Below are 541,320 nucleotides of genomic sequence, written 5' to 3' on the forward strand. Positions count from 1 at the left end.
CTCAGTCCATAGCTCATCAGGCACTCTGTCTATCAGATCTAGTCCCTTAAATCTATTTCTCACTTCCACTGTATAATCATAAGGGATTTGATTTAGGTCATACCTGAATGGTCCAGTGGTTTTCCCTACTTTCTTCAATTTAAGTCTGAATCTGGCAATAAGGAGTTCATGATCTGAGCCACAGTCAGCTCCTGGTCTTGTTTTTGCTGACTGTATAGAGTTTCTCCGTCTCTGGCTGCAAAGAATATAATCAATCTGATTTCAGTGTTGACCATCTTGTGATGTCCACGTGTAGAGTCTTTTCTTGTGTTAAAAAAACAGTGGAAAGAGCGCAAAGGGCACCGTTAAATGGACCAATATTACATTATAGGAGTCCAAGAAGGGAGAGAGGAAGGGGCCATGAGATTTGAAGAAATAATGGCAGAAAACTTCCCAAATTTGAGAAAAGACATGAATCTATAAATTTAAGAAACTTAATGAATGTCAAGTACATTACACCCAAAGGAACCCATACTGACCACAAACTGAACCCAAAGGACCACAAACTGAGACACATTCTAGTTAAACTACTGAAAGCCAAAAACTAAGAAAATCTTGAAAGCAATAAGGGGAAAGTTAAGTTGTCACTTAAAAGCCATCCTCAATAAGATTATCAGCAGGTTTCTCAGAAACTTTGAAGGCCATGATGCAGTAGGAATGTACATTTAAAATCTGAAAGAAAAAAACTCTAAACCAAGAATTCTATACCTTTCAAGATCTTTCCAGATGAACAAAAGCTAAGAGGTTTCATAACCACTCTACAAAGTCATTCTTTAATTTGAAAGGCTTTCAACAGTAACTCAAATCTATAAAAAATATAAACACACGGAGAAATATGAAAACCAATTACTATAATTTTGAATATAACATTATTCATGCTTTAAAAGGCAGGCACACAGAAATAAGCATAAACCTGTTAATTGGTACACAATATATAAAAATACAATTTGTGACATCAATAAAAAAGGATGAAGCTGTAAAGGATTAAGAGCTTTACATGACTAAAATTGGTATTAATTTAAAATAGACTATTATAACTTTAGGATGGTATATGTAATCTCTCTAATAACCACAAGTGAAATAATTATAGAATACAGACAAAAATGACAGAGGAATCAACTTATCACTTCAAAAAAAAAAAAAAGAAAAATCAACTAAATCCCAAGGAAGACAATAATGGAGAAAATGCAGGACAGTGATGCTGTAAGACACCCAGAAAACAAACAAAATGGCAGGAGTACGTCATTATCAGTAATTACTTTAAATGTAAATAGATGAAATTCCTCAATGAGAAGACAGAAACAGGCAGAATGGATTTTTTTTTTTTTTTTTTTTTACTTTATTTTTGGCTGTGCTAGGACTCCATTGCTGCGTGAGGGCTTTCTCTAATGGTGGTGCACAGGGACTGTATTCTTCATTGCAGTGCCCCGGCTTCTTGTTTCGGGGGCTTCTTGGCGGAGCACAGGCCCTAGGTGTGCAGGCTTCAGTAGCTGTGGTGTGTGGGTTTGGTAGTTGTATGGCAGGTGGGATCTTCCTGGACCAGGGATCAAACCCATGTCCCCTGCACTGGCAGGTAGATTCTTAACCACTGGATTACCAGGGGGAAGTCCCAGAATGGATTTTAAAACAACGTTCAACTATATGCTCTCTGTAAGAGAATCACTTAAGAGCTAAGAAGACGTGTACATTCGAAGTAAAAGGATGAAGGAAAATTTCATGCAAACAGTAGCCAAGGCAAGGATGGTTATACTGGTACCAGGCAAATTAAACTCTCAGGTCAAAAACTTACCAGACACAGGGACATTATATACTGATAAAAGAATCAATTCACTAAGAAGGTATAACTGTTATAGCCACACATCCACCAAACATCAAAGCTCCAAAATGTACAAGGCAAACATTTATAGAATTGAGGAGGAAATACACAGCTGTAAAATAATAGGAGATTTCAACACCCCACTATTGATAATGGATTAAAAGCAACCAAGACAGTATCAATAAGAAAAGACAAACATCACCGTAGTCCAACTGGACTTATACACGTACTGATGGCCCCATCAAATAGCAGAATACACATTTTTCTCAAGTGTGTGTGGGACATCCCCCTGGATAGACTGAATGTCAGCCCACAAAACAAGTCAATAAATTTTAAGACTGAAATCAAAGTATCTTTTCCAATCACAGTGCAATTAAACTAGAAATCAATAGTGGAAGGAAAACTGAGAAATCCACAGGTATGTGGAAACTCAACAACATACTCTTAACCAATGGCTCAAAGAAGAAATCACAAGAGAAATCAGAACTTTATCTCAAGACTAATGAAAATAAAAACACATACCAAAATGTATGGGATGCTGGAAAAATGGTGTTAATGGGAAAATATATAGCTATAAATACTTGAGTTTGTAAAGCTCTGAGATCAGTAACCTTTGAACCCTAAGAAACAAGCTAAATAAAACTAAACCCATAGCTAACAGAAGGAAATAATAAAAGACTAGCATAGAAGTAAACAATATATTTCATGTAAAGGTGAGCACAATAAAGGACAGAAATGGTGTGGACCTAACAGAAGCTGAAGATACTAAGAACAGGAGGCAAGAATACACAGAACTGTACAAAAAAGACCTTCATGACCCAGAAAACCATGATGGTGTGATCACTCACCTAGAGTCAGACATCCTGGAGTCCGAAGTCAAGTGGGCCTTAGGAAGCATCACTATGAACAAAGCTAGTGGAGGTGATGGAATTCCAGTTGAGCTCTTTCAAATCCTGAAAGATGATGCTGTGAAAGTGCTGGACTCAATATGCCAGCAAATTTGGAAAACTCAGCAGTGGCCACAGGACTGGAAAAGGTCAGTTTTCATTCCAATCCCAAAGAAAGGCAATGTCAAAAAATGCTCCAACTGTCGCACAATTGCACTCATCTCAGTTCAGTGCAGTCACTCAGTCGTGTCTGACTCTTTGCAACCCCATGAATCGCAGCACACCAGGCCTCCCTGTCCATCACCAACTCCTGGAGTTCACTCAAACGCATGTGCATCGAGTCAGTGATGCCATCCAGCCATCTCATCCTCTGTTGTCCCCTTCTCTTCCTGCCCCCAATCCCTCCCAGCATCAGAGTCTTTTCCAATGAGTCACCTCTTTGCATGAGGTGGCCAAAGTATTGGAGTTTCAGCCTCAGCATCAGTCCTTCCAATGAACACCCAGGACTGGTCTCCTTTAGGATGGACTGGTTGGATCTCCTTGCAGTCCAAAGGACTCTCAAGAGTCTTCTCCAACACCACAGTTCAAAAGCATCAATTCTTCGGCACTCAGCTTTCTTAATAATCCAACTCTCACATCCATACATGACCACTGGGAAAACCATAGCCTTGACTAGATGGACCTTTGTTGGCAAAGTAATATCTCTGCTTTTTAACATGCTGTCTAGGTTGGTCATAACTTTCCTTCCAAGGAGTAAGCGTCTTTTAATTTCATGGCTGCAATCACCATCTGCAGTGATTTTGGAGCCCCCAAAAATAAAGTCTGACATTGTTTCCACTGTTTCCCCATCTATTTGCCATGAAGTGATGGGACCAGATGCCATGATCTTAGTTTTCTGAATGTTGAGCTTTAGGCCAACTTCTTCACTCTCCTCTTTCACCCTCATCAAGAGGCTCTTTAGTTCCTTTTCCCTTTCTGCCATAAGGGTGGTGTCATCTGCATATCTGAGGTTATTGACATCTCACATACTAGTAAAGTAATGCTCAAAGTTCTCCAAGCCAGGCTTCAACAGTACTTGAACCATGAACTTCCAGATGTTCAAGCTGGATTTAGAAAAGCCAGAGGAACCAGAGATCAAATTGTCAACATCGATTGGAGCACTGAAAAAGCAAGCAAGTTCCAGAAAAACATCTATTTCTGTTTTATTGACTATGCCAAAGCCTTTGACTCTGTGGATCACAATAAACTGTGGAAAATTCTGAAAGAGATGGGAATACTAGACCACCTGACCTGCCTCTTGAGAAATCTATATGCAGGTCAAGAACAACAGTTTGAACTGGACATGGAACAACAAACTGGTTCCAAATTGGGAAAGGAGTACGTCAAGGCTGTATATTGTCATCCTGCTTATTTAATTATATGCAGAGTACACCATGAGAAACGCTGGGCTGGAGGAAGCACAAGCTGGAATCAAGATTTCCAGGAGAAATATCAATAACCTCAGATATGCAGATGACACCACCCTTATGGCAGAAAGAGAAGAAGAACTAAAGAGCCTCTTAATGAAAGTGAAAGAGGAGAGTGAAAAAGTTGGCTTAAAACTCAACATGCAGAAAATTAAGATCATGGCATCTGGTCCCATCACTTCATGGCAAATAGATGGGGAAACAATGGAAACAGTGACAGACTTTGTTTTCTTGGGCTTCAAAATCACTGCAGATGGTGACTGCAGCCATGACATTAAAAGATGCTTACTCCTTGGAAGAAAAGCTATGGCCAACCTAGATAGCATATTGAAAAGCAGAGACACTATTTTGCCAAAAAAGGTCTGTCTACTCAAAGCTATGGTTTTTCCCGTAGTCATGTATGGATGTGAGAGCTGGATTATAAAGAAAGCTGAGCGCCGAAGAACTGATGATGCTTTTGAACTGTGGTGCTAGAGAAGACTCTTGAGAGTCCCCTGGATTGCAAGGAGATCAAACCAGTCCATCCTAAAAGTAATCAGTCCTGAATGTTCAGTGGAAGGACTGATGTTGAAGCTGAAACTCCAATTCTTTGACCACCTGATGCGAAGAACTGACTCATTGGAAAAGACCCTGATGCTGTGAAAGACTGAAGGCAGGGGCAGAAGGGGATGACAGAGGGTGAGATGGCTGGATGGCATCACCGACTCGATGGACATGAGTTTGAGCAAGCTCCAGGAGTTGATGATGGACAGGGAAGCCTGACTTGCTGCAGTCCATGGAGTCAGAAAGAGTCAGACATGACTGAGCAACTGAACTGAAACAAAATAAAGTCTCACTTCCAGATTTCAAAACTGGTACTGGCATAAAATCACAGACATATACCAATGGAACAGACTAGGGAGTCCAGGAATAAACCCTTCACAGATGATCAAATGATTTTCGATAAGACAACCATTCAATGGGGAAAAGAGTGTTTCCAACAAATGGTTCCAGGAAAACAGGATATCGATATGCAGAGTCATAAAACTGGACACTTACCTAACACCATATACAAAAGTTCACTTGAACTGAATCAAAAATGTAAAACATAAGAGCTAAAACTATGAAACTCTTAGAAGACAACATAAGGGGAAAGCTCCATGAAATTAGATTTGGCAATAATTTCTTGGATATGATATCCAAAGCACAAGATGAGCCACCTGGGAGGCCCAGGAAAAAATTGGACTTCATCAAAGTTAAATACTTTTGTACATCAAAGGACAGTTATCAACAGAATGAAAAGGCAACCCACAGAATGGGAGGAAATATTTGCAAATCATGTATATTAATATATAAAAGAACGCAATTAGAAACTGTGCAAAGCACTTTAACAGACATTTCTCCATAAGATACACAAATGGTCAATAAATACATGGGAAAGATGGTCAACATCACTAAAAATCATTAGGGAAATGCAAGTCAAACCCACAATGAGATAACTGTTCACACCCATTAGGATGATTGTAAAAACAACACAATTCTGCAGAGGCACAAAGGTGGCTTTCAAGGTGTGGACAAACAGGTTTCTTTCCCCAGGCAGTGGGTACATGGGTGTTTATAATTATTCCTGAAACTGTAATATGTTTTATGTAATTCTTTATATGATGTTTCGCAATATTTTAAAAGGCCAAATGAACTCCCCGCCACGACCAAAAAAAAAAAGTGATGGATCTCCATTTTACGCCCCAGACGGTTTATGCTCTGGTGTAAGACTGGAATATCGAAAGACACCACAGTGATTCCTTTGCAGTCTCCTCATTAAAGATTTCCCTCTCAAAATACATCTAACCTGCTTTCCCTCTCAGAAATAAAATGATTCCACTTTCTTCTCCCAGATGTCTTAAGACAGTGAACCAGAACAGGCTTACCTTATCATTTTGCCTGGTAAGTCACTTCTCAAAACAAGACCATTCCCTGGATATAAGTTAAATTTTCTTATGACCTTATCAGAAAATATCCATATATGATGTTTAATGTATTTAAAACCCTGTTTTGATGGAAATATAATGGCTGTTCACATCAAATGAACACTAATCAATAAAATATGAGTTCATGCAGAGCCACCAATTCCAACAGAACTTTGGAATCCCTGAAAATCAAGCACAGACACGCAGATAAGTATAGTATTTAATCGAAATATATTTGTCTAATGTCTACAAAGTGTGAACAATTGGTCTTAAGAAAGCAGACGAAAGGCACAGAATTAGTATTACTACAGAGAAGCATTCATGCTACTGGATTGTATAAATATTCTCAGAGTGGCACAGTAAAAAATAAATTAAGCATTGAGCAAAGATCAAATACTTCATTTTCTCCTTGCTTTATATTCTGGTCATGTCTCGACCTCATTTGTAAAGGCTGAAGACTGAAACTGAACTGAAACCATGGAACACTTAGGCAGGCTGTATGGATGTTTTAATCACAGTGGTTTCCTTGCAGAGTTTGGGTCAAACAAGAGAGGGAGATGCGCTTAAAAAAAAAAAAAAATTCACTGGGTATTCTTTTCTCTTTCCCCAAATGAAATACAAGGCTGTGGTAGAGCATGTCTGTATGTGCATGCGTATATCTCACTTCTAAAGCCCTTTTTCCAAAGATAAAAGTACTGAAGTCTCCATAGGACTTGTTTTCTACCATGAAAGCAGCAGCTTCTGAAAACTGTATGACTAGCGCTTTGAGCATAAGAAATCATCAGAGAGCTTCTGGGGCAAGGATGTGGGAGGACCATCCCAAGGCAGGCCTGGCTGTGGGCTCCCCCCGAGGGGCGCTCCATCCGGGAAGGCGCCAGCCTGCACCTTGAACAGCTTCCTGCCTACTCCCCATCCCACAGGAGATGCAGATGATCTGTCTTGAGCATGGACAAACAAACAACGAAGTTGGGGGCAGAGTGGGAATCACAGCCATAATGGGAAGTGCCGGCCACCTTCCACCAGACGGACGGCAGTCCGGCCACGTCCGTTCACCTTCGTCTGGACAGGACTCGTCAACTGGAGAATACTTTGTGAGTGCAAAACATTTTTTGGCAAAAGTGAAAACTAGAAAACTTGAAACCTTATTGATAAAAAGGAGCTCATAATCACCCACGTCGCTGTTGGTAAGTGCAGTATTTCCATGTGTAGTGATACCCAGCAGACGGAGCGCGTGCGTGTGAACAGACGGTGTGCGGGGAGCTCTGCACACAGACACGTGCACACACAAGCCCAAAGGCTCTTGAATAAGTTCGATCCCAGCAGAGTCTGGGGGCGCGTTGTTCACAACAGAATCTCTCTTGGGTGCCATGTCTTGAGTGCTCTCAGGCGGCCTCAGGGAAGACCAGCAGAACCTTGATACCGTACCACTTTAATTCCTACAAAATCAGGGCTATTTCTGAAAGCTCTGCGTCTCCACCCATCAGTGTGCCTTCCACAGTGGGTTGAAGTACACCCAGCCGTCACCCTGCAAGAGACAGGAGGACTCATCAATACGTGAAGACCTGTCGGCGAGGCGAGGGCAGAAGCGAAGGGGTCCTCCCTGCCCAGCCCCAGCACCCTGCAGGGCAGCGCTGGCTCCCGCCAGCCTGTGCCCCTGCCTCGCTCCTCAAGGCGCACAGCCCGGCCGCACTGCTGGTCTCACAACCCCTCCTCGAGCCCACAGGGCCTGCGCATCTGCCGCTTCAGGAGGAAACCCCATGAAATGACCAAAACAACAAAGAGGAGGCGGACGGCCTGTGTGGTTTCCGTCAAGAAAGATTAATTGGCCCCAAAAGGAAAAGCACCTTGAAACGGCAGGACAGGAGGCAAAAAGGAAGGTATTTGGATGAACGGACAGGGAACAGAGAAAACAAGGGCCTGAGTAGGAGGAACCTGCCCAAAGCAATGACTTTACAGCCAGCTAAAGGCACACAGCAGGCGGCAGCCCCATACACGCCAGCAGCCCCAGGAGACGACACCAGTCACACGCAGTACCGGTGAGGAAAAGCCGAGACCCGGTGGTGTGGGCCCGGCGCCAGCCTAGAGGAGCGCGCTGCATGGTAACCAGGCTGGGCTGGTCTGTACCCTCTAGGTGTCCTCAAGCCTGTTAGAGACGGACGGGCTTTTATACACCCTCTAGCGGGAGAAAGAATGGGGCTGGCTGTCATTTTACTTCTTCACATGCAGCGGCCACAGGAGCCAAGCCGAGGAGTTGTCTCTGGGAGACTAGATCTAGCTCGCGGTCGGATCCCACGGGATCCCGTGATGGCTACTTTGACGTGTCGATGTGACCGGCCCCGAGTTGTTTGTTTCTGAGCCTGAGAGTAAGGGTGTTTCTGGAGGAGGGTGGCATGTGGGTTGGTGGGTGGGGTGCGGTAGACACCCTGCCCCCGTGCGGGGGAGGGGATAGCCCCATCTCCCCCTGCCGGAGTAGAACCGGAGCGGGAGGAGGTGAGGATCGGCCTTCTCTGTCTTGCCTCACTCATCTGGACTTCTGCTTTTGAGCTGAGGTTCACACCATCAGCTCCCCGGGTCTCAGGCTTAGGATTGAATAAACCACTGGCTCTCCTGCAGTTCCAGCTTGCAACCCACAGATCTCATGGCTTTGCAGCCCCATCTCATCATAGATCTACATGAGCTCCTATCCCCTGTTGGTTCTGTGCTGTTTCTCTGGGGAACCCTGACTAATAGAGAGTCGCCTGCCCTGGGCAAGCCCTCCAGACAGGGACCCGCTCCCAGTGTCCCCCAGCAGGCTTCCTGTCTAAAGCAGCGGCAACCATGACGCCAACCCTCAGCCCACAGCCCTGGCTCCAGCCTCTGGGAGCTGGGCCCAGCCCACCTCATGGTCACCCTCTCTCCCTGCAGCCTTCCAGCTACTTGGGGCCATCCTTCCACAGAGTGCAAGTCAGACGCCGCCAGCGCCCAGACTCGGAAAGTCCAGACAGACTGCCACTGGCTCTCAGTGTCTAAACTTAGATTCCTCGACACCAGCTGAGTATCTGATCTCTAATAGAAATTCTGATTTCTGGCTTCTCGTAAGAACTGGGGAATCGGCCTGTGATGGCCTGGAGGTGAGTAGCATCCACCCCTTCGGGTACAGACTGGGATCTGTCTGGTCCCCACTGGCCTGTTTCTCTCATCGACTGTCTCAGACTCCTGACCGCCTGCCTGAAAAACTGCGGCTCCTGCACTCCTGTTGTTTCCAGTTCTGTTCTCGGAGCTGGGCGCATGGCGCTCCGACCAGCAGAGGGGCCCGCAGGCGGGGGGGGGGTGGTTTCCCCAGGACTCCTGGTGACCTGGGACAACCCTCCCCACCCCCCGCCGGTCTCCCTCCAAGTCCATTCCATCGGCCCCACGAGAGGCAAAGCTCTAAAAAGGTGCTTGTCATAGGAAGGTTCCAACCTCCCCAAGGGAGGAGATGGGCTGGGCAGGCCTTTCCCGTTAACTCGCTATAGAAGACAGAGCAGCAGTCTGCGACCTCTGTGAAGCGCTACGTGCCCGGGGCCGCGGCCCCGTGCGCGCCTCCCCACCGGCAGGGGCACTCCTCTAATGGAAACCTGAGAGCGGCCGGCACTCAGGGCCCCCACCGCGGCCGCCAAGCCCAGCCCTCCGCGCCAGTCCCACGGCGGAGACGGGACAGCCCGCCCACCCCACCGCCGGGTCACCTCCTGGATGAAGTACTTGGGCCGCCAGGGCGCACGGAGGTTCTCCCGCTTCCGCTCCTCCGCCCGCTGCTTCTCCTCCAGCCGCCGCTTCTGCTCGGTGGCCGCCTCCATGTCCCCTAGGCGCAGGCACCGGGTCACCTCCCGCCAGAGGTTCCTGGGGGAACATGGGGGGCACAGTTAGCAGTCAGGCAGGGCCAGCGGCCCGAGGCTGCGGTCCCGGGGCCCCATCTGCACCCTACCCTGAATCCCCTCTCCCCTCCCAGGCGGGCTCTGAGTCCCGGGGGACCAGTCTAGGGGTGACGGGAGGAATCCTGCTGCTCCTACAGACAGAATCCACGCAGACCCTTCCACGCGCGGGTACCTTGTTTATAAGCTGTTTACATTAACTCATCACCACAACACCCCAGTAAGACAGACGTGTTGTTAGGACCCCATCCTAAAGCAGAGAAAAGACGACCCACACCCAGGGCAGCCACCTGCCTGAGGTCAGCAAGTTGACGGATGCAAACAGCAGCTACTCCCACAGGGGAAGCCCATACTAGGAGTTTCAGACACCAGGATCCACCACCTGCCCGTGTCTACATGCAAAGTCAGACTCATTCATTCATTCGTTTACTGGAGAAGCCATCAGCTTCCCTCCTCAGGAAACACCTCCCTGCTAGTCCCACTCTGTGCTGGAGCTGAGTTGAGGGGGGGACCTGCATTTAGGTGAAGGGTCACTTCCTCACTTTCTCATATCAGGACCCGCCCAGATTCCGCACAAAGGAAACAGCAGACTTTACAGCGAGCACCCCTCCCTGGCTTGGGGGACACGGATGCCTCTTCAGCAGGCTGAGCACAGGCGCCCTGTTAGCTCCTAGGTCAGGGAGTCGGCAGTGGAGCGGCCAAGCCGTCTGAGACAGCAGCCTCCTGGGGAATCCGAGTCCAGGACGGGAGCTGGGCTCAGGCTGCAGAGGCCAGACTGCCCGCTCCTGCCCCGATCAGTGCCCACCCCACAAAGCACCAGGGACAGTGGCGTCCCGGCTCCCAGCGTACACAGGAGAAAGCTCTGGAGCGGGGCAGGAAGCCAGGTCCAACCGGGCTCCCAGCCCTTGCTCTTTCTACCGCACCCTGAGAGCTTAGAGGGGAAGAAGAGGTGGGCTCAAACAGGAAAAGGCAGGTGGGGAAGCAGACAGGGCGGGCTGGTTGCTGCCTCCAACTGGCTTTTCCATTGCCCCCACCTTCAACGCACATCTCGTGCAGAGGCAATGACCAGGTGCCTGGACATCTACGGTGGGGGTGCTCCCAGGGCAGAACTTCCCCTGACAAGTCCCATCATAGGATAGTGGCCTCAAAACTAGAGGGCAGAGAGCCCCCGTGGCTGGAGACAGGGCGGTGAGCAAGGAGCAGCCCCACGTCAAGGGCTCTGCCCATTCGTTCACAGGCTCCACCCAGAGCCCCTTGGAGGGGCAAGGCCAGGGCTCGCTGAGGAAGGCGCTGAACTTCAGGCCGAAACACAGGGCAGAAAAGCCTCCAGGGCTGGGAGGGTAGGAGCAAGTGAGCGTGAAAAGCAAAAAGGAAGCCCACGGAGCCCTCGCGGAGAGCAGGGAGGTCCTGGAGGCCGAGGGTGGTCAGCAGCAGCATGCAGGCCAGGCTCGGGGCATCGTGAGCACGCTGACGGGGGTGGCTGATGAAAAGCAGGTTCTCTTCCCACAATGGGGCAGGGGTTCCCTTCCACGGGGCAGGTGGGGGCCGGGCCCCTGTGGGGCCAAGGCAACCGGGCAGTCCTTCACTTGGCCTCCACAGGTGGGGCCTGGCTGGCGGGCATGTAAGCGGGCTCAGGTGCTCCGAACGGCAGGTGCCACACCTCTGGGCCATTCCCACCACGAGAAACAAGGTGGGCGGCTGGGTTTGCCGACGGCCCAGCTCCAGGTGCCAGGGAGTCCACGTGTGTGAGACAAGAAGCGTCAACCCCCGCCCCCTCCCATTCCACACTCCATCCCCCATCCGCTCTACTCCAGGCAGGGCCAGAGCTCCCCGCCTGAAGAGGCTTCCTAAGGACCAGCTAAGCCACGGACGTCCTTGGGAGCTCAGCTCCGGGAATCAGAGTTTAGTGCTCAACAGCCACGCCAGAAACAAGGAGGGCTGTGATAGGAACCGCAGGGCTCCTGACTGGGGGGCGGCGTCATCGGAGGCCATGTGGACAGGGGACGCGTCCCATCACAGCTCACTGGGCTGGGTTCACGCCCTCCCTTCCGACACAGAGGCCACACTCTGATCAACGAGCACCAGGGGATGACTCCCAGCTCAAAGCCAGATTTCCAGGACACCGCAGCTCTCTTTCTAGTAAGCTCGGTGACAACGTATGATTTACACACACTGGGACCCCTGGCTCATTTCCACATAATAAGCACTTTTCCAATTTGGCGGCAAACTTTTCTGGTCATGGCAAACCCTTTCAGAGGATCATCTGTGATTTCATTTTAATCCCACGTCATCTTTCTATAGAGCAGCACGCTTTTCGGTAAGAGCAGGGGCCAGCAAACGTTCTCCTCTGAGGGCCCGCGAGCCAGCGTTTCGGGCTTTGCAGGCCGTGTGGTCTCGGTCACCACTGTCTCACTAGTACTGTCGCAAGACGGTGGCCGCAAACAGATGAACACGGCGGTGTTCCCACAGAATTGCACAAAAGTTGTTTACAAGGTGCGATCTGGCCTGAGGGGCAAACTTGGCTGACCTCCTGGATTTAAAAATTTTAATGGCATATTTCCAGAAGATTCTGCTTCTATACTTGCATAAGCATCACGTTAAGTGGCTGCAGAATATTCACATGACAGAGTGGATTCTCTTTTACTCACTTAACCATTCTCCAAATCACTGCACTGTTAGATGGTTTGTTGTTTAATTTTTAAAAAATACCCAAATTTCAGTTTTAAACCCTTTTTGAATTGAAGGAGTCTCCCTTAGATGACATTCCCAGAAGCAGACTACAGGATAAAGGAGAAGTCATGAATTTAAAGCTACTGGTCCCTGCAGCGAACCTGGCACCTTCCTGCACAAGACACAGTGTCAATTTTATCACAGTTTCGCCAGCACAGAAGTTTTTAAAATTATGTTGCTAATCTGGTAAGAAAAAAAAAAAAAGTATCTCATTGCTTAATTGCATGGTTTTTTGATTACTAGCATCTCTCCGTACTTAACTTAGTGATTAAGTAACAGACCAGCAGAGCTGACAAATTCTCCTAAGACAGGCAGTAACGTCCAGGCGGGTTGTCTTCACATTCTGCCCCAGGACTGCAGAACAGTAAACTGAAAGCGACAACCGGTCTACTCCTAAGTGACAGCCAGAGGATAACTCAAGTTTCTAAAGGAATCAGAACATGATTCTGGCCCCGTCCCCTGAGACGTCCTCTCTGCCCCTTGGGTCATGTGCTGAGGACACCTAAGCTTGGGCCCCACCTGGACTCCATGGGGCCCTGCTTCTCCAGGGGGCGGATTTTCTTGGGGTACACGGGCAGTGTGGTCGTGTCGATGACCTTGGTCTCCCCGTTGTTGTAGGTGAACTCCAGGGTCCCGTTCCACTCCCCGTGGGCTTTGCACACGATGGTGTTGGTGGGGTTGTGCTTCACTTCTGCTGTGACCCTGAATGAACGAAGAGTGCAGTGCACACACTTAGTGAGATTATCAGAACACAGACTGACTTCAAAAGGTGTGCTCACATTGAGAGACTTTTTTTTAATGGGGCTGCTCTTTTGCTCAAAGACTAGCTCTTAAAGTGTGATCTAACATCCTTGAGCAGATAAGGAAAGCATCAGTGGGCAAACAGGTAGATCTGAATAAAGTCTAAGGATGCAGCAATGTTAACTGCTTAGGTTTTTTTTTTTTTAATTGAAGTATACTTAATTTACAATGTGTATTAGTTTCAAGAAAACAGTGATTCATATAGTTTCACACACATATATGAACATGATATTTTTTCAGATTCTTTTCACTTACAGGTTTATAATAAGGTACTGAGTAGAGCTCCCTGTGCTATACAGGAGGGCCTTATAGTTTACCTGTTTTATATAAAGTATGTATCTGTTAATCCCAAAGTCCTAATTTAGCCCCTCCTCGGTTTTCCCAGTTTGTTTTCAATTAATATTGTTTTACTGATTTTTGAAAATAAATTAGGCAGCTTAAAATTATACGTGCTTTATTGCTCTTTATTGTGAGTTGTTTAGTTGAATCTCATCGATTTCTTAGTTTTGATAAACACACAAAGGTTTTACAAGATGTTGTTATTGGGGTGGAAATCACCCCTCTTCCTCAAATAGCATCTAACGGTGTACATTTGGGGACCTCTCTGGCGTCCAGTGGTTAAAATTCCACACTCCCACTGCAGGGTGGTGGGTTTGACCCTGGTGGAACTGGGGTCGCCGGTTGGAACTAGATCCTGCATGCTGTGGGGCACAGCCAAAAAATTTTTTTAGTAGTAACAGTGAACATTTCAACCACCAAAAAAAACATAAGAGCCTCAGGAGAACTTTTCAATCACTAAATGAGGGCGACTCCCTGTGGTCTGGTTTATGAGGGTCCAGGTGGAGGTGTGTGCCCTCTCGCCTCACCCACCCAGCCGGGGGACTCGGGCTCAGCTCTCAGCCAAGGCAGAGCCCACTCCCTCTCCCTAGGAGCCTGCTGCGGGCAGAATAACACAGCAGGAATGGGAGGTGGAGGACCCTCTTTTCCTCTTTTCATCCACACTCCGGATGAATGTGGAGTTTCTGAACACGGGCCTGGAAGCGTTCCCCCTGAACCTGGACACAGCTGCGGGCCCAGAGCGCACCCAGAATCCTCTGGCGGATCCTGCGGGAAGGGTGTCTGTGCTGTGCTGGTAACGCTTTAACAATGGGCTCACCACGAGGGAAACACTCAGTTTGCAGCCCTTCTGTGAATTTCTTCCCTGCCCCAACCTTGGTGGATTCTCAAGCCATCAGGCAGGATGAGGGCCCGCAGAGCAGGGGAGAAACACACACAATTGGCTCTTAGGAGCCAGTGAGTCCAGCTCCAAAATGGCCAGGACGGCATCCACTTCCTGGGGGACAGTCCAACACCCCTAGGTGAACACCACCCAGGACAACTTTCCAAGAGAAAGGTATAAGAAAGTCCTCCTTTGCTTATCCAGTGATCTGCTCCAAAGGGGGAGAACCTTATAACCAGAACCATGAAAACGAGGTGAAGCTCTGCTCCAAGCCCTCTCCTTCCTCTTCTTAAGGCATGCTTCCTAGCTTCCCAAAGGAGAGAAACAATGCTGCTTTCAAAGACACAGGATTCAGGATGTTGCGTGAAGCTCATGGACCAACTGTATCAGAACAGGTCAGGCAGAGGCCTGGGGAGCGAGAGGTGACCCCAGAAGCCCTCTGATCTCTGCTCTGTGTTCCGCCAGCACCTCACCAGACTGGGAAGGGTTCAGAACTCTGCCCCAGGAGACCTGTCATCTGAAAAAGATCCCTTAACTGAATTTTGATTATCGATGCACCTCCCGGCTGGAACCCAGGCTTCTGATGGAGAGAAGAGGCCTGGGGCCTCGTGATCAGACGGACATGGGCCCGGCCCCGGCGGCCACCTACCTGTGGACCTTGCCCCCGTAGAAAGGCTTCGTGTGGAAGATGACGGTGGCCGAGTAGCCAGTCTTGGCGCAGGTGATGCTGACTTTGCCTCCGAGCTCCACCCACGGGAGGGTGAGGATGGACCGGGCGTAGGCGCTGGGCAGGGTGAACACGTACTCCTCCCCGTGCTCCAGGAGCCGCAGCACGCCTGCGGGAAGACGGCGAGTCAGGCTCGCCCGCCACGGAAGGGCGGCTGGCGAAACCCAGCGTGACCCTGCGGGGCTTCGTGCCCCTCGTTGCTCATCGGCAAGACTCCAGCCTCCCCAACCTCCCTGGAGGTCCAAAGGGCAAACCTGCACAGCTGTTAACCAAGAAAGGAGCAGCGCTGCTGCTGACTGCAGCCGGGACCTGGGAACCTGTGCGCCCACCGATGGAGGAACGGACTGCGGAGATGCGGCCCAGGCACCCAGGGGAATATCAGCCAGAAAAAGAGTGAAACTGAGCCATTCATAGAGATGTGGACAGACCTAGTCTGTCGTACACAGTGAAGTCAGTCAGAAAGAGAAAAACAAATACCACATATTAACACGTATACACGGAATCTGGAAACACAGCGCAGACGGACCTAGCTCCGGGGCAAGAACAGAGACACAGACGTACAGAGTAGATGTGTGGAGCCTGCACACAGCCTTGTCTTGTCAGCAGCCCCACCCCTGAACTACTGAACTCCTCACCCCATCCTGCCGGGTTGGGACGCACAGTTTGGAGGCCAGGAGCCCACCATGTCCTCCTTTGCTGGGAAAAGCAATAAAGCTGTTCTCTTCTACTTCACCCAAAACTTGGCCTCTGATTTGATTTGGCACCAGGGCATAGAAGCTGAGCTTGCAGCATCACCGGGGACCAGAAGGTGCAAAGATGAGAAACCAAGCCTGCTCCCGCCACGGACATCATGCCTCCCACCTCTGCAAAGGTCAGCTGCCTACCTGCCAGCCCTGTGTGTGCCCTGCCTCTACTGCATGCCAGGCACCAGGAACACACATGAACAAGACAGACTCACTCTCTTCCCTCAAGAAGGTGAAAAGAAAGGTGGGTGAGACTGAGGTGCCAGCAAAGCCACAACTGTGATGAGGAGGGACGGGGAGGAGCTGACCTGGCAGGAGAGACTCCCCTGGGGAAGGGACGCAGGAGCTGGGCTAAGGGCTGAGCTGGGGAGGAGGCCAGGGGAGAGTATCAGGTTGAGGAAGGCATGTGCAAAGGCCCTGTGGCGGGAAGCAGCCAGGTGAGCACGGGGTTGGGGGGAGAAGGGGGCTGAGAAAAGGCCCCTGGGGGAGAAAGGGAGGCAGTGGGCAGAGGTGTGGAGGCTGCTCGGTCTACAGGGGCCAGACTGCACCTTTAAACTTCTAAAAGCCTGTTGACGAGTTCTGCCTTTATCCTGAGGGCGACAGACAAGCTCACAGGTTCTCAGGAAGTTAGAAAGCAGAGCGCACTGCCGCTCTCACCACCCAGGGGAGTCCGCCCTGGAAGCCGAGCACTAGACTTGGAGAGCTCTGATCCTCTTGCAACAGTGCAAATGATATGGGGTTCTCTCTTTTTCTGGGGAAAAGAATGATAGTTTGGACCAAGTTCTCAAAGGCCGCTGTGAGCGCCGCTGCACGCACCATCTCCCGGGGCTGCTAGACTGCGGGTGCGTCAGCGTCCAGCTCCTGCCTGCTGGGCGCCCCCACCGAGGGCCAGCGCCTCCCTGCCCGGCAGAGGCCTGGGAACCAGCTAGACGGGCTTCCTGAGGCTCGCTCTGTGTGAGAGCCTTCCTGGCCTTCCACCCCACCCTGGGGCTCTGCTTTCTGTAGAAATGCCCTCCTGGCTCCACTCCTGTCCATGCTGGCCTGGCAGTGGGCAAGGGCACCAAGAGCCTCAGGAAAGCCAGCGTGTGCTTCAGCTGGATCCATGCGACCAGAAGCATCAGTAATGTCCCCTCCCTGGGCCTCTGGTTCCTCTACCGGGAAGAATAAGGACGCTCAATGTGCCCTGGGGACCCTGCCTGGCTCCAGGGCCTTCACAACTACTCACTGAGCATTCCTCAGTGAGAGTGAAGAAATGAAAACTCAGCTGGCACTTCCCTCTGAGGCTAGATAAGCATCTAAATCAACAGGCCTAGGGGCCACTCAGCCATGAAAAGAATAAAGTCACATTTTCAGCAACATGGATAAAACTAGAGATGAGTACACTATGTGAAGTAGGTCAAGCAGAGACAAATGCCACAATGTACCACTTACATGTGGGTCTAAAACATGACACAGATGAGCTTATCTACGAAACACTCTGCTTATTTACCTTACATGCAGAATACATCGTGCGAAACGCCAGACTGGATGGACCACAAGCTGGAATCAAGATTTCCGGGAGAAGTATCAACAATCTCAGATGACACCACTCTAAAGGCAGAAAGCAAAGAGGAACTAAAGAGCCTCTTGATGAGGGTGAAAGAGGAGAGTGAAAAAGTTGGCTTAAAGCTCAACATTCAGAAAACTAAGATCATGGCATCCGGTCCCATCACTTCATGGCAAATAGATGGGGAAACAGTGTCAGACTTTATTTTTCTGGGCTCCAAAATCACTGCAGATGGTGATTGCAGCCATGAAATTAAAAGACGCTTACTCTTTGGAAGGAAAGTTATGACCAACCTAGATAGCATATTCAAAAGCAGAGACATTACTTTGCCAACAAAGGTTCGTCTAGCCAAGGCGATGGTTTTTCCTGTGGTCAGGTATGGATGTGAGAGTTGGACTGTGAAGAAGGCTGAGCGCCAAAGAATTGATGCTTTTGAAGTGTGGTGTTGGAGAAGACTCTTGAGAGTCCCTTGGACTGCAAGGAGATCCAACCAGTCCATTCTGAAGGAGATCAGCCCTGGGATTTCTTTGGAAGGAATGATACTAAAACTGAAACTCCAGTACTTTGGCCACCTCATGCGAAGAATTGACTCATTGAAAAGACTCTGATGCTGGGAGGGATTGGGGGCAAGAGGAGAAGGGGACGACAGAGGATGAGATGGCTGGATGGCATCACTGATTCGATGGACATGAGTCTGAGTGAACTTCAGGAGTTGGTGATGGACAGGGAGGCCTGGTGTGCTGCAATTCATGGGGTCACAAAGAGTCGGACACGACTGAGCGACTGATCTGATCTGATATGATGATTTTTCCAGTAGTCATGTACAGATGTGAGAGTTGGACCATAAAGAAGTTTGAGTGCTGAAAAATTGATGCTTTTGAATTGTGGTGCTGGAGAAGACTCTCGAGAGCCCCTTAGACTTCAAGGAGATCCAACCAGTCCATCCTAAAGGAAATCAACCCTGAATATTCATTGGAAGGACTGATGCTGAAGTTGAAGATCCAATACTTTGGCCACCTGATGAGAAGAGCTGACTCATTGGAAAAGACCCTGATGCTGGGAAAGATTGAAGGCAAGAGGAGAAGGGGACGACAGAGGATGAGATGGTTGGATGGCATCACTGATTCAATGGATGTGAATTTGAGCAAACTCCAGGAGATGGTGAAGGATAGGGAAGCCTGGCGTGCTGCAGTCCATATGATCCCAAAGAACTGGACAGAACTTAGTGACTGAACAACAGCAACAGCAGCAAGACATAAGAAGACTCACAGATGTGGAGAACAGAATTGTGGTCGCCAAGGGAGAGGAAGCTAAGGGAGGGGTGGATTGGGAGGCTGGGGTTAGTGGATGCAAACTATTATATACAGGATGGATAAACAGCAGGTCCTACTGTAGAGCACAGGCAACTATATCCAGCATCCTGTGATGAACCGTAATGGAAGAGAATACGAAAAAGAACGTGTGTGTGTATATAACTGAGTCACTTTGCTGTACAGCCAACAAATTAAAATAAAAACATCAACCAATCAATCAAGCTAGAGTTTGCCCAGCAGAGAGACACTGTGGGTGTGTCTGTGTCCCTTTCAGCCCTGGGGGAGCTCACCAGGAGAGTCTGAAGATACAGAGAGGTCACAAATGCTGAGTTTCCAAAGCCCACATAAAGATGTCCTGGAGGAGTCACTCAATTTACTCTTGAAAACTCCCTGAATTGCCCATGAGCCACAGTTGATGGAACAAACCAGGCTTGTCCAGAACCCTCACCCTCACCCCAGGTGAAGTCCTGCCAAGTCAGACCTGCCGACACAGGCAGTCAGCAGGCTGTGTAGCCCAGGCAACAGCTGCGTGTGTGTGTGGGGGGGGGGGGTGCGTCACAGTCTCCCCCAGGGAGGGCAGGATGCTCACATGCAGGCACCTGGAGAAGTGAAGATCCCTGAGAAAAGCAGGCTCATGGGTCACTCAGGATCACAGGGGCAGGACTGAGGGGCAGAGGTCGCAGCAACATTGAAATCTCTCCCTCTCGCTCTCTTATGTTACGTGAATCCCTGTAACATAAATGCCCAGGCAACACGGCTCCACTCCACCAGACACACCGAAATTCAGAGCACGCTGAGCTCTGCACCATCTTAAGCACAGCATCTTCCCCAAGCCAAGCCTCAGGCTGCTCTCTCCTCACTGTCCCTCCTCCCACAGCCGAGATGCCCCAGGTGACCCCTGGGGCCTGTCCTGAGATGCAGGCGAGGGTGGACCTGACCCTTGTCTCTTCTCACGGCTCCTGCTCAGGACCCTGTGGAAGTATGGGCACGCCTGAGTAGCTTTCATTTTCAAGGCTACTTGCGTCCTTCCTAGAATTAAGCTGCTAAAGATAGAGAGGCAGGTGGCAAGTTTCAGCTCATGCTGAACAGATCTGACACCAACATCAAGAGGGACCGAAGTGGAAGCTGGGGAGAATGAGGCCCCCACTGACTCCCCCATGCCCCAGTTCTGCTCAGAAGCCTCGAGGCCTCAGGGCCCGCGGCAGTGAGGGGGGCCCGAGGCCAGGGGGAGGAAGCTGCAGGTGCCTCTGTCTCCTGCCTTCAAGGGCCCAGAGAAGGCGGCTCTCTGTCCCCCATCCCTGCCCTCCTCACTGACGGACTACATGGAAGTCCAATCCTCCCAGAGGACTCAGGTGTCCCCGAGAGCACCACCCCACCCCTGCCATCCACACTGGCCCCTCTGTGGTCAGCCCTCCCAGCCCACTAGCACGTCCCACGGTGGCCTCTGCAGAGCAGGAGCGTGCGGCAGCCATGAGCGCCACGTGCTGGGTCTTCCTGGTCTCCTTCACGAGTGTAAACTTGGTGAGCTAGGGCTCAGACCAGTGATAGTTTCTTTAGGACGCATTTACCTGGAGCATATGCCTGGAGATGCTTAGATAGCATCACCAATTCAACGGACATGAACTTGGGCAAACTTGGGGAGATAGGGAAGGACAGGGAAGCCTGGCGTGCTTCCCTGGGGCGCAGTCCATGGGGTCACAAGGAGTCAGAAGCAACTAAACAACAACACATGTCATCATGAGACCTTCCCAGGTGGCTCAGGGGGTAAAGAATCTGCCTGCAATGCAGGAGACACGGGTTCAATCCCTGGGTCGGAAAGATCCTCTAGAGTAGGAAATGGCAACCTGCCACAGTATTCTTGCCTGGAGAATCCCACGGACGATGAGCCTGCGGTCGGAGGCCATGGGGTCGCAAAGAATCGAGCGTGACCGAGCACAGGTGAGACCTGAGGTCAGCAATCCCCAACATTTTTGACCGCACCAGGGACCGGTTTCATGGAAGAAACTCTTCCACGGATGGGGGCCGGGGGTGGTGGTCTGGGGATGCTTCAAGCACACTGCATTTACCGAGCACCTTATTTCTATCGTCACATCATCTCCATCGCAGGTTATCAGACGTTAGATTCTGGAGGCTGGGGACCCCTGCATCATTCCAAGTCCTCCGTCCTTCACCAGCCTGGTGACCTTACCCTCTGCCCCTCAGCTGATCCGGGGTAACGGCACCCACACCTCACCGGGATGTGAAAAGGTGACCCCTGAAACTCAGCTAAGAGCACACAGCTACACCACCAGGATCCTGATGACTCCCCACTCTCTGGACAGGTGAATTCTTAGCAGTGGTTCTTCCGCTCGGGAATGAAGAGGAACTCAAAAAGTCAGGTGATGGGTGATGGGTGATGCTCCTGGGAAGGGAGCCAGGTGGGAGGCAGCCTCCACCCCCCCAAACCAAGGTGAAATTTCCCTCAAGTCCACTGAAATCAGAGGAGCGAGGCCCAGAGCAAGGCTGACTTACTGCACTGCTGAGACCACCTTCCTGGGCTCTTTTCTGAAAACCCATAAATGTGTTCTCACTCATTAAATCACCAGCAATTATGCCTTCTCAACACTCTGTTTTCAAGACTGCATACAAAAATCTGTCCTTAATAATGAATAAAAGACTATATTAAAACTAGACTTGCAAACGGGCTCACAAATGAAAGCTCCTTTTTAATTAGCCTAAGAGCTGAGAGAAGCTGAAAAACAGAGAATAATCCAGCCTTCCGGGCCATGGCTGGTCCTCAAGCTGGGAGGTTTCTGCTTTAAATCCCACCAATTGATTTATCAATAAATATAAGGCCAATAATGAAGACTTTGAAACTGACATATCTAAAATAATTTTGAGGAACCAAAATATTCCAACAGGACGTTGACGCTGGAAAGAAAGCACAGAAGCATGGACAGTGACTCCAGGGGACTAGTCTGCAGGCTCCGTGCTGCCAGCCTTCATGGGCAAACTTGTCCTGGCCTGTCCCCATGGACCTGTGTACTGGGTGCTGGTCTGGAGTTCTGGGGGGCAGGGGTTTCCAGACGGGCTGGATGAGCTGTGTCCCCAGCGATCCGCTGGGTGCCAAGCAGGGGGACCTGTGCCCCGCTTCACAGAGCGATGTCACCTCGGGGAGCTGAACAGTGCTGAGGGACCATTCAGGGAGGTCTCTGAGGAGCAACTAGGAAAAGCAAGGCACGATGAAGCCCTTGAAAATGGCATTTTATCACAGCCAAACACGCCGCAGCCTAAGGCAACCATTTAATGCTTCCCTGGGGCTTCCCTACTGGGCCAGTGGCTAGGACTCCATGCTCCCAGTGCAGGGGGCCCGGGTTCGATCCCTGGTCAGGGAACTAGATCCCACATGCTGCAACAAAGATCCAACACAGCAAAATAAATTAAAAAAAATAAGATTAGCGCAGGTAGTTAAGTACAAAATTTCAAGTGGACCCATCTAATTTTTGGAATGAAGGGCTGAAAAATGTCACTTCAAGCCCAACCAACACATTCACGGAATGTTCCAGATCAGTGCAAAGAAGGCAGTGAGGCAAAGAGAAACAACCCACCTCCCTCAGCACCACCCACCCACAACCCACCCCTCAAAGGAGCCTTGAGCACAATAACCAGAATCTTGGAAGTTTGGTATTCTTAGAAGCAATTTCCTGATGGGTGAGGCTGACTGAGGGGGAAACTGGGTCTTGTTCTGATGGGCAGGGCCAAGCTCAGTCAATCTTTAAAATCCAATTTTCTGTTGATGGAAGGGGCTGCATTGCCTCCCTGTTATTCGCCCTGAGGCCACTCTGGTGGAGGTAATGAAGATAATGGCGACCTCCTTCAAAAGGTCCAGTGCACACTGCCACACTCAGTGACCCTGACCCTGCAGCAGGCCACCACTGACCCATGCCTCCTCCAGAGACCCCTGGACACTCACAGGCAAGTCTGGGTCAGTCTCCTGTGGGGTCGCTGCTCCTTTCTCCTGGGTCCTGGTGGGCACAGGGTTCTTTCTGTGTGTGCCCTCCAAGAGTCTGTTTCCCCAGTCCTGGGTACGGGTCATGGTGGAGAGGTCTGACAAAATGTGGTCCACTGGAGAAGGGAATGGCAAACCACTTCAGTATTCCTGCCTTGAGAACCCCAAGAACAGTATGAAAAGGCAAAATGATAGGATACTGAAAGAGGAACTCCCCAGATTGGTAGGTGCCCAACATGCTACTGGATATCAGTGGAGAAATAACTCCAGAAAGAATGAAGGGATGGAGCCAAAGCAAAAACAACACCCAGTTGTGGATGTGACTGGTGATGGAAGTAAAGTCTCATGCTGTAAAGAGCAATATTGCATAGGAACCTGGAATGTTGCATCCATGAATCAAGGCAAATTGGAAGTGGTGAAACAGGAGATGGCAAGAGTGAACATCGATATTCTAGGAATCAGCTGGACTGGAATGGGTGAATTTAACTCAGATGACAGCTGTTTCTACTACTGTGGGCAGGAATCCCTTAGAGGAAATGGAGTGGCCATCATAGTCAACAAAGGAGTCTGAAATGCAGTACTTGGATGCAATCTCAAAAATGACAGAATGATCTCTGTTTGTTTCCACAGCAAACCATTCAACATCACAGTAATCCAAGTCTGTGTCCCAACCAGTAATGCTGAAGAAGCTGAAGCTGAATGGTTCTATGAAGACCTACAAGACCTTCTAGAACTAACACCCAAAAAAGAGGTCCTTTTCATTATAGGGGACTGGAATGCAAAAGTAGGAAGTCAAGAAACGCCTGGAGCAACAGGCAAATTTGGCGTTGGAGAACAGAATGAAGCAGGGCAAAGGCTAACAGAGTTTTGCCAAGAGAACACACTGGTCATAGCAAACACCCTCTTCCAACAACACAAGAGAAGACTCTACACATGGACATCACCAGATGGTCAATACCAAAATCAGATTGGTTGTATTCTTTGCAGCCAAAGATGGAGAAGCTCTATATAGTCAGCAAAAACAAGACCGGGAGCTGGCTGTGGCTCATATCATGAACTCCTTATTGCCAAATTCAGACTTAAATTGAAGAAAGTAGGGAAAACCACTAGACCATTCAGGTATGACCTAAATTAAATCCCTTACACAGTGGAAATGACAAATAAATTCAAGGGATTAGATCTGATAGACTGAGTGCTTGAAGAACTATGGACAGAGGTTCGTGACATTGTACAGGAGGCAGTGATCAAGACCATCCCCATGAAAAAGAAATGCAAAAAAGTAAAATGGCTGTCTGAGGAGGCCTTACAAATAGCTGTGAAAAGAAGAGAAGCGAAAAGCAAAGGAGAAAAGGAAAGATATACACATTTGAATGCAGAGTTCCAAAGAATAGCAAGGAGAGATAAGAAAGCCTTCCTCTGATCAATGCAAAGAAATAGAGGAAAACAATAGAATGGGAAAGACTAGAGATCTCTTCAAGAAAACTAGACACACCAAGGGAACTTTTCATGCAAAGATGGGCACAATAAAGGACAGAAATGGTATGGACCTAACAAAAGCAGAAGATATTAAGAAGAGGTGGCAAGAATACACAGAAGAACTGTATAAAAAAAGATCTTCATGACCCAGATAATCACGATAGTGTGATCACTCACCTAGAGCCAGACATCCTGGAATGTGAAGTCAAGTGGGCCTTAGGAAGCATCACTACAAACAAAGCTAGTGGAGTGGAGGTGATGGAATTCCAGTTGAGCTATTTCAAATCCTAAAAGATGATGCTGTGAAAGTGCTGCACTCAATATGCCAGCCAATTTGGAAAACTCAGCAGTAGCCAGAGGACTGGAAAAGGTCAGTTTTCATTCCAATCCCAAAGAAAGGCAATGCCAAAGAATGCTCAAACTACCGCACAATTGCACTCATCTCACACGCTAGCAAAGAAATGCTTAAAATTCTCCAAGTCACGCTTCAACAGTACGTGAACCATGAACTTCCAGATGTTCAAGCTGGATTCAGAAAAGCCAGCAGAACCAGAGAACAAATTGTCAACATCCGTTGGATCATCGAAAAAGCAAGAGAGTTCCAGAAAAACATCTACTTCTGCTTTATTGACTATGCCAAAGCCTTTGACTGTGTGGATCACAATAAACTGTGGAAAATTCTTCAAGAGATGGGAATGCCAGACCACCTGACCTTCCTCCTGAGAAATCTGTATGCAGATCAAGAAACAACAGTTAAAACTGGACATGGAACAACAGACTGGTTACAAATTGGGAAAAGAGTATGTCAAGGGTGTATATTGTCACCCTGATTATTTAACTTACATTCAAGTACATCATGAGAAATGCTGGACTTGAGGAACCACAAGCTGGAATCAAGATTGCTGGGAGAAATATCAAAAACCTTAGATATGCAGATGATACCACACTTATGGCAGAAAGCAAAAAACTAAAGAGCCTCTTGATGAAAGGCAAACAGGAGAGTGAAAAAGTTGGCTTAAAACTCAACATTCAGAAAACTAAGATCATGGCATCCAGTCCCATCATTTCATGGCAAATAGATGGGGAAACAGTGGAAACAGTGACAGACTTTGGTCTTTTGGGGCTCCAAAATCACTGCAGATGGTGACTGCAGCCATGAAATTAACACTTGCTCCTTGGAAGAAAAATTATAAGCAACTTAAACAGCTTATTAAAAAGTAGAGACATTACCTTGCCAACAAAGGTCCATCTAGTCAAAGCTATGGTTTTTCCAGTAGTCATGTATGAATGTGAGGGTTGGACTATAAAGAAAGCGGAACGCCATAGAATTGATGCTTTTGAACTGTGGTGTTGGAGAAGACTCTTGAGAGTCCCTTGGACTGCAAGGAGATCCAACCAGTCCATCCTAAAGGAAATCAGTCCTGAATATTCATTGGAAGGACTGATGCTGAAGCTGAAACTCCAATACTTTGGCCACCTGATGGGAAGAACTGACTCATTTAAAAAGACCCTGCTGCTGGGAAAGATTGAAGGTGGAAGGAGAAGGGGACAACAGAGGATAAGATGGTTGGATGGCATCACCGACTGGATGGACATGAGTTTGAGTAAACTCCGGGACTTGGTGATGGACAGGGAGGCCTGGAGTGCTGCTGTCCATGGGATCACAAAGAGTCGGCCACAACTGAGCGACTGAACTGAACTGAGAAGCATTTTCTGTGAAAACTCAAGAAAAATGGTGGGTTACAGAGCCCACCCTTAATTAATATGAAAGAAAGGGAGATGGAGCTACTGAAAGGAGCTCATCTTTCAGTCTGAACTGAAGCCCCGCAAGAATGAGACACAAGCCTCCCAGGCCCGTCCACGGCAGGAGTACACAGGGTGGGGTCCCCAGGGGGCCTTGCAGAGTCTCTCCAGACTCTTCTTTCACTTTCAGCACTCCACTGAGATGTCTGAAGGAGAATTTTCAGGCGCAGAGGAAAAATGAGAGCAGAAAATCCCAGCTCTGCTCGAGATGCTACAGCAAGGGTGTGACACGATTTCCAACACACATCATTAAGAGCTTTGTCCAGGGTGTGCAAGGTGAATGAAGGCTGCGGCCCCTAGCTGCCTGTTAAGGAACGGGGGAGCCCAGACCCTGAACGTCAGAGGCCGACCCTACACTCAGCAGACATGAGTCTCCAGGTCCTAAGTGACACGTTTTAACCTCATTTGGGACCTCCCCACAGAACCCCAGCATGCAGAGTCACTGTCTGCTCAAGTCGCCCCTCGAATATCTAAACCCTAACAGAACCCACCTGGACCCCTGTGCACTCCTTCTGCCAAACCAGCACCCCCTCCAGTCTTCCTCATCTCAGCGAAGGGCTCTTCCATCCTTCTAAGCTGCTCAGGCCAAAAGCCTGGTGTCATCCGCCTCTCACAGCTCACATCTGAGCCCCAGATGCATCTGATGAGGGGTTAATGTTCCAAACAGACAAAGAACTCACACATCTCGACATTAAAAAACCAAACAACTGACAACGAGGTGGAGGATCTGAAGAGACACACAGCAGTGCGCACGGCCGCTTAACAGCCAAGAGGCGCATGAGCAGATGCTCCACGCCTCAAATCAACAGGGAGAGGCAGCTCAAAACCACAATGAGACGCCACCTCACACCTGTCAGAAAGGCCATCGTGAAAAAGATCAGAGATAAGAAATGCCGGTGGGGGTGTGGAGAAAAGGGAACCCTCGTTCACTGGTGGCGGGAACATCACCTGGTGCAGCCACCATGGAGAACAGTATAGAGGTTCCCCCAAAGCTAAGGAGAGCACCGCCGTACGATCTGGCAATCACACTTCCGGGCATTTATCCAAAGAAAACGAAAACACTGACTGGAAGAGATACACACACCTCTATGCTCGTAAGCAGCATCATCTACAATAACCAAGGTATGGAAGCAACGTAAGTGCCCATCAATGGACAAATGGATCAAGAAACTGTGATATAAATACACAATGAAACAGTAATGATGAAAACCAATGAAATTTTGCCCTTTGTGACGAAAGGGATAGACCTAGAGGGTATTATACTATATGAAATAAGTCAGACAGAGAAAGATAAACACTGTATGATATACTTATAGGTGGAATCTAAAAAAACAAAATGAACAAAGAGAATGAACAAACATAACACAGCAGAAACACAGATTCAGAGAACAAACAGGCGGCTGCCAGAGGGGAGGAAAGAAATAGATGGGGGAGATTAGGAGGGACAGACTTCCAGCTGAAAAATAAATGAATGAGTCACGGGTATGAGCGTATAGTGCTGGGAAGAGCATCAACAGTTATGCAGTATTTTAGGTGGTGCTAGTGTTGAGGAATCCCAGGAGACACAAGAGACACGGGTTCGATCCCTGGGGCGAGAAGATCCGCCGGAGGAGGGCGTGGCAACCCCCTCCAGTATTCTCGCCTGGAAAACGCCATGGACAGAGGAGCCTGGTGGGCTACAGTCCGTGGGGTCACAAAGAGTCGGACACGACTGCATGACTGAGCACGCACAGAAACAAAGCAAAAAGCCTCGGCATCGCCTTCTGCTCACACCCACATCTGATCGCTCCACTTATTCACCCAGGTTCCCGCCCCATGTCACCACCCCACCATCTCTGCCCTAGCCCAAGCCACCACCATCTCCTGCCTGGATTCTCATCATAATCTCCTGACTGGTCTCCTTGTGCCCCTTTCTCCTCTTATGACCTAGCGGCAACAAGCAGCTGGAACAGTCTTGCTAAAATGCAAGTCAGTTCACGGAATCTTCTACTCAAAGCCCACATCTTCGCAGCTCACTTAGCATCAGTGACAGCGAATACCCCAGGGGATGGACCCCAGGCTCCCACATTCCCTGGCCACAGTTACCTCTCTGACCTTATCTTCTCCCCCTCTCTCCCTCCCTTCTCCAGGCACACGACTTCCCATCTCAGTCCAGCATGCAGGGGCCCCCTGCCCCTGGTCCCCAGGGCCTCTTTCTCTTTGTCAGACACACTTAGCAGGCCATTGACAAGGCCTGTTCTTCATCACCCCCTGAGGTCCTTCACCACCCCCTGGGGTCCTTCACCACCCCCTGGGGTCCTTCATCACCCCCTGGGGTCCTCGCCCAGTTGCCTCCTTCTTAGTGAGGTCTATCCAGCTGCCACTCCAGCCCATCCTCTAGCTCCACCACCCTGTCCCCCCATCCCCAGGTCCACCTTCCCTGCTTTATTTTTCTCTCTAGCACTTAACACTTTCTAAAGCACCGACCACTGTATTTCCCCAGCAGAAGAGAGCTTCATGAGGACACATTTTCTTCCGCGTGTTTTGTTCACTCAAGTATTCATGGCTCCCAAGACAATGGCTGGCATACATTAGGTGCTCAATAAAAGCCTGCTAAGTCAATGGGAGGTACTCTAATCTCCTGGAATTCTGGAAGGGCTTCTGAGGAGCCATGTATATATACCCTGAACCCGAAAGCCAAATTTTGTGTTGGATTTTTTTTCTCTTTTTTGAGAGTCTGTGGCCAGAACCTCAAAGGGACTGATGACTAAAAGGAAGTTGAAGAAACATTTACATAGGCACCTGAATTTAACAAGGATTATTAAAGTTTTCCTCCAACAATAAACTGCATTCATAGCTATCCACTAAGAGGGGAATGTGTGATCCACGCATGGTCTGATTACACTGGGTTCTTGATTCAGAATTGCAAGCCCAGCATCCAGAGATTTGTCTTGAGAATCATTTATGAGCAGATAATGAACAGGCAGCTCTATGATGCTCAGGACATCGCTGGTGGCTCAGAAGGTAAACAATCTGCCTGCCATGCAGGAGACCTGCTTTCAATCCCTGGGTCAGGAAGATCCTCCGGAGATAGGAATGGCAACCCATTCCAGTATTCTTGCCTGAAGAATTTAATGGATAGAGGAGCCTGGTGGGCTACAGTCCATGGGGGTCACAAAGAGTAGGACACAACAGAGCAACTACATTGTTTGTGAGCCAGAACACAGATGAGGATGAGTAAAGATGTGTTTTCATAGATTTGAAGCCAACTCTAATATTCATACGGAGCTGGAAATAAAAGGATCTGTTTGGTGGCCCGCACATGAGGAGAAGGTGAAGAAGCCAGCCTAATAGGCAAAGAGCCGCATCCTGCTTCCTGCATCACCCCGGCCCCACCGGCAAAGGGCCAGGACCTGGTCCCCAAGGGCAAGCCCCATCCCTAGTTCCCGCCCGTCCACTTACCCCAGCTCTGTGATGAAGTAAAAAGAAAGGAGTCCACACGCACACCCTCAAGCACCCATCATGTACACAAATGTCCCTCCATCGGAGCCCAGCTCCACCCCTCAGCACGGCTTACCTTCCCCAATCATCGAGACCCCCACGGACATTCCCATGAACTTGCTTTTGGTCCACACGTGAGTGTTAACACACAGTCTCTTCTCCTTGCACTCACAGTAGAAGCAGGAGATGGGCGGATGATGAGACACCTGCTCGGCCACAAACCGCAGCTTGTAGTTCTTGGAAGAGTCATCAGCCATCGGGTGTTCGTGGCCCGCGGGAGCGGGGAGGGCAGTCCTCCGGGCCTTGACCTTGTCCTTGGGAACCTCCCAGGAGCAGTGGAACGTCTCGCCAATGATGGGGTTGTAGGGCTTCTTGGCCAGGGCGCCCTTGCGGCCCTCATGGAAGGCGGTGAGGTAATACTCCACAAAGCCGATGACCCGGTCCTGGGGTGTGGCCCCCGCCGCGACGGCCAGCAGCAGGTCGGGGTGCGCCAGGAAGTCCGCGTACATCTCCAGCAAGGACCGCTTCTCCAGAATGAACGTGGGGAGCACCACCTGCGCCCGGAGAAGGCAAGGTCAGACAGCAAGCCCTGCGGTTACAGGCGAAAGCTGGGGCTGCCACCCCCTAGGCACAGTCCCCAGGGCTGGCGCCAAGGCCAGTTCCTTGGATGTGCGCACGCGTGACACATCAGATGGCAGAATGTCTGAGGAACTGGAAACGGCTGCGGTGGCGCCCATGATGCCCACCCAGCCTTGTGGGCGAGACCGTCCTGAGCTGTCTTCCACTCTGCTCACCTGGGCTGAAACCACAGCCTCTGTATCTCCCTCCACGGCCAGTGCCTTGCTAACACGCAGCCCTCGGTCAACACCCAGCTCTCCACATTTACAGACGTGAAGAAAACAGCTCCCAGGGGCTCTTTTGTATTCTTCCTACCATCAGGCACTGCCCAGGGCAATGCTCGGTGTGTCCCCACAAACCCGGATCCTGGGGCTCAGGGCTGCATGTCAGAGGGGGTCCAGATAGACCACCACCCACGGAGACAATCTGTTTGGAAATTGCTATAGCAAGAGCAGTATAGAAACCCTACCAGGATTGGGACAGAAAATGAGTATAGAAAGGGCCTTGGCCCATGTCTCTGGAGGCAAGGCCAGCTAGCAGCAGTGTTCACAGGGCTCCCACGCACAGGAGGGCCACAGGCGGAGGCTGCTCCGTGGGCTGGGTCAGGAGAAATGAGCTATGAAGAAACAGACTGGGCTACAGCAAAAGCTTCTGGTAAACTGCCTGGCAGAGGGGCCGTCCCCTCGCTGTGTCACTGGCCCATGACTGAGGACAGGGAGGAGCCTGGAGGGTCCACCAGGGGCTACGGCACTCCTCGTTGGTCCAACGTGGATCTGAGTGCTCCCTCGTGTGCCATACACCCAAACGCCCAGAACCCAGGGATTAGGCCACCTAAAGCAGGTGAGGGACTTTCTGGGACACAGGCAGCCCCTCACCACGCCGACCTGCTAGCACCCCTCAGCGAGCTCACTACAAGGCGGCTGTGGGCCAGTAAGTGCACCTGCCCAGCTGCAAGACAAGCCTGTGCTGACCTGGAACGCCATCTCACTCGGCTCCTCCTCTCCTAGGGTCACCAGGTTTTGAAGCTGAAGACCAGTCCTGACCCCTGAACTGCCCGGGTGAGGGGAGGGGCTGGCCAAGGTCGCACACTGGCTTCTGCTCCTCCCTGTGTGGCTGAGTCTGTCCTTCTGCCACATCCGTGGCGCCAGGCCATTCGAAAGCGTCACCAACCGGGAATATCACATGCAGCCCTGTGACTGGGTCCCCAGCTCGGCCCTCACTGGGACCATTCCTCTATAAAGACAGAGACACAGTGGAAGCGAGGTATCCTGAGAGACAGGAGGACACGAGAGAGACAGGCAGACATGAGACAGCCAGGGGGACACAAGAGAGACAGGCGAGGCAGACACAAGACAGACAGGCAGACATGAGACAGACAGGTGGACACGAGACAGCCAGGCAGACACGAGACAGCCAGGCAGGTACCAGACAGCCAGGTAGGCACGAGACAGACAGGCGGACACAAGAGAGACAGGCGGACACAAGACAAACAGGTGGGCACAAGACAGACAGGCGGACACGAGAGAGACAGGCAGACACGAGAGAGACAGGCAGACACGAGACAGGCAGACACGAGAGACAGGCGGGCACGAGACAGACAGGCAGACACAAGAGAGACAGGTGGACACGAGACAGACAGGTGGGCACGAGAGAGGCGAGGCAGACACTAGAGAGACAGGCAGACACTAGAGAGACAGGCGGACACGAGCCAGCCAGCCTCAAGAACAGCAAAGCACAGATACCTCAGAATAAGCTAGGGAAAGGCCAGCCCACCGGGAAGGGGAGGCCGGTATCCTTCTTAATGCTTTTCTATCTTTCACTTGAAAACGAGAGGACAGCGCAGCTGTGACAAGTCAAAGGAGCCAGACGCAGAATGAACACATGACACAGCCCACAGAAGGACTCCATGTTCAACACGTCTCTCTTGGCGACAGAAGTGTCTTCACATTTCTTATGAGTATCTTTCTGCTTCCTTTTTCTAATAAACTGCAAGAAGAAACATCTAAACCACAACCATACAAACTAACGGAGATCTTCTAATTTTCTTTTGAGCCACAGCCTGACAGATTTGAGCAGCTCAGTGCCCAAGGACTCGAGCTGACCAGGAAAAACACATTCTGGCTCAGAGTGGCCTTCAGACCCCACTGATCTCACCTCCTACAGCTCTGGGTGGGAGGAGGTCAAGTTCAGCCCCCTTCCCCATGCTCTGTGGGGGCCCGACTATGTCTCTTATGTCCTCCCCCAACAGAGCCACTCGAGGTCCCCGCAGGAACGCCTCCCACACAGGCTGTGCAGGTTGGGAGCTGTGGATTTAAACAGCCTTTGAACTCCCCCTCCTTCCAGCCAATAAAGTTAAATTAATTTAAAAAGTAAAGAAAGGGACTTCCCTGGTGGTCCAGTGGTTAAGACTCTGCACTCCCAATGCAGGGGGGCTGGGGTGATCCCTGGTCAGCGAACCAGATCCCACATGCATAACTAAAGATTCTGAGTGCTGCAACTAAGAGCCGGCACAGCTAAATACATAAACATTTTCAAAAAGAAAAGAAGCCTCCAGGGTCCCCATCTCCAGACCCTCCCACACCTCTCCACTCCTGTTCTCCCACCCAGGCAAGGGGTTCTCTGCTGGGGTCGGCTGTTGGGAGCTGAGCCACACTGAGGCCTCCAGCCCAATGGACAGAGCTGCACATGAAGGGGGTCCCATGGCCTGGCTCCTCCTCCCCGTCCCCCATGGGACTAGGTGTCTCCGTCAACCATTCCACCTCTGGGACCCAAGACTGAACATGAAGGCAAAGAATCATGCAGATATTTCTGCTGTCCTGGGAAAAGGGCTAGAGTTTAAGACATTTACTCCAAGCTAGCATTTCTGAACTCAGAAGCTGAAGGATTAAGACAAATTAAATCGGGACTTTCCTGGTGGTCCAGTGGCTAAGACTGTACACTCCCAATGCAGGGGGCTTGGATTCGATCCCTGGTCAGGGAACTAGATCCCACATGCACAACTAAAGACCCGCTGTGCCACAACTGAGACCGGGTACAGCCAAATAAACACATATGTAAACAAATGTTTTTTTTAAAAATGAAATAAATGGAGAAAAGACCGCCACTCAGAATCCCCAGCTGTGGATCATTAAAGCCCAAAAGCCTCTTTGGGATGCTATGGTCAGCTCTCTGCTCTCACAGGTGAGGGACAGACAGGGGAGGAGGCAGGGAAGGTGTGTGGAGGGAACCGCAGGGCCCCCGACTGCTCCCCAAGTTGGGTCCATCACCCCGACACCACTATTCTCTGCTTCTGGCCAATGAGAGCATCTTCTTTCCCTCAGTGACAAACAAGGTGAGCGTTCACTGGACGTCAGAATGGATGGCTGGGCCACCCCTTCTCCTGTCCCTGATTATGGCCAAGGGGGTCAGGAAGCAGCCCAGGGGAAAGGGTGGGATGAGAGCCCCACCTTCCAGTCCATTTTACTCTTTCCAGGACGACAAGGCAATCCACCAGCCCCAAACTGTCATTAATATGCAGACAGGGGACTTCCCTGGTGGTCCAGTGTTTGAGCATCTGCTTTCCAACACAGGGGACTTGGGTTCAACCCCTGGTCTAGGAACAAAGATCCCATCTTCTGCGGAGCAACTGAACCCATGAGCCATAACCAGAGGAGCCCACACACCTCAACAGAGACCCAGCACAGCCGGAAGAACAAACCAAACCTGGCCTTAACATGCAGAGGGGAGGGAGCCGTTGGTAACTAAGAAAGGACACTTCCGGTGCCCCATCTCTGGAAAAGCACAACTGACCCTCCCTAACCCACCCTCCTTTCCAGCTGTCACGCCCACTTCTTCTCCACGCCACTGCTGGACGCATCTTTCTAAACTCTCTGCGAGAGACAAAGGCCAGGGTGTCCCTCACCTTCTCCAGTCTCACATTATCCCTCATTTTCTGCCTCCAGCCTTCCCCTCACAAATGTGCATGCACACACACACATGTTCAGTCCTGTCTCTCTTGCCTGCCCTCCCTCCTGCCTTGTCTAAATGAGAAACAGCTCAAGGGTAACCTCCTCTAGGAGATCTTTCCTCACAGCCCCTGCTTCCAGGCGAACCCACCCACCGGCTCCTTGACTGTAACCATCAGACACCCCCATTGTAGCATCTCCAGGGCTCTCTTGCTTTGATCAATGCTAAACAGAGCCTTATTGGAACAACTGGGGGAAATTTTACTATGGGTGTGTTAGGGGACGCACACTAACTGAAACCGCAACTCTGGCTAGGCACCAGAGTAACCATCTGTGTGAGTTATTTTATGACAGGAAGTCCTGTTAAGGAACTAAGCCATCACCAACCGGAAGAGTTCGGGAAAGGTCAAAAGGAGACACCACATGTCCTTCCACCTCCCACCTCCTTCTCGCTGGCATCCATCTTGGCTGAGCAATGCATGCCCCACGGGAGACAGCCTGGAAACTGATCCCATCACCACGAAACCCGAGGCTGCGGAGCCACATGGCAGGGCAGTTCTCCTGGGGTCCCACACCCTGCTGCTCTCCGCCTGGCGCCCCTTCCCAGTGAAATCTCTCGCTTTGTCAGCATGTGTGTCTCCTCGGACGATTCATTTCCAAGTGGTAGACAAGAGCCCATGCTCGAGCCCTGGAAGGGGCTCCCCTTCCTGCAACAGGTGTGTGAGAAACAGAACGGCATCAAGGTTAAACTCTCCCAGGGTGACGAATGAGTCGTGCAGGAGAATGTCCCCGTCAGGTAACTGATGATCTGCCCAGCTCCACTCACTGAGGGACATCAGGGAGGAGGGCCGTGTCTGCGATCTACTCTGAAACGGCTCATCAGGAAACTAACACATACATACACGTCCATGTGTTCTTGTGAGGGACAGAGAGAAGCGGGAGAGGAGGAAGAAGAGAGAAAAGTGCGAAATGGCAACATGTGAACAACTGGCCGATAAAGGTGAAGAATGTATGTGCAAATTCACTGTTCTCTTCCTGCAACTCTGCCGTAGACAGGAAAATGGGCAAAATAAAGAGCTGAAAGGAAAAGAAAAAAAGGCTCTACGAGGGATGCAACACCTGGGAATTTACTAGTTGTCCCAGACAATGCTCCTGAAATGAAAGACGCAGGGAATGTGGCCTCACAGCCAACCGCAGGTCCCACCCACTAGGCACCCGCTAGGCATGTGGTGCTGTGGCTCTGTCAGCTCTGGGAAAAGTAGAATTCCCGGAGAGACGGGGGAGAATGGGGCAGCCATGGGGTGACTGTCTCCCCGTTTATCTCTTGCTGGTGTTTGTGCAGCATATCCAACCCACGTCTTTCCACCCAGCACCATGACCATCCTGGACAAAGACGTCACCCTTCCCTCTAAAGTAGATTCTCTCTCGCCTATGGTCCCTCCCTGACATTCCTTTTTTTGGTCCCTTTGCAAGTCAGTCCTTAATCATCTGTGTCTTGGGCGGTGGACACTGTAGACACGAGAGCCAAGAAGTGGGGAGGACTAATTGGGCCGTCTGTCTCCAAGCAGAGAGGCGAGCGACGGCCCAGCTGCTCAGGATGACGGCAGCCAAAGCCCCGAAAGCACTGCTGCAGGCTCGTCAAGGCATCCGCCAGGGCTGCCTTTGCTGCCACCAACATAATTAAGACCTTGAACTACTTTGGGGAAAAGGAAAAAAGATCTGCACTTGGGAATCAGAGAAAACTTAATTACAGCTAAATTTGCAGCAGTCTAGAAGTAACGAACTACCCTTTGGGTTGGGCTCCTAGAACCTGGAAACAATTGACTGCCCATTGAGAAAGTCAAAGGGTCCCTGGAAAGAGTGATGGCCCGTCCCTTCCCCACAAAGGGGAGCACTGTGGGCCTTCTCTAAGGAAGGGCTGGGTGGGAGCCACCTCTCCAAAGAAACATCAGTTAACTTGGTAACCGGGAGAGCCATCTACCTGATGCTCTGCCATTAAGACTGGCAAATCCACCAGGAGCAAACAGCAAGGAAAGGAGACCAAGATCAGCCCCCGAGATGGATCTATGCAATCCTTTAAGGCAGCCAGAGGACGTACACACAAGCCCACCCTTACAAAGCAAGCAGGAGAGGAGCCGCACTGCCCAGGGGTCTCTACTCAGCCGACAGGATTCTCCCCTGAGTTCCCTTAAAGGGCCAGCTCCCTTCATGCCTATTTCATGGTGCTTGGGACATCACAAAAGGCATTCATTAAAACTGTTGTTGGATGAAATGAGTTTCAAATAAAATTTTACTTTTTCTGAGAAGATATTTACTACATATAGAGAGGTGCATTTGTTGGAATCAGGCCCCAGTTAGCCTCAGGGTTCAAGACCTCGGCTCATAGGAGAGTCAGAGGCTGTGGGTCGAGGTTCACCTCTTGGCTGCGGCAGCCGTGAGGACCTGGGCAAACTCTCCCCTGAGAAGGAGGAGCGTAAGCACAGCAGTGTTGTTAATCTGTGCATGTTGTGACTGCGCCTGGGAATGTGGCCTAACAAAATAATGGGATTAAAGGAAAAAGCTGTGCATTTAGGATGTCCACTGTATAATATCAAGTAGCCACTTGAGGAGGTCATGCAAGACAACACAACAGTCTGCTGGGAGGTTATCCATCCGTGAACAGGAATGCAGGCCATGAGAAAGTTTTCGTGCAGGCATGCAGGTATCTGTCCTAATGTGATTCTCTATCCAGGGGGTCCACGAACCACAGCCACAAACTAAATCTCTTGGTTTTACAAACAGCAATACTGGAACAATTTAAACAATTCTTTAAGAATCAGGGAAAATCAAGACAAAGAAATAAGAATACAAAATTTTTTTTAAGAAATTAAAAAAAAAAAGAATCAGAGAAACTTCACAATGATCTCAGCGAGTTTCTCTCTCAATGTACAGAATCTTGGCTAGCATCCTTGATGGACGGGATATGCATGGAGCACCCAAGGAGAGCTCAACCTACTCTGTGCCTTGCACTAGTTCTGAGCACAATTATCCTGAATTTACAGAAAAGGAAACGGAGACACTCGGAGGCAAGGTGACTCAGTCGGGAGGCATCCAGGCTCAGAGCCATGGGCATGAACACAGGACTCTCCTGCGAGTCCCTGGGGTCTGCACACTTCTACTCTGCTGCCTGCCTCCTGCTCCAACGATGAATGGTACTGGATATGGGCAAGCCCTCTGCCCCTTCACAGGATTCCAGCCCCTCCCCTCTTAAGTTCCCGCAGGCACCTCCACCCTCTCCCCCGACTGTTCGCAGCAGCATTCAAACATCTGCAGAAACTACACTTGTCAATTGCAGACCTTCCTTCCAACTTTCTGCTCCCCTTGGCATCAAAACTCCTTGAAACTTTACTGCCTGTCTCCACTTTTTCTCCCCATCCTCCCTTGAAGCCACCCAATCATACCTTGACCAAAACAAAGGCAATGGTCCCTCTGCAAGCATGCTTTTTCCCCACCCTCAGCTGGAATGCCATGCAGTGGAGACTCCCTTCTCTTTGAAACACTGTGTGACCTCATGCTACCATGTTCCTCTGCTTCCTGTCCTCTCTCTCCAGTGACTCTCCATCTCTCCCAGAGAAGACAATGGCAACCCACTCCAGTACTCTCACCTGGAAAATCCCATGGACGGAGGAGCCTGGTGGGCTGCAGTCCATGGGGTCGCGAAGAGTCAGACATGACTAAGCGACTTCACTTTCACTTTTCATCTTCATGCATTGGCGAAGGAAATGGCGACCCACTCCAGTGTTCTTGCCTGGAGAATCCCAGGGACGGGGGAGCCTGGGGGGCTGCCGTCTATGGGGTCGCAAAGAGTCAGACGCGACTGAAGCATCTTAGCAGTAGCAGCAGCAGCATCTCTCCAGACTCTACATATTGGAGATTCTCTGGAATTTCTTCCTATGCCTCTATTCACTCCCTTTTAGGAGTGAATGGATCTCTCAGACCCAAGAGACTCAAGGTTGAACCTGGGGTGTCCCCCTGACCTCCCCATTCTATACCTTCTTTCCCTTGCTAAGCGGGGGTGGTGGTCAGCTCCACTGTGGCCCTCGGCGAACCTGAGCCCCTGGAGATCTCACTCCTGCACAGTCCCCTTGTCATACACTCATCAACAGAGGAGAACTGACATGGTGTCAGTTTGGGGCCCAAGGTTTATCAGCGTTCACTTCTGCCCTCCTGGGAGTTTTGAGCTGGCTACCCTGCTGGACACACCGCGAAGGAAGGATTCACGGAGAGAGAAGGTCCTGGAACTTCATGGTGAGAGAAAGGCCCAGCTGTTCCAACCAAGTCCAGCCCACAGTCAGCCCAACAGCTGAAGACAGGCACACAGGCAGTGGCCACAGGCAAGACCAGCAGGTGGACTGCTCGGCTGAGCCCAGCCTAGACTGCTTGACTGTGCAGAAGTAAAAGGGTCACTTTCGGTCATTTTGTTTAGGGTCGTCAATTCCTCAGTAAGAGATCTCTGAAACAAACAGCAGTTCTAATTTTTATTATCCCAGTAGCCTGGGTTACAGTCATCCTTTATTCCTCTTTAGCTCGTATCCTACATCCAATCCACATGCAAACAGAACAGTCACAGCCCGCTGGCACCTCTTCTGTGTACACCTAGAATCTGCCACCACCCTTACCACTGACTGTCACCTCCTCCGTTTCCACCATGACCTTGCTGCCTACACCCCGCTCGCCTTTTCTCAGTCCACTTTCCACACAAGAGTCAAAATAAACCTTTACAAATATAAGGAAGGGAATTTCCCTGGTGGTCCAGGGGTTAAGAATCTGCCTTGTGATGCAAGGGATGTGGGTTGATCCCCGGTTGGGGAACTAAGATCCCACATGTCACAGAGCAACTAAGCCACATATCGAAACTCCTGAAGCCTGTGCACTCTGGAGCCTAGTGCCTCAACCAGAGTCCATGCACTGTGACAGAAGATCCTGTGTGCCACCACTAAGACCCGAGACACCAAACACAAAAATAAATATTAAAACAATACGAGGAAGGCCCTGCATGACTCCGCTCAAAACTCTCCAGTGGCGCCCACATCACCCAGAATAATACCCAAGTCCTCACAATGTCCGACTAGGTTCTCTGATCCAGCCCCTGCCTTCCTGCCAACCCACACAAATCACTCTCATCCTGGCACAGTGGTCATCCTCAAACGCCAAGCAAGATCCACCCTGGGCCTTGTCCACCCACCATCCCCTCTGGCCTGAATGCCCTTCCACTGCAAGGTCCCCTGCCTGACTTCCGCATCACCATCTGGGGTCTGCACTCCAGCGACACCCGGGGAACCCTGCTCGGAGCAGCTGATGGAGGAGGCCTGCCCTCCCGCTGTCACCTTAACCCAGGCCTGCCGTGCTCTGTGTCTCTGCATCGCGTTTCAAGTCCCTGCATCCTTTTCGCTCTCTTGTCAGTCTCCTTCCACCACCGCACAGGCTCCATGAGGGCGTGGATTCTGAAAGGTGGCACTCCCAGCATGGCAGGTGTGGAGCCCAATATACATATACCAGATGAGAGAGCACAAACGTCAGTAAAGGCTGCCTTTCACAGCCCTGGAAACAAGGGAAAAATCATCATAAACCAAGCTCAACCTTGCACCCTGGGGCCCGCCTCCCTGGAGCCCATGATTTGGCAGGGCAGTGGCTCTGAACACGTTTCCCAGCTGCTCCAAGCGCTCCAGAGGTTTCGTACGTCCCTCAGGATCAAGTCCACCCTCCTTCAGCGACCCACAGGGCTCTGCAGATCTGACCCCTCCAGACTTGAGGCTCCTCCTGGCCCCACTAGTACACACTCCTCGCACACCCCACCACCATACAAAACTCTCTGGCTTTGCCCATGCTGTTCCCTCCGCCAGAACACCCTTCCTCTCGTTCCTCCCACTCCTGTCCACTTGTTCTTCAGGCTCCACCTACATGTCCCTTTGTCAAAGTGCCCTTCTGTGACCTCCATCTTCTACGGCCCCTTCTTTTCCTGTATTTTCCTTCCTGGGCTACCCACAGTTTGTGGAAGTGCAGCAGATTATTCAGCGGAGGAATTTACCAGAAACTTAGGCTTCTGGAACCACAAGCGAGAAAGGAGGGCAGACAAGGGTGCTTTTCAAAGCAGGACCAGTGAAAAGGGCCCGGTGAAAAATGAAAATGCAAGTCAAGTCAGCAACAGCAGAGTAGTAACCAAGCCTGGGGTGCTTCTGAGCATGGGGTGCTGTACGACCCCACCAGTCACATGTCCAGGAAACTGCAAAATGCAGCCCTAAAGGCCTGGTGAGGCTGCTGACCTGTGAATGTGGGGCAGCACTGGCCATCTCTGCAAAGACAGAGCCATGCACTTATTTTATGGAGAGACCAGAGCTTCATTCTTGAGTGGAGGAATCTTCCCTCTCCAGGGTGCCCGCTCCCTGGACCAAGTGCCATTCAGGCCAAGTTCATCCACAGCCAGTTTAGCACAAGCGTCACTGAATGACGCAGTCAAGAGCCGAGAAGAGGCGAGGACACAACAGGAAAGATCTGATCTACAAACAAGAGATGCTGGACAGGGTGTGGAGAAGAGGGAACCCTCATACACTGCTGGTGGGAATATAATTTGATGTCAGTTCAGTTCAGTCGCTCAGTCGTGTCCGACTCTTTGCGACCCCATGAATCGCAGCACGCCAGGCCTCCCTGTCCATCACCAACTCCTGGAGTTCAACCAGACTCACGTCCATGGAGTCAGTGATGCCAATTTGTAGCCACTGTGAAAACCAAAATGGAGATTCCTCAAAAAAAAAAAAAAAAAAAAAAAACTAAAAACAGAACTACCATATGATCCAGGAATCCCAGTACTGGGCATATACCCAGATAAAACTATAATGTGAAAAGATACAGGCACCCCAGTTTCGCTGCAGCGCTAGTCACAGCAGCCAGGACATGGAAGCAACCTAAATGCCCATCAACAGATGAGTGGATAAAGAAATGAGGTGCATACATAAAATGGAATATTCCTCAGCCACTAATAAAGAACAATGCCATCTGCAGCAACATGGGTGGACACAGAGATGACCACACTTAGTGAAGTGAGTCAGTCAGAGAAAGACAAGTACCATGCGATATCACACATATGCGGAATCTACAACACAAGTGAGCACATCAACAAAACAAAACCAGAATCAGAGACACAGAGAACAGAGGTGTGGTTGCCAAGGGAAGGGGAGGATGGGGAAGGGACAGAGGGTGAGGTCTGAAACGAAAGGGAAGGGGGAGGGCAGAACCTTTGAAAGAAGGACACCGCCACAGGACGCGACAACTGGCTAGAGCAAGCTAGTTCAAGATGGCGGGCGAGTGGACTCCCGCCAGCCCGCGCGCCTCAGCACAGGCTCAGCTCGACTCCCGCCAGCCCGCGCGCCTCAGCACAGGCTCAGCTCGACTCGCGCCAGCCCGCGCGCCTCAGCACAGGCTCAGCTCGACTCCCGCCAGCCCGCGCGCCTCAGCACAGGCTCAGCTCGACTCCCGCCAGCCCGCGCGCCTCAGCACAGGCTCAGCTCGACTCGCGCCAGCCCGCGCGCCTCAGCACAGGCTCAGCTCGACTCGCGCCAGCCCGCGCGCCTCAGCACAGGCTCAGCTCGACTCGCGCCAGCCCGCGCGCCTCAGCACAGGCTCAGCTCGACTCCCGCCAGCCCGCGCGCCTCAGCACAGGCTCAGCTCGACTCCCGCCAGCCCGCGCGCCTCAGCACAGGCTCAGGGCAACTCAGCGAAAGAAGCGGCACAGCCACCAGCGCCAGGGCAGCTCCGAGGCTGCCCGTCAAACAGCAAACAGTGGGCAGTGGTCCAAGGCCTGGGAATTCCCGCCTCTCCCTCAAAACAGCTGTAGTGATTCTCCTGCTCATTAGCCTATAAAATTACCTGGCCTATAAAAACTAAAGATGCCATATTTGGGGCCTCTCTCGCCTTCTGAGAGGGCCCACACTCTGTCAGTAGTGTGTACTTCTCTCTAAATTAATCCACTTCTTACCTATCACTTTGTCTCTCACTGAATTCTTTCTGTGATAAGACATCAAGAGCCTGAGTTTCATTAAACCCTGAGACCAGGTGTGCGATCCCAATTAAAAGACCTTGGGTTCAAGTCCTAATCTGGGTTGTTGTTGCAGTTTGGGATTAGCAGATGCAAACTATTATACATAAGGTGGATAAACAACGTTATATACAAGATGGGTAGACAAATGTAAGATGGATCAACCCCGTTCTAGAGGAGATCACCTGGGCCAGACTAAAGGAGTACAGGCCCTGCCGCACCCTGAGCCTCAGCAGCAGTTCCGCCCTTGAACCGCTGCTCCACAGCTCCTCACCAAACCCTCCTGGGTTGGGCCACACAGACTTGAGGGCATTAGACTGCTGTGTCCCCCTTTGCCTGACAAAGCAATAAAGCTGTTCTTCTCTACATCACCCAAAACTCTGTCTCTGAGATTCCTTTTGGCACTGGTACACAGAGGCTGAACTTCCAGCATCAGAATCAGGACAAGGCAAGGGAACCCAAGGTAGGTTAGGCAGTCAAGTCCAGGCACCTCGCACAACCCACAAGGCCATTGATGCCCGCCCTCACCTTTCAGCGGCAAGCACAGCAGCCTTTCCTCTCGCCTCCAGAACAAAGACACTGCCCAGAGTGCGGGGAGGCTCCACATGGGCCATCTCCTGGGCATCACCGTGAGCATGCTGAGTCCTCTCAACGCAGTTTCCCAGGATGAGTGCACACCAGTGGGAGTTTCTGCATGTCCACCAACCAGCGGGCACTGAGGTCTGGTCACCAGCAGGGTGAAGGCCAGCAACAGGCGGCAGCAGCAGGTGGCCTGGTGCCCGGGAGGAGGTGCCAGGCTCACTCCCACCCCCACCGTCTCCTTCCTCCTCTTTTCTGTGGCTAATGTGCCACGTGCATCTCTCTAGGTCACCTTTCATCCTCTCGAGGACACAGTGGGAGACAAATCCCATCTGGAAGTGTCCTCATCATCTCGTGTGCTCTCCCCGCCCTTGGAGCATCTCAGCTCCTCCAGAGAGGCATAAGGCCAGGCTCTCACCCTTGGGATGGGTGTCCACAGGAAATATCCTTTCCAGGGACTTTCCGGGTGACCCAGTGGTTAAGCTCCATGCTTCCACTGCAGGGGCTTAGGTTCAATCCCTGATCAGGGAACTAAGATCCCACATGCTGTGTGACGCAGTCAAGCAAACAAACAAAAAAAGCCTTTCCAACCATCCCTGGGGCATCCATGCTTGACAGGGAAGCCTGGGAGGGAAACACAGAGCCCAGATGACCGGCCACAAGTCCCTGGGGACACGCCCTCCTACCTTGGTCAGATCCATCCCAAGTTTGAGCTGAGAAATGAGGTGCAGGATCACACTGCGCTGGTCCTCCATGACGCCCAGTTCTGTCTCTTCCTGATCTTCAGTGTCGCTTTTCTCATCTTCGGACAAAACCAATTCAGGGCCTGAATTTGGCTAAAACAAGATCATCAATAAAAATCACCAGCTGGTCCCGAGAAGGGAGGCACAGCACCGCACCCATGTTCTTTGGCAAAAGGGCAGAGAGCCCAGACTCGCCCAGAAAGAACTTCTTCACCAGCTGGTGCTCCCGGCTGTGGGGCGAAGACGATCTTTGGGGTGCAGGCCCCGCCTGCAAGCACTACAGGAATTCGTTCATCTTCCCCACCTCATCAGTAAGTGAACGTTCTGACCTCAGCACCTCCCCTGACAAAAAGCTTCCTGCCCTCCAAGAAACTATTAATGACTGTAACATACCAGCATGCATCCATTCATCTCCATTATTCCCAAATGATGTTCTCCTGTTAACTTGTACAACCCACTACAGCTAATGTAAATTTTACACTATAAGTAATGCAAATTTCTGTTTATCAGCAAACATCAGATGCCTCTGAAATTGACATTACCCTTATTTATGTGAAAATTTACTCTGAAATTATTTCTACTCCCATTAGTTAATATCAAGATGGCAAGTGTGACCAAAAAAAGGCTCAGTTGTTGGCATTCATTTAGGCAGGGAAACAAAAATGAAAACGTAAAGAAGTCTGAAATGGTACAACAATGCTAAGCTTCAATCCACCAACAGACCCTGCGCTTTCCTTGATGCAAGTTTTATTCATTCAGTTGCTTGATTCCCATTTTCCAAATTACACAGAAAGCAGGCAAGTTAATAAAATGTGCCAGAGGGGTTGCTGAGAGCAAAATTTTCTGATACCCAAGTACCAAAGAACTCTTCTCTTGAAAGAAATCACCATTTTATTCACCATTCCTCATTTATGTTCTCAAAGTACTTGTTTCTCTATCAGCAAAAGCACTCCACACAAAACATGTCATAATTGTTTCTAATTACTGTTGACAGGTCAGACACAATGAACTTAAAATACAGAAACACAGGAGCTTGAACGTTTTCATATAAAAGGATACAGACTTGTCCAAATACCCACACAAAAACTAACGATTTTCAACCTCAGGAGACAGAACCATCGCATCTATTTCCAATACACAAAAGTTACTTGGCTATCACGGTGTTGATGATCATCCGGCTTCACACACACATGCTGGCTGTTCCTCCCCAACGCTCCAGAGGAAATGAGGTATTTTTCCCACCGGGGTAACAGTTTTTAAAATTTCAATTGAGGGACTTCCCTGATGGTCCAGTGGTTATGAACCCACCTTGCAACACAGTGAGTCACAGGTTCGATCCCTGGTGGGGGAACTAAGATCCCACATGCCGTGGAGCAACTAAGCCCGCATGCCACAACTGCTGAAGCCCAGGCCACAGCTGGAGAAGGCGTGGGCCACAAAGATCTCGATGATGCAGCCAAATACACACATAAGTATGCCATTTAAAAGTAAGAGGAAGACTTCAATTGAAATAGACGTTTTCCTTAGACATATTTCTCAAATTATTCCCAAGTCCACGGGGCTGTCCTCCAGCCAAGAATCGCGTTTTCATAGTCTGCCTGGTTCCCCAGACTCATGCTGCGTGTCTTACGTGACATCACCGGAAAGGTGCTTTGCTGGATATACTGAAACAACTGAGGGCCTCTGTCCCCCCATCGTGATCCAGCGGACAGACCTGAGCGAAGTCTGGGGCCGTGCTGGGAAGCCAGGGGCAGGCGGACAGGAGCCCAGCGCCCGGCGGCCCTGTCTCTCGTCCAGCTTCAGCTCCTCCGCTGCAGCGCCCGTGGTGATCAAGGCCGCTGCGCTTCTGCGCCTGACGGGCTAAGGCAGGGCCACCCTCCCACGCACCTGTCCTCCTCACTCTCCTCGCTCCTCTCCTCAGCATTTTAGGGGAATTTTAAAGGGTGGCTGCCTCTGTGCTCTGTGAGTTTGCATCTCCAATCAGGTGCCACTGAAGCCAGAAAGCTCAAACACTCACCCTTCAATGCGAAGGTGAAAAATGTCCGTCTCTCAGTCGTGTCTGACTCTTTGCAACCCCACAGACTGTAGAGCCTGCCAGACTCCTCTGTCCATGCGGTTCTCCAGGCAAGAAGACTGGAGTGGGTAGCCATTCCCTTCTCCAGGGGATCTTCCCAACCCCGGGATTGAATCTGCATCTCCTGCCCTGGCAGGCAGATTCTTTTACCTCTGAGCCACCAGCAAAGCCTGTGCCTCGGTGACGCAGCTGCTGCCTCCTCTGCAGCGATCTGACAGGCAGGAAGGATTAGCAGACTGCCCTCCACCCGGGGCAGGGGGGCAGGAGAGGGCAACACCTGGCATCTGTGTCAGGAGGAGAAAACACAATCGAAAGCAATCATGGGACTTTCCTGGTGGTCCAGTGGCTATTCTCTGCAATCCCCATGCAGGGGGCCCAGGTTCGGCCCACACCCTGCAACTGAGAGCCTGCGTGCCACAAGTAAAGACCTCACACAACTAAGACCTGGCACGACCAAGTACATTTAAATGACTTGTTAAAACAGAAAGCAAATCAGGTTACCAGCCTGCACTGGAGAATGCAGGCGTGGCTTTCAAGGTCCCTGCACATCTCAGCAAGAAAGGGAGCGCCATGGGAAAAGACCCTGAAGAAGAACAGATACCTGTAGGTGTACAACCGCATCACTGCTGGACACCCAAAAGGAACACAGCATTGCTCATCAACTGTTCTCCCAAACAGAAATTCAAAAAGAAAGGGAGCTCCATTTGGAGTGCAACTAACTGTTCCTCCTGAAATGAGTTGCTCTCGAAAAGTACTGAGTGTGAGGTAAACAAATCAATAGCTCAAGTCAGCTTTGCGAAGTGAAGAAGGCTTCTTTTTTCCGAAACTGTGATTTTTCCATCTGCCTGTAGGCCAGTGCATGGGGAACTCTCCACCCCTCCCATCCGTAGCCACTCTTAGGGAGGCGCTTACAGACCACCCAGACCACAGTCTCCTGCTGTCTGCCTCCCTTGAAAACTAAACCCAGCCGGTCCCTGATTTCCAAGGAGCCAAGAAGCCTTCTGCGAGATCCTGCCACAGCAGACAGACATTACTGTGCACGCAAGCCTCTCCAGCCCGTCCCACTCCAATCAACGTCACATTTCCCGTGTCTCATGATACCACCAGGGACACTGGCTCCAGCAGAGAGAAAGCAGGCCGGTGCACAGGCCCAGAAGCTGACTCACTCCAGGGTGACTGGTGGCCAGAACTCCTGGGGGCCCTGCGGTCCCATCAAGGGAAGAAAGGCCGCGGGGAGTCTGACACACATCCCCTCACTGGCGCAGATCCTTAGCAAACTGTGCCCTAAGCTTAAACAAGGATCCAGTAATATTCCTGTTTCTCCCAGCTTCTGAGAACCTGCAAAAGATTCTCCTACCAAACTTTGAATAAATCACTGTTTTTTAAAGCTGGTTTCATTCATCACTTTGTCAGTGAACATATTAGAGAACCACCCCTCCTCCAATTCCACCCAAACTGGAAGTCAATTCATATGCAGAAGGTGAGACCACTTTTTGTGTGGGTCTCAAAATAGGGATGTGTGGGACTTCCCCCGTGGTCCGGTGGATAAGAATCCACCTGCCAATACAGGGGACATGGGTTCAATCCCTGGTCCAGGAAGATCCCACATGCATCAAGGCAGCTAAGCCCACATGTTGCAACTACTGAAGCCTGAATGCCTAGAGCCTGTGCTCCACCACAAGGGAAGCCCCAGCAATGAGAGGCCTGTGCACCGCCTCGGTTTGCTGCAACTAGAGAAAGCCCACTCACAGCCACAAAGACCCAGAACAGCCAAAAATAAATAAATTAAAAAGTAGCAATTATTAGAAAAATAAAACAATACAGGCATGCATGGATGGAGGGTAGACGTCTCCAACAGGGCACATCAGCCTGAAGGTCAACTGGCCGTGTGAACACCGATTTGTGGGCACCTGCAAAGCACCCACAGTTAGCAGGGTCTCTGAAAAACGGAGAATTCGAAGAACCAGCTTTGATGGAGTTTTAAAGGCAGAAAACCTCTCTTTTCAAGGTCAAGGGCTTGCAAAATCTCCTGCTCTAACATGAAATCCACAACAGCGGTAACGGTCAGTGGATCCAATCTCTTTTCCACTGTCAGGCCTGCGTGCTGGTCGCATCCTCCCCCGCCCGCACATCGAGGTCAGCTCCTCTCCCCAGGGGATCAGAGGTGGCTGAACAGTGTTTCTCCACCTCAGAAGAAAATTGAAAGGAAAAAAAACGGCTTTATAACACTGAGAAAATTCCTAAGACCTGATCAAGAAGCATCTTCAAATCCCCCTCCCCCATCCCCCGGAGAGCTCTGCAAATGAGCCAGCTGGGCAGTAAAAAGGTCTGCAAACTTGAAGATATAATGGAATTAGGATATGCTGTAAAGAAAAGCAGACTTTGGGAAAATGAAGCTTTTAGTAAAAACAAAAATTATGACTCAGGATTTCTACCACATGAGCACCGCAGAGTGTGGTGCTACAAGCAGCCAGTGACTCCTGCGTTGCTAGCAAAAGGGAGGACGGGCAAGCGGAGGGCCAGGAGAAGGCCGACAGGCAGCTGGCGCCCCTGGTGTCTCAGCAGTGACCTGGCCCCCCAGGGCAAGGGCTCTTAACCTGGGTGCCAAGGACATTCAATGAGGTATCTACTGCTATGGGACTTTCCTGGCCGTCCAGTGGTTTAGACTCCCTCTTCCAATGCAGGGGGCGAGGGTTCGATCCCTGGTTGGGGAGCTAAGATCTTGCAGCCAAAAAAAACAAAAAACAAAAACAAAACAAAACATAAAACAGAAGCAGCGTCATAACAAATTGAATAAAGACTTTAAAAATGGTCCACATACAAAACAAAAATCTTAAAAAAAAAAATCTGTCACCTTTGACATTTCACACTCAAATTGGGGAGGGACGGCATTTTATAGAGTGGGTCTGCCTAGACTGACCTCAGGCCTCTCAAGGTCTGAAGGGTCATGAAAGTGAGCTGGGCTCTCAGGCTGGGAAGTGGTTGAACCGGAGACGGTCCCAGCACGCCCCTGCCTCATTACCAATCTCTACGCCTCATCTGAGAGGGAGAAGCTCATCCCTGCTTTGGGGTCCAAAGCCAGAAGCAACATCGAAACTCGTGTTAGATCCATGTGGGTCCCGCTGCCCTGCCAAGGGGAGCGCCGGTGTTGCAGACACATTGACCTTGGCTGGTGTCTCATCCTTTTCACAAAAATCTTCACTCCTTCATACAAATGCAAATTCCAAGCAAGACTGAAATTCCAATCTCTTTTATTCAATACACACGTGTGATGTAATTACAGTTGGAGTCAGTTCCAGGGAAAAAACCAACCAGGAAACAGACATTTATCTTCCGAGTCCATGCAGTTCCCTATCGGAGGCCTCACTCCGCGCCACGCTCCCCAAACCCACCCTCTTCTCAGCCTCATTTCTATCTTCCCCTCCTCTTTCTTCACGGTGATCTCCCCTGCTGTCTGGACTGAGGCCTGGGGCCAATACAAGCAGCTGCATCTACTACTAATGTCTGCTTTAACCCAGTGACTTAAATCAAAGGGCTGAGCCTTCACCTCAAGGCCATAGAGAGAGGCCTGTGCCCTGCCCAGCCTTCCAAGAAGTCGTTTCAGTGCTGGGCAGGGAGCAGCTCCCCATGGAGCCCGGAAATACAGCCATGCAGGTCTGAAGGGTCTCCTCCAGCGAGGATCAGATGGATGCCGGCAGCCAACTTTTGCCAGAAAAACAAGCATCCTGACAAGAGGTATTTCTAACTGGACTACATCTTCAACAGAATGACAGAACCCACTGAGCTCTACTGAGCTGCAACTTTCCCCAAAAGTCTACCTGATCCAGACAGAAAGCCAGCAAGAAAATGAATGTCAACTTCTCTTCCAGCAGCGAACATGCTGCAGCTCAATCGTTTTTTAAAAGTCTGGCATCTCTCCCTGCGTGCTGGTATCTCGGCATGGAGGTATGGGTGGGCTGAGTCAACCCAAAAACCTTGACACTGAATGCGAGAACTAGACGTAGCCCAGATATTGTCTTTACAGGAAAAGGGGGAACCCAGCCATGCCAAGAACACTGTCTGGTATTCTGAGGGCCACCAAGAGGTGGGTGGCGGGGAAGAGGACCCCAAGCGTCACCACCCTCAGATGCCCTCCATGTCATGAGCATGGTAGTGGGCAGAGGAGTAACTGGGAAATGATGTGGCCTCATATGCCACGTGCTTCTCAAGGTCACAGCTACACAGAACATGCAACGGCATGCGATCACAGCCACCAGGGCGAGCCGGCTTCTGCTCACTAAGGGATACAAGTCAAGAGAAGGTGGTCTTCCCAAAATGAGAGGTTTTAGAAAAAACAGGAATGTGAAGCTGAAACATGGAGAGCGCTGAGGGGGGCCAGAGAGACTGGGAGGGCAGGTGAATGGAGACAGACGAAGGGAACAAAACAGAGAGCACGGCGAATTCCAGAAGAGCAAGAGGATCCGAGTGTCTAAGGCACAAGTGCCCAGGGACCAACCACCAAACCAACTTTGTTTTGGTTCTACTGATGATGGTGTTACCGCCTCCTCAGTCTCTGGTCATTTTTTCTCCATCTTGGTATTTACAGTGTATGTAACCAAGTGGTCACAACCAGTACTCTATCCTCAGAGCACATCAACACATCAGTGCTATCTGGCACCCTAAGAAGCCCCATCTAACAGCCCGAGGTCACGAGGATTGGCACAGAGGGATCCAAAGTCCCAGTCCAACTTGGGGATCCAATCAGCAGCACCAGCAGAGCCTGGGGCCCCCACGGCCGGCTGGCTGTGCAGCGAATTCCACTGGCCACGTCCGCCCTCACTCCCCAGTGGGAATCATGTACCCTGGGATGATCGAGGGCACGGCCCTCGCTATCACACGCCCAGAACAATTACTCCCCGAGGACAGACACGGATGTGATGCTTGTCCTCTGAACACGCGGTGGCAACCGAGGGGACCTACTGTTCTCCCCACGCTCAGCGCATGCGGGGTTTCTCCTCCAGAAGACTCTCTCTTGTGCCTGTCTCTAATTCCCCAAAAGGAGGCCATCCTGGCTGGGTGGGAGGGTTCTCGCTCGAAGGATGGATGCTCGTCTCCGGTCAGAAGTCATGACAGAGGGCTGCTGACAGGCGCAGGTCTTCGGGTGGTGTCAGGTCCGGCTGATGACCCTCGGCCCAGACGCAGGGTGACTGCCAGAGGCTCCTCACATGTACCGTCCTCTGTTCGGAGCCGCGGTGGCCTCAGGCGACCAACTGTGCCTCAGAGGCCGCCCCCGCAGCTGGGGGACCTTATCTGGCCATTTGAAGGTCGATACGACGAGGCCACGGTCAGGGAAGACCTGATGGAGGAGTCAGCTCCTAGCTTGGACAGGTGCAAGTACAAGCATGTCCACGCCTGGGGGAGGCTGAGCTGGGTGCCGCTGACGTCACAATCCTTCTCTGCTGCCTCCCAGCGGCCGCGATGGCTCTCTGGCGCTACCCACACATACACACACACTTCCCACACTTGGCTCTCATAGACTGGAAGGACAGATGCTCGTCCTGAGCAAAGGGGCCGACCTGCAGAAAGGTTAATTGTACATCAAACACACCCCGGAAGATAAGAGGAGATCACCGCTGGGGAGAGGGAGCTGGAGAGGCGGGGCGGGCATTCCTCATCAGGAACAGCACACGGGGAGGATTGTAAAGGCATTCCTTTCAAGACACACGGGGGAGGCATTCGAGGGAGGAGCATGGCCAAGCCCTTTTCCATGTCTGCGTGTCTGCTTGGAAACCATCTTAAAAGAAAGGAATCGCGAAGGAGCAAAGGAAACCCAGAGAAAGGGCAGCAGGGGAAGCGGCAGCAGCGAATGAAGCGGGAATGACTGTGCTGTGGTTGAGGCTTGGGAAGCAGGTCAGCGGGCCCGGCCCAGGCATGCAGGCACCCGGAAGTGAGATGAGGGCACAAACGCAGTGTGTCAGGCTAAGGGCCAGGGCTGTGTCCGGGGCTTTGTGACCTTTTCTGCAAAAGTCCAGCCCTTTCCAGCCTGAATTCACAGCTGGGCGAGGGCTCCACGAAGTTCTGCAGGGTGAGGGCGTGCCTACCACGCCCTGGTCCTCGGATGGTGCTGGCAGCACGGGTCACGCTTCCCAACTCACAGGAAGCCCCTGAAGGTGGGATAAAGGTCACGAGAAGGCAAGGAAGAGGACACACCATTGCAGCTCTGAGGGGCAGCCAGGCATCCAGGGAGAACTCTGAGCGGTGGCTGCAGACACGCCCTGGACATAAATCCTGAACCTGCCGCCCTCCACCTGGCAGGCTGTCTCCTCACCTGTGAGATGGAGATGGCATCACCCAGCCCTGGGGAGCGGGACGCTGCGGAGAGGCTCAGGGAAGATGGGGCATCGGTGCAGAAGGAACACTGAGCAAAAGCCCGCTGCTCTCCTGAGGCCGAGGCACCCTCGCCGGGGACATGGGGGCCCTTGGTGTGGGGACCTGGAAGCCACAGCTGAAGCGCCCGCCACCCCCACTTGGGCTCATTCCCATCCTGGCAGCACCCTTCTGGAAGCTGCAGGATGCCGCCCACACTCTGTCCCAGGGCCTCCCCAGCCAAGGACTCGGGGGCCACAAAGATCCAGGCCCCCTGAACCACCAGAGGCAGCATCAGTTCCCAGACCTGGGGCTGCAGCAGGAAGGGATGCATAGGAATCCCCCTCGAAAATCTCAGCCGAGGATCCCAGGAAGATCTGGGCATCGCACAGGACAAACAGCACGGCAGCCAGGACACAGACTCAGAGCTCGAAGGCCATCCCAGGCCCCAGGGTCCGGCTGTGGTCTGTGGGGAGTGATGGGAGTGGGCAGCTGCTGTCCAACACTACTCAGAAAAGGTGGGGAAGAAACTCCCTGAGTTCCATCCTAGCCTTTCTGGACTCTGGTAAAAGAGAAAAGTGGTGGTTTAAGACAAAAAAGACGTCCCACCCTTAGGGAGGGCTGAGGGATAGGGAGGGCTGAGGGATAAGCAGGTACCAGACTTGAATGAGTTACCACCACACCAGTCTCCTCAAATGCTCATGATCATCACCTGAGATACTGAAGACAGAAGGATGTTCAAGGTATGGGCCCTGCATCCTGCAAGTGGGGTCTGCGGGAGACCCTTCTCCCTCCAGGCCTGGGTGGGAGTGGCAAGTTTCAAGTCATCATTCGAGACCTTAGTTCAGCTGCGCTTCATGGGGGTGGAGGCAGTGCCTCTATCCTAATCAGGACTCCATGAGCACCCTGTCTGTGCCCAATTTGGCACTTAACCAATTGCATTTTTTTTTAAAATACTTATGAGCACCATAATTTCTAAGTACCATGGGAGGCTTGATTGCTAAGTGTGCCTTTTTTTTTAAAAAAAGGATGATATATATTAATAGTTTGTTATCAGAAAGTTTATTTATCTCTTGGCCGTGCCTCGGGGCATGTGGGATCTTAGTTCCCTCACCAGCGCTCGAACTCACATCCTGCATTGGGAGTATGGAGTCTTAACCACTGGACCGCCCGGGAAGTCCCTTTGCCTACCGTGTTTATGCAACAGCACATCTATCTGCTTTCCCATCAGAGCAGGACTGCCAGGACTCTCTTGGTACAAGGAATACTGATGATTCGGGCTGGCTGCTTAGGGCTCTGGGTCAATGTGAATTCGAAGCCTCTTCCAGGTTGCAGGAGGATGAAGGCCCTGATCCATCAGCAAAGTCAGCTGGGAGTTCAGGAGGGGAGACTGAGGCTGTCAGCACACCCAGCTCAGAGCTCCCTGAGGACAGGAGACTGTGTACCTTGGGTTTCCAATTCTAGAATCACAGCACAGAGGCTGGTTTTGTAACAAGTGCTCAGTTAAAAAAACAAACAAACAAAAAAAAACAACCTGTAAGCACTGAATGAAGAAAACTAAAGAAAAATCAGAAAAAGTAGAGCCTGCATGGACAAAATCCAGATTTAAATTGAAAAGGCCAGCCAATCACAGAAGATTACCAATGCTACAATCTCGCTCATGTGAGATGCCCAGAACGGGTCAGTGTATAGGGACAGGAAGTAGATTAATGGTTGGTGGGGGCTGGGGGGTCTGGGGTGGCAGCTAGGAGCTAAGGTCCTTTTTGAGGTGATGATACCCTAATGCTGACTGCAATGCTGGGAGCGTCCTCAAACACACTTGGAATGGGAGGACTGACCTGGCCTGTGAATGATCTCAATAAAGGTGTCATTTTAAAATGACAATTAAAAAAATAAAAGACACGTGATGCCAAGTCAGACAAGGCCAGGAGGAAGGTGACTTGTGCACTGCCAGACTCTGGGCCGAGTCTCACCAAGAAGCAACGCCTAGGGCAGCAGAGAAAGAAGGGGCCCTTCCAACAGGAGAGACACAGCAGTTAGGGAGGTCTGGCTGAACCCAGATGATCCATGGCTTTGACCTTACGCCTCGACTGGGAGAGCCCATGTGACTGACTGGCTTTAAAACCATTTGCACACTGATGGCTTCTAAACGTACATCTCAGATCAGCCTTCTCCCCTGACCTCCAGCCTCGTGTGTCCAACAGCCTGTCCATACCCGCCTGAGCAATTAGGCAAAACCATGGACTTTTAGACTCGTCCAAGCCCTCACCCTGGAACCTGTGAATATGGTACTTCACCTGAGAAAGAGGCTTTACAAATGCGATGAAAGCCTGGAATCAGGGTGCTGGTCCTGGGATATCCAGATGGATCCAACAGAATCGTATTATCCCTAAAATGCAGGACTCTTTCAACTGGCTGTGGTCGGAAGGCGGTGCCCCCAGGAGAACTGGCCAGAGAGAAGCGCCACTGGTGGCTGTGTGGACGGGGGAGCGGGGCCATGAGCCGAGGGGAGCGGGCAGCCTCCCGCAGCTGCAAGAGCCGAGCGCACCGAGTCTCTGGGACTCCCCGGTGGCCCAGTACTTAGGGTGTGGCTCCCCTGTGGCTCAGATGGTCGTCTTCCCGCTATGCAGGAGACCTGGGTTCAATCCCTGGGTCGGGAAGACCCCCTGGAGGAGGACACAGCAACCCACTCCAGTATTCTTGCCTGGAGAATCCCAGGGACAGAGGAGCCTGGTGGGCTGCAGTCCATGGGGTCGCAAAGAGTTGGACACTGAGCAACTAACACTTTGACTTTCCAGTGGTCAGGACTCGGTGCTCTTACTGCACAGCCTACGTCCAGTCCTCGACGGGGGAACTAAGATCCTGAAAGCGATATGGCCAAAGAAAGAAACTGAGTTTCCCCTACAACTGCCAGAAAAAATCCTTGGTTTTAGCTCCGTGAGACCTGTCTGGGACTTCTGACCTATGGAACTACAAGGTGACCCGTTTACATTGTTTTAAACCAATGAGTCTGTGCCAGTTTGTTATAGCAGCGATAGAGAACGAGCATACTAACAGGATCTCAACATATCACGTCCAAAACACACCTTTCAGCTCCCACCTCCAAACGGCGGCCCTCTGTGGCTCAGAACGTGGCAACTTCGCTTTCCCAGGCTCTCAGCCGAAAGCCTCGGCAGCACCCCCGAGCCCACGCTTACTCATGTTCCCCCCACACCGCTCGCCCCAGCAAACCCTACAAGCTGCATCTCGGTGCTGACCGCTCTTACAGCCTCCAGGCCCTGCCCCCGGCCACCGTGAGCCCTCGCTTACTTACTGCACCCCCGCTCCGGCCAGTCTCTGCGGCCCCCGCCCTCACGGCTCTGTCTCCTCTCGGCAGCCAAAGGCATCTTCCGTCATAAGGCAGATCCTCTGACTCCAGTGCTCAAAACCCTCCCCGCTTCCTTCCGCATCAAAATCCTCCCTGAAGCCCATGAGGCCCCCCTGCTTCCCTCCCCTTCCTTCCCAGCACGCCCCTCCCGCACCCTCCTCGGGCCCCACCATCCACCTCCTGCTCCCTGGGCACGTGTGGTGCACACCTACCCCAGGGCCTTTGCACCTGCTGTTACCAACCTCCGGCCCCACCCCGATTCCTGCCTGACTCCCTCCCTCCCTTCCCTCAGGTCTCACTCGAGCGTCACCTGACCTGAGTGACAGCCTCATGGTCCTCTCCGCCTCCCCCTCCCCCAAGCTCTGCTCCATCTCCCAGCATGGATCACATCCCATACTGACAGATCACATCTCCCCGCAGAGAAGGCCCGCTCTCGGGAACCAGGCTGTGTTTTACTCACAGTATCAACAGGACACACATACTGAAGCTGACATACTCCTTGAAGGAATAGATACACTTGGCTTGCCCCTTTGGAGGTGAGCAACTATTGAAGATCTCTAAGAGGCTGATGAACACACCCCAGGCCCTGGGGAGATGGCCTGTTTAAGCAGCAATGTGACTGTCATAGGGCCGATGGGCACTGAGAACCACTCTAGAAGCTTCCTGCAGCTGCGGCCCAGCGTGAAGGAGCGTGGAGAGCAGTGGGGGTGCCGGAGGATGCCCTGCCCCTTCCCTTATCCAGACAGACCCATCAGGCTCCATGGGAGGCACAGGAGAGAGGCAGATGGTCCAGGACACGGCCTGGGCTCCCCTGGACCTGCATGGACGTGGCTGGAATGCGTTCCCAGCTGTGGGGTCAACAAGAGCTCTTGCCAGAGCCGTGGGGAGCAGTAAGGCAGCGGCAGGCAGTTCGGAAGGAAGGAAGCAGCGGGCCCTGGAGGCAGCAGATGGAACCAGCGGCCACTCTGGTCCCAATGCCTGCAGGTGGCATTATTTTAGTCAACCAGGGACGGCAGAGGAGCTCTTAAGAACTCAGACACGGCATCACTCAACTGGGAAAGAGCCGTTAGCATTTCTTCTCCCCTCTCAGGCCCACACGCAACTCAAGGGCCCCCCAGCACCCCACCTTTCCTGCTTCGCTCATCATCCTCCCTGTCACACAGGCTGAGCTTGCAGGCTCACGGACACCTCCCCAGCACGCAGCACCCCAACAACCACCTGCTTATACACCCCCCTGCCTCCCCCACCTCTGCCATCACACCCCGGGCCTTGGGCACATCCCACAGAACCCCAGCTCTTCCCAGACTCTCATCTGCTCCAGACCCCTCCTCTCACACTCGTCTGGCACCACTAGAAGGTTCTTCCCTGAACACCCGCTTCTCCATTTAAAGTCTCCCACTGCCCAGAGACAATGATCTACTCGCTCAGCCCAGCATCTGGGGCCTTCCTCCCCCAGACCTCCTTACTCACATCCCCTCCTGCTGCTCACCTGACCCTCCTCCAGCCTAGACTTGCCCTGCTTGACGTGGCAGCCACCAGCACTAAGCAGATACGGGAATTAATTCAAACGAAACACACTTTACCCAGCCTCACTGGGAGTACTTGGGCTTCCCTACTGGTCAGTGTGCAAAGAAAACATGTTCGTCACTTCAGCAGGCTTTACAGTGAAGGTCCTCCCAACTCATTTCCAGGGCTCCAGCATTTGTTATTTCTCTGCGGCAAGACCACCCGCATCCTGACGAAGGTGCTGATGATCCCGGGGCCAAAGGAGTCCCTCTCTCCTCTCCTTCCCACTCCCGCATGGAAGCCTCCCCAGGGTCATTCACAGGTTACCGCCGTGCCTGTCTTTTCTTAACATTTTCACAACAAAAAGCTCAGTGAGAACAGATCGTTTAAAAAATCTAAAATGCTGACTGAAGCACAGAAGAACAATTTTACAAGGGCCTTCACCGCCAAAATGAAAAGGTGATGGAATGATGTATGGCGTTTTGCCGGGGGGTGACGGCGATAGAAAATGATTCTGTAACTACAGATTTCAAGGAGTTCTACCCTCTATGGTTTGCTTCTGTCACAACCACAGATGCATATCGAGGACAGAATTCTGACTTTCTGTATCCACAGTTATTGATTTGTGCTCTGTGCTGTATGATGGACTTCTGATTCAGCGGAGGTTAAGCACCTCTATTCAGAAAGTGAACACAGGAGACTAGACTCGATGGCGCCCCCAGAGTGGCTGTTTCAGACTCTACCCTTAATGCTGCTAACTGATGGATCACCTAGCTTTTCCTGCAAATTATGCACAGCCATGGGCTCAGCCTCTACGGCAGGGATGGGGAAAAGAGACACAAAGCTAGGAAAGGCTGCAGGATGGACTGGCGGGGAGCTCGGGATCTGGCCTGCCTAACACACTGTCTTCAACCTGCAGCCCCAGCATCACCAGGAACCTGATGGAGATGCCAGGTCTGGGACTTCCCTGGTGGTCCAATCGTTAAGAATCCACCTGCCAGTGCAGGAGACGCAGGTTCAATCCCTGGATCGGGGAGATCCCGCATGCCTCGGGGCAACTAAGTAAGCTGCGTGCCACAACTACTGAGGCCTGAGCTCCTAGGGTCTGTGCTTGGCGATGAGACGCCACACACGGCAACCAGGGAGCAGCCCCTGCTTGCTGCAACTAGAGAAAGCCCACATGTAGCAAAGGAGATCCAGCGCAGCCCCCTTCCCCCAAAAATGCTTAATAAAAGAAAAAAAGAAAGAAATGCAAAGTCTGGGTCCTATCCCAGACTTGCAGAACCCGGAACTCTGGGACAGGCGCCCAGAGTTTGTGTTCTGTTTGCGTTCTGATGCTATTTTTGAATCGAAGCAGAATTTACATACGATGCAATGTACAGGCCTTACTGAATAGTTATGACAAATCACTTTACACATCCGACTACTGGTTTAACATCTTAACTGTTATTAAGTGTACAGTTCAGCTGTATCAATTCTATTCATGTTACTGGGCAATAAATTTCTAGCAATAAATTTTTCATCTTGTGAAACTGAAGCTCTAAACCCCCTGAACACTCCTTGCTTCCACCCCTCCCCCTGCAGAGCCTGAGGGTTACCGAGCCCCCAAGTGATTTGGACACACATTAGCACTTGAGGAAAGCACTGCTCCTATGATGAAAGGCCAGAGGGACTCCAAGGACCAGCCCAGAAAAGCAGCAGGTGTGTTGGAGGGCTGGGCCCCAGGAAAGCCGGTAGCAGGAAGTGTGTCACGGTCTCTAACGCCTTTCCAAACTTAATCCTGAAAGCTCAATGTGGACACAGGATCCAATCATGGACACATGGACAACTTTGCCCCAAATCTCAGGTAGGCACAAGTTAAAGAAGGAAATTATATTTCTCAACATTAGACCAGGTCCTGGAAATTTTTTTCAGGGACCCAAAAGCTGGATGAGAAAGTTATAAGCTTGGACTGGAAGAGCATCAGTGGCTACAGCACGTGTTCATTTAATCTGACTCAGGACTCTATCTGTCCAATTTCATCATCCCTGTCTCACACTTGAAAATTCCCAATTGGTTCTCTCCAGGGAAAATTTCCCAGGTGGCTCAGTGGGTAAAGAATCTGCCTGCAATGGAGTAGACTGGGTTCGATCCCTGGGTCGGGAAGATCCCCTGGAGGAGGAAATGGCAACCCACTCCAGTATTCTTGCCTGGGAAAGCCAGTGGACAGAGGAGCCTGGTGGGCTACAGTCCATGGGGTCACAAAGAGTCAGACATGATTAAGCGACTGAGCCCACAGCACACACAGTGAAAATTTGGGGAGGGGATGATAAGCCAAAGGAGATAACTGGTGGTCCCACAAACTACAGAATAGCTTTGACTTGCTTCTGAGTCATTCGAAGCAAGAGGTATTTATTGTCCTTTGCAGGTAAAATGGGATCACATCATGAATGGGAAAGGCAAAGCCCATTAAACTGTTCTGAAGATAACACTCTGTCCAGGCCACCAGGGATGACACCATTTGCAGGCGAGCTAGAAATTTTAGAAACAATCTGAAGCTTGGGCAATTTTAGACTCTACTTCTCTTAAAAAGTCTCTAGGGGGCTTCCCTGGAGGTCTAGAGGTTGAGACTCCGCGCGTCCAGTGCAGGGGCACAGCTTTGATCCCTGATTGGGGAACTAGGAGCCCACATGCTGCACAGCGAGGCCAAATAAATAAAACCCATCCATTTTTAAAGAAGTCCCCGGTGTACGTCTATCATGTCCTGATCTCTATAAAAACTAATAAACTTAGGGAAAAGCATCTGGGAGAAAATAGGCTCTATCTAGGATTTTGGCGGGGGGTGTAGAAAAAGAATAAACCAGAAACAAAACCACCACAGCTCTTAACTCCACAGTGAGGAAGCACCAATAAGCCTCCAGTGATGCTCCAATCTCTAAATCCCACTCAATACACTTTGGCTCAAACAGCTGGCATTTTCTCTGCTTTTTAATTTGCATTTTGTAAGACTATTTTTCTAGCCACGGTGATAGCAGATATTATTAAAGAAGGTTTCCCTGTATTTTTATCTGAATGGGAACCGATACTCGGGATCCAAGAGGGTAACTGCAACAGAGCATTTTTTCAGATTATCCCACTGCCATAAAATCCCAATGAGGCTTACTACATCTTCTACTTTAAAAACCATCACAGTATCATACTCTGCCTTGCCCCACTTTCAAATGCTTCATTCAGTGGAAACTTCAAGGGGAAACGTGTGAGACAGTTGTAACCATCCCAGAGGAATGAGAAAACTGCGTGGTTACAGCTATTCATGATCAGAACTGTGGGTTTAAAACCAGATTTCAAAAAGATACATGCACCCCAGAGTTCACAGAAGCACTATTTACAACAGCCAAGACATGGAAACAACCTCTGTCCAGAAGATGGATACAGAAGATGCTGCGTATTATATATAATGGAATATTACTCAGCCACAGAAAAGAATGAAATAATGCCATTCGTAGCAACATGGAAGGACCTGGAGATGATCAAGTAAATCAGACAGTGGAAGACAAAATACCATATGATATCACTTACATGTGGAACTTAAAATATGGCACACAAATGAATGTACCTGTGAAATGGAAACAGACTCCCAAGACACAAAACCAGACTCGTGGCTGCCAAAGGGGAGGGAGAGTAGGAAGGGTTGGGAGTGTGGGGTTAGCAGATGCAAACTAGTCTATACAGGAAGCGTAAACAAGGTCTTTCTGCACAGCACAGGGAACTATATTTAATATCGTGCGATAAACCACAATGGGAAGAATATGAGAAATAACACACATAAGTGTAACTGAATCCCTTTGCTGTAGAGCACAAGTTAACACATTGTAAATCCACTATACTTCACTAAAATACAATTTTTAAAAAACTGGATGATATTTAGCACCAAAAGACCACAATGAATTTTAAGGTATGAATGTCTCAGGTAGGACCTACACTCTTTTAAACACTAATTCTTTTTAAGACCATTCTGAGGCACAGAATTTCCATTTCTCAAGCATAACAGAGCCCTGCGATGACTCTCAAAGCTAGGCTTCCTGTCATTTGGGTAGACATTTGATAAATGCTCTATTCCTGAACAATAAATCTTCATCCCATTCATAAAGCATGATCATGAAACACATCCTTCATGCGAGTTTAAAAATACCCTGTGGTAGACGATACCTTATTTGAAATTGATATTTGACTGAATATTTTACCATGCTACCATCCAATGTCTTTAGAACTAAAAAAAAAAAAAAAAAAAAACAACAAAAAGTTTAACTTCTGACATTATGTGCTTCATTTTCTGAGAAATAAAACTATTGTTTTGTTTTTTTTTTCCAACTTGGTAAGTATCCTGCATAAAACTGTCTTAAGGGACTTCTTTGGTGGTTCAAGTGACTAAGACCCTGCGCTTCCTATGCACGGGGTCAGGGAACTAGATCCCACACACCGCAGCTAAGAGTTCAAATGCAGCAGCTAAAGATCCTGAGCGCCGCAACGAAGATCTGGTACAGCCGGATAAATACATTTCTGAAAAAAGACCCTTAAAGACACTGCCTTAAAGCCAGCAACAATCAACTGTGGCTGGAGATGAAGGGTCACAGCCAGGACCACTTGCAGAATGATGGCTACACATTTTGACTTCTGCCTCCGAGTAAGCAGGGGGCCCGGGGAGAAGGTCGCAGGCAGGAGGACCAGTGCTCTCCACGGCAGGACGCTTGATTCTTGCAGATGGTGTTTCCCAGAAGGAGGGGTATACACAGCAGCTCAAGTACATTCCCACAATGTCGAACTCCCTATAATACTGCTACCACACACACTGCAACACGGCGGCTCATCCCAGTGGGCGACCCCAGACACCAATACGCAACAGTCTTCTGAAACGAGCGCTGAGTTACAAAAGGATGTAAAGGGAATCAGACTCTCAAACTGACTCGAGGAAGGGCTCCTCCACGGGGTGAAGTTTTACGCTGGCTACTGTAACGGTGACCGTGATCCGCGTGTCTTAGCGCTCAAAGTACACCCAGGAGGAGCGCAAAGCCTTTTCCCCACACAATGAAGGACTGATTGGCTTAATACAAAAAGGATTCTTATAGAAGTCCGACTGAACTGAAAGAAAATACAAAGGCTATGACTAAAACATTAAAAGCAAGAGAAATACAAAGGGCTAATAAATACGTGATGCATATCCTTAACGTCATTCGTAATTATAAAAACAGAAATTAAACAAGAAACCATTTTTCTTCTTAAAAAGCACCGGTAAGAAAACAAGACCTTGCTACTCATCCCTAATGGCAAAAGAAAAGGACAGTAGCGGCCCTCACACAATGCCGAGAGGGTAAATTTGGCGGAGAGTCTTGGAGAGCAATTTGGTAACACTTTGCAACATTTTCAATTCCCACATATGCTGGGAATTCCCACATATGAATTCTGCTTAAATTTCACTACTCGACAGTTTCCCTATATAAGACATCTGTGCATTATGTGCCAAATATGTGTCAAGCACTATTTGTAAAAGAAACTGGACAATCTGAAAGTCTCTCGTGGAGTCCGGTTAAAGAAATTAGTGGTTCAATATTGATAAATTACAGTATGTGATTCCATGACTTATGAGACACAGACTTGAATGCTTTGCGGCTGTTAAAAGGAATGCAAACAATATACCTATGGTCTATTGTTAAAAATGAGAGAGCCATGTTATCTATAGTGTGATTCCACTGCTGTAAAAACTGTTTAAAGCATGTATGTTTGCTCTGCAAACAGAATCCCCAGGAGAGAGACAGCAGCTCCTTGTAGGTGGTCGCGTTGGAAGAATAGTGGGCATTTCCAACTTCCTACAAATCCTATGCTGTATTTATGGAACAATTATGTTGTTTCACAGTAATTTTTCAAGTCCTCCTCCTCCTCCTCCCACTGACAAGCTCTGAAGCGTGTGAACTGTCAAAGATGACCTCATGGGTCACATCTGACTTAAGTCTGAGGCTCCTGGGAGCAGTGGGAGTAGGGGGAGGGGAGCAGGGACAGGCTGGGAAAAAGCCACTTTGGAAAAGTTTCACTGTGTACAAAAAGCAAAGCCAGTCACTTTTCTCCTGATAATGCATCCAGCTGAGCTGACTGCTTTCCTTAAAGGGAGCGATTTAACCACTGTCTCTACTTCAAGCCAGAGGTCGATCCCAATTTCATTTCCTTGGTTTGTCTAATGTATTTGGTGACTGCCAACCAACTTGCCTGCTGTGTAGACTGAATAATGGCCCAAAGATGTTCTGTTCTAAAAATCAGGACTCGACTGTGTTAGGTTATTACCTATGCTAGGTTATTATTGTTTGGCAGTGGGGAATTAAAGAGTGCTCATCAGCTGATCTTAAAGTAGGGAGATTCTCCTACGTTATCTGGGTGGGTCCAGTGTAACCACAAGGATCCTTAAAAGTGGAAGAGAGATAGGAGTATGGAAGCAGAGTCAAAGAGATGTAAGGTCCCCGGCCCTGAAGACAGAGGAAGGGGGACTTCCCTGGCGGTGCAGTGGATAAGAATCCACCTGCCAATACAGGGAAAACGAGTTCCATCTCTGGTCTGGGAGATTCCACACGCCACTGGGCAACAAAACCCACATGCCACAACTGCTGAGACCACACACCGCGACTAGACAGTGGTCCCCGCTTGCTGCCACGAGAGAAAAATCTGTGCAGCCAAAGAAAAAAATCATTTTTAAAAAAGATGGGAGAAAGAGGCCACAAGCCAAGGCAGGCAGGTGGCCTCTAGCAACTGGAAAAGCCAAGGGAACAGATTCACCCCCAGAGCCTCTCTCCAGAAAGGAATGCCATTCTGCTGACACCTGGATTTTAGTCCACCAAGACCTGTATAAGACTACAGAACTCTAAGATGATATATTTGTGCTTTACAAGCTGTTAAGTTTGTGGCCATGTGTTACAGCAGCAATACAAAACTAATACAGTCCACGTAATATTTCCTTTATTTCTCTACACTCCCGACTTCCTCTGCTGAGCAAGGCTGGGGTGTGCAAGTCAGCACATCTTCCAGATGCCCAGGGAACTGGGCCCACTCTGCAGCTGGATGGATGGTTTCAGGACTTCCTCCGTGAGGAGCCTGGCAAGATGCCTGCCTTGCAACAAGAGTGCCTTCATCATTTCTTCAATCAGCTGGAGAAGCCATATTTGAATAAGTGGAGGACCTTTGTAAATCGGGGCCACCATATAAATAGATACATCTGTCATCACTTACACCCAGACTATTCTTTAGGAAAATGACATAAGAGAAATGAATCTCGTGTGAAGAACTCAAACTCGCTTAACAACAAATACTCGGAGGGGTTTCTCAACTTGTATCTACAGCCAGGGATAAGAGAGGCAGGTCAAAGACGATCTGAACAGGGACTGACTTAGACTAGTGAGTACCCACTAAGTGCGAGGGACAGAGCTGAACACTGACAAGGCATGGTCTCAACTGGTTCTCATGACGTTTCCACCAGGAAATTACTACGATCATTACCACTGATCACTGACACGCCCACATTCTCAAAAACAGTTAATAAACGGACTGGGGTCCAATCAACTCTGCCAGCCTCCACAGAGGGGAACCTAAAGACACACCGTGCTAACACCCGGCCCTCCGCATCAAGGGATGGCTCAGCCTGACATCAACCCTAAACCAGAATGCCCAAGACAAGACAGAGTGCCAGCTTCGGTCCTATGATCTAGGCATGCAAACATCTAACCTCGCCTCTCCAAAACACTCCCGCAGCTCTGAGACACTTTTTATTCATCTCCACAGCCAGACTGTCAAAAAGAGGATCTCCCCTTCTCAAGTTATTGTTTTGGCTCTTACATTCTACTGATTGTTTCTTCCAGGAATCTGCGTTCTAAAAAATTTATAAACAAAGATCCTGCTTCTGTGAGATGGGCACGCTGCTGCTTTATAAAGGGCTTCTGTTAAGAATCAGGAAGAAGCCATAATGCCATATAACCTCACTTCTCCCCTCTTCCGGTGAAGACCCACTTATTTCACAAAACAGCATCTAACATGGGTGGGTATTTTCTCATTCTGGGAATTTCTACGTAAGATTTCCTTCTAAATAAAGTTTTTAGCTCTAAAAATGTACCACAATGAAACAAAAAGGCAGGTAACCCTAAGAGCAGTCCCTTTCTCTTGCTTGCATTTCTTTTCTCACTTCAGTACAGGAAACTGGTTTCAGTCACTATAAGAAAACCTCATGTTCCCCAAAGGGGTTGTTTTTTCTCCCAGTCATATAATTTTTTAAAACAAAACTACAAGCTGGCCCTGCATTTTAGTCCACAAACCAGTGAAAAGAAGATATTTGGAGTCTGAAACACATTTTCCAAAAAAGAATGTCATTCATGGTGGGGTCCATTTCCAGAATGACCCACAAAACTCTTTCAAACTCAGAGTGTGGATTAAATACTATACATCCGCTGTAAGATCTGATGCCTTGCAGCATTACTTAAAGGCAATCAAGTTCCATACATGGCTTATTCTCTTTCAAGGAAAGCAATTCTGATTAGATCGAGGAAAACAGATTTGGGGGCAATCTGAAGGACAGTTCTAAGGCTTTAACAACTGATACAGCATTCTCACTCAGATTTAACTTCATTTCCAAAAAAGTTATGGTTTCTTTTTCCTGCAAATGGCTGTGTGTCTGCCCCTCTTATACTTATTAGTGATGAGGTCACGGGCTGGGATTACTGTAGCCAACAGAGAGAGCCACATGTGACGGAGGACAGCCCAGTGTCTAATAAGCCAGCTGCAGATGGAGAATGGCAGAGAAGTGGGGTCAGGGATTTGGGTAAGCGATGACTACAAATTGTTCCCAGAGGAGAAAGAAGGTGGTGGTGGCCAGGTGTCACGTGACACCTGCCTGCACCTGTCACCTCACAAAGCCCACCTGCTTGACCCCTGCTGCTCTAACATCTGCAGGGACAAGGAGAGCTTTGGGAACACGACGGACAGCCAAACAGCTGCTGGTAAAGTAGGATCAAATGTCAGAGCAGCGGTCGTTTGAGTCCTATATCCGCAGGGAGAGAAATCTACCAGGACTTAGACAATTTCATTCGCATACACACACATCATCTCTGCTCTGGTGAGCTGCTCATCTTTCATCATTACCAAAAAATTTAGAATTTAGAATTACAATACAGCACAGAGGCACTCCCGGTGCCACATGGCCCCATAATCCATCTACAAAACTCAATTTCACATCGCAAAAGGGATCCAAGAACTCATTGATTAATTCAGGCAGAGCCCGAAGTGGATGTGAGAAAAGACTTTCCTCGTTTCTTCCATGACATTGTTTTCCCAAGATCATAAATCTCTGAGCATCGACTTCCCATCTCCGGAAAGTGAACATCATCAGAGGGGGCATATAAATCACCCTGGGAAGAGTTATTCATCGTGGGCAAATAAAAATGTAAGCCGGGCAGATGGTGGAGAGCTTCTTTCTGCTGGTAGCACTTCACAGGGCAAGGCGGGCCAGGGGGAAAGCGGAGGGAGTTGTGAAATTTGGGGCCACCTGGCTAGGAAGAGAATAAATAAACCCGAAACAACAGGACACTAAAAATAAGCATACCACCTGCATACACTCGCTTCCACTCTTCACGTCTGGTTCAGGTCAGGCTTTCCCTCTTTGTGGCCACAGGACTGGCAGGAAGGCAAAGAGGAGGAGGAGGGAGGGGAGAAGCAGGGGATGAGGAGGGGGCAGTGGAGAGGAGGAGAGGAGGGGTGGAGAGAGGGAGAAGCGGGAGGGGAGAAGGGGGGAAACCCACACAAAATACTGCATAATTCTAAGCCCTTTTCATTCACCAGTTTCAAAGCGCTTAATCCTTTGGGGGCTGCTGCAGGACAGAAGAGATTATACCACTTGGTGCTGATTTTTTTCATATAGCTCCAGCTCACAACTGGCAAATCCACGGCGGCTGCATCCCCAACACTCTGGTGGGTGTTTATGTCACAAAGCCACAGTGGACTGGGGGGAGGGGTGGGGGAGGCCCACCGCAGACCAGCTTGTTCCAGGGCTGCACCCGCTGGTTCAAGCCCCAGACACACCCTAGCAGCCCCTAAGGAGGTGTGGCTGGGGACCTCCTAGTGTATTCCACCTGCTCTTATGAAAAAAACACCAGCCAAGGAAACAAAACTTTATTATCACCCACTAGAAGGGAGAGGAGAAAAAAGGAAAAGGAATGAAGGGAGGAACAAATCCTTGAAAAAGTAACAAAAAAATTCCCCCAAAGCTGCTCAGGAAATGACACTGCTGCGTCTGGTAGCCTCTGAGAGCTCATCAGTGCAGCCAGAGTCCAGGTTCAAGCAGCCCTTGGAATATGCACACAGAGCTTAGGTTTGTGTGATGGTTATGTTTGCTGTTGATTGTTAAGAGGACAGAAAACCTTTTTTTTTTTTTTTTTATGGACAGGAGCTCTCAGCCACGGGAGGAACAGCAATTGGATCCTATGAGGGCACCACCAAATGCCATGCGGCTCACACATGGTCATTTTAACTGCCACAGGCCACAGGCAGACCACAGCCCCAGACCCCAGAACCTCCACAGTGTTGGCAAACTAACCTGGAAACATCACTGAGCTAAAAACCATCTCTCCTGCTTCTAATCTCAAGGTATAAAGAGAGAAAAATAATTGTGACTACTGTGAGAAAAGCATGGAGTTAATAAGCTGAGTGTCTTAGCTTGGGCAAACAAAAGTCCATAGACTGGGTTGGGTTAAACAATAGGAGTTTATTTTCTCACAGTTCTAGAAGCTGGAAGTCCAAGATGAGGGGGCCAGCACGGCTGGGTTCTGATGAGGGCTCTCTTCTTGGTTTGCAGACGGCTGCCTTCTGCCGCGTCCTCCCAGGGTGGAGAGTCAGAGAGAGTCCTCTTGGGTTAGGGCTCCACCCACATGACCTCACTTAACCTTAACTGCTTCCTAAGGACTCTCAGATACAGTCTGTAACTCTAAGATACAGTCCTACTAGGGGTTAGGTCTTCAACATATGAACTTGTAGGGAGGGTGGTATATGATTTAGCTCATGCGTACAAAGTCACTTCAGTCATGTCCAACTCTTTGCAACCCTATGGATCATAGCACACCAGGCTCCTCTGTCCGTGGGATTGTCCAGGCAAGAATACTGGAGTGGGTTGCCATGCCTTCCTCCAGGGGATCTTCCCAACCCAGGGATCAAACCTGCACCTCTTAAGTCTCTTGCATTGGCCACCTGGGTATGACTTAGCTCACAGTACTGAGCTATGAAATCTGCTAAAGTAAGGAGTCTTCCATTCAACGTCCACCACACAGTAGCTCACTTAGTGTTTGATGAACAAACAAATAACCAAGAAGATGAATAATTACTATCTTACTCTATTGGGACACAGAGCAAACTTATGAGGGAAGGATCTTTTTTCAACACAATCAACAACCTGGATCCTTCTGATTTCTAAGTCCTGAGGATCTGGTAACTAGGAGGCGTATCTTCTACATTTGCAGAGTGGATGGACTGCTGTCTCTGCAGACCTACAGCCAGAAGAGGAGAAGAAAAAATCCAGATGATTAAAACCCACTGCTCATTCCTATAATGTCAGGACCTAAACTGGAATGCCCTGCATGGATCTTCTGAAAAGGTCATAATAAGAGTTCCACATATCACCACCATCATCTAGTATGTGTTGGACAGGTCAAGGCCCATCACGAGAAATGGACTAATGAGTAGGCGAGCCTTCTGTTTAGGGAGGCCAGGACACTGGTCATTAATGAATTTCTTATTACAGCAGCATTCATAACTCACGTGCCACTCAGCAGGTTAGACTTACTTTTTTTTTTAGGCTTTTGGCCATGCTGCATGGCATGTGAGATCTCAGTTTCATGGCCAGGGATGGAACCCATGCCTCCTGCACTGGGAGCACAAAGTCTCAACCACTGGACCGCCAGGGAAGTCCCTAGACTTACTTCTATTGGGGCATCCAGACTCCTAGAGAGAGCAAGGGACAGAGATGAGGACGGGGAGAGACGCCCTCAGCACATGAACAGTGCAGATGGACCTTTCACTCACATTCACTCATCAAAGCATTGGGCCTATGAGATGAAATGGTAGGGCTGGAAAAGTCTTGTGGAAGCTGCAGATGAGCGCTGCAGGAAGAAAACCCGCTTGGGGCAGGTTTGGGGGGTCCAGTCACACCATCTCCACACCCCAAGGCTATCCCCACTGCTCCCCTGCTAATGGGGACCCAGTGTGGGGCCACCTAGGACTCAAGATTCACTGTGATTCAGCACCCTCCTCCACAGCCAGGGAGGGTGACTGATTACTCTAAAGCAGTCGTGGAAACCCAGTTGCCAGGCTCGAGTTATAGGTCCTGGGTGGGGCCCCGGGGGATCTAGTTCTGGTTGGGACATACAGGAGAAGTGTGCTGGGGCCTTCCCTTCCCACACGGAGCATCCTGGGAAAGCCTTCATCTCGTCCCACATTCTAAAGGAATGCCATGGGTTTCTGATGCTTGGGACTGTAGCATGACAGTCCCCCCCATGACAAGCATGGGGACGAAAAACCAACTCAAGAATAATGGAAGAAACCTGTTTTTATTTTTTTTTTAATAGAGATAACTGATGTTTTGCATCATAAAGGACTCACAAGATCTACTCTCATAACAAATGTTGACGTGTACAGTATGGTCGGTGTTAGTTACACGCACACGGCTGCACAGCGGCCCTCCAAACCCTTCATCTCGTACAACGGGAACTCTCCACTCACTGGAGAACACTCTTCATCCCCCTCTACCCCGGCACCATCATCCTACTTCCTGTTTCTATGAGTCTGATAACTTCAGATGCTTCCTATGAGTGGAATCATGTGTTTGTCCTTCTGTGACTGGCGTATTTCACTTAGCGTAATGTCCTGAGGGCTCGCCCCTTGTTTAAGCTGACTGACAACCCATCGTATCCATACACCACACTGTCTCTGTTCATTCATCCACTTAGGCTGTTCCCACCTTGTGTGGCTATTCAGGAACAAAGCTGAAATAAACGAACACTGGAGTGTAAACATCTCAAGATCCTGATGGCAATGCTTCTGGATAAAGACACACAGCAGGACTGCTGGATCAGGCAGTAGTTCGGTTTTAGTTTTTTGTTTCTGAGGAACCTGCATACCATTTTTAACAGTCCGTATCTTCAAGGGCATCAGGACTGACTGCAACAAACCCATGACCGCTATCGGCAGAAGTCCAATTGTGTGAGAAAATTAAACGGTGTTACTGCTTGAGCTTCTAATTGGGTTCTCTGTTATTTGCAGTTGAAGCTTCCTTCTGGACACAGGAAATGGTGTGGTCTATAGGAAAGGGCATTGGCTGGGGATAAAGAAGTCCAGACTTCTACCTTGCCTTTACTGCTCATCAGTCCTGTGACTCTTGACAAGCCAATCACTCCCTCCAGTCTGGGGAGTAGCCACTGGACCCCTAAAGACTATTTTAAGATTTAGGGATTCAAAGGCATGGTTCACAGAGGAAAAAAGTGTTCTACAGGATCTGGAAAGTTTGATGCAATTAAACTCTCTGACTAAGGAAGGAGAGTGGGGTAGAAAACAGGTAATCATGTCACCCATGAACTTTCTTGTTACAAAGTCTGGACACGATCAACAACATTTCCTACAGAGCAACCATTAAACTTTGTGGACCTATCACAGAAATCACAAAAGCAATTTTCCACCATTATAATGATGGGTTAGCTGTCTCACTCCCTGGTCAAACAGTTGCTAACAAACAAATGCGTGTCAAATATTTTGGACAAATCTTCAAGGTTGAAAATGTATGCTAAAAGAATTATCCGGGACTTCCCTGATGGTCCAGTGGTTAAGAATCTATGTACTCGTGCAGGGGACACAGGTTTGATCTTGGTCTGGGAACATCCCACACGCCACGAGGCAACTGAGCCCTGAGCTGAAACCACTGAAGCCTGCACTCCAGAGCTCATGCTCTGCAACAAGAGAAGCCCCCGCAATGAGAAGCCCACACACCCCCCTGCGTCGGAGAGCAGTCCCCAGTTACCGCAACTAGAGAAAACCCAGGCACAAAGAGCCAGCCCAGCCACCTATAATAGCTTAGTTAAAAAAAATCATCCCAACGATCAATATAGCATACCACCTTACCTTGAAAAATCTATCACCGTCCCACGCCTTATCCTTATGCTCAAATCCACACATACCTATACACTGATGCATTGTGGAGGTGAGGCATGAAACATCACCAAAATGGCTTGAGATTAGACTGGCCAGGCTTCAACTTGAATTTCAGAGTATTTCAAAACTGACAGCCTTCTACGTTGAGTGAGTGGTTCAAAAGTTCTGGGCTAAAAATGACAATTCAACCAAGGGCATGAAAATTCTTCTTGAGGCAACATTCAGCTACATCTTTTATATCTGTCTCTTCCCCTCATTGGTATGACAATCCCCTCCGTTGGAGAAGGAGGGATTATGACATAAGCACTTGAAAATTCAATTCTGCCATTTTCTAACCAAAGCCCACTTAGCTAATTGCCGATCCAGTCCGTAGTAGGGACATTAGGAGAAGTCTTTCTGAACCTGCTAGACTTGGGGGATGCAGGGCACATGGTCTCTCTGACACTTCGATGTGGATGACTCACCGAGCAAAGCGTCTAATGAAACATCAACCCAGGGTTGACAGGAGCTGACGGCGTGTTCCTGAGACATGGCATCAGCACTTTCTGCTGAAGGTACCCGTGCATGCGTGCTAAGTCGCTTCAGCCGTGTCCGACTCTGTGACCCTGTGGACTGTAGCCCGCCAGGCTCCTCTGTCCATGGGATTCCCCAGGGAAGAATACTGGCACGGGTTCCCATGCCCTCCTCCAGGGGATCTTCCCGACTTGGAAGATCTTCCCAGTCCAGAGACTGGACCCAAGTCTTCTATGTCTCCTGCATTGGCAGGTGGGTTCTTTACCACCAGCACTATCTGGGAAGCCACAGCGGAGGGATTAACAAGATGACTCTCCAGTTTCTCTCCAGGCCAGGGGTAGGTGTCTGGGCACCAAATAAACACCTCCAGTGATTAACACAACACACGTTACGCCCAACAAAGGAAGCCAGACTCATGAATACAGACTGCATGATTCCATTTAGATGGGTGTTCTGAAAAAGGCAAAACTATGTGGAAAGAAGACAGGTGAGTGCTCACCAGGGACCAGAGGAGAAGTTAAATATCCAGGAACCCAAGGGAATCCTGGAAAGTGATGGAACTGCTGTAACAAATCAAAGGACAGAAGTGATAAAACTGCATTTTTAAAGGGCTGAGTTTTATTATTTATGAATTATACCTCTATAAACCTGACTTTTAGGACAAATGAGGGGTTTTACCCCTCAGATATATTGTCTAGAACAGCAGTCCCCAATCTTTTTGGCACCAGGGGCCAGATCCATGAAAGACAACTTTTCCCTGGACCGGGGGTTGGGGTGGAGGTGGGAGACGGTTTCAGGATGACTCCAGAGCACTACATCTATTGTTATTACATCAGCTCCACCTCAGATCATCAGGCACTAGATCCTAGAGGCTGGGGACCCCTGCTCTAGAAAGATGGGTCAACATCCAGGATTGCCCCCATGCCATCCTCTGCTTCCTTATTTCAACAACAGCCCAACCAGCCCAGATCCAGTGCTGGGAATGGAAACCACTTCAGGTGTTTTGACCAGGAAGGGATGTGATACGGGAACTGGGCATGTACAGTGTCACTGGTCTGGAGGCACATACACCCCCTTAGGCTTTTTAACTCAAGAGCCAGCACTGCAGGCGGCCCTGACCCCAGCATCTGGCTGCTGCGGCGGCGGCTTCAGCAGCCTCTCCCGCCAGCGCAGCGGGACTGAACGGAGCTCTGCCACTGCACCTACCTCTGAACACATCCCTTCATGACCCTGTCCACCAGTTACACCAGCAGAAGGAATATGGGCCCCATCTCAGCTTCCAGCTCCCACACAAATGCACTGAGGAAACCGCCATGCATTTAGAGACCTTACTGTGAAAAAAGCAAAGGCACCGGGGACCTGGATGTGAGCTGATGGGTTTTCAGTCCAGAGGGTGGATAAAAGTCAAGAGCACCAGGCCCAACATCTCCCCTTCTCCTGTCCTAAAACAAGCTGTACTTCGACAAAGCACAACCAAAACCTTTTTCTGTCTAAACTTAACATTTCAAACACGTTAGGAGAGTTGAATTATCGTTCTACTAACAGGGGAAACCAAGATCCTAACTCGCTTCATTATGTGAGAGTATTTCATTTTCACATTTAGTTAGTTCCAGCCCCAGCAGAATACAATTTTGAGATCACTGCATTTGATAACAAGGCCAACCACGACTTTCTTGTAACTCACATTATTAAATACACACTGCTTTCTGAGTTCTGTTCTGTTGAGAATGAAACAGACTGAGCTTGAAAATGCATTCATTTTCCAGATACGTGTAAGTTGTTTTATGGTAAGCCAGAACCAGGGGAGGGGAGTGTGAAATTGTGATTTAGGGTAAGAAATGTACATTTGCTTTTTGTCTCTATTTCTGGCACAGAGTTCCTTAAACCCTCAGAATTTCCTAAGAAATGAGAGCTTTAAATGTGTCACTTGTTATGTTAGTGAGTGACTTTTGTAAGCCCCTGGTCGCCTAAGGACGGGAGATGGCTGTCCGCGGGGCTGACGCCCTGTGATGAGAGGCTTGGAGTTTTCAGTCCCACTCCCTTGTCTCCGGGGAGGGGGAGAGGAGCTGGAGGTGCTTTAATCACTGGAGAATCATCAGTGGCCAAGAATTTCTTTACTCTTGCCTATACAATGAGACCTCCATAAAACCCCTAAAGAACAGGGTTCAGAGAACATCCTGGTTGGTGAACAGGTGGGGTGCAGGGAGGCGGAGGTACACTCAGAGGGGGCAGCAAAGCTCCAAGCTCCTCCCTACAGACCTTGCCCTGAGCTTTTCTTCCTACCGTTTCTGAATGACATCCTTCTGTAGGAAACTGGTAAATGTTTCTCTGAGTTCTGTGAGCCACTCTAGCAAATTAATCACACCTGAGAGAAGGACGGGACTCTCCAATCCATAGCCAGTTGGTCAGAAGCACAGGTGACAACCTCGGCTTGTGACTGGCATCTGGTGGATGGCGGGGCTCAGTCTTGCAGTCTGAGCCCTTCCCCTGTGCGACTGGCGCCCCCTCCAGGTGGACAGCATCAGAACTGAGTTGACTTGGAGGATGCCCAGTCTGTGTCTGATGGGAATTGGATTGAGTTAATTGCTTGATGGCATAAAAAGACACGAACAGGGACTTTCCTGGAGGTCCAGAGATCCCGCACTTCCACGGCAGAGGGCATGGGTTCAATCCCTAGTGGGGGAATAAAGATCCCGAGTGCCATACAACATGGCCAAAAAATAATAAAACAAACACCATAAATATACATCAGAGTGTTTATATCCTAATTTACGCTCCTAAAGACCTAACATGATCACAACAATAAGCAGAAGAACATATTTGTCTAAAGCATCACAATAGTTACAATTCCTAGTCTCCCAATGACCACCCACTTAGTAACTATATTCTCAATATCATAAGGGATAAGGAACATGCTCATAAGGAACTTTTTAGCCTTCAGGAATTTCACTTCACTTCTTCTGGGGTTGTTTCTCCAAAATTATACAAAAGGGAGACAATGAAAACATTCTCCTTTTTCTGGCAAGAAAACTATTGGGTGGCTGATGCTAGCTTCTTCAATTCTTACAACAACAACAAAAAAGACAAAGCACAATGGCCTAAAATAAAAATAGCGTCCAACCAACACTAGCTGTTTGGGTTGCAAAAATCATCTGCTAGCGGTGTCACTGGAAAAAATGAGGGAAGGCTTTGCAAAAGAACTCTTAATCCTTCCTTCTCAGAAAACCATCACACCCACATCACAAGCCGTAAGTCTTGCCTGCCGTAAGGGATTACCAGACAGTATCTCCTACTGGGCCCACAAAAGGAATAAGGGCAAAAATGACAAGAAATTAATGACTGTCCCTAACTTCAGGGGGAAAAGCTCTCCTTAGTGTTTCTCCTTCAAGGTATATTTAAGTTGAACTCTGGAGCTAGTTATTTCATATGGATAATGATATACTATCGTCTGCCTGTGCTACTGACCAGAAAGCAAAGTGGGCAATAACTTGATGTTTAAAAAAAACCCAGATCTCTCAAACTTTGGAGTTACAGGAAGCACCCATGGGAAAGCAGCACAGATACAGGGAAGGACTCAGAATGTGGAATACCAGCAGCCCTGATAGTCAGCTTATTAGGTTACTAAACAGACATTTCTCCTAGAACACAGAGATGGCCAAGAGGAACATGAAAAGATGCTCAAGGTCACTAATTATTCAGTTCCGTCACTCAGTCGTGTCTGACTCTTGGCGACCCCATGGACGCCAGGCCTCCCTGTAAATCACCAACTCATGGAGTTCACCCAAACTCATGTCCACTGAGTCGGTGATGCCACCCAACCATCTCATCCTCTGTCAGCCCCTTCTCCTCCTGCCCTCAATCTTTCCCAGCATCAGGCTCTTTTCAGATGAGTCAACTCTTCGCATGAGGTGGCCAAAGTACTGGAGCTTCAGCTTCAGCATCAGTCCTTCCAATGAACACCCAGGACTGATCTCCTTTAGGATGGACTGGTTGGATCTCCTTGCAGTCGAAGGGATTCTCAAGAGTCTTTTCCAACACCACAGTTCAAAAGCATCAATTCTTTGGTGCTCGGCTTTCTTTATAGTCCACCTCTCACATCCATACATGACCACTGGAAAAACCATAGCCTTGACGAGACGGACCTTTATTGACAAAGTAATGTCTCTGCTTTTTAATATGCTGTCTAGGTTGGTCATAACTTTCCTTCCAAGGAGTAAGCTAATGATTAAAGAAATGCAAATCAAAACTGCCACAAAGTACTACCTCACACTGGTCAGAATGGCTATTACAAGTAACAAATGCGAGAGAAGATGTCGAGAAAAGGGCCCCCTCCTACACTGTTGTTTGGAATGTACCCTGCTGTAGTCACAGTGGAAAACACTACAGAGGTTCTTCAGAAAAAACTAAACACAGAATGACCACACGATCCAGCTATCTCACTCCTGGGCACATATCCAGACACGGCTCTAATTCAAACACCTGCACCCCAGTGTTCATGGAAACAGCCTAAAGACCCACTGACAGATGAATGCAGAAAGAATGCACACACCACAGACACACACACACACGTGTGTGTAATAATCTCTAGCTGCATCCAGGTTGCTCATTCGTTAAGGCTGATTAGTATTCCATTATATATATAATTATAATTATATATATATATACACACACAACTAGAGATTATTACATTAAGTGACGTAAGTCAGGAGAAAGACAAATACCATACGATATCACCTACCTGTGGAATCTAAAATATGATAAAATGAACCTATCACAAACAGACTCATAGACACAGAGAACAGACTTGCAGGTGACAAGGCGGGGGGGACTGGGGACTGAGAGATTGGGAAGTTGGGGTTAGCAGATGCAAACTCTTTTATGGAATGGATAGCCAGCAAGATCCTATTGTATAGCACAAGGGACTACTGATATATTCAATAGCCTGTGATAAACCATAATGGAAAAGAATATTTTAAAAAAGAATTATGTATAACTGAATCTCTTTGCTGTACAGCACAAATTAACACAGTATAAATCAACTAGACTTCAATAAATAAATTTTTTTTTTAAAGCCTATTAGATGACAGTCTCTGCTAGGGTTTCCGTGATGCCGCTGTGCACAGGATTTAAACAATTATTTCTGAAGATCTAAGAATTTCTCTTTTCACTTCTTTCTAGAGCAAGTTTTAAGTATGTGTATTATGGTGTGAAGTCCCAAAGCTTCTTTCCCAATGAAATGGAAGGGACTGGAGTTCTCAGCCCCTTAGCAGCAAAGTACCCCTCCTCAAGTGACCCCACCCAAGGCTCTCAAAAGAGCTACCCAACGCCAAGCTCCGATCATCCTCTCGGTTGCCAACTTGCAAGGCAACTACATGTCAGCTGCAAGTGTTCCCCGCCTGAAACTTGGTGCATGGCCAGAGGCAAAGGCCTTTCAAAACCTCACACCCCCTATCATTTCATACTCTGTAAAGTCACCTTACAGATGCTGATGAAATACTTTGTGGGCAGGCTAACCCTGCCTCTGGAAGACCTAGGCCCTTTAGTTACCCTCGGAGAAAAGAACCACGTGAAGCTGGGAGAAAAATGCCAATGGAGAACCAAGACCATCTGATCCAAGACGCTGCTTCGGGGCTTGCACCCTTACAAAACAGATCTTGTTCTATAATTCTGTAGCCAAAGTGATTTCAATTGAAACGAAGAACCATCTCTAACATGTGGTTACAGTAGGTCCCAGCCCAGTTCACAAGATCACGTCAACAGGAAATGTGCATGCAAAGAAACAGGGAAAACAGAAATTCACTCGTGACACAGGAGAAATGAACCAAAGGCAGGCTGCATTGGCTTCTCTCCAGCTGCCATTCAGAGGCGCCATCGGTCAAGGAGCATCGTGCAGGAAGATCACAGGCCCCGGGGAGCCTGTGGGGATCTGGCTGGCCGCTAAGGTCGACAGAGCTGCTCGTCCCTGGACCTGGGCTGCAGGGCAGCGCCTGGAAGAGCCCCAGCCACTGCCCGTGGGCTCGCCCGGTTCTGTAGCATGCGGGGAGTGAGCGTGGGAGGCAGGCGCTCACGGTATTAGCACAACCAATACAAAGAAGCCGCTATTTTAGGGGAGTGATATAATATATTGTAACTGCTCCCATCGTGTCAACAGGCATCACGTCAGTGGGTGCGTTAGAATCTCCCCTGCTCAATATGAAAATAACTTCCATTTCAATGAAAATAGGAGATTCCTCATCGGTTGCATCATAATTTGCCCACGGCAGCTGCCAGGCAGGAGGAACAGGCATGCTCGGGGGTGATTTTGTCTCCCCAAGGGATGCTTCCATTTTATCACTGGTCTCCTCTTAAAATCCTGAGATGAGCAAGTTACAAATATAATTACTCTTTCCCAGCAAGCACTAACAGAAGCCATATGCAGCGCTAGAGAGGACAGGCGGCTCACCTCTGGCTCTGGCTCTGGCGGGAAGGCTTGCTCGTCCTCCGTGGAGTTGGGTAAAATGGCCCAGGTGATGCTGGCGCTGGCTGAGGGCAAGGAGCCAAGTGTCCCATTTTTCAGCTGCTCTGTGGAGTGCGACTTGGGCCCGTGCCATCCCAGGATGCTTTCTGAAATAAAGACCAAGGATGATGCCAAGCATTTTCCAAATCCAACATTTAGAGCTCAAGAGGAATCACACTAGATAAGAAGCCCAACATGAAGTGGGCCCAGCTTTAAGTGGACAGCGGTGGATTTCAGTTGATTCAGTGGACTGAAGTGTAGATTCAGATCATCTATTCATAAACGGGTCTCTGCATAATGGCCATATAAGAATCACCATAGGCTGTGTCTCTCCCTATTCTTGGACAAAAACAAGTTTGCCACATTTTTAAGGGTGTTTTTATTATTATTTTTTGATCTGTTTAAAAATACTTTAAAATATTTACAATAAAAAAACAAAAGTCGAGGACTCCCCTGGTGGTCCCGTAGTTCCCAAAGCAGGGGGCATAAGTTCAATCCCTGGTCAGGAAAGATCCCGCACAACATGGGCAAAAAATAAAAACAACGTAGAATTTCATCAGACACAGGCTGCTTAAAATGCAGTTTGAGTGCAATCTGATGACCAGAGCTGAGAAAAGATATCTGCAGTGTGATGACGTCACAAGCCCGCAGCCAGCATGGCCGAAGTCAAGAAGCCACATCACTGAAGACAGATGTGGTCATGCCATTATAGCAAAAAACACTTTTGGGGTTACCAGATTGGTGTTTATAAAATGTTCATTTTCTTTCTATATTTATTTGGCCATGCCACGTGGCTGGCAGGATCTTAGTGCCATTATCAGGGATTGAACCCAGGCCTCCAGCAGCAGAATCAAGAGTCCTAACCACTGGACTGCCAGGGCATTCTCTATAAAGCATTTATCTAATCTTCCCTGGATCCTTGAGAACAACAAGAAAACCTTTCTAACTCTAATACTAACCTTTGTGAGCGTGCATGCTCAGTTGTGCCTCTTTGCGACCCCACGGACTGTAGACTGCCAGGCTCCTCTGTCCCTGGGATTCTCCAGGCAAGAATACTGGAGTGGGTTGCCACACCCTCCTCCAGGGGGTTTTCCTGACCCAGGGATGGAACCCGGGTTTCCTGTGGCTCCTGCACTGGCAGGCGGGTTCCCTAAGCACTGAGCCACCGGGGCATCCCCGACCTTTCTAAGAGTCATGGGTTACTGTAGAATACTTGTATATGCTTCCTAAGGGGACAGGAAGTAACTGGAGGCAGATTTCTATACCCAACCACAGTCCTGCCATTAGAAAAAGAACTGGCCTCACTCAGATGAACCTGGGGATTCTGTCCTTAGCCTGAGAGCAGGAGTGAGTGAGTAAGGGAAGGCTGGCTCATGCAGACTGCCTCACATGAATGAGAACTCAGTCACCCTTCAGTGCTCAGACGCTGCCCATCATCTGCTCTTCTCCCCCTGCTGCTCACAATGCCCAAGCAAGGCTATGTTTTTTCAAGCTCTTCAAAGTCATGAGAGTCTTGGTGGGCACTATTTCCCTGCTAAGACTGACATCCTTCATTCATCTACCTGGTGGAAGAGGTCTCCCACATAAATCCAGGGATCAACTCAACCATCACTCACTCAGAGAGGCCCCCTGCCCAGGACCATGCTGGCCAAGGCAGCACGCCACAGGCTCCCCTCCATCCCAATAGTTGTTTTCCTGTTTTCTGGCTCTCATTGCTATCTGAACTCACTCTCCAATCCTTTGGCCACCTGATGCAAAAAACTGACTCCTTGGAAAAGACTCTGAAGCTGGGAAAGATTGAAGGCAGGAGGAGAAGGAGACAACAGAGGATGAGATGGTTGGATGGCATCACCAACTCGATGGACATGAGTTTGAGCAAGCTCCAGGCAATGGACAGGCATGCTGCAGTCCATGGGGTCACAAAGAGTTGGACACGACCGAGCAACTGAACTGAGCTCACTCTGTTCATTCGTTTACAGTCTGCCTTCCTCTTCTCCCTAAAAACTCAGCAAAGACCAGGACAGGAAGGGAGGTGGCAATGCATGCTGGGAAATGTAGTTTTTTGTACATTCTACAGATTCCGAGCATTAAAGCCCAGTGAGTGAGGACAGGACAGAAGCCCACCTCAGACCAACCAGTCCAGCTGCTCTGATCCCCAGTCACAGGCCCATCCAGACTCCGGATAGGCCTACGTTGTGTGAGGATACAGGGGGGAGATTCTAACAGAGTGAATGATAAAGGCTGTATAAATTGATCAATTCTGCACTGAAGATGGGTAGTGGGGGCCGCTGCACCCTCATTTCCTTCTTCCTCTCAGCCCCAGCCCTTCCCAAAGCGGAAGCCAAAGCAAAGGCTTGAAGGCCAAGGAAGCAGCGTTGAAAGGCATCCACGGCCATAAAATGAAAAAAGAAGATCCATACATTACTCATCTTCCAGTGGCCCAAAACACTGTGGCTCAGGAGGGAGCCCAAATATCCCCAGAAGAGTGCCCCTGGGAGAAACATAGGCCACTATGCCATCAAGTCCCCTCAACCAGCAAGTCAGCCACGAAGACGTCAGAAGACACAACACAGCTGGTGTTCACTGTGGATGTCAAGGCCAACCAGGACCAGAGTAAACAGGCTGTGAAGACGCCCTGTGACATCAACATGGCCAAGGCCAACACCCTCATCAGGCCTGAGGGAGGGAAGAAGGCATATGTCCAATTGGCTCCTGACTATGATGCTTCGGATGCTGCCAATAAAATTGGGATCATCTAAACTGAGTGCAGCTGGCTAATTCTAAAATTTCCACTGTTTTTTTTTTTGTTGTTGTTGTTTTTAAAGGACTCTACAGTGCTTGAGAAAAGAAACAGTATTCTGAGAAGGATACTCAGAAGGCTGAGAGGAACAATATATCTCTGAAATTTACTCTAATGGTAAGGTGTCAGAGAAAACATCAGGAGAGGTGTATCCTTGAAACAATACAAAATAAAGTAACCACTATGAAACAAGAACACAGAGCCAGGAGGTGAAGAAAGAGATGGAGGCAGGAAGGAATTATTATGAGGAAATGAAGCCATACTTTGGGCTTAATTAGCAGAATTAAGGTTAATACTGAAACAAGGTTTCAGTATTGAAACAAGGTTAAGACTGAATCAACACTGTAGAAAGTCAAGTAAGTAGTGTGTCAAGATGAAGTTCTACTAGTGAGCAGCTGCCAAGGGCACAAGGGTCAGCAATAAGACAGAAGATTCAGGGCTTCCCTGGTGGTCCAGAGATTAAGAAGCCATCTACCAACGTAGGGGTCATGTGTTCGATCCCTAGTCCAGGAAGATGCCACATGCCATGGAGCAACTAAGACCACGCACCGCAACTACTGAGCCAGTGCCCTAGAGCCTGTGCTCTGCAACAGGAGACGCCGCCACCGTGAGAAGCCCGCAAACCACAGCTAGAGACCAGCCCCACTCACCGCAACTAGAGAAAGCCCGTGCACAGCGACGAAGACCAGTGCAGACAAAAATAAATAATAAAAATTGTTTAAAGACAGAAGATACACAGCAGAGACCTTTAAGTTGAAAGAGATCACTGGGACAAATTGAAAAAAAACAATAAACAATAACAGAAAAACACAGCCGGAGCTGAAGAGTGGGTTATGGGTCCTGTGAAAACAGCCCACCACAGTCCAGCAAAACCAATCAGAAAACTAATATCTAGACACAGCTTTCAATATTTTCTTAGGTTTTTTTCTTACTGAAATGTCAAACACACACAAAAATAGAAGAGTTTAATGAATGCCTGGCTCATGAAGTTTGGCAACACTTTTTAATTAAAAAAAAAATCAAGAGGAAAAATTTTCCATTCATTTAGGCAAAACAGTTAGACTTGCCTTAAAAGGGGAAAAAATCAAGCTAGTCTTGGCTTTTGCCACAAAGCTAAATGCCAAAAGATGACAGATGAAGAGAAGAATGTAAATGAATATCTACATATTTCTGGGTGGGTGCGAGGCTGGAAAGATAATGCTTGTCTTCGAACAAATTATCTTTCCTCTGCTGAAAACAGTCAGCACTTGTTGAGCTCTTGCTAGGTGCCAAGGACTACTATGCAAAAAAAATTTTTTTTAATTATTATTTAATATTTATTTATTTGCCTGGGCCAGGTCTTATTTGTGGCATGCAGGATCTTCTTCCTTTTTTATTTGCAGCATCTTTACTTGTGGCTTGCAAACTCCCAGTTGCAGCATACTGAATCTAGTTCCCCAATCAGGGATCAAACCTGGGCCCCCGCACTGGTAACAAAGAGTCTTAACCACTGGACCACCAGGCAAGTCCCTATCATGTGGAATTTTTGTGTGTTAACTCATCTAATTCTAATGACGACCCATAAGGTAAGTCCTAGGACCTACCTCTTGACAGATAAACAAAAAGGCACGCAGAGCCAGTAAGTGTCAGGGGTAAATAGCAGATGAACACCCAGGCCACCTGTGCCCAGAGCCCAGACTCTCAAACTCTACCCTCTATGCCTTCTGAGTACCACTGCAGGGACTCAGAAAATATCCCACTTTCTGGGGAAAAAATGACCTGAGGACATATCCCACGACATGAAGAAAAGCACCAGGATAAAGAACTCAAGACCAGAGAAGCTGCGTGAAAAGGAGCGGCAGTGAGCGATGAACCCAGCTGAACGCAAGGCTGAGCAGGGCTGGGGCTCGGGAGGGAAAAGGCACTTGCCTCTGGGTAAAATTTAAACAGGCACCAAGACACTCAGTCATCAAGATAAATGTCACATTCATGCAATATTGTTTAAATCAAAATTAGTGTCAAAACAAAAAAATGTCTTAAAGGACTCTTAAAGTTGCCTCTCCCAGTCAAGTCCTGTCTTTAAGATTTTGATATTTTGTTCATCCTGGATTTTTTTGCATTAATTTTGGTTTAAAGATATTGCATTAAAACATCATTTATCTCAATGACTTTGGTACCGTTAAATTTGTGCTCACAGTAGCTGTTCCACTCATCACACCCCGTCCTAGCCCTGGAACTGAATTTAAATACTTCTTGAAAACATGAAACACCACTGACTATTAAGTCAAAATTCTTTTAAAGAGATTTGTCAGGAAGCAACAGTTAGAACTAGACATGGAACAACAGACTGGTTCCAAACAGGAAAAGGAGTATGTCAAGGCTGTATATTGTCACCCTGCTTATTTAACTTATATGCAGAGTATATCATGAGAAATGCTGGACTGGAAGAAACACAAGCTGGAATCAAGATTGCTGGGAGAAATATCAATAACCTCAGATATGCAGATGACACCACCCTTATGGCAGAAAGTGAAGAGGAACTCAAAAGCCTCTTGATGAAAGTGAAAGTGGCGAGTGAAAAAGTTGGCTTAAACCTCAACATTCAGAAAAAGAAGATCATGGCATCTGGTCCCACCACTTCATGGGAAATAGATGGGGAAACAGTGTCAGACTTTATTTTTCGGGACTCCAAAATCACGGCAGATGGTGACTGCAGCCATGAAATTAAAAGACACTTACTCCTTGGAAGGAAAGTTATGCCCAACCTAGAGAGCATATTCAAAAGCAGAGACATTACTTTGCCAACAAGGCTAGTCAAGGCTATGGTTTTTCCTGTGGTCATGTATGGATGTGAGAGTTGGACTGTGAAGAAGGCTGAGCGCCAGAGAATTGATGCTTTTGAACTGTGGTGTTGGAGAAGACTCTTGAGAGTCCCTTGGACGGCAAGGAGATCCAACCAGTCCATTCTGAAGGAGATCAGCCCTGGGATTTCTTTGGAAGGAATGATGCTAAAGCTGAAACTCCAGTACTTTGGCCACCTCATGTGAAGAGTTGACTCATTGGAAAAGACTCTGATGCTGGGAGGGATTGGGGGCAAGAGGAGAAGGGGACAACAGAGGATGAGGTGGCTGGATGGCATCACTGACTCGATGGACATGAGTCTGAGTGAACTCCGGGAGTTGGTGATGGACAGGGAGGCCTGGCGTGCTGCGATTCATGGGGTCGCAAAGAGTAGGACATGACTGAGCGACTGATCTGATCTGAATCATTATTACACATTATTAAGTATTAAATTAATATTAAAATATTGATAATATCTCCATTATATTTTAATCAAAAATCGGGAAGTCTACCGAGAAAAAAAGGAAATTAAAGTATTCTGAGTCTTCATCACTCTACACAATGTGTCATTCTTGATTTTGACAATTACAATAACACAAGTCAATGAATCTTTACGAAGACTGCAGCGTAACCACTACTATAATTTATATACATATTTTCCCCCAAAACACTAAAGAAAAGGAAACACAACCTGTGTAGCAAAATGAGAGGAAACAAGAAAAGCAGCATAGGAACACAGAAACAAAAAGCGTAATGGAGACTAACAGAAAAACAAGCATCAGTGTAAGGAAAAAAAATAACTGGCTGCATGATGTGTTTGAAAGATAATTTCTCAAGGTTGTGTCATAAAACAAAACACAAGTCTAAACCAGATTTCATTAATCCGAAGACACACCACTTTCCACATTTTAACATCTCTGAAGTCAGAGTCCATCTTATGCTCAACGATGTGTCATAGATTAACTGGCACCTTTTTCTTAGTGGCACAGAGGCTCATGCTGTGTTTTACTACGGATGTGTTGGACAGGTGAGAAAACCTATAGAAAGTGACTCAGAAGGTCTATGATAGAAAGATGATCACAGACATACCAGCAAGTACAAATGCAAAGAAAACCAGGATCTAACATTACCACGTGGCTGCTGACCATAGCCTACTGGGTGTATGTCAATTATCTTTCACTTTCCAGTCCACCTTAAAGCTCCTGAGTGGCGGACCATCAGAGATGATCCAATGGGAGAGAGGAGGAAGGCAATGGGGCAGGTGTCCACCACTGTGCACACCAGCGCTTTACCCCAGGTTGTGACGCATGCCTGCAGCTCCTCACACAACACGCCTCAGTAGACACAAGAAACCCAAGACAAAGGACGGAGGGGGGACCAGAAGCAGAAAGAAAGCTACAGAAGATTTAACCATGGGCTTAAAGCTTTGACTGTGGGACTGTCTGACTCTGCGCTTGGCCTCAGCTTACCCCTTGCTGGAGCGCTGGAGGCTGCAGTACCCACACCAGTGCTGTGATGCCTCTGCCCAGACAGAGGCCAGTGACAGGGGAGGCACTGGAAGGCCCCCCACCGTTCCTGTAACACAGTGAACTCCCGCCTCTGGGGTGCAGTCAATCTGAGAGGGCTTTCCCCAAATAAGACGGACATTTACAAGCGTGGGGGAAAACATAGGGTGTATTTATGATGAAAAGCTGGGATGGTAGGATCTGATGGCTTTCTTTATGGAGGAAATGCCAATCAATCTGTTTTGACCGCTGTAAAAAAAATAAATAAATAAAACTACCCATCTGAAATATTCTGCAATGGTAGTATTTCCCAATATGCTGCTTACTGAAGGGATCATCACATTTTTATCTTGACTTTTAATCACAAAATAAGGGAAGGTGACTTAAATGGGATGCACTGCCACCAAAGCATTGGGTGTCAGGAAAGAAGGATAGATAGAGAAAGAGAAAAGATAGACATTGTAGGGGCAGAGGGAAAAAAGGGGTCTGAGTGGGGAAAAGGGATCAAAGTTGAGAATCTGAAGATGTTTCTGGGAAAAAGTGAAACAGAACAGAAGGAAGAAGTCAACAAGTGGGAAAAGCCCAGAACAGACCCTACAATAGCCTCACCAGGACTTTCCTGATGGTCCAGTGGTTAAGACTCCACACTTCCAATACAGGAGGCCTGAATTCAATCCCTGATGAGGGAACTGGATCCCACATGCTGTATGGTATGGCCAAAAGAAAAAAGTCTCATCTATTTGACCCTTTTGGCCAAAACCCCCAAATAGCAGGAACCAATGCAACTGGCTTATTAACCGACAATCCTTATAACTCTTAAAAGAGAATGAAAAAGTTACTGGAAGGGCAAGTTAAGAAGTGCATATTAAATTCTGCTCCAGTTCCCCTCTCTTCAATCACATGTGTCTTGGTCTCTAGCCCTGATTCATGTCCAAGGGCACGAGCATTATCCATGCGGATTCCTCTGCCACCCCACTCCAGCAGCTCTAACCCCAGCGTTCTCTCCCAGCATGTCCTGCACCCACCATAAGGTGGTAGCCAGATCTCACAGTGCATTAGAACATGCTGGTCTGATCACAGGTGTCTGTGCTGCCTTTGAATCCTGTTCCCTGATCAGGTGAGGAACTCCCCAGAAGCACGGCAGCAGACTGCTCTGCCCCTCTAGACCACTTTAAGGTCTGGAATCCCCCTCCAGCACAGACTCCCAAGCAGCCCAGCCATCTCCAGCTCTGGTGCAGCCCTGACTTGTCACACCATGGAAAATCAGAGGCACATATCTGGACTCGGGAAACCAGATGCCCACCTGCCCCATCCCATCACGCATCTGCCTCTATAAAAATGCTGGAGAAGATTCAGTCACCAGGACAGAGGAGAACCGGGGAACATAAGCCTGGACCAAGAAGCTACGTTCCTTTATAAATTTTAGCTACAAACCTCTCCATAAACAGAAGTTAGATGAAGCATTTCAGCCCTGAATTATCTCAGAGGTAACATCGGAGACAGGACCCAAGCCTGAAATGTGTAGGTGGGCACAGAGGAGAGCTCAAGTAATTCTCCACCTTGGTCCAGTCACTCTGTTTGAAATGAAATTGAGGTCAGGGAGCAACATCTGCAGACAAAGGCTCTAGAGCCGCCAGGTTCCCCAGAAGATGCGACGAGAAGCTACAGAAGATGCTGAGAGATCACAGATTGGTTTTGATTCCAAAGAGGGGCAGAAGGGAAAAAAAAAAAAATCAGTGCAGAAGGGATCAGAAAGCAAAGAGATTTCATGAACAGTGCCTACAGATATTGGCTGTGCTGCACGATCTGCGCCCCACCCCTCACCCCCTACCCCTTGAAACTCTAGAGCAGGGGTCCCCAACCTCTGGGCCACAGACTGGTACCTCCTGTCAGATCAGCCATGGCATTAGATTAGAAATAAAGTGAGCAATAAATGAATTTGCTTGAATCATCCGGAAACCATCCCCCAACTTCCGGTCCATGGAAAAAGTGTCTTTCACAAAGCCGGTTCCTGGTGCCCAAAAGGCTGGGGACCACTGCTCTGGAGGAAAGCCTGATAGAGGTTCGCTTTAATGAGAATTTTATTTCCATCAACCCAGTCTGGCACTCCTTGGATATAACCATTAAGTTTTTATCAGCAGGAGTCAGGCTGCTACAGTCCCTATCAACCCAAAGAACCCTGAGGTTCTTAACAAATGCATTTTGAGATGACACTCCTGGGGTCGCCAGGTTCTTCCATTCCATTAGCTTGAGATCCTGGAATTCTGTTTTAACTGCAGGCAACTATGATGCTTTGGATGAGGATGTAATTCCACCTTTTTTCCCCTAAATGTGCTGGCACAGATTTAAAAGACATGTGCAGAATGTTTTAAAATGCAAAGGGCTGTGTTATATGGAATGTAACTTTGGAAAGGGTTAGGAAGACAAAGAAACAGAATAACCTTTATGATGCTTCATGCTCTACTCTCCAACCTTCAGCCAAGTTCCCCGGTAAAAATGGCTAAAAGGAAGGGTGGATGGACAACGGAGTCAGGTCCGGGAAGGGACAGGACGACCACTCCCCCCAGGAGGCAGCAGGGTGGGGCACTGTCCAGGACATTGCGTGGTCTCCAGCGTCCCCCACAGACAGTCCCCATTTCAACCTCTCACCACATCTGAAATTCGACCTCAAGCTTTGTCCTTCCAGCCCTTAAAAACCCCAGAGAAAGAATGAAAATCTGGAACAAAAATTCGAAATTTACTAGAAAGTCACCCTGAAGAAAAAGGTAAGGCATGAATTTCAGGCACAAGAAAATGGTTCAAGTTTCTTAGCCACTCCTTCTTGGAATGAGCCCATTTGTTCGCAGAGCCTAGACGCAGGTTCTGGCGCAAGAAGAATTCTAGGAGCTTTGAGAAGCACCCAGTCTAATGCTGAGTTGTGACCAATGCCTAAAGCAGTCACTGAGGCTCAAACCAGACCAGGGAAAGTCAGGGAGTCTCAATTTTCAAGTAAAGAAGGAAAAAGCAAGGAGAAGAAGCACAAGGAGTGCCTTCACTCTGCACCTGGACACACATGCCTCTCCAAGCCGAGATCCGGCACCTGAATGTTTTTTCTTTCGTTACAGAAAACACTGGTAGAGTCATAGGGAAACTTCAGTAAAGTCGGGACTTCCCTAGTGGTCAGTGATTAAGAATCTGCCTGCCAACACAGGGGACATGGGTTCAGTCCTTGGTCAGGGAAGGCGACAATGCCACGGGGCAACGAAGTCCATGCAGCACCTACCGAGCCCACACTCTACAGAGCTCAAGAGCTGCAACTACCGAAGCCCGTGTGCCCTAGAGCCTGTTCTCCACAACAAGAGAAGCCCCCGCAATGAGAAGCCCAGGCACTGCAACTAGAGAGTAACCCCTGCTCATCACTAGAAAAAACCCACATGTAGCAACGAAGACTCAGTGTAGCCAAAAATATAAACAAATACAATTTTAAAAAAAATTTAGTAAGGTCTGCAAATTAGGAAGAGGATTGTATTTATGTTAATTTCTCAATTTGGACCATTGTACTGTTATTACAGAGAAGAGTGCCCCTTTTTTTAAGGAAATTCACACTGAGGTATAGGAAAGTAAAGATACATATTGTCGGCAACTTACTCTTTAGTGGCTAGAATATTACAATAGACTTACACATACAGAGAAGATGGAGCAAACATCGTAATAGCATTTGGAGAATTTGGAGATTGATGAGAATTTTCATACTATTCTTGTAACTTTTTTAGAAGTCTCAAACAATAAAGAAAAAAATACAAATACCTGCCCTGAGAAAATTAAGATATGAGCATGACAGTGTCAGAAAATTAAGATGCGACCAGCCCCAGTCTGGGGAATCCAGAGTCTACTGGGTGGTCCTTTCTGGTTTGAACAAAGGACCCCAGGCACCTGCCACAGTGGGCAGAGCCCACCCCTGGACTTGCTCTGCGGTACCAGGGTGGCTTCGGGCAGGTCATTTAACTGCTCTGAGCCTCAGCTCACCCACATGATGGGCATAATGATACACACTTTGTGAAGATTTCATAAAATGGGTAGCAAAAGGTAGACACTGATAGAATCAGAGCTTAGTAAATGACGGTGGGTACTACAGAAGAAACTCCGCCCCCCCCACCACCACAGCTGCCTCTGGGAAACCAACATCACCCCTTAACCTTGGTGACAGAGGAGAGCAGTGGGGACCTGGAGTAAATGTGAAATATAGACCATTCATCATAACCTGGCTTGGCTTCCCATCACCTGAATTGCCTCATTCCTCGTTAATTAACTGAACCCTGGGCAACAAAGCTCGGTGAAGCTTCAGTGCATCTCCTCTACCACTTTATAATTCTCTATGACATGACCCATCTCAAGCCATTTTCACCTTTATCATTTAATTTAATCTTCCCTAATATCTTTCTATCTGCTTATCGATGAAACCTCCCTTCAAAAGGACTGGCACCTCTTCAGGGAGTTTATTATTATCTCGAACTTCTTGATAAACAACTAGAAATGCTTCTGTTACGTATCCCAGAGAAAGTCTCACACCAGGCCCTGAAGAGACAGGAAAAAGGAGGGCATGGTGGCCGGGGTAGAGAGCAGGAGGCACGGCGGCTGCTCATCATGGGAGGGTGTGGGGGACACGCCCCACAGGCACAGTTAGAAAGAGCGGACCAGATGCTGCAGAGCAACGGACCAATCACAGCTCCGAGTGCAAGATTCACAAACAGAAGGCAACGGAGAACTGAGTGCTAGCAAGTTTCAAAGGACTTCTACAGTATTCATGAAAACGTTAAATTGTTGACAGCATGGCACACTGCTAATGGGCAAAATGAAAAAAATATAGACAGCCCAAGCGAGGTGGAGAAGGGGTAAACGGAGAAGCACTTGGATAAAAGGCGAGATGGAGCGATTTAAAGGAAGAAGGTCACAGCGGGCAGACAGGCACATGCGCACAGCAGACGACGCGCACTTGCAGACCGGGGCGCGCCGCCGCCGGGGAGGTCTTACCCGAGGCCCCCGGCCTGTGGCTGGACTGGCCGGCGTGGTGCAGGCTCTGCTGGAGCAGGCTCAGGCACTCCCCGAGGCAGCTGAGGGTGGCAGCGGAGGTAGCTTTCAGGAGCAGTAGGTCCTGGTCCAAGGCGGTGAGGGGACCAGACCCCGGGAGAGACTCGATGGCGTGCACCAGGTTCTTCTGCTGCCCCTCCACCTGGGTCATCATCTGCGGAAAAGGGAGACAGCCAGAGGTGAGAGTCAGAAGGCCTCACTTCCACCGTCCAGGAGCCAGCGCTTAAGCCATGGGAGTGGATCAAAGTGCGGTGCAACTGTTTACAATAGCCAGGACATGGAAGCAGCCTAGATGCCATCCAGATGCAGATGAATGGATAAGAAAGCTGTGGCACATATACACAGTGGAGTATTACTCAGCTATTAAAAAGAATGCATTTGAATCAGTTCTAATGAGGTGGATGAAACCAGAGCCTATTATACAGAGTGAAGTAAGCCAGAAAAAAAAATACTAATATAGTATACTAACGCATATATATGGAATTTAGAAAAATGGTAATGATAACCCTGTATGTGAGACAGCAAAAGAGACACAGATGTATAGAACAGTCTTTTGGACTCTGTGGGAGGAGGCAAGGGTGGGATGATTTGAAAGAATAGCACTGAAACATGTATATTACCATGTGTGAAATAGATCACCAGTCCAGGTTTGATGCATGAGACAGGGTGCTCAGGGCCGGAGCACTGGGATGACCCTGAGGGATGGGATGGGATGGGATGGGATGGGGAAGGAGGTGGGAGGGGGTTCAGGATGGGGAACACATGTACACCCATGGCTGATTCATATCAATGTATGGCAAAAACCACTACAATATTGTAAAGTAATTAGCCTCCAATTAAAATAAATAAATTAATTAAAAGAAAAAAAAATTGCGGTGCAAGACGGCATCACCACCCAGACTATGGTGGCATGAAGATGCAGTCTGAGGATGCTTGGCACACATGTGTCCTGGGATGCTGCAGGCCTGGGATAAAATCCATTTGGGTCCATCTACCCAAAGGTACTTGGCCTCTGCAGCTCTGCACACAAGAGAATTTTAGAACTTTAGACCTTAAGGGGGGACCACCAGGCCATCCAGGTGTATCTCTTACAGATCTTTGGAAGGTAAAAATAAATATACTAAAAGTATAAGTCTTGTGATCAACTTTAAGGTCCTTGGACCACAGGAAGGTTATCCGAGACAATGGGCACCCCTGGCTTTGTCTCAGAGCAAGGTTAATTGCTTGCTTTTCTTTCATCTCCTGTCCATCCCTAACTCCTTGATGGTCCTCCTTGAAGTTCAGGAAATAAAAGTGAAATCTGGGGCTAGCATTTGTGGGGGTAAGACCACACACACAGCAAAACCAGTGCTGACCCACTCTGCCCCTAAAATGCTAGGAGAGCCGTCAACTTCCTTAACACCATATGTAGGGAGCCAAGAGGAGGAGCAAAACCAGGAGTTCGAGAGTCAGTCCTGCTCCACAGCTAACGCTGTGACAAACCAGTTAACCCCATAGTGGCCTGGCTTCAATTCAAAAGCTAGACAAGCAGTGATTCCTTGGACAAATCTAGGAGAAAGGAATTTGAGAACTAGAAAAGGACTTGACTGGTGATGTTTTTATACCTTATCTTGCTAAACAAGATGATGATTGCATGGCCAGCAAATAAGCAGTCGAGCTGATGTGTGGAGGAGCAAAGGCAGCCCGCCTGAGGTCACAGGTCAGCATTCAAGGCAGGAACCAACTCCTGCTCCCTGGACTCCTTCACTGTTCTTCAAGCATCTCCCACAAAAGCCATCCTTACTCTAAAACAGTTGCTCCTACTTTGTCACCATTATCCCCAGGAGGATCCTTGTGACCATCATGATGCCACCAGCTGGGGAAAAGCCATACCTCTGCAAGGACCGCTGGACCTGGACACAAAACCCATCCCATACTTGGGCTTCTCTTTCTATTTTCTTTTGACGACAAGTATCTCCTATTTCCTATCAGTGTAGTCATAGCCTTAAAAACAAATAGTTTGCCCATTGCAATCCTACTTAACCAGAATTGGTGCCGTTACTTCAAAAAGATTTTTTTAAACAGTGACATTAAACATATTACATGCTCATCCTCTGGCCATGTAAGTTATTTTCTGCTGATTACAGAGGTTGTAGCTAGCCATTCTGGCGCCTAAAACACTACCTGAGGCATAATAGGGGCTCAGTAAGAATTCGTTCCTTCTTCAGGTCTTTGCTGAAGAGCTGCCTTCTTGGGAAAGCTTCCTGCACCACATAATTTAAAATCATCTGGACTAGCATGAAAGCAGGAACCATTCTATCTGTGTGATTCACTGATGGATCCCAAGCAACTGTCTGTTGAATGAATGAATGAACCCCCAGGGTCCCTTTCTTTTCACTGAGGTGCAAAAGAATCCATTTATGACACAGAGTCTGCAGGAATCATCACAGTCAGTTAGGACAACACGGCTGAAGATTCAGGAAAAATAATAGCTCTGTTATCAGTTTAAGTTTGCCAAGAAAATGGTTAAATTTAACATCAAAAAGATAAAATGTTTACATATTCGTTGACAGTCAACTCTATGGAGAACTGCTAACATTTAGGGAGAAGTTGACTTCGAGCTACTTGTCATTTCTGTAAATTCCTACCATAAAAACTTGTCTCAAAAAATGATGTGTTGAAAGAGAAGAAGAAAATATAACACCAGAATGTAAATCATATGTTCTTGACTATTACAGAGGATGCCATAATGCTTAAGAGAAAAGGTAAGTAAAATGAAGCTATTAACTATGGAATCTACTCATTTTTTTAATTTTTATTTTGTCTTGGACTATAACTAATTCACAATATTGTGGTAGTTTTAGGTGTACTGCAGAATGATTCACTTATGAATCTACACATATATCCATTCTTTTTCAGATTCTTTTCCCATATAGGTCACCACAGAACACTGAACAGGGTTCCCTGTGCTATACAGTAGGTCCTTGGGGATTATCTATTTTCTATATAGTAGTTGGAATATACTCATTTTTAATCAACAAAAAGAACTATATTCCAATTATATAGCATAGGATAAATAATTATTTCACAAACATAAAATATGATGCAAATCTCAGGGAAAAAAGACACAAAATTGGGGACCCTCCCTGGTGGTTCAGTGGTTAAGAATCCAATTGCAAGTTCAGGGGACACTGGTTCAATCCCTGGTCAGACAGGACTAAGATCCTACAGGCTGTGGAGCTGCTAAGCTCAAGCACCACAGCTACTGAGCGCTCACTCTAGACCCTTTGAGCCACAGCTACTGAGCCTGAGCATCTCAAGCTCGTGCTCTGCAACAAGAGAAACCACTGCAATGAGAAGCCTGCACACCACAGCTAGAGAGTATCCCTCTCGCTGCAACTCGAGAAAGCCCATGTGCAGCAACGAAAACCCAGTACAGCTGAAAGTCAATAAACACAAAGCTGACTCCTCGCATCTCCTACGCTATTACCACAGAGGCATGCACCCAGAGATGGACAGCACATACCTACTCTCTGGAAAATATCTGACAGTGTTTATTGAGAGCCTGTTGCCAGTGTAGAGACAGGATGGCCACCTGGAGGGGACACCAGGACCGGCGGTGGGTGGACCTGTCAGCTACAGTGACTGCAGAACAGCTGAGTGGGAGGGGGTGGGGTGCCACATGCCCACAAGTCAGGCCACAGCCCACTCAAGAACTTTCCAGCTCAAAAATGCCAGTAGCGCCCCCCTGAGTCACCCTGCGCTAAAGACACACCAGTGACCAGGCACTGGATGGATTTCAGCATCCTTCTTGTAAACAGAGCACTGAAAGTTAAATGATCCCAGCACAGTGCTCGACATGGTAAGTAGATGCCTAGTGATTCATTTTCTCTCCCTTTTCCATGTGATGTGAAACAGAACTTCAGTCTTTACAGACACAACTGATGCCAACCTTCACTTTCTATTAGCGTCATCAGGCTCCAAAAGGAACTGAAGGAACTCTGCAAGCAACGCAAGACTGCCAGCCTCACGCTGATGTATCGTGGTTATTGCTGCCCGAACATTCCTCAGACTGGGAGGTCCTGAGGAGAACCTCCCATCAGACTTGGGAAGAACAAGTTTTAACCACTCTCATATCTGATTTTAATGAAGGGACATTTGAGAAGATGTCACAAAGCTGTATGCGACACCAAGTCTCTAAGCAGCTCACTCTGACCCGCAGGTTCCCACAACCTCAACACAAGAACGAAGCGTGGTCAGTGACGGCCACCAGCCTTGGAACAGCCTGAACCACTAATTACATGTATTTCAAACCAGGTTTCTGAACACTTCTTTATTTTATTCTTTGGCTGCTCCATGAGGCACGTGGGATCTTAGTTCCCCAGGGATCAAGCCAGCGCCCCTGCACTGGAAGCACAGTCTTAAGTCACTGGATCAACCAGGAAGTCCCCAAACACTTCTTTGGAAGCACAACATGAACCATGCATGGTGTTTAAAAACCAGGGTAAACAAAAGGCACACGTTTCATTTCTTGCTGGCATTTCATTTCTACAGGCAGCGGCATCACACCTCGTAACATGGGGGCAAATGGGACCCTTGTCAAATTTCAGAGATCTACTCCCCGAACACATCAACTCCGAGGTTCTAAAATAGATTAACCGTAGGTCAAGTCCAATTTCATAGGGAAGCGGAAATTCTATGATCCATTCCTCACGGTGCAAACAATGGCATATGCACTGCAAAATCAAAGTGTAGGTTAATGCAAAGAAAGTCAGTGGCTGCAGATTGTATTGTTCTCTTTCAGTGAAGCTGAAACCAAAGCTAAAGGCAAAGACCAAACCCCAATGACATCAGCTCAACAAGATGAGATCTAGCTAAAGGAGGACCAGAGGAGCAGTGGTTACACTTGCCTCGATCACTTTAGACTGTTCTGACCTGCAAAGCTTGGTGTAGGTTTGGAGGGGAGCCAGAAAGGTCCCATCCTGACAGGTCAGACATCAACAAACACCAGCTCATCACTCATCCATCCATCGGTAACCAAAGCATCAGCCTCATGCACGGCTTTCTTAACCTAATGTCACCAGAGCTGCCAGCCTTGTTGGCAGAACCTCCTGGGCTCCCAGACAACCCAGGGCCTTCAGCAATTCAATCTGTCCTGCTTGGGAGGAGACCAAACAATTCGATGTCAACCTCGAGGTGGCCTTGCTTTGGCATTTCTCCTCAGCCTGATGGAACCCCAGAGCCCCTGCTAAGTCTTATGCCTGGGTCACGGATCAGTCCTTGACCACCTTAGGGCAATTTTTTTCACTTGGCCAAAGTCATCACTCAGGCTTACAAGCCAGGCTCCAAAGACCTTAGAACCCAAACTAACTAACCTACTAACTAGCTTGCCATCTTCATTAACACGGATTTACTATTCAACTACCTTCAGTAGCATTACTTTAGTATTTCAGACTCCCCACCCAGACATGACTCCACAGCTCATTACAGAAGTTTCCTAAAATATCCAGCAACATACAGCATGCACCCTAAAACTCACTGCCTGCCTTGCCTCAACATCCTCACCTTGCTATTTCTGCCAGTCCTGAGCCACTGTTCCTTGATCCCTGTCAAGTCTCTGTTTTGTCAACCAAATTTCTAATTCCCAGATTTTTAAAAAAAATTTCATTGGAGTATAGTTGCAATGCTGTGTTAGTTTCTGCTGTACAGCAAAGTGAATCAGCTGTATGTATACATATAGCCCTCTTTTTTTTTAAGATTTTCTTCCCATGTAGGTCACCACGGAGCACTGAGCAGAGCTCCCCGTGGTGTACGGTACGTTCTCATTAGTTATCTATTCTACACATAGTGTCAGTATTGTATGCGAATCAGTCCGCAGGTCCCAGTTCATCCCATCCCCCTTAATTCTGACACCGCCCCCGTGGCCGGGAGGCACCGCCCCCCCCACCCCCCTCCCCGCGGCCGGGAGACACCGCCCCCTGGAGGTTTGTTTCCCCCACAGTGTGAACCATAAAGCCCCTTTGCTTTGCCACCAGAGGGCACTAGTGACGCCTGGACAGTGACATTGCCACCTCTCCAGCCTTTCTCCCAGGTGCAGAGTTGGGAACACAGTCACTCCTGGGCTCACCTGAACAATTTTCTCCTTCTTGCTGACTCACTTCCCTCTCAACCGGTCTCCTGTACTCTTCTTGTCTGTCCTTCTGGCTCTTGACACATCTACTGGAATGCAAACCAGCCGAGAGCTTCCTTGAGGCAGGGTTCCGGGTCCCCTTGCACGGCTCTCCATGGTCCCAGGCATGACCCCACGTAGGCTAGTCCTAAACATCTTATGGACTCCCAGCTCTCCCTCCAGGCTCATCAGGTGAGCAGACAAAGAAAACTCCACGGAGGCAGATCTTCAGACCCTCACTGCTCGGTAGGGGCAGGAGGGTGATGGTGACAATAAGGAACAAAGATAAGCAGGAGGAAATCAGGTCCCTCTCCAATGGGGCGAGGCTGCAGGCTACACAGATGAGGTGACGATGACGAGGAAGAACAAAACGACAAAACGTAGGTAGAGAATGGAGAAACCAAGCTAAAGACCATATTATTCTACATTACAAACCAAAGGAAATTAAAAAATGGGAAAAAGAAGGAACGATCTCCCCCAAATGGACCATTAGGTGTCTCGTGCCCGACTGCACATGTCGGCAAACTTCTAAAAAGGTCAGAGAATAAATATTAAAGGTTTTGCAGACCACGGGGTCTCTGTGCTTAGCTCGGCCCCTGCAGCTTGAAGGCAGGCAGGGTCCAAGTGTAAACAGATGGCTGAGGCTGTGCTCAGCATTTAACATCTCGGTTTAGATGTCAGATAATTCTCTTTTCATTCAAGGTGTACTTTTGTTGGCTCTTGGAGCAAGAGGTGACTTTCGAGCCGATCTCGGACATCTTGGCTATCATGGTTAGGAGACTCCAGGTCCAGTGTGAATTTTTTAGGAGGCAGTCATATGCCTGGATTGAGCACACAAGCCCTTGCCTACTTTTATAGCCTGTGGCTTCAATGGCGATCTAATTTCAAAGCCTTAATGCTGCTACTTTGATCTGCTTGGTTTGCCTCCTGTCCAAGGCCTCCACTGGTCCCTGCTGGTTGGCCTGAGAGCCCAGGCCTTCCGGATAGAGGACAGGTGCCTGTTTTGGCAGGATCCCCCTTGCCCTGGGCTCTGGGTCAGGGAGGGGAGCCTCAGGCCTGAAATCACTTTTATGCCTTTGGGCATAAGGAGACGTGGGTTCGATCTCTAATCCAAGAGGATCCCATGTCCACGGAACAACAAAGCCCACGTACCAGAACTACTGAGCCTACGCAACAGAGTCCACGTACACAACTACTGAGCCCACACACAGCGACTGCTGAAGCCCCCAGGAACCTAGAGCCTGTGCTCCACAACAAGAGAAGCCCCCACAATGAGAAGCCCGTGCAATGCAACTACAGAGTCTCCCCCACCCACCACAACCAGAGAAAAGCCCGCACAACAACGAAGAACCTGTCGAAAATAAATAAGACAAACCCATAATGGTCAAGAACTATAACATCATAAACGGAAAAAAATGCAATCAAAAAATGGGCAGAAAACCTTAATAGACATTTCTCCAAAGAAGACATACAGATGGCCAACAGGCACATGGGCAGATGCTCCACATCACTAGTTATTAGAGAAATGCAAATCAAAACTTCAGTGAGGTACCACCTCACAGCAGTCAGAATGCCCATCATTTAAAAGTCTACAAAGAACCAACGGTCGAGAAGGTGTGGAGAAAAGGGAGCCCTGCTACAGCATCGGCGGGAATGTGAGTTGGTGCAGCCACTGTGGAGGACAGTGTGGAAGTTCTTCACAAAATGAAAACAGAATCACCGTAGGAGCCAGTAATCCCACCCTGGGGCACGTATTTGGACAAAACTCTAATTCAAAAAAATACACGCACCCCTGCCCTCACAACAGCGCTATTCACAATGGCCAAAACGTAGAAACCACCTCAATATCCACGACAGATAAATAAAAACGACGTGGCACATATATACAATGGACTACTTCGCAGCCACATACAAGAACCAAATCGTGCCATCTGTAGCCACATGGATGCAACTAGAGACGATCGTAACTAAGTGAAATAAGTCAGAAAGACAAACACCGCATGCTATCATTTGTACGTAGAATCTAAAATATGACACGAATGAACCTACATATGAAACAGACACAGAATCACGGGCATAGAGAGCAGACCTGTGCTTGCCAAAGGGGACAAGAGGGACCGTGAGTTTGGGGTTAGCAGGTGCAAACTGTTATATATAGGGTGGATAAACAAGGTCCTACTGTACAGAAAACTGTACCTAATATCCTCAGATAAACCATAATGCAAAAGAGTATAAAAAAGAATGTGTATACACAAGCATAACTGAGTCACCATGCTGTACAGAAGAAATTAACACAGCATTGTAAATCAACTATACTTCAATTTAAAAAAAAAAAAGAACTACGAGATCATAGTATTCATGGTGAAAGGAATCTATGACTGTAGATTCAAAACCATTTTGCAGGCATGAAACCTGGGTTGAGAGAGGCTGGGGATCTGTGCTGAGGTCACACAGCTTCATCTGGAGTGGCAGCCCTCACTCTCCTCCTCAAGGGCCTCTTCACGACGAGGCACAAGCTGACGTACTTCCTCCTCTTTCCTTCTCATATTCTGAGAGCAAAATAGCCCTTTTGCCTCAGAAAACAACTACAGTGACTCAGCCCAGCCTTCTCACCACCTGGAGACACCCAGTGTCTGTTTTTCTCATTAAAAAAAGGTCGACTTACTCCCTCAACCACTGTCCCAACAAAATTAGACAGTAAATACAGTTCTAAAAAAGGAAGTAAACATTACCTGAAATCCTACTTCCCAGACATAGGCCCTAACATTCTGGTATTGCTCTGACTCTCCCAATTTATACACACACACACACACACACGCGCGCGCGCGCAATGTTAATTTATCTATCAGGATCTTTAGATCTAATTTTACCACGTGGAATGCATCATTTCTTATGGCTGACGGTTACTTCAAAATACGCCACTGGGGGTTGAAGGGAGAGATAGTATGAAATGACACTGGGTTGGGGGATGCTAAAGCTGTTGATAGTGACATGGAGGTTCCATATTGCTGTCCCTAATGTTTTTATGTTTGAAAAATTTCAAACTAATGAGATTTTTTTCAATAGGAGGAAAATACATTGTTATGGGTTGAACTGTATCTCTCCAAACTCAGTATGTTGACATCATAACTCTCATAGCTTAAATGTGACATTTCTGCAAGGGGAAGTATAGCCTTTATTTTGTAAAAACTTTGAATTATAATCTATAAAAAGACTGAATTGCTGTGTTGTACACCTGAAACTAATATAACACTGTAAATTAACTATACCTCAATAAAAAATGTATTAGAAAAATACAGGAGTTTCTTGAAGATTAAAGGTGTTGAACAACCAACTCTCAGAAAGGCCAAGAGCAAGGCTGAGATTAGGGGACACTCAGCGGCAGTTCTGCGGCAGTTCATGGGGTCGCAAAGAGTCGGATGTGACTTAGCAACTCAACCGCAGAGGCAGCAGCAGCGAAAGCCTGAGGAGCCCCCGCCCAGGGCCTGCCAGGAAGGGCTCCAACTTGCTTCCACATGTGCATGATTCTGATCACATTTTTCTCAGGAAGGAAATTATTAATATGATTGGATGTTACCCAGGAGTTTCAATCCTTGCTACAATCATTCATAGCAGTGAAAAAGTCTTTTTTTTTTTTTTTTTACAGAGGTCATCAGGTTAAAATCCAGTCATTACAGTGGGTCCTAGTCCAATATAGTGTCCTTATAAAACAGGGAAATTATGACCAAGACACACACAGAGGGTGAATGAGAGAAGCCATGGGAGACCTGGATCAGACCCTCCGAGGCACCAACCTGCCAATGCCTGGACCAGCACCAGGAGACAAAGCAGCCACTTTGTGGTACTTTGTTACTGCAGCCCCAGGAAGCTGATACATCACAGATGTCTTAATTTAGTGGCTACCCTGTGGAAGAGCTTTTCATTCCAAAGGCAACGTCAACCCTGGCTCTGGAGCGGAGGCTCCTTGCATGCAATGTCACCCTCGTGTTTTCTCAAGGGATTTTTACTAAAGGAAAAGTGGGATCGAGAATGCATTTTCAGAATGAGGAATCTAGAAAAATGGTATGGATGGACCTATTTGCAGGGCAGGAATAGAGCTGCAGAAGCCGAGAACAGACGTGCAGAGGTAGGAGAGGGTGGGCTGAACTGGGAGAGCATCACTGACACATACGCTACTGTGTATAGAAAGGAGAGCTAGTGGGAAGCTGCTGTCTGGCGCCAGGAGCTCAGCCCAGTGCTGTGATGACCTAGAGGGATGGCGTGGGTGGGGGTGGACTGGAGGATGTTCAAGAGGGAGGGAATATATGTATACATACAGCTGATGCATTTCACTGTACAGCAGAAACTAACACAACATTATGTGAAGCAATTATACTCCAACTTTTTTAAAAAGGTAACAGAAGACGGTGATACACAAGTTAAAAGCATTACTTTTTAAATTCTTTGTGTTTGCACCGAATGTTACCAAGTTGGCAATGAGGGGTGCCAGGTACAAAAGGAATCATCTCTTGCTGTCAAAGAAACAGGCCAACAGGACTGTGAGTAGAAGGTAAGGGGTCAGGAAATAATTGTCTCATTCATCCCTCGTTGCTTGACAGCTCCTGCCTCCCTCGCACAGACACGGCCCTGGCGGGGTGCGAGGTGCAGTGAAGGCGTACAAGGCTGGCCTCCCCGCACAAAGGCCAAGACCGGGGCTCTGGTGGGAGATCCACCCACTGCTTTTCTTATAAATATCTTTCTTCTTTTTTTTTTTTTTTTTTAACAAAAGCCATACTTATCCAGGATAAAAAAATAATAATAAAATAGAAAAAACATATATCCATAACACATAGAGAAATAAACTTTAAAATTTAGGCACATATACTTCCAACATTTTGATGTACAAATGTGTTCTTTGACTTCTTATGAAAGGGGTTGCATGTCATAATACTGCTTTTTAAATTCCATCTACCATGTCAATAAATTGGGACAATACTATTTAAGATACTGCAGATCATTCCAGCACATCAATGGGCCACAAGTGACTGCCCAGTTCCCCACCAACGGACCTTACGATGAGGTCTAACTTTCTTCTCTGTGACAAATAGCAATTCCATAAACTTCTCTGTAGGTAGATCTCTGCATAAATTTGCAATGATTTTCTTTTTTTTTTTTTTTTTAAGTTTTATCACAATTTCATTTATTTTATGAACTTCAAATACTCTCAAACTTAAAAATGGCACAAATGCAATTTATGACAGTTTTGATATTCATCCATCTATACACACTGACCCATTTTCCACCCATTTAGTACCCCTTTCCTTCTTTCTCTTTGTGTGTTTATTCTTTTAATGCTCTTTCTATTTAGAAATGTGTACACAAGAATTGATGTTTATACAAGAATTAAAATGAGTGAAGTGACATATACTAATGTCAACAATAGCTATTTCTATGTAGCAAAATTAAAATTTTTTTGTTTCCTTATTTTCTTGTTATATGTTTCTTTATTTCTCTGTTAAAATAATGAATAAGTTATTATTCAAACAAAAATATAAATGCAATGATTTTCTTAAACTCCTAGAAAAGTAATTGCTGAATTTGAAGGTATTTAACATTAATTTTTAAGGCTTTTGAGAAACACTGCCAGCTTACTATTGGGGAAACAAACAAACAAAAAAAAACTGTTATCAATTTGTATTGATACAAATTGATATCAATATGGGACTTCCCTGGTGGTCCAGTGGTTAAGAATCCTCCTAGCAGTGCAGGGGATGAAGTTCAGTCCCTGGTCAGGGAACTAAGATCCTACATGCTGTGGAGTTATGAAGCCCACACACCAGTGAAGATCCAGTGCAGCCAAAAACCCTGTGTATTCTCAGCAGTGTATGAGCTGTCTTCTTCCTCGACACTCTCCAAAAATCTCCTTTTTCTCATAACCAATTGCTGCTGCTGCTAAGTCGCTTCAGTTGTGTCCGACTCTGTGCAACCCCAGAGACTGCAGCCCACCAGGCTCCCCCGTCCCTGGGATTCTCCAGGCAAGAACACTGGAGTGGGTTGCCACTTCCTTCTCCATTGCGTGAAAGTGAAAAGTGAAAGTGAAGTCGCTCAGTCGTGTCCGACTCCTAGCGACCCTATGGACTGCAGCCCACCAGGCTCCTCCGTCCATGGGATTTTCCAGGCAAGAGTACTGGAGTGGGGTGCCATTACTTCCGTAGACCAAAAAAAAAAAAAAAAAAAACAAAAAGAACCCCCCCGAAGCTAAAACCAGTGTTTGGGGATTTTTTTTTTCTTTAATCCACTGCCCATGTTCCTGAATAATCTGGGGTTTCAAAAAATGTTAAGAAATTTCCACATCCAGCAATGAGTAGTAAATAAGCCCAAGAGACCGACAGTACAGTATAATGAATATAGACAATAATATTGTACCATAATCAACCTTGCTAAGTGACTAGAACTTAATTATTCCAACCACGAAAAAGAAAGGGTAATTATGTAACATGACAGAGGCGCTAAATATTGCTACAATGGCAATGCTATTACACTATACACATGTATCAAATTAACAGGAGATGCACTTTAAATTTACACCATGACATGTACACATATGTCAAATATTTTGAACAGAAAAGCAGTTTCCACATCCAGTCAAGAAAATTCAAGCAAAATAAGATGAAAGGGAGTCCAGGGAGCGCGTTTCCTTGGTGAGAGTGGAATCAGCCATGTGGATGGCTGGGTGGGCACTCCTGTAGGGCGGAAGACAAGATGGTACCAGCAACGGATGGAAAGCTACACACAGCCCTGGGAAGGGAGGGGAAGAATGACCAGGAGAATCCAGGGATTCAGAAAACTCAGAAGAGGGACCTCCTGGTGGTCCAGTGGTTGAGAGTCTGCCTGACAGTGCAGGCGACATAGGTTCGATCCTTGTCCGGGAAGATTCCACATGACCCAGGGCAACTAAGGCCGTGTGACTAGAGCCCACACAAGAGAGGCATCATGATGAGAAGCCCGAGCCCCTCTGCAAGAGAGCAGCCCCCGCTCACTGCAACTAGAGAAAGCCCTCTCACAGCAATGAAGACCCAAGCACAGCCAAAAATAAATTTTTAAAAAAACTTGTGAAGAAAGCTCATGAAGCAGCTATAGTTCTCTTCTAAAAAGTCAAGGATAAGGAAACAATAGGAAATAATGCCTGACCCTGAACCCTGTCCAGCTGCCTGCTCTGCTCCCAGGACCCACCAGATAAGGGAAGGACTGCCCACCTTTGCCAAGCTCACCAAGGCCCTGCATCTGATGTGGATCCAGCCTCTGAGCTGAAGAGGAAAGCAGAAAGCAGCTCCTGGCTTTCCCACACTGCTCTTTCTCAACCTCTCCATCTACTTGCAGTATAGAAGCCACGCTGGTCACAGGCAGTGACATGAAATAGGCCCAGGGTCATTTCACCTCCGGGGCAAGGGGAAGGTGAACAGTGTACAAAGCGCTCATACACTCATCGTCTCTCACCTCCGCCTCTGCCTTGCTCACCAGGCAGGCTGGTCATTGTGGTACGCCACCATGGGGCCCAAGTCATGACCCACACAGCTGGAGTTGTGAGCACTGAAGTCCCCTGTCCTGAAGGCAAAATTCTCTGCCTGTCTGCCTCACTCCCAGGAGGCACACAGAATGGCAATGCTCTAGACAACTCATGATCACAGCACATGCACGCACGTGTACAGACACACACACACTCTCTCATGGTGTGGCCTTCCGCCTAAAAGAAATTAGATGCAACTCACACTGAATTGAAGTAGAACAAGTTAGACCACAGACTCTTCCTGGGTAAAACCCCCAGAAAAGAAATCGTGATTCATAAACAAAGCCTCAACAACAAAGCGTAAGCATGTGTCCTGCAAGTGGTGTGAAGTCTCACTCAGAAGTCCTCTCATCAGAAACTTAAATATACATCATGTTTAAAGATACACACATGCACACACACACACACACACCCATGTAAAAACCTGCTTTACAGATCCACACTGTCAGCCTTCCGGTTGACCCACCATTTCTCAGCCATTGCTGGCTGGTGAATCAGGTTTCTATCTCTTGCAGAATGAAACCTTACAACCAAACATCAATGAGTATGAAATTACTGGAGTCTGCTCTACCTTTGTCTACACTCATATTCCATATCCATGCTCAACCTATCTCAAAGAACCTCTAAGTTTCTGAAGTATTCAGTCTTCATTTGGGGAAATCCTTTTATTTGGGGGACAGAAGGTTGTTCTAAGAATTCCTGGGGGGGAAAAAAAGCCAACAGATATCTCTATCAAACTTCAGGATGGTAGCATATACTTATCTCAGACTGGGCCACCGCTCTACCTACTAAAAGCCTGCTTCTTTTTTTTAAAACTTAATAGTTGTTTTTAGTTCAATCATCTACCCAAACCAGCAGACAAGAACATGACAACACAGCTCTTTTCCAGCTAAAATTAATTTCACTAATGCCAACAACTTTCAGGAAAGAAATGTTTCTCCAAAGGGCACTTGAAAGAGGGGGAAAAATTGGACAAGAACTTCACGCCTCCAGGCAAATCCTTTATAGCATCTGAGCCCTGACATATGAAACTCTGGAGAGACAAATGCATTTATCAGGAGTCTGCTTTCATTTTCTGGAAGAGGAAATTATGGTAAGGGATGAGCCACCAGTAATTAGTATTAATCGTATCCCCACTGGGTAAGTGACATTGCAACCACCATTCTAAAGAGAGGACACAATTCCTGCACACAACAGCTTACAATGTAACCCTCAAAGTGCTTAAATACGAGCCAGAATAGTGACGACATACACTATGCTTTACAAAAGAGCCGACACCCCTCGCAGGTGCCTGCCTGGAAATGGCTTTCATGTCATGGAGATGACGGGCCTGGATCCATTTTTACTCCTTCCCCACTCTTCCTCACGACTCTGGCACCCACTTTTTAAGGAAGTGGAAGAGTGTGTAGTCCGTGGCCACTCTTAACAGGAATAAACACACAAAAGCAAACTTGCAATCATTTCCATACCTGCCCATCTTGAGATTCCGAGCGTACCGATGAGATTGATCACTTAATCCGTGACCATATGGCATCTCATTCATCAGAGGACTCCATTCACAGGAGATACCTGACGAATGCCGATGGACAGACAGATGGATGAATGGATGGGAAGGAGGGAGGGAGGGAGGAAAGGAAGGGCGGGACGGTGGAAGGATGGATGGGAGAAAGGAAGAGAAGGAAGGAAGAGGGCAGTGACAGGAGGAAGGAGGGAGGGAGGAGAAAAGGCAGGAGGAGTAGGGAGAAGGGGAATTGAGAGAACAGGGTGGGAAGGAAGGACACAGAGCCGTGGGTTCAGGAAGTGCAGACCCGCTGGCAAGGCCCTCCAGCAAATCTGAGAACTCCCCTCAAGCGACCCTCATCTGGAGCTGCTCCTTCTGCCTGAAGGATAAGGGTCATTGCCCTCTGCATCCTGCAATGTTGGAGCTACAGCCTGGAGGACAGAGGAAGCAGGACGCTTTAACTGCACATAAGGCATCCATCTCCAGGCACACGACTGCCCCACGTTTCTTACAGCCTCTAAATTAATCTGCACATCCCTGGGAAAAACAAAGCCCTACCTGAGGGGGCTCTAGCCTCCACCACGAAATGTTGGTTTCCCGATTGTCTTTTTTTTTTTTTTTGAGGTATAGTTGATTTACAGTGCTTCAGGTATACAGAAAAATGATTTGGTTATATGTATTTATATACTTTTTCAGATTCTTTTCCATTATAAGGTCATTGCAAGACACTGAATGTAGTTCCCTGTGCTACACTGTTCTTTATTTTATATAATAGTGTGTATCTGTTCATTTCAAATTCATAATTTATCCCTCCCCCTCACATTTCCCCTTTGGTAACCATAGTCTGTTTTCTATGTCTGTGAGTCTATTTGTTTTGTGAATTAGTTCACTTGTATCATTTTCTTTAAGATTGCACGTATAAGTAATATCATATAGTATTTGTCTTTCTCTGCCTGACTTACTTCACTCAGAATGATTACCTCAAGATTCACCTACGTTGCTGCAAAAGGCATTATTTCATTCTTTTTTATGGCTGAGTAGTATTTCATTGTACCATATCTTATCCATTTATCTGGTGAGGGACATCTAGGTTGCTTCCATGTCCTGGCTGTTGTAAATAGTGCTGCTATGAACATTGTGTGTGTGTGTATTTTCAAATTATGGTTTCTCCAGATATATGTCCAAGAGGAGGATTTCAGGATCATATGGTAGCTTTATTTTTACTTTTTTTTTTTTTTTTTAAGAAAACTCCATCGTGTTCTCCAGAGTGGCTGCACCAATTTATCTTCCCATCGACAGTGTGTCTCCTGGTGGGAGAGTCTCTTTCTTATGACCTCATCTTAGAGGTTGGTTTCACCAGGTAGCCTTCCACCATCTCCAGAAAGCTCACAGTGCTCATCGCCATAGAACACATCATGGTTGTACCTAAGTAAGGTGTGATGTTATTAGTTGACTCCTCTCTCTGGCTCTTAGGGAGCTCTGATCTCCATGAGGATGAGGACCTTGGCTCTTTTGTTCACTGCTGTTTCTCTAACATCTAGGAAAGTTCTGGCAAACCTCAGGCAAAAAAAATACTAGCGGAAAGAATGAGTGAATGAAGAGATGAAGGGGAGCACCCAGGCATCTCCTGAGAGTAGCATTCTCCCCCCTTCACAGGCACAACAGAAGGTGAGAATTTGAGAAGCATCTGCATGAAGAAAAGGTCCAAACACCTTCTGAGTGACAGCCATGAGCCTTCAGAATGGACACGGGAAGGACGCACCATGCCAGTTCTGGGGACAGACAGGAGCGGGTGAACTGTTTTCCGACAACATCATGTCGGAGAACTGCAGTGGTCATGGGACAAGCTTTCACCCTCTGCTCACGTGCCTCTCAGGTCTGGCGATCACGGTCAAAGAGAGCCTTTAGTAGCAAAGAGCAGAAATGCACCCATATTAGTTCAAGGAGAAGGGAACCCACTGGTTGGATACAGGGTAGAGGTGCCCAGTATCTACCAGAAAGGACCATCCTCTGCGGCAACATCACAGTTTCCCTTCTGTATCCCTCCGGTCGCCCTGGGCTCTGAGGTCTGCACCTTCTCTCACTCCTCCTGCTCATCTGACAACTTCCCACACTTGGACGCATCCCAGCAGAGCCCCTGGAGTCACACTGACCCCATCTCACATGGCTGGCTTCTCGTCTCTCCTCATTCAGATTCAAGAGAAGGTGAATCTGGCTGTGGACCAGATGACCATCCTCGTCCAATCAGCAGATGCGGGGGATGTAAAGAATGATGCCATGTGACGCCACAGCCCTGCACGCACGGACCTCTCCTTCAGAACGGGCTCTCCCCTGGACTCACTTCTCTCTGACTGTGGTATAAGATTCTGATATGCATGATACAAGGATGCCACTATTTACAAATCCCCTAAAAACTCACTTCACAGGAAAATGTACATCTCAACTGAACAGCAGTCAACACTTTCATCCAAAACACTTAATTCAATGCTGAGGTGCTGCCCTACACTTAATGCATGCACGACATGACTGTCTCACCTGCACAGCTTCCCAGAAGGTTCTAGACGTTTACTAACTTCTTACAAAGGCATATGATAAAAACCCATCTCCAACTGAGCGCAGACCTCGCCCCCAAGCTCTCTTTTATCTCTGACACCATCTCATAATGCAAGGTCAATAGGGCCCCCCAGGTTAAAGGGGGTTTATCTATTTCTTTATTTTAAAATATTTATTTATTTAGCTGTGTCAGGTTTCAGCTGCAGCACACAGGATCTTTGATCTTCACTGCAGCATGTGGGATCTAGTTTCCTGACCAGGGATCGAACCCAGATCACCTGCACTGGGAGCTCAGAGTTTCAGCCACTGGACACCAGGGAAGTTCCTTTAAGTTCCTGAGGTCAAGGGGGTAGCCCCACGGCCCTGTGTCCTCAGCACCTGGCTAGTTTTCGATGATGCGCTGGCTAAATGCATCCCCAGGCTTGCACCATTGCTTCAGTTTCCAGATTTGTGCTTTCACAGTGAAAATGCTCTGCCTCTGTTGTGTTTGTGTCAGTAGTTGCGGCTGCCTAATTTAGGCAAAACTGGGCATTTACAGAAGGAAAAATGCATTTTTTTCCTTCAGTTCAGATAGTTTGAGATAACTATCTCCCTCTAGGCCGACCTGTGTACTGTTAATTTACCAGCTTTAACCTAATCTTTTAGAAATTGTACAGTATTAGCGACTCTTCATATTTTACCTCCAGTTTCCCAACTGCAAAATAAACAGGCTGCAATTCTTTCCACAGCTTCAATGTAAATACATATTTCACCCTAGGGATCAACTGACTTTACTTTCATGGGCTTCCCTGATAGCTCAGCTGGTAAAGAATCCACCTGTGATGTGGGAGACCTGGATTCGATCCCTGGGTTGGGAAGATCCCCTGGAGAAGGGAATGGCTACCCACTCCAGTATTCTGGCCTGGAGAATTCCATGGACTGTATAGTCCATGGGGTTGCAAAGAGTCAGATACGACTGAGCGATTTTCACTTTTCGTGTACATGTAGTAGCAATAGCAGGAGCAAAGGTAACCCTTAGCATGAAGAGATACTCATGCTTCTGACTGTATATGTTACCCTCCACCCTACTCCAAAGCAACAAGAAACAAAAAAGTGGGACTTCCCTGGTGGTCCAGTGGTTAAGACCTCACACTGCAGGGGGCGCAGGTTCCATCCAGGGTCAGGGAACTGAGATCTCACACCATGTGGCATGGGCCAACAAAAGAAACAAATAAAACTATTTATCTAAAAGACGCCATTTCCTCTAGTAAAAGAAAAGTTAAAGTATTGCTTCAAACTTCAGTACAGGCTAGACTCTAACAGAGCTGCATTTATTAACAACTTCCCCAGCTTTGACACTGATGAATCTGAAGAACTCTGACCGTTTTCACCCTCTCCAATGCTGCCCCCTGCTGACAAAGCATGGACACTTACGCCGGACACACCCCTCCTGCCCCCACCCTGGAGAAAAGGGCGGCTGCGACAGAGTAAGCGCACTAACCCCTTCATGTGGGATCTAGAACAGGGCACAGAGTAAGCGCACTAGCCCCTTCATGTGGGATCTAGAACAGGGCACAGAGTAAGCGCACTAACCCCTTCGTGTGGGATCTAGAACAGGGCACAGAGTAAGCGCACTAACCCCTTCATGTGGGATCTAGAACAGGGCACAAGCGAACGTATCTAGGAAACAGGCTCACAGACTCAGAGAACAGAGCGCTGGTTGCCCGGGCGGGCGGGGGTGGGAGGAGGGATGCAGGGGGAGTTTGGGATTCGCAGATACACGCTATTATGGACAGGATGGATAAACAACGAGGGAACTATATTCAATATCCTACATAAACCATACAGAAAAGAGCGTGAAAGAACATGTGAATATATAACTGAGCCACTTTGCTGTACAGCAGAGATTAACACTGTAAACCAACTGTACTTCAATTAAAGAAAAAATACTGATAACCAAAAAAATATTAATAATAAGCCCACTGGCCTAGAGGGTGCCAAGTCCCATGGAGGAGACAAAAGGGGCAAGAGACACAGCTCCCTAAGGATTCTAAGAATGAACAGAGAAGATACAACATGTTCATACAGAACCATCATAATAGATAAAACCATACTGTTGAGTAATGGAGTCAGGGCCGTCCAGACAAAGAAGATTCTGAAAAGAGTGAGATGAGGCCAGTGAAGACAAAGCAGCCACTCAGGCTAGTGGTTCTCAAGCTTTCACGCTAAGGAACCCCGCCTTGCTCAGCATGCATTCCTTGCTGTCACCGGCGTGTCCATGTAAGAAAGCCAGAGCACCCAGCAAATGCTCATCTAAGCCCAGCCAAGAGCAAAGAAACTAGACAATTGCTCGGCTTCAGTTAGGGATTTTAAAGTGGTAAAAACAGGGACTCTGCTGGTGGTCCAGTGGCTAAGACTCCACACTCCAGATGCAGGGGCCCTGGGCTGGATCCCTGCTTGGGAAACTAAATCCTCCCTACCACAAGTGAGAGCTCGCATGCCACAGCATACGGAAAATTCCACGTGTGGCGACGAAGAGGCAGTGCAGCCAAATCAATAAACATTTTTTTTTAATGAAACAGAATGGTAAAAATAGCTCACAGAATCCCACAAGACAGAAGGTTCTGGAATCCATGAACTCTAAGAGGCTTTCTCACTGGGCTCCTGAGAAGGCCTGGTGCCCACAAAATGGATTCAGCGACAGAGTTATTTATGCCTGTAAGCATTTTACTCCCTAGGAAAGAGTCCTTTGCTTCCATGAGATTCTCAAAGGCACTTGTGGCCACTGTAAATCAATTGGCAATCAAGCAAAACTGAACTCTGCAGGCTGACAATGTCAGGCTAGGAATCCCCAGGACAGATGAGCTGAAGGGTGCAGAGGGCACTTCCCAGGGAGATGCCATGCCCTCCTGTTTCTATCCTGAGAGGTGTCCATTCATATTCAATTAAAGAAAAAAAATACATGTATATATATATATATATATATATATATATATATATTTAGTAAAGAGGAAATGTATCATTGGCTTTGTTTTCCTCAAAAAAAAAATCTATTCTTCCTTTCCATAGTAACTCCACTGAACCTTAATATCCCATATATCACTTCCCTTCAACAATTGGCCAACTAAGAAAATTACAGGTCAATATCACTGATGAACATAGACACAAAAATCCTCAACAAAATACTAGCAAACTGAATCCAACAATCAGTTCAGTTCAGTCGCTCAGTCATGTCCAACTCTTTGCGACCCCACGGACTGCAGCCACGCTTCCCTGTCCATCACCAACTCCCAGAGTTTACTCAAACTCATGTCCATTGACTCGGTGATGCCATCCAACCATCTCAACCTCTATCGTCCCCTTCTCCTCCCACCTTCAATCTTTCCCAGAATCAGTGTCTTTTCAACTGACTCAGTTCTTCACATCAGGTGGCCAAAGTATTGGAGTTTCAGCTTCAACATCAGTCCTTCCAATGAATATTCAGGACTGATTTCCTTTAGGATGGACTGGTTGGGTCTCCTTGCAGTCCAAGGGACTCTCAAGAGTCTTCTCCAACACCACAGTACAAGAGAGTCAATTCTTCGGCTCAGTTTTCTTTATAGTCCAACTCTCACATCCATACATGACCACTGGAAAAACCATAGCTTTGACTAGATGGGACCTTTGTTGACAAAGTAATGTCTCTGCTTTTTATTTATATATTTTTTGGGGCAGCAAATGATTTTTATTAATTGGAACAAATGTCTCTGCTTTTTAATATGCTGTCTAGGTTGGTCATAACTTTGCTTCCAAGGAGCAAGTGTCTTTTAATTTCATGGCTGCAGTCACCATTGCAGTGATTTGGGAGTCCCCCAAAATAAAGTCTCTGTTTCCACTGTTTCCCCATCTATTTCCCATGAAGTGATGGGACCGGATGCCATGATCTTTGTTTTCTGAATGTTGAGCTTTAAGCCAACTTTTTCACTCTCCTCTTTCACTTTCATCAAGAGGCTTTTGAGTTCCTCTTCACTTTCTGCCATAAGGGTGGTGTCATCTGCATATCTGAGGTTATTGCTATTTCTCCCGGCAATCTTGATTCCAGCTTGTGCTTCTTCCAGCCCAGCGTTTCTCATGATGTACTCTGCATATAAGTTAAATAAGCAGGGTGACAATATACAGCCTTGATGTATTCCTTTTCCTATTTGGAACCTGTCTGTTGTTCCATGTCCAGTTCTAACTGTTGCTTCCTGACCTGCATACAGATTTCTCAGGAGGCAGGTGGTCTGATATTCCCATCTCTTGTAGAATTTTCCACAGTTTGCTGTGATCCACATAGTCAAAGGCTTTGGCATAGTTGATAAAGCAGAAATAGATGTTTTTCTGGAACTCTCTTGCTTTTTCAATGAGCCAATGGATGTAGGCAATTTGATCGCTGGTTCCTCAGCTTGAACATCTGGAAGTTCATGGTTCACATACTGTTGAAGCCTGGCTTGGAGAATTTTGAGCATTGCTTTACTAGCATGTGAGATGAGTGCAATTGTGTCTTTGGCATTTGCCTTTCTTTGGGATTGGAATGAAAACTGACCTTTTCCAGTCCTGTGGCCACTGCTGAGTTTTCCATATTTGCTGGCATATTGAGTGCAGCACTTTCACAACATCATCTTTTAGGCTTTGAAATAGCTCAACTAGAATTCCATCACCTCCACTAGCTTTGTTCGTAGTGATGCTTCCTCAAGTCCACTTGACTTTGCATTCCAGCATGTCTGGCTCTAGGTCAGTGATCACGCCATCATGATTATCTGGGTCGTGAAGATGTTTTTTGTACAGTTCTTCTGTGTATTCTTGCCACCTCTTCTTAACATCTTCTGCTTCTGTTAGGTCCATACCATTTCTGTCCTTTATCGAGCCCATCTTTGCATGAAATGTTCCCTTGGTATCTCTAATTTTCTTGAAGAGATCTCTAGACTTTCCCATTCTATTATTTTCCTCTATTTCTTTGCACTGATCACAGAGGAAGGCTTTCTTATCTCTCCTTGCTATTCTTTGGAACTCTGCATTCAAATGGGTATATCTTTCCTTTTCTCCTTTGCTTTTTGCTTCTCTTCTTTTCATAGCTGTTGTAAGGCCTCCTCAGGCAGCCACTTTGCCTTTTTGCCTTTCTTTTTCTTGGGGATGGTCTTGATCACTGCCTCCTGTACAATGTTACGAACCTCCGTCCATAGTTCTTCAGGCACTCTTGTCTATCAGATCTAATCCCTTGAATCTATTTGTCACTTCCATTGTATAGTCATAAGGGATTTGATTTAGGTCATAAAATGAATCCAGCAATACATTAAAGGAATCATACATGAGGATAAAGTGGGATTTATCCAGGGATGCAAGGATTCTTCAACCTATACAAATCAATCAGTGATACATCATATTAACAAATTGGAAGAATAAAAAGCATATGATCATCTCAATAGATGCAGAAAAAAGCTTTTGACAAAATTCTCTCCAGGAAGTGGGCAATGAGGGGACCTACCTCAACATAATAAAAGTCATATATGATAAACCCACAGTAAACATTCTCAGTGGTGAAAAACTAAAAGCATTTCCTCTAATATCAGGAACAAGATAAGGGCATCCATTCTCACCACTATTATTCAACATAGTTTTGGAAGTCCTAGTAACAGCAATCAAAGAGGAAAAAGAATTAAAAAGAATCCAAACTGGAAAAGAAGTAAAACTGTCACTATTTGCAGATGACACGATACTATACATAGGAAATCCTTACGATCTACCAGAAAATCACTAGAGCTAATCAGTGAATTTAGTGAAGCTGTGAGACACAAAACTAATACACAGAAAAATCTCACATTCCTATACACTAACAAGGAATGATCAGAAAGAGAAATTAAGGACATTATCCCATTTACCACTGTAACAAAAAGAATAAAATACCCAGGAATGTACCTACCCAAGGAAGCAAAAGACCTGCATGCAGAAAACTATAAGATGCTGGTGAAAGAAATCAAAGATGGCACAAACAGACGGAGAGCTATACCATGTTCCTGGATTGAAGAATCAATATTGTGAAAATGATTATACTACCCAAAGCAATCTACAGATTCAATACAATCCTCATCAAATTAGCAGTGACATAAAATTTTACAATTTGTATGGAAACACAGAAGAGCCCAAATAGCCAACACAATCGTGAGAAAGAAAAGTGGAGCTGGAGAGGCCCTGTGACTCCAGGCTATATTACAAAGCTACAGTCATTACAACAGCATGGTACTGGCACAAAAACAGAAATATAGATCCATGCAAATGGATAGAAAGTTCAGAGATAAACCCGGGCACCCGTGGTCACCTGATTTATAATAAAGGAGGCAAGAACTTACAAAGGAGAAAAGACAGTCTCTTCAATAAGTGGTGCTGGGAAAACTAGACAGCTACATGTAAAAGAATGAAACTAGAACACTCTCTAACCCCATACGCAAAAATAAACTCAAAATGGAGTAAAGACCTAAATGTAAGGACAGACACTATAAAGCTCTTAGAGGAAAATATAGGCAGAACACTCTTTGACGTAAATCATAGCAAGATCCATCTATGACCCACCTCCTAGAGTAATGGAAATAAAAACAAAAATAAACAAATGGGACCTAATTAAACTTAAAAGCCTTTATACAGCAAAGAAAACCATAAACAAGATGAAAAGACAACCCTCAGACTGGGAGAAAATATTTGCAAACAAAGCAATGGACAAAGGAATAATCTCCAAAATACATAAACAGCTCATGCAGTTCAATATCAAAAAAAAAAAAAAAAACAACCCACCAACCCAGGCAAAAAATGGACAGAAACCAAAATCAACATTTCTCCAAAGACAACATACAGATAGCCAACAAACACATGAAAAGATGCTCAGCATCACTAATTACTAGAGAAATGCAAATCAAAACCACAATGAAGTATCATCTCAAACCAGTCAGAATGGCCACCACCAAAAAGTCTACAAACAATAAATGTCGGAGAGGGTGTGGAGAAAAGGGAACCAACCCTCTTACACTGTTGGTGGGAATGTAAATTAGTATAGCCACTATGGAGAACAGTATGGAGGGTCCTTAAAAAAACTAAAACAGAGCTACCATGTGACCCAGCAATCCCACTCCTGGGCATATACCCAGAGAAAACCATAATTCAAAAAGACACATGAACCCCAATGCTTATTGCAGCACTATTTACAATAGCCAGGACATGGGAGCAACCTAGGTGCCCAACAACAGGAACAGATGAAGATGTGGCACATATATACAATGGAATACTACTCAGCCATAACAAGGAATGGAACTGGGTTATTTGCAGAGATGTGGATGGAGACTATCATACAAAGTAAATCAGAAAAATTAAGATTTCATGTTAATGCATATATGTGGAATTTAGAAAGATGGTATAGATGATCTTACATGCAAAGCAAAAAGAGACACAGACAGAGAACAAATGTATGGGTACCAAGGGAGAAAAGGGAAAGGGGGATGAACTGGGAGATACATACACACTTCTCTGTATAAAACAGTTAACTCATGAGAAGCTACTGCATAGCACAGGGAGCTCTCCTCAATGCTCTGTGGAGACCTACATGCGAGTTTGAGCAAACTCAGGGAGAGAGTGAGGAAGGGAAGCCTGGCGTGCTGCAGTTCATGGGGTCACAAAGAGTTGGACACAACTTAGCAACTGAACAACAACAGCAAATGGGAAGGAAATCCAAAAAGAGGAGATGCATGTATACCTATGGCTGATTCACTTTGCTGCCCAGCAGAAACTGACACAGTGGCATATAGCAACTACACTCCAATTTTTAAAAGCAAAAACAATCTGCCAACTAAAAACTGACACTTGCCATTTCCCTCTATAAGGATTGAGTCCCTAGTCACTGCAGCCTCTGACCTCCAGCATCTCCTGAAAGGAGTTTAGGGTGGAGATCAGGAATGAAGCACTCTGTGCACTGGGGAAAACTGAGAACAGGTCTTCAGATAAACATTTTCAAAAGATTTTATAAGCCCAATTCTTGCATATCCTCACGTCTAGAAAAGCACTAAAATCATTAACATTGACACCTGCTCCTCATGACTAGTAGTAACCTTCTGCCTTCCGGTTGACTGGTTGACTGCACATACCCACCTTCCCTAAAATCATACATAACACTAACCTTCTCCACCACCACCCCCCACTCCCACCACACACCTTTTTGGAGCAGCTTCTATGAGTTATCTGAAATGCTGTCTCCCAGGCTACAGGCCTCACGTGCCCCAAACAAAACTTAACTCACAATTCTCACCCCATGCACTTTTTTCAACCAACAAAGTTTAAAGACCACAGCAGACCATAACTCTTAATCATTGATCTCATATAGTGAAGTTCTCCTTGGCAAACAGGTCAGCCTCTGTTTACAAGTCTGGTTTGAGAAACAGGAGTTTATCACCTGACATTTAAGTTACAACCTATAGAAACCAATCAGCTGAAGAGCCCACCAGCGCTAATCTGAGTTCAAGGCATGCAAAGTTAATAATATATAAACAAAAAGTGAGGGACTTCTCTGGTGGTCTAGTGGCTAAGACGGCATGCTCCCAAAACAGAGGGCCCAGGTTCAATCCCTGATCAGGGAACTAGATCCCACTTCAGGGCACTAGACCCCACAAGCCACAACTAAGAATTTGCATGCCACAATGAAGACTGAAGATTCTGTGTGGAGAGCACATTCCAGTTCCTATCCAGGGAATTGGTTTATTGGTGGAGGAAGTGCATCCCCTAAACCCCTACTCTGGGAAGCAGCAGAATTAATTAGGATCTGAACAGAACAGACTCAGAACCACTTATTAAGTGTGACCTTGGCCATGCAGTATACTCGTATGGGGGCCTCAGTTTCCTCATCTGTAAAATGGGGCTCCTAGCTGTTCTCCTGGCAGAGGCACCTTTGAGGGGTGAATCAGTCCGTAACTGTGAACCACTGACAGATGGTCCTAAGACACAGCAAGCGTCCCACAAAGCGTCTGCACCTTCCATGACCCCCAAGACTGTTACTCCGCAGGTTAAAGGAGCTCACATACAATGAGCTGAATGGGAAAACAGGAAACACTGAACACAGGTCAGCAGCCACGCGATGGTGAGCACCAGTGGAGAATGAACGCAGATACAGAATTTCCACCCTATGGCTTTCGCCAGACACCATGAGACTTATTTCAGAAGCAATGGCGTCGACATCAGACACATTGCACATCTCCACAGACCCATTTCCTTTCCTATCAGGGCTGCCTTCTGTATTTTTAAAATTAATTCACCAAACTGGTTTCAGTCGAGTCTCATTATTTGCAGTAGTTACATCTACAAAGCTGCTGCAAATGCTTAATTAGAGAATACTGGATGGACCATCGCTGCTAAGGGAAGTACATTGTGAGAGTCCTGTGAGCCTGCTGTGACATTCTGGTCCACTGCTAGGCTGGTCTGCCAAGGTCCTTGTAAAACATGCTCGTTTCATTAGCATTGAAATCCAGCTTTTCCATATAATCCTTTTCTTGTAGCATCCTTTTCTTGAGCAGGTATAGTCGATTCCCATTATTCACAGTAATTATGTTCTATAGTCACCATGAACAGTCAATTACCAAATGCTGAGCTGTTATTTTTAGGATACGTGTGTATATGCACATATATGTGTGTGTGTGTGTGTGTGTGTGTGTGTATCACATAGGTTATAATCTCAAATGCTGAACATATCTTAGTCTGGTAGATTCTATTTTCTCTGTTTTACAAAAAAGAAAACGAGGTTCAGAGATGTTAAGTCACCTAGGGCTGCCCCACTAACCCAAGCCAGAGCTGGGATCAACTTCCATGCAACTGACCCCAAATGTGGAGGCTCCAGCAGGAATCGCCCCTCTGTCTCCATCCCCAGGTCGCCTATACACTGAGCTCGCAGAGGGCTCAGTGGCCTGAGCCGGGAATGTGTGCGCTGCGGGACACTCTCCCTGCGTGCCTGCCAGTGACTGCAAAGGCACCACGAGCGTCCACTGTGGTGTTTCGCCTCCATTTTAGCCAGTGGGAGAACTCATAAATACAGAATACATCATAACGAGGATCAAATACGTTTTTTTTGAAAGCCTTTAAGATAGACTATTTTTCAAATTCTTCCTCAGTCTCTTGATCTTTAGAATTTGTTCATCTAATAAACATTTCACATTTTCACGCTGTATCACCGTTTGCGATTCGTGAGTCAGCCAGCACGAGACAAGGAAGGTTTGCCACTTTTCCGACCCTGGGGAACATGACCAACAGTCTTTGGCTTTCAGTCCCATGTCGAAGCTGCCCACTACGCTTTTTAACAATCAGCTGCCATCTCACAAACTCACTAATTTAGCCGCTTTTCCATTTTTTCCATAGTTTTATTACACACTCTAGATGTTATTTTTGCATTTTCCAGAGTGGCCTCACATACAGATCATCAGGTTTCTTCCTTTTTTTTTGGATATACCATATTTTGCTTCATGAACACTGAACTCCCAGCCAACAGCGCTATAACTCACACCTGAATGAAGCTCACCAAATATGGATTTTCTCCGTCGGGCACACCACGGCCTTCTCGCACTTGGCAACCAACACTTGACAGGACTTCAGCACTAACACCTGGGGGCCACTTAATACAGAAAAATCACCAACAAAAGCACAAACATGCCCAAAATGTGGCACTAAAAAGACTGTGAGAGGCACACTTGCTTATAAGGGAGAGCCCAGACAAGAAGGCCGAAGGTCGCCTTGTTCAACCTCAGCTGGGACCTGTTGGTCAAGGAACTCAGATGTTTTTAGGGGGGGCAGGGGCTCTGCAGTGCAGCATGTGGGATCTTAGCTCCCTGACCAGGGATTGAACCTGTGCCCCATGAAGGGGAAGCACAGTCTTAACCACTAGAACTCCAGGCAAGTTCAGGACTCAGAATGTTTTGCACTGTCTCTGTGAATGACCAGGAAAGCATCCCAAGTTTGATTTTTGGGTTATAGATGCATTTCAGCAAGCAGACAAATTTGCAGATACAGAACCTATAAACAATGAGGCTCAACTATATGTTCCTTTGGTCTTGTTGTTTTGGCCATGCCACATGGCATGCATGATCCTAGCTCCCTGACCAGGGATCAAACCCCTGCACACCTCCCCCCCCTCCCCCGCAATGGAATCGCAGGGTCTTAACCACTGGACCACCAGGGAAGTCCCTCAATTATATGTTTTTTTGAAAATTAACTTTTTTAATTGGAGGCTAATTACAATATTGTGGTGGTTTTTGTTACACATCGACATGAATCAGCCATGGGTATACGTGTGTCCCTCCATCCTGAATCCCACTCCCACTTCCCTCTCTACCCCATCCCCCTGGGTTGTCCCAGAGCACCACTGCTGAGTGCCCTGCTTCATGCATCAAACTTGCACTGGTCATCTATTTTACATATGGTGATATACATGTTTCAATGCTGTTCTCTCAAATCATCCCACCCTCGCCTTCTCCCACATAGTCCAAAAGTCAGTTCTTTACATCTATGTCTCTTTTGCTGTCTTGCATATAAGGTTGTTGTTACTGTCTTTCTAACTTCCATATATATGTGTTAATATACTGTATTGGTGTTTCTCGTTCTGGCTTACTTCACTCTGTATAATAGGCTCCAGTTTCATCCACCTCATTAGAACTGACTCAAATGCATTCTTTTTTATAGCCGAGTAATATTCCATTGTGTATATGTACCACAACGTCCTTATCCATTCATCTGCCTTTGGACATCTAGGTTGCTTCCATGTCCTAGCTATTGGAAACAATACTAAAATGAACTTTGGGGTATGTGTCTCTTTCAATTCTGGTTTCCCTGGTGTGCATGCCCAGCAGTAGGAATGCTGGGTCATATGGCAGTTCTATTTCCAGTTTTTTAAGGAATCTCCACACTGTTCTCCATAGTGGGTGTACATTCCCACCAACAAATTATATGTTTTTAAAGTATTAGTACGTTCTGAAATCCTGGAGCTATCAAATGAACAGAAATAAAATAAAAAAGGAATATATATTTACTTGGCTGTACAGTAAAAACTAACAACACTGTAAATCAACTACGCTCTAATAAAACTTAGCTTTTAAAAAAGAGAAAAAAGGACATATTGTGCTGTGTGTGAGCACGTGTGTGTGTGTGTGTGATTTCACAAAACCACTGTGAGCCATTCACTTTTCAGGCAAATGTAGGTGGCTGATTACGGAGAAAAGATGCTTATTATACAGTGCTATCTCCACTTCAAAACAGGTGGCTCAAGTTGAGTCAATTATTTTAAAGTTCTGTGATGAATAATAAATTGGAACAATCATGACTGTTGCAGTTATCCAAGTTCAGAAAATTATGCTCCCAGACATGCCCCTTCAGCTTTAAAGGTATTGATCTGATGTAGAATAAAGCTTCTCAAATACTCTTTTTTTTTTTTGCTAAGTCATTCTCGGGCAGCCCTTACACAACAGATTTTATTGGATTTCATAGTCCAGATCATCATTTTAGCTCCTAAATGATGTTCACCTATGGATCCCTCTCTGTTACCTCTCAGGGCTGTCATTTTCTTCACAGTTCACAAAGGCGAGGTGTTTTTAAGGCTATTTAAAGTTTCTGGGTAGAAAACCTGGGAAAACATCCTCTTCGACGTTGGCAGGCTTAACTTGGCACTCTCCGAGGCAAGGGGGTACAGTCAGGAATGAATCACTGAAATCTATACCCGAATGATCCGCTCCAGGGGAGGAAGATGGCCAGTAAGTAACACGCAAATGTGCGGTGTGTCAGGTGTGATGAGCTCTGTGGAGAAGAAAACTGAGGCAGGGAAAAGAGCAAGAGATGGGGGCCCGGGGCTGCAATATTAAGAACACTTAACTGACCACAGACGCATTAATACGTCTTTTGTTACCCAAACACCACTGTTGCACCAATGCATTTTCAGAGAGTGATACAATTAACAATAACCTGTGAAGCTGTTAGAGCTTAAAGCTGATTAAAGGCTCATCACCCAGCTTATGACTGCTGTTATCATTCACATTTTGCCCCGTTAGGTTTTTGTTCCAACCTTATGTATATTTTAAACAGAAATTTTCAAAAATGATGTGTCGTGAAATTTTGAGTAAATTAGAATTTCTCGGTGAATTTCATGCAGATACCGTCTCTGTCTGAGCGACATATACACTAGTGTTTCAGAAAATGATAGTTCTAGAGTATAGTTCTGATTCAGACGATGTGAATATCAGACCAACAAAAAGACAAAACGCCTCAGTGATTGATTCTGACGTGGAACGTGAACACGAAACTCGCAGTGTTGGAGAACACTCCTTTGCTTCTACAGAAGGGGGGACTGAAGACAACATTTCACAAAAATCAGAAGACTTTACAGGTGTGGGAGGTGTAACTACTGAAGGCAATAATCCACAAAGAGCTAGTGAAAAAACAGTTAATTTTTGGCCGGCCCAAAGAAAAATCACGGGCCACGGGTGTTAGTTTCTGCAAAAAACCCTCATCAGTAGTGAGTTAAACAGGTGGGTAACCTAGGAAGGCCTCACTAATCAATCTTTGAGTAAACACCTCAAGGCAAGGCCTCACTAATCAATCTTTGAGTAAACACCTCGAGGCAGCAAGAGGAAGCCACGGCACAGATGCAAAGGCAGGCTGTCCCAGGAAGGAAGGAGAGGCGGGAGTGCGAGGGCCCCGAGCTGGGGGCAGCCACCAAACACGAAGGCCACGGGACTCGAGTCCGGGAGGGAGAGGGGCAGAGAGGGTCTCCAAGAGGCTGGGGGGGCTGGCACGTGTGGGGCTGTTTGTACTGGCTGTGAGGTTCAGATACCACTTCGTGTGAGAAGGGGCACATTTTAAGTGGATTTTAAACTGTTCTTAACTTGTTTGGCTGAGCTGGGTCTTCACTGCAGCACACAGCATCTTAAGCTGTGGCCTGTGAACTCTTTGTTACAGCATGTGGGATCTAGTTTCCTGACCAGAGATGGAACCTGGGCCCCCTGCATTGGGAGTGTGGAGTTTCAGCCACTGGACTACCAGGGAAGTCCCTAAGTGAGTTTTTTAAATTCTCTCTTAAAATTTAAATATTCATAAATTAAAAAAAAAATGGAAACCCAGGGAATTCCCCAGTGGACTGGTGGTTGAGACTCTGCACTCTCACTGTAAAGATCCCAAGTTCAGTGCCTGGTCAGGGGAGTAAGAGCCCAAAAGCCATATGATGTGGCAAAATAATTAATAAGGATTTTTTTAAAAAAAGAAGAATGGAAACCCACATACCCAGAAGCAAGATCCAGCAACTGCTCACGTTGCCATATTTGCTTTGTAAGAAGGTGTGCACACCTCTCTCACAGACCTGTTCTTCCTGAAATGTTTGCAGTTAAGTTACAGGCAAGTTACACTTCACTCCTAAATATTTCAGCATGTGTCTCCTAGAAGCCAGGACATTCACCTACTTGCCCACATTTCCACCACCTCAATCCATAAAACTAAAAATAATCCCCAATAAATTAACTAATACATAGTCCTAGGCCTTCACTGGTGGTCCAGTGGCTAAGACTCCACACTTTCAGTACATGGGGCCCAAGGTTCAATCCCTGGTCAGGGAACTACAGCCCGAATGCCACAACTAAAAATCCCACGTGCTGCCACTAAGACCTAGTGCAGTCAAATAAATAAATTAATTAAATAATACATATTGTTTAAAAACCAATATACAGTCCATAATCCAAGATCCTGGACTGTCCAAAACATCAAGGTCCATGTGGAGAATTTGGTTGCTGTGTCTCAGGAGTCTCCTTAAAACTACAAGGGCCCCTTTTATTTTTCTATTTCTTAAGATTCAGGACCTGTGGGTCTCCTAGGAAGTCCCACCTCCTGGCTTTGTCCACCTGTGCCCTCCTCGTGCTGTTTAACCGCCTCTTTATCCCTTGAACTTTCTGCAAGCTGGTAAGCGGGTCTAAAGGCTCAATTAGGTTCGGCCTGGGGAATATCTTGTATCTGTCACTGAGAAATGTCACACGACAGCCCATCAGCGGGCACACTGGGTCTATCTGTCCACTGATCGACACTAAGTGACGCCAGGGGTGAACAAACAAGGCGGGGACTGCCCGCTACCTCCCTGGATGTTATACTTTCACTTTTGTAATTAGCAAGCGCTCTTTGGCATCTTATAAGCAACACAAAAACCCCACAAGGACACGTTATGAATATCTCGTTCCCCGACACCCTTCACCTAACGGTTTAGGCATCCTCTAATGGTCTTTGCCTACATCTATTATTTCTCTGGAATGCCAAAATGATGATTTTCTAACTCTCTTTGCTTTCTACATATATTAGTTGACATTCTCTCTCCCCACCACCTGCCACTTTTCATTTTGTTTCCACTACTGACTTGCCTTTTCTATTCGAATGTTTCAAATCACCACCAAAAAGTATCTTTTTGACACTTACCCATGGGCCTTGAGCACTTCCGTTCAGGTACCATATGATGTCCCAGGCTTACTTTGTACTTTCCCTATTCCAGACTGAATCAGTCATTTCAGAGTTGGCACATTTTGAATAAAAAAAAGATACAGACATTATCAGACTTTTTCAAGGATCCCTCCAGCTGCTGGATTGAGAATGGTGCTATGAGGAAGGTCAAATGAAGCAAACAGACTAGTAACCAGGTTCCTCTCACTGGCATCCAGGTGAGAAGCTCATAAGAGGGTCATAGGTGATACTTTGATGGATGAGGCAATGGAGTATTCTTACAATTCTGATAAGGAATAATAATAATTTAAAAAAAAAACAGAATAAGTGACAAGGTTTGGAGTATGCCCTCCAGGTTTGGAGTCTGAGCCACTGAAAGGATGGAGTTTCCAATTATAAACGTGGGAACAGAAAGAGAGATATACAGATGGCCAACAGGCACACGAAAAACTGCTCAACACAACTAATTATTCACTTCAGTTCAGTTCAGTCGCTCAGTAGTGTCCGACTCTTTGCGACCCCATGAATCGCAGCACGCCAGGCCTCCCTGTCCATCACCAACTCCCAGAGTTCACCCAGACTCACGTCCATCAAGTCAGTGATGCCATCCAGCCATCTCATCCTCTGTCGTCCCCTTCTTCTCCTGCCCCCAATCCCTCCCAGCATCAGAGTCTTTTCCAATGAGCCAACTCTTTGCATAGGTGGCCAAAGTACTGGAGTTTCAGTTTTAGCACCATTCCTTCCAAAGAAATCCCAGGGCTGATCTCCTTCAAATTGGACTGGTTGGATCTCCTTGCAGTTCAAGGGACTCTCAAGAGTCTTCTCCAACACCACAGTTCAAAAACATCAATTCTTCGACGCTCAGCCTTCTTCACAGTCCAACTCTCACATCCATACATGACCACTGGAGAGACCATAGCCTTGACTAGACAGACCTTTGTTGGCAAAGTAATGTCTCTGCTTTTGAATATGCTATCTAAGTTGGTCATAACTTTCCTTCCAAGGAGTAAGTGTCTTTTAATTTCATGGCTACAGTCACCATCTGCAGTGATTTTGGAGTCCAAAAAAATCAAGTCTGACACTGTTTCCACTGTTTCCCCATCTATTTCCCATAAAGTGATGGGACCAGATGCCATGATCTTCATTTTCTGAATGTTGAGCTTTAAGCCAACTTTTTCACTCTCCTCTTTCACTTTCATCAAGAGGTTTTTGAGTTCCTCTTCACTTTCTGCCATAAGGGTGGTGTCATCTGCATATCTGAGGTTATTGATATTTCTCCCGGCAATCTTGATTCCAGCTTGTGCTTCATCCAGCCCAGTGTTTCTCATGATGTACTCTGCATATAAGTTAAATAAGCAGGGTGACAATATACAGCCTTGACGTACCCCATTTTCTTATTTGGAACCAGTCTGTTGTTCCATGTCCAGTTCTAACTGTTGCTTCTTGACCTGCATATAGGTTTCTCAAGAGGCAGGTCAGGTGGTCTGGTATTCCCATCTCTTTCAGAATTTTCCACAGTTTATTGTGATCCACACAGTCAAAGGCTTTGGCATAGTCAATAAAACAGAAATAGATGTTTTTCTGGAACTCTCTTGCTTTTTCCATGATCCAGCAGATGTTGGCAATTTGATCTCTGGTTCCTCTGCCTTTTCTAAAACCAGCTTGAACATCTGGAAGTTCACGGTTCACATATTGCTGAAGTCTGGCTTGGAGAATTTTAAGCATTACTTTACTAGCATGTGAGATGAGTGAAATTGTGTGGTAGTTTGAGCATTCTTTGGCATTGCCTTTCTTTGGGATTGGAATGAAAACTGACCTTTTCCAGTCCTGTGTCCACTGCTGAGTTTTCCATATTTGCTGGCATATTGAGTGCAGCACTTTCACAGCATCATCTTTCAGGATTTGAAATAGCTCCACTGGAATTCCATCACCTCCACTAGCTTTGTTCATAGTGATGCTTTCTAAGGCCCACTTGACTTCACATTCCAGAATGTCTGGCTCTAGGTCAGTGATCACACCATCGTGATTATCTGGGTCATGAAGATCTTTTTTGTACAGTTCTTCTGTGTATTCTTGCCATCTCTTCTTAATATCTTCTGCTTCTGTTAGGTCCATACCATTTCTGTCCTTTATCGAGCCCATCTTTGCATGAAATGTTCCCTTGGTATCTCTAATTTTCTTGAAGAGATCTCTAGTCTTTCCCATTCTGTTGTTTTCCTCTATTTCTTTGCATTGATCACTGAGGAAGGCCTTTTTATCTCTCCTTACTATTCTTTGGAACTCTGCATTCAGATGTTTATATCTTTCCTTTTCTCCTTTGCTTTTCGCTTCTCTTCTCTTCACAGCTATTTGTAAGGCCTCCCCAGGCAGCCATTTTGCTTTTTTGCATTTCTTTTCCATGGGGATGGTCTTAATCCCTGTCTCCTGTACAATGTCATGAACCTCATTCCATAGTTCATCAGGCACTCTATCTATCAGATCTAGGCGCCCTTAAATCTATTTCTCACTTCCACTGTATAATCATAAGGGATTTGATTTAGGTCATACCTGAATGGTCTAGTGGTTTTCCCTACTTTCTTCAATTTAAGTCTGAATTTGGCAATAAGTAGTTCATGATCTGAGTTAATTATTAGAGAAACACAAATCAAAACTACAATAAGGTATCACCTCACACTGGTCAGAATGGCCATCATTAAAAAATCTATGAACAATAAATGTGGGAGAGGGTGTGGAGAAAAGGAAACCCTCCTACACTGTTGGTGGGAATGTAAATTGGTAATAGCCACTGGAGAACTATGGGCTTCTCAGGTGATGCTACAGGTAAAGAATCTGCGTGCCAATGCTAAAGATGTGAGAGACATGGGTTCAATCTCTGAGTTGGGAAGATGCCCTGGAGAAAGGGATGGCAACCCACTCCAGTATTCTTGCCTGGAGAATCCCATGGACAGAGGAGCCTGGCGGGCCATGGTGCATAGGGTCACAAAGAGTTGGAAACAACTGAAGTGACTCAGCACGCACGCACTATGGTGAATGGTGTGGAGGGCCCTTAAGAAACTAAAAACAGAGCTACCATAGGATTCAGGGGTGCCAGTCCTGGGCATATATCCAGAAAAAATTCTACTTAGAAAAGACACATGCACCCCAATGTTTACAGAAGCACAATGTACAGCAGCCAAGACCCTGAAGCAGCCCAAACGCTCATCAACACATAAGTGGATAAAGAAGATGTGGTACATATATACAGTGGAGTATTAGCCATAAAGAAGAATGAAACAGTGCCATGTGCAGCAACATAGATAGACCTAGAGATTACCATACTAAGTGAATTGAGTCACACAAAGATAGACAAATATGGTATCACTTATATGTGCAATTTAAAATATGACACAAATGAACTTATTTACAAAACAGATTCACAGATTTAGAAAACAATCTTACAGACACCAAAGGAGAAAGTGGGAAATAAATTAGGAGTTTGGGATTGACATATACATACTGCTATATATAAAACAGATAAACAAGGACCTGCTGTATAACATAGGGAACTATATGCAGCATCTTATAATAAACTATAATGGAAAAAATACAAAATAGAATATGTATGTTTAAAAAAACAGAGGAACAGAGAGGAGCAAGTTACTGTTATTGCTGTTTGTGGGGCATGGGGAAAAGACATGGAAGATGTTCAAAAACTCAGTTTTAGCTACATGAACACAGTGACTCTGACACAGAGGTCAGACATCCAAGTGGGGATGTAACGAGGCATCTAGGCTTGTCGGCATGTGGATGGTTCTAGAAAAGATCACCAAAGGGCAATCCAAGACAGAGGAGAAACTCCAGCATTTTAGAGACAAGGATGCAAAATGAAACCAGCAAGAGAAACAAAGAAGAGTGAGCGACGTGTGCAACAGGACGAAAAGCAGGACAGCGTGGTATCATGAATGCTCCGGCGGTGGGAGGAGGTGGCGGTGGGGAGGGACAGTGTTCCAAAGAGGAAGGGACCCGCTGGATCCAGAACCACTGACTGGTCAGTGGGATGAGGCCTGGGAGCGACCCCGAAGTCTACCAAGCTGGAGATCCCTGGTGAGCTCGAAGAGAGCTGTTTCAGTGCAAATTGTGGAGGAAAAAGGCCTTAGTAGGAAAGGGCTTAAGAAAGACTGGAAACGAGGTTAAAGGTAGCAGAAAAGTGAACCACAGTTGGAGAGAGCGTGGGATCAAGAAAAGGGTTTTAAGATGGAAAAAGTTACCGCTGATTTGTATGCTGATGAGAACAGAGCAGAATATGCCACCGTAAATCATGCCCCTCTGGCATAAGGATTATTTTAAACTGAAAGCAGTTAGGCTCAAACAAGATATTCTATGCCTTCTTCCTTTCCTCCAGGAAGGGCAAGAGGATGCTTAATTCTAGACACTCTAGACTCACCAGCCTTAGGAGGCATAGAGGAATTTACACAGCTAACCTCAACAACTATCCCTACTTATCCATCAGTTTCCTCCATATACTTTGACCTCTTGACAACATGAAGCCCTTAGAAGCAGTTCTTTTCCTTTGCCTGTCAATTCACAAAAAACATTATTTTTCTTAAGATATTTTGCAAACCTGAGTTCTAATTGATCCTTAGAGTTCCCAGTCATGAGCACTCCTCTGTGTATGCAAGGTGTGGGCTTTAAGATCCAAACTTTTGTTTTTCTCTTGTTAGTCTATCTTTTGTCTAATGGACAGGGCTCCTGACAAATTTAGGAGGGGGAATAAATAAGTTAAGCTTCTCCTCTCTTACTGGAATAATCCCATAGACTGACATTATAGGAGGGGAAATTTCTAGAACTAGGTCTACAGTGGAGAGAGAGGGCAACAGTGAGCACGTGAGTGCTGGGACCAGCCAAAACTAGGGAAGGCGGAGTGTCTGCAACAGAGGCAGGTTTCAGGGCTGCAGTGGAGGAAGGAGACTGGTGTTAAGTTCTCTGCTGGGGGCTTTTATCTTTTAGGGAAACAGAAGTAAGGTCATCACCTAAGAGGAAAGATGGGAAAGAAAGTGTTGCAGGTTTGAGGGGTTTTATGGGGTTTTATTGAAATTGAGGTATCATTACTTCACAATGCCATCATTAGTTTCTGCTGTACAACAAAGTGAATCAGCTACATGTGTACAGACGTCCCCTCCCTTCCGAACCTCCCTCCCACTGCCCCATTCCACCTCTCTAGGTCATCACAGGGCACCAAGCTGAGCTCCCTGTGCTATACAGCGGCTGCCCACTAGCTAGCTATCTTAGACGTGGTAGTGCATATAAGTCAATCCCTCTCTCCCCACTCACCCCACCATCCCCTTCTACCCACCCCCATGCCCACATATCCATTCTCGACATCTACGTCTCTGTTCTTGCCCTGGAAATAGGTTCATCTGTACCATTTTTCTCAGAGAAGGCGATGGCACCCCACTCCAGTACTCTTGCCTGGAAAATCCCATGGACGGAGGAGCCCGGTAGGCTGCAGTCCATAAGGTCGCTCAGAGTCGGACAGGACTGAGCGACTTCACTTTCACTTTTCACCTTCATGCATTGGAGAAGGAAATGGCAACCCACTCCAGTATTCTTGCCTGGAGAATCCCAGGGACAGTGGAGCCTGGTGGGCTGCCGTCTATGGGGTCGCAAAGAGTCGGACATGAGTGAAGCGACTTAACAGCAGCAGCAGTACCATTTTTCTATACTCCAGTGCTGCAGGTTTGAGGATTTTTGCCAGGCGAGTAGAGCCAAGGGAGAAAGGTAAAGAGACCTAAGGGAGGGTGAAAGGGCTTGACAAAGAGAGAGGTCAGAAAATTTAAACAGGTTAATGAGGAAATGGCTGGAGGGAGTAACAGTAATTCAGGAGCTCAAACCATCAAGGGACGAACGAAGGACAGTGGAGATGTGGTATTAATATAATGATGGCATGAGATTGAAAAGTAGGTTCTTTAAGGAAGAGGGAACAAAATGATCCTGCAGTGGCAAAGAGAAACAAACAGGCCGCTTTTCCATCTCCATGTCCTGGTAGGAGGGAAAGAGACAGCCATGGCCACACGGGAGGGTTACCGGGGAGAACAAGGTTAAGGCAGAGAAGGTTAAGAGATTGTTTAGAGAGCAGGCTGAGGATGCAGGGGCTTAAGTTTGATGATGGACCACGAACCCCAAGAAGCACAATGGAAGGGTTCCAGAAGCTGGGGAGCAGAGTGAGGGGGAGATGCGCAGAGTCACAGGAGGTGCCAGGCCGGGATGGTCTGGAGTCCCAGAGTCCTGTGATGACTGTCACCTTCTGGGTTCATGGGTGTGATACTAGAGTCTACAGTCTCAAGCAAGTGCCAGGACTTAAAGTCGAGATGAATTATTAATATACATAAAAGTTAAGTAATTATCTAAGAATAAGAAGCACACTGTAAGATGCTCGTTATCATTAGTCATGAGGAAAGGGCAAATCAAACCCAGAGTGAGACACCACTTCAAACCCACTGGGTGGCTACAGTCACAAAAGCATAAAAGAACAAGTTTTGGTGAGGATATACAGAAATTAGAACCCTCATCCATTGCTTGTGAGACAGTAAAATCATATAGTCATGGTAGAAAACAGTTTGGCAGCTCCTCAAAAAGTTTAACATAGAATTACCGTAGGACCCAGAAATCCCACTGCCAGGCAGAGACCCCAAGTTACTGAAACTGATTTTTTAAAAAGTACATGTACATGCATGTTCATAGCAGCACTACTCGCAATGGCCAGAAGCAGAAACAACTCAAATGCGCACCAGCAGATGAATGGGTACACAAAAGGTGGTATATCCATACAATGGAATATTATTTAGCCACGAAAAGGAATGAAGTGCTAAAACGTGCTACAATGTGGATTAACCTTAATAACATTATCTACGTGAAAGAAGCCAGATGCAAAGGTCACCTAAGGTCACATACTGTATGATTCCATGTACAAGAAATACTCAGAACAGGCAAATCCAGGGAACTGAGATTAGACATTGTCAGGGGCTAGGAGGAGGGGGGAATGGGGACTGGCTGCTTGATGGGTGTGGGATTTCTTCTTGGGGTGATGAGAAAGTTCCGGAACTAGACAGAGCTGGTGGTTGCACAACATTATAAATACACTAAAAGTCATTGAATTGTTCTTTTTAAAATGGTCAATTTAATGTTATGGTAATTCACTTAATAAAAAAAATTCCTTAGAGAAAAAAATTTAAGCATTAATTCACCCATCTCAAGATCACAGTGTCAGTAATCCTGCACTAAAAACAAATGTTAAAAAAAGGTATTTAATGTTTAAATTCATGAAGAACAAGGAATACCAAGATTTAGGAGCAGGGTGCCACTAGACTGGGCACTAGGCTCTCTCCACACCCACAGCCACCTAAAACCCGCAGCTAAAAAGCAAACTGTGCAAGGACTCTCCCAACACACCAGTCCACACTTGTGGCTCATCTACTCATTGCTTCTGGATCCAAGGAATGTTGAATAACAGTGACACTTTCCAATTAGTTATTAGAACATAGTAGCTAATTTAAATTAGTACATGTTCCCCTCTGTGAGACAACTGAGTGCCCTACAACTGTCCCAGTAGCCTGGTGGTTCACTAATGAGAATGTGACTCAAGTCAGTTGGTAACACAAGAGGAGTTATGGTCTTTTCTCTGTCACAGAGAAGGGCATGTTGTAGGTATGTAATTGGTGTTTGTGGGAGGGAGAAAGGGAAATAGGGAAGAAGTCAAGATGAAATTCATATTTGGGGACTTCCCTGCGTCCAGTGGTTAAGACTTCAAGCTTCCACTGTAGGGGCACGGGTTCAATTCTTGACCAGGGAACTAAGTTCCCACATGCCACACAGCATAGCCAAAACATGCTATGCACGCTAAGTCACTTCAGTCATATCCAACTCTTTGCAACCCCATGGACTGTAGCCTGCAGGCTTCTGTTCCATGGGATTCTCCAGGTAAGAATACAGGAGTGGGTTGCCATTTCCTCCTCCAAGCAAAAACAAAGAAAGGGAAAAAACCTCAGGTCTGGTCAGGTAATTGCAGAAGAAACAGTTTCAGTGAAGAATTCCCAGACTTGCCTGCATCTGTCTTAAAGCTGTTTATTTGGCCCCCAAGTCCCCACTTATAAGCCCACAGCAGAGGACGGAGCCCTAGACTCCCAGTCAAGAGATTCAACTCAACTATGAATAATTGTATGTGACTTCAAACACATCACCGACCTCTCTGAGCTGGGCTTTCTCATTGAACCAGACAGACTCCAACATGGCTCTCAGTTCTAACAAGGATCCGTTCTGGGATTTCTTCTGCAAGGCATGTTCTCTAAGAACCAGAAGAAGCTGGACCATTCCTGTTCAATGACAGACAACCATCTCAGGCAAAAGTCCTGTCCTTCCCTCAATAAACTGTCTTCTGAGCTTCAGAGAACTACACTCCGCTCCTAGCGTGGCTTTGGGATACTAATGACTGAAATTTCTGGACAAAATACAGCTATGATTCCCCGTGACTCTGAAGGGCTCCATGCACACTGCTCACCACTGTAGGTGTGGCAATGTGCCCTGTTGAAGGGTCTTAACCTGACTTCTGGATCACTCCCATAATGCTCGTGAGTGCAAAAGCCCGATGAGAACCAGATGCGGATGCGGGCAAAGACCCGGCAAGTCATTCTCCTCTCCTTTTCAGCGAACAGTATCCTCGTAATCTTTCCCTACTTCCCCACTGGGTCGCTGGCTTTTCTTCATCATTTCTAGGAGCTCCTTACGCAACTGAGGAACTGGCCTTTATCTAGGTTAAGAGTTGTATTCTTTCCCCAAATTGACTTTGCCTATAATATATTTTAGGCCACAAGAAAGTCTTTTCATTTTTAAGAAGTCAAATTCTTGAATCTCTTTTTGGATTTGGCTTAGGATTTTTTAAGTCATGTTAAAAGGCCTTCCCCATTCAGAGGCCAAAAGCAATTCTTGTGTGGTTTAAGTACTTTAGTTTCTTTTTTTTTTTTTTTTTTAATACCTAAGTCTTGGCTCCACTTAAAATTCATCCTGTAAAGAAGATGTGGTGTGTGTGTACACACACACACATAATCAGATACTACTCAGCCATAAAAAAATAATGAAATAATGCCATTTGCAGCAACAAGGATGGACCCAGAAATGATCATATTAAGCAAAGTCAGTCAAAACGAGAAAGACAGTTACCATATGGTATCACTTATATTGGGCTTCCTAAGTGGTGCTAGTGGTATTTAAAAAAAAAAAAACAAAAAAAACTGCCAATGCAGGAGACATAAGAGACTTGGGTTGAATCCTTGGATCAGGAAGATCCCCTGAAGGAGGGCAAGGCAACCCACTCCAGCATTCTTTCTTGGAGAATCCCTTGGACAGAGGAGGCTGGCGGGCTACAGTCCATAGGGTCACAAAGAGTCGGATGCAACTGACAGACGTAGTACCCGTCACTTATACGTGGAATCTGAAATGTGACACAAATGAATTTACCTATGCAACAGAAACAGACTCACAGATACAGAGAACAGACTTGCGATTGCCAAGGGGGGAGTGGGTAGGGAAGGGACGGACTGCAAGCCTGGTATTAGCAGATGTAAGCAATTATATTGGAGAAGGCAATGGCACCCCACTCCAGTACTCTTGCCTGGAAAATCCCATGGACGGAGGAGCCTGGTAGGCTGCAATCCATGGGGTTGCTAGGAGTCGGACATGACTGAGCGACTTCACTTTCACTTTTCACTTTCATGCAATGGAGAAGGAAATGGCAACCCACTCCAGCGTTCTTGCCTGGAGAATCCCAGGGATGGGGGAGCCTGGTGGGCTGCCGTCTCTGGGGTCGCACAGAGTCGGACACGACTGAAGCGACTTAGCAGCAGCAGCAGCAACCTGTTATATACAGGATGGATAAACAATGAGGTCTTACTGTGGAGCACAGGGAACTACATACAATGTCCTGGGATAAACCATAATGGAAAAGAAAATGAAAAAGAATGCATATGTATAACTAAGTCACTCAGCTATACAGCAGAAGTTAATACAACATTAATCAACTATACTTCAATAAAATACATTCTAAACAGTAAAATAAAATAATAAAAGAAAGGAAAAATGCATCCTGGCATACTTCTCAGGTTACCACCAGTTACTTCAAATTGTAGTATCCCAGGTATGAACTTGGGCCAAACCAACAGCAGAAGCTTGTGAGACTGAAGCAGATTCAGATCTGAGCCAGTTCACTTCCTTGCTACCAGAGATCGGAGGCAAACTATTTAAACCTATCCAGTTCTCAATTTCCTCCTCAATCAAGTAGAGATGACTCTAGCTGTCTACCAGGTTTTTCTGAGAATACAAAACTAATACAATTATGTAAAGTTTAAAAATAAAATAAAATAAAATAAAAGAAGGCTCAGTGCCAAAGGAAAAAAAAAAATAAAATAAATGAGACAACTGCAGAGAAGCACTCTGTACAATGCCCACCACAAAATAGGTGGTCAAGACATGACTGGTTGCCTCCTTTTTAGTTCTTCATTTTCCTTAATCTGTTTGCCTTTTTTTTTTTTAAGTAATTTACAGCTTATCAAAGGACATGGAAATATCACAGAGAATGAAACTTGTCCATTTTCTTTGTTTTTAACTGTGAAAAGAAGAGGAGGGATTTGATCACGGCTAAAGTTAAGCCTCAGGGCTAGTTGCGGGTTGATTTAACTACAGTGAGTGCAGACTCTTTAGCTGTGTATATAGTAGATTTGAAAGATAGTTATATATTAATATTGCAGGACCGTTGGAAGCCAAGGAGGTCAGCTCATCAATCCTGTGGATCAAGAAGATGACAGATCAGAGCCAGACCACTCACTCCAAATGCACTCACGGACTACATACCTTGCACAGTGCATTTGGAAATAATTTGATATCTACATGCTGTCTATACAGAGTTTTAGAATAATCTCCAAAACAAAGATGTAAAAATGGCAAGCAGGATACATACCCAACAACAGAATGATTCACTGAAATAAGTTATAAGGGAATTTTGGTATTTTTAAATAAATATATAAATATAGTTTATTTTAAAACACAAATGGAAAGATACATATTAAGTGGAAAAGACTACATTTTTCTGCCAACCACAAGCATAATAAATGTATGAATACTATCTATGCAAAGATGAGAAAATGTTATAAAACCATTAAAATGGGGTTCTTTTCTTTTAATTTTCTTTCTCATTATTACAAGGTTTTCTCCCCAAGAAAAAGACGATTCTGGAATAAATTTCAAGGTTGTCTAGGGATCAGCCTGTCTAGATTTCAGAGTTCTCAGTAATCTAACTCTGGTAAGGTTACAGAAATTATTTTTTTAGATCATCAATGTGCACCAAAAAAAAAATGAAAGAACATTGCACCAAGTCTTATCCTATAAAGGGGTCACTTGCCACAATGTTACTTAATAGAAGATAACTTTTATCCATGGGAAATAAATGTCAAAAGAGGCATCAAAGAAATGATAGAAGACACTCAAAATGGTTTAAAGACTTAAACATAAGACATGACACTGTAAAACTCCTAGAAGAGAGCACGGGCAGGACATTTTCTGACAAATAGTACCAGTGTTTTCTTGGGTGAGTCTCCCAAGGCAACAGAAATAAAACAAAAATAAACAAATGGGACCTAATCAAACTTACAAGCTTTTGCACAGCAAAGGAAACCATTAAAAACATGAAAATATGAAAAGACCACCTACAGACTAGGAGAAAATATTTGCAAATGATGCAACTGCCAAGGGCTTAATTTCTAAAATATACAAATAACTCATACAGCTCAATAGCACAACACAAGCAACCCAACTGAAAAATGGGCAGAAAACCTACACAGATACTTCTCCAAAGAAGACATACAAATGGCCAACAGGCACATGAAAAGATGCTCAGCGTCACTGGTTATTAGAATGTAAACGTAAATCAAAACAACAATGAGGTATCACCTCACACCAGTCAAAAAGTCTACAAACAATACATGCTGGAGAGGGTATGGAGAAAAGGACACCCCCACACACACTGTTAGTAGGAATGTAAGTTGGTACAGCCACTATGGAAAACAGTACGGAGGGTCCTCAGAAAACTAAAAACAGAATTACCATAACATCCACCAACCTCACTACTGGGCATGTATCTGCATAAAACTCTAATCCGAAAGAATACTTGCACCCTGGTGTTCATAGCAGCACTAGTCACAATAGCCAAGACACAGAAACAACCTCAACATCCACTGACAGATGAATGGATCAAGACGTGGTGTATATATGGAATGGGGCATTACTCAGCCGTTAAAAAGAACAAGAGAATGCCATTTGCAGCAACATGGACACAACTAGAGATTATCACACAAGTGAAGCATTTCAGACAAGGAAAAAAAATATCATGTGGTATCACTTATATGTGGAATCTAAAATAGGAAATAGACCTATCTCAAAACAAAAACAGACTCAGGGAACGAGAACAGGTTTGTGGTTGCCAAAGCTGGGGGGTGGGGATTGGGGGGAGAGATGGAACAGGGAGTTAGGGTCAGCAGATGTAAGCTATTATATACAGAATAGATAAACAGGTCCTAACCATAGAGCACAGGGAATTATATTCAATATACTGTGATAAGCCATAATGGAAAAGAATATAAAGAATATACATGTATAACTGAATCACTTTGCTGCACACCAGAAACTAACACAACATTGTAAACCAACTTTGATATTTGGCAAAACTAATACAGTTATGTAAAGTTTAAAAATAAAATAAAATTTATATAAAAAAATTATTTAAAAAAATTTTAAAAATGACAGAAGAGTGATTTTCCTCAATTCTTATTTCCACTTAGCCTTTGCCTGGTTCCATCTGCTGGTGACTAGCGTGCATACATAACTCTTGATCTTGTTTTGCAAACTTGGGGTGAAGGGGGAGGGTGGAAGTTGAAAGAAAAAGGAACCTGAGATACTAAAAACTCCATAATCCAAATAGCATTCTACATCTCATCACTCCTCAGCCCCTTTTCTCTAACATTTAAGGAAGTAAAAAAGAAAAAAACACTTCATTTTTAAATGGCTTTAGAGAATTATAAGAACATAATATAGACATTGTAGAAAATTTGGAAAATACAGAAAAGCATGAAGAAGAAAATAAAATTCACATATAAACCCATTAATCCAAAGAAACATCATGTTGGTGTACTTCCTTCCAGTATTTTTTTACATATATTTTTAAATGAAATATTGTCAGATGTTCTTTCATTTCCCATAAATTGTGTGGCCTGAAAGGCCCCATCCATGGATTCAATGGAATGGGGGAGTGATGGGGGTGAAGGATAGACACCATCAAGGAGTCATTCTTCAGGTCTTATCTCATTCACAAAAGACAGTGGTGAAGTCAAGCATTGCTGAAGAGAGATTGATTCTGAAACTTCTTAACACACCTTCGAAGTCTGAACTACAGACCTTCCCACACGCTACAGGGAAGAGAGGACCAGAGTTGGGGAGCAGGGGGACAGTCAGGGATGATGATGCCCTGCAGGGCAAGAGGACCAAGAGCCTAGCACATGCCTGAGAAAGGTGGTGTGGGGCCAAGCTGAGAGCCAGCAGCACCTCTAGGAGGGATCCTGCTTCAGGAAGGATGCTCCCAGGACCAGGGCCCACTCTGATAGAGGCGGATGTGACTGGGGGTCAGAGGCTGACCATACCATAGGAAATTGAGGCCGGGTCGTGTTGCAGGAGGACCATGGGCCCTGGCTGAATCAAGAGCACAAACTAGAAGTGACGAGGACACTCTGTAAAATTCCCTCCTCCCTCCCAGGATGGAGGCTCCTGAAATGACTGGACCAGTCACCAAAAATAAACAGAACACTTTTTCCTTGTAATCTGAGTTGTAGGGCATATAAATTTGTGACTCCTAAATATGTGTGCTATAGTCATATATTTCATTAATGTTTTATTAAGCTAGAAGTATGAGACATTTTTACTACTGATTTTCTTTTGCTTAATAAATTATGAAAACTTCACTGCAGTATTAAATATTTTTAAAAAACATAATCTAAAGGGCTATCTGGTATCCCACCACGTGGGTATTCCTACTTTAGCTGAGTGGAAATGAGTGCGCTAAAACTGTAAGCAATGATTATCCAAAAAATTATAAATTAACTCTGCTTCAATAAAATAAATTAAAAAAAAAAACTGTTACATGATTGCCAAAATTACAAATGATTGATAATATGATATTTTTCAATCTCATTTTCCATCTCTAAATAATTAAAGAAACTCAAATGAGAAGACAATCAGATGCTTTTACTGTCAGCTGAACAAGTTGCAAGAAATTTTAAATATAATAAAAGCCAGTGTTGGCAAGGCTTCAGAAAGCGGGCACTCACATCGACGGCTGGCCAAGGCCGTAAATTAGTATGACTTTTCTCTGGGCCATCTGGTAATACGTTCCCGGAGCCTTTCAAAGACCATTTGTGTGCGGCAGCACTGCAAACCACTGAGTGTGTGCTCAATGAGGAACGTGTCCTGAATTACCCTCAAACAGTCAGGGGCTGGTCCACACATCACATGTATCAAATTCTTACGTCTCTGAATCCCAGATGTTAGCAGCGGCCATCTGCCGAGCACTAAATACTGATGCAGGATAAAGATTAAGGGGCCATGTGACGGCATTCTGCCAGCCACCTGCAGGCAGACATGCCATGAGATGCTTGCAGAGCTGAGAGGGTCCTCAGAACGGGGGTTAGTCCCTAGGGTCTGACCCCAAGCTTGAATTTGAAGATTTGAAAGCCCCAAGCACCCACTCAAGAGGCAGGTCAGGTGGTCTGGTATTCCCATCTCTTTCAGAATTTTCCACAGTTTACTATGATCCACACAGTCAAAGGCTTTGGCATAGGACTGCCCCCTGGGTGAAACTTGCAATAAACAAGACACATTGACCCACGTGATGTGCCCTACACAACCGTCCTTCCCAGTAATAGGCTTACATCATCCAGAGAAGATCCCCGGCCCAGACAGAGAAGATCTACCACATACGTGTCTGAAGGCCAGATGGTGCAGAAAACACAGATCTGCTTGTTGGAATTCATCTGCATGTTATCCCCAGATGGTTGAGGGTCCCCTGGCTGGCTGGCATATGGAATCGGGCATTTAAGACTCATAAACAAGTTACCGAAGTGCAGAGAGAGAGAGGGATGGAGAGGCTCAGGTCTAGTCCACTTGGATCATGAAAATGAATGTCCTAGGACAAAATACCTGTGTGACCTTTGTGCAAAACGAAGCATTTTTTGTTTTAAAATAGAAGTTTCATTTTTCACACTGGAATAGCCTGCTCTTCTAAAGATCTGGCTCTTCAAGCAAGCTGAAAAATCTTGTTGTTTGAAAACCATAATCCATCTTTGCAAACCTTGGAGACTGGGATTACATGCACAGTGGCTTTGAGAGGAAGAAACGATGCACAGGGCGCGTTCTTGGGCTAAAAACTCCCTTTCAGTAAAGGCCAGTTAGCAGTGGTATTTAGTACATTTCTGAAGCTGGTGGGAGTCTTGAGGACAGAGTTCTAAAAGCAGGATTAACAGCTAATAAAAATACAGATGCACTTGCCCTGAGGTTCTGACATTTTTCTGATGGCCTTGCATTGTTTGTACTAGCTGCACGGCAGGAAAAACTCAATCTTACACCCCGGAATGGGTTTAGTTATGTTCTAATGTGCATTGATCTTAGAGCTTTAGCCCAGGGAAAATGTGAGTCCGTACTGGCTCACAGAAGCAAGGAGACTAGTTCCTTTGACTTCATAAAGCTTTGCTGAGCTAAGCTGTATGAAGCTTAAGTAACAGAGCTAGTTACCACCAACTGAGAAAAACAGATCATTCTGTGATTAATTATGATCTTAAAAGCACCCAGTGCTTAAATGAAAAGTTGAATTTCAAAGGCTAGCATTTATGAGAAGGAAAAAGGAGAAGCCAGCACACTCCAGTCCAATTCAACACTGAGTGAGCATCCAACATGTACATGGCGGGTATAGGTGTTGTGAGGCATTAAAACACGAGCTAGGAACTTCCCTGGTGGTCCAGTGGTTTTAAGAATCCCCCTGCCAATGCAGGGGACACCAGTTCAATCCCTGGTTCAGGAAGATCCCACACCCCTTGGGGCAACTAAGCTGTATGCCACAGCTACTGAAGCCCACGCTCCAGAGCCTGTGGTCCGCAATAAGAGCAACCACCACAGAGAGAAGCCAAGGCACAGCAACTAGGGTAACGCCCACTCTCCACAAGCAGAGAAAGCCCAAGCACAGCGACCCAGCACAGCCCCAGATAAATACATTTTAACAAATACAAGCAATATGTATTATCACCTGGAAACATTACAGGAGCTTCCAAGCAATCAAACCTTATGCGTTACTTTCAGTAAACATTCAGGAAGGGGAAAGAATCATTATTAAGTTGTAGGATTAATCATTTCAATGAAGTTTTTACAAGTGTTTGAGAAAGCCAAGGTGGGTAGCTTTCAAACATCCCAGTTTGAGCAAGGTACAAAGAAGTTCCTGTCCCCCTTAAAAGTCAGCATATGAGATGTTTGAAAGGCTTGCTGCTGCTGCTGCTAAGTCGCTTCAGTCGTGGGATTCTCCAGGCAAGAACACTGGAGTGGGTTGCCATTTCCTTCTCCAATGCATGAAAGTGAAAAGTGAAAGTGAAGTCGCTCAGTCGTGTCCGACTCTTAGCGACCCCATGGACTGCAGCCTACCAGGCTCCTCCGCCCTTAGGATTTTCCAGGTAAGAGTACTGGAGTGGGGTGCCACTGCCTTCTCCGTTGAAAGGCTTATAGTTACCTAAAAATGAGAGACCACCGCAGCAGCTTCTTTGTTTTGTTTTTGTATGTGTGCGTGTATGTAGACAGTAAGTTCCCTACATACAAACATTTAAGTTGCAAATTTGCAAAGAGGCAAACACGTATTCACCTCTCCACGTGTTAGCTCACGTCTGGTGTACACTGTCAGATGTGTGCATCCTCCAAGCAGCTGTGCCTTTGTGTACTCTACAGACTGTGCAGCAGAACAGTGTATTTCAAGCCAAGGACGTCTGGGAGCAAGTGTAAAAGCAGTGCTACATAGCCAGTTATGTTAATTGGGTGCCAAGGCTAACTTTGTTGGACTTAAGAACAAACTGAACTGATGAATGCACTCTCAGAACAGAACTCGTGTGTATGTAGTGGACTTACAGTATATTGTGTCCATGTGATTCAAACTCTCAGCTATCTAGACACACTGGCTGTTCCACAAAGTATCAGAGACTGGCTCTGTCCCCAGGAACTCACACAATTTGGATTTTCTGGAAGCTAAGCATGAAACAAGTTTTAGATTCCCTTTGTTGTAGCCGTGAAGGGCAAAGAGAAAATATATTTCGATTGAGTCCATTTCACCAGCTCCCCAATTTCCCCCCAGAACCAAAGGTGGCGGAAACACCTTCCTAATCCCTTCATCACTTTCTGGCCCTGCCTCCTCCTCCTGCCAACGGCATCTGTACCCCCCGTGAACTCCCAGCCAGACTGGGAGCACGCCTGTCACTGTCTGTCTGCCTAAAATAGCTACGCCAGCAGAAGCAGCCAGACACTGCACTTCCTCCGCTTCACTGAAGTTCTCAGCACCAAGATCAAGGACCCATTTGTAGGATCCCCGCAACACACATAATTTATGCATAAATTATGCAGAAAATTAAAACATACAGAGAGGTGTTTCTTTCATTTCTAAATTTAGACGTAATCTAATTAGCAATAAATGCCTGATAATATAGATGATATCAGCATCTTTATAGTGCTGTTACTCTGCAGCATTATGTGGGTTTAAGGAAGGGGGTAGCATGTTGGAATTATGCTAAGAAATCTCCAAATCCAGCCCCAAATACATGTTCCCCTTCTTGAAATCAGATAATCTCACAAACATGACTGTATCTCTTTTTAAAAAAATTTTACTTCATACTGGAGCATAGTTTTTAATGTTCTTTTATTGATAGTATTTTGTTGTTGTTGTTCTTTTTTTTTTAATTTTATTTTTAAACTTTACATAATTGTATTAGTCTTGCCAAATATCAAAATGAATCTTGAGTAACAGTTGATTAACAATGTTGTGTTCATTTCAGATGTATAGCAAAGTGATTCAGTCACATATATACATGTATCTCATCTCTTTCAAATTCTTTTCCCATGTAGGTTATTACAGAATACTGAGCAGAGTTCCCTATACTATACAGCAAGTCCTTGTTGGTTATCTCTTTCTCCTTCTTAAAAAGCTCCTCTGGTTTATGAAAAACACCACAGAATCATGAAGACTTCTTTATAAGCTTTCCAAGCGAAAAAAGTCACTGTAATTAAATTCAAACTCTTACAAAACAACAGTGTTCAGATGTTTTAAAGAGAATACAGAGTTCAGGCATCTCCAGGTTTTGCCCCAGTCTCTTATAAGTCAGGGCTTCCCAACCTCAAAACTCTTGACATTTGAGCCCAGCTGATTGTACAGGACTGACCTGTGTATTACAGGATGTTTAGTGGCGTAACCCAGGCCTCTGCCCCTGAGACGTCAGTCAGTAAATGTGTCCAGACAGCGTCAAGCGCCCTGGGGCTGACAACCCCTGCTGCGAATGACGGCTCATAGCTGATCCTTTCCTGGCCAAGGAAGGCTGCCCAGGGTCCCAACTTGGGAGGTGTCCGCCTCATTCCTCATCTCTGCCAGCAGTCACCGACTCCCTTTCTCCAGGATGGAAGCACTTCCTCCCATCCTCACACCAGCTCCTTCCAGAGAGACAAATCTCACCAGCAACGTCAGGGCAACAGGGAAACGCCAGCTGAATGCTCTTAAGATCCTTAGCACTGAAATGGACTTTCCTCACTCTGCTCCGTGTTAAAGTTACGGGTGCCTGTGAAGGTCTTCCAAGGGTAACAGCAAAATGGCAGCTACAAGACAAGAGGCCCCTCGCTGCCCTCACACACACAGCTTAGCCTCCCTGAGCCTTGGGCCCGGGAAAGAACATGAAGCTGGACCAGGCGATCTCAGGGAACGTTGCCAGTTCTGCGTCTACCACTTCTCTTTTGTGTCCCTCAGGCGTGTCTGACGCTTTGCAACCCCATGGACTGTAGCCCTCCAGGCTCCTCTGTCCATGAGATTTCCCAGGCAAGGATACTGGAGTGGGGTGCCATTCCCTTCCCCAGGGGGTCTTCCCCATCCAGGGATTGAACTCAGGTCTCCTGCACTGCAGGCAGATTCTTTACAGTATGAATCCTGCAAAGGGTCTCAGCTATTTTCTCACATAAAAGAGGGCACATCACACACACATATAGAGCTTCCTTGGTGGTCCAATGATTAAGAATCTGCCTAGCAATGCAGGGGACACAGGTTCGATCACCAGTTCGGGAAGATTTCACTTGCCGCGAGGGAACCAAGTCCGTGTACCACAAGTACTGAAGCCCATGCGCCTAGAGCCCACGCTCTGCGGCAAAAGAGAAGCCACAGCAGCGAGGAGCCTGCACGCTGCGATGCAGAGGAGACCACGCCCACCGCAATCAGGGAAAGCCTGTACAGCAACGGAGACCCAGCGCAGCCACAGCTAAATGAATAAAACTCAAAGTAAGCAAATAAAATCCAAACACATACACACAGGGAAGGGAGCCACGGTCCCTTTCGCCTTTTCCACAATACATCAGAAAGATCAACTGGGTTCGGGTCCCAGCAAAGCCAGCAACTCTGTGTGACCCCAGACATTTTCCTCAGCAGCTGTGCTTCTCTGAAGGGTAGCAGATCATGTCACTCCAAAAGATGCCACTTTGGTGTAAGAATTATTATGAGCTGAAGGTAACTGGGAAGAAGCAGATATAAGAAAAACTGTCTGCTCTCCCATTTTCCAAGAAAGCCTTAAGTTGACAAGTGTTCCTCCTCCCCCTCCACCAAGGACAAAGGTTAACCCCCAGAGGCAGCTTCAGACCCTATCTACCTGGTGACCCTGGAGGAACCTACAAAACCAACTTTACTCCCCAGCCTTCATCTCCGCCCAGGAAACCCCAAAAGTGACTTCTTTTGTCCTGTCATTTCTCCACAGATTTACTGACCTTTTTTGAAGATGCTAAATAAACCAGAATTCTAAGCCACTTCTTAGACTCTGGGTAGCTCTCATATTTACATGGGGTGTACTTGTTGATCGACTTCTGTTTGTTTTTCTCCCATTAATCCTTTTTTTTTTTAACAGGGATCTCTACCCAAGAACTCAGAAGGATGGAGTGAAGTTTTTCCTCGCTTATACCTTCGTCTGTAAAATGGAGAGGGAGGTAAGTCTATGTTAGACAAAAAGGACAAAACTGCAATGGAGTCCTGACTCCATGTTGGATCTGTTTCTTTTACTTTAACCTTTTTATCCTATTGCTTTGGCAGTAAGAATGTTGCCTATAGCCTGAAATATACAGGTAGTCATTCTCAAAGCTCTGACCTTTAAAGGTATAACATTTGCCCATTCATATCGAGATAAAAAGTTGAACAACAGAGAATAACATCTGTCTGGTTGAAGGTTTGACCACGTGACTTGCCCTACACGGACACTGTGCAAAGGCCGCCAAGAAGTTTGCAACAACCAATCACAACCCTCCCCCTTTCAGTATAAAAGAAGATTTAATTCTAACTCTGGGAAGATGGTTCTCTGGGACAGTCGTCGTCCACCGTCTTCTCAGTCTGCTGGCTTTCCAAATAAAGTCTCCCTTCCTTGCCCTAACACCTGGTCTCTCAACTTACTGACCCGTCATGCAGTGAGCAGTACAAGCTTGGACCCATAGCAAAGAGACAGCAACGGTTTTACCCGATGCTCTCAACCATACACAGGCTATGGTATAAAACAGAACAATAAAGATTGCTTTGGCACAACGTGTTTCAGATTCTGGGTCCAGGCCCAAGAGGCTGCGTGCAAGGTAATCTTAGCATAATACATTTATCTACCAACGCAGGTGACAGCCCCTAGCCACATGTGGCTGTAAGCACATGAAACACGGCCAGTTCTGGTTGGGACGTGTGTGCAGTGTGTGCAGAACACACACAGAGCTGCAAAAACCTGATATGGAGAAAAAACGTGCGGCATCTTACTATGTTTTAATATCGATCATATGTTGCAATCATACTACTTTAAATGTATTGATTAAATAAAATGTCATCAAAATTAATTTGACCTGTTTCTTATTACCTTTAACATGGCTAGAGAAATACCTGAATTACATCATGTGTCTTCCATTCTATTTCTATTGGACCGTGGCAAATGGACAGAGGAGGCCGGTGGGCTACAGTCCACGGGGTCGCAAAGAGTCGGACACCCCTGAGCGACTATCATTTTCACTTTTCATGCTGAGCTAACCGATCCCATTCCGAAGGCCATACTCAAAGGCAACTAAGTCAGTTTTTACTTATTGGTGGAAAATGCGTTTCTTCTAGTCCTCTGTACAGTTTGAGTCTGGAGTGCAGAAAACTGTCACTCTAAGGCAGATGTCAGCTGGTCTTTTACACCCAACACCCTTTCTGGTGCTTCACGGGGGTGTCTGTCTGCCAGGCACTGTCACTCTCTGGATCTGATTTTCAGATGTGCCGAGAGCAAGTGGAGGATGAAAGCGTATGCACGATACAGAGAATGGGGAGTCAAGGGGCCAGTCTGAATTTCAATCCCACTTTCTTATCTATCTGACCGCTGTGCCTGCAGCACCTCATCTGTAAGATGATGGCCCGTAACGGGGCAGAGCTCGCACAGCCACTGGTGAAGATGAATGAGTATTCAGCACAGCACCTGGCTGACATTTCAGAAACGGTGGACGAAACCAACAATCAAACTCCATTAACAGATTAGAAGATAAGGGGTCCAGGACAGAAGCTGCCTGCTCTAAATCCCATGAATCTGAGGCAACACCTCCAGAAACTTATTAAACAAGCGAAAGATGCATATTTAATACTTACTGTGCATGCGTGCTAAGTCGCTTCAGTCGTCTCTGACTCTGTGCGACCCCGTGGACTGTAGCCTGCCAGGCTTCTCAGTCCATGGGATTCTCCAGGCAAGAATACTGGAGTGGGCTGCCATTCCCTTCTCCAGGAGATCTTCCTGACCCAGGGATTGAATCCGTGTCTCTTGTGTCTCCTGCAGGTTCTTTACCACTAGTGCCACCTGGGAAGCCCTTTAATACTCACTGTCTGGGTTCAATTCGGCCAAAGGGTAAAAGGGCAAGAAGTTCTGAGCAGAAAATGATCTTAGGAATTGTCCAACTTCTCACGTGAACTTGAGACACACTGATGACCTGGCTCCAGGGGCTGCACACTCTTGTGTAAAAACTATGGATGTTTCTAAAGTGGAACATCTCCCCACATTCTCTGCTGTACATTTTAAATGTCCATTAACAGAGGAGAGGATAGAGAATACATATTACATACATACAATGGAATACTCAGTTCAGTCGCTCAGTCGTGTCCAACTCTTTGCAACCCCATGGACTGCAGCACGCCAGGCTTCCCTGTCCATCACCAACTCCCACAGCTTACTCAAACTCATGTCCATCAAGTCGGTGGACATGAATACTACCCAGCCATAAAAAAAAACAAAAAACAAAATAATGCCATTTACAACAACATGGATGGACCCAGAGGTTATCATAGTAAGTGAAGTAAATGAGACAAAGACAAATATCATATGATATCACCCATACATGGAATCTAATTTTTAAAAAAAATGATATAGATGAATTTGTTCACAAAACACAAACAGATTCACAGACTCAGAAAACAAACTTATGGTTACCAGAGGAGAAACATGGTACAGGGAGGGATAAATCAGGGGCTTGGGATTGGCATACTATTACATGCTACTCTATGTAAGATAGATAACCAACAAGGACCTAATGTATAGCAAAGGGAACTCTACTCAATATTATGGGAAAAAAATCTGAAAAGGAATGAATATATGTATATCTGAAGCAGTCTGCTGTGTTAGCAGAAGCTAACACAACAGTGTAAAATAACTATACTCCAATAAAATTTTTTAAAAATTAAAAATCCTCAATAACCGTCCAGGTCAATGAATTAGTACTGGTCCACCACAGGCAGGCAGCAAGATTTCAGGATGTTCGCATCTTGCTGTACCCATCACGCTCGGGTAACAGGGGAGACTCCTCTCGGGGAGGAGACAGTGAAAGTGTCAGTCGCTCAGGTGTGTCCAGCTCTTTGCAACCCCATGGTCTGTCCATGGAATTCTCGAGGAGAGGCGAGAAGTTTTCATGACAAGTCTCAGTAACCCACCAAGCACAGTGCCGATACCAGCCTGCTTGCAGGGGCTGATGCAGTCATTGAAGTGTGTGTCTTCCAGGCCCTTCTGGACGTCCCAGCAAAGAGAGCTTCAGCCCACAGACTGACAGCCCTGCTAATCCCTCTCCCTAAAAGATACTTTCCTTCTCCCTTCTTCCAACCACCTTCCTGCACTGAAAGCCAATGAGCAGGCAAAACAACCACTATTTGACAATTCCTTCATGGTCCAGTGGTTAAGAGCCTGCCTTCCAATACAGGAATGAAAGGTTCGATCCCTCCTCAGGGAACTAATATCCCACATGCTGCAGAGCAACTGAGCCCATGTGCTGCGACTACTGAAGCCAGGCCACTTCAACCAGAGAAGCCCACAGGCCACAACCAAGTCCCAGCACAGCCAAAAAAGACCACCACTGCTTATGGGGATAAATAATCAGCATAAAACCATCCAGGGCTACAGCAAAAAAAAGGCATTTAATGAGCCATATTTGGGGGCAAGTTAAAATTCATAGCTATACCGTGAAATTCAATACGTTATAAAAACTTACAGTACACATTTTAATTTTAAAATGAAAACTGTGCTGATAACAGTGAAGGAGACAGGGAAATTATGTGTGTCCCCAAGAAAAAAAAAAAAGGTTACCAGGATTACTCAGTTTATAATGTCCTTTGGCTTTCTCTCTGAAGTTTTTCTGAAATATGCCTAACACAGGAACTGCACTTCATATTTTCTTACGTCTTCATTCAGCAACAAAATAATGCTTTACTGTTCCTCTGTCAAAAGAAAAAGTGAACCTTTCAAATGTTCTTGTCTTCCAAGATAAAGATAAGGCTGCTGATATTTGCAGAGTCTGGCTGCCTCCAAGGGGGCAGGAGTTAGGGGATTAGGGTCCTGCCACCCCAACCTTCTTACAGGTCCCTGGGTGTTGGGGGTCAGGCGTGAGGATGAGTGACCTCACAGGGCATGGGATGAGGACTCTCTCTCTCTAGTAGAACTAAATCAGTCCACTTGGGACAGCATGGCATCTCCACAGTGCAGTGATGGAACTGCTGTGGTCCCCAAGTCTCCGACATTTCCTACAGTGAACAGCTGCTCTTAGCACCAAGCACATGGAAAAACTGACCAGATGGCGGAAAAGCAACCTTGGCCTCATCTGAGAGAGTGAATTCTAGCCTCCTACCACCAAACACCTTAGGTGCCGTTTAGACACCCAAGAGCCACGAATGTCCTCAACAGTGTGTTACGCCAGGAAATCTGCATCAGTTTCTGACATCACGGGGTTATGATCGGACAGACTACCACGCTCTGCTTGTAAGAGCCTAGACCTTACCTGCTCACAGGTAAAACCAGGCAGGGCTGCGACCGTGGGGAACACTAATCCAGCTGCTCTGCACAGACCTCTTTGAACTAGACCATGACAGCAGAAGGGGCTCTCAGGCGGCGATGCTACCACCCCCCAGTATCCATCCCGCTTCATCCATCGCTCTCCCCGGGCGTCAGCAGGGCATTCGGCGGCCCAGCTGGGGACTGTGTTGCCAGCCTCACTTGCACAAAAGGCGTGACCATGAGGTCAGGTTCATGCACGTGGTTCCTGAGCAGAGGCCAGAGGTCTACATTCTCTATTTCACCACAAAGTCAGCTCAGAACCCGGGCCTCTCTTTCCCTTCTTCCCAACAGCTGGGAAAGGTGCCAACCAGAGAGCTTGGTGTGACTGGGATGGCAGCTGGCTGATGACCAAAGAGCCAGCTCCAGGTGGGAATCTCTTGGACCCTCTAAGGGAGAACAAGGAGGAGAGGGTGGGGTGGGTTGGGAGAGTACCACTGACATGTATATGCTATCATATGCCAAATAGACAGCTAGGGGGAAGCTGCACAGCAGCTCAGCTGTGGAACACACCTGTGTGTTCACCTGTGTGAACACAGGGAGTTCAGCTCGGTGCTCTGTGATGACCCAGAGGGGTGGGATGGGGTAGGTGGGAGGGAGGCTCAAAAGGGAGTGATATGTGTAACACACATGGCTGATTCACGTTGCTGTACAGCAGAAACCAACACAACATTGTAAAGCAACTATACTTCAATAATAAAAGAACCAACGTGGACCTTATTTAGACAATGGTATTTGGGGTCTCTTTGTTACAGCCTCTGAGCTCGACTAATACACTCTTTCAATCTACAAAATGGATTTCCTAAAAATCTCACATGACTCCGTGAGCACCCCCTCAAATGATTGTTCCTGAACCAATGAGCATCATCTATAAACATCAGCTGCCACTTGGACATGATGCTGTCAGAAGATGGCAACAAGGAAGCAGGTTGTGGTGCTCCCACCGCCAGCTTCCAAGCAAAGCTTCACTGGGCCTGTGACCAGCTACAGCCCTGCTTCTCCCAGAGGAGCTCTGGCCTAAGGTCAACCTGGGGGCCTGAGCTTTCCCAGGGAGAGTCAGTGACAGCCAACCATCAAGGGATCCCACTGCCACACCTGTAACCCAGAGGTCCCCAGCCTCCAGGATTTGAAACCTGCTGAGCCGAGGTGGAGCTGATGCAATAATAATAGACATAAAGTGCTTGGGACTTCCCTAGTAGCCCAGTGGTTAAGAGTCTGCCTGCCAATGCCAGGGACACGGGCTTGATCCCTGGTCTGGGAAGATTCCACATGCCATGAGGCAACTGAGCCCGTACACCAGAGCTACTGAAGCCCACGCCCCAGAGCCCCTGCTCTGCAACAAGAGAAGCCACAGCAATGAGAAGCCCATGCACTGCAACTAGAGAAGAGCCCCCACTTGCTGCAACTAGAGAAAGCCCTCAAGTAGCAACACAGACCCCAGCACAGCCATAAAAAATAATAATTTTAAAAAATGTAATGTGTTTTAATCATCCTGAAACCATCCCCCACCCCTGGTCTGTGAAAAAATACTGCCTTCCAGGAAACCAGTCCCTGGTGCCAAAAAGGCTGGGGATCACGGCTGTAACCCGATGACAAACAGAAGGGCACCGTCTCCATGTCACAGAGCCATGCTGAGCTCCCGGCAGAACCGGCAACATCTGTAACCACCTTCTTTCAAACCAAAAGCAGTGGCAGATGCCTCCATCATGTTTCTGAGCACAGACTGTGTGCAGGCACTCTGTCCAGTGTGTCACGGGTTTTGGAAAACACGCTACTTTCAAATAATTCTAGGCTTGCAGAAAAACTGCCACAATTGTACATAGTGTTTCTGGAACCCCTTTTACCAAGCTTCCCCCCTGGTTTACATAAAAGCAGCACCTTTATTTTTGTGTATGGTGTTAGAAAGTGTTCGTTTCATTCTTTTACAAGTAGTTGACCAGTTTTCCCAGCACCACTTGTTAAAGACATTGTCTTTTTTTTTTTAATTTTATTTAATTTTTAAACTTTACATAACTGTATTAGTTTTGCCAAATATCAAAATGAATCCGCTCCATTGTATATTCTTGCCTCCTTTGTCAAAGATAAGGTGTCCATAGGTGCATGGATTTATCTCTGGGCTTTCTATTTTGTTCCATTGATCTATATTTCTGTCTTTGTGCCAGTACCATACTGTCTTGATGACTGTGGCTTTGTAGTAGAGCCTGAAGTCAGGCAGGTTGATTCCTCCAGTTCCATTCTTCTTTCTCAAGATTGCTTTGGCTATTCGAGGTTTTTTGTATTTCCATACAAATTGTGAAATTATTTGTTCTAGCCCTGTGAAAAATACCGTTGGTAGATTGATAGGGATTGCATTGAATCTATAGATTGCTTTGGGTAGAATACTCATTTTCACTATATTGATTCTTCCAATCCATGAACATGGTATATTTCTCCATCTATTAGTGCCCTCTTTGATTTTTTTTTTTTAAACTTTACATAATTGTATTAGTTTTGCCAAATATCAAAATGAATCCGCCACAGGTATACATGTGTTCCCCATCCTGAACCCTCCTCCCTCCTCCCCCCCCCCCTCCCCATACCATCCCTCTGGGTCATCCCAGTGCACCAGCCCAGAGCATCCTGTATCGTGCATTGAACCTGGACTGGCAACTCATTTCAGACATGATATTTTACATGTTTCAATGCCATTCTCCCAAATCTTCCCACCCTCTCCCTCTCCCCCAGAGTCCATAAGACTGTTCTATACATCAGTGTCTCTTTTGCTGTCTTGTACACAGGGTTATTGTTACCATCTTTCTAAATTCCATATATATGCGTTAGTATACTGTATTGGTGTTTCTCTTTCTGGCTTACTTCACTCTGTATAATAGGCTCCAGTTTCATCCACCTCTTTGATTTCTTTCGCCAGTGTTTTATAGTTTTCTATATATAGGTCTTTAGTTTCTTTAGGTAGATATAGTCCTAAGTATTTTATTCTTTTCGTTGCAATGGTGAATGGAATTTTTTCCTTAATTTTTTCTCTTTCTATTTTCTTATTATTAGTATATAGGAATGCAAGGGATTTCTGTGTGTTGATTTTATATCCTGCAACTTTACTATATTCATTGATTAGCTCTAGTAATTTCCTGGTGGAGTCTTTAGGGTTTTCTATGTAGAGGATCATGTCATCTGCAAACAGTGAGAGTTGGTGGGAATGCAAACTAGTACAGCCACTATGGAGAACAGTGTGGAGATACCTTAAAAAACTGGAAATAGAACTGCCTTATGATCCAGCAATCCCACTGCTGGGCATAAACACCGAGGAAACCAGAATTGAAAGAGACACACGTACCCCAATGTTCATCGCAGCACTGTTTATAATAGCCAGGACATGGAAGCAACCTAGATGTCCATCAGCAGATGAATGGATAAGAAAGCTGTGGTACATATATACAATGGAGTATTACTCAGCCATTAAAAAGAATACATTTGAATCCGTTCTAATGAGGTGGATGAAACTGGAGCCGATTATAGAGTGAAGTAAGCCAGAAAGAAAAACACCAATACAGTATACTAACGCATATATATGGAATTTAGAAAGATGGTAACGATAACCCTGTATACGAGACAGCAAAAGAGACACAGATATAAACAACAGTCTTTTGGACTCTGTGGGAGAGGGAAGTGGGGGGATGATTTGGGAGAATGGCATTAAAACATGTATAATATCATATATGAAACGAATCGCCAGTCCAGGTTCAATGCAGGATACAGGATGCTCTGGGCTGGTGCACTGGGATGACCCAGAGGGATGGTATGGGGAAGGAGGTGGGAGGGGGGTTCAGGATGGGGAACACGTGTATACCTGTGGTGGATTCATGTTGATGTATGGCAAAACCAATACAGTATTGTAAAGTAATTAGCCTCCAATTAAAAGAAATAAATTTATATTAAAAAAAAAAAGCAGCACTATTAGAAACACCAGGAAATTCACCGATACACAGCGAGCTTCTGACCCGTCACACCTGTGTGCATCTCACCAGCTGTCCCATTCAGCTCTTTTTTCAGGATCCAGGATCCCATTTCACATTTAGCCATCAGGTCTCTTCACCTCCTCTAACCTGTGATACTTTTGAAAAGTCCAGGCCAGTTAGCTTCAAAATGGCCCTCTCATTTCTAACAATGACAATGAGGTTATGATACATATATTTGGTGTATGTGCCATTGTGTTTCTGACTGATGTGTCATATTTGGGAGTACACAGTAACACAACATCTTATTACTGGTGATATTAACCTTGATTGCTCAGTCACTGGGGTGTCTTCTGCATAAGTCTGCTATCAAGTACTATCTTCTCTTTGTAATTATTTATCTCTTATGAGGAGATACTTTGAAATTATGCAAATATCCTGTTTCTCATCACACTTTCACTCACCGATTTTGGTATCCTCTGACGGTTCTTGCCTGCAACAATGATTATTATGTATCTGGCCTGGTAGTGATCTTCTATTTCTCATCCTTTCTACACTTACTAATGGGACTTCTACTGTAATGAAGAGCTGTTCCTTCTTTCCTGTTGGCTTTTTTGTTCAATTATTTGTTAACAGCAGCCCAGATTGTGGACACTTTTATTCTAAGGGTTGTAACCCAATACTCTCAACATAATAAATCTTTGATCTTGATAATTCTGGTATTATCTCCATTGTACAGATTAGGAAAATGAGGCAGGATGTGGTTAAAGTCCTTGCCTAAGGTCGCTCAGCCAGTCAGGGGACTAGATACAAAGCCAGTAGAACTATAAAGCACACTTTAGGACAGAAGAGCTGGAAAAAAGAAAAAAAACACCTGAAGCCTTGCGTGTTTTTTTTTTTTTTGGCTGTGCCGAGCAGCAAGCCAGACCTTAGCTCCCCAAACAGGGATCAAACTTGTGCCCTCTGAATTGGGAGTCGGAGTCTTAGCCACTGGACCACCAGGGAAGTTCATCTTAACAAGTAGAATTACTTTCCCCAAATTAGTTGCCATCTTCCCAGCCAGCACCCTACCCCCACAGTGGACAGAAGCCATCAAAGGCGCTTTGTGAGGACTCAGGGCAATTCCACCCACACACTTAAGTGCTGATTGCCAAAGCAATGAACAGCCACATTAGTGATCTAAATGAAGCTTAAAAATGAAGCTGTTCCAGAGGTTATTCAACTTCAATAAGCCTTCACTTTCCCTGCCACCTGATCTGCTGTGGTCTGCAATTTATTGGGACTGTTTGACTGATCAAGGTTCTCACTGTGCATGTCTGCTCAGTGGGAATGTTTCAGATTTTAAATTCAACAAGAGAACTACCCCCAGGGAAGCATCTTACTGCTTGATGACGCTTCCATCTTCAGCATCATGCCCAACTTTCCTTCTGGTTTTCTACATCACCAATAAAATTCATAATAATTATTATTGTTTAATCTAAAATGTGTGCTGCTGCTGCTGCTAAGTCGCTTCAGTCGTGTCCAACTTTGTGTGACCCCATAGACGGCAGCCCATCAGGCTCCCCCGTCCCTGGGATTCTCCAGGCAAGAACACTGGAGTGGGTTGCCATTTCCTTCTCCATTGCGTGAAAGTGAAAAGTGAAAGTGAAGTTGCTCAGTTGCGACCGACTCGTAGCAACCCCATGGACTGTAGCCCACCAGGCTCCTCCATCCATGGGATTTTCTAGGCAAGAGTACTGGAGTGGCTTGCCATTGCCTTCTCTGAAAATGTGTGCAGGGTCTGCCAACTCATTCTCAGTTTCAAGACTTATCTTTCGCTGATGCTTTAAATGAATCAGCATGGGCTTCTATTTTCTTTAAAAATGAATTATGCATGTGATTTCGGCAAGGTATTTCAGGCTCTTCATTTCAGGTGAACTTTCAAACAAAATCCCCAGTCAGCCAAGGTACTACAGATGTTAACCCTTCCTGGGAACTCACTCACTGTCTCCACACACAAGGAAATGACTGCAGTCTATGGGTACCAGGGAACCCACTAAACCTGGCCACGTCCACTGGTCCCTCATCTTGGGTACCCTTCCTGAAGACCACAATGCTAACTAAACACAGAAGTGACTTTTCTTCTAAGCTGAAAGACAATTAATCAACCTAACTGTAACTTGCCTCGCATGCCTCGTTCTCAGTCCTACGTGCTTTCAGCCCTGAAATGGGGTGCCTGGGTGAGTGCAGAAGCAGCAAGTGGCCAGGTATCTCAAACGTGAGAAAAGGGAAGGTGCAAATGGTCTGAGAAATGAAGTCAGAGACACAGCCAAGGACCTGGGCCCACAGAGCCTGGGGCCACAGATCAGATTGGGGGGGATTGATTGTAGGTGTAGCGGAAATCCACCACAGCTTCCTAACAGCTTCCTCATCTGATGTGGCCATGAGAAAGATTCAGTCCAGCCACTGTGGAAAATACAGGGTGGGCGCCAACAGCAGGGGAAGGGGGAGTTAAGGCAAGACGACGGTGGCCTGGACCAGGGCAATGATGGCAGAGGTGATGAGACGTGGTTTGGCCAAATTTAGAACCAAACTCCTTGAGGACAGAGGCACTAAAGACACAAGAGATGCTCTAAGAATTAGAAAATATTTAAGGATGAGAATACAGATGCTTGGCCATGATATGATGATGCATTAATAACCTTGTCTTTTTGTATGAAGACCACCACACAGGGTATTATGTTAAGTGAAACAGACTAGACAAAGAAAAACAAATACCATGACCTCATTTTGAGGTCGACTCGAAAAAGGGAAAAAAGAACTCACACACCAAGTTCACTGTATGGCCGTGAGCATAACTGAGCCATCCTGGGCCCATGCGGCTCCTCCTGTTCTCCCGCTGACCCCACCCAGGACTGTACAGGGCAGTCAATAAGTCGCTCAGTCATATCCGACTTTTTGTGACCCCCATGACTATACAGTCCATGGAATTCTCTAGACCAGAACACTGGAGTGGGTTGCCGTTCCCTTCTCCAGGGGATCTTCCCAACCCACGGATCAAACCCAGGTCACCCACACTGCAGGCAGATCCTTTACCAGCTGAGTCATTAGGGAAGCCCAAAAATACTGGAATGGGTAGCCTATCCCTTCTTCAGTGGATATTCCCAACCCAGGAATCAAACCGGGGTCTTCTGCACTGCAGGTGGATTCTTTACCAACTGAGCTATCAGGGAAGCCCTCTCTGTCATTAGGGCCTTTGTAATTAAGAGATACTGTTTAATAATCATTAGGAGCAGGTAGCCGCAAGTTCTATTAGGCCACCAACAATGATGAATACTGGCATCCATGAGACCAGCTCAGTTCAGCTGCTAAGTCGTGTCTGACTCTGCGACCCCAAGGACTGGAGCACACCAGGCGAGACCAGTTACCCATTCATAAACTTAACTTAGGAAGGTACATCCTGTTTCAAGCACCCACCCCACACCCTAGATTAACTATAAAACCGTCCCAATGTCCCTTTGGAGGTGTGGAGTATAGCTGTGAATGCTTCTGGGTCACCATCCACCTGATCCAGACCCTACCCTGCAAGTTACCCTGTAATAACCTGGTCCATTGATTATACAGACCTGCCTGCCTTGCTTTTCTCTCTCAAGATGCCTTCTCAGTTCAGTGGGCACTTGTGGTTCCCTCCATCCTCCAGCACTCATAAATACAGAGAACAGCAACTGGTGATTGCTAAAGACAGTGGGCGGAAAAGGCAATGGCAATCCACTCCAGTACTCTTGCCTGGAAAATCCCATGGACGGAGGAGCCTGGTAGGCTGCAGTCCATGGGGTCGCTAAGAGTCTGACACGACTGAGCGACTTCACTTTCACTTTTCACTTTCATGCATTGGAGGAGGAAATGGCAATCCACTCTAGTGTTCTTGCCTGGAGAATCCCAGGGACGGGGGAGCCTGGTGGGCTGCCATCTATGGGGTCACACAGAGTCAGATGTGACTGAAGTGACTTAGCAGCAGCAGCAGCAAAGACAGTGGGGGAGATGGAGGAAGGTGGTCAAATGGTAGAAACTTCCAATTATATAAATAAGTCATGGAGATGTATTGTACAACAGGTGACTATAGCTCATAATGCCTGCATATTAGAAAGCTGCTGAAAGACTGAATCCTACAAGTTCTCATCATAAGAAAAATAACTATGTATGATAACAGATGTTAGCTATATCTGTGGTGATTTCACAGTTTACACAAATATGGAATTATACACTTGGAACTAATATAATAAGTCCATTATATCTCAATTAAAAGGGGGGAGGGGGAATTACGTAGCATGAATACGAGTCCAAGGTCCACGGGTCTCTCCTGATTTTGTCAAATGAGCAACTAGCTATGATAACCCTCATGTCACCCAGGATTGGCCACTGGCAGCCTGGGGGGTCCCTGAGAAGAGCAACCACCAGAAGTGAAGACAAAACACAGAAGCCACCTGGGAGCGGCCAGAGCGATGCAGGAGAGCTGGTGGCCAGGGAAGCTCCAGGACCCCCAAGGTCCTGTCAGGTGGGGAGTCTGCAGCCGGCGATCTCAGGAGGTAGCCGGTTGCCTTAGCAACACTATCTCCATCCACAGTGATAAATTACCCTGCTCGCTTACACATTCAGTTCATTTCTTAAACAATCAGCATCTTGGAAATAAGATGAGAGCAAGCAAATACCAGCCAGTGGACCAAGACAGCATATCATGCGTCAGGTTTGCCCTGAGGTCCCTACAGCCCTGGCGAAAATGCTGGACTCTGGGATGGGGGCAAGTGTACCCAGGGTTTCAAATTAAATAAAAAGAAAAAGATAAAGCTAATGAAAAGACACCTGAAAAATTCTAAATCCCTTTCTGACCGTCATAACTACATTCACCACATTATTCCCTCTCTCTCTCCTCACTTGACTTCATAGAACCTGACATTTATTAATTATTTGATTTCTCTCCTGTCCGTTCCACTAGACTTTCAGCTTCTTGACAGCAAAGGCTTTGTTTCATTTCCCACTGCGTCCTGAGAACTAGAATCCTGCGTAAAACACCACAGACCTGTAATAACATTTATCAAATGAGCAAATTAGTATCTCTCCTAGATTTTTAAAAAGCTCTTAATAAAGTGATGCACATATATTTTATACATCTTACATATACATTATATAATATGTATATTTTCTATAATACATATATATGTATTTCATGTTTATTGGGGAAACTAGAAGCATTTTGAACAAAATTAGGACTAAGGCACAAATGATCACCATAAGCACTATGATTTAAGTTTGTTTAGGGATAAGTTAGGAGGCTAAGATTAAGATTTATACACTATACATTAAACAGATAACCAGTAAGGACCTACTGTATAGCAAAGGGAACTACAGACCATTATTTTGAATAACCTATAAAGGGAAATCCCTGATGGCTCAGATGGTAAAGCGTCTGTCTACAATGCGGGAGACCTGGGTTTGATCCCTGGGTCAGGAAGATTTCCTGGAGAAGGAAATGGCAACCCACTCCAGTACTCTTGCCTAGAAAATCCCATGGAAAGGAGCCTGGTGCAGGTTACTGTCCATGGGGTCGCAAAGAGTCGGACATGACTCAGTGACTTCACTTTCTTTCTTTATAAAGGGAAAAATCTGAAAAAGAATATATATGAATCACTGTGCTGTATGCCTGAAACTAACATGATATTGTAAATCAACTATACTTCAATTTAGAAAAAAAAAACCAGATACACTAGCCAGCATAATTATTAAAAGAAACCTGATAAAAATCAAGAAGAAGGTGAATGATCACTATCTATAACAGATAAGATTGTACACCTGCAAAACCAGAGAAGATCAACAGAGAAGCTATGACAAACAAAATAATACACGGTATTTAGATTTCTGGGAATAAATTCCACCCACAGAAAACAACAGTCTTGATATTTACAAGCCACCCAGTCAAGATGCCCTGTAAGGCAGAAAATATAAAGGGGGAAATTTTTATTTGCAACAGCAATAAAAGGGATAAAATACTCAGCAGTTAAAAGTACCATGTAGGCTAGGACTCAGAGCGTTCATTGGGGAGGGCCCAGGTTCAATCCCTGGTCGGGGAACTAAGATCTCATAAGCTATACAGCAGCTCCCCCAAAAAGGGAAGATGTAGGAACATGTTACTTTAATTCTCCTGAGAGACACAAAAGAATGCTGAAGTGAGTTGAAAGATGAATAGCTATGCTTTGATTCTTAAAAAGGACATCATTTAGACATCAGTTCTCAAGGAATGTATAAATTTACTGAAAGCCTAGTTTAAAAAAAAAAAAGCCCAAGAGGTGATCGTGGCCATGGAGTTTTTAAGAATTAAACAAGCTGATTCTGAAGTTCTTACGGAAACAATCACCCAGGAATAGCTGAAATGAAGCATAGCTAAGGTGCACTGGCCTCATAAGACACTGAAGCATACTCTAAAGTGGCAGTACATAAAATATAATTCTGGCACATTAACAGGCTGACAAATCAATGAGAAAGAAAAGGAAGACCAGAGATGGACCCACACGCCTAATTTAGGATGCAGTTTAAGTGGCTCTGCCTTAGTAGGAAAAAGACTATTCCAGAAACGGTGTTGGAAAAATGAATAAGCACAAATTTAAAAATGTGGATGGATGCTGTTCTCACTGCACCAAACTCCAGATCAAACAAAAATTCCAAAATTCAAATAGAATAAATTTTTGAAATATTTAAAACATAAAAACAAAACAGTGATGGAAGTGCTCTGAAGCAGGAGGTGGCCATGCATAAAAATTCGCTAAACTTCACTGAACTGCAAACTTAAATAACTCATAAGTTTATGACCCAACAATTCCACTCCTAGATATATACCCAAGAGAATCCACATGTCCACAGAAAAATGTGTACACCAATGTTTAGAGTGGCATTATTAATAATAACCAAAACATGGAAACACAAATGTCCATAAGCTGATGAATATAACAACAAAATGTTCAATGTTTGATGTAATATTATAACACAACCATAAAAAGGAAGTACTAATACATGATATAACATGGATGAATCCTTAAAACATTATGCTATGACTTTATTTTTCTGGGCTCCAAAATCACTGCAGATGGTGACTGCAGCCATGAAATTAAAAGACACTTACTCCTTGGAAGGAAAGTTATGACCAACCTAGACAGCATATTCAAAAGCAGAGACATTACTTTGCCAACAAAGGTCCGTCTAATCAAGGCTATGGCTTTTCCAGTGGTCATGTATGGATGTGAGAGTTGGACTATAAAGAAAGCTGAGCACAGAAGAATTGATGCTTTTGAACTGTGGTGTTGGAGAAGACTCTTGAGAGTCCCTTGGACTGCAAGGAGATCCAGCCAGTCCATCCTAAAGGAGATCGGTCCTGGGTGTTCACTGGAAGGACTGATGCTAAAGCTGAAACTCCAATACTTGGCCACCGGATGCGGAGAGCTGACTCATTGGAAAAGACCCTGATGCTGAGAAAGATTGAGGGCAGAAGGAGAAGAGGATGACAGAAGATGAGATGGTTGGATGGCATCACCGACTCAATGGACATGGGTTTGGGTAAACTCCAGGAGTTGGTGATGGACAGGGAGGCCTGGTGTGATGCGGTTCATGGGGTCGCAAAGAGTGGGACACGACTGAGCGACTGAACTGAACTGAATTGAAAGAAACCAGTCACAAAATATCTATTATTCCATCCATGTGAAATGTTGAGAATAGGAGAAATCTATAGAGACAGAAAATAGATTGGTATTACCCAGACCTGGGAGAAAAGAACAGGAAATTGAAAGGGTGACAATTAAAAGGTATGGAGTTTCTTTTGATAAAAATGTTCTAGAGCTGACTATGGCAATGGTTACACACGTCCGTGAATAAAAATTAAAAAATTCCACATAAAAATAAAAATTTCAACCAGAATAAAACGTCCTAAATAAAGAACTGACTAATTAGGAAAGGCAAATCTCCTTAATATATAAACAACTCCTAGAAATCAATAACATCTACTAAACAAAACAGGCAAAAAAATGAACTATTTTTATAAATATGAAATGATGCTTAGCCTCACTTAAAATAACATTAAAATTCTGAGATACTGTTTTTCTTCAAGTATCTGGCAAATGCAAAAGCTTGAAAAAAGCAAGGAGTCCATAAAAGCATAAAGAAACCTCCTCTCACAAACATCGTGGGAGTGGTATAAATGGTTCTATCAAGCAACTCTCCACTCATGATCTTTATCTTCATTAAACAGCACAGGGCACAGACAGTTCCTATAGTGTTGTTCATAAGCGCAAGACATTAGAAATACCCTAAATTTCTCATATGGCACTCCATATGCCAAAAATTTTGAAAACTGAGCAGTGGCCACAGGACTGGAAAAGTTCAGTTTTCATTCCAATCCCAAAGAAAGGCAATGCCAAAATATGCTCAAACTACCACACAATTGCACTCATCTCACACGCTAGTCAGTCAGTCAGTTCAGTCGCTCAGTCATGCCCAACTCTTTGCAACCCCATGAACCACAGCACGCCAGGCCTCCCTATCCATCTACTAACTCCGGGAGTCCACCCAAACCCATGTCCATTGAGTCAGTGATGCCATCCAACCATCTCATCCTCTGTCGTCCCCTTCTCCTCCTGCCCCCAATCTTTCCCAGCAACAGGGTCTTTTCCAATGAGGCAGCTCTTCCCATCAGGAGGCCAAAGTATTGGAGTTTCAGCTTCAACATGAGTCCTCCCAGTGAACACCCAGGACTGATCTCCTTTAGGATGGACTGGCTGGGTCTCCTTGAAGTCCAAGGGACTCTCAAGAGTCTTCTCCGACACCACAGTTCAAAAGCATCAATTCTTTGACACTAGCTTTCTTTATAGTCCAACTCTCACATCCATACATGACCACGGGAAAAACCATAGCCTTGACTAGACAGACCTTTGTTGGCAAAGTAATGTCTCTGCTTTTCAATATGCTGTCTAGGTTGGTCATAACTTTCTTTCCAAGGAGTAAGCATCTTTTAACCTCATTGCTGCAGTCACCATGTGCAGTGATTTTGGAGCCAAAAAAAAATAAAGTCTGACACTGTTTCCCCATCTATTTCCCATGAAGTGATGGGACCAGATGCCATGATCTTCGTTTTTCTGAATGTTGAACTTTAAGCCAACCTTTTCACTCTCCTCTTTCACTTTCATCAAGAGGCCTTTTAGTTCTTCTTCACTTTCTGCCATAAGAGTGGTGTCATCTGCATATCTGAGGTTATTGACATTTCTCCCGGCAATCTTGATCCCAGCTTGTGCTTCCTCCAGCCCAGCGTTTCTCATGATGTACTCTGCATATAAGTTAAATAAGCAGGGTGACAATATACAGCCTTGACATACGCCTATTCCTATTTGGAACCAGGCTGTTGTTCCATGTCCAGTTCTAACTGTTGCTTCCTAACCTGCATACAGGTCTCTCAAGAGGCAGGCCAGGTGGTCTGGTATGCTCATCTCTTTTAGAATTTTCCACAGTTTATTGTGATTCACACAGTCAAAGGCTTTGGCATAGTCAATAAAGCAGAAATAGATGCTTTTCTGGACTCTCTTGCTTTTTCGATGATCCAGCGGATGTTGGCAATTTGATCTCTGGTTCCTCTGCCTTTTCTAAAACCAGCTTGAACATCTGGAAGTTCATGGTTCACATATTGCTGAAGCCTGACTTGGAGAATTTTAAGCATTAGTTTACTAGCGTGTGAGATGAGTGCAATTGTGCGGTAGTTTGAGCATTCTTTGGCATTGCCTTTCTTTGGGATTGGGATGAAAACTGACCTTTTCCAGTCCTGTGGCCACTGCTGAGTTTTCCATATTTGCTGGTCAGTAAAGTAATGCTCAAAATTCTCCAAGCCAGGCTTCAACAGTATGTGAACCATGAACTTCCAGATGTTCAAGCTGGATTTAGAAAAGGCAGAGGAACCAGAGATCAAACTGACAACATCAGCTGGATCAAAGAAAAAGCAAGAGAATTCCAGAAAAACATATGCTTCATTGACTACACTTTGACTATGTAGGTCACAACAAATTGTGGAAAATTCTTCAAGAGATGGGAATACCAGAACACTTTACCTGCCTCCTGAGAAACCTGCATGTAGGTCAAGAGGCAACAGTTAGAATCGGACATGGAAGAACAGACTGGTTCCAAATTGGGAAAGGAGTACATCAAGGCTGTATATTGTCACCCTGCTTATTTAACTTATGTGCAGAGTACATGATGCAAAATGTGGGACCGGATGAAATGCAAGCTGGAATCAAGATTGCCGAAGAAATATCAATATCCTCAGATACGCAGATGACACCACCCTTATGGCAGAAAGTGAAGAAGAACTAAAGAGCCTCTAGATGAAGATGAAAGAGGAGAGTGAAGAAGCTGGCTTAAAACTCAACATTTAAAAAACGAAGATCATGGCATCCAAATACATCACTTCATGGCAAATAGATGGGGAAACAGTGACAGACTTTATTTTCTTGGGCTCCAAAATCACTGCCAATGGTGACTGCAGCCATAAAATTAAGACACTTGATCCTTCAAGAGAAGCTATGACCAACCTAGACAGCATACTAAAAAGGAAAGACATTACTTTGCCAACAATGGTCCGTCTAATCAAAGCTATGGTTTTTCCAGTGGTCATGTATGGATGTGAGAGTTGGACTGTAAAGAAAACTGAGCACCAAAAAATTGATGCTTTTGAACTGTGGTGTTGGAGAAGGCTCTTGAGAGTCCCTTGGACTGCAAGAAGATCCAACCAGTCCATCCTAAAGGAAATCAGTCCTGAATATTCACTGGAAGGACTGATGTTGAAGCTGAAACTCCAATACTTTGGCCACCTAATGTGAAGAACTGACTCATTTGAGAAGACCCTGATGCTGGGAAAGATAGAGGGCAGGAGGAGAAGGGGATGACAGAGGATGAGATGGTTGGATGGCATGACCAAATCAATGGACATGAGTTTGTGTCAACTCCGGGAGTTGGTGATGGACAGGGAGGCCTGGTGTGCTGCAGTCCATGGGGTCTCAAAGAGTCAGACACGACTGAGCTACTGAACTGATGAAGATCCAACTCATTAGAAAAGCCCCTGATGCTGGGAGACTGAAGGCAGGAGAAGAGGACAACAGAGGATAAGAAAGTTGGATGGCATCACCAACGCAATGGACATGAGTTTGAGCAAGCTCTGGGAGATAGTGAAGGACAGGGAAGCCTAGCATGCTATAGTCCATGGGGTCACAAAGAGTCAGACCAGACTGAGCAACTGAACACCAACAAAATTGCTCATTAAGAGTATAAAGAGCTGAGCTATCCGGTGACAAGGAGGTCAATTAGGAGAAGAAGTCAAACTGAAAATAACAACTGAGCGTTTATTGACTTACTGTGACAGTACATTCTGCCTTCAGCATCCACGAGTTCAACCAATGGCACATGATAAAGAGCACTCAGCGCTTCCTGGTGGCTCAGTGGTCAAGAATCCACCTGCCAATGCAGGAGATTCGGGTTCGATCTCTGGGTCAAGAAGATCCCCTGGAGAAGGAAACGGCAACCCACTCCAGTATTCTTACCTGGGAAATTCCATGGACAGAGGAGCCTGGGGTCACAAAGAGTCAGACCTGACTTAGCGACTAAACAACGACAACAAATAGTACTCAGTGCACGGTTGGCTGAAGCCACAGATGTGCAACCTGCGAATAGCAGGATCCACTGTGGGCCTTGAGCACCCGTGGGTTTTGGTATCCACAGCAGGTCCTGGACCCAATCCCCCGCTGATACAGAGGGGGATACTGTATAAGCCAGAGGCAGAACAGGGGAAACGGGGGCACTTTTCCCTATGGAACAGCACGAGGCGAGGGAAGGTCACATCTGTGTAGGTGGCAGGAAGAGACGGTCCTCTCACTGCCAAGGGGGCAGGGAAAATGGTTACCAATGGAGACGTCCCAAGGACTGAGTCAGAGTAGAGTGTCTTCAAGCCCCTCCTTTCACAAGGAGGTGTCCGCAGAGGGGCCTGGGAAGGGTCGTAGCCAGGGCCCGTGGGTAAGGAGGCCTGGGATGAAGGCGCTGGGACTAGCAATGCAGACACGTGGAAGAGCACAGACTCTAACTCCCTCCAGGCTCCACATCCAGACTGGTTCTGGGAGGGCAGCTCCCCCGACGAGGCCCACCAGGTAAAGCCCGTGTAATTGCAGCGCTAGAGCCAAGAGATCACACGTGGGATTCCCGACTCCTGCAAAGTCGGAAAAGCAGACTCCCGAAAAGGAGGCGTCTTCAAGTGCCAGGGCTTATCCAGAACACTCTCTCGATGTCATACAGAAAGAGTTCTTAAATGATCTATAAGGAGCCATTCCCAAATGAAAGAAGCAAAGTTCATAACAAGATGTAACAAGTCCGTACCAATATGTACAATATAGTTGGTGTTTTTTAAAACAAGACTATTTTTTTAAAGAATATACATAAAGATATGGGTATATACAAACGTATGTGCCAACATATATATAGAACACACAAGAAGCTAGTAACAGTTGTTGCCTTTGGCCAAGGTAGAAGGCTGAGAGAGAGAGGAGACAGAAAGGAGAAAATTAAACCCTCCTACGCTGTTGGTAGGAGGTAAGTGGGTACAGCCAGCATGCAGAATAGTGTGGAGGTTCCTCAAAAAACTAAAAATAGAGTTGCCATATGATCCAGAAATTCCACTCCTGGGCGTATATCCAGACAAAACTCTAATTCAAAAAGATACAGACACCGCTATTCACAATAGCCAAATCATGGAAACAACTTCAATGTCTATCAACAAGTGAATGATAAAGAAGATGTGCTACATATATATATAGTGGAGTACTATGCACCCATAAAGAGTGAAATTATGCCATTTGCAGCAACATGAATGAAACTAGAGTTTATATTAAGTGAAGTCAGTCAGAAAGAGAAAAAAGAATACCATGTGATATCACTTATATGTGGAGTCTAAAATATGACACAAATGAACTTACCTATGAAACACAATCAGGGACACAACCGCCAGGGACACGCTGGCAGGTGCCAAGGCGGAGGGGAGGTTGGGAGGGACGGACTGGGAGTTTAGGGTTGGCAGATGCAGACTAGGATGTACTGGATGGATAAACACCAAGAGCCTACTGTTAGCACAGGGAACTATACTCAATATCCTGTGATCAACCATAAGGGAAAAAATATTAAGAATAGACCAGGAAAAATATTAGGAACGGACACCTTCCCCGGTGTCCAGACTCGCGTTCTCGAACCTCATCTGTCAGTGCCTTCCAAACACAGGGTTTAATATGACTGTCACAGCTCCCAGCCTGGTCTATAACACTCTTCAGAATCTCAAGTGAAAGGTGCTGTGTGATTATGAAGTATTACGGCTGTGATTTCTGTGCCCTGATGTTAGTAAATTCCAAGTAACACACCGTCCTGTGATAATTTCTCTGCCGGTGAGAAATCTTCACCTTACCTTCTCATCTCCCGAGTGCTAAGCTGATAGATGTTTATTCTGGAGGTATGCTTAGAACAGCTTGACAACAGGCCCAAAAAAAAAAAAAAAAAAAACAAACCAAGATTTACTCAACAGCATGTCAGAAGGACAATTATTTTTATGTTGGAGATAAAAATTTGTAGTAAAATGACATAAATTCTGTTTTTCTCCCCCAATATAGGGCAGAAGTTGTCATTTACTTTTAGGGTACTTAGGTTTTTTTTTCCATACACCGTGCAATATGTGGGATTTAGATCCCTGACCAGGGATATCGCCTGCCTTGGGAGTGTGGAGTCCTAACCACTGGACCACCAGGGAAGGCCCTTAGAATTCTTATTTCAACACTGGACAACCAGTGTAAATATCATGTTTTCCATTGGAACCTCTCCAATATGAGGAAGGAAAAATACATTCTGTGAAGAATCGCTCTGTAAATAAAAATACAGAAATGTTTCTTCACAGATCTATTTTAAGACTATATTCCTGGTGGTGCAGTGGTTAAGAATCCGTCTGCTAATGCAGGAGACCCAGGTTCAATCCCTGGTCTGGGAAGACCCCACATGCTGTGCAACAATGAAGCCCACGAGCCACAACTACTGAAGCCTGGATGCCTAGAGCCCACGCTCTGCGATGAGAGAAGCCACCGTGAGAGGCCTACACCCCACAACTAGAGAGTAGCCCCCCCACTTGCTACAGCTCAAGCAAAAGCAGTGAAGACCCAGAGAAGACAAAAATAAATAAAGTAACACATGGCTGAAATACACATTTTCTGAAAAGACTATATTCTTGCACAAGAGAGAGTAATCCTCAAAGAACGAAAGTAAACAGAGGGATGAAGAACCTTCAGAAAGAAACCCTATCATGTCCTTTTCACTGTGACACTGAGTTTTGGTTTACAAACGACCGGAGCATCTTTGAGCTGGTGACCCAGTTTGATGCCCTCATTTTCACAGGTGGTGGCCAAGCTCAGATGACTCCCCCAAGGGTCACAGAACAGGTCACAGACTCAGAACGCAGACCCACAACTTCACATCGGTATCCCCCAGCCCCACAGCCTCTGCCATGAACTCATTATCTACACAGGCAGGATTTTTCCTCTGTGAAATGACATATGGGACAAAGTGTTAATATATCAATACAGCAAAGCTATAAAAATCCACACTTCCTATCATTGCCTTTAGTACCAACTGTAAGCTGGGAATAACATGCATAAGAGGATACCTGAGGGACTTCTCTGGTGGTCCAGCAGCTAAGACTCCCGATGCAGGGGTCCTGGGTTCAATTCTTGGTCAGAGAACTAAGAGCCCACATGCTGCAACTGAGACTGGGTACAGCTAAATAAACAAGTAAAAATATTTTAAAAGGGAAAAAAAAAAAGAGAGTATCTGAGCCTAAGCAAAGCTAGGTGCCAAGAGCACTGTGCGTGCATGCTAAGACACTCCAGTCATATCAGATTCTGTGCAACCATACGGACAGTAGTCCGCCAGGCTCCTCTGCATGGGATTCTCCAGGCAAGAATACTGAAGTGGGTTGCCATGCCTTCCTCCAGGGGATCTTCCTGACCCAGGGATTGAACCCATGTCTCCTATGTCTCCTGCGCAGGCAGGCGGGTTCTTTACCACTGGCAAGGAGCACTATTCCTGCCCTCTTCACTATGTGGAAACGCAGGTACGATTCTGAGGCTGGAGTGGTGACAAGGAGCCTGTATGGATGACTCTAAGCCTGGCTGAGAGATGGCTCCAGGGTGGGGCTTCCGTAGGCTCAAATTTGGGCCCAGCTGCTTCTCTGAAGGAGCTGAGTACACGGCTCAGTCCCCGAGGCCTCGTGTCCTCACCAGTACTGCAGGGATGAAACCCACTTGATAGGGCAAGGACCCAGGACATACATGTCAGCTTCTGATAGGTGGGAGCTCCCTCCAAGAAGGGATGGGTGTACGTACTGAAACCCAGGGCTCACATGAGGAATCAAGACAGAGGAAGAACACCCTAAGCACCAGAGGCTGGGCCTTGCCACCACCCAAGGCTTCAATAAACCACACTCAGTATCTCCAACAGAGCCGGTCCCATCAGCCATGCTACCCTCAAAGCCTCGCTCACCTCTCGGCACAGGCAACCCCAGGGGCAAGACAACTTTCCCCCCATGCCTGACAAACTCCACCTGGCCCAGAGCTATCCCAGGGAGCCCACCCTTGAGGTCAGGAGAGCTGGGTTTGCAACGCCAGGCCTGCCATGTTGAAAAACAAACCCAAGAGCTTGGAGCCCATGTGGACTAAATGGGCTGTGTACTAAATCACCATCACACAATGAAAAATAGAAGAAGAGTGTTCAAGTGCTGCGACCAAACAGAACCTAAGCTCACGGGGATCTGTACTGGGTTCAACAGTGCTGCTCAAAATATTAAGTTCAGGGACTTCTCTGGTGCTCCAGGGGTCAATTCTCCATGTTTCCAATGCAGGGGACACAGAGTCAATCCCTGGTCAGGGGATAAGATTTCACATGCCACAGGGCAACTAAGCCCAAAAGCCAGACTATTATAGGGAGAAAGTCCGCACACCGTCACAAAGACCCAACACAGCCATAGAAAAGAAAGTAAGCAACAGATTGCGGTTAAAAGGAAACAGGAGCTCTGTGGTACCATGTAGTATCCTTTGATTTTTAACTGGGAAAAAAAAAAAAAAAAAAACTGCTTCTCTACTGGTTTCCTTTGTAGCCTCTTAGGAAACTTGTGAACTGTCTTCTAACCCTTTTAGGAAAGTTTAAAAAATTTTTTTTTCTACTCTCCTGACTGTGGCCTGTTCACAGCCATTTGCAAACTGCTTGCCTCGGTAGAAAAAGGTATCAAAGCCCTTTGGAGCTTTGATTTTTCAATCCCTAATATGAAAGAGAGATTGCTCAATCTCGACTGTGAAAGTGGAAGCAAAAGATGTTACACCTTTAAAATGAACTAGAGGGACTTCCCTGATGACCCAGAAGTTAAGAATCCGCCTTCCAACATGGGATGCGGGCTTGATCCCTGGTCCAGGAACTGAGATCCCACATGCCATGGCGCAACGCGCTCCAGAGCCCGAGTGCCACAACTAGCAAGGCCTTGAAAGGCAACACGGGAAGCCCCCGCACCAAAAGCACCCAGTGCAGCCGAAGTTAAAAACATTCAAATAAAAACAAAATGAACCAGACAAAACTTGGATCAAAGCAATGGAAAATGATCATGGTTCTTGCAGGGAGGCAGCTAAGGAAGGTGAGTACTTAAAGGAATCTTGTCATTTACATGCAGGTCTGTAGTGACCAAGCACCCAGTAAGGGTGGGAGACAGGCGTGACCACAACTCCTCTGCTCACAGAATGAGATGACCGGCTTTTAAATGACGAAGGAGCCCTGTCTTATACTGAAACGCTACTATGAGCCACTAGGGGAAAAACAACATCCTTCACAAATGAATCAGACTGTAAAGCACAAGTTCCAAGGATGGTCTGAGAGTCAAGGGCAAACTTGGCTAACTTCCCTCTTTGTCAATATCCAAAATACATTATCACCTCGCGGGCTGGAGGCACTCATAGGAAGGCTCCTTGTATTAAATTGCCACCTGGGGTAAAAACAGGCACAAGTCTCTTCTGTCACAGAGCTCCGACATAAAATAATCAGCCATTCTGCTTCCTTCTGAGGGCAACACTTCAAAGATGTCTGATCCACGCATTTTCTGTGTGCCAGAGAGTCAGAGACAGATAGAGGGTCCCTCACCACCCATATCATTTTTCTCAGCAACAATCTAATGATCTAGGGTAACTTTTCCAGGGGTACCAGTGTTGTGCAGAGCCCAGAGGGTGCAGGTCCATGTGGAGGGGGGCCAGCCCACACTGGCCTTCACCTTCTGGTGAATTCTTATTGCCATTCAGTTCAGTTCAGTTGCTCAGTCATGCCCGACTCTTTGTGACCCCATGAACCGCAGCACACCAGGCCTCGCTGTCCATCACCAACTCCAGGAGTCCACCCAAACTCATGTTCATTGAGTCAGTGATGCCATCGAACCATCTCATCCTCTGTCGTCCCCTTCTCCTCATGCCCTCAATCTTTCCCAGCATCAGGGTCTTTTCAAATGAGTCAGCTCTTCGCATCAGGTGGCCAAAGTATTGGAGTTTCAGCCTCAACATCAGTCCTTCCAATGAACGCCCAGGACTTATCTCCTTTAGGAAGAACTGGTTGGATCTCCTTGCAGTTCAGTGGACTCTCAAGAGTCTTTTCCAACACCACAGTTCAAAAGCATCAATTCTTCTGCGCTCAGCTTTCTTTATAGTCCAACTCTCACATCCATACATGACCACTGGAAAAGCCATAGCCTTGACTAAACAGACCTTTGTTGACAAAGTAATGTCTCTGCTTTTTAATATGATTAAATTAATAATTTTCATACTAGTTTAGCCAACCACCTAGACTATCTTGGCCCTGGACAAGAACCAGGGCTGATACATCATTCCACACTCACATCAGAGGCCAGCAGCTGGACCCACGGTCAGCGCAATAACTGAGCCTGATCTGACTGGTGACAGTCAAGTTCTGTGAGCTTCCCAGAAATGGGCTCTGGGACCTTAGCACAGACAAGCATAGGAAAACTTCAGCGGGAGTATGCCAGTCTAGGGCGCTTGTGACAATTCATTTTATGTGTCAACTCAGCTGGGCCACAGTGCCCAGATATTTGGGCAAACACACTCTGGATTTTTCTGTGAGGGACTTGGATGAGATAAACATTTAAGTCGGTTGACTCTGAGCAGAGCAGACTGCCCTCCACAATGTGGGTGGGTCTCATCCAATCAGTCAATGGCCTGAATTGCGCTAAAGACTGATCCTTCCTGATCAAGAGGAGATTCTGCCGGTACACAGCCTTCAGACTCGAGCCATGGCCCTGGCTCTACCCTGGGTCTCCGATCTGCCAGCCCACCCTGCAGATTTTGGACATGCCAGCGTCCACACTCACAAGAACCACTTCTTTAAAATAAACCTCCTTCCTTCCCCTGCACCCCCATCATCACCCACACCCCACTGGCTGTGTTTCCCTGGAGAACTCTAAAACAGTGGCAACCTCTGGGAGTCCACCAGCTTCTGCTTTAGCTGCGTCCACTCTGCTGACGGCAGTTTGTTTCTCCACTAACTACTACTTCTCCATCACTCGGCATCTCTGGGCTTCCCATTCACTCTCTAAAGGGGCATCTGATCTCTGTTCCCCCTGAAGACCGCCTGCAAGTCCCATAGCCAGGCTAGAAGACAAGCCAGTGACAGCTGGTCTAACAGCTTTGTTCAGAATGGTAGTCACATGGCATGAAACTCAATAGGCTGGTCATCATTCATCACTCAAACCACCTCCCGTTTTTATTTCAAAATCACTAGTGACAAGGGTGGGGGTTGCTCAGAGAAATCAATATACTATTCATAGCAGGTATAGAATATAGTGTCTCCTGTGTGGACTGACTGATGATTCAGGAATCCCACATTTTGCACAACTATCGACTTAGGAAGTGACACCTGGGGCGGAATCAGCCAGTCATTACCTGTGTGACCTCTTGCGATGGCCTTTTTGGTGTCTCAACTTAGCAGTGAGTCAACTGCTCATCTAAATGTTTCTGTGAGGTCTTCTGTAGGGGTGATGCAGTTCCCAATCAGTTGACTTGAAGCGAGAGAGATTACCTAGATAATCTGGTGGGCCTGCTTCCACTGAGAGGCCTTAAGGGCAGAGCTGAGGCTTCTCTGAAAAAACAGTTTTGTGGGTAGACAGCTACTTGGGCCAATGCCTGAGAACCAGGCCCACAACTGCACAGAAGCCAATTCTTTGCAAAGATCCCGTCACATGTATTTTCTACTGGATCTGTTTCCCTGGTGGAACCCTGGCTAACGAATACCCCTTGTCTTTGCCTTAACCTCTCAATGCCTCAGTTTTTCATCTATAAGACAGACAACAATACCTACTTCACAGGGCTGACCTGAGGATCACACAGGTGAAGCTGAGCACAGTATGTGGCCCAGAGTAAGACTACAACGAGTATGAAATAGTATTGTTCATGCAACAGTCACTATGTTATTAATGAACCCATGCCTTTGGGGAAGAAGTTTATACACAAGTGGGGAGACTTTTAAAGACCATTATAACATAAAGACATATTTGCTAAAAATATAGCTAGATATAAAGTGCACCGGGAACTAAGGAAAGAAAGACCTATGCATGTCTGGGGCATAGCAGAAAGCAGCCCGTGCTAAATACAGCTCCACTGCTTCTGTTTGGAACCATAACTCTCCTCAAAATATGCAACAACAGGGCAAGAAACTCCTTTCTCACCAAAAGCTTTTAACCAAGTCTGCAGAGGAGTGTTACCCAACAGCTATGATTCCCTTTATGAAAAATCAGTCACTCCAATTTTTACTGAGTGCCTACTATGTGCCAGGTATTGTGCTCAGGGTTGAGGAATAAAGAGGTTTAAAAAAAAGTAAACCTCCAGGTACTTCCCTGGTGGTCCAGTGAATAAGACTCCATGCTCCCAACACAAGGTTCAGGGTTCAATCCCTGGCTGGGGAACTAGACCCTGCATGGAAAACTAAGCTCACATGCCATAATGGGAAAACCCAACAAAGTCAAAATAAGTTATAAAAAAGAAAGAACACAACCATTAAAAACTCATCATGTCAAGAACTTTAACTGGGGAAAACACACTTTAAAAGAAAAAAACCCTCTAGATGCATAAAAGGAGTCAGACAATAAATAAGTAATTAAGTCAGTGGCTAATTTATCAAGAAAATTAGAGATACCAAGGAAAGATTTCATGCAAATATGGGCACAATAAAGAACAGAAATGGTATGGACCTAACAGAAGCAGAAAATATTATGAAGAGGTGGCAAGAATACACAGAAGAACAATACAAAAAGATCTTCATGACCCAGATAACCAGGATGGCATGATCACTACCTAGAGCCAGACATCCTGGAATGTGAAGTCAAGTGGGCCTTAGGAAGCATCACTACAAATACAGATAGTGGAGGTGATGGAATTGCAGTTGAGCTATTTCAAATCCTAAAAGGTGACACTGTGAAAGTGCTGCACTCAATATGCCAGCAAATTTGGAGAACTTGGCAATGGCCACAGGACTGGAAAAGGTCAGTTTTCATTCCAATCCCAAAGAAGGGCAATGCCAATGAATGCTCAATCTACCGCACAATTGCACTCATCTCACATGCTAGCACGGAGAAGGCAATGGCACCCCACTCCAGTACTCTTGCCTGGAAAATCCCATGGACAGAGGAGCTGGTAGGCTGCAGTCCATGGGGTCGCGAAGAGTCAGACACTACTGAGCAACTTCACTTTCCCTTTTCACTTTCATGATGGAGAAGGAAATGGCAACCCACTCCAGTGTTCTTGCCTGGAGAATCCCAGGGACGGCGGAGCCTGGTGGGCTGCAGTCTATGGGGTCGCACAGACTTGGACACGACTGAAGCAACTTAGCAGCAGCAGCAGCACATGCTAGCAAAGTAATGCTCAAAATTCTCCAAGCAGGACTTCAACAGTACATGAACCAAGAATTTCCAGATGTTCAAGCTGGATTTTGAAAAGGCAGAGGAATCAGAGATCAAATTGTCAACATCTGTTGGATCATATAAAAAGCAAGACAATTCCAGAAAAACATCTACTTCTGCTTTATTGATTACACCAAAGCCATTGACTGAGTAGATCACAACAAACTGTGGAAAATTCTTCAAAAGTTGGGAATACCAGACCACTTTACTGCCTCCTGAGAAATCTCTAGGCAGGTCAAGAAGCAACAGTTAGAACCAGACATGGAACAACAGACTGGTTCCAGATCAGGAAAGGAGTACGTCAAGGCTGTATATTGTCACCCTGTTTATTTAACTTATATCCAGAGTACATCATGCAAAATGCCAGACTGGATGAAGCACAAGCTGGAATCAAGATTGCTGGGAGAAATATCAATAACCTCAGATACACAGATGACACCAGCCTTATGGCAAAAGTGAAGAGGAACTAAAGAGCCTCTTGATGAAAATGAAAGAGAAGAGTGAAAAAGCTGGCTTAAAACTCAACATTCAAAAAACAAAGATCATGGCAACCAGTCCCACCACTTCATGGCAAATAGATGGGAAACAACAGAAACAGTGACAGACTTTATTTTCTTGGGCTCCAAAATCACTGCAGGTGGTAACTGCAGCCATGAAATTCAAAGACACTTGCTCCTTGGAAGAGAAGCTATGACCAAGCTAGACAGCATGCTAAAAAGCAGAGACATTACTTTGCTGACAAAAGTCCATCTAGTCAAAACTATAGTTTTTCCAGTAGTCGTGGATGGATGTGAGAGTTGGACTATAAGGAAAGTTACAGTCCGAAGAATTGATGCTTTTGAACTGTGGTGTTGGAGAAGACTCTTGAGAGTCCCTTGGACTGCAATGAGATCCAACCAGTCCATCCTAAATGAAATCAGTCCTGGGTGTTCATTGGAAGGACTGATGCTGAAGCTGAAACTCTAATCCTTCGACCACCTGATGCAGAGAACTAACCCATTGGAAAAAAGCCTGATGCTGGGAAAGATTGAAGGCAGGAGGAGAAGGGGATGATGGAGGATGAGATGGTTGGGTGGTATCACCGACTTGACGGACATGAGTTTGAGCAAGCTCTGGGAGTTGGTGATGGACAGGGAAGCCCTGGCATGCTGCAGTCCATGGGGTCACAAAAGAGTTGGACACGACTGAGCAACTGAACAGAATAGAATAGTGAAAGAAAGATAAAGCCTGGTAAGAGAATCAACTGAGGGTAAAGAAGGAACTCTGGGAGAAGTTGGGATAGAAGCGGGAAAAGAGGGATTATAATTGTAACCAGCAAGACCAGAACCTATCTTTCAGTCGAGTGCAGGATTCCTAAGGTGAAGAGCAAAACTGTGCACAGCCTGAGCTTGCTGGGGGTCCAGGTGGTTAGTCCTTCTGTGGTTAGTTCTGCCCTCAGCCCCCTCCTCCAATTCCTCCCCCAATGCCCGCCACCCTCCTTCCAGCTGTCCCCAGTGGTGCCCTGAATGGGCAGAGATTCCTGCTCTCAGGGGAGCAGCTTGGGAGACAGCAAGTCAAGGGTTGATAGGGGATGGGCCGTCACTACTTTGCTTTTGTCATTATTCACCTGAAACGCTGCTAGTGCCCAAATCTCTCAAACTGGTTTCTTAGAGGATGTCCGAGGGGTTCCACGGACCACACCAGTGTTTGTTTCAAACTGCACAGATACAGAAGCTGATAGAGAGAGACTGCAGTGGCGGTCATAAATACTCAGGATCCCAAGGCTTTGTAATAAATGTCGGTGCCACCTTCTCTAGTAAATCTGCACTAATAAAGCACTGTTTTTATGTAATGGGGATCTATACTATTTTTCTTGAAAAGAATATTCTGCTACTTTAAAAATATTTGAGGATCACTGCTATTAAGGAAGTCCATGTTACCCTTTTTTGAAAACTGAAGTCTGGGGCTGACTTACTTTGAGAGGTTGCAAATCACCACTCCAACGCATGCAAGAGTTACTGGCATCACTGATTCAAAAAGTACACAGGAGAATTAATTTGGGATTTAAAAAAAAAATCATCATCCTATTCATACAAAGGGAAAATGCACTTACAACTCTAAATGTGGTTTCCCTGGTGATGCGATGGGCTGTGTTCAATGCTGCCAGTACTGAGTGCTACCTTAACACTGACTGACGAGTAACATACTTCGGGGTGCTGTCAGCTCCTGCTTCCAGAGCAGAGGCTGTACATCAATCACGGTTTCTAAGCAGGCATTCACTGTGTACAGCTGAATCAACCGAACCATCCTGAAGAGAGAATACTGAGTCCGCACTGTTGCCAAAATCTTGGCTCCTTGTCCATTGAGCCCAAACAGAACTAGAGTCTGGCGGAAACGGAGAAAAATAGATTTATCCCTTTTGCTAAACAAAGAGGAAACACAGCAGGCTAGTTCCTCAACAACTGTGCTCACTTCTCTCAGGAATTTCTGTAGCTGTTCAGTCGCTCAGTCGTGTCCGACTCTTTGGGACCCCATGGACTGTAGCCCACCAGGCTCCTCCGGCCCTGGGATTCTCCAGGCAAGAGTACTGGAGTGGGTTGCCACGTTCTCCTCCAGGGGATCTTCCCAATTCAGCAATCGAACCCATGACTCCTGCATTGCAGGTGGATTCTTTACCACTGAGCCACCAGGGAAGCCCTCTCTCAGGAATAGGGAGAGGGTATATGTCCTCAAAAAGGTCTTCCATTTTTTTCTTTTGCAAAGTTTCAAAACAGCCATACCTGGCCTCAGGCAACTTAGTAACTGGGTCAGGTGTCCCCAAAGTTATATGCCCCTGACGTTCATTTAAAACATAGACTGCTACAAAAGAGTACAGAAGGAGAAGAATGCCAGATGCAGAGGATAACTCAGATGAAGTCAGAAGTAATTAGCTTTGTTTAGCTTTATGAAGAACAAGTCTAGCTACAAGTGTTTGTCAGCAGTAACAGCTAAAGAATAACCAAGATTGTTTAACTCTTGCAGACCTGTTTGGCTGGTATGTGCCAAAGGCTGTTTATTCATTTTTGTTTTTGCTGCAAAAGTACCATTTGTAAAGATGGCACTTCATTAAAGCATTTTTCCTTTTATGTTTCAAGTAAACATAGTGCAATTACATGAAGAAATATGTGTGTGTATATATATATGAATACACACCAGTGGAACCACATAAACACACTCTGCTCCACATATTATATTCTGTGAAAGGTTTACTAATATTTAGGGCCACATTAAAGGACACAACTTCAATACAGTTTATCCACCCATTAAACACAAGGGCAGCACAAAGCCTTCTCAGAAAAAGGGTAGCAAGCTATTTAACAATAAAAAAAAAAAAAAGTGTAAGAGAAGGATAATTTCTATCGGTCAATAAATTATCACTGAAGTCTTAATTAAATCTAAATTTATACCTCACATACATCCACTACAATTTCATAGCATGACTTTTTCGCTCACCAAGCTACAGAATCCAAAGTCTATCTATTGAATTAGGTGTATTTAAGTCTCAAATGTCACAACAAAAAATAATTATTTGGTCAAAACCACAAAAACCAGGCTCTACAAAGCTTATTCTGTTGCTCAAATATTTGTTATGTCTGGGCCGATTACCACATTTGGACTTAAAAGAAAAATTTTAGTAAGGACTCTCTGTAGAGAATGTTCTTAACTCTAAGTCAAGGAAGAAAATAAAACCTGCTGGAGATCACAAACAGCCCACACATACACACAGTTCTGAGCAGAGACACAAACACACACATGCTCTCATGTGTGCAGATATTCAGATCATTTCTTCAGTAGCCACTCCTGGGAAACAGCAATGAAGAATTAGGAAAGGGAGAAACCTCTGATTTTCCTACTTCTTGTTCTTCAATTCACGTATGCAGGTGTGTGTACACACACACACACACACACACACACACACACACACCACACATGTATAAACAGGTATGAGGGGCTTTCCTGGTGGTCCAGTAGTTAAGAATCCGCCTGCCAATGCAGGGGACAAGGGTTCAATCCCTGGTCCAGGAAGATCCCACATGCCACGGAGCAACTAAGTCCATGGAATGCAACCACTGAAGCCCTCACACCTGGAGCCCGTGCTCCACAAGAGAAGCCACCGCAATGAGAAGCCCGTGATCCACAACTGGAGAATAGCTCTGCAGCAACAAAGACCCAATGCAGCCAAAAAAGTAATTAAAACAGGCATGAGAGATGTGTTTTCTCAGAAAGCGTCTAGCACACAGGCATTTTATAAAAATCACCCTGCACTTGTACCAACTGAACTTGTGTCCATTTAAAGAAATGTGAACCACCTTAAAACCTGTTATAAAGTCACTAAAAGTATAAAAGTTAGAATACAAGTGAGTAACACACAGATCAGATCAGATCAGATCAGTCGCTCAGTCATGTCCGACTCTTTGCGACCCCATGAAGCGCAGCACGCCAGGCCTCCCTGTCCATCACCAACTCCCGGAGTTCACCCAGACTCACGTCCATCGAGTCAGTGATGCCATCCAGCCATCTCATCCTCTGTCGTCCCCTTCTCCTCCTGCCCCCAATCCCTCCCAGCATCCGAGTCTTTTCCAATCAGTCAACTCTTCGCATGAGGTGGCCAAAGGACTGGAGTTTCAGCTTTAACATCATTCCTTCCAAAGAAATCCCAGGGCTGATCTCCTTCAGAATGGACTGGTTGGATCTCCTTGCAGTCCAAGGGACTCTCAAGAGTCTTCTCCAACACCATAGGTCAATCATAAAATGCTTACACAGCTAGAGGCTCAAATGGACTTTTAAGAACATATTAGAGTCTATTTAATAGACTCCAGCAGCACATCCAGAGGCTCACCCTCTCACTGCTCTTCCCTCAGTCGCACAGTTCCCCAGGTACAGCCCCTGAAGTGCCCTGAGTCAGAGGAGACCATGTCAATACCTGACTCAACCCTCGACCAATCACCACCCACCTCGTACGGTGACCCAAGCAACCCCTGACGCCTACACAATTCCATTTCTAAAGCCTTCTGTTAGAAAATGGGTCCTTAAATCAATGTGCCTAACCGACACACCCACCAATTTTTGCTAGGGCTAGAGGATGCAAAGATGAAGAAGACATGGCTTTCAGCATAAAAATCCAATGCCTGGCACATAAATGAAATGAAAATGAAATGAAGTCGCTCAGTCATGTCCGACTCTTTGCGACCCCATGGACTGTAGCCTGCCAGGCTCCTCCGTCCATGGGATTTTCCAAGCATGAGTACTGCAGTGGGCTGCCATTTCCTTCTCCAACATAAGAGATTCCCAATTAATCCCTGAAGAATGGGTGGAGGCATGAACTGAATAAGCAAGCTCACACTTCCTGGCGGTTCACTGGTTAAGGTTTGATGCTTCCAATGCAGTGCCACGGGTTCGATCCGTGGTCAGTGAACTAAGATCCCACATGCCACGGGGAGCAGCCCCCCCGCAAAAAGATGAACCTAGGGGCCATGTTTGTACATTATTCTCTATCCTGATTGTCTCATTTTATATACACATGTCCAAGTGGAAATGATACTTATATGACTTTTATCTTAAATTGCTATATAGCAATTCAGAGTGTATTATTGTTTATTCAGTCATTCCTGAAATGCTTTGTGTTGAATCTATCACTTTACTAGTATCAACAGCTTAACCCAAATTAACTTTCCTCTTCTACCCCAATTCCATGAGTTATTTCCTCAGAATACAGTTCCCAGCAGGGAATTTATGGGTCAATGGCAACGAACAGCTTCTTTGTGCTTAGTTGTTCTTATTTATCACCAAACTGTAACAAAAAAGAAAATATGCAATACTACCAATATTTCTTACCACCGTAACCTATAATTATTTCGAGTAATCTCGCAGACAAAATAAACTGGATTTCCATTTGCTGAACTGCTGAGGAGGATATCCCTGTTCTTCACAATGATGTCATGTCTCGGATTTTCTATCTTCATCTCTCCTCACCACTTCCAGAGAGAACTTTGTGTACTGACCTTTGGGATCTCAATATTTTCATGATAACCATTTAATCTTTTACACTGTCCCTTTATTTTTACCCATGCTGTGGCATTCCATTTAACATTTATTCTGTTGCTTGTGGCTGGGCTATTTTTCTTTTGTTCTTTAGCTATTCGGGCACATCTGTCTTGTGGACGATGATTTTCTGGCTTGCTTCCGTGGCTGTAAGTTTATCTTCCTGGTACAGCTGGGTTAAAAATACTATTCCATTTTCTTCTAGTTATTTTATGAATAAATACAGTGGAATCCAAAAGCCAAGGCACCTTTATACTTTGAGATTAATAGACTTTTAAAACTGCAGAACTTTCTGGTCAGAGGGAAATGTTCTCAGTTCCCAAGGTGGACTGGCACATATCATGAAAGGACAGACGTCACACGACAGTTACCCGTCTCCAATCAGGAGGAAAGCTGGGCATGAAATCTGAGAATCAAAACTTCCACCTCCTTCTTAGGTGTCTGCCACCCTGTAAGCCTCAACTGCCAGTGTTTTATACACATGTCTCAACAAGCTGGCTCAGAATGAATTTTCAGCAAGAAAGGTCATCACAGATGTAAAAGCAATCACCTGAACAAGATACCTGGTTGTCGCCCAGAACTACAACAACCAAATCAAAACAGCTATGGAGGCATGTCACCTAACGATCTAGTAAATTTCAATAATTTCCCTCCATTGAAAAAGCAGCATATATATATATATATAGTCATTTACAAAGTTGAGGTTATACTTTAGAATTTTTACTTAGAATTTTATACTTTAGAATTTGTATCTTGGAATGACTGAGTGACTAACACATATTTAGCTTATAGATTAAAAAAGAAGTAAATTCACCTGAAACTATACTTCAATTTAAAAAATAAAGTAAAATAAAAGCTAAGAAAAGAAAATGGGTATGGCTGACTTTGGAATCTCACAAAATACAGTGTTTAAAAAAGAGCAGTAAATTCATTGAAAGATTTACAGTGCTTATGTGAAGGGAGGTAGGATTATGAGTTATTTGGATTTTTAGATTTCTTTTGCATTATATACTTCATATGATTAAATATTTCTATACACACATAGCCAAAGCACATACTTTTATCCTTTTAAAACCTTGAATTTCTAAAAATGGATGTAGAGAAGATTTTGGCATTATACTGAAGCAAATGCTACTAGTAATTTGGCCAAATACCCTACCTTTTATTTTGGCTCAGTTCAGTTCAGTTCAGTTCAGTCGCTCAGTCGTGTCCAACTCTTTGCGACCCCATGAATTGCAGCATGCCAGGCCTCCCTGTCCATCACCAACTCCTGGAGTTCACTCAGATTCACATCCATCGAGTCAGTGAGTCCATCCAGCCATCTCATCCTCTGTCGTCCCCTTCTCCTCCTGCCCCCAATCCCTCCCAGCATCAGAGTCTTTTCCAATGAGTCAACTCTTCGCATGAGGTGGCCAAAGGACTGGAGTTTCAGCTTTAGCATCATTCCTTCCAAAGAAATCCCAGGGCTGATCTCCTTCAGAATGGACTGGTTGGATCTCCTTGCAGTCCAAGGGACTCTCAAGAGTCTTCTCCAACACCACAGTTCAAAAGTATCAATTCTTCGGTGCTCAGCCTTCTTCACAGTCCAACTCTCACATCCATACATGACCGCTGGAAAAACCATAGCCTTGACTAGATGAACCTTTGTTGGCAAAGTAATGCCTCTGCTTTTCAATATGCTATCTAGGTTGGTCATAACTTTCCTTCCAAGGAGTAAGTGTCTTTTAATTTCATGGCTGCAATCACCGTCTGCAGTGATTTTGGAGTCAAAAAAAATCAAGTCTGACACTGTTTCCACTGTTTCCCCATCTATTTCCCATGAAGTGATGGGACCAGATGCCATGATCTTTGTTTTCTGAATGTTGAGCTTTAAGCCAACTTTTTCACTCTCCACTTTCACTCTCATCAAGAGGCTTTTGAGTTCCTCTTCACTTTCTGCCATAAGGGTGGTGTCATCTGCATATCTGAGGTTATTGATATTTCTCCCTGCAATCTTGATTCCAGCTTGTGTTTCTTCCAGTCCAGCGTTTCTCATGATGTACTCTGCATAGAAGTTAAATAAGCAGGGTGACAATATACAGCCTTGATGAACTCCTTTTCCTATTAGGAACCAGTCTGTTATTTCATGTCCAGTTCTCACTGTTCCTTCCTGACCTGCATACAGGTTTCTCAAGAGGCAGGTCAGGTGGTCTGGTATTCCCATCTCTTTCAGAATTTTCCACAGTTTATTGTGATCCACATAGTCAAAGGCTTTGGCATAGTCAATAAAGCAGAAATAGATGTTTTTCTGGAACTCTCTTGCCTTTTCCATGATCAAGCGGATGTTGGCAATTTGATCTCTGGTTCCTCTGCCTTTCCTAAAACCAGCTTGAATATCAGGAAGTTCACGGTTCATGTATTGCTGAAGCCTGGCTTGGAGAATTTTGAGCATTACTTCACTAGCGTGTGAGATGAGTGCAATTGTGCGATACTTTGAGCATTCTTTGGCATTGCCTTTCTTTGGGATTGGGATGAAAACTGACCTTTTCCAGTCCTGTGGCCACTAAACACAAGCACCTCCCTTTTTTCATATGTACCAGGACTCTTATCAATAAGTCTATCCGAGATTCATTACTGCACATTTAAAAGAATTCTCAAGATACCACAAACTTGCTTTTTCTTTTCTTCTTAGGGTTCAAGTCTCTAAATTACTTGCAAAAAACAGCTTCAATGAGGTTTACATAAAAGCAACCTGATGGTATTGTGGTTACACTTTCTTTTTAAGTCCTTACCCACTGGATAAATATTGAAACATTTATTGGCAGTAATAAAATATTTAAAATTCCCTTAAAATACTCAAGCCAAAAAAAGTGTTGAGGGAAAGAGATCAAACAAGAACAAAAGAGGATTGAAATTATTTAAGTTGGGTGGTAGGCACCATTATTCTATTCTGCTTCGTGTATATTCAAGGTTTTCCCTAATAGAGCTTTTTGAAAATGTGCTATAAATGAAAAGCCATATACACAAGTGCAGCAAATGATTCCTTATTTCATCCAAGGTAGCAAAGTTAAGCTCATAGATACTTTTTTTTCCCCCCTACATCAGGGGGACTGTTTCAAAGGGTGCATCTGACTTTGTACCTTCTCCTTATTAGGCAACAAAAAGTATATGCATGTGTAAATCTATCCAAAAATGTCTTTCATATGCACCTACAGACTTGAGTCAGAAGATTTCAGATTTTCTGTTCTGGGCCATAATTAGAACAAGATAGCCAGCTGACATAGCACTCCTTGGCTTATGACGCTTAAAAAATCAAGCAAGAGGCATGCTAATTCAGACAGCAGCCAGACCTATTCTGGGAGCCCCATTCTCCTGCTTGACACAGTGAGGCTGCGTCTCAAAAAGGACCAGCTGGTCTCCACATGAGATAGCTGCAGGGCAAAAAGCCTCAGTACTCAACACAAGTTAGACAGGCGAGACCACAGGGCTTCCTTGCTGGCCCAGTAGCTAAGACTCTGTGCCCCAGGGTTCAATCCCTAGTCAGAGAACTAGACGCTGCATGCCGAAACTAAAGAAGATCCCACACACCACAACTGGGATCCAGGGCAGCCAAATAAATGAATGAAAAATTTAAAAATAAAGAAAAAGAAGACCATGATCATTTATTTTATACAGTTGGTTCTCAGTAATAGTTACAGAGGATGATATGAACACTAAAGACCCTGGGAGCCCCAAACTGATGACTTCCCAGCCAATCAAAAGTAAAAACGAAACATAACCCCTAAGGGACTCTCAGCAGAAGGGCTTTCATGTACATTATCACATGTGATCCCTTGAGAGGCTGGGAGGGCCTGTGCCATTTCCATTTTGCAGATGCAGAAATGTGGGTTCCAAGCTTTAAGGCAACAAAGTCTTCTGCCTCCAAGGACAGAATTCTTTTCACTGGCTCACACCCCCTCGAAGTGTGCGGGAGGATAACCACCTCATAAAGTGAAGGAGAAAAGGGGAAATCAGCTTTAGGTCCAACGTTTTCTGAATTTCAAAACGCCCTCAATTATTTCCTGATGATCCACTTTATGTTCTTTCCCTTTGTTATGAGCCTGGAGACTTCCCTGGACAGCCCCTCCACCTCCTTCAAGTTTCTATGGGCTTGTGTCCCCTGCTTTCTGAGCTTGGGTAGCAGAGGTCTCCTGACAACTCACTTAACCCATGAAACAGAAATAATTATTTTTTAAAAACCAGGAGGAATCATGACGGCTGTGTGTGGGAGGTTTGCTTCCAGTCCTCTCTCCCCATCCATCAAGACGGCGCTAAAGAAAAGGGGCTGGGGAGCGACATCGCGGCCCTCACCTTCCACAGACAACTCCAGCTACGGGGAGAATGAGGCCTACCTCTCTGACTTCGTGAAGCTGGCCGGAATACTGACTCTTGGCTCTTCGGGCGGCGGCAGGCGACTTGTGATGCGTGACTGTGACGATGCCAGGGGCCCCCGCGCTGAGGTGTCTCTGGCTACAGGGAGACGCAGAATTGGACGTTCCATGGGGGAGCAAAGTGAGACTTCGGCTTCGGGAGCTTGGAGCCGTCTAGAAGAAGCAACAGGCGTCAAAAGTCAACAACCGGCCTGCAGAACACAGCCAGGCATTGCCTTCCATCTATGCTGGACCTCTCGGGCTTTCCCCTTCATCTTCAAGGGAGATGAGGGCCTGGGGGGGGTGCATGCTTTCATCTTACACTCTCTCAGGCCAGAGAGGCCATCCCCATTAACTATGCTTCTGGTCTCCCTTCCGGCAGGGTCTCCTGCCCCAAACTATGGCTATGGAGAGCTACTCCAAGGCCTTCGGACACCACAGGCTCTCAGGGGTCTGTGTTCCTCTTCCTAATACTCTCCCCTCCTGTGGTAAAGCCAGCTGAGTGCTCAGTGTTCTGTGAAGCATTGCCTGTCTGTCTCAGCCTCTCCACCCTCCTATTCTACTACACTGAGGCTATGTTTATTATCCAGCTAAACTATATAAGATTCTTTCAAACTCATCTTTGTACCCCCAAGACCCGGCACATCATGATTGTTTAATTCATTAAGTACTTAACACATGTTTGCTGCATGAGTACTAAGAATGAACTAAGTTACCCACCAATTAATCCCCATTTGCCCATGCACTACCGGTATTTCATCCTGTTGTGACATATCATACAAACAGTAACGGGGTATAAGGACAGCATCTCAACTCAGCAGCAATACATTTTTCAATAATGTGTTGGGCTAACTGGGCAGCCAACTGAAAAACAGATTTATCTCTCAGATCACAGACCCCAAACAGATCAAAGACTAAGAAAAAAGAAAGAAAACAAATCCAAAGGTCATAACAGAAAAACTCAATAAATTTAATGACCTAAAAATTGAAAGCTTATACACGGGGAAAAATGAAAGTCACTCAGTTGTGTCTGATCTTTGTGAACCCCATGGACTATACAGTCCAAGGAATCTCCAGGCCAGAGTACTGGAGTGGGTAGCCTTCCCCTTCTCCAGGGGATCTTCCCAACCCAGGGATTGAACCTGGATCTCCCACATTGCAGGCAGATTCTTTACCAGCTGAGCCACCAGGGAAGTTTAAGAATCCTAGAGTGCATAGCCTATCCCTTCTCCAGCAGATCTTCCCAACCAAGAAATCGAACTGGGGTCTCCTGCATTGCAGGTGGATTCTTTACCAGCTGAGCTACCAGGGAAGCCCTCTGTACAGGAAACAAATTTCAAAAACCCACTCCTGCCACCAACAAAGTCAGCCAATAAACCAGAAAAAATATTTTCAACTAGCTTCACAGACAAACGGTTCATCATTCTAATTTGTAAGTAGGAGAAGAATTTCTAGGAATTGATGTGACTGAGCACAGTATTCTAATAGGGCAAGATATGAATAGATAGCTCACAAAAAAAAAACCCATAAATGACCCTTAAGCCATATGAAAATGTGTTCAACTGTACTCATATGATAAATGTAAATTCAAACCACATTTAGATATACCATCTTTCACCCAACGGATTGTAAAAACCCGAAAAAATCAGTATGCAGTCTGCTGACAGACCACGGAGAGACAGTGATGTGGGACTGCCAAGTGGCAGACATCCCGAGGAGGGCAATCCGACAGGCCCTGCCCCAGTTACAAGGGCACTTCCCCGTGACCCAGCAACGTCCTGTTGGGGAACGTCTCCTCCACACACCTGCACCCAAGCATAATGGCACCAAAGCCGCGTGTTTAATGGAAAGGATCGGAAGCCACCTAAACGTCCCTCCATACGCGACAGGTTAACGAGACACAGCACCCCTCCATGACGGAACACCACCAGGAGGCTAAGAGGATTAGAAGAAAGGCCTCCATGAACTGATTTGGGAAAAGAACCCTCTAAGCTATGTAGTTAAGTGAAAAAGGCAAGGTGCCTAACTGTGCTACAGTATGCAAAGTTCTGTGTTAAAATGTGGAAAAGGAGTATTTTTATCATTGTTTAAAACACAAAAATCATCTAGACGGATACACGCTGAACTCCAAGTGGCTGCTTATTCCACGGAGGAGACGTGAAAAAGAGTGTGAACAGAGAGGGAGAGAGATTCTTTCATTTTGAGCCATGTGAATGGATTATAATGAATGGATTTTCTAAATTCTACATTAAAAAATCTGTATTCTAGATGTTTCTGCACTTCATTTCAGCTTGAGGAAAAAAGGCAGCTCGAGAAAAACTGGCAGATTTGTGCCATTTTCTCTATTTCAATTATCAAATATTTACTGAATACCTACTGCGCACCAAGGAAAATATCTGAAATGTGATGTGGAGGAGACACATAAGATGGACGAGGCCGTTTTTCACCACAGATGCTTATACTGTTACGGGGGATAGAGGAGCAAAGGCCCAGAGACAGCAAGACAGACAGACACACACACACAGAAAGGAAGACATGACAAGGTTGTATTTGGCAATACAACCAGAAAATGCCAGAGTGAGGAAAAGCATGATCAAGGTGAACTGACTTCATCACAGGAGGCTGTTCTGAGGGCAAAGGACTTGAAGCCTGAGTAGAATTGGGAGAGACAGAGAGACACGTGTGGTGTACAAAGCAATCCAGACAGGAAGTTCCAAGTCTGCAGCCTTGGGTAACAGTCCCAGGTCTAAAAAAAAACAAAACACATGTACTCCAACGGCCGCTGCAGCACTATTCACAGTAGCTAGAACATGAGAGCAACCCAGACGTCCATCAAGAGATGACTGGATAGAGAAGATGCGGTACATACATACGCAATGGAATATTACTCAGCCATAAAACGGAACAAACTTGAGTCATTTGCAGAGACGTGGATGGACCTAGAGTCTGTCATACAGAATGACGTAAGTGAGAAATAGAAAAACAAATATTGCGTATTAACACATATATGTATCTAGAAAAATGGTACAAATGAACCTATGTGCAGGGCAGGAATAGAAACGCAGATGTAGAGAACAGACTGGTAGGCTGTGGGATGAACTGGGAGTGACATACACATACTACCATGTGTAAAACAGGCAGCTAGTGGAAGCTGCTATACAGCACGGGCAGCTCAGCTCTGTGATGACCAAGAGGGGAGTGGGGTGGGAGGGATGCTCAAGGAGGGGATACATGTATACCTACAGCTGATTCACTTCACTGTACACCAGAAACTAACACTGTAAGCCAGCTACCCCTCCCCCAAAGCTGATAATTCATCATTTTACAAATCTCCAAGAGGGTGGGGAGCTTCGTAGGAGCCAGAGTAGAAACTAGAATTCTATGTTAGCATGCAGTACCATGGTAGCTCATGCAGTTCTCTGGATTTGAGCTTGGACAGAATTAGAAAGACAGATAAACTTGGGAAGCACTGTATTGCTTTCAAGTTACCTTATAAATAGGTAACTGGAGAAATCTGTGGTCTGAGAATTAAATATACTTTGATTATACTGAAATTCAATAGTTATCTACTTTCAACTTCAATCTTTTCCCTTGGAGTGAAGAGGAAGAAAGAAGCTATGTCTTTAACACTTTTTTTGTTTGTATATAATATATGTTTGTATGCGTGTGTGTGTGTGTGTGTGTCCTGCACAGAATGGGGACTTTAGTTCCCTGGCCAGGGATCGAACCTGTGCCCTGCAATGGAAGCACAGAGTTTTAACCACTGGACTGCCAGGGAAGGCCCTCTTCAGTCCTTCAACAACAGCAAATTTGCCTAATCCACTGAAATACATTTTGATTGTTTGGGAGCCTTATTCCAACCCAAGAAAAGGCAGATTTTTCACTGGGCTTTGAAGCCAGACAGCCGGGTTTCACCCCCACCTCCAATCCCAGCACTACCAGCTTCGAGTTGTGTGACCTCAGGTGAGTTATTCAAGCTTTCTTATTAAGCAACAATTTCCTAATCTTTAAAAAAGGAATCATAATATTGACCCTTAAGAGCCATCATGAAGGTTAAATTAGCTCAGGCACAAAAAATGCTTAGCACAGGGGTTGCCGAGCAGGAGCTGTGTGGCCACAGTTCATTTCTTTCCTTACAGCCCTTAAGAGTTGATCGATGGTGGCATTATCGATTTTTAAAATGTTAAGAAGTCGCTTAGCACAAAATTGTATGCAGTCATTGACCTGCTTCTTATTTTCTTTAGGATCAAAGTTGTGATGAAGTCCAAGATGTAATTAAATACTTACTGGAGAATCTATATGGTCAGCAAGAGTGTAAGGAGAACCATACTTCTAGATTCTGAGTAGAATGAGAATCCATCAGAAATCAGAAAGGAAGGCCTCTCTCTGCTTGCAGGACTGTCCCGTAGACAGCAATAAATCAGGAAAGTCACCCGGGAGCCAAGGAATTCTGCTGTGGATGGCTAACCCTATGTTTATTATCTAATGGCTGTCATCTGAATTCACAAGCAGTAAATTTGAGTCGAAAAACCTTTAATTTCCCATTCACTGTGTGTTTCTCACGGTTTAATTCATACCCATGCCTCCTCCTGAGGGCAAACAGGAGCCAAAAAAGAAGTCTCTTGGTAAATCCCATAGGGCATCCGGAACTGGGAGGAAAAGGCAGAAGAAGAAGCAACAACTGACACCCCTACAAACAAGCAGGCCCTTTATGAAAAGCCAGCCCACTGGAGCTTGGCTCAATGTCAAGTGGCAGCCTGGCTGGGAGGGGAGTTTGGGGGAGAACGGATACGTGTGTATATGTGGTTGAGCCCCTTTTTGTCCACCTGAAACTATCACACAACATTGTGACTTGGCAAAACTCTAATATAAAATTAAAAACAAATTTTTTTTTTAAGTGGCCTCTTGAAAATGTTCAGGTTGTGTCTGAAAATTACACTCAGGGAACTCCCTGGCCGCCCAGTGGTGAGGACTCCATGCTTTCCCGCCAAGGATGTGGGCTGGATCCCCAGCTCGGGAACTAAGATCCTGTACACCGTGTGGCACGGCCAAATGTCTTTAAAAAAGAATCACATTTAGGTGTCACACCCCTCCCTGGTACTAATTTAAAATAAAATATTTTCAAAGCCTGAGGTACAACATGTCAGGGTTTTGCTCCGAATACTGACTTCAGCGGGGCTGATGAGAAATGCTGAGTGTGGCATCTGCAGAAAATTCTGAGGCAAGAGTCACCACTTCTACCTGGGAATATGATTAACCCTAACCTAGGAAGAGTCACCCCACGTGTCCCCTCCCTTAGCCAGCAGCACCAGGTCAGTGGGGTGCCTGCCTGACAAATGGGGGTGAGGCCAAAGAGGGAACAGGTAGCAGAGAACGTGCGTTCAGACCATGAACACAAAGATGTTCAGACCGTGGCCAAGACTGCACATGCACTCAGGTTTTCTGAAATCTACCAACCTCCTGGTTTTCCCAGCTTTCTTCCCTGGATCCCTGGGCTCCCAAGCATTGGTGGAAGGGATGCACAGACATTCTCTGTGTATTTACTGGCCCACACGGGCATGAAGGAGAGATGTGATTGCAAACGGAGAAGCAGCCCTGGAAAGAGTGCTTCCAGCCAGGGAGACCAAGCAATAAGCCAGACAGAGTCTAGTCTGGGGAGCTCATAGGAGAATCAGGGACCGCCTGAGGCTTCCTGCCATTGCTGCGCCACCCAGAAGAGCAGCAGGGGAACTAGGTCCCACAGGACAGCGGGCGGGGTGGGGGGCGGTCAAGACCGCATTTTCTCAAGTCAGTGGCCTCGGTTTGAATCTGTGTTCTGCCACTCATGAGTTATGAGGCACAGTAAAGTCACATAGCATTTTACTTTCTAAAATTATAATATTACCTACCTCATAGGGCTGTTGGAGACTAACATGGAAAGAGATAGGTGAAGCACATCATGTAGAAAGCATGCAATAAGCGTCACCATTACCATTCATAAAATAATAAAAATGAGGCATTGTGAAAATGAAAGATTAAGTGGTCCCACAGTCAAATTAAGGATTTAAAGGTGGTTTTCATCTGAGTACTTTGTGCAGACATAGCCTTACCTTAACTGCCTTAACTTTAAAAAAAAAAGGGTAAATTAAGAATAATCATCCCAATTACTGAAAAACAGTTTGCTTCGGACAAAAAAGTGCAAAGCACATCTACTACGATTACACGTTTGTGAAAATCCATCTGTTGTTGAACACAAAGTGCCTGTAGACTGCTCCAGTGCTACACAGGGTCTGACAGCAAAGAATTAGTATAAATAAGTAATGGGCCGTTTCCCATTAGGATTTTGGAATAAACAAAGCCCCAAATTGAAAAGATCATCAGCTGGTCCTAAAAATGCCGTAAAAACGTGTATCAAAAATTTATAACTAGGCTTCCCAGAGATGAAATTAAAAAGCTAAAAAGGAGTAAGGGAGGTGGTTATCTTAAATATACATCCGTGGCAACTGCTTCTGTAGAAAATTTTTCTGATGGGAAAAACTTCAGAGAGAAAATTATAACAGCCTTCAAATGCCATTTAATTTTGGTGCCCATCTTCCTCACTTCCTTGAATTCTTCCACAGCAAAGGGGAAAAAAAGACACTAGATTTCAGTCACATAGCCCCAGGAAGGCAGAGAAATCAAACCGGCCTGGTTACAATTTTGAAAAATAAATTCAACCAACTCAAATTAGTTCTTCACATTCTTTCTCTCTTCCTCTTAAAAAAAAAAAAAAAAAAAAGAATATGTGCCCTTTCTAAATATGTGTGTTAATGCTCAGTCCTGTCTGACTTTGCAACCCCATGGACTGTAGCCCTCCAGGCTCCTCTGTCCTTGGAATTTTCCAGGCAAGAATACTGGAGTGGGTTGCCAGTTCCTTCTCCAGGGGATCTTTCTGATCCAGGGATCGAACCTGGGTCTCCTGCATTGCAGGCAGATTCTTCACTGTCTGAGCCACTAGGGAAGCCCAAATATGTGAAAACTAAGCATTAAAACTATGGCTTATTTCCTTTCTTCCAAAAGTACACATACCTCAAAGTCAACCAAAAGAGAAAAAGCCAAAAGTTTTTAAAATATTACATTCAGGGCCTTAAAATTATTCAGAATTTTTATTTCCTGGCAGTCAGCATCTGAATAAATGTGGAATATTTTTAAATGAATCTATTCTACTAAATATTTTGCTTAATAGCTTCTTAGAGACAGTTTCATTTGCCCTTTTTATTTTTGTTTTTTTTTTAATATTCTGTCACTTCAGCTTAAAATCTAGAGTAGAAATAAAATGTTTTAAACTGGGCCATTTTCCAAGTTCATTCCCAAGATAAATGATTCAAAATTATACTCAGCTCTCTCTACTTTTCTAAACTCCTGCCCTCTTACAGAAATAGGAGTTTCAACTTTAAGTTACCAAGCTTTGGAAATTTCTTCCATTGTCCTCTGTGAATCCTTCACACATCTTAGAGATGTTCCACTAAGATTCTCTTAAAAATACACACATAAAAACGCATGCAAACATGTGTGCAAAGGAAAAGTCATGGTTTTCCCCTGAGAGGCGAGCGCTCTCCTGTTTCTAAACATATCACCCTGATTATACATGCAAATGCTGGATCTCTGAAAAATCAGGACACGCAAGTGCAGTATTTCTAGTTCTTGCAGATAAAAGGAAAGAAAACTTGACATTTCCAGCTTGCCTTCTCTCTCTCAACATTTTCAGCCCCCAAATAAATTCTGCTGACTCTTCTCTTACAGCTAACCCAACTGTTCCAGAATCCCTAACCCATACTCTTGGCCCAAACCTCCATCTAGATCAAGTTGAGGGTCCTAAATGGGCTGAAAGCATTGGTCTCATGCACTTGGCACCCTTATCACACAAAAGCCTTTTTTCCCCACTTCCTCACCTTCTGCCATTTTCCAGATCCACCTAGAAAATGATTATATGCAATCTTATTTTTTTAATATTTATTTATTTTTTTGGCTGCACTGGGTTTTAGTTGCAGCACAGGCTTAGTTGCCCCACAGCATGTGGAAGCTTAGTTCCAACACTAGGGATTGAACTCACATCCCCTGTGTTGGAAGGCAAATTTTTAACCAGTGGCTGCTGCTGCGAAGTCGCTTCAGTCCTGTCCAACTCTGTGCAACCCCAAAGATGGCAGCCCACCAGGCTCCCCCGTCCCTGGGATGCTCCAGGCAAGAGCACTGGAGTGGGTTGCTACTTCCTTCTCCAATGCATGAAAGTGAAAAGGGAAAGTGAAGTTGCTCAGTCGTGTCCGACTCTTTGCGACCCCATGGACTGTAGCCTACCAGGCTCCTCCGTCCACGGGATTTTCCAGGCAAGAGTATTGGAGCACTGCCGTCTCCACTTAACCAGTGGACCACCAGGGAAGTACCTATGCACAATTTTAAAACCATCCATACATCTACCCTCTCAGCTCTTGCTTCTTTCACCCATACATACCCTGTGCTTGGGACCTTGCAATTCCAGGTCCCAAAACTCCTGTTTGATGCTTTGTTCTAAGAGCAGGAGGATTCCCTCCTACTGTCCAAGTCCCATTCTCTCCATTCCTCCTCCTGTGAAATCACAGAATTTCAGAGCTAGAAGAGACTTCAGGTCTACACCTTCCACTCTATAGACCTAAAAACTACAGCCTCAACGAGGCAGAATGAAACATACCAAAGGAGGACCCAGATTACAAGTCTCGTTCAAGATTTAACCCAAAGAGCCTGAGACTCTGGAGAAGGCGATGGCACCCCACTCCAGTACTCTTGCCTGGAAAATCCCATGGACAAGGAGCCTGGTAGGCTGCAGTCCATGGGGTCGCTGAGGGTCGGACACGACTGAGCGACTTCACTTTCACTTTTCACTTTCATGCATTGGAGAAGGAAATGGCAACCCACTCCAGTGTTCTTGCCTGGAGAATCCTAGGGACAGGGGAGCCTGGTGGGCTGCCATCTATGGGGTTGCACAGAGTCGGACACGACTGAAGCGACTTAGCAGCAGCAGCCTGAGATTCAGCCCATCCAGCTGGTCCTTCTCAATTAAACAAGGGCTAAATCATTAAAACAGATTCTGGCAGAGGGGTGGGATAAATCGAGAGACTGGGATTGACATACATACATGACTACATATGAAAGAGATAATTAATAAGGACCTGAATACTCATTGGAAGGACTGATGCTGAAGCTCCAATACTTTGGCCACTTGATGCAAAGAACCATCTCATTGGAAAAGACCCTGATGCTGGGAAAGATTGAAGGCAAGAGTAGAAGAGGGCAGCAGAAGATGAGATGGTTGGATGGCATCACTGACTCAACAGACAGAGAGTCTGAGCAAACTCTGAGAGATAGCAAAGGACAGGGAAGCCTGGCATGCTGCAGTTCACGGGGTGGCAAAGAGTTGGACATGACTGAGCAACTGGACAACAACAATAAGGACCTACTGTATAGCACAAGGAACTCAACTCAGTACTCTATAAAACTACCTATATGGGAAAAGAATCTAAAAAAGAGTGGCTGTATCTATAACTGACATTTCACTGTACAACAGAAACTAATCAGTTCAGTCGCTCAGTCGTGTCCGACTCCTTGCGACCCCATGAAACTAATCAACTATGCTTCAATAAAAATTTAAATTAAAAAAAAACAGTGTCTGACACAAGGTTGACATTAAAATATTTGATAGAAAGGATGAAAGCTGATATCCATTATCCATTTTCACCTTTCCTCTTGCACATTCACCTGTTATAAAAATACATACGCAACACTCCTTTGAAAGCGAAATAACTGTGTACTATATTCTCTTAGAACTGCAGATTCAAGAAAATCATCTTATTTAATATATGTTTGTAAATAACATGAAACAAAGACTTTCTAAGGCTTTTAAGGCTTCATTAAGTCTTTAACAAAGACTTTCTTTTTAACAGAAAAATAACTCTGAAAACAAGAACCAGAAGTTTCTTTAACTTAATTATGTTAGAGCCACCACATAAAACCCGGAGTAAACACCACACTTAATATAAACATTTTAGTTTCACTGCTTTCAGTCTTACAAACAAGATAAGGATTCCAATATCATCATCAATGTTTAACAGTACTAGAGGCATGAGCCAACAAAATAGGAACCAAAAAAAAGAGAGGTAGAAGAGTAAAAAGGAACAAAAAGAGTCACTGATTGTACATGTAACCATTTTACAGAAAACAAAAAGAAAATTAGAGAGTCCAAAGTTGCCAGATATACAATAAACTTAGAAAAGTCAACCGCGTTCCTCTGTATCGACAATAACTAACCAGAAAATACAGTAGAAAATAAGATATTCATAATAACAATAAAAACTCTGATGTACAGGTATTAATCCAATCAGGAATACATGAAACTTTCATTCAGAAGGTCTTTTAATCCTGTGGAAAAAAAATCCATGAAGGAGTAAGAAAATGAAGACACACAGGCCAGGTGAATGAATGGAGCAACATCTTTATAGTGTTCATAGTTGACCTGGTGGCTCAGAGGATAAAGCATCTGCCTGCAATGCCGGAGACCCGGGTTCGATCCCTGGGTCAGGAAGATCCCCTGAAGAAGGAAATGGCAGCCCATTCCAGTGTTCTTGCCTGGAGAATCCCATGGACAGAGGAGCCTGGCAGCTTACAGTGTCCACGGGGTCACAAAGAGTCAGACATGACTGAGCGACTTCACTTCACTTTATAGATGTCAAATCTCCCAAATAATTATATCATTTTTGTAATAAAAATTCCAGTGGGATTTCTTGAGCAACTCAACAAATTCAGTATAATACATGAGTAGAAGAATAAAGGTTTGTGAAGGGTCAAGTAAATTTTTCTCAGAAAAAGAAGAGGGGATCACCCTCCCAACAGATGCAAATACTAAAAATAGCAAAACCACAGTGATTATATGTGGTATTCATGCAGGAACTAGCAACTGCAGTAAAAACTAGAAAAGAGGGTGTGAGATATGTTTAAGTAAACATGAGAATCTGGTATATTATGGATGGTGGTGGTTTAGTTGCTAAGTTGAGTCCAGCTCTTTAGTGACCGCACGGACTGTAGCCCACCAGGCTTCTCTGTCCAAGGGATTCTCCAGGCAAGAATACCGGAGTCAGTTGCCAATTCCTTCTCCAGGGGATTTTTCTGACCCAGGTTTGAACCTGGGTCTCTTGGATTAGTAGACGGGTTCTTTACCACCGAGCCACCAGGGAACCCCCTACCATAAATCAGTAGGACAGAACAAATGTTACTGGGAAAAGCAAAAATATGACTGGTTTTCTGCCTTACAGGGTAGATACAGAGGCAAAAATCTAAATGTAAAAAGCAGAAACACAAGCTAACAAAAGACAGGGTAGGAGCACAACTCTGTAATTTGCAGATAAGCATTTCTGAACCAAGACCAAAAGCTCAAGTCACAAGCAGAACAATTTGATGGACTGGACTACACGGTGAATGAGTTTTGATTCCACGAGGAAACTGGAAAGATCACAAGTGTGCAGAGACTGGGAGAAGACAGATTAATAATAGAATATAAAAGGTGCTCCTAGAAAAAGAAGTCAGAAGATACTGTAGAAGAGGTGCATATGATAAGAACAGGCATTATACAGAAGGAGACTCCTGAGTGGCTAACAATGTATCAAGATAATCAGAGAAATACTCGTTAAAATAACCAGGAGATTCTACATCCACCAGATTTGCCCAAACATTCCCAAATAATGGAAAAGAAAGGAAGAAACTGGACCTCTGCAATGCTAGTGGGAGGACAGACTGGTACAGCCATTCTGGTAGCAATGCAGCAGAATTTTGTGAAAATAGAGACGTATGTTCCTTACGATCCTCAAACGTTCCGGGCAGGCACCCAACAAACATGCTCCCAGTCATGGGTATATACAGGGATACATACAAAGGCGTTAACAGGTAATGAGGGTGGAGAGTTTGAGCCAATATAGGTGTACAGCAGTAAGAATCTATAAATAACAGACCTCACACAATAATATACATGCAACAGTTAGAAGACATGACTTTGAGGTACACAGAGCAACATCAGTAAAATTTAAAACATACTTTTGAGTTAGAAAACTTTAAGATGACAGTAAGGATAATACCACTTACGTTAAGTTCAAAACACAGATACAAGGCAAAGACCTGGGTATATCCTAGGAATTGGTACCGACAGGGATGAGGGGAATGAGAGTGGAGGAAAAAAGAAAATAATTATAAGAGTTGCCTTAAAAAATGTTTTTAAGAGAAGACTTGTTTGGACTGATGAGCTTTCCATGATCCAGTAATGATGGTTTTAACTTTATTTACAAGTATATTTATAATATCTAACACTTACATGACACCCAGAAACAGTATGGACTTAACAGAAGCAGAAGATATTAAGAACAGGTGGCAAGAATACATAGAAGAACTATACAAAAAAGATCTTCATGACCCAGATAACCATGATGGTGTGATCCCTCACCTAGACCCAGATATGCTGGAGTGTGAAGTCAAGTGGGCCTTAGGAAGCTTTACTATGAACAAAGCTAATGGAGGTGATGAAATTCCAGCTGAGCTATTTTAAATCCTAAAAGATGATGCTATGAAAGTGCTACACTCTATACGCCAGCAAATTTGGAAAACTCAGCAGTGGCCACAGACTGGAAAAGATCAGTTTTCAATTCTAATCCCAAAGAAGGGCAATGCCAAAGAATGTTCAAACTACCACACAACTGCATTCACTTCACATGCTAGCAAGGTAATGCTCAAAATCCTTCAAGCTAGGCTTCAACAGTATGTCAACGGAGAACTTCCAGATTTAGAAAAGGCAGAGGAACCAGAGATCAAATTGCCAACATCAGTTGAATCATAGAAAAAGCAAGAGAATTCCAGAAAAAGATCTATTTCTGCTTTATTGACTATGCTAAAGCCTTTAACTGTGTAGATCACAACAAACTGTGAAAAATTCTTAAAGAGATGGGAATACAAGATCATCTTACCTGCCTCCTAAAAAACCTGTATGCAGGTCAAGAAGCAACAGTTAGAACCGGACATGGAACAGACTGGTTCAAACTTGGGAAAGGAGTATGTCAAGGTTGTATATTGTCACCCTGATTATTTAACTTATACATCATGTGAAATGCCAGGCTGGAAGAATCACAAGGTAGAATTAAGATTTCGAAAAGAAATATCAATAACCCCAGATATGCAGATGACACTACCCTTATGGTAGAAAGCGAAGAGGAACTAAAGAGCCTCTTGATGAAGGTGAAAGAGGAGAGTGAAAAAGCTGGCTTAAAACTCAACATTCAAAAAACGCAGATCATGGCATCCAGTCCCATCACTTCATGGCAAATAGACGGGGAAACAGTGTAAACAGTGAGAGACTTTATTTTTTTGAACTTCAAAATCACTGCAGATGGTGACTGCAGCCATGAAATTAAAAGACGCTTGCTCCTTGGAGGAAAAGTTATGACCAACCTAGACAGCATATTAAAAAGCAGAGACATTACTTTGCCGACAAAGGTCTGTCTAGTCAAAGCTGCAGTTTTTCCAGTAGTCATGTATGGATGTGAGAGCTGAACAATAAAAAAGGTTGAACGTGGAAAAATTGGTACCTTCGAACTGTGGTGCTGGAGAAAAACTCTTGAGAGTCCCTTGGACTGCAAAGAGATCAAACCAGTAAATTCTAAAGGAAATCAGTCCTGAACATTCATTAGAAGGACTGATGCTGAAGCTCTAATACTTTGGCCACCTGATGCAAAGGAAAGATTGAAAAAGACCCTGATGTTGGGAAAGATTGAGGGTGGGAGGAGAAGGGGACGGCAGAGGATGAGATAGTTGGATGCCATCACCGACTCAATGGACATGAGTTTGAGCAAGCTCTGGGAGTTGGTGATGGACAGGGAGGCCTGGCGTGCTGCAGTCCATGGGGTCACAAAGAGTCAGACATGACTGAGCGACTTAACAGCAACATATGATACCCACTACACAGCATAAACTGTTTTAAGTAATATACACCTTATATCACTTTATGGTTTATAATAAAGGAAGGACTTAATAAATCTTCAAATAATGTAAATCATTAAAGGTTTACAGTCCATCTTTATAACACCACGAGGTAGGTACTATGGTTTCCATTTCAAGAATGAGGCACAGAGAGACACAGCAGTTTTCCTCGGGTCACACAGCTCGGAAACAATGGAGCTGAGACTCAAGTTCACATGAGCAGCTTCTGCAGCCCATTGTACTAGAGTGATTCATCATTCTCTACAACTGAGGTCTGAAAAAGTCACCACCCCTCTTTGTAACCATAGCTAATAGCTTAGTTAGCATTTGGGGGAAAACTTCTTTTTAATATCAAAGCCCTATACAGCGTGCCCATTCTCCAATACTTAAATACTCAAATATTTAAACAATAAGCTCCTTAAGGCCAAAATACACTGATTTAATCATGTTCAATCAATTACCCATAATAATGGAGGCAATGTGGTATGTCTAGAGATGTCAAGGATAAAACGCAGCTCACATTCTTCACAGCACTTAGTGCGTTTTCCCCAGAGGCAGTCTGTCCAGGCCCCACTGTCCTCCCAAGACCGTGACCTGCCCCGGGCCCAGGACGGTGTCTCACCAGCCACTGTGCACCCCGCGGAATCTGATACAGGCCTCATCTTGGGAGAACTATGAATGCAGTAAATGAGAGCAATGAATCCCTCAAGCCCAACTTTCACCACGGATTACACCGCTGCTCCCTGCCCAAAAACCTAATTTTAAAAATATCAACGACTCACTGAATATCTCCTCTCCTTTTCCAAGAGGCAGCAGAGTCTGAAAAAGATACCACTCCTGCGGTTCAAAACGTACCCACGTACAGCAGCAACCAACACACATTATTGAGAGATTCAACAGATATGTATTGAGCGCCTACTATGTGCCAGGCAGGCTTCCCTGGTGGCTCAGACAGTAAAGAATCTGCCTGCAATGCCAGAGACCAGGGTTTGGTCCCTGGGTAAGGAAGATCCCCTAGGAGGGAATGGCCACCCAGTATTCTTGCCTGGGAAATCCCATGGACAGAGGGGCCTGGCAGGTCCATAGGGTCACAAAAAGTCAGACCCAACTGAGCGACAAACACTTTCACTTTATTATGTGCCAGACACTGCTCTGAGCAACAAAGACACAACAATAAACTAAATAGATGAACATCTCTGCCCTTATGGAAGCAGCCTTTGGGGGGAGACAAAGAGACAGTCATAAAAGGAAGTGTTTTAGATATTACAGAATAACGTAAAACAGGAATAACAATTAAAGTAATACACAGTTGTTTTTTAGCTGCTAAGTCACGTCTGACTCTTTGTGACCCTATGGACCGTATCCTCCACACTCCTCTGTCCATGGGATTCCCCAGGCAAGAATACTGGAGTGGGTTGCCATTTCCTTCTCCAGGGGATCTTCCCAACCCAGGGATCAAACTCACATCTCCTTCACCGAAAGGCAGATTCTTTACCACTGAGCCATCAGGGAAGCCCAGACTAAGATAGGAGGGCTTTCCAATTTCAGATACGTGGCCAGGGAGCCTAGAGAGAGGGTGACATTTGATTTAAAGAGCTGAGTGAAGCAAAGGAGTGAGCCATGATGGCAACTGAGGGACAGCGTTCTGGGCAGAAATGCAACAGGTGGAAGGTCCTGGGGCAGGAGCCTACCTGGCATGTTTTAGAAAGGAGGACAGCATGTCTGGGGTGAAGTGAGCAAGGCCCAGAGCAGCAGGAGCTGAGGCCAGACAGGGGAACGACTGGGAAAATGAGCTCCTGTACTCGACACTGCAGACAATGCCAGGCAAGCCACAGTACCTGGTGTCGCCTGGGGCTGATTGAGACACTCAGTGTGATGAGCCAAAAGAACACTGGGTTCCATTAAGCTCTCTTCCTCAGGGCCACATTCAGGCATTACCTGGTCATTTGCATAGAATTTGCATACGTCTATACAGCACAGATCACATCTATTGGATCATTTTCATAGTAAAATTGTATTACTACTGCCCTGCAGATGGACACTTCATGATTTATTCCCTTCCCTATTTCTTCCCACCTCTCAATATCATCGACCCAGAAGGTGTTTTATACCAGAAATGAATCATGGAACAAAAGGAGACTGCATGCCAAGAGATTCTATAAATGATCACCCCATAACATGTGGGGAAAGCAGCTCTTATTTTATGTTTCAACTTCTGTCACTTACAGCAGGTCAAGCCAGCAATGGGGATTAAAAAGTCCAGTGCAATTCTAAGACAGAACATTTCAAGAAGCAAAGGTGATTTTTTCCTGCAGTCAGTAACTAATCTCTGACAGATGCACTCTTATCTACTTAGAGATCATGACCTCCTCCCCAAATGCTCAGGCACAAAAGCATGAAGCTCAAAAGGGCACTCTTACTTGGGTTTCAAAATGCTTCCTGTAGAAAAACATTCAATCACACCATTGTCAACATGCCTCAGCTGCATGCAGAATTCTACAGGATTCATGAAACAAATCCCACTGATTATGTATTTCAAGTTCAGTATTACCGTTGAAGTTAATACGGAAATGCAAGATTTGCTAATAGCTCAGGGAAGTTGGGTAAACAGCACCCGACTAACCCCACAGCGGGGCTTCCCAGGTGGCGCTAGTGGTAAAGAACCCCCCTGCCACTGCAGGAGACATAAGAGATGTGGGTTCAATCCCTGGGTCCGGTAGAGCCCCTGGAGGAGGGCATGGCAACCCACTCCAGTATTCTTGCCTGGAGAATACTGGATACTGAATTCCATGGACAGAGGAGACTAGTGGGCTATAGGCCACAGGGTTGCAAAGAGTCCGGACATGACTGAAGAGATTTAGCACACATGCACGCAACCCACAGGAAGCTAGTTTTCCTGAAAACGCTGTATCTGATCAGAAACTTTGAAGCTATTGATATCTGCCCCTTTCCTTCCCGATGGACTTATTTTATGCATGTAACAGACACATGTCAATATCCTGCACCTAAGTGAAGTGTTTAGTTGCTTCAGTCATGTCTGACTCTTTGCGACCCCATGGACCGTAGCCTGGCAGGCTCCTGAGTCCATGGGATTTCCAAGTCTAGAATGCTGGAATGGGTTGCCATTTCCTTCTCCAGGAGATCTTTCCAAGCCTGGGATCTTCCCAATCCAGGGATCAAACCTGTGTCTCCCACATTGCGGAAACACTCTTTACCACTGAGCCCTCATCACTCCTCCCTAATTTTCCAAAAAGCACTTCTTACCAAAGAGAAACAAACTGTTAAGTTCACAAAGTGAAGACGCCCAGTCGTGTCTGACTCTCTGCGACCCTATGGACTGTAGCCCACCAGGCTCCTCAGTCCATGCAATTCTCCAGGCAAGAGTACTGGAGTGGCTGCCATCTCCTTCTCCAGGGCATCTTCCGGACCCAGGGCTTGAACCCGGGTCCCCCGCGTTACAGGCAAACGCTTTACCATCTGAGCCATCAAAGTGGGAGCAAAGTTCACAACCTTATGCTAAAACTAAGCTAGGCTTTTTATTATTTTTATTATTAATTTTTATTGGAGTATAGTTGCTTTACAATGTTGTGTTAGTTTCTGCTGTACAGCAATGTGAACCAGTTATATGTTAACATATATCCCCTCTTTTGGGGATTTCCTTCCCGTCTAGGTCACTATAGAGCACTGAGTAGAGTTCCCTATATACAGTAGGTTCTCATTAGTTAATATCTGTTTTATACATAGTATCAATAATGTATATATGTCAGTCCCAATCTCCTAGTTCATTCCACCCCTGCCCTTTCCCCCTTGGTACCTATATGTTTGATCTCTATGTCTGTGTCTCTATATCTGCTCTGCAAATAAGATTTAAAACACAAAGGAATTTCAACTTTGTGTCTAGAATTTTTAAGAAACCAGACACAAGACTTGACAAGTACACAGAGCCCAAAAGATTATTTTCCCCTGCAACTGATTTCTGTACCACAAAGGAAAGAACCAGACTCACTCTCGGGTCTCTCCATTTTTCTCAAAGAATCTGAGGGTGTCATTAGAAGTATAAGTGGTTTAAGCACTTGGCCCCATCATCCCAATCAGTGAAATCTGCAGGACCTGGTCCAGCAAATAAGTATCTGGCAAAGCTCAAGAGCCAGAAGGACTCCCAGTGGGCACCAGTAATTTCCATGCAGAGAGTCTGTGGATGGAGTCATTAGAGGCAACCCAGAGAAAGGTTTAGGCAAGATTATACGTGAGGATTTTTGCAATGCCCAATCTCAGCGTATCAGGTAGCAGAGTCAGAAAAGCTCCAGTGGATGTTCTCAATGTTCTCAATTTAACCAAGTAATTGAATTTCTCACCCCTTTTCATTCCTCCCATCCACCCTCCAGCCCAGCAGGTGCTAACAGCTCCCAGCTCACACCACCCACCCCCGGCCCAGTGACGTCTGCACGCTTCTACCCGCCAGGTGAGCTGGGAGGGCGACAGAGAGCCAACTGGATGTAGTCCCCCTACTCTGTTGAGGTTGGTATTCGTATTATTTTAATGGAATAATTTACATAGTAAACTGACAAAATATAAAGATGAAAAATAATTCAGACATATAATGAACTCCTTACAAAATCACAAAGTCCTTATGAAACCAAGCTGGATAAGTTGAAAAATGTCAACAGAGCTAAGTTGCTAGAAACTGCTGTTGAATTAGATGTGCTCGTGGTAGCTGTAAAATATTAGAAACCATTTCAAAAAATCTAGGAAGATTCTGTAATTAGTTTGCTCTGTTCTTTAAAGAAACCAAAACAGATTACAGGTGACTACATTATAGACATGCTTTCTACAGAAGAGAAGAAGCAGGCTTCTGCCAATCAACACAGGCTTGGTGAAAGGGCCTTAGAACTACATCCGAAGATTGGGATTTTTAAGTTAAAATGCAATACATGTTTAAGGTTATGATTCCTAGCCACTTGTTCATCTGGTGCTTTTTTAATATTGTAAATTGAAGGTTTCCTTTTCTTTAAATTGAAGTATTGCTGATTTACAATGTTAAGTTTTAGGTGCACAGCAAAGTGATTTAGTTATACATATACTATATATGTGTGTATATATTCTTTTTCAAATTCTTTTCCTTATAGATTATTATAAAATACTGAGTATAGTAGTTCCCTGTGCTATACAGTAGGTACCTGTTGATTATTTTATGTATATTAATGTGTACATGATAATACCAAACCCCAAATTTATCCCTCCATCCTTTGCCCTTTGGTAATCATAAGTTTGTTTTCTAAATCTGTGAGCCTATTTCCGTCTTGCAAAATAAGTTCATTTGTGCCACTTTTTTTAGATTCCACGTATAAACAATATCATGTAATGTTTTATTCCTCTGTCTGGCTTATTTTATTGAGTACGGTCATCTCTAGGGCCATCCATGTTGCTGCAAATGGCACTACTTCATTCCTTTGATGGCTGAGCAACATTTCATTGTACATATGCACCACATCTTTATCCACTCCTCCATCGATGGACACTTAGGTTGCTTCCTTGTCCGGGCTATTGTAAATAGTGCTGCAATGAACACTGGGGTGCGTGTGTCTTTTCAAACGACAGCTTTGTCCAGATGCAGGCCCAGGAGTGGCCTTAGTGGATCTTATGGTAACTATTTTTAGTCTTTTACAGCCTCCATACTGTTCTCCATATTTAGCCAACTGCTGTTCATTCAGAGACAGCACCTCCAAGTCACCAGCTGAGAGAACTTCTCCTGGAGTGTCAGCCCTAGGGTTAACCCTGCTCTCCAGTGAGCGAGCATGAAACCCACTGGAGCCAACACTGGCTCAGCCAAGAGCTCCCGGCGCGTCACAGGGGAGGCAGAACAGGCTCCAGGTGTGTCTACACCTGGGCAGGTCGGCTACACGTTAACACTCAGGGGACAGGGAGGAGGACAGCCTGACCCTCGTGGGCAATGTGGATGCAAAGTTGTTGGGTGTTACAGACACACAAGAGGTCCTTCGAGGACTCAAACTGCTTCTGGGCTAATGTCTCCCTGTTACAAGAGACTCGAGGGCACCCGAAGGGGAGAGTTCAACTCTGACCGCTCCCCGCAGGATAGTACACGAGAGATTTTCCTCCTCATTCCTCACTGTCTCTAGAGACCCCACTACCTGCTGAAGAGTTCAAAGCAGTCATTTTTAACAAGAGGGTTTTGTCTTGTATTAAAATCTAATTGGCTTCCTGCTGTTTTAACACTTAGTAACTTGAATAGATCAAGTGACTTAATTCCATCAAAATGAGTAACAGGAGAAAAAAGACAGGAAAGCACTGGGACAAATACACGACCTTCACGGAACCTGGCTGAGAAAATCCTCTGCGATCAGATACTAGCCTTTCCTGGTATGCCTCAAGCTCTGAGAGACAAAGCAGCAGTGGGCACCAAACGAGAGATGGGGGTGTAGAAATGACATGTGCCAGACCCACGTATGTCCTGCCTTCCTTCCATCCTCCCAGCCCACTTTTTCATTCCAACAGTTTCTGAGGCATCCAGCAGTGCCCAGATGCTAGTACCAGCCTTGGCTGAGCTATTTAAAACCTCCTACTCAAGACTTCCTTGTCGGTAAAATGGTTAAGCACTCCCAATGCAGGGGGCCCAGGTTCGATCCCTGGTTAGGGACCTAGATCCCACGTGCTGCAACTAAGAGCTCACACGCCACAAATAAAGAGCTCACATGCCAAAACAAAGACCCACTGCAGTCAAATTAATTAATTAAAATTTTAAAACTCCTATTTTCTGACCTGGGGCTACTCTTTGGGAGCCAATTCAAAAAGTCGATGGGAATCAACTTTCAAGAGGTACAAGGCAGGTTTCAAGAGCAAACTTAGAATTGCAGGAGAGGGACCTTCCTGGTGGTCCAGTGGTTGAAACTCCGCACTTCCACTGCAGGGGATGCAGGTTCAACCCCTGGTCAGGGAACTAAGATTCCACATGCCATGCAGTGCAGCTAAAAAAAGTGAAGAAACTTTCTGGTGGTCCAGTGGTTGGGAATGTACATGCCAATGCAGGGGACACAGGTTCGATCCTTGGTACAGGAGGATCCCACATGCCAGGGGGCAACTAGGCCCATGCTCCACAACTGCTGAAGCCCTCAGCCTGTGCTCTACAAGAAGAGAAGCCCCCAGTGCGAAGCCCACACACTACAACCAGAGGAGGCCCTGCTCGCGACACCTAGAGAAAGCCCATTGCAGCAAACATGAATAAATAATTTTTTTAAAGTGCAAGAGAAAATCCTTGATCACTGGGTTTGCGGAGCCAGTGGATAAATGATCCCATCTTCTAAACCTGGGGTGGAGAATTCTGAAGCACATTCCTACACTGGTGAATGGCGATTCTGGTTTCATTGCCCTCAGGGGTAACCAGCACGATAACCTGATTTTTGGCTGCCTCTGTCAATTTCCATATCTCCCTCCTGCTGGTCTCCCTAACTCCACAATCCTGCACGCAAGCCTTCATCTCTCAGGCTCTGCCCTGTGGGAGAACCTACCAAAAACTAACTAAGCAAACTCCGGAAGATCGTGAAGGACAGGGAAGCCTGGAGTGCTGTAGTTCATGGGGGCGCAGAGGGCTGGACATGACTTAGCAACAGAACAACCACCAAAAACAATAGCCATGCACTGTTACATGGGACGGAGAAGGCGATGGCACCCCACTCCAGTACTCTTGCCTGGAAAATCCCATGGACGGAGGAGTCTGGTGGGCTGCAGTCCATGGGGTCGCGAAGAGTAGGACATGACTGAGCAACTTCCCTTTCACTTTTCACTTTCATGCATTGGAGAAGGAAATGGCAACCCACTCCAGTGTTCTTGCCTGGAGAATCCCAGGGACGGGGCGAGCCTGGTGGGCTGCCGTCTATGGGGTCACACAGAGTCGGACATGACTGAAGTGACTTAGCAGTAGCAGTTACATGGGAAAAGGGGATGCTGGCTTTAATGTCATCAAACCTGGTATTTGCCGACCCTCTTCTTCTCTTTCCCACCCAGATTTACTCTCCTAGGCTGACATCAGCATGACATCACATTTCATTTCCTCCTTCCATCTTTAAAGAACTATATTGAGGAATACAGAGTTAAATTTCCAGACAAGGGCCCAATCTAGAGACTGTCAATAGAATATAACTGATTAAAAAGTTCATGGTAGGATACTTCCAGGACATGGGGAGCCACACAGTTAATGGTCCCACAGTTGCCAACAGCCCTGGACCCTCAGGTGTGAGCCAAACAAACAAGGTAGCCTCTCAGAACTTCCCCAGTAGTCCAGTGGCTACGACTCCAGACTCCCAATGCAGGGGGCCCGGGTTCGATCCCTGGTCAGGGAACTAGATCCCTCATGCTGTTACTAAGACCCATTGCAGTCAAATAAATTATATATATATTTCTTTAAAAGGCAGACCCTCTCTGAAGCAATGGCAGGGACTGTGGGACCTGGGGCTGTGGGACTAAGATCTGCTGACAGGCAGAGCAGTAAAGGACCCGGTGAGCAGTTGTTACAAGACCGATGAGACTCCGTCTTCTATTTTCCACCACACATAGAAGATGCTGAACTAGGATTCATGGAACAAAGTACCAATCACTCTCAATTGGGCAAAAGACTCTCCAACTTTGGGATGGTGACCAAAATCAATATGAAGCAGAGAAATGCTCTGCAGGCAGCAATATGTGTGGGTTCCCACAGAGAGCTCCCAGGATCTAAGTGGTCTTCCTCAATCTATGATTTTACTTTACAACCTAGGGCGTGAGGAGCAAGATGAAAGCCTCACCCAGAACGGAAAACAAGTTCTCACGCAAATACAAGTACACATCCACAAATATTCACAGTAGTGCTATTCACAAGAGCCAAAAGGTAGGGCCATCCCTGGTGGTCCAGTATTTAGGAATCTTCCTTCCAATGCAGGGGATGCAGGTTCGATCCTCAGTCGGGTAACTAAGATCCCACAAGTCGTGAGGTGCAGCCAAAAAAACATGTTACTCCATGTTATTTGAACTTCATCTTGGGTTTTACAAAATGAGAAAAAAATGATGCCTTAAGAATCAGACTACCCTGCACAGACAACTCTCACACAATCTGTGTCTACCAGCCTCTCCCCATGTCCTCCTACTCACCTTGAAAGGGCTTCTTTGTTTCTTTTTAAATAAGTTTTTATGGAACTTATTTTAAGGCTGATCTTATTTCCCCTTCATGCAGGCAGAACTGTAAACCCAGGAATAAAAACTGGAAGGCATTTACAAACCTCAGCTCAAGTTCTCGTAGTAAAATGTAAGTCAACCAACACAAGAATAAAAACTATTTGCACAAACGATCACAAATTGCTAACAGTGGGAGTTCTATGTTGGCAAAACTGTTTCATTCTTTCCTCTATTTCCCAAGCTTTCTTATATCCAATTATACTACTTTCATAACTGAAAAACTTAGATTAAGTCTACTGTCCTGGAATTTCCCCTGATGCCAACTGTATTACACATAGCACAGAAACTCAGGAGGAGGCAGTGCAGATTTCAGCCCGCGATGCTGCCAGGCACAGGTTCCAACCAGCACGCGTGAAGAGACACTCTCACCCAAGTCCAGGTACCCCAGAGAGAGGGAGGTGTGGGCCAACCGATTCTCGTCAGAGATCCCCACGCCTCCGTGGGCGCCCCAGGCAGGTTCTCTTGGTCCCAGCATTGCCCCACTGACAGTTTCCTGCTAATGTGAGCATCCCTTCATGACCTGAGAAGGATCCCGCGCCTCTGAGCAGGTCAGAGCCTAGAGAAGATGTGATGGGTGCCTAGCGGAGGGCAACTCTGGGGCAGCTGAACAGTGATACAGTAAGAAACGGCTATTTTTAAAACCCTACTTGAAACAATTCCTCTGACACGTGGCTAAATATAAATATCCTGCTCTCTCGATCTTCCTCGGGGGCCAATTGGAAGGCTTTTCCCCAGTCACCCTTCTCCTCTGCAGCCTCTGAGGCCACCCAGCATTCCCGGCCTTTCAAAGTTTCCCAGATGATACACCCTCTCCAGATCCCTCCTGCATCTGCACACACAGCCTTTTTCTCACGAAGTCTTCTAGTTATCCTTGACCAGCAGCTGTGGGTGAACACTGAGGGCCAGTCCGCAAGTCTTTGCATGTACGTTTTAATCCCTGGGTCAGGAAGATCCCCTGGAGGAAGGCATGGCAACCCACTCCAGTATTCCTGCCTGGAGAATCCCCACGGACAGAGGAGCCTGACTGGCTACAGTCCGTGGGGTCGCAAAGAGTTGGACGTGACTGAAGTGACTTAGCATGCAGACACCTTTCTCTACAAAGGACACTTTCTCTCTGTGTCTTCAACTGTTGCCTTTACTCGGAGGAATTACAAATGCCCAATGTCAGCCCTCAAACCAACTCCAGATTTCCAATCATCTATAAGATGCCTTCACTTGAATTTATTTACAAAACAGAAATAAGAGTAACAGAGATAGAAAACAAACAGGGTTTCCAAGGGAGAAAGGGGGGATTAGTGGGAGACTGAGATTGACATATACACAGTGCTACATATAAAATAGGTAACTAAAAAAGGCCTGCTGTATAGCACAGGAAACTCTACTCAATAGTCTGTAATGACCTATATGGGAAAAGAATTTAAAAAACAGTGGATACATGTATAACTGAGCCACTTTGCTATGCAGCAGAAAAGTGTACAGCGCTTTTGTGTATAAATGCATATACAATGTACATTACATTGTATAAATGTATATTACATAATGTACATTAAAAATCAACTATACTCCAATAAAAATTAATTCCAAAAAAATGCCTTAAAGGACCCTTCTCTCTGCCCTGTTTCCCTCTTTCTTACATCATCATCCATCCATTTCTTACATCATCCATCACAGGCTGGCTTCTCCTGGCCCAGACGCCATTCACTGCTGCTGCTAAGTCACTTCAGTTGTGTCCGACTCTGTGCGACCCCTGAGATGGCAGCCCACCAGGCTCCCCTGTCCCTGGGATTCTCCAGGCAAGAACACTGGAGTGGGTTGCCATTTCCTTCTCCAATGCAGGAAAGTGAAAAGTCAAAGTGAAGTCGCTCAGTTGTGTCTGACTCTGAGCGACCCATGGACTGCAGCCTACCAGGCTCTTCCGTCCATGGGATTTTCCAGGCAAGAGTACTGGAGTGGGGTGCCATTGCCTTCTCCGGACGCCATTCACAGGTCATCCTAAATCCTCCCCACTCTACTTCTCACTATTCATGTCTAGTTTTCCCTGTTCAGAGCTCTCCATTCCTGTCCCACTCTCCGCCACCACCCCAGTCCACATCTGTGCTGACCCAAGGAAGTCCTCCAAACAGGTGGTCCGAACTGGGCCTCCTCCACACAGAAGCGTGCATATTGGGAGATACAAAATTGAGCCCAATCAGGAAACTGGAGACTTCTCATGGGGAATTTAACTGGGAAAACTGGTTAAATAGAGAATAGAAGAACAGAAAGAACCACCAGGGAAGGGTGAGGCATCCTGGAGGTTCGTGCAACCTCTAGGTTGCCTTTAGGGTTCGAGGGATCCGAAGGCTGGGAGCAGCATCCAGAGAGGGCTGGACGCCATAGGCAGGCACTGAGCGGGGCCACGCCCACCTCTGGAGGCAGGACACGGACAGCCACGCCCACCCTCCTTCCCCAGCTCAGTGGCCCACCCAGCTTCCACTCCACAGGCTGAACTGGCTAGAACCCAGAGCAAGGCATCCCATAAAGGCCTTCCTGACAAAAAGCCAAACAGGCACATTTGTGCCCTGAGGTTATTCACAATCGTTTTACATGCCAGGACACCGGTCATAAATGTTTGGTGTTTGCTTGTTAGGTCCTGAGGGTGGGGTGGTTATAGAGACTGGCATACGTCTCTGTCATCTTTTCTCCAGGTCTCTAACCCTCCACCTTACCTCTTGCTGGACCACCCACCCTTTCTCAGGGACACATTGTTTTCTCTTATGCTGTCACTATTTGTTCTCCCTGCAAGAAATACCCATTTCCCCAACCCCTTGTTCAAGTAATGGCTATATGGCAGGCACAAGGTCATAGCTAAAAACTCTCCTTGGTACAACTCTCCTTCCAAAGGTGAAGATCCCAGCTTCCATCAGGCTGGTTCTAACTCTACCCAGGGACTTTTTTCCTCAGTTCTTTAAAAAAAAAAAAAGAAAAAAACTCATGCTCTACCTACTGTGTTTAAAACAAAAAGAAGCCTACTTTATGAAGAACAACTAGGTCCCCTGCCAGAGCCCATTCTCTTAATGGTGCTTTTGCCCCCAGAATCAGTGGGAGCAATGCCTGCCCCCCCCCCACATGCCCACTCCTTGCTGTCACCTCTCTGCCCATGTTGTAGGTTTAACACATAATAGTTGGGAGCATTTCTAGCCAAAAGCTAAGGATGCCAGGCCACCTAAAAGCCCCTCCCACACATTAAAATGGAGTTGGATAAAAGGTACAACAACCTGCTACTCTTCTTTATTCAACCATGTTCTTGATCATGACATTCTCCTATCATTTAGGAAAAGCTGAAGGTATCAAAATTTATATGGGCCTGAAATTTAGGATCCTTTTAATAGCAAGAAATTCAGAGTTGAGTGGACCCAGAGTCCATGTGGTGATTCTTTCCACCCGTCTGCTCAGCCACCCTATGTGTAGTGGCTTTGGCCCAAAGCACAATCCCTCACGGTGACACATTGGCTGCCACTGCTCCAGGTTCCAAGTCATCACATGTGAATATCCAGAGTAGGAAGGAAGGGAGATGAGACTAAGGGACTTCCTCCTTCTGCAGCTTTCTTCTTTTATCAACCAGAATAAAAAAATCCCACTTCTGCCCACAGCAGCCTCCTCCTCACACCCCACTGCTCGAAATGGGTCTTGTGACCATCCCCAGCTACAGGAGGGGCTGGTGGATGAGTACTGGCCATGAGGGGCTCAGACCAAGCACAACTGATCACCAGGCCTGAGACCACTGGCTGTGGAGCAAATCAGGGTTCCAGTGGCAAGAAAAAATGGCTGAATGGCTATCAGGCTAGCACTAAACATCTATGATCACAGGCAGTGATCATTCTCCCCTGAATGGTGTATCTAGGCTGCTTGAAAGAAAGAACACACTTTGAGTATACAATAAGATGCCAATATTCTCTTCATTGGGCTTTTGCAGCTATTCTCATTTACCTCAAAGGCATCTAGGAAGCTTCACAGGTGGCGCTAGTAGTAAAGAACCCGCCTGCCAATGCAGGAGACTTAAGAGGCACGCGTTCGATCCCTGGGTCGGAAAGATCCCCTGGAGAAGGAAATGGCAACCCACTCTAGTATTATTGTCTGGAAAATTTCATGGACAGAGAAACCTGGCAAGTTCGAGTCCATGGGGTCACGAAGAGTCAGACATGACTGAATCAACTTAGCATCTAGGAAGCAGCCAGGGCTAAAGAAGAAATAAATCTTATTCCTTCACTGTAACAGATTTGGTATATGACATACATGTAATAGACTCAACAAGTGCCTCAGACATGAAGACAAGGAAAAACAAATACATTATCTTGTCTTCCAAAACACACAAGGACAAATTCAGTGGAAATGTTAAACTTCCGGTTCATTTTCACCATCTCAAAAAAAGTAAAAAGAGCTCATAAGCCTGTCTGGCTCCATCTTTCTCAGAGATGAGATGAGCATGATGTCACTACATCATGTCTGTGACACTCGCCACATCTGCTCCCTAAATTCAGACCTTACTGACCCCACCATCTCCTGATCCTGAATCCTTCTGTCCTTCCAGGACACACAACCTCCATTCACGCTGTGTCTTTTATCTGCCACCCTCTTCCCAAGCCCACTCCAGCCCTTCTCTCTGCTGTAAATACCAGCTCACTCATGCTGGTTGAATCAGATCCCCCTAAAACTTCTCTCACCCTCCACATAGAACAGAGGGGCCCTTCCTTTGGGACTGCACAGCACTGGGTTTTTATTTCAACCAGAAACATTTGTTCTAGATTATAACTTATTGTTTAGCCATCAAATTCCACACTGAACAGTCTCAATGCAGCAGCCACATGGAATCTGTTCTCTTACCCTGGTGCTTGGAAACGTACCTAACATATACACAGTAGAAGTCCAAAGAAGGGCTTTTTGTTTGCCTTTTTTTTTTTTAATATAAAGGGCATTTACCCCTCACAGGAAGTCCTTAAAATCTCTGTGGCCAGCTTCTGTTTGCTTCTTCCTCCTTTTTATACCATCTTTCATTGTTATTCTACAGCTCAGTTAATAGGGTATGCTAAACTATAAACATGGAGGACTTCCCTGGTGATTCAGGGGCTAAGACTCCACACTCCCAGTGCATAGGGCCCAGGTTCGATTCCTGGTCAGGGAACTAGATCCCACAAGCTGCAGCAAGTAAGAGTTCACTGCTGCTGCTAAGGCGCTTCGGTTGTGTCCGACTCTGTGCAACCCCACAGACGGCAGCCCACCAGGCTCCGCCCTCCCTGGGATTCTCCAGGCAAGAGTTCGCATGCTCCAACTAAGACCCCGCGCAGCCAAATATATAAATTTAAAAAAAAAAAAAAAAAAAAAACTATAAACATGTCCACGATCCTTGGCAGTTCCTCCCACGGCAGGGGGAGAGGGTTGGTGTCTAGCTGGAAGTGACACTATGTCCGTTCCACTCCAAGGCTTCAAGAGGCCTTTCAGTTTCTGTTCTTGCTCCTTTGGGAACCCTGGCCAGCCACCTGTGACCAGAACCAGGGTGGCCTGCCAGGGGCTGAGAAACACTCTTCGACTCCCATCCTAACTGCCAGCCAGCAGCCAGTAATGTGAGTAAGGCCATCTACGAACGCCAGGCCCAACCCACCTGCCATCTGACTAGAAACACAAGCAGACCGCACAAGAGCCACTGGGCTCAGCTCAGGCAAGACGAGAGGCTCAGCATGGCTGTAAGCTGAACAAAACGGTCGTGGTTTCAAGGCATTCTGTTTTAGGACGCCTGCTGTTTGTTACACAGCAGGAGATAACTAGCACATGAGATCTCAGGATGAATTGGTAACACTGAAAGCTGGATAGGATCTGAGAACACCTTCCAGTCCAAATCTCTAAAAGGAAAAATGAAGGAGACAGTAAAAAAATATCATAAAACTATACTCCAATAAAAATTAATTTTAAAAAGAACAAAGGAAAACTGAGGCCCAGAGAAGCTGAACCACAAACTCCAGGCACACAGAGGCAAGAAAGACTGGGAGATCCCCTTGTTCTAGGACTCACAAGCCTTATCACTTCATAACACACATAAAGCAGGCCTTTCTCTACATTCAAGGGTCTATTATGTACCCAGAAAATGCCCACCAGGAGATTTATGAAGAGAATTATGACACATGCATTCCATTCCATGCAGCTGATTTGTTTTTTAAAGACAGATTCATATACTGGCATGGAAAGATTTCCAGGACTATCATGTGACAAATAGAAAAGCAACTCTGTAAAATTCAAAACAGTTCATAAAAGAGGGCTTCATTTCCCTGTCTTGTCGAAAGCAGTGCCTAAGACGTTGACTTTCAGGATGGGAACTGAACAGAAGGGCGGAAAGCAAGCAGAAAGCTTCCAACATGTAAAAAAGCAAATCCAAACTCCACTTTTCTGTCCACTCCCAACTGAAAGTTAAGTGCAAAAGAAACATGCTTTCTTCTTTTCCGACAGAAATACAGAGGTCTGTAGCACACCCCCACCCCAAGTCACCCTCGTGGGCACCCTGAACACACAAAGCTGACCATTAAACTATTCATCATCATCATAATTACAATATGAATAGCCACTCTCATTCAGCCTCTCTAAAAGTACTCATTTACTATTCTTGCAGTATCTCTACAAAACACAAGGCAGGCAGGCTCCACCTCTGTTACAGAGCAAGACCCTATAGTATAAAAGAAAGCAAACGGCTCAAGGTCAAGGCCCAGGGCGGCACCACCAGAACACCCCCATCTCCTGGCTCTCGGAGCTCAGCTGTCCCCACTCACGTGCTGTGTGCACATCATCCCGTATTTTGAGATGAGCAGGGGCAAGTAGCACGACGACTCATGCTGGCTTCAAAGGCCTGCAAATCTAAGCAGCCACCTGAGGTCAGTAGCTGAAGCAGCAGCAAGTCTTCACAAGAGAGAAGACAAGGATTTTTTTTTCTTATTTCCAAGGTCAACCAACTCTAGGACTCTTTCATTTCAAAAATCAGATTCTAAAGAAACACCTCAAGTTCAGTTATCCTGGACTGTGTGCATCACACTAGTGAAAAGAATATTTAAGCTTCAAATGTGCAGAGAGAATTCCCTGGGAGTCCAGTGGTTAAGACGCTGCAGTTCCACTGCAAGGGGCAGGGGTTCAACCCCTGATCGGGAAACTAAGATCCCACATGAATATAAAAAATGTTTTAAATGTGCAGAAATCCTGGGGCCCTGGGAGCCTAGACCATGTTTTCCAAGGTAGACATGAAGGGGAGTTGATGAGTAAATGTGCCCTTCAAACCCCCTCCCCAGTTCTCAGGACCCCATTTACCTTCGATGAGCAGGGGTGAGGGGTGGGCAGGAACGTCCCTCTGCCTCTACCCACAGTGGGATGAGGCAGGAGGACATGCTGCCTGGGGTCCTGACAGTGGCCGAGTGGCAGCAGCCCAAGGGGAGGCCCAGAGCTCCCGGCCAGAGCCCAGCCCGGATCACACACAGGCTGCCAAGCTTCATCCTCCAGCAAACAATCTCTCCGCTTCTTCTCCACCCACCAGTGCGGCACTGCACGTGGGGGAGACTCCACTTCAGAAACACGCACCAGGGTGCCACCAGCTCTTCTCAGGTTTTTTGAGCAGAATCCTGGCTAGGGTCCAAGGCTGCAGAGTGTGGGGTCCCCTTCACTCCATGGCTGGGCCTGGGGAACCCCCCCCTCCCAACCCAAGATGGCTTGGTGGAGCGGGACTGCCAGCGCACGCATGCTCCACTATTAAGCTCTCCTGGTTCTTCACTGCGTCCCTCATGGTGGGAGCCGCCCAGGAGTCTCAAGACGTGATGGATGGGCTGTCTCACGCCTGGCAAGAGAACAGGGGCTCTCCCAAGAGCAGAGGCTCTGGCCTGGCTGCGCCCCGTGCACTGAAGCAGCTTTCCAGCAGCCTCAGGCCCAGAAGAGTCTCAGGGGAAGAGGCAACTGCGTGGGCGTGGCTTCAGGTCTCACCTGTGTTGTGGCCTAGCCCTGGGGCCACTGGGCCTTCCTGAGCCTCAGTTTCCTCTTCGGTGAAGTCCTAGTGAGGTCGGGTGACACCTACCTCCTAGGACTGTTGGGAGAATTATACGAGGCAGCAGTTCTCAACTAGGGGGGATTTCCCCCACGCCAAGCCCCCTCCCCAGCAAGAAGCATCTGCAGTCTGGAGACAGTTCTGGGTGTCAACCGTGTTGGGGGTGTTACTAGCATCTAGTGGGTGGAGGCCTGGGATACTGCAGAGTGTCTAACAGCACTCAGGATGCTCCTCACAGCAAAGAACGATGCAGCCAAAGATGGCGGCAGCACAGATGCTGAGGAGCCCTGGCGGCAGGTGATTTGTGTGGGAGGAATTTAGGAATTTCAGGACACCACTTATCACTATCATCATAAGAACATGTTCTTTTTTGGCATCTAAACAAACCACTCCCATGGACCAAAAATAGTTTCCTGTTGTTGTTCTTGCCTTTTTTTTTTTTTTTTTTTTTTTACTGTAATACACGATGCAGATCTAAGAACTTGGAGCTACCCTATAAGCTGTAAAGGAGAGCGTGCCAGGGAAAGTGTACTGCACACAGTAGGAGCTCAATAAATGCCTGCCATCCAGGGCACAGAGGAAATAGCTTTTGAATTCAAAGAGGCCTGTGAGTCTGCCAAGTAGCAGGGCTGAGGGCGATAAAAAGAAGATGCCATTAAGAGAAGCTGCTGAGGGATCTCCCTGGTGGTTTAGTGGTTGAGGATCCACCTTGCAATGCAGGGGATGAGGGTTCAATGCCAGGTCAGGGAACTAAAAGATCCCACATGCCGAGGAGCAACTAAGCCCATGTGCCACAAGTACTGAAGCTTTGCACACCATACCTAGAGAGACCATGCGCCCCAATGAAATATCCTACACAACATGACGAAGATCCCAAGTGCTGCAACTAAGACCCAACACAGCCAAATAAATAAATATTCTTTCAAGAACGAGAGAGTGAAGCTGCCAAGTAGATGAATGAAAAAGATATACCTTGAATGCAGGTTTCAGCATCAGCAAACTTTTCCAATTGCCAATCTGGCCAAAGAGGGTTCAGAGGGAAGAAAGATCCTGACGGTGAATGCCACCCTACTAATGGAACTCAGGGGTCACGGGAAATGTCCCTGTGTCCTGACTCCAAAGGGCTAGCCTCATAACCTCTCCAGCTGGGTGCCAAAGAGTCTGTGGGGGGCTCTGAAAGCAGCTAAGAGTAGATGATGCTGGGGGTAAAGTCTGTGGTACAGAACTAGGATCATCAAATCTGCACCACGGGCCAGAGAAGCCAGGGGTGTAGCTGGCTGGCAGAACCAAGAAAACTACAAAGAGGGGTTACACAGTCACCCTGAGGACCCAAGCCCAGTGGGTGGGTGGGTTAGATGGGTGCTCCAGCCCAGAACCGACTCCACTGACTCCAAGGCCAAACTGTTCCATTCACTTTCCAAATATTTTCACTCTCCTACATTAACACATGAAAGATCTACTACTTACATGTACGATCTATTACTTACAAAACCCTCTTCCCTCCTTGGCCTAAGATCACCCTCCTTGGTAACACTAACACTTCCCTTTTGGGCAAGGCAGGCAGCTTAATTTTAAAATTATGCTCAAGAAGGTATGCAAAATTGTTGCATTTTATTAAGACAATAAAAACTCCCCAAACTTTATCGTTTTAATAAAAGCTGTTCTTAAACTGTGTTTTATTTACTTAATTTGATGGTGTGTTTCGGAGGGTGATGTTTTTACACTTAGCTTTAAGTACATGAAGGGTAATTATCTGTGAAAAATTCTAAAAGAAAAATGCCACTGCACTTAATAGAACATGAAAGTAAAATTGCCCAACAACAGGAAACAGGAAGATGGAGCCAAGAAGAGTAAATCCTGCGATGGGCTTGTCCAGCTTTACTTCCAGGAGTTTATCAAGCTCAAACCCACAGTACTGGATGTTTCCCCATACAGACTTGCTACTGAGAAACACACGCAGAACCTCAGGATGCTCTGCTTCTCAACCTGGGGCCCTTTCTACCTGAGGGTCTCAAAGGAAGATGAAATTCATCTTGCTTCTTACCCAACAATTTGGGGAAAGAAAGAAAACACGTTTAAATATTAAATCAAGCTAGTATATTTACACAGTAAGATGAATGAGTTGAATTTTTTTTTAATACATGGGATTTCTAAAAATGTTATCAGCTAATCAGCATGAACGCCCTTCAACCTCCAGTGGAGAAGCTCTGTTTGCAGAACCCTGAACCCACCTGGGGGCCCCCTACTCCTCTGCCAACTGCCCCAGCACCAGAGGTTTCAGCCAAAGAGGGCAGGCATGCTCACCCCTCATCACAGATGAATTCAAACACAGGGGTGGAGAAAGGAACTCTTCCCCCAAACAGCATTAAACTTTAAACACCTCAAACCACAGCAAGTATAATCAATTCAGAGAAACAAAAATAGAAGCCTCATGTGAATTGGCAGGAATCTGGAATTATCGAATATCTTCAAGAACATTTGGTTTTGAAGACTTTCAAGGGCAGACTATAAAGAGAACCAGGTGAACTACCGGCTGCCTGGGAGAGCTCTGTCTGCAGATAAAGAGCCAACGTGACCGTGGCCCGAGAGCCACAGCACTTAACCACACAGCCTCAGCAACACTCCTTAAAAAGGAAATTTTCATGAAGCTAAACTTTAACCATCCTAGTAACTTACCCTTATATGTGTCAACTAACAACATGAAAATTTCAAATAGTAATAAAATCCTTTCTTTCAGCTCTACATCTCCAGTTTTCCCTCTTCTCTCCCAGAGGCAACCGCTGCTACACGCCCTCGCGTGTCCTTCCAGAGACCGTATGTTGTGTATTTCTGCTTGCTCTGGCTTTTTCTGCGGGTGTTTCTTTTTTATTTAATAATTTTATCTATCTTTGGCTGTACTGGGTCTTCGCTGCTGCAAGAAGGCTTTCTCTGGGTGCAGAGAGCAGGGACTCCTCTGCTGCAGTGTGTGAGCTGCCCGCTGCAGCAGCTTCTGCTGTTGCAGAGCCAGGCTCTAGCGTGCTTGGGCTCCAGTAGTTGCGGAGCATGGGTTTAGCTGCCCCTCAGCATGTAGGATCTCTCTGGACCAGGGATAGAACCTGTGTCCCCTGCACTGACAGGTGGATTCTTATTTACAGCCACCACAGAAGTCCTTGGTATTTGACTGGTTGATTGGGGGAAGGTGTACCCTTATGGAACCAAAGTGTTTTTCTTCAACTTTCCATCCATTTTAATGTTGGCTATTAAAATAGGTAAAAATTTCTCTTCTGGGACTTCCTTGCTGAGCCAGTGGTTAGGACTCAAGCACTTTTGCTGCCATGGGCCCAGGTTCAAACCCTGGTCAGGGAACTAAGATTTCACACGCTGTGTGGCACAGCCAAAAAAAAATTATTTTAATTAAAAAAAGAGAGCGAGAGATTAAGTTACTCTAAACAACGAGTCTGGTTAGTTGCTGCAAGTGGTCCAGGCATAGCCAAAAACTAAGTCCTTTGACCCCAATCCCTACTCCACTATATCCATGTCCCATTTGTTTTCAAAAATTTTACTTATGTCAAAAAAGATGAGAAAAGTGAAGAAACAAGCAGCAGGAGAAAATATCTGCAAATTATGTATCTGATGAGTCTAAGTAGCCAGAATATATCAAGAACCTCACAATTCAACAACTAAAAATAAGTAATAACAAACGATTTAAGTAGACATTTTTCCAAAGAAGATATATGAATGGCTGATAAGCATGTGATAAGATGCCCAATATCAGCAGTTACTCAGGTCAGTTGCTCAGTTGTGTCCGACTCTTTGCGACCCCGTGAATCGCAGCATGCCAGGCCTCCCTGTCCATCACCAACTCCCGGAGTTCACTCAAACTCACGTCCATCAAGTCAGTGATGCCATCCAGCCATCTTATCCTCTGTCGTCCTGCCCCTAATCCTTCCCAGCATCAGAGTCTTTTCCAATGAGTCAACTCTTTGCGTGAGGTGGCCAAAGTACTGGAGTTTCAGCTTTAGCATCATTCCTTCCAAAGAACACCCAGGACTGATCTCCTTTAGGATGGACTGGTTGGATCTCCTTGCTGTCCAAGGGACTGTCAAGAGTCTTCTCCAATACCACAGTTCAAAAGCATCAATTCTTCGGTGCTCAGCTTTCTTCACAGTCCAACTCTCACAGCCATACATGACCACTGGAAAAACCATAGCCTTGACTAGACGGACCTTTGTTGGCAAAGTACTGACATCAGTCATTAGGGAAATGTAAATCAAAACCACAATGACATACAACTTCATTCCCACTAGGATGGCTATAATCAAAAACTGACAAAATCAAGAGTTGACAAGAGGTGGTGAAAGTGGAGCCCTCATTCACGGGGAATGTAAACTGGGCCAGCTGCTTTGGAAAACAGTATGGCAGCTCCTCCAAGAACTGAACAGAGTTACCACGCAACTCCGCAATTCCACTTTTAGGCATATACCTGGGAAAAAAATACATCCACACAAAAGCTTGTGCACAAACGTTCACAGCAACACCATTCATAACAACAGAAAGGTGAAGGTTAGCCGAATATCCACCAACTGATGAGTAAAAAATGTGGCATATCCAAACAATGGGATATTATCCAGTCATAGAAAGGAATGGGGTGTATGTATGCTTTCCGCTGTTTCATGTTATTGTCCAGCAGATACTAACACAACATTGTAAAGCAATTAAATGCCAATTTAAGGTAAATAAAAATCTTTTTTTTTTAAAAGAATGAAGTCCTGATTCATGCTACAACATGGAAGAAGCTTGGAAACCTTATGCTAAGTGAAATCAGCCAGACACAAAAGGCCACACCAGATAATGACCCTGTTCACCTGAAATGTCCAGAACAGGCAACTCTATAGAGACAGTGGTTTGGGGTTAGCAGGGGCTGGGAGAGGAGGCGGGTGGAGGAGGATGCTTGACTGCTGATGGGCACAGGGGGCTTTCCTTTGAGGATGATCAAAGATTCTAGGCTGATAGAGTGCTGTGGCTGCAAAACTCCACAAATATACTAAATTTATACTTTACAAGAGTCAATTTTACAGTATGTGAATTATATCTCAAATCTTTTTTAAAAGATGGCAGTCCTTGCTAGCTATTCGGCATGGGCAGGCATATTGTCATCCTTTCTGTCCTGACCTATAACATGTGGTAATAAATTAGTTGTACCTGCCTTGCAGGGCTACTGGGAGAAACACCAAAGATCACCCAAGAAAAGCCCCTCCCTTAGTATCTGCCACATAGAAATACGCTGAGAGAGCCCATTTACTATTATTTCCTTTTCCCCAAAATGTGCTCCCTTTGATTGCTATTCTCTTCCCTTTAAAAAAAAAAAAAAAAAAGTCAGGACACATTTTGTTACTCTTGAATGATTTTTGGCTATAGGAAGCTCAGAGCTCTTTCTACATTAAAACAAACAAACAAACAAAAAAAAACTTCCACTACCATGTGTGAAATAGATAGCTAGTGGGAAGCTGCTGAATAGCACAGGGAACCCAGCTCCAGCTCAGATGGCCTCGATAGGTGGGATGGGGGGATGGGTGCGAGGGAGACTCAGGAGGGAGGGGATATATGGATGCATATACCTGATTCACCTCCTTGTACAGCAGAAACACACACATTGTAAAACAACTGTATTCTTAAAAAAAGAATCCTCAAATACTTAATATAAAATACTGTAATATTCAAGAAAAGTTAGACTATGATAATTTGAATATAATTTAGGGAACCCAAATCCAGCACCACTACCCTACTAACACTCCCGTGACTCACACACATGCCAGGAGTGAGGAAGAGGAAGCAGAGCCGACATGATTATTAAGCGCTTCAAGTGCACTAAGTGCTTTATCTCCATCGCGACTTGTCATGACAGTGGCAGATACGGAGGCGGCAGCCCTGATTTCCCCACAGTCCTGGGTGTTAAGGACACAGCTGATGTGTGTGGGTGTGCGCACGTGCACACACACACCCTTACCGTGAGAAGCACGGTCATACAGGTGTGTCCTGGTACACACAGGAGCACTAGGAGAGCAGATCCACTCTGAGCAGGCAGGTCACGAGGGCATCAGAGAACTCTGAACCTGACGACCACATGGTTATTCACCCAGGAAGGAGAGGCAGAGGCAGTTCCTAGCGCAGCAGAAAGCACAGAAGCAGGAAGGATGGGGTGTGCCTGGGTGTGGGGGGCGGGGGCGCGAGTCTGGAAGAGCGTGTGCCTGTCGGTGGTGGGGGAGAAAGCAGACCTGACCTGGGAAGGGCAGCTCTAGACTGCATCTTAGGACAAGGGGGTAGTAAAGGTCGTGTGCCCCAGTGGGCAGCCCCACAGGCACCCTGCCCTTGCTCCTCTGCGCCTCGCAAAAGCGCAGACTATCTTTCCCAGTACGCAGCCTCGAGGTAACCACTGAAAACAGCTTGCTATTCACCTGACCCAGAAAAACCCCACAAAACTGTGCAAATCAAGAGCTTCATGCTCATCTTAAGAACACTTGTGAAGTTACCCAGGTGGTAAAGGATACGCATATTCAAAAAGCCACCAAGTATGTGAAGATGTCCCTAAATTTACAGAAGTGAGGGACCCCACTCTGTTGATCCAGTGAAAGAGCTGGTAAGTGTGCCCAAGTCCAACAGTAGACTGGATGCAGGGTGGATGACCCCACACGAGTGCTGAATTTTTACTGCACGTGTTCAAAAATGCAGAGTAGGACTTCCCTGGTGGTCCAGTGGTTAAGACTCCACCTTTCCAATGCAGGGTTCAATCCCTTGTCAGGGAACACGCAACATGCCACAGGGCTCAGTCAAAAAAAAAAAAAAAATTGGAAAAAAAAAACAAACCACAGACAGTAATGCTGAACTTTGGGGTCTAGATGTAGATCCCCTGAACAACAAGCACAGCCAGGTGAACAAAGCCCCCAAGATGGGGCGCAGGACTTCCAGAGCTCACAGTCAGATCAACCCGTACATAAGCTCTCCTGGTCACACTGAGATGATCCTGACTGAAAAAGAGCAAACTGGCCCTAAACAAGGAGAGGGGGTTGTACAGAAGAAAAAGGATATTCCAGGAGAAACTGAAGAAACAAAAACTTACAGCCGGAAAATAAATTCTGCAAAAAGATAAACGCAAATAAAAGTTACAAAAAACACCTACAACTAGTTTTCCTGGTGATGCAGAGAGTATGGCGAGGAATCTGAGCACTTGAGAACACCAGTTCCTGCCTTCACACAAGGTCAGGGTCCCTGTTGCACAGACAAGGCCATGGGAGAACTGAGAGTGAATAGGATGTTCAGTGACAAGGCTGGGGGGTAGATGAGAACTCCCGACCAGGAGGGTGCAGGAGAAGCCCTAAAGGAAGGACAGAGGGGTTGGGGAGTGCCAATCAACATTTTCAGATTTAAAGAAAACAAAACACTGTCTCAGCACAAGAACAGATTATACTGGACACTGGTAAGCTCCTCCTTGGAAAACATAAAGCCGTAACTGGAGCTTCATCAGCTCTGCCCTACAGAACCTTCTGTGGTGATGGAAAACTTTCTGTCCTTGTGCCGTATGGTACTGCAGCCATCAGCCAAGCGTGGTTCCTGAGCCCCTGCAAAGTGGCCAAGACTGAGAAACTGGATTTCAGATTTAATTTCAAATCATTTCCTTTTAAACAGCCTCACCTGGCCTGAGGCCTCCATACTGGACCGCACAGATTTAGGACCTATCTCTTGTCTGAGCATGCACACACGCTGCTGCTGCTGCTGCTAAGTCGCTTCAGTCGTGTCCGACTCTGTGCGACCCCATAGACGGCAGCCCACCAGGCTCCCCCGTCCCTGGGATTCTCCAGGCAAGAACACTGGAGTGGGTTGCCATTTCCTTCTCCAATGCATGAAAGTGAAAAGTGAAAGTGAAGTCGCTCAGTCGTGTCCGACTCTTAGCAACCCCATGGACTGCAGCCTACCAGGCTCCTCTGCCCATGGGATTTTCCAGGCAAGAGTGCTGGCATGGGGTGCCATTGCCTTCTCCGACGCACACATGCACGCTTGTCCTATTCCTTACAGCCACTCTTTAGACATGGGGAGCAGAAGGAGTTTGGGTTCCTTTCCCACTTTTGAATCATTCTATTACTTTTGAGCTGTTCAAACAGTTCAGAGGGATCTCAAATTTGTTTACTCATAAAAGAGAAGTGTTTGATGTCCTTTGTCATATTACTCCCCCAACTCTTAGCATTCTCTCAATGAGCCAGCAGCAGTGGCCCCTCTAGGTGAACAGAACTGGGGGCTGTTTTGAGAGGACCAGCTCACAAGTCTTCATGATTACCATAAATATTCTGGTGTTTGTTTCTGTGCAGATGGCGGGATAAGGTGGGGCCAGGACCAGATGACATCTTAAGTCCCTCACAAGCACGTGGTCTCAGAGTCTACAGATGCCGCTGGTCTAGTTCAGGCAGCAGGTGCTTCCTGTAGTAGGGTCCCCAGCCAAGACAGCTAAGCACCTCCCCAAGCCCTCTGGCTCACACCCCAGGGCAGCAGACAGTCGGGAGAGTTGCAGTCATTCGTCAGCAGAAACCAGGTTTCCTGGGAGAACCTATTAAATAGCAGCTTCACATCTCCTCCTCATACTTCACCCAAGGCTGTGGAATTCACACAGTCCGATCCAATTCCCCACCCACACCTCCCCAGAACAGATAAGCCTCCCCCAGAAATAGTCCACACATCCCCCACGCCTCCCCAGATAAAATCTCCAAAAGCCCCCCGCAACGGGATTCCCTGCACCTGGAAACATGGCTGCCAGGGGCGAGGTCACCAGCCCACCTACTCCTGTGCTTTTAGGATAGAAGGTATTCACAGAGCATGCTTTCCTGAGCCAGAGGGGACATGGAGGTGACCAGTGTGAGCCAGCTTGCCATCCCATCATTCTTCAGCCTCCATTCTCCTGTCCAACAACCCTCCCGTCTTGCCCTGATGGAAGCCCTACATCACTGAGACAGGGGAGGTAGACCAGATGTCCCACCAGTGCCCACTATCACAGGGGGGTTATGTAAGATGGGCAGGTCCTCACTAGACACTAGCTTCCAGGAGAGAAGAGAAGTCCTGCCCAGTCCTGGGGTCATCAGACCTCAGCCACTCCCCCTCCCATGGAGGAGATGGCGCTCTTATACCAAGAAGTCTCACATGAATTGTACATCAACAATCATTCCAGGGGAAGGAAAAAAAACAAAGGAAAAAGAAAGATACTTGTGAATTGGGCAGCTTCCACCATGAATATTTATATAAACACTCCCTGAAACTCAGCAGCTTTCCAGCTCATTCAAAACCTCCCAAGATTTATAATGAATTTAAAATCCTATACCGGACAATCACATTCCTCCATTTCTAAATCAGCATAATCCTCTACCCCAAAATTTGTGTTTTAATTTAGAATTCTCTAGCAAGGATGAGGAGGCCTAACCATATACCTATCTGATCTAACCACAGTGTCTTCAAACGCTACCAGATAAAATTTCCTAGGACCTACTGCACTCCTGAGTGGATGTGTTGGCTGGGATCTGCTCGTGGAAGTCAGCCTGGGAACCAGATCACTGGAGCCATAAATAGTAATGTGAGGATGGAGCCAGAACTGGGCCTTGTGACCCAAAGAAAGGGCTTCAAATACAATATTATGAACTACTTCAAATGCCCCCAAATATCTACTTTTCCCTACTTAATACCCCCATAGATTTTTTTTTTTAAGTTACCTTTTCCATATTTTTTAGATGGATCCATCTCAGGCAAGATTTCTCTTTTTGGGCCTTCACTGGTGGCTCAGTGGTTAAGATTCCACTTGCCAAGGCAGGAGATATGGGCCTGATTTCTAGTCCGGAAAGATCTCACAGGCCATGGAACAGCTAAGCCCATGTGCCACAACTATTGAAGTAGTGCTCTGCAACAAGAGCAGCCACTGCAGTGAGGAGCCCAGCACCCTAACTAAAGAGCAGATGCTCGCCACTACTAGGAAAAGCTCATGCAGCAACAAAGACCCAGCACAGCCCCAAATAAACAAATCTTAAAAAAAATAAAGTAAAAGGAATCCTCCTCCTAATGCACAGGATGCAGCCTCGATCCCTGGTTGGGAAACTTAAGATCCCACGTGCCATGCGGGCAACTAAGCCTGTGCACAACTCCTGAGCCCACGCACTCTGGAGTCCACACAACTCCACGAAAGATCCCACAGGACACAACAAACCTCCCAAGTGTCACAACAAAGACTCAACGCAGCCAAATTAATAAATAAAAGATATATACTCTGCAAATATTAAAAAAAAAAGACTTCCCGTGTTTCCTCGTTTCCATCTGGATCTAAACAACAGCAGGAAAACAAAGGGTGACAAGTGACAGGATGATAAAAGGAAGAACCTGGAAATGCTCTGAGACCCAGGTCAAGATCACGACCTTGCAGTCAGTGTAAAGACAAACCAGCCCAAACACAGAGGACAGACCCGTGGACGAAGCCTGGTCTCAGAGCCCCTCCTCAGGATGGGTGGGTGCCTCACGAGCAGAAGCGTGTGCTTGTGTGCACAGGCCTGTGTGGAAAAGACTGGAAGGACGGCCCCACACATGGAACCACGCGACCTCTACGTCCCTGCGGAGAAAAGGGTCTGGCAGGATACACACCACACAGTATCATCAGAGATTAGGTCTGCGGCTGGGATTGGGAGCAATTTTTTTCCTTCCTTATACTTTCCTATCTTCTCAATGTTTGGCATTGTGTATAGGAAACATTCACAAATTAAAAAAAAAATGCTACTTCCAGTACTGGGGGAAAGATGCCTTCACAAGCTGTCAGCGCTGAACCTGTAACAGGAGTATGTTTCTGGTGGGGATGGGGGCGCTGGTCAGAAAGGAGGCAGCTGAGCATAAAGGGAGCCCTGGGCACCCCCAGAGCTTCAACCCCATACCCACTCTCTCTCCCTGTGGTGGGGGTGGTTGGAGATTCGACTCTAGAGGCAGCGAGAACCATCACCTCCTGTCAAGTGTTCATCCTTTCGGAGCCGAAAGGTAAGGGAGCTGGTGTGTGTGCTCAGTCGGTTCAGTCACGTCCGATTCTTTGCAACCCTATGGACTGTAGCCTGCCAGGCTCTTCTGCCCAGGGGATTCTCCAGACAAGAATACTACAGTATGTTGTCATTCCCTTTTCCAGACAATCTTCTCAACCCAGGGATCGAACCCATGTCCCTCGAGTCTCCTGTATTGGCAGGTTCTTTACCACTAGTGCCCCCTGGTACTAACGTCCAGTTAGCATCAGAGGAGACTCATGAACTTAGTCTATGGGTCACCCTCACAAGCGAATACACCTTCCATGTCTGGATGAGAAAGGCCAAAGAAGTATTAAAAAATACCTTAAGTTTCCACCAAGTTGAGCCTCTGAAAATTCCTTTACCTGGCCAGAATGAAAGCTAGTAAAACTACAACCTTCAAAATCTGAATTTCCTTTAAACACTTCTCAATGGCTTGGCTATAACCTGGAATCTGTACTATTCATAAGTTCCTCTAACACGCCACCCCACCCTCCAATATCTGCTTCTGTTGATTTTGAAGGACCCTAAGTTCTCTGTGTGACCACCTGAAAAGAACACAGCCTACGGGAAGGCAGGTACACACCCCCAAAAGCATCAGAAACACGCCTGCTGTCCCTGAGGAGCTTGTCCAAGCGCCTAGGGCTGGACTGGTCATCCTTAAAGCCCTGTGCAGTCCCAAATAAATCCGATTTCTCTCAACACTCTCACCAGGTTGAGTCTGAAGGATAACCCCACTTCATCTGCCTAAATATCTATTCCAAGCAACAGTTGATTCTAAACCAAAAAAGCTTTTAAAAATTTTTATTAGAGTATAGTTGCTTTACAACGTTATGTTACTTTCTGCTCTACAGCAAAGTGAATCAGCCTCAGGTATACATATATCCCCTCTTTTTTTGGATTTCCTTCCCATGTAGGTCAATACAAAGCACTGAGTAGAGTTCCCTGTGCTGTACACTAGGTTCTCATTAGTTAGATATGTTATACATAGTATCAATAATGTATATATGTCAATCCCACTCTCCCACTTCCTGCCACCCCCCACCCACCCCTTGGTGTCCATACCTTTATCCTCTATGTCTATGTCTCTATTTCTGCTTTGCAAGTAAGACCATCTAAACCATTTTTCTAGATCCCATATATATGCATTAATATATGATATCAGGTTAAGTGTTTTTAAGTGGGTTTTCTTTTCATGTAGACCATTTTTAAAGACCATTTTTATTGAATTTGTTACAATATTGCTTCTCTTTTATGTTCTGGTTTTTTTTTTTAATTAATTAATTTATTTTTGGGGGCTAATTACTTTACAATATTGTATTGGTTTTGCCATACATTGACATGAATCTGCCATGGGTGTTCATGTTCTGTTTTATGTCCCTGGCATGTGGGATCTTAGCTTCCTGAACCAGGGATCAAACCCACACCCCCTATACTGGAAGGCAAAGTCTTACCCACTGGACCACCAGGGAAGTCCCACAGTATTTATTTTTAAAGGTAAAATTCCAAGCAGCTGTATGGAAAGTGTTCTCAGAGAGGATGAGAGGAACCCAGGGAAGGGAAGGCTTAACTTGCGTTCCCAGCAAGCACAGCACAAATTCAATAGCCAAGTCGATATTCACTTCAAGCCTAACTTAATTTTCACTACTTCTGCTTGAGCAGACTTGGACTTGATCATACTTCTGCTGCATTACAAGGTCTGTTCACAATTTAAAAATGATTCTTCCCTAATTGATCCCAGTTGCTATGCTCTAAATGAGCAGTGATGGCTTATCTTCTCTCCTACAGGCCCTAACTTCTAATTTATTATTTATTGGGGTTTTAAGTTAACAGATCAATCCAGATTCTTAAAGCTACTCCTTCAGAAAATCTTCAGCTTCTCCTATTTCTACTAACACTGGGTCTGCAGTGATCTCTCAAAACATCAACACACTTAAAACCAGTTTTCCCACCTCAATTCTTACACCCAGAATAAATTCCAAATGAATCCATTGTTAACATATGATAATTAAACTATAAATTCACTGGGAGAAAACTCAAGAATGTTTTCTTAATTTTGGAAAAGAGAAGCTCTTTCAAAACACAATGCAAATCCAAAACCCCAAAATGAAAATGTTTGTAAATCTGACTCCAAAAATATTCTACATAGCAAAAGAATGTATTCAAAGTCAAAATACAAATTACCTACTAGGGGAAAATACCTAGTACAAATGACAAGCAAAGGACAAATAGACTTAACACACATACAGCTACTGCAAATCAAGAAGAAAAGACAAATTCAACAGAAAAATGGGTGAAGGATATAAATAGGCAATTTACATAAAAGAAACACAAGTGGCCAGTAAACACCTGAAAATACACTCAGCTCCAGTCATGATTTTAGAAGTGAAAATGAAAATCACGAGGGTCCATTTTTTTATCTGTGAGACTACCAAAAACTCAATGTTCGTGAGAGCTACAGTTAGTGAAAGGGGGAAGAAACATCCTTACACACAGAACGGATGGAAGTGCAAATCAGGACAACTTTTGAAGAACACAATTTAGCAATGACTACGAAAATTTAGAAGACACATTCTCCATGACCCAGTACTTCCACTGATATAAATTCACAGACACACACCCCTAGAGGCACTAGAAGATGAGTGTCCAAAGATGTTTATTACAGCATCATGTACAACACCCACAATCAAATTAAGCATCCATCAGCGATGGGCTTAAAGCTCTGACATCCACCCCTCACAACAGCATCTGGCCATCCTAACAAGAGTGTGGTAGATGCAGATATCCAGCAGGGGAAAGTCTCCAAGCTATATTAGTAAATGAAAAGAACAAAATGTAGAACAGTGTGCATGATGGGATCCATTTGTATAAAAAACATCTGAGGTTTTTAACATCTGAGAGCTACAGATCCAGACACACACATACTAACATACACCTAAATTTACTAGACTGATTCACCAAAGAACAGTCACCCCCAATGAGCAACAGGTAAAGGCACGTCTTTTGTATCTTATCCCCTTGTGTTCTATTTTACAGAAAGTAAAACAATACATAGAAAAAGAAAATAACTTTATACTGCCCTGCCTAGGTATTTATAAAATATTGATGACATGCCCAGAACGCCTACTGTGATTGCCAGAGAATAAAGGAGGCCAGAGGAAGAAAAGCTTTAAAATTGGGGCCCTACCGTATATCCAGACAAAACAATAATTCAAAAAGACACATGCACCCCAGTGTTCACGGCAGTACTAGTCACAACAGCCAAGATACAGAAGCAACACAAGTGTCCATAAACAGATAAATGGATGAAGAATATGTGTGTGTGTGCATTCGGGCACACACACACACAGGAATATGACTCAGTCATAAAAAAGAATGGAACGATGCCCTTGGCAGCAGCATGGGTGGAACCAGAGATGATCATACTAAGTGAAGTAAGGCGGACAAAGACATATGATATCATAGAGGTGGAATGTAAAATATGACATAAATGCACTTATCTACCAAACAGAAACAGACTCACTGACATAAGAGACTGGCCTTAAAGTTGCCAAGGGGTACGGAGTGGGAGAGGGAAGGACAGGGAGTTTGAGATTAGCAGATGAGAACTATAATATATAGGAAGGCTAAACAAAAACTGTCCTACTGTGTAGCACAGGGAACTATATTCAACATCCTCTGATAAACCAGAATGGGAAAGAATATGAAAAAGAATGCATATATAATTGAATCACTTTGCTGCAGAGCAGAAATTAACACAACATTGTAAATCGACTATCCTTCAATAAAATACAGTTTTTAAAAGAGAAGAGGCCCTCCTTATGGTTACCCAGACGCCAGTGCGGGCAAGTCTAAAGGCATTACAGTGAATTCAATTGTAGTAAGCAAGTCAAGGAGAAGCAAGAAAAAAATGAAGAAATCATTTCAGGTTGTATTTGGGGGCAGAACAGAGAGGTATACCTATACAAGACATTTCCACGAGCAGACAGGTTACAAGCGACAGAATCCTAAGAAGTTTTAAGCATGGGTCTTCCTATCAGAAGCATGGAATACAGAAAAAGACTGCAACTGAATATCATAACTTAGCTTGAACTAATGATATAAAAGGGGTAGCCCTTTGAATAGTAATTTTAACAAATATTTCCTGCCCTGAATAAATTCATCAGGCAATTATTTTTTATACATTCTAATCGAAATATAGTTGATTTACAATATTGTGTTCATTTCAGGTGTACAGCAAAGTGATTTTTCTTTCAGATTATATTCCATTTAGGTTATGACAAGACACTGAATTCCCTGTGCTACACAGTAAATCCTTGTTGCTCATCTGCTTTATGCATATGTTTATACTCTTGAGAGTTCCCTTGGACTGCAAGGAGATCCAACCAGTCCATTCTGTAGGAGATCAGCCCTGGGATTTCTTTGGAAGGAATGATGCTAAAGATGAAACTCCAGTACTTTGGCCACCTCATGCGAAGAGTTGACTCATTGGAAAAGACTCTGATGCTGGGAGGGATTGGGGGCAGGAGGAGAAGGGGACGACAGAGGATGAGATGGCTGGATGGCATCACTGACTCGATGGACGTGAGTCTCAGTGAACTCGGGGAGTTGGTGATGGACAGGGAGGCCTGGCGTGCTGCGATTCGAGGGGTCGCAAAGAGTCGGACATGACTGAGCGACTGATCTGATCTGATCTGATATCTCTTAATCCCACACGTCTGTTTTTTTTTACTTTTTATTTCCCATTTTATTTTACTAGTCAATAAGTTTTCCTTACCATACTTCTAATATATCCCTTCTCCTCTGCCCCAAGTTTGTCTTCCAAGTCCGTTTGTTTCTGTTTTGTACATATATTCGTGTTATTTCTTAGATTCTACATATAAGCAATGTCCGGCTTCCCAGGTGGCACTAGCGGTCAAGAACCCGCCTGCCAATGCAGGAGACCTAAGAAATGTTGGTTTGATTCCTGGGTCAGGGAAGACCCCGTGGAGGGCACCATGGCAACCCACTCCAGTATTCTTGCCTGGAGAATCCCACGGACAGAGGAGCCTGGCGGGCTACAGTCCCTGGGGTTGCAGAGAGTCAGACACGACTGAAGCGACAGCATGCACGCATAAGCAGTATCAGATGGTTTCCTTTCTCTGACTTATTTTCTGTATTTAATGATAGGAGATCTTCTGAACAATCCGTGAGAATGCCCACTTCCTACCTCCTATACCTTGCACATCTGACCCAAGATCTCAGACTGAATCCTGAAGAGAAACTAAGCCCCACTTGGATGCCAAAGTACCCGAGAACACACAGACACACTTAGAGGCAGAAGCGCCTCAACAATCTGGGGTCTCATCTTACTTAAGGATCCGAGACAACGAGTCTTCGTGAACAGTAAACCAGACTCCTCTGCTGCCACCATGAAACCACCTGCTCAAGTTCTCTGCAGACCAACAACCAGCTGCCTAAATGGACAACACAGAAAGCTCTAAAAGTGTCTTTCCAGAATCATCTCCCATCAAGTGTATGCCTGCCCCCTCACTCTCCGTATAAGCAAATCCTCCCACTAGTCTCTCGGCTTTAAATGTAAATGTCATGGGACAAGTATGAATTCCTAATGGTGGTGAACTTTAAAGATAATATGGAAAACAGCTCCCCAAAGAAGCCGATCCTGGGCTGAAGGGGAGCCATCCTAGCTGGGGCAACCTGCCCCCGGTACCCCCCATTTCTGCAGTTACTTACCTTCGAATTCGTCTCCATGTGGTATTTGGCACAAGCTCGAAGCTGAGTCACCCAGAACTGTTTCTCTTTTGCATCAGCAGCTGAAATAGAGAAACAAAGGCTTGTAGCAATTGAGCCAAAACACATCCAACCTGTTTCTACACACACCTGAGGGCTTGGGGGCCTGGAGATGAAGGCAGGCAAGGCAAACACAGATTGTACTCACACCAAAAAACAGCAGACACCAAGTCTCAACCAAAAATCTCCCCCTCTCTTTTTAAAGAAACTTCTACCTGTGGCGGATTCATTTTGATATTTGGCAAATCTAATACAGTTATGTAAAGTTTAAAAATAAAATAAAATTAAAAAATAAATAAATAAATAAAATAAAATAAAAAAAAAAGAAACTTCTACAGTTCTATTGAGAAACTTAAAGGCATTTTCAGAATTTCATTTTCCTGGATGGAATTCACTGCACCTATCTATACAGGTCAATTTCTCCAAAAGGAATCACTATACTACTCTGGGAGTTGATGATGGACAGGGAAGCCTGGCGTGCTGCAGTCCATGGGGCCTCTAACAGTCAGACACAACTGAGTTGAATCAGTACACCTATATCATTTTTACAAAAATTCCTAAGGTGGTCCAATGGCTAAGACTCCAGGCTCCCAATGCAGGGGGCTGGGGTTCGAGCGCTGCTCAGGGAACTAGATCCCCCATGCCACAACTAAGACCCAACATAGTTAAATAAACAAATAGATATTTTTAAATTTCTAACAGGTTTTTAAAACAGCTTTACTGAGATAGAATTTACATACGTAAAATTGACCTGTTTTTAGTATGGAGCGATTTTGAGTATTAATATATTTACAGAATAGTAAATGTAGTGGCACCCCACTCCAGTACTCTTGCCTGGAAAATCCCATGGACGGAGGAGCCTGTTAGCCTGCAATCCATGGGGTCGCTAAGAGTCGGACACAACTGAGCGACTTCCCTTTCACTTTTCACTTTCATGCACTGGAGAAGGAAATGGCAACCCACTCCAGTGTTCTTGCCTGGAGAATCCCAGGGACGGGGGAGCCTGGTGGGCTGCCGTCTATGGCGTCGCACAGAGTCGGACACGACTGAAGCGACTTAGCAGCAGCAGCAGCAGCACAGAATAGTACAACTGTGACCATAATCTTGGTTTAAAATATTTTCAGGATCCCTCAAAGAATCCTGTTCCCATCATCAGTCTCTTCCCATTTCTCTCCTCTCACCCCCTCTCCATCCCTAGGAAACTGCTAATCTGCTTTCTGTCTCAGAGATCTGCCTATTCTAGACATTCCATACGAATGGCATCATGCATATGTGGTTTTTTGTGACTGCCTTATTTTACTTAGCTTAACATTTTTTGAGGTTCATGCACACTGCAGCATTTCTATTACCCTAACACATTTTTTTAAATGTGTCTTTTCAACTAATAAACACCAAACTCAGAAATTTCAAGCAGAAGAAAAATGAGTAAGATTTCCTGTCATTAGCAGAGTGTAAGAGGTGGAATTTGCTTTTTGGTGGGGCATGTCTAAGTGGCTGCAAAGATGCCCTGTTAAGACATCTTAACCTAGGACTTCCCGGGTAGTCCAGTGGCCAAGACTCTGTGCTCGCAATGCAGGGGCCCCGAATTCAATCCCCGGGTCAGGGGACTAGACCCCACATGCCACAACTAAGACCTGGTACAGCCAAATAAAAAAAAAATACCTTAACCCACACATCTATGGTCAAATAATCTATGACAAAGAAGGCAAGTCTACATTAAAGTTGGAAAGAGTGTCTTCAACAAATGGTGCTGGGAAAACTGGACAATTACATGTAAAAAAATGAAATTAGGCCATTCTTTTAACATCATACACAAAAATAAGCTCAAAATGGATTAAAGACCTAAATGGGAGACTGGAGACGAGAAAACTTCTAGAGGAAAACATAAGCCGAACACTCTCGGATGCACATCGCAGCAAGATCTTTTTCCTCCCAGAATAATGGAAATAAAAACAAAAATAAATGGGACTTAAACTCAAAAGGTTTTGCACAGTAAAGGAAACAATAAACAAAAAGAAAAGTGGATATGTGTGAGAGCTCAGTAGCCCAGTCATGTCTCTCTTCGACCCATGGACTGCAGCCCACCAGGCTCCTCTGTCTGGGGGATTTTCCAGGCAAGAATACTGGAGTGGGTTGCCATTTCCTACTCTAGGAGATCTTTCTGACCCAGGAATCGAACCTGCTTCTCTTGTGCCTCCTACACTGGCAGGTGGCTTTACCACTGAGCCACTTGGGAAGCCCCAAATGAAAAGACAACCCCCCACACACACAACACCTTGCTTCATTATATAGTGGGGTACCTAATATAGTCCTAGGACAAGTGCTTAAGGAAGGCTTCCCTGAAGAAGTAACCCCCAAATTCCCTCTTAAACCATGTTAACAATGTAGTCTGAAATGCTTAAGAACAATTTGGCCAGTTTTTAACCTACTGTGAAAAAGTATTTTCTACTTCTTTAAAAGCAGCAGAGAGGACCAAACATGATTGTTTTTAATGCTGCCACGTGGCTAATAGGAAGATCAGAGTACAGTGTTTCAGGGCCCCTCTGTTATCTACTGAAGTTGTACTACGGAGCTATCAGCCTTTACAAAATAAGCATTCAGCTGAATTATCATTTTAATATGTGTTCTCAAGGGTTACTATGATTGGACAGAACAAGGTACCAAATGCTGCCTCAGAGACCCTCAACTGTCCCCTAAAGAGACTTCTAAGGACAAGTCAACTGATTCGTCACAATCTTCCATCTACAGCCCCATCTCTCAAATATACAAACTCATTTTCTTAAGACCATGGATACATAACAGGGTCTCATAAAATCCAAATTAATTTAACTGCATAACTCACTGCATACATATTTTAAAAGAATACTGCATACATGTTGAAAACATTTTCTATGCAGAAAACAGAATGATTCCCCTATAAGTCTGTACTTTTTACGAAAATGAACCTCAGTGTCATTTGTCAATAAAACACAGCTTCAGGTAAAGAAATCTGGAAGTGTAGACCCAGTGAACCTCAACTCCAAAGAAAAAAGGATTTTTGCAAAAACTAGAGTCATTTTCCTCAGAAACATTGCTGGTTTGTGGCAGTACCCAAAGGCTCTGCCCCAAAAACATTCCTCAAAGCTGTGCATCTATTAACATCAAGATTCATCTCTACGTGAAGCGAGATGTGAAATGAGAAAATCGATGCCCAGATCCTTGGGGGATGGACGAAGGACCAGCCAGAAAGCCGCGGGAATGTATCCTGCATTTGCTGTAGTGGATAAGTTTAAGCTAAATTTAGCCCTTATTATTAGTTCATGCAGATAATAAAACTTTTATGTTTGCTACTAAAACTATCCTAAAAAAAAAAAAGTTTGGGGCTTGATAATCTAGAGAATAACAACTAAAAGGCAAAAAGATGTCTCCACTGGCAAACTGGTTAGACTGTTCTTCTGTATGAAGCTGTGTCATCTGTATAAACCCTGACAGCCCTGGGGTAGGGGGAGGGAATGCCATTAAGTTTTTCAGCTGCTATTGTTTCTGCTTTGACAATTTATTAAGCAATAAACAGCAAAGCGAAACCAAGGACCATATAAATGCGGGACATGCACTGCATGAATCTCCAAAGAAAACATGGCTCTTCTCATGGTTCCCCCAAACTCAAAAACTTTCTTCAACTAAGGGCATTTTTATTTCACAAGTTTTGGGGACTGTTTTATAGATCCTGAGATACGACTTGTATACAGATAATAAAGGAACCTCAGGGAATTCTCTGGTGGTCCAGTGATTAGGACTCTGAGCTTTCACTGCCAAGGACTTGGGTTCAATCCCTAGTCAGGGAACTAATACCCTACAAGCCTTGTGGATTGATCAAAAGTTATCGTTCAGTTGCTAAGTCATGTCCAACTCATTGCAGCAACTCACAGACTGCAGCACACCAGGCTTCCCTGTCCTTCACTATATCCTGGAGTTTGCTCAAATTCACGTCCATCGAGTCAGTGATACTATCTAATCATCTCATCCTCTGTCACCCATGTCTCCTCCTGCCCTCAATCTTTCCCAGCATCAGGGTCTTTTCCAATGAGTCAGCTCTTCGCATCAGGTGGCCAAAGGATTGGAGCTTCAGCATCAGTCCTTCCAACGAATATTCAGGACTGATTTCCTTTAGGATTGACTGGTGTGATCTCCCTGCTATCCAAGAGCCTTCTTCCAGTCAAAAGAAAATGAAGTACAAATATAATAAAGGAACTGCAGCTAAGCCTACCCCTTGGTAGCAAAGCCTGGAGGAAAGTCAGCAAACACTGGCCTCTGAGCTGGGGAATCAAAGCCCTCAGTCTGGTTTTGCAAAGGCCGACCCACCACTGTCAGCCCCCAGGTCAAGCACAAAGAATGAGGGGCCCTTTCTTTGTACTCAGCCTTCCCTTAAATAAACATGTTAAAAGGCGTGGATTTCCCCAATGGCTCTGCGGTTAAGCATCTTCCTGCAATGCAGGAGATGTGGGTTTGATCCCTAGGTCAGGAAGATCCCCTGGAGGAAGAAATGCCAACCCACTCCAGTATTCTTGCCTAGGAAATTCCATAGACAGAGGAGCCTAGCGGGCTATACAGTCCATGAGGTTGCAAAAAAGTCAGACATGACCGAATGGCTGAGCGCACACAAGAGGTGTGATTACCAGCCACCTCCCAGCACTTAATACACACTTCTTTCCTCAGACCTTAACAACACTGATTGTATGTGTGTGCGCACATGTGACCAAATGCACATCTGGGGGTCGGTTTTGTTATTCTATGAGAAGACTATTTTTCCGGCAATGCACCTATGACAGAATGCTGGTAGAATGGTCTAGCAATCAAATCACGTCACTGCAGACAAGTGTGCCCCATCTGAAAACCTGTGCAGTGCATATGCCTTGATGCAGGTGGTGGCTAGTTCTTCCGTGTGTGTGTGTGTGTGTGTGTGTGTGTGTGTGTGCGTGCGTGCGTGCGTGCGTGCGCGCGCGCGCGCGCGCTCAGTCGCTTCAGTTGTGTCTGACTCCTTGTGACCCTATGGACTGCAGCCCACCAGGCTCCTCTGTCCATGGGATTCTCCAGGGAAGAGTACTGGAGTGGGTTGCCAAACCCTCCTCCAGGGAATCTTTCCAACCCAGGAATCAAACCCATGCCTCCTGCATATCTTGCACTGCAGGCAAATTCTTTACTGCTGAGCCACTGGTGAAGCTTGGCCCACAAGCTCCAGTTGTGGCCAAATGCTGGGCTCCTAGCTTTCAAGAAGCAAAGAGAAGGGGAGACAGTAGACAACAGGAAATAACACCAGTTGTCTTTTCACCAGGGTCTAGGGCCCCAGAGGGTTAAATAAAGTTCTAGTAGGGGAAATTCTCTGGCGGTCCAGTGGTTATGACCCAGCGTTACCACTGCTGAGGGCCTGGGTTCAATCCCTGGTTGGGGAACTAACATCCCACGAGTTGCTTGATGCAGCCCCCAAAATAAAGTACAAGTGAAGGGGCCTTTACTAACAGCTGGTTCTAGAGAAACTGAGTGGAGGGCACCATGACCATTTTCTAAAAAAAAAAATAAATAAAAGATTTGTTATTTTGCTATTTATTTATTTATTTATTTGATGTGGACCATTTTTAAAGTCTTTATTGAATGTGTTACCATACTGCTTCAGTTTCATGTTTTGGCTTTTTGGCTGCAAGGCCTGAGGAATCCCAGCTTCCCCAGTCAGAGATCAAAACCTCACCACCTGCATTGCAAGGCAAAGTCTTAGCCACTGGATCACCAGGAAGGTCCCCACCATGATCCCTAAAAGACTTGTTTGGACTTCCCTGGTGATTCACTGGTTAAGCCACCATGCTTCCACGGGTTCCATCCTTGGTCCTGGAAGATCCCACATATCATGCAGTGCAGCCACAAAAAAAAAGTAGAAAGGGGGGGAAAGGTTTATTTTATCTTTAGAGCACAGCCTCATGGGCACTGAAGAGTCACTATATAAGGTACAAGCAAATATATACTGAGCTAATATGAAAAATCCGCTGAAGTCCTAAGGTTCAGCCAGCTTTGCGATCACTCATCTTGCATTTTCCTTAATTCCTTGGTTAATGAGGACAAATACTTCCTAATCTCAGCTCCTCTCCTCACCTCAAGGGGAGGAGAGGCAGTGTCTGTCACCAGAGTCCTCAAATACGGCAAACTGGTAAAGGTGATTTTTTAAAAATTGAAAAACCAGAGCGCCATCACCATGTTAACTGTGAACCCGAGGCCCGTCTGCACACTTCCCGGGAGGTGAACATACCTCTCAGTTTGTACATCTCCCCGTTGGCAGCGTACACGACCAGCATGTGGGGTGCTTCGTCGCTCAGGGACACGATGGCGCCGGAAAGAGACAGGGCTCCTCGAGGCTTCTGGTGCTTGCTCTGCTCGTTCACAAAATACTGCAGGATGCCAGCCTCGAAATCCAGCACGAAGTACCTGGGCGGAGAGATCACAGGGTGTCGGTTTTCTCTCCCAGCAAAGGAGAAGAAGAACTGAATCCTTATGTTGACATCAAGGGTCCCGATCCAGGATGCTGGGAGCTAAAAATCCCTGCCAGACACCCACACAAGCCAACCCTGGGTAGCGAGAGAGAGTGATTCTTAGGTCAGAATGGAGCTCGTCGTGGCTCCTGAACAAAGGCCAGGCCCATTCGGGATATGGTGCGATGCCCACAGATACACATGAGCCTCAAAATGGTAAAGAAGCGCAAGGCACTGGGATACAGAATCTGGTAACAAGTTCGATGTGACTTCACGGGAACACCTGAAATTCACACCCCGGAAGTAGCAAGCTGGGCTGGGCTCCGGGGCAGCCTGGGCGCTGTATGGGGCCTGAGCCCCAGGGCTGGGCCAACCAGGAACTAGAGGTGCTCACAAAGCTCTCTAACCTCCAGCGGGTCCTTCCACAGGGCACTTTTCACACAACAGGGCAAGAATTCCCTCTGCTCTGGGCAGCCACAATGCCACTGGAGTCCATAACCAGGGGAAAAACAGAGGAACTGCTAGTTGTCTGAATGGCTCAAACAAATCTTGGGAGCTGAGTACCTGGCCTATCGACACTCACAATCTATCAGCAGAAAGTAGTCCAGACAACTTGCGCTTCTCCACAAGCCGTCTTCATCAGAGACCCACACTTCCCCTGGAGCCCAAAGGCTCAGCATAGCCCCTGCCTGCTTTCCCCGCCTCCCACTGTCTGCTCCACCCATGCCGGCTCCCCCAGCTGCCTCCCACCACAGGGCTTTTGCTCATGCTCTTTCCCCACGTGGAGCAGTTATTCAAAACAACACTGACTCTCTGTGCAGCTGGTTTTCGCATCAGCATCCCAATGCACCATCAGTGGGTTTCTCTCATTAAAGAAAAGTCCAGGAGGTGACCCACAGCCACACCCAAGCCACAGAACCAGTCTCAAATCAAATCATGGTGCAATTAAGGAAGGAAAAAAGTCAGTCCTTCATTAGCTTGAAAATACTTGCCACTCCTGTGTCTAGAACATGGTTCCTTCCCCTATTTATACCGCACGGTAACTTTAGGAACAACTCAAGTGCCACCAACTTGAGAAAGCTTCTCCTGACCAGGTCAAATCCTCCCACAAGTTCTCACCTGGAACTTGCCCCTCATGGCCTTGGCCCCCATGGGAATTTACATTTACAGGATTATCCAATTTACTGTCTGGTTTCGGCCCCCTCCCCCGACTCTACCCTATCCAGAGACAGACAGCGCCTGACACCTCACTGATACTCAGTATTTATTAAGTGAATCAATGAAGGGGGAAAACTACCAGATTCCTACCAGATTCCAGTTTTCAATCCATGCACCCAAGCAGCTGGGTCGCCACTGGGAACTCGCACAGGCACTTGAAAATACGTCCCATATTTGAGGGTTACACAGTGAGGCTTGCAAGTCAGACACCAAGCACGCAGACAATCCAGCCAGTTTGGAATCTGCAGGCACACGCAGTCCATCAACATGTAACTGTGGTTCTTAACACAGAAGCATATTGTGCTTTTATGGTGATTATTTTTTCAAATGGCTACTGAGTTGTTAGGACATAAATGTACATGAAGCTGTTTGCAGATGACTGCTTTAATCAATGAAACCGCGGGGCATTTTCTTAATCTCTAAGCACCACAAACTAAGAAAGTGTACAAACTGCCACCCTGATTCTCACAGTATCCGACAGACAGCCATCATTATCCCTCAGTTTTCAGGGGCTGGGACTCAAAGAAACTCCAAATCCAAGTCCTGCTTGTCTGTGTCCACACCCACACCTGGTTCAGTCCAGCTCGCAAACTCTCTTTCGAGTCTCCCACAAGTCCTCCTTCACCACCTGCTCCGGGTCACCTCTCCTTACCCACTTAAGTGCTTCATTCTCCAAACCTTCCTGCTCCAAGAGAGCGAGTGCAGCTGAAAGTCCCCCTGCCTGCCCACAGAGGCGCCACTGCATCCCCAGCCCACAGGGCAGGCACACCCGACAACCCAGGTCTCAACCCTCCAGAATGCCAGTTCCTCCAAGAAATCTTCCACTCTTAATTATTTGTAACATTCCAAATGTCCTGGACAAGACTATCTTTTTTACCTCTCTCCTCCCCCCTTGATCTCTTTTGGGTCATAATAATAAGGCTATATACTTCTGGTCTCCACCACTGCTCCTGCTGCTGCTAAGTCACTTCAGTCATGTCCAACTCTGTGAGACCCCAGAGATGGCAGCCCACCAAGCTCCGCCGTCCCTGGGATTCTCCAGGCAAGAACACTGGAGTGGGTTGCCATTTCCTTCTCCAATGCATGAAAGTGAAAAGTGAAAGTGAAGTCGCTCAGTCGTGTCCGACTCCTAGCGACCCCATGGACTGCAGCCCACCAGGCTCCTCCGTCCATGGGATTTTCCAGGCAAGAGTACTGGAGTGGGGTGCCATGGCCTTCTCCAGGTCTCCACCACTACCGTGGATAAATCAAGATACAAAAATGCCTTTGTGGGCCAGGACTCTTCAAAGTGTGGTCCCGGGCCCAGCAGTAGTATCAAGCTCACCTGGGAGCTTGTTTGAAATGTAAATCCTTGGGCCCCATCCAAGGCCAGCTGGATCAGAAACACTGAGGAAGGGGTCAAGGAGGCGTCCAGGTGACTCTGATGCAGCTCAAGTTTGAGGAGCACTGGTCTAAACTAACAGCACATCAGCAAATCCCTGCCCACTTCTTCCAAGAGACATGAGAGGAAAGGACAGAATATATCTCCCAGTTTTCTTTGTCGGCATGTGTGGCCATGTGAACTGTGGCAACAGAATGTGAGCGGAAGTAAAATGCAGGACAGGCACACAACACACACTCACTCACACAGGTTGGAATGGAGACATCCTGTGGGGCCACTGGGGATCCACAATGAGTGTGCCAAGGACCCCCAGAGAGAGCAGCCTGGGACCCTGAATCACAACCTGGAGGAGAGCCACCTGCTAAAAAACACCCTTATTTCTACAAGGATGAGAAAGAGGCTTCTGCTTATCTTATGCTTCAGATCTGTGATGGCAGTCAGCCTGGCAAATTCACCAAAAATCTTTTCAAAGTGTCTATTTTCATGTCCTTCTACTCCTCCTTTCTGTGATGTTGAAGGAAAGTTAACGGATCAAAATAACCTGGAGTTAAAGCTCCCCTCTGGGTCCTCCCCACCATGCTATGCAAAACAAAGAACTCTCACCAGAAGGAAAAAAAAAATGGACATTAAGGTTGATTACACTCAGCTCCCAGCCGGTCCAGCCCCTGGCCGAGCTCCAGAATTCCTTGCCCCAGCCGTTTAAGAGATAACTACTCCGAACAACCTTGGGGAAGAACAGGCCCCTTAAGACAGTAGCTTTCCACATACATGCCTATATATACTTCCTCTTTTCTCAGGTCAGCGCAGCAGCTCACTAATCTGACTGCTGCCCCGTCTCGCCTCATTAAAGGTGATCTGTTCCTGTAAACTGCCAGTCTTTCCAAACCTCGCCTTCTCTAACTCCCTTACCCTACAGATGTGAAAACCAAATTCTATCCATGAGAGAGGAGTTGCGGTGATTTCTGAGCCACCAGGGGTCACGTTATTCAAATGCTGACCCTGCCTTCTCTTTAGGAGTCGTGGTTTCAACGTGGCCTGGATTTCCTGTCATGGTGACTGCCGGTATGCAGACAGCTCCTGGCAGATCAGAGCATTGAGAGCAATAATCTGTCGAGTGTAGGGAAGGAGCCTCGTCTCCAACTACAGCATTGTGTGTCTCCAGCCCCTGCATCCCTCCCCGCCAAACCACCCTGGCAGAAGTGCAGTGTTCCCCATCTATAAACACGCCCCCTTTACACAGAGGAAAGCAGAAAAGGTAGTGTACAACCTCAACAGGCTTCAAGGAAAAGGCGTAAGCCAAGTTGCCGTCCACACCCTGACCCTCCCCATCCACCCTGTGCCCTTGTTGGAATGGAGAAAGACTCAACACCTCTTCCCTTCCTGCTCCGTCCACTCATCACCCAGGCCCATTAGCCTTTCCAGCTCCCAGAGGCAGCTTCACAAATTCATCTCATTCATACCAACCAAATATTTGCAAAGGACATTACTAAGAAATGAACTGAATTCTGGTTTTTTTCCCCCCTCAATCAGGATGACAGAATAACCCAACGAGCACAAATCATGCAGGCTATGGGAACACATGAATGATTTTTCACATTACCTATTTCAAAATGACATCTTAATTCTAATCCCCTGCCTCAGACAAAAAACAAAAACAAAACACACCTTTCCACTGCTTCCTAAAATAGTTTCAATGAAAATACAGGTTTGAATCAGGTGCACTAAAGAAGGTTATCATTAATTTACTTTTTTTCTAAAGACAGTTAAAAGTTCGATCCTATTTGGAAGGAAATGATGGGAGACTATCCGATTAAAAATTGCAACAGATTAAACATAAAGTGTTCTTCCAGGACCGCCTTTGAAAGTTGAGTTAGCAGCTGTCACGTGTAGGTAGGAGCTGCCCACCCAGCATTAAGAAACGCATTGCCGGGGGGGGGGGGTCACATCCCCTGGGAGGAAGGAAATTACATTTGGTTTCCTGCAGGGTCAGGGCTCTGTCAGGCATTGCTGCATCAGAAATTTACGGCTTTCATCCTAAATGGAAAAGTTAAATGCATTTCGGGACAAGGCTTCACCAAATTAAGTGCAAACGCCAGATAAACTCCTGAAACTTTGCTAAAGGCCTTTCATTCTGGAGAAATGAGTAAGACGAACCGAATTCCTAGAGTGGGTTCAATTCTAATTAGCATCTCGAGCTTCAGTTTGCATCTTGACTGAGGAGCAAATGAACCTAACTGTATACGAAGGGAACATACTTTAGGGGCTATGTTAACAAACCAGGGAGGGTGCAGGGGAGAGAGGAGAGAAAAAAGGAGGCGTCAAACCAACCTAGGAGACATGCCATCAGTCCTCATCAGGCCAGCCTCCAAGTGGCAACCTCGCTCTGTTCCAAGGCTGGGACCCGCGGGGAGCGGCAGGCCCACTTCACAAGGGCTGAGAACAAGCCACTGCTTTGGAAACAACACGTGAGCATGTGCTTGCACATAGACACACCTGCGTGCACACACACGCACACTCATCTGGACGCACACAGCCACACTCACTTGCGCATGCGTACATACAAAGCAGCTGCCCTTAGGCTTAACTGCTTTCCAATCCTGGCATCACAGCGAGTCATCTGTCAACACCTGTAGCCTTTAATTCCCACCCTCACCTGTGTTACAGACTTTCATGAAGGTTCAACTTCAGGATCTGAAAACTGAAAATCTGACTTTTTTACTTTGGGAGGGGATAGCGTGCTAATTGCCATCAGCATCCAGTTAGCAGCAGAAAAATAAAGGGAAAGGATTGGGGTGGGGGTGGTGGGAACACGGGGGGAAGCAGCTCATTAATGCCAAGAGGCAGAAATCACAAGCAAACTACAAGAAAATTACAAAGAGGAAAACTGCAGTGAAAAAAAAATCTTTTGAAGAGGAACTTCGCCAGACAGGCTGCTACTGACAAAAAGTTAAGACATTTCATCTAAACTTAAAAGTGAAAATTAAAACAAGAGGAAAGGGCTTGAGAAGGGAGGTGACTGCCCAGCCCTTGATGCCTGAGCAGACACCTTTAACACCCAGGTTACTATTTTTAAAAGGGAGTAAGGACCCCTCCCATTCCGTGTGGGGCTCACGCCAGGCTCGAGGCCTCGCCCACCCGGGCCCAGGACCCAGCTAGCACTGGTGTCCCCCCTGCTGGGATCTGCCTCACCTTCCCAGGCCCTCCGTTTTGTTTCTACCTCCAACCCCACACTAATTATTGATCAAGAGAAGCTAGTCTCCAGCCCAAATATTCACACATCATGGTTCAGGAACACAGCTCAGTGACAAACTCCCATGGACCTCACCCAGACAAATTCTTTATATTCCAAAATCACTTTGTACTCTGAAAGGCGTGTCCTGGAAATCTTTCACAGAATCATAATGTCTGTAGAAATCTGCATACTCCAGGTCCTCTGTCTTCTGAGAAGCTCCTACTCGGACTCCTAGAGTCCACCTGTGCCTTGTTCTGACCATGGCAACAGTGGCCTTGCTCTCCAGCTAAACACCCTTCTCTGGGTTGAGTGACTGACTACTTGCCTCTTCTACAGATGAAAATTTCAAGTGCGGAAAGGCAAACAGTACGCTCCCGATCTTATAGAGAGGAAACTAAGTGTAGATTTTAATCAGGCAATCTAGCCGTAAGGCCCAAGGCTCAAAACCATGCAGACAGTGTGTGTTGATCAAAGTACCGTTTTCACTGCAAAGATGCAAAACACAGGGTCGAAACTGACAGAAATATACGAAAAAAACAAAACACAATCAGATTAGGAGACTTTTAGAATCCTTTTGCCCCGAGTTGGACAGATATGTAGAAAATGAATGGGAACATACAGATTCAAAACAATATATTTCCAAGTTTTATTTTAAATGTTACAAATAATTACATACCCAAATGAAAAATACACACACACAAACTTTTTAATATAAACTTTTTAAATGTGCATGGAACATTTTGCAAAATGTTGGCTAAAAACAGCATCAAAAAGTAAAAATTTTATAGGGCCAATCTTTAGACCTCACAATAACATCTGACATGTTAGAGACTTTAAAAAAACTAGTAGTATTAGTTTTAATAATACATTTTATATATATATATCATATAACTTAATATATTCATATTAGGAAAAATATGGGTGGGTATTTTTAAACTGTTAGCATGGGGAAGGCACCAAAACAGGAGAGGCAAAACCATAAAGAAAAGTATTTACACATATTTATAAATTTTAAGCAATCCCCAGTTAAAAATAAGCCATAAATAAAACAAAAGACAACCAATAAAGCAGAGTTTTAAAAAAGAGTATTTTTAACTGTCTTCTTGTAAAAAGAATGTTCTTACAGTTTGGGTCAGCTGTTCCCTGCTTCTGAATCAGCAGAGAAGTAGTTTAAAATGTGGATTCCGGACTGCCATCCCATAGAGAATCAGAATCTTTGTGGCTGAGATCAGGAAATCAGGAATATGAATTTCAAAACTTCCCTAGTGTGTGTTAGTCTCTCAGTTGTATCCAACTCTTTGGGATTCCATGGACTATAGCCCTCCAGGCTCCTCTGTCTGTGGAACTCTCCAGGCAAGAATACTGGAGTGGGTAGCCATTCCCTTCTCCAGGGGATCTTCCCCACCCAGGGGATCAAACCCAAGTCTCCTGCATTGCAGGCATCTTAGCCACCAAGGAATCCCTAGATAAGTAGAAAAAACCAGTGCAAAATCGAGTCAGGATAAAAACCTTAAGCGTGTTATTCACACCCCTTTTTTTCCCCCTAGCCTTTCAAGCTTTTCCTCCTAATCATTCATTCAGCAAACATGTGAGCACTATGGGCCCATCCAACAAAGCAGAACGTATTGTTTAAATATGAGCTGACCTTATTTTATCTTTGTGTGAAAGAGCTGAAGCCCTGCTCCTAAATCACAACAGCTCAGGCAGTAGGTATCTTGGCTCTGCCACTGCGGAAGTATTTTTGAGAAAGATTTAACGAAAAATTATGTCACCGGGAATGTTGTTTCTGCATAACTGGATCATCAGCTAGCATCATGTAGGTTCACCTGGGCACAGCAGCCCCAGAGACCAGGCCGAGCGGCTGCTGCCTCGTGAACCACCTCACCTGACAAAGCATGAGCGTTAAGTCAAAGCGAACTTTTAACACAAGACTGGATGCACTACACTTGGATTTCATGTATGATGAGATTCCATCTGCCTTTGAAGACCAGATCATTACATACCTGGAGCAAGAACTGAGACCTTTCTAACAAGGGTTAATACAGGCACTTCTGAACTCCTATTCACTCAAGTTTCCAAGGCCATTAGCTAGGAACTTCAACTACTACTTCTTTAAACTGTAAAATGTCAAGACCCATCTTAATGCTCACGGTTCATTTTCATTCTTGCCATCGACAACACAAGGAACTTACCTGGGAATCCTTGAGATGGGCAGAGTCTTGAATCAAGTCTTTGCTTTACACTAAAACCTTGAACATACACATCAAATCGCACTGAAGAGAATACTGGCTAAAGCCCAGGGGCAAACGTGTGTGGGCAGCCTGGTGCCCACCAGGATGAAGAGAGATGGAAAGCTGGCCTGTGGAGGCCAGGGAAGCAGTTAGGATCAGAAGCAGGCCCCTAGGCTCAGGTTTTCTGCCCCTAAATATCCAACTGAATCAGCCTGGAGAAGGCAAGGCACCTCACTCCAGAATTCTTGCCTGGGAAATCCCATGGGCAGAGGAACCTGATGGGCTACAGTCCATGGGCTCACATGAGTCAGACACAACTTAGCAACTAAACAACACAAATCCAGTGAAATCACACCCTAAACTCCACTGTCCCTGGATCAAAGCATCCTTTACTTTTCCCTACAGGCTACATGGCATAGAGGAAAGAGGTGTGATCTGGCAGGAAGACAGCTGGTTCGACCTGTGGTTTTCAAACATTTGCTACATCGGAATCACCTGCAAGTTTGTTAAAAACACAAGCTCCTGGGCCCCTCCCACAGATTCAGGAGGTCTGGGTGGAGCCAGAGAATTCCAGCAAGTTCCCAGGTGATGTTGATGCCTTAGGCGGGACCACACTTTGAGAGCTACTGGTCCTCACTCTGTGACCTTGGCCACGGCACTCATCCACTCAGAGCCCTGATTCCTGCATCTGCAGAGCCAGAAAGCTGGCTCGTTCTCTTCTGAACTGTTGTTCCACCATCGCTGTGCCTCAAGGTCCGAGTGGGTATAAAACAAGAACTTCCCAGCGTCCACATCACTTTTCCAAATACAGACAGTGAATAGGATCCCATGCTCATATTACACTATATCAGCGGTTTGTTAATTGGCAACAAAGCCAACAAGATAGAACTTAAAACAAGAGCCAGTGTTTACTCTTTTCTTGGAGGTGCTGTGCCAATATGATTTGGCAAGGTTCTCAGATGTGGTCAGCTGGACCACATTCTGTGATATGGATAAAGCACTGTGGATACATTTACTCATTCTATGGTTAAAGAAAAGAGAATTTACATAAACTCAGCTAAACTTTAAAGAATTTGGCTTTGGTTCCAAAACTAAGTCTTATTTCTAAGAATTCACTCAATTCTTTAAAAATATATATATATTTATATATATATAAAATAAATAAATATATATTTTATATATATATAAATAAATATATATATATATATTTTTTAATGAGTACCAAACTTGCTAGGCACTATATGCTAAATGCTAAAAATACATAGGCAGGGACTTCCCTAGTGGTTAAGAATCTGCCTGCCAACGTGGGGGACACAGGTTCGATCCCTGGGCCCAGAAGATTTCATGTGCTGCAGGGCAACTAAGCCCCCGTGTACCCCAACTACTGAAGCCCACACGCTTAGAACCCATGCTCTGCAACAAGGGAAGCCACCACAAGAGGCCCAGGGGCAGCAGTGAAGACAACCCAGTGCAGCCAGAAATAAATAAAAGCAAATAAAATGAAATTAAAAAAAAAAATGTAATACATATGAGGTGGGGGACAAGGTCTCTGATTTGATGGGGGTATGGAAAATGTGCCAAGAAACAATAAGGTATTTACAAAAATGAACACACAGCTTTAGCTGTGCTGAGAGTCTCGTGTTAAGAAGAAAGTAGAATGTGACCTAGGCTAGAGATTTCCCAACACAACATGTCCATGAACTGGTGAATGGATAAACAAATTGTGTGATATAGCCACACAACGGAATACTATTTAGCAATAAAAAGAACATGATATTGATGTGTGCTATATGGGTGAACCTCAGAAATAACATGCTAAGTGAAAGAAACCAGATGCAAAAAGATTACACGTTGTATGATTTCATGTATATGAAGTGTCCAGAGAAGGGAAATTTATAGAGACAAAAGCAGAGGAAGAACTTCTCTGGAGGTCCAGTGTTTAGGGATTCCATGTTTCCACTGCAGGGGGCACAGGTTCATCCCTGGTTGGGAAACTAAGACCCCACATGCTAAAAATAAACCAAGAAACAAGCAAGCAGACAAGTGACTGTTTGGAGCTGAGGATGAGAACAGTATTAACTATACACTGGCTAGAGGGAATTATTTTGGTGATAGGAATGTTCTCAAACTGAATTTTGATGATAGCTGCACACTATAAATTAGTTAAATATTATTGAATTGTATGCTTGCAATGGGTAAATTTTATAGTGTTCAAATTATACTTTAAAAAAAGTGTTTTTAAAAACTTCAGCAATCCTGGCAATATCCTAGACCAGGGTAGAGGTGTCAGAATTACTGCCAGGGTACAACTGACAAGACCTGATAATGGACTGGGAATTTCATTTGGGGGCTGTTACACTTCAGAAGCCTTTACAACTTCCAGGAGGTGTTGATTGGCAATTGGATGAATGGATCTGGAGTCCAGACAGGATCTGAGCCGGGGATTAAAGATGAATAATCTGACAATAAGTAGCCAAGAGAGCTAAAGGCACAACTGAGACTGCACAGAAAGAGAAGACAGGGAGGAGAAGGCCCAGCATCAAGACGTGAGGAACTCTTAACATTAAACAGGAAAAAGAGATGAAGAGAACAAGATGGAGAGACGGGAGGACAACCAGAACCCCAGAAAGAGAACATTCACGAAGGCAGGAGTGATCAGCCGTGCCAAGTGCTAACAAGATGTCAGTAAGATAAGAACTGAAACATGTCTTCTCTGTGACCATACACAGATCTATTTGCATATTTCAAGACTCAAGGATTCCCATGACCCTGACTTTACTATAAGGCAAATCAGTTCATGTTGGTATGCAAGCCCAAGGGAGACAGGAAAAGAACTTCTCTTTTCCTCCAAACATGTATTGTCTAAGTCCACCAGCTGCTTCCCAACACTCATGTTCCATTTTTACTGGGATCAGTGGAAAGACAGATCTCTGGGTTGAAACCAAGGTTACAACCTCAGCTCTGGCTCAATTAGCTTGTGGTCTGAAACCAGATGTAGCGGTGACAGCTGACTATCTATCCTACCTATAAAATAATCATTTTCTCTCTCAAATCAAGAGAACTCTAATTGTTATCTGAGCTGATACACAATGCCAGAATACATTTCCCAATCTTCCTTTAAGCTAGATGTGGCCATCTAACTAAGTTCTAGCTCATGAAGAATAGTGACGGATTGGACTCCTTCCCCTCCTCTACTTGCTTTGTTGGAAGGCAGACACAGTGGCTGGAATTCCAACACTCTTTTTGAACTTTGAGGACATGGCCACACCCTAGGGATGGTGAAGGAGAGAGTTAAAAGGAACACGAGCCTCTGAAATCTGTGGAACCCCCACACCAACCCTGAAACAATTAAGCAAAAAAAATCATGTATGTACAATGGAATATTATTCAGCCATAAAAAAAGAATAAAATAATGCCATTTGCAGCAACATGATCAAACTAAGAGCAGTAAAGACAAATCACATGATATCACTTCTACTGTGGGATCTCAAAAAAGATACAAATGAACTTATTTACAAAACAGAAACAGAACTACAGACACAGAAAACAAATTTAAGGTTACCAGAGGGAAAAGGTGGAGGGGAAAGGATAAATTAGGAATTGGGGATTAACAGATACACACTACCATAGATAAAATATAATCGACAAGGACCTACTGTATAATAGCACAGGGAACTGTATTCAATATTTTGCAATAACTCATATGGGAAAAGAATGAAAAATAATAGATACAGATGTATGTATAACTTAATCACTTTGTTGTACATCTGAAACTAACACAGCATTGTAAATCAACTACACTTCAATAAAATAGGTAAATAAAGACTAAACAAGAAGGAGCTCAAGGTTAACAAAAACAAAAACACCCACCTACCCTCTGAGGTAGGTACTATTACTACCCCTTACCAACCACAGGAAACAGAGAGGGTCTCTCTCTCAACCAGTCACACAGCCCATCAGCAGAGATGATGTGAGCCCAGGCAGTATTCCCCTAACCCCTGCACCACCCTGCCTGTCTCAGAAAGCTACCAGCACACTACACCCCCCACCTCAGGACAGGGTGCCTCAGTCTTCCAGCACCTTCTAAGCAGAGGTGTGGGCTAGGAGGGACATGCTGCTCAGGAAATGTTGACCATTCAGACTTCACGTCAAAGGTGGGATGTCCGGCTTCCCTGGTGGTCCACTGGTTATGAATGTACCTTGTAATGCAGGGGACATGGGTTCGATTCCTGGTCTGGGAATATCCCCACATACCATGGAGCAACTAAGCCCATGAGCTACAATGACTGGAGCCCGAGCACCGACAGCCCATGCTCCACAACCAGAGAAGCCACTGCGACGAAAAGCCTGAGCACCGCACCTGGAGAGTAGCCCCCTCTTGCCGCAACTAGAGAAAGCCTATGCTCAGTAACAAAGACCAGTGCAGTCAAAGATGGGATGTCTACTCAAACCAGTGAGCTGCCTGGGTTCAAGTTCTCCTCACAGGATTATGCAGGCAGCTAACACCTGGGAGATGGGAAGGAGAGAACATAAAAGTGGTAAAGTCTAAATGGGATGGTCCAAAGAATTCTCACTAAGCTGATGGGTTTCACCCCAGAGAGATCACGCCTTCTGCTTCTTCCGGCCGCCGTGGGTAGCCACCCCACCCATTCTCTCCCTGGGTCCTCCAGACCTGCTGTGATCCTGCTTACACCCAGCTTTGTTTATGGCTTGCTTACCTCCCCCAGCATGAGATCCCAAGGCTCCCAGCCCTGCAGGAAACTGAACATTCAGCAGGAGCATCGTAGTCGCCTGCGGTTCTCAGGGCCGGGGAAGGACAGGACCACCCTGGCAACTAGTCCCGGGCACTCATGCAAGAAGAAGCTCACGTGACCAACAGACAGATCAGATCCGGCTGCCACCAAGGGCCCTGGAAAAACACACATTCCCAAAGGGAAATGCCGTGCTGGCTAGCTCTACCTGGCATGTCATTAAACTAACTTGAAAGGGTCCAACACACCCAAACACGATTAAAGTCTCAGCTGCTTCTCCAACACATGCTCCAAGGCCTCCCAGCAACATGAGCCACCATGAGCACAACATCAAGGCCACAATAAAGCCGCGAGATCACCAGGTCCTCCTGGGAGTTGTGAGCCCAGTACGCTCTCTGGGGACACAGTCCCAAGCAGGGGACACAGAGGCCCAAGTGTCCACACATGCCCACTCTCCACACGCGCTCTCTCAGGGAGCCTGAGTCAATATCATTTCTCACCTGGTCTGACCTTGTAAAGATCTGCGCCTGGGGAAGTCACCGGTGTTCGTGGGACCTCCCCGATTTTCTGGGGAAGAGGCAGGGTCGGTGCCAACAGCCAGTCAACATGAATGCTCAGTCGTGTCCGACTCTTTGTGACCCCATGGACTATAGCCCACCCGGCTCCTCTGTCTGTGGGATTCTCCAGGCAAGAATACTGTGAGTGGGTTGCTGTTTCCTTCTCCAGGGGATCTTCCCAACCCAGGAATCAAACCGACGTCTCCTGCATTACAGGCAGTTTTTTTAACTCGCTGAGCCATCAGAGTGAGTGGACAGAATTCCCAGTTTGAAGTTTTTCTTGAAAGAATTTTTCTAGCGGCCACTACCAACATGTCTACAGTGGCCAAAAATCAAACATACATGGACAAAGGAACCAGGTTAGAAAAGTTTTTATCTCGCAGGGCTTTTCTAAGAATTAAATAAGTTATTTTCTGTAAAATGCTGAGAACAGTGTCTGACACATAGCTACCAACATATATATTAAATATAGAAATTACATATACATACAATTATTTCTCAAATAATATTTTAAGGCAATACTTAGCAATTACCTTAAAAAAGTGTGGTCTTATTTTTTTCATTTTACAATTAAGGAAGGAGCTTTTATTGTTTTTGTTGTCAGAAACAGCAGGTTATGGAATTTAATTTACTCTGTTCTATTTGCTAACAGCTCTGTGACATAGATATTATTTCTATTCTACCTAAAAAGAAGCATTCCCAGGTGGCACAGTGGTAAAGAATCCACCTGCCAATACAGGAGACACCAGAGATGCGGATTCGATCCCTAGGAAGGGAAGATCCCCTGGAGAAGGAAATGGCAACCCACTCCAGTATTCTTACATGGAGAATCCTGTGATCTCATACTGGATACACACAAGTCACGTGATGATAGCAAACCTGTCCATGTCAGAGCACATGGCATCCCATAAAGAGCACCCCATCCCACAGCCTCCTGGCTGCTCAACTCAATAGTGAGATTAAGGCCTAATGAGAGGGGAGCATGGAGACTGCTGCTGCTGCTAAGTCGCTTCAGTCGTGTCCGACTCTGTGCGACCCCAGAGACGGCAGCCCACCAGGCTCCCCCGTCCCTGGGATTCTCCAGGCAAGAACACTGGAGTGGGTTGCCATTTCTTTCTCCAATGCGTGAAAGTGAAAAGTGAAAGGGAAGTTGCTCAGTCGTGTCTCACTCTTCGAGACCCCATGGACTGCAGCCTACCAGGCTCCTCTGTCCATGGGATTTTCCAGGCAAGAGTGCTGGAGGGGGTGCCATTGCCTTCTCCGATGGAGACTGGTAAACATCAACCAAATCCCAAACATCAATGATATTTTCTGAATCTACTTTGAAATCACCACTACACCATCTCCAAGATAAACACCTGCCGGGAGCCTGCGTGAGAAGCTCCGCCCATGGCAAAGGTCATGAGGAAGGAGGCTCAGCATACGCAAAGGCGGGATCAAGCCTCAGGAGTCCCCCTGGAAATTCTCAAGCATCTACCCTCAAAACCAGAGTCTGCCTACTTTCTGCTTTGTGCTCTCACCTACACCTCTGACTTTACGGGGGGCTGTCCCCCACTACCTCTCTCTGAAAAAGAGAGTTAACTTACAGCTCCAGTTAATAAAGTTCCTGGGTGTGATAGTGTTTCAACCTACAAACTCCTTTGGAAGTCCTCTAGCCTGCCTGAATAGGTTTTTCCGGCCACATGTGATTGCTCAGAGCCTCCCAACTGTGAGAGGCATGAGATGTTCTAAACGGTCTAAATACAGATTCCTTTGAGCAGTTAAAAGATTGATTAGAAATTGTATTGGTAAAGGGTTTTTCACTTGTTGGGCCAATGTTTGCTGCTAAGTCTCCATATCCCTTACCTGCTGTGTCCCTGGCAGTGTATTGATTAATATGATTGGTGTAAGTAGTAGCTTTAATGTTTGTAACCTTGGACCCTTGAGTTAATTCTTTTTCTTGTTATAGCCCACCACACCTTTGCCCTGTAGGAATGCAACTTTATCTAATGCTTTTGGAGGGTGGCGCCTGACTAATCACCTTTAGAGAAAAATAAGTTTTCTGAAGAAAGGGTCTTAAAATGTTAACAGGCCTCCGGGCCAGAAGATGATGCAAATCACCTAAACCTTTGCATATGGTACTTTTGCAGGAAGACAGCCTGGCTTACTGCATGACTCTACCCCTTCCCCCTTATCCTCTATGCACAACTTAAGGTATAAAAACTACTTTGGAAAATAAAGAGGGGCCTTGTTCACCGAAACTTGGTCTCCCCATGTCGTTCTTTCTCTCACCTTCTGGCTGAATTATTCAGCCTCTTTTCTCCACTGAATTTCCTCACTGAGCTATCCTTATTTCAGCCTCTTTTCTCCACTGAATTTCCTCACTGAGCTATCCTTATTTAACCACTTTATATTCTTAAGTAATGTTTAATTAAGCAATTGTTCCCCGGATCCTCGCCGACGCCGTCCCGGCTTCGAATTCCCTGGATCCACCGGGGCTGGACCCCAGCAAACACCGAAGCCTTCTTAGCAAGACAGCCTAGGCTTCCTTGCCAAGAAACTGCCACTTGATTCGCTGTTCTGACCCCTCCCATCCCCCAAAGAGGGGGAAACAAGACGTGTATTCTCCACCTCCTGGTCCAGCCTGAATTTTGACCACCAGTGGCCACTGTTCAACCTTATCTATCTCCTCTCCTGTGGAGACAGCGTGAGTTTGGGGGTGGCCCTGCTAAGCTGTGTGAGGTTTCACAAACACACAGAAGACGGATGGAAGGACCAAGGTCAGGCAGCAGCACGCCAGCTCCTTCTCTCGCCCCGTCCATTACCTGCCACTTCAGTGTGTCCAACAAGAGCAAACGAAACAGCCCACTTCACGAAAAGCCAATCTCTGTTCACTGCATTTTTCGAGCTTTTTATACCCTCCCTCAACCGCCTCTTAAACTGTTTTTCATAAAAGATATATGACCCACCTGCTCCTACCACTCCCAACCAGAACGAATCTCTTTCATCAACCTCGTACCCCCCACCCCGCAGCAGACCGATGGGGCTGAAAAAGTGGGAAATCGTTTGGCTTCCTATTAACTGTTACTATTATTATCACCATCATCACCATCATCAGGTTCCATGACTGTCTCTGACACCTAACCTGGAAGCTCCTTCAGGGCCACATCACTTGATGGGAGAATCCCTCTGGGCTCGGCACAGAATCTCATATATTGAGGACTCTAATACACGCCCCCTGTTGGGCCAGGGTGACGGTCAGTACACAAGAAAGTGTCCCTTCATTATCATTCACTGTCCTCATTTATCTCCTATCACCACCATCACAACCATAATATAAAACTCTCTAACATCAGTACCATTCTCCATCATCAAGGACATTTTTAGGTCTATGAACATGCCTAAGATGCCACACGAGGACCGGAAAGTTAGCATCATTGACTCTGCCTCTTCCCCAGCGTACTTATCCCTGATCAGCAGAATAATCAATCCCCAACCATTGAAGACCTAGTTCATCCGGGGACCACCCTGAGCCCCTAGTCCCCCGACTACGAGCAGATCGGATTCGAGTTTCGGGGATAAGAGCGGCTGCACCTGATGACGACGATCGTGGTGTCAGGCCATCATCCACGGCTAACGGAGAACTCCCTCACGTCAAACTTGATTCTGAAGACCCATCACTCATTGAAGACAGCTTGCCTGCCAAACCCACTTGTGTAGAAGATTTTATGTTGAGAGAATGCTCACAGCTGTGGGAAGCTAAACATTTCCCCAACCCTCTGGAGAAGCAGGGAAACTGCCCAGCCTGCCTCTGAATTACTGATGTCATAATTTATTGAAAGGTCTCTGCTAGGTCATAGGTCACACCCCCTATGCAATGCCAGGTACCTACTCCAGGGTCTCTCCCTGGGGGGAGCAGGGGCAAGCAACATGGAGACAGTGGTCCCCGAGAATCTACCTTTCAAGGATCTTATAGCCCCGAACCTGACCAGCACTCAGCATCAACACACTCGTCTGGTGACCTCATTTCATCATCTCCTAAAGTAGGTGGGGTACTCTTCACTCTATTTTACCAATATGAAACCTAAGGCAGGTAAATTTCCCCCTGATTTCCAGCTAGTTGATAGAGGGACCAGGACTAGGACCAACTATTAGAACTTTTGGTCCACTGCTTGTTTCATTCAGTAATGAGGTTGCCCCAACTCATGTTTACATTCACTGCCAGGCATTCTTCTAGATGCTGGGGACAGAGAAGTGAACAAAACAGATAATTCCTGCCTCACGAAGCTGACATTTCAGTGGGAGGAGAGAAATTACAGACCTATAATATGTAAAAATACAGTATCAGAAAGTGAAAACCAGGCTGCCATTTGGCACAGTCTAATTTCCCCAGGTCAGGGAAGGTCTGTCTATACGGAGGACTTGAGCGGAGACCAGAAGGAAACGGGAGAGGTGTGTCACCTGAAGGGAAAACTGTGTTCCAGGCAGGAAGTACGACATCAGAGGTGGGAGCAGGCTGGGCATGCTGGAAAAAAGCAGGAGAAACGCAGACGTGACAGGAGCAGGTGAGCGAGGGGGCCAGAAGCCAGAGGGCCTTGCAGGCTGTGCTAAGGACCCCAGATTTTACTCCCAGGAAGACGGGAGGCCTCCAGAGGGTGCTGACACTAGAGGGTCACTCCAGAACAATGCTTAAGCGGGTGACTGGAGAAGCTGGGAGGTCCATTAGGAGCTAACTGCCAAAGTCCAGGCAGAGATGTACCCCAATGGACCACATGTAACATGTATACATAAGCCACGTAGAATTTTCCAGCACAACTTAAAAAACAACCCTTTCTCCTCTACCTGCATCCTGATAACTTACTTGTTCATCTATTAGCTGACTCAGAGACAGGGTGTCCAGCCTGGGATATGGGTGCCAGGCATTTCCACTGTGTCAGCGGCCTGCTTGTATTGGCCATGGGCCACAGTGAGGATGAGGTTAAGGAAAGGACCGGCATTGACTTTGGTTCCTATTATTTTAAGATGTTTGCTTGACTCTCCACAGTCTGTGAGTCTCTGGATTGCGGCCATCAGTTCTCTGATTCGATAGTCTATTCCCATAGGCCAGGATGTATTTTAAGAACCAGAAGATATTGATCTCCAGTAGGTGACAGAGGTACTGGGGATAAAGAAACAGAAGCGAGGATGGACAGCAGCTCCCCTCGGGCACTGCACACAGCTTGGCTCTCACCTAACTCGCGATCTGTAACCGACAAGAAACCTGGGGTCACCTCTTCAACTGCATCAAGAGCCATCCAATAACACTGACTTTAGGTCGCTGGAAAAAAGTCTCAGCATAGAATGAGGTCTCTTAAAATAATGTAACCTTGGGACTTCCCTGGTGGTCCATTGGCTAAGACTCTGCACTCCCAATGCAGGGTTCAATCCCTGGTCAAGGAACTAGATCCTACATGCCTCACCAAAGATCCTGTGTGCTGCAACTGAGACCCAGCACAGCCAAATAAATAAGTTAAAAAAAAAACCTAAGCATACAACTGTATGGCTGTGAGCATAACTGATGCCATCTTGGGCCCAGGCAGCTCTTCCTGCCCTCCTGCTGACCCCACCCAGAACTGTACTGAGCGGTAAATCCCACGTCTGTCGTTAGGGCCTTTGTGGTCAAGAGGCATAGTTTAATAATCACTAGGACCAGGTGGCCTCCATGCTCTGTTAGTCCCCAGGCAATGATAAGAGACCTTGGTTGACATATTCCTGGCACCCATGCAAACAGTTACACTTCATAAACTCGATTCAGCAAGGCATGTGCTGTTTCTGAGAATCTACCCCACCCCCAGGTTATCTAAAACCGTCCTAACGTTCCCTTGGAGGTACAGAGTGCTTCTAGCATTCTTGGAATGCTTCTAGATCGCTGTCCGTGGGGTCTCCACCCCACTCTGTAAGTTCCCCGTAATAACCTGGTCCATGGATTATACAGAGCTGCCTGCCTTGTTTCTCCACCTGCAGACACTTCCTCAGTTCAGTGGGCTCTCTTCATACCCTCCACCCTCCAACAATAACATCAGGACTCTTAGTGACACTGGGCTTCCCTGGTGGCTCAGACGGAAAAGAACCTACCTGCAATGCAGGAGACATGGGTTGGACCTGGGTCAGGAAGATCCCCTGGAGAAGGGCATGGCACCCCACTCCAGTGTTCTTGCCTAGAGCATCCCATGGACCAAGGAGCCTGGAGGGCTACAGTCCATGGGCTTGCAAAGAGCCAGACACGACTGAGTGAGAATGCTTCCACTTCTTAGTGATGTTAATTTTCCTTTCTATAGGCTGACCTAAGGAACCCTCCTTCGAGGCCATTGAAGAAAGTAACCTGAGGCTCACATGGCCTCCTCCAGCGGCAGGGCCTGGCCTCCAGCAGCCCCTCACGGCTTCCTTTCCACACCCACTCTCCTTCATAATAACGGCCTACATCCTCTTAACACCATGACCTCCCGTATCTAACCAGTGTTCTCCACCAAAGGAAATGCGCTGGCATTCAGCCAGAACACCTCCCAATTTGGTTTCTGGTCTTGTGCTCTGTTTGTGAGGCTGTTTTTGAGGCACCTGGAAATTAGTCCTGGGGAAAAGAACAAACATAATGAAAAATAAAAGATTCCATTAACTTGATGACTCTTGTGGCTGATGAAAGCTATGCCTGGTGCCGCTCAAGGTTAAAAAAAAAAGGGGGGGGGGGCAGGGAGCGGGGAGTGGCTTACTAAATAGCCTCCTCTCAGCAAATTATTTCATTAGCAAAAAAACACAAATTGCATTCCTACAGTGACTGACTGACTCAGCAGAGACTCTGGTGCCCGGCAATTTCCGGTCCAACAAGCACTGCGATTCCACAGACCCTCAGTGTCCCCATCAGCTCTTGTTCCCCAGCTGTTCTCCACATCCCAAGTGAGACACAGGCTACTCGTGGACCTCACATCCATCTCCCTGAACTGCCGCCACTCCGAGCAGCAGCCTTGAAACCAACCACGTAACATCCACTCAAACAAGAAGAAAATCTGATACGTTGGAGGCACTGAAATGCAAAGCCTGAGCAAAGCAAGTGATCGCTGCCCTGGAGAGATGAGGACCACCGGTAGCATCGTCGTCCTCTGGCCTTTCAACACAGGGACATGGGCTTCCGGCAGGGACAAGGCAACTACAGAATTCAGAGGGAGGCCAGGACTCCAGAGATGCGCCCCAATCTGCTGTTTTTGGCAAACACAGAGTGACCCAGATCAGAGGCAGTACTGTTGAAATACAGCTTGGTCTTCCACTGCAAAATGTCACTTCCTTCAACAGCAAGCCTAAGTCTCCCAAGACTTACCAATATTTATAGCATGCTTCAATTGCCTTCTACTTCAATTTAATCCACTTCATGAATTAAAGGGCCTCTCTTTCCTTTCTCCCAATCATTCTGTAAGCCAGCAGGCTCTCATTTCAAACACAGACCAGAATAAAATGTTCTCCTTAATCAAAGAACATGGTTTCAAGGTCTGCCACACTTGGGCTATTACTTTGATTTTGGTATCACAATGGCACGGCCTTTCAGGACACCAAAGGAAGGTTCCTATTAAATGCAGCATGGAGCCTGGCCAGCACCCCACTGCCCCTGCCCCTTACAGCCTTTAGAGCTGTACAGACACTCACGGCTGACCTCAGGGCCAATGGCAGAGGCCCTAGAAAAGGAGTGGCAAACTTTTTCTGGGAAGGTCCCCAAAGTAAATATTTTAAGCTCAGTGGGCCACAGGGTCTCTGCCTTGACTATTAGTTCGCTGAGTACCTGTAGACGAATGTAAATTGGTGCAGCCACTCAGGAGAACAGTATTGATGGTCCTTAAAAAAACAAAAATAGAGTTACCATGCTGCTGCTGCTAAGTCGCTTCAGTCATGTCCGACTCTGTGTGACCCCATAGACAGCAGCCCACCAGGCTCCCCCGTCCCTGGGATTCTCCAGGCAAGAACACTGGAGTGGGTTGCCATTTCCTTCTTCAATGCATGAAAGTGAAAAGTGAAAGTGAAGTCGCTCAGTCGTGTCCCACTCTTCGAGACCCCATGGACTGCAGCCTACCAGGCTCCTCCGTCCATGGGATTTTCCAGGCAAAAGTACTGGAGTGGGGTGCCATTGTCTTCTCCGAGAGTTACCATCTGATCCAGCAATCCCATGCCTGGGCATATGTCTGGAGAAAACCATACCTTGAAAAGATACGTGCACCCAAATGTTCGCTGCAGCACTATTTACAACAGCCGAGACCCGGATGCAACCTAAATGTCCATCGACAGAGGAATGGATAAAGAAAATGTGGTGCACATATATATAATGGAATATTACTCAGCCATAAAAAAGAATGAAATAATGTCATTTGCAGCAACATGGATGGAATAGAAATGATCATACTAAGTGAATTAAATCAGAGAAATACAAATATCACAGTATCACTTACAGGTGGAATCTACAACCAATACAAATGAACTAATTTACAGAACAGAAAACAGACTTACAGACATGGAAACCAGACTTGTGGTTGCCAAGAGGGAGGGGAAGCAGGGGAGGGTTGGATTGGGAATTTGGGATTAGCAGATGCAAACCAATATATCCAGGATGGATAAAGAGCAAGGTCCTACTGTAGAGCACAGGAACTATATTCAATATCCTGTGGTAAACCAGGATGGAATATGAAAAGGAATATAGGTACAAAGAGATGTGTGTATATATAAACAGCTCAATCACTTTGCTGTACACCAGAAACTAACACTTATAAATCAACTATGCTTCAATAAAAAGTAAGTAAAAAAATAGTGACAACTGATGTATATACTACAGTCCAACCAGAATTTTGTTACCACCACATGGATTGAGATATCCTAGACTCTCTGCTTTTAATTTACAACAAAGCAGATCAGGGAGCGTAAACAAAAGCCAGGAGTCCTCTGTAAACCAAGGCAGAGAGCAGAAATGGTCACATGAGTGATACTAATTTATAAACACAAATAGAAAAGCAAAATCAAACTGTTCAACATTTCTATGCATGTATTAATTTAGGCTATCTTAGATCACAAGCTTAGAGGGACTAAACAGGAACTTCCTCAGCATTCCAGGAAGACTCTGTTTTCCAAAGCAGGGGTTCAGATTCAATCCCTGGTTGGGGAACAAAGATTCCACATGCCGCAGAGTGTGGACAAAATTTTTTTAAAAAACTAAAGCATGGGCTCCAGGGTGCATGGGCTCAGTAGTTGCAGCTCCCCACCTTTAGAGCACAGGTTCAACAGTCGTGGTGCACAGGCTGAGCTGCTCCACAGCATGTGGGGTCTTCCCAACAAGGGAACAAACCCATGTCTCCTGGATTCTTCACCACTGAGCCACCAGGGAAGCCCCCAGTATAGTCGTGTGAACACAGCATTTAATAAATACTTGTTGAGTGAGAACAGGGTAAAAATTATCACGAATGAGACTTGCCCTGCTCTGCCATTCTTGTCTCCACACCCTCTGCCCTCCCAGCTCTTGTCTTGCAGCATCCCCTCAGCACAGAGGGACCTTGAGGGCATTATGCTAAGTGAACTAAGTCTGGGAAAGAGAAATCTGTACAACGTCACTTCTATGTGGAACCTAAAAAAAGGCAAACTCACAGAAACAGAGAGTAGACTGGTGGTCACCAAGGCTGAAGGGGTGGAAGATGGGAATGCAGGTCAAACGCCCCAGGTACATGTTTATACCTCAAACACAAACTTCCAGTTGTAAGATGAGTAAGTTCTGAGGATCTAATGTACAACATGGCAACTATAGTTAACAATACTATATCCCATACTTGAAAGTTGCTAAGGAAGTAAATCTTTACTGCTCTTACCACACAGTAATTATATGAAGTGATGGATGTATTGACTAACCTTATTCTGGCAATGATTTTGCAATATATTCATGTATCAAATCATCACTTTACACCTGAAAGTTATACATTGACATACAGGTATGTCAATTACATCTCATTAAGCTAGGTGAAAATCTCTTCAACATGGATCCAGCACTGTCTCCAGTAAGTCAATAATTAATGCACAATAAGTTTTTATGTACTCTGTGTGTGTGTGTGTGCACGCGCGCACTCAGAAGCTCACTCATGTCTGATTCTTTGCGGCCCCACGGACTATAGCCCACAAGGCTCCTCTGTCCTTGGAATTCTCCAGGCAAGAATACTGGAGTGGGTTGCCATGTTCTTCTCCAGGGGATCTTCCCAACCCGGGGATCAAACCTGTGACTCCTGTGTCTCCTGCTTTGGCAGGTGGGTTCTTTACTACTAGCACCATCTGGGAAGCCTGTTTACTCTGACAGGGTTCAAATTCTATCAAAAAATCTAAAACCCACATTGATAGATACTAAATTCTTCTCAGAGGGCCTCTATCCTAGAACACCAGAGAATTAGTCAAAATGCAAAAAGCAGTGTACAGATTTTATACAACTTCTTACTCACATATTTCCTCAATTGTAGAATAGCTATAAAATGTTCCTTATTGGTTTTTCTTTCTGGTTGGGTGGATCTGGCAAGTTTTAGAGAGTGGCCATTCCCCTGCCTATAAAATCAGGGGTCAGATGTGACAGGATTCTTAGACATTAAGCTGCCTTTGTTCTCGTGACCCTACACCTTCTTCAGACACCAACCTCCCTCTAAACTGACTCAAAGTCAATTTTTTACCACCATCCCCCAAAATGATCATTTCCCAGAATCCACCGCTCACCACAGATTATGTTAATCCATGCAATAAAAATGCAAATGCTTGTTCCACTCAATACTCTTAAAAGACTGAAGTGGATATTTTCACAATCACCTTTCCCAGCAACATAAAAGCTCTACAAATCTGTGATTAATTACTTCTCGGGCACCTGTTAATCTCTCTTCCTCTTTCCAATTAACCAAATCAAAATAAGTGGGTTTTCATATTCATGCCGAAGAACCCAACTGCGTTGATTCATCGACCTGGCGCTTCCCTGAAAATGACCACTTATCTCTCCTTTTGTATCTTTAACTCTTCAGCTTAATACTTTTCAAATTCTTTTTCATATTCTTTTCCATTATGACTTATCACAGGATACTGAATATAGCTCCCTGTGCTGTATAGTAGGCCCTTGCTGTTCATCCATTCCCTATATACCAGCTTGCATCTGGTAATCCCAAACTCTCAACCCACCCCTCTCTCACCTTCCCTCCCCCTTGGCACCCACCAGTCTATTTGTGAGTCTAAGAAGCAGATTCTTTAAATGTGTGATTACAGTTTAAAGTATTAAAGGATTCCAATTCTGTAAGGTGCTAAAAGTCCTAAGAAATTTAATGTTACCTTTAGAAGTTAAGTGAATGGTAATAAAGAAGTGAAACAATTTTTAACATAAAAGTTGCTGCTAAGTCGCTTCAGTCATGTCTGACTCTGTGCGACCCCCTGGACGGCAGCCCACCAATCCCGTCCCTGGGATTCTCCAGGCAAGAACACTGGAGTGGGTTGCCATTTCCTTCTCCAATGCATGAAAGTGAAAAGTGAAAGTGAAGTCGCTCAGTCGTGTCCGACTCTTAGCAACCCCATGGACTGTAGCCCACCAGGCTCCTCCTAGTTTATAAAGAAAATGATCTCCACAAATTGATCCTGGGTTTACTAGATGTAAAATTTTACAATTTTAATAAACTGAATAATCATTGAAAAAGATATATAAATTCCAACTGACTGTCAGTGTTCCTTTCCAAGTATAAGAGACATCCTCTGTTACTAAAAACACACTGTCAATTCACTTAGCCATTATGTTATGATTTTAAACCTTTTTTTGGGGTTTCTTAAAAATAGTAATAATGACAATGTAAAAAGACACCAACACAAGTCTCCTGGAAAATTACATGAGCCCTCTTAAGAGGCATATGCTGGAGATGTTCTTGATCTAAAATCCTTGTCAGGACTTCCCTGGTGGTCCAGTGGCTAAGACTCCATGCTCCCAATGCAGGGGACCTAGGTTCAATCCCTGGTCAGGGAACTAGATCTCGCATGCTGCAACTAAGATGGAAGATCCCACGCACTGCAACTAACCTGGCACAGCCAAATAAAGTTTTTTAATGTTTGGAATTAAAAATAACCTCAGAAAGAAAAAAGGTTAATGAGATGGTACGGTGGTCATTATTGGCAGCCCTGCCAACTAAACAGAAAACAATAAGGAGCAAGCCAGCCATTCTGGTCTCAAGGCCTCCAGCTGGGTGGCAGAACCTGTAAGGATGGAGATGAGTCAGTGGATGGAGCAGATCAGTTAAGAAACGGCAACAGGGACGCGCGCACACTGTTCTGTAAGGCCAGGGGAGAGGCAGACCCACTACTGCTAGATCACCTGATTCTTCAGAAAGTTTTGAATAGTTACGCTTTATATATCCAGATTTTTGAGTGAAAGCATTTGACTTTTAAATCGTGGCAACTGAACATCTAAAAATATCTGCACGAGCAAGACAAAACAGAGAGACCGCCTCCACACCAGGAGCCTGCTCGTGACTCCCGGTCTCCAGGGCAAAGTCCACAGCGTGCGACTCTCAGAGCCCTGTTCCCACCTGCCTGTCAGCCCCCGCCAGTGCCAACGGAGGCCAAACCCCCCACACTGCTGAGATCACTCCACTCCCTGAGCCTGCACCTCCGCTCCCACCACACCTTCCATGCAGAACACCCTGCCCCGCCCACCTGACAGACCCACCTCTGTCCTGAGTTCTGTGCTGACTCAGCTGCAGGCCCTCTGACTCTTCCACAGACTAGTAAATAACACCTTACTATCCATGTAAGTCTGACACATCAAACACACTCAGCACAGCACCTGGCAGAGGAGAAGACCAAACTGAAACACAGATGGCTCCATCAGCGCTCCTTCACTGCAAATAACAGACACCAACCTGAACTTCCTTGAGCAAAACCAGGAGTGACTGACTAATGGGTTCAAGGCATCTCACAGAAGATGAGGGAGGTGGCCAGGCCTTAGAAGGCCCCAGGAGCCAAGAACCGGAAATCCAGCCAACAGAAAGGACGCGGTCTCTCTCTGATTCTAATGTCTGCTTCTCCAGAGATAAACATAACTGTTACAGCTCCCAGGGTGGCACCTTGTAGAATTCCACCAAGAAGCCACCTTGGTCACTTGTCTCTCCAACTTAAAATTTCCAAGAGAGGGGAATAAACAAGGGTCCATGGGAAGCAGTCCTCAAAGAAGGAGGAATGGCTTCCAGAATGTGTCTCCAGTGGGGATTCCTATCCTGGGCTGGAAAACAAGGTTGCAGATACAGGCAAGGCAGGACTGCCCCCCAGACCAAGCCACACAGAAAGTCTCATCAAACACACTTTTTTTGTTGTTGGTTGTGGTGGTTTCTTTTTTGTCAATTAAAATACAGTTGATTTAAAATATTTCAGGTGAACAGCAAGGTGATTCAGTTATATATGTGTGTATATCTATATATACACATATGTGTTCTTTTTCAGATTCTCTTCCATTTTAGGTTATTACAAGGTATTGAATACAGTTCCCCCTATGTTATATAGTCGGAGAAGGAAATGGCAGCCCACTCCTGTATTCTTGCCTAGAGAATCCTGTGGACAGAGGAGCCTGGTGGGCTGCTGTCCGTAGGGTCGCAAAGAGTCGGACACGACTGAAGCGGCTTGGTATGCATCATGCATTGGAGAAGGAAATGGCAACCCACTCCAGTCTTCTTGCCTGGAGAATCCCAGGGACGGGGGAGCCTGGTGAGCTGCCGTCTGTGGGGTCACACAGAGTCGGACACAACTGAAGCGACTTAGCAGCAGCAGCAGCATGTTATATAGTCGGTCCTTGTGTTTTTAATCCATTTTATATACAGTAGTGTGATGTGTTGATCCCACATTCCCAATTTATTCTTCCATCCCCCAACACATTATCACAATTATCCACTGCTTTATTCCAAAGAGAAGTCCACATTCCTGTACCTCCCAGAGCAGCAGACTGATGACCATAAGCTCCTAATGACTGGTCATCCTCAGTGGAAACTCACTTCAGAGATGTAAATGTAACAGGCTTTTTGTTTTGCTCATTTGTTTAGGTTTATTGGTTATGTCATGTGGCTTGTGGGGCCTTAGTTCTCCGACTAGGAACCGAACCCAGTCCTTAGCAGTGAAAGCGCAGAGTTCTAACCACGGGACCACCAGGGAACGCCCAGGTAGAGTTTTTATAACAGAAGGAAGAAAAGGTAGAACTATGGAGAAAGCAAACAGATCAGTGGTTGCCAATAGTTTGGGAGGAAAAGGGGAGAAAGCAGTAGATGGAGCACAGGGCATTTCAGGTAGTGAAGGCGTTGTGTACACCATAATGGTGGATATAACAGGCATTTGTCAAAACCCAAGGAACATGCAATACAAACAGTGTAGTTTGGTGTATGCAAATTAAGAAAGAAAATCATTCAGGATGTCAGGGGATTTCAGGAAAGAAGCCAGATCGTGACAAGAGAAGCTAACTATACTACAAATGAATGACACAGCCTCACTGAAGGGAATGGGAAGAGGTGCTCACCTAAGTAACTTTGGAAACGAGTGACGTCTGTAAGACTAAAGACAAAGGAAACTACACCTGAGCACTGTATTCTGCTTGATAAAGTTGTTTCCCATAGAGCTATTCGTTAACAATTCTGATACTGCTGTACATGTACAATGGAATTGAATAAGTACACGAATGTCAGAAGGTAAAATCCAAGTTTCTCACTGTTAAACTGGGGATTTACAGATAAACAAAAGGATAAGTCTAGAGTGATCCATATGGTGATTATAGAGTTGGAGATATCAGTAATGTTAAACCAGGGTCAAACTCATGTACAGATACAGATGGTTACACACAGAAATATATATGTATACACACACACACACATATACAGCTTAGCACACACAGATAATTTTTTCTTCTGTCAGCTGAGAAGTCCTAAAAGAAATGACACCCCATTAGCAACAAGCACACCTAGCACCTGGATCTTGGTTTCTAACGCCATCAATTCTCCAATAAAAGAAACCCGGGCTCCTCGGAGGAACGGCTGATTCTAGGACGGGAGCAGGAAATATACAAGAGGAGCCTGGAGGGTCTTGTAGTGCCAGAAAGGAAGGAAGTGCTCCAAAACAAACAGAAAAGTCCACAGGATGGGGGGCGCTTTAAGATGACAAAGAAGCCAACCGAAAGAGGTCAACATCGGAACCATTTTAGCAGCAAAATAAAGTAATACTGGACCATAACCCAAAGCTAAAAGTAAAAACCCAGGATTCCACACTGATATGAATACATGATTAAATGGAGATCAGATAAATCACCCATGCAAAAGAATTTTAAATAAATTATGTAGATACACTTCCCTCGAGGAAGTAGAGCGTAACTCTCTACTTAAGTATAGGCTGCACACAGTGACTTCCTTCTAAAGAGCACAGGATGAGAGGGTGGAAAGAGAGAAGCTTCACAGCAGAGAAAACTGACAGTCACTACTTCCTAGCCTGGCAATCAAAGTTAACAGCAACACTCACAAATCACGTTCATACATGGACCCCCTCGATATGATAGGATGAAAATGGCTCTTCACCTCTGTGCTCTTCCTCTCAAAACCCACCACCCCAGTCTAACCACAAGGAAAACATCAAACAAATTCCAGCATGGGACATCGTACAATATATCTGACGGCACTCTTCAAACTTGTCAAAGTCATCAAAAACAAAGTTGACGAAACTGTCACAATCAAGACAAGACTAGTAAATGAAATGTGGTCTCTAGAATGGGATTCTGGAGCAGAAAAAGGATAGGAAGTAAAAAAAAAAAAAAAAAAAAAACTAAAGAAATCTGAACAAACTATATACTTTAGTTAACAATGGGGTGTCGATCAGACTTTCCTGGTGCCAGTGGTTAGGACTCCATGCATCTACTGCAGGAAACAAGGGTTCAACCCTTGGTCGGGGAACTAAGATGTCACATGCTACATGGCAGAGCCAAAAAATAAATATATAAATAAGGTATCAATACTGGTTCACTAGTTGTAACAAATGTACCACATTAAATAAGATGCTAATTATAGAGAAATTGTGGGGGTGGCATGGGGAGTATACAGGAACTCTCTGTGCCAGCTGCATTTCTGTCAACCCAAAAGTGCTCTTTAAAAATTCTATTAATTGTTTAAAAGTGGGAGGAAAGAGAAGAAAGGCACACAAGGACCGGGGCTATCAGCTTTCGGAGCATTACAGTGACTTAGTCCCCAGTCCAGCTGGCTTCACGTGTAGCTCCATCTTGCTGGGGTGGAATGCTTTTTTCTGTGCAACTGAGTGTTTTTTGTTTTGTTTAATTTTTGGCCTTGCCATCTGGAGTAGGTAATGGCAGCCCACTCTAGAATTCTTGCCTGGAAAATCCCACAGTTGAGGAGCCTGGCGAGCTACAGTCCATGGGGTCTCAAAGAGTTGGACATGCCTGAGCACACACATGCTATGCCATGTGGTTTGAGGGATCGTAGATCCCCCACCAAGGATCGAACCCGTGTCCTCGGCAGGGACAGCACTGAGTCCTAACTACTGGACTGCCAGGGAATTCCTTTGAGGTGGAATTCTTCGTCTCACAAACGCACCCATATCTGGCCAAAACTCCTTAACTTGAAGATACAGCTACCAGCCATTAGCAGCAAGAACTTTTACGAGCACAGAACAGAAGCTATTTTTAGTGACACCAGGAATTTCCAGAAAAATCTCAAGCAGTTAATGTGAGGGGTTCACAGGGTATAAAAATCACTTGGAACTTTAAAGGAGCAAGTGTGAGATGAAGGAAACCCTCATGTGAACACTTCCCAGAGAAAGAACAAGGGGCAAAGTCCACAAAGGACTGAACAAGCATTCTGCATTTAAATGAACTGCTTTCCTTGGGTAATCACTCTCCTTTTATTGGAGAATCCCTGCAGGCAAGCAGCCAAATCCCACAAAAAAAACTAAGCTATCCAGTCTGGAAAGGGAGCAGGAGGCCACCAGTTTTGCTTAATTAACATTGTCTCCGGCTAATAGCTAGCTGTCCCTGGCTGTCCCTTCATAAGTCCTCTTTCTAGCCAACACCACTGTGTAACCTGTTACGAATCAGAGTGCAAATGTCACTTTGAAAGGCAGTAAACAAATAAACATTGCCATTAAAAAATGAGGGGAGACCGGAAGATTGTGAGGAGGAAAGGTATGAGGCCATCAAACACTATCTTTTTTTCTTTTGTATTTTTAAAAGCCAAAAATATTCTCTATCACACAAATTCATGTAAAATAACACTTTTCTTTAAAAAAAAAAAAAAAAAAACTTGACAGTGTGAAATATACTGGTCCTTTATGGCTTTAACTCTGGAGTTTAAAAAGAAATGCTGCCAGACACGTGCCAAAGCCAATAGGGCAGCAGCATTAGAGACTTCCAGGATGGAGTGAGCCCTGGTATGCGCGCAGCCCCGGCAGGCGCGCGGTCCATCAGCACGGGCTCAGTAGCAGGGAGGGCGAGTGCGTTCAAAACTTCCTGGAAGACAGCAACGCCAAGCTCTAGAGCATTATGGCTCTCTCAGGTGAAATCCTGGATAATACCATTGCTACTGTAAGACTGCAAACACAAGCCTCACTTGGAACAAACACAAGTACCAAAAAGAGCCTAATTTAGTCTATTTGGAAATTATCTTTGCCAGAGTGAAGATGTGAAAAATACTTGAGTGATTTGGTGATTTGACAAGAACAGTTACCTTATTCAGTTGGATCAAACTTTTTCTCTTAAGGGCCAGATGGCAATTTCAGGCACTGCAGGCCGTAGGGCGTCTAGGAGAACTACTCACTGCCTCTGCAGCACTCAACAGCCGTGGACAATAGTGAACGAATGACCATGGCTCTGTTCCAATACAACTTTACTGACGACAAGCAGCAGGCTAGATTTGACACACAGGGTGTACTCTGCCAACTACTGAAGTAGATAACTCATTCTCATTCTCTCTCTCTCTCTCAAATAGTTGCCATCCATTCAAATTTCAGTAACAGAATGAAACTTTTTTGTTCGTAAGTCAGGAAGAAAAATCTACATGAATCTGCTGTAAGTCTCCTTATTTCTTAAAGAAACTCGGTTGAAAGTCACATAAACAGTCCTGTAACAGGTAACATATATGACTCCATATGGGACCTGTTCCCTTAGCTCTAACCCTTGCACTCCGTTCTCTGTGCTTAGTCTGCACCTTTTGTAAAAGAATGTTGCCTACCGCCTGAAATACACGGGCCAACCCTTTTTCAAGGCTCTGCCTCCCAGACTCGACCGTATTAACACTCTTCCATTCATACAGAGATGAAAAGTTACAGAATAGAGAATAACATTTGTCTTGGTGCTGGTTTACAGGAACACTGTGACCAGACCTACCTGGGTAGCAGGATTCCTGCACCAGGAAGTTGCAACTACCTGCCACAGCCTCTCCTTTCAGTCTGAATTCTAACTCGGCTAAGATGGTTCTTTGGAACATAAGCCTACCACCTTCTCAGGCTGCTGAGTTTCTGCGTAAGGTCGCTATTCCTTGCCCTAACACCCTGTCTCTCGATTTACTGGCCTATCATGCAGTGAGCAGTATGAGCTTGGACTCAGGAACAGTACCTGGCTGCAAGCAAGCAAAACGTGGCCAAGAATCACTTCTTGGGGTAACTATTTTCTCTAAGAGGAAGTGTTTGGGAGATGCACAGCCCATCTGGATCACACTGAAATGTCTCAAGGGCTCAGAAAGCTTATCTTCCCTGCGGCTGTCTTCCTAACACTCTGCCTCATGTGGAAGCTTTGACATGGTTCCTAGAATGTATGGAGCAAATCCAATCTCCATAATATGGCATACAAGATCTCCCAGGGCCCTCTGCATCTGGTCCCAACTTCATCTCCAGCCATTCTTTACATCTCCTTCCACCCCCAAACTATACTCTGACAAATCAGAGGACGCATTACATCTCAAATACATCATTTGTCCATGAGTGTTCAAGTCTCTAAGCTCTTATCAGAGTGACCATGTGTTGTTCAAAACAGAGCATTTCTGAGAGTAAGAGGAATGCTATTAATAGCATTGCTGGGACAAGAAGCACAGTAAGGCAGACTAACAGAGTCACTGGACCTTCATTCGTGATGAATTCTCTTGTGAAAACCATTGCCAACTCATTCCTCTCCGCCATTTTCATGCTTCTGCTGACCTCTTTCTTGCAGAGGTAACCACTCCCTCATTTTTATATCTATGATAGCCTTTATCACACAGTATTATATTTCCTTTTTCACCTATATGTTTTCTTTGAAGAATGTTTCCTCTGTACACTTGGCTTTATGCTGGAATTGTCCTACAGTTAGCAGTCTCCAACTGCTTGTTCATTTTCTTACAATAACAAAAAGCCATTGTTTGTCTATCATAAACCAGTGGTTCTCAGCTCCGATACTTTGGCTTCTCGGGGGATATTTGCAATGTCTGGAAACATTTTGGTTGTCATAACTAGGGCAGAGACTACTGGCATCTAGTGTGTGGAGAGATGCTCCTAAACATCCTACAACATACACATCACACCCCCCACAACAAAGACTGACCCAGCCCCAAATGCCAATCGTGCTAAGGCTGAGAAGCTCTGGAATAAATTTAAAACTTCAGCTCACTTCCTCATAAAGTTACTACAAATTCTGGATGACAGAAGAGATCATGAAAATTTTCAGCCCATTTGCCATAAGCATATTCAGAAAGCCAATACACCCAAGGAGTCAGTAATGTAAGACAAGGAAAAACACACAGGCATACTATAAAGATTCACGAAGTGGCTTGAAGAGCAGTGTGGATACAGTGTTACACAGAGCACTCTGAATGTGACTCTCAAGCAGAAGGTATTAATCCAACGTATGAACAGTACCGAAGTAGGCAGCAAGAGAAATAAGGAACAACCTCAACCGTATACAAAACCAAAGATGAAATAAAAGCCACAAATTCTGGACCATTCCTAAGTCACTGACATTGGATATCTATAGTAGATTAAAACTAAAGAATCTCTTTCTGTCATCTTTTGGTGACGCCAGAATGGTGCACATGAATGTCCATTGTTGATATTTCAAGAATATCAACAATGCCGAAAAGAGAGGCAGACACCAGGTACTTATTAGGCCGTGTTCCAAAACCATCATCAGGTTTCTAACTGTGATGCTCAAGCATGGTTACGCTGGTGAATTTGAAATCATCGATGGTCATGGGCTGGGATAATTGTTGTGAACCTCATAGGCAAGCTAAACAAGTGTGGAGTGAGCAGCCCCAGGTTTGATGTACAATTCAAGGATCTAGAAAAATGGCAGAACAATCTGCTCCCATTCCATCAGTTTGGTTTTACTGAACTGACAATCTCAGCTGGTATCATGGACCCTGAAGAAGCAAGACAAAAACACAGAGGAGGGAAATCCTGGGATTCTTTTTCCAGGGATGTAATATATAAAAATAAAATGCCTCAGGGGTGGGTGGGGCGGGGGAGACTAAAGAATCTTAAAAAAAAGTGGATATATAAATATGTATGAAAGTGAAAGTCATTTAGTCGTGGCCACTCTTTGAGACCCCATGGACTCCATGGAATTCTCCAGGCCAGAAAACTGGAGTGAGTAGCCTTTCCCTTCTCCAGGGGATCTTTCCAACCCAGGGATCGAACCCAAGTCTCCCACATTGCAGGCAGATTCTTTACCAGCTGAGCCACAAACGATTCATTTTGTGGTATACCTGAAACTAACACAACATTGTAAATCAACTTCAATAAAAAAAAATTTTTTAAGAATGAAAATAATAATAATAGATTAAAACTGTATTCTTTACAAAAGTTGAACCTAAAACTTCAACTATCATCAGAACCAAGGCCATTTATATGTAAGAGAAACTCCAGAATATTTAGAAGATATTTTCAACCACAGAATCTTTTTAATTCCTCAAGAAAAACTTGGCCACCAACTACTTAGCTTCTTCTCTTAAAACAAATCTTTTATGCTTCCTTATTCACAGGAATCTGCACTCTCCAATCCCTGCTTGAGGACTTCCCTGGTGGTCCAGTGGCTAAGACTGTGCTCCCAGTGCAGGGGGCCTGGGTTCGATCCCTGGTCAGGGAACGAGACCCCATGTGCTACAACCAAAGATTCTGCGTGCTGCAACTAAGACCTGCTGCAGCCAAATAAATAAAAATTGAACCCCTGTTTGGTAAAATTTCCCAATAACTGAGTCTAAAACACCCTACATACCTTTCTGCCTTCATAAACCGAACAAACTATTCAAATTTGCTTCTCCTGATTGCCCAGGGTCACCTTAACTACTTTATTATTGTACTATTATAACTCCCTCAGCCTGTTTAGAAGGGACAGAAGATCAGCACTTCATGAAACAGCCCCTGATGGCTGATTTTCTCCTGTGATCATTCCAGGGTCACCCACTAAGCTGTAACCATCATTCCTGCTGCAATCAGTATACCTGCCTGCCCCTTCATCTCCAGCCTTTTCTAATTCAGCTCTTCTGGAAATTTTGTATGAAGCAGTTAACCAGAAACACCTATCTGGATAAGAGTCTGAGTGAATGGATGATGGAGGAATTCTTCCACCAATACAGTAAGTCCCTAACATACGAACAAGTTTCTTTCCAGAATGCTTCTGAAAGTCCAGTTTATTCATAAATTCAAGAAAGTTGAGGGTTTCCCAGGTGGCACAGCAGTAAAGAATCCAACTACCAATGCAGGAGATAAGGAGACGTGGGTTCGATCCTTGGGTCGGGAAGATTCCCTTGGAGTAGGAAATAGCAACCCACTCCAGTATTCTTGCCTGGAAAATTCCATAGAGGAGCCTGGTGGGCCACAGTCTCTGGGGTCACAAAGAGTTGGACATGACTGAGCACACGTGCACCAACAAAGTTAGCCTAAGTATCCAATTAAGACAATCAGCTTTATAGCACTGTACTGCAATAGGTTTATAATACTTTTCACACAGATAATACATAAAAACCAACATAAATACAAAAAAATAAAGAAAACATTTTTAATCTTAGAGTATAATACCTACAGTACAGAAGGACAGTACAGTGGCTTGCCTACAGGGGCTGGCATCAAGTGAACAGGCAAGAAGAGTTACTGACCGGAGGAGGGAGAGGAGGTGGAGATGGTAGAGCTGAGGAATCGTCAGCAACAGGAGACGCAGGGCAAGCTGCAGTTTCACTCACGCCTGACCTTTGCACCTTTGAGAGTTTGCATCTTGAAGGTTTGTATGTAGGGGACTTGCTGTACTGAAGCAGAAATTTGCACCTGTGAATTCTCATATCTTTGTATGTTCATGCCTTGGAGTTCCTCTCATTCACCACAACCCCTAACCCTCGTTCAAGAACAGGGAGAAAGCCACACAGGTGAGGGGTGAAAAGTTTTAAAAGCCCCAAAGGGCTATGCTTCATAATCAAAATGAAGAACAAAGAGACAGAATAAATTAAACATGAGCCACAACCAGTAAAATAAGGTCATGAAACCCCTGAGGGATGAGATCATGTTAGTTACATTTATAACATCACCTCTATCCTAAAGCTCAAAATCTTTAAGAAAAATAACAGACTTGCAGATGTTATTGAAAACCCTACAGAAAAATGAGCACTCAGGTCCTTACAAAACTTTGATTCAGAGGTATTGATTTAGAAAAAAAAAATAAACAGGCAACACATAACCAAAGCATCCTGTTCATTTGGCATCTATCTTAACCTGCCTGGGGCGGGGAGGGGGGGTGTGGAAAAACCACTAATTGAGAGTTTCGGGAATGACTCATACATAAACTAAGGTGACTTTTAAAAGTTTATCTACATGCTGCCAGCCAATAATTATTGTGTGAACCACCCCTCCCCACGCCCCAGTACTCTGCTCTTGACTTAGATGACACATGCCCTGGCATCTACCTCAGACTTGCACAACAACGCCCAGAATACACATTCACACCCACATAACTCCATCAAGACTGGAAGTTTAACTTGAAGGTACCAAAAGATGCTGACAGGAGAAGACAGAAATATAAGAACTACTGTTCAAAAGTCAATCCATTATCAGGTCTGTGTTTATGGAATACTGGTACCATCTGATCAGACATAAGAAAAAAAAAAACAAAATTCAAAACATATATTACACAAAGAACATCAGAAAATTCATACCTGTAGAAAAAGGGCTAAATATCTATGACTACCTTTGTATTCATATTCTTTTGTTCCTTTATTTTTTAAATTAAAATACGATAGTTGATTTACAATGTTGTGTTAGTTTCAGGCATATAACAAAGTGATACATACATGTGAATCTATTCTTCTCCAGATTCTTTTCCATTATAGGTTGTTATAAGATACTGGATGTAATTCCCTGTACCATACAGTAGATCTTTGTGTTTTTCTGTCTTATACACACTAGTGTGTACATCTCAATCCCAAACTCCTAATTCACCCTTCCCCCCTCTCTTCTTGAAGGCAGCATTTCCCAAAGGGCCTTCTGTACAGTTTCAAAAACAAAAGAAGTCCCCAGTCTAAACAAGTTCAAAGACTGCTTCCTACGTCACCCTCATATGAATTAGGATTGCATTCAGCTACATCTTGTGAGTCTCTCCGAGTGCAAAGAGATCAAATCAGTCAATCCTGAAGGAAATCAACCCTGGATATTCATTGGAAGGACTGATGCTGAAGCTGAAGCTCCAATACTTTTGCCACTTGATGCAAAGAGCCGACTTGTTGGAAAAGACCTGATGCTGGGAAAGACTGAGGGCAGGAGGAGAAAGGGGAGACAGAGGATGAGATGGTTGGATGGCATCACCGACTCAATGGACGTGAGTTTGAGCGAATTTCGGGAGATAGTGAAGGATAGAGAAGCCTGGCTTGCTGCAGTCCGTGGGGTCACGAAGAGTTGGACACAACTTAGCAACTGAACAACAATAGGTCATAAAAACTCAACTACAATGGTTTAACAAATAGGGCTTTATTTTTCGACCAGAACAATTCGTCCAAGATGGAATGTCTAAGGCCCATGGAGCAGCTTCAGGAAGCCATCAAGAACTGCTTCCAGCTTCCTGATAGGCCACTCCTAGCACGTGGCTGTTGTTCTCCTGGTGCAAGGTGGCTAGAGCTCATTCCAGCAGGAAAGCTTAGAACAGACCATGGCACAGGCGTGTGTCAGTGTCCTGGTACCTTGTTTATCGAGAAAGCAATGGCTTTCCTTGGAAGACACGCCCTGCAGACACTTGACTGACATCTTATTTTGGCCAGCACTGGGTCACTTCTAATGGCAAAGGAGTCCAGGGAGGTGAAAATTTCTAACTAGGTCCATTGCTACCTACCGCAAAACCAGAGTACCAGAAAGACTGAATGGTTATTTAGAAATTTAAAAGATCCACCCCATATATCTTAGAAATTCAAAGATGCATGTTTGATATGAAAGTCGCTGAGAAATTGTGCTGTAAATAAACCTGTTTAACTTGTTTTAACACAGCACTTCTCAAACTTATTTGAACACAAAGTTCCTTATTTCCTTAAACAGCCTGTTGAAACACCATTCGGTGCAACGGATCTTGGAACATACTGCTTTGGAAACAAAAAGAAGAAAAAATACTTGTAAGAAAGAGTCTGTTTTCATACTTAAGGTAGAGAAAATATGCTGCATTAAAACAAAGCATTCTGGAAATAAAAAATGAAGTGACAGAATTCTACAATCAGGAGCTGACATGTTTTCATTTTTTATGTGAAGTCACAATTCCAGTGAGAAAAAATCTCTTTCCCCTTTATGCCTTCAAAGACATCTCCTTTCTACCATCCCTTCTCAACTCCAAAACTTTTTTTTTTAATTCTGTAACTTCCCCCATCTGAACATTTCAACCTGGCCTTTAAAAGCCCATTCTGGACTTTCTCCAAGATCTCACTTCTCCTTTGGTTCCGTTTCTCATGCTTTATTTACTTTTCTTTCTTCTGCCATTTTCTTACACTAACAAATCAATTTGAGGTTTCGCACTGAGTGAGCTCTTCCTGTATATTATTTTATAATTTTTTAATGCATATTTATTTATTTCTGGCTGTCCTGGGTCTTTGTTGCTGCGTCAGCTCTTCTCTGGTTGCAGCAGGTGAGGCTACTCTCTAGCGGTGGTGCATGGGCGTCTCACAGCAGTGGCTCCTCTTGTTGTGGAGCACAGGCTCGAGGGCACGCAGGCTTCAGTAGCTGCAGCTTCCAGCCTCCAGAGCACAGGCTCAATAGTGTGGTGCACAGGCTTAGTTGCTCCATGACATGTGGGATCGTCCTGGATCAGGGGTCGAATCCATGTCTCCTGCATTGGGAGGCAGACTCTTTACCACTGAGCCACCAGTGAAGCCCTTCTATACAATCTTTACTCAATTTTTTTCAACCACCATTGTAACAGGGAAGAACAAAACCTGACTCCATGTTGGATCAGTTTCCTTCAACCTTTGCTTTTGTTGCTTTTGTTACTACAACCACTAAATGGACGCTGTCTGTAGCTATAAGCATGCACAGTGGCCTGTGTGGGGAACCCTGCCCCTCTGCCAGAATGTTCAACTAAACTGCCTTGGTTCAGCTCACAGGGAGACATTCTGACCCTGCCCACCTGTGAATGGCTGCCGGAAGGAAGAAATGAACACATCCCCACATCCCCTCCCCGAGGCTGGCCACGCCAGGAGATATTTTGCAAGACTTATGGCCATTTAACTTTACTTCCTCACCACCTGCGTCCCCCCTCCTCTGTTCCATAAAAGAAACTGGCATCCAGACCCTGATAAGATGTACTCTAGGACTCTACTCCTCCATCTTCTCGGATGCCCGGCTTTCCAAATAAAGTTGCTATTCTTTGCCTCAACACCTATCTCCCGATTATTGCCTGTCATGCAGTGAGCAGACAGAGCTTGGACTCAGTAACACCATTCTTTGATAACTGACGGAGGCTGCTGTTAATTAAATGCTGTTGCAGATGCCAGTGCTGTTTCCAAGAAGAAATGTTCATATTTTTAGGAAAAACACAGGAGAAGCATTCAAACCATAATCTTTCATCCTGATACTAAAGCTTTTGAAAGAAAGCCACTCAGTCATACCTAGTTCCATTAAAATAATCATTTCTTTTAATTCACTTTGATTTTTTTTTAAAAAAAGGGGGAAAGACTACATTTTTCTCATTTTCAAAGCCCATCAATTTTCCACAGAACCCATCATATTTCCTTGCCAAAAAATCCAATGTTTCTCTTTTCTGGAAGAGAGGTAAGAAAATGCCATCTTTTACTTCCTGAAAGAAAAAAATTAAATAGGTCAAATATATAAAACTTTCATGGAAAAAGGCAACACTTCATTTAAGCCATTAAAGGAAAATGTGTTGCAACTCCCCAGTGGAACCCCATTCTCTGTAACGGGAAAGGTTTATTCACTGCTGAGAGAGCCAGACGCGGCTGTCACTGTTAGGAGGAGCACAGCGCCTGAAACTGCCCACCCGGGCCAGGTACCACAGTAACCATTCGCGCGAGTTATCTTATGACAGGCTGCTGCTGCTGCGTCGCTTCAGTCGTGTCCAACTCCCAGCGACCCCAGAGGCGGCAGCCCACCAGGCTCCCCTGTCCCTGGGATTCTCCAGGCAAGAACACTGGAGTGGGTTGCCATTTCCTTCTCCAGTGCATGAAAGTGAAAAGTGAAAGTGAAGTCGCTCAGTCATGTCCGACTCCCAGCGACCCCATGGACTGCAGCCCCCCAGGCTCCTCCGTCCATGGGATTTTCCAGGCAAGAGTACTGGAGTGGGGTGCCATCGCCTTCTCCATGACAGGAGGTCCTAGTAAGGAACACGAAACTAGTAAGCCACCACCAACCAGAAGAGTTCTGGAAAGGTCAAAAGGAGACATCATGTGTCTGACCACCTCCCAGAATCCTCCTCGCTGCCATCCATCTTGGCTGAGTAATGCATGCTCCACCAGGATGAACTCTGTCAGAATGGCCAAAGACAACCTGGAAATTAATCCAATCAAAATAAAACCCGAGACTGCAAGCCATGTGGCAGAGCAGTTCTCCCGGGTTCTCTTACCCTATCACTCTCCTCCCAGGCACCTTTCCAATAAAATCTTTTGCCTTGTCAGCTCATGTGTCTCCTTGGACAATTCATTTCCAAGTGTTAGACAAGAGCCCACTCTCAGGCCCTGGAAGGGGCCCCCTTCCTGCAAGAACACCACTTTACAGAGACACTGAATGGAACTGAACCCTTAAACCAACTGAACTGAGCTGGTCTTCCTGTGCTCCTGTTTTCTAGAAACCAGAAAAAAAAAAAAAAAAAAAAGCAGTTGGGAATATTCACATCTCCAGTAGACAGGACTCTAGAAAGTCAAAGGACCATAAAACATTCAGATGCCATCAAAGACCTTTGAGTGCCAAGTCCTGGCCATATGGATTCTCCATCCTCTTTAGAGACTCATCACTCACAAAAGGGAGGACATGGCCACCCATTCCAGTATTCTTGCCTGGAGAATCCCATGGACAGAGAACCCTGGTGGGCTGCCGTCTATGGGGTCGCACAGAGTCAGACACAACTGAAGTGACTTAGCATGCATGCATGCATTGCAGAAGGCAATGGCAACCCACTCCAGTATTCTTGCCTAGAGAATCCCAGGGACAGAGGAGCCTGGTGGGCTGCCGTCTACGGGGTCACACAGAGTCAGACACGACTGAAGTGACTTAGCAGCAGCAGCACTCACAAAAGAGAAGGCATAGCCAACTCACTCCAGGTCAGAAATTAGGACAGCATCACTTTAGGTCCAGCAGAACACTTCCCAAATTGCTTCCAGAGAGGAGACAGGATCCTCCCAACCACCAGGGGAGCTAGAGAACCATATGGCTACTTGTTCCCATCATGCCTCTCTGCCCCACACCAAGCTGAAGCTCCTTCCTGCCCCCAGCCATCCTTTCCCACAATCTTAGACCCATATCCCCATCCTGATTCCCATCTCAATTCCTGTTCCCATACCCCTTGGAACCACCTCTTACCCCAACCTCTCCTCCTATATTGGCTGAAATGGCCACTTTTGATGGCAGCACACCATGCCGTCTTCTTCCTCCACAAAAGCCAAACAAAGAGCTTCCACCCTTGGGTGACACTTCCTTCTACCTCTAACAGTCCTTCTCTCCCATCAGTTGACGACCTTGTCGCCTGGCTCATCTTCTTTGAGACACCAAGTCCAGCTGTCATTCTGAGTGACCTTAGAAGTCCCCAAGCACTCTGCCTAGTTGACTCCTTGTCCTCATTCTGTAAGCTGCTTCTCTGCATTACTGCTTTCCTCCCAAAGATCCATCCTGGACCTTCCCCTCACCACTTAGAACTGCTCCACCTCTGGCCAGACCTCCAAACACCTCACTCCACCTCTTTTCATCCTCTATAAACTCCTTTCCCTTCAGATCTCTCTCTCAGAGCTTCACTGACTACACCAACGCCCCCATTTAACCTGATGCTCCAATCTGCTGGGCCCTCTGCTTCCCACTTGAGTCCTTTGTCTCTCTCTCTTTCCTCCTCCATTTTCCATTGACCACTCATTGGCCAAGGATCTCAATTATGCTCTACTCCATATACACTCACCCAGCCAAATCCTATCACCTCCTCTGTGCCCATCCCCAGGACATTCAACGCCAAGGAGAAAACCACAGATTTGCTAAAGCTGATGGTGTAACAGGTTCATGGGTCTTCATTCTCAAGAGACCCTCAGAGCTGCCCAGAACACCTGCTCAGTATTTCTCCTAGGCCCTTCAAAGGGTCTTTTCAAACCTCCTCCACCTTACACAAACCGTGGAACCCACCACTTCCACCTTTTCCCTCTCCACCCTCAGAAAACGGCCTCACTTCCTGCTTCGCAGAGGAATGAAGCAAGAATGACTTCAATTTCCTGCTCCACACCACACGCTCCTCTCCTTCTGTGCCCTTTTCCCTCCCTCCTAGCCTGCCTGGGACTCCAGCCACTCCTGACTTCCCAGGCATGCGCTTGCCCTCATGCCCTCAAACTGCTCTACCATCCTCCCCTCCGTCATCACTTGAATGTGTACCATCTTGGGAAAAACATCCTGCTTCCAACCTACAATCTGCTCTAATTATCATTCTCTTCTTCACAGCCAAGCTTCTAGAGATGTCTCTGCCATGTTCTCTCCCCTCTGCTAACTCTGGCCTCCCTCCCCACACCTCCGGCAAAACTCACACCAGCCTGGTCTTAGCTGCCAAACTCCACCAGCACATTTCAGACCGACCTCCCTTATTCCTCTCTCCACTTCCTAGTCCCACGCATGCTCCAGCTTGTCCTTGTATTTGGCGGACTCATCTTTTTCCCCTGCCTCCATCACTGCTTTTCAAACTGTAAGTCTTCAACCTTCAAAAAATCAACTCAGAGCAGAGTTTCTCATTGGTGTTACTTACATTTTAGCCACATAGTTCTTTGTTGTGGGGGCCACCCTGTGCCTTAGAAGCTGTTTAGCAGCATCCGAAGTATCTACACACCAGATGCCAGCTGCACAGAGCAAATATGTCTCCAGACATCATCAAACCAGCATCACTCCCATTTGAGAACCACTGGCATAGGGAGTTGCAACCCAGGTTTTTTTTTTTTAAGAAAATGAACTAAAATAGAAACTACTAGGATATATCTCCTAAGAAATAATAAAGACCTTTCATTCAACATTGGTCTCTGCATCTTGTCGGAACTTGTCTACATGTGTACATGTGGAACAGAAAATATTTCTTTCTGTAAGTCAGAGTCAGAACACTTTAAATTGGGAATTCCCTGGTGGTCCTGCGGTTAGGACTCTGCACTTCCACTGCTGAGGGCCCAGGTTTCAATCCCTGATCTGGAAACTAAGGCCCCACAAGCTATGTGGCACAACCAAAAAAAAAAAAAAATGAACACTTTAAATTCCACTGCTGTACATGTGGGTGCTCCCAAGGTTCTGTCCTGGGTTCCCACCCTTTTAAAATCACCAGCAATGCAAAAAAGGCAGAGACACACACAGCAACCACTCAAGTACTCAGCACCTATCAAGAAAACAAAGCATCATCGACCAGATAAGAGCGGGGAACTGCGAACGCACCCCTCCCAGGCTCCTGGAGGAAACCACAACTCCAATTTAACATTTCCCCGCCCCCCCAAATTTTACTGTGTTTGGATGTGAATCCTTAATCAATATATAATACATCACTCAAGTTTAAAATGTTTTACATGCTCTTCTGCAACTTGCTTTTGTCCCCTTAACATTATGTTTGTGGGATTCATGCATCCTGTTCTACACCACAATTCATTCATTCTGTAGTTGGTGGGCCCTTGGGCTGCATGCAATTCGTGTGCATAGAAACAATGGCACTGTTAACCCTGGTGTGTGTGTACTCTGTGCAAACGTGTGACACATCCACTGGAATTTGTGCTCAGGAGCAGAATTATCGCCCTTCTAGAGAGGACGTTCATTATCATTACAGCATCAAACAAACTGTTTTTCTATGGAAGTTGTTAATAATAATGAACATCCTCTCTAGAAGGGCAGTAATTCTGCTCCTGAGCACAAATCCAAGTGGATCTGTCACACATCTGCACAGAGTACACACACACCATTTATCCATTTTCTATTAGACTGTTATCTTTGTCTTATTGATATTAAGCAGTTCTTTCATATACTCGGAAACCAAGTGCTGCACCCTTGGTGATATGTTATCGTATCTTCTCCCCGTCTTGGGTGGGTCTTTCTCCCATACCCAGTCATCTCCTCTACTCCCATGGCCTCTGCTACCGTCCCCATGGTGACCACCGTCTGCTCCTCCCCTGCTGCCAGGTCACTCTTCCGGCCTCCAGATTCACAGAGCCCATGGCCTCTCGGCCCTCTCTCCTCTGCCAAGTATCTCAAACTTAACTGTCCCAAATGAAACCTATTGCCCACCGACTCTGCCCCTCCTGCATTCCTTCACTGGCTCAGAGAAAACACTGTCATTCCCACAGCCAGTGAGCCTCTCATCTCTTGTCTCCATCTTGTTCATTACCTCCTCCTGTTTATTCAACTCCTCAGTACAGGGATTTTATTCACCGTGCTCCACCTCCAGGATTTATTTCTGGACACTTCCATCTCTCAGTTGGACCATACACCATAGCCTCCCTGTTGCCCTTCAACTCATAATATATTCTTTAGAAGATAAGCAGACCTAGAAATCCCACTGTTATTTAACCGAGACAAATAAAATAAAATCCCCCCAAAAAAGGACTTGCGTAAGAACATTTATAGCACCTTTATTTATCAAAACCAGTAACTAAAAGCAACCCAAATGTCCAGCTGAAGACTGGATCAACTAACTGTGGTTCATCCATACAATGGAATCAGCAGAAACTAACTCAGCAATAACTAATTCAGCAATAAAAAGGAGCTTCTACTTACAAATGCAATGATGTGGATAACTTTCAAATTATGTTGACTGAAAAAACATCAGACACAACAGAGCCTCTACTGTGTGACATCATTTATGGGAACTCTTAAGAAAGACGTAACTGGAGATGAAACTCAGAAAGTGGCCAGGGTAGGGGCTGGGGGTGGTGGGGAGGGAAGTTGGGTGACTGAATGGAAAGGGACATGGAGGAACTTTCTGAAAGAATGGAGATGTTCCATATGTGGTTTGGGGTGGTGGTAACATGAGTGTATACAATTGTCAAAACTCATCAACCAAACTGGTCAATGACTAAAATCTGGCCATTTTACTTACATAATTATATTACCTCACACACACACACACACACACACACGTATTTATTTATTTATGTATGTCTCCAGCTAGAGTAAGTTTGCTAAAATTAAAATCTGGAATTAAAATCGGAACTCCCTGGCAGTCCAGTGGTTAGGACTCCATGCTTCAACTGCAGGGGGCACGGGTTCACTAGCTGGTCAGGAAACTAAGATCCTACAGGACCGCACAGAGTGGGGAAAAAAAATTAAAATCTGATCAAATTATTTCTCTGCTTACATTTTTTCTGAAAGTCCTGTGACCTTCAGAAGGTCGTACCTACCCACCTCTCCAATATTCACTCTTAACCCTTCTTCCCTGACCCTCCCTTATGGGCTATGCTACTCTCACACTGAAGTTCTTAAATCTTCCCAAGTGAATAATGTCCCCTTTCACCTCTGGCCTCCTCCACTTTGCACAACCCCACAACCCTTGATGTGGCTGACTCCTATTATCTTTCAAGACTCAATGTGGGGGACTTCCCTGCTGGTCTACTGATTAAGATTTTGCCTGCTAATGTAGGAGATGTGGATTCGATCCGTGGTTGAGGGCTAAGATCCCACATGTGTTGTAACCAAAAAAACAAAAAAAAAAAAAAAAGAAGAAGAAGAAGAAATACTGTAACAAATTCAACAAAGACTTTAAAAGTGGTCCACATCAAGAAAAAAAACAAACTTTAAAAAAAGGATTCTGTGGATGTCACTTCCTCCAGGAAGTCCTCCAAATCACTCACATTAAATTAGACACCTTTCTTGGGCTCCTATCACACCCTGTGCTTATTGACAACACAACCCCTTTGACTCTGAAATGCACCTGTCCATCTGCTTCCCCAGGACACAAACTCCCTGAGGACAGAGCCTGAGAGCCTGTCACTGCTGGATGGCCTGAGAACTGAGGAGAAGCAAAGCCTCAATGTTTGTTCAGTGAGAAAGTGAAATACTCAAAGCATGTTTTCTCCTCAAGCTAAACATGGAGAGATGGGAAGTCACAATATCAATACTGAAGGAGAAATAACTCCAAAACCAAAAAATACATATTTTATATTGAACACGTCAATAACCACTTAGACAAAGAAGACTGTATTATATCAGGGTCTGCTGCAAACAAAACAGAACAGTAACACACACAGACCCAGCTAGCTCTTACCCGAAAGCTAGGAGAAAAAGAAAATGAGAGTCATCTTAGGTAAATAAATAAATCTCAGGGAAGGCATACTGAAGATACAAGACTCTTTGATGAAGAGAGAAAAGTGGTCACTTGTTCAGTTGACTTAAGGGAGCTGAGCGTTCGTCCAGCAGACCTCTGTGAACTGTGTAAATTCCAACAGAAGCAGCAAAGAGCTGAACAATGATCTGGAAATATACCCAGAGTTCAAAAGCATCATGTCTAGACACGTCAAACTCCCCTGAGAGGGATCTGGCTGCTTGCCTGCTGAAGGTCCCGGCTGACCCCAACTGCTTCCTTTCCATAAGCATTTTTAGATGGATGGCTAAGAAGTCACCTTTAGGAAAAGCAGCCTCCGCCACCCACCTTCTCTCGTGTCTCGGCAGGGCGCCGCCTCCCCTTCACAAGGGAGAGAAAATGCACTCATGTGAAGCTGCAAGTGAAACAAATTCCTTAAATATCAGGAAGCAGAGAATATAAGTAAAGCTCTTCCTTCAGCACTTCTTGCTGCCAAATGAATTTCCGAAGCAAAAACGCACTGGCTGTATTTCTTCAAGGGCTGTCTGATTTGCCAGAATACTTCTGAATATTCCAGAACTGTTATGGGCTTCCAGTTATCACGAAACCTTTCCTTTCTTCCTTCTCCTCCCTGGCAAAAACTCAATATATGGCCCAAGATGAAGAGTAACACCTTTCCCTTTATAAATCTCTTAAACTCTCCTAGATGCCACATGAACCCCCTGCTCCATTATCCAGACCTGAGCCTGGCACTCGAAACCTTCAAAACAACACATTTACAGCACAGGGATATTTGTGGCATCAAAGTGAAGCACAAAAATGGAGATAAATGAACCATGATTGACAGCCAGTGTCAATCAAAGCAAATACATGGTCCAATCAGCCAACACAGTTTTGTCTTTTCTGAATATATCTATTGAGATGGGTTAGATATCATCACTTATTCAAAGGACATGAATCTGAGCAAACTCCAGGAAGATAGTAAAGGACAGGGAAGCCTGGTGTGCTGCAGTCCATGGGGTCTCAAAAGAGTCAGACACTACTTAGCAGCTGAACAACAACAATTCATATTATAAAATTTTCTATTTAACAGTTTGTAGGTGTGTAATTATATGGCATTAGTTATGTTCAAAATCTTGTGTAACCATCACTACTATCTATTCCCAAAACTTTTCTGTTTTCAATCTTGTGGCTGTGCTTCAGGGCATACAGGATCTTAGTTCCCCCAACCAGGAATAGAACCTGTGCCCCCTCCACTGTCAGCGGAGTCTTAACCACAGGACCACCAGGAAAGCCCTCCAAAATTTCATCACCCCAAACAGAAACTCTGTACCCATTTAGCAATAACTCCCCATCCCCATTCCCAAGCCCCTGGTGACCTCTGTCTCTAGGAATCTCACATAAGTGGAGTCCTATCGCACTTGCCCTTCTGTGCCTGGCTGACCTGACTTAGCACAGGGTACTCAAGCTTCATCCACCTTGTCCTGTGCATCAGAACCGTACCAACCTATGGTGAGTCACGGTCCATTGCATGGAGGGACCACATTGTGCTCATCCAGTCATCGGTGGGATACAGGCTGTTTCTACTTTTTGGCTCTTGTGACTAGTGTGCAGTGAACGCTGTCATGCAAGTGTCTGTTCAAGTGCCTGCTGCCAATTCTTACGGGTATACACCTTGGAGTGGAACTGCTGGGTCACACAACAGATAGCTTTTTAATAGTTTAAAAGGAAAAAATTAATTTTTTACTGATTATAAAAGCAATAGGCATTCATTGAGGAAACTCTGAAGAATAATTATACCACCCAAAGAAAACCACTGCTAATGTTTTGGAATATGCCATTAAAATTTTACTGTCTAGTTAGACACAGATGGATATTTTCACTCACACCAGCTTTTTCCCCCTTGACATTATTTTAGGAGCATGAACTCTGCTGTCATTAAAAGTTCTTCAGAAACATCATTTAATATCCAAATAGTATTTCATCAGGTGGAGCATAATTTTCTTAACTATTCTCCTATTTAGGCTATTCCCCATTTTTCATGGTTATAAATAACATCAATGAACATCTCCATGCATTATTAGTATTCTGGTGGACTTCTCTGATTGCCATCAGATGATATATTAGAATCACTGGGTCAAGCTACAGGAACACTCTTAAGGTTGATAAAGACTGTACGTCTGGGACTTCCCTCATGGTCCAATGGCTAAGACTCTGCACTCCCAATCAATGCAGGGGACCCAGGTTCAATCCCTGGTCAGGGAACTAGATCCCACATGCTGCAACTAAGAATTCATATGCCACAACTAAAGATCTCACAGGCTGCAACGAAGATCAAAGATGCTGCATGCTAAGGATCTTTGGCAACTAAGGCCTGGCACAGTCAAATGAACAAATGAATATTTTTTTAAAAAAGACTGTACATCTGTCTTCCGTCAGTGTCATATCAATCTGCATTCCCGCCAGGAATGCTAAATGTCATGTTTTAATGTAAAAAGAACATAAATTATTAAAATTAAAAACAGTAAAAATTATAATAAAATATTAGCAAAATTAAAAGTGAACAGAAGAGTAGAACTATTTTTTACACTGGGTGTGGTAACAACTTTCTTTGCAGGAATGCAGACATGGGGGAAGGGGACAGTAGGACAGAGAGCAGCATGAAGCATGCACATCACCATGTAAAGCAGACAGCTGGTGGGAAGTGTATGTGCAGCACAAGGAGCTCACCCTGGTGCTCTGTGACAGCCTAGGGGGCGGCACAGGAGGGAGGCTCAGACAGAGGGGACGTAACACACTTGCAGCTGCCTCGTACTGCTGTACAGCAGAAACCAACACAGCGCTGTAAAGCAATTACCCTCAACTACAAAAAATTTTAAAAAAAGAATGTGATTAGACTAGACGACCTGAGAGGTTAGCGTCTATCAAAATAAGTTTTCAAATGGACTGCTGCTGCTGCTGCTAAGTCGCTTTAGTCGTGTCTGACTCTGTGCGACCCCATAGACAGCAGCCCGCCAGGCTCCACCATCCCTGGGATTCTCCAGGCAAGAACACTGGAGTGGGTTGCCATTTCCTTCTCCAGTGCCCTATTCTAAATTAACAGACCTGCTAAAGCACCAATATATTCACATAGAGACACATGGAGAGAAAGATTTGTATAAAACCACCTTCTTCCTTATAGCAGCCCTCGCTTCCCAAAGTTCCCCTGTCATTTTCACCCAACCTTGGATAAATTTAAAGGCAACTCTAATGCCTACAACATATTTACTTAGAAAAATCCAGAGCTTGGGTTTTAGTAGAAAGGGCAGGTCCACCCTCCACCACTTCACCAAAAAACACATGAAGAAACCAAATGGTGATTTTAAAATAAATCCCATGAGTGACACCCACTTGTCACTTAGAGACAAGCCCCATCCCAGCCAGGGTGGGAGCTTCACATGAACAGGGAACAAGCCACACCCACAAAGCGGACTTGGGAGTCACTACGCAGAAGGTGATTCCCTAAACTTCCCTTCCACATCAGCCAGCGAGGGGTTGAAATCCACCAGGGACTTGGGTGTACGCTACGGTCCCACTGGCAGCACCAGTGACCGGGGGGCCCAGAGTCCCCACAGACGTGCTCTGGGGACCATGCAGACCAGAGCTTCCAATGACAGTCAGCAGGAGACACAGGATCCGGTACTCAAGTCCACTAGTGCACTTGGTTTTGGCCAGAAAAACAGTGTTTTGTTTTATTTTGGGTTTTTCATCCTCTTTTGGTTTGTTTTTGAATTTTGAGCCAGATGCCTATCTTTAAAAAATAAGAGCGTCTCACAAAAATCCACACCTGGTTCCTCTTAAAATACCTGAGGACGTCAACCTTAGGCCCACACTGAAGCTGTGGCAGTGAGAGGCCAGAGCTGAGCAGCGGCTCCCCTGTCCGACGTGGGGTGTGGACCCACAGCCTGTCTTCCTGACCACTCAGGACCCCAAGACAGCCACCCTTGACCTGGAGCTAGAGGGCCTAAGCTCTGCAAAATGTTTGCTCTTATGACCCTTGTCTGATGGGAATAATGTGTTATTATACATGGTTATTTTTCAAAAGTCTGCGGATCCCACAGCAACTAATAAAATCCAAATTACTGAAATGCATAACTGAATTCAGACTACCTCATGCTGTGAGGTATCTCCTGAAACAGCAGACACTATCAAGTATTAAGTAGGCAGGAGGAACTCAAAATTTTTATTTTACTAATAACGAAAAAGATTAGAGGCCACTCAATTAAAAGTTTGTAGGACATCCCTGGTAGTCGAGTGGATGAGAATCCACCTGCCAATACAGGGGACACAGGTTCGATCCCTGGTCCGGGAAGATGCCACATGTCACAGGGCAACTAAGCCCATACGCCTCAACAAGAGAAGCCACCACAGTGAGAAGCCCATGCACCTTAATGAAGACCTAGCACAGTCAAAGGTAAATGATTTTTTAAAATCAACTATACTTGAATAAATTTATTTTTAATTGAAGTAGAGCTGATTTACAGTGTTGTGCCAATCTCTACTATACAGCAAAGTGACTCAGTTATACACATTCTTTTTTTATATTCAAACTAAATTGTTTTATTTTTTTTACTTCCTGCCTCCTGTGCACAAAATATGGGGCTTCCTATTATGGACATAATAATAAGTAAGACATGGCTTCAGCATCATGGGCAGATGGACAGACCTGCCATGTGAAAAGTACCACCACAGAGGGGGACAAGGTGGTAACAGCTCCTGCCTGTGTGTAGCACATGAGTCCTTATCAAAGGACAGAGCGCCTGGGACGTCCCTGGGGGTCCACGGTTGGGATTCCATGCCTCTACTGCTAAGGGCACAGGTTTGATCCCTGGTCAGGGAACAAAGATCCCACAAGCTACACAGCACAGCCAAAACACACACACACACACACACACACACACACACACACACAGCACCTGCCAGGCTGGAGGGTCGGGGGGTCAGACAGGAAGCAAGATGGGGGTGGGACACTGGGGCTGAGTATTGGGTACCACTGTACTAGAGCATGTATTTGATTGGAGATCATGGAAAGTTGCTAAGAGCTTTAAGGATTCCATTGGCTTTGGGATGGTCCCCATGGAGACGGTGCTGAAGAATACAAGCTTGGGTTCAGGGAGGCCAGTAATATCATACGTGAAACGAATCGCCAGTCCAGGTTCAATGCATGATACAGGATGCTCGGGGCTGGTGCGCTGGGATGACCCAGAGGGATGGTATGGGGAGAGAGGTGGGAGGGGGGTTCAGGATGGGGAACACGTGTACACTGTGCAGATTCATGCTGATGTATGGCAAAACCAACACAATATTGTGAAGTAATAAACCTCCAATTAAAATAAATAAATTTATATTAAAAAAAAGAAGATGATCATGAGTGTCCAGGCCAGGGTGAGGAGCATCTAAACCAAGGTGAAGGGCAGGAAGAAGGGTAGAGAGGCAGGGAGGGCTCAGGCGGCTGTTTAAGTATTGGACAGAGAATGAGACAGAGTCACAAAATTTCTGGCTTCAGCAATTCAGCGGATGTCATTGCCATGAAGCCAAGACAAGAAATATGAGTACAATGATTAAGGAGTGAGGGTGAACAGGGCTTGGAGCTAGGAGGATAGTGGAAGTCTAAAGATGGGCAAGACATGAAATCAGCCCTCCGAACAACCTCAGGGGGCAGAAGAGACTCAATGTAAACATTCCACGGACGGAGCCGAGTGTGATGGCCAGAGAGGAGAGACAGACGAGTCTGTCTTGGGTCGTGCTCCCTAGAAGAAGAGCCTGATGTGCCAACTCTTGCACCAGTGGGTGCTGGAGAAAGAGCTCTGAAGAGAAACTTGTAGCAAAGTGAGGGAAGTTGCATGGACAGGGAAAGGTGAGGGCTGAGAGCAGGCCAGCTGCGGTCTGATCTGGCAGGGAGCTCCGGAGTTACCTGGACTATAGACTTTGTGCTGCCCGGACGCTAAGGGCTGGGTTTTATTTCCCAATCACTGACATCAGTCACTGATGTCAACCGCTCAGTACAGGGCACCCCAAGGTAGGGAATGAGATGTTTCTTTCCAGTCGTCTCCAGGGTACGGAGCTGCTCTCCAGCAAGGCAGTGAAGGATCCTTCCATGAGGTGTTAGCAACTGGCCCTGCTGCAGCCAAGCGAGGGGCACACAGGGCCAGGAGAGGGGATCCAGGCAGAGTACCAACAACATCTGCTACAGAATCCAGTCCAGAAGTCCATGAGAACACCGCCGAGGGAGAAGAGTGAAAGGTCCTTCTTGATCATAAATCTTTCCATCTTTCCAACCTCCCTGGAAATTGGCAGGAGGTTAACAAATTTATCTCCACAAGGTGCTTGAGCACCTCTGAAAAGCCTCGAGCATGCAGTGCAACTTTGCAACTCGGGCTGAAGGCTGCTCTCCTGGGTACTGGGGTGTCTGTTCCCTGGTACAAACAGCAGCCCATGGTTCCACCTGCCTTCTGCCCAGAAGCCCTCCAGCCTCAGAGTGGCTTTCCCTGACCACACCCGAGCAATAAACGGGCAGCCATCCTCAGCCATATAACTGACAACATTCCTCCAATTTTTACAGTGCTTTTTATGCTCACCTTATAAAGTTTCATGTTTTACTCTCCAGATTTCATTGTGTGCACTCAATGTGTCCCAGGAGTACAGCCAAGCAGTTTTAATTTTCCAAGAAGTACTTCTCTGCCTCTCCTTTCCACTACAGCACAGCTGAGAAATTGGAAAAGGCCCCCAAAGCAAGATTTCCAGGCAACCTGAACGATTTGCTCCAAGATATTCAAGCAGGAATGAACTTCAGGAGAGCTTCCAGCACCCTGGCTGAAGCCCCAGCCCCTGTCTTCATGTATTTAGAGGGTACATCTCTGGCAATATAAAGCTGAACAAGCAAATTCCAAAGGAATGAGATGAACCTTATAAAAAACGACTATCTGATTATCCGAGGGCAGAGGTAGAAGGTACTCTGTAAGATGCCAGAGAAACTCTGAATCACCAACCACATGCAAAAGGAAATAGATGCGCAAATCAACTAATTCATTAATTATGATTTACCCTTTGATTAAACTCACAGATCAAGTTTCTGATAATACTAGGTCAGGGTTTTGTGGAGGACAGGTTGATTTCTTAACCAACACAAATCTGCCTCAATTGTCTTTCCTAAAATACATGCATAAATGATTTCATGAAGAAATGTACTCATCAACAGAAAAACCAGGTGACTGAAGGTTACAATAGCAATAACCTACCCTTACAGAACACCTTGCATGTGCCCAGAACTGTGTAAGGAGCTGGAGTGTTTACATTCCTCTTCATGCTTGGGAGGAGAAGGCAATGGCACCCCACTCCAGTACTCTTGCCTGGAAAATCCCATGGACGGAGGAGCCTGGTGGGCTGCAGTCCATGGGGTCACTAAGAGTGGGACACAATTGAGCGACTTCACTTTCACTTTTCACTTTCATGCATTGGAGAAGGAAATGGCAACCCACTCCAGTGTTCTTGCCTGGAGAATCCCAGGGACGGGGGAGCCTGGTGGGCTGCCGTCTATGGGATCGCACAGAGTCGGACACGACTGAAGTGACTTAGCAGTTAGCAGTCATGCTTGGGAACACAGTGCAGGAAACACTAAAGGATATTGAATCCCTACCTCACACCACACACACAGAAGTCCAGAAAGACTACAGACGTAATTCAGAAAGGTAAACATCTGGAACTTTCAGCAGAAAATAAAGAATATCCTTCTAAGGGGAACCCTCTTACACTATTAGTGTGGAGGTTCCTCAAAAATCTAAACACAGAGCTACTGTATGATCCAACAATCCCACTCCTGGGCATATATCCAGACAAAATTATAATTCAAAAAGATACATGCACCCTTATGTTCACAGAAGCACTATATACAGCAGCCAAGACAGGGAAGCAACCTAAATGTCCATCAACAGATGAATGGAAAAAGAAGAAATGGTACATATACACAACGGAACAGTACTCAGCCACCAAAACGAGAAATAATGCTATTTGCCGCTACACAGATGGACCTAGAGATGATCATACAGAGTGAAGTAAGTCAGGCAAGGGACAAGAGACAAATACCATATGATATCACTCATATGTGTAATCTAAAATAGGATGCATATTTAAAATGAACGTATATATGAAACAGAAACAGACTCATAGACCCAGAGAATGGACTTGTGGAGGGGGTGCAGGGGAGGGTTGGATTGAGAATTTGGGATTAGCAGATGCAAACTATTATATATAGGATGCTTAAACAACAAAGTCCTACTGTATAGCACAGGGAATTATATTCAATATCCTGGGATAAATTGTAACAGAAAAGAATATGAAAAAGAATATATAACTAAGTCACCCTGCTGTACAGCAGAAATTAACACAACATTATAAATCAACTATGCTCCAGTCTTTTAAAAGAGTGTATTTCTAACCAGGAAAGAAATTACAGAAATCCTGTCACAGTATACTTAAGCACCTTTTGACCTGAGGTTGCCATCTATGGACTGACTGGGTTTAGATCGGAGTTGGGAGCTACTCTTAGGGGAAAATCTGAGCTGTCAGTTGCGCTCTGGGTTGATGCAGTGATCTGAGAATCAGCAGTTTTTAAAAAGTAGGTCTCTGCAGGAAACTCACTTGTGCTTGTTTGTGTTTGCGTCCCAGGCGTCTGAGGTGAGCCTGCGGAAGTAATGGCTGTTTCTATCAGGGAAGGGGGCAGCTGTCAGCATGGGGAAGCATAATAAAGATAATACAAAAATAATAAGAATTTGTTTTCCAAATGCATCACAAACAAAGTTAAAAGACAAGCTACCAACTAAGAAAAGATATCTGTAGCACATACATTCAACAAAGGATAAGTATTCAGAATATATAAAGAACTCATAAACTGGACTTCCCTGGTAGTCCAGAGGCTAAGACTTCATGCTCCCAATGCAGGGGCCCAGGTTCAATCCCAGGTCAGGGAACAAGATCCCACATACCACAACTAAGACCTGGCACAGTCAAATAAATAAATTTAAAAAAACAAAAACAGAAGTCATCAACCAATGTGAAAAACATAAATAACCTACCAGATAACTGAGCAAAAAGACACAACCTGGAATTTCACAAAAGAGGGGAAAAAATGATTCTTGAACAAATGAAAAGCTACTCTCTTTCTGAGAACCATGTACACACAAATTAAAACATCAAGGAGCTACTATTTATACCCAGTAGCTTAGCAAAATTAAGACGTCTAATCACCGACATAAAAAAACAAATGCATGGTTACCAAACAGGAAAGGGAAAGGGAGCAGGGCATAAATCAGGAGTTTGGAATTGACACATACACACTACTACATATAAAATAGATATATTAAAAGGTCCTACTGTATAGCACAGGGAACTATACTCAATATTCTATAACAACCTATAATGAAAAAGAATCTGAAAAAGTATATACGTATATATGTATATATAACTGAATCACTGTGCTATACATTCAACACTAAAACAGCATTGTCAACCCGTTATACTTCAATTTTTTAAAAAGACAAGAAAAAATAATCACCTATTCATTCTATGACAGTATAAAACTGCCAAGTGGAAACAAACAGTAAATAAATGGTTTCTTGGATTATATGCAGTATTACCAATCTCATTTTACTGATAAGGAAACTGAGGTTAAGGATCACTTCCAAGCAAGCAGGTAAATGAAAGTAACAAAGCTGGGCTTTTAATCAATGCACAGACTTCTAACACTATGCTAGACTACAAGGTTTCCACCAGGAAGAAAAAAAATTACAGACAATTCATAAGATTCAACTCTTCTCACAGAACACCTGCGCCTTCCAGGAGTGGTGGGACGTAATCTCAGCTCTACAGTCACAGTTTCAGGGTTTTTTTTAACATCTTCTTAACATGCGGTTATACTGAACAAAATCTTTCTTAAAAAAATAGCAGAAAAAAATCCTTTAAAATTCAAGGAAATTTGCAATTTAAAGAAGACCTATGATGAAGCATCTTCATTTAGTTCAAACGCAGAGAGGACCCTGGTACAGTGAGAAGCCATGCCACAGTGCACTGATGGTCGGGCTGAGAAATCATCTTATGAAAAGGTGATAAAGGAATCAGGTCCTGGGTCTTCTTTCCTGGCTGGCTTTCAGCGTTTGAGCTCTCTCTCACACCTCCACAGTCTAAGCAGATGGGCTCCCTCCAGAAAGAATTCTTTGCCTACCACATCCAGAGCTCCCCTCCACCATGCTCCCTCTGTGCCCCAGGACTCCACACCACGTCCAGGGTCTCTTTCCCAGTCCACTGCTCCCCAAGGGAGGGACCCCCCAAACACCTCCAAGTCACATGTGGCAGATGGTGAACAAGGAACAAACAAACAACCATCCTGCCATGACACCCATCCACATAAAGGGAGGGTGGTAACGGGAAGAGCGTGGCCACTACAATCAGACTGCCCCCTGCTCCAATGTCCATTTTGAGATCAGCCGGCTCAGCTCAAATAAGAAGATCTTACTAAAATCTGCCTGCCTTTGGTGATTATTAGGATTAGCAGCGATAATGTATGTGAAAATGGGTCCCCATGTGATTTTAAGCTGCGGCTTCCCATTTAATAATGGGGGTGGGGAGTAGGGGGCTTCCCCGATGGCTCAGCAGGTAAAGAATCCACCTGCAATGTAGGAGATGCAGGTTTGATCCCTGGGTCAGGAAGATCCCCTGGAGGGAATGGCAGCCCACTCCAGTCTTCTTGCCTGGAGAATTCTATGGACAGAGGAGCCTGGCAGGCCACAGTCTATGGGGTTGCAAAGAGTAGGACATGACTGAAGTGACTTAGCACAAGCATGTGGTGGTGGGGTTGGGGTCACATCCTGCTTCAACTGGTCCAGAACAGGAAGGATTTGGTAACATCTTACCCAACACGTCTCCTGTATAGGCAGGTTCCAGAACCCCTGTAAAGGAGAGAATGAGGCAGGTGCCAGCACGTACCCTTGCTGTATCCAAAACTCATCCACATCAGTTAATAACCTGGCCCCAAAGAGTGGGCACTGGCTCCTTATCATCAAGTCGCACCAAGCTTTCCCCACCCTCTTCCTTCTGCCCCTCAAACATCTCAATGACCTTGAAAAAAGATCTGCCTGAATTTTCAGATAAGTCAGTATATGTAAATATAAAAATGTGAGAGAGAGAGAGAGAGAGAGTGTGTGTGTGTGTGTGTGTGTGTGTGTGTGTGTGTGTGCATGTGACAGAGACAGAGATGGAGGAGGAGAAAGGAGGAAGGAAGGATGGAAGGGAGAGACAGAGCAAAAACTTAGGGACAGGAAGCAAGAAAGGGACTCTTTTTTCTATCAGAGAATTTAGCAACTTCAGGTTCTGGTTAATTCATTAACAGAAAAGCTAAACAGGAATTTGTTTTCAACTCCAGCTGTTGCACCCAACTGGTCTTCTATTTCTAGCAAGTACTTAGCATAACGAAATCCTCAACAACAAAAATCATTCAGATTTTTTGCGGGGGGGCAGTGTGGCATGTGGGATCTTTAAGTTTCCTGACCAGGGATCAAACCCACACCTCCTGCTTTGGAAGCATGGCGTCTTAACTGCTAAACCGCTAGGGAAGTCTCATCCTTCTTTTAAGCCCAAGACAGTCAAATGTCAAAGGTGCCCATCCACCAGCCCTCTCATTCCTCTTGCACATAAACCCCCACTGACAGAAGTCTCAAGATGGGAGGGAAATGGATCCAGAGAGAGGATGCCCTGGCCAAGATGCTGAGACTCTTAAAAGAGTGGGCCCAAAGGCCTCTGAGCCCCTTTAACTCTAACTGGCTACAAACAGCCTTTGTGCATTGATGCCACCTGGCTGGAAATGAGAAATAAGAAAGACCTCCAAATTCCACGAGGAAGGCTCATCATTGCTTTGCAGCAATGATTTTAAAGCTGCTGATTCAACGATGAGAAGCAATCAGTGCCCGATAAGACACAATGACACAGACGAGCCCCAACATGTTACACTGCCTAGAGGAAGCCAGGCAGTAGCGACTGTACTCCCTATCTGGTTCCATTTATATGAAATGTTAAACTAGGCAAAACTCATCTCCAGTTGGGGAAAACAGACTGGTGGCTGCCCATGATGGGAGGGGCTGGGGCACCAGAACTTTCTGGGCAGGTGGTGATATTCTGTACCTTGAGGGCTTTGAGTAATAGGTGTATGCAGCTGTCAAAATTCAGCAATCGTACACTCAAGATTCATGCATTTCACTGTGAGGTTTTACATCAAGGAAAAAAAACAGCAAACAAAGATAATTAATGATATTTGTTCATGATAGGCATGTTAAAATATTTACAGGGCAGTGTACTGACATTGGAAATTTACTTGGAAATGTATAAACAGATAAAAAGGGGACTTCCTTTGTGGTTCAGTGTTTAGGGCTCTGTGCTTTCACTGCCAGGGTGCAGGTTCAATCCTTGGTCAGGGAACAAAGATCATGTAAGCTGCACACCACAATGGAAAAAAAAAACAAAGAAAGAAAGATAAAGAAGATGGGTTGATGAATGGATACATGGGAAGCTATGTGCTAAAGCAGGTATAATCAAACGTTCCTTGTAGGGATTTCCCTCATGGTCCAGTGGTTAAGACCTTGTTTTCCAATGCAAGGGATGCGGGTTTGATCCCTGGTCAGAGACCTAAGATCCCACATGTCTGGAAGCCATAAAACTAGAACACAAAACAGAAGCAATATTGTAACAAATTCAGTAAAGGCTTTAAAAATGGTCCACATCAAGGAAAAAAAAAAAAAAACTCTGAAGAAAATTAAAATTTAAAAAATGTTCATTATAGAATCCAAATGATCGCTATATGTGTGCTCCCTGTACAACTCTATAAACTTTCCTATACGTTTGCAATTTTTCATAATAAAATGTTCAGGGAGCAAGGGGAAAGTTAGACATACAGGAGGTGAAAAAGGTAAACTAAGAAAAAGCACAGAAGCTACTGTACTTACTGGGGTTTAAGGCAGCTGAGAGCTGCTCAGGCGAATGAAAAAGAGAAACAGGGCAATGCTGAGCACAAGAGCAGTCATTCACTGGGCAACCAGCATACATCAGAAGTGTGTGTTAGACAGTCTGCTGATTTTGCCATCACCATCTCCCTGCAAGGTAAGCATATTATCATTTTATAGCGAAGCAGATTGAAACTCAGAGTGGAGTAATAACATACCTGTGGTTATGAGGCTGGAAACTGGAACTGGCTCTGCCAGCCTCAAAACTCCAGGGCTACAGAGGAAAAAGCAACATGAACTCAGCATTTCTTCCCTCTTTCCAAGGTCAGGACCATACCAAGGGCACGGGCATGGCCAGCGGCCATTCCTACCCAGCAGTGCCACCTGCCACACAGTGGGGAACCGCACTGACCGTTGCCCTGAGTTCCAGTCACTGAATTCTCCCAACAGTCCCCATGAGCCTCCCACACTCTATTCTCCTTCTGTTCTTTGAACTGCGAGAATCTATCCACCCACCAGAAGTTTAGCCATCACCTCTGTGCATACACCCTGGGTCACAAATATTGCAACGTTCAGCACCATCCAACAGCTTTCCAGCCCACCCACCTTCCTACTCTACAGAGGTTAGAAAGTTAGACACTCCCTTCACTGACTCCCTTGCAGCTAGATTCTTCCAAGGAAACACACTCATGCAAGATTTTTTGGGGGGGAAGAGGGGAAGCGGGAATGTGGATCATTTTAAAAGTCTTTATTGAATTTTGTTACAATATTGCTTCTGTTCTTTTTTATGTTTTGATTTTTTGGTCACAAATCATATGGGGTCTTAGCTCCATAACCAGGGATCAAACCTGAACTCCCTGCATTAGAAGGTGAAGTTTTAGCCACCGGACAGCCATACAAGATTTAAAAGGCAGAGGGGAATGACAGGAGACAGCAGCTACAGGTTAGGTCAGGACTTCCTGCAAGACAGTGGGAGGGGTGTCTGATGCCTTGGAGCAGCTATGCAGAGGGTTTAGTGTTCTGCCTCTAGTGTCACAGGTACTGGGGCAGAAGTGAGTTAGAATCATGTTATGGTTGCAATCTGGACCTAAGCTGTGTCATTGCTGAACCTGAAGCATCAAAGCCTGGTTCTCCCAGAGATACTTTAAAACTGTCCAATAAATCACCTATTGCTTATACAGCTTAGAAGGAAGCTACTGTCTGTGACAAAGATCCTAACCTTGCCTGTGAGCAGCTCTGAGACTCCCTCCTGAGTTACAAGCCTACCCCACTGCCTGCCAGGCAAGAAAACCCCCAAGAACAGGATGTTAGCTTCCCACTTTCCATGTTGGAGGGACAGCAGGAGAGGACAAAAGGAATGAATAGAAGTCTGTCAGCTTCTAGGAATACATGCACAGACTCCCAGAAAAGCAAACCTAGAAGAGACTTTCAAATATCCCAGGGACAAGAGAGCACACACAAAATGAAGGCCTTTCAAGGACCCTGGACTGGGATCTGGAATAAAGCAAGTCATTCTTGGAGGCCACTTCAATGGGTAAGGATGATCTCATTCAAAAGCCATGTTGGCATGGTGATTTGAGGATAGTCTAATGATCTACAAAGGCATGAGATTTTTTTTTAACTGTCACAGTTTACACAGATGTAAATATTTTTTTCCCCTCCAAAGAAATACCCTCAGGGGCTCCTGGTTTATTGCCATTAGCCAAAACCTTTAGCTCTGTTGAGACAAATCCATCTGCTCCAAGCATGGTTACAAGACTGGGAAATAGCTGAAACGAAATGAGGGCCATTTTTAGTCAAAAATGAGGTAAGACCACAAAGCAGACAGAATTCTTTTCTGTGGCGGCTTGTCACTGGTTCTGAAGGCAATTCTAGGGAGGGAAAAAGGAGCTTTCAAAATTATTTGCGCAATGGCAGCACTGTTGTAAAAAGGACCCCTGCCATTCCTGCATATACATATTAGAGAATTCATGTTTAGGAAAATACATCTTTACAGTTACATCGTATAGAGGGAAACTGAAGTGTGGTCATTGTTTCTTGGTTTCTTTTGTGTGCACCAACCAAGAAGAAAAAAACAAACAAACAAAAAACCTGCTACAGTCTACCTTCTGGAACTGTTGGCAAGGGTGCAGGCAGGCTCACGCCACTCTGAAACCTGGGGACCACAAAGGTGACTTAGAGCCACAGGGTGACTTTGGCATTGAATGGCCCTGTACCTGAGTCACTGTGATCCTGGCTTAATTTCTTCCAATAGTTGGCCCGGTGACTATTGCTCTTTTGCATGGCTTAAGTAAAGTGAATTATAACTCTTTTATTGAAAAAGTCAAAAACAAAGAAAATGATACTGCTCCTCACAAATCAGTCCTTAAAAAATCTTCCCTGGGGAGGCGGTCCTAAGATGGCAGAGGAATAGGACGGGGAAACCACTTTCTCCCCCACAAATTCATCAAAAGAACATTTAAACGCTGAGTAAATTCCACAAAACAACTTCTGAATGCTGGCAGAGGACATCAGGCACCCAGAAAAGCAGCCCATTGTCTTCGAAAAGAGGTAGGAAAAAATATAAAAGACAAAAAAAGAGACAAAAGAGGTACGGACGGAGCTCCGTCCCGGGAAGGGAGTCTTAAAAAGAGAAAAGTTTCCAAACACCAGGAAACACTCTCACTGCCGAGTCTGTGGCGAGCCTTGGAAGCACAGAGGGCAACATAACACGGAGGAAATATAAATAAATAATTAAAATCCACAGATTACGAGCCCAACGTTAACTCCCCCAGCGGAGAAGCAGCGCAGATGCCTGCATCCGCCACTAGCAAGCAGGGGCTGGGCAGGGAGGCACGGGCTGCATTGCTTAGAGTAAGGATCAGGCCTGAATGCCCCGAGGGTAATCAGAGCCAACTAACTTGGGCTAGCAAACCAGACTGTGGGATAGCTACCACGCGAAAAGCCCTAAGACACCTCCAGGCCCGTGCACAGAACAAAGAGCTGAACAGAACTAGCCGGCTGCAGACCATCCCCCTCCGGTGACAGGCAGCCATAGCCGGAAGGGGGCAATCGCAGCCCCAGAGAGACATTATCCACCAAACTGCAAGCAGGCTTCTTAGCTAACTAAGACTTCTTGGGGTTCTGGACAGTCATCATCCACCTGAGAAGGTGCGCCGGTTGTACACCCAGAAAACCGAGCAGCAGGGATGGGAGAGGCGATAAGTTGCAGCGACCGAGCTTGACAAAAACCTCATCACCTGAGCTGCTCGGACCTGGGAAGGGCACAAAACGCAGGCCCAACCGAGTCTGCACCTCTGAGGACTACCTGAGTGCCTGAACCTGAACGGCTTAGACGTGGGAGGTGCATGCAGGCCAGGGCCGGCCTGGGACGGTCCCGGTGGAGCAACCTAGAGCCTGAGCAGTGTGGGCAGGGAGGGCACACGCGCCGTGAGCGGGGGCAGGCCCAGTGTGGCTGAGACACTGCGAGCACACGCCAGTGTTATTTGTTTGCAGCGTCCCTCCCTCCCCACAGCATGACTGAACAAGTGAGCCTAAAACAAAGTGTCCACCACTGCCCCCTTTGTGTCAGGGTGGAAATCAGACACTGAAGAGACCAGCAAACAGAAGAAGCTAAAACAGAGGGAACCGCCTTGGAAGTGACAGGTGCAATAGATTAAAACCCTGTCGTTAGTACCGACTACATAGGAAGGGGCCTATAATCTTGAGAAATATAAGACAGGCTAAGGAACTATCCAAAAATGAACTGATCCCACAATACCCACAACAACACCAGAGAAAGTCCTAGACATATTTTTACTATTTTTACAATCATTTTTTTTCTTTTCCTTTTTTTACCTTTTTTTAATTTTTAAATCCTCTATTACTCCTTTAATTTTCATTTTTATAACCTCTATTACTTTTCAAAACAAAAGACCCTATTTTTTAAAGCAAACTTCATATATATATTTTTTTTAATAATTTTGTGACTTTTGTGTTTTTTTTCTTCTTCTTTTTCTTTAATATTATATTTTTGAAAATCCAACCTCTACTCTAGATTTTTAATCTTTGCTTTTTGGTATTTGTTATCAATTTTGTACCTTGAAGAACCCAATCTTCAGTACCCATTTTTACTTGGGAGTGAGATTACTGGCTTGACTGCTCTCTCCTCCTTTGGACTCTCCTTTTTCTCCACCAGGTCGCCTCTGTCTCCTTCCTCCCCCTTCTCTTCTCTACCCAACTCTGTGAATCTCTGTGTGTACCAGATAGTGGAGAACACTTAGGGAACTGATTATTGGCTGGATCTGTCTCTGTCCTTTTCATTCCCCCCTTTTATCCTCCTGGCCACCTCTGTCTCCTTCCTCCCTCTTCACTTCTCTGTATAACTCCGTGAACATCTTGGAGCAGTCCAGACTGTGGAGCGCACATAAGGAAGTGATTACTGGCTAGCTTGCTCTCTCCTCTTTTGATTCCACCTCATCTCATGCGGGTCACATCTAACACCCTCCTCCCTCTTCTCTTCTCCATGTAACTCTGTGAACCTCTCTGGGTGTCCCTCACTGTGGAGAAACTTTTCATCTTTAACCTAGATGTTTTATCAACAGTGCTGTATAGAAGAAGAAGTCTTGAGACTACTGTAAAAATAAGGCTGAAAACCAGAAGCAGGAGGCTTAAGTCCAAATCCTGAGAACATCAGAGAACTCCTGACTCCAGGGAACATTAATTGATAGGAGCTCATCAAACGCCTCCATACCTACACTGAAACCAAGCACCACCCAAGGGCCAACAAGTTCCAGAGCAAGACATACCACGTAAATTCTCCAGCAACACAGGAACACAGCCCTGAGCGTCAATATACAGGCTGTCCAAAGTTACCCCAAAACCACTGACATCTCATAACTCATTAATGGACACTTCATTGCACTCCAGAGAGAAGAAATCCAGCTCCACCCACCAGAACACCGACACAAGCTTCCCTAACCAAGAAACCTTGACAAACCATTGATACAACCCCACCCAAAGTGAGGAAACTCCACAATAAAGAGAACTCCACAAACTGCCAGAATACAGAAAGGCCACCCCAAACGCAGCAATATAAATAAAATGAAGAGACAGAGGAATACCCAGCAGGTAAAGGAACAGGATAAATGCCCACCAAACCAAACAAAAGAGGAAGAGATAGGGAATCTACCTGATAAAGAATTCCGAATAATGATAGTGAAAATGATCCAAAATCTTGAAATAAAAATGGAATCACAGATAAATAGCCTGGAGACAGGGATTGAGAAGATGCAGGAAAGGTTTAACAAGGACCTAGAAGAAATAAAAAAGAGTCCATATATAATGAATAATGCAATAAATGAGATCAAAAACACTCTGGAGGCAACAAATAGTAAAACAATGGAGGCAGAAGATAGGATTAGTGAATTAGAAGATAGAATGGTAGAAATAAATGAATCAGAGAGGAAAAAAGAAAAACAAAGTAAAAGAAATGAGGACAATCTCAGAGACCTCCAGGACAATATTAAACGCTCCAACATTTGAATCATAGGAGTCCCAGAAGAAGAAGACAAAAAGAAAGACCGTGAGAAAATACTTGAGGAGATAATAGTTGAAAACTTCCCTAAAATGGGGAAGGAAATAATCACCCAAGTCCAAGAAACCCAGAGAGTCCCAAACAGGATAAACCCAAGGCGAAACACCCCAAGACACATATTAATCAAAGTGACAAAGGTCAAACACAAAGAACAAATATTAAAAGCAGCAAGGGAAAAACAACAAATAACACACAAGGGGATTCCCATAAGGATAACAGCTGATCTTTCAACAGAAACTCTTCAGGCCAGGAGGGAATGGCAAGACATACTTAAAGTGATAAAAGAAAATAACCTACAGCCCAGATTACTGCACCCAGCAAGGATCTCATTCAAATATGAAGGAGAAATCAAAAGCTTCACAGACAAGCAAAAGCTGAGAGACTTCAGCACCACCAAACCAGTTCTCCAACAAATGCTAAAGGATATTCTCGAGACAGGAAACTGGAGAAGGCAATGGCACCCCACTCCATTCCTCTTGCCTGGAAAATCCCATGGACGGAGGAGCCTGGTGGGCTGCAGTCCATGGGGTCACTGAGGGTCGGACACGACTGAGCGACTTCACTTTGACTTTTCACTTTCCTGCATTGGAGAAGGAAATGGCAACCCACTCCAGTGTTCTTGCCTGGAGAATCCCAGGGATTGGGGAGCCTGGTGGGCTGCCGTCTATGGGATCGCACAGAGTCGGACATGACTGAAGTGACTTAGCAGACAGGAAACACAAAAAGGGTGTATAAACTTGAACCCAAAACAATAAAGTAAATGGCAATGGGATCATACTTATCAATAATTACCTTAAACGTAAATGGATTGAATGCCCCAACCAAAACACAAAGACTGGCTGAATGGATACAAAAACAAGACCCCTACATATGTTGTCTACAAGAGACCCACCTCAAAACAACGGACACATACAGACTGAAAGCAAAGGACTGGAAAAAGATATTCCATGCAAATAGAGACCAAAAGAAAGCAGGAGTAGCAATACTCATGTCAGATAAAATAGACTTTAAAACAAAGGCTGTGAAAAGAGACAAAGAAGGTCACTACGTAATGATCAAAGGATCAATCCAAGAAGAAGATATAACAATTATAAATACATATGCACCCAACATAGGAGCACCGCAATATATAAGACAAATGCTAACAAGTATGAAAGGGGAAATTAACAATAACACAATAATAGTGGGAGACTTTAATACCCCACTCACACCTATGGATAGCTCAACTAAACAGAAAATTAACAAAGAAACACAAACTTTAAATGATACAATAGACCAGTTAGGCCTAATTGATATCTATAGGACTGCTGCTGCTGCTGCTAAGTCGCTTCAGTTGTGTGTGACTCTGTGCGACCCCATAGACGGCAGCCCACCAGGCTCCCCCGTCCCTGGGATTCTCCAGGCAAGAACACTGGAGTGGGTTGCCATTTCCTTCTCCAATGCATGAAAGTGAGAAGTGAAAGTGAAGTCGCTCAGTCGTGTCTGACTCTTACCGACCCCATGGACTGCAGCCTATCATGCTCCTCCATCATGGGATTTTCTAGGCAAGAGTACTGGAGTGGGGTGCCATCGCCTTCTCTAATCTATAGGATATTTCACCCCAAAACAATGAATTTCACCTTTTTCTCAAGTGCACATGGAACATTCTCCAGGATAGATCACATCCTGGGCCATAAATCTAGCCTTGGTAAATTCAAAAAAATTGAAATCATTCCAAGCATCTTTTCTGACCATAATTCAGTAAGATTAGATCTCAATTACTGGAGAAAAACTATTAAAAATTCCAATATATGGAGGCTGAACAACACCCTTTTGAATAACCAACAAATCACAGAAGAAATCAAAATATGCATAGAAATGAATGAAAATGAAAACACAACAACCCAAAACCCATGGGACACTGTAAAAGCAGTGCTAAGGGGAAAGTTCATAGCAATAAAGGCATACCTCAAGAAACAAGAAAAAAGTTAAATAAATAACCTAACTGTACACCTAAAGCAACTAGAAAAGGAAGAAATGAAGAACCCCAGGGTTAGTAGAAGGAAAGAAATCTTAAAAATTAGGGCAGAAATAAATGCAAAAGAAACAAAAGAGACCATAGCAAAAATCAACAAAGCCAAAAGCTGGTTCTTTGAAAGGATAAATAAAATTGACAAACCATTAGCCAGACTCATCAAGAAACAAAGGGAGAAAAATCAAATCAATAAAATTAGAAATGAAAATGGAGAGATCACGACAGAAATACAAAGATCATAACACAGAAATACAAAGGATCAAAAGAGACTACTACCAGCAATTATACACCAATAAAATGGATAACATGGAAGAAATGGACAAATTCCTAGAAAAGTACAACTTTCTGAAACTGAACCAGGAAGAAATAGAAAATCTTAACAGACACATCACAAGCACGGAAATTGAAACTGTAATCAGAAATCTTCCAGAAAACAAAAGCCCAGGTCCAAACAGCTTCACAGCTGAATTCTACCAAAAATTTAGAGAAGACCTAACACCTATCCTACTCAAACTCTTCCAGAAAATTTCAGAGGAAGGTAAACTTCCAAACTCACTCTATGAGGCCACCATCACCCTAATACCAAAACCTGACAAAGATGCCACAAAAAAAGAAAACTACAGGCCAATATCACTGATGAACATAGATGCAAAAATCCTTAACAAAATTCTAGCAACCAGAATCCAACAACACATTAAAAAGATCATACACCATGACCAAGTGGGCTTTATCCCAGGGATGCAAGGATTCTTCAATATCTGCAAATCAATCAATGTAATACACATTAACAAATTGAAAAATAAAAGCCATATGATTATCTCAATAGATGCAGAGAAAGCCTTTGACAAAATCCAACATCCATTTATGATAAAAACTCTCCAGAAAGTAGGAATAGAAGGAACATACCTCAACATAATAAAAGCTATATATGAAAAACCCACAGCAAACATTATCCTCAATGGTGAAAAATTGAAAGCATTTCCCCTAAAGTCAGGAACAAAACAAGGGTGCCCACTTTCACCACTACTATTCAACATAGTTCTGGAAGTTTGGCCACAGCTATCGGAGCAGAAAAAGAAATAAAAGGAATCCAAATTGGAAAAGAAGAAGTAAAACTCTCACTGTTTGCAGATGACATGATCCTCCACATAGAAAACCCTAAAGACTCCACCAGAAAATTACTAGAGCTAATCAAGGAATATAGTAAAGTTGCAGGATATAAAATCAACACACAGAAATCCTTGCATTCCTATACACTAATAATGAGAAAATAGAAAGAGAAATCAAGGAAACAATTCCATTCACCATCACAATGAAAAGAATAAAATACTTAGGAATATATCTACCTAAAGAAACTAAAGACCTATATATAGAAAACTATAAAACACTGGTGAAAGAAATCAAAGAGGACACTAATAGATGGAGAAATATACCAGGTTCATGGATCGGAAGAATCAATATAGTGAAAATGAGTATACTACCCAAAGTAATCTATAGATTCAATGCAATCCCTATCAAGCTACCAATGGTATTTTTCACAGAGCTAGCACAAATAATTTCACAATTTGTATGGAAATACAAAAAAGCATGAATAGCCAAAGCAATCTTGAGAAAGAGGAATGGAACTGGAGGAATCAACCTGCCTGACTTCAGGCTCTACTACAAAGCCACAATCATCAAGACAGTGTGGTACTGGCACAAAGACAGAAATAAAGATCAATGGAACAAAATAGAAAGCGCAGAGATAAACCCACACACCTATGGACACCTTGTCTTTGACAAAGGAGATGAGAATATACAATGGAGAAAAGACAATCTCTTTAACAAGTGGTGCTGGGAAAACTGGTCAACCACTTGTAAAAGAATGAAACCAGAACACTTTTAACACCATACACAAAAATAAACTCAAAATGGATTAAAGATCTAAATGTAAGACCAGAAACTATAAAACTCTTAGAGGAGAACATAGGCAAAACACTCTCTGACATACATCACAGCAGGATCCTCTATGACCCACCTCCCAGAATATTGGAAATAAAAGCAAAAATAAACAAATGGGACCTAATTAAACTTAAAAGCTTCTGCACATCAAAGGAAACTATTAGCAAGGTGAAAAGACAGCCTCCAGAATGGGAGAAAAAAATAGAAAATGAAGCAACTGACAAAGAACTAATCTCAAAAATATACAAGCAACTCCAGCAGCTCAATTCCAGAAAAATAAATGACCCAATCAAAAAATGAGCCAAAGAACTAAACAGACATTTCTCCAAAGAAGACATACAGATGGCTAACAAACATATGAAAAGATGCTCAACATCACTCATTATCAGAGAAATGCAAATCAAAACCACAATGAGGTACCATTTCACGCCAGTCAGAATGGCTGCGATCCAAAAGTGTACAAGCAACAAATGCTGGAGAGGGTGTGGAGAAAAGGGAAGCCTCTTACACTGTTGGTGGGAATGCAAACTAGTACAGCCACTATGGAGAACAGTGTGGAGATTCCTTAAAAAACTGGAAATAGAACTGCCTTATGACCCAGCAATCCCACTGCTGGGCATACACACCGAGAAAACCAGAATTGAAAGGGACACGTGTACCCCAATGTTCATCGCAGCACTGTTTATAATAGCCAGGACATGGGAGCAACCTAGATGTCCATCAGCAGATGAATGGATAAGAAAGCTGTGGTACATATACACAATGGAGTATTACTCAGCCATTAAAAAGAATACATTTGAATCAGTTCTAATGAGGTGGACAAAACTGGAGCCGATTATACAGAGTGAAGTAAGCCAGAAAGAAAAACACCAATACAGTATACTAACGCATATATATGGTATTTAGAAAGATGGTAACGATAACCTTGTATGCGAGACAGCAAAAGAGACACTGATGTATAGAACAGTCTTTTGGACTCTGTGGGAGAGGGAGAGGGTGGGATGATTTGGGAGAATGGCATTGAAACATGTATAATATCATATAAGAAACAAATCACCAGTCCAGGTTCAACACAGGATACAGGAAGCTTGGGGCTGGTGCACTGGGATGACCCAGAGGGATGGTATGGGGAGGGAGGTGGGAGGGGGGTTCAGGGTTGGGAACACGTGTACACCCGTGGCAGATTCATGTTGATGTATGGCAAAACCGGATTCATGTTGATGTATGGCAAAACCAATACAATATTGTAAAGTAATTAGCCTCCAATTAAAATAAATAAATTAAAAAAAATCTTCTCTGCCAAACCTCACTTATACCTTTTAGGGTTTACTAGATCTCAGTGTACTTGCACCTGTCAGATATGTGGGTGCATCTTGCTCTTGAATAAAACCAACTGATATGCATATACATCGAGGCTTTGCAAAAGTAAAAGCACAAAATGACAGGACTCAAAAGAAATGTACAAAAATGAAAATATAGTGGTATGATCCCAAGAGCAGTGAGATTCGGGGAGATTTTTTTCCAAAAAAAGCCACATGGTTATAATAACTGAGAAATTATTGAAAAATGATACAAAAGCATCTTTCCAACCATGGATGCTAAATCTCAACTGAGATGTTTATGTCCTGAGGACTGGATTCTCTCTCTCCTCCATCACCCATAGAAGCCAATGGGACTTCAAATCTTGTTTTCTAGAACACCACTAAGCCAGAGATCAGCAAAAAAAAATGACCCATAGGCCAAATCTGGCCCACCATTTGTTTTTTGTAAATAAAGTTTTATTGGAACACAGCCACGCCTGTTTGTTAACGTACTGTCCATGGTTGCTTTCATGCTACAATAGCACAGTTGAAATTACTTACTATCTGGCCCTTAACAGAAAGAGTCTGCCAACTCCCACAATAAACCAGAGTAAGAGCCACTGTCCTACATGAGAGCTCATTAGTGCACCATGAGAAATGTTCCCCAAAGGTCAAACACCATCACGGGGAGCCAGGGTATGGTCCAAGACACCATTCTTCAAGAGTGGAGGAGGGACTTTCCTGGTGGTGCAGAGGTTAACTATCTGCCTTCTACTGTAGGGGGCACTTGTTCAATTCCTGGCCTAGGAACTGAGAGCAACATGCCTCAGAACAGCTAAGCCCACAAGCAACAACTAAAGAGAGCCATGCATCGCAACAAAGACTCAATGCAGCCAAAATATAAACAAAGTTTGTTTAAAAAAGAGTGGAGGGGTGTACAAGAAAAACAAACATGTCACATTCGCCAGCACATCAAGGTCAGGGTAGAACCACTGCCAAATGACCAAAGAATATTCTGTCCTAAAGACCTGGGAGGAAACACAAGTCCCCAGGGAAAAATCTCAAATGTGTAAGGCAACACAATCAGATTTAGCTAGAATTTCAGAATTCAGAAGTGCATCTTCTATTTTAACATCACCAGAAAGAGTGCATCTATCTACAGATAGATTTGAAGCAGTTGTAACATCTGGCTTATTCATAATTTGGAAAAATAAAAGCAACTATTAAACCCAGTTCTCTTTGCAATATAAGGAACTCCCTGGAAGTTCAGTGGTTAGCACTTAGCACTTTCACTGCTGAGGGCCCAGGTTCATCCCTGATCAAGGAACTAAAATCCTGCAAGTTGCATGCCCAAAAGAAAAAAAAAAGTGACTTATTCTTTGCAATATATTAGAGGAAATTAACATCAGGTTCAGAGATAAGCTATCCCAACACAATCTTTTAATACCCCGGGAACACAGGGTTCAATAGCTGTCTTCACATTGTGAAATCGTTCTCCATCACTCAAAACAGCTAATAAATAAACCAGAACACTGAATGAATTTCAGGGCACCAGCCAGATAATGAGAAACCAGTGGATATTCTTTGCTGTATAACAAAAACCACAGGGCAGAAAGATTCTTTTTAGCATCACTTTTCTGGAGCTTTTCCAAAATTGTCTGAGGAGCAGAAAGCCAGTTTCTTGTTCTAACCATCACAAAGCCAGAGTATAACTTTGAACTAAATGTCATCTCTTTGGGGCTGCTTCCTTACCTGTGAGATGAGGGCAAGTTCATTTGAGGATCTTCAGGGTCCTGGAATGATGCCCTGAGAAGGAAAATGTCAGCCTCCGCCTGCCTTTTACTGTTTATTTCTTTTGGAAAATGCTTCCAGAAAAAGACAGTGGTAAAACATTAGGATTGTTTCTGAGTTGTAACATGTGGTCACAGAGTTACTTACAATCAGGTTCTCTTAAATGCAGAGAATGAAAAAGTTGCATATCAGTTAAGAAGACCAAAACTCTCCCTCCTGGGGATCAGATGTATTCCACTGTAAAAACAGTTCTTCCAAATTCCCTGGCACAGAGGGGACCATCTTACTGTCCGGCTGAAATATTTTTTAATTACACAAAAAGCTTCCATGAGCAACAAACAGATCAAGATCCAGTGATCCTGCAAATCGGGAGCCTTGGAGATTCCTTCCTGAGCTTGCTTTTGGGTTTTATCAACCTAACCAAGCGCTCTCTCCCTGGAACTTCCCTGGTGATCCAGTGACTAAGACTCTGTGCTCTTAATGCAGGGGATCCAGGTTCAATCCCTGGACAGGGAATTAGATCTCACATGTCACAACTAAAGATCCCATGTGCTACAACCAAGATCTGGCACAGTCAAATAAATAAGCAAATATTTTAAATAAATAAAGCACCCTCCTCATGTCGCTCAGGATGTCAGAGGTACCACATAAAGTAAGGCTGGCACCAGCCACAACCTACTGGTCATTCAGACCCTCAGATACCCTAATCAAGTTTAACAACATGATGTAAAATTTTTTTCCACTTTTAATACAGTAAAATTTATAATGTAGTGTTAGTTTCAGGTGTGCAACTATATACATATATATATATATATTCTTTTTCAGATTCTTTTCCATTATAGGTTATTACAAGATACTGAATATAGTTCCCTGTGCTATATAGTAGGTCCTTGTTGGTTATCTCTTTTATATACACTAGTGTGTATCTGTTAATCCCAAACTCCTAATTTGTCCCTCCCTACCCTATCCTCTTTGGTAGCCATAAGTTTTTCTATGTCTGTGGGTCTATTAACATGATATAAAATTAAATTAGAACCCTGCATTCAATTCACATTCAGGATAACAAGAGCATTTGCATCAATTAGGATCCTAAACAGACTATGGAAATGAGATGCAATAGGGGAAAACAGTTTAAATATTCTGTTGTCTGGCCAAATTTCTAACTCAGATCCAATTGACCTAAATGAGAAAGCAAGGCTACAATGGACACCAGAAGGTTGCAAGTTAGTTTACAAAATACAGCACTGCCTCCCCTACCCCACAGCTTGTAACTATTCAGTTCCCAGTAAGAATGGGAGTTTTGTGGCTCTGTCTCCCCTTCATCGGCTCAGAAACCAAGTGTCTCTGAACCTTCCTGACTTCTGGAAACGGTTACAAGAGACTGTGTGACCACCTCCCTCCCTCTCAAGGGTATAACCCACGTTCACACACACTCACACACACACACACACAATGTTGCTCACCACTTGGGAGAAATTAACCACAAACCATCCTCTTTAATCCTTCTTCCTCATTTTGAAAGGAAAATATACTCCAAAGTCCAAAAAAAACTCACCCACAAAGAGCTGGAACACAACCTGCTTGTACACAAAAGCTGTCTGAAAATTAGCATAAACCACCTCATAGCTCAAAAATACCCAGATGCCTCTCTCGGTTAATCTTTCATCAGGAAACCAGAGCTTTATTTTTTTATTGTCCAGAGCTGTCTTAAGAGTCTCCATGTAGAACTCAGTGCAGAAAGAATACTTCTAAGCAAGTCTACAACAAACAGAATTCTCAAGCTGTTCCAATCACCTGCTGGCTCAACCATCAAATACAAACCAGGCAAACAAAAACTCCGTGGCTGCCTTCCTGGCAGGACATTGTCACGAGCCACCAAAAGGTAAGGAAGACCCCAAGTGCCAGCGAGGCTCCGGGAGAAAAGTGGACCCCCCACCCGCAGGAAGCTTGGGAGGCTGGTAGCTCTGAACTGTATCTTAGCAGGCAGATGTCTCTCTATAATTTAAAATGTAATAAGAGAGGCTGGGGGGACGTGCAGAGAGTATATGGGAACTCTGCAGTTCCACTCAATTTTGCATGAAACCTAAAGCTGCTTTTAAAAACAGAGTTTATTTCTAAAGAAAAAGAGGAGATCATTCTTGATGGTCTTGTATTTCCTCTTTACTCTTTTCTGAATTTTCTAAGTTTTGTATAAAGAACATGAAATAATACTTTTATAACTGGACAGAAAAGTCATTAAAATAGAGAATGAGGGAGTTCCCTGGTAGTCCAGTGGTCAGGACTCAGTATTTTCCCTGCCAAGAGCCCAGGTTCAATCCCTGGTAAGTGAACTAAGACCTCAGCACTGCCAAAAAACAAAGATGCAATAGTATCTGTATTAAGAAAACAAAAAAAGACACAAAAGTCATCAAACTATACACTGAAAACAGGTTCATCTGTCTGCGAATTATGCCTCCATTAGGTTAATTTTAAGAAGTATTTTAAAAAGCCTTAGAACTCTTATGTTTCACTTTAAACAGTATATATTATAGCATATGTTATAATCTTTTTAAAATTTTTATTGATGTATAGTTGATGTATAATATTACATAAGTTACAGGTGTACAGTATAGTGATTCATGATTTGTAATGGTTATATTCCATTTAGTCATTATAAAATATTGGCTGTATTCTCTGTGCTGAAAATATATTCTTGTTCAGTTCAGTTCAGTCGCTCAGTCGTGTCCGACTTTTTGAGATCCCATGGACCGCAGTACACCAGGCCTCCCAGTCCATCACCAACTCGCGGAGTTTACTCAAACTCATGTCCATTGAGTCGGTGATGCCATCCAACCATCTAATCCTCTGTCACCCCCTTCTCCTCCAGCCTTCAATCTTTCCCAGCATCAGGGTCTTTTCAAATGAGTCAGTTCTTCGCATCCAGTGGCCAAAGGATTGGAGTTTCAGCTTCAACATCAGTCCTTCCAATGAACACTCAGGACTGATTTCCTTTAGGATGGACTAGTTGGATCTCCTTGCAGTCCAAGGGACTCTCAAGAGTCTTCTCCAACACCAGTTCAAAAGCATCAAGTCTTCTGCACTCAGCTTTCTTTATAGTCCAACTCTCACATCCATACACGACTACTAGAAAAACCATGGCCTTAACTAGATGGACCTCTGTTGGCAAAGTAATGTCTCTGATTTTTAATATGCTGTCTAGGTTGGTCATAACTTTCCTTCCAAGGAATAAGCATCTTTTAATTTAAATATATTCTTGTAGCTATTTTTAAAATAATTTTTACTGGAATATAGTTGCTTTACAGTGTTGTGTTAGTTTGTGGCATATTTTCTACATAATAGTTTGTACTTCTTAATTCCCTACCCTCTCTTGCCCCTCCTCCCATGTATGTTATAATCTTCAGGGAAAGTTAATTTCTGTAAACCAGCAGTAGATGTTCCTGTTAAACTTGTTAGTGTCCTCCTGCAAGATAATTAATTAAAGTAAATTCTCTATTCTCGGTGCCATCAATTTGAGACTTGGGGTCCTGGAGCCTACCATCACTAACAATTATAATTCTGGAGAATAAATGGCTTGCCAAGCAAATAATAAGTTATTGTGTAATGAATACAGAGTTTCAGTTTAGGGGGATGGAAACCTTCTAGAGATAAAGAATGGCCATAGTTTCACAACAGTTTGAGTGTCCTTAATGCCACTGAACTCTCCATTTTAAAAAAGTTAAAATGGGCACTTCCCTGGTGGTCCAGTGGTTAAGAATCTGCCTGCCAATGCAGGGGACACAGTTTCAGTCCCCTGTCTGGGAAGTTTACACATGCTGCAGGGCAACTAAGCCCGTGTGCCACACCACTGAGCCCATGCTCTCGGCCCATGTTCTGCAACAAGAGAAGCCACCGCAACGAGAAGCCCGTGCCCCGCACCTTGAGAGAGCCTGCATGCAGCAGCCAAGACCCGGGACAGTCAAAAATGAACAGCAAAATAAATACTTTTTTTAATGGTACAGTTTATGTCATATATATTTTACCATAAAAAAGTAACTTCAGCTTCTCCCTAAACAGTTTTTTGAAGACGTCACACTGTAATGGGAACCAATATGGCAGGAACGTCACAAGCCCTCTGCCAGGTGCCTCGCGTGCCTCTCCCAGCAAGAAGCCTAAAATTAGGGTTTCAGTCTCTTCCCTATCACTCACTGTAATGCAACGTTCCTGAGACAAACCCTGTCCATTTGGCGATTTTCACAGAATTCACAGAGGCACGGAGAGGTGTGTTCAGGGAAACACATGCAAACCAGGGCAAGGCGAACTCCAAAATCATGCCATTGCTGCTGTGACTCCATTCATCCTAACGAGTACTTACTGAGAGCCCACTACAGCCCCGCGTTGTGCCAGGACTTGGAGCAACATCTGCTCCCCAGGATCATGCGATACAGTGACATTTTACTCAAACTACTCGTTGACTTGACAATTTCAAATAATATTATGGGGCGGGGGAAATGGACTGGGAGTTTGGGATGAGCAGATGTCAACTATTACATATGAATGGATAAACAACGAGGTCCTACTATACAGCACAGGAAACTATATTTCATATTTTATGGTAAACCATAATGAAAAAACATATGAGAAAGAATATACATATATAACAATCATTTTGCTGTACACCAGAAATTAACACTGCTGCTGCTGCTGCTGCTAAGTCGCTTCAGTCGTGTCCAACTCTGTGAGACCCCAGAGACAGAACACTACATTGTAAATAAACTATACTTCAATTAAAAAATATAAATCAATAAACCATCAAATCAAATAACATCACAGGACACAGTGTGACTCATGTTTCTCAAAGAAGGCAAGTGCTTTCTTGTTTACTTTTCAATTTTTTTTCTTTGTACTCTGAAATGATTCAAACTTACAGAGAGTTGAAAAACTATTACAGAGAACTACTGTGTACTGCGTGTGTGCCAAGTCGCTCATTCGTGTCCGACCGACTCTTTGCAACCCCAAGGACTGTAGGCCGCCAAGCTCCTCTGTCCGCGGGATTCTCCAGGCGAGAATGCTGGAGTGGGTTGCCAAGCGCCCCTCCAGGGGATTTTCGTGACCCAGGGATCCGGTCTACGTCTCCAGCACTGGCAGGTGGGTTCTTTACCATGAGCGCCCCCTGCATAGCCCAACATCTCCTTCCCCCATATTCAACAGTCACTGATGCTCTGGCACCTGCTTTTGCCTAACTCTGGCTCTCTCCCTCTCCTCTCCTCCCTTGCCCCTGCCTTTCTGCCCCTCCATCCACAGCTAACCAGCTCCCTCCTCCTCCCCTTCCCTCTCCCTCTCTCCTTACAGACTGGTTTTCTGGAACCACTGTGAAGCACAGACATCTCCTTTTATTCTGAAATACTTTATTATGTATTTCCTAAGAACATTCTCTTATATAACCACAGTGCAATTATTAATTTCTGACAGTTAACAGTGATTCAATAGAACTACCTAATACACACTCCATACTCTAATGTTGCCAATCGTCTGAACCGCTGGGAGAATGGGTGGTAAAATACGGATACCGGGTCTTAAAATACTGATTTGAAGGCTCCTTCCTCAGCCACCCAGTGGACTAACAGCCTCCCAGGAGACCTGGTTTACTTCCCACAGGACCTTTCCTAAAAGGACTCCAGGCAGAAGAAATTCTCCTTGTGTTATTTAATAAAGCTCTTAACAATCACCTCACATTTAACCTGAATTCATGATGTAACTTAGGCCTATTTTCCTTTTGTTTCAGTCACTGAAAGTCTCTGGATAAAAATATTTTCTTGTAATAAAATTCTGAAGCATCACTCTCCACCCCGCTCAATTAGAAATTGTTCAAATCCCAGTAGCCCTTCTGCTCAGTACCTCTCTCAGCATCTTCAATTTAAAGCAGTATTTCTCAACCTCTGTTATCATCGTCAGTTTCCTAGGGCACCTTTTCAGACAAATTTCCTTCAGTATCCTCCCCCTGCAATGAAATTAATACAAAAGATAGACTGTACATCTATTTATGAACTCTTATCTATATCTGCATTTTATACATTAAAAACTAACACATTTTTACTACCATCACCCCAGGAACCATTTTCTATCACCCCCATTTAGAATGCATGGTCTGACATCATTCACAAGCTGGGATGGGGAGAAAAGGAGAGCGATCAAGGTGTTGCCCGTGTGAGACCAGACCCCAGTCCAGCCTAGGGTCCTCAGATGGGCAGTCTAACGGAAGGCTCAGAGGTCTAATGACCCCTTTTCTACAGATGTGGTGTGAGGTTCACCCCGGCCCCAAAAGAGGCTCAAAATATTTTTAAGATTTTGCATATTCAAAGCTGGAATGGAAGTCTTAGCGGATACAGGTAAATCCCCCCCTTGTTAAGTGGGGATGGATGAGCCTGGCTTATCTAAAGGCTCCTTGCACAGATGTCTCCCCAGGACTCAGTCTACTTGGCACTCTTAACAGGGGAGTTCTGGTCTGAGAATATCTTCAGTGGCCATTCACCCACTCAGTAGAATCAACGCACATATTTTGTCTTCTGGCTGTGCCACACAGCTTACAGAATGGAAGCCGAGCCCATGGCAGTGAGAGCACCAAACGCTAACCACGACTGCCAGGGAATTCCCAGAACCAATGCGTAATTCTGTATATCAATCTGCGGTTGGTAACCAATATATTTACATTAATTCCCAATTGGACTGAGCTAAACTGTCCAAAAACATTTCCAAGTAGCTCTAAAACTGTTTTTTCAGGAATTTACCTAAAATAACGGCAGGTGCCAGTCAGGGAGAAGACCTCATAAAATAAAGTGAAGAGCACCCTGCCCTGTAATGTTTTGTGTGCTTTCCCCAAAAATGGACAAATATCAAGCTCCTATGACTTTACGCAGCTTATATTCAAGAAAATTAAATATAAAAATAAGGCAGTCTGTGAAGGAACATAAATTAAGGGAAATTTTGAATACATGTGACTTTGTAAGCAGGAGTTATGCTTTCTTTCTAGACCACAGCTCTCAAATTATAAAATAAAGACTTTTTAAAGTCAATCAGGACATAGAAGAACTGAAAAAATAACAATGAACTGGATCTAATTGACATTTACAGAACAATTCTCCCAATGACGAAAGAATGCCTATTACTTTCAAGTATACATGGAATATTCACCAAGATAGAACATAACCAAGGTCATAAAACAACCCATATAAAAATTAAATAACTGAATTAATTCAAAGTATGTTCTCTGACCATAATGAAATTAATGAGTAACAGAAAGATAACAGAAGAATCTTCAAACACTTGGAAATTAACACATTTCTAAATAATTCATGAGTCAAAGAGAAAGACTCAAGGGAAACTAGAAAATACTTTGAACCAAACTAAAATGAAGATTCGACATATTAGAACATGTGAAGGCAACTAAAGCAGTGTTTGAGGGAAACTTATAGCATTAAATATTTACACTAGAAAAGATGAAAGAATTCAATACTGTAAGCTTCTGCTTTAAGAAACTAGGAAAAGAAGAAACTAAACATAAATAGCAGAAGGAAGGAATTTAAAAGATTAGCACAGAAGTAAAAAAATTAAAAATAGAAAACAATAGGAATTTCCTAGGGGGTCCAGTGGCTAAGACTCCATTCTCCCCACGCAGGGAGCCTGGCTTCGATTCTCGATCAGGGAACTAGATCCCACAGGCTGCAACTGAAGATTCCACTGCTGCTAAGTCACTTCAGTCGTGTCCGACTTTGTGTGACCCCATGGACTGCAGCCCACCAGGCTCCCCCGTCCCATGCCACAACAAACAATGAGATCCTGTGTGCTGCAACTAAGACAAGCTCAGCCAAATAAATAAATATTTTAAAAAAAAATAAAATAATAAAAACTACCAATGAAACAAAAAGCTGGTTCTAAGTAAGATCAATAAATAAATCTCTAGCAAGACTGTCAAAGACATAAAATTATCAGTATCAGGAAAAGGAAAAAGGGAATATCACTATAGGCTTCAAAGATATTGAAAGGATAACAGGGAATAATAGAAGTAACTTTATACATCCTATAAATTCAACAATTTATAAGAAATGCACCAACTCCTCAAAAAGCATTTACTACCAAAACACACCCAAGATGAAACAGATAATCTGAATAGCTTTATGACTATTTTTAAAATGAATCTGTAGTTAAAAACCCTTCCAAAACAAGAAATCTTCAGGCCAGATGGTTTCCCTGGTGATTTCTACCAAATATTTAAGGAAGAAATAACACCAACTCTACACAATTTCTTTCAGAAAATATAACAAGAAGGATACTTCCCAACTCATTTTAAGGCCAACATTACCCTGATACCAAAACCAAAGACAGTATAAGAAAACTGCAAACAAATACTTTTCATAAACAAGATGCAGAAGTCCTTAACAAAATATTAGCAGATTGCATCCAGCAACATAAAAAAGTATAACACACCATAACCAAGTGAGGTTTATCCCAGAATAGCAAGGCTGGTTCAAAATTCAAAAAGCAGTCGATGTAATTTACCACATTAATAGCTGAAAGCAGCGATTAGAAAAGGGCCGGACAGTAAGCATTTCAGTCTTTGCTGGCCTCAAACTCTCTGCTGCAACTACTTAACTTTGTCATTGTAGAGTGAAAACAGACACGGGTCATGTGAAAACAAGTGGACATGAGTGTGTTTCAGCAGCACTTTACAAAAGCAGGGCGCAGGCCCTTCCATAATAAAGACGCTCAACAAACGAGGAATGAAGGAAGCTACCTCAGCATAATAAAGGCCATTTATGAAAAGCCCACAGCTAACATCATACTCGATGGCAAAAGACTGAAACTCTTTCCTCTAATATCAGGAACAAGGCAAGGACACCCACTCTCACCATCTCTATTCAACAGCGTATCGGAAGTTCTGGCCAGAGTAACTAGACAGGAAAAAGAAATAAAAGGCATCCAAACCAGAAAGGAAGAAGTAAAACTAGCTTTGCAGATGACATGTATAAAAACTACTAAAGACTCCACAACAATTTTAAAAACCTGTCAGAAGTAATAAAAGAATTCAGCAAAGTTGCAAGATAAAAAAATCAACAGAGCAAGGGAGGCAGGAGGGAGGCTCAGGAAGAAGGGGATGTGTATATACTTATGGCTGATTCATGCTGATGTATGGCAAAAATCAACAAAGCACTGTAAAACAATATACTCTAATTAAAAATAAATTTTAGGGGGAAGAGAGGAAAAATATATAAATAAATAATTTTTTAAAAAATCAACAGAAAAAAAAACGGTTTTGTTTACAATAGCATCAAAACGAATACTTAATAATAAATCTAAACTATTATATTCAGTACCTTTCACTCAACAACCTATAATGGAAAAGAAGCTGAAAATACATACATACATACATACATACATATATACATACACATATATATATACTGAATTACTTTGCTGTACACCTGAAACGAACACAATATTGTAAATCAACTAAACTTCAAAAAAAAATTTTAGAAGAATAAACCTAACCAAAAAGGTAAGAACCTTATGCACTAAAAACTACAATACATTTTTGAAAGAAATTAGAGAAGATATAAATATATGGAAAGCTAACCCACATGTCTTGGATTGAAAGACTTAATATTTTTTTAAGACTTAATATCTTAAAGAGGCTCATACCAGCCAAAGTGATCTACAGATTCAGTGCAAACCCTAGCAAAATCCCAGTGACTTTTTTTTTTTTTTTTTTTTTGCAGAAATAGAAAATTCTAAAATTCATACAGAATCTCAAGGGACCCTGAAGAACCAAAATAATTTTAAAAAAGAACAAGGCTGAAGGAGTCACAGTTCTAATATCAAAACACATTACAAAGCTACAGTGATCACCTTAATGTGGTGCTGACCTAAAGACAGACAAGTGGACCAGTGAAATAGAATAGAGAGCCCATACAGCATGTGGTTCTCTATGTGGTCATAAGATCTCTGAAAAATACCCAGCAGGAAAAAGAGAGTCTCTTCAACAAGTGGTATTGGGAAAACTGGATATCCACATGCAAAAGAATGAAGCTGGGCCCTTATTTTACACTGTATGCAAAAATTAACTCAAAACAGATTAAATATCTAAAGATAAGACCTAAAACTATAAAACACCAAAAGAAAATACAGTAGAAAAGCTTCATGACATTGGACTTGGCAATGATTTCTTGACTATGACACCAAAAGCAAAGGCAACAAAAGCAAAAACAGACAAACGGGACAATATCCAACTTTAAAAGCCTTGGGCGTCAAAGGACACAATCAACAGCGTGGAAAGGTAACCAGCGGAAGAGGACAGACACTCTGAGCCCACGCCCAGTCCCAAAGCCTTCATCTACAGCCCCGAAGTCACGGCCATCAGACGAGCCCAGAGCTGCTGCTCCCAGAAGCAAGTCCATCATCACACAAAACTCCCGGGACACAGAGCCTTTGTCCTCTTTAGTCAATGCTTATAGGTAAGTTTACAACAAAGATCACCATAATTCTAGATAATAGAATATATTTCTTAAATAAAGTTGTAGGTTTAAAGTGGTTATAAATGATCATTCATTCTTTCTATGTCACAGAGGGAACAAGCAATATATCTCCCACTTTGTCTTGTTTACTGATGGAAAACAAAATGGTTGACATTCAAAGAAAATTAACAACTAAACAGGAAAGGGATAAAAACACAAATCATCCAAGCCTTTGGTTGAACGTTCTTTCCATAAGCTGCAAATACTGCAGCTTTACCTAGTTTCACAGGCAAGAACAATTTCCACCAGTTAACATCTGGAATTGTCTATCTTACCACACCTGAAGCAGCTTCCAAAAGTAGTGGATGAAGACCACAGAATGACTGCCTCAGTGGCCACTTGAGAAGATTAAAGTTAAGGCAAAGTGGGTAATTTTTATTAGCTACATGCTACATTCAGCCAAGAAGTATATGCTACATGCCCGGTAGTCTTTTTTTAAAAATAGGCCAGGAACCTCCCTGGTGGTCCAGTGGTTAAGAATCTGCCTTGTACTGCATGGGATGCAGACTGATGCCTGGTTCAGGGAACTAACATCCCACATGCCACAGAAACACAGTCCACACAGGGCAACCACTGAGCGCACGCAGTCTAGAACCCACGCTCTGCAACTGGAGCCGCCTCCACATGCTGCAAGCAGAGAAAGCCTGACCACAGCAGGGAAGACCCAGTGCAGCCCAAAGAAGTGGAAACGGGCCAAACAAAGCCTTGCTAACTTTTTAACAAAGTTCCAACAATGACACAAGGTTATCTTTTCTCTATATAAATATATTTTTCCAGAACCACATGAGAGTAAGTTGCCAAAATAATGCCCCTTGACCCCTAAATCCTTCAGGGTACAAATATTAAAATCAAACAACTAATGTGGATACTGTACTGTTAGCTATAGACTGCACACAAATTTTCTGTCATAATAATGTCATTTACACACACACAAAAAATCAGATCACAAGTTATATTTAGTACAAAATGTAAGCTTTGTAGTTTTCAAAAGGAATTTGCAGCTTCAAACTAAAAAAGCAAAACTAAAGATGGAAACAAACAAAACAAAAAACACTAAGAATATCAATAACTGCTACATTGCTGGAAAGGAAAAGGAAGCCAGTTCTAGATAAGCAGAAATTCAATTTCATGACATAAGCAACTGCGATTTAGTCTCTTTCTAGATAGGTTATGCTTTGCTTATGGTCAAAAAGATGACTCCCCCCAGGCTTCAGCTTGACTCCATAAGTTTAGTCCTGTTTCTCTGACACAGAGATTTTCTAAAGCACTTTTATGTCAATCCTATCTTGTGAGAAAAATGTGAGAAAAAAAAAAATGTAGAGCTTTGGCTTTCAATACTCTTTTCCTGAATTTCACCTCACTCCAAGGGTATCACAGAAACTGAGGTTTAACAAAAATTTCAGTTACAGGAAACTCCAAATTAATTAAACGACTCAAACAGTGTTACAATGCACTATGGGCCAAGGTATCAAGGGCAGACTTCTCAGAAAAGGAAAAGGCGCGGGTTAGCTGGGAGAACAAAAATGACCACAAGAATATTGCTAGTGTAAAAAGCGACAAAACGCAATATGATACAGATACAGATAAATAAGTGTGCAACAATACTCTCCCAACAGCATTCTCAGCACAAACTGGCTTTCGTCCTGCTCCATTTTTTAGGGCTCAATCCATGAAATGAGTCAGCTGGAACATGTATACAGTAAAGCTCTGTAAAGTTCGCCCAAGTTCACCAAAGGGGTCGGGAGGCCCATTTTTAAGGTATTAGTAATAGGGTGGAACTCAGCTACGTAAGAATCCCAGAAGCAAAATGCATTCAAAACATGCGATCCCACTTCACCCAAAGTCCACACTCTGATTTGGGAGTGTGGATTTGGGAGGCCTCCCTGGCAGTTAAGACTCCGGCCAGAGCTTCCTAAGACTCACAGGGTCCAAGAGCCCCCTCAGCCTGTCCTGGGAGCCCGAATGAAGACAGGACAGGACAGACATGGAAAGATATTCCGAAGGACTGCAGGAGGCAAGAGACGAGGCTGTGAGAGCTCTGAACACACAGCCCGAAAAAGTGCCTGCTTCTGACCAGGAAAAACCCACCAAACATCAGCTACTCACAGAAAGAGATGCCACCCAACGCTGGGCGAGAAAATCGCTAACGACAGCACAGGGGCCCTTCCCAGGGAAGGCCAGGGCTGGAGAGAGCGAACAGGAATAATGCTGAGCAATGACTGCCTTGCAGTGGAATGCGTGGCTGCTTTACCCTGAGGCAAAGCCCTCAGTGATCTCATCTATAAAATGAGGGGGGAGAAGGTCTCCAAGCTCCTTCCAGGGTGGTGAAAAGAAAGCAAGCCCCAGAGTCAGACCAATCCTGACTCCCCAACTTACCAAGCAAGGCAATGTAGGTCACTCTGTGCCTCAGTTTCTACACCTGCAAAATAGAGATCCCACCTGCAACAGTCAGGGAGAGATTTGGCTGTGAACAGTGGCTTAAAAATGAGGCTTATTATGCCCATCATAGAAAATTCCAGAAGATAGTAGCCCAGGATTTGTGAGGTGATCAACTGAGGCTTCCCAGGTGACTCAGATGGTAAAGAATCTGCCTGCAACGCAGGAGACCTTGGTTCAATCCCTGGGTCAGGAAGATCCCCTGGAGAAGGGAATGGCAACCCACTCCTGTATTTTTGCCTAGAGAATTCCATGGACAGAGAAGCCTGGCGGGCTACAGTCCATAGGGTCGCACAGAGTCAGACACAACTGATCAACCAACACTTTCACTTTTCTGATTAACCAAGTCCTCAGAGGTGTTTTCTGTCTTTATGGCCTTCATTCAAGTTGCCTAAAGACTCAAGATGACTGCTGCAATTCCAGACATCACATCTATATTCCAGTTTTGGCCACATGTCTTTAAGAAGAAAGGGAAAAAAGGGGGAAAGGTACAAAGGAAGTTCCAGGAAACTATTATGTGACAACTCTGTTCCCCTATAAGGGGGAATGTGCGGTGCAAAGATAGTTTTCTCAAGGATAAAGCACGTATACAGCTAAAAACTAGGGATCTATGACTATAGAAGGGAAGGCTGGATAGATCTGTAGCACCTCTTATCTCATGTTAAGGATTGAATTGTAAATCTAAAGCATCCAAGGGCCCCTGGGCCCACAAAGGTATCCCTTCTGATTCTGGTAGCACTGACATTTTATGACCTGTGGTGTCGGTGGCTTGAGAGTCCTTCAGGAAGCAGGTTTTTCCAACACAATCTACTTTTACCATTTGGTCTTTGGCCACAGCCTACATACCACCTGAGTTCCAGCCATACCAAACCATCTCCCTCACTCCACACCTCCCAACCTTTGTACCCACAGAGCTTCTACCAGGGAAGCCCTCCCCAAGCCCCAGGCTACATAATGAACCCCTCTGTTCAATATCCTAGGTCTCCCCTCACCTGCTTGTCTGCTATCCCCAGGTGGAGATGGGGCTCTCCCCTGGAGCTTCTTCTCGGGTAGCATCACCACCGCCCACCATCCCATATCATAAAAAAGTGTTAGTCGCTCAGTCGTGTCCAACTCTTAGAAAGCCCATGAACTGTAGCCCACCAGGCTCCTCTGTCCATGAGATTCTCCAGGCAAGAGTACTGGAGTGGGGAGCCATTCCTTTTCCATGTGCCATGCCCTATTCTAAGCCCTTTACATGAAGTTTGGCAGATGATCCCAACAACCCTATGACACACTCACTGTAACATCCCCATTTTACAGATGAAGAAACCAAGGCACAGAGAGGTTAAATAGCTGGTCAAGGCCACACAGGTATTAATAGTCAACAGCAAGGTTGGGATGCAAGCCCAGGCTGCTGGACCGCAGAATCCTTACCCTTAGCCACCACACTCAGCTGCCCTGACTACCTGAGTAAGGGGTCTGCACATCATTTCATACCAAGGATGGTCAAACCACAGCCCATAGGCTAAATCCAGCCTGTTTTTGTAAACAAAGTTTTATTGGAACACAGACACACCCACTTGTTTACAATGGAAGAGTAGGGAGTTGCCATGGAGACTGTGGAGCCCACAAAGCCAGATATTAACTGTCTGACCCTTTACGGGAAAAGTCTGCCACCCATTACAGGCTGCCAGCCCTGTAAGGCAGGACCTGTGCTGTCTTCTTTCGTCTCTCACATCTCACATGGCATTTTTTTTTTTAACTGAAGTATAGTTAATGTACAATGCGAGTTAATTTCTGTGTACAGTAAAGTGATTCAGTTAAACATACATATATTCTTTTGCATGGTCTTTTGCATTATGGTTTATTGCAGGATATTGAATCTAGTTCCCTGTGCTATCCAGTAGGACCTTGTTGTTCATCCATCCTGCATATGAGTTTGCATCTGCTGATCCCAGGCTCCCAGTCGCTCCCCTCATCTCCCGCTGGCAACCACAAGTCTGTTCTCCATGTCTGTGAACCTGTTTCGGTTTTGTAAATTTGTCCATTTGTGTCATATTTTAGATGCCACATATAAGGGATATCATACGGCATTTGTCTTTCCCTGTCTGACTTACTTCATCTCGAGGTCCATCCCTGTTGTTAGAAATGGCATTATTTCATTCTGTTTTATGGCAAAGATTCCATCATGTATATGTACCAAATCTTTATCCATTCAACTGCTGACAGACATGTAGGTTGTTTCCATGTCTTGGCTCTTCTGAACAGTGCTGCCATGAGCAGTGGGGTGCATGCATCTTTTTGAATTAGAGTTTTCTCTGGCTATACTGCACGGCATTTGGCATATACACACAAGGCCCTCAGTAAGTATGTGGGGTGTGAACCTTCCGTCAGGCCTAACTACACACAGAGCAGTGTGTGCGTGTCTGGGGGCTGCAGCCCCCAGCTCACGCAGGACTTGGAAAGTCTCCCACTTCTGTCTAGACTCTAGTTAGCAACAAAGGACCCAGGAAAACCTTCGTGGTGGCATTCCCTGCACGGTTCACAGCCCACCACGGTTCTGATGGCGTGACCATCACAGGGATGCACCTATCACCTAATCCACCTAACTCCTCTGGAACAAGGGACTCACACAGAGCACCAAGTCCCACCTGCACTTGGGAGAACCTGAATCCCATGGTGTCCTGGGCGGTTCCCAGTCCCTGCTCGTGGTTCACCGGCCATGTGACCAGCACGGCCTAAACACATAACACATCCTGGGAAAGAGGTACGAAAAACTGATGCTGCGGACTTCCCTGGCGGTTCAGCAGTCAAGAATCTGCCTGCCAACGCAGGGGACATAGGATTGACTCCTGCTCTAAAAAGACTCCACCTGCCTCAGGTCAACCAAGCCTGTGCCCCTGCGCTCTAGAGCCTGCAAGCCACAGCTACTGAGCCCAAGCACCCTGACCATGGAAGCCCACACGCCCTAGAGCCTGTGCTCTGCCGACAAGAGAAGCCACTACAAAGAGAAGCTCACGTACCACAGCTAGAGAGTAGCCCCCACTTACTGAATCGAGTAAACCTGTGCACAGCAACAAAGACCCAGTGCAGCCAAAAAAAAAAAACAAAAAACTGATGTCGGGGCCTTTCAACTTGTTATATTTTCATCAAAAGATTTCTAGAAAGGGACCAAACACATTCCCCTGAAAACTACCGCCCAACGTGAACAAGTTATTCATGACTCAAATGCCTTCAAAGAACAGAATCGTGCACATTTCCTGATTGCAGTGTTATTCTTGGTATCATTGTACAAGGCACAAATACAGCATTGGGTTGTGACCAAATCCCATCAAGTCTAGGTTATCAACCAGCAAATTCTGGATGGCTTTCTTTCTAATTCTGTCTTGGCCGGCCCCGAAACTCATCAGGAGCCACCCAGAGGAAACATGCAGAGAGCCTCCCACGTTTCCAGCACAACCATCTCAATCCTGCTTTCAGGACACAAAGGCCCACGTCTCTCCTCTCCCCCCAGGGTTCTCAAACTGCTGTCTGATGGGACACACCCTGACAGGCCATGTGATGGACAGCCAGCGGACACCAGCATCCACTACACAGATAAAACCGCTTGTCACCTGGCCCAGCGCAGGGGGAGGAAGGTCTGAGAAACACCTGTATACTGGGTCTAAGTGGCCACCAACTCAGCCCCAGGTTCCACCAAGTCACCCACTGGTCTAAAGCACGTGTGTGTGTGTGTGTGTGTGTGTGTGTTAAGTCATTCAGTTGTGTCCAACTCTTTGCAATCCCATGGACTATAGCCCACCAGGCTCCTGTGTGTGTGTGCGTGTGTATGTGTGTGTATGTGTGTGTGTTAGTCATTCAGTCATGTCTGACTCTTTGCGATCCCATGGACTGTAGACCATCAGGCTCCTCTGTCCATGGAATTTCGCAGACAAGGATACTGGAGTGGGTAACCATTCCCTTCTTCAGGGAATCTTCCCAACCCAGAGACTGAACCTGGCTCTCCCATGTTGCAGGCAGATTCTTTACTCTCTGAGCCACCAGGGAAGCCCCCTACAATACTGGACTCCTAGAAAATAAACTATTGTATGCCAGGCCTGATGCTGGGCCTGATGCCTGCAGGAGCTCACAGCAACGCTACAAGGCTGGCATCATGCACAGAGGAGGAAACCAGGCTCCACAGAGGTAAGCGAATTGCCAAGGTCATGCAGCAAAAACGAGGGAAAGCTGGACTGGCAAGGGGGTCTAAGCATGTCACCAGCCTGTGGTCCTGCAGGCTGTCCCCTCAGAAGCAAGGTGATTCCAGGAGAAGGAGGCAGTCTCAGGTTCCAAAAGTTCCCAAGAGGCATCACAGAAGGTGTCCAGGACGGGGAGTGACCCACTCACTTATACACTGATAGTGGGGGTGGAGAACAGTCCGGCCATTCTAAGTTTCTACACGTACCTCTCCTAGGATCCTGCGATTCCAGTCCCAGTACTGACCCAAGAGAAATGAAGCTCACGTCCACACACAGACTTGTACACGAACAGCAGCTTGGTTTGTAACAGCCAAAAACTGGAAACCACCCAAACATCCACCTATGAGTATACGGATAAGCAAACTGTGGTATATTCACAAGTACACTACAACTCAACAACAGAAAGAAATCCAGTATAAATGACTGATGCGGCAGCAAAGAGGACCAAACTCAGATCTTTCTGAGTTAAACAGACCAGACTCCGAAAAGGATAAGCTCTAATGGTTCCACCCACTGATACATAAAGCCCAAAGAGACAAAACGAATTCATGGTGATAAAAATCAGAAACAGATTGCAAGGGAAGGGGAATGGACTGGAAAGAAGCACAAGGAACCTTCCTGAGGGGATGGTAATGTTCTGTACCTTTTGAAGCAGTGGTTATATGCTATAAACAAGTATCAAAATTCAAATGGAACATCTAAGATAATCGTACTGTATGTTTATTATGACTTGAAAAACAAGACTTTGGACTAATGAGTCATTCTGATGATAAAATGGAAAGCACAGATTATTACATGTATCCTTCCAAAACTAATTGCTCAATTAGTATTTAAAGAAACCCCAAAGAAACTCCGATTGGCCCGTTAAAGGAAATTAGGTTTACTCATGGGCATTAGAAACAATTTTCCACACAATATTACCTACTTAATACTTGCCCGAGAGCTCTGTCCAGGCAGACAGAGATGAATGAGCCCACCAATCTGGCCTAACAAGCCCACTTACACTCATGACAACAGCCTGTGCCCTTCCCTGAAAGAGATGGCTGTCGCTATGGCAACCAGTGGAAGGTAGGCAAGGTGGACAGAGAAGGGAGCCAAAGAGCTTAAGAACCACTCTGGACTCGTGACTGCAGGAATGCCATTCCCCACCCCCAAGATGTTCACATCCTAATTCCTGGAACCTATGACTGTTAATTTATACGGCAAAGTATAAATTTTGGCACATGCTAAGTTGCTTCAGTTGTGTCTGACTCTTTGCGACCCTAAGGACCCTAGCCTGGAAGGCTCCTCTGTCCATGGGATTCTCCAGGCAAGAATACTGGAGTGGGTTGCCATGCACTCCTCCAGGGGATCTTCCTGACCCAGGGGTCAAACCCTTGTCTCTTATGTCTCCTGCACTGGCAGGTGGGTTCTTTCCCATTAGAGCCACCTGGGAAATCCTAATGGCAGACTGATTAACTTAAGGATCTTGAGATGAAGGGATTCTCTAAGCAGACCCCAAACACATTCATAGGAGTCCTTCTAACAGGGAGGCAGAGGGAGATTTGACACACAGAGAGGAGAAGGAAACACAAAGACACAGGCAGAAATGGGAGTGATGCAGTTACGAGCCAAGGAATGCTGGCAGTCACCAGAAGCTGGAAGAAGCAAGAAGAATTTTCCCTGAGAGTATCCGGTGGGAGCACAGCCTTGCCAACACCCTGACTTCCATCCAGTGAAACTAACCTCAGACTTCTGGCCTCCAGAACCATGAAAAAATACATTTCTATTGTTTTAAGTCACCAAGTTTGTGGTCATTTTTTATAAGAGCCATAAGAAAACTAACACAGACTGGAAGCCTTAAAGTCATATTGCTTCTGCCAGCAGTCCACATTCCCCCAATATCAACTTCAACGTCTGAGAAATTAATTTATTATTTTAAAATTAATGAAAGCTTGTTTCTTAAAACAAAATGTCATAGAGACTTCCCTAGTGGTCCAGTGGATAAGACTCCATGCGCCCAACACAGGGGACCCGGGTTCAATCCCTGGCCAGGGAACTAGACCCTGCAAGCTGCCACTGAAGAGTTTACACGCAGCAACTAGCGAGTCTGCATGCCACAGCGAAGACAGAAGACCCCACGTGCTGCAACTGAGACCCAGCACTGCCAAATACACAGATAAAAATAAATATTTTAAAAAAGGAAAACATCACAGACCATCTCATGACCATGGGACAGGTAACGATTTCCTTAACAGGGCTCAAAAAGAACCCAACGTAAAGGGAAAACATTGACAATGTGACTATGTTAAAATTTAGAATTTGTGTTTATCAAGACACTACTAAGAGAGGAACTTGCAAACCACGGCATGAAAGAAGCTGCTTTCTCTGTATATAGAACACCTGTGCCCACGTGTGCAGAAACCTATCAGTGAACTCAGACCCGGAATACACAGGAAATTCCACAATTTAATAAGAAAAAAAGCAGATATTAGAAAGCTAATAACTTCGTTAGCCATCAGAAAGGGCAAATTAAAACCACAAGGAGATACCGCCACACACCCACCAGATTGGCTACGATGAGAACAGACAATGTCAAGTATGGACACGTCTGTGGAGCACCTAGAACTCGCTCACATTTCTGGTGGCATACGAACAGACACAACCACTCTGGAAATCTCTCTGGATGCCTCTCGTGAGTGGGACATCTGTAACACCTCCACACCTAGGTACCCACCCACAGACAGGTATGCGTGTATTTCCCAAAACTATTCATATGAGCCCCAAACTGGGAGGGACTCAAATGTCAGTCTACAATAGGTACAAATATATTCTGTACATTCATACAACGGAATACCAAACAGCAGTGGAAATAAACAGACCATAACATGAATGGGGCTAAGAAGCCAGACATAAAAGATCACATCACAATATGAAATTAAAAAATAGGCCTAACTAATATATGGTATTGGGAGTCAGAATAGTGGCACCTACAGGGGCCGGGGATGACAGTAAGGGATGGGATGAAGGGGCTGCTTTTTCTTGATCTGGTTGTGCGTGAAAATTCACTGAACTATGTATTTTTATGAGTTGTGTATTTTTCTGAACGAATATATAAGACTTCAAATTTACCCTCAAAAATTCAGTTATTCAGAGATTATGTGGAAAGGTATGGGCAGCTTTCCTTTTCCTCGATAACATTTTCAAACTGCAAAATGGATGCACGTTCACCTTAGGGGGAAAAAATAATGGGAAAAAAGAGAAGGAAAATCATGCTAACCATTCAGGGTGTGTGTGCAAGCATGCACACGCATGTGCATGTGTGTGTGTGTTAGTCACTCAGTTGTGTTCGACTCTGGGACTCCATAGACTGTAGCCTGCCAGGCTCCTCTGCCCATGGAATTTTCCAGGCAAGAATACTGGAGTGGGCTGCCACACCTTCCTCCAGGGGCTCTTTCTGAGCCAGAGATCAAACCTGGGTCTCCTGCACTGCAGGCAAATTATTTACCATCTGAGCCACCAGGGAAGCCCATTGGGTATAAATATCAAATACATGTTCACTTTAAGTAAGGCAGGGGTGAGAGGACAGCCAATCCCACAGGGGGTGATTAACATATGGCATACATTACATATACCATATATAATGTATTATATACATGTATGTGTATAGTACAAATCATATACAATGTAATGTGGTCATCACCAGTTGTGGCGGACTCTTTGCAGCCCCATGGACTGCAGCACGCCAGGCCTCCCTGTCCCTCACCATCTCGTGGAGTTTGCCCAAGTTCATGTCCACTACATTAGTGATGCCATCCGGCCATCTCATCCTCTCATGCCCTCTTCCCCTTGTATACATTATATAGGATACTATGCTATGCATATATTATTATATATTTTATACATATATAGTTGTATATATTACAATATAATACATAGATATAATAAGCAGCTTTGTGATCTGAGCAATCATCTTTTATAATTATTGTCAATGAAGCCATCTAAAGTCCCTAAACAATGTGAGTGGGGCCTCAGAACAATCTGACAACCCAGACAGCAAGATGTGCAAATCCTTCAGAGCACAAGGAGATGAGACCATTAAACCAGAACAGTGATTTTCAACCCTGGTATCACCACCAACTGTCTCTAAAACTATTGGAATTCTCAAAAAGCATTCATTTTAATGCAGTATTACTTTTGAAGTCAATATATGCCCCTACTGACTTTGCTAAATGGGCCAAGTGGCCCCAAAACCCTGGGAAATCATGCCAGAGGCTACACACTGTCTTCTCAAAGTATGTTAATACAGATCAAGTGAAAAGCAAGCCCTGGATATCTGGTTCCTAAAGGTCCACCTTGGGTGGGTGGTGGTGGATCTGAGGTCAGGATGGGCATGTCTGCTGATGACATGTTGCAGAGAAGAGGGCAAACTATAAACATACTAACTCAAGGACGAGGCTTTAAGCTGGTAGAGAATTAAGAATTGCAAGAACAGTGGTAAACGCTGGCCAAAATAGAACTAAATCCTGGCTTGTCTTTTCTGTCATTCATTTACTCGCTAACTCATTTGGTAATACTTACTGAACCCTTATTATATGCCATGTCCTATTCTAGACTCTAGGGACACAGCAGTGAACAAGACAGGCAAAATTACTCTCTGTCCTCAGGGAGTTAATACCTAGTGCAGAAAGACAAAAGAGCAAAATACAGAGCATGTCAGCTGGTGGTGAGGGTTAAGGAGGAGAAAAAGCATGAAAGGGAGATGGGGTTTAGAGGCTGGAGGAGGAAGGAAGTCTCTTCCGACAGAAACCTAAATGCCTGGTTCCAAGTTCTAAATGACCTCTTGCCCCTCAAAGAACCCATCATCTTCTCTGCAAAGAACTCTGTGATAATTATGCTAATGGGACCCCAGAGCCATCACAGCATTCAAAAAAGAGACCAAGAGTTTTATGGACAGGAAAGGCTCCGCTGAAGTAGGGGCAACCTGAAGATCCAAAAACAGCTCCTTCTCGAGATCCTGAACTATCCTCAGCCCCTTACACATCAGGGTCTTCATTTAATCCCCACACTGAACTAAGGAAAAGAGCAGAGGTTACACCATCTTCAACATTTAAGCAAGCGGGAAAGCGGAAGCCCAGGGCAATTACAGAACTGGCCCAAGGCAACAGGTGTGCTCCGTACCGAGGTCAGGGCTTGACCCAGAGTCCGCACTGCTCAAACTGTCCAAATGCGTGTCCACTGGCCTGAGGTTTTCATATGCCAGCACTTGTCCGCTTCATCCTAGTCAAGATTTGCCTTTCAGTGTTTTCCTGAGTTCTCACAACCTCGCCAATCACCCAAGTATGAATTAGAGGCTGGCTCCACATGTGCAGTCTTATTTCCTCCAAATATCAAAAACTGAATGGCGATGAAAACCCTCAAATATTTAAATATCACTTCCCAGATCTAATGAGAAATTATTTCCCCTAAAACACTAGAAGCTAAAACCAACCCCAAAGCAGTTCCGTTCTGGCCAAAGACTAAACTCAGCCTTAGGGCAAATGCGAGTCCATACTGTATCCTTGCTAGATCTACCCTTCTCAAACTGAACACAAGCAAACAGAACTCTTGGGTGTCCCCCATCCTACCCACAGGCAGGTGCGTCCCCTGTGACCCTGGGATCCATAAAGGATGCCTCACCTCCCAGCCTACATACTCAAGAAGAGAACATTAAAAAAATATATATATACATATGTAAAACTGAATCACTTTGCTGTACACCTGAAACTAACACAACACTGTAAATCAACTATATTTCAATTTTAAAAAAAAGTTTAAGCTATCCTTGGCCCCTCTTGCTCTCTCACCTCAGCATCCAACCCATCAGCAATGTCCCTCCTCCCCACTCCAAAGCTGTCCCTTTCTGCATCTCCCTTGTCCCCAACATCCAAGCGCCCAGCATCTCTTGCCTGGACCGCCATGCTGCGCTCCTCTCTGCTTCCTGATCTGCTCCTGAAAATCTCATCTCCACACAGGAGCCAGAGTGAGCTCTTGAAAGTCACAGACCGGGTCACCTCCCTGCCTAAAATCCTTCTGTCAAACTGTAACAGTCTTCAATCCTTCCCCTGCCTACAAGGCCACATGTGATATGGCATCTGCCTGACTCTCCCCAGTCTCTGGGGTTTACTCTCCCCCTGGTACACTCACTCCATATGAAACTCAAAAAGTGGGTGAAAAGATCGTGCACTAGATTAAAATGTGAATATCAGCAAAGACATTAGATCCACACAAATTTCCACAAATACATGCCTTTATTTCACCATCTTTATATATATATATATATATGTATACATGTGTGTGTGTGTGTATATATATATATATATGATATATATACCATATATATGTGAGAAGGAAATGGCAACCCACCGCAGTATTCTTGCCTGGGAAATCCCATGGACAGAGAAGCCTGGCGGGCAAAGGAGCTCATGGGATCACAAAGAGTTGGACATGACTAACACTTTCACACTTTCATAAATGTATATGTGCCATGCCCTGTTGCTTGTGGGATCCTAATTTCCCAAACCGGAATCGAACCCAGGCCCGCAGCAGTGGAAGCATGGAATCCAAACCACTGGACCACCAGCAAATTCCCTAAATATATGTTTAATCTATGAGCACCTACCTCCTTCTGAAACTGTGTTCATTTGTTAGAGGTATTTACACTTTAATGGGGCTTCCCAGGTGGTGCTCATGGTAAGGAACCCACCTGCCAATGCAGGAGGTGTGAGACAAGGATTTGATCTCTGAGTCAGAAAGATCCCCTGGAGCAGGGCATGGCAACCCACTCCAGTATTCTTGCCTGGAGAATCCCATGGACAGAGGAGCCTAGTGGGGCTACAGTCCATGGGGTTGCACAGAGTCAGACATGACTGAAGCAAGTTAGAATACATGCACTTTTTAATGCCATCCTACAAATCTCTACCATGCTATAATGTCTGAAATATTTTCTTTAAAGAACTATACTAATGCATTATAGAAACTCCTTCCTTTGGCCCATTTTTTGATTGGGTCATTTATTTTTCTGGAATTGAGCTGCAGGAATTGCTTGTATATTTTTGAGGTTAGTTCTTTGTCAGTTGCTTCATTTGTTATTATTTTCTCCCATTCTGAAGGCTGTCTTTTCATCTTGCTTAGAGTTTCCTTTGTTGTGCAGAAGCTTTTAATTTTAATTAGGTCCCATTTGTTTATTTTTGCTTTTATTTCCAATATTCTGGGAGGTGAGTCGTAGAGAATCCTGCTGTGATTTATGTTGGAGAGTGTTTTGCCTATGTTCTCCTCTAAGAGTTTTACAGTTTCTGGTCTTACGTTTAGATCCTTAATCCATTTTGAGTTTATTTTTGTGTATGGTGTTAGAAAGTGTTCTAGTTTCATTCTTTTTCAAGTGGTTGACCAGTTTTCCCAGCACCACTTGTTAAAGAGATTGTCCTTTCTCCATTGTATATTCTTTCCTCCTTTGTCAAAGATAAGGCATCCATAAGTGCATGGATTTATCTCTGGGCTTTCTCTTTTGTTCCATTGATCAATATTTCTGTCTTTGTGCCAGTACCATACTGTCTTGATGACTGTGGCTTTGTAGTAGAGCCTGAAGTCAGGCAGGTTGATTCCTCCAGTTCCATTCTTCTTTCTCAAGATTGCTTTGGCTATTCGAGGTTTTTTGTATTTCCATACAAATTGTGCAATTATTTGTTCTAGCTCTGTGAAAAATACTGTTGGTAGCTTGATAGGGATTGCATTGAATCTATAGATTGCTTTGGGTAATATACCAATTTTCACTATATTTATTCTTCCGATCCATGAACATGGTATATTTCTCCATCTATTAGTGTCCTCTTTGATTTCTTTCACCAGTGTTTTATAGTTTTCTATATATAGGTCTTTAGTTTCTTTAGGTAGATATATTCCTAAGTATTTTATTCTTCTCGTTGCAATGGTGAATGGAATTGTTTCCTTAATTTCTCTATTTTCTCATTATTAGTGTATAGGAATGAAAGGGATTTCTGTGTGTTGATTTTATATCCTGCAACTTTACTATATTCCTTGATTAGCTCTAGTAATTTTCTGGTGGAGTCTTTAGGGTTTTCTATGTAGAGGATCATGTCATCTGCAAATAGTGAGAGTTTTACTTCTTTTTTTCCAATTTGGATTCCTTTTATTTCTTTTTCTGCTCTGATTGCTGTGGCCAAAACTTCCAAAACTATGTTGAATAGTAGTGGTGAAAGTGGGCACCCTTGTATTGTTCCTGACTTTAGGGAAAATGCTTTCAATACTAAACAGACATTTCTGCAAAGAAGACATACAGATGGCTAACAAACACATGAAAAGATACTCAACATCACTCATTATCAGAGAAATGCAAATCAAAACCACAATAAGGTACCATTTCACGCCAGTCAGAATGGCTGCTATCAAAAAGCCTACAAACAATAAATGCTGGAGAGGGTGTGGAGAAAAGGGAACCCTCTTATACCGTTGGTGGGAACGCAAAGTAGTACAGCCACTATGGAGAACAGTGTGGAGATTCCTCAAAAAAACTGGAAATAGAACTGCCATACGACCCAGCAATGCCACTGCTGGGCATACACACTGAGGAAACCAGAATTGAAAGGGACACGTGTACCCCAATGTTCATCGCAGCACTGTTTATAAAAGCCAGGACATGGGAGCAACCTAGATGTCCATTAGCAGATGAATGGATAAGAAAGCTGTGGTACATATACACAATGGAGTATTACTCAGCCATTAAAAAGGATACATTTGAATCAGTTCTAATGAGGTGGATGAAACTGGAGCCAATTATACAGAGTGAAATAAGCCAGAAAGAAAAACACCAATACAGTATACTAATGCATATACATGGAATTTAGAAAGGTGGTAACGATAACCCTGTATGTGAGACAGCAAAAGAGACACAGATGTATAGAACAGTCTTTTGGACTCTGAGGGAGAGGGAGGGGGTGGGATGATTTGGGGGAATGGCATTGAAACATGTATAATATCATACAAGAAACAAATCGCCAGGATGCTTGGGGCTGGTGCACTGGGATGACTCAGAGGGATAGTATGGGGAGGGAGGTGGGAGGGGGGTTTAGGATGGAGAACACGTGTACGCCTGTGGTGGATTCATGTTGATGTGTGGCAGAACCAATACAATATTGTTAAGTAATTAGCCTCCAATTAAAATAAATAAATAAAGTAAATAAATTTAAATTAAAAAAAAAAGAAAAGAAACTCCTTCCTGGGGATTCCCCACCCCACTCTGATTACGTGGCACCCTCTCAGCCAATGAGAGCACCAACTGTCCTGGACGTGCGCTCCCAGGCGAGTCTCACACGTGTAGCTTTCCCTCCTGCCATCCCTCTTTATGTCACCCGTCTTGTGTTCTGGCCACAATGCCTTCCTCAGGACGTGCAGATGAGGGTAAGAGCACTACAAATAAATTAAAGCAGAATATGATACTGAATGTTAAAATATAAGCTTTACAACAACTTGGGGATGTGCAAGCAGACACCAGAGTAAAAACTGTTGGTGGGTGGCTGGTGTGTTATCAACAGACAGCAGCCTCACCAAGGACTTTGTGGCTGGAGATCCATCATTAACTGCAGACAATTTGGAAAAAAAAAAAAAAACCCGCAAAGGAACATGCCATGAGGCCCCCAAATGCAGGGAGCTTGACTCAGCTCAACTACTCACACCAAGGCGTTTCCCCTGGGGGGTGGGTGGTGAGGTTTCCTTCCACTTTTGAATCCTGTGCCCCCCTCCACTACGTGATGAAAAGATGCCTATGTGTTTTGCACACAGCAGGAGCTCCAAAGTAGCTGACCCAGTGTCTGGCACATAGTAGGGCCTCCATAAAATAGTTCCTGAATAAGTGAATGATATGTGAATATTTTTCAAAGTTTCCATCTTTGTTCTCTTCCCTGTTCCTTTTCACTGGTCCAGATCCTCCCTTCTAAGACCCCTTGAGGAGGGAGAAGCGTGCAGGCACAGCCATCACAGACGTTCTCCGGATCACTGATGCACCCTCAGCCACAGCTGGAAACAAACCCCAACGCTGAGACCCTGACCACTAGGAAGAGACGATGCTTTTGAAGGCAACGGTAGGCTTTGAGACCAATGCGTCTACTGTGGTAAGAACAAACAGTGGCAGCCAGCTATAACCCACAGTAAACAAATTCAATAAAGATGAGACTTCAGCAGTATACACAGTACATTTCACCTGTGTAGCCTGCAATCAAGTATATGTTGTTGTTGCTGTTATTAGTATTATTATTGTTATAAATTTTGCCTCTTCGCAATCTGGCCTTCAACCTAAATACTCCAGAGGATTTAATTACACAAAAGCATGAGTTACTCCAATTTCCCCTAAATCCACTCCAAAGAACAAATCCTTTAATATACACTGCAGGTAAAATGCCATCCCCAAGTGAAGTAACTAATCCAGGGTAAAAGCTCTGTTGGCCTCATAAATCACTTCCGGGGGGTGGGGGGGGAAGGAATTAAAGGTGATTGTCCAACACACAAACCAAATGCTACACAAGCAAGGCACAGCCAGGTGCCATTAACAAGGCAATTACCAGAACCTGAAATCAGATTCAGTCCTCTCATCTGTCTCCTCTTTGGCACTCTACCTATTCCCTTTTCAGCTTTCAAGAATTGACACTGGGGCTATTTTGGGAAATAAAAGGATTCAAAAGTTAAGGTGCAGCTTCCACTAACACAGTAGTAGATCTCCAAGGAAACTCTGGGGAAAGTTCTCTGCCTACAATATCAACTCAGTTTCCTTCCTTAGGAAGTCACCCTTCTCCACCTGCAACGCAGGAGACCCTGGTACAACCCCTGGGTCGGGAAGATCCTCTGGAGAAGGAAATGGCTACCCACTCCAGTATTCTTGTCTGAAGAAGTTCATGGAAAGAGAAGCGTGGCGGGCTACAGTCCGTGGGGTAGCAAAGAGTCCAGACAAAACTGATCCACTAACACTTTCTCCTAGTAGAGCTTCACGTAAATAACTGCCTGCAGTTTCAGCTGGAAACAATCTGAAACTTACACGGAGAGAGACCGCCAAGTACTCTAGTAACTAGCAGAGATAAGCAATAGCTCCCGGGATGTGATTAAAATCTCGCAAGCATCCTTAAGAACCACAAGACCTCATATTCAAGGGCTATTAAGGACCTGACACAGATCTCATCAACAAACTCTCCAAAAAGTCCCATTCTCCTTGCATGGATATTGGTATTTTTGACTTGTTTTTGAAAAACTATACACACACACACACACACACACACACACACACACACACATCTACACATAAATGCTGTGCCCCATCTGCTCCTTTCAAGTGTTCCTTACTACCTCGGTCCACACACACCGCGACCCCTTGCCCTGGCACCCCTCCTTCCACGTGTCCCAACTGGGAGAGCAGAGTGAGCAGGGAACTTCAGGAAACACCTTAAGGGAGAAAATAACTTAAACAGCGAACTGCCCATTTCGAAAGGGGAGAGAGTGTCAAAGAAAAAACAACACTAAACTTCCGTCGCAGTGTCTCTCGGCCATCAACTGGGCGGGGGGCTAGCGCGCGCCCCGGAAACTGCCGAGGATAACTGGCTGATTTCTGGGGGTGGTGCCGTCTTTAAACAACAAAGTTTTAAATGAACTAGGATGTAGACAGAATTGCTGTGATGGGGCCAGCTCTTACGTACAGGCATCGCGCACGCCCCTCTGCCCCCTACTCTAAGTCCTTCTCCAAGGGTGCCGGAAGCCGCTAGCCTGCAGGGCCCGGGGACCAGCGCGCTCGCCTGTCGCTCCAGTCCCTGCAGGTGCCAAGGCTCTCCTTCCTTCCCCACTACTGCGATGTGGGCCCGGGGTGGGGTCGCGGCGCACCTAGGGGAGCGGGGACGCGTGATGGGCCCGGGTGCCGAGGCCGCCCCAGCTTGCCGGCGGCGCGATCGCGCGCGCACACACTCACACCGAGCAGCGCGCAGGGAGGGGCGGGCGGCAGGCGCGTTACCTGTTCTGCCAGCCCTGGAGGAGGTTGGTGTATTTGCTGAGCACGCCCTCGAGCGCCGGCTCCCTCCGCCGGCCGCTGCCCCCGCACGGGCTAGCGGCTACCGAGCCCGGGCTGCTGCGGCTGCCCCCGCCTCCGAGCCCGGCGGCCGCCGACCTGCCGGAGACCCCCCGGCCAGCCAGAGAGCAGGAGGGTGAGGAGCCCGCCGAGGTGGCGCGGCTGCTGCTGCGGCTGCTGCTGTTGCTACCCCCGCCGCTTTCCGCGCCCTGGGCTGCCCTCTCCATGGTCCGTGCGCGCCCGGGACGCGGGGCCCGCCGCGGTGGCGGCCCCGGCGCTGGGGCTCCTGGCGCGGCGGCGGCGGCTACAGCTCCGGGAGCCCGGGCCGCGCGTGGCTGCTCCAAATCCCCGGGAAACGCCTGACTCATACAGGAGGAAGAGGAGGAGGAGGCGAGGAGCGCTGGAAGGAAGCCAAAGGGGCTGGATGCAGCTGCGGCCGCCCCTCCCCCGTCGCGGCCCCGGCCCCTCCCTCCGCACTAGTTTGCCTGGCAAGTTCGGAGCGGGTGGCCGGTTCGGCCAGCCCTCCTCCAGGTCTTCCTTCTCTGCTTTCCAGTCCCCGGGGCCGCTCAGGCCCGGGGCTCGGGGCGCTCTCAAGGCCGATCCGCAGGGTGGGCACGCCCGGAATCCACACCCTGCCGCCCCCTCTCGATGGGAAGGTGCGAAAGGGAATCTCCGCGCGTTACTCCCCACCCCCCGCACCCTCCTCGGGACCTGGCGGGAGGAGCGGCCCCACCCACTGGGTCCACCCGGATATGGACCCGCCCGGCCTAACACCGGTCACACGCAACTCCTCTCCGTCTTCCGCACCGAGCCTGGGCCGGACACACGTACACGGTCACCTGGACATCGACCTCGCTGGCCGAGCGGAGGAACAGGGCTAGGAGGTCCTCCGGGCTCTCCTGCGCGTCTGGAAGGGGAGGGGAGAAGCAGCCAGGTAAACTCGCCCGGGGCGTTTTCACCCATTGGAGTTATGACAAATGCACAGTGGACACCCGGGCCAGGATTTGAGTGGGGCAAGAGTACTCGGATTCCTGCAAGCGCCTCCTTCAGTTGAGTGTCCTGGACGTAGCTCTGGCCTCACCCTAATCCCTACACTGATGGACACACGTCAACCTAGCCAATCCAACCATATCTGGTGTTATCAAGACAGCACGATGCACTTGGGAATCAGAGGCTCCGAAATGGGTAAGACTGCACGGAAAGCAGGAGAGATCACAGATACCTACAAACAGAGCAAAGTATTCTGTGTATTGACTGTAACTTCTGCCCCCACCCCCAATGGAGGCACACGGAGCTGCAGCTGGGTTTCTAAATCTAAAGTTGAGTTGATGCTCTTCTGCAAAATTAGATGGGTTACACTCTCCACTGCACTCATCATTTTTGTGCATATAAATATCCAGTGCAATCTGGAAGTTTCTAAAAATTACCTAGAAAAGAGCTTTGAGGATCTTACCCTCCCCCAACACACACACACACACACACGAAAACAAAAAGATTGATAGGTGGTCCCTATCTAGGAACTCATAACACAGGTAAATAATTCAACAGTTAAAAAATTACTAAATGGAATAGAGTCAGCTCTCATGGGGCCAGTTCTCCAAGCCTGACCCTTTTCTAGCCCCATATCCTTCCAGGAAGCTTTCAAAGGTGGTTCAGTTCTAGAAATTTTCATGGAGAAGCTTCTGGGGCTGGTGAGACATGGTTGTGCCCCCAAATAAATTACAATCCCAAGTGCCCACACAGTATAAAAAGAGATAGCCACCCCCCACCGCCGCCGGGAGACTGCATGGTAGAAAGGACCAAACTTTGAAGCCAGACTGGGCTGAATTCAAATCTATGACCTTGATCAAGTGACCTCTTTAAGCCTTAGTCTTCTCACCTGCAAAAATGGAACTAATGTTACTAGTGGCTGGGATGAGAATGTTTATTTGGTTCAAAATATCATCTCTTCCCATGGGAAGAATATGTTCCCTCCATATGAACCTCAGGCTTGGCCACAGAATTCTTTTGGCCAGTGGACCGAACAGATGTAATAGATGCTACGTCCAAACATAGTCTAAGAGCCATCGTGTGGTTCCACCATCTTTCTCCCCCTCCTGCTAGGGGAGCAGTGTGTCTCAGTTCAAGGCTGTCCTTCAAATTGGATCCTGGATTAAGGAAATGTGTGACAGAGCTGGCCACATGCACAAAATCTTTGCTGTCAACTGCTGAGATTTCAGGAACCATTTTGTTACCACAGCATAACATTGCCTGAGCCAGCTGGTCTGTGTATGAGTGTGTGTGAAGCCCTTCATTGATGTGAGGACAGGGAAGTGGGCACATACTGAGCCACATGTCAGTCATTGGGGGCCTGCCTCATGGGGGCCTGCCACCTGAGGGTCCAGCTACAAGCAGGGAGGTGCCATCATCTTATTTCATATCACTGAACCTCAGCCACTACCACTTCATCCTATCCAGTCCACCTGTGACTGGATAAGCCATTGTAGCCAAGTTTCACTTTGGACTAAAAAATGGAGACCCTTGAGACAGCCCAGTTGCAGGAGAGAGGAGCTACTGCTGAAAGGAGTAGTCCAGGCCTGTGTCCTAGTCTGTGCAGGCTGCTAGAACAGAATACTACAGACTGGGAGCTTAGAAATGACGGAAATGTATCTCTAACAGTTGTGGAGTCTGGAAGGCCAAGATCAAAGAGCCAGCACAGTCAGGTTCTGCTGAGAACCCTCTGGCAGGCTTCAGACTTCTCATTGTGTCCTCAAGTGGCAGAGGGGGCTGGGGAGCTCTGTGCTCTCTTTATAAGACCACTGACCCCACCCTCATGAACTAAGCACCACCCCCCCAAAGGCCCCACATCCTCATACCATCACATTGGGCATTGGGATTTCAGCATAGGCATTTGAGGGGACACAGATATCAGACCATAGTAACCAGGATGCACCAAGAGCAGGCCAGCTGTGTGGGATCAGACATGGCCAAGGAGGTAAGTTAGTGGCAAGAGGTGAATGGAACAGATGTGCTGCAAGAAGAAGCAAGACCGTGACCAAGATGGGAGCACACATGTCCCCACTCCTCTCTGCCTCTTCACCAGGCTTGAGCTTCTCGCCCATGGAATTGGGGGTTTTGTTATTATTGTTTTTTTTTTAACTGAAGTATAGTCTATTTGGAGGGCTTCCCTGGTAGCTCAATCAGTAAAGAATCTGCCTGCAGTGCAGGAGACCCAGGTTCGATCCCTGGGTTGGGAAGATCCATTGGTGAAGGAAATGGCAAACCACTCCAGTATTCTTGCCTGGAAAATCCCGTGGACAGAGAGGCCTGGTGGGCTACAGTCCATGGGATCGCAAGAGTCGGACACGACTTAGCGACTAAACCACCATAGTTGATGTACAACACTGGGTTAGTTTCAGGTGATTCAGTTGTACATATATATACATGTTCTTTTTTGCATTCTTTCCATTATGGTTTATTACAGTATATTGAATATTGTTCCCTGTGCTACACAGTAGGACCTAGTTGTTTATTTATTTTTGTTAATTTATTAATAAATTTATTAATTTATTATTGTATTAATTTTTATTGGCATGTGGTTGCTTTATAATGTTGTGTTAGTTTCCTCTGTACAGGATATTTGTCTATTTTATATATAGTAGTTTGTATCCACTATCCCTGAACTCCTAATTTATTCCTTTCCCACCCCGTTTTCCCTTTGGTTACCATAAATGTTTTATGTCTTTGAGTCTGTTTCTATTTCATAGATAGGTTCATTTGTATCATATTTAGATTCCACATATAAGTGATATCATATGATATTTGTCTTTGTCTGACTTATTTCACTGGGTATGATCACCTCTAGGTCAATTGATGTTGCTGCAAATGGCATTGTTTCATTTATGGCTGCTGCTGCTGCTGCTGCTAAGTCGCTTCAGTCGTGTCCGATTCCGTGAGACCCCATAGATGGCAGCCCACCAGGCTCCCCCATCCCTGGGATTCTCCAGGCAAGAACACTGGAGTGGGTTGCCATTTCCTTCTCCAGTGCATGAAAGTGAAAAGTGAAAGTGAAGTCCCTCAGTTGTGTCCGATTCTTTGCGACCCCATGGACTGTAGCCCACCAGGCTCCTCCATCCATGGGATTTTCCAGGCAAGGGTACACTTAATAGCTGAGTAATATTCTATTGTGTGTGTGTGTATATATATAGATATATATATATATATATATATACCATGCCTTTTTCTCCATTCACCTGTTGATGGACATTTAAGTTGCTTCCATGTCTTGGCTATTGTGAATAGTGCTGCTATTAACATTGGGGTACATGTAACTTTTCAAATTAGTGTTTTCTCCAGATATGTGTCCAGGAGTAGGATTCTTGGATCATTGGAGTTTTAAACAAAAATTCACTTCTTCCAGAAAGTTTTCTTGACCCACTATAGTATAACAAATTGAGAAAAGATAGCTGCAGAATTCTTTTCACGTGAGAAAAACTGCTTGAGAACAAAAGACAATATATTGGCAAAAATATCTGTAAAGTTTACATACCCAAAACAAGGACTTATTTCCTTAACTTACCCAGACTAGAGAAATCATTAAGGAAAATACAAATGTAAATAGAACAACTGGAAATCTAACAGCCATCTTGGGCCATGTGAAGAATTTGGGAATGGAAGCCATACATGACTGGAACAAAAAGACAAACACAACACCTCTTCAAATAACAAGCAGAAACAGTCACCACCAAGGGAACCGACTGCTCTAGCTTCTCCACATGGACCCAGTGAGCTGGTCTGGAGTTTCCAGTAATTGTTTTCAGAGCCCCTCCTCTAGCTGGGACTATCATTCTTGCCAATGGCACATAAAGTCTTGGGAGAATGTTCATGGACCAGCAAGAGTAGGTAGTCACTAGAAGTTAACACAACACTGGAAATCAACTATACTTCAATAAAATAAATTTGAAAAAATAAACAGTAGGTAGTCACTGACGTAGTTGGTCAGATGACATAAATGAAGCCACAATGGAGGGAAATGTGTCATAACCAGATAACCCTCTGTTTCAACTTACTCACATTTGTGTTGCTAAGTCGCGTTAGTTGTGTCCGACTCTGTGCAACCCCATAGACAGCAGCCCACCAGGCTCCCCTGTCTGGGATTCTCCAGGCAAGAACACTGGAATGCGTTGCCATTTCCTTCTCCAAAGCAGGAAAGTGAAAAGTGAAAGTGAAGTCGCTCAGTCCTGTCCGACTCTTAGCGACCCCATGGACCGCGGCCCACCAGGCTCCTCCGTCCGTGGGATTTTCCAGGCAAGAGCACTGGAGTGGGCTGCCATCGCCTTAGCAGCAACTGATCTAACGTGTTCTCTGTAGCAAGTAATAACAGCAACAGCTAATGTTTATTGAGCAGCTACTGTGTCAGGCACTGTGCCAAATGTGTAATACACAGTAACGTGTTTAATCTTTACAACAACCACAAGAGTTGCATACAGTTACTGCTCCTGTGTTACAGGTGGAGAAAAACTGAATCAAAGAAATGTTAGGCAACACCCCCCTATAATGGAAAAGAATCTAATAATATATATAATGCATACGTAGTAAAACTTGGTCATTTTGCTGTACGCCTGAAAGTAATACAACAGTGTAAATCAACTATTAATATATTTCAATTAAAAATTTTAACAAAAAACTTAGGGACTTCCCTGGTGGTCCGGTGGTTAAGAATTCACCTTCCAATGTAGGGGACAGGGGTTCAATCCCTGGCCCGGAAACTAAGCTCCCATTTGCCCAGGAGCAACTAAGCCCTGCACCACAACTAAAGCTTCTCACCACAATGAAGATCCTGAGTGCCGCAACCAAGACCCAGTGCAGCCAAAAATGAATAAATAAGACTATTAAAAAATAAGAAAGATACATAGAAACAAATTTAAAATTTGAATAAAATATGTTTACAATATCTACCACTTTAAAAAAAGAAAAAGCTTCCCTCCACCTTGCTGGAGCTAGAATATGAGCCCAGACTGTTTGGCTAGTGAGCCTGAGTTCTTTACCAATGAACTGTTCCGCTTGCTTCATAATGGATCCAGTCTCCCTTCTTCCGCTTAATGAAGCCACTGAAAGCACAGCTCAGTGCCTGGAATTCCATTTCCTGTTATGTACTTTTGTTCATGTAGGAATTGCCTCTCCTGTCACCACTGGGAAGAAAAGCAGGGCAGGAGCTTGGGCCCCTAGCACCTAGCCACAAGGCCTGCATGCAGTAATCCTCAATAAATGCATATTGTTTGATGAATGCAGCCTGATTTTACTGCAGAAGAAACAAAAAGGAGGAGCCAAGGGACTTGCCTGGCAGTGCAGGGGTGGAGACTCGGCGCTTCCGCTGCAGGAGCACAGGTTCGATCCTGTGGGGAGCTAAGATGGCACGAGCTTCAGGGCACAACCAAAACAGAAAAGGAGGAGCCAGTACTAACCCTGAACCCAGGTCTTCTGACGCCAAGTCCACTGTTCTTGCAAATACAGCCTGCTGCCTGGGCTTCAGCTCTGGCGTGTCCACACAACGTTATCATCTGCTGGGAAGATGAAGACACCCCGGTGAGAGCAGGGACAGCCCACCGCCCTGTAAACCAGCAGCTCCCCAAGGACCACCCTGAGGGTTACATCCAGGAAAATCAGATACTACAAGGGTCACATGCAGCTTAGCAGTACAGCCATATACATATTGACATTTTTCCAAAATGGAAATTATGTCATTTTGATGATTGATTTATTAAAATGGACATTCATTTGTAAAGATTCATATACACAAAGATACCTTGTGAAAAGTGAAACATACCTGTAACACCTTTCCAGAGGAAACCACTGTTAATAATTTATATGCATATTCTTCCAGACATTCTTCTATGCAGAAATATAGCTACAGACTGTCTTACTCAAAAACACGGCCATACTGGGAATTCCCCGGTGGTCTGATGGTTAGGACTCTGAGTTTCCACTGCAGGGGAGCTGGGTTCGATCCCTGGTTGGGGAACTAAGATCTTGCAAGCCACACAGTGTGGCCAAATAAATAAATAAAGACTCATGCTGTAAAATACATGCTTTCTAACGTGCTTCGTTGACTAAAGTATATGATATAGAGAAGTCCTGTTAGAGCTCTATCATCTATATGTATCACCTACATATCAGCTGTATATTTGTAAAAGTTTCAGAGTATTATTCTGTATATGTGCACCCTCATTTAATCATCACATTAGTGAGGCACTCTGTAGCGTTTCAAACTTTTGCTATTATAAAAAAAAATGTTCCTAAAATAACCTTGTACGTTAGTTAAATTATTTCCTTTAGAGTAAGATACTGGAATTGTAATCACTGGGTCAAACTGCCTATTATAAACATGGCTCATGTATGACAGAATTCTCCCAGAAAGTCTGAATCAGTTTTCACTCTGCTGCTCCTGTCTGGATCTCCTCGAGTATTTGAGCAATGGCTGAATGGTCTAGGTTGGCCGTGGCTGGGACAGCTGGATTCTCTGTCTTCACCAGGGTCTTTCATTCCCTGGGAACCTCACCTGGGCTTGTTCTCGGGGTATGGAGAGCATTCCAGAGAGAGGAAGCGTGCAAAGCCTCTGGAAGCCTGGTCTGGGGACTGGCACAGGGTCACTTCTGTCAAATTTCCACAAAGGTGCTGACTTTCCAGGACATCCAGGGAGGGGTCCACAAGGCAATGTTCCACGTTCCCATGGTAACTCAAAGGAAAACTTCCACCTTGTCCACATCCCTTCAGGTCCTACAAGTAAAAGAGGAAGATATCTTCATATTCCTTGTAGCAGGAACCCAAAGAAAGCTGTTCTTCCTCAGACTCTTAGAAAATAAAAAAAGGTCCATGGAAAATAAAGTTTCTTTAAAAACAAAAAACAGTGCTGAACAATTGGACATTTGTATGACAAAAAGTTAGAAATGGACATAGAACAACAGACTGGTTCCAAATAGGAAAAGGAGTACGTCAAGGCTGTATATTGTCACCCTGTTTATTTAACTTCTATGCAGAGTATCATGAGAAACGCTGGACTGGAAGAAACACAAGCTGGAATTAAGGTTGCCGGGAGAAATATCAATGACCTCAGATATGCAGATGACACCACCCTTATGGCAGAAAGTGAAGAGGAACTCAAAAGCCTCTTGATGAAAGTGAAAGTGGAGAGTGAAAAAGTTGGCTTAAAGCTCAACATTCAGAAAACAAAGATCATGGCATCTGGTCCCACCACTTCATTGGAAATAGATGGGGAAACAGTGTCAGACTTTATTTTTCTGGGCTCCAAAATCACTGCAGATGGTGACTGCAGCCATGAAATTAAAAGACGCTTACTCCTTGGAAGGAAAGTTATGACCAACCTAGATAGCATATTCAAAAGCAGAGACATTACTTTGCCAACAAAGGTTCATCTAGTCAAGGCTATGTTTTTTCCTGTGCTCATGTATGGATGTGAGAGCTGGACTGTGAAGAAGGCTGAGCGCCGAAGAATTGATGCTTTTGAACTGTGGTGTTGGAGAAGACTCTTGAGAGTCCCTTGGACTGCAAGGAGATCCAACCAATCCATTCTAAAGGAGATCAGTCCTGGGTGTTCTTTGGAAGGAATGATGCTAAAGCTGAAACTCCAGTACTTTGGCCACCTCATGTGAAGAATTGACTCATTGGAAAAGACTCTGATGCTGGGAGGGATTGGGGGCAGGAGGAGAAGGGGACGACAGAGGATGAGATGGCTGGATGGCATCACTGACTCAATGGACGTGAGTCTGAGTGAACTCCAGGAGTTGGTGATGGACAGGGAGGCCTGGTGCACTGCGATTCATGGGATTCGCGAAGAGTCGGACACAACTGAGCAACTGATCTGATCTGATGCCAAAAAAATCAAGAAACCCATACTTCACACTTTATTCAAAAATGACCTCAAAAGTAATCAAAAACTAAAAGGTGAAACATAAAAATGTTAACTTTTAAAAGAAATCATAGGATGGACTTCCCTGGCAGTCCAGTGGGTAACAATCCAGCTGTTAATGCAGGAGACTCGGGTTCGATCCCTCGTCTGAGATGATTCCACATGCTGGAGAGCAGCTACATGCAGCGCAACCACTGAGCCCGCACGCCACAACTGCGGAAGCCCAGGCACCTAGAGTTGGTGCTCCCCAAGAGAAGCCGGTGCTCCCCAAGAGAAGCCGGCGCTCCCCAAGAGAAGCCACTGCAGCAAGAAGCCCGCACATTGCAATGAAGAGCAGCTCGGGGCAACTAGAGAAAGCCCACACAATGCCATGAAGATCCAGTGCAGCCAAAAGCAAATAAATAGAATTTTTAAAAAGGAAAAGTATAGAAGAAATCTTTATGAACTGGGGTTAGGAAAACAGAACAAAGAAAGTCGCGTTACCTTTTATGAAGAGTGAAGGTCTATGGGGAGGCAGAACCAAGGGTTTGGAGGAGGAGTCGGGAACCAAAGAAGATTATTCCCAGGTCTAGAGAAGCAATCAAGGAACTTGAAATGGGCTCACAACTTGTTGACTGGATTCTAGAATCACCATGGACCACTGGTTCCTTCCTGCCTCCCATTCGCCGTTTTTGAACAGGAGTATCGGGGGAGTTATCCTGTGTCTGGTGTCTTTTGACCATTGTGGAGGAGGGAGAGGGCAGACAACCTTTCTCCAGGTGCACAGGTTGCAGGAATGAACTCAAGGAGCTCATCTTATTAGGGAGCTACCCCAATCACCCTCTCCTTTCCTAGACCCAACTCAGAGGACACGATTCTGGACTTCAAGCTGGTGCAGCGGTGGGAGGAGAGTCTTGGAGGTCCTTGAGTGGATGAGTGTATTCTGCATGTGGGAGGAATATAAATAACTTGTGGCCAGACTATAGTGGTTTCAAAGATACGTCCACAAATTCTGTAATAATAGGACTTCCTGGTGGTCCAGTGGCTAAGACTCTGCCACTCCCAATACATGGGGCCCAGGTTCAATCCCTGGTCATGGAACTAGATCCCACATGCCACAACTAAGACCCAGCACAGCTAAATAACATTTTTTTTTTAATTCTCTCAAGAGGTGGAGCTTAATTCCTCTCCCCTTGGGTGTGGAATGGACTTAGTGACCCACTTCTAGTGCAGAAAACATTGGCAGAAGTGATGAGCCATCAAGCCCAAGGTTATGTTATAAAAAGGCAGTGGTTCTTGTCTTAGGTGAATGTTCTCTCTGTCTCTCTCATCACTCACACCAGAGAAGCCAGCTGCCACGTCATAAGGACACCCAGGAGGCCTACAGAGAGGAATTAAAGCATGCCAGACGCCATGTGAGTCATCTTGGAAGCAAGTCTTTGGAGGCCAGCTGACCGCCACATGAGTGACCTTGGAAGTAGGTCCTCCCTGGCCAAGCCTCAGGACGAGTATAGCCCTGACAGGCAGCTTGGCGGCAACCTCATGAGAGACCCTGAGCCAGAACTACCCAGCTAAGCCACTTACAGATTCCTGACCTTCAGAAACTGAGAGACAATAAGACTTTTTACTTTAAGCCACTAAATTTGGGATAATTTGTTACCCAGCAGTAGATAACTAAGACAGATGGATACCTTGAAACTTGTCATTTTCTGATGTTTATCTCTGTTTCCTTCTTGCTACCGTTGACCAAATTTTCCATATTCTGAAGCTATGAAGCAGGGAAAATAACAGAATTCAGGGCAGACTAAAAGAAAATAAAAAGATATATCAGTGGCAAAGGCATAGACACATAGAAAAATGCAACCGAATAGAAAATCTAGAAATAGTACTACAGAATAGCCAATTGACTTTTGATAGAAGTGCAAGCACAATTCAGTGGTGCCTTCTGTATTAGTCTCCTGTTTCTGCCATAAAATATCACCACAAACTTAGTGGCTTTAAAACAACACAAAATTATTACGGCAACCAGAAATCAAAAAATGGGTCTCACTGGCTATAATTAAGGTGTTGGCAGACAGGAGCATGTTTTTTTCTGAAGGCTCCAGGAGAGAATCAGTTCCCTGCCTTCTCCAGCTTCTAGGGGTCCCTGTATTCCTTGGCTCGTGGCCCCTTCCAGCAATGGCCTCACACCAACCTCTGCCTCCAGCATCTCACTCCCTTCTGATTCTGACTCTCCTGCGTCCCTCTTACAAGCATCCTTGTGATTACACTGAGCCTACCCGGGTGATCTTTTCAACAAATGATTGAAACATTTGTTGAAACAACTGAACATTCATACGCAAAACAATATATATGAAACTTACCTACATCTTATACAAAAGTTAACTCAACATGGATCATAAACCAAAGTGTGGAAGGTTAAACTTTTAAACCTTAGAAAGAAAATATAGGAGAAATCTTTGTGAACCTGGATTAGGAAAATAGTTCTTAGACACCACATTGAAAGCACGATCTGTAGTTAAAAATTGAAAACTTGACTTTATCAGAAGAAAGTTTGCTCTGCAAAGACACTGATAAGGGAACTTCCCTGGTGGTCCAGTGGCTAAGACTCCTCACGCCCAATGCAGGGGACACAGGTTCGATCCCTGGTCAGGGAACTAGATCCCAAATGCCGCAACTAGGAGTTTGCGTGCTGCAACTAAAAGATCCCACATGCGGCAACTAAGACCTGGCACAGCCAAATAAATAAATACATTTTTAAAAAGGCACTACTAAGAGAATCAAAGGACAAGCCACAGGCTGGGAAAAATATTTGCAAGTCACATATCCACGAAAGGACTTGTCTCCAGAATATGTAAAGAATTCTCAAAATATAGAACTAAGAAAATAAACAGCCTTATTTTTTAAATGGTGAAAGATTTTAATAATCATCAAATAAGACACACAGATAGCAAATAAGCACATTAAGAGATGCTCAACATCATTAGTCATCGTTAGTTGCTCAGTAACGCCCAACTCTTCCCTGTCCATGGAATTCTTCAGGCAAGAATACTGGAGTGGGTAGCCATTTCCTTCTCCAGAGGATCTTCCCGACCCAAGGATCAAATCCCAGTCTCCCCCACTGCAGGCAGATTCTTTACTGTCTGAACCATCAGGGAAGCCCATTAGTCATTAGGGAATGCAAATTAAAACTACAATGATATACTACATGCCTTTTAGCATGGCACACACATGCATACACACTCACACCACAAAAATACTAATGATACCAAGTGCTAGTGAAGAATTAGAGTAACTGGAATGCTTGTACATTGCTGGTAAGAATAGGACCGCCACTTTGGAAAATATTTTGGCAGTTTTTTCTAAAGTTACACTTATCAAGTGAAATAAGACAGAAAGACAAAGACTGTATGGTTTAACTCATATGTATAATAAAAGAAATTTTCACATATTGAGCTATAGGGATGTCATGTGAACATAAAAATAAAACATGAGTTCACTTAAATGTTATGCTGACTGAAATAACCTGTTTTGGAATATTAAACATACATTGTACATTTTCTTTAATTACTAAAGGAAAGGGCACATTGACTAGAAGTAAAGAATGTCCATGTTAAAAATAAAGATTAAATGCCTGCTTTGCTTGGACACAAATGCTGGTTCTCCTTTGGTGATAAGACTTGCTTTCCAGGCACCAAGGCCATGCTGACTCCCTGTGCTCATGCTGACCTGTTGTTCTGGAACCTTGAGGGAATGTATCCCTGACTTGTTTGATGTTCTTCGTTCTGACAAGATATAAAACTGTGCTGAAAACCCTGCTTATCCAGAGCAGTTTCTCAGTTACCTCAGAGTCTGTTTTCTGGGCTATAGTCCTCAGTTTGGCTAAATAAAACTCTTTTCTATTCCTATTACAGATTGTTTATTGGTTACTGTCAAAAACATGTGTAATATGAAAAAAAAGAAAACCTAACAAACATCAGGGTTCTACTACGCAGCACAGAAAACTATATTCAATATCCTATGATAAACCATAATAGAAAAGAATATTTTTAAAAAGAATGCATATCTATGTATAACTGAATCACTTTGCTGTACAGCAGAAATTAACACAACACTGTAAATCAACTACACTTCAATAAAAGAATTGGTTTAAAAAACTAACAAATAAAACAAAATACATGAATAAATCAAACCAAACAAAAACAAACAAATGCATACAGAGAACAGATGGCTACCATGGCAGGAAGCGGGGGCTGGAAGGAAGGGTGAAATGGGTAAAGAGGATGGAAACCAAATTTTTGGTGGGGAGCACATTGTGGGGCATTCAGAAGTAGAAATACAACGTTGCCCACATGAAACATATAATATTATAAATTGATGTTATTTAAAAAATAAACACATACATAAATAAGCAAGTAAAAGAACAACAGAAACAACATACAACCTAGTTATCCCACTTCGGATATTTATCTCGGTGTAACAAAACTCTATGTTCACAATAAAACCTCTAGATGAATGTTTACTGCTGCTTGATTCATAAGCATCAAAACATGGAAACAACCCAACTGTCCCTCAACTGGGGAATGAACTGAAAACAAAACAAAACTGATACTTTCATACAAGGAACAACTAACTACTCAGCAATAAGGGAGAGCAATTATTGATCCCTGCAACCACACAAGTGAATCTCAAATGCATTCTGCTAAGAGAAAGAAACCAGACTCACATACTGTGATCCCATTTGTAGGACATTCTGGAAAAGTCTAAATTATAGGGACAAGAAACAGATCAGTGGTTGCCAAGAGGTAGGGGTGGAGCCAGGGCCTGGCTACAAAGAGGTAGCTGGAGAGAAACTTTCTGGAGGGAGGTGGGGTGATGGGACTGCTCTTTATGAGGATTGGTGGTGGATACAAGAACTCTATGCACTTGTCAAAGCTCATAGACTGTCCACCAAAAAGAGTGAATTTTATTCAATGTAAAAGTTTTAAGCAAATTTTTTAAAAGAAGGAAAAAAAGATATATGAGGTCAAGGGTCACCCTCATGTCGGGGAATATGTTCCCTATGTCAGAGAACAGAAGGACAAATGGATGGAAGGAAGGACAGATGATGGATGGATGAAAGGAAGGAAGGAAGGATGGGTGGATGGATGGATGGATGTCTGTCTACGGGCATATTTATTCGCTGCTCAAATTGTTAGGTTTCCCAGGCCTTTTAGGAAGGAGGGCCAGTGTCTTTTCTACACACTATCCTCAGTTTACAGTACAGTGAGTGTCTGAGGATAAATGAGATACCAAATGTGAAAATCCTTTATAAATTGAAATTTCAATACAAATGCCTGCTGTGTTACTGCTAGAGAAAGAAACAATCTAGATATTCATTTTTTCTGCAACAATATTGAGGCTCCTGAAGGGCCACGAAACAAATACCCCAGGTTAAAAAAATCCATAGACCATACACAAAAATAAACTCAAAATGGATTAAAGATCTAAACGTAAGACCAGAAACTATAAAACTCCTAGATGAGAACATAGGCAAAACACTCTCCGACATATATCACAGCAGGATCCTCTATGACCCACCTCCCAGAATACTGGAAATAAAAGCAAAAATAAACAAATGGGACCTAATTAAACTTAAAAGCTTCTGCACAACAAAGGAAACTCTAAGCAAGATGAAAAGACAGCCTTCAGAATGGGAGAGGATAATAGCAAATGAAGCAACTGACAAACAACTAATCTCAAAAATATACAAGCAACTCCTACAGCTCAATTCCAGAAAAATAAATGACCCAATCAAAAAATGGGCCGAAGAACTAAACAGACATTTCTCCAAAGAAGACATACAGATGGCTAACAAACACAGGAAAAGATGCTCAACATCACTCATTATCAGAGAAATACAAATCAAAACCACTATGAGGTACCATTTCACGCCAGTCAGAATGGCTGTGATCCAAAGTCTACAAGCAATAAATGCTGGAGAGGGCGTGGAGAAAAGGGAACCCTCTTACACTATTGGTGGGAATGCAAACTAGTACAGCCACTATGGAGAACAGTGTGGAGATTCCTCAAAAAACTGGAAATAGAACTGCCTTATGATCCAGCAATCCCATTGCTGGGCATACACACTGAGGAAACCAGAATTGAAAGAGACACGTGTACCCCAATGTTCATCGCAGCGCTGTTTATAATAGCCAGGACACGGAAGCAACCTAGATGTCCATCAACAGATGAATGGATAAGAAAGCTGTGGTACATATACACAATGGAGTATTACTCAGCCATTAAAAAGAATACATTTGAATCAGTTCTAATGAAGTGGATGAAACTGGAGCCGATTATACAGAGTGAAGTAAGCCAGAAAGAAAAACACCAATACAGTATACTAACGCATATATATGGAATTTAGAAAGGCGGTAACAATAACCCTGTATACGAGACAGCAAAAGAGACACTGATGTATAGAACAGTCTTTTGGACTCTGTGGGAGAGGGAGAGGGTGGGATGATTTGGGAGAATGGCACTGAAATACGTATAATATCATATATGGAATGAGTCGCCAGTCCAGGTTCGATGCACAATACTGGATGCTTGGGGCTGGTGCACTGGGACGACCCAGAGGGATGGTATGGGGAGGGAGGAGGGAGGAGGGTTCAGGATGGCGAACACATGTATACCTGTGGCGGATTCATTTCGATATTTGGCAAAACCAATACAATATTGTAAAGTTTAAAAATAAAATAAAATTTTAAAAAAATCCATAGAGAGATGCAGTGATATGAAGGGGGTGCGATGAATGCTGAAGGCATCTGCAGTAGAAAGCCACCATTAACGACAATCCACGACATCCCCTTCAACCTGCCACCTGACAAAATGCTCTATGGAGCCTTGGAAACAGAGGATGAAGCCCATCTTAGCATTTTCTTGAAAAGGAAAACGAAACCCAGAAAGAGGAGGAGACTTTCCCAGGCTCACACTGTGAGATGGTGATAGAATCGGAGCCTCAGTCTCCCGCTGAATGTTCTTCACTGGAGTCATTTCAATTCAGTTTTATTAATAAGTGGTATGCAAAATCCAACTTCCCAGTGGCTGAGCCTTTATAACCAGACTGGCAGATCACTGAAACAGGCAAAATATGCCAGAGATGTAAAATAAGATCAAACAATGTAGCATTCGTATAAAGAAAACATCTATCCAAGGAAACCTTCTAACTGAAAATTGTGACTTTCTTTTTGCTACAATCTGTCCGGGAAGATGTGGTTTCTCTCTGCGCTCCCATGTAAGAGAACAATGACACGATTGTGGGCTATTTTATTAATACTTGGAGAGTTTCTCAACCTCCTAACTTGAGCCCTTCTCTGCCTCTAAATATAAGCCAACCTATGTTCTGATCTGAAGAATTTTTTCAAGATACAAATTTCTGAGGAAGAAAGGGGGTCGGTGGACATTAAAGCTTTTATCCACAGATCTAAGGATTGGTTTCCACAAAGTTTCAAAAAGAGAGAAGACCACTGTCCAGGAAATCTGTAACATATCTTTGTACTCCACAGTCAGGGGAAAGAGAGGCATTTTAGACAGGAGGTACTGCCATGTACTGATGTTTCTTTTCGGATTAATCTTAACATTCGAGTGGATCTCAGTAGGTTAAAACTACCAAAGAAAGAACACAAATGTGCCTGAAGCAGAAGACCAAAAGGCAGTAAACAGAAATCCCCGCACTCCACTCCAGAGAGTGCAGAACTCTGAAAATAAAAACCAACAAACATGAACCTAGAGATCACCACACTAAGCAAAGTCAATCCGGAGAAAGACAAACACTGTAAGATACCAGTTACATGTGGAATCTAAAATATGACACCAGTGAACCTACCTAGAAAACAGAAACAGACCCACAGACATAGAGAACAGAACTGTGGTTCTGGGGTGGGGGTGGCAGAGGGAGTCGGCGATTAGCAGGTGTAAACGAATATATACAGGATGGATAAACGGCAAGTTCCGTACGGCACAGGGAGTTACATTCAACATGCCAAAACAACGACAAACAGAAACTTGACAAGTATCTCTGGACAGGTAGAAAGCTCATTGTGAAAACTTCATTCCAGATAACCGTGAACTTGTGAATCTTGGAGAACTGAAGCAAAACCAAGGGCTTCTCCCCTTCTCCGCACAAGACTCACCATTTACAATGGGACAGGAGCCCAAAGCAAAGAAGTGATCGTGGAGAGTCATCTTGATGCAAAGGTAGGTGCTTTTATTTATAGATAGCATGCCCTTTCTACAGCTGAATGGTTTACTTCCTGATGAGACACATTTAGGATCATCATATGCTCGAATTTACTGGCAGACATTATGCAGTAAATTATTTCTGGCTATAAAAGCAAGCCTGATTCATGTGCCTAGCACAGCCCCTAAGTACATCTATTACAGTGGCAATAGAGAGTGTTTAAGTCCTAATAGTCTCTTCATAATCACTTATGAACATCACTCATTTTTAGAGACAGGAGTTAGTGAATTGGCAGATGTCAGACAGAAGGAGAATTCTGTATTTTGCTTCCCATATCAAATAGTCTGCCTATAACAGATTTCATTGGACAAACATCTTGGGATGGGAGCTCAAAGGGCTGTGGCTCAGTGGCACCTGGGGTCCAGAGGACTTGCGTGCGTGTGCGGCTTTGCCTCTTCCTCGCCACGGAGGGAACCAACCCTCTCTCTTGGAGCCCAGGTGTTTTCATTGGAAAAATATGGATGCTGTTTTAAGGTTCAAATAAGGTATTTTATGTTATGCTTTGTGAACTGTAGAGTATTGAAAAAAATATGGGGACATGTTTGGGTTTTTGTTTTCCTTTCCGCATCTCCCCCCAATGAAAAGGAAGATGGAATCAAGTGACACCCCCATCAGCACACCTCTCCACTGGTGCTTCAGCCCAGCAAATGAAAACTACTCACAAAACATTCCACATGAGTGCTGAGGCAGTTGACGTCTTGCTGCCAAGAGAGAACGGTTAGCGGTCAGAACCGGAGCAGAGTTGTTTGTTTACAACTCAGAAAGAGAACTTCACAAGTATATGAATTTGGGATTGCATGCGTTGAGATACTTCATTCTCACCAGAAGAACCCATAAGGAGTTTGGGACTTCCCTGGTGGTCCAGGGGCTAAGACTCTGTGCTCGCCATGCACGGGGCCAGGGTTTGATCCTGGTCAGGGAACTAGATCTCACATGCTGCAACTAAAGACCCGCATGCCACAACACAGATCCAAGACCCCGCGTGCACAACAAACCCTGCACAGCCAAATAGATAAATAGGTATTTTTTCAAAAGAGCCCATGGCAATTTTCACTCACCTTATCTGATTCACTGGATATTTTCCAAGAATTTTGATACAGAAATGACAAATGTGGTTATTTGGATTTCCTCTTTTACAGCTGTTCTTTCTAATTGGCTACCCATTAATTCAGTCCATATTGGGAACTCCGTCTGTTCCCTCTCTGGCTCTAGTCTCCTTTCTCTGATTGTTCTTTAATGACCCAACTCTCTCGGTTTTTCTGCTCTTAGAGTTCTTCCCCCTTTGGTTAGATATGCACCATTATTGGAGAGTTTCCAACTATCTCAGTTCTTTTTCTACTGTTTTGGATAAATAAAATTTATTTTTCCAAATGAGGGTACCTATCAGCTTTGGATAGTCATTCGCACTTTAGTATAAATGAACTTTTAATATCTATGTAGCTCCTTTGCATTTATAAGAAAACGCAAGGTCAAGGAAGGTGCATGAAAGAGAAAATAGGGCATAATTTGCAAAATTCAAATCAGTCAGATGTGGATGATAAACTCCTGGAGAGGGTCTAATTTTTACTTTTCACTTAGTCTCTCCTCTGCTCTCAGCGTTGCTCTGGGTCTTACCGCCTTGCTCAGCTAGCTCTCTTCTGTTCTCTGGATGACATTATTTTAACTCCAGCAACGGTCTGTATCTAGGCTTCAGTAGCTACCTGGGTGTGGCACCTCCCAAAAGTCTCCTTTTCTCTGCCTTGCTGGCCTCCCCCTCCCTGGACTCCACATCAGTGGTGATGACATGAGCCCCAGTGTTTTCTTTCTTTTCAATAAATGTGATTATCTATGTATGCTCTAAGAGGTTTTTTGTTGTTTTTTTTTTCCCGAAAAAAAGGGTACAAAATCCTTTTTAAAAATCATAAGCCATTCATCTATCTTGCTGTGGGTTTCAGAAAACCCGGCTCTCTCACCTATGTCCCAGTGTCAGGAATAGGTTCACTACCTTGACAGCTTTCCTCTTCCCAGGGCACACCCACTTGCCAGGGAAGTAAGACCCACACAGCAGGCTCTTTTATAAGGGAACTCTCCAATCTGACTCGTTAATTTTACTGCTGTCACAAAGGCTGGCCCTAAAGACAGGGCATCAAAGTGATTGTTCGATTCCCTCACTGGAGATCAGTGCTGAAATACTCTTGAGAGGCCTCTTCAAGACTAATTCTCTTTCCCTTTAAACAGCTAAGCTGCGGCCTCAGCTGTTTCTCAAGGTCTGAGTCACATGGTCTAATGATTATCTTTGTGGGAGAGATTATGTCCCTATCAGAAATTTCAGCCTTCATTCTGCCTTCCCTAATTGTACCACGTTATTCTATTTGAGGCTTTCTTCCTGTTCCTGGTAAGTGGTGTTCATTTTCCTGGGTCTTACTCAAGCATCGGCCTCCCTTTCCACCCTCTCCCTTTCACTGTGCCATGGTCGTTCTGGTCAGATGACTTATCGCTCAAGATACAGGAGGAAAATTAAGATCAGAGTTATTTACAAACTTCCATTATAAAATGTGCTTACAAAACCAAAGGTCGTGGTACTATACATAGATAATTCTAAAGATGACCAAGAAAACTACTAGAACTAATCAATGATTTTGGCAAAGTTGCAGGATACAAAAGTAACACAGAGAAATCTGTTGCATTCCTATATACTAACAATGAAAGATTAGAAAGAGAAATTAAGGAAACAACCCCATTTACCATTGCAACAAAAAGAATAAAGTAACTAGGAATGAATGTACCTAAGGAGGCAAAAGATCTGTACTCGGAAAGCTATAAGATGCTGATGGAAGAAATCAACGATGACACAAACAGATGGAGAGACATACCATGTTCTTGGCTCAGAAGAATCAACATTGTGAAAATAATTATACTACCCAAAGCGATCCACAGATTCAATGCAATCCTTATCAAATTACCAATGGCATTTTTCACAGAATTAGAACAAGAAATTTCATAATTTATGTGGAAACACAAAAGACCCCAAATAGCCAAAGCAATCTTGAGAAAGAAAAACAGCTGGAAGAATCAGGCTATGGACTTCAAGCTATACTACAAAGCTATAGTCATCAAGACAGTATGGCACAAAACAGAACTATAGATCAACAGAGCAGGATAGAAAACCCAGGGCACCTGCGGTCCCCTGATCTATAACAAAGGAGGAAAGGATACACAATGGAGAAAAGACACTCTCTTCAATAAGTGGTGACGGGAAACTACATGTAAAAGAATGAAATCAGAACCCATCCTAACAGCATACACAAAAATAAACTCAAAATGGATTAAAGACATAAGTGTAAGGCCAGACACTATAAAATTCTCAGAGGAAAACACAGAACACTCCTTGACATAAATCACACCAAGATCTTTTTTGACCCATCTCCTGGAGTAATGAAAATAACAAAAATAAACAAATAGGACTACTTAAACTCAAAAGCTTTTGAACAACAAAGGAAACAATAAACAAAAACAAAAAGATAACCCACATATTGAGAGAAATATTTGCAAATGATGTGACCGACAAAGGATTAAGCCCCCAAATTTGCAAATAGCTCACAAGGCTCAGGGCTTCCCTGATAGCTCAGTTGATAGAGAATCTGCCTGCAATGCAGGAGACCCCAGTTCAATTCTTGGGTCAGGAAGATCTGCTGGAGAAGGGGTAGATTACCCACTCCAGTATTCTTGGGCTTCCCTTGTGGGTTAGCTGGTAAAGAATCCACCTGCAATGCGGGAGACCTGGGTTCGATTCTTGGGTTGGGAAGATCCCCTGGAGAAGGGAAAGGCTACCTACTCCAGTATTCTGGCCTAGAGAATTCCATGGACTGTATAGTCCATGGAGTCACAAAGAGTCGGCCACGACTGGGCAACTTTCACTTTCACATGAGGCTTAAAGTCATCAAAACAAACAACCCCATCAAAAAATGGGCAGAAGACCTAAACAGACATTTCTCCAAAGAAGACATACAGATGGCCTAGAAGCACATGAAAAGATGCTCAACATCACTAATTATTAGAGAAATGCAAATCAAAACTACAATGAGGTATCACCTCACACTGGTCAGAATGGCCATCATGAAGAAATCTGCACACAATAATGCTAGAGAGGGTGTGAAAAAAGAAAATCCTCTTACACTGTTGGTGGGAATGTAAATTAATACAGCCACTATGGAGGACGGTATGGCGGTTCCTTAAAAGACTAAATAGAACTCCATATGATCCAGCAGTACTATTCCTGAGCATATAACCAGAGAAAACCATAATTCGAAAAGACATATGCACCCCAATGCTCATTGCAGAACTATTTACAATAGCCAGGACATGGAAGCAACCTAAATGTCCATCAACGGAGGAACGGATAAAGAAAATGTGGTACATATATACAAGGGAATGTTACTCGTCATAAAAAGGAATGAAATTGTGCCATTTGCAGAGACATGGATGGACCTAGACACTGTCATATAGAGTGAAGTAAGTTAAACAAATATCGTATATTAACGCATTATGTGGAATCTAGAAAAATGGTACAGATGAACCTATTTGCAAAGCAGAAAGAGGGATGCAGACGTAAAGAACAAACATATGGCCACAAGGGGGCAGGCGGGGTTGGGATGCATTGATAGATTAGGATTGACATATATACACTACTGATCTTTTCAGTTCAGTTCAGTCACTCAGTCGTGTCCAACTCTTTGTGACCTCATGAACTGCAACATGCCAGGCCTCCCTGTCTATCACCAACTCCTGGAGCTTATTCAAACTCATGTCCATTGAGTCAGTGATGCCATCCAACCATCTCATCCTCGGTCATCCCCTACTCCTGCTTTCAATCTTTCCCAGCATCAAGGTTTTTTCAAATAAGTCAGTTCTTTGCACCAGGTGGCCAAAGGATTGGAGTTTCAGCTTCAGCATCAGTCCTTCCAGTGAATATTCAGAACTGATTTCCTTTAGGATGGACTGGTTGGATCTCCTTGCTGTCCAAGGGACTCTCAAGAGTCTTCTCCAACACCACAGTTCAAAAGCATCAATTCTTCAGCGCTCAGCTTTCTTCATAGTCCAACTCTCACATCCAAACATGACTACTGGAAAACCCATAGCTGTGACTAGACGGACCTTTGTTGGCACTATTGATGCTATGTATAAAAGAGATAACTAATGAGAACCAATTATATAGCTCAGGGAATTCTACTCAATGCTCTGTGGTGAACTAAATGGGAAGGAAATCCCAAAAAAGAGGGGATATATGTATATGTATAGCTGATTCACTTTTCTGTACAGGAGAAACATACACAACATTCAACATTGTAAAGCAACTATACTCCAAAAGAAATTTTTTTTTAATTAAAAAAAAAGGTTCATTCCATAGGATCAAACTGTCTCCAGTTGGTTCTATTACTTCAGCAGCTTTGTGACCTCTCTGGGCTTCCTTATCTGAAACTGAGGGGCAGGAAAAGCCCACAATATCTCTCCAGAGGGTCTCTCAGAGGGCTAACGGCACCTCTAAGGAAGCCAGCACACTGGCCTGCAGGTGAAGGGTAATGACTATGCGTATGTAAGCCCATCACTTATCTAACTCACTCTACAGGCAACTCTACAGCATCTGTGTCAAGTCATAGCACTGTTCTCAGCACAGCGTCAGCCCCTCCCTTCACCTGTCCCCCAGGTCATGCAGTCTGACCACTTCCAGGTAGGTTACACTTCAGTTTCCAACATTCTGCTTCTCTGCTCAGCATCTCTCCCTTCTTCCTGGAACTGCTCCCTTCCCGACTCCAGCCAAGGGGTTTACAGGACAAAGACCCTTTTCTTACACGGTCACACATGAATACTCTGAGGTGGACAACTTCCTAAAGCAGACCATTCAAAGTCATCCCTGGAAATCCTTGGAACTGAGATTGCGGACAGACCGTCCTTTTTTCCTGGGGGGTGGCCTTGGGGAGCGGAGTCTTGGCAACTATGGTGCTGACGGTGTGGACAAGGCCAGTGGCAGGAACAGAGAATCAAGCCAACAAACAGGAAGAGTTGAAGGGCAGGGAGAAGGCATCTTGTAGCACTGGGGCCCTTGAGTACAGACACCTTCAGATCCAAGTAGGTGCCTGTTCTTCCTGAAGCCTGGCTTTCCTACTCATGCTTCCAGGCATGAGCTACCCAGGTCATTCCAGGTGGGATTCTGTGCTTGAAACCAAGGAGCACCCAAGATGAGGGGCAAGCCTAACCATCCGGCCAGGACATGTCCCAGGAGAATTATCCCTTCCAATTAGGAGGTTGGGATCAACATATATACATTACTATATCTAAAATACATAAAAACTTCACTGGTGGGCCAGTGGCTAGGACCCCATGCTCCCAATGTAGGGGGCCTGGGTTCAATCCTTGGTCAGGGAACTAGATCCGACATGCCGTAACTAAAGATCCTATCAGATCAGATCAGTCACTCAGTTGTGTCTGACTCTTTGCGACCCCATGAATTGCAGCACGCCAGGCCTCCCTGTCCATCACCAACTCCCGGAGTTCACCCAGACTCACGTCCATCAAGTCAGTGATGCCATCCAACCATCTCATCCTCTGTCGTCCCCTTCTCCTCCTGCCCCCAATCCCTCCCAGCATCAGAGTCTTTTCCAATGAGTCAACTCTTTGCATGAAGTGGCCAAAGTACTGGAGTTTCAGCTTTAGCATCATTCCCTCCAAAGAAATCCTAGGGCTGATCTCCTTCAGAATGGACTGGTTGGATCTCCTTGCAGCCCAAGGGACTCTCAAGAGTCTTCTCCAACACCACAGTTCAAAAGTATCAATTCTTCGGAGTAAGCGTCTTTTAATTTCATGGTTACAGTCACCATCTGCAGTGATTTTGGAGCCCAAAAAAATAAAGTCTCTCACTATTTCCACTGTTTCCCCATCTATTTCCCATGAAGTGGTGGGACCGGATGCCATGATCTTCGTTTTCTGAATGTTGAGCCTTAAGCCAACTTTTTCACTCTCCTATATGTAGCAATAATGACCGAATACCCCCATGCCGCCACAAAGATCTGGTGTGGCCAAATAAATAAATTAAATAAAAAATAAAAAAAAAAGTTATGATAGCCTTGGAATGTCATGTCCAAAAACCTCTTATCTGAAGCTCAGCACCTGGGTTGTAAACTGTATACCTGGTTTGTATTGAGACTCTCCTCTTTGTCATGACTTAGACACACACCCCAGTGGGATGTTTCACTTTTTTAAACATCTTTCTTTATAACTAATATGTAACATTGTGTAAGTTTAAGGTACACAGTGTGTTGCTCTGATACATTTATGTATGGCAAACTGATAGCTACAGTGTCCTTGAGAGAAATATTAATTTTTGTTAACTCTGGAATGGGTTTTATCTGTGTCTTTTACCCTGGCCTGATGAGTGGCCGGGCAGATTTTAAAAGTCTGTGCTAACTTTTACTTTCTCGTGTCTCGCTGAGGGCCACAGACAATCGGGTCATCACAGCACAGTGCAGAAAGGTGTTCTAGTAAGGGGTTTCATTTATACATAGGTTAAGGAAGAATGCCTGCAGGAGGTAGACTTCCATCTGGGGAAAGTCGGAGTTGGCCAAATGAAGGTGGGAAGGAGGGTTAGGATTTGGCCAAAGGCGTGAGAGAGAGAGGGTAGCCAGCTGGAGGAGGTGAATCAACAATACACCAAGGGAGTTCCCTGGCGATCCGGGGGTTAGGACGTATGCTTCCACTGCAGGTGACATGGGTTTGATCCCTGTCAGGGAAGTTCCACAGGCCACATGGTGCAGCCAAAACACATACACACGCACAAACACAGTACACCTAGTGTGGGGGGAGGAATGAGGCAGGAGGCATATAACACAGTTAATTAAAATTTACACCCTACTCTTGCCATTGAGAGGTGGAAGGCGCAATCACCTTGGAGTGTGTGTTCTTGGTTCAGAGAAGAGTTCTTCGCATGGTCTTCCTATGTATGCACAAGTGAAGGGCAGGGGGCCCTCATGGGGCTACTGAGGGGGCCCCTCAGGCTGCCCTTTCCTGAGGCCCCTGGTTAGGGGCACAGCTCATCCTTGCAGAGCAAGTAAAGCCTTTTTGTTGCCTTGGCCTTGAAGCATCCTATCCTACTTCCTGAGAACATTCAAGGTATAAGAGGGAAGAGCAAAACCTGACTCCATGTTGGACCTGTTTCTTTCACTCTAACCTTTGCTCGCCGTTGCTTTTGCTACCACACTCTCTAAAAGGTTGCTGTCTGTAGCTGTAAGCATGCATAGTGGCCTGCCCCAGGGAACCCTGCCCCTCTGCCTGAAGGTTAAACTAAAGTGTCTTTGTTCAGCTCACAGGGAGACCTCCTGACCCTGCCCACCTGTGAATGGCCGCGGGAAGGAAGAAATGAACACATCCCCACATCCTCTAACCGAGGCCGGCCAAACCAGATATTTTGCAAGACTTACGGCCATTTTACTCTACTTCCTCCCCTCCTCCCCCTCTCTGATCTGTAAAAGAAACGGGCATCCAGACCCAACAAGATGGCACTGTAGGACTTTAGTCCCCCACCTGGCTTTCCGAATAAAGCCGCTATTCCTTGCCTCAACACCTCGTCTCCCGATTATCGGCATGGTAAGCACAGCCAGCCTGGATTCAGTAACAGAGGGGAGCCGGGCTGGCCTTCAACCAGTGCTGAGTTGTAGGGAAGCACAATGAGACTGCAGAAGAAGTGATACAGGGAGTAGGGCGGCCTGCAGGAGAGTCCTGGGTTTCGCTGTGGGTGGCGTCATTCCTAGAGGGCACAGACTGCCCCCTGAAACAGGCCAGTCCTCCTGCTGGTCTCTTCACTGCGGACGTGAAGGGTCTGTGGAGGCTGCCTGCAGAGGTGGGCCTCCCAGGGCCCAGAGAGGGTGGAGAAGGGAGAATTGTGGGTCTGGAGAGACGTGGTAGGAACTCCTAGTGCAGGGGTTAATGCTGAAAGGGCTTTTCTAACCTGCTGACCCTGCCAAACAGCTGAGTTTGAGAAAGTGAGATAAGTGAGTTGTTACTTACTGCAGAGCAGAGAGGGGCAGACCCAAGGTCGGTGGAGCAATCAACTGCCTCCTCAAGCATGAGGCCCAAGAAAAGTTTATTTAGTTTGAATTGTAACTGTTTTATTTAAAGTCACTTATTATTGAATTTTAAAATCTAAAAAAGAGTGACCATGGTCTTCCCTGGTGGCTCACTGGTAAACAATATGCCTGCCAATGCAGGAGGTATGGACTGGACCACCGGTCAGGGAAGATCCCACAAGCCGTAATCGCATCTAAGCCCGGGAGCCACAGCTCCTGAGCCTTCACCCTAGAGTCTGGGGGCTGCAACCACGGAGCCCACCTTCCGCAACCACTGAAGCCTGAATGCTCTAGAGCCCGCAACAAGAGAAGCCGTGGCAGTAAGAAGCCCACTCACAGCAGCTAGAGAAAAGCCAGAGCAGCAACAAACACCCAGCACAGCCCAATAAATAAATAAGAGTGACCATAGCTGTACCCTTGGGTAAAGAAGCAAATCATGCCAGTTCAAGTAGCAAAAGCTGAGGCCCGGATGGCTGAGCAGATCTGGAAGGACTTGAATGTCAGGTAGAGACTTTACCCCCAGGACAGAGTGGGTCCCCGGAAGGCCAACGAAGGGGTCGGGATCGGGGGTGGAGGCGGGTGGGAAGCAGGAGAGCACAGTTCCCTGGCCCGCCTTGGCTGGATGATCGCCGAGATAGACAAACTTCTGCCTCCTGGCTTCCATCACCAGGAAGGATGGACAACAATGCCACCATCAGCTGACTTTCCCACCTAGACAGAGAGCACGGCTGGAGAGAGGTGGGGACCCAGAGGAGCAGGGGGAAGCCAGTCAGGGGGACAACACACAGGGATGGAAGTGAGGACCTACTTCCCAGCCCTGAGCCTTGAAAATATGCAGGAGGAGATTTAGAAAAGCTTAGTTCAAAGCGCCACATTCTTTGGTTTGACTATGTTTCTAAGCTTTTGAGGGATCTATAAGCTGGTTTCCAGAGTGTTCTGAGTTTTCGGTCAACAAAACTTTTATCACCAGCTTGTGCCGGGTCCCCAGAGAATGGCAGAGGGTGACTGACACGGGTGCTCCCCAGACCCTCACAGCTTCGAGCAGCGACAGATGCAGGAACCACTGCTTCAAAGTGTGCCAAGGCCTGAGAGCAATGGCAGGGCATGTTGTAGACAAAACAACATAAAAAAAGAAAAAAGAGAGAGCTACAATTTTTAATTGGTTTTTGAAAACAGATGCAGAAATTGAGTTAATCATACTCCTCAGCTCATAGCATGTACATCAGTCTCCTATTTTATTCTCTCCCTTCAGTTCCCACCCCTATTCCCTAACCTCCTCCTCGGATTTAATGGACTTGGTAAGTATTCTTGCGTATGTTGGTTAAAATATGTTAAAATATACAGGAGTCATATCATGCCAGATATCTGAATCTGCTTCTTTCAGTCAACACTCTGATTTTAAGATCTGCCCAGCACGATAGCTGAGAAATGGAAGCAATCTAAATGTCCATCAACAGACACACGGATAAAGAAAATACGGTATGTATATACAAGGGAGCACAGGGAAGCAGCCTGAAGCGCTGCGGTCCGTGGGGCTGCAAAGAGTCGGACATGACTGAGCCACTAAACAATATACAAAGAAATGCTACTAAGCCTTAAAAAAGAATGAAATAATATTATTTTCAGCAACATGGATAGACCTAAAAATTATTATACTAAGTGAAGTAAGACAGAGAAAGACAAATATCATATGATATTACTTATAGGTGGAAAAAGTTATAAGTTCATTTGTATCACTTTAAAAAGTGATACAAATGAACTTATACACAAAACAGAGATAGACTCACAGACTTAGAAAACAAACTTATGGTTACCAAAGGGGAAAGGTAAAGTGGGGAGAGACGAATTAGAAGGTTGGGCTTAACATATACACACTAATATATATAAAATAGATAATCAACAAGGACCTACTGTATAGCACAGGGAACTGTACTCAATTTTTTTAACAACCTGTAAGAGAAAAAAATCTGGAAAAAAATAGATACATATGTATATATAACTGAATCACTTTGCCATACACCTAAAACTAAATAACATTGTAAATAACTATCAGTTCAGTTCAGTTGCTCAGTCCTGTCCGACTCTTTGCAATCCCATGAATTGCAGCACTCCAGGCCTCCCTGTCCATCATCAACTCCCAGAGTTCACCCAAACTCATGTCTATCGAGTTGGTGATGCCATCCAGCCATCTCATCCTCTGTCGTCCCCTTCTCCTCCTGCCCACAATCCCTCCCAGCATCAGAGTCTTTTCCAGTGAGACAACTCTTCGCATGAGGTGGCCAAAGTACTGGAGTTTCAGCTTCATACTTTGGTTTAAATAAGTAAATAAATAAGATCTGCCCAGGATGCACTTGCATATTGAGTTTATATCACCTAACTGCTGAAAAGCACCCCATAGGCTGATCTATTCCATAGCCCTATTCCATCACCCTCTTGTTAAATTCTGGTTGCTTCCACCTACTCAATACCTCAAGAATGCTGAGATGAACACCCATGAACCCACCCATTCGTGGGCTATGAGCAAGTTTTCTCTTGAATGCTTAGCCACAAGCATAATGGCTAGATCCTGGCATATACGTGGCATCCTTAAGTGTGGGCACACTGCTCTCCAGAGGCCCACACTTGGAATTGTCTGACTCTAATGTGTGCTACCCCAGAAGCTATAAAGTGATACCTCATTCTGTTTTGCATTTCTCGGTTACCTAACCACGTTGAGCACTGCGGGCCATTTGGATAGTCCCTGTGTACATTTTTCATTAGATTTGCTTTATAATCTAGATAGTGTTTGTGTGTGACTTTTTGAGGGTGTAAAAATCTCCCTGTGAGCCACCTGTCAACTTTGTCACTTGTATCATATTTTAAATAAATTCTATTTATTTATTTGGCTATACAGGGTCTTACTTATGGCATATGGGATCTAGTTCCCTGACCAGGGATGGAACCAAGGACTCATGCATTGGGAGCATGGAGTCATAGCCACTGGACCATCAGGGAAGTCCCTAAAATAAATTCGTAATTGTCATGTACCTGTTAACACCTTTGTTACACACCTTTAACTTTTTCACCTTTTGGAGTCTGCATTCTGTGTCTTGCTTATGAAATCCTTCAACCCTACTCAAATGACAAAGACAGTCTCCTACATTTTCTTCCTGTAACTTTATACTTTCATATTTCCAGGGCACCTTAGTCCATCTGTAGTCTGACTTTATAAATGAAGTGAGGTAAGGACCCAATTTAATTTTTCTCCAGTGCTAAGGCACTATTTCCTTTCTCCATTGATTTGTGCCAACTTCATCATCTTTCAAGTTCTCCTATACTCAAAGGTTTGTTTCTGAGCTCTTGGTTCTGTTCTAGTGGGCTAGCCTGTTCATCCACAATTACCATACTGTTTTTGTTACAGTGGCTTTGTAGTGTGTGTTAATATCTGGGAAGATACTTCTTCATTCTTGGTTTTTCTATTTCAATATAAACTTAGCAACTTATTGATGTGTATCTTTCCTTAGACACTTTAAAGGAAGATGATATGATTTCTTTTTAAAAAACAATCCAACTGAAATATTGTGTGGACTGCATTGAATATATAGACTAGTAATCAGAAGGGAATTATTATCTCTATAATATTAAATCATCTAGTCCATTATTTGTGGACTGTCTCTTCACTGATTCAGACCATTTTCTATTTCTTTTTTTTTAAGTTTTTCAAATTTTCTCCAAAGAGATTTTAAATACCTTCTTGATATCTTACTTCCTAGATACTTTCTTTTTTTTTCTTATGAAAAATATGTTTTCTGTTGTATCCTATACATGTTTATTGCTGGTATAAGAAATGAATGCAATTGAGTCTTGTAAGGTGGTCATTTATCCAGAAGTGAAGTGAAGTGAAGTCACTCAGTCATGTCCAACTCTTTGCGACCCTGTGGACTGTAGCCTACCAGGCTTTTCCATCCATGGGATTCTCCAGGCAAGAATACTGGAGTGGGTTACCATTTCCTTCTCCAGGGGATCTTCCCGATCCAGGGATCAAACCCAGGTCTCCCGCATTGGAGGCAGATGCTTTAACCTCTGAGCCACCAGGGAAAGACAATTTATCCAGAGACCTTGCTAAACCCTTATATATTTTGATGGTTTTTATTATTGATTGTTAGGTTTTCTAAAGTTGAGCAAGTAATGACAATTTTATCTCTTCCCTTTTATCTTTTTACCTTTAGTTCTTTTTTATGTCTTTTTGCATTGACTAGAGCTAGCAGTACTGTGTTGAACAGTAGAGGTGATATCAAGTATCTCTACCTTATTTCTTCTTTTTAAAAAATTTTTATTGATTGATTGATTGACTTTGGTGAAGCCATGTGGCATGTTGTATCTTAGTTCCCCAGTTCAGTTCAGTTCAATTCAGTGGCTCAGTCATGTCCAACTCTTTGTGACCCCATGGTCTGCAGCACACCAGGCCTCCTATCCATCACCAACTCCCGGAGTTCACCCAAACTCATGTCCATCGAGTCAGTGATGCCATCCAACCATCTCATCCTCTGTCATCCCCTTCTCCCCAGCTTTCAATCTTTTCCAACTTTAGGGTCTTCTCCAATGAATCAGCTCTTCCCATTAGGTGGCCAAAGTATTGGAGTTTCAGCCTCAACATCAGTCCTTCCAATGAACATTCAGGACTGATATCTTTTCAGATGGACTGGTTGGATCTCCTTGCAGTCCAAGGGACTCTCAAGAGTCTTCTCCAACACCACAGTTCAAAAGCATCAGTTTTGTGGTGCTCAGCTTTCTTTATAGTCCAACTCTCACATCCATACATAACTACTGGAAAAACCATAGCCTTGACTTAGATGGACCTTTGTTGCCAAAGTAATGTCTCTGCTTTTTAATATGCTATCTGTGTTGGTCATAACTTTCCTTCCAAGGTGTATGTATGTATGTATGTGAAGTCGCTTAGTCGTGTCCGACTCTTTGCGACCTCATGGACTGCAGCCCGCCAGGCTCCTCTGTCCATGGGATTCTCCAGGCAAGAATACTGGAGCGGGTTGCCATTTCCTTCTCTAGGAGATCTTCCCAACCCAGGGATCGAACCCGGGTCTCCTGCATTGCAGGCAGATGCTTTATCCTCTGAGCCACCAGGGAAGCCTTCCAAGGAGCAAGCGTCTTTTAATTTCATGGCTGCAATCACCATCTGCAGTGACTTTGGAGCCCAAAAAAATAAAGTCTGACACTGTTTCCCCATCTATTTGCCATGCCATGATCTTAGCTTTCTGAATGTTGAGCTTTAAGCCAACTTTTCACTCTCCTCTTTCACTTTCATCAAGAGGTTCTTTAGTCCTTCTTCACTTTCTGCCATAAGGGTGGTGTCACCTGCATATCTGAGGTTATTGATATTTCTCCCAGCAGTCTTGATTCCAGCTTGGGCTTCATCCAGCCCGGCGTTTCTCATTATGTACTCTGCATATAAGTTAAATAAGCAGGGTGACAATATACAGCCTTGACATACTCCTTTTCCTATTTGGAACCAGTCTGTTGTTCCATGTCCAGTTCTAACTGTTCCTTCTTGACCTGCATACAGATTTCTCAAGAGGCAGGTCAGATGATCTGGTATTCCCATCTCTTTCAGAATTTTCCACAGTTTATTGTGATCCACACAGTCAAAGACTTTGGCATAGTCAATAAAGCAGAAATAGATGTTTTTCTGGAACTCTCTTGCTTTTTTGATGATCTAACGGATGTTGGCAATTTGATCTCTGGTTCCTCTGCCTTTTCTAAATCCAGCTTGAACATCTGGAAGTTCATGGTTCATGTACTGCTGCACCCTGTCTTGGGAGAATTTTGAGCATTACTTTACTAGCGTGTGAGATGAGTACAACTGTGTGGTAGTTTGAGCATTCTTTGGCATTGCCTTTCTTTGGGATTGGAATGAAAACTGACCTCTTCCAGTCGTATGGCCTCTGCTGAGTTTTCCAAATTTGCTGGCATATTGAGTGCAGCACTTTCACAGCATCATCTTTCAGGATTTGAAATAGCTCAACTGGAATTCCATCACCTCCACTAGCTTTGTTCGTAGTGATGCTTCCTAAGGCCAACTTGACTTCACATTCCAGGATGTCTGGCTCTAGGTGAGTGATCACACCATAATGATTACCTGGGTCATGAAGATCTCTTTTGTACAGTTCTTCTGTGTATTCTTGCTACCTCTTCTTAATATCTTCTGCTTCTGTTAGGTCCATACCATTTCTATCCTTTATTGAGACCATCTTTGCATGAAATGTTCCCTTGATAGCTCTAATTTTCTTGAAGAGATCTCTAGTCTTTTCCATTCTATGGTTTTCCTTTATTTCTTCACAGTGATCACTGAAGAAGCCTTCCTATCTCTCCTTGCTATTCTTTGGAACTCTGCATTCAGATGCTTATATCTTTCCTTTTCTCCTTTGCTTTTTGCTTTTCTTCTTTTTACAGCTATTTGTAAGGCCTCCTCAGACAGCCATTTTGCTTTTTGCATTTCTTTTTCTTGGGGATGGCCTTGATCCCTGTCTCATGTACAATGTCACGAACCTCTGTCCATAGTACATCAGGCACTCTTTCTATCAGATCTAGTCACTTAAAATCTTTTTCTCACTTCCACTGTATTATCACAAGGGATTTGATTTAGCTCATACCTGAATGGTCTAGTGGTTTTCTCCACTTTCTTCAATTTAAGTCTGAATTTGGCAATAAGGAGTTCATAATCTGAGCCACAGTCAGCTCCCGGTCTTGTTTTTGCTGACTATATAGAGCTTCTCCACCTTTGGCTGCAAAGAATATAACCAATCTGATTTTGGTGTTGACCATCTGGTGATGTCCATGTGTAGAGTCTTGTGTTGTTGGAAAAGGGTGTTTGCTATGACCAGTGTGTTCTCTTGGCAAAACTCTATTAGCCTCTGCCCTGCTTCATTCTGTACTCCAAGGCCAAATCTGCCTGTTACTCCAGGTGTTTCTTGAATTCCTACTTTTGCATTCCAGTCCCCTATAATGAAAAGGACATCTTTTGGGGGTGTAAGTTTTAGAAGGTCTTTTAGGTCTTCATAGAACCATTGAACTTCAGCTTCTTCAGCGTTACTGGTCAGGGCATAGACTTGGATTACTGTGATACTGAATGGTTTGCCTTGGAAATGAACAGAGATCATTCTGTCGTTTTTGAGATTGCATCCAAGTACTGCATTTTGGACTCTTTTGTTGCCTATAATGGCTACTCCATTTCTTCAAAGGGATTCTTGCCCACAGTAGTAGATATAATGGTCATCTGCGTTAAATCCACCCATTAGTTCATTGATTCCTAAAATGTCGATGTTCACTCTTGCCATGTCCTGTTTGACCACTTACAGTTTGCCTTGATTCATGGACCTGACATTCCAGGTTCCTATGCAATATTGCTCTTTACAGCATCGGACCTCGCTTCTATCACCAGTCACATCCACAGCTGGGTATTGTTTTGGCTTTGGCTCCATCCTTTCATTCTTTCTAGAGTTATTTCTCCACTGATCTCCAGTAGCATATTGGGCACCTACCGACCTGGGGAGTTCATCTTTCAGTGACTTATCTTTTTGTCTTTTCATACTGTTCATGGGGTTCTCAAGGCAAGAATACTGAAGTGGCTTGACATTCCCTTCTTGGTTTAGTTCCCCAACCAGGGATCAAACCCATGCCCCCTGCATTGGGAGTATGGAGTCTTAACCCCTGGACCACCAGGGAAGTCCTATCTCTCCCTTATTTCTAATATTAATGGAATGCATCTAAAATTCTTCCTTAGAGTAAGATGTTTTCTATGGATCTTAGATGTAAAGACTCTGGCTGTTTACCGTAATCCATCCTTCCTTTCTTCATTGACATATCAGCCCAGCTTCCCTAGAAAATAGAATCTAAGGTAAAAGCTTATGTGATGACACTCTACTGGGGAAAAGAGCAAACCCAAGGAAGCAAAGTCACGGAAGTAAAGCAGGAAATCGGGGGAAAGCAAACAGGGAGTACGTTCCCAGGCTGGCAAGAGCATCACACAGTGATGCCAGGACCTTGCAGTATGGCTCCAGCGAGGCTGCGTGAGATGACTGAGTCATAGAACTGTCTGATGAGGTGGTAAAGGGAGAATGGTTTCTGCTGGATCCTGCCTGCGCTGTCTCCCAGGGGTGGATGTCAGCCCCTTACGGCTTTAACCTCCTTCATGCTTGGATTCATCCCTCGTCCCCGTTGATAGCTTGGAGATGATTAGAGCCTCCGCAGGTCCATTCTGGGTGGTGCGGGGAGGACTCCCTGGGCTGTGGGAGCAGTGCTGCCACTGAGTATACATTCTAGAAACACCAGATGGCGACTCATCATGGCCCACTCAGGTCTTCTCCCCCGACCTCTAGGTCTCTAAGGTCCCAGGAATAGCATGAGCTGCCACCAGGGGCACCCTCTCAAATGACTAAGATAGGCACAGCCACGCAAAGCTGGAGCTGTGTACAGAAGGCAGCAGAGCTAGAGCCTGGCACGTTTTCTAGACGTGTCTGCCGCTGGACGAGGCCATGTGTCTAAACTATCATTATTGGAATGTAAAATGATATGAGTCATTCTGGGTCTGGGACTTAAGACACTAGGCATGCCTCGTTCATGATGTCTTTTCACAGCTGCAACCTGGTCATGGCAGCCACCTAGCTTTCACTAGAGACAATAACACGCCCAGGGGATGCTGGAACTACGACACAGGAGAAACTCGGAACCTTGAACGATGACATGAAGAGGGCCATCCATCCCCTAGACCAGGACTGCTTACAGTGAGAGGGTTAAGTGAGAAAGAAATAATGTGTTTGTTTGAGCCAGTGTTCACACCTTTTTGTTTTAGCAGGTCACTGTACCCTAATGTAATAGCCTTTATCAAGAAAACAAAATGACCACAGTCTATTCCTAAGTTTCTGAGTTTTTATCATGAGTTGTTTAATTTGATTAAATGCTTTTTCTATATTATGATAATTTTGTGATTTTTCTCCTTTAATCTATTAGTAGGGTCAGTTGCATAGAGATTTTCCAAGGTCCTTGCATTATGTATATGTATGTCTGTGTAAGTGTGTGTATAATACACACATCCATATCTATGCATAATTACCAGTAGGTTTAACTAATATTTAATTCAGAATTTTTGTATCTGTAGTTGTGAGGTAGACTTGAAACTAGTCAGGGTTTAATTGCTTACGACAGGTCACAGAGGGCTTCCCTGGTGGCCCAGTGCTAAAGAATCTGCCCACCAGTGCAAGAGACGTGGGTTCAGTCCCTGGGTCGGGAAGATCCCCTGGAGAAGGAAATGGCAGCCCACTCCAGTATTCTTGCCTGGGAAATCCCATGGACAGAGGAGCCTGGCGGGCTACAGTCCATGGGGTCACAAAGAGTCAGACACAACTTAGTGACTAAACAACAACAACAACAATGAGGTCACACAAGCAGGAAGTATTTAAATACAGGCAATTGGGAAGACTTCCCTGGTTGTGCAGTGGCTAAGATTCCATGCCCCTAATGCAGGGGGCCCAGGTTCAATCCCTGGATCGGGGAACTAGATCCCACATGCTGCAACTAAGACCCAGGGCAGCCAAATAAATAAATTCATTTTTAAAACATTAAAAAAATAAAATAACTAAATAAATAGAGGGAATTGGGTGCTTATAAAATAAACAGCTGACTCATTGGAAAAGACCCTGATGCTGGGAAAGATTGATGGCAGAAGGAGAAAAGGGCGACAGAGGATAAGATGGCTGGATGGTTTCACCGATGCAATGGACATGAACTTGGGCAAACTCCGGGAGACAGTGACAGACAGGGAGGCCTGGTGTGCTGCAGTCCATGGGGTCTCAAAGAGTCGGACTTGACGAGGTGACTGAACAGCAACAACAAAGTCATAAAAAGGATGGAGAGGCAGGCGCTAGGGTGGGTCTGCAGGAATGCCTCTCAGAGCAGACCTGGGGCACTGTTTTCATGGTTTCAGTTGCAGAGGAAGAACTGAGAGTTGCCACGGAGAAGCAGCTGGCAGCGCCCACCCAGAGCCGTGACCCACAGGGCAGGGGGCTGCCACACTGTCACCAGAACTGCCTCTTACACCACAGAGCTAGTGATGGGACCCAAAAATGCAAACGCCAGGCCCTCATGCTTCTCAAGTGGTTTCTCAGCACTCACAGCCAGGGACTTCCCTGATGGTCCAGCGGTTAAGAATCGGTCTGCAATGAAGGGCATGGAGGTTCAGTCCCTGGTCGGGGAACTACAGTAAGATCCCACATGCCACAGAGCGACTAAGCCTGCTCACTTCAACTAGAGAGCATGATGCAATGATCCCAAGTGCGGAAACCAAGACCTGACACAAATAAATAAATATTTAAAAAAGAGCACTCCCAGGCTGTGGCTGGGCTCCACACGCTGCTCCAATAGGGAAGGCGGCAGTAAGAGCATTGGGAAGCCGCTCCATGGCCGGCACATCTACCTTTTATTCAGGTGCGGCTGTCACACCCAGAACTCCAGCAGCAAGGGGGGCGGGAAAGGGCTGCATTTTGTTTTCTAGGTTTGGCAGGACTGGTGGGCTCGCTGCTGGCATTCCTTGGTTGTGGCCACAACACTCTAATTTCTGCCTCTGTCTTCACATCACCCTCTTCTCCATGAGTCAAATCTCTGTCTGCCTTTCGCTCCTTCCTTTGGCTGCACCACAAGGCATACAGGATCTTAGTTCCCTGACTAGGGATTGAACCTGCGGCCCCTGCCATGGAAGTGCAGAGTCGTAACTCCTGGACCACCAGGGAGTCCCTGTTTGCCTTTCTTTTAAAAGGACACTTGTGATTCACATAGGGCCCACCGAGATCTTTCAGGATAATCTCCCCATCTCAAGATGCTTAACTGAATCACATCTGCAAAGACTTTTTTTTTCAAATAAGGTAATGTTTACAGGTTCCACGGATTAGGACACTGAGGGGAGACACTGTTCAGTCTATTATTGTTGTTGCTAGCTGCTCAGTCGTGTCTGACTCTTTTGTGACCCCATGGACTGTAGCCCACCAGGCTCCTCTGTCCATGGGATTTCCCAGGCAGTAATACTGGAGTAGGTTGTCATTTCCTTCTCCAGGGGATCTTCCTGAGCCAGGGATCAAATCCCCATCTCCTGCAATAGCAGGCAGATTCTTTACCACTGCGCCACCTGGAAAGCCCTCAGTCTATTACAGGAATAATTAAATAAATCGTGGTATATTCCTACAGTGAAATATTTTGCCATCACTAAGAAGAATGAAATGAAACTACATATATTAATATGAAACGATGTCAAAGATGTACTGTTAAGGATTAAAAAAGTATATTACTGAACAATTATAGTCTTTGCCTACACTATAATTTACATATATTAGATATCTGCTTATGTGTGCTTAAAATATATTTCTGACTACATGCATGAAAGTAGTAATAATCACCTCTGGAGAATGCAACTGAGGATGGAACAGGAAGATGAGAAAATTCATTCTTCCTTTACACTTTTCTACATTGTTTGGATTTTTAAAAATCATGGACAGGTTATTTTTACCATCATTGTAAAGTGTTTTGGTGACAAAGTATTCTGTAGCCCACCAGCTTATTGGGCCCTGGCCCTGTCATGCAGAAATTATTTGTTTTCCCCCCTCAATCCTTTTCTACATGAGAAGCAAAACAAAATAATCATTTTCCAGTGCCCTGTGAAGGTCTGCAGTTGCCCTCTTTTGCTGCCTGTTGTTGAACCTGAAGAGATAAGTCAAATAGGATCGGAGAAAGAAGCTGATGACTCAGCTTTCAGAGCTGGCAAACACATGAGCTATTCAATTCACCAGCACATAAACCTTGAACTCCACATCCACCTCAGGCTATGTCTCTTATTCGCTGGAGAACCTTGAGCAAGGGACTTAATCTTTCGGACATCCTTATCTATAAAATGAGGAAATGTTATGGTCTCTCTATGGAGAAGACTAAATGAGACACTATATTTCCAAGTAAAATGCTTGGCAGGAGCAAGTTGCTATCTGCCTAGGCATAAAGAAAGCTGTGGTGAAATTCAACGTGGTAAACAGCAAGAATGATGCCACATACAAAATCAGATTTGAAATAGCCTGGTGCACGGCAATCGAGTGAGCCCTATTCCAAATGGGAATTTGGGGTTCCAGTATGGATGCCAGTGAGTCCCAGCTGTGTGACCTACACACAAGACTCATCCCCAACCACGCTCCAAGTTTCATCAACTAAAAACTGAAGGCACCAAAGTATGATCTGTAAGGTCCCCTCTGGCACTCACATTCTATTATTTTGCAGACTTGGACACAAAATTCATGACTCTGCTTGTCAAAGTGTTTCTGCAAGTATTTATAGAAAACACTCTTATTACTTTAAGGATAAAAATTGGGATTTTTAAAATAAGCTGAATGGTCCCCCTCTCCCCAGATTTTCATACGTTGACGTCCTGACCCCCGCAAAGTGATTCTATTTGGTGATATGGCCTATGAAGAGGTAATTAAAGTTAAATGAGGCCAAAAGGGTGGGGCCTGAATGCAACAGGATTGGTGTTCTTATAAGAAGATGAAGAGGAGTGGCATTAGTAAGATGATGGAACCGGCGTCCCAGCCCTCATTCTCCCCACCCCCCCGACACACACATAAATCTTTCATGACTGAAAACTCAAAAACTAATTATAGAAAGAATTTACCTTAACCTAACTAAGGCCAGACATAAAAAGCCCATAGCTAACATCATACTCAACACTGAAAGACTGAAAGCTTGTCCTCTAAGATCAAGAACAAGGCAAAGATGCCCAATCTCATCACTTCTATTCAACATAGTATTGGAAGTGCTCGTCAGAGCAATTAAGCAAGAAAAGGAAATGTGAGTCATTCAAATCAGAAAGGAGGAAGTAAAATGACCTCTGTTCACACATGACATAATCTTATATGTAGAAAATCCCAAAGATTCCACCAAATACTCTTAGAACTAATAAAGGAATTTAATAAAGTGACAAAACACCAAATCAGTACACAAAAATTACTTGTGTTTTCATTTCATTTCATTACTGTATCCAAAAGAGAAATTAAGAAAACACTCCCAATTATAATGCTTAGAAATAAATTTAATGAAGGAGATGAAAGACTGCCCTACTGAAAACTACAAAACATTGATGAAAGAAATTAAAGAAGACACAAATAAATGGAAAGACAGCCCATGCTCATGGCTTGTAAGCTGTGGTACATATACACAATGGAGTATTACTCAGCCATTAAAAAGAATACATTTGAATCAGTTCTAATGAGGTGGATGAAACTGGAGCTGATTATACAGAGTGAAGTAAGCCAGAAAGAAAAACACCAATACAGTATACTAATGCATATATATGGAATTTAGAAAGATGGTAATGATAACCCTGTATGCGAGACAGCAAAAGAGACACAGATGTATAGAACAGTCTTTTGGACTCTGTGGGAGAGGGAGAGGGTGGGATGATTTGGGAGAATGGCATTGAAACATGTATAATATCATATAAGAAACGAATCGCCAGTCCAGGTTCGATGCAGGATACAGGATGCTTGGGGCTGGTGCACTGGGATGACCCAGAGGGATGGTATGGGGAGGGAGGTGGGAGGGGGGTTCAGGATTGGGAACACATGTACACCCATGGTGGATTCATGTTGATGTGTGGCAAAACCAATACAATATTGTAAAGTAATTAGCCTCCAATTAAAATAAAATAAATAAATAAAATAAAAATAAATTTTAATTCTGTTAAAATGTCCATACTATCCAAAACTATCTATAGATTCAATATTATCCCCAATGACATTTTTAAGGGAAATATTAAACATAATCCTAAAATTCATGTGGAACCACAAAAGATCCCAAATAGCCAAAGCAATTGCAAGAAAGAAGAACGAAGCTGGAGGTATCACATTTTCTGATTTCAAAACATAATACAAATCTACAGAAGTTAAAAGTATGGAACTGACAGAAAAACAAACATTTTGACCACGGGACAGAACAGAAAGCCCAGATGGGCTGGGACCCGGGACGCTTTACTGCAGTGCTTGCACCTGGACAGAGGTCTCCTCGGGCAACAGGTTTCTCTGGGAAACCATAAGGGATTAAAAATAACTGTGTGCATGCACCTTTAGGGTAAATTATGAAGATACAAGAAGACCAAAAACCCAGCTGCCGCTTCTGAAGAGCCAGAAGGAAAAGCAGGGTCTTGTGCATGATCCTGCCACACAGTACCACCAGCGGGGTGGGCAGACCTCCTCAGCCAGCCCTCCCGCTTGATCTACCAAGCTGCTCCCACCCTCACCCCATATAAGGAACCAGCTCACCCCACCTTGGGGAGCAAGCAAGGGCACCACTTACTTGTTTTTGCTCCCTCCTGCTACAGCATGAGTCCCATAAAGCCTTGCCTAAATTCCCCTTCTGGTCTCTTACCAATTCCTAGTGAATAAAGAGTCCAAGAACCCAGGTCAGTAACATACTGATCTTGAATAAGGGTGCCGAATACACAATGGGAAAAGGACAATCTCTCCAACAGACGGTGTTGAGAAAATGGAATCCACAGGCAAAAGAATGAAATTGCACTTCTCTGGTGGCTCAGACGGTAAAGAACCTGCCTGCTATGTGGGAGACCTGGGTTTGATCCCTGGGTTGGGAAGATCCCCTGGAGAAGGGGAAGGCTACCCACTCCAGTATTCTGGCCTGGAGAATTCCATGGACTGTATAGCCCATGGGGTCACAAAGAATTGGACACGACTGAGCAGCTTTCACTTTCATGCACAACCAGATCAAGAAAAAGCAGCCCCTTCATCCCACCCCTTACTGTCATCCCCGATCCCTGTAGGTGCCACTATTCTCACCGACTGGACCACCAGTGAAGTCCCTATTAATAAAGATTTTAATTCATCTGACCACCTCTAATGCTCTTGTCTTTAACATTCTATTATGCCAGGTGAATTCTGAGCAATTACATTAACTGTATCTCTAAACTTAAAGAAATAAGTGATTACAGACTCTTAAAAGAATTGTTAAAACTTTATGATAAAGAAGTTTGATCCCAGCACTTTGGAAATCAGCTTTGTACATGGGTTTGCACACCAGTAGATGGGCAGTGGGAACAAAGACCAGACTGAGGCTCAATATTAAAGAAAAAAAAAATTTTTTTTTTTTAAAAAAGGGCAGAAGACCTGAACAAACATTTCTCCATAGATAACATACAGATGGACAACGGGCATATGAAAAGATGCTCAACATCGCTAATTATTAGAGAAATGCAGATCAGAACGACAATGAGGTAGTTCTCGGTGCGACTATTCTCACACCAGTCAGAACAGCTATCATCACAAAGCCTGAGTAGCATGGAAACATATGTTTATTACACATGTAAAATTAAATAGTCAGTGGAGAGTTTCTGTATGACGCAGGGAGCTCAGATCTGGTGCTCTGTGACAACCTAGACGCGGTGGGGTGGGGAGGGCGGTCGAGCGGGGGAGGTCAAGAGGGAGGGGCATATGCATACCTATGGCCAATTCACGATGATATATGGCAGAAACCAATACAATATTGTAAAGCAATTATCCTCCAGGACCAGGGATCAAACTCGTGTGCCCTGCACTAGCGGGTAGATTCTCATCCATTGTACCACCAGGGAAGTCCCCACTGTGTCCCCTGTGTGCTAAGTCACTTCAGTTCGCAACCCTATGCGCCACAGCCCGCCAGGCTCTTCTGTCCATGAGATTCTTCAGGCAAGAATACTGGAGTGGGTTGCCATGCCCTCCTCCAGGGGATCATCCCGACCCAGGGATCAAACCAACATCTCTTATGTCTCCTGCATTGGCGGGCGACTACTTTACCACTAGCGCCACCTGGGAAGTCCTTTAAACAAAACGAAAAGAAAATAATGCTTCCTGTGTGTTCACATTGGGAGCAACTGAATATAATAAACAAGCAGAAATCAAAAGGAAATCACAATTTCAAATAACTGAGTAGTGAAATGTTGGTAACAAGAAGTGAAGGGTGCAAGACATCAAAATTGGTGACAAGGGTGGGGGAAGGTCCATAAGGGAGAAAAGGGAAAAGTGATAGAAGGAGTAGGAAAGGGGGGAGAAATGCAAAAAAGGTCATTTCCACCAAGAAAGAGTCCAAGCCGCTCTTGATTTGAGGGGGTCATGCAAACATCACCACATTCCAATTTTAGAACATCGCCCTCAAAACTCTTGAATTGAGTCCCACAGATTTTGAGCCCTCCAAAGTCTACAGGAGTTGGAAGAAATGGGCCATCCTTCTGAAAAGTTGAGGTTGTTTTTCTATTTGGCCACTAGGGGGTGGTACATTCCATTCAATGCAACAAGCACTTAGAGGTGCCCTAGGAAATGGCAACCCAGTCCAGTGTTCTTGCCTGGAGAATCCCAGGGACGGGGGAGCCTGGTGGGCTGCCGTCTATGGGGTCGCGCAGAATCAGACACGACTGACGCGACTTAGCAGCAGCAGGGTATAAGTATCCTGAGATGTGCTACAGAATTGATGAATCTTGAAAACATTATGCTAGGTGGAAAAAGCCAAATGCAAGAAACTACACATAGCATGATTCCGTTTATATAAAGTGTTCAGAAAAGGCAAACTTAGGACATATGGATACCTATGGCTGATCCATGTGGATGTATGTCAGAAACCGACATGATATTGTAAAGCAATTATCCTTTGATTAAAAATAAATTAAAAAAAAGTAGATCAATGGCTGCCTGGGGCTAGATATGGATAGTGGGAGTGTCTGCAAAAGGGCTCTAGGGAATTGGCTGAATGGGGTGTTCTAAAAATCAAATGTTAAGACGCTGCACTTCCAATGCAGGAAGTGTGGTTTGGGGAACTAAGGTTACATATGCCACTCATAAGTAAATAAAGTGAGCAAGAAACACTCTTTAAAAAAAAATAAAATTTGAATGTGATGATCATTCAACTTTGTAAGTCTACTGGAAATCATTGGGTGAATGAATTTACAATGGGTGAATTTTGTGATATATAAATTGTACATCAATAACAGAGAAGGCAATGGCAGCCCACTCAAGTACTCTTGCCTGGAAAATCCCATGGACGGAGGAGCCTGGTGGAGTCCATGGGGTTGCTAAGAGTTGGGCATGACTGAGTGACTTCAGTTTCACTTTTCACTTTCATGCAATGGAGAAGGAAACAGCAACCCACTCCAATGTTCTTGCCTGGAGAACCCCAGGGACAGGGGAGCCTGGTGGGCTGCCGTCTATGGGGTTGCACAGAGTCGGACACGACTGAAGCGACTTAGCAGCAGCAGCAGAGGCAGGACCAGTAAGGCACCCTTCTTTGTGCACAAGCATACTTGATCATCTATTTACACAAATAATCATAGCTCTAGGAAGAAATGAGCTATGGAGTGGTATTTGAGTTAGGTCTTTAAGAAGAGGTAAAAATTCAAAATAAGCAGATATGTGTGGTAGGAGGAAAAGCTGTAAGAAAGGAAAACACTTGCAAAGAAACACTGATGACAAAAGTCAGGCAAGCTTCGATTATATAGTAGGGATAGAAAGCATTTTCTTACCTTGATGTTTTTGTACATTGAATATCTGCAGACCACTTAATGGGGATCAGCCCCATATGTTAATAACTGAATAGAAGTGAATTATACAAAATTATTCAGGGACTTCTCTGGTGGTCCAGTGGCTAAGACTCTGCGCTCTCAATGCAGGGGGCCTGGGGTCGATTCCTGGTCAGGGAACTAGATCCCACATGCCACAACTATAGCACAGGGAGCTCAGCTTGGTGCCCTGTGATAACCTAGACGGGTGGGGTAGGACGGTGTGAAGGAGGCTGAAGAGGGAGGGGATACATGCATGCTGCTACTGCTGCTAAGTCACTTCAGTCATGTCCGACTCTGTGCGACCCCATAGACATCAGCCCACCAGGCTCCCCTGCCCCTGGGATTCTCCAGGCAAGAAAACTGGAGTGGGTTGCCATTTCCTTCTCCAATGCATGAAAGTGAAAAGTGAAAGTGAAGTCGCTCAGTCGCGTCCGACTTGAGGCGACCCCATGGACTGCAGCCTACCAGGCTCCTCCATCCATGGGATTTCCCAGGCAAGAGTACTGGAGTGGGGTGCCATTGCCTTCTCCACACTGGTACCCTAACTGGCATAATAATACCTTTTGCATATTGGAGCTTTAATAAGTTTTGAGATTGCACAACATTAATCCTCCAATTCTGATTTTTCTTTTCAAAACTGTTTGGCTCTGCAAGGTTATTTGTATTTCCATGTACATTTTCTGATCAGCTTATCAATTTCTACAAAAAATAGTCTGTTGAAATTTTGATAAGAATTGTACTGAATTAAGTCAGTTTTGGGGAAATTGCCATCTTAACAATAACGAGTCTTCCAATCCATGAACTTTGATGTGTATTTATTTATATCTTCTTTCATTTCCTTCAGCAATATTTTGTTGTTCTCAGTGTATATATCTGGCACTCAGTTCAGTTCAGTAGCTCAGTCGTGTCCGACTCTTTGCGACCCCATGAACTGCAGCACGCCAGGCCTCCCTGTCCATCACCAACTCCCGAAGTCCACCCAAACCCATGTCCATTGAGTCAGTGATGCCATCCAACCATCTCATCCTCTGTTGTCCCCTTCTCCTCCTGCCCTCAATCTTTCCCAGCATCAGGGTCTTTTCAAATGAGTCAGCTCTTCTCATCAGGTGGCCAAAGTATTGGAGTTTCAGCTTTAACATCAGTCCCTCCAGTGAACACCCCGGACTGATCTCCTCCAGGATGGACTGGTTGGATCTCCTTGCAGTCCAAGGGACTGTCAAGAGTCTTCTCCAACACCACAGTTCAAAAGCATCAGTTCTTCGGTGCTCAGCTTTCTTTACAGGCCAACTCTCACATCCATACATGACCACTGGAAAAACCATAGCCTTAACTAGACAGACCTTTGTTGGCAAAATAATGTCTCTGCTTTTTAATATGCTGTCTAGGTTGGTCATAAATTTCATGGCTGCAATCACCATCTGCAGTGATTTTGGAGCCCCGAAAAATAAAGTCAGCCACTGTGTCCACTGTTTCCCCATCTATTTCCCATGAAGTGATGGGACCAGATGCCATGATCTTCGTTTTCTGAATGTTGAGCTTTAAGTCAACTTTTTCACTCTCCTCTTTCACTTTCATCAAGAAAAAGGAGACTTCTTTTTCCTGTTTATCCTTTCATACCTTTTGAATATTGTACCATGTACAAGTAAGCATTCCTATACGCACGCACATGCACATACTTTTATTTTATAAAAATGCTTGTATCATAAGGAAACATAGTCACAAACAAGCTGAGAGTCACAGAAACAAGCTTTGTGTTGGAAGAAATGCTGGGAGTGGGGCATTGTTCCTGGCTCCATGGCCTTTAAGCTCAAGGAGTTGGTCCTCACTAAGATTCTGTAAGAACTTTAATATTCTTTAAGGAATTCTTTTTCTTTTTTAATATTTATTTTTATTTATTTACTTGGATGCACCAGTCTTTGTTGCGGCATACAAGATCTAATTTCCCGACCAGGAATGAACCCATGCCTCCCGCACTGATAGCCTGGAGTCATAGCCACTGGACCACCAGTGAAGTCCGTAAGGGGTTTCTATTCTACTTAATATAACTTCAACGTAGAACCCAGATTGATGTTGTCAACTAAAAATTGGTACTTGTCACAGGCACTCACCATGTACCTCTACAAAGATTAAATCAAGTAATGCAGCAGTTGCTGATTTTCAACCCCCCTGATAGGAGGTCAGGTTGGAGAGAAGGAATGAGGCACTCTGTGCTCTGGGAAAAACTGAGAGAACAGGTCTTCAGACAGTTAGATATTTTCAGGAGCTGATTTTATCAGCCCAGTTCTTGTATCTCCTCATATCTAGAAAAGCAGTTAATCCCTGCATGATGACATCAGCTCCTCCCGACTAGCAGAAGACTTTTGCAAAGATAAATATTTGTTGCATGAACTCCCCCTTCACCAAATCATACATACATCGACTTTTCTCACCCCCCACCTCTTTGGAACAGCCTCTCAGAGCGACCTGCGGTGCTGTCTCCTGGGCTGCAGTTCTCATTTCGCCCCCAGTAAAGCTTAACTTACAACTCTCATGTTTTGCATTTTTTTTAAGTGAACAATGTGATTATAGGAATGCCTAAAGGGACAGCTGAAGGAAGTGTGTGTGTCTGAAAGGTCCCTTAATGACTATTACCCCCAGGGGCTTCCCACCACACCCAGCACTGGTCATTAAAGAAAACCCTAAATCAATTGATATCTGCAGCACCTTTGGCATCTTGAACAAAAGATTGTTCTTGGAAAATGGCCAGCGATGCTGCTAACATTCTCTCATTTCCAAATAGGAGCCCTCACAGCTGAACTTTGCAGGTGGTGCTCAGCTTCTGCTATTTTTAGCCAAGTGTGCTAAGCGGAGGAAGCAGGCAGGACTGAAATTCCCCAGAGGTCCCCCTCACCTCCTCAGTGACACCCTCACTCCTGGGCCAGAGACACTGCAACTGCATCCACAGATCTGTCTCAGACCCCAGACAGGCTACTGTCATGCCCAGAGAGGACAAGCTCTGGAGTTCTAGGACACAAACTTGAGTGAGAATAGCCATGGCTTGCGGAGCCATACTTTGTTAATAAAACAGTATGTGAATTAATACCCTACATTGGCTATTATGTATGAAAATTATAAAATATGGATTGGAAAACACAGATAAAACTCATCAGGGCTGACTGAAGTCAGGGTAAAGAGAGGAGAGGAATAGGGGTGGGACTCCAGCTTCGTCTATAATGCTTCATATTTGTTAATAAGAAGATGATATGCGTATCAGACAAAACAGGTAAGTTATTAATTCCTGATGCTGGGGAACTTCCCTGGCGGTCCAGTGGTTGGGACTCAGCTCTCTCACTGATGAGAGCCTGAATTAGTGAACTAAAATCCTGCAAGCCGGGCTTTGAGGTCAAACAAGCAACCAACCAACCAACAAACAACTTGGTATTGTAAATGGGAATATTTGCTAAATTTTTCTCTATATTTTTCAATACGCTTAGCTCAAAAAACTAATAGAAAATTGAATGTGTTCAGATTTTGGTTTTTGGTTTTTGGGTGTTTTTTTTGGCTGCACCATCAGGGATCAAACCTGGGCCCAAGGCAGTGAAACCCTGAAGTCCTAACCACTGGACCTCCAGGGGATTCCCGCCCCTCCCTCCTTTTTTTTAAGCTCTTTTTGGAATGTGTTCAGATTTTTACCAAGAGGATGTTGTGCAGAATCCTGCAAAAAATGGAAACGCTCCTTCAGGCATCATAAATTAGCTTTTTCTCACAGCAAGACTCCAGTAGTCATGTATGGAGGTAAGAGCTGAACCATTAAGAAGGCTGAGCGCTGAAGAATTGATGCTTTCAAACTGTGGTGTTGGAGAAGACTCTTGAGAGTCCCTTGGACTGCAAGGAGATCAAACTAGTCAATCCAAATGGAAATCAACCCTGAATATTCATTGGAAGGACTGATGCTGAAGCTGAAGCTCCAATCCTTTGGCCTCCTGATGCTGGGAAAGATAGAAGGCAGGAGGAGAAGGGGACAACAGAGGACGAGATGTTGGATGGCATCACCAACTCAACAGACATGCATTTGAGCAAGCTCTGGGAGATGGTGAAGGACAGGGAAGCCTGGCATGCTGCAGTCCATGGGGTCACAAACAGTCTGACACAACTGAGTGCCTGAATAACAGGAATAACACAGCAAGACAAGACCTAGAGTTTCATCCTTCCTGTTCTGCTCCCGGTGTAGCAAAGGGAAGAATTGAGAGCCATCTTCCATCCTTCAGCCACCTTGGCCGTCAGAAAACACCTAGTCACTGGGTTCTGGAAGTGGGTCCTGAATGTGGATGCAGGCTCAGCCTGGGATGAGGGAAAACACTTAAGAATCTTCCTCCCTGTTCATGACGGTCCCACTGCTTCACCCAGTCATCTCTTCAGCTAGTATCTTTCAACCCACCTCTCAGCCTAGAGCTCAGGAAGGGGGAAATACAGACGCCCTCTCACACACACACACGCTCACACAGGTAGATGTGGGGGGTCAGCTTGGTCTTGACTTCAAATGTCTGTCTAACTGTGGGTCACGGCCAAAATGTGTGAGTGCTGCTATCCTAAGCAACGCAAACATCACGTGACCAAGCCAGAAATCTTCCTCTCATTCATTTTCTTCTCTCTAAACGTCTGAAAAACTCCCTCCCGGACTGTCTCCATCTCGGTAAATGACACCAGCATCCGATCCAAGTGCTTCATCCAAAGACCAGGGGGCTGTCTTCTCTTACCCTCTACATGCCAGCCACCGGCTACAGAATAGATGATACGTAACATTTGCACTGCAAGTACCGGTTTGTAAAACTTGTGTTTTGGACACAGACATGCACGTCCACACACATAATGTGCACACTGCACTGCAATATAAAATGTATTTCTTCCTTTCTCTTGAAAAGGAAGGACTGTTACAAAGATGCGGTTTTTATATTTTAGCCCTCTTTAAGGTGGTTGGAAGCAAACCAAGCAGAGATTCCTCCTCTCCTCTTTTGTATTGCTAAATGTTTGGTATCCTCTTCATCTGTTGCCTTTCCTTTTCCACTGCTAAGAAATATGCTCTTTTTGTAAGAAAGAATTGATGGAAAGTAGGAGCAAAGAGAGACCATGGAAAGTAGGGTGCGTTTGTGGGCTTCCCCAGTGGCTCAGTGGTAAAGAATCCACCTGCCAGTGCAGGAGACTTAGGTTCAATCCTTGGTCAGGAAGATCTCCTGGAGAAGGGAATGGCAACCCACTCCAGTATTCTTGCCTGGAGAATTCCATGGACAGAAGAGTCTGGCAGGCTACAGTCCATAGGGTGGCAAAGAATTGGACACGACTTAGCAACCAAACAACAGCAACGATGCATCTTTAGTCTGCTGTGTCCCTGTTGATACCGTGAAGACCAGCTAGAAGTCTTCTCTGTCCTCTGGATTCCCCAGCGCTCCATCTAGACCCTCTGTGCCACTTCCCACTTTTGACCTTGTGCTGTGGGTATGGAACACATGTTTTATCCTCTCTAATTATCTATACTCTGGTTGGGTAAGGTTCCTTCTATATTTTACCTGTGTTTTCCCCCCAACCCTGCCTCGCCACCAGAGAGCCTAGGGAACTCTCCTACACCGTTTGGTGGAAATGTAAGTTGGTGCAGCTGCTATGGAGATATGGAATTCCTTAGAAAACTAAAAATAAAGTTGCCATGTGGTCCTGCAATATACCCTGATGAAACTGTAAGTCAAAAAGATACACGCATCCCTATGTTCATGACATCACTACTTACATTAGCCAAGACGTGGAAGCAACTTCAATGCCCATGGACAGATGAATGGATAAAGAAGATGTGGTACATACAGATAATGGAATATTACTCAGCCATAAAAATGAAATAAAGTCACTGACAGAAACATGGATGCTATTAGAGATTATCATATTAAGTGAAGTAAGTCAGAAAGAGAAAGACAAATACCATATGCTTTCACTTATATATGGAATCTAAAATATGACACAAAATGAAAAATAAACCTGTCTATGAAACAGAAATAGAATCATGGACATAGAGAACTGACTAGTGGTTGCCAAGGGGGAGCGGGTTGGGGGAGGGATGGAGTGGGAATTTAGGGTTAGCAGGTGTAAGTGCCTATATACAGAACGGATAACCAACAAGGTCCTACTGTATAGCACAGGGAACTATATATAGCCTTCCTTCCTTCCTCTGGTCCTTCCTTCTTTCTATGCCTCTGTCCCTTTCTCCTTTCCTCCTTCCTTTCTTCCTTAGCGAGCTGGAAAACTGTGCTTTAGAAACTCCATTTTCAGCTGGAATCAGAAGGGGCAGGGCCTTTGGTGCCAAGAGCATCCCCCCATGGCACCTGCCCTTGTCTGTCCAGTAAACGGGCCTGCAGAGAATAAAGTGTACGGCAAGCACAGACAAGCCTAAGAGAGACAATGGGACCTCCCAGGTGATGCCGTGGTCAAGACTCTATTCTTCCAGTGCAACGGGAGAGGGTTCAGTCCCTGGGCCAGGAACTAAGGTCCCACATGCTGCATGGCATGGCCAAAAAATTTAAAAAATAAAATAAGAGAGACAACTCTTATCAACCTGGGCACAAGCGGAGTTTGTCAAGTGTCCTTGCCAATGTGAAGGAAGAAATCCCTTTATCTCATCCCTGTGGAGAAATGTCTCTTCCAGTCAGTTTTGAGTGACTCTGACCTCTATGGTTATCTCCAACACTCGCTCGCTGACATGGGCAAGAGCAGCGTAAGGCTCGTCTTGGCATCAGTAAGCAACGTGACCTGCAGGCAGAGGTCACTGGTACACCTTGACACTCCAGTGCTTTCTCTTAGGGAGTTCAACTGGACTGCCATGGAATCTAATACTTGTGGGAAGAAGGTCAGTGAAAATAAGGTGAAAAGGCATCATCTCACACTAAGCAATATCCATTCCCTACAGGGGGATATAGCTCAGAGAGAGTCGGAGAGACCATATGGAGACACATGGCTTTTATTTGCTGGATAATGGAGCATAGGGCAATGATTACAGCTTCTTTATGTCTCATGTGACTCCAAGCACAACCACCAGCAATCAACAAATAATTTTTAATAACAATAATAATGTTAGAGCTGAGAGCCATAAATCCTCTAGTACTGCCCATTAAAAGTAGCCTGTAAACCATTTCTTGCAATTGCTTTCCAGCCAGATCCAAACATGATTCTATTAAACCATTAAATAAAACAGAACAGACTGTTGTAAAGTGAGAGTGAGGATTATGTCAAAGAAGGTTAGAGGCTAAATTGATAGTATCTAGATTTTCTTGAGGAAGCAAGTAATAAAATTTTACTAACCCTTAAGTTACATAAAATATTCTCTGGCTGGAATCACATTTTGTCCAAAAGTACTTCTTTATCTCAAGGGGGTGATAAGATAATATGAAATATTTTAACAAGGGAAAGATTGAAAATAATCGAGGTGAACTAAAGTGAACTTCACCTACCAAAAAATAGCAAAACACTTCACAATTATAGAATTTCAGGGAGAGCAGCAGGGTTTGTCCTGTCTGAATATACCATAAGCGCACAGATGAAGCCAAGGTCATTGGTATTTAGAACTTTTAATTTTTCATATAATGAACATACTTTTTTAAAAGATACGATTTGCACCAGAAGCTAACTTCTTGAAAAAAACAAGTTTTTTAGATTGTCTTTCATTATTTAATCAGAAGAGCTTTGAATACACTGAAAGAATTCATAAAATTCTAATGTTAGTAGCTTTTACAAATTGTTTATTAATTTAATTATTTTAAATTTATTTTTTAATTGAAGTATAACTGATTTAATGATATTTAAATGACTCTTAAATGACTATTTAGAGATGGACTCAAGAGGGAAAAAACTGATATAAGAAAAGCATATATGTAAAAGCAAACAATGAAAAATAGGAAATAGGAATACAATGGGAAAGTGAGCTGGAAATCTTAGCATATTTCAGAATCCAGTGCAGCATAGAATTGCATGTTAACCTTCAACCCAATGGAACTATGTTTCAGATTCCTGTTAATCTGAAAACAGGAGAAGCAATCCATGGAATTCTCCAGGCCAGAATACTGGAGTGGGTAGCCTTTCCCTTCTCCAGGGAATCTTCCCAACCCAGGATCAAACCCAGTTCTCCCACATTGCAGGCAGATTCTTTACAAGCTGAGCCACAAGAAAGCCCAAGAATACTGGAGTGGGTAGCCTATCCCTTCTCCAGGGGATCTTCCCAACCCAGGAATCAAACCGGAGTCTCCTGCATTGCAGGCGGATTCTTTACCAACTGAGCTATCAGGGAAGCCCAGGAAAAACAATAGGAAAAGTTAACCTCTGGCACATTCCCAAAGGAACTCACCATTAGCACAGAATTGCAAAAAATAAGATTTGTTGTTTGTGGAGTTTCATTGAATAAAAATTCATGTCTTTACTCAAGAATATCCCATATACTTCTAGTGATAACATGAAAAAAAAAACAGTCTTCTGAATTATTAATGCCTGTGGTCAGTAGTAATATTTAAGGGCTTGTCAAACTACAATTTGATGGATTCCCTAAAAAGTGCACTTAGATTTTACAAGTTGTGTGAACACTTCTGTAATTTCCAATACCATAAAACAATTTGCAATGTGTATTAAAGCTCATAGGGGTTGGTTGGGGTTTTGTTTGTTTCTTTTGGTAGAATAATTTTGGCCCAACTTGTCAAAATTTGAGGATCTTAAGAGCTGTTTCAGATATAGGAAGGCTTTCAATTATCTGTATTAATCTTATACGATTAATTTTCATCTTAATAGGAAGTCTTATTTTTTAGCTAGAGTTAATTAACTTGAAACCTAGTTATCCAGTAGAATTTAAAATCTGGCAAACCATGAACACCTGTCCTCAGGTTAGAAATTTAATGATAAAATGTGCTCGGTTGCTAAGTCATATCCAACTCTTTTCAATCCCATGGTCTGTGGCCCTGCAGGTTCTTCAGTCCATGGGATTTCCCAGGCAAGAATACTGGAGTGGGTTGCCATTTCCTTCTCCAGGGGATCTTCCCAACACAGGGATCCAACCCACGTCTCCTGCTTCGCAGGAGGATTCTTTACCACTGAGCCACCAGGGAAGCCTGATTATAAAATGCCTGGCATCTGAAAGGCACTCAAGGAATGTTTGTAGATGCAGTGAATGCGGCCAAGGAATACCTCCCTGCTGGTCAAAGGGCGACAAGGTCTGAACTGCAGCCGAAGAATGCTGTAGAAGAAAATACCTAAGAATCTTCAGATTCACATTTCATTGTCAGCTACAAGTGACATCAACTTCCACAGAAGGCCAGAAAAAAAAAAAAAACAGACAAGATTCCAGTAAAGCTATTCATACCCTTTATGATGGGGGTTACAGGGCATTTAGCCCAGAGTGAGATGAGCTGCCCTCAAGATGGGAAGGCAATAAGAGCCCTTGTTATTATAAGACTTTCTTACTCTGTCTCTAGTGCCAAGAAAGAGGAGCAGCAAGGTGAGAAGTAAGGCTTCATATCGAACACAAATGTCCTCCTCTCCAAAAGCTCTGAGGCTTCCTCAAAGAAAACTAATCAATAGTTAAGAGTCCAGTCAATCACAAGCTCTGAGACTGATGAAAACTCAACACCAAGATTCCCCTCAGTAAAGAAAATGAAGCTTGGGACTTCCCTGGTGGTCCAGAGGCTAAGACTCTGCACTCCCAATCAAGGGGTCCCAAGTTCGATCCTTGGTCAGGGAACTAGATCCCACATGCCTCAACTAAGGATCCCACATGCCCCAATGAAGATGGAAGATCCTGAGTGCAGCAACTAAGACCTGGCACAGCCAAATAAATAATTTTTTTTTAAGAAAGGATGGAGCTTATTGTAGTTATTTCAGGGAAAACAAATACCTGTACTGCTCTCAGTCCACACAGTGGGAGACTTGCATTGGTCTTCAGGGCAACACCTACTATGCTGCATGCATTCAATCAACCTTGGTCAAGACACTGCTTGCCAAAAGGCAACAATTCCAGGCTCAGTCCACGGCTTCAGTGTCCTCACGCTCACATCTATTCATACTACATCAGACAGGTGTTATGAGAATCAGGATTCATCAATGCATGGTAAGTCAATTTCAAACTACAAAAATCCATAAAACATATCAAAATAAGTATAGTGCATACAACTATTCCACAGTCTAAGAAAAAGAAGTTGACATATATATATATTTACAGAGTGATGATGCTGGTAAATGTGAAGTATTTTTTTTTTTAGTATTTATTTATTTGGCTGCACCAGGTCTTAGTTGTGGCAAGTGGTATCTAGTTCCCTGACCAGGGATCAAACCTGGGGCCCCTGCATTGGGAGCACAGAGTCTTGGCCACTGGACCATCAGGGAAGTCCTGTGAAGTATTTTAATACATGATTGACAGGTCCTCTCCTATCACGGAGGTTGTTTTACAGAAACAGCAGTGTCTACACTCAGTTGCACCAAGTACACAATTACGGCCCCCCACCCCATCCCCCCACCCAGAGAGAACCTTGAGATGGGAAAATGAGGAGGCAGGATATACCATGGAGGCTATTTTATAGAAAAAATATGTTAAGTATCATACTAAGTGAAGTAAGTTAAAAACAAGTATTATATGATATCACTTACATGTGGGATATAAAAAATAATATGAATAAGTCTATAAACAAAACAGGAATAGACCCACAGTCATAGAAAACAAACATATGGTTACCAAAGGGGTGAGAAGGGGAGAGATAAATTAGGAATGTGGGACTAACAGATACAAACCATTATACATGAATTAGATTAACAACAAGAACCTAGTATACAGCACAGGGAACTCCACTCAGTATCTTGTAATAACTTATAATGGTAAAGAATCTGAAAAAGATGTTATATTTATGTGTGTGTGTGTGTGTGTATCTGAATCACTTTCAGCTGAATACCTGAAATTAACACAGTATCGTAAATCAAGTTTATATGTATATGTGTTGAGTGGCTCAGTCGTGTCCGACTCTTTGCGACCCCATGAACCACAGCCCTCCAGGCTCCTCTGTCCGTGGGATTCTCTAGGCAAGAACACTGGTGTGGGTTTTCATGTCCTCCTCCAGGGGATCTTCCTGACCCAGGGATCAAACCTGCATCTCTTGCATCTCCTGCATTGGCAGGCGGATTCTTTACCACTGCACCACCTGGGAAGCCCATGTAAATTAATTCTAGATAAATTTAAGGAAAGGAAAAAATATGTTACAACAAAAACTCACAACAGATGTGTCATCTATACAAAAGGAACAGATACTGATGTTCTTTTTTAATGAATAAAAATATTGAGAGAAAGAATGCTTGGAAGAGCCCTTAAGAGAATATCCATTCATTCTGTCCCTCAACCTTCTAGCAGGAAAAGAACTAAAGCTATGTTCTCAGATTTAACAAGCGAAAAAAAAAAAAGAGAGAGGCAAATCCATAGACAGAAAACAGAGGTTAAAAGTCTGTGTTATAAAATTCACCACCTTGAGCCTTTCTAAGTGTCCAGTCCAGTGGCATCAAGTGCGTTCACGTTCTGTGTAGCCCTCGCCACCATCCGTCTCCAGAACTCTTCATCTTGTAACTTTTTCATTTAATATTTATTTTATTTATTAGGCTCCCCTGGTGGCTCAGATGGTAAAGAATCTGCCCATAATGCAGGAGACCTGGGTTCAATCCCTGGGTTGAGAAGTTACCCTGGAGAAGGGAATAGTTACCCACTCCAGTATTTTTGCCTGAAGAATTCCATGGACAGAGGAGCCTGGTGGGCTCCAGTCCCTGAGGATGCAAAGATTTTTTAATTTATTACTTATTTCTTTGGCTGTGCTGGGATAATTAGTTTGGGGGTCTTCGATCTTCATGCTGGCATGTGAACTTTTAGTTGCAGCGTGTGGGATCTAGTTCCCTGACCAGGGATGGATCCGGGGCTCTCTGCATTGGAAGCTTGGAGTGTTAGCACTGGACTGCCAGGGAGGTTCCTCATCTTGTAAAACTGAAACTCTGTGCCCATTAAACACTACTTTCTCATTCTCCCTCCCCACACCTCTGCTAACTAACCATCATTCTACTTTCTGTCTACATAGCCGACTACTGCACGTACCTCATTATGTTACACATATTTTACCACAATAAAAAAAAAAGTTTTAAGGAAAAAATAAGAAACTTTTCCCTCCTTTCCATATCAATTGCCCTGTCCTGGCCAGGCCAAAGTCTTGTCTTATGTAGATAATAGCAGGAACTCCATGACTAGTCTGCATCCCTGTCATGAATCTGACCTGGGACCCATTCACCTCTCCGTTTCCATTCTGAAACTGTCAAGGATTTTCAAATTAATTTCCGCACAATCAAATGGGCAGGTGGCTCAGTGGTAAAGAATCTGCCTGCCAATGCAGGGGACACAGGAGATACAGGTTCAATTCTTGGGCCAGGAAGATCCCTAGTAGGAGGAAATGGAAACCCACTCCAGTATTCTCGCCTGGAAAATTCCATGGATAAAGAAACCTGGAGGGTTTCAGTCCATGGGGTCTCCTTGGGTCACAAAGAGTTGGACACGACTGAGTGAGTGCACGCATACAATCAAATACAAAATCCTTAGACTGCCTCAAGGCTAACAGAGGGTGAACCACCAGCTTCCCAACTTGCTAAGATGCTGCTCCTCAGAAAGACACAGAGAGACAAGAAGAACACAGAAGTCACACAGCAAAGCCTAAGAGACCTTTCTGCTAAATGCAGCCTTTGATTGTAAAACATACCGGTAGCAGTATCCACTTGGCTCTTGGCATTGTGGACAGCCAAAAAGTAAGCGACTGTATCCCCATTCTGATCAAAGAGTTACGTGGAAATCTGACTAGTTTTGGCAAGCTAGTCTGATCTAAGCTAGTCTAAACCAAAGTTGGGCCTCACTTTGGAGGCCGCCCCCATTCAATGACAACAACTACCATACTGATGCACTCACTGCATCTTGGGGAGTGAGCATCCTCTCAGGCAGCACCCCCAACAGTAAGTGCTGGAAGAAAGGGCTCCCCGCGTACCCCAGCCGACAGGGACTGTGCCTCCTGGCTCACTAGGAGGGCTGGGCCCAGCAAGCAGGAGGCAGGCAGCCTTCTCACTGCACTGTGGGCAGCTTCCTGGACTGGTTCAGCAACCGGAAAACAGTTTTCCTTCTGCCAGAAAAAAGCTGCGTAGGCCCCCAGAAACTGTTTTGGAAGACAGTGCAGTTCGGTTCTCCATCAGAAATCTGACACCTGCTTCAATGAAGGGGGTAAGGAGAGTCCAGTCACCTGCCTGCTGACCATCTCCTCCTTCACAGAGGGGAGAATCTGTACATCCTAGAAGAGATTTTGCAGATTTTAAAGGAAAAAGAGGATCGTTCTGAGGACTCTGGGGAAAATAAAAAACACTGTTGCCAAAATTTAAAAGCAAAAAAGTTTATAAAATAGCTGAAGGATCTGGGGCTTCCCTGGTGGTTCAGTGGTTAGGAAGCCACCTGCCAATGCAGGAGACAAAGGTTCGATCCCTGGCCCAGGAAGATCCCACGTGGAGGGGAGCAGCAGAGCAAATAAGCCCATGTACCACAACTACTGTGGAGGGAGAGCCGGGGAACTGCAGCTCTTGTTGTGGAGAAGCAGTGCTCCACAACCAGAGAAGCCACTGCCGTGAGAAGCCTGCTCACCGAAACTAGAGAATAGTTCCTCCTTGCAGCAACTAGAGAAAAGCCCACACAGCAATGAAGACCCAGCACGGCCATAAATAAATGAATAAATAAAATTATTCCCAAAAAAATCTGGAGTAATGAACCAGGAGTCAAGGAGTTGTGCTGAGAGAAAGTCCCAGAGATTTGCAAAAGGTCCTCTGGAGACCTTGGCAAAGTGCTGGTTTCTGCCTGAATCTAGGGGAAAACCACCAGAAAAGAGTAGGTGAATAAACCTAATAAATCAGAAGTACTGATACATGTAATGTGTTAAGTCCCTTCAGTTGTGTCTGACTCTGCAACCCCATGGACTGTAGACTGCCAGGCTCCTCTGTCCATGGGATTGTCTAGGCAAGAATACTGGAGTGGGTTGCCATTTCCTTCTCCAGAGGATGATCTTCCAGGCCCAGGGATCAAACCCACATCTCTTATGTCTCCTGTATTAGCAGGCAGGTTCTTTACCTCAAGTGCCACCTGGGAAGCCACAACTGATCCATGGGTGGGCCTCAAAAACACTATGGTTAGTGAAAGAAGCCAGGCAGGAAAGACTGGATATTATATGATCCCATTACATGAAGCGTCCAGAAAGAGCAAAGCTACAGATACAGAAAGCAGACGAAGGGTTGCCTGGGGCTGGAGGTGGGGAGGAGAGCAAACTGCAAACAGCCATGAGTTACTGGGATGTCCCTGGTGGTCCAGTGGTTGAGAATCCACCCATCAATGCAGGGAACACAAGTTTGATCCCTGGTCGAAGACCCCATATGCCACAGCCCACATGCCACAACCACTAAGCCTGGGTAGCCTGGAGTCCTCGTGCCACAATGAGAGAGCCCATGCACCCCAACAAAAAGATCCCACATGACGCAGTGAAGATCCCATGTGCCACAACTAAGACCCCATGCAGCCAAATAAATATTAGAAACAAAAAGCAGCCATGAGGTATGAGACGGCATGACAGAAATGTGTTAAAGTGGATTGTGGTGATGGGTGCACAACTCAGTGCCTTTACTAAAAATCACTGAATTGTCCACCTAACCATGGATGAATTTTATGATACTTAAATTCATAATTCAATAAAGCTGTTCAAGATTCCCAGGTGGCACAGTGGTAAAGAATTCACCTGCCAATGCAGGAGATATGGGTTGTGAAGATCCCCTGGAAGAAAAAATGACAATCCACTTCAGTATTCTTGCCTGGGAAATCTCATGGACAGAGGAGCCTGGCAGGCTACAGTCCACGGAGTCACAAAGAGTCAACCACAACTGAGAAGCTAAGCATACTCACACACACACACACAAAGCTGTTAAAAACAAAACAAAACCATATCCTAGACCAGAAGAATAAAATAAATGGACAAAAAGTCTTATCTAGAAGTGAAGATAAACTGAAAGACTACTCCAAGTAAACTACAAAGGTAAATTAAAATAAAATGATTATTAATTAACTAACTATAAAAGAATAAAATATAAAAATTTTAGGAGCTATTAAAGAATTAATAAAAAGAGCTTTCATTAAAAATTTATTTAAAAAAAAGAAAAGAAAATAGAAATTCCAAAGGAGATGTATAAAAATAAACTGAGGCTTATTGAAATTTTTGAGCTTGAGCAAAAATGTATTCAAACCAGGCAGCATCTAACCTAGCAGATGGAAAGGAGCTCTGAGGTGCTACACAGAATGGAAGACTTTTTTTTTTAATGAAGAACAACTGAATTACAATATTAGTTCTAGATGTACAACACAGTCATTTGATATTTTTATACCCTATAAAATGATCACCAAGATAAGTCCAGCTACCATCTGTTACCCATACATTTGCAATATAATTACAATATTATTGACAATATTCCCCATTCTATACATTACATACCTGTAACTTGCTTATTTTATAACTGGAAGCTTGTACTTCTTAATCTCCCTCACTTACTTCATGCATCCCTCAAGCTTTCCCTTGGCAATCACCAGTTTGTTTTCTATATCTATGAATATTCTTCTGTTTTATTATCTTTGTTCATTTGCTTTGATTTTTAGATTCTACCTTTAAGTGAAATCATACAGTATTTGTCTTTATCTGATTTATTTCACTTTGCACAATGCTATCCATGTTGTTTCAAATAGCAAGATTCCATTCTTTATTATGGCAGAGCAATAAAATGAAAGATTTTTGTAGCCAGAGGGAAGCAGGAATAAGAAAGCTGTACTAGGCAAAAAAGTGGGTTGGTGATTGTAAAGTCTCTTTCCTTTAGGGGACTACAGTGGTCTATCAGGCAGATTGCCTGACAGTGTTTCAGGTCCTTTCAGACTGACTGGTTTAACATTCCTGGAGTTCCCTGCTGGTCCAATGGTCAGGACTCTGCCCTTGCACTGTGGAGGGCCTGGGGTTCAATCCCTGGTCAGAGAACAAAGATCCCACAAGCCACACAGTTGCAGCTAAAAAAACGAAAAATGTCAATTCCATTTCTGGAAGAGGATGAAATTGTAATTAAGATTCTTTGGTATTTATGAGGTGTAGCATAACTGACTCCATTTTGGCCCTGTTGCATTGTATTTAAACAGAGGTATAAAAATGAAGATGTAGAATTTGTTTTTAACTTAAAAAAAAAAAAACAGAGGAAATACCCCTAACTGTTAAGAGTGATAGTCTCTCTTTAAATTAATTATAAGTGGTTTTTATTTTCTCTTTTCTTTTCTAAATTTCCTATATGACACAATTTTGATTATAAAATTCGATTATATGTGAGCATGTTTATAAGTAATGAATTTGAAAATTTAAGTGAAATTGATGAACTTGCAGAAAATATAAATTACCCAGGACTTTACAGGTGGTCCAGTGGTTAAGACTCCAAGCTTCCAGTGCAGGCGGATCAGGTTCGATTCCTGGTTGGGGAAATTTCTCAAGCTGTGGTGTGCGGCTCCTCCCAGAAAAATTACCCAGACTGCTTTAAGAAGAAACAATAACCAGCAAGGACCTAGCATATAGGACAGGGAATGAATGACATTCACTATTTTGTAATAACCTATAAAGGAAAAAAATCTGGAAAAGAATATATATACATATACAAAACTTAATCACTTTGCTGTACACTTGAAACTAACACAACACTGTAAATCAACTATACTTCAATTTAAAGAAAACAACTGGAATTTCCTGGTGGTCCAGTGGTTAGGACTCAGCACTTTCACTGCCAGGGCCCAGGGTTCAATCCCTGGTGGAAGAACTAAGATGCCACCAGCCACCAGGTGTGGCCCCTCTCACCACCATCCCCCCCAAAAAAACTAAAAAAAACAAAAGGCAAAAAATTTGAATAGACATTTTTCCAAAGATATACAAATGGCTAAGGGACAAATGAAAAGGTCTTCACTGTTATTAATCATTGGAGAAATGCAAATCAAAACCACAATGAGGGACTTCCCTAGTGGTCCCGTGGTTAAGAATCCACCTTGCAATGCAAGGTACGTAGGTTAGATCCCCGGTAGGAGAACTGGGATCCGACACGCGATGGAGTAAGGAAGTTCTCGCGCCGTAACTTCTGAGCCTGAGCACCACAACGAGAGAATCCGTGTGCCACACCGAAAGGTCCCGTGTGCCATGACTCAGCCAAATAAGTACTTTTTTTTTTTAAAGAACACACACAATGAGATACCACTGCCCATCCACTAAGATGGCTATGATCAAAACAACAGAACAAGTGCGGATGAGGATGTGAAAATATTGGAAGCCTTAAACATTGCTGATGGAAATGTAAAACGGTGTAGCCAGTGTGGAAGACAGTTTGGTGGTTCCTCAGTAAGTTAAACATAAAACTACCATATGACCCTGAAGTGCCATTCCTAAGTTAACATACCCAAAATAACTCAAACAGGTGTTCAAATGAAAACTTACCCACAAATACTCACATCAGTATTGCTCACAATGGCCAATGGAGGAACCTTATAAATGTGTTAGGTGAGGGAAACCAGCTACAAAGGCCTCATCTTCCATGTATATGCAATGTCCAGAAAAGACAAATCCACAGAGACAGAAAGGAGATCAGAAGTTGACAGGAGCTGGGGGGAGGGAGCAAAAGACTGATTGCCTCAATGCATTTGGGGTTTCCTTGGGGGCAGAGACGTTCTGGGCCCAGTTAGGGGTGATGGCTGCATAATATTGTGAATGTATTAAATATACTGATGGTAAATTTTATGTTATGTATATTTTACCACAATTTAAAAAAAGGCTGAGGCAGATCCTGTAGAAGCTGGAAGCTGCCAGACAAATGCACTTTGCAGAGCTGGGTGGCCAGTCCTTCCTTGAACGGGGCTCTGAGTGGGGCCTCTGTGTCTTCCTCACCAGGTTAGTCATGGGAGTTTTTTTGAGACGATCACTGCTCTCTCTCTTCACTCCCACTTCCTGGACCTTCTCTTTCGGGAGAAGCTGTCCTTCGCTCTGCCCTGCCTCAGGGATGGGGTGACTCCAGGACCTGAGTCCTATCTTTACGTTTGAGTTTGGAAAAGTGAGATCCTCTGGGCATAAATATAAATGATTCTGGAAGGATGTGGTCAAATTCCCAGCCTCAGGGGTTTAACGTTGGGTTAGAATTTAAGGAATCCTTGCTTGGGGCGGAAAAAAGATAAGGGAAAATGGTAAAATTGTTTACTCAAAGAATGATATCTCTCAATTTTATCTGAAATAGCAATTCAATGCAGCTTCTACTTGAAACTGGCAGGGGGGAGGGGAGCTTGGATTTTTGAGAGGCAAAGGAATGAGGGAGAGATGCCAGATAGATTTGGAGGGTCTAGAGGGGAAGTCTGGCTTCTATAGCTGGCTTAAAACTCAACATTCAAAAAATGAAGATCAGGGCATCTGGTTTCATCACCTCATGGCAAATAGATGGAGAAACAATGGAAACAGTGACAGACTTTATTTTCTTGGGCTCCAAAATCACTGTGGATGGTGACTGCAGCCATGAAATTAAAAGACACCTGCTCCTTGGAAGAAAAGCTATGACAAACCTAGACAGCATATTAAAAAGCAGAGACATCACTTTGCCAACAAAGATCTGTCTGTCAAAGCTACGGTTTTTCCAGTAGTCATGTAAGGATGTGAGAGCTGGCCATAAAGAAGGCTGAGCGCTGAAGAATTGATGCTTTCGAACTGTGGTGCTGGTGAAGACTCTTGAGAGTCCCTTGGACAGCAAGGAGACCAAACCAGTCAATCCTAAAGGAAATCAATCCTGAACATTCACTGGAAAGACTGATGCTGAAGCTGAAGCTCTAATACTTTGGTCACCTGATGTGAAGAGCCAACTCATTGGAAAAGACCCTGATGCTGGGAAAGATGGAGGGCCGGAGGAGAAGGGGAAGACAGAGGATGAGATGATTGGATGGCATCACCGATTCAATGACATGAGTCTGAGCAAACTCTGGGAGACGGTGAAGGACAGGGAAGCCTGGCACGCTGCAGTTCATGAGGTGGCAGAGTCAGACACAACTGAGCGACTGAACAACATCGGGGAAGGAGCCTGATTGTCACCTCTGTGTCTCTGTGCAACTGCCCTGGCACAGGAGTGAATGGCAGTCGGTAGACAGAGAAGATAGCAAAGCACCTCCAGATAGCAAAGCACCACCCCAGGGTGGTGCAGGAGAGCAGCCAAATCCCCTTTCTACCACCCCCACCCCCATGTCCAGTGAACAGGTGGTTCTAGGTGAACTAGAATCGATCTCAAGAAGAACAGCAGGGCCTCTCTGGTGGTCCAGTGGTTAAGAATCCATGTGCCAATATAGAAGATTCAAGCCCTGGTCCCAGAAGATTCCACATGCTGAGGGGCAGGCAACTCAGTCTGTGCATTCTAGAGCCCAGGCTCTGCAACAAGAGAAGCCACCCCAGTGAGAAGCCCATGCACTGCAACTAGAGAGTAGCCCCTGCTTGCCACAAGTAGAGAAAAGCCACATGCAGCAAGTAAGGCTCAGTGCAGGCAAAAGTAATAAATAGATAAATATCCAAAAGCCGAAGAGCAGCAGGAAGGGACAACACGGTGAATCACTTTCTTGGACAAAGTGGGGCATTCACATCTGGGCAGATGCCAAGTGGGACCAAAGTTCACCCTGACCCGGCTCCCTCCCCACTGTATACACCCCAGAGAAGGGAGGAGGGGGACTGAGCTGCAGTGATCCAGCGAGGCAGAGATCTTCCAGAACCAAGATTAAGTCTCCACGCCCTGATGGAATTTCTCAAAAGCAGCAGCAGACTGACTCACAGAAAAACAAAGCTGTTTCTCCTGCGATACACAGCTTCAGAGACAGTGCCTGTCACAGAGGCAGTAAAGGGTTTTCACACCAGGGCCCATGTCCACATCCACAGCCCCATTTCCTGCCTGTTTCTGCTCCACACCAGAAACTCTAGCACATAGACCATTCTACAAGCCCTCCTACTTCCTCAGCTCACTGGTAACAAGTGTTTAAACGGCCATATGCCTCCCACAAAGGGGCGAGGGTCTATGGCTTTTACACCTTCGTGGCTCTTCTGTAACCCACAGGATGAAGTGGAAGTGATACCCTGTGACTTTCAAAGCTAGGTTGGAAAACTCCATGCGGTTTCTGCCTGGTTCTCCAGAAGTACTCATTTTGAAGCCCTGAGCCACCAAGTTAGAAACATCTGACAGGGACAGAGCAGGATAATCAAATTATTAGCTTAGAAATCCTATAAGGAAATTATAGATAGACAAGAGACTTCATGGGGGCTTTGGGAGACCACAATAAGACTAATGATCCCTCAAGAAAGTAATGGAAAAATTCTGAAACAATGTGGGCTTGCTTGACTCACAAAGCAAAAACAAGTCATTAGGCATCAAAGCCAAATTGGCTGGCTTAACAATAAAATCAAGCTAGCTTGCTTAGCAACAAAACCACGCAACAGAAGCACAAGACATGCCCCCAAACAATAAAATAATGGTGTCATAAGACCTACATCCTGCCCAGTGAGCTCAGTGAGCTAATAACTCTCAAATCACGCTCTTTGGCCCTTAAGACATGTTCTTTGCACAGTGCCCCCAAACAATAAAACAACAGTAGAGAATAAGGCCTACAACCTGCCCAGCAGTGCCATCAAGTTAATGACCCCCAAAACATGCTCTGTGCACACACAAAAAAACAATCAAGTTAATGACCCCCAAAACATGCTCTGTGCACACACAAAAAAACAATCAAGTTAATGGCCCCCAAAACATGCTCTGTGCACACACAAAAAAACAATCAAGTTAATGGCCCCCAAAACATGCTCTGTGCACACACGAAAAAACAATCATTTATGGAAAGGCGGTTTTTCAAAATGAAAGACCCTCACTGTACTGAGACCTGAAAATATTTTTCCAAAGTGCTACGGCAGTCCTGCACACAGGGACAAGAAAACCTCCCTGCCCAACCTGGGAGAGGAACTGATGCTGGAAACGTGATGTCTACTCAAGAAAGACTAAAAAGATCCTCTTACCCTCCTCCTTTCTTCAATCATAAAAATGTAACCCACTGAGCACTTGAGGGCACAAGCACCCTATTCTAGTAAATCACTTCTGATCTGTCTCAGGGCCTCTCACTGAACTCCTCTCTGCTCTGAGACATAAAGGATCCCGGCACCAGAGTTCTTTGGAGCCCCGGAGACAACCTATCAGCTTCACATCCTGACTCTGGCCGCCACGCTGTGAGGAAGACCCCAGCACACAGAAGCCTAGGTCAGGTATCCTGCTGACAACCCCCACAAAGGTCACATCCGGTAGCCAACACCAACCGCTGTACATGGGAGTGAAGATGCTTCCAGATACTTCCAGCCCCAGCAGTGGGGTCCCCGGCAGCCTTGAAGCGTTTCTATCTAGGGAATCCATTGCACTCTTATTGAATTCCTGATACAGAGTGTCCGTGAGCGTAGCAAAATGATCGTTTTTGGCTACTAACTTTTAGGGCAGCTGATTGTACAGCAGTCGTAACTGGAACATGGTTGTCGTTGTTAGTCACTCAGTCACGTCTGACTCTTTGCAACCTCATGGACTGTAGCCTGCCAGCCTCCTCTGTCCGTGGGATTCTCCCGGCAAGCACAGTGGAGTGGGTTGCCACGCCTTCCTCCAGGGGATCTTCCCAACCCAGGGATCGAACCCAGGTCTCTTGCCCTGCAGGCAGATTCTTTACTGACTGAGCCATGAGGGAAGTCCAAGAATACTGGAGTGGGTAGCCTATCCCTTCTTCAGGGGATCTTACCAACCCAGGAATTGAACCGGGGTCTCCTGCCTTGCAGGCAGATTGTTTACCAGCTGAACGACCTGGGAAGCCCATATGTAAGCAGTACCATGTGTAAAATAGACAGCTAGTGGGAAGCTGCTGTACAGCAGGAGGGAGCTCAGCTCAGTTGCTCTGTGATGACCTAGAGGGGCTAGGGGAGGGGAGAGAGGCTCTCGAGAGGTGGGATATATATATAATTATGACTGATTCACATTGTTGTATGAGACCAACCCAACATTGTAAAGCAATTAACCTCCAATTTAAAAAATAATTAATTTGCAGTCTGAGATAACCTACAGTATTTAATTTCCCTTAACCTGCTTTTTTTTTTGGTCATAGTTACAAGTTTACAAAATAAAAGAGGCCTTGCCTTTTGAGATGACACAGGGTAGGAGCCTGGAGCTCACGTGAGTAAGAAAGTCTAGGTGGAGTCCTGAGTGGTTTCCTAAAGGCATTTCAGAGTGTGGTTCCTGCCGGTGAACATTCCAACTCCCCCTGCGCACAGCCTCAGCTGGGCTTATTCCAGGAGGCAGGGAAATGCTTGTGAGTCACTTAGGAGCCAGATTCCATTCATGTCTATCATGAAAGTAAATTTCAGTAAGAGCTGTTGTGGTGATTGCGATAAGAGTGAACTGATAATTGAGTTAATGCTAACAGATCCATCTGCAAAGAGCCGGCAGAGACAGCTGTGAAAGAGCCTGAGCGAGGGTGCAGAAGGTGAAGCTCTGTGTACACAGCAGAGTCCTTGGGCAATGGAGGCAAGGTCAACAAGGGAAGGGCTGCCAGCTTGGCTTTCCACCTAGAGGAGGCGGGGTGGGGCAGATGTCGAAAACTGACAGCATTTAGCTTCAGTCAGAGGTGACAATTTCCCCCCCCCCCCCTGCTGAGCTGGGTCTTAACTGCTGTATGTGGGATCTAGTTCGCTGACTGGGGATCAAACCCTGGCCCCTGCATTGGGAGCACAGTCTTAGCATCTGAACCACCAGGGAAGTCCTGACAAGCATTTTTAAAGGTGGTATTGGCTCTGCACTCCAGTACCTTGGCCACCTCATGTGAAGAGCTGACTCATTGGAAAAGACTCTGATGCTGGGAGGGATTGGGGGCAGGAGGAGAAGGGGGCGACAGAGGATGAGATGGCTGGATGGCATCACCGACTCGATGGATGTGAGTCTGAGTGAACTCCGGGAGTTGGTGATGGACAGGGAGGCCTGGCGTGCTGCGATTCATGGGATCGCAAAGAGTCGGACATGACTGAGCGACTGAATTGAATTGAATTGAAAAAGTAGGTGAAATGTATTAAAAAGAAACAGCCATTGAGTTTCAAGTGGAACAAATGTGACCAAAATGACAAGGAGACAACTTGGAGTAGCCCATGAATGCTGGAAGGAGAAAGGACTCAATAATCAAAGAGTTTTAAGAGTTAAAATTTAAGGGAAAAAAAACAACAACCCAATAGACAAGTTAACAAAACATATGAACAGAATGTTCACAGGACAAGGAATACAAAAGGCAGCTATCTTGGGATCTAGACGGGACCTAGCCCAGGGGGTAAAGCTAAACCCTGTGGATGGCAGAGCAGAAAGGGGACAAAACCAGCCTTGACCTTCATCCGTGCTGCGACTGCTTGCTTCCAGACTTCTAAGTATGATAAACAATGTCCTTACTGTCTGGGCAGCTTTTCGTTAGTTCTTAGGATACTTGTGGGCTTCTCAGGTGGTGGTAGTGGTCGCAGCTAAAAAACATCCCTGATATACTGGTACTATGTTGAGGTTATTGAAGAATTTATTGCAGCATTGTTCATGATGGTAAATGATTAGATACAACCCAAGTACCATTTGAAGGGGACCGGTTAAATAAATTATGATACATCCGTATACATGGATACACACATCCACTCCATGATACATGGAATAAAACAGTCATTTAAAAAGATAAGGCAACACAAAAGATGATACGCTGTATGATTCCATTTACACAAATTTTAAAAACAGGTAAAATTAATCTAAGGTTCTAGATGCGATCATAGTGGGAGAAGGCACAAGAGGTGGCGCTAGTGGTAAAGAACCTACCTCAAGTGCAGGAGACGCTGGTTCCATCCCTGGGTCAGGAAGATCCCCTGGAGGAGGGCATGGCAACCCACTCCAGTATTCTCACCTGGAGAATCCCATGGACTACAGTCCACGGGGTCAAAAACAGCCAGACACAGCTGAGCACGCACGCAGCCGCAGTAGTGGGTGCTGGGTCCTAACCACTGAATCGTCAGGGACGTCCCGAGTGTGTGTTTAGTATCTCTTTTCCAGACACACTATAAGTGCTGTGGGCACAACGATGGTGTCTGCCCTTGAACCACTCTATTTCCAGGACTTAGCCCCAGGCCTGGCACAGAGTAGGAGTCTGTAAATATTTGTTAGGTAAGTGAAATCATAAATGAGTACTGAAAAAATGCTTTTTAAATAACCACAGAAAAATTAAAGTTACTTAGCTATCACTGTCTGAGGCAAAGTCACTTGTGGGGGGAAAACCTGAGGTCCTCACAGCCTAAAACCCTTTCAGGAATCCATTCTCCCTTCAACCAGCCTCAGGTCTTGTCCCAGGCCAATAGAGGGGGCAGGTCTTGTACAAGTTGGTGGCCTTGTACAGCTGGAGAGCAACTAAGCCTACTTAGGGAGAAAGGAGGCGGCTGGTTTAAGGCTTCAGATTCAATAAGTGAGATTCAGTCTGGCTGGGCACCAGAGAACAGAGCTTGGGAAGGAACAGGGGGTGTGAGCAGCAGTGACCCTGGAGGAAATGCATCACCAAAGGAAACCAGGGCGGAAATCTGGGGTGCTCCTGACACCCCGAACCAGAAGCAAGGAGTGGGGGACTTCCCTGGTGATCCAGTGTTAAGAATCAGTCTTATAATACAGGGTGCTCGGGTTTGATTCCTGGTCAGGAAACTAAGATCCCACGTGTCAGGGAACCACTATGCCTGACGGCTGCAATACTGAGCCCTCACGCCACAGCTAGAGAGTCTGTATGCCTCAACACAAGACCTATGTGAGGAAACTAAGACCTGGATGCAGCAAACAAATTAATTAATTATAACAAAATATTTTTTAAAAAATGAGGAGGGAGACAATGCAGACAAAGGAGCTACACAAGGATCACTGGCTGTGCTGGGGGCATCCATTTTTGACCAGCTCAACCCTAACCTGCTGTGTAGCCTTCATCAGATCACCCAGTCTCCCTGGGCCACAGGTTCCCTGCGTGCAAAATGAATGGTTTCACAAAGACAACACTTACTAACAGTTCAGAACTTCTGTAAATGCCGATGTTCAATGACAACACTCTCCTCAAAAGACAAAACGAAAGAAGAACTTGGACAAATTAAACCCTTTTCACCTTAAGGACTACTTCCAAATTGGGAAAGGAGTACATCAAGACTGTATATTGTCACCCCGCTTATTTAACTTATAGGCAGAGTACATCATGCGAAATGCCAGGCTGGATGAAGCACAAGCTGGAATCTAGATTGCCGGGAGAAATACCAATAACCTCAGATATGCAGATGACAACACCCTTATGGCAGAAAGTGAAAAGGAACTTAAGAGCCTCTTGATGAAGGTGAAAGGAGAATGAAAAAGCTGGCTTAACACTCAACAGTCAAAAAACTAAAATCATGGCATCTAGGCCCATCACTTCATGGCAAATAGATGGGGAAACAATGGAAACAGCAATAGACTTTATTTTCTTGTGCTCCAAAATCACTGTGAACCATGACTGCAGCCATGAAATGAAAAGACGCTTGCTCCTTGGAAGAAAAGCTATGATAAACCTAAACAGTATATTAAAAAAGCAGAGACATTAATTACTTTACCTACAAAGATCTGTATAGTCAAAGCTATGATTTTTCCAGTAATCATGTACAGATGTGAGAGCTGGACCATAAAGAAGGCTGAGCGCCAAAGAATTGATGCTTTTGAACTGTGGTGTTAGAGAAGACTCTGGAGAGTCCTTTGGACTGCAAGGAGAGCAAACCAGTCAACACTAAAGGAAATCAATCCTGAACATTCATTGGAAGGACTGATGCTGAAGCTGAAGCGCCAATACTTTGGTCACCTGATGTGAAGAGCCAACTCATTGGAAAAGACCCTGATGCTGAGAAAGATTGAAGGCAGGAAGAGAAAGGGACGACAGAGGATGAGATGGTTGGATGACATCACCAATTCAATGAACATGAATTTGAGCAAACTCCAGGAGATGGTGAAGGCCAGGGAAGCCCGATGTGCTAATAACGTTCATGGGATCACAGAGTCAGACACGACTGAGCGACTGAGCGACAACAACAACCTTAAGGATCTCGGCTAGATCCATGTAACAGTGCTCACTTTGGCTAAGTACTTATTTTCTTACTAGGCTCTCTAAACTAATCTATGTTTTAATCTGGTTCTATTTGTTCTGTAAGACTTCAGCTGTTTTCAATCACAATAGCTGATGTTTGTAGGATATATATTGTCTTTAACTACTGCACAATTGCACTCATCTCACACGCTAGTAAAGTAATGCTCAAAATTCTCCAAGCCAGGCTTCAGCAATACATGAACCGTGAATTTCCTGATGTTCAAGCTGGTTTTAGAAAAGGCAGAGGAACCAGAGATCATATTGCCAACATCCGCTGAATCATGGAAAAAGCAAGAGAGTTCCAGAAAAACATCTATTTCTGCGTTATTGACTATGCCAACGCCTTTGACTGTGTGGATCACAATAAACTGTGGAAAATTCTTCAAGAGATGGGAATACCAGACCATCTGACCTACCTCTTGAGAGATCTGTATGCAGGTCAGGAAGCAACAGTTAGAACTGGACATGGAACAACAGACTGGTTCCAAATAGGAAAAGGAGTATGTCAAGGCTGTATATTGTCACCCTGCTTATTTAACTTACATGCAGAGTACATCATGAGAAACTCTGGGCTGGAAGAAACACAAGCTGGAATCAAGATTGCCAGGAGAAATATCAATAACCTCAGATATGCAGATGACACCAGCCTTATGGCAGAAAGTGAAGAGGAATTCAAAAGCCTCTTGATGAAAGTGAAAGTGGAGAGTGAAAAAGTTGGCTTAAAGCTCAACATTCAGAAAACGAAGATCATGGCATCCAGTCCCATCACTTCATGGGAAATAGATGGGGAAACAGTGGAAATAGTGAGAGACTTTAATTTTTTGGGCTCCAAAATCACTGCAGATGGCAACTGCAGCCATGAAATTAAAAGACGGTTACTCCTTGGAAGGAAAGTTATAACCAACCTAGATAGCATATTCAAAAGCAGAGACATTACTTTGCCAACAAAGGTTGGTCTAGTCAAGGCTATGGTTTTTCCTGTGCTCATGTATGGATGTGAGAGTTGGACTGTGAAGAAGGCTGAGCGCCGAAGAATTGATGCTTTTGAACTGTGGTGTTGGAGAAGACTCTTGAGAGTCCCTGGGACTGCAAGGAGATCCAACCAGTCCATTCTGAAGGAGATCAGCCCTGGGATTTCTTTGGAAGGAATGATGCTAAAGCTGAAACTCCAGTACTTTGGCCACCTCATGCGAAGAGTTGACTCATTGGAAAAGACTCTGATGCTGGGAGGGATTGGGGGCAGGAGGAGAAGGGGATGACAGAGGATGAGATGGCTGGATGGCATCACTGACTCGATGGACGTGAGTCTGAGTGAACTCCGGGAGATGGTGATGGACAGGGAGGCCTGGCGTGCTGCGATTCATGGAGTCACAAAGAGTTGGACACGACTGAGCGACTGAACTGAACTGACTGAATGATCTAGAAAGTTCTTTCAGGTTGGCCCAGACAAACATTCTTGAGTGCAGATAGGGAAACTCGTCCCAGGATGCAGGACTGGAAACGGGAGAGAAAGGCTGGGGTAGGGGCTACCTGAAGGACCTGCACTTAACTCCCAGCTGTGAATGAAAAATGTCACCCGCAGCATCAGTAAACAGAAGATGCCGCAGCCACCGTCTCGGACAGCCACCTCCATCCTCCCTCAAGGGCCCTGAGGGAATTCGGTGGAACCAGAGGGCTGCCACTGAAGTCACCACCTGCTGTGGGCCCTGATGGGATTCAGGATGGACCAAAACAGGACCCTGGTCCTAGACAGCTAAGGTGCATATCAAAGGGGTGATTTCAGTTATCTCAGATTTTTGCATCTTTCCATACAGAGAAAAGTGCTAAATTTATTAACTTGAGATGCCTGGTTTTCTTTAGTTAACAGCAATCTTTTGATGTTCTGCCTACCTGGTTTCTGTTTCAAAAAAAAAAAAAAAAAACTCCGATATATCCTGGCTCCTCCCTTGGCCCTTCAGAGCAGTCCCTCAGAGCATCCGAGAAACTGTATATCCTCAGCTTAAGTCCTCAGGTTTATCCACCAAATCAAACAGAATTCTCAACTTTTAGGTTGTGCGTTTTTTTTTTTTTTTTTCCCAGTTGACACAGCAAAAGACTTGCTATTACTTATATTTTGTTTTTTGACACATAGCATGTGGGATCTTACTTCCCCGACCAGGGGTTGAACCCATGTCTCCTGCAGTGGAAGTCTTAACCACTTCCCGGGGAAGTCCCAAGACTTGCTATTATGAGCTTCATCTTGCATACTTAGTCACGTCCGGCTCTTTGCGACCCCATAGATGGCAGCATGCCAGGTTCCCTGTTCTTCACCATCGCCCGGAGTTTGCTCAAACTCATGTTAATTGAGTCAGTGATGCCATCCAACCATCTCATCCTCTGTCTTCCCCTTCTCCTCCTGCCCTTAATCTTTCCCAGCATCAGGGTCTTTTCCAATGAGTCGGCTCTTCGCATCAGGTGGCCAAAGTATTGGAGCTTCAGCTTCAGTATCAGTCCTTCCAATGAATATTCAGGGTTGACTTCCTTTAGGAATGACTGGTTTGATCTTGCAGTCCAAGGGATTCTCAAGAGTCTTCTCCAGCACCACAGTTCAAAACCATCGATTCTTCGGCATTTCAAATAAAGTCTGTCTTTTTCCAGTATATCTTACCTTGAATATACTGCCAGAACACAGATCCTAAAGTTAGTCACAGATCTTGGATAACCTCGATTCACAGCAGTTTATGTACTAAAAATATTTATGTATTCATTCCCTAGTCTTAATGGGCAGAATAGCAGTCTTTCAAAAAACCATGCAGTGGGATATCATAAAACTTGGATTGTAGCCCTAAATCATTTCTAGGTTTCTTTCTCTTTTTTTTTTTGGCCATGTCATGTGGCTTGTGGGAATCTTAGTTTCCCAACCAGGGAGGGAGCCTGCCCCTCAGCAGTGAAAGGGCCTAGCACAGAGGCCTAGCACACCAGACTGCCAGGGAAGTCCCCGTTTCTAGTTCAATTCTGTTTCGTGGTTGCTGAGTCAACTTGGGTAGGTTTCAAGGGTAGAACAGCAGAGCATTGCATTCCCTCTGGAGGAAGTGAGGCGTGATATTGATCTGAAATATCTCTCATGAGGTGGCTGCTGACTATTTTTAGCACCAGAGTGACCAGTTAGTTCCCCATTTAATCTTATACTGGGCTGGAGGCTGCTGAGGCAGCAAACGGTTTAGAGCCATGTGAAGAGAAGGACCCAAGGAGAAGTTTAGGGTCTCAGCTCTGTTACAGGAAGGGGGACCCCTTCCAGGGCCCGAGAGGGGACTCAAACTAACGCTCAGAAATGCAAGGAGACACACACGCTGACAAAGCAAGAGACTTCATTGGAAAAGGGCGCCCTGGCGGAGAGCAGGAGAGTAAGGGAACCAGGAGAACTGCTCTGCCACGTGGCTCACAGTCTCAGGTTTTATGGTGATGGGATTAGTTTCCAGGTTGTCTTTGGCTAACCATTCTGACTCTGGGTCCTTTGTGGTGACACCCAGCCAAGATGGATGCCAGCAAGAAGGATTCTTGCAAGTGGAAGGACATGTGGCATCTCCTTTTGACCTTTCCCGAACTCTTCCGGTTGGTGATGGCGTGTTAGTTCTGTGTTCCTTACCAGGACCTCCTATTGTAAAGTAACTCATGGAAATGGTTACGGTGGTGCCTGGCCAGCTCCAGTCAGTGGGGTTTCCCTAACAGCTCCACAGCCTGAATCTTTGGGCCTTACCATCACTGTGACCAGGCCCCAGGTAAACAGACCAACGCCAGAGGTTAAGGGCGGGGTCGTCAGAGTTAGATTAACCAGGGTTGCTGCACACTCACCATGTGCTACTCGGAAGACACGGACAACTCATGTGAGCACTCTGCACCCCTGTACCCTCCTCCATAAAGGACATAAACACAGTTTCCCTTAGAACTGCTTTGGAGATGAGATTCCTAGAGGATAAACAGAAGCTGGTCACAATTGTGTATTTGGCACCTAGTTCTCTGCTTGACTCCAAATAAGTGCTCACTGCAAAACTGTTGAATGAATAAATACAAGAAGGATGAATGTGAAATGCTTAACAAAGAGCCTGCCTCATGGTAAATACTGAAAGAAGACACGTAAACTGAATGATTTACACAGAGTTTGGGCCACAGAGCAACATGGGGCTGATTTGTACAAGGCCTCACCTGGAAGAAGAAATCTAAATGCAGGTGAACTGATTGACAGTTACTGTGTCCTCTTCTCAGTAAAGGAGCCAGACTTCGAAAGCTAGGTGAGTAAAAATGTATAAAAAGGACACTCTTCTGTTAGATTAAACATTGTGTGTGTGTGTGTACTAAGTCACTTCAGTCATGTCCGTTCTTTGCAACCCCATGAACTATAGTCTACCAGGCTCCTCTGTCCATGGGATTCTCCAGGCAAAAATACTGGAGTGGGTGGCCATGCCCTCCTCCAGGGGATCTTCCCAACCCAGGGATCGAACCCACGATCTCTATGTCTTCTACATTGGCAGGTGGGTTCTTTACCACTAGCCATCTGGGAATTAAAGGAGAACACAATCCATTTCCCACAACACCCAGCTGGGGCCCTGAGGACTGAAGCCACGTGACCCCCACATCTCCTTTAGAGGCTGTGTTGATTTCACTTTAGAATTCCACTGCCCTCATTAGCATGACTTTGCCATTCCAAAGGACTCTGCCCAGGCAAAAGGCTAGATTGTTCAGAACAAGAACTTCCTGAAAGATTCATGCCCTTCAGTGGAACCCATCAACAAATACTTTGTCCCTTAAGAGTCTTCAAATCCCTCAAATTCCTCGCTAGTCCTGGATAGTTGCCTCCTGATCCTTATCCAGTCCTGAGGAAGGGCATAAACGGAACTCCCCATTCTAATCTCTTTCCACCTTGCCTTCTCCTTGGGGCCTTGCCCAGGCTCCATGCAGGCAGTGTGCAGCAAGTGACTGTCAACTACAGATCGGCACTCGGCATCTGCCTCGACAAGGACTAGATCACGTGCTGCTGCAGCTGCTGATTTCCAACCCCCCCACCCTCCACGAAAGAAATGAGGCACTCTGTGCTCTGGGGAAAACAGGTCTTAGGGTAGTTAGATACTTTCAGGAGCCAACTTTACGAGCCCAATTCTTGTCTCTCCTCATATCTAGAAAAGCACTAAAATCCTTCACGGTGACGGCCGCTCCTTGTGACTAGCAGAAACCTTCTGTAAAAAATATGTGCTTGACTGCGTGTACTCCCCCTTCACCAAAATCACATCTATACTGATCTCCCCCCACCTCCCCCCGCCTCTTTGGAGCAGTCTCTCAGACCTGTCTGAGGTGCTGTCTCCGGGGCTACAGTCCTCAATGTGTGCCCGATAAAGCTTAACTTGGGACTCTCACATTGTGCATTTTTTAAAAAGAAAAGTGGGCACAATAAACTCAGCTTGGTCTTTTCAGTGGGTCTTTAGGCACAGTTGCACTGATAGATAGAGTCACAGAAAGTCAAGAGTACAAAAGCAGCCTTAAGGCGCCTGGTCCACCAAGGATGGGCCCCGCTAGCAGATTTTCTTCTCCTACGAAGAGTCATCAAGGCTCTGCTCTGAGACCCCTGCGCTAAGATCCCCCCTTCCCACGGGGCCTATTCTGTCTCTGCCTGGTCCTCTCCCCGTGTCTCCCACAAATCATATTCACCCCAAGACTGGCTTCTCTTCCAAGAACCAACTGACAAGGAAACCATCAGCGCTGAGTCCTTATCAGCTCCCTCTGAAGGCAGCTGCCCCTCAAAGCAGGATCTAAAATATCAGAAGCCTAATAAAAAATCTCTTATCTCCTCTCTCAAGCAGGATCAGAAATTCCTATCATTCCCATTTGGGAATAGAGATTCTGTATCTGACAAAACCAGAAAAAAAGATGATATAATTATTCCATCCGTTTTGTCTGTCCGGGAATGGAAATAGCTGTATAGGATGCAGAGAAGGGGGCTTCCTTGGTAGCTTAGCTGATAAAGAATCTGCCTGCAATGCAGGAGACCCTGGTTCAATTTCTGGGTTGGGAAGATCCTCTGAAGGATGGCATGGCAACCCACCCACTCCAGTATTCTTGCCTGGAGAATCCCCATGGACAAGGAGCCTGGTGGGCTACAGTCCACAGGGTCTCAAGGAGTCGGACACGACTGAGCAACACAGCACTTTCTTCAAAGGTAAAAAGTGAAAGTGTTTAGTTACTCAGTCATGTCCAGCTCTTTGCAACCCTCATGGACTGTAGCTCGCCAGACTTCTCTGTCCATAGGATTCTCCAGGCAAGAATACTGGAGTGGGTAACCATTCCCTTCTCCAGGGGATCTTCCCCACCCAGGGACTGAACCTGGGTCTCCTGCATTGCAGGCAGATTCCTTAAATTTTTAAAAAATTTATTTTTGGGTCACATGGCAAGTGGGATCTTCGATCTCTGACCAGGTATCGAACCCACACCCTCAGCAGTGAGAGCACAGAGTGCTAACCACTGGACCATCAGGAAGTGAAAGTGAGAGCTGCTCAGTCATGTCGGACTCTTTGCAACCCTATGGACTATACAGTCCATGGAGTTCTCCAGGCCAGAATACTGGAGCAGGTAGCCGTTCCCTTCTCCTATGGATCTTCCCAACCCAGGGATTGAACCCAGGTCTCCTGCACTGTAGACGGGTTCTTTACCAGCTGAGCCACCAGGGAATCCCAGTAAATATTTTTTGAATGGGGAATACATAAAACCTGTTCTATCCTTTACAAACTTCTCAGCCAAGACGAACAAAGCAGGACTTGAATCCCAGTTGCTTTGAAAATATTTTATTGTTGTTCTTTCATATAGAGGTAATGCATATCTGTTATAGACAATTTAGAAGAGATAGATGAATTTTAAAAAGCTTACCTGCTGTCTTCATCATCTGAATATTACCTCTTATCCTGAATCTTTTTATATCTTGACTGGTCATCTGTGTTTCTGCTGTTACACGTTCTCTTTGCGTGCCTTGTGCTCATTTTTTATACTACGATATTCAGTTTTCTCTCTAGTAAGTTATAAGAGCTCTTTATATATCATTAATCTGTTCCATATTTTATACAATTTCCTGAAGTTTAACCAGCAAGAGAAGTGAAGGGTCTGGACCCTATTGGAATAAAGGAAGGTATACAGCTCAGGAAATGTCCACAAAGGTGGCCCTTGGTAGCATGGGGGAATTAAAACCATTAAAACCTAGGGGCATGTAGGGAGAAAAGACATCAAAAAGGAAAAGCTGAGAACAAAGACTCAAGTCACAGAAGGCAAAATAAAGAGATCATGGACAGTGCAAGAGGGTTTCTAAATGGATAAACGAGTCCCAAAGGACTGGGTGGAGTTCCTTTCAATTCAGCTAGATGTAATTAACTTTTCAACTTGCTCAATACTGCATGGAGGGGAGCCAAGACCACCCGGGATGGTTTGCAGTAGCCGGGATGGTTTGCAGTAGGAAAGGGGGAGATCCCAAAGATCTCAGCTAAAGAAGCAGAAGTTCCCTTTCCAAACAGACACAAGCATGCTCTCTACATCCCTCCCACACTGTCAAAGGCTTCCTTCTCCATTTCAGACCCCTTAATGCTACCCCAGGACTGTCCCACCTGGAAGGCCTCCAAGCTTCCTGTAAGCTCACTCCACCCTCTGTGATGGAACCGCTTAGTCTCTTTTTTTAAAAAAACAAAACCACAAAAACACCTTGCTGAGTTTCAATTATCTTCAGACAATCCTGTCTATTGAATTCTGCCCTGAATCTGTTTGAATTTAAGCTTCTCGGATTCACTGATGGGACACTTGGAAGGAAAGTGACGGTTTACAAAGAAGAGTTTACAATCCTCCCTGTGCCTAACAGTGAGACCTGAGCTCTGAAGGCTGCTTGGTTTTGACTTGCTCCCTTTTCTTGCTCTGTATCCAGCCCTTTCTTTCTTTTGGGGGGCTGGGGGGTGGGGAGGGTGGTGCAGCATAGCATGGGAGATCTTAGTTCCCTGACCTGGGATTGAAACGGTGCCTTCTGCAGTGGGGGCATGGAGTCTTAACCAGTGGACCACCAGGGAAGTCCCATCTAGCCATTTCAAGTTCTGCTCTTGAAACCAGATAAGGTGAGGGGTCCCCTGATGTCTTTCTTGAGAGAAGAGAAGCCATTTTTGACCTAAGCTATTTGTCATCTAGTGGGCTTCCCTGGTGGCTCAGTGGTAAAGAATCTGCCTACCAATGCAGGAGACTTGTTGGATTAGATCCCTAGGTCAGGAAGATCCCCTGGAGAAGGAAATGGCAACCCACTTCAGTATCCTTGCCTGGGAAAACCCATGGAGAGAGGAGCCTGGTGGGCTAAAGTCCATGGGGTTGCAAAAGAGTGAGAAACAACTTAGCCACTAAACAACAACAATTTTGTTATCTAAGCCTGGTCACAATCCTTGCCCTTAAATGGGTCTCAACAGTATTTATCTTAAGGGAACAAAAGAACAAACAACTGTCATCAGGCAAGAAAAGTAACAGTAGGGGCTTCCTTGGTGGTTCAGGGGTTAAGACTCTGTGCTTCCAGTGCAGGGGGCGCAGGTTTGATTCCTGGTTGGGGAACTAATCCCACCTGTCTCCCAGCATGGTCAAAGAAAGAAAAGTAACAGTAGCAAAGATAACAAATTAGTTATAAACTCCCAGTTCTAGTTCAGGGTAAAGATTTGCCTGAAGAAATTTCTTGCACTGTTTCGCAGAATTTAAACTTCCTCTGGGAACTCAACCACTGGTCAACTGGAACCAAAGGGATGATGACGTTGACCTTTTCTGACAGACACTGTGGCTTCAATCAACTGAAACTTGGACTCTGTCAACCTTTGCCCCCATTCTATGCTGACTCCTCTGCTCAAGCCCCTTCATGAGTATGTCTGTTCTCTTAGCTTAAAACTTCCCCATTTTGCTTTTCCGGAAGACTGCTTTGGGGAAGATTCCCAGTATTCTCCTTGCTGCTGCTGCTGCTAAGTCACTTCAGTCGTGTCCGACTCTTCACAGCCCCATGGACTGCAGCCTACCAGGCTCCTCTGCCCATGGGATTTTCCAGGCAAGAGTACTGGAGTGGGGTGCCATGGCCTTCTCTGAGTATTCTCCTTACTTGCTGCAAATAGTAAATCCTTCTTTCTCTCGATCTTTAGTTCAGTTGTGTCTTTTGGCTCAACATCCATCAAGAGGGGAACTTGGACTGAATGGCATGGCTCTCCTTTACATGATGCACTCCCAAATGTCATTATCCTAATGACTGTTTTCCAGAGCAGGTTCATTTCTCAAATGGAGAGTTCTGTGGTTTCCTGGCAGGGACACAACTGAGCGACTGACATAATTTGTAGACCCGGGTTTTTGTGGGGGAGGGAGCAGGAGAGAGGACAAGCAGGAAGGGAAACTCCATATCTATAAAATGCACAGAAAGGAATACAGTCCCTCCTCCACCCACTCTCTGCACTTCCCCACAAAATACAGGTGAAAAATATGCCGAAATACACCACCCTCAAACAGCAGTCACTGTCTGAACATGTACTTTGATCACAGCTGCTACCAACCAAAGCAGAGACAGCGTTTCTCTCAGTTTTGCCTTCCCAGTTCCATAAATACACACACCCAGGAGGGAGTCATTACAAATATCTGTTAAGTGAATAAACACATGTGCTATAATATGCCTGTGTTATCATCCCCGTCTTGCTCAAGTGAAACAATAATATCTTTGGGACTTCCATGGTGGTCCACCTGTTAAGGTTCTTCTGCCTTCCAATGCAGGGGACGTGGGTTTGATCCCTGGTCAGGGAACAAAGATCCCACATGTGGCAACTAGAGAGGCCCACACACCTCAGTACTGAGTCCACATCCTCTAGAGCCTGTGCCACAAGAGAAGTCCACACACAGACACACAGCAGTAAAGACCCAACAGAGCTCAAAAATAAAAACAAAAAACTGTTCCCTGTCCAGCCCACCCCCAATTAAAAAAAAAAATCATTCAAAAAAAAAAAGCAGGAACTTCCCTGGCAGTCCAGTGGTTTGAGAATCCACCTTCCAATGCAGGGGACGTGTGTTACATCCCTGGTCAGGGAACTAAGATTCCGTGGCCCCCACAACTACTGAGCCCAAGAATTCTGGAGCCTGTGTGCTGCAACTAAGACCCAATGCAGCCAAATAAAAAAATTAATTTAAAAAATCAATAATATCTTTATATATGAAAGTGAGTTTGGAGTATATGTGTGATCTCTTCTCCCTTCACCTTTGACAGTATGGCATTCAGCCTTCACCCTGCCAGGAAACCACAGAACTCTCCCTTTGAGCAATTAACCTGCTCTGGAGAACAGTGGTTAGGATAACGACATTTGGGACCTACTGCTACTCACTCAGCCCCTCTCTGTTGACAAGCCTGCCCAATGAGCCTGGCGGTGCCTCACTCTTAACTATGAACAGCTCACAAGACCAAACATCTGAAAAAGCCTCTGCCCTGACAGATAACACTCACAGGATAATGCAAAAACAAAAGAAAACGAACGGGGAAAACCTAGACTGAATACGTTCAAAGAGATAAAAAAAAATACTAATGAGAAAGAACTCTTGGAAACTGAAACCACTAACAAAGCCTTTTATAAAAGACGCACCGAAAGAGTTGAAATATAGGATCCAGAAAATTGGGGGGCGGGGTAGAATGGACGCAGGCAAACAGAAATGAGGAAAGAAAAGACTTTGGAGAAGAAGACAAGTGCTAAATGATAAAAGCTTCAGATAGAAGCTCCAGAGAAAATGGATAAGAGCTAGTTCCTGAAGAAATGAGACAAGAAATCTCCACAGCATGGAAAAACATAGTAATTCCAATGGAAAGTTCATCACTGAATTTAGACAGACCCAGGACAGGACTATAATCTTGAAATTTCTGGACCCTGAGGATAAAAAGAGGATCCTAAAACTTTCAAAGAAAGAAAAACAGGTCATATAAAAGGAACAGTGTAGTAGGGAATAGACTAGGTGGCTTTAAAACAGAGATACAGAAAATGGGGCATGGTAATCAAAATAGAAATTTATTCCCAGCTCCTGCCTTAGCTCAGCGGAGGAGCCCAAAGCTGGAAGGGCATGTCAGGAATCCTCACAGTCCAGCTGCTAGTTCTGAGTTTAGGGCGTGAGCCTAGGTCCCTCCATCACTTCTGCATCCCTCCTCAGGGAAAAGGGCAAAGTGCAAGGACTTTGGACGCTGATTCCTTCCAGGTTACAAACTGGAACTTCTGGCCAGAGCTTAGTCATCTGTCCAGAGCGCACTGCAAGAAAGGCTAGGAAACGTGATCTCCTTTTTATAAAAGGACAAAGGAAGAATGGATTCTGGAGGACAAAAAGAATCAGCTCTGGACTGTATTACTTCAGACATTACTGGATACTAGTGGCCAGTGAATAATGTCTCCATAATTCGAGAGAAAATGATCTTTACCCTAGGATGTCATATTAGTCCAGTATCAAGGTGAGGTCAGAACAAAGCCATTAAAGACCTAGAAACAGAATGTTTACGAAGTTCTTGATTGATGCGCTGTACTTAACTAAGGAGTAATCCAAGAAGCAAGACATGGGATCCAAGAAGCAGGCTTGGAGAACAAGTAGGTCAGGATGGTGAAAGAGACCGATGACAGCGAGAAAGAAATCTCCAGGAAAAAAAAAAGGAATCAATAAAAGAGCCAACACATTTGGTCATTTGGGGAAAATTACTGATAGGAATACACTTGATCCAACAGAGCAAATGATAAAACCTTAAGGAACAGCAGAAAAAAACATGTGAGCCAAAAAAACCAAGGCAATTATTAGGAGCAACACTCCAGTCCACCAGTCACCCAACTGGTGACCCAAGTCAAAAATCTGCAAGTCATCCTTAACTTTTCCCCTCCTCCCATCCCTTCAAATGCAGCCAGAGTGATCATCTAAAAGACAAATATGAGCACATCACTTAGCAGCCTAACTGCTTCAATATTCCCCCTCTGCCTTCAAAATAAAAGCAAACCCCTACAAGAGAACCCTCTGTTGTCTGGTCCCCATCCACCTGTCTGCCTCATCCATCTTTACCTCTTGATCAATCCTCCAACTTGCTCAACTTTGAGATCCTTCAGATCTCAAAGGAACCAAGGACTACTTCTCTTTTGCCTTCAAGCCTTCAGACAGGTTGTTCTCTCTGCCACAAACACTCTTCTCCCATTTAATTCCTACACATCCTTCAGTTCAGACATCCTCCTACCAGAAAGGCTTACCTGGCCCCCTGGGTACCGCTCCCATCTGTCCCCAGATTGACCCGTTTCCTATCGGAGCAACATCAGGCTGGACTCTATGGAAGATGGTGCGACTCTTATGATACCATGGACTGTAACCTGCAGGCCTGCCAGGCTCCTCTGTCCATTGGATTTTGCAGGCAAGAATACTGACGTGTGTTGCTGATATTGGAGTGTTTTGCCATTTTCTCCTCCAGGGGAACTTCCTGACCTCGGGATCAAACCCAGGTCTCCTGCATTGCAGGTAGATTCTTTACCCACTGGGCCATCAGGGAAGCCCCTCTATGAAAGATACTTGTTTTTATTTGACCTCCTTTCCAAACTGTAAACTTTGTCTCTATTTTTCAACATTGTATCCTCAGTTCCTGGCACAAGGCAGGAGTCCAGTGTTGAATAAGGCGATGAACAAGACTCATCTAGAGCCAAGACTAGGTTAACATTTGATTTTCAATCAAGTAGAAATGGAATAAATCTCTCTGCTTCTCTCAGGTTGGGTACAATGCTGAATCTGATCATTTCATCTTTAAAACTCCCAAGTTCTCCAAGTCATCCAAGGTGGCTGCAACCCAGATGTAATCAATAATAATACCCAGTGCTTGGCTAAGAGCTGGTTTCTAAATAAAGCTAGGTTTTAGTAGTGTGATTTTTTAATTTTTTTTTTTTCAGTAGTGTGATCTTTAGAAGAACCAACAGATCCCCAATCTAAGGGGCTGGTGCCGAAGTACAGCTGGTGGATACAACCTGATGTACAAACCTTGCTTGATAATTTAATAAACTTTAACATGAACAGATTACAATTGACAGTGGCTACTGCTAAGTGTCTGGAACTCCATTTGGTTCTTTCAAGCAGTGAAATCTGCCTTTTATCTACTCTTGTTTCTTTTCCCCAAGGAAGTGAGATGAAAGCCCATGTAAGTTTCCAGAATGAGGCATTGTTTTCTTTAGCCAAAAATCTGTACTTTCTCATTAGACTGTCAGTAGCAATAATGAAGATGGGCAATTTCATCTGAAGCTTGTGTACCAAGAATAAATGTTACCACCGGGGGCTGTACCGCGTGTAATTAGGAAGCAGAGAGGTGACACGCGTACTGAGGGACGGAGTAGATAAAATGTTTCTTGGGCGTGGCCCAAGTTTATGTCTTCCCTAGAATTAGAGGAATGAATTTAACCAATATCAGCCTGTGAAAATATTTTCAGTGCCACAGAGAAATGAGAAAAAGAAAGATTTTGTGAGAGAAAGAGTTTTCTAAGGAGTGTCCTTTATTCTTTTCACTCTTCATTTTAAGTTTTCATTATGTGAATTCACTTTTTTGAGAATGACTGATGTTTGCAATATGAAATAACTAAGTGGGGACACAAATAACAGGACAAGGTGTCCACGCAGGAAACTGGTAACAAGGTTTCATCAAGAGAGGGAAATGGGGGCTGGAAAAAGGAGGGAGAGGAACTTCCCTGGTGGACCAGTGGTTAAGACTCTGGCTTCCAATGCAAGGGGTGTGGGTTCCATCCCTGGTCGGGCAGCTAAGATCCTACATGCCTCATGACCCCAAAAAACAAAAATATGAAACAGAAGGAATATGGTTTAACAAATTCAATAAAGACTGAAAAAATAGTCAACTATCAAAAAAGAAAAGGGAGGGAGAGAGAATTTCACTCTACAGCCTTTCCATGGCTTCCCCTATAACTCAACGGTAAAGAATCTGCCTGCAGTGCACGAGATGAGGGTTGGTTTCCTGAGTGGGGAAGATCCCCTGGAGAAGGAAATGGCTACCCATTCCAGTATTCTTGCCTGGAGAATCCCATGGACAGAGGATCCTGGCAGGCTGCAGTCCACGGGGTTGCCAAGAGTCAGACATGACTGAGCAGCTGAGCACACACGGCAAATGGTTTCTGTCCTTATTTGGAAAAAAAAATTGTTAATTCTACATCAGATTACCAGACAAGAAAAATGTGTTTAATCTATAAAATCCCAAGACCTAGGAACTATTTCGAAATATTTTTCTGACAAGCCTATATAAACTAAATGCCTTCTCACGCCAGTCAAAGAAGGCATGTGTGTCCCATCTCGGGTAATGTCTGTGGTGCCCAACAGATTAAGTTGGTGACAGCCAGTTTTCTCTACTGTGAGGTTACTCTTTTATCTCTTGTAAGAACTTTACGTGGAGATTCTGAGGCCAAGTATCCTGTCCCTCATCAAACTTCCCCCACTATTTTGGCAACCACTGTTGACTGTGGAACTTAATGTTTATTTGCTGGCATGCTATCGTAAGCAAGACTGTCCCTTCTGTTGCTTTGCTTACTTGTTTCTCTAAATCACCATGGACCCATGACTTTTCAGTTCATTCAAAGCCTGTTACTATCGTTATTTACTTTATTTTTTAGCTATTTATTATTTACTTACTTTTTTTTTTAGTTACAGTACACCGATTTACAACATTTTGTTAGTTTCAGTTATACAGCAAATGGATTCAGTTACACGTGTCTGCGTGCTCAGCCATGTTCAACTCTTTGCAACTCAATGGACTGTAGCCTGTCGGTCTCCTCTGCCCATGGGATTCTCCAGGCAAGAATATGGCAGTGGGTTGCCATTTCCTTCTCCAGGGGATCTTCCCGACCCAGGGATCGAACCCTCATCTCTTGTGTCTCCTGCACTGGCAGGCAGGTTCTTTACCAGTGGAGCCAACTGGAAAGCCCAGTTACACACATATATGTATATTCCTCTTCAGATTCTTTTCCCTTTTTAGGATATTATAAGATATTGAATGTAGTTCCCAGTGCTATAGAGTAAAATCCTCATTGTTTATCATTATTTACTTTAATGATTGTGTTGACCCAGATTTGGCTACTGGGAAATCCTTTTTTTTTTTTTTTTTTTTCCTTTTAAACCATAGAGCACAAGGCCCTACAATTTAGTCTGCCTAAATTCTGCCTCTCTGACCACAATTCTCCCCTCTCTCACATTTGTTCACCATTCTATAGCTCTTTCTGTTCCTTAAACACAGAGGCTATTTATTTTCTGCCGCAGGGCCTTTGCACTGGCTACTTCCTCTTCCTGGAGGGTTGGCTCCTTTGATTCTCTGAGGTGTCTCTCCTCAGAGTACTTCTCTGTCTCATCTAATTTAAGGCTAGCCTCTCTCTCCCTCTCCTCCTCTCCCTCTCATTCTCCTGTGTTTTCTCCCTCTCCCTCTCTACTGGTTCCTTCCTAGGAATAATCCAGCATGTTCTAGCCTTTTCCACATGATTTAAAGGAGGGGAAAAAACCCTTCAAATTCTTCCCTTTCCCCTTGGGTTTTGTCGTCCCTCCCCACATGGCCCCAGCCCTCATCTTCTGCTGACAGCCAAACTTTTGGAAAACAGTTTCTACACTCTCTTAAGTGCCATTTCTTTGTTTTCCATTTAAGCCTCCATCTACTTCAAGCTCTGCCCAGAACCAAAACTGAAATCTTGTGACCAGGCCCACCAACAACCAGGGAGGTGGCTACCTGTACCAGACCTTTCCAGTATGGACTGGAGAAAAGTATCCCTCCATCAGGGTACTTGCTTCCATCTGTCAGAAAAAGGTACTCTCAAACACACATATCTACAATGTACACAATAGGCATGGTGCCCACTGGCCTTGTGCAGTGTGTTACCTGCACAACCATACCTTGCCAGCAGCCTTCTGCTAGCCTGAAAGGCATACTCTGGTCTCATCCTATCTGACCACCCTCAAATTCCCCCGTGACCATCCCTCCTGCTGGAAAGGTGGTCTTCCTTGATGACCACAACACCACACTCTGTATTCCTTCTGCTCCTTCCTCGTTCTCCCGGGCTCTTAAATGTTAAATCCATTTCAGAGTCCTGTCCTGCTTTGTCTTCCTTTGTTACCTGACTCATCTGTGTGAGTGATCCCAATCCCTTTCACTCAACACTTACAGAGTGTCCACTCTATGATTGGCAGTGTTCTAAGCACTGAGCCCTGGAGTTCATACTGATGATCTACAAACATGCCTCCCTAACTGCCTTCCTGAAATCTATACGTGGAAACCAAATGGACTCCTTAGACTTAACTTCTCCAGATCTAAGCTCGTCATCCCTCTCTTGATATCGATTACTCTTCCTGTTTTAGCAAATGATGCTCATTCAATTGCCCAAGCCTGAAAGCTGGAGACATCCTAGACTCTTTCATTTCTCCGCCCCAAAAAGCAGTAAGTCTTATTTTTCTACTTCCTAGGCATGTCTCAGTTTCACCCACATCTCCACATCGCTATCACCACCACACTGACCTCCATCCTATGTATACAGTATCACTTCCCATGTAGAATAAACACGGTATCACAGATGTAGAAGAACTTATGGTTACCAAGGGACACTATGGGGGAAAGATAATTGGAAGATTGGGACTGACATATGCGTATATATGCATGACTATATAAAAAATAGATAACTAGGGTCTTCCCTGGCAGTCCAGAGGTTAGGACTGCCAACTTAAAAAGAAAAACACACAACATGAAAGTTGAGAGTTAAGTTTTATTTGGGGTAAAATGAGGAATACTATGGGAGCTTCCCAGGTGGCATCAGTGGTAAAGAACCTGCCTGTCAATGCAGGAAACACCAGAGATGCAGGTTCAATTCCTGGATCGGGATGATCCCCTGGAGGAGGGCCTGGCAACCCATTCCAGTATTCTTGCCTGGAGAATGCACAGACAGAGGAGCCTGTGGGGTACAGTACACAGGGTTGCAAAGAGTTGGACACGACTGACGCAACTTAGCACAGACGCATAAAGTATACTATAGCCTGGGAGACAGCTCTGAGAACCTGCTTCAAAGAGGTAGGACGCAAGGTCAGTATATATGTGATTTTGGTGAAGAGGGGTAGATGCAGTGAAGCATGTGTTTTTTGCAGGTTTCTACTAGTCACGAGGAGTAATGGTCATCATGAAGGATTTTAGTGCTTTTCTAGATAATGAGGAGATACAAGAATTGGGCTCATAAAATCAGCTCCTGAAAATATTTAACTATCTGAAGCCCTGTTCTGCCAGTTTTTCCCAGAGCACAGACTGCATTTCTGCTTTCCACCCTGAAATCCTTTAAGTGGATGTTGAAAGTCAGCAGCTGCAGCAGCAAGAGATTTAATCCTTGTAAAGGCAGATGGCAAGTGCCAATTGGTACTTCACAAGATTCTGTGCTTTCACAGTTTAGGGCCCAGGTTCAATCCCCAGTTGTGAAACTAAGATCGCCACATGCCACGTGATATGGCAAAAAAATAAAAAATAAAAAATAACTAATAAGAACCTACTGTATAGTACAGAGAACTCTACTCAATACTCTGTAATGATCTAAATGGGAATGGGATCTAAAAAAGAATGAAAATATTATAGTACAGAGAACTCTACTCAGTACTCTGTAATGATCTATATGGGAATGGAATCTAAAAAAGAATGAAAATATGCACATGTACAACTGAATCACTTTGCTATACACCTGAAACTAACACAACAATGTAAATCAACTATACTCCAATAAACATTAATTAAAAACAAACAGGCTCCCACCTGGCCTCTGCCTCCTGGCCCTGAGGATGTCAAGCTCCTTCCTGAAAGTCTACAATGGCTTCTTCTGCCCTTAGGATTTCAGTTCTAATTCTCTGATACGGTTTACAAGGCTAATCATGACCAGACACCTCCTCCACCTCCCAACTTTCATTTCTCTTCATTTCTCCTGCCCTTCATACTCTTCCCCTTATTTGTTCTCCCTTCCACCCTTACAGAGCTCCATTTAGTTCCTGAACATGTCATCTGTTTGTAATCTCTGAATCTTAGCCAATGCTAGTCCCCCTGCCTGGAAGAGCTCCTTTGGGTCCCCTCCCAGCCCATCACCTTGCTGACTGCACCTTTTTTCTTAAAAAAAAAAAAAAATTATATGGCTACACCTGGTTTTAGCAGCCAATGAAGCATCTTGGAAGTGAAGCCTCCAACTCTCTTTGATCATGTACCCCATATGGAGAGAGCTGTCCCCTCTGATTCTGCTGCTGCTAAGTCACTTCAGTCGTGTCCGACTCTGTGTGACCCCATAGACGGCAGCCCACCAGGCTCCCCCGTCCCTGGGATTCTCCAGGCAAGAACACTGGAGCGGGCTGCCATTTCCTTCTCCAATGCATGAAAGTGAAAAGTGAAAGTGAAGTCGTGTCTGACCCTCAGCCACCCCATGGACTACAGTCTTCCAGGCTCCTCTGTCCATGGGATTTTCCAGGCAAGAGTACTGGAGTGGGGTGCCATTGCCTCTGATTCTAGAGCTAAACGAATGTGGTTGCCTGGAGACCTAACCTAGGGATGCTCTGTTAAGCAACAAGAAATAACCAGGGGGTTGTTGAGCCTTGGAAGTGGAGTGTTGCTGCCTGACATGCACCATTGGCTTTGGGACCCGGCAGCAGGCAGGCGTCCAAAGCCCCAGGGAGCGTGTCAGAGACAGGGTAGAAGGCTGAAGATGGGGGCATAAGAGCGGAATGGAGTCTCCAGTTACAGAAAAGAGTTTGGCAATACTGTTGCCATTGTCTCCTGTACATAGAAAGTCAGAACTGTGCTTCGGGAACTCAGTGACCTGGTGAAGGAGACCACTGGGCTGTTTCTAAAGGGCTTCCTGGCTTCTCCTAGCTGCCTGATGAGTTTTCATCAAGATACATGCATAACCCAGTCATGCTGTCTCCATGCACCATGCACTGAGTCGTAAACACCCTGGGACTTCTCCAGGTCCCTCAAGACTCAGCTTGTCCATTGAGACTGGCTAGCGTGTTGTCGTCTGGGTTGTTCAACCCTCCTGGGGAAGGAGACCCACAGAAGGCCAACTGGCAGCACTGCCATCTTAGCAGACCAGGAGGGGACTGGCAGAGAACCAGAGATCTCAGCGCTAGACCTTCTCCTCTTCCCCATGCTCTTCGTTAGGTCGATATACAAAAGTGTTTCTAACATATACACACTAATATAAAGAATAGCCAACCCTCCTCTCCACTATAACCACAACCCTGCATTTTGTGTTTGTTTCCCTTCTTTTCCTTTACAGTTATGCTATGTATGTATATATCTACAGTGATACACGTACTTTTGCTTGTTTCTGAACTGACAGAACTAGAATTCTACCGTGTGCAATCTCTTGCAGTTTGCTTTATTCTCTCAACGTTCTACCCATGGGTTTCACCTCTGTGGTTTTGGTTTTGATCTTTGCAACCGGTCTATAAAATAAATGGCTACTCACTATGTCCATCCTGGCACAATGTGTATCTTGGGTGGCTGATAAACCCTCTATGATGATGCTCTGCAAGATGAGTTCACACAACAGCCAGATCACTCATTTTCAAGCAGATGCAGTTGCAACATCGGGGAAACCGAGTGTCCACATGAGGCATAAATCTTTTAGGCAAAAGTTAAACATGAACTGATCACTTGGCATAAATCTTGGCAATGTATGCTGCCTCAAGTACGAGTTCATCATTGAATTAGGCAAACCCAAATGCAAGGTGATAAAAATGAATAAAGTTTAGATAGTCCACCTTTGGAGTTATTCCTGCTTTGGTATCTTTTTTGGCAAAGAATTGAGAGCAAGCCACCAGTGAGGAGTGGAAAGCATGCTTTGTCTCACCCACTCTCTCTCTAGGGAGTTTCTTCAGTTAGTACCATAAGTAATAGAAGTAAAATTTTCATATAATGTAGACGTAGCAAAAATACCAGTTAATCCTCTGGGCATCAAACTAACAGGCCTAATGTTTTTCTAGGTACTAGAGCATTTGTTTCCTCTGCCAGGCTCTGACATTTTAGTTCTCTGGTTCTCAATCTTGAGTCCTTTTGTAGTCACCCCCCTGAACATTAAAAAATTCGGATGTCTGTACTCCGGGAGATTCTGATGCAATCGGTCTGAGGTGATGCCTTTGCGTGGAGGTTTTGAAAAGTTCCAGAGACTCAGAGCTATAGTGGAGTTGAGAATCTCTGGTTCACACCACTTCATTTCCTCCTCAGGGTCCAGCGCTGCGCCTGGTGCAAAGAGATGCTCAGAATGGATACACAACGTTCATTTTCTCGGGAAGGAAGGAAGCGAGGCCTCAGAACCTCAAACCCTTCCGGTGCCCTGGAGCGAAGACCACTGAGGAGCCAAGTCCTGCCAAGCCAGTGGGTGAGGGCGATGCCCCTGTACCCAGGTCTCTCCGCCCCGCCCCGACTCTAGAAAGTTCCCACCCTGGAAGGCAGGTACTCTCGGTCAATTCTCAAAGGCCTCAGAAGATACATGGCCACCGCGAAGTTCGGTGGTGCCAGGCGGTTTTTTGTTTCCACAGGTGAGGCACAGTCTGAAGAAACTAAAGTGGCCTCTTGGGGCTCTGGCCCAAGCCGGGTCGACTTTAGAGTCCAGAGTCCTCTCTTGGCTTCAAATTGCAGCCTGGCAGCACCTCCCGAGACAGGTGGAGCGGGAGGCACCAGAGCATGCCTGCTCCGCGGGGAAGGCAGTGCGTTCCCTGCGCCCGGAGCGCGAGTCTCGGCGCAACCAGCTAGAGCTGCACGTGGCGCGGCGGGAGAGGCGGTCTGGGAAGGTGGACTACAAGTCCCGAGAGGCCTCGCGCTGGGCTGGGCGGGGCCTCGCGGGGCCGGGCGTGCGCAGTGGCTCTCGGGAGTGGTGGGGCGGGCCCTCCGGGCTGTCAGCTGTGGCCCCGGGCGCCCGGGCGGGGGTGGTCGTGGCCATTGGCCGAGAGGCGGCGGGGCGGGGCCGCCGTGCGCCGCAGCGGGTTCATGCCGAGCGGGTGGAGGCGGGCAGCCGAGCCGGGAGGCGCGCGCCGGTCTGCAGCGTTCGGCCTGAACCATGGCAGCGGCGCCCCTGAAAGTGTGCATCGTGGGCTCGGGGAACTGGTGAGCGGCAGCGGGCGGGCGGCGCGGACTCCGCCTCCAGGAAGCCCCTCTCCAGGGCAAGCGAGGGCGCGCGTCCCCGCCGCGGCGAGGACACCCGGCACCGCGCGTGGGGAGGCGGGGCAGGCAGCGTCGCGGCCCGGCTGGGCACCGCGCGCCCGGGGAGGCCGCGCCGAGGCACCAGCTTGGGAGGCCCAGAGCCCGCGTGCTCCTGGAGGCGGCGCGGAGAGAGGGGACGGCGTGCCCGCGGGCACCTGTCTTCGCTCGCGGCACCAGGCAGCGGACGCACGGGGGCCACCTGCTTGCCACGCCCGGGGGGTTTACGCAACATCCTCAGGATGTTCTTTCTCCTGGGCAGATAGCCTGGGTAGAGGAGTTGTAGGAGGCTCGAGCGTTCTTCCTGGGGGTTTCCGTGTCAAGGAAACCGAGGCAGAGAGGGATGAAGGGTGCCTGCCATGCAGGTCGAGGGCGGGGCCGGCTCTGCCCTTCCAACTGCAGGTCCGGCTCCAGGCTTCTGCTAAGTCTGGTATCTTAGTAACATATCGGGAAGAAAATCCAAGTTCCCTACAGCCTGGGCTCCTCCAGTAGCTCAAGGGCTTTGGGAATTCTTACCTGGGGGGGCGGGGCGGAGGGGTGAGTGTGTGCGAAGCTTTGCGTCTCCGCTGTGCTAGGAGTTCTCATAAGCACTTTAAACGTTGGCCCTTTTAGTTCCCTTTCTCAGACTTAATACAGTTGGATTATTTGGTGTGTTTGGGTGACTGTAGAGGAAAGTGGGCTGGGGGCGAGGAGGCAGAATATGGTATAGCATCTGGTATTTTCAATCTTTTTCCATGGCTGCCCGCTATTTTTCCCACATTCGAGGGACTGGTATAAGAATAGTTAAAAGAGTGATGTCCTTTAAGTCCTGTGGCCGCACACTCATAGTTCACGCTTGTAGCAGTCTTACAGAAATTGGTACTAGTTACTCGGTCTTCCTCTTTAAGACTTGGTCCAGAAAGTACTTTTTGGAGGAAACCTTTTCTGATTCGCCACTTTTCCATCCCAGCGAGGCCGGGAGCCCTGTGCCCTGTTGGAAACATCTGTCACAGGTGATGACTTATTTGATTATCTGTTTCCACTCCTCCCCTTCCAGCTCTTGAGAACAGCAAGAGCTAGGCATGTACTTGGTAAATACTAAATGAATAAACACAAACTAAGTTAAAAAAAAAATCTTTTGGCCATAATGAGCTGCATGTGGAATCTTAGTTCCACAGTTAGGGATCCAACCCTCCCCTCTCTCACCGCTGCGACCTGCCCCCCAACCCCTGCCGTCTATTGGCAACATGGAGACTTGACCACTGGACCACTGGGGAAGTCACCCCAAACTCATTTTTTAATGAAGAAATGTAATTATATATGATTTGGCAAAAATTCACATTGTTTGAAAGGTACCCCAGAACCCACCAAAAAAAAAAAAAAATTATCTTCCAAGTTCCAAGACAACCCACAGTTGTCTCCTAAGGTACCTCCTGGAGGAAAACCGGTGTTATCAGTTTATTCTGTTCTTTCCGGAAGAATTCCATCAGATGCTAGAGAATGTTTACAAGTAGTATTTTATCTCACATCCCTGCAAATATTAGGATATTTTGCACTTTTCTGTAAACTGTTTTCAACCACAACAAAATGTTCTGTCCTACATTTAATTGAGTCGGTAACTATCCACTGCACAGCTTCATCTGGACTTGCTGCTGGAGTTTACCAGTTCTTATCCCCAGGCACTTGAGTGAAATGTCGGCTGCCTCATGGACTGTGAGCCTGGAAACACGCCCATTCATCGCGTGTTCTTTAACCTAGTTTCCTCTTCCGAAAGAGGCCCCAGAACCACAGATAACAGCACCTTTTCCTTCTTTTGCAAGGTGCAAGAGAAATAGAATGGCTGGGCCACGCGGCATTCGGACCTGGAGCTAGAGTCCTGAAATGACCCTCCTGCCCCCATCTCTGACTTGGGCTGCCTTCCCGCAGCTGCACTCTGATGTACTTGACTGTTTTTCTTGGCTTGCTCCGGATCAAGGAAACGGAGTGGAACTTGGCTAGTGACACTGGAGCAGAGCAATTGAGAAATGCGCCGATGTTTTGGCCTGGCTGCCGGGCTCTATTAATGAAGGGATCAGATGGGAACAGTCATAGGTTTCCCAGGCTCTGTCCCGGGTACAGAGCCACGCCACTCCTAGAGAGAGGTTCCACGACCTCAGCAGAGAGATTCAGGAACTTAGGAACAGAAAATGACACAGAGAGGCTCCCCAGGGGCACACTGAGTGTTCAACTCTGGTCATAGACATTTGCCTGTCTGCTCCATGCAGATATAGTAGTCTTTCCAGGGGTAGGAATGCAATGGACACCGTCTCCACCTTCAGGTCACAGATAGATAAGGACTTGGAAGATTACGTTCAAAAGAAATACAAAGTGGAATGAAATATCTGCCACAGATTAGACGTTTTAGGTTTATTTTCCTCCTGTGGCTTGTGGGTTCTTATTTCCCCGACCAGGGATGAAACCCACGCCCCTGCAGTAGAAGCATGGAATCTTAACCCCTGGACTGCCAGGGAAGTCCCAAGATTAGATGTTTTAAATAGTGTTTTTAATGTTATTATTCAGTTGCTAAGTCGTGTCTGACTCTGCAACCCCATGGACTGCAGCACGCCAGGCTTCCCTGTCCTTCACTCCCTCTCAAAATTTGTTCAAATCATATCCATTGAGTCAGTGATGCCATCCAACCATCTCATCCTCTGTCATCCCCTTCTTCTGCCTTCAGTCTTTCCCAGCGTCACAGTCTTTTCCAAAGAGTTGGTTCTTCACATCAGGTAGCCAAAGGATTGGAGCTTCAGCTTCACTATCAGCCCTTCCAATGAATATTCAGGGTTGATTCCCTTTAGGACTGACTGGTTTGATCTCCTTGCTGTCCAAGGGACTCTCAAGAGTCTTCTTCAGCACCACAATTTGAAAACATCAGTTCATTGGTGCTCAGCTTTCTTTTTGGTCCAACTCTCAAATCCATACATGACTATTGGGAAAACCATAGCTTTGACTATACAGACCTTTGACAGCAAAGTGGAATCCAGTGTTTTTAATAGTGTTTGTTAAAACATGGTCCAAAGACCACATGCACCAGAATTGTGTGTGTGTGTTGGTCGCTCAGTCATGTCTGACTCTTTGTGACCTCATGGACTATAGCCCTCCAGGCTCCTCTATCCATAGAATTCTCCAAGCAAGAATACTGGAGTGGGTTGCCATTTCCTTCTCCAGGGGGTCTTCCCAACCCAGGGATTGAAGCCAGATCTCCTGCATTGCAGGCAGATTCTTTACCATTTAAACCAGAATTAGTACCAAGGAATCTGAACTTGCTGAAACACATTCCCTGAGGGCAGGGCAGATTTTTTTCCCTTCAGGGACTTTGAAAGAAAGTGAAGTCGCTCAATCGTGTCTGACTCTTTGCAACCCCATGGACTGTAGCCTACCAGGCTCCTCCGACCAGGCTCCCGACCCAGGGATTGAACCCAGGTCTCCCACATTGTAGGCAGACGCTTTACCGTCTGAGCCACCAGGGAAGACTTTAGCCTTCTGCTAACTTTTTTTTTTTTTTTTTTTGCCTTGCTACAAGGCATGTGGGGTCTTAGTTCCAGTTCCCAGTCCAGGGATCAAACCTATACCCCGTGCATTAGAAGCACAGAGTCTTAAACACTGAGCCACAATCTTTTCCACAAACACTGAACCCAATCTTCCGCTAATTTTAAAACAGATTACCAAAAGACAGACCCTTCCAGATTCTCAGGAATAGGAAGTTGCCTAAGCAGTGTTTACACTTGGGAACTTGGAAGTTGCTCAGAATGCTTAGGTAAATGAAGGTGTTACATCTGTAGCTATAAGGTGGCTCGCATTAAGTTCGTCCCACAATGTAAATGATCATCTATAACTATGCAGATACCTGAAGAATGACAGGCCCTGTCCCGCCCTCCTGCACTTACAGCTGGTGAGAGTGGAGGCTGGGCCACCTCACTGAGCCCTACTGGGCTGCCCACTGCAGGGTTGCAGGGAGGTGCTTCCTAACCAGCACCGCATTTCATGGGCCTGGTCCCGATGACTCATAAAAGCAACTGAAAGGAAAAAACAAAAACCTCCTAAATTCCTGCAAAGATGAAACACAGTTCCTTCAGCAAAAAGATCTCCAGGAGATCTCTCCTTGGGACAGCCACCCAGATACAGGGCTAAGATGCAGTTTGAGAACTAAAACCTCAGGGTTGTGTTAGTGAGAGCTCGGCCTCTCTGTGCACCGATGCGGAACCAAACCCTGCAGACCAGAGCTGTGGGAGAAGCAGAAAAGGACAGCTTTATTACCTGGCCAGGCAAAGGGGGACACACCAGGCTTCTGCCTGGAAAAGCTGTGTGTCTCTTCCAGAGAACTTGATGAGGGTTTTTATAACAGTGGGTCAAAGATGGGGTTGCTGACAAGATCAGGGAGCATGCTGGATCTCAGGTGGTTGGTCTTCTAACCTTGATGAGCTGCTCTAGTCCCTTTAATCTTGCCTTAGGTGGTTTCTTGGTTGATTAGCCAACTGTTCAAATCCACCCTTTGGAACTCAGGAAAGGTATAATGGCTGGAGTCTTGCCTACCAGAAACGGTACACAGAAAGGCCTTTGTGCCTGGGAGCCCCACAGGGCCCCACTTGGTTTCAGTTGTATCTGCAGCCCCACCTCTGTGCCTGGGAGCTAAATCCAGAAACACCCCAAACCTCCTTGGGAGGCCGGGTGAGGCAGGAGGCAGCACCCTGATCTCCTGGTTTCTTACCCTGGCAGTCTAGGTCCTTGAACAAACTGCTTCTCTCCAAGGGTCAGGTTCTGACATTGGTACCTGCTGTTTAGGATCATGGTTAGAATGAAATGAGGTGATCCAGGAGAGACCTAGGTTCAATCCCTGGGTTGGGAAGATCCCCTGGAGAAGGGAAAGGCTCCACACTCCAGTATTCTGGGCTGGAGAATTCCATGGACTTATTGTCCATGGGGTTGCAAAGAGTCGGACAGGACTGAGTGACTTTCACTTTTTCAGGAGAGTGCAGAGCGACTAGCACTCAGTAAATGTCAGCTAATGAAAAAATGTTACTCTTGTTAGTTGGGTCATCTTTGACCAGCACTGTTATTAAGTCACACAATGGACCTTTTCAAGGTCAGTGTTTAATAAGGTGGAGTGGGAACGCAGATCCTTCTAACTCCAATGTTCATGTCTCTATAAATTCTTATCATTTTCAGTGAGAAGCTTGCTTCTACCTGAGAGCCAGTGCTGATCACAAAATGCCAAGGAACAGAGGCAGAGGAGGGGAAGAGATCAGAGAGCAGGAGGTGTTCCTAGAAGTTATCTTTTGCCCTTGTTTACACTGTCACCTCACAGCTTGACTGACTCCTGGGACTGAAGGTCAGGGAGGCCTTTGGCCTACTTTGCACTGATGGCCGAAGCTGGACATGTGGGTGACTCTTTGTCCTGCTGGAAGCATCTGAATATAGCCTGGATGGCTCCTCATCCCCCGTGTCATCCTTTTTTGTCTGTGCTACTCAGTGTCACTGATGATTCTTGCTGTATCCTGACATGGAGAGCTTGAACCGATTTGAGCATCGGTGTGTGAGCTCCTCTGAGGTCAAAAATGACCTTTTCCCTGTCCACAGGCAGCGGAACTGACATGCCTCTGCTCTGGAAGTGGGGGTGGGTGGCGATGGGTAGGGGTGACCTGGGAGGAGACCCATTTCCCCAAGCAGCCAGGCTGAAAACACCTTCCAGGCTGATACACCTATTTCTGTTTCTGTGCAGTAAAAACATCACAGCTGTTCTGGGGGGTGAGTCCGGTTTTCCTATCTGAGTCCTCTTTCATCATTCTTCATTTCCTCCTCGTCTTTAAAGGGGATAATCACTATAGCAGTTACCACTTATGGGCATTTTCTGTGTCTGGGATATGTGCTATTTCAGGTATATCTCGGAGAAGGCAATGGCACCCCACTCCAGTACTCTTGTCTGGAGAATCCCATGGACGGAGGAGCCTGGTAGGCTCCAGTTCATGGGGTCGCTAAAAGTCGGACATGACTGAGCGACTTCACTTTCACTTTTCACTTTCATGCATTGGAGAAGGAAATGGCAACCCACTCCAGTATTCTTGCCTGGAGAATCCCAGGGACAGAGGAGCCTGGTGGGCTGCTGTCTATGGGGTTGCACAGAGTCGGACACGACTGAAGCGACTTAGCAGCAGCAGCAGGTATATCTAATAATAAGCCTATGTGGTACTATTATTATCCCTATTTTAGATGATGAGATTGAGATTGGAAAACTTTTCAAGGTCAGTGGTTAATACAATAGAATTGAAACGCAGATCCCTCTAACTTCAGTGTGCGTGTTTCTAGAAATTCTTATCATTTTTATTTAATTTTTTGGCCATGACCGAGCAGAATGTGGGATCTTTGTTCCCAGACTAGGGATCGAACCCACGTGCCCTGCCGTGGAAATGTGGAGTCTTAACCCCTGGACTGCCAGAGAAGTTCCTAATTCTTAACCATTTTTACTGAGACGCATACTTTTATCTGAACAAATCCCATCTGCACAAAAAAATTGAATATCTTACCCTCCCTAAAGAAGTCTAGTATAAACAATATTCCATTTAAGAAAAATCAAATTGAAATGAGGTCTTAAAAATCGTCCTGAAGGGACTTCCTTGGTGGCAAAAGTCTTGGAAAAAAAAGATCCTGTTCAGCTTCCCTCCACAGCAGGCATCCCTCCTCCTGCGGTTTTGACACGATCACAGTTGACTGTTCATAAGGTACATGCGTGCTCAGTCGCTTCAGTCATGTCTGACGCTGCAACGCCATGGACTGTAGCCCGCCAGGCTCCTCTGTCCATGGGATTCTCCAGGCAAGAATACTGGAGTGGCTTGCCATGCCCTCCTCCAGGGGATCTTCCCCACCCAGGGATCCAGCCCGCATCTCCTGCGTCTCCTGCCTCACAGGTGGATTCTTTACCACTGAGCCACCAAGGAAGCCCCGTTAATAAGGTACCTGATCTTAAAATTAATCTAGAAAATTAGTCATTAGAAAAGTCTTGTATTTGAGAGGGAAATCCATCACCGCCCACTTCCACTCATTCGTCTCAGAGCAGTGGCCAGGTGAGCCCACTCTTTTTGAAGACATGTCCCATTGTTTAGAGAGTCATGTATCCACCAGCTCTTCTCTGTATAGTGTCTCCAGGTTTCTCTGTGGTTGCTGGTGGGAAGCTGTGTCAGGTGCCTCACCTCCAGATCTTTCTTCTTCCCCTCATCCCTGACTCCCAGGGCTTGATGACATCAGGAGCTAAGCCTGACGTTCCCCCAGCTCCTCTGGGGTTCTCCTAGTGGCGCTTGGCCATCCTTCTGCACTTTGGGGCTCAGCGCCTTCCACAGTTGGGTGCCAGGACTTCATCAGTTATCTGCTGCTGCCCAGCTATCTGCCCCTGAGACTTCCTGACTTCAAACAGCCATCACTGATTGGCTTCTGATTCTGGGGCTTGGCAGTTTGGGCTAAGCTGGGTGGGTCTGTGCTGGTCTCTCCTGGGCTCACTGGTAAGGCAGCAGTCGGGTGGGGAGTGGGCTGGGGCTCGTGGTCCTCCATACTCCCTTTCACAGCGGGTGGGCTTTGGCCAGGCTGATGGGGCAGACAAGCCACATGTTTCTGTCTGCAGCAGGCAAGCTTGGGCTCCTCCGTGTGGTGACTGGACTCCAACTTCCAGAAAGAGTTCATATGAATTCCTCACATATGTGGAATTATACAGTGATTTTTTTTTTATAACTGGCTTATTTCATTTAGTATAATGTCCTCATGTTTCCCTTGTAGCATGTACCAAAATTTCCTTCCTTTTTAAGGCTGAATGATTGAATATATACACCACCTTCTCTTTGTCCATCAGTGGACGCTTGGATTGCCTCTATCTTTTGGCTCTCGTATATAATTCTGCTATGAACATTGGTGTACAAATACCTCTCAAGATTCTGTTTTCAAGTCTTTTGGGTGTCTGCCCAGAAGGGGAATTGCTGGATCAGCTGGTAATTCTATTTTTAGTTTTTTGAGGAACCTCTGTATTGTTTTTCATGGCAGTTTTACCATTTTACATTCCCACCAGCAGAGCACAAGGGTTCCAATGTCTGCACATTCTCACTAACACTTGTTTTTTCGTTTTGTTTTAATATAGTAGCCACCCTGACAGGTGTGAGGTAGTATGTATTTTGTTAATTGCATATGATTATGTTAGGTACACTTTTGCATCCTGTTTTCTGTTAAATGTAGCATTCTATCTTAGACTTTTCCTGCAGTTTAGATTTTGATAGACAGGCTTTTTTTTCATCTGCTTCTCCCTCTCCTTTTTCTGTGTGAAGTTGTTCACACCTCTGTGGTTGCTAGCTTTGATTTTAAACTTAGGAAGCTTCCCTATCCAGAGGTCAAATAAGCATTCACCAAATTGAATCTATTTTTAAAATACTTTATTTTTCACATTTGCATCTAAATACTCTGGCATTTGATTGTACTCTAAAAGCCCTTAGCTGCAAAGAATTACGCACAATGTTAACAGTGGTTCTCTCTGGTAGTGAGTTATTTATATTTGTTTTTTTCATCTTTCATGAATAGCTTTTAGGAATAAGAAAGTAGATGTTATTTAAACCAAAATTGTGGAAAAGGAAATGACAACCCACTCCGGTATTCTTGCCTGGAGAATCCCATGGAAAGAGGAGCCTGGCGGATACATAGGCTGGATCAACTCTGGGCATGGGATGGGAAGGGTCTAGCTGAACCCTTGTTTGTTCTCCCTGGAGAGTTTCCTCCTTGGTTAAAGAGGGATGGTCTTGTGGGGTCCTTTCTGGACCAGAAAGCTTCTGCACTGTGCAGTTCTGGGAATTGTCAGCCTGCCTGGATAGGTATCTTGTCCCTTGGCTGATTAAAATATCACTTCTTTTGGAGAGGAAGAGAGGAGCCAGCACCAAGGGGTTGGGGATGTTGCCTAGTGGAGGTTAGGACCTTCAGGAGGTGAGTGTCTGTCCATCTGGGACCCAGGGAGAGAGAGCAGAGTGGTGAAGACATATGAAGTGAAAGTTGCTCAGTTGTGGCCACTCTTTGTGACCCCACGGGGTATATAGTCCATGGAATTCTCCAGGCCAGGATACTGGAGTGGGTAGCCTTCTCCAGGGGATCTTTCCAACCCAGGGATTGAACCCAGGTCTTCTGTATTGCAGACGGATTCTTTACCAGCTGAGCCACCAGGGAAGCCCAAGAATACTGGCGTGGGTGGCCTTTCCCTTCTCCAGGGGATCTTCTCAACCCAGGAATTGAACCCAGGTCTCCCTCATTGCAGGTGGATTCTTTACCAGCTGAGCCACCAGGGAAGCCCAAGAATACTGGCATGGGTGGCCTTTCCCTTCTCCAGGGGATCTTTCCAACCCAGGAATCGAACCCAGGTCTCCCTCATTGCAGGCAGATTCTTTACCAGCTGATCCACCAGGGAAACCCAAGAATACTGGCGTGGGTGGCCTTTCCCTTCTCCAAGGGATCTTCCCAACCCAGGAATCGAACCCAGGTCTCCCTCATTGCAGGCAGATTCTTTACCAGCTGAGCCACTAGGGAAGCCCGGTGAAGACATGGCTAGGTTGCAGATCTCTCCTCCTCTGCTGACCACCTGCCTGTTTGATCCTTGGGGTTCAGTGTCCTCACTGAAAAAACGGGGATCATGATAGTCCCTGCCTCAGAGGGTTGCTGAGGCTTGAAACAGATAACGTGGATGAGGTATTGAAAACAGTGCTCTGGCGGTAAACAGATTGCAGCATATAAATGTATCAGACCAACGTGGTGTATGCCTTGAGTTTATGCAATGTTATTTGTCAATTATGTGTCAATCAAAAAACAAAGCAAATAAACAGCAGTGCCTGACACCTGGTAGTCAGCACATCCCTACCTGCCTCTCTCTCCTCTTCCCCTTTCCTCAGCTCCTTTCTCAACCTCCCCTGCCCTCCCCCACTTTACCACCTCCTCCCCCCCCATTAACCTCCCCCCACCCTGCAACAGGTGTGCTGCTGCTGCTGCTGCTAAGTCGCTTCCGTCCTGTCTGACTCTGTGCGGCCCCATAGACTCCCCTGTCCCTGAGATTCTCCAGGCAAGAACACTGGAGTGGGTTGCCATTTCCTTCTCTAATGCATGAATGTGATAAGGGAAAGTGAAGTCGCTCAGTCGTGTCCAACTCTTAGCGACCCCATGGACTGCAGCCTACCAGGCTCCTCTGCCCATGGGATTTTCCAGGCAAGAGTGCTGGCGTGGGTTGCCATTGCCTTCTCTGCAATTCTACTCTATCCCTCAGCAAATTGAAATCAGTAGAAAGTGTGGGCTTTGGAAACCGTTCTGGTTTAGAACTGCTGGCTCCGGATGGACAGCACAACCGGGTAACTTACTCTTTCCGAGCCTCGACTTCCTTATCTGTAAAATGGGGATAACGTGGCTGCTGAAAAGATGTGATGAGCTCTGTGTCACATACTCAGTGTGCACCCAGCTGGCACTGGAGCATCTTTTCCTACCCATGTCCCTTTATTGTTGCTTTTTTTTTTTTGAAAATTTTTAAAGTGTTTATTGAATTTGTTACAGTATTGCTTCTGCTGCTTATGTTCTGTGTTTTGGGCCATGAGACGTGTGCGATCTTAGCTCCCCCACCGGGGGTCAAACCCCTATCATCCCCAGCATTGGAAGGCAAAGCCTTAACCACTGGACCACCAGGGAAGTACCTCCACCCAAGTCCCTTTTCAGTTTCGTTAGCATAACATTGCTGAGATTGGAAATTAGTCTGTATCTTGAAACCCAAGACTTAAGATGATTCATGATTCTGCTGCCACTACCTGGTCCAGGGACCCAAGGTCAGAGTGACTGAGCCTCCTGGGTCATGTCTTAATCTGCCATGTGGAGGTTGAGATGGAATTTAAACCTCTTTTAAACCGCCCAGTCACTTTTGCCCTGCTTATTTACTTGCACTGTCTTTAGAAGTTGACTGAAAAGTAAAATTTTGTAACAGCACTCCAAATGCTGCAAGTAGAAGATAGCAGCCCCATGTAGAATGGAAACAAAACGATCATCTAGGCAGCCTCCTCCTTTGCGGAGGGAAATTTGCAGACCCCGGGAGGTGGAAAACATGGTAGCCCTCACATGAGACAGCTGCAGCTCCTCGGGGGCCAGGAGAGCGGAGAAGGGCACACGTGCGTCGGTGCCACCTGGCACTCTGTGTGTGTGGGCGGCACTCAGCTGATGGGAGTACCGCCGGCCCCATTCCTCACGCTGTGAAGCACCGCCGTCCATCACAGACCTGGCGCTTAGCAGGCAGGCGAGTGGGTGTGTGAAGTGATGGCTGCCCGTGACCTGACCGGGCGTGGGCAGTGACAGAACAGACCTGAAACACACAGGCTTCACCATCGTGGCTGTGGGACCCCAACTCCCACTGCGGCCAAGCCACGCACCGCCTGCAGTATTTTTCTGTTTTAATTTTAAGCTCAGTTCTAATGGATCCGTGCATGTTTTTGGACTGGTCCTCTGTAAGCTAGACACATTTTTAAGACAAGGTTGTCCCTTATACGTGGGTTCCAGTTCCTTTCAAAACACACAGGTTCCTGCAAAACACTCCCTTTGCTATTTGATCCCGTTCCTTACACAAATGTGACAAACGCATTTTCTTTTTTTAATTTATAAAAAATTTTAAATTAATTTTTAGTACGGTTTAGTGCTTCCCAGGTGGCGCTAGTGGTAAAGAACCACCTGCCAATGCAACTCGTGTTCGATCCCTGGGTCAGGAAGATCTCCTGGAGGAGGGCATGGCTACCCACTCCGGTATTCTTGCCTGGAGAATCCCATGGACAGAGGAGCCTGGTGGGCTGTAGTCCATAGGGTTGCAAGGAGTGAGACACAACTGAAGCAACTTAGCATGTATGTATAGTTGCTTTACGACCTTGTGTTAGTTTCTGCCTTACGTCATCATGAATCAGCTACACGCATATATCCCCTCTTTTTTTGGATTTTCTTCCTTTTCAAGTCACCACAGAACACTGAGTAGACTTCCCTGTGCTAACAGTAGGTACTCATTAGTTATCTCTTTCATATATAGTAATGTATGTACGTCAATCCCAATTTCCCAATTCATCTCCCCACTCCCAAACATATTTAGTACCGTTTCAGAGCCACAGAAGAGTTTTTGGGTATGGATTATACTTTAAAAGCCCCAGCTTTACTCAGGTATACTTGATAATTCTGGGTGAGACATAAATATTTGATGGGTTTGGAGAAAACTGGGTGAGACATAAATATTTGATGGGTTTGGAGACACACATATACCTGTGAAATGGTCACCACAATCAAGATAATAAACATCCATCACCTCCAAGAGTTTCCTCCAGACCCCTACCCCCCATTTTGGTGGTAAATATATATTCTTGTCATACAGAATTTATCATCTTTATTATGCTGAGGTGAATTATATACTTTTGAGGTTTTATAAACAACACAGAAATGGTGGACAGCAAAGAAAATACTTGGTTCAAATGGAGATTGTACTGAAAGAGATAAAGCGTTTTCATTTCTGATGTCTGCTTACCCCTCCCCCCAACCACCTGAAAAAGTTTGTTATTTAGACAGAACAAGACTAGGCCTTATGTATTACTGTTTTTGTCCATCTCCCTAGATTCTTCAGTGAATTGAATTTCTTGCTTCTTCCCCACCCGCATCCCCCACCCCGTCCAGGAGTGACAGAGCCAACAGCTTGGCCCAGAATCACCTGGAGTTACCTTTAGCTGCGTATCTGATACATCCCTTTGCTCCTGCTGCAAAATAGCCCACTCTCCCCCAACGCAGTGCTGAAAATAACACGCACGTGTTGTTGCTTGTGCATCTCTGGATCAGCTGGTTAGTTCTTGGCTTGGCCCCACTCCTCACGTGCCTGCGGTTGGCTCAGTGTTGGCTGGAAGCTCCGCTTTGCCTGTTCTTCCCGTCCCTAGGGTGTGAAGCCCCTTTACTTCTCTGCAGACGTAGGGACTATTCCCATGTCTTCTCCCTGGACCACCCTCCCCGTGGCCCCCACCCCCGCCCCCAACGCCAGATCTGTCCATCGTTTCTCTCAGCTGAATGCTGGGTGTGCGAGACTTTTCGTGCATGAACTGGGTTGCATCTGAGTCCCTTGTGTTGAAAGTCCATCGCAGTTGACCCTTCTAATCATGTGTCCCTCATTCCCCTTCACCTCTTATCACACACAGGACTGTGAATTCCTTTTACTTTGTTCTCTCTTAAGTGGGTGTGATCTCAGGTGGCCTCCGCCTGCAAGGGCTTGGAGCAGGGCCTGGGTTCCCAGCTGGAGACTGAGTCCAGATCGAGGTCAACCAGATCCTAGCCACTAGACCAGTGGTCAGTGACAGGAGCCCTGGCCCTTCAGCTCTGCAGAAAAGAACTTCCACAAAGACAGGAAGTAGTGAAGCAAGTATTTATTAAGAGGAAAAGAGTACAGTGTATGGATACACACACGGGCAGACTCAGAGGGAGAGTCCCTGAGTCACAGTCTCCTGGCAGTTTGAATTACTTTTATGGGGCATTTCTTGATGGTTTTCCTCTGGCCGATCATTTTGGTTTGCATTCACAGCCCATATTTGATATATCTCAGGATCCTCAGATGTGTGCACGTACATCTTTAAGCCTAGATGGATTGTACCAAAAAGGCATATGGGTAGGGAACATCCCTTGGCATCACTCCCCTGTAGCCTCCAAGGAGCCTCTCTGCACATGTGTGGTCAGAGAGAGCTCCTGACTTCAAGAACGAGAAATATGTCATCTGGGCAGGGTCCAACTTCCTCCTTTGATTGTCCTGCTGTTCTCACCTTGGAGTTTTGGTCCAAAGGGAATGAATCTCCAATTGCTTTACTTTGGGAGGCCCTCTACCTCCTGCCTCATGTAGGGAGCTTTTTTTTTTCTTGAAATATTAATTTATATAATTTGGCTATATCAAGTCTTAGTTGTGGTATGTGGAATCTAGTTCCCTGACTAGGGATTGAACCTGGGCTCCCTGTGTTGGGAGTGTGGCGTCTTAGCCACTGGATCCCAGTGAAGTCCCAAAGTGGTTGGCAAGCTTCTGAGAGCACTGCTTTGTAATGCCAGCTTCCAGCCAAATGCGTTATACACAATAGGTATTCAAGACATTTTTTGCAACCGAGATCAGTGCATGAATGAAAGACTGAATGAAGGCGTTGATGAAACTAAGGAGCAGGTAGAACGAGGTCCTGACGAGCTTACAGGAGTGAACAGTATACCTGGAGTTCTCATTGTTTTCTGTCCTAAGCCCCTTTGAGCACCATAGGACAGGGTCTGTCTGGTGGGCTTAGTTTCTAATAGTTCCAATTGTTATTTAAGTTTTCTTAACTAACTTTTCAGCAGATACTACAGCAGGTTTGTCCCTAGTTGCAAATGCTTGACTTCTCCAGGAGGCGACTGTGAAGGGAGAAGCAGGTGTATTCCAGGAAGACTGGACCGTGGGGAGGGCGCTTGTGGTTCTAGTTTATTTTCTCACTGGCTCTACTAAACTTGGGTTCCTAGTGTCTTAGAGATCCCTACCCCTCTCGGTTTGCTGAGTTCATCAGAATCACACTTGGTCTCTTTGACCTTGTGTGAATTGTCAGGATAAACATTAGGATAAAGGTGGTAGTGATGGTGGGGAGATTCTTGGCCTTTTCTTCTATGAAGTGTCAGAGGAGAATTGGATTAACGGATATTTAGCTAATAAACTGTCCTGCTGGCATAGAATAAGGATTTCACAGGGAGAGCTACAGTTGCACATCGTCTATTGTGCAGCCAAAGATAAACACAAGGATAACCCTCTCCATCTCTTTATCCGTTTGGTCCTGCCCCCTTTCTGTCATTACCCCTTACTCATTTTCCAAACCGTCTTAAGAATAATCGTTAGAAAAAATAACGAATGCACTGACATATGAATTCTCCAGGTGCTCCGGGCCTTTCTTTCCTTTGCTCCTCTCACCAGGAAGGTTGTCTAAGAAACAAACTGTTTTTCCATTCAAAATCCTGAAAAGGAAACTGATTGGCTTAGCCGGGATTAGGTACCACCCCTGGCCCAAATTGCTGCACCCAGCACATCCCTGAAATAGGCACAGGTGCCGAGCTGACCAGCAACATCTCTGCCGTGGGAACCAGCTGCACACCCACGGTTCTTGTGCAGAGGACTGGCATCAACTAGCATGAACTGGCATCTTCTCTTCCCTCAGGGGAAAGCCTGTGGGTGACTGACTCATTCCCGGAATATGTTTGGTGAATAGAGATGCAGAAAAAAGGGAGCTTTTAGAGGCTGCTTGGGTGGCTTCTGGGGAGACCAGACCTGGAGCCCTTGCTCTGCTGTTTTTCTTGAATCCACTTGGATCTTGTCTTTCCTTTATGACTCCACTTGGGCCCTGGTGGAGTTCACCAGAACACAGCTTATTCTACAGTAACTGCATATGAATCTTCTTTTGATGTATTTGAAATATGGCCTAATGGCCTTGGAGACTCTGGGAACCCTTGAACTTTTTTTTTTTTCAAGATTTCTTTATTTTATTTTTGGCTACACTGGGTCTCTGTTGCTTTCCCTAGCTGAGGTGAGCAGGGGGCTACTCTCTAGTTGCGGTGTTCAGGCTTCTTATTGCAGAGGCTTCTCTTATTGCAAAGCCCAGCCTGTAAGACACATGGGCTTCAGTAGTTGCTCTAGAGCCTGTGAGTTGCACAAGCCTTGTTGCCTCACTACATGTGGGATCTTCCTGGAGCAGGGATTGAACCTGGGTCCCCTGCATTGCCAGCCGGATTCTTAACACTGAGCCACCAGGGAAGCCCCGAAGTGTTATTTTTATGCTATCTTTCAGGTGGATTTCTCTTCCACCTGTGATAGTCTCTTCCAAGAAAGGTTGATGCCTTCTGGTCTCAAAGGGAGGTACTTTTTGACCTTGTACCAAATTCTGAGGCTTTCCTGACCACAGGGTGATATTTCCAAGTGAAAACAACCAAGTTTCAGCTGAGGCAATATCATATCTTGAGTTCTAAGCTCAGTGCTTGAATAAGAACTCAAGTCTTCTGAATTATAATCTGGTGCTTTTTCTCTTCTGCTTAAGGGAATTTATCATTCTCTTTCTTTTTAAAAAAATTTTTATTATTTTTTAATCATTTTCTTTTCCATCGTTTCTTTTGCAGGGGTTCAGCTGTTGCAAAAATAATTGGTAATAATGTCAAGAAACTTCAGAAGTTTGCCTCCACGGTCAAGATGTGGGTCTTTGAAGAAACAGTTAATGGGAGAAAACTGACAGACATCATAAATAACGACCATGAAAATGTGAAATATCTCCCTGGACACAAGCTGCCAGAAAATGTGGTAAGATTTGGGGGTAAAAAGTATTGGGTAAAAAGTTGACCAAAAAAATTCACTCAGATTTTCCAACTACATCTTATGGAAAAACCAGAATGAACCTTTTGGCCAACCCAATTCATTTGGTTCATTCTGAAAGTTAGGCTTGACTGAGTTAGCACCTAGGACTTGGTGGGGGTGGGGGTGGGAAAACTGCTTCCCCAGTCTCATGTTCCTTTCTACCACCAAGTTCATTGCTTGCTCTGTTTTGGTTTTCCTCCTTGGTGGCTAAGATGGTAAAGTGTCTGCCTATAATGTGGGAGACCTGGGTTTGATCCCTGGGTCGGGAAGATCCTCTGGAGAAGGAAACAGCAACCCATTCCAGTACTCTTGTTGCAGGAAGAGGGACCCCTTCCAAGGTCCAAAACTGGGCTCTTGTCTAACACTCAGAAATGAATTGTCTGAGGAGACACATGTGCTGACAAAGCAAGAGATTTTATTGGGAAAGGGCACCCGGGTGGAGAGCAGTAGGGTAAGGGAACCCAGGAGAACTGCTCTCCCACATGGCTTGCAGTCTCAGGTTTTATGGTGATGGGATTAGTTTCCGGGTGGTCTTTGGCCAATCATTCTAATTCATAGTCTTTCCTGGTGGAGCACGCATCGCTCAGCTGAGATGGATGCTAGCGAGAGGGATTCTGGGAAGTGGACGGACACGCGGTGTCTCCTTTTGACCTTTCCCGAACTCTTCCGGTTGGTGGTGGCGTATTAGTTTCCTATTCCTTATCAGGATCTCCTGTCATAAAACAACTTGTGCAAATGGTTACTATGGTGCCTGGCCAGGGTGGGCGGTCTCAATCAGTGTGCTTCCCCTAACACTCTTGCCTGGAAAATCCCATGGACGAAGGAGCCTGGTGAGCTAGTCTATGGGGTCGCAAAGAGTCAGACACAGCTGAGCAATTTCACTTTCTTTATTGTGAATATGGGCCTTGCTTTGGTCCTTGCTAGGGCTGCCATGGCAAAGTAAAATAGACTGGGTGTCTTAAACAACAGGAATGAATTTTCTCATAATTCAAGAGACTTCAGGTTTTCTGGAGGAAGTAATTTTTCTCTCCCCTTCTAGGTTCTACTGTCTGGCCTAAGCAATTAAGTTGACACAAGTCTGAATAACATGTAGTAAAGAATCTACCTCCAGTGCAGGAGAAATGGGTTTGATCCCACGGTCAGGAAGATTCCCCTGGAGAAGGGAATGGCAGTCCACTCCTGGATTCTTGCCTGGAGAATTCCTTGGACACAGGAGCCTGGTGGGCTCCACTCCATGGGGTCGCAAAGAGTTGGATACCTCTGAGCAATTAAAAAAAAAAAATGCATAGGGGAAACCCAGGAAAACTTTGTAACCCAAAAGATAGAAGTCCTTACCTTAGATAATCCTCAGCTAAAGAAAAAAAGGGGATGGGGGGAACTTGCCCAGTGGTCCAGTGGTTAAGACTCTGAGGTTCCAATGGAGGGACGTGGCTTTGATCCCTCATCAGGGAACTAAGATCATCCCACATGCCTCAGGCCATGGCCAAAAAGCAAGAAAAAGGATGTTGAGGGTGGGGAGAGTCAATTATGGGAGGTGAGCAGGAAAGCACAAGAAACAAAGGAGAGGTTGTTATGCAAATTTAATCTTTACCTTCCCAGTTTTGAGAGTTCTAGAGATCTGGCCTTCTTCTTCTTCCCTTGGAGGGAGACCTCCCCTCCCCTTACAAATGGAGATTTCCCTTATAAATGTAAATGTTTTTACATAAGGGCAACTCCTATTTGGTTTTCATTGAGTCAGTGATGCCATTCAGTCATCTCATCCTCTGTCACCCTCTTCCCTAAATCTTTCCCAGCTCCTTAAAATAATTAATATGGTGAACTTCCTTGTTGGTCCAGTGGTAAAACTCCACACTTCCAATGCAGGGTCCTTGGTTGGGAAACTTAAGATCCCACAAGCTGTGGGCTGCAGCCAATAAATACATAAATAAAATAAACTTATAAATAATAATATGCCCACTGCAGGAAGGGGGACAACTTCCAGGGCCTGAAAGGGGGCTCTTGTCTAACACTCAGAAATGAATTGTCCCAGGAGACGCACAAACTGGCAAAGCAAGAGACTTTGCTGGGAAGGGATGCCTGGTCAGAGAACAGTAGGATAAAGGAACCCAGGAGAATTGCTCTGCCACGTGGCTCTGCAGTCTCAGGTTTTTGTTTGTTTGTTTGTTTTTGTTCTTCAATTTTATTTTATTTTTAAACTTTACATAATTGTATTAGTTTTGCCAAATATCAAAATGAATCCGCCACAGGTATACATGTGTTCCCCATCCTGAACCCTCCTCCCTCCTCCCTCCCCATTCCATCCCTCTGGGTTGTCCCAGTGCACCAGCCCCAAGCATGCAGTATCGTGCATCAAACCTGGACTGGCAACTCGTTTCATACATGATATTTTACATGTTTCAATGCCATTTTCCCAAATCATCCCACCCTCTCCCTCTCCCACAGAGTCCAAAAGACTGTTCTATACATCAGTGTCTCTTTTGCTGTCTCGTACACAGGGTTATTGTTACCATCTTTCTAAATTCCATATATATGCATTAGTATACTGTATTGGTGTTTTTCTTTCTGGCTTACTTCACTCTGTATAATAGGCTCCAGTTTCATCCACCTCATTAGAACTGATTCAAATGTATTCTTTTTAATGGCCGAGTAATACTCCATTGTGTATATGTACCACTGCTTTCTTATCCATTCATCTGCCGATGGACATCTAGGTTGCTTCCATGTCCTGGCTATTATAAACAGTGCTGCGATGAACATTGGGGTACACGTGTCTCTTTCCCTTCTGGTTTCCTCAGTGTGTATGCCCAGCAGTGGGATTGCTGGATCATAAGGCAGTTCTATTTCCAGTTTTTTAAGGAATCTCCACTGTTCTCCATAGTGGCTGTACTACTTTGCATTCCCACCAACAGTGTAAGAGGGTTCCCTTTTCTCCACACCCTCTCCAGCATTTATTACTTGTAGACTTTGGGATCGCAGCCATTCTGACTGGTGTGAAATGGTACCTCATAGTGGTTTTGATTTGCATTTCTCTGATAATGAGTGATATTGAGCATCTTTTCATGTGTTTGTTAACCATTTGTATGTCTTCTTTGGAGAAATGTCTATTTAGTTCTTTGGCCCATTTTTTGATTGGGTCATTTATTTTTCTGGAGTTGAGCTGTAGGAGTTGCTTGTATATTCTCGAGATTAGTTGTTTGTCAGTTGCTTCATTTGCTATTATCTTCTCCCATTCTGAAGGCTGTCTTTTCACCTTGCTAATAGTTTCCTTTGATGTGCAGAAGCTTTTAAGGTTAATTAGGTCCCATTTGTTTATTTTTGCTTTTATTTCCAATATTCTGGGAGGTGGGTCATAGAGGATCCTGCTGTGATGTATGTCAGAGAGTGTTTTGCCTATATTCTCCTCTAGGAGTTTTATAGTTTCTGGTCTTACGTTTAGATCTTTAATCCATTTTGAGTTTATTTTTGTGTATGGTATTAGAAAGTGTTCTAGTTTCATTCTTTTACAAGTGGTTGACCAGATTTCCCAGCACCACTTGTTAAAGAGATTGTCTTTAATCCATTGTATATTCTTGCCTCCTTTGTCAAAGATAAGGTGTCCATATGTACGTGGATTTATCTCTGGGCTTTCTATTTTGTTCCATTGATCTATATTTCTGTCTTTGTGCCAGTACCATACTGTCTTGATAACTGTGGCTTTGTAGTAGAGCCTGAAGTCAGGTAGGTTGATTCCTCCAGTTCCATTCTTCTTTCTCAAGATTGCTTTGGCTATTCGAGGTTTTTTGTATTTCCATACAAATTGTGAAATTATTTGTTCTAGCTCTGTGAAGAATGCTGTTGGTAGCTTGATAGGGATTGCACTGAATCTATAGATTGCTTTGGGTAGTATACTCATTTTCACTATATTGATTCTTCCAATCCATGAACATGGTATATTTCTCCATCTGTTAGTGTCCTCTTTGATTTCTTTCACCAGTGTTTTATAGTTTTCTATATATAGGTCTTTAGTTTCTTTAGGTAGATATATTCCTAAGTATTTTATTCTTTCCATTGCAATGGTGAATGGAATTGTTTCCTTAATTTCTCTTTCTGTTTTCTCATTATTAGTGTATAGGAATGCAAGTGATTTCTGTGTGTTGATTTTATATCCTGCAACTTTACTATAGTCATTGATTAGTTCTAGTAATTTTCTGGTGGAGTCTTAAGGGTTTTCTATGTAGAGGATCATGTCAGCTGCAAACAGTGAGAGTTTTACTTCTTCTTTTCCAATTTGGATTCCTTTTATTTCTTTTTCTGCTCTCATTGCTGTGGCCAAAACTTCCAAAACTATGTTGAATAGTAATGGTGAAAGTGGGCACCCTTGTCTTGTTCCTGACTTTAGAGGAAATGCTTTCAATTTTTCACCACTGAGGATAATGTTTGCTGTGGGTTTGTCATATATAGCTTTTATTATGTTGAGGTATGTTCCTTCTATTCCTGCTTTCTGGAGAGTTTTTATCATAAATGGATGTTGGATTTTGTCAAAGGCTTTCTCTGCATCTATTGAGATAATCGTATGGTTTTTATTTTTCAATTTGTTAATGTGGTGTATTACATTGATTGATTTGCGGATATTGAAGAATCCTTGCATCCCTGGCATAAAGCCCACTTGGTCATGGTGTATGATCTTTTTAATGTATTGTTGGATTCTGATTGCTAGAATTTTGTTAAGGATTTTTGCATCTATGTTCATCAGTGATATTGGCCTGTAGTTTTCTTTTTTTGTGGCATCTTTGTCAGGTTTTGGTATTAGGGTGATGGTGGCCTCATAGAATGAGTTTGGAAGTTTACCATCCTCTGCAATTTTCTGGAAGAGTTTGAGCAGGATAGGTGTTAGCTCTTCTCTAAATTTTTGGTAGAATTCAGCTGTGAAACCGTCTGGACCTGGGCTTTTGTTTGCTGGAAGATTTTTGATTACAGTTTCAATTTCCGTGCTTGTGATGGGTCTGTTAAGATTTTCTATTTCTTCCTGGTCGAGTTTTGGAAAGTTGTACTTTTCTAAGAATTTGTCCATTTCTTCCACGTTGTCCATTTTATTGGCATATAATTGTTGATAGTGCTCTCTTATGATCCTTTGTATTTCTGTGTTGTCTGTTGTGATCTCTCCATTTTCATTTCTAATTTTATTGATTTGATTTTTCTCCCTTTGTTTCTTGATGAGTCTGGCTAATGGTTTGTCAATTTTATTTATCCTTTCAAAAAACCAGCTTTTGGTTTTGTTGATTTTTGATATGATCTCTTTTGTTTCTTTTGCATTTATTTCTGCTCTAAGTTTTAAGATTTCTTTCCTTCTACTAACCCTGGGGTTCTTCATTTCTTCCTTTTCTAGTTGCTTTAGGTGTAGAGTTAGGTTATTTATTTGACTTTTTTCTTGTTTCTTGAGGTGTGCCTGTATTGCTATGAACTTTCCCCTTAGGACTGCTTTTACCGTGTCCCACAGGTTTTGGGTTGTTGTGTTTTCATTTTCATTCGTTTCTATGCAAATTTTGATTTCTTTTTTGATTTCTTCTGTGATTTGTTGGTTATTCAGCAGCGTGTTGTTCAGCCTCCATTGCAGTCTCAGGTTTTATGGTGATGGGATTAGTTTCTGGGATGTCTTTGGCCAGTCAGTCTGACTCAAGAGTCCTTCCTGGTGGCACACGCATTAATCAGCCAAGATAGATGCCAACGAGAAGAATTCTGGGAGGTGGTTGGACACGTGGTGTCTCCTTTTGACCTTTCCTGAACTCTTCCAGTTGGTGGTGGCTTATTAGTCCCTGTTCCTTCCCAGGACCTCCTGTCAGAAACAACTCGTACAAATTATGGCCTGTGCCTGGCCAGGGTATGTCGTTTCACTCAGTTTGTTTCCCCTAGCATGCCAAAGAGGCATGTTTTAAGGTGGCAAAATCTGCTCTGCTAAAAAGCCCATGAGCAAGGTGTTGGCAGGTTTGGCTTCTTCTGAGGCCTCCCCTCCCCTCTCCTTCCTGTGTCTCCATGTGGTCCTTCTTCCTATTCTCCTCTGTATAGACACCAGTCACATTGGGTTCGGGCTCACCCCATGACCTCATTTTAACGTAATTCCCTTTATAAAGACCCTGCCCCCAAATACAATCACATTCTGGGGAACTAGAGTTAGGACTTCCACATGTGAATCTGGGGCGGGGGTGGACACATTGCAGCCCATCACAGTCTACCTTCTTGGCATTCAGGGTGCTGATCACATCAAAGCTGGAACTAAGAATTTTGCTTTTCATTTTGGTACCTGACACTTGGTCCTTGGAGGAAAGACCATGACAAACTTGGACAGCATTTTAAAAAGTAGAGACATCACTTTGCCAACAAAGGTCCATATAGTCAAAGCTGTGGTTTTTCTAGTAGTCATGTATGGATGTGAGAGCTGGACCATAAAGACGACTAGGTGCTGAAGAATTGATGCTTCCGAATTGTGGTGCTGGAGAAGACTCTTGAGAGTCCTTTGGATTGCAAGGAGATCAAACCAGTCCATCCTAAAGGAAATCAACTCTGAGTATTCACTGGAAGGACTGATGCTGAAGCTGAAGCTCCATTCCTGTGGCCACCTGATGGGAAGAGCTGACTCATTGGAAAAGACCCTGATGCTGGGAAAGATTGAAGGCAGGAGGAGAAGGGGATGACTGAGGGCGAGATGGTTGGATGGCACCACCGACTCAATGGACACGGAGTTTGTGCAAACTCCAGGAGATAGTGAAGGACAGGGAAGCCTGATGTGCTGCAGTCCATGTGGTCGCAAAAGAGTCGGACAGAACTGAGCAACTAAACAACAACAAAAAGGAAGAAATGGAAATTTTATTTGGGCTAAGTGAACATTTTAAGCCGGGAACAGCATCTTAGCACCAGGAACTCCTCTGTTGGAAGTCAAGGCAGAGTTATATAAGGTTCGAGGGAGCTGTGTATTAAATGGTGTGATGATGACTGTTGTGCCAATCTGAACCTGTGGACACAAAGCAGAGGCGCTGGAAGCTTGGCTTCTCTGCATAGCGGTGAATCAAATCTCAGAGACAGAGTTTTGGGTGAAGTAGAAAAGAATAGCTTTACTGCTTTCTCAGGCAAAGAGGGACACAGTGGGTTCCTGTCCTGGAAAACTGTGATTCCCAATCTGGGTGAACTTGCTGAGGAGTTTCATAACAGTACTGCCAGAGTGGGGTTGCTGACCAGATGAGGGTGTGTGCCGGGTCTCAGGTCAGTACAGTTGGTCAGTCTTGTCCACTGCAGCACACCAGGCTTCCCTGTCCATCACCAGCTCCTGGAGCTTGCTCAGAGTCGTGTCCATCAATTCGGTGATGCCATCCAACCATCTCATCCTCTGTCATCCCTTTCTCCTCCTGCCCTCAATCTTTCCCAGCATCAGGGTCTTTTTCAATGAGTCAGTTCTTCGCATCAGGTGGCCAAAGTATTGGAGTTTCAGCTTCAGCATCAGTCCTTCCAATGAACGTCCAAGACTGATCTCTTTTAGGATGGACTGGTTGGATCTCCTTGCAGTCCAAGGGACTCTCAAGAGTCTTCTCCAACACCACAGTTCAAAAGCATCAGTTCTTCCTTGCTCAGCCTTCTTTATGGTCTAACTCTCACATCCATACATGACTACTGGAAAAGCCATAGCTTTGATTAGTTGGACCTTTGTTAGTAAAGTAATGTCTCTGCTTTTTAATATGCTGTCTAGGTTGGTCGTAGCTTTTCTCAGGTGGTCATCTCCTAATCTTGCTGAGCTGCTTTAGTCCCTTTAGTCTTGCCTCAGGTGTTTTCTTGGCTGCTCCTCCCTTGATGAGCAATCTGCCCTTTGGAACTCAGAGAAGGTCATGGAGGCTGGAGTCTTCCCTACAAGAAAGAGGGGACAAAAAAGAGATTTTGGTGCCCAGAAGCCCCACAGGGTCCTCTTTGGTTTCAGTGGTGGGTCACCATGATCCCCTCTAAGATCTAGAAGGAATGTTATCTTTAAGGAATTGCTTCCTTGATGCTGGGAGAGTGTTACTCTATGGTTGAGCAGGTATTTCCACCTTCGGGGAAGGTATGGTCCGTGTATAATACAGATACTCAATGCCCAATAGAGGGGAGTTGTTTAGTCACTCAGTCGAATCTGACTCTTGGCAGCCGCATGACTGTAGCCCACCAGGCTCCTCTGTCCATGGGATTTCCCAGGCAAGGGTGCTGGAGTGGGTTGCCATTTCCTTCTCCAGCAGATCTTTCCAACCCAGGGATCAAACCCATGTCTCTGGCTTGGCAGGCAGATTGATTACCACTGAGCCACCTGGGAAGTCCCCAGTAGAGGGGGGAGAAAGACCAAAGGGCAGAGAAAAAAATTTTTTTGTTGTTTAAATTTTTCTTATCTTGCCATAAAACATGGGTTTTATTTCACATACCCTTTCTAAGTTGATGGACTTTGGTCCATCCCTAGGCCAGCTAATGGACTGGTCTTTAATTAAAATCAAGGTTAAGACCTAAATCACTGAAGAGAATTGGAGGCGTTATTGCCTGGCCTCATTCCAGTGACTTGTGGAGGAAGGAAGAAATGAGATGAGAATGAAAATGGTGACCTGGCTACTGGTATGAGTAGGGTTCGTGAATTTTTTTTTTTTTTAAATTTTTTTTTTTTTTTGGCTGTTCTGGGTCTTCATTGCAGTGTGTGGGCTTCTTGTTGCAGTAGCTTTTCTTGTTGTGGAGCACAGGCTCTATGTGCTCAAGTTTCAGTAGCTGTGGTGGACAGGCTTAGCTGCCATGTGGCACGTGGGATCTTCCTAGGCCAGGGATCGAACCAGTGTCCTCTGCATTGCAAGGTGAATTCTTAACTACTGGACCCCCGGGGAGCCTAGAATTCATGAACTTCTGTTCCAGATTCACCGCTGGGTGGCTTTTTGGAAGAGTCTGTTAGAAAACCAGCCCAGGGACTTCAGCACTTGCACTGCAGGGGGCACGGGTTCGATCCCTGGTTGGGGAACTAGGATCCTGGATGCCATAAGCTGCAGACCCAAAAAAGAAAGAAAGAAAATGAAAACCAGCCCACATGGCTGGCTGACTCCTGGCAGGGGAGACAGATTTGTAGGCTGATGAATGCCAGCCAGTTTTGAGATGCAGTCCTTCTCACTGAGGATTGCCGATTGGCTTTGGCTATAGAGTTCCTTGGCATCAAGTGTTCTGGGAAGTAGTTCACATTTATCATATTGGTTACCTGAAAACTGAGATCACTTCTTGGTAGGTGTCAAGGGAGAAGGAAGGATTTTTTATTTGCATCAAGTAAGGAGAACCTCAGGGGTCTTTCCCAAAGCAGAGCCTCCCCAACAGCAAAACTGTGGATGTTATAATCTAAGAGAACATGCATATTCACAGAGGGGCCTGGGTGTTAGACAGAGTGAGTCCAAGCTTCAGTGGAATGAAATCATGAAGGCCAGAAAAGGTCAACTTCATCATTCCTTATGGTCTAGTTGATCTGGAGGTGGAGTGCCCAAGATGGGTTTAAATCCTTCAAAACACTTAAGACAGAGCTTTAGGCTATTCTAACAACTGATTTGGTATCTTTGCTATTGTTATTCTCTCCTCTGATAAGTTTGTCTTTTTGTTCCCTTAAGATCCTTTATTACTGTTCATAGGCAAGCCAGGCTTAGGTCCCAGAATGGCTTGGGCCAGAGATGACGTCTCTTCTGTCAAGAAAGCCTTGCCTGGTTTTCCTTTGGGGGGGACCTCCTATGCCGTCTCCTTACAGTCTCACTGAATATTCCCAGTGACCCTCTTAGGATGGTGCTATTAGTTTCCTTATTATGATGATGCTTCTGATTTTACAGGGAAAGAAACCGGACCTCAGAGAGGTTAATGAACTTGCCACAGGTCACAGAGCTGTCGGCTGGCAGCCCTGCGCCTGCTGAGTCATGGCTTGTAGACAATGATGACTTGATGATTTCTCTGTGTCCCTGCACGAGGAGCATTTCCCTGGGGTTACTCCTGGTGCTGTGGGTGGGGAGAGGGCAGTTCACAAGGGTTCCGAACTGAGCTGTGAAGTTGCCCAACTATCTGATGGCAAGAGTAAAGGGGCCACTGTTCCCACAGCCCTGGAAGGCCTCTGAGGTCGTGTCTAACCTTGCTTGGGGCAGATTGGTCCTCCGAGCGTCCCTTCTCATCTGTGTCGGGATCCACCGCTCCTTCCCTTCTGTAGACCACATGCTTTCTTAGCAGGTTCTTCCACTGTGCTCTGAGCCAGCTCCTTCTGCACCCTCTGTACCCTACCTGCCCCAGGTGTGTGCACCTCACCTGCTGGGGTTTCGCTCTCCCATGATTTCCAGCGAGGTGCTCAGCAAACACAGAGGGAGATGAATCTGCTAGATGTTCATGTCTGCATGGAGAACAGGGGGGCAGCAGGTGGAGAGGGAGCCAAAAACCACATCCCCCAAAGCCTAGCCCGTGTGCCCAGGTGTGGACAAGGGAGGAACTCTCTGTTCCTAGAAGGTTGTAGCCTCATGACAGTGAGTGTATCCGGTCCACGGACTGGACGTTTGTATGGTCTCTGGTCATTTGCTTTGCTGTTGCAGACAGTGCTCCCGGGAATGGCCTTATTCACGTCTGAGGTGCATATCACAAGGTCACAGGGAATGCAGCCTGTAATCTTCCAGGTCACACCACTTTGGTTTCCAGCGTGGGTGTGAAACCATACAACTCAGATGAGGACTTGAACCCAGCCGAAACCCAGATTGGGATTGAGTCCTCTGTCCTTTCATTAAGATCATATACCTGCTCTCAGGACTTACTGAAGTTCAGATTCTTTATGTCTTGGTACAGAAAGAACTCAGTGAGAGATAAAGGGATAGGTAAGAAGGGGATGTATTTAGAGAGACACCCACTCCACATGCTGAGTGTGGGCCATCTGGGCCTTCTCAGAAGGCAAATGGCCCCGAAGTACGGGGGTGGTTAGTTTTTATGGGCTGGGTAATTTCATAGGCTAATGAGTAGAAGGATTATTCTAGCACTTTGGGGGAGATGGGGCTGGAATTCCCAGGAATTGGGGCACTGCCCACGTTGGGGCCTTTTATGGGCAGCCTCAGGACTGTCAGGTGGTAAAAAATCTCCCTGCCAATGCAGGAGTCTCAGGAGATGCAGGTTCCATCCGTGTGTCAGGAAGACCCCCTGGCGGGGGAAACGGAAACCCACTCCAGTATTCTTGCCTGGAGAATCCTGTGGACAGAGAAGTCTGGCAGCGTGCCGCAGTCTGTGCGGTCACTAAGGATCAGACACGCCTGCACAACTGAGCACGTCAGGACTGTCATCCCATCGGGTGTCTGTGGGCGTGTTACTTAGCATATGCTAATGTGTTATAATGAGTGCATAATGAGGCTAAGGTCTACCAGAAGTGGAATCTGCTGTCATCTTGGACCTGGTCGGTGTTAGTCAGTCCTAACCAGTTTATGTTGTATCCTTAATAGCTTTGTCCTTCTTTTAAAGGCTGTGCCCTGCCCCCTTCCTCCCTGTGTCCATCTCCATGCCCCCAGCAGGGTCTGAGAACTCACATCCTTCCACACCCTTGCTGGCCCTTGGTGCAGGACACAGGGTATTGAAAAGTTTTATTTCTTAAGCTGGCCAAAGGTACACTGGCATTTGCTTCTTTGTCTCTTGTTTAGGCTTTCTAGATTCTAGCATTTTATGTATGAAATCTCTTATAATGTGGGATTCCCAGGGGGCACAGTGGTAAAGAATCCACCTGCCAATGCAGGTGATTGATGTGGGAGACTCGGGTTCGATCCCTGGGTGGGGAAGATTACCTGGAGGAAAGTATGGCAGCCCACTCTAGTATTCTTGCCTGGGGAATCCCATGGACAGAGGAGCCTGGTGGGCTACACAGTCTGTAGGGTCCCAAAGAGTTGGACACGACAGAGCATGCACGCACACACACAAAAAGTCTCATAATAAGTGATTTTAAAAGTTGAGCAGTGATGAAATTGAGGGCCGACTCTGAATGAGTCTGGGCAGCCCTGCTCCTCCTGGTAAGGAGTGAATGAGATGATCCATATAAATTGTTGAGTGTTGAGAATCTATTACAAAACTACGGCTTTGTTTCTATTGGGTTTTTTAAAACTTGGGTGTTTTTTTCAGAGTTTTTCAAATACCTCATTCTGCCATTTAAAACATAAACTAGTGTTAGACAAGACCAATGGTTGTTACTATTATTTCAGATAAAAAGTCAGACATAAGATTAATTGACTCGATGAATGTCCATCCAGAGCTACAAGCCGGCTTTACTCACTTCTATCTTGTGGATTCAAGCAGGAGAGACTTGCTGCATATCATCCAGATGGCAGTGTTATTTATGACGTCTGACACTTGCGCTGATTGAGACTGGGGGTCTTCCTTGCTGGGGGCCCCACACTGCTGCCCACCTGACCCTTCTCCAGGTCATCACATGCTCACCGTGTGACCCCTGCACTGGGGAGCCTTCTGTAGCAGTGACCTCACCAGGTCATCAACTTCTCGCTAAAAGCTGGGGCCGACTGGGTTTGTGATTTCCCGAGAGTTGCATGGAGGAGCGTTTCTTGCTTCCTGTCACTGCAGGACTAAGAGCATTGGTCCTTTGTTCGAGCCGTCTTTCCAGGGCCTGTGTCTAGAGCGCTTCTGCCTCGCTCAGCTTTCACCAGCCTCGGTGTGGCGCCGGGATTGCTCATTGCCGCATCCTCTGTGAGCTCCAGTTGTCATGGCTCTTCTCTTTTGTCTTCTAAACCTCGCCCGTTCTTTTTCAAAAACAGCTTTACTGAGATGTAATTCTCAGGCACACACTTAGCCCCTAAAGTGTACAGTTTAAGAGGTTAAAGCTATCATATGACCCAGCGACTGTCCTGTAGGTTTATACTCAGAAGAAGGGAAAATATGTTCACACAAAATGCTTTACATGAATGTTCCAATTCAGTGCTTTCTATGTATATTCACAGAATCGGGCAACCATCACTGCAATTGATTTTAGACTACTTCATCACCTTAAAGAGAAACCTCATATCCTTTAGCAGTCACCTCCTACTTCCTCCTCTCCCCAGCCCTAAACAACCACTAACCTACTTTCTGTCTCGCCATTTGCCGGTTCTGGACTTTTCATGTAAATGTCACCATAAATACCTCACCTTCTGTGCCTGCCTTCTTTCACATAGCATAATGTTTTCGGGGTTATCCATGTTGTGTCCCGAATCACTCTTTTTATGTTCACTCTTTTTATGGCTGACTAGCGTTCCGTCTTACGGATGTGCCATGTTTTGCCTATTTGCTGACTGGTTGGTGGACATTTGGGTTGTCTCCACTTTTTGGCTATTGTTTTTGTGAACATGTTTTTGGTTCTTTTGAACTTAACACCTAGGAGTATAGTTGCTGGGTCATATAGAAACTGTTTAACTTTTTTGAGGATCTCTGGCCAGACTTTTTCAAAGTGGTTGTACCAGTGCATTGTATGAGGGTTCCAATTTCTCCACATCCTCACCAACTCTTGTTGTTATCTAACATTTTTTTTAAGACTTTACTTATTTGGCTCTGCAGGGTCTCAGCTGAAGCATGTGGGATCTTTAGCTGTGGCATGTAGGATCTAGTTTCCTGACTAAAGACTGAACTCTGAGCCACCTGCATTGAGAGTGCAGAGTCTTAGTTACTAGACCACCAGGGGAGCCCCTTAGCTAACTAACTTTTGGGGTTAGGGTTAGGTTGAGGTGGCATCTCGTGGTTTTGATTTTCATTTGCCTGATGGCTTACGATATTAGTCATCTTTTCATGTGCTTATTGGACGTTTTTATATCTTCCTTGGGGAAGTGTTTTTTTAAAAAGCCCATTTTGAAAAGTTGAGTTATTTTTTTATTATTGAGTTGCAAGGAATATTTATTAGATACAAATCCATTTTCAAGTATATAGTATAGAAGTATATTCTCATCTTGTGAGTTTTCACTTTCTTGATGCTGTCCTTTGAAGCATAAACATTTTAAGCTTTGAAATCCAACTGAGATATTTTTCTTTGTTACTAACTTGCTGGGTTTGTTCCTTGCATAGGCCTGCATTCACTGATATGTCGTCAGCTCCTGGAATAGTGCCAGGTATGATCTGTGGTCTGATTGAGTGCCAGGGACAGTGCAAGTGGATCGGGAGAACCAACCAGACTGGGGAGTTTCGTTTCAGTGGTTTAGGTGTTGTCCCGTGGGATAGAAGGTTCAGCCAAGGTAATTTTTTAAAAAATGACCATTGACTTTTGAGTAATACGGTTGTGATTTTGCCTATTAATTTTAGCTTTAAGGCTTCTGAAGATTAGAATATCAGTTTAGTAGGAGCAACAGCATCAACTCTTTCCTCCCTGGGTTTAGCTTTTTTATTTTTCTTAGAGGATTCATCTTCATTGGTGTTTCTCAAACTGAAGTGTTCCTCAGAACTACTTGGAGAGTTTACCAGGGATCACTGGATCCACCTCTATAGTTTCTGAGTCACTGGGTCTCAGGGGAGGTCCAGGTATTTGCATTTTTAACAAGTTTCCGGGTGCTGGGTGGTGGGGATGCTGAAGGTTCAGGAACCACACCTTGGGCCCTGCTGATCTACATAATAAGCAGCTTTTTATTTTTTTCTTCTGGAGGCAACCTCACTTACTAAAGTGGTATGTTTATATAAGAATCTGCAGAGGGGCTTCCCTGGTGGTCCAGTGGATAAGACTCCACCTTCCATTGCAGAGGGTGCAAGTTTGACCCCTGGTTGGGGAGATAAGATCCCACATGACTCACAGCCAAAAATCCAAACTATAGAACAGAAACAATATTGTAACAAAAACAATAGTGGGAAAATGGTCCACATCAAAAATCTTTAAACAAACAACAACAACAAAAAAGAATCCTCAGATCGAGTTGCCTGTACTTGAGGATCATTTTTCTGATGCCAAGGATGGCGCGCCATCATTCTGGAGCCAAGGATGTGAACTTCACTTCATCTTGGCCTAGGCTGAGCTTAGGAGAACAGGAGTAAACCACAGTATTTTTGAGCCTCTGCTGTGTGGCAGCTCTACTTGGCTATCTGCGTTACTCATGCTGTTGTGTTTAAATGCTCATCCCCTCCACAATGTAGGCCAGTGGCCTGGGGTGCCCAGTTACTTAACTGCTGGTGGAACTGGGTCAAGAAGCCCACGGGCTGCACAGTGATAGCTATCCCAGGGGGGAAGAGAAGAACCTTCAGGCTTGGCCCATAGACTTTACTGGCTCTGTTTTAAAGGTTTATTTATTTAATGTTTGGTTGTGCTGGGTCTTTGTTGCTGCACACGGACTTTCTCCAGTTGCGGAGAGCAGGGGCTTCTCTTGGAGAGCACAGGCTCTAGGCTCTAGGCATGTGGGCTTCAGTAATTGGGGCTCTTGGGCTCTACAGTTTGGACTCAGAAGTTGTGGTGCACAGGCTTAGTTGCTCTGTGACCTGTGCATCTTCCCAGACCCAGAATCAAACTCACATCCCTTGCATTGGCAGGCAAATTTTTAACCCCCAGACTAGGGAACCCGTTATTGGCTCTGTTTTAAATGACTTTATTTTATTTAGTATTAGTTTTTAAACATTTTTAATAACGTGAACCAAGAGCCCTGGATTCCTGAAAGACTGGGCATCAGATGGACCAGCCGTGATGCCTTCATTCTAATTGGGTTTCCTGTCCTCCTGGCCAATGCCAGACAAGCCCGTTTGCTCTGAATAGTCTTTCTCAAAGCATTTCGGGAACCTTTAGTGGTGGACAGCCTCAGGAAGATTTTGGCAGGAGGCCCGTGAAATAGGTCAGCATTTCCAAAGCAGTGTCCTGATTTGGCTCAGAGTAAAAGATAGGATAGAGGCTTAGCTAAAGCTGTCATTCTGAAAGAGGATATTCAATTTATTGTGTTTGTTGAGGAGAGCTTATTTTGGTTCTCTGTAGCAGGAATGACGGCCGTGTGCACCGTACAAGCACAGCTCGGGTCACATGTTGCTTCTGTGGGTTAAACCCTTAGTGCTTGGACAAGGACAATGGAAGGACGTCTTTGCGTGCTGAGGGAGTCCCCAGGCATATTGTCCCAGGGACCCAACACACCCAGCCAGCTGCAGTCTTCTTTGATTTGTTGAAAAAGGAATCGGAAAAGATGGGAAGAAATCCCGGGCCAGCTGGCAGCTTCCATGGGAGTATTTCGTCACAGAGGACATAGCGTGGGCTGATGCCTTAGGTTAAGAATTGATAGGTGGCCAGTGGATTTTTCTGATGAGTAATGTCTCTCATTTATTTCATATCACTGCAGAGTGCTATTATCTATATTATTTTGAAAGTGCTCTGTGAAGTAGCTGGTAGGAAAGGTGATTTTTAAAAATATTTAATTGGAGGATAATTACAATATTGTGATGGTTTCTTTTTTTATAATTAACTTTATTTTTAATTGAAGATAATTGCTTTACAGTTTCTACCATACATCAACATGAATCAGCCATAGGTATACATATAAACCATCCCTCTTGTGCCTACCTCCCACCTCCCTCCCCATCTCACCCCAGGAAAGGTGATTTTTTTTTTTTTTTTAAAGTATTTACTTGGCAGTGTTGGATCTTAGTGTAGACATGCAGGATCTTTAGTTGCTCTACAGCATGTGGGATCTCAGTTCCTTGACCAGGGATCAGACCCAGGTCCCTTGCACTGGAAGTGGATTCTTAACCATTGTATCACCGCGAAGTCCCAGAAAAGTGATTGTTATTCTGTTCTGTAGCCAGGGCGACTGTGCTCAGTGAACAGGAGTCGTCTGTGCAGGTCCCATAGCCGATCAGTTGCTGACACGGGACCCAAATGTTCATCTTTTCCATCTTTTCTCTGGTTCTGGTGTCTTTTACATCTTACTAGGTCAGGAAACGCCCTGAAGAGAGAAAGGGTGTGTGTTTTCCGGGGGCTGGCGGGGCAGGGAGGTGGATGGGGAAGTGGAGAAACAATAGGTCTAGAGAAGAAATGTTTTCATTAAAATTCAGGCTGCCAGGCTCTGTGTGAGAAGGGGGTCAAGAACAGAAGTCCCTGCTTAAGTGAGGCCAGTAACCCCAGGGGGAGGGGAGTGGTCCGAGTTCTAATGAAGGCTGGGGGGCGGAGACTGGTGGGGACCACAGGCAAATGTGTAAGAGCATAATGAGCCTTGTCAACGAGAGGCAGACAGCAATTGTGGTTCAGCATCAAGGCTGATGGCTTAGAATAAGAAACTGCTTTTTTTGGAGGAGGCGAAATATCCAGATGCCAAGGAAATCCTTACTGCCTAGCCTAGATTACCAAACCGGAGAAGCCCCTCTGAAGAGGAAGGCAGGTTTTCCTCCGCCTGGAGTATGTGAATAAAGAGAGAGAAATGCTAAGCTTCGTGTTATGAGCTTAGTCATTCTATGGGGAGGACTCTCTGCGTTGCCATTCAAGTCAGCTTAAGCTGATGTTTTGGGTCATGTGACTAAAAATTCAGGTAGGGTCGGTTTCAGGTGCAGCCTAAAACAGTGGATTAAGTAATATCAACAAGGCCCTGTTTTTTTTCCTGTTTCTCTACTCTGCCTTCATTCACACTGGAGCCCCTTGGCAGGTCTAGGTTCTACCCCTCACATTTGTAAAATGGCTGCAACTGTTCCAGACCTTGCACCATCATTCCATACTGATCAAGGAAAGACACAGTAGCTGGTGCAGAAGAGTAAAGAAAGCAACTGTTTCTCAGAAACCCCAGCAAACATTGGTTCCCATCGTTTTATTTGTCCATTGACCTGAATAACTTAAAAGACCATTCATGGAGTGGGTGGGGTGGGCATTTCCACCCAAACTGCATAGTTAAAGTGGTGAAGCAGTAGCTTTTGAAATGAAATTTAGAGGCATTTTTGCCAGCAAGAAAGAGAATGGAGGCCAGGTGGTAAATTACAGGTCTTCCATACCAGCCAAAGGGAGGGGTGAGTGAAGTAATGCCAGGTAGATTTTCTTGGGGAATTCTTTGAGTGAGGTAGTAAGTCTTGCACATACATTAGTTAAGAGACTAGACTAAGCTGTAAAAAAACACAATAATGTAATTTAAAGAACAAAGATTTATTTCCCTCTCACATAACAGCAGTCCAGCAGCTTTGCTTCACACCATTATTCTTGGTCCCACTTGGGTTTTCAAATAGCACAAAAGCGGAGAAGGGAAAGTGTGGAGGGAGCAGCCCCTGTTTGAAGGACTCTGGATCTTGAGTGGTATGCACTGCTCCATCTCTCATTCCACTGACAGAAACTTGGTCCTTGACCTTGCATATCTGCAAGGCTGCTGGGAAATGCACTTCTGCATGCTCGGTGACCAGTGACCAGCTTGCAGCTCTGTAGTTATGGAGAAAGGGGAGTAGAAATGTTATCGAGGAGTTGGCACCTCCATCACAACTCCCACATTAGATTTCCTAGGAGGCTTATCCATTCTGAATGATGTTCCTGTGGCAGATAGCACTTCCTCAGAGAAGAACCCACATCCAGTTTCCTTCATTTGGGGAACCAGGAATGTTTAATCCAAACTATGTCAGTTACAGTTAGGTTCAAATGCATATGACAGAAAACCTAAGATAGCAGTAACCTAAGCAAAGTAAACACTTGCACTTTTTCTCTCTTATGTAAAGAACGTTCATCAAAATTAACGATTCATCATGGTGGCAGGGACTCTGTTCCACTATCTCAGCATTGGTTTCCTCCTTAGTCCAAGATGGCTGCCCAAACTCCAGCCATCTCGTCAGCATTTTTCTGGCCAAAAGAGGAATTCAAAGACATCTCCCAGAAACCACAAGCACATTTACACCATTGGTCAGAGCTTTATCACACAAAGCACCTAGCTGCAAGGGAAGCTTGAAGTGTAGCTTTCTTTCCTGGCAGGTATGAGCCTTACCCCAAACTGGGGTTCTCTTGCTGAGGAAGAAGGGGAGAACGGACATTGGGCAACAAGGGGCAGTCTCTGCTAGAGATCATATGCCCCCATGTCCACGATCGGTGCCCTCACCTCTGCCTCTGTGTTTCTCTGCCCATGTTAATTTTCTTTTTCTGGTGGGGGTGGGCTGGGCTTTGCCACACTGCATATGGGATTTTCCCCACCAGAGATCGAACCCATGCCCTCGTCCCCTGCGTTGGGAGCACAGAGTCTTAACCATTGGACTGTCAGAAAAGTCCTGCCCATGTGAAATTTTAAAACCCATCTTCGTACTTCTCTGAAGGATAATCATCAGAATAGCTGACATTTATTCAGTGCCTGTCAAGTGACAGACTCTGTTCTGTGTCATTTATTCTTCACAACAGTGCTCTCAAAAGTACTCACGTAGAAATGCTTAGTGTGGGACTGTTGACAGGCGTAGGCAGAGTTGAGGGAACCAGAAGGGCTCAGGGAAGTGGCCAGAAATTAGCAGTGGTAGGAAGCCACGGCCATCCCTGAAAGGGCAAGGGGACAGACTAGTGCCGCCCCAGTGTGCCAGCCACGCTTAGAGGTGTGAAATGGGGGCTGACGCAGACCAGGTCAGGAAGCGGGGCTCTGGACGGGAGCCCAGGCCAGCACCCCTGCGAGCCAGGCAGGTGGCCCCAGGAGCAGGTCCACGCCCTGACCTGTCTCTCCTCCCACCTTGGAGCTCCTGGTAGCGCCGGCCTTGGGCTGAGGCCACCTGGAAAGCAGAGGGCGAGGGCGCTGGGAAAACAGCACCCAGAGCGCAGCCTCCCGGGAACAGAGAAGGGCCGAAATGGGTTGGGGGTTGGGGAGCAATAGAGAACCACTGTGCAGGATGGTTACAGCCCCATTTTAAGGAAAGGGGAACCAGGCTGGGGCAGAGGGGAGGGCACTGCCAGCTTGGGTTGCAGAGTGGGGAAGGTGGCACACCCCCACACTGACCCGACTGTTCCTGTGCGCAGTGGCAACAGCTGATGCCCGGGCAGCGCGTGTGTGGCTTGGACAGGTGTGTTTCAGGCCGGAAGTAACCGTGTCACCTTTGCCCTGGCAGGTTGCTGTCGCGAACCTCGGCGAGGCTGTGCAAGACGCAGACCTGCTGGTGTTTGTCATCCCCCACCAGTTCATCCACCGGATCTGCGACGAGATCACGGGGAGGGTGCCGAAGGATGCTCTGGGCATCACCCTCATCAAGGTGAGGCGGCCCCTCGCCACGTGCGGGCTCCTGGGAACTTCTGTACCTCTTTCATCTGCTGGGGAAAAGGAGCTGAGGGGAGGGGGTGGCTGCTTTGGGTTTGTTTTTTTAGGATGCCTGGAAGGAAATCAAAACCATGCGTCCCCTCCTGCGCCTTGCTTTACTCAGGTTTACCAGGGGCTGCTTCCTATCTGGAGAGGGTTCACAGTGCTGGGCTCCCGCAAGAAAAGAACTTCCTGTCTATCACACGGGGCTCCGCCCTTGCCTGGGAAATCTCATGTGGTTTACATTCGCTGGAAAGTTAATCATCTTTAATTTCCCACTCCTGGATTTATTCCCTGGAGAAGGCATTTTTTAACCAGAAGTCCACAAACCATCCCCAGAGGCCCACATTACAGAATTCAAGAGGTTTGGACCGAAATATAGGGATGGAATTGCATTTTTATTTATTTTAACCTCTAACTGAAATGAGCATCTCCTTCACTTATGAATGTAGGCCACAAGCCAGAGTTTCAGTGACAATATGTTAGCAGGACCTTGACCCTGTGGTAGATACAAATTATAGGTATTTTCATGTTACTTTACAATGGCTTCAGATATCTCAAGATACCACTTATTCCCAACTACTTGGGAATTATAGTAATTTGACCTGCTATGGCACCTTTTTATAATTGCAATAAGAAAATACATATATTACTTTGTCACAAATGTAGGGGTTGTTTTTTTTTAACATTTCATAACCGTATTTCAAAATAATTGCCTTGCTGGGTAATCTTGTATTTTGCTTTATGCATATGGAGTCTGAGAATGAATCCATAAACTTCACCAGACTGCCAGGGGCAGGTCTGTGTTGTAAAAAAGGTTAAGAACCCTCTTGAGAGACTGTGTTTGTAGGTGAATGTTTATAAAAGCAAGTACACTTCAAATGTCAGTCATCGATAGGATGGACAAATGAATGATGGGAAACTACACAGGAGTGAACTAAAATATTCATGCGGCCACATGGGTGAATCTCCCAAATAATAATATAGCACAAAGCAGCACATCACAGGTGAGGGCCACAGTTTCATTTATAGCCTTTCAAAAACAGGCGTAATGCTATAACATACTGTTTAGGGATGGTTTCATATGACAGAAAGAACAAGAAAAACGAGAGAACAGGGCATAAATGGCATTGAGGATAGGGGTTCACCCTGGCAGGGACCAGGAAACACTAGTGAGGAGAAGCACAAACTTGGGAATAGACCCAGGGGACTTCAGTGGTGTCCCTCGTGTTCTTTTTCTTAACCTGGATGGTGACGTTGTTCATTTTCACTTTATTGTTACTCTTTAAATGGTACATGCACACTATGTCTGTTTACTCTTAGAAACGAGATTTTTCAGTTGCCTATGCCATTGGAGGTCTGAATCTAGATGACTTATAAAGCAGCAGTCTCCAGCCTCTTGTCCTTAGGGGTTTCTTTTCCTCTAACCCACTGACGTCCTTGCAGGGCATAGACGAGGGTCCTGAGGGGCTGAAGCTCATTTCTGACATCATCCGAGAGAAGATGGGCATTGACATCAGCGTGCTGATGGGAGCTAACATTGCCAACGAGGTGGCCGCCGGCAAGTTCTGCGAGACCACCATCGGTGAGGGCCACTGGGGAAAGGGATATGACATTGTGTGTCTTAACAGGCACATATTCCATTTCTGGAATTTTCCATAGTGAACTCTTCCCTGCTCCCTTAACATTCCTGGGGTGGACATTCAGTGGGGTGGAAATTTTATCTTAGGAGGCTGTTCTGTGGGCGTGAAGCGTTTTTACAGGCTCTGGACTGAAAGTAAAGCCAAGGAGACCATGTGGCTCCCCACGACCCGGCAGTGCGTCATCGAGGTTATTCACAGACGTGCAAGGTTATTCGCAGATGTGCAAGGTTATTCACAGAAGTGCACGGGTGCTTGCTCGTACCAGGAAGCAGATGGTTATGTTCATGGTGGAGCTCCCTAGGCCTGAGAAACCCAGCTTTTCTTTTTTTTTTTAATTTAAACAACTGGAATTTATTTCTTACAGTTCTGAAGGCTAGAAAGTCCAAGATCAGGGTTGAGCCAACACTTTTCTTTTATGGTGAGGGCTCTCTTCTTGGCTTGCAGACAGCTGCCTCCTTGCATGAAGGGTGTGGGGGTCAGGGATAGCAAGTCATGTCCAACTTTGCAACCCCTTGGACTGCAGCACACCAGGCTCCTTAGTCCTCCAGTATTTCCCAGCGTTTGCTCAAAGTCATGTCCGTTGAGTCAGTGATGCTATCTAACCATGTCATCCTATGCTTCCCCTTTCTCCTTTTGCCTTCAGTCTTCCCCAGCATCAGGAGCTTTTCCAGTGAATCGGCTCTTTGGATCAGGTAGCCAAAGTTTTGGAGCTTCAGCATCAGTCCTTCCAATGAATATTCAGGGTTGATTTCCTTTACGATTGACTGGTTTGGTGCAGTCCAAGAGAAACCTAGCTTTTATTTACTCATAAGTGCCAGTATCTGGAGCCTCATTGGATGCCTTGGAGATCTAGAAATTGATGGCAGTGATCCCTGCTTTCCAAAGGAATAAGCCGAGGCTCAGAGAGTAAGCTCCCTGTCCCAAGATCACGCAGCTAATATAGAACCCAGACATGAACTTGGGTCTCCTGGTTCCTGAAACAGAAAGCCCTTTCTATTCTTAAACATCAGTGTTGTGAACATGTCTATTTCTTTTAAAAAGGGCTTCAGAATTCCTGAGTGCCCACATACCATGTTATAGGGCTCATAGAATGCTTTGCAGGGTGTATTTAAGTTTATCTACCACTCCAGGACTGACTTCCACTCTTATCAAATGCACCAGTGATGGGAATCATTTCTCCTTGGCAGCTTCGTGAAAGGAAACTCTGGGAGAGATCAGGCTCTCTTGAATAAGATGGGATGGATGGGAAAATGTTTTTATGCATGCATGTAAGTTAGGACATTTAAAAAATTTTTTTCTCTTTTATTTGTAATTGTACAGACATTACCTGATTGCCGTGGAACATAGAGATAATCAAAAGAAAGCCGTTTCTTAAAACTTAATTATTTTAGGGGTTGCCCAGGTGGCACTAGTAAAGAACCTACCTGCCAATGCAGGAGGTGTAAGAGACATGGGTTCAGTCCTTGGGTTGGGAAGACCCCCTGGAGGAGGGCATGGCAACCCACTCCAGAATTCTTGCCTGGAGAATTCCATGGACAGAGCAGCCTGGCAGGCTACGGTCCATAGGGTCACAAAGAATCGGACACGACTGAGGCAACTTAACTTAGCACAGCACGTTGATTATTAATTTTCATTTGAGTATAATTGATTTACAATGTTGTGTTAATTTCTACTGTTCAGCAGAGTAAATCACTTATTTATATCCATCTCTTCTTTAGATTCTTTTCCCATACAGGTCATTACAGAGTATTGAGTAGTGTTCCTTGTGCTATATAATAGGTTCTTGTCAGTTACCTATTATATGTGTAATGGTGTGTCTAGGCCCAACTCAGTCATCTAATTTATCCCCCCCTCCCCACACCATTGCTTTGTTTTCTATATCTGTGACTCTGTTTCTGTTTTGTAAATAAGTTTGTTTGTATTCTTTTTTTAGATTCCACATATAAGTGATATCATATGATATTTGTCTTTCTCTGATTTAGGAAAACGATTTCAAGTTTCATTTAATTTTTGTTATTTTTTTCTACTTGTGCTGAACTGTGGTTGTAGTTGTTAATATACTCTTTTGATAATTGCTTCATTTACTTCAATCAGCATGTGTCTTTATAGCTGCATAACATTCCATTGACAATCCCATATGTCTGGGCACTTGGGGGGGGTGTGTGTGTGAGAAATAATAATTTTGGAGAGCAGAGGTGTCACAAATGGTAAAAGGAAGGAAACAAAATGACCTATAATAACACTACCCAGGTTGATCTTTATAAAAGCAATAAGTACAGCTAATAACATTCAGGGGCTTCCCAGGTGGCACTAGTGCTGAGTTACCCGCAGAGGCTCAGGAGACGTGGGTTCCAGCCCTGGGTCAGGCACGTCGCCTGCAGGACGGCACAGCAACCCGCTCCAGTATTCTTTTTGTTTTTAAAGGCTTAAAATGTATTTTAATAAGTTCATGTTGCATTATTTCATTTCTCAGAAAAACTTCAAAGGTATTAGGGACAAATCAAACATGGTACACCAATAAAAAATGCACAGCATACCTACCTAAGACAGGCAAAGCTAAGAGCTACCATCTGACATTCAGCATACAGCAACCCTGTTCTCAAGACCGTACTAGGCCTATCAAGAAAGCTGTGAATGGCAACATCACAGACACAAAAGGGCCATTTCTGGGTTGTCCTTACCCAAGAAAAAGATGGAGGCAAGTTTAACACAAGATTTTTTAAAGATACACTAAATGAAAATCTCTAAGCGAAAATGTCTTCCTTGGGACATGAAAGGGTAATATATGGGACATAACAGAACCGTATGTATGTTGTCTGTGACCTCTGTGGACATGTGCCTGAATTCCCACCTGGGAGTGATTGGAACAGTGGGGCCAAGGTCACTGGGGGATGTTTGGTTTTTGTGGTATATGTGGCAGGATCTCTGGGGTGAGACTGCACTAAGTCATGTCCGACTCTTGTGACCCCATGGACTGTAGCCTGCCAGGCTCCTCTGTCTATGGGATTCTCCAGGCAAGAATACTGGAGTGGGTTGCCATTTCCTTCTCCACCTCTCCAGTATTCTTGCCTGGAGAATCCCATGGAAAGAGGTGCTTGGTGGGTTACAGTCTTCAGAGTCATGAAAGAGTTGGACACTACTGAAGCAACTAAGCACTAAAGAAAATTCAAACAGTACAAGAAGGTATGAAATTAAAATTAAGACCTACTCCGTCTTCTCAAAGGAAATCATTGTCGGTAGTTCCTAAGTATCCTTCCATTAAAAAAAAAAAATTGCATATGTATGCTAGGCTGTGCTAGGTTTTATTCTTTTCTTTATTCTTTTAGTTCTTTTATTCATCTATGATTTTAATGTAGCCTGTGAAACTGTTATGTAGTCACTTTAATTTTTCAAAAATAATTATTAGCTACTTTTTCCAGCTTAGTCCTATTTGCTAGTAATCAATTTGCTAGTTATTTGGTTGGGATTGGCCAGTTAACCCCAGTCATTCTGTAGGGTTGAGACAGACTTCATCTCCAAATTTAAACTAATAGATTTTGGCTAGGATTTCTGCCTGCCTCTTAGCCTTATTATAGGAAAGCTCCCATGTGGGTGCATCAGGCTTATTTACTTTGTAAAGACAGACAAACGCACGGAAGTCACATCTGTTTCTCTGGCTTCTGTTTACACATTGCTTCTGCTGCCTCTGTGGGTTGGACCATGACTGGCAAGAGTGATCTGAATTAAATTAGATAAAATACTCAGTGAGATAGAACAGGAAAGTGATATTTTCTAAATTTTCTTATATAACCTGAATTTAATCAACAGGAAATATTAGACAAGGCCAAAGGAAGGGACATGGTACAAAACAACTGGCCCACAGTTTTTTTTGGGGGGGGCAGCACCTTGTCACATATGAGATCTTAGTTTCCCAGCCAAGGATCAAACCCTCGCCCCCTGCATTTGGAAGCCCAGAGTCTTAACCACCTGACCGCCAGGGAAGTCCCACGACTGGCCCACACTCTTGAAAAATGTCAGTGTCGTAGGAGACATTGCAAGTCTAAAGGAGAAGTCTAGAGGGACCTGGCCACGAAGTGCAGTTCAGGATCCTGGGCTGGATCTCGGCTGCCATGAAAGCAACCTGGGGACGTGGGTCAAACAGGCACTGTGAGCCATGGTGCCCCCTGGTGGTGAGAGCCCCCTTTGTGGGAATGACTTCACAGAGTTTGAGCTGTCTACTTAGCCTGCAAATACTGTTCAAAGTCTGTTCTATATCAGTTGTGGTGCTAAATGTCAAGGATACATAAGCCCCTTCTTTGTGGAAGGAGCTTCTTAGTACACAAACAGTAGAGAATTATGGACTGAGATGTGGGATGTGAAGGAGTCTTATTAAATAGGTTGATTATCTCCAAAATTTGGTGTGGAAGAGAAGGGGGATTTTCCTGTCTTTTGGTTCATATTGAGTTTGATAAGCCCTTCCACATGGCTGATGGGCATTCCTTGTTCTGGATCACATGTCCTAGGTCCCTTCTTGCCTCATCACTGCCTAAGACATTGATCATAATAATAATACGGTCAATGCTTTCCCATGACTTAGAAGATTTAAAAATTTAAAGGGTAAACATTTGATGCCATTTGCAGCAACATGATTGGACTGAGAGATGATCATACTAAGTGAAGTAAGTCGGACAGAGAAAGAGAAATATCATTTGATATCAGTTACATGTAGAGTCTAAAATATGACACAAGTGAACTTATTTATAAAATGGAAACAGACTCACGGACATAGAAAACAGTGGTTACCAAAGGGAAAAGAGGTGTGGGGAAGGGATAAATTAGGAGGTTGGGTTCAGCATATACACACTGTTATATAAAATTGGTAAACAATAAGGTCCTACTGTATAGCATGGGGAACTAGAGTCAATATCCTGTAATAAACCATAATGGAAGAGGATAAAATAAATAAAAGCGCGTTTGAGAGAATGTGAGACTCCTGTAAATCAAACTCACGTCTCTAATGAACCCCGTGTGGAATTTGCAGCACAGAGGCACCAGCAGATGCCACCTTGTATCGGTGACAGATGGAGAATGCTCTGCTCCCCTCCGCGTGTCCAGTTACTCGGAGCTGCTGCTGGCTCGATCCAAGTAGCTTAGAGGGAGTGGGGGCCTGTCTGTGCTGCTCTTGAGCCCCCTTCGAGTTGCAGGCACCTGGAAGTGGCCCATGGTGAGGGACAGAAGAGAAAGACCATGAATGCATCATGGTGTGGTTCTGGGGCTGCTTTACCCAGCCCAGGTGATGAGACAGTGCTGCTGGTCTGGAGGGCTGTTTATAAAAGGAAGAGGACAGTTTGCTCAAACAGAGGATATTTCTAATATTTGGACGAACGAGCATTCAGCTAAATGACATCATAGCAGTGGCCTGTAGAATAGAAAATGTTTCTGAGTATCCGGTGTAGCTATCTTAAACATTTTATGATGGAAAATGTCCTTAAACCAAACAAAAGTAGAGAGAGCTGTATTAGGACCCCACACTGCCCATCTTTAATAATGATTAACTGCTGGCTGGCCTTATTCATCTGTTTCCCACCCTCTCTCTACTCGTCTCTGAACTTTGTTCATTTTATTTTTTGGCATGCAGGATCTTAGTTCCCCGACTAGGGATCAAACCCACACCCCATCCATTGGAAAGGTGAAATTTTAACCACTGGACCACTGGGGAAGGCCTCCCCTGGATCATTTTGATATTATATTACTTCTGAGTGTAATTTTGTTGAATATCCCGTGTTTTTTTCCTGCAGTGGGAGACTGTGGCTCTAACTGTAATGTCTGTCTGTTGCTTCTGTCTTCCTGCCCCTGAGTGGAGCACAGCATGGAGAGAGGTCATGTAGGTCCTGGAGCCAGAGCACCCGGGTTAGAATTTGGGCTCTGCCTCTTACTAGCTGTGTGACCGAGGGCAACTCAGTAAACCTCTTTGGGGCCTCCTGTGTGTGAGTGGGGCAAGTCAGTCATAGGCATGTAAATATCACGATCCCATTGTGATTATATAGACCTTTGTGTGCTTATTGTAACTAATAGGCAGTTTGCACACCTCATTCTTCTTTAACCTCATGACAGTGCTGAATGTACCATAGTGTTTTACTCATGAGGTTAGAGATCACATCAGAGGTTTTCAAACTTGTCTGCCCATGGAAGTCACTAGGAGAGTGTCAGAAATTAGTGATGCCTGCTTGACCCCAGAGCTTGTGATTTAATGGATGCTGGGGTGTGGCTGGCCTTTGGTGTTTTTAAAGATCTCCCGGTGATTGTAATGTGCAGACAAGCTTGGGAGACAGGCTCAGGAAACTCAAGGCTGGAAGAGCCCAAGTGCCGTGGTCCCCGGGGGAGCTTTCTGCCAGCTCTGTGTGGAGAACATGACGTGGGAGCCAGGACCGAGCTGGCGAATTTTATCGTCCTGATTTCCAGAGCTGAGCGCCACCTCACACCCCACCAACCAGAGCAGATCTCACATCAGGCTCTATGTGTAAAGTTTTAGTTTTGTTTTGAACTGAAAGTCTCTATAAATAGAAAAGTAACATGTGAAAAGGACTGATCCTCCACATCATTCCAGGCATGGTCCCAATGGGGAGCAGAAATAAGGAGCCCTTGAATGCATTTCCATCCTCCACCAATTGAGTCACCGAACATGTTTGTTGATGTTGTATCAGTTCTCTGTTGCCATAGTGATGCTAAGTAACAAATAATCCTGAATTCTTAGTGGCATCCAAAATAAGCAGAGCTGACACATCTGTGGGTCCACTGGGAGGCAGTGCTGTGCTCCTTCTTATCTTCTTGTGGGGTCCAGCAGGCCAGCTGGGTGTGTTCCCACAGTAAAGGCAGATGGATGTGGGAACAGCCCTGCTGCTGCACACATGGGCTTCAAATTCTGCTGTGTCAGGTCTGGTCCCACTAGCCAAAGCCAGTCATGTAACTGGCTCTGGTGGTAAAGAATCCGTCCACAATGCCGAAGACTCAGGTTCGATCCCCGGGTCAGGCAGATTCCCTGGAGAAGGGAATAGCTACCCACTCCAGTATTCTTGCCTGGAGAACCCCATGGACAGAGGAGCCTGGCAGGCTAAGTCCACGACTAACACTTTCACTTTCACCAAAGCCAGTCATGTGACTGACCCCAAGGGTGGGGAAATTGCCTCATCCACTGAGTCCAGGCACATACTGAGGTTAGTCCTAGCATTGGTGGAAAGGGAGGTACTTCCTGTGGACGGAGCCTCTAAGTGTTTATGGTAGGAAATAGTTGCAACAATTTTAGATCTCAAACAATAGAAAGACACTTAGATAAAATATTATGCATATATGCAATAAAATACAAAGCAGCCATTTGTTAATAAAATAATGTAGAAAATATAGGATATCACTGAAAATTATTCCTGCCGTAAATGGGAGAAAGCTGATTGTGAAATCCACATTATGTTCTCAATTGAGAAAAACTATGTATATTTCAATTTTGGTAAGTTAAAGATATATGTCAAATTGTTGATTTTATCTGTGGTGGGATTGTGGAATATTTTAATTTTCTATTTCTAGTCCTATGACTTTATGAAATTTCCTATCAGGAACATATGTCACTTTTGTAATGAGAAAAAGGTCTTTTTAAAAAGATTTTTTATTGGCTTAAAAAAACTTTTTTTTTAATTTTGGGTCACACCCCAGGGCATGAGGGGATCTTAGTTGCCCAACCAGGAATGGACCTGTGCCCCCTGCATTGAGTGCACGGAGTCTTAACACAGGACCACCAGGGAAGTCCAAAACTCATTTTAAACTGTGTTAGATGTGAAAGTTAAGATGAGAGGCCATTATTAATTTCCTTTTTTTTCTAACCTTTCAATAGGCAGCAAGATAATGGAGAACGGCCTTCTCTTCAAAGAACTTCTACAGACTCCAAATTTTCGAATTACAGTGGTGGATGACGCAGACACGGTTGAACTGTGTGGGGCCCTGAAGGTAAAGCAGCCCTGTCGTTTCTGCTTACGGGAGGCGTCCTCACGCAGGGCCACTGCCAGCGCCATTGCACCCCATCCTAAGAATGAGCTCTGTGTTCTGCGCTCGGACTCCTGGGGAGAATAGTGAATTGGCAGCCTTGTCTGTCACTTCCCGCTCGGCCCCAGCCCTTCCTGGGTGGTTAGATTTCCTCTCGCAATCATGGCGGGCTTCTGTTTGTAAATCTGGGAGCACTGTGCTAGTTTGTTCTCTGGGAAGTGGACGGCATGAACATTTGGAAAGCCAGGGGCATACTCTGATTGTAGAGTCTTACCTGGAAGCCAAGTACTCTATAATTCCTACATTTCTCCTACGTGTTATCTTGAGCAGGAAGAGGAACTTGGTCACTCTGGATGATCTATTGGTTTGATGGTATGGTTGGTTGTTGTTTTTAAAGAAGAAAAAACAATCTGCTGCAGGCAGGTTTTTCTAAGAATAGCTTAATCTTTGCCTGTAAAGGGAAAAGATCAGATTAAAGAGGCAGCTTCTGTCGTCTAGTGACTTGAGACAGTCAAGGGAAATTTCCATGTTTGGACTTGGGCTCCTGACTTGTAACCCTCTGCCTTTAAAAGTTGTGGTCAGGGAACTTGACCTGACCACAACGGACCACAAAATGTGTGACCACATTTCCTAGTGGTCCAGTGGTTGAGATGTCTCCTTCTACTGCAGAGGGTACAGGTTCGTCCCCTGGTGGGAGAGCTAAGATCCCGCATGTTTTGCAGCCGAAAAACCAAAAATAAACAACAGGAGTAATATTGTAACAAATGCAATAAAAACGTTAAAAATGGTCCACATGAAAAAAAAAATCTCAGAAGGAAGTCATGATTGGGGTTCCTCTCTGTCCTGACAGTGGGCAGTAGCCAACAGGGCTATAACTTCTGTACATTCTCCCCTTGGAAGCAGAGCTGCCTGAGCTGCCATATCAAAAACAAGGGAAAATACAGAGCTTCCCTGTGAGTGAATAACCCCTTTGAGTCACTTTGGAGTCACTTCTTTTGTAGCAGAAGCTACTTTTCAAGAATTTGAGCACCGAGGGAAGGAAATTAATCTGACGTTCACCTTACTTTGTCAGGTGAAAATTGCAAAGATCAAAAGAATGCAGGGAGACCCATCCATAGGGCACCTTCTCAGGCTCTCTGCAAATTATACGTCTTTTCTTCTAGTAATAATTTAAAACCACTTAATGTCGCGTGTGTATGTGTAGTCACGTCTCCATACAATGAGAGTTTTAAAAATTGAAGTCAATGAAAGACTTGGGCCCCCAGGCAGCCCGCGTTCATCTTTCCAAATGCTGGCAGGGAACTCTCACTTTGCACGCAGCCTGTTATACATTGAAGATGCTGGCTTTGGCTGCATTCTTTATTATTATTGGGTGAGATTTTTATGCGTTTTTAATAGACCTTCATTAAACTAATGGGTGGTCTCACTGCTCAGCACGGCCCATGTGCTCCAAAACTGTCATGAAGTGACTGGGTTATTTTGGGTGGTGGATGGAGAAGCTCTGAAAACCCACCCAGAACAAAGGTGCAGGGGAAGAGGGTGGGAGAGAAGAAAGAGTCTAGATTGAGGGCCCTGGAGAAGCTTCTGCGGGTGGAACCACGTGCTGGCCCTGCTTCTGAACTGGGCACGGCTTTTCAGTTCTGTTGGCAAGAAGCCTCCTGCTACCATGACAGAGTGGTTCATTGGGGGCAGAGGTAGATGGGGATTGAGAACCATTTATCATCCTGCCCCTGGCTTTCCTTTCAACCAGGAGTGGTTACCATCATTCCCGCCAGCCTGCATCAGAGCTGGGAGCTTTAAAAACTGAGAGGCAGGTTCTTGGGCAGTAACTGAGGCTAACCATCCCATCGGATCGATAAGGAGGCAGAGTGCCAAAGAGTGAATGACTCAAATGTAGCAAATACTAGCTCGGTCAGAAGGTGAACGTGGGTTTGAAGAATCCGTCAGGGGTTCTGTGGTTACTCTGGATGACCTGACTTTTCTCGTTTGTGTCCAGGCGGTTGAATGAAATGAAGTCCTCTCTTGCTAGAGCCTGCCCAGCAAGGGCACATGGGCCTATTTTTCCTTAATTACATAATTAATAGTTTTGTTTTCTTCCTGATTATACCTCTCTGTAGTATTCTTCCATACTACAGAGAGGTGTAGAGAAGAAAGTAAAAATGACTGAGGATCTCTGCATCCTGAGATAATTGCTGTTAATGATTGTTATCTACTCTTCCAGTCTTTTTAGCAAGCACAAGTATGGGCATGTCCCCCCTTTTAAAACAAGTGCATCTTACTTTTCAAGTAGTTTATGTTTTACCTTTTTAAAAAAATTTTTTGAACTTTAGTTGATTTGCAGTGTTGTGTTTATTTCTGCTAAACAGCAAAGTGAGTCAGTTATACACATATAATCATTCTTTTTTGGATGTTTTACTTTTTTCACATTAACAACCTTTAGTCATGTTCTCTATTCTAAAAAAATTTTTAAGTACACTTTTTTCATGCTCAAAAACGTGAAGGCGTTTGAGGTACCAAAAAAGAAAAAAAAAAAAAGGGTGAGGTGGGGCGGGGAGAGAAAGAAAGATAATATCTCCCTACAATGTTAAAAGAAAAAGAACATTCAAAGGAATTATACAAAATCATTTTGTATCAGTGCATCTTACACCCTTCAGAATGTCCTTCATCTCTTAACTACATTAATTTCTTAATTGGTAAGTGAGTATTTTTTTTTAAATATCACCTTTATTTAGGGAGGCCTGGCATGCTGCAGTCCATGGGGTCAGAAAGAGTCAGACACGACTGAGTGACTGAACCAAACTTATTTAAGCATAATCCATGTACATTAAACGGTGTTGATTTAAATACATGATACAATAGATTTTAACAGTTGGGTATATACACCCTGAACTTAATCACTCAAATACATTTCCATCACCCTAGGCAACTCCATAAGTGTCTTTATACTTTACTCCTCCCTCGAAAACCAGCAGCCACCAATCTGCTTTTGTTCACTGTAGAATTTTTATAATACACATATACAGTATGTACTCCTCTGTGTCTGGCTTCTTTCCGTTGGGGTGTATTTTTTCATGTAACTTTTAAGATGTTCTTCATACAGAAAAGTATAAAAATCATAAGTATTTAGCTCAACCTGTTATTTTTAATAAATGGTTTATCAAGATTGTTTCATTAACAGAGACCCAAAATAATGGGGACTGAACAAGGTAGAACTTTCTTTCTTGTGCAGAAATCCTAATTCCATATGAATATTCCACTCCACAAAATTCTCAGGGACCCAGGCTCCCTCCAGCTCATGAGAAATGACCCTTGTCCTCATGTTCTAAGATGGTGACCAGGGCTCCAACCATCACATCTGCCTTCTAGGCAACAGGATGAAAAAAGAAACAAAGACAAAGGGCATGGGACAGCTGTCTTTTAAGGCATTCTGGGGAGTTGCAGTGTAACATTTGGCTTTATTTTTTATTTTTTTGGCCATACCCTGTGGCATGTAGAATCTTAGCTCCCTGACCAGGGATTGAACCCACACCCCCTGCAAGGGAAGACAGAGTCTTAATAACCACTGACTGCCAGGGAAGTCCCTGGCTTCATCTTAATAGGCAGTTAGTACTTAATTGTGGAGATGGCACCCCACTCCAGTACTCTTGCCTGGAAAATCCCATGGATGGAGGAGCCTGGTGGGCTGCAGTCCATGGGGTCGCTAAGAGTCGGACACGACTGAGCGACTTCCCTTTCACTTTTCACTTTCATGCATTGGAGAAGGAAATGGCAGCCCACTCCAGTGTTCTTGCCTGGAGAATCCCAGGGACGGGGGAGCCTGGTGGGCTGCCGTCTATGGGGTCGCACAGAGTCGGACGCGACTGAAGCGACTTAGCAGCAGCAGCAGCAGCAGCAGCAGCAGCAGCAGTACTTAATTGTACTCCCTGCTGCAAGGGAGGTTGAGAATTTTTCCACCCCCCTGGGAAAAACACACTTGCATGAAAATCAGGGACTCAGGCTCTAGAAGAGGAGAGTATTTTGGGAGAGACACCCATCACCTGTGCCGCAGATGCACAGTGTCCTCTGCAGGGCGGTCTGTGCTGAGGCTCACCACCCTAGTTGTAGGGTGTGTGGGTTTCCTCCAGGCCTTTGGCTGTGATGAATGTGCTGTGGGTCAGTCTGGTGCAGTCTCTAGCCAGGGCTCCAGCTAGCACCCAGTAGCATATGTGGCTGTTTGCATTTACATGCAAATTAAAACTTTTTAAAAAAATTCAAAATTCTGTTTCAGAGTCACAGTAGCAGCATTTCAGACTCAGTAGTCACATGAGTCTCGTGAGTCTCAAGGTCTAGTGGCCACTCTGTTGGACGAGCAGGTATCAAACATGTACCTCTCATCAGGGTGCCCAACCTGTGGGGCTGAGTGTGGACTTGACCTTGGACCTCCTGGACATTTCAGATGGGTGACCTTACTCAGGGCTTGACCTACAAACCACAGGTGATACCTTGCCTGCAGTTAGTTAGCCTCCACTCTGCAGGTTTCCTCTAGGTTGGATGCACTTGGAGGTGACCTTGGGAAGAGTCAGATGGACTCAGAAAATTCTGACTTGGGTTTCAGTGGGGCAGCTCTTCCAAGGTGGTGGGAGTGTTTGCATAATCTGCAGGTAGCGTGGGCTGCTCCTCCAGTTTTACAGTTTGGGTGGGAACAAAAGACAGTGAGCCCCGTCGACCCGCTGTGATGCAGGATTGCAAAGACAGCAGGTCAGGAAGGGTGCCTCTGAGTGTTGCCACCCCCCGGGGCATGGGCAAGGGCTTCAGCACGTCTGTCTTCTGAAAATCACGGTATTTTTAGCTCTAGAATACTTTAAAGCAGATTTGAATGCACAGCAGATAATGATAAATTTCACAGCTGAGCGATCTCAGAGGACATCTGCTTGGCTGCTATTCACACACGATCTGACTGCCTCAGTGTGTTTATTTTTCTTTTGACAGTGATAAGTGGTAGGGGAGAGAGGGAAGATTTCAAGATCCATCTTAAGGTGATTAAACTGGCCCTGGGTCCCCTGAGGAGGGAGGGGTGACTCTGCAGTGGCCCTCTGCTCCCCTAGGTGGGGAGGTCAGACGTCCAGGGGAAACTGGGAAGTGGTCCCTACCTGTGTGCCCCCAGACCATGGAGGGGGGGCACTCTCCTCTGCCTTTTCTCTGAGCAGAAGGTCAGAAGCACTGCTTGGCAGCTAAGGGCTCATCCATACAGCTCCTCCTTGGATGCCTCCAGTGACCAAGAGCTCACCCCTTCGCCTCAGTATTTCCTGTTGATTGGGGTCAGCTCTTCCTATTAGAAAGTTCAGATCTTGCTGTCCTAGCCCCTCAGTGTGTTCCACTTGCTGGCTGGAGCAGCCTCGTGTGATCTGCTCCCAGGAGAGATGACGGAGCCAGGCTGTCAGGGTTCGAAACCCAGCTCCTGACTGGTCCTGACTGTGGGACCTTGGGTGAGCTACTTTACCCCAGGTGCCCAAGGGTCCTCACCTCACATTATACATAGTAACAGAACCTGCCTTGTAGGAGTGTTGTGAAGATTAAATGAGTTAATAATATAGGAAGTACTTAGAAACAGTTCATTAAGGGAAGCTGTTGTTGTTTTTACTATTCTTTCCCATAAATCTTTTGTCCTCCCAGGCCTCCCCCTTTTACCTCCCAAGTCTCTCTGCAGGCCTGGGAGGCAGCCCTTTTTTTTTTTTTTTTTTTTTTTTAGTACTTTTTTTTTTTCCAATCCTGCCACACAGCATGCAAGATCTTGGTTCTCCAACCGGGAATTGAACCCAGGCCCCAGCAGTGACAGCACCAAGTCCTAACCACTGGACCATCAGGGAATTCCCAGGGGGCAGTTCTCTTTGATACCTGGTTGCAGGGGTGTCTCAGGAAGGTCTCTCAGACCCCAAGATTGGTGGGAATGGCCAGGCCACGGTGGCCACACCGTGGGAGGAGCAGAGTCAGGGGAACAGTGGGCTTGTGAAGCCAGGCCCTGGGGGCATGTCCCGACCATGTCAGTCACCAGAGGGATGTTCTTGGCAAGCTGTTGACCCTGGGAACCAGCTAAAGTGTAGTGTTAGTCTCTTAGTTGTGTCCGACTCTGCGACCCTGTGGACTGCAGCCCACCAGGCTCGTCTGTCCATGGAGTTCTCCAGGCAAGACTACTGGAGTGGGTTGCCATTCCCTTCTCCAGGGGATCTTCCCAACCTAGGGGTCAGACCCATCTTTTCTGCATCTCAAATGGATCTTTTACCATTTGAACCAGCTAAGGGGACAGACACACACTTGCTGGGGTTGCCAGTGAGAATTCAGATGAGACCGCATGGGCGGTGGCCTGGTGGGCTCGCTGTAGGCACTTTGTAAATAGTCTTTCTGTCCTCTGAATACAGGGACCCTTGTTGAAAGGAGGTCCCTGTTCTCTCCCCTCCAGTCCATACACATTGGCTGGAGCTGGTTTGTCCAGTGACTCCCATGGGTTGTGTCATGAGGAAAGGGGGGACACCAGGGGCACAGCCCAGGGGGCATCAGAGAGCCATCGTAACAGTCTAACCATCTGGAACCTAGGCCTGGGCACGTTGCCATGGTAACTTCCATAAAACCATTTGGTGGACTCTTCCAACAGCTGGCCTCGTGGTCTCTGTGGTCATTCCCCGTGCATGTCCTTAGGTTTCTCTGCTGCCCCAGGGCCTTCCTGCTGTCTGCAGTCCCAGGGCAGGGCCACAGTTGAGCCAGCTTCCCTGGAGGAATGCCACCACCAGAAGGGCCTTGAGAGATCTTACCCAAGCCCTGAATTTAACAACCGAGGCCAAGAAGGCTCAGAGAGGCAGAGTGATTATCCCAGGGTCACCCAGCAGCCGAGCAGACTGAGGACTGGAGGCCCTCTGGAAGTCGTGCCTGTGCGTCTCCCATCACACTGTGGCTTCCTCCATTGGGCTGCCGTGGCATGGGCAGTGCAGTCTGAGGGTCACAACTGCTCCCTGGCGGCAACTTTCAGCCCCAAGCACCCGCTGCGTGTGCAGCCATGGGAGGGGAGGCTGACCCCCGGCTGGGCGTGCTTGGCGTCTGGCAACATTGTGTGCAGAGGTGAGAGGAGAGGCAGAGTGAAGGAACTGGAGAGATGCTGGTAGCAAAGTGGGAGATGTTCCTCAGCGCCGCCAACTTAAGATGGAACAGCCGGACCTTTTAGAGGGGACACTGGGCAGAGATCAGAAGCCGGGGAACACCCTGGGCTGGCCCCAAACAGGTGAAGGGAGGAGGAATGGGCTTATTTTCTTTTAGCTTATTTCCCATTTGTTACTAACTGGATTCATATTTTAAGATCTCTTAAGGCACAAATCCCTATACAGGCATCAGGCATTATGGAAAAAAATGCTTGTGTGGTTAGATGGAGACAGAATACTTGCATTTTTCCTGCATTGAGTGTTTTTGAAGAGGAAGCTAGTAATGTAGAAAGGGCCAGAAACCTGAGGGCTTGACCGGTGTCCCAAAGGAGTGTCCCCCACTACCACACAGGCGTATGTGACTGTCTGGTTTTACATAGGATCTGAGACCCAGCTCGGATGCCACCTCCTCTGTGCAGGCTTCCCTGCTTTGTAATGAAGCTTCTCCACATACTCCAATCCTTCTGTCTCTTGATGTGCTTTTCTATGTCTTTTCCCAATGATACGGTCAACTCCTTGAGAGCAAGCTCTACATCTCTTTCAGCTTCCCCACCCCATACCCACCCCAAGGCAGCCTCCGCCCCTCCAGGGCCCAGCGGGGCTTCCCACAGCCCCTGCTCAGTTCACGTGAGTTGAACTGACACCTGGCCTTCATTGCCTCTTATGGAATAACATCACTTTCTGCTGAGCATCACTGTGACTTGTGCACAGTTTATCTCCCTGTTAAGTTGGGAGTGGTTAACTTTTTCCAGAAGAGCCTCATAGAAAATGTGGATCTTGCAGACCTTATGAGTCTCTGCATGACTACTCAAATCCATTGACAGCACAAAGGCAACCACAGACAATACGTCATTGAACAGGGGTGCCGAGTTTCCAGTACAGTGTGACTTACAAAAGCAGTCATTTGGCCCTAATTTGCTGATCCCGAACTAGGCGATCAGCTTCTGAAGAGGCAGGTCTGTGTCCGAGCTGCCTGGTGTCCAGCAGAGAGCAACACAATAAGCCAGCGCTTCACCATTGCTAATTTAGGGATTATCAAATGAAACAAAAGGCAGAAACTTGATCTACACGTATGCATCCATCGTTACCCAGTATTTCTACCCCAAGGATGCTCACAACAAAAATGCCTTCCTGGGGTCACCAGAGGCCACGTACCTAGTGTCATAGCAGGGCTATTTGCAGTGGCTCCAAACTGGAAACTACCCCAGTGCCAGCCCCCTGAAGCGGTGAATTGCATTGATTTTGCACAGTGGAATACAGTGCTGCAATGGAAATAAATGTGTCCCGCGTTAAAATACGGCTGAATCTCACAAATGTGATGTGGGATTGAGATAGAGAAGATAGACACAAAGGGTTATATCCTGTATGATTCTACTCACATAGTGTTAGGACAGGGAAAGTAAATGTGTGCCATTAGAAGTCAGGAGAGCAGTGACCTTTGGTGCTGGGGTGACTCGGTGGGGGGGCTGAAGGGGCTTTCTGGGGCACCTGTTACCTTCTGTTCCTTGATCAGGGTGCTGGTTACATGAGTGTGTCATTTGTGAAACTTCATCAAGCCCTGCACTTATGACTTGACTACTTTTCTTTCAGTGTTATAGTTGGATAAAGCCTTTGATTTATTCGAAAAAAAAAAAAAAAGATAGTCTGTACAAACAGTATCTAACTGGAGATGCCTCTGCGCCATTCCCTCTCTCTGGCGGATGCTTCCCTCTGAGTCCAGGTTCCAGAGTGCGCTGGGCTGTTTGCCCCATGAATGGGAGCGGCTCCCTCCTTCCTTCTTTCTGAGTACAAGAGTGGAACCCTGGGTCCTGTGGGACCCAGGGAAGCCGGCCAGCATCCCTGCCTCTGATCGTCCCTGTCTCCCCTACACTCTCTCCCGCAGTGTGTGTGTGAATGACGGCATCTCCCCACTTCTTGTCTCTTCCCCAGAACATCGTGGCCGTAGGCGCCGGGTTCTGTGACGGCCTTCTCTGTGGCGACAACACGAAAGCCGCCGTCATCCGCCTGGGGCTCATGGAGATGATTGCCTTCGCCCGGATCTTCTGCAAAGGCCAGGTGTCCACGGCCACATTCCTGGAGAGCTGCGGCGTGGCCGATCTCATCACCACCTGCTACGGGGGCCGGAACCGCAAGGTGGCCGAGGCCTTCGCCAGGACCGGCAAGGTAACCCGGGGTTGGGGGGGTCCCGGGCTGGGGAAGAGCTGCTGTCCAGGGCACGGAGTCTGTGTGTGCGGGGCTTGTCCTGCCCACCCCCACCTGCCTTCACTCACAAGCACTTCAGGGCTACGCCCTCTACCTTGTGTGTTATTCCCTTTCCTTGGCCTACTGCTCCCCTCCCCTTACCCTGCTTTTAAAATAAGTGATGCCTTAGGGACTTCCCTGACATTCCAGTGGTTAAGACTGGAGCTTCCACTGCAGCGGTCATGGGGAAGAACGGGTTGGGGAACTAAGATTCCACATGCCATGCGGCACTGCCAAAAAATTTTTTTTTAAGTGATGCTCTAGATGTTACAGGAGGTTATGTTCATTCATTGTTTTTAAGACCATCGAAGAACTGGAGAAGGAGATGCTGAATGGACAGAAGCTGCAAGGACCTCAGACTTCAGCCGAGGTGTACCGCATCCTCAAACAGAAGGGGCTGCTCGACAAGTAAGTGCCCCATTTTCCGTGAGGCCAGAGGATCAATTGTCATTCTGCTCGCTGATGAGCACAGTCCATGCTTGACTCAGGCATTTGCAAGACAGGGACAGGAAGTTAGCAGAGCAGTGCCGTCCTTCGTGCGTCTGCCTGCCCTGAAAACAGGCATTTACCCAAAGTCCGAAATGAGGGAGGGGAAATGAGCACTGTTAGGCACAGTATCAGGTTGGCCAAAAAGTTCACTTGGGTTTTTCCATCAGCGGAAAATCCCAAGCTAACATTTTGGCCAACCCAAGACAAAATAGGAGTTTGAGATTCTGGCTTGCCCTGTCAGGTATTTGGTAAGAGTTGCATGGGTTTTCCTGGAGAAGGCAATGGCACCCCACTCCAGTACTCTTGCCTGGAAAATCCTATGGACGGAGGAGCCTGGTAGGCTGCAGTCCATGGGGTCGCTAGGAGTTGGACACGACTGAGTGACTTCACTTTCACTTTTCACTTTCATGCATTGGAGAAGGAAATGGCAACCCACTCCAGTGTTCTTGCCTGGAGAATCCCAGGGACGGGGGAGCCTGGTGGGCTGCCGTCTATGAGTCGCACAGAGTCAGACACAACTGAAGCGACTTAGCAGCAGCAGCAGCACATGGGTTTTCCAGGTCATTCACGGGTAAAGAATCTGGCTGCCAAGCAGGAGACCTGGTTTGATCCCTGGGTGGGAAAGATCCCCTGGAGTAGGAAATGGCAACCACTCCATTATTCTTGCCAGGAAAGAATGGACAGAGAAGCCTAGCGAGCTACAGTCCATGGAGTCTCAAAAGAGTCGGCATGACTTAAAGCATGACTTAACATGACTTAAAACGTGTCATATATTTTTAATTAAAAATTTTAAATAAAGGTTACTTTGTCCTTTTAATAAAAAGATCACTCTTGTTAATGAAATGTCAAGCAATTCAGAAAAAAAGGAAGGACGAGTCCCCCTGGGACTCTAGTACCGGAGGCGCCCTGTGTTAAGGTGCGATGAGGAACCTTGCAGTCTCCTCGCCTTTCAGGTGTGCCCATCCATACTCTGCTTTAAAAGGAAAAAGTACCATCTGTGTGCAACCAAGATCGAACCCTAGGATCCCAGGACATCACACAGACAGGCTAGGGTCCAGTCCTTTGACAGGATTCCAAATTGACACGTTGGCCGGTGTGAGTCTGTGTACCACTCTAACTGCAGGATGATACAGGCTGGAACAGGTGTTCTGGGATCAGTGCCTGCCTGTTTAAAAGCAGATGTAACCAAGCAGGAGAAACCTGCTTCTCTGTAGTCATGTCCCATTTCCTTCTGATGAGAAGTTGGTGATGGACAGGGAGACCTGGCGTGCTGCGGTTCATGGGGTCATGAAGAGTCGGACACGACTGAGCGACTGAACTGAACTGAAATGGACCATGTCCTGCCTGTGTTGAATGAGGTCGCAGCTGGGTTGGGGTCCCTGCCCTTCTCCCAGGCTGAATGTCGAGTCCCTCAGTAGTTCGGGCGGAGCTTAAGTCCTGCCATTCTCACTTGGCGCCACCTCTTACCCGGATTTCTTTCTCTGCCATTCCAGCCATCATCACCCTGGTCTTCCTTCATTTCTTACTCCCTTCCCTGCTGTAGAAAGAGTGCTGAGGGGGAGGCCAGTGGCCTTACGGCTTGCCAGCTGTGTGGTCTTGGGCAGGTCATGTTTTTAGCTGTTCTGTGCCTTTTATCTACAAACTCAAACTGGTAGACCAGATGACTGCCGTGGTTACCTCTAACTCAGAGACCTTCTGTTCTTTGAGAATGAGATTCACAGTCCTTAGATTGGCATTGCCGTCCAGTTACCAACTTGGCTTCTAACAGCACGTCCTGTGAGCCCTGTTTAGTGGAAGTGGACCTCCCTTGCCCCAAGCGCCTCTTTCTCAGACTGCCGTGTGTCTTTGCCTGGCAGTTTGGCCTGCCTGGACACCCCCTTCATGAGCATCTCAACCATCACGGCCCAGGAGCCAGCCTGGGTGTGTCCTTAGAGAACCTTTCCCATACCCTGTAGACTCAAATCGCTTCCCTTACTTTGAAACTACTTTTTAGAGCAGCTGTCGGCCAACTTTTTGTGCAGAGAATCACGTAACAAAATTGCACCTTTGTAGACCACACACAGGCCTCTGCCTATACAGTCTTTGTCTCCTTTAATAGCCCTTTAAAAATGTAAAAATCATTCTTAGCTTGCAGGTGGGGCAAAAACAGGTCACAGGCAGGACTTGTATTTCTGGCAGTGGTTGCCACATCCCTGGTTTAGACACTATTGCTGCTAAACTTACCATTTTACTTTGATTTTTCAAGTCTGGGAGGGGGACCATGCTTCTGGGAGAAAAAAACGTTGCAATCATACAAAAAGGTGCACAAGGAAAAGTGGGCCCTGATCCCCACCACAGACAGAAGCCGCTTTCTCAGGGTTCATTGAACTTTCCACACGGTGCTTCCATTTGTGTGGCAGTGACAGACTCCACAGTCTGCTCTGTCCCTTTTCTTCACTTCAGGGTATGTTTGGAAGATTGTTCAACATCTGCACCCAGAGGTCTCATTTACTGTCTGCAGAACATTCCACAGTGTGGGAGAACCTCTGTTTATTAACCAGTCTCCCCTTGATAAATGTTAAAGCTGTCTGGGTTTCAATGCTGTCGTGAAATTTGCTTTCTTCAGTGTCTTTCCGCCTGTCTTTACGACCACATGGGAGTATCGGGCGTTTGTCTGCTCGGGCTCCAGAGGCAAAATGCCTCAGACAGAGTGGCTCACACAACAGAAATTTCTTCTCACAGTCCTGGAGGCCGGAGGTCAGATATCTGTCTGCAGGATTGACCTCTCCGAAGTGTCTCTCTTCGACCTGTAGATGGCGTCTTACCCCCGTGTCTTCTGGTGTCTGTCCCAGTCTCCTTATAAGGGCACCAGCCATATTGGCTTAGGGCCCATCTTAATGAACCCTGTTCACTTAATTTCCTCTTTAAGTGCACCATCTCTAAATACAGTCATTCTGAGGTGCTGGGGCATTGGGTGAATTGAGGGGGCTGGGGTACAGTCAGCTGGTAATAGTGCTGTAAAGGGCTGGGGCCTCATTTATGTATAATACTACACATCTCTGTGCCTCAAGGATGTAACCTGCCTGCAATGCGGAAGACCCAGCTTCAATCCCTGGGTCTGGAAGATCCCCTGGAGAAGTAAATGGCAACCCGGTCCAGTGTTTTTGCCTGGAGAATTCCGCGGTCAGAGGAGCCTGACGGTCCATGGGGGTCACAGAGTCAGACATGCCTTCCGACTAACACGCGTACATCTCTGCCTTGTTGAGGCCTGAAGCATCTAAGCCCTCAGTCTCCATTAGTGGGATAGTTGATCGATAGGTTTATGTCCATTTTTTAATGAAACATTGTCTTTGGTCCTCCTTTCCCTTTTTGTTATTTTAAAATTTATTTTTTTGTTTAGCTATGCCAGATCTCAGTTGCAGCATGTGGGAGCTTTAGGGATCTTTAGTGGCAGCATGAGGGATCTAGTTACCTGACCAGGGTTTGAACCCAGGCCCCCTCCATTGGGAGTGTGGAGTCTTAACCACTGGACCACTAGGGAAGACCTTCACTTTTTTTTTAACTAGTTTATTTTTTGGAAGTATAGTTGCTGTGCAACATTGTATGTTCAGTTCAGTTAAGTCGCTCAGTCGTATCCAACTCTTTGCGACCCCATGAATCGCAGCACACCAGGCCTCCCTGTCCATCACCAACTCCCGGAGTTCACCCAGACTCACGTCCATCAAGTCAGTGATGCTATCCAGCCATCTCATCCTCTGTCATCCCCTTCTCCTTCTGCCCCCAATCCTGTATACAATATAGTGATTAACAACTTTCAAAGTTTATACTCCATTTACAGTTATTATAAAATATTGGCTATATTTCTCATGTTGCAAAATATATCCATGTAACTTATTGAATTCTTAACAGTTTGTACACCCCATTCTTCTACCTCTATCTTGCCCCTCCCTGCTTCCCTCTCCCCACTGGTAACCACTAATTTCCTCTCTATATGTGAGTCTGCATCTTTTTGGTTATATTCATTAATATTCTTTTTAATGGCTGAGTAGTATTCCATTGTTTCTGTGTACCAAATCTTCTTTATCCATTCATCTGTTGATGGCTGTTTAGGTTGCTTCCATATTTTAGCAGTTGTAAATAATGCTGCTATGAATATTGGGGTGCACGTACCTTTTCAAATTAGTGCTTTTGTTTTTTTCAGACATATGCCCAGGAGTGGGATTGTGGGGACATAAGGCAGTTCTGTTTTTAGTGTTTTGAGAAACCTCCGCACTGTTTTCCACAGTGGCTACACCAATTTACATCCCCACTAACGGTGTAGTAAGGTTCCCTTTTCTCCACATTCTTGCCAACATTCGTTATTTGTGTTCTTTTTCATGATGGCCATTCTGACAACTATGAGCTTATGTCCCTTTTGACTTGCATTTCTCTGATGATTAGTGATGTTGAACATCTTTTCCTGTGCCTGTTGGCCATCTGGATTTCCTCTTTGGAAGAATATCTATTCTGTTCTTAGGCCCATTTTGTAATCGTGTTGTTTGTTTCCTGATGTTGAGTTGTATGAGCTAGTCATATCATTTGCAAATATGTTCTCCCATCCGGTAGGCTGTCTTCATTCTGTTAATAGTTTCCATGTCCTCCTTTCGCTTTTTACCTTCTTTAGAGAGTTCCTCAAACTGATCTAACTGACTTTATAGTCTTTTATTTTATTTTTGGATGTCATGTGGTCCTGAAATAAGTCCTTTTTTTAAAAAAGATTTTACTTTTGAGCTGCAGCGGGGCTTCACTGCTACATGCGGGCTTTTTCTAGTTGTTGCAAACAGGGGCTTCTCTTCGTTGGGGTACTCGGGCTTGTCCTTGCGGTGGCGTCTCTTGTTGCAGAGCACAGGCGTTAGGTGCACGGGCATCAGTCGTTGTAGCACTAGGGCTCAGTAGTCGTCACTCAAGGGCTCCATGGTTGTGGTGCACAGGCTTAGTTGCTCCACAGCATGTGGGATCCTTCCAGACCAGGGATTGAACTGGTGCCCCTCACGTTGCCAGTAGATTCCTAAACACTGGACCACCTGAAAAGCCCATAACATTTTAAATGATAGAAAATAGCATTTATATGGACGTTATAGCCTAGTGGTTTAGTGTTAGCTAGAAAAATCAGAAACTGTGCCTCAGTTTCCTCATATATAGAATAGGGATAATGTTATCTACCTTTTAATGTGGTTGTGAGGTTAAACAAGTTACTTGTCAATAGAAATGTAGCCCCCCCGCTCCGTATCACTTGTCATCATCTCATCTGCAGAACACATTTTGAAAATGCTAGTTGTGAACATTGGGAGTACTTTTGGCTTCACAAGCAACAGCCAATTAAAACACCTTGAACAATACGGTTATTTTTCTCACATAACTGATTCCAGAGGTAGATGTTATTGGTGTTGTCTCAGTGTCTCTGGGTTAGAATCTTAGTGATCCTGTTGGCCGTTCCTTCAAGCCTCAAGGTGGCTGCAGCAGCTCCAGGCATCATATACTCACAACTGTGCTCGGCAGCACGGAGCAAGGCTGGTCTAGCAGGTATTTTTGTCCAGTGCCTCTCCAGGAGAGAAGGATCTTCCCCAGAAACCCTCCCAGATGTAGTCTGTCTTGCTGGCTAGAACTTGCTTCCTCGGCCAATTCTGGTGTGAAAGAAAGGCTGAGATAGGGTATTTCCAACCTCAGTAAGGAGAGAAGGGGTTGGGAATGGCTTTGGGTGGCACTCATCACCTGCCACTCTGCTTGAGGAACATGCAAGTTGTTCTCATCATAGGAACAGGAAAGTTAAGTCATGGAAGGACAAAGGAAGGAGTTAAAATCTCCTGGCATTAACTCCCATTCACAAGAATTCATTCGACAAACACTCACTAAGCACCTGCCTCTTGCCTGCACTGGGCCAGGCCATTTTGATGCAGAGGTGAGCAAAACTAGGCTTGGGCCCTGTCCTCTCAGATAGCCTAGAACCCTTGGCTGTGATGTGGCTGCATTTACAAGCTGCTGTTTATTACACACATCGTGTATCAAGTGTCGTATTTTCCACCTCACACGTTAAGTCACTTAATACAACAATCCTGAGTGTCCAGTCCCATTCTGCAGATGAGCAAAGGGACAGAGGGGTTGTGAAACTTGCCCAAAGTTAATAGGCTGTGAAATCAAAGATTTTATAAAGTCTAGCTGACTGAAAAATGCCAGAACATTCTGCACCTTAAAAAACCCACAGTGACAGACTGTCATAAAGACATGTAACCTATCAGCACTGTTTCCTGTTCTTAAATCACATTATCACAGTAGAATGCTTAACTAGATAACTTTCAGAATGGTTTTTAAGATTCTTGTGATTCAGTGTGTATGGGTTTGAAAGCCTGTTGACATTACTTAGTTATTTCCTTAGTGATTTCTGCATTAAAAAAATAGATACTTACTGAGTGAGCTAGCAGTACCCTGGGATAATGTTACCTTTTCTTATAGTGGATTAGTAGCCCACTCCTTCATTCCCTCATCCATTTCAAACTGTCATTTATACCTGTTCACATCTTAGAAGAAACAGCAGGATAAATTCCGCTTCCCACATGAGATCAGCATTTTGCTAATCGTGAGTCCCCTCGTTGATTCTTATGGGAGTGTTCCAGGCCTCCATTATTTATGGTGCTGTGTGGGCTGCCTTGTCTTCATCCTTGGATGATTCGTTTCAGAGAAGCGAGAGCAGTACCTCCCTACAATTTAAAATTTATTCTCCAACCTTTTAAAATTAGTGACATAAACCTGAATCCATTCCAGATTTGGTCAAGAGCCTGAGCCACAACTCTTGATGTCGGTGACCACAGATCACCCTGTAAAGAGTACCCCAGGACGGGTCTGTAGACAGCACACTCCAAGCAACCAGAGGATGGTTTAGGATGTACCAGGTTCTTAGAGCCACGGTGTAGAGGCTCCCTGCAGACCACATAAGGAAGGGATGTGAAGGAGGGCGCTTTGTTTTGCAATAGTAGCATGCTAGTCTGCAGTCTGTTAGGCAGGACAGAAAGACTGGTTGGTTCTGTGAGGTAGACCAGATGGCTTAACTTGTCTTTTCCCCTTCCCCCTGCCCCAACCAGGTTTCCGTTGTTTACGGCGGTGTACCAGATCTGCTATGAAGGCCGGCCCGTTCAAGAGATGTTGTCTTGTCTCCAGAGCCATCCAGAGCATATATAGAGTGAATCATGCAACCTATCAGGAAACGGCCTGCCTTTCGTATCAGACATTTAGAATGGTGGAAACCAGGACTTGGCAACAAAGATGTATGCTTGACTGTCATCCCATCGTGGATGTGTATGAATTTTTACCAGGTTCACTTTTGAATTGCAAGATGAAGTTCATTGGCTAAGATGTTACTGGGCAACATCTAGACGCACATATGTGACCATGTGAGTGTGTGTTCCTTTCTCATTCTATGGATGTTTCTATGAACCAAAATTAAAGGCCTTTTTAAAAAATCACTTTTGAAATTTTCCCACCGTGGTAGCATACAAGATTGGAACTATCGCAGCTAAAAGTTTTGAGTTTCACCAAAGGATTTTTTTTTTCTCATTCTCAAGGTTAAAATGTAACAAGCATTATTAACATGGCAGAGTAGATGAGTGAGGGGGTTCAAAGATCAACATACTGTAACTTAAACACTATCTCAGAGCCAGCATAATTAACTACTTCAATTGTGGGTTGATCTTTTTTTTAAAGTAATTACATATTTTGATTAGGTAATCCACTCTTCTGTATATTCCACTCATTGCGGTTTTCTGCACTTTTAGCCTCTTTTCTCTTTGTTAGCTACCAGAATGTACTTCGGTAAAGGCACAGCAGTGGCAGAAGGCCAAGAACTCACCTGGGATGTTCCTGCTGTTTTCTGATTAGCTCCCGTTGTGTGATGCTTTTTGTCAGGTTGTACTTTCGTTCACACATTTCCTGTAAGCCTCACAGATCCCCTGAAAGGGGGCAGCTGTTACTCTTCTTCTAAGGTACAGTCTCCGTGCCTGGTCATCTGACGAGAAGGGCCAGATCCAGAGGCTCAGCCGTCACTGGCCTGGTTTGAACTCCCGCTGATTGGTCGTAGCAGATGCTGTCCCCAGGCTTTCTTGAGGGCGTGGGCAGCTTTCTGCAGTTGAGGCTTGTATGGGTCCTTGTCTAGAAGGATGTCGCTCAGTGTGGACCTCACTCCATTCGCTCCACTTGGAATCTCTTGGAAACATAGGTTCCCAGGTCCCTCCCCAACCCCAGCCTCTGAAGTGAGGTCTTGTATCTCTGCCTTGACATGCCTTCCGTGTGTTTCAATGCTGTCTACTGTCTGAGAACCACTACTGTAGAAAATTTATTATTTAGATTAGCATTTCTTAAACCATGTTCCACAGGAAACCAGTGTCCCAGGATCCAGTAGTGGTCCTGGTGTTCCCTGGCAAGATCCACTGAGTTTGGGAAAAGCCATGTCTGTACACCCCTCCTGAAGGGATAGACTGTGTGTTCATAGAACATGCTTATTTAACCCGGCAAGTCCCAGACAGATTACGGAGATTTTTTTTTTTTTTTTTTTGGCAAGGAAACTTACCAAAGTTTCCAAGGAACACTATTCCAGACTGAGGCGACCACAGGACAGTGCAGGTATATTCACTCTCTGCAAGAAAGGAGAATGAAGGACTACCTGTGGTATTGTTCATTCGCACCTTTATATAAAGTTCAGGTCTGCCACAGTCTTTGCTGAAGCTTTAAGGCGACACTATCAGGTACAGCCAAGTGGATGTCAACTTCGCTGAAACGCACACTGTGTGGACTAAGTGCTTTTAATTCTAGAATTAGAACGGAAGTTACTGTATCTTTGTAATTGTGATTGGTTTCAAGATGGCACTGCGGTTACCTTACATAGTAGTGAATGAGTGTTAAGGAAATGTATGAATGTCTTTTACATTTCCATGGATTTTCAGTCACTTCGAGATCTTGACCTTTTTTATTTTCCAGCTTGGGATTTTTTTCCCCTTCTATATCTGGGATGATTGTAAACTAGATTTTTTTTTGGTGGGAATTTTAAAAACTCCTATACATAGAAGAATACGAAAGCACACAAAATGCTATGTTTCATCGATTTCAGTGCCACTGTTAATCAACTTTTGCTTGTCTCATAATTAATCTTTTTAAAAGTTTGTACATAAGTAACAAAGTTACTTTTTAAGATACATAAAGGGCTGTAAGCTAATCATGGTGTCTGTCAAGTAGCATCATCAGATGTGAGGATTCGGATTTTTGTTTTATGTATGTTCTTCATCTGCATTCAGCTTCTGACTCTGGGTTTTGTACTTGAGTGTTTTTCTTTAAAAATGCCTTCTCACCCTTCTCAAGTCTTCTGACTGTACCTTTTGAACATACTTATTATGATATTCTGCACATATAGAAAAAGGTAAATTTTATATACGTTTATGCTTTGCTAACTGTAGATATTTATTACTCTACGAGTTATATATTTTTATAACCACCTGTGGTCCATCATTTATTTTAGTTCACCTTTCTTACTACTAATTATGGTAATTTGGGAGGGAGACATCTAGAAAAGAAGCTTAATTTATACTGTATCAGCCAAATCTGTGAATGTAAAAACTACACTGTTGCCTTGCGATAATCCAGCCTACTATAATGTGGAACAATATCCATCCTAGCAGGTGGAATTAAGCTAAACTCCTTCTGGTTTTTATTTAAGTCTTAGCTATCATGTGGCCCCATGGCATCGGCCCAGGGAGTGGTGAAATGCCTCTGTACCAAGGAATCTTCGGTTTTTTCCACTAGCTCTTATCTAAGAGCCTTTTACCTACACATGTACTACGTTTGTTTACAGACTGTAGGTGGATATGATTTAAAAGCTTGATTTAATAAAATTGAATCCCCCCAAACCTGTGCTACTGATCCTATTTTTTTTAAATCAGCTTATGTAATGGTTTTATTTGTTTAGGTAGTCTCTTTTATTTCTCTCCCCGAATTGTGTTACCTTGACAACAATAAAAAAACAAATTTTAAAAGAAGGGCTTCATCTCTAATGCGTTCCTCAAAAACACATCTGCTTCCATTTGTCGGTGGGTGTTCCTTTCCATTGCTTGCTGATATTTTTATGGAATTACAAGCATAGGATGGAGGCCTTCTCCTTCCACCCATTTGGTGGATTAAATGTGAGGGTGAAAGGTTGTTGCTGAACCATAGAAGATGCTGGGATTCTTGGCCTCCGGAGGAGAAGAATTCAATCCAGGGCCAGAAGTGAGGCTTGATTGCTTAGAGCTTTTGTGTAATAGAGTTTAGAGAAAGCTTCTGACATAGACATCAGAAGGGGCAGAAAGAATGCCCCCTTGCTAGTGTTAGCAGTGGAGTTATATACTTTTTAATTACTTATTACAGTGAATCAAAAGAATGTCTGGAGGTTGTAAAGACCTCATGAGACCCACTCCCTTAATTTCATTTTAAGATAACAGCATTAGCCGTAAGGTTTTTTCCAGAAACTGTACTCAAGCAGGATACATTATTGTTATATAATCCTAAGGAATGTAGAGGAAAAAAAAAAAAAGTTTGTCCTTTCCTCCTCCTTGAGAATTCCAGACCCCTCTCTCCTTGGGGACTCCCGGACTTCTTATCAACCTGCCTAGGAATTGACTTTCTCAAGGGAAATGCCCAGAATCCTGAAACAAATGGGGGCACTGATGGCCAGAGCAGCCAGGCTTTGAGGTGGCTGTGTGACTGCGGGAGAGGGCGTGGGAGTGCTCACCATATCCCTAGGGGTCCAGGCTGTAAAGCTTATGCTCCAGCCCTCCAAAGGCCACACAGTTCAGGAAAAAAATGGACTAAGAAAGCACATGTGTGGGCACAAGCAAGAAAGTTGAGCACCAGGTAGAGAAAAGGTCTCTGCTGAAAACTTGTAATCATGCCAGCACCACAAACAGGCTTTGGGTTTGAATTTTTACTTCCAGGAGTCCCAAGCAAAAAGTTAACATAAAAATCGGAACTTGGGCCAGTAATGCCAGTAACTGACAGAAACAAAAATCAGCAACATCTGCAGAAATCTCTCTGGATCCAGGCTGCAAGGCTTCCCATAAATATGCACTTCCCATAAGTATTCTCCATTGAGTATGTACTTTTAAAATTATAATCACAAAATAGTTCATTATGAGTGCAGGTCAGTAGATTTTTTTTTTAAACAGAAGAATTACATGCCCAAGGTTCCAGATATTTATTTGAGCAAAATGAGAGATGCTTTTGAAAGGTATTTTTAGGAAGAAGTGTACATGTAGATCCACTGGCCTGGGCAATGGTTCCTGGATTAAGTCCCCAAATTTCCAGGGGCTCCACCACTCTCCTGGGGGCTCACTCAGTGACAGGTGTGAAGACAAATGAGCACAGAGACCTCACATTCACCAGCCCGGGGCCTGTTTACAAAATGAGCAGGAAATGACTCAAATGTCAAAAGAAAAAAAAAAAAGGTCATACAAGGAAGATTAAACCATCAAGAAGGAGTCTTGTAAACAAACCTATTTGAACATCTGGATATGAACATAAATTATGTCATTGGACAGATTAAAGAGTAGATTTGACAAGAGCTGCAGATGGAATTAACAAAGTGGAAAATATGAAGATATTAACAGAAAATAGCAAAGAAAATATCTGAGAATTTAAGAGGTAAATAGAGGACAGGATAAAATTCAATATATATCTGATTGGAGTTCCAGAAGAGGCGATTTTTGAAATAAATAATGTCTGAAATTTGTCCAGAGTTAATTGTATACAATCAATTTTGTTATTCTCCCAAATATATTTCCATTAAAATTTTTCTCCATTAAAATTTTATCATGTAGACCTTATAACTTTACGACTGCTGGTAAAATAAGTTGATGATGAATTTTTTTCTTTTTTGGAAATAAACTATGTAAGAGAGCTATAAGCATAAGCTACTAATTTACTGAAGATCTGACAGATTTGAGTACTGGAGCAAGTTGTGTCTGCTTCAGTTTGGATGGGAGGTGTAGCACTGTGGGAAGACTTGGGTTTTGGATTCTGCTTCATTGCCTTAGTATCCATCTAGTCAGGTCAGCCAAGTCTTCTTTGAAGTGCATTTTCCTCATTGATTGGGAATAATATCCATGCAGCTCAAGGATTACTGTGAAGGTCAGTGAGAAACAGGAAATGATAACTTTAAAGGAGGAGAATATAATACTAGTAGCTGCTTATGCAGAGACAATGATATATATTCACTAAATTATTTAAAGATTTTTTTCTGAGATGTACAGTTAAACTACATTTCCCAGCCTCCCCTGCAGCTAGGTGATTGAATTCTGGCCAGTGACATAGGGAAGAAAAAAAATACCTCTTTGGAGGAGGAAATGGCAACCCACTCCAGTATTCTTGCCTGGGAAATCCCATGGACAGAGGAGCCTGGTGGGCTACAGTCCTTGGGGTCACAAAAAGTCAGACACGACTGAGTGACTAAACCTACTTACCTTTTGATGTTAAGACTACCTGCCCTTTGTCGAAAAACTTCTGTATAACCTGGCTCCTCCCCTCACCTCTTTGGAGCAGTTCTCTTAGGGTGACTTGAGATGCTGTCTCCCTGGCTTACAGTCCTTAAAATTTCCACCAAATAAAACATAACTCCCAACTTCTAAAAAAAAAAACCTTGCTGGGGTTACATTCGGTTTGAGTCCCCACTCATTTCCCGTGTGCTGATTGGATGTCAATTTCCAGAATGACCTGGAAGTCGTACGTTGGCTCTTAAAGCCTGGATTCTGGGACTTTCCTGGTGGTCCAGTGGCTAAAGATTGCACTCCCAATGCAGGGGACCTGAGTTCAATTCCTGGTGGGGAACTAGATCCTGCAAGCCACAACAAAGATGGAAGATCCTGCTTGCCACAATTAAGATCCTGTGCAACCAAAGAAATAAAAAGTTTTAAAATAAGACCTTGGATTCCTACATGACTATGTGGAGAAGTTTCCCCCAACCTTCAGTTCACGTTGAACTATGATAGTTAAAAAAAAATCTTCTTTATGCCACTGAGATGTAAGTGTTATTTATCATAGCATCTAGCATAATTTTCCTTAAGTTGCTAAAAAGACATTTATGGAGTTAAGATGAGATGGAACTTAGAGAAATATCAAGAATTGATATTGATATTCAATATCAAGAATTTTGGAGAATTTATTCACTGGTCCCTACAGCATCCTGCTATCTATTTGGGCATCCCCTGTTGAGATATAGAAGCTGTGTTGGAATGTGGGTGGTGGTTTTTCCAGTGGTCATGTATGGATGTGAGAGTTGGACTATAAAGAAAGCTGAGCGTTGAAGAATTGATGCTTTTGAACTGTAGTGTTGGAGAGGACTCTTGAGAGTCCCTTGGACTGCAAGGAGATCCAACCAGTCCATCCTAAAGGAGATCGGTCCTGGCTGTTCATTGGAAGGACTGATGTTGAAGCTGAAACTCCAATCCTTTGGCCACCCGATGTGAAGAGCTGACTCATGGGAAAAGACCTGGATGCTGGGAAAGATTGAGGGCAGGAGAAGAACGGGACGACAGAGGATGAGATGGTTGGATGGCATCACCAACTCAGTGGACATGTGTTTGGGTGGGCTCCGGGAGTTGGTGATGGACAGGGAGGCCTGGCGTACTGCAGTTCATTCAGTCGCAAAGAGTCGGACACGACTGAGTGGCTGAACTGAACTGAACTGTGGCTTGAAAGATCTTAGTTCCCCGACCAAGGAATGAACCTGGGCCTCTTGCAGTGAAAGCCTAAGTCCTAACCACTGGACAACCCAGGGAAGTCTTTAACATGTGCTTCTTATGCTAGAGTCTCCTTAAGTTATCTTCCTCGATTCAAAAGCTTCCAATTAGAAGTGTCATTCAGTTCGGTTCAGTTGCTCAGTCCTTAAGATTTTCACTAAGTCTACAAGCCAGCTGTCAACTCCAAAACCCTTGTGTAGCTGAAGCTGACAGAGAGACTTCAACTCCCTTCAAAAAGTAAGTAATGATTGATACTGTGTATAAAATAGAGAGCTAATGAGAACCTACTGTGTAGTTCAGGGAACTCTACTCATGCATCAGTAGTGACTTAAATGGGAAGGCAATCCAAAAAACGGGATCGAACATAGAGCTGATTCACTTTGCTGTACAGCAGAAACTAACACAACATTGTAAAGCAACTACACTCCAGTAAAAATTAATAATAAAAAACTTCCTGAAACAAAAAACAAAAAACTAAGGGGAAAACAAATCATTGAATGTTAACATGTTAAGTGCAAATGAGCCCATTGGAAGAATACTTCATCTTTGTACTTGTAATTTGTCAAGTTGGTGTTATTCAACTTGTTGCAAATAGAAATGCTTTTATGCTTTGATGGAAGTGTTATTTGTGATTCTTTATTGTTACTGCTCTTATTTTAAAATAATATTTGGCAAACAGTCACTTCGTTTCAAATTAAAGTCCATTTGCCCACTTCCTACTCCAGGGAATCTTCCCAACCCAGGAATTGAACCCGAGTCGCCTGCATCTCCTGCTTTGGCAGGCAGGTTCTTTACCACTAGCACCACCTGGGAAGCCCTTGTTCATGTATGTATGGGATTTTAAAACATAATACTGTTCTAAAGTTTCCTTTAAAAGTCTTAAAAGTAAAAAATATGGATTTCCCATAGCCTTTAAATATCTGCATATGTTTAATTATCTGACTATTCCATAATTTATTATAGATGAATAGTTAGATTGTTTTCTTTAATTATGATAATTGCCACAGTAAGTGTCCTCACATATGTATCTCTGTTCACTTATGTAAGTAAATCTAGAGAATAACGTCCTAGAAGTGGAATGATTGGCACAAAGATTTGTGTTTTGTATTTTAATAGACCCTGCCAAGTTAGCCTTCAAAAGGAAGGCTGCAATTTATGGTTCTGACCTCATTTTCATTTCCTGATTACTTTTATAACCACTATTTGTGATTCTTTTATAACAGAGAATTAAATAGAACCAATAAATCTGAGAAATGCACAATGTTGTATTTATCAAGAATTTAGGGAATTCCTGGCAGTCCAGTGGTTAGGACTCTGCATTTCCACTGCTGGGACCCCATTTCAATCCCTGGTGGGGGAACTGAGATCCCACAAGCCACGTGGTGTGGCCAAAAAAGAAAAAAAAAAGAATTTAGAAGTGTCTCCTACCAGTTTTGTTATTCCAAACTACAATTTTGTTAAAAGAACTGTTTACTAGCAGTTGTAATCGTAGTGCTGAAAGTTTATATAAGCATACAAAATATGTCTTGTCAGTGACCTGTTTATGAGGATTATTTAAACAAGAAACATTAATAAAAAACTTTAAAACATCACAAGTTGAAACAAAACCCCAGAAGACGCTTGTAAAACGCAAGTTGAAATGGGTTTACCACGCTTGTCAGGAAATTCCCGGTTCCAGTGAACGATGACCCTCCTGTCCACCAGAGGTCACTCTTTGGAAATGAGTTTGCCCCAGGCAGTTGGCCGCCTTTAAAAAAAAAAAAATAGCATTATTGTTCCAGTGGCTCTTTGGTCAAGTCTTGGGAAGGTCGCGCTGTTCTTACGAGCTGAGCTGAGTTTGTGCTGCACAATTGTCCCGTATCTAGGTTTCATCCTGATGTTGTAACTCAAAACAGACCGTAAGTTGGTGTGTTTTACTCTTGACTCTGTTCGGTATCCGCTTAAACACCTGACTGGATTTTGTTGCTTCTGGATTTCTTTCCCTTCCCTGACATTGGGCTCCCACTTAGTCCGTCTTCATTAAATGTCTGATTTCTTCTCCATCTCATTTTGACATTGACATTCCAGCAAAAGCAGAAATACCTCTGTTTTTGTTCTCGGAAAAACTCTAGGAATATCTTTGCAGAAATACTTCTGGAGGATGGACCTTCCGTGCTTTAGAGAAGTTTCAACAAGGAGGGTGGTACATAGCGAAGGGAAAAAAGAAAAATCTCTTTGCATTCTAATCTTCCCCTTGGTTTGCTGCTTCATTATCTTTGGAGATTGTGTGATTTCCATTTAGAAGCTGTTTTATCAAGAAGTGAATAAAATTTAAGCTTCAAGACCCTTACTTGTACAAGTGCCTTCTACCTAAGTTTGTTTTCTTAAATTTGTATTCTTTTTTTTTTTTTTGGCCTCACTGCAAGGTTTGTGGGATTTTTAGTTTCCCGACCAGGAATCGAACTTGGGTCCTTGGCAGCAAAAGTGTAGTGCCCTAACCACTGGACCACCAGGGAAGTCTATGTATTCTTTTTTTTTTTTTTTTTTAATTAGTTACTTATTTATTTTTGGTTGTACGGGTCTTCAGTGCTACCTGGGCTTCCTCTAGTGCTGGTGAGCCGGGACTCCTCTTCGTTGTGGTTCAAGGGTTCTCATTTTAATGGCTTCTCTTGGTGCAGAGCACAGCCTCTAGGCACACAGCCATCAGTACTTGTGGCTGGAGGGCTCGGGAGTTGTGGCGCATGGGCTTAGATGCTCCGTGGCATGTGGAATCGTCCTGGACCAGGGATCAAACCCATGTCCCCTGAATTGCAGGCAGATTCTTAACCTGCTACACCACCTGGGAAGTCCCCTGTATTCTTTTTCTTTAACAGAAATCACCAAGTTCTAAAAGCTAGCCCCTGGGACTTCCCTTATGGTCCAGTGGTCAAGACTTCTCTTTCCAATGCAGGGGTACAAGTTCCATCCCTGGTCACGCGGCTAAGATCTCACATGCCTGGTGGCCAAAAAAAAACAAAGCAAAACACAAGTACTATTGTAACAGATTCAATAAAGAATTTTAAAATGGGCCACATCAAAAAAAAAAAAATCTTAAAAAAAAATTAGCTTCTGGGCCCTTAAGTGGAGTCCACACCTCGTTTCAAGACAACGTGTTTGGGTAGAGATTTAAGTTCTGGCTCTACGGGTCTCTGGCCAAGTTACTTAATCTCTCCGGCATCCATTTCTTTGTGTGCAGATAGTGTCAAGTTTCTTGAGAAATCAAATCACATGTATAATTTGCTTCTCACAGTTCCCTGAACACATTAGGGAACTTCAAGAAGGAAAGAAGCTGGGGAGAAAAAGAGAAATCGATACTTGGTTTCAATTGCTTGAGGCCTTCTGCCTGGAGTTGTCCAGGAGACAAGAAAACAAGAATGGTGCTGGGTGGAGCCCTTATGAGGTTGGAGTACCCAGAGGGTGGTCTGTGAGGTGTGGAGAAAAGGGATTCAGGGACAAATAACCCCAAAATAAAACTGAGGTGCCCAGGATAAGATCTGGACAGAATCCATGTTTCTTTCTTTTTTTTTTTTTTTTGATGTTTTGGCTCTGTGCATGTGGGATCTTGGTTCCCTGGCCAGGGATTGAGGCCATGTCCCCGAGATTGGAAGCGCACAGTCTCCACCACTGGACTGCCCTGGAGTCCGCCATGTTTCACTTTGCTTTCTTACCATTGTGACCCCAATTCCTTGCCATGAGCCAATTTTCCAGCCCCTGCAGACGGGGCTTGGCCTGTGACTGGCTTGGCCAAGGTAACAGCAGTAGTGATGGAGTGCCAGGTCCAAGCCACGTACAAATTGCCAACTTAACCTTCCCCTGTACCTTTGCTCTCTTTCAACTATTTCTAGGAGACAACATGAATCATATTTTTTTTTTTTTGAAGGAACTTTTGATTTTTTTTTCTTAATTTATTTTTAATTGAAGGACAATCACAGTATTGTGTTGGTTTCTGCCATACATCAACATATTTATTTTTTAAATAATTTTATTTATTCATTTATTTTTGGCGGAGCTGGGTCTTCGTTGCTGCACAGGCTTTTCTCTAGTTGCAGTGAGTGGGGGCTACTCTCTAATGCAGTGCATGGGCTTCTCATTGCGGTGGTGAATCATATTTTAAATATTATATTACATATGGTATCTCAAATTCATTTATTTTTAAGTGCTAATTTTCCATGATATGAATAAACCCCAATACAGTTATCTGTTTCTCTATTGGTGGCATATAAGTTGTTGAAGTTTTTTACTAATATGGAAAGTAATGGAAGAATATAGCCTGATGGGCTACAGTTCATAGGGTCACAGAGTCGGACACGACTAAAGCGACTTAGCATGCACAAAGAGTGTCATGATACTAATTTTTGCAGTTCTTTTTCCAGCTCAGTGGGTCTGAATTGATATCTAGTTGATATATTAGTGTTTATTTCCTTGACTTCCAAAGTTGAACCTCCTTCCATGTGTATATTGACCTTCTGGTTCCCTGTTTTGTAAATTGTCTGTGCATATCCTCTGTTTTCCTGTTGTTGTTTGCCTTTTTAAAAAAAAAAAACAGACTTGCTCCTGTAAGTCTTTATATCATCTTGTATTTATATTCTATATAGAATATATCTATATGTTAGGTAGGTAGAATAGGGAAAAGGAGTCCAAAATGGCGGTGGCTAAAAGACAAGGAAGGTCAAAGGAAGGTCCGTCGACCAAAGTGAAAACTTCAGGCAGAACAAACAGCACTCCTGGCTAAGCCCAGTTTGCATAGGGCAGGCCCAGGTGGAGGAAAAAACATAAAAGGCGGAGCCAAAGCGCTTTCTCACGGACTCTCTCTCCCTCGTGCGTGCACTCTTTCTCTCTCTCTCTCTCTCTCTCTCTCTCTCTCTCTCTCTCTCTCTCTCTCTCTCTCTCCCTCCCTCCCTCCCTCGCTCCCTCCCCACACACTCCTCCACTCTCTTCTCTTCGAGTCTTGGATTCTCCTGCTATCCTCTAAAGAAAATGGAGCTGTAACACTGATTTGCCTAAGAGCTGTAGCACAGTTTGTCCAAGACCGGAGAGCTGTGACGCGCCGAGGGCTTTAATGTCCGTTGCTCCAAATCTTTGTTGTAACGAGACAAAGAACCGAGGAACATACACTCGTGTGACATATATAATGAAGATTCTATGTGAAGAAAATAATATATGTCATATATAATAATGTATTATACTTTTTGTATATTTGGTTGCTTATATGCACTGCAGAGATCTTCTTTCAGTAATTTCTTGACAGCTTTATTGAGAGAGAGTTCACATATCATACAACTCACCCATTTAAAGTGTATAAATCAATGGTTTTTTAGTAGTCAATTGTAGAATATTTCACAAATATTTAGAAGAATATTTTCATGACCTCATAAAGAAACTCCATGCCCATCAGCTAGCTCTCCTTTCCCCCATCCCTCCAGCCCTAAGCCACCACTCATTTTGTTTTCTGTCTCTATAACTATGCCAATTTTGAGCATTTTATGTAAATAGAATATTTAATATGTGGTCTTTTGTGATTGACTTCTTTTGCTAGCATTTTTTTTTTTTTTTTTTTTTTTTGCTGCACTGTGTGGCTTGTGGGATCCTAGTTCCTGACCAGGGATGGAACCCGTGCCCTGGGCAGTGAAGGCATGAAGTCCTAACCACTGGACCACCAGGGAATTCCCAGCATATTTTCAAGGGTTATCCATGTAGTATGTATCAAGATTTTGTTCCTTTTTATAGCCAAATAACATTCCAGTGTAGAGATATACCACATTTTGTTTACTGATTCATCAGTTGAAGTCATGTTTACTGAAAAATGCAACTGATATGGAAAATTGTTCTGATTTCTGCCCAATCTGATCTGATTGCTTACCCCCGTCTTCTCCCACACATGGTAAGAAAAGTGGTTTTGCCCAGAATGTTGCAAAGGTTTATCCCTGGCTTTGAATTGTACTTTATTGATGAGAAAGTTTTAGTTCAATGCCCATAATTGATGAGGTAGCTCTAGAGACCCTTGGCATCCTGTGTGTAGCCCGGGGTTCATAGCGTCCCCATCTCTGAAGCTCATTAGACATGCAGGCTTTCATTCCTCCCAGACCTGCCAGAAGGAAACTCCAGTCTCAGGAGATCCGCAGTGAGGTGTATGCCAACTGAAGTTAGAAAATCACGGTTCTCCGCTATTTCTTTCTTTTTATTAACTATTTATTTGGCTGCGCCAGATTTTACTTGTGGTGCCTGGGATCTTCTATCTTCCTTGAAGCATGTGGCATCTAGTTCCCAGGCCAGGGATTGAGCCCAGGCCCCCTGCATTAGAAGCATGGAGTCTTAGCCACTGGACCAGGAGGTAAGTCCCTCTACACCACTGTCTCTCACCCTGCATCCATACTGAAACCACCTGGAAGGCTTTTCAAACATTGATTTTGTGTGTGTGTGTGTGTGTAATAAAGTTTTATTAAAGTATAGAGGAGATAGCGAAAGTTTCTGACATAGGCATCAGAAGGGGGCAGAAAGAGTACCCCCTTGCTAGTGTTAGCAATGAAGTTATATACTCTTCAATGAATCCAAAGAATGTCTGGAGGTTGTAAAGACCTCACCAGACCTACTCCCATAATTTACATTTTTTTTTTAATTTTATTTTTAAACTTTACATAACTGTATTAGTTTTGCCAAATATCAAAATGAATCCGCCACATACATGTGTTCCCCATCCAAGATAACAGAATTAGCCAGAAGGTTTAATCCAGAGACTGTCCTCAGGCAGGACACATTATTGTTATATAATCCTTGCAAAGACCAGGTCTACTCCCATAATTTACATTTTAAGGTAACAGAATTAGGCAGAAGGTTTAATCTTGAGACTGTCCTCAGGCATGATACATTATTGTTATATTATTCTAAGGAATGTAGAGAAGGGAAAAAAAAGTTTGTCCTTTCTTCCTCCTTGAGAATTCCAGACCCCTCTCTCCTTGGGGACCCCTAGACTCCTTATCAAACTGCCTAGGAAATGACTCTCTCATTCCCCCCTTTTCTTTTAGAATTATGTTGCCTAGGGAAAAGGGGTGTCGTTCGCGTTCCATAATTGCTTCCGAGCTGACAAGGGGCGTTGTCCCTAAATTGGTGAGGCAACATATTCTCCTAATCCTCATATTGAGGATATCTGAGCCAGGGGTCAAACATTGATTTTGAGAGATTCAGAATCACTGGTCTCCAGCACGTCCCAGACTCCCGGGGTGATTCTGGTGACTGCCAGCCTGTGAAGCCCTGATACAGATGTCTTTTAAAAGCAATCTCAACTTTTTTCGATAAACTACTTTAATTGAGGAACATTTGTTCTACTTATATTTTTTCTTTTTAAGGTTTATGGCTGTGCCGGATCTTCTTTGCTGTGCTCCGGCTTTCTCTCTTGCGGTGCGCAGGCTTCTTATTGCAGTGGCTTGTCTTGTTGGCGGAGCGTGAGCACACGTGGCTTCAGGAGTTGTGGCACACGGGCTTAGTTGCTCCTCGGCTTGTGGGATCTTCTGGGACCAGGGATGGAACCCGTGTTCTCTGCATTGGCAGGCGGATTCTTAACCGCTGACGCACCACGGAAGTCCCTATTCTACACACCATAAGGGTTTGCAGTTGTTTACCAAGACCACCTGGACGGCTCTCAGGGAGGGACTTGCGTGTCCATTTTCTAAGGGATTGGAGTGAGATGGCCAGTTTCACCTGCTCTCTGAGGTCTCATCTTAGTGGGTTTCAAAGCTCTGCTGACAAAGATGGTCTGTGTTTCTAAGCAAACAGCGGAAGGGACTTCGCTGGCGGTCCAGTGGTTAGGAATCCGCGCTTCCACTGCAGGGGGCGCAGTTTCCATCCCCGTTTGAAGAACGAAGTACCTGCCTGCAGCCCGTGCTGGGTGTGCTGCCAAGGATGTGCTGGTTTTTCTTGGTCCATTTTCAGCATCCAGTGTCCAAACTCTCTCTACAAGGAACGGCTACTGCTTGAAGCAGTATTTACCCCAGACTGATTTCTTTCCTGCTCCTGCCACCAGATTAAAGACAACAGGAACAAATATCTTGGGTAGATACCAGGATTTGTCTCTTTTAAAAATAAACCCAATCCTGATCTTTGCTAAGGAAGCTCCGGCAGCAACAAGCTGTCACATCTATTTCCCTGCCTTCTTCTCTCTGTGATTTCCTTCCATGCCCAGGCTTCCTGTGCGCCCTGCTTATGTGCCCCGTCATATTGTTATGATCTCATGGCTACGGTGACCGAGTAGCTCACGGATCCAGGCAGGCGGTACAGCTCTACTTTACATGTCCGTAAAAGGTTTCACCCCCTTCCAGGGTGTAGTCTGCATCTCCTTGTCACTTGCAATCCTGCCCTACATCTGTCTCGGATGGTGCCACAGCTGCACCCCAGTGCTGGTGCTGGGGCCACTTTTCTGAGTTAAAGGAAACAGGAGGGAAGGGGGAAGGAAGATAATTCTGTCCTGTGCATCCTGCCATTATCCAACTCACAGGTGTGTGTGTGAGGTCCTCTTTTTTTTTTTTATTGAAGTAGTTGATTTATAATGCGTTAATTCTGCTGTATGGCAAAGTCACTCAGTTTTATATTAATGTGTGTGTGTGTGTGTGTGTGCTTAGTCGCTCAGTCGTGTCCAACTCTTTGCAACCCCCATGGACTGTAGCCCCCCAGGCTCCTCTGTCCATGGGGATTCTCCCAGCAAGAATACTGGAGTGGGTTGCCATGCTCTCCTCCAGAGGATCTTCCAAACCCAGGGATCAAACCTAGGTCTCCCACACTGCAGGCAGACTTTTTACTGTCTGAGCCACCAGGGAAGCCCATCACCACCACCACACACCTACACACACACACACACACACACACACATATTCTTTTTTTTTTTCCTGTGTGTTTTTTTTTTTTTTTTTGGCTATACCATGTGGCGTAGGGAATCTTAGTTCCCTGACCAAGTCCCCTGCATTGGAAGTGAGGAATCTTAAGCATTGGACCAGCAGGGAAGTCATATATATACATTCTTTTTGAAAATGTTCTTTTCTGAGAACTCCCTGGTGGACCAGTGGCTAAGCCTTTGCCTTTCCAGTGCCGGGGGCATGGGCTCGATCCCAGGTTGGGGAACTAAGATCCTGCATGGCTCAGGGTGCAGCCAGAAAACAAAAAGCAACACATATTCTTTCCCATTATGGTTTATCACAGGATACTGAATATAGTTCCCTGTGCTAAACAGTAGGGCCTTGTTGCTCGTCTTTTCTATATAGAAAAGCTTACATCTGCTAACACCAACCTCGCCACTCCATCCCTCCCTCAATCCCCTCCCCCTTGGCAACCGCCATTCTGTTCTCAGTCCATGAAACTGTTTCTGTTCCATAGATGAGCTCATTTGTGTCCTATTTTAGATTCTACATGTCCGTGTATCAAGAGGGCTTCCCTGGTGGCTCAGTGGTAAAGAATCCGTCTGTCAATGCAGAAGATGCGGGTTCGATCCCTGGGTTGGGAAGATTCCTTGGAGAAGGAAATGGCGATCCATGCCAGTATTCTTGTCTGGGAAATCCCATGGACAGAGGAGCCTGGTGGGCTACAGTTCATGGATCAAACACGACTTAGTGACTCAACAACAACGTAAGTGGTATCATGTGAAATTTGTCTTTCTCTTTCTGACTTGCTTCACTTAGTGGTATCATCTCTGTGTTTATGCATGTTGCTGCAGATGGTATTATTTTATTCTTTTTTTGGTTGAGTTCAATGTAGGTACCACAACTTATATATGTACCACCACTTGTGCAAGGTCCTCCCCCTTGAAAATATTTATTTGTTTGCCTGTGCCAGGTCTTAGTTGTGGCCTGAGGAATCCTCACTGTGACATGTGGGATCTTAGTTCCCTGACCAGGGATCAAACCCTGGTCCCCTGTGTTGGGAGCTCAGAGCCCTAACCACTGTTCCTCCAGGCAAGTCCTATGGGAGGTCCTTTTAACCTTCTGTTACATTATTTGCAGCTACCTGAGAGCTTGGGCTGCTTTGACTTATTGGAAGGCGTGGCCATGCAAGAATCAAAGGCCCCAGCTCCCTGAAATATACACCCAGCAGGGCACTCACGGGTGTCAGATTGCTTCTTGGGTTCTTTCCAGGGGTGACTGAGTTGCTAAGCTGCTAACTTGACCTGCTTCTCTCATACTGCACCAAGGAACCCTGCTTTGTTTTTCAGGCAGCCAGTGCTAAATCTCTTGTGTTGGTGACACTTTGCTAGTTACAGCTCTGAGATGCTCCCTATTACTTAAAACAGACTCCTTGGAGGGTCTTCATGCAGTCAGGAGTTCCCAAACCTGGGCAATTCAAAGTATGAGTCTGCTTTTGAGCGAGGACAGACCTTGCCTGACCCAGATTTCTTTTCTTTTTTTTTTCCTTTTGGCTGCATCGTGTGGCAGGTGGGATCCAGTTCCCCGCCCAGGGATTGAACTCATGTCCCCTGCAGTGGAAGCTTGGTGTCTTAACCACTGGACCACCAGGGAAGTCCCTGACCCAGCATTTCAAAGCTCTTTCAGCGGATCCAGTTCTGTATCAACAGAAGCCAGGATCGCTTGCTCAGCGGCTCACACTGGGGCCGGCTGTGGGCAATTACTCCTGTTTTTGATCTTTGCAGAAGACATTTGCTTAATTTGCTGGTACACTGCTTCTCTGATCACATGACAAGCATGCGCCTGTGGGTGTGTGTCCTTTGTAAATAACAACTTGTTCTTTTCTATCAGCTGGGGCTTGCTTACTCCCCTACCCAGCCCTTTTAATGTGTTTAAACTGGTTTTTTGTAAATTAGGGCCCTGATAAATAATTCAGTAAGCTGAGCCCGAGTCCCTGCCTCCCAGAGGAGGGGCCGTGTGCACAGCCCCCCACAACTTCTGAGCCACCTCTGAGGTCCTTTGCAAAGTCCTGGCCCTGCTCTTCTGACAGGGATTTGATGTGAACATCCTTTCACTTGCTCCTACCTGCAGGAGGGCCTATGTTCTTGGTGGTTCAGATAGCTGTTTTCTTCGTTGCTTTCTGGTAGAAAACCTTCTGAAACAACAGCCTTGAGTGTGTGTGTGTGAGAGAGAGAGAGAGAGACAGAGAGAGGATATGAAGCAGTGTCCATGAACTGATTTCATTTGATCGTTCTGCCTAAGTTTCTAGATCTATCTGCCTCTTGCCTCCCCCCACACCATGCCAGGTCTCTTTTTTCTTGATTCTTTCCCTCATCCACCCACCTTAACTGACTTTAAAACACAACATTATATGTAATTCCACCTTAATTGAACTTAAGAACTTAATTGAAGTTCTAGTGTGTTCTGTTATTAAATGGCAGCAGATTAAAATGAATTCTTTTTTTCCTTAAAGAAAAGGGTGGTAATTTAAATGCATTCTTATCATATTTTAGTGTCAAATTTCCATCATCCAGTATGATTCCACTTTTGTTTTAAATGAATTTTTTTTGCGGTATAGCTGCTTTCCAGTGCTGTGTTAGTTTCTGCTGTACAGCAGAGAGAATCAGCTATACTTAGACCCCCTCTTTTCTGGATTTCCTTCCCATTTAGGTCACCACAGAGCACTGAGTAGAGTTCCCTGTGCTGTGCAATAGGTTCTCATTAGTTATCTATTTTATGCATATTATCAATAGTATATATATTAATATGTCAGTCTCAGTCACCCAATTCATCCCACCCTTATCCCACTTTTTTCATTTTACATTAAATCAAGAGCATTACCCCAGAGTATTATATATTCTTAGCAAAAGTATTTGACTGTTTGTAAGTTGATGATCTTTAAGTGCTTGTTTCTTTCTAATTTTAGGATGTACAGCTTAATGATAGCCATTGTTGAATTGCAGGTACTAGAATTACAGGATTTAAAGTGTATATTTTAGAAGTTAGCAGTCACGTAGGTGGGCCCAGCTTACTGCCCACCCAACTGGCATTGAACAATATCTCGGCAAAATACTTTGCCCAATTAATAGCTGAAAATAGTACCTTGATATTTTACTGTGCATCTCATTGATTCTGGGCGAATTGAAGACTCAGATAACAGCAGTAAGAAAAGAAGTTTACCTGCAAGAAATATGAGACACCCAAAAGGACCTGCTATTCAAACAAAAAGCACAACAGGTCATTAAAGCCAAGCACTGCAAAATTACCAAGGTGACTGAATTTATAGTTGGGATGTTCAGGACCCAAACCCAGCAATTTACAGGGTTATCATTTCTAGGAGCTTGTGGCCAGACTTCAGACAGCAGCACTGCAAAAGTCAGGGATAGAGTTGTTCATATTAAGTAGTCAGCACCTTATAGGCAATGCTCAGGAGTCCATTGATTTGAGGGGCTGAATTTGACAGGCCTGAAGGTGTGTTTTCCCTTAAGCCTGAGGCTTCATGGAAGCACGATGTCAGCTTTGCCTCCACAAGGCTTTTCATGTGTAGAAAGGATAGTGTATTTCTCTTCTGTAAGTGTATGTTGTGTCTTTTGCCCTGTTTGATATTATTGGGGTTTAGCTACTGTTTACTGTACTTCCTGGATTTTACTTGCTGTATATTTAAAACGCATTGTGGTGTATTGCCAAAAATTGTTTTCTGCGTCACTTGACTTTTGATATGTTTGTTTGTGGTGTTTTTAAATCATGGCAACACATATTTTTATGTAGACAAGTCCACTGACTATTTCCTTTATTATTTCTGCATTGGTATCATGCTTAGGAAGTACGCAGCTGTTTCCCAGCTCGCTCATGCTCTCTCTTTTTTCGGTCTGTTTTTTGGCCGGGTCATGTGGCCTTTGGGATATTGGTTCCCCAACCAAAGATTGATCCTGTGTCCACTGCAGCGAAAGCACAGAGTCCTAACCACTGGACCACAAAGGGAAGAGCCTCTTTTTTCCCTTTAATTGAAGTATGGTTGATTTACAATGTTGTGTTCATCCTAGCTCTTTTAATATTGCTTACAGGCAATCTATGAAATGGGAGAACATGTTTACAAATCATTTATATCACAAGGGGTCAAGGGAGTTGCCCAGCGGTGCGATGGTAAGGACTCAGCACTTTCATTGCCAAGGCCAGGGTTCAATCCCTGATGGGTGAATTAAGATCCTACAAGCTAGTGAAAATGAAAGCTAGCAGTGTGGCCAAAAATCAATAAATAAAATTAAAATAATAATAATAATGATAAGGGGTAAACATACAGAATTTTTTAAAAACTCCTACATCTTGATAATGAAAGACCAAACATCACAGTTAAAAAGTGGGCAAAGGGCTTGAACAGACATTTCTCCAAAGAAGATAAACACATGAAAAGAACATGAATAGATGCTTAATGCCACTAGTCATTAGAAAAATACAAATCAAAATTCCCGTGAGATACAACTTCCTGTTCATTATCCCATGGATATCTGAAAAATAAGAAGAATTGGTGAGAATGTGCAGAAATTGGAACCCTTGTGCTCTGCTGCTGGGAATGAAAACGTGGTGCAATTGCTATGGAAAATAATAGCAGGGAGATACGTTCGTGAGGTTACTCCTTTCTGCCCGTGGACGCCGCCGAGAAAGCATCGTTGAAGTCTTCCCCGCCTCCACTGCCGTCATGTCTAAATCAGAGTCTCCCAAAGAGCCCGAACAGCTGCGGAAGCTCTTCATCGGAGGATTGAGCTTTGAAACAACCGATGAGAGTCTGAGGAGCCATTTTGAGCAATGGGGAACGCTCACAGACTGTGTGGTAATGAGGGATCCAAACACCAAGCGCTCCAGAGGCTTCGGGTTTGTCACATACGCCACGGTGGAGGAGGTGGATGCGGCCATGAATGCAAGGCCACACAAGGTGGACGGAAGAGTTGTGGAACCAAAGAGGGCCGTCTCAAGAGAAGATTCTCAAAGACCTGGTGCCCACTTAACTGTGAAAAAGATTTTTGTTGGTGGCATTAAAGAAGACACTGAAGAACATCACCTGAGAGATTATTTTGAACAGTACGGGAAAATTGAAATAATTGAAATCATGACTGACCGAGGCAGTGGCAAAAAGAGAGGCTTTGCTTTTGTAACCTTTGATGACCATGACTCCGTAGACAAGATTGTCATTCAGAAATACCACACTGTGAATGGCCACAACTGTGAAGTGAGAAAAGCCCTGTCTAAGCAAGAGATGGCCAGTGCTTCATCCAGCCAGAGAGGTCGAAGTGGTTCTGGGAACTTTGGTGGCGGTCGTGGAGGTGGTTTTGGTGGGAATGACAACTTTGGTCGTGGAGGAAACTTCAGTGGTCGAGGTGGCTTAGGTGGCAGCCGTGGTGGTGGCGGATATGGTGGCAGTGGGGATGGATATAATGGATTTGGTAATGACGGTGGTTATGGAGGAGGCGGCCCTGGTTACTCTGGAGGAAGCAGAGGCTATGGAAGTGGTGGACAGGGTTATGGAAACCAGGGCAGTGGCTATGGCGGGAGTGGCAGCTATGACAGCTATAACAACGGTGGAGGCGGAGGCGGCTTTGGCGGTGGTAGTGGAAGCAATTTTGGAGGTGGCGGAAGCTACAATGATTTTGGCAATTACAACAATCAATCTTCAAATTTTGGACCCATGAAAGGAGGAAACTTTGGAGGCAGAAGTTCTGGCCCCTATGGTGGTGGAGGCCAATACTTTGCCAAACCACGAAACCAAGGTGGCTATGGTGGCTCCAGCAGCAGCAGTAGCTATGGCAGTGGCAGAAGGTTTTAATTACTGCCAGGAAACAAAGCTTAGCAGGAGAGGAGAGCCAGAGAAGTGACAGGGAAGCTACAGGTTACAACAGATTTGTGAACTCAGCCAAGCACAGTGGTGGCAGGGCCTAGCTGCTACAAAGAAGACATGTTTTAGACAATACTCATGTGTATGGGCAAAAAACTCGAGGACTGTACTTGTGACTAATTGTATAACAGGTTATTTTAGTTTCTGTTCTGTGGAAAGTGTAAAGCATTCCAACAAAGGGTTTTAATGTAGATTTTTTTTTTTTGCACCCATGCTGTTGATTGCTAAATGTAATAGTCTGATCATGACGCTGAATAAATGTCTTTTTTTTTTTTTTAATGTGCTGTGTAAAGTTAGTCTACTCTGAAGCCATTTTGGTAAACTACCCCAACAGTGTGAAGTTAGAATTCCTTCAGGGTGATGCCAGGTTCCATTTGAAATTTATTTACAACCTGCTTGCTGGAGAAGCTGTTGTCTTCAGAACCTTGGTGTAGTTGAACTGACAGTTACTGTGTTGTGACCTGGAGTTCACCATTAAAAGGGTCACCCATGCAAAGTCATGGAGTTTTTTTATTTTTTTGGGTTATTAATGATTGTTGGCACATCCTATGCAATATATCTAAATTGAATTATGGTACCAGATAAAGTTATAGATGGGAATGAAGCTTGTGTATCATCCATTATCATGTGTAATCAATAAAAGATTTAATACCCTCTTAAAAAAAAAAAAAAAAAAAAAATAATAGCAGGGGTTCCTCTGAAAACTAAAACAAGAATTACCATATGATCCTTCAATTCCACTTCAGGGAGTTGAAAGCAGATACGTGTACACCCAGATTCATAGCAACATTATTTATAATAGCCAAAGGGTGAGAGCAACCCAAGTGGCTATCAATGGATGAATGACTAGAAGAACTTCTGTATATACATGCAATGGAATATTACTGAACTTAAAAAAGAAGGAAATTCTGCCATTTGCAACAACATGGATGAAACTTGAAGACATTATGCTAAGTAAAAGAATCCAGACACAAAAAGACAAATACTGTATAATTCCACTTATATGAGGTATACCTCAAGTAATCCAGTTCATAGACTGAAAGTAGAAGGGTGTTTTCCAGGGCTGAGGGGAGAAGGAAATGGGAAGATGTTATTTAGTGGATGTGAGGTTCAGGTTTGCAAGATAAAAAAGTTCTGGAGATGTATGGTGGTAGAGATTGCACAACGATGGGAATATACTTAATGCCACTTAGAAATGGTTTAAATGGTTTTATGTATATTTTAGGGCTTCCCTGGTGGCTCAACTGGTGAAGAATCTGCCTGCAATGCAGGAGACCTGGGTTTGATCCCTGGGTTGGGAAGATCCCCTGGAGAAGGGAAAGGCTACCCACTCCAGTATTATGGCCTGGAGAATTCCATGGACTGTATAGTCCATGGGGTTACAACAAGTCAGACATGACTTTCAAGTATATTTTACAACTTTAAAAAAATATGTTGCTTATATTTTCTTTTGCCGACTGCCAACTCCTTGGAAAAGATCCTGATGTTGGGAAAGATTGAAGGCAAGCAGAGAAGAGGGCAGCAGAGGATGAGATGGTTAGATAGCATCAGTGACTCAATGGATATGAACTTGAGCCAACTCCGGGAGATACTGGAGGACAGGGAAGCCTGGAGTCCTGCAGTCCACGGGGTTACAAAGAGCTGAACTTGGCAACGGAACAGCAACAACAACGATTTTCTTTTGGTACTTTATAATTGTGTTGTGTTCTTTTAGGAACCACTCTGATTTGTGAAAAGTATCAGCAATTCCTATCCACAGTGCAAGCCTCACCTGTTGGTGGTAGGAGGTGGGTGGTTGGAGGCCTGATGAAAACTAAACCAGAGGTGAGTTAGGAACGGTGACAGACCCTGGGAGGGGGTTGGTGTGCCCACCATGTTCTGAGAAAAGGATTACAGATTTTCCTGGACTACCTGTTTCAATTTTGTTGTGTAACAAACTACCCCAGATTTTGTGGCTTAAGAACAGCCTTTTTATTGCATCACATAAATGCTGTGGGTCAGGAACGTGGGCAGGGCTCAAACTGAGCAATTCTCATGATGTTGATTGAGACTGCCCTGTACTGCTAGCTGCTGGCTGGGCTTGTCTGGAGTATCCAGTGTGGCGCCTTAGTGTGGGGGTGCCTGGAAGGCTGGGCTCAGCTGGGACTGTCAGTTGGAGAGCCTACACATGACCTGTTCAGATGGTGGTCTTAGGGCAGTCAGATTTCTTAGCTGGTGGCTCAGGACTCCCTGTGAGAAGGTCCCTGGAGATGAGGATGGAACCTCCGTGACTTTTCTGACCTAGCCTTGGAAGTCGCATATATTGTGTTGCGTCTTGGTGGTTACAACATAAAGTCACCCGTAGATTCAAGGGGACAGAAATTACCTGCCACCTTTCCATGGGGAAGTGGTGAGATCACATTGTGGAGAGCATTGTGGGCTGGAGACACTGTTGTAGCCATCTTTAGAAAATACAATATCTCCTCCTACTAAGGAGAAGAGGATTTACTATAAAAGCCAGCAGAGGGACTTCCTTGGTGATCCAGTTGTTAAGACTGAGTATCCAGGGCAAGGGGCAAGGGTTCGATCCCTGGTCGGGGAACTAAGATCCCTCATGCTGTGTGATGTGGCCAAAAAAAATTTTTTTTAATAAATTTGGAAAAAAAAACCCACAAAAAACAGAGTTAGGAAAACCCTGGAAAGGAAGCCGAGTGGATCCAGCAATCGCTACTCTGTGACCTCGTGCTTGGCTCCCTCTGTGCTTAGTTTTTCTTGATCCTCCTCAATTTCCTTTGACCTCTGCTCTCATCCCAGCCACCCCCACCCCACACCCTCTCACCTGTGATCTACTACAGCCTCTCCTGCCTTGCTCAAGCTTCCCCCAGAGTGTCTTAGTTCAGCTTCCTGAGAGAGCCTGACCGACTCATCTGTTATTTCCCGGCAGCCCTTGGCCCAGTCGTGGGAGGGCCTGCGGGGGAGGAGCAGAGCAGGTGTCAGATGGCACAGCCTCTGGCTTTCACACCTGGCTGCACACCTGAATCCCCTGGTCAGCTCTTTAAAAAGTCCTCTTGGCCTGGGTCCCACACGCAGATGTCCTGATTTCACACGTTTGGGATTAGAGACTAAGCAGGGGTCTTTTTTAGAAAACAGGGTACCCATGCTGCTTCTTCCACTCTCAGGGGGAGCTATGACACCCTGGGAATGACCAGCAGGTCTGGACAGCAAGCTGGCCCCAGGGCGTATCATTTACCAGACGGGGAAAGAAAAACAGGCTTTTCTGGTTTGAGGCTTTGATGTGTATTGTTGCTTGTTTGTTTGTTTCACAAATAAAATCTCAAAGAATTTGTGAGCTAGAAGGGACCTTAGTGACAACCTAACAACATTCGTTCACAGATACGGAATAGGGAAACCCCCATTTCAGGGTTTGCCTAGAAACGTCCAAGCTTAGCACTGAGAGACCTACCATGGAAATCCCTCAGTCGCAGACAAACCCTCTGTGGAGACCCACTAGCAACTCCTCCCCTTCCCCTGCTCCCAGCTCTGGCAACCACTTGTATCTACCTTCCATGTCTGTGTGTGCATGCTCAGCTGCTTCAGCTGTGTCCATCTCTTTGCAATCCCCTGAACCACCAGGCTCCTCTGTGCATGGGATTCTCTAGGCAGGAATAATGGAGTGGGTAACCATGCCCTCCTCCAGCAGATCTTCCCTCACCCAGGGATCGAACGTGTATCTCTTATGTCTCCTCCATTGGCAGATGGGTCCTTTACCACTAATGCCACCTGGGCAGCCCTCCAAGTCTGGCTTATTTCATTTAGCGTAATTGTTTTTAAGGTTTATTCATAGTGTAGCAGGTATCAGTGCTTTATTGCTTTCTATGGCTGGATAATATTCCCTTGTATGGATATACCACATTCATCAGCTGATGGACATTTGGATTGTTTCCACTCTTTGTCTATTCTGAGTAATGCTGCTGTGAACTCTTATGTACAGCTTCTTGTGTGGACATAGGTTTTTTAATCTTCTTGGCTATACACCTTGGAGTGAAATTGCTGGGCTGTATGGAACTTTTATGTTTAACATTTTGAGGAACTGCCATACTGTTTTTCACAGTAACTGTATCATTTTACGTGCCCACCAGTAGAATACAAAGGTTCCAAGTCCCGCACCTCCTTGCCAACAATTGTTATTTTCTGCTTTTTTGATTACAGACATCCTAGTGGATAAGAGGTAGTATCTCATTGTGGTTTTGATTTGCATTTCCCTGATGACTAATGATGTTGAGCGTTTTTTCATGTGCTTATTGGCCATTTGCATATCTCCTAGAGAAATTGGTATTCAGATCCTTTGCTCATTTTAATTTTATTTATTTTTATTTTTTAAAATATGTGTTTATTTGGCTGCACCAGGTCTTAACTGTGGCACATAGGGTCTTCAGTTGTGGCAGGCAGGATCTAGTTCCCTGACCGGGATCAAACCCAGGCTGCATGCGGGAGCATGGAGTCTTAGCCACTGGACCCCCAGGGACGCCCCTCTTTCTGACTTACTTCACTCTGTATGACAGTCTCTAGGTCCATCCATGTGTCTGCAAATGGTACTGTTTCGTTCCTTTTCCATCATGGTTTGCTATAGGATGTTTATTATGGTTACCTGTGCTTTACAGTGGGGCTTCTCAGGTAGGCGCTAGTGGTAAAGAACCCGTCTGCCAACACAGGAGACATAAGACACTCGAGTTTGATCCCTGGGGTGGGAAGACTCCATGGAGGAGGGCATGGTAACCCACCCCAGTATTCTTGCCTGCAGAATCCCACGGACATAGGAGCCTGGTGGGCTACAGTCCATAGGGTTGCAAAGAGTCAGACACGACTAGAGCAACTTAGCACACATGCTGTACAGGAGGGCCTTTTTGTTTATCTATTCGTATTTAATAGTTTGTATCTGCTAATCCCAAACTTCTAAGTTATCCCTCCCCACCCTCTTGCCCCTTTGGTAACCGTAAGTTTGTTTTCTAAGTCTGCTTCTGTTTTATAAATTAGTTCATGTGCATCAATTTTTAGATTCTACCTAAAAGTGATATCATATATTTGTCTTTCTCTGTCTGACTTATTTCACTTAGTATGATTATCTGTAGAGATATATATATATATATACACACACACACACACACACACACACACACACAGATACACAGACATAAACATAAACATACACAGACACACACAGGCATACACAGACACACACACAGGCATACACAGACACACACTCAGAGTTACACAAACATACACATAGATATACCAGACACACAGAGAGACATACATGCAGACAGACATGTATACTTACACATACACACACAGAGGCACATACACTCCAGACCAAGGGCATGGCCTGGGTCAGCAGAAGCAGAAACCCTCTCTTTCCCTGTCTCCCCTCACTGACCCTTTACCCTCACAATCAGAGGCTGATGGGTTCCCAGGCCCCTTGATGTGCCTCTGACCTCTGCTCTGTGAGGCTCCTCTCAAGCGCCGGGGCAGCGCGTCAGTAGGGGGAGGGGAGACCCTAGCTCTCAGGCTCACCCAGAAGCTCTGCAGAGGTGGCTGCCCGCTCCATTGTCTGCGATGGCGTGATGTCACTCCACAGGGCGCGCTTTCCTGTTGATACCTGCCGCCCTCAACAATGAGCACGAAAATAGACTCTTCCTGAGTCGCCCAGGCCTTCAAAGGGACCAGCAAAATGGTTTAGCAGATGCCTTGGTTGACATTAGACATGTTTTAAAGTTGCTCTTTTTGGCACGTGGGAATGAAGGTGAATTGGACATAGCAGCATCAGGGGGTGCCGCAGTGGCAGAGGGCTTGATGGCGGGCAGCATTCCTGACCAGAGGGCGGGCGGCACTCCCACCCATTGTTCTGAGTCTGCTTAACTTGGCAACAGAGCTGAGGCTGAGGTGTGGGATGACCTGGATAAGGATCTTCAGATACCTGGAGGGCAGTGCTGGGGAGGTGGGGGAGGATTGTGCATCTTATTCCAGAGCCTGGTCCTGCACTCCCGGGCCGGGGAGAGGCAGGCTGGGGGTTGCTGTGATCACCTTCTCACATGGATGACTGGCTGGCAATGGAAGAAGCTCAGCCTTGCTGGGACTCTGCAGTCCCCCATGGCACAGCTCCAGCCTCACCTGGCAGCTTTGAGAGGACCCCTCTACCCAGGGAAGAATTTTGTTTCCCCTAAAGTGATGTTTCTTAGGTTTCCTCAAATACGGAAAAAGATGAAGAAGAAAACAAAAAAGGCCCCTAATCCACTACCTAGGAAACTGGCACAGGTGAAAAATTATTGGAAAGTGTTTCAAGTTATTTTTGAATGAATGAATGAATTTATTTAATTTTGGTTGCAGTGGGTCTTCATTGCTGTGCATGGGCTGTCTCTAGTTGCAGCGAGCGGAGGCTACTCTCCAGCTGCACTGTGCGGGCTTCTCTTGCTGCAGAGCATGGGCTCTTGGCTCATGGGTTCAGCAGTTGCGGCTCTCAGGCTCCAGAGCGCAGGCTTAGTTACCCTGAAGCCTGTGGAATCTTCCCGGATCAGGGATCAAACCTGTGATCCCTGCACTGGCAAGCCAATTCCTATCCACTGCGCCACCAGGGAAGTCCTAAATTTATTTCTGTTTATTTATTTTTTGGCTGTACCATGGGGCATGTGGGATCTTAGTTCCCTGGCCAGGGACCAAACCTGTGCGCCCTGCGGTGGAAGGGCAGATTCTTAACCACTAGACGGCCGGAGAAGTCCCTTGAAAAGCATTTAAAAATGGGGGTGCTTTTGTTTTATTTTGGCCGTACTGCACCTCTTATGGGATCTTAGTTCCCCGACCAGGGATGGAACCCAGGCCCTCACCAGTGTAGAGTCCTAACCACTGGACAACCAGGGAATTCTCAAAACTATTATTTTATTTTATTTTATTTTATTTTATGTAGATACTAAGCAGGCCCGACCCTGCTTAGCTTCGGAGATCAGACGAGATCGGGTGCCTTCAGGCCGATACGGCCGGAGACCAAAACTATTATTTTAAATTCTACTTGTTCTAGTTTATGTTGGAAGTGGAAATGGAGGCTTGTGATTTTTAGCTGGGGCCAGGTGGTGGAAGGTCTTGATAATCCCTGAATCTCAATTTTACTCAGATGAGCTCAAGTGGTTTTTTGTACTTTGGGGGGCAGAGTTGGCATCCAAAAGCTGAGGTGTTCAACCAAAGAAGCTGTTTTGAGAAACATTTGTGAGTTGCTCTCAGCCCTCAGGATCAGATTGCTTGAAACATTGCACCTCTTCAGGGCAGAAACTTCCAGAAGGAAATGAATCCCATTTATTGCCAAGCCTGTTGGGTTTGTGTAAATCTTCACAACTTCCACCCAAACCTGTTGTATTATCCGAATTGGACCTATAAAGTAATACAAATCCTCTCTTGGGGTTGTAACCAGAAAGCCCGTTCATTAGGGCCCTGGTTGCATTCCTTGTCATCCCACGGGGGAGGGGGAGAGCCTTTAGGAGCAAGCCCTGTAGTGGACAGTTATGGACCTGTCTGCTCAGGAAAGCATTCCTCCCCTTTGCTGGTTCTGTGGCTTGTCCCATCCTGCCTCTGGTCCCATGCTTGAAAAGTGAAAGTGTTAGTCCCTTAGTCGTGTCTGACTCTTTGTGACCCCATGGACTGCAGCCCGCCAGGCTCCTCTGTCCATGGGATTCTCCAGGTAAGAATACTGGACTGGGTAACCATTCCCTTCTCCAGGGGGATCTTCCCAACCCAGGGATTGAACCTGGGTCTCCTGCATTGTAGGGAGATTTCTTACCATCTGAGCTACCAGGGAAGCAAGCCCATGTTGTTTCAGATCTCATCCTGTAGGCCACAGTCATTGGCAGGTCTCTGACCCCAAACAAGCCAATCACATTATTCAATCTCTTCCTGCTATAATTGGTACCAAAATCCACCCCAAACTGGGCCAGAGGCAAGAGTGTACCCCTCTCAGATGATGGAGCTGAAGATGAGAGCCTGAGCATCGCAGATGGCCACGCCCTCCATGCCTGGGAGAAATTCACTGCAGAGTGAAGACAGTGCCGGGTGTGGCAAATCGTGTTTCCAGAAGGTGGCCATGGTCATATGTGTCACGCGACACGCTTTTCCAGAGCCTGGCCACTCCCCATCAAGAGGAGGAGTTTATGGACTTCCCCATGGTCCTGTGGTTCAGGATCCATCTGCCAATGCAGGGGACACGAGTTCCATCCCTGGTCAGGGAACTGAGATCCCACAAGCTTCAAAGTGCCCCCAAAAAAGAAAAAAAAGGAGACGTTTATAGCTATCTCCAACCCTTGAAACAGGGTGAGCCTTTGTCACTGCCCTCCCTGATGGAGGAGGGTGGAGGGGTGCCCTCTGACCCTGAAGCCAGCTCATAGGAGGCAACACACAACACAGCTCCCCCCAGCACCCCCTCTTGGACTTGCCCTCAGAATCCAGCTCTCAGGCTGTGAGGAGCCACACGGAGAGACCTGTCCCTGGGGCCCTCGGCCCGGCTGACGGAACCAGCTTGCAGCGTGTTGCCGTGCCTTAGAAGCAGAGCTCCAGCCCTTTGCTGAGGCCACCAGTTGGACATCACATGGAGCAGAAAGGAGCCTTCTTTTCTCTGCCAGACTCTATCTCATGCAGATTCACGAGTATAATAAGGGACTGTTGTTGTTTTATTTTTAATCTTTTTTTTTTTTCTGTTTTTTTGACAGCACCCTACGACATTCGGGATCTTAGTTCCCCAAAGTAGGGTAGAACCCCTGCCCCCTGCAGTGGGATGCAGTGTCTTAACCACTGGACCGCCAGGGAAGTCCTGCTGTTATTGTTTCAATCTATTCATTTTTGAGGTGGTTTGCTTTGTAACCATACACAGTAGTCATGTATGGATGTGAGAGTTGGACTGTGAAGAAAGCTGAGCACTGAAGAATTGATGCTTTGGAACTGTGGTGTTGGAGAAGACTCTTGAGAGTCCCTTGGACTGCAAGGAGATCCAACCAGTCCATTCTGAAGGAGATCAGCCCTGGGATTTCTTTGGAAGGAATGATGCTGAAGCTGAAACTCCAGTACTTTGGCCACCTCATGTGAAGAGTTGACTCATTGGAAAAGACTCTGATGCTGGGAGGGATTGGGGGCAGGAGGAGAAGGGGACGACAGAGGATGAGTTGGCTGGATGGCATCACCGACTCAATGGATGTGAGTTTGAGTTAACTCCGGGAATTGGTGATGGACAGGGAGGCCTGGCGTGCTGCGATTCATGGGGTCGCAAAGAGTTAGACACGACTGAGCGACTGAACTGAACAGCTGTTATACTCGGGAACATGGAGAGTCACAGCAGATTTTTCTTTTTATTTAAGTGTAGTTAATGTACAGTACTGTTTAGTTTCAAGTGCACAGCAAATGGATTCAGTTATCCATATGTATGTGTGTATGTATATTTTCTGTCACAGGTTACTACAAGATGTTGAGTAGCATTCCCTGTGCTATACAATAGGACCTTGCTGTTTACCTGTTTTGTATTTAGTATAGTATGTGTATCCGTTAATCCCGAACTCCTAGTCACAGTGGTTTTTCAGTGCTTAGTTCCAACATCTCTGAAGTCTACCAGCGCCTTCTTGAAATAATGAAAGCCTTGCAAAATCCCCTTTTATCTGAGATCATTGGGTTTCTGTCAGTTGCTATCAACAGAATCCTGGTTATCACTGGTGGTCATGATTAAGAAAGGGTTCTGCTGAAATAAGAAAATTTCCTGACACCTGCGGGTCCTGGTACATTCCCCACGATACTAACCTCTAGACAACTGGATTTCAAGATGAATAAAACTGCCCCCTAACCCACCCACCATCACCTTAAAAAAAATCTATAGTTACAGAGTTGCAAACTTTAATCTTGCTACATTAGACCACTTTTAAAAAAATCAACATCTATCTATTTTTACTAGTATCTTGTACAAAAGAAGATATTTGAACATTAAAAATGTCAGAAGAGAATTCCCTGGCAATCCAATGGTTAGGATTCCGTGCTCTCACTGCCAAGGGCCTGGGTTCAATCCCTGGTTGGGGAACTAAGATCTCACAGGTCCAGCGGCTCCTCCCCACCTCCTACACCCTAGAATGAAGGAAAGACGTCACCCCAGAGTAGAGTCTTTTAAATTGAATATATCTGGGGACTTCCCTGGTGGTTCAGTGGTTAAGACACTGTGCTTCCACTTCAGGGGGCAGGGGTTTCATCCCTGGTCAAGGAACTAAGATACTACATGCTTCAGATCAGATCAGATCAGTCGCTCAGTCGTGTCTGACTCTTTGCGACCCCATGAATCGCAGCTTCAAGATATGGCCAAAAATTGGAAAAAAAAAAAAAAAAGTTTTTTTAAATGAATATATTTGGTATCGAGCAAAATTTACCACATTGACTTTTTTTTGTTTTTTTTTTTTTTTTGCTTTTTAGATGTATTTATTTATAATTGAAGGATAATTGCTTTACAATGTCATGTTGGTTTCTGACACATTGACTTTTTTTTCTCCTTTCATTATGGCACAGTGAAAAGTTATCATCGCCAGGATTTGGACATCGGTAACTGGATATTGGAAAATTTTCTGGGTTTTGCAGGCAGAGGAGAGCAGAGTTGAGGACAGATAGCACAGTCTATTCAACTAACTTAAACAAACTAACTTTAAAGAACTAAGTTTAACATACCCTGGGATGGTGGATAAAGAGGTGACTGGCTGGGCATGGCTGACTCCTTCCTAGGAGCGTTTTGTCCAGAACTGGCCTTCTCCGCAGAGATCTAGATGTCAGTGAGGACCTGGATTCACGAAGCCACACTGGGTACAATGGTTGGTATGTGGATTTGAGAACCAGAAGAGAGCCAGGTTTCAATCTCAGTGTTATCACTTTTTTTTTTTTTTAATTAATAGCTCAGACAACTTACTTCTTAGTTTCCCTGACTGTAAAGTAGGAATGTTTTAGGTTGGATTTCTCATAAATAGACCCGAAGAGTAGGATTCATGTGAAAGTTATGTATTCGTAAGTGTTTCCAGAAGAAACCCACAGGGGAAGTAGATCCTGGGACCTGGTCCTGTGGCCTCAGGGCCTCAGGGATTAAGGGCTCCTGGGGAAGGTCTGTAAACTGCCAGGCAGAGGACAGGCCACCAAGAGAATTAGCCTAGGGAGCTTGTGTGCCGGGAAGTGGTCAGGAAATCCAGGGGATGTAAAAGGGGGGCAGCACCAACTAGGGGATAATATTTGTACTTAGCACCTCATTTAGTTGTTGTGCTTGGCTCTTAGTCACTCAGTAATTTAAAAATAAGAAAGACAAGGCAGAGAAGAGGAAGAAGAAGAGGAGGGGAAGGGGAGACGGAAGTAGGGAGGAGGGGAGGAGGAGGAAGAGGAGGAGGGGAGAACGAAGGGGGAGGAAGGGGGAGGACGGGGAGCAGGCAGTCTAGGGAGTGCTGACGTCCTGGGTAGCTGTCATTCTTAAAAGGAAGAAGCAGAACTGGCCAGGCTCAGACTTTATCTTTTTTTTTTTTTAACCTTTTGGCCACATCTCATGGCATTCAGGATCATAGGTCCCTGAGCAGAGGTTGAACCTTTGCCCCCTGCAGTGGAAGTGCAGAGTCTTAACCACTGGACCATCAAGAAAGTCCCTCAAACTCATGTCTTAACTCTTCATGACCAAAGTACAAAGCCAAGGGTAACCCATGCGGGCTAAATCAGGCCTCCTCTCCTTGAGTCTTTTTTTTCTTCCATGTTTAAAGGTCACACTCCATTAGTTATTACAAATATTGGCTATATTCCCCGTGTTGTACAATACATCCTTGAGCCTAACTTAAACCCAAGGTTTGTATGTCCTGCTCCCCAACTCCTATATTACCCCTCCGCCGGCTGGTAACCATATTTGTTCTCTGTATCTGTGACTGCTTCTTTTTTGTTACATCCACTAGGTTGTTGTATTTTTTAGATTCCACATGTAAGTGATATCACACAGTATTTGTCTTTCTGCATCTGACTTATGTCACTTAGTATGATCATCTCTAGTTTCATCCATGTTGCTGCAAATGGCAGAATCTTGTTCTTTTTTATGGCTGAGTAGTATTCCATTGCTGGAGAAGGGCATGGTAACCCACGCCAGTATTCTTGCTTGGAGAATTCCATGGACAGAGGAGCCTGGCAGGCTGCAGTCCATGGGGTCGCAGAGTTGGACACAACTGAGCAACTAACACACACACAGTATTCCATCGTACCACTGTATATTCTTTTGAATCTTAAAGAGAATGTTCCTCCCACCGGTAGGTGGAGGCTGTGTAGCCCTATCCAAATTCCCTTTCCTGGCTGGCACCCCCGTTCTCTAGCTGCAGCTGAGTTTTGGCTCAGAGATGCCTGCCCCCTGCATGAGAAGGTGGGTGCCCCCCCACAAGCCATGAACAGGCTGATGTAGTTTAAATAAACAAGCTCAGCTCCCCTGCCCCAAGGTGGATGCTGCTGCTCCAGGGTTCCTGTGAGCAGGCTGAGGCTGGACTTTGGCTGAACTCTCATCTTCATGGGCCTTCAGTCCCTGGCCCTATCCTGCCTCCCTTCATCTCTTACAGGTTTTTCCTGAGATAACAACCTCAATAAATCACATGCACAGGACATCCTCAGCTCCAGCTCTGCTTTTAGGGAAGTCAGTCAAAGATAAATGGTTTAGGAGGAAGAGGTGTCAGAAGAACCAAGTCTTAGAGCCCTTTGCTCATTGGATGATCTTAGGTTAAGATACTTAATTTTTCTGGGTCCTGGTTTCTTTTTTAAAAACGTTGTCAAAGTATAGTTGATTTGTAATGTTGTGTTTAGTTTTTTTCTGTGCAGCAGAATGACTGTACAGAAAATATATATTTTCATATTCTTTTTCATTATGGCTTGTCACGGGGTATTGAGTATAGTTCCTGCTGTACAGTAGGACCTTGTTGATTACCCATCCTGTATACAAGAGTTTGCCTCTGCTAAGATCAGACTCTCAAGCCTGCCCTGCCCTACCCCCATCCACCTTGGCAACCACGTCTGTTCTCTATATCTGTGTGTCTGTTTTTGTTTTGTAGATATGTCATTTTGTATTATATTTTACATTCCACATATAAGTGACATTATGTAATATTTGTCTTTATCTGACTTACTTCCCGTAAAATGATCATCTTTAGGTTCATCCATGTTGCTGCAAATGGCATTATTTTATTCATGGCCGAGTAATATTCTACTGTGTATATGTACCACACCTCTATCTATTCATCTGTCGATGGACACTTGCTTTTGTGTCTTGGCTATTGTAAATAGTACTGCTAAGAACACAGGTGTGCATGTATCTCTTTGAATTATAGTTTTGTCTGAATATATGCCCAGGAGTGGTATTGCTGAATAATATGGTAGTTATAGTTGAAGTTTTTTGAGGAACCTTCATACTGTTCTCCATAGTGGCTGCTCCAACTTACATTCTAACCAACAGTATAGGGAGGGTTCCCTTTTCTCCGCACCCTCTCCAGCATTTCTTGTTTGTAGACTTTTTAATGATGTGGGCCCTAGCTACTTTCTGTGTTCATTCATTTTTTCATTCATTCATTAATGTACATTGGGCTAATCATGTGACCTACTTGCAAGACGGTTAAGAAATTACAATGAATTATAATTCATTGCAACTATAATATGAATGCCCAATACAAACTGTAAGGCTCGAAAAGGTCAGGCTTACTTTAGGGGTGTACTTACTTTAGGGGTGTACTTACTTTAGGGATGTACTCCTACCACCCACCACCATTATAACACTTAACACCATACACTCTAAGATTCACATCCCACAGGGGAGAGAGGAGTATATTTTCCTCCACCCTAGAAACGACTATATTTCTTCAAATCTGAAATTCTGTGACATGTAAGATATATTATTATTGTATATACAATTGAGAAAGAAAATAAAAGTCCTGTCAATGAAACTAGGAGACACTGACTCCTTACCACTTGGTATTTTTTATTTTGTATTGATTGAAAGAGCCGTTTTCAGTTCAGTTCAGTTCAGTTGCTCACTCATGTCCAACTCTTTGAGACCTCATGGACTGCGGCATGCCAGGCCTCCCTGTCCATCACCAACTCCCGGAGTTTACTCAAACTCATGTCCATTGAGTCGGTGATGCCATCCAACCATCTCATCCTCTGTCGTCCCTTTCTCCTCCTGCCTTCAATCTTTCCCAGCATCAGGGTCTTTTTAAATGCCTCAGTTTTTCACATCAGGTGGCCAAAGGATTGGAGCTTCAGCTTCAGCATCAGTCCTTCCAATGAATATTCAGGATTGATTTCCTTTAGGATTCACTGGTTGGATCTCCTTGCAGTCCAAGGGACTCTCAAGAGTCTTCTCCAACACCACAGTTCAAAAGCATCAATTCTTCAGTGCTCAGCTTTCTTTATAGTCCAGCTCTCACGCGCATACATGACTACTGGAAAAACCATAGCCTTGACTAGATGGACCTTTGTTGGCAAAGTAATGTCTCTGCTTTCTAATATGCTGTCTAGGTTGGTCATAACTTTTCTTCCAAGAGCTGTTTTAGACATATTTTATTTCCATCATTTATTTTGAAAATTTTCAACCATACAATTAGTTTTTGTATGTGGTATGAAGTAGGGAATGGGATTCATTTTTGTTTTCTTATAGATATCCATTGTTTCAACACCATTTGTTGAAAAAGATGTTCTTTTCTTTCTGGATTTCTTTGGCCTTTTTAATAAACTTGTTTAGACATAGATTTTTATCATATATCCCTCTTGCATTTATGTAGGAGAATATATTGATTCATGCATATATCATGTGTATATATGATACATATTACACATATCTACATACCATGTATGTAGATAAAACATATATATGAGTAATAAAATTTACCTTTGTAGTCTTATTCTTCAGAGAAGGCAATGGCACCCCACTCCAGTACTCTTGCCTGGAAAATTTCATGGGCGGAGGAGCCTGGTAGGCTGCAGTCCATGGGGTCTCTAAGAGTCGGACACGACTGAGTGACTTCAGTTTCACTTTTTACTTTCAGGCATTGGAGAAGGAAATGGCAACCCACTCCAGTGTTCTTGCCTGGAGAATCCCAGGGACGGGGGAGCCTGGTGGGTTGCCATCTATGGGGTCGCACAGAGTTGGACACGACTGAAGCGACTTAGCAGCAGCAGCAGCAGCAGCAGCAGTCTTATTCTTCTGAACCACTTTTCAGTCCATCCACAATCTTTGTGTGAATGTTTTGCCACATATTATTCTCTAAGACATGAAGAATATCATATATTCAGGATCTCTTTAGAAAGCACTCCACTTTTATCTCTAGAATTTTTTTTCCAGTAACCTCACACCCATTTTGCAAGTTTTGATTTTGGTGCTTTCTAGATCCCTGGGTTGGGAAGAAGCCCTGGAGAAGTGTTCTTGCCTGGCGAATTCCATAGACAGAGGAGCCTGGTGGGCTACAGCTGGTGTGGTCACAAAGAGTCAGACACAACTGAGCAACTAACACTTTCACTTTTTTCAGATCCTACCAGAAGAGTCAATGGAAAAGTTTGTGAATAAAAAAAAAAAAAGGTTAATCCAGTATCGTGTATCCAGTGCCCAGGCCTGTGCCTGCCTACCAGATGATCATCAGTATTTCTTGAACAAATAAATTGATTTTTTTTATCTTAAAAACTCCTTTGACCTGCTGTGTTCTCCCATTCAGTAGTTCTGGCATATAAAAATATACTGTCATTATGTTTTCCAAGCCCCAAACCATCTGCTTACTAACTATAAAACTGTACTTGGGAATACCCACCTTACTTTATTATTTGTGTTCTTGGATGTTCCTAAAGGCACCCTCAAGAATGAAGGAAAAGATGCAACAGATGTAGGTGTTTCCAAAGTAAATTTAAACAGTGCTTTTGAGGAATAATGCTCAATGTGGCCTGGGAGGCAGGCCTTTCTGTTAATAGCCAAAATGTTGGTGCAGTAAGTTCTATGATTGTGCATGCCGTTTACTTCCATTTGAAGCAGTTCCAAAGTGTACTTGATGCACGTAAATAGTACTTTAAAGAAAAATACATTTCCAGTCTCATAACCACTAAGGATAAAATGTATTTGTTCCATCAGTATCCTTTGTTACTTTAAATTCAACTTATTTTTTTTAATTTTGGCCACACCTTGAGGCATATAGGACCTTAGTTCCCTGACCAGGGGTTGAATCCTCACCCCCTGCATTGGAAGGCGGAGTCTTAACCACTGGACTGCAGGGGAAGTCCTCAGCTTATTTAAATATGATATTTAAACCAATTGTCCATCAAAGCCCTTGAAATATTCTGTGTTGACATCTATCTAGGACAGTGACTTGATGTCGGGTTACATAAAATAGTGACGGTAGCTATTCTACTGTCCTTCTACTGTATAGATACCTTGTAGAATAATGTTATTTGAATATAAAAAATCCAATAGGCCTCATCATATTTATGGCAGGATTTCCCCCAGAATACGTGGTGTTTCAAAAAGAAATGATCTAGTCAATTTCCTGGTTTGGATAGTACACCATAGTTATGTTAGATATACCTTTGAGGGGCAGCTTGGTGAAAGGTACCTGGTACTTCTGTACTGCTTTTTAAACTATTTATTTACTTTTGGCTATGAAGGGTCTTCACTGCCGTGCAGGCTGTCTCTAGCTGCCGTGAACGGGGGCTGCTCTCTACTTGCGGTGCGTGGACTTCTCACTGCAGTGGCTTCTCTTGTGGAGCGTGGGCTCTAGAGTACAGGCTTATCGGTTTAATCACTCTGAGGCATGTGCGATCTTTCCAAACCAGGGATTGAACTCGTGTCCATGCTGGCAGGCATATTCTTAACCACTGGACCACCAAGGGAGTTCCTCTCGCTCCTATTTTTGCAACTTCTTTTCAGACTTTTCTTAGTTTAGGTGGCTTGTATATAGCAGAAATTTTTTACAGCTCAGGAGGCTGGAACTCTGAAATCAGAGGGCTGGCATGATCTGGGTCTGTGAGACGCCTCCCTTGGGTTGTATCCTTACAGAGCAGATAGGCCGCAAGCCAGCTGTCTGGCCTGTTAGGCCACTAATCCCATCTATGAAGGTTCCAGTCTCATGACCTAACTTACCTTCTAAAGCTATCACATTGGGGATTATGGCTTCGATATATGAATTTTGGTGAGGCAAATATTTAGTCCATAACAAGAGTATAATCATTTCAAAATAAAAATTTTAAAAAAGAAGTGATTTTTTTTGGATCACTATATCTTAGCTTTCTGATTGGAAATTGATTTTTATGCCATCAAGAAGAAAAAGAGAAATTGCCCCTTGGGAAAAGTATCTCTGCATTGCTGTTACTAATTTTTTTCACTTTTGTGCACAAAGCATAATGCTTTAACCTTTAAAGATTTGTTTTTTAAAAATCCCACTTAAAAAAAATCCCACTTAACTTGAAAGTGAAAATGATGGCTACTTATGGAGAGCGGAATAAGGAAGAACTAATTTTCATTTCTGTCATTTCTTTAATTGATAGAATATTATATAATAAATTTTTATTGCTTTAATAACTGGGGGAGGGAAACTTGGACTTTTCTTGAACAGCTCTAAGACCCAAATCACCCAGTGAAAATGTTCCTGAGCATTCTTCATTATCAGAGGGAAACCTTATTCCATTTTTAGTGGCCCTGAAATTTATGTTTTGGGAATAACTTCAGCATGGGAATAAATTTATACATCAAAACTATTTATACTACTCTGATAAATAAAAGCAAACTACTGAATTAAAACTGAATCTTCTCATGCTTTTCCTCAAGCAGTCTACATTTTTTTCATAAAGGATTAGATAGTTATTAAAATTTCATAAAGCATCATTTTTAGTTTTTTAAGATCAAAATATATCATTCTCCAGTCACAGCTCTCATACGCTATAAATAATTTTATGTTTCCAGCTGTGATATTACTGAAAATATTGAAAGAGCTTAATAATTTTTGACTGAAGGGTAGATTGCATTTCTTCCAAACTTTGGTGGTTGGATTTTTTTAACATCCAGATATGCTTGTGTGTGAGTGTGTTAGTCAGTCAGTTGTGTCCAAGTGTTTGCGACCCCATGAGCTGTAATTCACCAGGCTCCTCTGTCCATGGAATTCTCCAAGCAAGAATACTAGAGTGGGTAGCTATTCCCTTCTCCAAGGAGTCTTTCTGACCCAGGGATGGAACCCAGGTCTCCTGCATCGCAGGCAGATTCTTTGCTGTCTGAGCCACCAGGTATTCTTAACTTATTTATTTATTTGGCAGCACCACTTGGCGTGGGATCTTAGTTCCCCAGTCAGTGATCAAACCCACACCCCCTGAAGCAGAATCACACAGTGTTAACCACTGGACTGCCAGGGAAGTCCCAGTAGCAGATGTTGTTAAATAAAGAGATTCTGAGATGACAAGGTAGCACTGTATAGCACAGGAAACTATATTCAGTATTCTGTAATAAACCGTGATGGAAAAGAATATATATGTATCTTATACATACATTCCTTTTATATGTACAGATGTACAAATATGTATGTATATCTGAAACTGAATTTGCTCAGTCGTGTCCGACTCTTAGCGACCCCATGGACTGTAGCCCACCAGGCTCCTCCATCCATGGGATTTTCTAGGCAAGAGTACTGGAGTGGGTTGCCATTTCCTTCTCCAGGGGATCTTCCCGACCTGGGGATCGAACCCTGGTCTCCCGCATTGCAGGCAGACGCTTTACCATCTGGGCCACCACGGAATCCCATGTATATCTGAATCACTTTGCTATACACCAGAAATTAACACCACATTGTAAATCAACTATACTTCAATTAAAAAAAAAACAAGGACTTGCCTCGTGGTCCAGTGGTTAAGAGTCCACCTTCCAGCACAGGGGACGTGGGTTTGATCCCCAGTCAGGACCACTAAGCCTGGGTGCTGCAACTAGAGAAGCCCAAGGGGGCAATGACGAGCCAGTGCAGCCAACGTTAAAGATAAAAACAGATTCTGGGATCACGCCTGTGCTTGAAACACTCCCTGGCTTTTGGGCACGGTCATGTCCTTTGTTTTCCTCTGCTTGGGATATGGTTGTAACTCTCACTAATTTCTTCCCCAGCATACTAATGGCCAGTTGCTGATTAGCTAATGGGCTCCAGCATGATTCAGTAAATAGAATGAAATTCTTGGCAATGGGCTTAGTCAATCTAACTCAATAGGAAATATTGGTCCATTGGTGACTGGTAGTTAATCCTTCAGTAAACACTTGTCTCTATAGGGAGACAGCTAGACCCAGCGTGACCTGCGGTAGAGTTAGGGTGACCAGGTCGATTAACAATGGTTTGTTAGTTTCAGGTGTATAGCAGAATGATTCTGTTAAACATATACATGCATCTATTCTTTTCCCATTTAGGTTATTACAGAGTGTTAAGCAGAATCCCTGTGTCATAGAATAGATCCTCATTGGTTATCTATTTTAAATATAGCAATGTGTGCATGTCAGTCCCAAGCTTGCAATCTATCCTTACCCCCAACACTTGAAAGGCACTTTTAAAAGCAAGATTGCCCAGCACAATTTTTGAAAGTTGTGTGGGCATTTGGATACATGGAGAAGGTTAAATATAATTAATTCCTGGAACAAGTATGCTATCTATAGAGTAGTTTAATATCAGAGTTAATAAACCAAAGCCAATGGAGTCATTTGAAAGCTCCCATCCAAATCTTTCCTTTTTCACCCATTGCTATTCCCAGAAGTTTTTAAAACTGTAGTCCTAACAACAGCAGGTAATTATATATGCTGTCTGGCTTAAAGAGTAAATTAATTTTGCATGTAATTCCCCCCAAAGGTCTATATGACAGGGAATTCTGTTTTATACTTTTTTTTTTTCATAATGGCAATAAATAGCACAAGATAACTGATATGAAACCAACTATTTAAAATCTGCCTGCTTAGGTGACTTCCCTGGTGGTCCAGTGGTTAAGACTTTGCCTTCTACTGCAGGAAGTGCGGGTTGGATCCTGGTCGGGGAGCTAAGATCCTACATGCCTCAGGGCCAAAAAGCCAAAATATAAAACAGAAGCAGTATTGCAAAATCAATGAAGACTTTAAAAATGGCCCACATTCTGGGGGCAGCCCTGCTTACAGTGGCTCTTATGGTGCCTTGAAGAGAAAAGAACCAGATAAACATGAAGGGTCTCGAAGTTCAGCAACAGAAACAAACAAGACTCTTAGGGACCTTTCTGCCTGCTGTAACCATTGTGGAAGTTTGGAGGCCTGTCCCCCTCCTATCCTACGAGACGAAAGGTATTTGTCCTCCTCTTCTCCTGACTCATATACAGAATGTTTATGTACCTCATCCAATCAGCAAATGACTCGCAAAACCCTGTCCCATTGCTTTGTCCCCCAGCTATTAAAGCAGACCAAAGACCGCCATCCGGAGTTCCTCTCCCCCATTATCAGGAAGCCGGCTTGCTGTACTCTCAGTGATTCCCCACCCCCACCCTGCTCTAATAAACTTTATTCTTCTTTCAAAAAAAAAAAAAAAAATGGTCCACATTTAAAATAAAATCTACTTGCTTAGATATTCCCAGTTGAAAAAGCAAACATTTTTTGAGAGGGACTTAGAACCTATAAAGTAAATTTTCTGTGTGGGTCTCTAATGGCTGTGCCTATTGACAAATACGTGTTTTCCCAAATCAGCTGTGGGGGTGGGGGTGAGGTGGGCAGCGCATGCTCTGTGTACAGAGGCATTTAGACAGAGCAAAGTCTTGTTTGCCGTCCAAACAGGCCCCTCCATGGGGGCAGGTTAGAAATTATATTTGCATGTGTATTGCAGATACCTGAGTAGTAGGTACATTGTGAGAGAAAAAAAAAAACCCTGAATACTTGTTACATGATATTTTGGCAAATATGTGTTGTCTCTGGCTTGGATGCTGGATCCAGGCCACTGTAGTGAAGAATATTAGGTTCAGGTCCTAGTCTTTGTTCATATTTATTTATTTTTGGCTGCACAGGTCTCAGTTGCGGCCTGCAGGATATTCAACCTTTGCTGGGGAGTGGGGGATCTTTCCTTGTGGCTTGAGAACTCTAAGTTGGGCTGTGTGGGAGATCTAGTTCCCTAACCAGGAATCGAATCTGGGCGCCCTGCATTGGGAGCACAGAATCTTAACCACTGGACCACCAGGAAAGTCCCAGGCTTTTGCAGTTTTGAGGGTCCTCTTGAAGAAAGAAAACACACAATTATGAATACAAAATTAGGCAAAAAATGTAAAGGCATTGGTAGGGACCCTCACTGAGCTTCTGGAAGGGCCTGTGCAATAGAGGGGAGAAGGCAATGGCACCCCACTCCAGTACTCTTGCCTGGAAAATCCCATGGATGGAGGAGCCTGGTGGGCTGCAGTCCATGGGGTCGCTAAGAGTCGGACACGACTGAGTGACTTCACTTTCACTTTTCACTTTCATGCATTGGAGAAGGAAATGGCAACCCACTCCAGTGTTCTTGCCTGGAGAATCCCAGGGACGGGGGAGCCCGATGGGCTGCCGTCTATGGGGTTGCACAGAGTCGGACACGACTGAAGCGACTGAGCAGCAGCAGCAGCAGCAGCAATGCAATAGAGGCGCTTGTGACCGTGACCTTCATGGTAAGTCTACCTCTGAGTCTACAACCTAGAGCATTAGAATGTCAGCTCCAGAGGTCAGGGATTTCTTTTTTCTTTATTATAGTCGATTTACAGTATTTCAAAGTAATAGTAAAGTGATTCAATTATACAAGCATGCATGCTAAATCACTTCAGTCACGTCCGACTCTTTGCGACCCCATGGACTATAGTCTGCCAGGCTCCTCTATCCATGGGATTCTCCAGGCAAGAAGGCTGGAGTGGGTTGATGTGCCTTTCTTCTGGGATCTTCCCAACCCAGGGATCGAACCTGTGTTTCTTACGTCTCCCTGCATCGGCAGGTGGGTTCTTTACCACTAGCATTACCTGGGAAGCCCTCAGTTATACATACGTGGGTGTGTGTGTGTGTGTGTGTGTATGAGGAATCCAGGGCACAGAGAGTTTAAGTTAGTTGCCAAAAGTCACACAGCTAGAAATGGCAGATCTGGGATGCAAAGCCAGGTGTTCTGGCTTCAGAATCTGTGCTTCTGACACAGAGGCACTCCTACCTCTCAGATAAGGCTCCGGGAGATCAAGGGGCCAGCAATAGTTAAAATGGGCCGGCTTTTATTCATGTCCGAAGTAGGTCCAAACCTCTGGCATTTGCTTGCAGTATGCAGTCCTTAGATACTGCAAATATTGACTACTCACTAGCAAGAGAAACAAACATGTCTGTTTAGTCTCTATTAAAACCCAGACTTAGTTGAAACATATGAAGAAAGGAAGAACTGAGTTGAAATCATTCTGTCAACCTACTTGAAAAAATGGCAAAAAGGTTGAATGTCTTTCCTTTCAAAACCAGTGACTTCCAGGGTTCAAAGGTGTCAGTGAAAGGTGTGCAGGGTCCAGCTGCTTGCTGCTCAAAAGCCAATAAACAGGCCAGGTTGGTGGAAAGGAAAGAAAAGAAGTGAAAGTTGCTCAGTCGTGTCCGACTCTTTGCGACCCCATAGACTATACAGTCCATGGAATTCTCCAGGCCAGGATACTGGAGTGGGTAGCCTTTCCCTTCTCCAGGGGATCTTCCCAACCCAGGGATTGAACCCAGGTCTCCTGCATTGCAGGCGGATTCTTTACCAGCTGAGCCACTGGGGAAGTCCGTGAATACTGGAGTGGGTAGCCTTTCCCTTCTCCAGGGGATCTTCCCAACCCAGGGATTGAACCCAGGTCTCCTGCATTGCAGGCGGATTCTTTACCAGCTGAGCCACTGGGGAAGTCCGTGAATACTGGAGTGGGTAGCCTTTCCCTTCTCCAGGGGATCTTCCCAACCCAGGGATTGAACCCAGGTCTCCCACATTGCGGGCGGATTCTTTATCAGCTGAGCCACCAAGTTTGCTTTATTTCAGATGCTGGCAACTGGGGAAGCAGGGAGGGTGGACATCTGTCCAAAGGCCGACTCGCTCCTTCATCCCTCGATCCCCAGGCACCCTGTGGGGCAAGGGTTTTTACACCTAGAGTGCAGGAGTGGCGGCCCCATGCAGAAACAGCACAGTCATCTCTGACAGGCATCTTGAAACTGGTCATCGATGGTCTGACCAGCGTCATCTTGTTTTAGGTACAGTTAATCTTCAGTTCCAGGGCCATTTGTTCCCATTTCTTTGAGGCCAGTTCTCAGAATTGTGGCAGCTCATGTCCTGGGTACAGTCTGGTCATCATATAGTTAGCTTCTCCAGCTGGTGTTTTGGTATCTATAAGACAGCTCACAGGATATGGCTCAGAGTATTATCTATAGCCCTGGAGAAAGAACTAAAGGTCCTTGACTTAGCTTAATCACTGCATTAATATTTGGTCTCCTTTGACTGTTTTCCTTTGTTTCCGCATTTCTCACATCTCTGATTAAACTTATTATTTGACTAAAGTTTTCCACAGACAAAAGGCAGGCAAAGGACATGGGGTGGGACGGGGGCAAGGACCACAGGGTCCGCTCTGTTTCGGGGGGGTGACCTTAATCAGTGTCTCCCCACTCTCAGCCCAGCCCCAGGCCCAGCTGGTGAGAGAAACATTTTCCCAACAGGACTACTTGACATTGGAGAACTCCCTGGTAGTCCAGTGGTTAGGGTTCTGCACTTTCACAGCTGGGACTGGTGGGCGGGAGTTGGGGGGTTTCAGTCCCTGGTTGGGGAACTAGGATCCCACGAGCCTTGAGTGGCAGCCAAAAGAGAGAGAGAGAGAGAGAGAGCACTTGACATAAATATAACTTAAAAGAAGATTCAAATGTATTTAGCTTGTGTCCCATTCCCTCCACTACCACCAAAAGGTTTTAAAAAATCTTGCTCTGATAACATCCAGGAACTTGCTTTCAAAGACCTATTTGTAAGGAGAATGACTGGGCCATCCGTCCGGGGAGCATTATCTATTTTCTTGTATCCTTGGGTGAGTGATTTCATCTTTTTTGAGCCTTTCCGATTTTCCCCCTGAAAATTCAATCAGGACACTGACGCTGGGCTGGAGGACTTCCACTCTCCACTTTGCTCTCCCCTCTACACTTTCCCTGGGCTTCCCTGGTAGCTTGGACGGTAAAGCGTCTGCCTACAATGCGGGAGACCTGGGTTCTATCCCTGGGTCAGGAAGATCCCCTGGAGAAGGAAATGGCAACCCACTCCAGTATTCATGCCTGGAAAATCCCATGGACCAAGGAGCCTGGTGGCCTACAGTCCATGGGGTCGCAGAGTCGGACATGACTGAGCGACTTCTCTTCTTCTTCTACCCTTTCCCATCCTGTTTGGTACCAGACTGCCCTGGAGTCTGCCCTCTTGAACCGCTTGGCAGCCTCAGCAGGTGATTGGAGAGAGGGGAGCTGAGGCCTTTGCCAGGCTGTCATAGGCTGGCTGCTTCAGCTTCTGTACGGTGGCAGCAGGGTGTTGTGAAAATCAGAGATTAAGGAATTTGGAAGTCTGTTTCCTCTACCAGCAGTTCAAGTGAGCCCTCTGGGCCTTGGGTGGGGCCAGGGAAACAGTGGGGAAATGCCCATCTGCCACAAGCCCCTGCCTCCTACAGCCCAATAAACACCACCTGTGGCAGGTGAAGACCTAAACTTTGGGGAGAGGAATTAGTCTCAGAACTGAAGGTGCTGAAAAGGATGACATTGGAAAGCCAGCTGTGTTGGTCATTAAACATCTCTGTGGAGAAGGCGATGGCACCCCACTCCAGTACTCTTGCCTGGAAAATCCCATGCATGGAGGAGCCTGGTAGGTTGCAGTCCATGGGGTCGCTAAGAGTCGGACATGACTGAGCGACTTCACTTTCACTTTTCACTTTCATGCATTGGAGAAGGAAATGGCAACCCACTCCAGTGTTCTTGCCTTAATCCCAGGGATGGGGGAGCCTGGTGGGCTGCTGTCTATGGGGTCGCACAGAGTCGGACACGACTGAAGCAACTTAGCAGTAGCAGCAGCAGGATCATGAGTTCAGTGCCTGGTCCTGCGAGTGAGAGCCCCAAGGAAAGTATTCCTTGGGCATTTACTTCATGTTAGGCACGAATCTCTTAACTTAGATTCACAAAAGCCCAGTTAGACAGGAGGTACTATCTTATCCCCATTTTTCTGATGAGGATCTGAAAGTTTAAGTAGCATGAAAGAGAAAGTGTTAGTCGCTACGTCGTGTCTGACTCATTGCGACCCCGTGGACTGTATCCCGCCAGGCTTCTCTGTCCATGGGATTCTCCAAGCAAGACTACTGGAGTGGGTTGCCGTTCCCTTCTTCAGGGGATCTTCCTGACCCAGGGATCGAACTCGGGTTTCCTGCATTGCAAGTCAATTCTTTACCATCTGAATCACCAGGGAAACCCAAGTAGCTTGCACAAGGTGAGAAATTATTAG

The 541,320-nt window shown here is 45.1% G+C and overlaps 3 protein-coding genes, 3 long non-coding RNA genes and 1 other non-coding gene across 14 annotated transcripts; 4 read left to right on the plus strand and 3 right to left on the minus strand.

Annotated features, from left to right (window-relative positions):
* Nucleotides 1-6,364: 6,364 nt before the first annotated feature.
* OSBPL10 (oxysterol binding protein like 10) lies at nucleotides 6,365-340,040 on the minus strand. 7 transcript variants are annotated; one of them, XM_055558423.1, is made up of 12 exons: nucleotides 339,673-340,040; nucleotides 238,270-238,445; nucleotides 231,939-232,018; nucleotides 183,879-184,070; nucleotides 90,455-90,665; nucleotides 78,266-78,426; nucleotides 43,769-43,918; nucleotides 29,947-30,424; nucleotides 15,444-15,630; nucleotides 13,294-13,476; nucleotides 9,859-10,012; nucleotides 6,365-7,679 (listed from the first exon to the last, which is right to left on the minus strand). In XM_055558423.1, exons 1-12 carry the CDS (start codon nucleotides 339,951-339,953, stop codon nucleotides 7,635-7,637), a joined length of 2,298 nt encoding a protein of 765 aa, XP_055414398.1. In that variant the 5' UTR covers nucleotides 339,954-340,040; the 3' UTR covers nucleotides 6,365-7,634. The 7 variants fall into 7 exon arrangements, with proteins under 7 accessions (XP_055414398.1, XP_055414402.1, XP_055414401.1 ...); XM_055558427.1 differs by lacking the exon at nucleotides 339,673-340,040 and adding an exon at nucleotides 255,433-255,561; XM_055558426.1 differs by lacking the exon at nucleotides 339,673-340,040 and adding an exon at nucleotides 254,664-254,790.
* On the plus strand, nucleotides 255,656-258,474 carry LOC129635429 (uncharacterized). The gene is made up of 3 exons (XR_008706293.1): nucleotides 255,656-255,881; nucleotides 256,323-256,403; nucleotides 258,156-258,474. It is a non-coding gene; the product is annotated as an uncharacterized LOC129635429 (long non-coding RNA).
* Nucleotides 340,041-393,910: 53,870 nt separating the features above from the next.
* On the minus strand, nucleotides 393,911-393,983 carry TRNAG-CCC (transfer RNA glycine (anticodon CCC)). Its single transcript has one exon. It is a non-coding gene; the product is annotated as a tRNA-Gly (tRNA).
* Nucleotides 393,984-430,913: 36,930 nt separating this feature from the next.
* On the plus strand, nucleotides 430,914-494,749 carry GPD1L (glycerol-3-phosphate dehydrogenase 1 like). Its single transcript, XM_055558765.1, has 8 exons — nucleotides 430,914-431,071; nucleotides 447,335-447,512; nucleotides 467,541-467,681; nucleotides 469,172-469,310; nucleotides 477,230-477,342; nucleotides 486,474-486,707; nucleotides 487,087-487,193; nucleotides 494,369-494,749. The coding sequence occupies exons 1-8, from the start codon at nucleotides 431,025-431,027 to the stop codon at nucleotides 494,463-494,465; spliced, it is 1,056 nt and encodes a 351-aa protein (XP_055414740.1). The 5' UTR covers nucleotides 430,914-431,024; the 3' UTR covers nucleotides 494,466-494,749.
* A 4,536-nt stretch (nucleotides 494,750-499,285) lies between these two features.
* LOC129635612 (uncharacterized) lies at nucleotides 499,286-518,715 on the minus strand. The gene is made up of 4 exons (XR_008706379.1): nucleotides 518,646-518,715; nucleotides 513,043-513,120; nucleotides 502,690-502,787; nucleotides 499,286-499,425 (listed from the first exon to the last, which is right to left on the minus strand). It is a non-coding gene; the product is annotated as an uncharacterized LOC129635612 (long non-coding RNA).
* On the plus strand, nucleotides 502,806-532,015 carry LOC129635611 (uncharacterized). 2 transcript variants are annotated; one of them, XR_008706377.1, is made up of 3 exons: nucleotides 502,806-502,938; nucleotides 507,265-507,389; nucleotides 531,376-532,015. It is a non-coding gene; the product is annotated as an uncharacterized LOC129635611 (long non-coding RNA). The 2 variants fall into 2 exon arrangements; XR_008706378.1 differs by lacking the exon at nucleotides 531,376-532,015 and adding an exon at nucleotides 508,402-508,931.
* LOC129635609 (heterogeneous nuclear ribonucleoprotein A1-like) lies at nucleotides 514,549-516,481 on the plus strand. Its single transcript, XM_055558835.1, has one exon. It carries the CDS (start codon nucleotides 514,637-514,639, stop codon nucleotides 515,756-515,758), a length of 1,122 nt encoding a protein of 373 aa, XP_055414810.1. The 5' UTR covers nucleotides 514,549-514,636; the 3' UTR covers nucleotides 515,759-516,481.
* Nucleotides 532,016-541,320: the final 9,305 nt, after the last annotated feature.

This window comes from Bubalus kerabau, chromosome 20 (genome assembly GCF_029407905.1).
Source record: "Bubalus kerabau isolate K-KA32 ecotype Philippines breed swamp buffalo chromosome 20, PCC_UOA_SB_1v2, whole genome shotgun sequence".
Lineage (NCBI taxonomy): Eukaryota > Metazoa > Chordata > Mammalia > Artiodactyla > Bovidae > Bubalus > Bubalus kerabau.

What these genes read in the sequence shown, in the direction of transcription:
- OSBPL10 (XM_055558423.1), bottom strand. Translation starts at nt 339,953, where the DNA reads ATGGAGAGGGCAGCCCAGGGCGCGGAAAGCGGCGGGGGTAGCAACAGC. An exon ending in CGCCAGAGCCAGAGCCAGAG is followed by an intron (nt 43,919 to 78,265) that starts GTGAGCCGCCTG and finishes ATCTTGTTTTAG; the next exon opens with CCAAATTCAGGCCCTGAATT. An exon ending in TACGGGGGCAAGGTCCACAG is followed by an intron (nt 13,477 to 15,443) that starts GTAGGTGGCCGC and finishes TCGTTCATTCAG; the next exon opens with GGTCACAGCAGAAGTGAAGC.
- GPD1L (XM_055558765.1), top strand. Translation starts at nt 431,025, where the DNA reads ATGGCAGCGGCGCCCCTGAAAGTGTGCATCGTGGGCTCGGGGAACTG. An exon ending in GTTCTGCGAGACCACCATCG is followed by an intron (nt 469,311 to 477,229) that starts GTGAGGGCCACT and finishes ACCTTTCAATAG; the next exon opens with GCAGCAAGATAATGGAGAAC. An exon ending in AACTGTGTGGGGCCCTGAAG is followed by an intron (nt 477,343 to 486,473) that starts GTAAAGCAGCCC and finishes TCTCTTCCCCAG; the next exon opens with AACATCGTGGCCGTAGGCGC.
- LOC129635609 (XM_055558835.1), top strand. Translation starts at nt 514,637, where the DNA reads ATGTCTAAATCAGAGTCTCCCAAAGAGCCCGAACAGCTGCGGAAGCTC.